At 38.0% G+C, this 522,500-nt stretch overlaps 32 protein-coding genes and 3 long non-coding RNA genes across 52 annotated transcripts in view; 21 read left to right on the top strand and 14 right to left on the bottom strand.

Annotated features, from left to right (window-relative positions):
• Positions 1-7,309, top strand: part of cenpa (histone H3-like centromeric protein A) — an 8,795-nt gene extending 1,486 nt beyond the window's left edge. For all 3 annotated transcript variants that reach the window (XM_026214743.1, XM_026214734.1, XM_026214738.1), the window contains exons 3-5: positions 1-5; positions 143-217; positions 6,878-7,309. The exon at positions 1-5 is cut by the window's left edge. In XM_026214743.1, the coding sequence (XP_026070528.1) occupies positions 1-5; positions 143-217; positions 6,878-7,006 (209 nt within the window). In that variant the 3' untranslated portion in view covers positions 7,007-7,309. The remainder of the gene's footprint in view (positions 6-142; positions 218-6,877) is intronic.
• A 5,012-nt stretch (positions 7,310-12,321) lies between these two features.
• On the top strand, positions 12,322-13,162 carry LOC113041963 (pyroglutamylated RFamide peptide). The gene is made up of 2 exons (XM_026200547.1): positions 12,322-12,361; positions 12,462-13,162. Exon 2 carries the CDS (start codon positions 12,462-12,464, stop codon positions 12,966-12,968), a length of 507 nt encoding a protein of 168 aa, XP_026056332.1. The 5' UTR covers positions 12,322-12,361; the 3' UTR covers positions 12,969-13,162.
• Positions 13,163-19,342: 6,180 nt separating this feature from the next.
• Positions 19,343-35,237, top strand: LOC113051094 (H-2 class I histocompatibility antigen, Q10 alpha chain). 3 transcript variants are annotated; one of them, XM_026214713.1, is made up of 9 exons: positions 19,343-20,219; positions 20,663-20,935; positions 21,042-21,329; positions 21,420-21,704; positions 22,456-22,593; positions 22,943-23,008; positions 30,326-30,464; positions 33,630-33,672; positions 33,760-35,237. In XM_026214713.1, the coding sequence occupies exons 1-8, from the start codon at positions 20,054-20,056 to the stop codon at positions 33,658-33,660; spliced, it is 1,386 nt and encodes a 461-aa protein (XP_026070498.1). In that variant the 5' UTR covers positions 19,343-20,053; the 3' UTR covers positions 33,661-33,672; positions 33,760-35,237. The 3 variants fall into 3 exon arrangements, with proteins under 3 accessions (XP_026070498.1, XP_026070492.1, XP_026070504.1); XM_026214707.1 differs by having other exon boundaries at positions 30,326-30,490; positions 33,632-33,672; XM_026214719.1 differs by having other exon boundaries at positions 19,344-20,219; positions 30,326-30,440.
• LOC113051123 (uncharacterized) lies at positions 21,119-21,973 on the bottom strand. The gene is made up of 3 exons (XR_003276861.1): positions 21,864-21,973; positions 21,484-21,551; positions 21,119-21,259 (listed from the first exon to the last, which is right to left on the bottom strand). It is a non-coding gene; the product is annotated as an uncharacterized LOC113051123 (long non-coding RNA).
• A 1,652-nt stretch (positions 35,238-36,889) lies between the features above and the next one.
• Positions 36,890-42,890, bottom strand: LOC113051071 (zona pellucida sperm-binding protein 4). Of its 3 annotated transcripts, XM_026214686.1 has the most exons (12): positions 42,542-42,889; positions 42,331-42,449; positions 41,442-41,667; positions 41,089-41,211; positions 39,456-39,578; positions 38,384-38,556; positions 38,199-38,296; positions 37,867-38,021; positions 37,592-37,769; positions 37,231-37,369; positions 37,078-37,152; positions 36,890-36,989 (listed from the first exon to the last, which is right to left on the bottom strand). In XM_026214686.1, exons 1-12 carry the CDS (start codon positions 42,801-42,803, stop codon positions 36,981-36,983), a joined length of 1,680 nt encoding a protein of 559 aa, XP_026070471.1. In that variant the 5' UTR covers positions 42,804-42,889; the 3' UTR covers positions 36,890-36,980. The 3 variants fall into 3 exon arrangements, with proteins under 3 accessions (XP_026070471.1, XP_026070483.1, XP_026070478.1); XM_026214698.1 differs by lacking the exon at positions 41,089-41,211 and having other exon boundaries at positions 42,542-42,890; XM_026214693.1 differs by lacking the exon at positions 39,456-39,578.
• A 1,012-nt stretch (positions 42,891-43,902) lies between these two features.
• Positions 43,903-58,089, top strand: ints8 (integrator complex subunit 8). The gene is made up of 28 exons (XM_026214670.1): positions 43,903-44,036; positions 45,010-45,145; positions 45,626-45,800; positions 46,126-46,266; positions 47,279-47,350; positions 47,429-47,480; positions 47,771-47,953; positions 48,715-48,822; positions 49,006-49,161; positions 50,413-50,513; positions 50,824-50,965; positions 51,097-51,167; positions 51,556-51,731; positions 51,843-51,973; positions 52,291-52,401; positions 54,196-54,400; positions 54,656-54,777; positions 54,932-55,116; positions 55,309-55,342; positions 55,441-55,500; positions 55,936-55,997; positions 56,150-56,268; positions 56,949-57,052; positions 57,172-57,222; positions 57,311-57,384; positions 57,472-57,536; positions 57,634-57,677; positions 57,881-58,089. Exons 2-28 carry the CDS (start codon positions 45,016-45,018, stop codon positions 57,995-57,997), a joined length of 2,991 nt encoding a protein of 996 aa, XP_026070455.1. The 5' UTR covers positions 43,903-44,036; positions 45,010-45,015; the 3' UTR covers positions 57,998-58,089.
• A 342-nt stretch (positions 58,090-58,431) lies between these two features.
• Positions 58,432-64,222, bottom strand: LOC113051060 (G1/S-specific cyclin-E2-like). The gene is made up of 12 exons (XM_026214678.1): positions 64,140-64,222; positions 63,504-63,581; positions 63,130-63,193; positions 62,980-63,024; positions 62,634-62,734; positions 61,914-62,049; positions 61,188-61,334; positions 60,390-60,485; positions 59,991-60,125; positions 59,771-59,882; positions 59,255-59,412; positions 58,432-58,719 (listed from the first exon to the last, which is right to left on the bottom strand). Exons 2-12 carry the CDS (start codon positions 63,515-63,517, stop codon positions 58,636-58,638), a joined length of 1,092 nt encoding a protein of 363 aa, XP_026070463.1. The 5' UTR covers positions 63,518-63,581; positions 64,140-64,222; the 3' UTR covers positions 58,432-58,635.
• Positions 64,223-64,885: 663 nt separating this feature from the next.
• LOC113041957 (uncharacterized) lies at positions 64,886-72,493 on the top strand. The gene is made up of 4 exons (XR_003275491.1): positions 64,886-65,015; positions 71,618-71,811; positions 72,071-72,164; positions 72,242-72,493. It is a non-coding gene; the product is annotated as an uncharacterized LOC113041957 (long non-coding RNA).
• Positions 72,494-76,003: 3,510 nt separating this feature from the next.
• top2b (DNA topoisomerase II beta) lies at positions 76,004-106,625 on the top strand. Of its 2 annotated transcripts, none has more exons than XM_026214645.1 (35): positions 76,004-76,489; positions 77,252-77,431; positions 77,655-77,745; positions 78,359-78,422; positions 79,415-79,560; positions 81,674-81,771; positions 81,886-82,098; positions 82,247-82,420; positions 85,948-86,049; positions 86,173-86,310; positions 88,283-88,421; positions 93,005-93,162; positions 93,424-93,549; positions 93,677-93,787; positions 93,875-93,980; positions 94,065-94,174; positions 94,302-94,394; positions 96,172-96,286; positions 96,430-96,551; positions 96,778-96,926; positions 98,932-99,163; positions 99,982-100,116; positions 100,224-100,424; positions 101,076-101,271; positions 101,470-101,561; positions 102,540-102,701; positions 102,796-102,879; positions 102,959-103,156; positions 103,623-103,776; positions 103,859-104,026; positions 104,378-104,567; positions 105,095-105,174; positions 105,270-105,359; positions 105,584-105,807; positions 106,101-106,625. In XM_026214645.1, the coding sequence occupies exons 1-35, from the start codon at positions 76,448-76,450 to the stop codon at positions 106,257-106,259; spliced, it is 4,842 nt and encodes a 1,613-aa protein (XP_026070430.1). In that variant the 5' UTR covers positions 76,004-76,447; the 3' UTR covers positions 106,260-106,625. The 2 variants fall into 2 exon arrangements, with proteins under 2 accessions (XP_026070430.1, XP_026070421.1); XM_026214636.1 differs by having other exon boundaries at positions 77,237-77,431.
• Positions 106,626-106,965: 340 nt separating this feature from the next.
• LOC113051042 (retinoic acid receptor beta-like) lies at positions 106,966-154,401 on the bottom strand. Its single transcript, XM_026214658.1, has 6 exons — positions 153,180-154,401; positions 136,317-136,477; positions 125,839-126,015; positions 116,866-117,070; positions 112,097-112,255; positions 106,966-111,189 (listed from the first exon to the last, which is right to left on the bottom strand). Exons 1-6 carry the CDS (start codon positions 153,289-153,291, stop codon positions 110,975-110,977), a joined length of 1,029 nt encoding a protein of 342 aa, XP_026070443.1. The 5' UTR covers positions 153,292-154,401; the 3' UTR covers positions 106,966-110,974.
• A 10,895-nt stretch (positions 154,402-165,296) lies between these two features.
• LOC113054440 (Fc receptor-like protein 5) lies at positions 165,297-197,988 on the top strand. Its single transcript, XM_026220003.1, has 12 exons — positions 165,297-165,531; positions 193,157-193,429; positions 193,501-193,635; positions 193,856-194,026; positions 194,398-194,679; positions 194,914-195,156; positions 195,249-195,365; positions 196,264-196,365; positions 196,671-196,727; positions 196,876-196,962; positions 197,082-197,141; positions 197,288-197,988. Exons 1-12 carry the CDS (start codon positions 165,297-165,299, stop codon positions 197,326-197,328), a joined length of 1,803 nt encoding a protein of 600 aa, XP_026075788.1. The 3' UTR covers positions 197,329-197,988.
• Positions 197,989-199,896: 1,908 nt separating this feature from the next.
• On the top strand, positions 199,897-253,287 carry LOC113051022 (Fc receptor-like protein 5). Of its 2 annotated transcripts, none has more exons than XM_026214622.1 (11): positions 199,897-200,013; positions 200,991-201,026; positions 202,049-202,177; positions 202,250-202,420; positions 202,514-202,789; positions 203,804-204,046; positions 204,664-204,945; positions 210,634-210,876; positions 210,972-211,085; positions 213,507-213,559; positions 253,252-253,287. In XM_026214622.1, the coding sequence occupies exons 1-10, from the start codon at positions 199,983-199,985 to the stop codon at positions 213,539-213,541; spliced, it is 1,560 nt and encodes a 519-aa protein (XP_026070407.1). In that variant the 5' UTR covers positions 199,897-199,982; the 3' UTR covers positions 213,542-213,559; positions 253,252-253,287. The 2 variants fall into 2 exon arrangements, with proteins under 2 accessions (XP_026070407.1, XP_026070399.1); XM_026214614.1 differs by lacking the exon at positions 253,252-253,287 and adding an exon at positions 213,654-215,063.
• On the top strand, positions 226,376-237,980 carry LOC113054434 (Fc receptor-like protein 5). The gene is made up of 10 exons (XM_026219989.1): positions 226,376-226,385; positions 228,274-228,546; positions 228,625-228,744; positions 228,940-229,110; positions 235,011-235,292; positions 235,515-235,757; positions 235,841-235,960; positions 236,794-236,895; positions 237,488-237,613; positions 237,747-237,980. Exons 1-10 carry the CDS (start codon positions 226,376-226,378, stop codon positions 237,788-237,790), a joined length of 1,491 nt encoding a protein of 496 aa, XP_026075774.1. The 3' UTR covers positions 237,791-237,980.
• LOC113054429 (Fc receptor-like protein 3) lies at positions 252,297-265,697 on the top strand. The gene is made up of 8 exons (XM_026219979.1): positions 252,297-252,327; positions 253,252-253,287; positions 258,484-258,756; positions 258,827-258,946; positions 259,054-259,224; positions 264,575-264,856; positions 265,071-265,313; positions 265,397-265,697. Exons 1-8 carry the CDS (start codon positions 252,297-252,299, stop codon positions 265,558-265,560), a joined length of 1,320 nt encoding a protein of 439 aa, XP_026075764.1. The 3' UTR covers positions 265,561-265,697.
• Positions 265,698-270,654: 4,957 nt separating this feature from the next.
• kcnj2b (potassium inwardly rectifying channel subfamily J member 2b) lies at positions 270,655-273,250 on the top strand. Its single transcript, XM_026214586.1, has one exon. The coding sequence runs from the start codon at positions 271,866-271,868 to the stop codon at positions 273,198-273,200; it is 1,335 nt and encodes a 444-aa protein (XP_026070371.1). The 5' UTR covers positions 270,655-271,865; the 3' UTR covers positions 273,201-273,250.
• A 5,766-nt stretch (positions 273,251-279,016) lies between these two features.
• btbd17b (BTB (POZ) domain containing 17b) lies at positions 279,017-284,674 on the bottom strand. The gene is made up of 3 exons (XM_026214573.1): positions 284,062-284,674; positions 281,982-282,267; positions 279,017-280,700 (listed from the first exon to the last, which is right to left on the bottom strand). Exons 1-3 carry the CDS (start codon positions 284,132-284,134, stop codon positions 279,626-279,628), a joined length of 1,434 nt encoding a protein of 477 aa, XP_026070358.1. The 5' UTR covers positions 284,135-284,674; the 3' UTR covers positions 279,017-279,625.
• Positions 284,675-285,071: 397 nt separating this feature from the next.
• On the bottom strand, positions 285,072-287,973 carry ccdc137 (coiled-coil domain containing 137). Its single transcript, XM_026214600.1, has 6 exons — positions 287,822-287,973; positions 286,985-287,109; positions 286,204-286,411; positions 285,551-285,630; positions 285,382-285,461; positions 285,072-285,296 (listed from the first exon to the last, which is right to left on the bottom strand). The coding sequence occupies exons 1-6, from the start codon at positions 287,869-287,871 to the stop codon at positions 285,108-285,110; spliced, it is 732 nt and encodes a 243-aa protein (XP_026070385.1). The 5' UTR covers positions 287,872-287,973; the 3' UTR covers positions 285,072-285,107.
• A 6,299-nt stretch (positions 287,974-294,272) lies between these two features.
• Positions 294,273-309,747, bottom strand: pdgfab (platelet-derived growth factor alpha polypeptide b). Of its 2 annotated transcripts, none has more exons than XM_026214560.1 (6): positions 309,161-309,747; positions 307,953-308,049; positions 302,722-302,847; positions 300,974-301,164; positions 296,483-296,612; positions 294,273-295,240 (listed from the first exon to the last, which is right to left on the bottom strand). In XM_026214560.1, exons 1-6 carry the CDS (start codon positions 309,221-309,223, stop codon positions 295,227-295,229), a joined length of 621 nt encoding a protein of 206 aa, XP_026070345.1. In that variant the 5' UTR covers positions 309,224-309,747; the 3' UTR covers positions 294,273-295,226. The 2 variants fall into 2 exon arrangements, with proteins under 2 accessions (XP_026070345.1, XP_026070336.1); XM_026214551.1 differs by having other exon boundaries at positions 307,953-308,052; positions 309,161-309,746.
• A 10,088-nt stretch (positions 309,748-319,835) lies between these two features.
• Positions 319,836-368,426, bottom strand: prkar1b (protein kinase, cAMP-dependent, regulatory, type I, beta). 2 transcript variants are annotated; one of them, XM_026214535.1, is made up of 11 exons: positions 368,261-368,426; positions 367,552-367,742; positions 362,965-363,135; positions 361,731-361,822; positions 340,058-340,119; positions 338,331-338,377; positions 335,227-335,385; positions 333,276-333,336; positions 328,467-328,588; positions 321,981-322,062; positions 319,836-320,267 (listed from the first exon to the last, which is right to left on the bottom strand). In XM_026214535.1, the coding sequence occupies exons 2-11, from the start codon at positions 367,723-367,725 to the stop codon at positions 320,095-320,097; spliced, it is 1,143 nt and encodes a 380-aa protein (XP_026070320.1). In that variant the 5' UTR covers positions 367,726-367,742; positions 368,261-368,426; the 3' UTR covers positions 319,836-320,094. The 2 variants fall into 2 exon arrangements, with proteins under 2 accessions (XP_026070320.1, XP_026070312.1); XM_026214527.1 differs by lacking the exon at positions 368,261-368,426 and adding an exon at positions 367,837-368,251.
• Positions 368,427-369,475: 1,049 nt separating this feature from the next.
• dnaaf5 (dynein axonemal assembly factor 5) lies at positions 369,476-385,451 on the top strand. Its single transcript, XM_026214489.1, has 13 exons — positions 369,476-370,060; positions 370,912-371,096; positions 371,284-371,408; positions 371,822-371,940; positions 374,226-374,458; positions 375,334-375,564; positions 378,762-378,905; positions 379,066-379,234; positions 379,813-379,960; positions 380,621-380,771; positions 381,032-381,188; positions 381,847-382,038; positions 385,036-385,451. Exons 1-13 carry the CDS (start codon positions 369,529-369,531, stop codon positions 385,173-385,175), a joined length of 2,526 nt encoding a protein of 841 aa, XP_026070274.1. The 5' UTR covers positions 369,476-369,528; the 3' UTR covers positions 385,176-385,451.
• A 90-nt stretch (positions 385,452-385,541) lies between these two features.
• On the bottom strand, positions 385,542-393,794 carry ccp110 (centriolar coiled-coil protein 110). 2 transcript variants are annotated; one of them, XM_026214513.1, is made up of 14 exons: positions 393,298-393,794; positions 392,972-393,153; positions 392,006-392,134; positions 391,417-391,699; positions 390,730-391,305; positions 389,717-389,838; positions 389,330-389,498; positions 388,448-388,551; positions 388,222-388,338; positions 388,037-388,138; positions 387,834-387,950; positions 387,555-387,628; positions 386,816-386,878; positions 385,542-386,682 (listed from the first exon to the last, which is right to left on the bottom strand). In XM_026214513.1, the coding sequence occupies exons 1-14, from the start codon at positions 393,350-393,352 to the stop codon at positions 386,577-386,579; spliced, it is 2,199 nt and encodes a 732-aa protein (XP_026070298.1). In that variant the 5' UTR covers positions 393,353-393,794; the 3' UTR covers positions 385,542-386,576. The 2 variants fall into 2 exon arrangements, with proteins under 2 accessions (XP_026070298.1, XP_026070287.1); XM_026214502.1 differs by having other exon boundaries at positions 390,730-391,699.
• Positions 393,795-396,600: 2,806 nt separating this feature from the next.
• On the top strand, positions 396,601-417,690 carry sun1b (Sad1 and UNC84 domain containing 1b). 2 transcript variants are annotated; one of them, XM_026214468.1, is made up of 22 exons: positions 396,601-396,880; positions 397,668-397,790; positions 399,172-399,266; positions 406,002-406,208; positions 407,752-407,954; positions 408,591-408,824; positions 409,805-409,885; positions 410,862-410,969; positions 411,158-411,256; positions 411,599-411,692; positions 411,844-411,902; positions 412,923-413,116; positions 413,221-413,481; positions 413,996-414,088; positions 414,655-414,698; positions 414,790-414,934; positions 415,012-415,278; positions 415,627-415,711; positions 415,794-415,909; positions 415,994-416,161; positions 416,309-416,401; positions 417,341-417,690. In XM_026214468.1, the coding sequence occupies exons 2-22, from the start codon at positions 397,764-397,766 to the stop codon at positions 417,455-417,457; spliced, it is 2,790 nt and encodes a 929-aa protein (XP_026070253.1). In that variant the 5' UTR covers positions 396,601-396,880; positions 397,668-397,763; the 3' UTR covers positions 417,458-417,690. The 2 variants fall into 2 exon arrangements, with proteins under 2 accessions (XP_026070253.1, XP_026070263.1); XM_026214478.1 differs by lacking the exons at positions 410,862-410,969; positions 411,158-411,256.
• A 2,469-nt stretch (positions 417,691-420,159) lies between these two features.
• On the top strand, positions 420,160-441,059 carry LOC113050956 (Na(+)/H(+) exchange regulatory cofactor NHE-RF2). Its single transcript, XM_026214455.1, has 6 exons — positions 420,160-420,757; positions 421,920-422,162; positions 436,006-436,194; positions 438,092-438,245; positions 439,271-439,374; positions 439,560-441,059. Exons 1-6 carry the CDS (start codon positions 420,533-420,535, stop codon positions 439,725-439,727), a joined length of 1,083 nt encoding a protein of 360 aa, XP_026070240.1. The 5' UTR covers positions 420,160-420,532; the 3' UTR covers positions 439,728-441,059.
• Positions 441,060-453,256: 12,197 nt separating this feature from the next.
• Positions 453,257-461,460, top strand: LOC113050952 (uncharacterized). Its single transcript, XR_003276831.1, has 2 exons — positions 453,257-453,668; positions 457,803-461,460. It is a non-coding gene; the product is annotated as an uncharacterized LOC113050952 (long non-coding RNA).
• Positions 461,461-466,804: 5,344 nt separating this feature from the next.
• dhps (deoxyhypusine synthase) lies at positions 466,805-470,339 on the bottom strand. Its single transcript, XM_026214414.1, has 10 exons — positions 470,201-470,339; positions 469,761-469,977; positions 468,519-468,671; positions 468,264-468,385; positions 467,786-467,882; positions 467,618-467,704; positions 467,431-467,536; positions 467,246-467,349; positions 467,039-467,164; positions 466,805-466,913 (listed from the first exon to the last, which is right to left on the bottom strand). The coding sequence occupies exons 2-10, from the start codon at positions 469,959-469,961 to the stop codon at positions 466,818-466,820; spliced, it is 1,092 nt and encodes a 363-aa protein (XP_026070199.1). The 5' UTR covers positions 469,962-469,977; positions 470,201-470,339; the 3' UTR covers positions 466,805-466,817.
• Positions 470,340-470,695: 356 nt separating this feature from the next.
• On the top strand, positions 470,696-472,680 carry gng14 (G protein subunit gamma 14). 2 transcript variants are annotated; one of them, XM_026214435.1, is made up of 3 exons: positions 470,696-470,961; positions 471,072-471,176; positions 472,064-472,680. In XM_026214435.1, exons 2-3 carry the CDS (start codon positions 471,090-471,092, stop codon positions 472,187-472,189), a joined length of 213 nt encoding a protein of 70 aa, XP_026070220.1. In that variant the 5' UTR covers positions 470,696-470,961; positions 471,072-471,089; the 3' UTR covers positions 472,190-472,680. The 2 variants fall into 2 exon arrangements, with proteins under 2 accessions (XP_026070220.1, XP_026070210.1); XM_026214425.1 differs by having other exon boundaries at positions 471,049-471,176.
• On the bottom strand, positions 472,247-478,155 carry fbxw9 (F-box and WD repeat domain containing 9). The gene is made up of 8 exons (XM_026214400.1): positions 477,843-478,155; positions 477,337-477,455; positions 477,022-477,169; positions 475,567-476,350; positions 474,306-474,454; positions 474,019-474,219; positions 473,871-473,936; positions 472,247-472,873 (listed from the first exon to the last, which is right to left on the bottom strand). The coding sequence occupies exons 2-8, from the start codon at positions 477,453-477,455 to the stop codon at positions 472,799-472,801; spliced, it is 1,542 nt and encodes a 513-aa protein (XP_026070185.1). The 5' UTR covers positions 477,843-478,155; the 3' UTR covers positions 472,247-472,798.
• Positions 478,156-480,388: 2,233 nt separating this feature from the next.
• Positions 480,389-482,546, top strand: LOC113050920 (myeloid-associated differentiation marker homolog). The gene has a single exon (XM_026214387.1). The coding sequence runs from the start codon at positions 480,441-480,443 to the stop codon at positions 481,287-481,289; it is 849 nt and encodes a 282-aa protein (XP_026070172.1). The 5' UTR covers positions 480,389-480,440; the 3' UTR covers positions 481,290-482,546.
• Positions 482,547-484,652: 2,106 nt separating this feature from the next.
• Positions 484,653-486,712, top strand: LOC113050914 (myeloid-associated differentiation marker homolog). Its single transcript, XM_026214374.1, has one exon. The coding sequence runs from the start codon at positions 485,072-485,074 to the stop codon at positions 485,924-485,926; it is 855 nt and encodes a 284-aa protein (XP_026070159.1). The 5' UTR covers positions 484,653-485,071; the 3' UTR covers positions 485,927-486,712.
• Positions 486,713-487,534: 822 nt separating this feature from the next.
• slc25a19 (solute carrier family 25 member 19) lies at positions 487,535-493,890 on the bottom strand. Its single transcript, XM_026214360.1, has 7 exons — positions 493,724-493,890; positions 491,436-491,569; positions 490,806-490,961; positions 490,208-490,378; positions 489,884-490,058; positions 489,120-489,250; positions 487,535-488,482 (listed from the first exon to the last, which is right to left on the bottom strand). Exons 2-7 carry the CDS (start codon positions 491,565-491,567, stop codon positions 488,306-488,308), a joined length of 942 nt encoding a protein of 313 aa, XP_026070145.1. The 5' UTR covers positions 491,568-491,569; positions 493,724-493,890; the 3' UTR covers positions 487,535-488,305.
• A 953-nt stretch (positions 493,891-494,843) lies between these two features.
• jmjd8 (jumonji domain containing 8) lies at positions 494,844-497,721 on the top strand. Of its 2 annotated transcripts, XM_026214348.1 has the most exons (10): positions 494,844-495,122; positions 495,284-495,373; positions 495,597-495,645; positions 495,741-495,837; positions 495,968-496,036; positions 496,147-496,266; positions 496,379-496,446; positions 496,550-496,684; positions 496,826-496,941; positions 496,977-497,721. In XM_026214348.1, the coding sequence occupies exons 1-9, from the start codon at positions 495,025-495,027 to the stop codon at positions 496,904-496,906; spliced, it is 807 nt and encodes a 268-aa protein (XP_026070133.1). In that variant the 5' UTR covers positions 494,844-495,024; the 3' UTR covers positions 496,907-496,941; positions 496,977-497,721. The 2 variants fall into 2 exon arrangements, with proteins under 2 accessions (XP_026070133.1, XP_026070125.1); XM_026214340.1 differs by having other exon boundaries at positions 494,848-495,122; positions 496,826-497,721.
• On the bottom strand, positions 495,117-503,188 carry amdhd2 (amidohydrolase domain containing 2). 4 transcript variants are annotated; one of them, XM_026214308.1, is made up of 14 exons: positions 503,005-503,044; positions 502,858-502,888; positions 502,245-502,364; positions 501,829-501,965; positions 501,544-501,683; positions 501,059-501,113; positions 500,732-500,944; positions 500,569-500,657; positions 500,162-500,306; positions 499,898-500,005; positions 499,360-499,428; positions 499,142-499,243; positions 498,312-498,432; positions 495,117-495,225 (listed from the first exon to the last, which is right to left on the bottom strand). In XM_026214308.1, exons 1-13 carry the CDS (start codon positions 503,027-503,029, stop codon positions 498,359-498,361), a joined length of 1,308 nt encoding a protein of 435 aa, XP_026070093.1. In that variant the 5' UTR covers positions 503,030-503,044; the 3' UTR covers positions 495,117-495,225; positions 498,312-498,358. The 4 variants fall into 4 exon arrangements, with proteins under 4 accessions (XP_026070093.1, XP_026070085.1, XP_026070102.1 ...); XM_026214300.1 differs by lacking the exon at positions 495,117-495,225 and having other exon boundaries at positions 497,780-498,432; XM_026214317.1 differs by lacking the exons at positions 495,117-495,225; positions 502,858-502,888; positions 503,005-503,044 and adding an exon at positions 503,101-503,188 and having other exon boundaries at positions 497,780-498,432.
• A 5,529-nt stretch (positions 503,189-508,717) lies between these two features.
• nog5 (noggin 5) lies at positions 508,718-509,829 on the top strand. Its single transcript, XM_026200541.1, has one exon. The coding sequence runs from the start codon at positions 508,985-508,987 to the stop codon at positions 509,633-509,635; it is 651 nt and encodes a 216-aa protein (XP_026056326.1). The 5' UTR covers positions 508,718-508,984; the 3' UTR covers positions 509,636-509,829.
• Positions 509,830-510,254: 425 nt separating this feature from the next.
• Positions 510,255-514,521, top strand: LOC113041938 (uncharacterized). Its single transcript, XM_026200529.1, has 11 exons — positions 510,255-510,366; positions 511,728-511,808; positions 511,889-511,990; positions 512,116-512,173; positions 512,833-512,885; positions 513,058-513,141; positions 513,208-513,306; positions 513,652-513,741; positions 513,860-513,919; positions 514,092-514,142; positions 514,261-514,521. Exons 1-11 carry the CDS (start codon positions 510,336-510,338, stop codon positions 514,299-514,301), a joined length of 750 nt encoding a protein of 249 aa, XP_026056314.1. The 5' UTR covers positions 510,255-510,335; the 3' UTR covers positions 514,302-514,521.
• Positions 514,522-516,111: 1,590 nt separating this feature from the next.
• Positions 516,112-521,118, bottom strand: tufm (Tu translation elongation factor, mitochondrial). Its single transcript, XM_026214286.1, has 10 exons — positions 521,020-521,118; positions 520,500-520,546; positions 520,139-520,277; positions 519,892-520,058; positions 519,267-519,536; positions 518,885-519,017; positions 518,651-518,755; positions 517,205-517,356; positions 517,009-517,128; positions 516,112-516,916 (listed from the first exon to the last, which is right to left on the bottom strand). The coding sequence occupies exons 1-10, from the start codon at positions 521,054-521,056 to the stop codon at positions 516,746-516,748; spliced, it is 1,341 nt and encodes a 446-aa protein (XP_026070071.1). The 5' UTR covers positions 521,057-521,118; the 3' UTR covers positions 516,112-516,745.
• Positions 521,119-522,500: the final 1,382 nt, after the last annotated feature.

Below are 522,500 nucleotides of genomic sequence, written 5' to 3'. Positions count from 1 at the left end.
GACTGGTATTGCTGCATCAGTGCATCCTTCAACAATCACCTCAGATCTCATGATAAGCCTTTTGAGACCTAATAATTAAAAATGTGAAAAAGCTGTTTTCGTGGATGTATCAGTAATGTAATTATTTTTTTCCTCCTGACAGGTGCGAGAGGTGTGTCAGACATTCAGTCGAGAACACATGATGTGGCAGGGATATGCTCTAATGGCTTTACAGGAGGTTGGTGAAAATTTTATATTTATTTATTTATTATTATTTATTTTTTTCATTTATATTGTTTATATAAAGAAGAGTTCCGGCACAGGGTGTAAATAGCTAATATATCTAACTCACTGCCAGAGGCCAACTGTTAACTTGAAATCGCATCATATGACCCCTTTAAAGTGTTACAAGCTGTTTGTGAATAGCTAAGATCCCTAAAGTAAAGGGATCTTTACTTTAGGGATCTTTACATTTCATTACACAGAATACACAAACTTATTTTCTTTTTAGCAACATCAAATTACCCCTTTAAATTAACTATTAAAATGTGCGTCTTCTGTATTTTTATTATGTTTGAAGGTGATCGAAAATCAAAAAGTGAAAGAAGATTTAAAGAGTAAAAATGTTTTTTTTAAAGAAAAGTATATTTTTAGGCCAATACAAAGGTAAAAAGTCACTGTAATGTGTTCTGAGGTTTCAAATTTTGTAATTTCATTTCAACTGAAAGATGAGGGTAGTAATAAAGTTGTCCAATAGAGGGACCCACAGGATAATAAATCTGGTGCACTGTTAATGGTTTTACATAATTCTGTACCAACAGCAGCACCACAACAAAAAATATTGGAACACATCCCCTTTAACTCTTAACTATTTTAATGCTAATAATTAAAAATAATAATATGTAACCTTCAGATTGCAAACAGCTTTCAAATGCTGTGTAAATGCAGACTAATTGACCCTTTGATAAGCCACGCCTGAAAACCGCCAAAGGCCAATTGTGGCTTAGCAACCATAGCTAAGCACAGGAGGTCTGGCAAGCTTTCGAGCAAGGAAAACATGCCGAAGCATTGTGCAAACAAATGTAGTTGTTCTCTCGTTTGAGAACAAATACCTTTTAATTAAATCAGTAAAAATTGACTCTGGTGTCATGGCAACATCACCTCCTCGGGTGTGCATTTTTCAGATATTTTATTTCAAGACATCTTTAAGAAGTTTGTCTTTTAAAACGCATCCAAATCAGTCAGAATCGCTGATTATTAATGGAATTTTGTTGTGTTGCGCTGCTTGTGTCGAGTGTAGACGGAGTTAGTTATATGGAAAAAATAAAATATAAATATCGTACCAAATTTAGTTTGATGGCTGAGCCTCTTTCAGTTGGTTTAACAATTTTAACATAACTTTTGATATTTTTGATATTTATAAGCCACTGGTCCAATTTGATTGTAGTTGTTTTTTCTCAAACTCAGTCGCACCAAATCTGCTGTATAGGTGACCAGATTTTTGCATTGGAAATCAAGGACATATTCTATTTGAGTGGTCAAAAAATAATTGAAATCTCATGTAATTGTTTATGAATTAAAAACATGGGGACAGTACATTTAATTTTGTTTTTAACTGTAGATTCCGTATACTGTTATTAAAATTATTAAAATTTAGACCTATGGAAATGATTAATAGCAACCATTGTAAATAGCATACAGTTAAAAAAATTATCTGGTGCATTTTCCCTCAATCTTACCTATGAATTATAGCCATTCAACATTATGGTATAATTGAAAGCCATTATTTAAAAAGGTTCAGAAGGTTGAACTGTTAAATCAGTGCTGTCTTTTTAAAACCTGATGCACATGACGCGGATCTGACACGTACATTTTCTCCCAACTTTTTATGGTAATTTAAGACTTTATAACTCATTTATGACTGTTAACTAGGACCTCATTTACACTGCAGGTCTTGATGCCCAATTTGGATTTGTTGCCTACATCAGATTACTTTTTTTTGGCTGTGTGTTCACACGTTCTTTCAACTGTAACCCATATCCGATTCATGCGTTTACACTTGCCACACCATCTGAAACATTGCACATGCATTGTAGCCATTTATAACCTCCACATGTGTTTCCTCCTAAGAATAATGTGACCTGTGCTGACAAAATGAGTCAGAATTCCATTCTCCATTATAAGACCTTCAAAATGATTTGATTTGTTGACAAAAAATGACTGAGCCACAGCCGTTTGAAGTCGATAGAGTGAAGTCCTCCGTCTTTTATTATTAATTTCTGTAGTAATAATCACAATACAGCTAATTATTTTTCTTTGCTATTATGAATAAAAACAGATGCAATAAAAAAAAACAGTAAAACAAATAGCCTAGAAACAATGCATTACCTTTATTATTTTATATCTAAAGTAAAGCATTCATGTACGAAAAACATATCAAACGTAAAAATAACTTAAGTGTGTTCATTACAAACAAATTATTAAAACTACAAAAGCAGTTCAGTGAAGTTCAGCGAGTGATTCACTTTTTTCTTTTGTTGCTAGATTAACATATGATACATGATACTAGACATCCTATAGCCTGCTGCAGGGGTTTTCTAACTTTTTTGACAGCTTATCCCATTTGACCTAAATTATGTATTTGAAGTACCCCCTGAGATTTTAAATACATATTTCAATTATTTAATGGCACCTTTGCAAGTTTAACTTTAAATAAATGTATTTTTTTTTCATCAGTTTTAGTAGTATTTACACAGCTCTCTAGTATTTACTCTCAACAAATCATTAAAATTCATATTACTGTTATTTACAATGCAGTTACATTTCTTTCCCCAAAAGATTTCTTTATAACGGATAATTATATTACACTATGTTAATTATTTATTACACTTAAGATTTTACATTTCCATCACATTTGTATAAACCTGTAACATTTCTTTGCATTTTTTTTGTATTATTATTATTGTTATTGTTATTAGTATTTATTCATATGCATACCATGTACACCAACTCACAATCCCTCATGAAACACCAGGGGTTCGTGAAACCTGCTTTGGGAAACCCTGGCCTACTGTAATGTACAGATCTAATATAATGTACACATCAGAAGGTTTCCCCAACAGTTCACCAAGTGTTCAGTTAAGACTTGGATCGTGACGGGATCGCGTGCCGCCATAAGCGCGGCAAGCACCATTATGTACTCAGTTCGCAGTGAGTGGAGAAAAGGTGATCCTCTGACAAAATGTACAAATAATGTCAGATGTCGAATTACTACCTTGATCATTTTTGCAGTGGGTGCTGCATTTGTATTTTAATTAACACCCTTTTAGGGCGCCCCTGAATATAACCAGTGCAAATTTACACAAATTTTTCCAGTACGGGTCACACATGACATAATTGAACTGTGAAGACGTACCAAATTGTTGCAGTTTTAATGTCATAAAGAATGCAATGCCTCAAATCCGATCTGCCTGTTTACATGACAGTCGCATTGGCACATATCTGATTTATATCCAATTTATTTCCACATATGAATGAGGCCTGAAACCGATCTCGAAATATCTGAATGCATGCATTTATTTTACCCTGTTTACTCTATCATAGAACAGATCAGATCTGTGCCACAAATAAACTCAGAATTGGGTCACATTTAACTGGCAGTGTAAACAAGGCCAAGGTAACTGACAAAAACCACGCATTTTGACATAATTGTTTGTGTTTTCGTGCATTGAAGCGCTACTGGTGGAACTGTATGAAGTAGCTCAGCATCTATGTCTAGGGACAAGCTGGCCATCACTGCTCTGACCTTAGCTATAAGAAGACTTCTGTAACTGCCACCTCCACTTCCTGCTGGATGCGTTAGCACAACTAAACGGCCAGGAGACCCCTCAGCAGTGCCGTGCCAGGCCTGATGATCAAGGAGGCTCCCACAGAAACCTCTGATCTCAGCCACCTAAAACCGCAACATGAAGCCGGATGGCTGGTGCTGACGAGTGTTTAGTAAACACTGTAACTGAGCACTGCAAAGGGAACTCACAGAGTTTATTAGTAGACACATAACCACCACAAATTTAATACACAAGTATATCTCTTTGTATTAAGTAAGTATTTGTATTATATATTGTATTCTCATTTGTATTATAAGTATTACCTCTCTGTGAGGGTTACATACTCACCCACCCTCCTGCGCTGGAGCCCCGCTCAAGGGGTGCCTCCTTTTAGTCCAGACCATCAATAAGGAGGTTGCTATGAATATAGAACCAGCCAAAAACATTATAGGTCCAGCATAGGATACCGTTATGCTAGAGGTTTCCTCCTAACCTCGATTAGGTGGAGAGCTGCTGGTTACAGGGGAATTAGGAAGGGGAGGATAAAAGCAGAAGTTAAAAATCCCCAAAGGAAATGAGTAGATACCTAGGTATTGCTCTTATTCGGACAAGAACGTTTCCTTGTCTGGATCACATCCTTTAGGTTCTGCTTACTTCCTCGTGACCCATGATTCCTCTTACTTCTGCCCGCAGGAGAGGGAGGAGCGCGAGTCGCAACACTAGCCTTCTGTGTCTGTCTTTGATCCTCAGATTGAGACAGGGAAAGACCCCTATTTGTTCGGGCTCAGACCTGGACCTTCGTAGAACGAAGGATCTGAAAGCCGAGAAGCATGCCTTTGTCTCCCTGATCTTCTCGATCACGGTCTCAATGGAAATACCGAAAAGTTCAGAAGGCGAAACCTGAGCATCGAGAAGAAAGCCTTTTCTTTCTTCCTGATGTCTGCCAGGTTTATCCACAGATGTTTCTCCGCTACCACCATGGCCGCCATAGTCCTGCCCATGGTGGAGGCGGCCTGCTGGAGAGAAATTTGTGGTGCAGCTCGGCTACCTGATCAGGAGAAAGGCCTCTATCCAGGTCTCTTAGCAGATCAGTCTGATATGCTTGAAGCACCACCATCGTGTGTAAGAAAGCCACAGCCTGACCTGCTGCTGCCTATGCCTTGCCATTTAAGTGAGATGTATTTCTTGAAGGGGCTTAGATGGAAAGGAGGGAGATTACGCCCAATCCCAATTCTATCCCTTAGCCCTTCCCCTTTCCCCTATGTTTCACACGTTCATGTGAAGGGGTAGGGGTGTCTCGATTCTCTTTTGGTTGGAGGGGAAGGGGTAGGGGGAAGGGCCAGATAGCCATATAGACACACAAATGTAAGCTTTTTTTGGCATAAATAAAGATTTTAACAAAGTATTCATTTGTTTTATGTTACATTCAATTGTGAGTTCATATTAATGGTCATGTTACTCAAAGAAATGTTTGCAAAAAATCGCTAATATTTGCTAACGTCATATCATTACAGACTGCATGATAGTGCCACAGCATATGTGTCAAATATTCTGAAATATTGGCTATTCGAGAGAGAAAGAGAGCGAGAGAGAGAGAAATGGAGGTTGCGTGTATTCATGTCTGTGCATTTACTTAAAACCAACGATTGTGTCCTCTCGTCGCTGGAAAATATAATGTAGCGATTCATTATTCAAACTGTATTTAAAGGTGTGAGCTTCGTGATTTCCAATGTGTGTGTCAGTAAGCAGCTCATTAATACATAACGATAATTAAAGGCTCTAATGCACACCAGCACACCAGTATATGTGTGTATTGTAAGAGCTAGACGACAAATGATGACGCATGACGGCATGGTAGTGGTCTCCCAATCCTTAGGGATTCTGACTCTGTTTCAAGGGACAAGGTGGAGTTGTAGGCGGAGGGGTAGAGGAAGGGGAAGGGGTATGAAATAGAATTGGGATTGGGCCTAAGAGAGGGTGTCTGCCCCACAGAAAGAAAGCTCTTTGTACAGGGGGCATCCTCTCATAGCCACTTTCGAACATTGTCTCGATGTCGGCCCGACTCTAATGCCAAAACTGATGTATGTGAGAAGAAAATGGCATCTTTCATTTCTTTTCAATCTACTGCTCTCTCGGGGCAAGTCCAACTTTGCCGTGGCACGATCCATAACCTCCAGCAGTTCTACATACGCAGGGCAGGAGGATTGAGAAGGCTCAGCCTCAGCTTCTTCATCATCCTCAAATATATCCTGCTTTTTTCTGGGTAAAAACCCAGCAGAGCACTAACCTCAGTATCCGAAAGTGTTAAAGATATAACATCATACTCCCGAGGCTCTCTCTCTCGTCCGCCGCCATTACGAGCGCGAAAGGGAAAATCCCTCTCAAAACCATTGAGACAGATCCACCTGTTATTCTCATGAGCTCATTCTCCTCCGTGCTTCAGCAGTGGTGGGTCCTGAACCACAGGAAGTAGATGACTGTCTTTTTTCCTTATTTTTCTCAGAAAGAGATGAACGAGAGAGGAGCCATTTCATTAAAAAAATCGCAATTGATGCAGATTGCCTCTTCAAAGACATCACTTGCGTGCTCTTCACCCAAACAAATGATGCAAATATTGTGTGTGTCATCGGGTGTCAAATAACACCGACACGAATGCAGACATCATCTAAATGCTTGCTAGTAGTCACCATGATAGACAGAGAAAGATCGCTCTTACCAGTTCTTTCAGATGCACGCTTCAAACAGAACAGTCAGTGAAGATGAAGAAGAGAATGACGTGTTCTCACAGTGCCTGTTTATAGTCGCCACGGTAGTGAGGTCAAAACACTCGTTGGTGTTTTTTCAATGTATACTTCAGACACGGGTCATGACGAGGTGTTCCCCATAGCGAACCCTAGAGGACGCAGTTCGAAGTTCCCTTGAAAGGGAACTTAAGCTACATTGGGATTAACTATGATTTATGTCTCATCCACAATTCATTTTGCCATATTTTTGTACTGCAGTATATAATTTTTTTTCCAATATAATTTACATTGTTATTGTTTAATTGTTGCTCTTTCATGTGTTTTTAGGCTGCAGAAGCATTCATGGTCCGTCTGTTTTCTGATGCCAACCTTTGTGCCATCCATGCCAAGAGGGTGACATTGTTTCCACGTGACATACAACTCGCCCGGCGAATCAGAGGTGTTGAAAACATGTGAAGTTGGATAATCTTTGTTTTTTTGTTTTTTGATGAATTTCCTTACAGACACCTGTAAGGACACTTTCAATATTTGGTTGCATGTAATCTGTTTTCAGACCTCAAATCAAATGTTAAAATAGTTGAATATATGCAGCCAAAGAAACCAAATGTTCATATGGCATGGGAGTGTAGTGATATGAACTCATTTTTAAACATTTTTAAGAATTGTAATATAAAGGATTTTATTTTGTGTTGTAAATTTGCAAATAAATTGTTTGTTCTGATGTTGTTTTTTGATAATAAACTAATAGTTGCAGTATTGCAGTTTGTGTTGGTTGCTCTTTGGCCAGTCCACATCAGTATGTTTGAGTGTTTTAATCAGCTTTGTTCTTAAATCACATTATATTAATAATATATAGTTTTGCTAAAATTATTAAAGTTTTTGGACTAAATTGCGACCCATCCTTGCACTTCCAAGTGCCACATTATCAAAGCTTATCATATTAGAATTAGTTTCAGTCCTTTTATCTGATTAGATGCAGCACTGTGATTTTTATTTAATAAATTTTTTTGCTGTTTAATATTTTGTGATTTTATTTTTTTAATATTCAAAACCGGTAAACCTATCAAGGAATGGCACATAATTATAACAACATAACTATTAATGTCACCAAAAATACATAAAGTATCATAAAAATATTGAATAGCAATTGGCTCCTTATGATACCTCTGGCAAATCATTAGTTGGAATTGTTAACGAACACAACACAAGACACAGAAGTTGTATATAATTTTGTTTTAACTTACCAGTCATAAAACAGTTTCTGTAGTCTGGAAAGCGTGTGCTAATTTCCAAAGTGTCACTTTAACGTGAAATTGGAAATTGTGCTGGATATTGCAACTGAATATTTCAGACACAGAACAAGATGCAATGGCAAATGGCTGCATAATTCCATTTCACTTTCTAATGGCCTCTATTGTTTCACTGAATAAATGAATATGTTGTTAGTGAGAGAATATTTGGTTCAGTTGCTTTGCAAGTCCATCGGTACCTAGAAATACCTCTGAATTTTAATATTCCTGCTCTCCAGTTTTTGAGCTGCTTTCTTAAAAGCATTGTGTTAAAATGTGTTATCATGGCCCTATTTTTCTGTTTCTTCATGTAATCCCTGACAGACTGGATGATTATGGTGAGATCAGATCTCCGTGTGAAGCACTGGCTATTGTAAGACTCATTGTGCAAACAAAAATCTCTGGATTAATACAATTAATGGTAAAAATGTAAACTAATGATCCCTACTGTCACACTCAGCAAAAAATGGAAATAAATGGCTTTTTTTTTTTTTTTTTTTTTGGTGAAAGTACTAATAGCCTAAGATTTTGAACAGTACTGTGTGTTATAAGTTTATATAATATGGAAATCGTGTACTTTATGACCTCTCTTTCAGCTTTATGCACATGAATGGTGTTATATTTTTAATTTATTTATATGCTCAATAAAGACTGAGCAAGATTCATCACAATGAACAAATACACATGAACAAACTCCTCATTGAATAATAAGACTATTTCACAGACACGTCTCTGAAAACATGGTATACACTCACAATATATGTGTGTTATCTCTATTAAATATAGGTAAATGGGTGACAAATAGTTAAAGAAATCAAAATGTATCTGCCTAGACTATATATATATGTATACACACACACACACACTTAAAAATTTGTCCAGTTAGTATACAGGCATTTGCTAAATGTGGCAGAATGGTACAAGTACATCAGTGATAGCTGTACTGAAAAAAAAGACATCAACCCTTGACACTTCAGACATCCTGAATTAAAGAGTCTTTTCTTTATGACCCTTCAAAGTCCTGTCTGGATCTTGGATAATGTCAACAAGAACAAAATATTTGAAGAATATCTTTCAGGCTTCAAACACCACATAAACTGGTCTAATTACAGTAATGTTATGTGCAAAACTGCATATAACAGGTTAATGGCATATTAAATTATTAATGTCAATATATATTGTAATATTTTTTTATTTGAAAATCAATTCCCCTATGGTCGGACAGGTAGGATCTAAACCATCTTAAAGTTTGCCCTTGAATACCCATATTTTGTAATCGATCTATAAGTATATCAAAAAGTAAAAAAAAAAAAAGTTGTATCATGATCTATAGTGTCAAATGCAGCAGTAGGATTAAGTAAAACTAGTAGTAAAGTCAAGTCACCTTTATTTATATAGCGCTTTAAACAAAATACATTGCGTCAAAGCAACTGAACAACATTCATTAGGAAAACAGTCTCTCAATAATGCAAAATGACAGTTAAAGGCAGTTCATCATTGAATTCAGTGATGTCATCTCTGTTCAGTTAAATAGTGTCTGTGCATTTATTTGCAATCAAGTCAATGATATCGCTGTAGATGAAGTGACTCCAACTAAGCAAGCCAGAGGCGACAGCGGCAAGGAACCGAAACTCCATCGGTGACAGAATGGAGAAAAAAACCTTGGGAGAAACCAGGCTCAGTTGGGGGGTCAGTTCTCCTCTGACCAGACGAAACCAGTAGTTCAATTCCAGATTGTGCAGAAGAATCATCTGTTTCCTGTGGTCTTGTGCTGGTGGCCATCTAGGAGACAAGGTCTTTACAGGGGATCTGTATCTGGGGCTCTAGTTGTCCTGGTCTCCGCTGTCTTTCAGGGCAGTAGAGGTCCTTTCTAGGTGCTGATCCACCATCTGGTCTGGATACGTACTGGATCCGGGTGACTGCAGTGACCCTCTGATCTGGATACAGACTGGATCTGGTGGCTACAGTGACCTCTGAATAAGAGAGAAACAGACTAATATTAGCATAGATGCCATTCTTCTAACGATGTAGTGTATCAGTATTGTGTATTATGGGAAGTGTTCCCGGTTCCAGTTTACCTAATTAATGCAGCTTAAAAATCCTTGACAAGAGTATGTCTGCCTCCCAAACAATGTTAGGTAAGTTATTCCAGAGTTTAGGCGCTAAATAGGAAAAGGATCTGCCATCCGCAGTTGATTTTTTTGATATTCTAGCTATTATCAAATTGAGCTTTGAGAATGCAGCGGACTATTTTGCAGTAAGAACTTGTTCAAATACTGAGGTGCTAAACCATTCAGGGCTTTTTTTCTATACAATGTTTAATAGGGAGCCATGATGTTGGTTTAGAGGCAGTGATAAGTTTATTAAGATTCCTATCCTGTCCTGTAGTTGTAAAGCACTGCAATTTTTCTTTGGGTGTAATGAATGAAGCTGAATTACAAGACGCTGTAGATTCTTAATTTGTTCAGGTAAAGTTCTGATGCTATTTGATTTATTAGAAGAGAAATGCATAAAGTCATTTCGTTTGGGTGACATAAGTATATTTATAAATCTAGCCACTGTTATAAATTAAAACCTTGGATTGCTTCAATTATTTTCTATGAGTTTTAGATCTTGTCTATAGCTGGACATACTGTTTTTCCACACAATTCTAAAAACTTTAGTTAGTTTTTCTTCATTTGTGCCCAAGATTATGAGTTTTGTTCTTGAGACACAAAGAATCTTAATTGGATTCATGTCTGGGGAACGTGAGGACAAGTCATTGGCATCAATGCTTTCCAGAAACTGTCTACACTCTTTCGTCACGCCAGTGACCGACTTGCCAATTCAGGTGTTATCTGGCAAACACCTGTCAAGCTGTACAGTGCTGAGTTGTGAGAAAGAGTCCCACTACAGGATTTCAAGCCCTCGTGCTGCCTTGAAGGAGTCTGTATCTGACAGTTTGGTCAGAAACATCACACCAGTAAGTAGCCTGCTGGAGGTCATTTTAGAGTTGCTTCAAATTGAGTTGTAATAAAATGTGATAGAAATAAATATTATTCATTGTTTTGAATTCATATATAGATTTTTGGGATTATTGTTCACAAAATAGTATAGAATACCATGTCTGTCATGCTTTTTGTATTAGATAAATTTTCACTGCCCTCATGTCATGCTGTTTGGATAGTGTGAGAAGGAAGTGAAGACGTGACAGAGAGCTCTGTCAGTGTTAGTAACAGGTTATTTTTTTTTTCATACTTTCTCTAAGTTGATTTGTAACTTGATGTCATGTTTTGATGTCCTTATGTACATATATGTATGTACTGTACATATGTGCACGTACATTGTATAAAAGTATTTACAAAGACAAAAAATAAATTATAATCTATTACATTTCCTGAATTCTAATGTTTAGCTCCATTGTTAAGTGCTATTTTGAGAGCACGTCGTGACAGGAGTACTGTTGGGTCACTTCTGTGGATTCAGTGAGCTGAGAAAATCTGCCAAATTTTAAAAGACTGTCAAACTTAAAGCCTTGCCTGAAAGTTAACAAAGGCCTAATGTTTGAATGTTTGGACAGGACAGGACAGGACAGACAGACAGACAGACAATTTAACTTTGACCATGAAAAATTTATGTGTGTAGCAGGTAGTGGTAGAGCATTGTGTTAGCAGTGCAAAATGTTCTGGGTCCAATTCCCAGGGATAGAAGTTTTGGATAAAAGCATCTGCCAAGTATGTACATACAATTTAGACATGCAACTGTGTCACTGTTTCCTATGAAACTGATGACTCCTCTTCCATGGTTCAAGCAGTAAGTATTTGTTTGCGTAGATCAAGTATTAGAGTAAGCAAAAAGTATTTGAACATTTGCTTTTTTCATACTTTATAGTATAGGAGTAGTTGTTGTGAGGATGTTGCTAAGTGGTTATCGGTGTGTACTAAACATTTTCTTGAATGCTGCTATTGCAGCTGGATATACACTGTCAGAAAAAATGTCAAAAACCCTTTAGAGGTTTACAACAGCTTGGCAATTGGGCAGTACCAATAAAGGGACAACTTATACCATATTTTACTACTATGAACCTAGTGACAAAATGTTGTACCCTTAAAGGTACATTTTTTGCACTTTTTTCAATGATGGATGGGTGCTAACATGGCCTGATGATCTTAATTTTATACTGACCATGAGGAGACAACTGCAAAATTCTTTCTGATGTTTTTGAGCCCTCCTGGTGAACAGCAAACTCAAAACAAACTTGAGGCTTTGTGTGTGTGCGTGTGTGTGTGTGTGTATGTTAGATTGCATATGTGCCTGTTTTTCAGTAATTGTCTACTTCACCTCTGCCAGTTAAGCTGACTGTGTATCCTTGTTAAAAGAATTTTGATCACATTGTGGAGATGGTCTTGTGCGTCATAAGGATGATGTAACCAATTACCGAACAGCTATCTAGTCATTGACAATGGAAAAATCTAGCATGGGTAGGGTATTTAAAGAAGCTGCAAAGAGATGACTTCATGGAGATTCTGAACACTCTTGCAAGGTAAGTCTTAATATCAGCTCAATGAGAAAAATTTGTTAAGGATTATGTATTGCTTTTTTTATGGAATTTTCTCAACTCTCATCTATTCCTTTAATTTCAGATGAAATTCCAGGTTATTCATCTCTCTTCCACTCTTCAAACCACAATCCTTTTCTTGCTGGTGCTGCTCGTTCAGCCTCCCAGAGGTCTAATGCTGCCACACCATCCCATGGTTTATCTGCCTATGCTGGACAACCCTGAATGGGAGGCTGCATTGCTCCAGCTTCAGGCTTCACTGGGAGCTGCAGGCGGGAAAGCAGTGGTGGAGATCCAGCCCTGGGCTTTGATTCAGGAGCCGGGACCCGAGGAGCTTCTGGAAAGAGTGAAGGCAGAACTGGGATGGGGACAGAGGGGCATTGTGAAGGGCCAAAAGAGAGAAGAACTGGGATGGAAACCAATGGGAACATTCCCAGACAACCTTATAGTGGATGTGCCGTATCCTCAAGGGGGAGAGGTTGAAGAAGAGGGTGGAGAGAAGCAGAACGAGGCACTTACTTCCATTGCAGGAGGTTTACAAGCCTTCAACAGACAGAAAGGAGGATTTGGCTTTCGATTTGGCAAAAAGTGAAGGGGAAGGAGTGTGTATGTACATTATGTATGTTGGGGTTTATGTAGATATACTTTGGGGACAAATTCGTCCCTAAAAGTGAGCTAAGTCTGATGAAACCATCCCTTGGGAGGGCTTGGGGGGAGGGGGGTGATGACATAAATAATGTTTATTTAATGGAAAAAATAAAGATTATATGACATTTATTAAAAATTGTTAACAAATATTATGTGGTCCACACTTATTTTTCCACAAAACATCTTTCTCACTTAAAGTTTTATGGATGTGTGTACTCTCTCTGACATGCTCAACTTAATGTACGTTGCCAGTGAGAAAATCATTCAACTATATATTCAAAATAGGGATGTCCTGAAAATAGTTTCTATAAAGAGAAAAACTGAAATATTAAGTAGGTACTACATTACGACCTATGCTGTCAATGTCAAATGCAGAAACATTCATTCACACGTTTATGACCTCAAGGTTATATTATTGTAATGCTTTATTGGGTGGTTGTTCTGCACGCTTAGTAAACAAACTACAGCTAGTCCAAAATGCAGCAGCAAGAGTTCTTACTAGAACCAGGAAGTATGACCATATTAGCCCGGTCCTGTCCACACTGCACTGGCTCCCTATCAAACATCGTATAGATTTTAAAATATTGTTTATTACTTATAAAGCCCTGAATGGTTTAGCACCTCAGTATTTGTGTGAGCTCCTTTTACATTATACTCCTCCACGTCCACTGCGATCTCAAAACTATGCCAATTTGATAATACCTATCAAAATCAACTGTGGGCAGCAGATGTTTTTCATATTTAGCGCCCAAACTCTGGAATAACCTACTTAGACACACTCTGTCAGTTTAAATCTAATGATAATGACCCATCTCTTTATCCTGGTTTACACATAACACACTAATACACTTCTAATATTTAAATCAGTTAAAGGATTTTTAGGCTGCATTAATTAGGTATAAACTGGAACTGGGAAAACTTCCCATAACACCCGATATATATATATATATATGTTTAACTACTTTTAGTTTACTGTTAAGTTTTGCCTTTAAATCAAACAATTCACTGACTGGAGAGTTACTCTCGTAGTATGTAGCCTAATGTATGTGGCTGGGGCTACTGTATCTTGTCATTGGAGAACCAAATACGACTGTTTAAATAAAAAATATATATTTTTAATACTGTTTAATTTAGCATATTTTGTTTTGCATACATTATTTAACATAACAAGGTCGTAATATAATTATTTTAATATTACAACAGTAATAGAAACTCCGCGTGTGGTTTTTAGTGACGCTGCGAGATCTCTGGGGGGTGTGGACGAGGAACAGATTAGTATCAGTTCAATAATAAAAGCCGTCAGCTTAACAGACTTTAAAAATGTCATGTGTCACCGTTTTGTGTTTGTTTGTTCTGATCGTTTCTGCTGTACCTGTCTGGAGTGGTGAGTTAACTGTTTCGACGTAAAAAACATAGGGTACTACTTTTGTTTTTTCTTAAAACTGAAAGTAAAACAATATTTTTTTTTCCTTAAAACTGAAAGTAAAACAAGCGTTCATAATGTTTACGGTTTCTCAACATGTTTGCTATTCTATTACCATTATGAGTGTTAAAAAGACTAAAATACCAAACATATTTAAACATATAAAGAGGAATATCACAAATGCTATTCAAATAAAAGGCTCTTAAGTTATGAACTTATGTTTTCTCTTTTTTCTGTTTGTCATATCCTTGATTCGTTCCGAATATTTATCTTTTTCATTTGTATAGATGGAACATGCAAAGACTGCCCACCAAAGACTATTTTGGGTATGATTGGAGGACTGATCGGGGGACTGATTGTGCTGGCAGTTGTTCTAGTAGTGGTTTTCATCTTAAAGAAGAAAAATATTATTGGTGAGTATTGACTGATTAATGATAATCCACACACATTCTTATATTTGGTGTTGTTTTAAAAATAATATTTCCCCCAAAGAAGATAATTTTTATATTGTTTGTAGTCATTTGAGTTCCACTGAACAAACATGTAGCATTCTGGTTCATAACAAATTGTGAGTGAATGATGACATGACATTTTATTTACATTCATTTCATTTTACTATTCCTTTAACAAATACAAATCTTAATAGAGATGTTTAAACAAATATTATTGGATGTACTTGTATAGATAAGATTATAGTGGGAAAGATGCCATTTTATGCAACATGTTTCTGCCCCAGAGCTTTTGGACCACTGTTATTTTTACATTAGTATTACAGTGCAAATATTATTCAGAATATTTTGTTTTTCCTGTCATGCCCTTTAGGTTTCAACTGCAGTAATAACCAGGAATGTAGCATTAATGAAGAGCATGTTTCTCTGCAAGGTAACCAGTATCCCTCTCCCAATATTTAATTAGTCTTATGCAACAGGCTATGTTAAAATACACTTTAACATCTCACTGTTTCTTCATCAATGACTAGCGAATGCTAGTAATAGATCTGACAGCAATGCGAGCTCATCTCAGGTGGATGGAACCACTTCTGGTAATTATGATATTCCATTTACCAGGGAGTTGTTAATTATATGTATATACAAATTGTTCATTAAATGTCTGCTGTAAGCAAAATGTACAGGCATTGGTGATACATGTCGAGTGGATATACCTTTTACTACTCCAGAATCTCTGATGTGACTTGTATTGCTGCTTTACTTGAACTTACGATTGTTACACTACATCTAGATGATGGACTCAATACAGTAACTGCAGGAAGGGAGTGCAGTGCTGACTCTGACTCAGGTGAATATGCCACTCATGCTTTTCTTTAAATAATGCACCAAAATCAGAATGCATCATTTAATACACAATTTGTCTTCCTGTAATCTAAACTGGTCTCATTGTAAACCTCATTGCACACACACACACACACACACACACACACACACAGCAAAGCATCATTAGTTTTATATGCAAGCTTATCAACACTGTACATGCTGCCTTTTTCCTATTTGCATTTTTATTTTATTCTTATTTTTTATTGACTGATTGATGCATCCCTAGTTATTATGGCTTCTCATGCACAGCACTGAAGAACTTTTATATTTTACCGTTCCTCAACAGGACTAGAGATTGGTTCAACTCCAGACAGCAGTTCTACTAACTCTCAGGATACAGTAAACCACATGGTAACTTATATTTTACATGTAATATCAGTGGAGCCAAAGGGATCACATTGACACTTTTCTATTTTTCCATAGCCTAGGGTAGCACAGGAAAAGTCTCGTGGTCAACAAAATGTAAGATTAGATTTGTTATGGGGTTAGAGATTTGAACTAGCAGGGATAGGGAACCAGTGGGAGGTGCAGAGAACACAAGTTACATATGAATATTTGGGAAGGCTGAACATCATCCTGGAAGAACTGCAAATATTTGATTAAACACCTGGATAGATACAACCCAAAGCAAGTTAAGAGTTTTCAGTCAAAAGCAGACCTCAGGGTCAGTACCAGGATGTGTAGCTATATTTACTGAGAGTCCCTGCACATTGAAGTGAACTCTATTCTACATTTGGGAATAGTGGAAATACATTGATTTCAAACAGGATGGTGTAGAGTAGTGTAGCTCTGAATAAAACATGTCTTAGATATATACTCACATGGAAATGATCAAACATTGGTTGCCTAATATTTAGCCACTACTAATAGTAAATTCAATGACAAACATTTATGTCTGTGTTTCAGTGTGAGGACTCCAGTAGTCAAAGCCAGCCTGCAGATGCACAATCACTACTACAACAGAAAACTGATTCAGACGCATAACATCACTGAACATTTGTAATGGCGGATCTGTGGTATTTGTCATTGTCAATGCTGACAGTCATGACAATAATTAGGTTTTTGAGGTTGCATGTAGATAAATCCTCTCTGTCTTTCTGTCCCATTTTTCATATAATCTGGATCTTTTAAATCACTTTGCTGGAGATACAGTTGTCCAGATTAAACACCCAAAGAAAATTATTTTTATATGAACAGAGCTGAGGTTTCAGACTTATTATTATTATAAAGGGCCAGAGTGGACATATTTTCATTATATTTGATATGTTTAATACCATCTTTAAAGGTATTTGATAGTTTTAGTATAAATGAAAATAATTGCAGAACACACTTGAGCAATTATCTAATTTCCTAATAATTATCTTAAACACCCTATAAATGTGATAATTTTTTTAACTCTTAAATGTCTTACTCTGTAAAAATTATTAATATTGTGATTGTTTTACATTAGTTTTGCTAATTTTGCTTTAATACACTTAATTTATACAGACCATGCAATAATCATTAGAATCATTCTTCATGAAACCAAAAGAACCAGTGCTATCAATGAATGTCTCTCTTGTGGGATCTATTTATTCTTTATATCTATATCTATATCTATTTATCTATCTATCTATCTATCTATCTATCTATCTATCTATCTATCTATCTATCTATCTATCTATCTATCTATATATATATATATATATATATATATATATCGAAATGGAAAAATGTAAAAAAGTTGAAAAATGCTAGAAATGTGGATTTCAAAGGAAAGATTCTGATTGCGAAGAATTGACAGAGCAGCCATCAAGTCTTAGACAGTGCTCTATTTTAATACCTGCAGAGTTTTTAGGTCCTATAATTAACAACTATAATTAACAAAAAAAAAAAATTGCTTCTCATCCAGGTTTTTACATCGACTATGTATTCAGTAAATTATTCAAATTGGTATGTTTCTCCGGACCTCGAAGAAATATAGAGCTGAGTATCATCAGCATAACAGTGAAAGCTAACACTGTGCCTCCTGATCATATCTAACAAGGGTAAGATGTAAAGCATGAAAAGGAATGGCCTTAGTACTGAGCCTTAACTGTCAACTGTCATTTTGCATTATTCACACACTGTTTTCCTAATGAATGTTGTTCAGTTGCTTTGACGCAATGTATTTTGTTTAAACTGCTATATAAATAAAGGTGACTTGACTTGACCTTGAGGTACTCAATACTGTGCTAGTCCAATTACACTAGTACACTAGTACAATTTAAACCATGCTAATGCACTTCCATTAATGCCAGCAAAGTGTTCAAGTCTATGCAAAAGAATGCTGTGGTCAATTGTGTCAAATGCAGTACTAAGATCCAATAGCACTTATCAGAGAGAGATACAGCCACGATCAGATGATCAAGAGCAGGTCATTTGTAACTCTAAGGAGAGCGGTCTCAGAATTCCTCACAGATACCACTTTTCTCTAAGAAGGAATATAATTGTGAGGATACTACCTTTTCTAGTATCTTGGACAGAAAAGGACAATTTGAGATCAGTCTGTAATTTACTAGTTAACTATTCTAACTACGTAGTATCTAACACTTTTATATATACCAGGATAGCAATTATTAAGCAGGGTCATGTTTCAGGTTTTTGCCTTGAATTAATTTATCAAAACAAGATTCTATTGGATAAACAAATTATGAAAAAACAAATGGAGAATTAGGAATTTCAGTTTATCCATGTTCTTAATTAATCCTGTAAGCATTGCTTTCAAATGTTGGTAAATGTTGAGTCTTAATTTATAGTATTATTAAACGCATTAAAATACTAGATTTAGTCTGTTTAAAACAATTAATTCATGTGAACTAGGGCCTCATTAACACACAGGCTTCAATGGGCTGAAGCCCAGGGACCTACACATGGGAGGGGCCTAATGAGCCTAATAATTATTGTATGTATGGGTGTTTGCAGTGACAACAGGGTTCTGTAAACAAACTAACACACTCATTTTCAGTGATGCCCTGCAATGAATGGTTCATGTATTGTTATTTATTTTCATTATTTGTTTTATTTTTATTTATTTTTTTACCATAAAATGAGATGACACACACAGGTTGCATGCTTTTTTCTTTTATTACTTATTGTTTCCAATTTATGCATTATTTACACTGGAAAGATGACATCCACAATTTTTTTTTTTTTTTTTTTTACAGTTATCTAAACATTCAGTAATGCATTAACTACATAAGCATTATCGCTTAACTATATAATTAAACCTTTACTCTGATGCATTTATATCAGTGACTATTTTACATTCACATTAAGTTATTTAGCAGATGCTTTTAATACAAAGCGACTTACAAATGATGACAATAAAAACACATAAAATTAACAAAAGAACAACAATATATAAGTGCAATTGACAAGTCTCAGTTAGCCTAATGCAATACACGTAGTAAGGTATATATGTATATTATATATATATATATTTATATATGTATAAATATATATATATATATATATATATATATATATATATATATATATATATATATATATATTATATCAAGGATCACTCTTTAAAGGATGCTAGTTTATAATACATTTTATTTTATTTATATGTAAATTTCACATTCATTAATGCAAGTTATGCAAACTCAAACCTGGGACCTGGATACCAGCATCACGGATATCAAAAATGTCCTTTCCTCTCGAAGCCCCTTATCACTGTGTGCAATAGCAAATTCACTTTATAATATTTAAACCAAACCTTTGTATATAGATGTGATGTCAAAATCTAAAAATAATAACGCAATTAAAACGATTAATATATGCTCCTCCTTTAACATTTTCACATAATAATAATACAAAATAATAATAAATAATGGTGCTGACCTGCAAAGTATTAAATTAGCATTTGCATTGTAATGTCCTATGGAAATGGAAATATATATGTATAATTTATTATTATTATATATAATTATATATTCTTTTTTTCCTTGCTCCTTCTTGTTGAGGCATGTGAAATGTTTTGTTATATAGTGAGATATGGCACAAAAAAATCATTGAAAACCCCTACTTTCAATGGAGTGGGCCCGTGGGCCTGTCGCGTGGTGGCAGAAGTTGAAAACATAACTTTCAAGCGCCAACGAAGGCATCAGTCAATCATATCGCCATATGCAAATACGCTAGCCAATCGCGTTCATCCAACACCTCCAAGCGTCGGCGGCGACGTCCGTTGCCTCGCTACGCGCTTCACTGAAATCTACCGGGATTTCCCTATGGGATTTCCCTTTACTGTCTATGGGATTTCCCAATAGAATCCAGACCCTCTTCGGATTTCTCGACACACGCTCTGAACCTAACATCATCACTAACGTTACAATCATGGGCACGTCTGTCGCGACCAAGGGTTTTGCTCTGCTTTGTGCTTTTCTTCTCTGTTGGACTTCGCCCTCACTTCAGAAAGGTAAATAATTATATTTTACCTCGTGTCAGAGTAAGAAAGTGAAAGTAACAATTCCTGGTCTATAACGGTTTTTTCATATATATATATATATATATATATATATATATATATATATATATATATATATATATATATATATATATATATATATATTAAAGTTTTTCAACTTACAAGCAAATATCCACTAACTTGATGTCCTAAACGTTGAACCACATGGTTCCACATCGTCCACGCGGCCACGTGTTTCTGGTCGGTATTGAAAAGTCAATTTAAAAGAAATTAAATTTAACATAAAAAAAGATGGCAAATGATTGAATGAATAAATAAAGTTAACTGAAAAGTTTTGAGACTGTCCTGAGTGCGCCTCTCCCGCCTAATTCCCCCTTTTATAACATTTACTTCGATATTTGATATAATGCATATTATGTTCCTCTTTATTGCAGATAAACACTCCCTATACTACATATACACGGCCCTGTCCAAGCCTGTCGAACAGCCGGGCATCTATCAATTCACTGCTATGGGTCTGCTGGATGACAGACAGATTGACTATTACAATAGCCAGGAAGAGAGAAAGATTCCCAAACAGCGCTGGATGAAAGAGAAAATGCAGGAAGACTACTGGGAAAAAGGCACCCAGTCAAGAAAGAGCAAAGAGCAGTGGTTTAATGTGAACGTCGACATTCTGATAAAACGCATGAGACACAATGAATCAGGTGAGGAACATTGTTACATTTAACCTACAAATAGATATTTTTATGTAAATATTTAATTATTATATCATCATCATCTCACAAACATTTCAATTTGTGTCTATTTCAGATGTTCATGTTCTTCAGTGGAGACATGGTTGTGAGATTGAGAAACAGGAAGATGAAGTGAGGTTTTCCAGAGGCATTGATGAATACAGCTACGATGGAGATAACTTCCTGTCTTTTGATGATAAGGAGTCTCAGTGGGTCGCTCCTGTTGAAGCAGCTCTTCAAACCAAGAGGAAATGGGATAATGTGCCTATCCTAAACCAGTACACCAAGGGCTACCTGGAGAAAGAGTGTGTGGACTGGCTTAACAAATTCAGAGAATACGGAGATGAGGATCTCAGAAAGAGCTGTGAGTAAATGAATAGTATTTGTATTTGTTGTTGATCTGCACCTTTCATAGAGATATAACTCACTGATAAACTGTTTTCTGTGTTCTCAGCTCCTCCTAAAGTTTACTTGTTTGCTAAAAAGTCTATCAAGGACAAACCCAAGCTGAAACTCACCTGTCTGGCCACTGGCTTCTACCCCAAAGATGTGATGTTGACCTTAAGGAAATATCGCACACCCCTGCCTGAAAATGACACAGAATCCACAGGAATCAGACCAAACCATGATGAAACCTTCCAGCTGGAGAAAAGTGTGTTTATCCAGGAGAATGAAAAAGCAGAATATGATTGTTTTGTGTTTCACAAAACCCTCTCAGAACCAATTATTGTCAGATGGGGTAAGCAAAGTGAAAGTTCCAAACATATTTTCGGGAGGAGCTTAATCATTCAGTTCTGTTAATCATCGCTACAATTCTTCAAGCATCCCCCCACCTACCCTTCCCCTCCTCGATTTCCTTCTTTTTCTTTCACGCATACAATCGTAGGGGGATTCTTACTCAGAGCTCGAGCCAAGCCTCAGGTTAGAGCCTCCTTCAAGAACAGCAAGCAAAGTTTGTTTATCATTATCTAGCAGGACTGAAAGGGCAAGTGAACTCGTGACATTCAGTTAAAGCAGGGGTGTTTCCTTTAAAGACCCATGTGATTTTCATAGATCTGAGTTTTTTTTTTGGAGGGGTGGGAGTGGTTATGTTGGTTACTGCATGATTATCAAAATTGTGCAAATGGCTTTAATTGAATATGATTTGAATACGCATGCGCAGCCTCGTGAATAATTATGAGACACTGATGAGTCATCCGTGTACTTTAATGTAAGAAAATGCCACAACCTGGGCCACTGACACTATGAATATTTTAAATCTGCAAGACAAGTAGCAGGTTCAAATTAACCATTATCAAATACAATTAATTTTAACACTTGTAAACATTGTTTTTGATAATGTGCAACACAAACACTTCTGTTACAATCTATGGATAAAATGGATGACCCTTTAAAATGACTTGATTAAAGGCTTAAAAATTAAATTTCAGTTCATTTTCAGCAATTGCACACTTTACTTTACACTGTCCATTTTTTTATTTATTTTTTAGATGGGAAATGCATAAACTGCAACAAAGGCTCTACCCCGACTATTCAGGTTGGAGTTGTGATTGGAGTTTTGATTGCAGTTTTGATTGCAATACTTCTTGTTGCAGCACTCCTCTACCTTTATAAGACTAAAAGACTCGGTGAGTATTAAAACATGATCATTGATCCTGGATACACTCTTTTTTAATATTTTCTATAATAAAGGTGCTTCAACTATCAGAATTGACAAGGCTGCTTTTTTGTTTTAAAAAGCTATTGCTTCACTTAGGGTTGGGTGGTAAGAATGACTGAACTCTTGTAATAGTCAGAAATATCTTTTAATGTGGTTAAGCTGCAAGCAACTAAACTCTCCTCAATTAACGACTATACACCTTAGTAACAATTTTTTGTTGTGCTGTCTCAACTTCTTCAATTGCTTGTCTCTGTTCCTGAGAGCAGTGCATGTAGACTGTAATGGTATTTATGATCTTTATTTTATATATTCTCTAGTTATCCCATGGCGTAACACCAATGGAGCAGCACAAAGGAATGATGTAGCTCAAAATCTTCTCTCAGGTAACTGAAAGTAAAAATAATCTGTATTTCCCTTTAGATAGTTTCCACTGCGTCTTAAAAAGTAAGGTTAAGGTTATGATTTAATTGAATAAACGTTGAATAATCGTTCAGTAATAAAAAGTCCAGAGCGGCGCTGCTTTGTGTTCTGCTGTTACAGAAACAGTTATATTTCTACCAAATAATTAATGAGGATTTCAATGCAAGTGTTGATTTGTTCAAAGTTCAGAACAAAGCAAAAATCGATCCATGTATTACACTGCATTGTAAACTGGTGGATCGATAAGAAGACAATGCATTATAAAAATTTAAACATAGGTGTGTGCAATATGTATGGTCTGCAACAATACCGCAATTGTAATTTTAATGATGTGCTATTTGATATGAGTATATTGCGAAAGGCGAACACATCTACAGCATTCATTAGGTGATGAAGTCTAGTAGGTAAGACATTGAGAGTGCGTTATTTCACTGCATGCATTAATCAGTATATTAAAATGCATTTAGAATGATCACATAATTTAAGATTGTGCAGAAAAAAATATATTTATATAATTTCATATAGTTAATATCACATGAAGAGTGCTGTTTTTTTTCTAAAAGCAAGCATGATTACAAATGTGATATTGATTTTATTCAACAGTTAAATAAACAAGTAGTTAATATTAAGAGACTTACGCTTTAGACGCCATATTTCCTGTTTTTCCTCCATTTCTCCAACAAAAAACTATAATTTCAAACACAGCCACAGTGTTGTTTTGCGTCTCTGAACAACAAACAGGACGTTGTTTTGTTACCGAATGAATCAACTGTTTAAATGATTCAGTTGAATCCTAATGATAGTGACGAAAGTGAAAGTGACTTACTTGTTAACAGTGACTTACTGCCGCCTACTGGTGATTTTACATTACATTTAGTCATTGAGCAGACGCTTTTATCCGAAGCGACTCACAAATGAGGACTATGGAAGCAATCAAAAACAACAAGAGAGCAATGACATATAAGTGCTATAACAAGTCTCAGTTACACGTAGCAAGGATTTTTAAATAATAAATAAAAAACAGATAAAATAGAAAAAGAATAGAGCAAGCTAGTGATATAGGTCTTTTTTATAATTGCATAATATATCAAAAGAAAATAGAAAACAAAAACATTAGAAAAGTAGATTTTTTTAAAAAGAATTTAATTACAATAGTGAGTGCTAAAGTTAGAGGGTCAAATAAAGATGGAAGAGATGTGTTTTAAGCCGATTCTTGAAGATGGCTAAGGACTCCGCTGCTGGGATTGAGTTGGGGAGGTCATTCCACCAGGAGGGAACATTTAATTTAAAAGTCCGTAAAAGTGACTTTGTGCTTCTTTGGGATGGCACAATCAATGGTTTTCATTAAAAAATATATATATATATTAAGTTAATTTAATTTAACACAATGGTTTTAATTTCACATTTAAGGTATCTTCATTTTTAAATAATATCAAACAAAATGTTTCAATATGTTATGTTTAAAATATCAAAACATTATTAATGCATTTGTAACAGCAGGTTAAGGTATTCCATGTCCCTCTGAAGTGCATTAAACTGTGTTTAAATGCATTTTAATGACACTTCTAATGTAGCTTCTGTGTTTATTCTGCATTGAAATTTTATCACTAGTGCTTGGGTGGGTGTGAAAGCTCCTACTGCTGGATGATTTTAATGGGCTACACAATGGTTATTAATTTATAATAATACAATAATGATATTAATAATAAAATCTCCACAAATTTGATGGGTTTCTTTAAAATACATACTCTGATTTGACAGGGAATCAGTTTATCGCTACTAATTATGAACATTCTGGAGTGCGGTTCCCAAAAGCATTGTTAGCAAGTTTGCAACATTAAATAACAATTTGGTGTTTCTCAAAATCATAGCTAACTTGCAGTACAATATATCTTTCATTCCATATAAATTCAGTCCACAGGCTTCATGGAGATATTGCAGATTTTTATGATCAGTGATCACCGTAAAGGGATGGTTAGCTCCCTCCAGCCAATGTCTTCATTCTTTAGCTTGATCACTAGCTTGATCGCTAACAGCTCGCTGTTCCCAATTTCGTAATTTTGCTCCGCTGGGGTCAGTTCCCTGGAATAGTAAGTGCAAGGCACACCAAACTGCTGGGATAGCACAGATCCAACGACAGTGGTGGAGGTGTCCACTTCTACCACAAACGGTAACTCAGGATTGAGGTGGCGAAAGATGAGAACCATGCTAAAGGCGTTCTTCTTCAGTTCTTGGAATGCTTCCTGGGTGGTGGAAGTCCAGGACAGGGACTTGGGCTTACCTCTAAGGAGAGAGGTCAGTGGTGCAGTATGCAAACTGAAGTCTTGGATAAAGTGTTGATAGAAGTTAGCAAATCCTAAGGACCTCTGGAGTTCCTTCACGGATTGTGGAACGGGCCATTCCTTAATGGTGGATACCTTTCCCTGGCCCATCTGGATACCTTCAGGGCTGATGTTGTACCAGAGGAACTGCACCATGGAATGATGGAATTCACACTTCTCCAGCTATAGACATAGATGGTGTTGTCTGAGCTTCTGGGCCACATAGTGGCGATGTTCAGCCAGGTTCCGGGAATAGATCTGGATGTCATCAATGTAAACTATGACTGACTTGTTGAGGAATTCCCAGAATTCTCATTCACGAAGCCTTGAAAGCTAGAGGGGGCGTTGGCGAGTCCATAAGGCATAATGCAGTACTCGTAGTGACCAGAAGGTGTGATGAAGGCTGTCTTCCATTCGTCCCTTTTGCGGATTCGAATGAGGTTATAATCAATGCAAGGCTTCAAGCCCCCCTTCCTTCTTGCTCACGAAGTTGGAGGCAGCTGGTTAGCTGGAAAAATCCTTGCTTGAGTGCCTCCTTGATGTAATCCTTCATAGCCTTGTGCTCCGGATTGGACAGTGGATAGACTCGACCCTTAGGGAGTTTAGCATCAGGCAGCAGGTCAGTGGTACAGTCCCATGGCCTGTAAGGTGGTAAGTGGGTGTCTGCCTGCTTGCTGGACACATCCTGGAAAGCCACATGTTCAAGTGGGATAATTGGAGCAACATCAGGCTAAGGGCTCTCGATGAGGCTGGAAGCCATGTGACACCCTGGAGAACAGAGAACTGGACGAGGAAGAGCGGTGAGACAATGATGGCAGAACAGACTCAAACGGGTCACCTCACATGAATCCCACCTGATTTCCGGAGAATGTAACGTGAGCCAGGGGCGTGCCAGGATGATATTGGCCGTGGGTCCCTCCAGTACCAAGAAGTGTATCTCCTCTTCATGAATCAATCTTGAGAATTAACAGGGGTACCTGAAACTTAACCCGCCACGTCCTAAAGGCTTTCCTTGGATTGTTTCGACTCGGAGCTCCTGGGCATGTCAGCAGAGAGGCAACTGGAGACAGCTTAGGAGGCTTTGAGAGACAAATTTGCCCGAGGAACCCGAGTCAACCCGAGTCAACCCGAGTCAACCAGGGCTGAAACAGAAACAGTGCATTCTGGGGTGACTAGTTGGACTGGAATGGTGGTAAGCTTGGAAATTACAGGGTTCGGATAATTGGTACTCACCGAAGGACATGGGGGTTTGACTGGGCAGGCACGAATTACATGATCTGGCGAGACACAGTAAAGGCAGAGTCCTGTTGCGAGCCGGCGTTTGCTCTCTTCATATGATAGATGTGTGGATTCCACTTGCATGGGTTCTGGTACTGGAGGGCTGTTAGTGGGAGAACCAGACTGGCGGGTGGCTTCGGCGATTGGGCAGGTGGCTAGGTGCTGTGAAATGCGTTTGGCCTTCAGCATAAAGTTCTTAAAGAAATTAAAGAGCCACACAGATGGGAAATCAAAAATTACCTGTATTACAGTGTATGATGTAGCTGTCCATCAGTGTAAACAATGTGCAAAGTAATTAAACCAAAAAGTACACGATTTATAAAGTTATTGGCTTCTAAAGTAAGGAGTCGACTCTGAATCGCTGAAACGAGTCATTATAGATTTCAAATCTTTTGCCCATCTCTATGTACGTCACTAGGAACACTTTGCATAATAATCTCCACCTACCGTCTTGGGAGAAACTGACCTCTGACCTGCCCCCCCCACCCCCACCCCCCACACACACACAGACGCTCTGGTTGGTGTGAGAGCATCATATTCGAGGAGACAAGTGTGTTTACAATTGTAAAGGCAAGTTTGTTTTATTTTCACTGCCAAAGAATGAAGATCAGAAGAACCAATTCATTTTTTACCACAATAACAGAGCAGTACAACAAATCCCTTTTGTTGTGTTCACAACATTTCACTGATGACTGCTTTTCTAATCTCGGTGAGTACAAGGTGTGATTTTCAAAGCGTTTGGCCATAAAAGAGGGTTCATTACCAACTTTATTTAGACCAACAAGCATCTCCGAATCACAACGCGAAGTATGATTATGAAGTTATGTGTTTGTTTCTCCCGAGCGTTTTATCAGTATGTGTGCTGTCTGCAGCCTGTCTGCGCTGATCTTCATGTCCGTGAATACTCAACGAAGATACATGAGAGTGATATTTATAGAAAGCTTGACATGTCTACTTTAAAACTAAACAAGTGCCAGATATTCTGTGATAAAGTAATCCATATGAAAACAATGCGATGTCCGTTTTTCACGTCTCCCTTCATTATATCTAATGTGACCACGCCCCCGCGCTGAACGCGCTATTCAGATTCAAACTGAAGCGCGCGGCTTGAATACGAAACAACCAATCAAAACTGACTATGTTAGTTGACCAATCAGAACACAGCATGCTTCCGAAAGGTGGGGTTTAAGGAAACTGAATCATTTGAACAGCTTCGCGCGAACCGTTTGGGGATCTCTGAGAATTGAGGTAATTTTAAAATGATATTTTGACAAAATGACAATGTTTGTTAACCTTGGATGGATTTAAACCTATTGTACAGGACTTATAAACAGTGATAGGAAGCTTAGAATTTTCATCTTACTGGCTCTTTAAGAAGGCTACCTTGGAACGATCGGTGGAGAATTAGGTATGTCACAAGAGATCATCGTGGGAATATCTGAGGACATAGGAAAGATAGGTTAGTAATGATAGGTTGGGCACCAGTTCATGGTTGTGAACAGTAGACCGGACACCAGAGTACTGAGTTGGAGGTGTCTTTATCCTGGTCACTGATTACTGGGTGCAGGTGATCAGTACTCCGGTGATTGGGAGTCAGGTGCGAGTGATGATTGAGGTGGCTGTGATGGAGAGTTCCTGACAGGGGAGAATGACAAAGTGCAAACTTAGCATAACGTAGCTTCTGAACAACTTACAGTTGGCTGAGTTTAACTGTAGTATTAGTAATAAATTGGTTATAGTATTTCTCAATGGTCGGATTGTAACAAAAAATTAAAGGTAGTCTCTTTTTTTTTTTTTTTGGCTAGGGTTTGTCGCATAGCTATTTTTACACAATCATTAAAAAATGTCCCTAGAAAGGTTTTAATTTTATGAAAAATTTGCCTTGTTAAACAAACTATTATTTTAGGCTTGTTTTCCCCTTCTGGGGCCTGAAATGGAGATATTTGGGTCAGTACTGCTAACTAAACAATATTTTACTGAATTTGTTTTTGTGCTGGCACTTTGTCTGGTTTAGGACTGTCATTAGCCGCGTTTCCACTGTCGTGCCTCGTCGAGGCTTCCTTGGGGCCAACAGCCAGGGTTTTTTGGCCCGACGAAAACCTTGGGACAAAGCGGGCCAGCTGGGGCTAGAGGAGTAGTTATGAACAAAGGCAGTGTTTCTCCACGTCTGGATAGCTCAGCGCTGCAGATCATATCAGAAAGATAACAGCTTTAACACCAGTATTAACGACTTTTAAAAACAATTTGAGCTCAAAACTCACTTTCAGTCATCAGCAAATGTTTGAAATAACTTGTTCCAGTGTGGATTATAATCACTAAACAAGGAAGAAATATTTATAAGCGATGCAAAAGACTGCACGCTAGGCATTAACATTACCATAGTAAACATGGTAAATATGACCACTTGAAGAAATCAGACGTCAGCTTCACAATCGTGTATTTATTTAGTATTATTTTGTCTGTCATAAGTCTCATCTTGAGGGTTTAGCTCCATGTAGCCTATCATAAAAATATAATAATTTTTTGTTTTTGTTTGGGAGCTTTTATAAAAATAAGAGATATTATCATTCATTCTAAATGTGACTTATAGGCTACTGTGGCTACAAATAAACAGAAACAGACTCGACCGAATAAGCAGCCTATTTCATAATGCTTAAGCGTTATACATGGGTATTTTTCTGTCATTGCTTGAATTATAAGGGCATTCTTACTGCATTTTAATGGACTTCATCAAGCAGTGAATGCTTCTGGACTCTCAAGATGTGTTTTTGTTTGTTAAGTCCATTATGGTCATACATACAGTACAATGGGGGAAGTTAGCTGATGAATTCCATGACTTAGGTGCCCTTGAGCAAGGCATCGAACACCCAACTGCTCCCCAGGCACTGCAGCATAAATGGCTGCCCAATGCTCTGGGTGTGTGTTCACAGTCTGTGTGTGCACTTTGGATGGGTTAAATGCAGAGCACGAATTCTGAGAATGGGTCACCATACTTTGCTGAATGTCACGTCACTTCACAATGACATTGTGTCAGGAAAATGTCTTTAGGTTCTAATAAAGAAAAATCATTCTTCTGTTGACTTCTTTTTGATGAACTTCAGAAGTTGTGCTTGAACCATTTTGGATGAAAAATGCTTCTTACAGTAACGAGTTCTGTTTGGCCAAACATCATTATTTAGTTTGTGAATTATAAGTAAATTTATATATTTATATTAATTTGCACAAAATTTTTTATCTAATACACAACATCCAAGGGGATGTTGGGGGGATGCTTTCTGTCTTTTTTTCCACCAGGGGGATGCCATCCCCCCTCAATTCAAGCGCTATTACTAAATAAAAAAAAAAAGTTAAATTGCTAAGGCCAATACATTCAAAAATGTGACCTGAAATCTATTACATAAACACATTTTAGACCAACAGAAATAAATGGCTTAGATAAACAATTAATCAGTTACCATTGATAAAGACAAGTTTCCATGCTACTACCACCACCAAATTTAATTGATTATTATTATTGTTTGTTTGTATAATTAATTGCCTACTAACACGCGCTTATTTTGACCACTTCAATAATATAACCCTCACATTCACCCATTTAACAGATGCATGATTTTATGGTAAATTAAAATTGATTAGTTTTCTGTTTTTATCTTATTTTCTGTTCCTCATTGGATTTCCCAGGGGATAATTACAGCAATGGACATGCACAAACAGCAGCCAATGGACATGCACAAACAGCAGCCAATGGACATGCACAAACAGCAGCCAATGGACATGCACAAACAGCAGCCAATGGGCATGCACAAACAGCAGCTAATGGACATGCACAAACAGCAGCCAATGGAGGTAAGCAGTTTAACAGTGCAGGGATACTAACATACTAACAGAAAACATAATAACTGCACATAAGTATGTCAATAATGCAAGAAGACATCAACAAAGAGTAATTTTTACAGCTAAAGTCAGTTCATCGATGATTCAGTGATGTCATCATCCCTTTCAGCCCTCTTCCAATAGTGTCTGTGCAATCAGTCAAGCATCCTCAACTAAGTGAGATGCCTTTAATGCATTATGTTAACTTCCAAAAGCCCTAAATTCAACGAGACATTTTTTTTTCACACAGAAGTTGTAGTTTGCCATGTTTTCTGCACCCTTTTGATTGACTAGATATGCCCAGATCATGGCTGTTTTTAAACAATCAGCAGATGGCTGATGGTGCAGATAATTGACCTATCGCTAAGCCCCTCCCCTCAAATGCAGATCAGACAATGGCAGTCCAGTATCAGTTGCAGGGGAGCAGAACTCTGACATCTGTATGTTTCATGCACCATATAGTAGGATGACCAAACATGCTATTTTCCCAGGACACGTCCTGGCCAGGATTTTTATATTGCCTAAAATATCCAATATGAGCTCTAGAGAGCAGGGGCCCATTTCAATAAGGAGGTTCAACCGATTCTGAGCTTAAACTTGAACTCTGAGTTGACTTACCATGAGATGGGAAACTCTGAGTTTTCGATAACAGAACAGCTGAAATGATCTGGTTTAATAAACTCTAAATTGACTGAGTCTGAGTTAAGAGCGTGCACCACAACTATAAAAAGCCATTATCAATGGAGCGCCGATATTACGATTCACCATGGCAACAGCTCCCGCAGAAAATCTGTCTGCATACTTCAGACTCAACACAAATATAACTCTTCTCAGTGTTATAATATCACAGGTGAAAACTGGCAGAATGTTAGATTAATGAACTAATAGCTAATAATTTTTATGGTATCTCATGGGCAAAAAATATATATAAAATAATATTAATAATAATATTTTAAGTGCATTATTCTTATTAAGGATCTACCAAAAAAGTAAGAAAAATATGGCAGTGACTATTTACACTAAGTGGAATTAACATACTTTCTTAGCGATAGATCTTATTTACAGTAGGCTTAGTGCAAGTAGCTCTAGATGTTATTTACAGAAAAATGTACAGTGAAAATCGTGATACATTCTATTTACCATGTAAAAGTAGCAGTTCTTTGCAACAGGCGAAGTGTAAATAATAATTAGATGCTAGTTATACTTTATACTGGTAGATACATACTAGGCCCATTTGCACCTTAGTATTGTTATACATTAACAGGATGCAATAATAACAGATTGTAAATGATTATATTTGTTACAATTATAAATAGTTGTATCATTATTAAACACTAGTTAGGCACTTTACTTCCACTTTTAGAACATTTTGTTCATTTTTATTGAAAATAAATTCTAATGTGACGCGTGATGGGAAAAGTGAGAAGAACGAGCTTGGCAAAAGCCGGACTCTAACCAAATCAATCGCGTTACAAGCTAGTTTTCCGTGCCCAAAACATTACTGCCTACACCATTGAAGCCGTTATTCACATTTATCATATTTAACCTTATGTGTTGATGGAGGGCGGAGCTACAGTAGATTTGCACTTAGTAATAGACAATAATCTTGTTTTCCATGTGCATTAAGATTATTTTTACTACCACACTGGCATATAATTTTATTTAAGAAAAATGCACTTAGATCCCCCCCAGGAAACAAGACTAAGTATCTTATATCATTTTCTTATACAGAAAAAACAGATTTATTTCATTATTTTTTTTTATATTTGTACTTGGGTGGGGCACTTAGTAAGAGGAGCATTTTTCTACCGTGCATCAATTGTGTTTAAAAAGGGAGAGGAGACCGAAAGAAACTCTGGGGACTTACCCTGCTTTCTCGGGTTTGACAAACCTCCCATTCTGAAACGGAAAACCTAGAGTTTCTCTTATTTCAGGGTTAACATACTCAAAGTTTTCACTTAAACTCCTTTCTGAAACGGGCCCCAGGCGGCTTCTTTTGCTTTTGAATCGATCTCATATTACTTTGATGTAATACATTGATCGGTATGCTCAGTGCTGCTTCAAGTCAAACACTAATATGTACACGTATTCGCATCATTTACACTGTTCTTTGTACATTTAACCTTCTCACGCACCACGATTGGTCAATTATGTACAATGTCTGCATGTTATTGGTCAAACGATCATTACCTACATTAAGTATGAAAACAGGAAACCAAAGCCAAAACCTGGATATTTTAGGCAATATAGAAATCCTGGGCAGGAAAATAGCACATTTTGTCTGCCTACCATATAGAAACATTGGAGAATCCGCATCGTTTTTATGGGGTTTATGCTACAAAAATTTTAAAACAATGTGCCAAGGGTAACACTTGTAACACTAATTCTAGGTATCCTGAGAGGGTAGACAATGTAATTTATTGTATTTCTTTTTTTCTAAATCCAAACCCAATCCCCATGAAGATGAAAACATAAATTTTCTGGTTGTCATACTCTCATTAAGTTATACTTTCCATCTGCTCAAGCTGAACGTTTAATGCATCCTGTACTTCAGCACAATATCTCAGACTGAAACTAGCTAACATCCAAACCTAAATGGTAAACTGTTCTCACATCGTGCAGTTGAAGTCAAAACACATACACAAAGAACTACATTAAAGTGCCTCTCCATATTAATCTGGTTAAATGTGTAAATTAATTTAATTTTACTCTGCAGTATATGAGCGATGTTGATCCAGGATGTTGTCATTGCGATTTTGATGATCACAACAATTCTCCCATTTGCCTTGTGATCTGTATTTTTACATATTTTAATATCTTTTATATATTCCTCCATGGCATATTTAAATCCCGCTTGAAGGTCCATCTGTGTCCCAAATGGATCAGAAACAACTCGGAAGAAGGTTTTCACTGACAGCTGTCATTGTAAGACAATGAGCAACTCTGTTTGTCTAAACAGATACTAAGGGGGGCGGGGCTTACAAATTGCTTTTATCAGCCGATACTGATTATTGACCGATACATTGGTGCATCCCCAATTATAAGTAAATAGCACTATTATATGTGAAGTTTACTAAAATATTATATTTTTCTCATTTGTTTGCCCTATAAAAGGAAACAGTGGAATGGAAGCCAACGTCTAACTGTAAAATAGCGTATGTATTCCAGAATTATGCTAAAGAAATTAATCTTATGGTCATGTTTTACTGCAATATTAATTACAGTGTCTTTTCGTGCCACAGGAAACAGGAAAGGTAGCGACTGAAGATGGAGATGGCCTTTCTGATTTTTATTACTTTCATCACATCTACCATGTGCTTTCCTGAATTATTGAAGTGAGTAAAATCTGGACAGAGTCAGTTATAGGTAACTTAAATTTAAAAAAAGTAAAATTCAAGTACTTCAAGCACCTTGTACGAACCCTGGTCTCAGTTTAAGACCAGGAAAACCACTGAAAACAGCCATATTTATGAGCAGGTACTTGAAAAAAACTTGAATTTATAAATGGCAGTATATATGAAATTATTGTTATGTATTTTCGATAAAACAATCTTCATGTAAAAATGAACAGTGCAGCGCATCTGATATAAATACAGGGCCGTCTTTTATAGCATGTGCTGTTCATTTGTGAACGCATATAAAGTCTGACACATTTTATGTTGCACTGTTATCATTTACAAGCATGGAGCACATCTCCATCTCAGCTGTTCAGGACACAAACTTAACATTTATCTGGGAAAACACTGCATGTTATCTCACTAAATTTTTCTATGTAAATAGTTTATAAATCTATGTCAAAACAGGAGAGTACATCAACATATTCCTAAATATGCTATTTGTCATACATATCGATCTAAAAATAAGTTCAAACTCTTGCTATGAGTATGTGGCCAAAAATTAAAGGGATACTCCACCGAAAAACACTTTTTCCACATTGCATCGCGCCACGTAAATATAAAACCATGTCTGCATTTGTGATCGGAGAAATGACGAGCGCTACTTTACACCATTTGCCTTGTGCAACGTCTTCACATGGACAAGTGTGACGTCGTATACCTCTGTAAATATATATAGAGAAACATACAAAATGTGCAGAGCAGGGGGGCGCGAGGAGTGGAATTGAGAGCCACTGGTCAAAACTCACTTTTGAATCGTCAGTGGCAAATCCTTTACATACGTAAACGTACTTACAGACTGTGAGTCAGAACAGCCAGCATTGTAGTCTACTCTCCCAGAATCAGGAAACAATCCTCCATAAAATGCACTGCAAACATCTGAATATTTGGGTTGAACTGTTCTGGAACAGTGTTTTAAATACAACTTAACCACAATTATGTCTCCTCAGTGTCTCTCTGCATCACATTTTGGAGAATATGAGCTGAAATCAAGCGTATGCTCTTCTGTGACAGCCGCGCTGCATGAAAGCGCTGTTTTTGTTCAAACTAAAAGCATAAATACACAGAAAATATATCCTTGTGTCGTGTCTGACACAGAATGTCATATGCCATTTGCGTTCAGTGGTTGTTCTCCAAAATGGCGCTATGCTAAAACAGTGAGACACTGAAGTCTTTTTTGTCTTCTTTGCATACAAAAAGTATTCATGTCGCTTGATAAAATGTATATTGAACCACTGATGGCAGATGGACTATTCTGATGATGTCTTTCATACTTTTCTGGACCTTGACAGTGTAATTTACGTATCAGTCTATGGGACAGTCACAAGCCTCCCAGTTTTCATCCAAAATATCTTAAATTGTGTCGAGACAAACAAAGCTTTTATGGTTTTGGAATGACAACATTTTCATTAATCACTTAACATTTAAGTGATTAATGACATTTTCATTTTGGGGTGTAGTATCCCTTTAAAATTACATGGATTTAAAAGTCCCTGAATCATGTGGTAAAGTGAAGCATGGCCAGGCCGTTGACACCCTCTGTAGGTATTTGTTAAATACATAATATACTTAAATTGGTTATGTTCACATTTTGTATAGGCATATTACATTATGTAGCCCTATTTTACACCTATGTAACACCGTTGTACCACTATACACATCCATATAACCTTTCTAGGACACATAATATTACTGTACGACTCTATATTGTAATTCTACATAACACTTCTAGTACAAGTAACATTACTGTACCACTATACCTGTAAATGTTCAACTGTAACAGCTTTTACATAACTTTTAACCTTGAAGCTTAACTAATGACTGCTAATATCCTTACAATGTCTTGGATTATGTGCACTTTAGATGTTGTAAAGATTACAGATGGGCATAATTACTTTTCAAAAATATAAGTGAGGAGACCATCCTGCTACCCAACCAAGCACCATGTGGTCTCATGATCAATCCACCCAGACTAAAAACTCTCTCTATTGGTGCAGAGGAAGCGGGGACTGACAACAGTTACCATTTTATCACTTTCTGTAACAGCAACGTATAATCTAATGCTAATTTCACTGGATGGTGCGTTTTAATGCAGGGTAAAATACACACTAGTCGAAGTTTTTTTTAGTTATGGAGGGCATACACACAAGAGCCGACTGACTGTCCAGGAAAATTTCATCCAAAAGTGTGTATGTGCCAGGGGAAGAAAGCTGGATCAAATGCCACATAAGTTCAATGCATTTTTTTTGGGGGGGGGGGGGGGATGTTTAGTGTTGAGACAGTCAGTCTATATAATTTAATTAAACAATATTTGTTTTTTTCTGTGACCATTTTGTCCTACTTTGTAAAAATAACACAGTTGAGAGAAATAATGTAGCAATGTGGCTTTCTGGAAAGCGGGATCACTACAGGCGGATGGCAGGAGGGTAACTTAAGGCCGGTGACACACTGGCTGCGTGGCGTCTCTGCTACAACTTCATTCTTTAGGTCAATCATATATTCGTGATAGGCAATAATTTGTACAATATCCTTTCAAACCTTAAAGTAGCCACAGCCATTGCACGCTTTTGTGCCACACTTTATCTGTAGCATTTTGTTTTATTAGTTTATTAGGCTAGAGTTTGAAAGATAATATTGTTTGTTAAGTGAGGTCGCTGATTTTAGTCCTTGAAAACCAAAAAAAAAAATTTTTTTAATTAGATCAAACATTTCAGTTGATGGCCATGTTTTTTTTTTGTTTGTTTTTTTTACATTAATGCATCTGACTTGCATTGCATTAAAGCTATACATTTCAGCAATGGGTACATTTCATGGGACTTATTGCTAGCACTTACTATACTGTTTTGAGCTCTGTTTGTTTTGACTTGTTCAATGTCAAATTATGAATTTATGCATGTTGTGCTAAGACTTTGAATAAATGTTACAAAGTTATTTTGACTGGTCTTAAGTGCTTGCCAAAATATACGCTCTACAAAGATGGAGCTAAAATTTTATTCAACATTAGACAACACCAACATGATGATGATGATTCACACACTCCCATTACCAGTGGTTCACCTGCACCTCATTCAGGGAAACTAAAACAGACATTAAAAATAAGTCACTGTAATGGATCATGAAAATTTTAGCCAATTAATCTATACAAATCAAATTCTGAACACACACCTTTCCATCAAAGCAGGTCTCTGTGCAAGGCGACCCAGAGGGCAAGCAGACTTCAGTAGAGCACAGGAAGTAAATCTGTTTGCAAGGAGAAACACGTGAACCACTGGCTTTTCTTTCCAAATCATGCTTCTGATCATGTGTTTGGGTAGTCACCTCCTCATTCAGGTATTTTCTGGTGGACAAATCCATGAACTGAAAGGCTTTAATCTCAAAGCGACGCTGATGCCGATTCTGCGGAAGATGTTTCATATAAAGGATGGAGGTGGTGCCAGAGTCAAGAGGATTAGGGCATCTGCAGAATAAGGGTTAAACACGAATCAATGCTGAATAAGACATCTGAGAGGAGCAAAACTTGTTTTGAAATGTGCCTATCAACTTCTTTATGGAATAAACTGAACAGAAACTAAAGGTTTTGGAGTGCAACAGGTACAGTAATTATAGAAACAAATGTTGATGAACTTAAAATATAAAGATGCATACAAAATCAAATACCCCTAATGCCATGGTCTCTTACCCATCAAACAGCAGAATCAGGGCACTCTTGGCGGAGCGTGGATAGGCCACACAGTAGTGAACTATGAGAGTAGCTGCAGGTTTTCGAGACCTCAGACGCAACTCCAGATATACAGACTTCCCCAAAAGAACATGTAGGGGCTGATGACACTGTGGATAAAACTTGGTGAAAGTCTCGTCTGCAAGAAAGAAAAAAAATGGGGGATTAAGCATCTCAAATAGTCAAGGCTATGACAGTATGGCATGTTCCAGTTTAACATGGCTACTGAACTTCACCCAGAGAAATTAAAAGCTGAACTCCAAACCGTCCTTCGGACACCAGGAATGGAGGAAGACTGGGACTCATAACCATGTATCCTGCACTCGCAAGCACAGGTCCTGCAAACATGGGAGCAGCGGACACCCTCGGGTAGCGGCACTCAACCATCAGTCTAAGACCCAATAAAAGACAGGATGGACAAATAAGCAGCATATAGGCATACAATGTCAGCCTACGAGATTACAAAGACTTGGAACAATATGCAGTGATAAAAGTGCCGGACCAGGACCATGCATTGAAGACAGCAAAAGGACAGGCTAGACCCTTTTCAAAGAAGGTTATTAAAAACCTGATTGGATTATCCCTGGAGATCACGCCGTACTTCAGGTTGCGAACTTTAATCATGGTCTGTACCTCGGCTAGGTAAATTACCGTCTCACCAATGACCTGCAGAATTACAGAAAACGTCCTCGTTTCAGTGAACTGACAATCAGTGTACAGTACAAACTAACTTCTCTACTGCAAAATGCATACAAAAGAACGTGTTCCACACTCAGAGACAGAAAACTTGAAGATGGCGAAGTCTTTGTTGGAGATAACAGGCTTGCAACCAGTCTTTCCACCAAGCATCAAGTTCATGGGGTTCACAGGAAGGTTTGTGAAATCATTATAAACAGCGAAGACAAAGTTCTTGTCAGCAGTGCATTCTGGGAAGACAAGAAGGTTGAGCCAAATTAAACTAAATTTGAAAACAAGATGTTGTTAAACAGATTGAAAAAAATAAAAATAAGCAATGCAGTAAAACATCACATCCATGTAAAGGTAACGTGTAATTTTTTTTGGCATAGACCAACACTGATGACCTTGTATCTGATTTGGAAAGAAGGTTAAATAACTGAAAGCAGCAAAAAAAAAAAAAAAAAAGAGGGATTAATGAATGTGTGAAGAGGCTTGGTTCACTGTCGATTTGCATTATCATTTTCACTTTTAAGAGACGCTCTTAAAAAAAAAAGTCACAATACAATTCATTTAAACACTTTTGGTAGACTAAACATTTAAACAATTGATCATTCCCATTGAAACATGGTTCAAGCATTTCAAATTTTCATCACTGATTTTATTGCACTCAACTTTGTGCATTCAGTCAATATATTATGGCTATATTGAAACCGGGAAAACATGGAGAAACGGAGAGAAGGACCATTGGTACCTCAATATACTTTCTCATTTGATGGCAAACTTTCGAAGCCAGACATTTATCTGATGACAGTTTTAACAAAAGCTGAAAAGTTGATGTGAAATCACATTGGTACACACACACTTCAAAAGCATACGTCTGAGCTTCTGTTTACCATATTTAATGTAAGAACTTTTCAAAATAAATTTAACAAGGTTAAATTAAAAATAGAGGTACTACACATTAATAAAAGTACAAATCCCCCAAAATTGCACAAGTACTTTACCCATAAGAACGTATTTAAATGGACAGACCTAAAAACAGCAGGATTTAAGGTGCTTATGGTAAATAACACAGTGACCTGACTGGCCTTGATGGACTTAAGTTTCTTGAACATACACAGTTTCAGCGGTGAAGCACATAACATACCATCCATGGGATAGTAGCAGATTGAGGACCTGTCATCAAAACAGCATCCTGTGGCCAGACACTCATCTTGTGTTATACCCGAGGAGCCACACGACACTTTCTGATTGTCAGAGATGCTGCAGCCTGGAAATAAAACCCCATGAAAGACCAACACATTACAATTTGTAGCCGTTTTGGGTGAATTTGTATGAATTCACATGATCTCATTTGCACATTACTATAGAATATGCTCTCTAAAAATCATACAGTATTATACCTGAACTCACAGATGACCTTGTATTTGATTTGGAAAGAACTTTAAAGTAGTGAAGTAGAAGCAAAGCAGCAAAAAGTGTGATTAATGAATGCATGAAGAGGCTTGGCACACTGTGCTAATTCATCCCCAAAGTCTTTAGGGTTAAGATCTGGGCTTTTTGCAGGGAAACATTTTTCCACACCAGATTCATTAAATAATTCTTATATGGACCTCACTTTGACAAGAGGAAAATTTTATTTTCAAAAGGTTACTACTCAAACTATGGTCTCAATAATATTAGAGGCCTTCTGTGAACCAAGTCAATTTGTGAAAACTTCTCTAGAATATTATTGTATGGTGTAGCAGCAATAAAGTAGTTACATGTATACAATGTTTTTCTTCACATTGTGTGTGCAAGAACTGGCTTACAGAGTCAAACTTGTTAAGCAAATCATGTCAAAATGACCTGAGGAACAAACACCTGTTTGTTTTGTAAGGATGAGAGAACTTCAGGTAGTTTGATCTCCTGTGAAACAGACAATAAAAACATACACGGGCATCTTTCTTCCCTTCCGTCCATTTGTTTCTTTTTAAATCCCTCCGCCGATCTTCCTTCTACTTGGTATTCTCAAAATGAATACATGCAAGTGAAGTAGTGGTCACGTCTGGTATCATTTGAAAAGTCTCAGTGCGACTGGTACAATGGTCTCACTTTTACAGAAGTAAACTAAGAGGTAATAAAGATTGAAATATTTTGCTTCCTGTAATGGGTGTGCCCTCTCCCAGGGTCTTTCATGCAAATTAGCTCCTGTTCCAATGGAGTTATAAAACACCCAGGTCTGGGACCTGGCTTAATGCAAATTACAATCGTTTGTACAGGTCTTCATATGGGGGATGTTTTCTCTTGGTTGTGTATTTAAGGATTGCAGCAAAAGGGTTGGGGCAATTCTGCAGCCATGAATGAGCCCATGGTATGAAGGGTGTCCACTATAAATTTTTCTAAAAGTCAGGTATGCATCTTCCTCTAAGATTCACCTTTGAGAACTTGATATCTTGTATTGATTTGATAAAACTGAATTGGCAATGTAATTAGCATATTTACCTCACTGATAAATTTAATGCATGCAAGTACTTTTCAAAATGAAATTAATACATTTAAGGAGTAACAGGTGCTGTTTTATTCTTCAGAAATCTAATCAACTAAAAATACAAGTACCATACTTGAATAAAGTACAAATCCCCCAAAATTATGCAAATATTTCACACCCATAAGAATGTTTTTAAGTGGACCGGCCTAAAAACTGCAGGGTTTGAGACCCTTATGATAACACGGTGACCTGACTGGCCTTAATATACTTAGGCTTCTTCACAGTTTCAGAGGTGAAGAACATAACATACCATCCATGGGATAGTAGCAGACTGAGGACCTCTCATCAAAACAGCATCCTGTGGCCAGACACTCATCTTGTGTTATACCCGAGGAGCCACACGACACTCTCTGATTGTCAGAGATGCTGCAGCCTGGAAATAAAAAAACCCATGAAAAAAAACAGAGTTAGTTTGAGAAAGACCCTACACATCATGGCAATTTGTAGCCGTGTAACTCATTTGTACACTACTGCACAATATGCATTCAAACAAATCATATGTTTTCTTATGATTCACACAGAATTAATAGAAGTAACCCCACACCAATCAGGTTGAAAACTTTGGAGCAATAGTTGAGCTGTACACGAGAGTTTGATGCTCACCTCTTGGTTTGCTGTTCAGCAGCAGTGGATATGATGGGGAAAGGGGAGGTGAGGACTCGTAGGGTTGTGTTGGGGGGACTCTTGCACAAACTGGAATCTGTTCTGACTGTACACTCCGATGTTTTAGGGAAGGAGTGAGACTTTGTTTTGCATCACAAGAGACCGTAGCGACATCCAACTGTCCGTCTTCACCTTGATAGTGGATCCGCAGAGTGTAATGGCCATCCTAAAGACAGAACAATGGTTAATAAAAAAAATTAATAAAATTAAAATATGCTGTGCATCCCTTTTGTTTGACAGAGCCTGTTGTAGAGAGGTTTAGGTTTTAAAGATTTTGCTTTTGGAATAACATGCATTAGGTGTAAAATAGTAGTTTAAAAATCCACAGTGCAATAGGACCATGTGTATATAAACAGATTAACCACAAAATCAAAAATTCAACATTAAGTCACCCTTTTGCCATTCTAAACCTGTAAACATACACGCTTTAAAATAAAGATCTTCACAATTCCATAGAATAACCTTTTTGTCTACATAGTTCCATTAAGAACCTTCAAAATCTGAAGAAACTCTCTGTTTCACAAAAGCTTCTTTTTTATAGTTTAAGAAGGTTCTTCAGATTCTAAAAAGGTAAGAAAGAGATGGTTCTTCTAAAGAACCATGACATTGCTGTAAAGAACCTTTTTGAAGCACATTTATTTTTTAGAGCGTACCTTTCTTCTGTGGAACAGATTTTGATGGTCAGTAGGGTTCAAACAACACTGACTTTTACTGTATTGACTTTCTGTACAGGTTTGGTAAACATAAGGGTGAATAAATAAATATTTCTTTAGTAACTGACTTGATGTGAAATTTAAGAGCAGTAATGTTTCTATAACTTCATTAATACCTCCGAGATGACAGGACAGCCAGCATAGTCAACAACCAAAATATTATGGCCACGGCCTTGTGTCAGCGAGTATCCACAGGACACTGGAGCCCCATACACAGATTCAATTACTGAAACACCTGAAAATATTTATAAACATTTTGATGGAAGAAGTGGAAATGTTAATTCAATGCACATGCATGAACACATAAACTGCTATACTAACACTTACCCAAAATGTGAACTTGACTGGACGAACCATCTAGCAAAATCATTTTCATAGTATCATTGTTACAGTAGACCGCCAGCTTTGATTTCATCACCTGTACACTGCCTTGAGTTGCCACTTCTGAGTAATCAGCTTCAACACCAGAATATTCATCATCTATGCTTGCAAAAGGATCTAAAGTAGAGACCGGCTCTGAACCCAGAGACAGAGCTAAATTAATGCAACATAAAACAAGAATTACTGTTTTCACACCCTGCCAAGCCATGTATGCCTAATAAAACTTAGCAAAGGATGGATCGGAGAAAGAAGAGTAAGGCAGCAAAAATCAGATCAGAAGGAACTTCATTCATTACACCTGCCTCCAGCAGTTTAGGCATAATTACCTCACGCTGAATATTAATTAGGTCACGTGATGCTTGTCTAAACCAAAAGCCGTAGCCGTTGAAAAAAAATGCTGCCCCCCAGGCTATTCCTTTGGTGAAGAAAATGCATAGACAGTAAAAGAAATGTACACACTTTTGAGTTGGTAGTAGAAGAGTAAGCAAACCTTAGGGACAGTTACACGCACCCTGACACTTCAAACTGGCCTGTCAATCATTCTGACACAGTTAACATCCACCACATCTCATTTAAATTAATCCTACCGTATTAGGGAGAGAAGTAGCAGGTTGATCTGCCAGCCGTAACATTAGTTCTATATGCCTTTTTTTTTTTTTTGCATAATGATGTTTATAAACGTTAATATTGTTGTTGCAGATAAAAACACAGATAACATTAAATACATTTTTTTAACCAGTTTAAATGTTGATTATTAGTAACTCGAACGCCTTTATCTAACCTTTACATCCCCCATGTTTGTAGTTTTGTTTAACGCTTTTTGTTCGTGTTTGTAGTTCTGAAGCGAATCCTACACATAGATAGTAAAATACACCAAAGCACAACGGATTGTGGGCAATATCCACACTTCAAAAAACAAACAAACAAAAAAGACAAAATAGTCCTGAAATAGTAGACTATTCGGGGAGTTTTTGCGTACTATTTTTTAACATACTATGCTTTGGGACACACTTATTCTGATGGATAGTAGGCACTTTGGACGCAAGGGATAATGTTCGTGGTCCTGCTCCCACTACTGCAGTTCCTGCACTGAAAAAAATAATAGTTATTATTTACAGAACTGAAGTAACTAATAAAATAAAACATTATAATTACAAAATTACATCAAAAAAATAAAAACGAACACGTATAATATAACTTATAATACAATAATATACTTATAATATAAATATAACTTTTGTGTGTTTTGATATGTGCAATTTTGACATTATTCGTGTATTCGTTAAGCGCCGGTACAGTAAGCGGCGCTGTTTCGCGCAGTCTCTCACAGATCCTACAATGAAGAAACACATTACTATGGCGTCTTAGAACCACTAGCTTTTGCGTTAATACAAACAGTTTGTGATATAAATCGTATTATTAATTCAGAATTTCAAAGAAGGTGAGTGATAATGCAGGAAAGGAGACTAGAATGATCAAAGACTAGCACTGAGTTACATCTAAATAGTTTTCACGAGCCTGTTATTATTTGTTCTGAACATTACTGAAACCAATAGTAATGATAGTAATATCGTCAATAATCCATCGGTAACTAAAACGTAATTAAATGATATGATTGCAATTAAAAGCTAAACAACGTTGAACCAGTACATCACAGACATGGACTGAGTTGCCTAGAGAGCATCTTTGGGCATTATATATATATATATATATATATATATATATACATTCAGTAAAAGCACTGTTCATGACGTCAGTTCGCTGTAATTTGAGGCAGAACTAAGACGCTTTATACTTCATAACATTTACCCTGTCAAACATTTTCTGGAGACAAAAAAATGTGGATCTGATTTAGATAGAACATTCTCCTTTTGTCAGAAGGACACTGAGACTCTTCTTGTATGCAGTTATTCTTCTGAGCTCTGGAAATATGTTAGTTTTTTTAAAGATTTGTTAGTTAGATTTTCTATGAATTCCAAATTTACTATATATGTTGTTTTTGAAGCAGATCCCAAATGCCTGGTTTGTAATAAACCTAATTCTGTTCTTATGTAGATTCTGTATTCACAAATGTAAATTTTTGAACAGTTTAGTTTTTTTAACCAGAGAAAAAAATTATATGCTTACAATTTTAGTTTCATTTTAAGAGAAAGCTCTCAGAACATGTACAATTTTCTACTGTATTTCATGTTTAATTTGGATTGTTCTGTATAATGTCCTATTCTTTCTTTTTCCTTTATTTATTTATCATGTTTCTGTTTTCAGCTATGGTATTGGTTGTTCATGTTTTCTTTCTCTCCATTGCTGTTTTTAATTATTTTGTTGTACCATAGTGTAAACTGATGGTTCAAATAAAGCATATGAAAAAGCTATGCTTTGTGCACTGAATGCTGTGCGCTGCTGTTTGTCTGCAGGTCAGTATGAGTGCTGAGGCGGCAGACCGGGAGGCGGTGAGCGGCAGTCGGCCCTGTACCCCCCCACAGGCCTCCTGGTTTGAGTTTCTGCTTGATCCATCCTTACTGGAGCAGCACCTGCAGGGCCCTCGTCCAGGTTTGCATCTTATGCCTGAACTAGATTCACCACCAAGCCGTGTCATGATTTCTATTGTAGTTCGATTGACAGATGCATTGCCAAAACAATGGCACAAAACCGTGTTTTTGTGTTATTATGAGAGCTATAGAATATTATCGGTTCAGTTTATGAAACCACGACAGGACACAATGTCAGAAAAACAAACAAATCCTCTAACATTGTGTGAAGGAGATTGGATATTATCATGAATTTACCATAGTGAATGTGAAATTTTCTAAGCCAGAGGTCTGTCCTAGTAATATGTGTGCTGTATATTATTTTAAGTTACATGTCATCATGATCTCTGCATGGATAAGATCAATTCCTGTCGTTCCACCTCACTGAATGTGCTGTTTCAATGGGAAACCTGTCAGGTCACAGAATTAAAACCAGCCACAAATGCTTTTCCTTAGTTTCCTGAGATGAGCTTCAGAGTTAAGTTTTATATGGTTTCCACAGATCCGTCTCCCGTTCAGCTCATCGTTCAGTTTCTTGAGCAAGCCTCCAAACCGTCTGTGAATGAGCAGAACCAGGTTCAGCCACCCGCGGACAACCGCAGGAACCGCACACTGAAGCTAATGGCACTCAAAGTTGCTGCCCACCTGACATGGGACTTGAAAGAGCTAGAGAAGGGGTGAGTGGAGATAAAGCATTTGATTTGAATGGTTGTTTTTCCTTTTGAGGGCAATAAACTGATTTTCTGTATTACCTGAAAGAAATCTTTTAATTTTATTGTTATTTGCAACCACCCAGAGTTCCACTTTAACATGCTAAGAGCCTCTCTGGTTAAAATTAAAACACACATTTAGACCAGCCACAGAGCAATGCCTGACCATTGTGGCCACTTGCATTCTTCAGAAAATGTAAAAACTGAAATCTTAGTTCATCTTTAACCAACATTTGCATCTATTCAGCCTTTCATTTAAAGTGTCCTCTTTGTCTTTCTGTTTGATTGACAGTTTGACCATCCCTGTGCTCAATATGTTATTGAATGAGCTTCTGTGTGCCAGTCGTGTTCCTCCTGGAGTGAAACATGTAGATCTGGATTTGTCCACCCTGCCGCCCACCACAGCCATGGCCGTGCTCATCTACAACAGATGGTCAGTGTCACTGTGTAACGGTGCATTCAAGTCCTCCTGGGAAGTGTGTATTTATGATTTGACAAGTCACTTTAGTCAGATGGCGATTTAACTTTTCTACATAAAATTAAATGATTGTATTTTAACTCTCTGCATCTACAAAATGATGGATAAATAATGTTCATCATGTTTTTCCCCAGTTTTATTCAGTTAATGAAGGTGATTTAAACGGAATCATTATATATTTTATAATAATTATACAGTAATATAATATTTTATTTATTACATTGAACAATACAGACACACATCTCTATTCTTTGGCTGCATCCGTTGCATTTGACATGTTTTCTCACTAACACGTCCCCATCTCGTAAACTTGGGGCGTAAAAGGTTTTTTTTAGTTTTCCCACTGGTGATAACGACTTCATTTGTGTTCAACACGAAAATATGATCTATCCGACATGAATTGAATGCATCATAACTGTATGTCATAGCTTATGAAGGGTTAGATAAAACTTTGAAAGGTCTTCTGGATGGCATTTGTCAACCACTTACATCACTGAGACTGCCTTGTTTCAAGAAAAGAAAGAAATGACAGTATACTATGCCTCATGAGGAATTAGTCAATATTGCAATGATTACTTCTCTGAAATGAGACCTTCTCTGTGGTGTATGTGGCCTACAAATGCAAGCCTTGAAATGAGAGAAGGTTTATGTGAAAAAAAAAAAAAAGATAAAACAGCCACTGGATTAGTTTCTGATTGAATTAGCCTTTTGAACTAACTGGTTTAATAAATTACACATTAAAGCAGGGGTCCCTAAACTCTAGAGAGAGAGAGAGAGAGAGAGAGAGGGAATATACTTTACATACTTCTAAAGCAAATGAAAGAAGCAACAAAGAAATCCACCTCTAGTGTATCTTTGAGTTTGCAGCAGATTACAGCTGAATGGTCCAAGAATCTTCAAGCTGATTCTGCTCCAGCCACTTGCTGTGTTTACAGACTAATATGAACTTTTTTCTTTTTCTCAATAGGGCCATTCGTACCATTGTGTTGAGCAGCTTTCCAGAGAAACAGACCAAACCTGGACCACATCAGCTGAATATGTAAGGAAGGAATAACACGGGTGTCAGTGTTTTGTGTTGTGAGCTGTTGAAGTGCTCATAGTGTTTTGTGTTCTGTAGGATGAGTTTGGTGCAGCAGGAAAAGGAGCTGACAGAGAACATACTGAGTGTGGTATGACTGGAATAAGTGCTTTCATAAACTGATATCTGATTGCTCTAGCTTTGGGTTGTGAAAGGAGATTTTCTGGAGATAATTCAAATGAAATAGATAGTGTAATTGAATAACCGCAAAATAAGCAGTGAGGCCTAATACAAGCCACAACTTTCTTCCTTCATGCTGATTTCAAGTACAAAGGATTGATGCATTTCATCGATGTCTGATGTCACGCTTTAAAATGTCATTTTCATTCTCAAAGAAAGCTCATCATAGCCCTGTCACTAGTTTAATATTGTGCTCCTCAGCTCAGAGAGCAGGCCGCAGACTCTATCACGGTGTTAGAAGGAGCCCTGAACATTAAAAAAGACTTCTACATCCACACGCTTCGAACCCTGGACCTGCTAGCTGCTGATCCCAGTACAGCCAATGGAGAGACGGAGTCGTCCACCGCAGGACTGCGCATCAGCGCCGATCACCTGCACTGTCAGGTGTGTCCCACAGCATAGTCCGTCACCACAGTTAACTCTGCCGTAATGTGCTCGTTTGTCATGTGAAGATCTGTTCTTCTGTAAAAGGATTGGTTCATTCATAAATGGAAGTTAGCTGAAATTTTACTCGCCCTCAGGCCATCCAAGGTGCAGATGAGGTTATTTTTTTATTGGAAAAAGATTTGGAGAAATGTAGCATTACATCACTTGCTCAGCAACGGATGCTCCGCAGTGAATGGGTGCCGTCAGAATGAGAGTCCAAACGGCTGATAAAAACATCACAATAATCCACAAGTAATCCACACCACTCCAGTCCGTCAGTTAATGACTTGAGAAGCCAAAAGCTGTGTTTTTATAAGAAATCAATCAAGACGTTTTTAACTTTAAGCATTAACTAATTGCGTGTCCATAATGCATACATTTGCTTTCACCATGAAAAATTAATCAGGAGAGATATATACACCGATCAATCACAATCAAAACTCTTCTAAACAAACATGTCAGTGGATGTGATGTGAGAGACTTTTTCACTGGAGCAAGCATTATTATCAATTATGGACTCACAGTTTGGTCAGACACAAACACACAGCTTTTGGACTGGAGACAGGAGTGTGTATTATTGTGATGTTTTTATTGCCCCAATTATGTTCCCATGCTGAAAAAAACTCATCTAAAATATTGGATGGCAATGGGTAAGAATATTTTCGGGACATTTAGCTTTTTGGTTGAATTCTTTCTTTAAAAGTGTTAATATCTGGCAGGTGCATTACGATCTAGGAGGCATTTACTTTCAGCAAGGCTGTTCTGACCCTTCAGTGTATGAGAAAGCCAGAGAACACTTCAGAAAAGCACGAGAACTGCTAACAAAGGTGAGACGTTATCAAATTAAAAAAGGAAAACTTTCTCTAAAACATTACATGCTGTCATTATTTACTCGCCTTCATGACACAACTGAAATGCAGTTTTGACCAATCAAGCACCCAGGACTGTATTAATCTGAGATAATCCACGTGCATTTCTGAATCATGAGATTTTGTTGTGTCTGATGGCAGCTGGATTCCACCCCATCTCTCTGTTGTGTGGATGAGCAGCGGTTGGCTGGATACTGGAGCGCCTGTAAAACCCTGACCGAAGCCTCCGACCCCAGTGAGAGCCAGCACACCCCGTATGGCCAGATCAGCTGCCTCATGAGGAACCACGATTATGGGGTCAGCAAGTACTCTGTGCACTGTGCTACTATTAAATACTTTCTTATGAAAGGAGTCCCATGATACTCATGTTGATTTAAAAACAGCTCTCCTGAATTTTGGTGACTCTTCTGCACAAACCTCTAGTACATTGCGTATTATACAAGTCACATGATGAATTTCTAATTCAAGAAAGTGAGTGGATTTCACTCTTGCATTTAGGGTTTTTGTTTAATAAGAGTAACATGGTTAAGTATTTTTTCAATTGTATAGTGCTTTTCACAATACATACTGTTTTAAAGCAGCTTTACACACATTGTATAATGAAGAATAACTTTCAAGTCAAGTCACCTTTATTTATATAGCGCTTTAAACAAAAAAGATTGCATAAAAGCAACTGAACAACATTCATTTGGAAAACAGTGTGTCAATAATGCAAAATGACAGTTAAAGGCAGTTCATCATTGAATTCAGTTGTCATCTCTGTTCAGTTAAATAGTGTCTGTGCATTTATTTGCAATCAAGTCAATGATATCGCTGTAGATGAAGTGACCTCAACTAGGCAAGCCAGAGGCGACAGCTGCAAGGAACCGAAACTCCATCGGTGACAGAATGGAGAAAAAAACCTTGGGAGAAACAAGGCTCAGTTGGGGGGTCAGTTCTCCTCTGACCAGATGAAACCAGTAGTTCAATTCCAGGCTGCAGCAAAGTCAGATTGTGCAGAAGAATCATCTGTTTCCTGTGGTCTTGTCCTGGTGCTCCTCTGAGACAAGGTCTTTACAGGGGATCTGTATCTGGGCTCTAGTTGTCCTGGTCTCCGCTGTCTTTCAGGGCAGTAGAGGTCCTTTCTATGTGCTGATCCACCATCTGATCTGGATACGTACTGGATCCGGGTGACTGCAGTGACCCTCTGATCTGGATACAGACTGGATCTGGTGGCTACAGTGACCTCGGAACAAGAGAGAAACAGACTAATATTAGCGTAGATGCCAATGTGTAGTATGTTGAACCCTTCAGCATAGAGCATATTTTATATGCCACCCTGGCACTCTATATCATAGCATACTGTTTAGGAAATTTTTCTGGTTGGTAAATGGTAAAGTCATTTATGTAGATACATAAATCTACATCATTTATTTTTGGTTTCTCCTACAACAGTTGTAGACCTCAGTTACACATTCACTGGAGCTTTACATGCCTATGCATTTGGTGAAATGTGAATTTGTACAACAGTAACCTTTACTGTCTCTGTCTTCTGTCTTTATGCTGTAGGCATTGATCGAGGCCTTCATCAGAGACAATGTTACATTCAGTCTGCCCAACAGCTTCAGACATTCAATTGAGCTGGAGCTTTTGCACAAGCTTCAACAAGGGTGAGATGCTGTTTACATGCTTAATGGACAGTTATGGATTATTATTCCTTCTCTTTAATGGTTCTAACACCGATGAATTGAATAAGTAGATTCAATCTAATTTTCCTTCTACAAAATTCTCACAGAATTAATGTAATTATGTCTTTCCCCATTGAATTACATTAGAAGTGGTTTATTATAATACTTTCTTTTTCTTTCACAAATAGAGATGTAAGCCAACATGTGGTGGTTAGTGACATGCCACATGTCTTTTCCATAGATCCTGTTGTATATTCCTTTGATATATGTGTGTGTGTGTTTTAAATGACAGGGACAAGGCTTTGGAGGAAGTCTGTCATAAACTGTGTGTGTGTAACGCAGTGAGAGATGCACTGGAGGGTGGCGTCCTCAGTGTGTCCTTCCATCAGCTGCTCCTCAAGCCCAGCAAAAACACCATCAGTTTTCTGCTGGAGGTACAAACCTTGCTGTGTCGCTGAATCATGCACATCACACACACTATTCTTTTACTAAACTGATCTAATTCTCAAAGGTCTTCTGTCGAAATAAAAGGCTCTCACATGTGTTGTCTCTCACATGACTCCAGGTGTGTACAAGGTCAATGGAGAAGGAGCACAGGTCGGAAACAAGCACGAGGAAAATGGCTCTTTTGATCAAGTGAGCAGCCTTACAGTTTAAACTTTTTTCACCTTGCCAGACATTTGACTTGATCAGGATCATACAGAATGACCTTTTCTATTTTTATTTATTTATTGCTTTAACATGCTTTTTTTCAAAGGTGGATTTGTTTGAAGTAAATTGTACCATAATAATATACAGACATTGGTGTGGAGAAATTCTGCAGGAGTTTGCAATAACAAATGTATTTTTTTTGTTTTTACCATGTAGTTTAGGTGATGCATAATCTAGTATGTATTAGGTCCTGTTCACCATTTAAAGCATTATCTTGTTTTTGCTGTTGTATTTCTATTAAAATTGTTTAATTGTGTGAAAATACTACAAATATTCCATGATTTAAAAATGTGTTTTCTTGTTTTGATTGTAGGACGGTTTGTAACAGGTTGGAAGATGTTTCTCTGGCCTTGATGGTGTCTTCTCACAAACTCTTTGTGGAACTCCTTCAAGATGAGGAGAAGAAGGTCCTGATGGAGCAGATGAGGAAGAGCTCAGCCACAGTCAACCTCAGTGCCAAACCACTGCCCTCATTCTACGATATACCTGGTAAATCCTGGAGGGCAGGTGTTTAATGAGCATATTCAGTTCTTCATTTTATCATCTGAAGAGCTGTGGTTGCTGTTGGTTGATGTGTTGTTTGTGTGTTGTTCTGACCAGCGTCTGTCAGTGTGAATATCAGTCAGCTTGAACAGCAGCTCATTCTGTCACTGGATCCTCGACACATCAAACAGATCCTCATCGAGCTGCATGGGATGGCCGAACGACCCTTCTGGAGGGTCAACAGTAAGGTCAGGAAACACCACATGATGTTTTCAAGGCTACTCTTATGCCTCATTTCAGAGCATTAAATGTAGATAATCTAGTCTTTAATTAGTGCTGATCGGGTAACAAACTGGATCAGAGTTTCTTTGACACAAATTTGTAGTTTTGCAGTAAACTGAATAATAACTTGTACATTTATTTCACTGGTTTCTAATATCAGTTCATGACAAAAAATGCTTTGTCATGAAACAGTTCAACTTTATAAAAAAATAAAAAATTATAGTTGTTTACATTGACTTCTTTTCTTTTTTACTCTTGCAACTGTAATTTTACTTTCCTGTAGTGGGAGGTTCCTGTTGACTATGTGAATGTCATATTGGCAATAAAAGACAACCTGACACGAGACCTGGTGTACATCCTTATGGCCAAGGGTATGCACTGCATCAGTATAAAGGTGTGTATCTGAACAGCATTCAGTATGTTAACATGCACACCAGAAAGACACTTTTAAGACACAGAAGCAATATTCATGTTGATATGCACTATTGTAGTAATGTGCTTTTAATGTGCTTTTTTAAAGATCATTATTTGGTGTAAAAGAATATGTTGACATGCTTTAATGTTCAAAAAACACATAATTTTTTTAAAATACTGTACATTATTGTAGGTCCTCTATGCCCCACCTCTCTCAAACGTGTCATTTCCTACAAAGTCCCGCCTCCTGACAATAGTAGTTTGTTCTGATTGGCCAACTGACCCAGTGCGTTGTGATTGGCCGGACACAGCAAGCACTCGTCGGAAATGCAACACCCCTTTCCATAATAGCGAGCTTCATCTTACAAAATAAATGTAAATACATTTAATAATGTCTTTAGTTTTACCATCAGTTCAGTCCCGAAAGAGGAACAGACACAGTGATGAAGCTCGTATGTAACTCGTATGTTGCTCTTATGCAAATATTTCCACATAGAGACGTAGATATGTGGGGGCGTGTTTGAATGAGCCATTTTTAATGGGCGTGGCAGACTCTAAATTTTATAAAAAATATCTCTTTGGATTTGAGACTTTGGTTTTTGCAACTTTACAGATCTTCCTTATGAGCCAAGAGCTTGTATCATTCCAAAGAGAAAGGAAAAATTGAGATCGCATCATATGACTCCTTTAAGGAACACAGTTTTCTAGTGCATGGCTTTCTCTACACCTTTTCATAATATGTAAGAATATGCATTTGCAAGCCCAGTAAAGTTGCATCCTACTACAGAAACCCAAATGTGTTAAACCGCTTTCATGTAACTGTGTTAGAAAAATGCTTTTCATATTTACATGATTCTGAATGCTGCTTTCTGCAAAAGCTCTGAAGTATGCCATTTACTTACAACACAGGTGTAGAAGGGGTTAAGACATGCTTTTTAAAGATGTTAAATAATGGCACAAATACCAGTAAACTGACTACTGCAAACTTTAGTGAAATCACCTTGCGTAATTCATCTAAATACTCCCCTCCCATTAATTATGTGTCTGAAAGGGAAACTCATACAAAAGCAAATGCAGTATGGTGGGCTGAAAAATAACTGTCCACAGCTTTTCATAGCTAATGTGTCTTAACTGCATATTAATACACTGCTGGTCTTTAGTAAATCCTGACAGTAGCTTTTGTGAATGCCAAAAGAGGGTTTGCGCTACCTGTTAGTAAAGATAGGCCTTGCTGTTTTAATAGCATTAAAAATGCTTGTTTGAAGTTTATTACAAACACACTATAAGATTAAATATAGAGGAAGTTAGCTGCATCACCTCAGAGGGTAAAATGTTTGGCACTGCTGCATGGATTCACGTCACGATTGTCCCGATTTTAAATCTGGGCGTTTCAGAAGGACCGAAGAGAATAGTTCATATTTTAAACTGGTGAGTTAGTGAGTTCTGAAGCTGCAGCATGTTTTTATTGTAACCTCTGATGTGTGTAAATATCAAGAAAATTTTGATTCTCCATATCATGGCCCCTTTTTAAGTCCAAGAGAAACCAATCATTTTTATCATTTGTATTCATGTGATTCAGGGTGCCACGTTTTTGTAATTCGTATCAAAAACAGGCGAAACTGAGTTTCAGTTAATTTGGCCGAATTTATTTCTGGGAAATATTTCTTTTAAAATTTAGATTTGTTTTTACAAAGCGGCACATAAAGAGAGAGTTTTATGTCAAATTTTTTAAATTAAAGATTACACTTTTTTTTTTTCTCTTCGGCTGTTGCAGGATTTTGTTCACGCTCGTCAGCTGTTCACGGCGTGCCTGGAGCTGGTGACAGAGTTTTCTCCCAAGCTGCGTCAGGTCATGCTCAACGAGCTGCTGCTGATGGAGGTCAGAGGTCACGAGGCATGCGCTGCCGAAGGCAACACGGAGAGACCTCCACCCGACCTGGTCAGCAGGGTCCGTGGATATCTGGAGATGAGGATACATGGTATTACGTCAGCTGTTGCAGACAAATGCTCTCTTAACAGGAGGTCTGATGATCTTAAAATGAACCAGAGCGAAGTCTTTTACACACTCACTTCTGGGAATGTTGAATGCTGGGAGCAAAAAATTTTGACCTTATTCTTTAATAAATTAAGCTTGTTTGGGTTCATGTGCTTATTCTAATTAATCCAGACTGAAGTGCGCTTCATATTTAAGGGTAGGATGCTTTAATTGCTTGTAATGTTCTCCACGTGCACAGATCTCCCGCTACGTCAGATCGTCGGTGAGGAGTGTGTCGTGTTCATGCTCAACTGGAGGGAGAACGAGTATCTGACGCTGCAGGTGCCACAGTCTCTGGTCAACAACAACCCATATATAAAGGTATCTGCACCCTTCCCACAAACACTTCGGTGCTTCATTATTGAAGTCATAGTCAGAAAATCTTTTTATATGAACACATTTTCTATTTGGTGAAGACATGTTCATGTGAGACTTCTCTCAGATCATCTCCTCCTGTGTTTTACTCCTCATGCAGCTCGGGCAGCTGATAGCGTCCACCTGTAAGGAGCTGCCAGGACCCAAAGAGAGCAGACGCACGGCGAAGGAGCTCTGGGAGGTGGTGGTGCAGATCTGCAGTGTTTCCAGCCAGCACAAGCGCTCCAGTGACGGTCGAGTGAGCCTTCTCAAACAGAGAGAGTCCTCGCTGGGCATCCTGCCCCGGTGAGACACAGGGACCCCTCCACTGTACATCGAGAACAACTCTAAAACCTGCCTTAGATGACTTTCACAGGAAAATAAATCAGAGCCTGTTTCAGCATTGCAATAATATATAAAACATGATCACAGCATGTTACATAATTCTCTCTGTTATGTTAATGCATTGTTATATTTGATCTTTTGTTGTGCTTTTAGGAGCAAATTCATGACTTTTATGAAAAAGCTTCGGGTAAGTGTAACATCGTCAAGTAAACAGCATTACATAAAAGTATATTAACTATAGAGAGCTTCCAGTATTAATCTCTCATATAATGTTTGGGGTTGTAGGAGCCACTGGTTTTGACAACGCTCATCTCTCTGTTTGTGCGGCTGCACAATATTGTACGGGTATGTGTTATCAGTGTAGTCGAAGTTAAGATTTAAATTTTTTTGGATTGCAATTGTTTTGGTTGTCACTTTACCCTTTTTATGTCATACTGAAGGATGACTTAAAATGAATTAGTGAAGTAATACAAGTAACCACTGAATAGGTACTATAAAGGGAACATCGGTAGCACTTTATTTTACAGTCCTGTTCCTCATGTACATACTATGTACTTATTATAGTAATTAAATAACTATGTACCCTAAACTGTACCTGAACCTACCCCTAAACCTAACCCTACCCCATGTAGTTACCTTGTATTACCAGAACTTTCTTAGATAAATACACTGTAAGTACACTATAAGTACATGTACGTACATGTACTGTAAAATAAAGTGCAACTGGAACATCTTATTTCTGTGGATTAATGTATATTATGTTTTATTTCTATCTCTCAGGATGATATAGTGAATGAAGTGACAGCTGAGCATATCTCCATATGGCCTTCATCTCTTGCCAAGTATGTCACAACTAAAGAAACGCTGTTAGAAATGCTCCTGTGATTTGATCTGTGGATGTAATGATAGTTTGTGATCTATAAGGTTTGTTTTGATGGTGTAATCTTGGTGTCATGTTCTGATGATGATGATGATGGTGGTGGTGTTGATGCAGTTTACAGTCGGTGGATGTTGAAGCTGTGGTCGTCACGTTGAAGGAGTTGGTGAACTATGCCCTCAGCCTCAACCCCAACAATCAGCTGTGGCTCTGCACGCAGGCCGACATTTACTTTGGTAAGGTGAAGCTGTGTATGAGTGAAACTCGTACTGCACAGATCCAACACTGAGGGCTCATTTCAAGTCAACACTTTAAACAATACATAATTATCTCAGAGCAGCTGTACAGAGTGTTGTGTTAATGCTAAATTCTTTATATTTAACAATTTATAGTTTATAATCACTTAATGAGTGCATGTATGTGGTTATTTTTGTTGGTTAAGTAATGCCTATAAATATCAGGTTTTAAGACTTTAGTCGTATCACCCAACCTCAAGCAGTTCAACTTAAAAGTAAACTTAAAGTCATACTATAATACTTTGATTTACTCAAAGTCTGATGTAACTATAACATACGGAAGTATAAAATATTTACGTTTCGTCTTCATGAAAATATTGAAATATGTACACAGACCCTGAATGTTGAATGCTGAATGTTCATAATTCTTTAGTAAAAGAAGTTTAAATTACTGCATTAATGTTTTGAGTTTTAAACTATTAAAAACTCTAGGCCGAGTCTGTCAGATGCACAGTATTTAAGAGAGGAGTTCATAGAGATGCATTGATGGGTCATCTTTTTAAACAAAGCATACACATCCGTTTTTTTGTTTTGTTTTGTAAACGTCATGCCAAAAGTTCAGTTTTAAATAGGCCAAATGCTAAAAGAATTAATAATTATATAAATTTTTGTTCTTTCAGTGACCAACCAGTATTCTGCAGCGATGCACTATTACCTGCAGGCAGGGACCGTGTGCTCCGATTACTTCACTAAACCGGTTCCTCCTGATGTCTACACCGACCAGGTGCTGGAGATCTGCACAACACTGTTGTGAACGGAGAAAACTTTCATTTCTAGTTTTGGTTTGGTAGTTAAGTGCCCTGTGGAGATGTGACTGTGACACAAGGCTGAATGTTTCTGCAGGTTCTGAAGAGAATGATCAAGTGTTGCTCGCTGTTGAACTGTCACACTCAGGTAACGAACCGCATCGGTGTACTGCCACGAGCCTCGTTTCAGATGAATGCATTGGCTGATACATGCTGTCATTGTGTGCACTAAACAGGTGGCAGTTCTGTGCCAGTTTCTGAGGGAAGTGGACTACATGACTGCATTTAAAGCTCTACAAGAGCAAAACAGGTGAACCCGCAATGCATCATACAAAATAGTTCAGAAACTTTCTTTTCAGAAAGGATCTTCATTGCATTTGTCTCCCTTTCTCATCAGTCATGACTCTATGGATTCGTTCTATGACTACATCTGGGATGTGACGATTCTGGAGTATCTGACGTGTATCCTTTCTAAAGAAGACACAAGATTTGAATAACCCTGTTTTACAGCACATCTGATGTTTTCTGTCCATTGTTTAACCATAACTTTTGCCTTCAGACATTCATCATAAACGAGGAGAGGGTGACAAAAGACAAGTTGCGGTAACCTGATTCATTTATCTGTTGATTCAAGAATCAATTATGCCACATACAGTTTCTAAAACATTTATTGTAGATAGTGTAGAAATGCAATCTAACTATCTTACAGTGCAGATTCAAAGCAAGATTTGTACAAAAGTTGCTTGATTTTCAGGTGGAATAATTGAACATCAGAAGCTAATGATGGTCAATGTCTTTGAACACAGATCAAGGCCATCGGACAGACAGAGTTAAACTCCAGTAATCCAGAGGAAGTCCTGCAGCTTGCAGCCCAAAAAAGGAAGAAGAAATTCCTACAGGCCTTGGCTAAACTCTACTTTTAATTCATTCCAAAAGACCTTTTGTTTTGTTTTTTAACTGGGGAAAAAAAATTATCACACAACCTTTTTCAAATAAATATTCCTATGCTAATTCATGTTGTCTCCTATTTTTTTATGTACAAATGTGTGTGTGTGTGTGATTTTTACGATTAAATGTCAATCAGGAATAATCAAATGCACAATGTAATGCCTTTGGTAAAGTTGAAAGTAGTTTATATATTTTAAACATCTTACAATTCTATATACAAATGTATACTTAAATTATGCTGTATAATAAAAAGAAAACTGTGCCCACAGGAAATTTGATATTTTCATGAATCACATTTTAAGAAGTCATCATTTGAACTCCAGAGAAAAATACAAAAATACAAAAATACCACACTATCAATCCTGAGGCCTGCTCTTATTTACCCTAAGTCCATAAGAACCATACGTCAGCATGGGGAACATAAGCTGCCTTTTCAGAACACAAAAAAGTGCAGTTTCTTAAAGTCTATTTTGTTACATAATAGCAGTTCAAGCCCTGTGCACACAGTACTTATCACAATTTGACAACGTATGACCTGAACTAGAGTGACGGTAAACATCACAGTACACTTGAGTAAGGCACACTGAGTGCTCCTGCTGTGTGAACACTAGTGTTAGCTGGTTTTCTCAGCGCTGCTGGGTGGTGTTGGTGGGAAGAAGGGCTCCAGACTTCCTGACTGTTTCTCCTGAGCCTCTTTCTGTAAAGAAGAACAACAATGACTTGGTTAAATGCATGCACCAGGCAGAAACAATGCCACTGCAGAACTAAATGAGCACAACATGCTATTGATTCGGTTCCTCTCATACCACATCTGAACTTCGACATCCATCGATGGCACTGATCTCAATAATTAAAGGTGCTATATGTAAGTCTTTGACTCCGCTAAAGCATAAAAATACCAGAATGTGTTTGCAGATATTTAAGAAACATGCTAACAGTCAGTTATTCTCCTTTGAAAATGTGCTTTCTAGGGTGGAATGGTGATCTCTGTTTTGGTTTCTGAAACCCTCCCTTTGCCAGTTTACCTGATTGTATTTTGGCATCCGGGTTGCCAGTTGGTGGAAAACACAGCGTATTCAATTTCATTCATCATCAATCTGGTGACCTGTGTCTGAAGGAAGGACCCCCCCATTTGGACTGCAATACCTAGTTCAACCCCTCTGTGTCTTCGCTACATACAGCACCTTTAATATTAGCCAAGCACAGACTATTGATATAGTATTAAGACTCACCAGCATGCAGAGGTAGTCCACGTGTGTCTGAATGTTGTGTCTGTCCTCAGACGGCACTTGGCCAAATACTTTCAGCTGTGCGCTCTCATAACGCATCATGGTCTCCACGAAAGGAGCCATCCAGTTCACACAGGTCTCAATGGCCTCCCACTTCAGCCCTGTGTGGAGGACAAACACTTCGTCTGATCTACGTCGAGACACTTCAACATGTTTAGAAGTACTACTCTTCACACTCTGATCTGCAACGTTAACTTCACAAGCACAATGCACATTTTGATGCAGTTATATTTATTTTTAAAAATGTATGTTTTTGTTAAGTAACTACATTTGTGCAGTTTTTGGCACAAGTATCACCAAGGTATGTCTTCCACAGACCTCATTTTATTTATGAATCAAATTTTATTCATGTGGACCCAAGCTGACTGGATCACAAAACCTGCATTAGCTAACAAGCAAAATAAAAATGTTTATATATTACTATAATATAGCAGTAGACCTTGCAAATGAATATCTTACCTGATACTTTTCGGACAACATCGGCTGACATGAAGTGGCATAAAGCGGCTGCTGCTAAGACGCCATATTTAAAGTCCAAAGAGCTGATATCAAGGATGCACAAATCCAAGAGCTAAAACAAACAAACACAAAATCATGAACATTTTCACAGTAGCTGTCAAGACATTTTCTATTAGATCATTTACTCGTGTATGACTGTGTGGGGAAAGCGTGTGTGCACCTGTGTGATCTGTATGTATGTTTCCTGAGGAAACTGAGGCACTAACAGATCGGTGACGTCGTACAGTGAAGCCATCTGAATGTAGAGCTTCATCCACGAGACCACAGTCTCTGGACAAAGCTCCCAGTTTAACACCTGTTGAACACATAAGATGAAACATAACTGAAGACCAGTTTTATTGATTTCTGTATATTGCATTGTATTATTTCTTTGTATAGCGTATGATCTGCTAAATTGTCAACATTGTACGTTCTGTTTGTTTATATCTATTCACCCATGTTTTGAGGTTTTATTGATACAACTGATTTATGAATTTCTCTACTGATTTTTGCATCCTCACATGAAAGGACACAGTTAGGAGTCACCACAGCAGAACTAAAAAGGTTTATCTGTCCACACCTTCAACATGATGAGCTCCATCTGCAGGATCTCCTCCTCCAGACAGGCTCCGTCAGACACGTAAGCCAGCTCAGTGATTTTTGGAGGATATATTTCCTATAAGAACAAGGAACATGCATTGATTTGCAGTGATCCATCTCCTATGCAGACAGTAGCGCAAAATTAGATGAATTTATATTTGACACAGCATGCTGCTTGAGTTTAGAGTGAACTGTGGGTTTACATCACAACTTAACAAGTGCATAAATCAAGCATGTGAACCAAAACAAGTCAATGCAATGTTAGAATTCACAAAACTGGCCATGTAACAGCATTTCATAAACTCTCCAGCACTGATTTTTACTCAGTTTGGTGCTTACCCACCGTTCATTTTGGACACTGGCTGATATGCTACACAGAGAAACTAGCTGGCTCAGTGCTGCTGGAAAGCAATGATGAAATAAATGTATTGAAAACACATTTGAAAATGTATGGAAATCATTTTGCAGTTTGTTAAGGCAATTTACACAGGAAATACTTCTCAGGTTGAATATATGGAAGCCTGTATAAATACAGAAATAAAAAAAACCATCCCTGATTAATATTGAAATAAACTGAGCTTTGAGCACATCGTACCTAATTAGAATTATAATGTTTTAAAATTTTCTCTAGTGTTTAATGTGAAGCTGTTTTTGCACTGATGCCAGACTTATGTGTTATGAATAATTTGATCTTGACCAGATGTAATACAATTACTAGTGTAATATGATGTTATATATGAGATTATATTGCGCAGACAGTTATTACACACTTGTATACCTCTATTTTGGAGGAGATGAACAGAGCAGTGATCCCAATGAGCTGCAGCTGATCCTTCTGCACGTCACTTTGGGACGACATGTACCTGTCAAAGAAGTCCTGCGCCAGGTAGAAGGTCTGTCTGTGAAGTGTGTATGCCTCACACACCTACAGAGAGAGAAAGATGGAGAGCTGAGAGATATTTATACAACCAGCTGCTGACTCCAGTTGATAAAACTTTCTGTTTTCATGAGTTTATTTTTGTTTTGCATTATCAAGAGAATAGACTAGAGAAAAATGTCTGGGAGAGGGATTCTCTGACAAGTTTAATAAATGCAATGCTGAACTTTAGCTACTTTTATTTAGAAATATGCTTTATTTACAAATGCTCCTTTTAGTACTTCCTATCCAGGAGTTTAAGCTTAAAACCTATTCACAAATCTCTTAAAGCAAGTTCTACCATAGAACTCTTAAGAGTTGACCTCATTGCTATAGATTAGGTCACTTTTTATGAGCATGCTCTTTATTATCCTACATTGAATCTAACATTTTCCAATCAGTTCTCTTTGAAATGAAAACAGAGGTTAAATAAATAACAGCTTTAATGGAGTACGATTATTTTGCAGTCAGATAAATATTTGAATTAATTTTATTTTGTTACATTATTGAAGGGCTGCATTTAGCTTCAAATAATTAATAGGGATTGCTTCTGGTGGGCATCTGCTGGTCTCTAGTGTGTGACAGTACCTCCATGAGCCAGTCGAGGAGCATGGCTCTCATTTTGGGCTGCAGTGATGGGTGTCTGTCTAAACTGCTCTTGCTGTGTTTGTACTTTATCTCTTTACTCAGCATTTTCATCCAGACGTCCTCTGAGATGCCCCAACTTCCCCAAAACAAAACAGAACAGAAATACAGACTTCAGACAATGTATCAGTAAAAAAAAAACAGGATACCGAAAAATATACGACTGTACATCAACCTGGACTTCAGTAGCATTGAGATGAAGGTGACTCTTGCCACTTAATGTTAGTAACTGCTGCTGGACTGACATGGCATCTAACGCACAGACGCCGTTTGTTTCGTTTATCTTGTCAGGTCAACTAACTTGTACTTTGGGCTGTAAGCTACTTATAAACTAAATTAGACTGGCACCCACAGTACAGACATGCATGCAGCTTTATGCATAAATAAAGCTTTACAGTTTTATGCTACGGTTATGGCACTGTGTCTCAATTACATCAGTATAGCTGCTGACTCCTCATGTGTCAGTCACTACTCGAGGAGGCACAAACTTTTGCGTCACACACTTTTAGTGGCACATTCACTGTAAATCAGATGTGACAATGGCTTCTGTGCGTAAGATGCCATTGCACTTCACTTGAATACTGCCTTTCTGTCAGTTAGTCGTTCTGTAATGAATGTCAGATAATGTGATGGTCACGGTGTAATTTCACTACAGAAACACACCTGAGTGTTGGGAGTGGAGATGGCTGTGCATCTGGAGCTTGATCAGACGAGGCGGATACAACTTCATTCACGCCGTTCAGATCATTCTGCTGCCGTAATTTCTGAACACACAACACATTTACATAAATAATAACATGTAAAGATGATACATGGTCTTTTTCTTACCTGTTCATTTGTGCTTAAGTGGCAAACTCTATCACATTAATTTAGAGTTCAGATTAATTTGGACGGCTGTCTCTCAACGGAAACAAGTGACAATCATGCTAACCTGCGTCCTAGTCACACTTCTAATGCACACTTCCCTTTCTACACCTATGCACCTGTGTACTTTAATTATATGAAATACCTGAGAGTCATTCAACTTTTTTATTGATTTTCTCCTCTTGTTGCACTGCAAAACAAAACAAAAAAAATCATACATTAAAACTGACATATGTACATGCATAAACAGTACCGCACACACTGACCAAATAGAAAGTAAACATACTGTGCATACCTCTTTCTTTACTCTTGCTATCTTGCGTGTGTTTCCATTGACAGATCTTGCTTGCTGGCATTCACTAATAGATACAGGGAGAGAAGAAAGTTGCTCAGGTTATGCCATTAAATGTTACGACAGCATGGACACCCCTGAAATGAGTAATTACCAGTATTTTGGAAGGCAAATGGTAATAATAGCTTTATAAACATACGCAATAATATTGCAATGATAAGGTAAGACTAATATGAATGGTTTATGTGAGGGTTAGGTTCATTTCTTGGATATAGGAAATATTATAATATCAGTATAATACAAATAAAAGGCAATGGAAGTCTTCATCAAACATAACTTTAATTACACTGAAATCACAGTAATAACACTGTTCTTACCTTCTTCTGGCCATGTCCTTCCGTATGCAAGGAAGATGTAAGTTCTTGTGAGTTTTGCCTTTTTCAGCAGCAGTTGGCCTATCATGCAAATATTACTGTATTTAAGCGGCATTATTAAACCGCAAATAGAGTTTGACAATAAAAATTACTTGCATTGCGCTCAGGTCGAATATAGTAAATTTAATGACAACCATACACATTTAATTGCAGTTGGATATGAACATGATCTAATCAATACTGTCGCGCGCCAAATTACTCCCTGGCTATACTGGACGCCCGAATTATGTTCATATTCATCTGAGGTTATTTCCCTGTCCTCCATAACTTTAGCTTGTTAGCATTGCCCATTGGTAACTTGTATGTATGCAACAAACACGATTTTCATGCACAGCACGAGACGTAATTTAGCTAAATACATTGCAAAGCTAACAATGAGTTAATACAATCAGGTGATTTAATTAATAATGCTAGAGCTGAACAAAGATGAAGTGCAATTCTAAATACAATTATAGAAATAAAATACAAGTAGTAAAGTCGGTGCATTCGACAGCTGATGCACAACCACAAAATAAACGTATTCTATAAATGCATTGAATAAAAATAACAAATGCGTAAAAATGACATTGCACTTCTTACCGGGGTAAGTTGATTGTGACTCTCGCGCCGGCGCCAAGTAGATGTTGAGCGGCTTGTGGGCGCGCATGCGCGTGTTATCCCCGCGCACTTATGTGCTATGGTTTTCCTGTTTGATTACTTTTGTTTTTTTAGGTTGTTTTCGGAAGAACAAGACACTTATTTGCGCATGCTCAGCTGTTATTAAATATATATGAATATTTAGTATGAGTATTTGAAACATATCCATTTGAAAGAAACGTTTAGACTTTGATTTCTAGCTGCTGTTTTTCATCTCTTGGACGGAGAAAAATGAAGACAATGTGCATTTATTATTCTTTGAACGTACTTTAAACCTACATTTTGCTTACGTTAATTCATATTAAGCTTTCCTTTACAATTTTGTAGCGTGCATTTCCTGGATGTTTGGAGCTCAAACACGAACTGGCCAATAGGAGAGCGCGCGTGTGCTGCCACGTGCGCGTGATGAGAATGTAAACACACTTGTTTGGCTCTGAGGCACGTGAACGCGAGCACTGAAGTACTGGACATTTCATACTTGAGTTTTATTTTCTAAGTTACATTTTATACACTCTCGCATCCAGGCCAGTAAAAAAGCTAACAAAGCTATTAAGTTATCAATTATGACCAAAACTTATGCGGAGGATTCTTGTTGTCCTGAGGACATACACATGTGTAAAATACTAACAACACACTTGAAATACTACTACTACTACTACTACTAACTTTATGGAATGCGTGGTTTCAGAAGAAGAATAAGAAAGAAAACTTCCTATCTGTTTTTCAGAGAGTGAAACAGCAGTACTGAACACAGCCTTCATCCACCTCATGAAGGATGAAAACCTTAAAGATCATAACCATCATACAAACTATTGCAAGGTATCTATCTATCTATCTGTCTATCTGTCTGTCTGTCTGTCTGTCTGTCTGTCATTGAAAGAAAACTGTTCACAAAGGAAAGGCTGCATTTAAAGTTTAATGTTATTGCAGTTTTAAATTATTTCACTATTTTATGTTAAAAAATATAAATTTTCTTGTTATGGTAAAGCTCAATTTTCAGCAGTCAAAAAGAAATTAATAAATTTGCTTGAAAAAGCCAACTAACTGATCTACTAGGGCTAGGCCTACATAAGCTTATTATTATTATTATTATTATTATTATTATTATTATTATTATTATTATTATTATTATTAATAGACAACACTTCTGATTGCTACTCCTCTTTTTTAAGCTACATCCACCAAACTCAGATTAGACCTTCAGATTGTCCTGACTCGGGTTGCCATATCTTTTACTTATGCTTTTCATAAAAATAAAGATTTAAAAAACAGGAAAATCCCAGACTTACATTGACAGAATGTTCAGATGAGCCAAAACTATTGAAACTACAACTGTCAGCTGGTTTTATTGGTTTTTAACTGTATTTTTTTTTTTTTTTTTTTTTGCTAAATCAGCTGGTTTTAACTGTTTCAAGTTGCATTTTTTGCTACATCTGCTGGGTTTAGGGTGTGTGTGTAAGTTTAGCATGCTGAGGTGGCATTTCTGTATGAGTCATATTCTCATTGCAGGAAGATGATAATTTCGGAGTCATGGGCCAAGCTCTGTTACCTCAAAGGCGCCGAGCTCCTTTGCCTCTGACTTGATCTAGTGCTCATCATGGTGGCAGTCAGCAGGGGATTCGGATTCGGCTGCGCTGCTGCCTCTGGGACTGTAGCAAGGCTTGAATCGGATCTGGAAACAATGGCTATGCTTTCCCGGGCCGCCATGAGGGTAGGGCTCAAGTGGACACATCCACCATGTCCTGAGCCCTCAAGGTTGGACGATTGGTTCATCGGGCTGTGCTGGTTCTCTGCGCACCACCCTGATGCCATTTTCCTCGGAGGTGCATGAGGAGCCTACCAGGTTGTGGAGGGCACCTTTTCTGCCGGAAACCAACCTGCTCCTCCCTCACCACTCTCAACGGTGGTGCAGCTAGGGGGTATACGTGGAGTCCTCCCAGTGGATCAGTCAGTTGCAATGCATTTGTGTCCTAATACCACCTCCACCCGGCAGGGCGAACCGTGCCTCCCCTTCCTAGTCTGTAGGTACTAGTCTTTTGGGGAAGTCGTGGCCTAATGGTTAGAGAGTCAGACTCGCAATCCAATGGTTGTGAGTTCGAGTCTCGAGCCGTCAGGAATTGTGCATGTACAGTGCTCTCTCCACCCTCAATACCACGACTTAGGTGCCCTTGAGCAAGGCATCGAACGCCCAACTGCTCCCCAGGCGCTGCAGCATAAATGGCTGCCCACTGCTCCGGGTGTGTGTTCACAGTGTGTGTGTGTGTTCACTGCTCTATGTGTGTGCACTCCGGAAGTTCTAAAATAGCTCTGAACCACAATTGATCTTGCACACTGAGTGACAAAGTTCTCTGGGTCGTGTGATGTCCACACTTGTGGTCCAGGAGCACCATCTCTGGTTGTGTCTGGTCAACATGAGGAACAATGACAAAGTTTGGTTACTCAAGGTACCTGTTTCCCAGACTGGTCTTTTCGGTGACACAATCGAGAACATGGCCCAACAGTTCTTGGCTGCACAAGAGCAGACTGAGACAACTCGACATTCTGCCCCGTCAGGCAGCTGCACCGGGCAGTTTGAGAGCATCAATAAATCAGAATCAGAAAGAGCAGTATTGCCAAGTATGCTTGCACATACAAGGAATTTGTTTTAGTGACATAAGCTTCAAGTACACAGAGACAAAAACCAGGCAACAAACAAATAAATAAATAAATAAGTGTATGAAAAATTGTGCTATAAATGATAATGGAATAGGACTGAGTAAGATGCAGGGATGTACTAGGATGGAGGGTTCACAAATAAATATAAGGGTATTGCATATTTTAATTGCATAAGCATAAGTGGGAAACATTTTACTGTTCATGAGCTCGATTGTCTGGGGGAAGAAACTGTTCTTGTGCCTGAATGTTCTGGTATTTGCGGTGCCGGCCAGATGGCAAAAGTTCAAAGATGGGGTAACTTAGATGTGAGGGATCCAGAGTGATTTTCTGAGCCCTTTTCCTCACTCTGGATGTATACAGTTCTTGAATGACGGCTGAGTAGAACTGTTTCAGTAGCTCCTGTGGCAGGTTGTTCATGATGCTTGGGGAAAGTGCAGGGGGGGTTCTCCTAAAGTCCACAATCATCTCCACTGTTTTGAGTGTGTTCAGCTCCAGGTTGGTAAGACTGCACCAGACAGCCAGCTGCTCAACATCTTGTCTGAAAGCAGACTCATCACCGTCCTGGATGAGGCCGATGACTGTAATGTTGTCTGCAAACTCACCTCAGCTGGTTGGGCCTTTGTGTCAACTGGGAAAAAAGAGCAAACTCTCCTCAACATAGTGGATCACTTTTCTCAGTATGGAGTTGAATTCAGTCAAACAGACAACATCAGGAACATGCATGGTCAATGCTGAACTGCCTAAATATATTCAAGGGTAGGACAGCAGTCCCACTGAAACAATTTCAGAGGCTGCAACGGCAGTTACACCACTGTGGCTACTGCATATGAGACTGCTTCAGCACTGTATTTATGGCTGAGTTCAGAGGTGGGCGTTGCACTCAATGGGTCCAAGTTAACCGACCTGTTGCCAAACCTTCACCATGTGTTCAGACCTTGTGTTTCTCCGGGCATGGGTGCGCGTAAAACACATGTCCAGGCATATGTCATGTCAGGGGTATGGATATGTCCCAAACTGCACTTGCATTCACATTCCGGGTCTGCCCCACCGTGTAGCTGAGGAGCTGTCATGAGCTACGCTATAAGAGAAAGGAGACTCCATCCCCCGACGATCCAGCTGATTTGGAGATGTTTCGGAGCCACTCAGGTAGACATGTTTGCATCTCCAGAGGTTTCTCACTGCCAGTTGTTTTACTTACTGACCAATGGAACACTCAGCAATGGATGCACTGGCACACAGCTGGCCATAGGGATTTTGCAAGTATGCATTTCCCCTAGTATGCCAGACACTGTGCAAGATCAGGGAGGACGAGGAGCAGGTCCTGCTTGTGGTGCCTTATTGGCCCACTCAGACCTGGTTCCCGGAACTAACGATCCTTGTGTCGGCCCCTCCTTGGCAGATTCCTTTGGCAGATTTCTCTGAGAAAGGATCTACTGACTCAGAGATGGGTCACCCTGGAGCACCCATGTTGAGACCTCTGGAAAATTCATTTCTGGTTCCTGGAAGGGACACAAAGGTCCTAGCTAACCTACCCCAGGAGGCAGGTGACACCATCATTTTGGCGAGAGCACCATATACGAGACGTTTATGCCTTGAAGTAGAACCTGTTCGATCGAGTGGTGTTCTTCACACTGAGAAGGCCCCTGGATATGCTTGATCAGGGTCATGCTTTTCTTTGTTCAGCAAGGGCTAGAGTGAAGGCTGTCTCCTTTCACCCTTAAAGTCTATGTCACTGCGATTGATGCTAACCATGACCACATGGAAGGGAGGTCGGTAGGGAAGCATGACCTGGTCATCGGGTTCCTTAGGGAGCAAGAAGGATAAATCCTCCCTGGCCCCCCTCTATACCCTCTTGGGACCTGTCTCTAGTGCTCATATCACTACAGCAGGGTCTCTTTAAGCCTTTGCAATCAGTTGCAGTCTGAAGTTTTTATCAATGAAAACTCCGCTCCTGCTTGCACTCGCTTGTTAAGAGTGTAGGTGACTGGCACGCATTCTCTGTCAAAAAATTGTGCCTAGAATTGGTCTATGTGCCCAAGGTTCCTAGTACCCCTTTCGAGGATCAGGTAGTGAACCTGCAAGCACTGCCCCCGCCCAAGCTTTGCTTTGTCCTGTCCAAACCTTGATATAGTAGGTAGACTAGACACAAAGCTTTAGGACCTCAGGTAGAGGCACTGAGAGGTCCCGGTTTAGCGTTGGCTTGCTAAAATCGCTCCAGAGTATCCGTAATGTAGACCCTGTCTAGCTCCTCCATTCCCTCGGCAGCCAGATGGCCCTCACTCTATGAATCCTTGACATATGTGTAAAGTCCACGGGATAGCCTTAGAGCCTGTGTTTCTCGGCAAACTTCGTCCAGTTCCAAGAGGATTATAATCACCTCTAATGTACCATATGCACCTAAATGATTGTTCATATGTGTAAGTGCTTCTGAAACCTCCCAAGTGGTACGGATACGTTTTCCCAGCGTTATCCAATCTCACTTAGTGGGTAGTGCTACGACAACAGTGACTGGTCTTCTTGTTGCGAGCCCCGGGCTACACCAAAAAGGGGCACAGGAGGTTTGTACTGGACACTGGAAGAGGCAGCATCCATGGCGCATTGGTAGGGATCCCAGTTCTTTGGTCACTGACATGACTTCTATAGTGACTGACTGAAAGGGAAGGTCTCGGTTACATGTATAACCCTCGTTCCCTGAAGGAGGGAATGGAGACATAACATCAGGTCACCATGGCTGCTTTACCACTGTTGCAAATCGTTTTGTTATATACATTTATTTCTGGAATTATAGACACCAAAGATTAGTTTATAGACCAGTAATATGCAATGAGAAAGTAAATTGTACAATTTCTCGTATTCTCATTTGTGTCACTAGCAGATCAGCACTTTGGCTGAAGAATTATCTTCTTTCATCTGCAGGTTCTCCCTATGTGGCTCAAATATCTAGCCCATGTTCCTGGACTATTAAATCCCCAGATCCGAAATCTTCTGTGCCTCTGACTGAAGACACTGTCCATAATGTTCCTCATGATATATGGCGTGAGCTTGACCTTGGGCAGGTCTAGTGTCTTAATCAGAGGAGTTCATCACAACTATCAGATAAAGATCTGTTGTGAGGTTATTAACTCCAGTTGCTCAGTCCTTTTTTAAGTTAAATGTGGTAGGTCTGTACTTTTTTCATGATCATGTCATAATTATGAAATATGTGACAGTATATTTATTTAAATAAATGTTCTGGGTTCAGTACAAGTTCTGTTGACAGCATCTTTGACACGATGCCAGATCATTTCTGTGCAAAGCACTTCATGAGGATGGGAGTAAGTTCAACAGGACAGTATTCATTGAAGCAGGAGGAGACAGCTTCTTAGGTACTGGAATGATGGTGGTAGTTTTGAAACGTGGGAACAATAGCCTGACTAAGGGAGGTGTTGAAAATGTCTGTGAAGACATCAGTGAGTTCTCAGTACATGCCCAGGGATGTCGTCAGGACCTGAAGCTTTGCGTGCATTGATCCTGCTGAAGGATCATATTTAAATCTGTTTTTGACTTTAATGAGCGGTCTGTATGCAGGCATTAGTATGTCAGTGATGTGGTCTGAGGCTCGGGGGAGGGGGAGGGGGAGGGCTTTGTAAGCTCCTCTCTGTGTGGTGTAAACAAAGTCCAAAATGTTATTACCTCGTGTTGGAAAGTTAATGTGTTGGTGTATTTTTAGAAACACACTCTTTAGGTCAGCATGGTTGAAATCCCCAGCTATGATGAGAAAAGCATCAGGGTGTGCTGTCTGCTGCTCACTGGTGTGCTGGTACAGTTCATATAGTGCGTCGTTCCTGTTGCTGTTGATGTTGTTCGGGGGAATGTAAACCGAAATGAGCAATATGGCAGTGTATTCCCTTGGCAGATAGATCGGCCGGCACTTAATAATCATAAACTCCACCAGGGGTGAGCAGTGTTTGCAGATCACAACAGCATCGCTGCATCACGCGTCATTGATGTAAACACAAAGCACGGGTTTTCCCTCCCTCCACGAGAGCTCTGTTCGCTCGATAGCACGTCAGCTGGTCGAGCTGTGTAACGCTGTCGTCGAATGTAGTCCAGTTAATTTTCCAATGAGCGTACGTTAGCCAGTACGATGGTGGGGATAGATGGCTTGCGTTTGTTAGCCGTTAGCCTAGTCTCTGCTTCCTCTCACACCACTTGTGGCGAGGCCTCCTCTGTGGGCGAGATGCAGTCGTGGGGGATGGTGATGGTGTAGGCCTCTGTAGCAGACCGAGATCCCGCAGCTGTTCTGCGTGCATGGAGTTTAACTGTAAAAATACAGTTCTGCTGACATCGAGCGACGTGATGAGGACGTACAAAAACACAAAAAAACACTGTTCTGTCGGGACAGAGAGAAGCTGCTGCATATGGACGCGCCATCATGACCAGTCTGAATTTGTAGTCTACAACACATTAAATATAATAAATAATAATAATAATAATAATAAAATCAGCAAAAACATACTTTACAATATACAAATATATATAATTTGCATTTAGCCTGAATGTACTTTACCATAAGATTGGAAAATGCCCCTGAAATATATTTGAAAATATATTTTAGTAAATGAGGGTTGAAACTAAATATATGCAGTATTTTCTATTTCAAAAATATATTTCATTGAGCTTCACTGTTTACAACTGTCACGGTTGCCTTCTGTGAAGAAACAAAGAACAAGGAGATGGAGACAGAGGGAAAACAGCTTTAAGATTACATTTTTTTTTTTTTCCAGATTCTCTTGGTCTGCCTATTTGCACCAGTCCAAAACCAACCTCAGCCCCTGCAAACAAAGGTGATGCTGAATCTGTGAATCCACATGGATTCTTCCCGTCTCCAGAGCTACTGAGGTGTTTCGTTCTGGGGTTCTTTCTTTTGATTGCAGTCATCACAAATATCCTCTTGTGTGATCATGATAAAAGAAGAAAGGTGGGTGCAAACCAACAGCCCGACACCATCCAAAGCACAACTTTTTCAATTAAATGTTGGCAGAAAATATTGTGGAGCATCTTATTAGCTACATCAAGACCTTTATTCTGATGAATCACACAAAACCTGCCAAGAGCATGTCCATAATCAATGGCAAAATAAATAAATAAGAAATAATGAATTACATTTTACTGAAGACAATTGAAGGACCATTGAGATTTACAACTGAGACAATTGTGTGTTTCCCCTTCGCTGTTAGCTGTTAGAGACATGAACCTGCAGACCTCAGGTGAAGGAAAATAACTATGCTTTCCATCTCGTCATGGTCAAAAACAACAGCAGTGATGCTAAGGGTGAGTGTGTATTTGTGGATGTTATGTGGATGACATTTGTTTTCTGTATTTGTAAATTGTTTTCTCTGTTCCTTTAGTTCCTGTATCTCCTCAGCGTATCTGAGCGCAGAGGAGCGTTGAGAGTGCATCGTATGACACAGACTATGAGCAACATGACATCAGTCCGGAAACAGCTTTTCCTTTATCCACTTCTCAAAACATTGAGAAAGCAGGAGAGACCAAGGATGGTTGTAACGTGGGGTCAGCTGTTATTACGTTTAACCACACAGAAATTAGGTACAGAGATGAAATTGCTAGCAGGGTTGAGGGGAATTATTTTCAAAAACAAATTGTTTAATGGTAACACTTTATAGTAAAGTTCATTTAATATATAACTTTCAGTTAATATATATTGACATAGGTAGAAATATGAGATAATTTTCTTGTTAATGTTTACTAATGAACGTACTTAACATTACCTAATGATTAACATATGATTATTTAATGTAAATTGAAATGCTCTCAAATGTCAGTAAACGTTCAATTCATATGATCTTCATTTTTGGGTCTTTATACTAATTATTTGTTCATGTTTTTGCAGTAACCAATCAAAAGTGGAAACTATTCATCATTTGCAAATGTTTACAAATGTTTACTAATCATTAATACCTTTATGAGCAGTCATCTCAACAGCAAAAAATAATTCCCTAAAGACCTGATTTTACCCAATTCAACACATCTCTAGTCATCATTTATTAATCATTTGTTTAAAAATGTAAATAAAATAAAAAATCATAATTTGTAAATGTTTGTAAGTGATTACTAATCATTTAGTATCTTTATAAGCATTGGACTTTTAGCTAATGTAACAAGATTTGTGTAAAGGGTGGCTGGTTAAAGAGTGGGAAGTCGTGGCCTAGTGGTTAGAGAGTTTGACTCCTAACTCTAAGATTGGCGGTTTGAGTCTCGGGCCAGCGATACCACGACTTGAGCAAGGCACTGACCCCCAACTGTTCCCCGGACGCCGCAGCATAAATGGCTGCCCATTGCTCCGGGTGTGTGTTCACTGCTGTGTTGTGTGCACTTTGGATGGGTTAAATGCAGATCATGAATTCTGAGTGTGGGTCATCATACTTGTCACTTCACTTCACTCACTCACTTTTTCACACTGGTTAAGTTTGGCTAAATGCTTACAAAAGACATTACAGATTTTAATTTTGGTGCAAAAAATGTTTATTGCCTCAAAACTCACTCGTCATACTCGTCAGTATATCATTAAAAAGGATATTCCTTAAAGGTGCAGTAGGGAACTTTTGTAAAAAAATATTTTTTACATATTTATTAAACCTGTCATTATGTCCTGACAGTAGAATATGAGACAGATAATCTGTGAAAAAAATCAAGCTCCTCTGGCTCCTCCCAGTGGTCCTATTGCCATTTGCAGTTACGGACCGCTCCCGGTAAGAAACATCCAATCAGAGCTGCGGTCCGTAACTTTGTTTGTGTTCAAAATGTAGAAAAATTTATATAATAAGCGAGTACACCATGAATCCATTTTCCAAACCGTGTTTTGGCTTGTCCTGAATCACTAGGGTGCACCTATAATAAGTGTTTATATTCTGACTATTTTAGATTGCTTCGGGGATACCGCCGCGGAGTAACCCAGTACCTTTGTGATTCTTCATAGACATAAACAGAGAGAAGTAGTTCCGGCTACGATGTTCTTCCGCAAGACGCAAGCAGTTCTGTTTATTAACCGCTAGAGCGTCAAAAGTTCCCTACTGCAGCTTTAAATCAGATATAAACAGGCGAAAGCAAATCTTTTTTTTTAAGTAAATACTTGTTTATTTATTAAAACAATATAATATAAACAGATTGAGCCATGTTCCCTTATAATAATTAGATTTTTATACACTGTACATTATACAATGTTAACCCTTTAACAAACCCTACCACCAAACCTGTCCCTATCCTTACGATAGGGTATTTATCATGGTTGGGTGTATGGTAAGTTGCTTGTAACTATGCATATAGGCTACTTTACCATACAGTACATGTAACATGTATAACAAGGGTGCTGTAAAATATTTACTTTCATCTGAGTAAAATAAGATATTTTGAGGAATACAGTAGCTCAAAACTGTTTGGTTACCAACATTCTTCAAAGTATCATTTTTTTAAACAACAACAACAATAATAATAATAATAAATAATTATGTGGTTACAAAAATGTCACACCAAGGCTGTATAGGAATGAAATATATATTTTAAATTGATCTAATATTTTTTTTGTGAAATTAGTGTTATATCTGTGTTATATATAGTCATAGACAGACAAACAGATCAGATATCTATCAGATAGATAGATAAATAGATAGATTAGCTTAGTTGGCTTAAGAGCAAAGCTGGCAAATGATGTTGGAGAAATAGTGACCTGTTGTGTTTCTGAGAACTGTAGATATGCTTGTAACGGTTTTCTCAATTGGACTCTGATAATGAAGATTTACTGAAGCAGGAATACAGTAAGTCAGTCCTGAGCCACACCACAGATCCACCCTTCAGTTACCAACAATATACATTTAAACACATTTACAAGCCAAACTGATGCATCAATGGTTTGTTGAGATGTTGGACAGTGGTCCACTCAGTTTGCTGCTTGCAATATTCAAAGCTCTTTTTGGTGGTTTCAAGTTTATTGCACAGAATATGTAATTTCTATAAATTTTTCTTTGGTTTATCTTTCATTGTCAGAACTAGATAAAGGGGGTGGCAGTGAAGAGGACTCCTTGTTGTACTCACCGGTCATTTATGATAATGAGTCTCTTGAAAGTGACTATGATGACATTTGGCAATTATTTACAACCTAGTCACTTATGATAGCTGGAGACTGTGATGTGACTACATTTACATTTACAGTGAAAAACATTTTGACTGACTGTACTATTAGTCCAGTAGAAACCTGAGAATATTCTTTCAGACCTTTCAATGTGTTCAATTTTATTTCTTTGTTCATTCATGCCTGCTTCTACTTATTTCAATTAGACTTTATCACAAATGTTTAAGCACATTTTGATATCACTTTAGGTACATTAAGTGCATACCAGTGTAAAAAGAAATATAAATATTTATGCAAATGCTTTTCTCAAAGTTTCTAAATACTTACAGGACTGATGGCCAGGCTGTAACTGTCTATAGACCCTGAGAGTAACTTATGGCAAGCAATTACTTTCTTTTTCATAACTAATTAATTTTGTTAACGTGTTAAACTGAAAATCTAATGCTAGAGAGGGAGATTGTTTTGTAAACATTTTAGGGACAGGGAAACAATTGATATCCAATAAAGAGTGGTTTGAACCACGTAATAACATTTTTACATTTTCTGTAATTATCTAAAGTGAGAAAATTTCCCCTGACAGTGTTGAAAAATAAATTTGAACAAAATCGGGTTTAACTAACTTTAGGAGAGTTTAACAGTGTAAGTGATAACAGTAGAATGTATTTTGGTACTATTTATTTATTTAAAAACAAATAGGACTATTCAATTTAGCAGTAGATACATTTAAATCCAGTTTAACAAATAGTCTGTATCGAATTAAGAAGTATTTGAGAATCACTTCGGCCGTTTTATAGAAGGTAACTGTTTTAAATAGAGCTATTCAATGGGACATAATTTATGTTAGGGCGACATTTGTGGTTTACATTTTAAATTCATATTTGTACAGACAGAAAGTGAAAATTGTGGCAACCTTGTAAGTATTTTCTACCGAGTTTTTAATTGCGTGACGCTGCATCGTGCTATTGGTTGAAATGCCGGCGCCTCAAATTATCTGGCATCTGATTGGTCGGGTGGAGCTGTGGGGGCGTGTCACCATGAGGATGGTGTAGCCGGACGGAAGCCGCGGCTGTTTGTTATTGAATAAAATATCCTTTTTATGTGGTGATATTCCAACCTAGCACAAGAAAAAAAAGTTTATATTCTTTAATAATTTATTACGTTATTTAGTATTTATTAGAATGTAATTACGCACCTTTTAATATATTTTAATATCTAGGTTGTAGTTACAACTCTTAGTTAAAGATCTAGGCCTCGAGCAGGCGCCGGTGGTCGATTTTAACAATAGCCGAGAAACAGTCACGTAGAAGCGGACACACTTTCTCCATGAGACGAGCCTACTGTAATTTATCTCCATTGCAGCAGTAAATAAACAGAAGAAACAGACACCAGATGGTGCCCTGCGTTTGAAGCGTTTGCAGAACACATATGGACAGTTCTTGATCGTATTTCTGGGTTCACACAATAGAAAATGTCTAACGGTGCAGCGGGAAGCGGGGGCTTAACCTGGGTGGTAAGTTGTAAATGATTACTTATGTTGTAATTAATGTATTATTACCCAAAGGCACCGCAAATTAACCGTTTTGTGTACGAATAAATGTGCTTTAGCCTTTTAGCTAACGTTACGCGGTTCTCAGATCAACATGAATGAGCTCACAGACTCTGCATCTCTTTATTATTTATTCAGTACAAACTATAATAATTTACATAACGTCTTTTTTTAAATACTGCACATATGATCATCATTCTGTGTTTGATGGTGATCTTTAGTGAAGCTTTTTATTTTTATTCTCGTTAGATGTGAACGAGTCTTTCCACGGATTTAAACTTTTAAACTTTTTCGACTTTGTTAGAGTCAGATTTACACATGTGATGTTTATGGACACAGGCCATGGCTTTATAACAGCCAAAAGCCCAAGATAATGAGCTGAGCTTAAACCTGGAAAGCGTGATCTCTATTTAAAACCTCTCAAAGCCACAACAAAAGAGCAGCCAATGGCGAGACACATGTAAATTATGAGAGCTGATCAACTAATGGTTTGTTACACATTAGTTACTGATTTACTAGTTTCATTTGTTTGTTTATCTGAGTTTGGGAAGATAATAGAATTAGATTCATAGTTAGATTACAGTCCTGGCTATCATCAAAAACCTTCTGTTTCTGTAAAATAATTCCTAAATTAAAGGCAGCCCCACAAGTTGATTTGATAGCCGCAGACAAGTTTAACAAAGTTGCATGTATGGATGTATCTAACAACAGACCCTCTTTGACAAGAACAATGGCGCCAAAAAAGAGGAGGTGAACGGCCGAGGAGATGCGGGGAAGAGTGAGACGGTCAAGAAGGAGAGCTCGAAGAAGATGTCAGTGGAGAGGATCTACCAGAAGAAGACCCAACTCGAGCACATCCTCCTCCGTCCGGACACCTACATCGGCTCGGTGGAGCCCGTCACGCAGGTGAGAGATGAGAGAGTCAAAATGTGAATCCAGCCTTTTACAGTGAACATCATTTAAAGACAGAAATGACTTGACATCTATGATGTTTTGCTAACTGTAGAAGTCACCGTTGAAGTAAATGTTAAACTGACTGATTTCAGGCTCCTTCTAAAGCCTCACTGTTTCAATGCCATCAGGTGCTTTCCATGTCATTACATAATACTTAAATGATTGTGTTTTATAGCAAATGTGGGTTTTTGATGAAGAAATTGGAATGAACTTGAGGGAGATCACGTTCGTCCCTGGATTATATAAAATCTTTGATGAAATCCTTGGTAAGAATACCGTTATGTTCTTTCAGTGACTTTGACATACTTTGTTTGGCAAGCTAAATAATTAATAATGATTGCTTAGAGAATGATTTCACTTCAGTGCACAGTAGTATTTAAAAATAAAAATTATTTATACTTGTACAAAAAAGATATTTGAATACACCACAGACTATAGCAGAAACTATGCAACTGTGTCAAAATTGCATCAGATTGTTTTTAATAAAATTAAATTTTTATTTACCACGTATTATAACAAATTATCATTAATGATATCTATTTTTATTATTCATTATGTAAAATATTGCTGTATTTGCTGTGGTGACATTAAAACATTTTTAGAGAATTATGCATTTTATTGCTGTTGTCATTTTGCAGTAAAAAAAAAAAAAAAAAAAAAAATATATATATATATATATATATATATATATACAGTATATTATGTAATTATGAAATGCATGAATTTTCTTATTAATACTATCACTAGAAGTAATAATATAGAAGTCACCATCACTGTTATGATTTCAGTTTTAAAGATAAATCTGCTGCGATTTTCCAAAAATGATTAGAAATATCTTTGATAGTTCATGCTCTAACATCAGATTTTCTGTCCCATCAGTCAATGCAGCTGATAACAAGCAGAGAGACAAGAACATGACCACCATCAAAATCACCCTTGACCCGTGAGTGCTGTTTTAACATCTGCTGAGTAAAGACTCTAAATGCTCTCCTATCAGATTAATGTTGGTGCAAACAGTTGACAGTTCTGCAGACGCAAAATGTTGATGTGATTGTTGGGAAAGCGTACAGTGGGTGTTAATGATCTAATAAACACCCATGACTGCTCACTTCACATCCATAACCACACACACACACACGCACGCACGCACGCACGCACGCACGCACGCACGCACGCACGCACACACACACACACACACACACACACACACACACACACACACACACACACACACACACACACACACACACACACACTCACACACACACACACACACACACACACGCGCACACACACACACACACACAAGCTTTCATATGTGGTTAACAGGGACTCTCCGTGGACGTTATTGTTTTTGTACTGTGCTAATTATATTTCCTATCCCTTCCTATCCCTAACCCTCACAGAAAGCATTTTTGAATTTAATTTAGTAGATTTCATCTTAACATGCCTCATAATTCAATACCAATTTAGAGGGTAACAATTTGATTTTAAAATGATGCTTCACCATGTCCTCAGGTTCTCTGATTATAGTAAATTTGTAGTGCGCTGTTGGGGTCAGCGATATGACACAAATCAAATCATAATTTTCATTCACAATAACAAAGTATTTCACAATATTGTTATTTTTGTTATTTTATCTTTGTTATTAAAAATAAGGACTAAGATGCAAAGAACAAATAGGGTAAATACAATATAAGAGAAAAAAAGTTTTTCATGTACGGTAGGTCTATGTAACAGTAGTATTCATTTATGACTTCAACTGCATTTATAATAAAAACAGTACTCATTACATAACATTTTTTTGTTTTATTGCATGGTTTGTGGAATCGTTTCATGTCAGCATCATGATGCATCATAAAAACGATTGTTGGAGAACAGGATGGACTTCTGTCTCTGTGTTGTGATGTCCTAACCTGTCCTCTGTTCTAATAGAGAGTCCAACACCATCGCCGTGTGGAATAATGGGAAGGGAATTCCTGTGGTCGAACACAAAGATGAGAAGATGTACGTGCCTGCACTGATCTTTGGACATCTCCTCACCTCGAGCAACTATAATGACAATGAGAAGAAAGTCACAGGTAATACAAGCACATGCAGGGGTGCATCTTCAGAAACCTCTCTGTATGTTGTTGGTAGTGTTTTGCTCATTTTCGGCTCAATATTAAACTTGCTGTCTGTGCCACAGAACGGGAAATCAGATTAGCAGATTGAGTGTGAACTAATTAGAGGTCAACCGATGGTGGATTTTACCGATACCAATAGCTAGGTTGGACCAAACTGGCTGATACTCGTCCTCTCACCCTCATAGCAAACATACTGCAGTCCTTTCTCCACTAATGCAGCATCTAGTCAACAAAGTCATTAGTTAGTAATGCTTTGAAAACATGACAAACCTCCATTTAGTTGTCAATGTTTTAAATCCGCGTCTGAAGTGTCCGGTCTGTGCCATGTCACATATCAAAAGAAACAGCGCATGCTGTCAGTGATTTCTGCTTCTAGAGGCTCCTCTCATAATGTCTAATGACAGAGGACCCTTCTCAACCGCTCCAGCAACAGAAACATCCCACGAAAGCTATCAGCATGGATTTATGCCAATAGTTCCAGCAATAAACTATCATGCTGATTAATCTGCCAAGCGAATGCATCAGTCGACATCTAGAACTAATCACACATTGCTTAAAAAAGCAGTTTAAACACAGTGAGATGTAATGGGGTGTAACATTACACATACTCTCTTTGAAAACTTTCCATATATGGGTCTTTCTGTTTGGTATGTATGTGTACTGAACAAATACAGGATTGTATTAACCACTGCACGAGCAGAATAAAATGTAAAACTTTTAGTTATCATATTGAACTTGTAATAAATCTTTGTTTTAATGAATCAATATAGAACTTAAAACCCAAGCTCGATCTTTAAGTCAATGCTGTTTCACATGATGCATGAATAAACTTCACTAGACATTATTTAGAGTGCCTCCCACCCAATAACTGCAATAAACTTTGGGTTTTTCTTTTCCACTTTTCATTAGAAACAAAGTCTCATCTTTCAGATTCTGTCCTTTTTATTTTTATCAGTTAATACATCGCTTAATCGTTAACCTTACTTCTTATTACAAGATGCATTTACTGCAGTTAGACACGAGAGAATATGTTTTATTTTTACCCTATACCTGTCCACCAGTGCAGAGGAAATCCACTCAGAGTGCAAAAAAAAAAAAAAAAGGATTTGAAGTCGTCAGTCAGGGTAATTCATAACTTATGAAATGGATTTCCACTCTAAACAACAGTTATATAACAAAAACGACATTTTGCAGTACTGTAACCTGTGACGTCACAGGGTTGGTTGTGTTGCCCATTCACAGTAAATACGTTTGTGCTTGTTAGACTAGTTTAGCCAGTATGGTTGTGATGATGAACACGTAGGTTATCATCACCTGAATATCAGTTCACACTGTTATTGTGTTTATTGATTTACAGTATGCTATGATTTGTGTATAGAGACAATGTCAGGTCAGGTCAAAATGTGTGTTGTAAGAGAGTAGAATAATTTAACAGAGATTTTGAAGTTTTCATATTTATTTTATGGTGCATATGTTTATTGTTCAATACATTTCATAGTATAACTTACCTGTCTGGTCCTGTGTTTGGGAGGGGAGAGGTTTGATGAAGTGAGCATCCTGATCTGCTAGGTTAATTAGTGGTTATTCAATTTACAGGACAGAGATGAATATGGATGCTTTGATTTGCATTTATTATAGCAGGATTGTTTATGAGAGTGCATATGGTCTCAAATGATCAAGTGAAACTGTAAACCCGCAGTGAGTAAACTAGAGAGTTATAGTGGAATAGAAGTGTTCTGATATTGCTGTTGATTAGAGTACTAATCTGTTATTTAATGTTTATGCACTTAATTTGTCTTAATTTTACTTGTATGTGTTCAGCAGCAATAAATTAATTCAGAAATAGTTTTTAGCTTATTTTAAATATTATAGCTGTATAAAGAATATGACACACAGTTATTTATTGCCATTAATAATCACAATTAGAATATCAAGAGAAGTGATCAACAGTATTATTTCTGTCATAATCATGCAGCCTTTGTATGCAATTTAGATGCTTTTGTGCTGTTTGTTCATGTTGAGGATGAGTGTTCAAGTGAATGTAACTCATCAATCTGGTGTTTTTCAGGCGGCAGGAATGGATATGGTGCAAAACTGTGTAACATATTCAGCACAAAGTTTACAGTGGAGACAGCCTGCAAGGAGTATAAACTGAGCTTTAAACAGGTAAAGCCATTTCCTTAATTTGGAATAGAGGAAATGTGTTGTGGTTGTCATAAAACAGCAGCTGGATGTCTTACACATGTACCTAAAGTTTTTCTCCTCCCACGTGTTTCAAAGACATGGCAGAACAACATGGGAAAGACCAGCGAGGCGAAGATCAAGAAATTTGATGGTGAAGACTTCACTTGTGTCACGTTCCAGCCTGATCTGGCCAAATTCAAGATGGAGAAGCTGGACAAGGATATTGTGGCTCTGCTGACACGTAGGGCATATGATGTGGCCGGCTCTTGTAGGGGCGTTAAAGTCATGCTTAACGGAAAGAAGCTACCTGTAAGTCACCGGTCATTTCCATATGTACAAAAAAGCTTATTTCTTGAAGACAATCTGATGAGTTTTTTCATTAAATGTAACATAGATACAAATGTTTTCAGACAGCTGTCTCCCTCATGAGCATCTGTGTGTGTGTCTCGTGCTGCAGGTAAATGGTTTTCGCAGTTATGTGGATCTATACGTGAAGGATAAACTGGACGAGACAGGCGTTGCTCTGAAGGTGGTGAATGAGACGGTGAATGAGCGCTGGGAAGTGTGTCTCACCATGAGTGAAAAGGGCTTCCAGCAAATCAGCTTCGTCAACAGCATTGCCACCACCAAGGTTTCTGAAACACTATTACTTGTAACTGAAACTGGGAATATAAAAAATTACAAATCTTCTGAATTGTCTGTTGGGTTACATAAATCAGGGGTTTTCAACTTTTTGGAGCCAGGGACCCCTTACAGGGGAGAGGGTTTTCTAAGGACCTCCTCATAATTATAACAGTGTTTAAGTCTAAAGTTGAATGTGGATATAAGGAATGAACATAATATGAATGTTTTACTGGTGCAAATGGTCCCCATTGTATATGTACTTTTTAATATTACAGCATAATATAATAACATTTACCATATTTTCCGGAAAGTTGCACCAGGTCAGGGGGAAAAAACAACAACAAAACAAAACAGAAATTGCATCGGTGTGTAAGTTGCTTTTTACTGTTACTTTCAGAAAAAATAAAAAAACTGAATAGGTCTGAGTAAAACTACTGTTTTATATTTAGTGGCATCCATAACAGAACAAATATAAATGCATATACATGTATATATATATATATATATATATATATATATATATATATATATATATATATATATATATATATATATATATATATATATATATATATTAGTGCTGTCAATCGATTAAAAAAAATTAACTAATTAATCGCACAATTTTTTAAAATTAATCGCGATTAATCGCAATTAAAAGACTGAAACTTTTTGGATATGTAAATGTAAAATGTAAATAATTAATGTAAACTCAAGACAAAGAAACTATTTAAATTCAAAATATGATTGTTTATTGGAATTTTTGTTTAACTTGTAACACAGATTTTCTCATGTAAACAACATACCTGCAATAAACCATCAATATCCTCCAAATTAACTGTTGGCTTGAAAGCCATATTTATTACAGAAATAAAAACACAGGCATGTAAGTACCATTTGAATTTCAAAACAATCAATGCCAATAAAAAACAAAAATGATTTCCATGTTGAATTCTAAGTGGACTGCAAAAAAATTCCAAAGTATAGTCATTGCCAGTGCTTTAAGTGGGCCGGTACGCACCGGTACTCAGTACCGCCACTTCCAAATATAGCTCTTGAGCGTACCGCCACCTCTCCGTGCGCCCAGAACGTGCTTGTAGCGTACCGGTACGCTCATTTGGACATCTGTTTTAATAGAGGTTTTAATCTTTTACCTACACTGCCGATTTTCAGAGCGCCCTTCACAATGCAAGCTTCCTAATTCATCCCACCCAGAGCAGAAACTACATTACCCATTCACCCTTAAGTTATACAAGTGAATAGCGCATGTGACGCCTTTCCCACTGTTAAGTGTCAACAACTCAACGTGGCCGGAGAAGGTGTGTGAAACTCGTTGTGAGTTATACTAAAGCAAAATCTTGAGTATTTATTGTCTGATAAACATTAAAAACTGTCTGCGGAGGTTGAGTCGTCCTGCAGCCCCCGCTGGCTGTTCATTGGCTGCAGCATCTTTTTTCTAAGTTCTAAAAAAATACCGTTGACGGCAAGGCACAAATTTGGATATTCATTTATCTAATTAATCTATAGCCTATGCACAAAGACAATATGATCTTTTTGTCCCCTTTTTGTTTTAAAGCTTGATGAAGAGAGAGAGCGCAAGTTGCTGCAGCTGCGAGGAGGACAGTGATGCACGCGCACAGGAGTGATTGACAGTTCGCGGCACTGTGTACAAAAAATACTCCGCTACACAATTATTTCGTTATTTTCGTTTAAGCTTATTAACGTTAGCGTTACAGAAAGGTCTGATTTACGCACTGTTACAGTCATTGTTTTTTTTGTTTTTTTTTAAACAATGACATTTGAGTTCATGATTTTAATGTTGCTGTTTCTTGTGGCAGACTAAATGAATAGTAATGTTTCTTGTGGCAGACTGAAGAGTAATCCGGCAGAGTTTTATACTGAAACTTTCCGTCTAAAAGTCCTTCCTTGGTCTTATCCATATTTCTTTGCACGTTGAACACACATAGGCCACAACTGGAAATAAAAAAAAAACTGCAACCGCGTTAATTGCATTATTTTTTTTTAACGCGTTAAATATTTCAAATTAATCGAATGCGTTAACGCGCTAATTTTGACAGCACCAATATATATATATTATAGTGCCATTCATTATTTATATAGCACTTTTAAGAATATAGATTGTAAAAAAGCAACTGAACAGCATTAAATAGGAAAATAGTGTGTCAATAATGCAAAAAGGCAGTTCATCACTGAATTCAATGATGTCATTATACAGCTCAGTTCAGTTTAAACGGTATTTGTGCAATCAAGTCGACGAAATTGCTGGAAATTGAGTGCCCCCGACTAAGCAAGCCAAACCAAAACTCTTATCAGTGACAGAATGGAGAAAAAACCTTGGGAGAAACCAGGCTGTTCTCCTCTGACAAGACGAAACCAGCAGTTCAATTCCAGGCTGCAGCAAAAATAGTCTTCTTTCATTTTAACCAATAAGAAATGTATTGCAGCTTTTACGACTTTATTCTTGCATTTATAGTCCATTTGGGGCAGTTTTTGGCATTATTTTAATGGCAAATGTCGAGAGTGCATTATTGTAATACGAGAGGCAGCCAGCACAAGTCTTATAGTGATCCATATAGTGATCATGGCTCTGCACTCTGTCAGAAACTAAATGTGCGGCCTCAAACTTTGTCCTGTGTATGCATGATTAAGTGCATTTTATAAACAGGTATTTACTAAATATTTTAATTTAGTGAAGCGCAACCCTCATAGAACGAATGTGTGTATTTGGTTGGTAATTGCATGCATTTCAGTTCAAAAGATAAATTTTGTGTAGTTAATTCATCAAATGCAGCATCGAAAGGAGTAGCTTATAGACTACCCTAGGAAAAAAAAATAACACCCAGTATAATTAATTACTTAGTAATGAGAATTGTATTTTTTATTTTTTTTTATTTATGAAAACACTTTGTATTCCTCATATCAGTGGAAAAAATTTGATATCCGTCGGATAAGAGCAATGGTCTATTTTAATTTGTATACCTTCAAAATGACAGTGAAAATTCGTGCTTTTTTAAAATAAAGAAAACAAACAAAATGCGCTTTCCATCTTGGTCTCTATGAACTTCTTACTAAATGAAGAAAAATTCTTTGATACTTTCTACTTGTCAAACAGACATGAGAAATATATTTAGCTAAATAAACCTTGAAGTGCCTGCTTTTAAGTGTTTACCCTTTGCTTATTTTACATTTATGCATTAAATGAGTAAACCATAGCATGTTTCAGAAGATACAACTTGCAGTCCGGAAAATACGGTATATCAAATTATTTAGCAGACCCCCTGGCTTTGTGTCACGGACCCCAGTTTGAAAACCCCTGGCTTAAATGACTAGTTAACTGATCTGTTTCTACTGAACATGTATAATTAAACTAGTTTCAGGTTTGCCAGACAAAAATCTGACTGGTTCAAAATGACAATAGTGCTTTAAAAGGGATGCATTTAAGGGTGCAACTTAACAACTAACAACTAAACAGCAAAAACATCATATAGCATGCTCATGGAATGTGTGATATCTTAGGGAGGAAGACATGTTGACTATGTTGTGGACCAAATAGTGGCGAAACTGATTGAAGTGGTGAAGAAGAAGAACAAAGCTGGAGTCTCCGTGAAACCATTCCAGGTGTATATTCACAGTTCAACACATTAGAGTATGCTATAGTATCTATTCAGACACGTGGATATTTGATTCAGTTTGGTCTCTTGACAGTTCTAAAATAACAAAAAAATATTTTTTATATTTCAGGTTAAAAACCACGTGTGGGTATTTGTGAATGCCCTGATTGAGAACCCAACCTTTGATTCCCAGACCAAGGAGAACATGACCCTACAGACCAAAAGCTTTGGCTCCAAATGCACTCTCTCTGAGAAATTCATCAGAGCTGTACGTCTGTGAAAATCTCTTATCTTGTTCTTGACACTTACAACACTTTCTCATTTTACCGTATTTTCCACACCATAAAGTGCACCGGATTATAAGGCGCACCTTCAATGAATGGCCTATTTTAGAACTTGTTTCATATATAGGGCGCACCGGATTATAAAGCGCATAGAATAGAAGATACTTCATTCAAACTTTGACTGGGTTTGCGTTATGCATCCACTAGATAGAGCTGTGCTAAAGGGAATTTCTTACTGAAACAGTTTGACAGAGAGCCTTGATCCATATATAAGGCGCTCCGGATTATAGAGCGCACTTGTCGTTTTTTGAGAAAATTAAAGGCTTTTAAGTGCACCTTATAGTGCTTAAAATAAGGTATATATTTAAAGGGGACACTGCATGCCTATTTTCCCACAAGTTGGTATGATTTAGGGTCTTCATGAACTTCATGAAAACCCTTTTTTACCTTGTCAAAAACAGCTCTGTGCACAGCGACCCATCTCGGGAGTAAATGAGGACTGCTAATATCCATTCTTAAATCCAACATCAAAACACCCAGGTCGCTTAGGAACTAGGGTTGTGCCGATAGTGGATAGTATCATGTATTGATAGTCCGATATATCAACATAAGCAGATTTCTCTGTCAATATTCAAGATGATATTAGGCTCATTAATTAATGTATTAGATTATAATAATAACTATTATTATTTTTATTTTTATTAGGTGACCTGTTATAATTCGGTTATCAAACTGCCCAGTCATTTCACTTCAGCACTGCACACACCCACACACACACACGTGCAAAAGAGGATTAGAGCCTGTAGTTGAAGAAGTTGTAACGCTTTGACTCAGATTACTCTTTTAATCCATTAAATGAAAGAGATAGAAAACGAGGAGTTGGTGTCCCACACATTTAATGGCTGGTACACAGCAATTCACGCTTCTCATACATGAGAGATAAACTCTTTCTTGGTATTACAAATAAAAAAATAATAACAATTATAACAAATAACAGAGTTACAAAATAATAACAAGGTGGCAGAGCGAACTTATCATCCATAGTGATTCTCACGTAGTCCTTCTCTTAAAGACTGATCACTTAACTTTAAACGCACACTATGTGGTGATGTCGTAGAAGATGATAAGTTCGCTCTGCCGCCTTGTTATTATTTTCATGCACACCGCTCTATAATGTGATGCATGCAAAATACATCATTTTGGCCATTACAAAGTCTCCATCCAATAACAGACGTACATCATCTACAGATATAAGGAATTTCATTGCACTTTAACAAGTAATCCGAACCGCCTATATATGTGCAATATTTTAAACGAGCCCTCACTGAGTTTAATGCCACAGTTATGTTTGAATGCATCCCCTTCTTGTTTCTGTGGCGGTGCATTGCTCTTCATGAGGCGCGCAGTCCGGAGCGCTGTATGACTGATGCATGCATCAGCTCAATTCAGCTTTATTCCAAATATATGAACTTGCCCGTTTTAAATACTTTATATTTAATGTGTTCGTTTATGTCCAATATTAGTGTTAAACTGTTGGACTTTAAATGAAATCTGCTGATAATTTCCATGCGCAGATGTGGCATATTTTTCACAGGATGCGCGATATGACAGTTGCGTCAGACTATATTTGAACTAGCTCTTTTAAGTACAGTGTTTTTATATTTAACGTTAGTTTATCAGTATGTTTTAAAGTATATTTTTTCAATTTTTGGTGATTCCATAGGTTCTCTCTCTCACGCACCTGCACGGTTTAAAACATCAAATATTTATGCTATGACAAGAACAAAGAGTATCTCTCTTGCTCCACCCAGGCACGATAATATCATGTATCTTATACATTTTGTACAAGACACAAGTAACTTGCTTTAAGAAAATCAATTATGTCAGTTCTGATTTAATGCTAACTTTAATAACTGTTGAGTTGTGGTGATGTCTGATTGACTTGTCCTGTCATAGGCTACAAACTGTGGTATTGTGGAGAGCATTCTGAACTGGGTGAAGTTTAAGGCCCAGACGCAGCTGAACAAGAAATGCTCCTCTGTCAAACACAGCAAGATTAAAGGGATCCCCAAACTAGATGATGCCAATGATGCTGGTAAGTCCATGACAGATAAACTGTCAAAGTTGTCACAGCTTTGCCAAGAGATCTCAGAGATCACGGTCTGCTCATTAGCGTGGGTGGGTGATATGAACCAAAAATCATATCATAGCCCATGAACTATAAAAGGGCACCCTCTGAACATGTCACCAAATCTTGTTGTCTTCAGCAGCCATAAGTTTGCAAGCAGTCTGTACTATGTTTGGGAAACTGGGTGAGCATTTCAAGAAGTACGTGCCTCCGTGTCAGAGGGTTTTGACACCAGATTTGTGAGTTAAGTGCCTAGGAGTTAGGGTTTGGGCAATAGACGATGGCGGATAGAAACATCAATGTCGAGCCAGCATCGTAATTCCCCCTATCCCCCCGCAATCCGCTGTGTCCCAATACTGTGTTCGGAAAGAAAATTATGTGCAACATGGAACCCTAAAGGGAATAAATATGAGATGGGTGAAAATGTATATTTCAATACTTTCTCTCACAGTTATATCATAGGGTAATCATACTGTATATAAATTGCGGGCATCAGGGAGTCTGGCAACGAAACTGCTTTTTGAAGCACAATTGCTTTGTAGTTTCTCACTTTCGAGCTTTGCAATCGCACATAGTTTGTTTATACTATGGATGGGCAGTACTTACCACACATTTGACAAGATTAGATGTTTGCCAGTGGTGCTCAGAATCTGCAAATAATTTGCCATCATTCTCAGTAATCTCTCCTTATCTCTGTTTATGTGGTAAATTAAATTTTAAGTACTGTAATGTAACAGGCAGCTGTAAGCAATCATTATTTGTTTTCCGTGCCTTTCTGAAAAAGGATTCACGCTTCGGGCGCCCACCGCCCAGCTCCATGATGTCATCGTCCATCGCAATGTTTTACTGTAGACATCGTTCGATGTAAATTTTATAGACACTGACCAAACCTACTAGAAGTATGCATGTTCAGTGCTTGAGGGCTTGTGAAGGATTGCAGTGTTTCCCACAGCCTTACACTCTATTTGTGACAGCACTCCCCTGTCCCCATATATACAGGTGCTGGTCATATAATCATCAAAAAGTCATTTATTTCACAAATTCCATTCAAAAAGTGAAACTTGTATATTATATTCATTCATTACACTAGGGGTGCTCCGTTCACGATCGGCATCTCGTCAGTAAAGCCGATTTTCTAATCAGCTGTAAATTCCCTCAGGTGCGTGATTTCACATAGAGCAGCTGTTACTACAAGGAGCCATTGTTAACATAGAAGCTGCGCAAATCCACGTTCATTTTCAGCGTTTATTTGCGCATCTTCTCAGTTTTCTTTGGGGTTAAGGTCAGGCGAGTTTGCTGGCCAATTAAGAACAGGGGTACCATGGTCCTTAAACCAGGTAATGGTAGCTTTGGCACTGTGTGCAGGTGTCAAGTTCTGTTAGAAAATGAAATCTGCATCTCTATAAAGTCGGTCAAGCAGCAGGAAGCATGAAGTGCTCTAAACTTCCTGGTATACGGCTGTGTTGACTTTGGACCTCAGAAAACACAGTGGACTAACACCAGCAGATGACATGGCACCCCAAACCATCACTGACTGTGGAAACTTTACACTGGACCTCAAGCAACGTGGATTATGTGCCTCTCCTCTCTTCCTCCAGACTCTGGGACCCTGGTTTCTAAAGGACACGCAAAATTGACTTTCATCAGAGAACATAACTGTGGACCACTCAGCAGCAGTCTTTTTGTCTTTAGACATTTCTGACGCTGTCTGTTGTTCAAGAGTGGCTTGAAACAAGGAATGCGAAGCTGAAACCCATGTCTTGCATATGTCTATGTGTAGTGGTTCTTGAAGCACTGACTCCAGCTGCAGTCCACTCTTTGTGAATCTCCCCCACATTTTTGTATTGGTTTTGTTTCACAATCCTCTCCAGGGTGCGGTTATCCCTATTGCTTGTACACTTTTTCTACCACATCTTTTCCTTCCCTTCACCTCTCTATTAATGTGCTCGGACACAGAGCTCTGTGAACAGCCAGCCTCTTTTGCAATGACATTTTGTGTCTTGCCCTCCTTGTGCAAGGTGTCAGTGGTCGTCTTTTGGACAACTGTCAAGTCAGCAGTCTTCCCCATGATTTCATAGCCTACAAAACTAGAATGAGAGACCATTTAAAGGCCTTTGCAGGCGTTTTGAGTTAATTAGCTGATTAAAGTGTAGCACCAGGTGTTTTCACAATATTAACATTTTCTGAGATACTGAATTTGGCAGTATCATCAAAATTAAAAGAAATAAACATTTGAAATATATCAGTCTGTGTGTAATGAATGAATATAATATACAAGGTTCACTTTTGGAATGGAATTAGTGAAATAAATCAACTTTCTGATGATATTCTAATTATATGACCAGCACCTGTACATATATATGCAAGTAGATTTTCTGTGAGCAGAAGGCACTTTAAGAGTGGGGGAGATAGAGGTTTCTCTGGTAATGGCTGCAAAGCAGCACAGAGCTCACAAACGCTGCCTTATCAAAATGACATTATCAAAAATGTGCTAAATACAGTCGGTTTCCTTCTGAAATGCAGTGATATAGTAAAACCCGCACCAGTTTTTTTTTTTTTTTTTAAACGTGCAGTGCTCATGCTTATTAAATGATTATTTTGACTTATGTCTATTCTAGAGACATGTTACAACGTTTTGATAAAGCTCTAATTGGTTTTCTTTTGGAAATATGTTTCCAATTCATTCTGAATGCATTTATGACTGTAAAGCATGTCTGTGTGTCAAAATCGTCATTAAAATCGAAATCGCAAAATTTATCAAAGAAATCGTGATTTCTCTCGTTTTTTTTGTCCATATCTCACAGCCCTAATTGATATAATAATTTATTGATAATAATTGTTTTAATTAATATATTAATGAATACTTTTGACTTTAAAGACTGAAATGTAAAGAATTTTCATTTTAAGACTAGGAGACGTTATTCTCTTGCCTGACTCCGTTGAATGAAAAACGAACCGGGGAAAAAAAATCACACGTCAAAGAAGGTAGAGTTCCAGAACACACCCAACAATGGTGTTACTGTCATGGACCAATGCAAGCTCAAAGCACTTAACGTTCGAATAAGACAAACGTCTGAAGCGCTAAGAGAAACATAATAAAAATGTGCAGAGCAGTGGGGCCCTAGGACTGAAATTGAGAACCGCCGGGGTTATAAGCAGATAGCCCACTCTCTGTGGTCTGGGTAACTCTGAAGGAAGGTCTTACCTGGCTACCTAGACTAGCTGTGCATGGTTTATTATTGGTCTACGAGTTTTCATAAGACCCTTAGGATATAGCTGTCTGAGGAGAGCTGTGTTCTAGCTCAGCAACTACTCTCATTTGATTAGCAATCTCTTGAGCTCCTCTGGAGGCTTCCTAGTGTAGTCTTTTCAGTGGTCTTGTGTATCCAGGCTAGTATTGCTAACATAGCATAGCTATCTGAAGATAGCTGTGTGCTTAACTCAGTTGTTAACAGATGTTCCCCTTTATCTGAAATCGTGAGCAGCCCGAGGCATCATTGGCTTGGCCCCTTTCTGAGGAAAAGCTTGGTGTATGTCTGTCACTTCCTTGGTCTCTCACCAGGTGGACAGGCACACGCCTCGGCATGGTTGGCATTTTGTTCCCCAAAGTTTGTGCTAGAGGACACAGTGTGAGTTCCCTAGAAGGGGAACATCTCGGGATACGTATATAACCATGGTTCCCCATCCTTTCGCCATGATTCGACCTGTTTACGTCTCCTTCAGACAGCTGAGTTGGTTGTCACGGGTCACGTGGACCAATGGGATATTTTTTTTCCACATGCGCGCTTTTGACACCGGTCATGCTAGCAGCATTACCCAAAGTGTCTGCTAGTGGACATAGCGTCTCAGTCCCTCTCGGGGAATCATGGTTACATCCATATCCCGAGACATACTTGCACTTTTGGATACATTCTCTTTCATTCCTAAAATTAAATTAGGCCTTCAGTATTCCAGTGTTATTTGAATGTTTGGTGAATGTTATTTGAATTTGTCTGGAAATGTCCACCTCAAACTCTAATCTTTGATAAAAAAAACAAACAAAAAAAAAATTGGAAGAAAAATAATATTTTGCATAAAGAAAATTATGCTTTATTGACCTGTTCACACCAAGCCGAGCGCTCAAAGTGAAAATTCTGTGATAAACTTTTTAATTTGAATCAGTCATTGCAAATATCAGCTCCCAGCAAATAAATACAGAGACCAACATGAGAATATTACAAAAAAATAAAAATAAACAAAATAAATAAATCAGCATCTAAATAAACAGATGGTACATTACACCACAGTCTTTGTGTAGCCTTTCTGGTCTGAACATGCAACTCGCATGTGGAAACTGGCCAAACATTTGTGTTGGTGTGAAAATATTAATGTAAGTAACGTTAATGTCTGTTATATTAATGTGAAAAAGTCTTCATTTGGTAATTGCAGTTTTATTTTAGCAGCTTCTGTGTTTGGTAGATGACTTCTTTAAAGTAGGCCTACTGTAAATATGAAGAAGCTGTTTTTAAATGCTTGATTCATCCGTGAGTAACCCTCGTTCTGTCGTGTAGGTGGGAAACACTCTTCTGAGTGCACTCTGATCCTGACCGAGGGAGATTCAGCCAAGTCCCTGGCTGTGTCCGGTTTAGGAGTGATAGGCCGAGACCGATATGGAGTGTTTCCACTCAGAGGAAAGATCCTAAATGTGAGGGAGGCCACACACAAACAGGTAAACCCCAGGAAACCTCAACATGGAAAGACAAACCATAGTAGAATACAAGAGCATAATTGCATGAGTGGAACTTGTGTGAAACATTATTTGAAATAATACGCACAACCTACAGCACAGCTACGGCGTAGTTTTGACACAGAAGTATACATGAGGCTTTACTAGTTAGAGTCAATTGGTCCAAATTTCCCTTTGCACATCTACTTATTAAACATCATGTGTGTGTTTTGTAACTGGAAATTGAACTAATTTTGATTATAGATCATGGAGAATGCAGAAATCAACAACATCATTAAAATTGTGGGTCTTCAGTACAAGAAGAGCTATGATGACCCAGAGTCGCTGAAGAGCTTACGCTACGGAAAGATTATGATCATGACCGATCAGGTGCGATTATGTGCTTTAGTTGGTCTTCAATGGTTATTTTTTGAAAGAACATGTCTTTTCTATCCATGAAGTATGCAGAGATGTTCCCTATACATGTTTGCATCATTTCTGTTACGTTTACTATCAGGATCAAGATGGCTCTCACATCAAGGGTCTTCTCATTAACTTCTTCCATCACAACTGGCCATCTCTGCTGAAGCACACCTTCCTGGAGGAATTCATCACACCCATCGTAAAAGTATGATAGTCATCCAATAAAGAAATACCCCCTGTTAATCAGTGCAGGTTAATTTTTTTAAACTTGTTTTTAACATTTTCTCTTTAGGCCAATAAGAACAAACAGGAAGTAGCATTCTACAGCATCCCAGAATTTGAGGAATGGAAAAAGCACACAGAAAATTATAAAACTTGGCACATAAAGTACTACAAAGGTTTGTTTATTTGTTTGTTTTACTACTTATTTGAAACAGTCAGCATCTAAAAACATGACTATATGTTTACTGTACGTTTGTCAGGTTTGGGTACCAGTACAAGCAAAGAAGCAAAGGAATATTTTGCTGACATGGAGAGACATCGAATTATGTTTAAGTACAATGGCACTGAAGATGACGCAGCCATCACACTGGTTAGTTAGTCACTGCTCTTCACTACTGGTCTTTTTTATACTACATTTGGTGCAAAAGTATATTTATTCAGATATTACTCCATATTGTTTTGACGTATTGGGTAACATTGTGTGTGACTCTGCTCAGGCCTTCAGTAAGAAGAAAACGGATGACAGGAAAGAGTGGCTGACTAATTTCATGGAGGACAGACGGCAGAGGAGGATGCATGGGCTGCCTGAGGTACAGCTCTTAATTACACACTGACAAATTAAGGACAAATGTTTATAAATGTTTAGCTCCAGTACACTATAATCACACACATGCACTATTTAAGAGCATGATAATACACAAGGCAAATATTTTAGCAATGTTGACAGGTAACTTTGGCCAATGTCGCTGTCAGTGGGCACCCAGTTTAGACAAAGGGCCCAAAATCGATCTAAAGTGTCCAGATAGACAGCCAGTTAAAATGGCTCAAAAAGTTGCCCAGTGTATCATCAGCCTAAGGGCCGTTGTTAGGCATCATCCAGAGCATTTTGGAGCTTATTGCCTTAGAAGTTCATCCTTTGTGCAGTCTATTGTGTCCTGATGGACACTACATCTACCTGCACTTTACTGTTCAATCCTTCATGAATTCAAAAGACATTATATTTTGAATGTTTTTGAGATTTTCAGTTGCCTTTAGCTTGCACACTAGGTTCTAGGGGACTAATTATGCATTATGCATTATGTCATGATAAATAAGTAATAAAGTTACTAGTTTGCAAGTATCCATACTTTGTTTTAATCACTGAAACAAGCACGTTACTGACAGGATCAAAAACAAGGCATACATGCTAACGTCCTACATGTCAGTTTCGCATATTGCACACATTATTTGCTAGCTGGTGAGCCGCTCACAGAGAGAGTGATCATATGCTGTAATGTGGGGACAAGACATTAGCATAAGTTATTTCAGAAAAAAAAAATGGATGTTGCATTTATTGCATTCATTCTTTTTAATGTGTAAAATAGCAAATGTTAATCCTAGAAATAAACTTAAACTTCTACCCTATTTCAACGATCTAAACGCAAAGAGTAAAGCGCAGGGCGCAGGTGCACCCAGGGCGTGTCCAAATCCACTTTTGCTATTTTAATAACGGAAAAAAACGTTGGTGTTGGTGGAAAAGCTGAACGCTTCTCAAGTGAAGAAACCGATCTGCTCGTGCTCAAAGTTAAAGCACGCAAGCAGATCATCTACGGGACAAGCATGCATCCATCAAAGCTCCACACGATGTGTCAGTTAATATATATGTGTGTGTGTATTGGCACGATTGTTCATTTAATTAATTAAATAATCATGATAAGTAGTAATAGGCTGAATTTCAAATAGGTAGCCTAATTCTAATACATGCAATGACTATCCATCATTAAATTTTTATATATTTTATTTTCTTTTACACTGTGATCCTTTTGTTTTTAATATTTGGCATGTTTGTGTGATGCATCCCTGTGTGTAATAAGCAAAGACAACGCGCACTGTGGACCCGCCCAGTGGATTTTCTACCAACGCGCTCTTTAAATAACAAAAAAAATATTGTGCCATTGACTTTAGACTTTAGACCAGGTTTGAGTTGGTCTGTGGCAGAGTCTATTTTCAGCTCCTTAAAATAGCAATGTGCCTGAACGCACCTCTTTTTTAGACCAGCACGCCCATGGGCATAAATGCGTTTCCTCATTAAATGACATTGCACTGAACGGGAAACTGCGGACAGCGCCGGACTGAAACTAGCAAATACACATCGCATTGCGCCGGGTGTATGATAAGGGCCCCTAATGTCAGTGTTTTAAGCTCTTTTAAACTTGGCAAGACTATGTCAATAGTCAACAGTCACAGTTATTTTTAACCGATTTCATTTAAACTAAACTTTAATATCTTGTTTGTTTTTCTTCTTACTGTCAAGTAAAAGTGATTACTTTTAGGAAATTAATAGTTTTATGATCAGTCATTGTGCATGTCCTTGTTGTCTCATCACAGCAATTCCTCTATGGCACATCAACACGACACCTGTCCTACAATGACTTCATCAATAAAGAACTCATCCTCTTCTCCAATTCTGACAATGAGCGGTCGATTCCATCGCTTGTTGATGGTGTGTATACTCAGTTACGTTCTTACACGTTAATCTCTGGGTTTCTCTTCTTACTTTGAGATTTTTTTTATTTTTTTGCTGTCCTGATTATGTTTGCTTCTGGGCTTCTGAACTTGATGTCTACTTTCATCTGCTGCATGCAGGTCTGAAGCCGGGCCAGAGGAAGGTGTTGTTCACCTGTATGAAGAGGAATGATAAAAGGGAAGTCAAGGTGGCCCAGCTGGCCGGGTCTGTGGCTGAGATGTCTGCATATCATCATGGCGAAGTTTGTAGCAAACCTGCTTCTTTTATTTATTCTTGTTCCTCACTGTTGTAGTGATTTACAGTGGTTTTCTTAATGCATCGATTAACAAGACATCAATAAATCATGTGCAACAGTCTTGAAAGAAAACAGTGAATATAAAATGTTAACTGTAAACTTATTTATTGAAAAAGTTATGAAAAAGAATAGAATGAATGATTTATGACAAGAATTTGTATCTTTTCTGCAGCAAGCCTTGATGATGACTATTGTGAATTTGGCCCAGAACTTTGTGGGAAGCAACAATATCAACATCCTTCAGCCTCTCGGTCAGTTTGGTACCCGTATCAATGGCGGTAAAGATGCTGCCAGCCCTCGTTATATCTTCACTATGCTTAGGTAAGATTTTATTTGTTTTAACATATACTGGTGCATACATCCAAACAATGTTCAATTTGAAATTAAAAATGGTAAACCAAAACATAATATGTGATGTGACGTGACCAAGTATGGCAATCCATACTCAGAATTAGTGCATTTATCCCATTCGAAGCGCACACACACAGCCGGAAACGTGGGCAGTAAATTTTTTGCTACTTTTGTATGTATGGGCTTTAATATATAAGCACATAAACATAACTCACCAATGAAAAAGGTCCTAGGCCTGGTCGTCTCTCGTCTTTCTTTTCTCCCTCTGGAGCTCCTCTGTGGCACTCTAGACCAGTGTCTGTCGAAGGTGTCGCTCATTAACATTCGTTCTACTCCTACAGCTCTCAGCCGGCCCTGCTCATAAAATTATATTACATGTCTAACAAAATGTGTTATAGCAAGTTATGTGTTTTAGTCATAGTTATTGTACTCCTTTTCTGTTGTGCTTAAAGGAGTCTTGCTTCTTGTGAGACTTTATGGAAATAGTCGCGTGACATTCTGACATGTACAGATAAGGATATAGCTGTTAAATGGTATGCACCTTTTCATAGCCTTCAGTTGACACATTTGTTATGAGGTCATTGGGCAGAATGTGGAATGGTGTGTTTGTCAGTAAAATGAAAGAAAATCGTTTTTTTTTTTTTTTTTTTTTTTTTTTTTATCTGATTAATCATCAAATTAATAAAATAAAATAAAAGTCATCAAAATAATCATTAGTTGCAGCCCTTGAATTTTACATGAATGTGAGAGTGACTCCTGGATATTAGTATACCGTATTTTCCGGACTGTAAGTCACACTTTTTTTCATAGTTTGGCTGGTCCTGCGACTTATAGTCAGGTGTGAATTATTTGTTAAAATTAATTTGACATGAACCAAGAAAAATTAACTAACAGAAAACATTACTGTCTATAGCCACGAGGGGGCGCTCTATACTCCTCAGTGCTCCTGTAGTCTACCCCTAATAAATATAGAGCGCCCTCTCGTGGCTGTAGACGGTAATGTTTTCTCTTGGTTCTTGGTTCTAAATAAATGCGACTTATAGTCCGAAAAATAAGGTAATCAAAATTGATTTCTGTTTGTTTTATGTATGACAACATAAAAAAAATGTAAACGGCTTATTTGGGCAGTTGTATAGAGTAAGTGAAAGTTTAGAGAGTAGAACAGATCCGAGGTGATGAACGTAAACCCGACGTCACGAATATGCAAAGTAATGTGACGTCATCTGCCACCACAAGTCAAAATCCTTTTGGAAACACTGAAGCCCCTGGATCTATGGTGTGTGTTCACTGTGTGTTCACTTCTCACTGCTGTGTGTGTGCAGTGGGATGGGTTAAATGCAGAGCACCAATTGTGATTATGGGTTACAATACTTGGTAAATGTCACAACATTCACCTTCAATTTCAAGAATCAGCTAAAAACACATCTCTTCCATCTTCGTTTGACTTTCTAACTCTAGCACACACTGTTCTATTCTTACTTCTTGCCTTCTTTTAAAAAAGAGAGAGCCTCTGACAGACAATCTTCTTGTTTTCTTTTTATTTATTATAAAAATGACCCTCTAAAGATAGCATTCTCTATTCTTTTCCCATTTATTTGACATGTTTTATTTTTATAAAACAAATCACCCTCTTCTACTTGTTTCTGTCTACCTGACCCTATCTGATGGTTATTCTTTTTGATTAAAAAAATAACACTTACGTATAATTGCTCTTTTATCATTCGTTCGTTCGTTTATTTATTTATATAGCACCTTACAGGCTACACAGTAGTTAATTGCAAGCGAGCAACATGTTTATGACAAACCCCAACATAAAGAGCACAGTATCTATGATGTTCATTATTGATTATTACTATCAGTTTATTTAATTGATTAGTTGTGACTGCCCTAATGCTTTTATTGTCATTTCAACTAACTATGTTTTGCTTTATGACTACATCTATGTCTAGCAATCAGTTATGATCTTTTCTTGCAGTCCATTGGCCAAACTGCTGTTTCCTGCTGTGGACTCCAGCCTGCTGAAGTTCCTGTATGATGACAACCAGAAGGTGGAGCCAGAGTGGTACATACCCATAATTCCCATGGTACTGGTGAACGGAGCCGAGGGTATCGGGACTGGTTGGGCCTGCAAGATCCCCAACTATGACCCGCGAGAGATCGTCAATAACATTAACCGTATGCTCAACCACCAGGACCCTCTTCCCATGGTAAGACCTCTGCAGCTTTTTATTTTTTTTCTTGTTCAAAAACAGTATGTTATTCTTGTTAATATTGAAACTTTAGTTTTTAATATTTGTTATATTATTTTAATTTATTATCATAAAAAATTATAAATTATGATCATAATAAATTAAACAGTGCTACATATGTAAACCTATATGAACAAATTTGAAATATTGTTCCTTTGTATGTCTCCAGATATGGTGGAATTACAATAAAGCTTGCTTGACTTGAACATTCATAAACACACTGGTTTGTAGTGCAAATAGTTTTACCGTTTAATGCATTTTGTTATTCTTCTAGTTATTTACCTAATTGGAAATTCTACACATTCATGTTGCATAAACGCAGTGTTGTCAGTTTTAACCGGTTGATGGAAAATAAGTTAATTTGCCTTATAAAGATGTGTAGAATTAGTGTCAAGAATTATTCAGAGGAGGGGTGGGCGATGTACTGGTGACTCGATAACCCGGTATAGATTTTGAATGATAGTCTCAGAGTATAGATGTTACAGTTACACACGGGACATTCCAGTGCTGTTCTGCCATTTAAAGCAATCAAGTGATTTTATAAAGGACACACTTTAATCACTCACTTTGTTTTATTATTTTTACTTCTGTTGTGCTATTGCCCGTAAGTAGTTTCTTCTTTTTTAGTTTCTACAGTGATAAACAGCTGCAGCTAGTGCTAATGGAAACAGCACTACAACATCAGATACCATATCTTTGGATAGAGGGGTCATCAAACTCAGGTTCAGCATAAGTTTAAATCACTCATTCTCTGCATCTCTTCATGTTTTTGTTAGCTACCCAGATACAAGAATTTCAAAGGTGCCATTCATGAGCTGGGACAGAACCAATATTTGGTCAGCGGAGAAGTGTCTGTCCTGGACAAAAATACTATTGAGATTACTGAACTTCCTGTTCGCACATGGACTCAGGTGAGCTCACCTGTAGAAGTCTTTTTTGATTTTATAAAGCTGTATCTCTTCACTGGGGTACTGATGTGCTGATGATGCCAGAAATGCCATCTTTTTCTTTCTCTCAGGCATACAAGGAGTCAGTTCTGGAGCCCATGCTCCAGGGAACAGATAAAACTCCTCCTCTGATCAATGACTATAAGGAGTACCACACTGACACCACAGTGAAGTTTGTGGTGCGTATGACAGAGGAGAAGCTTGCACAGGCCGAGGCTGCCGGTCTCCACAAGGTCTTCAAACTGCAGTCGTCCCTCACCTGCAACTCAATGGTACGGACCTCCCCTCCTGAGGCTCCCGAATCAAACTGGCATGATTTCACACCTTGATATATAATTAGGCAAGAAACATAAACCGCTGCAGAGTAGTGTGACCCGTCATATATATAAACATTAGCTCCAGCTACAGTGTTCTTCCTCAAGATGCATGCAGTTTTGTTTATTAACTGTTAGAGTGCCAAAGGTGTACCTTTAAAGATGAATCCATGTGGCCATGAGTGGTAAAAGTTTTCCTAGTGCAAGTTTTAATTGACACAAACTTAAGTAAGGAAACCAAATTTGCAAATAAAACCAACACAAAGCAATGTACATGTTAGGACAATTCAACCGTATTAGGGATGGGCATTTTTGTAATTTTTTCCCTTTTGGATACTCAGTAAGTCTGAACACGACAACATTGTACTAAATAAGTGTTACAACTTGCACTTCATTTTCATATATATTTTGTGATTCCAGACATATCTCCGTGTTTTCAAAGCCCTGATGAGAATTTTTTTTAAAAACGTACTGTACCCCAAAAAATCAAGGAAAAACACTGAAGGTTATTAATAATGTCACCAATGTATCGCCAATTTTATTGTGTTTTTTGGTGAAACTGTTAATGTGATTTTTATTTGCTAATGATCTTTCTTCTCTGCTCTGTAGGTGCTGTTTGATCACATGGGCTGTCTGAAGCGCTATGAGTCTGTGCAGGATATCTTGAAGGAGTTCTTCGAGCTGCGACTGCACTATTATAAACTGAGGAAGGACTGGCTGGTGGGTAGTCTGGGAGCTGAGGCAGCCAAACTCTCCAACCAGGCACGATTTGTGCTGGAGAAGATTGAAGGAAAAATATCAATCGGTGAGATGTTCATCCACACATCTGTCTGAAATATCTATTTATTTTTTCTTGTCTTTTTGTTTGGTAAATCTGAATCTCTGCTTCAGTGTAACTGGTAATAACAGCCTTACTGCAGAGGACAAACGAAGAACGGGCCATTAGACTTCGGTTTTAAACTTTAAAAGAGAAATGTTTTAATGGTTTGTATTATTTTACCAGAGAACAAGTCAAAAAGAGACTTGATCCGAATGCTGGTGCAAAAAGGATACGAATCCGACCCGGTTGCAGCCTGGAACAAAGCCCAGGAGAAGGTATGTGAGGAAACATCGGTGACAGATACAGCCATGTGTATTTATGCATCTGTTAAAGGTCACCCCGTGTATTAAGATAAATAAACTCCATGCATTACGACCAAACACAAAATTGTAGACTTGTGTAATATGAGTTAATTTAAATTTCTAACATTCGAACATTCAAAGTAAATGGAATTCAACGCAAACATTTTAATCTGCTGCATCCACAAATTACATTATTGCAGAGTTTTCTGAGATGCGCATTAGGGCTGGGTGAAATGATTTCTCAATGTTAATCGATTCTGATTTTTATGAAACGATATAAGATTCATAAATCTTAAGAATCGATTAGTCTCGCGTGTCAGATAATGAATAGAACGTTGTAGCGCGCATCCCATCCAATAAATTGCAAAAAGCTTACTGATTTGTTACTTTTTATATGAAACAAAGTCTCAGATTTCAATTTCAGAAATCCGTATCCTGTCAATAAGCCAATAGCTTATAAAAAAATGTGTCATGTAACGTCACATTTACCACAGAAAAACATATTTGGTGACAAAAAATTCACTCTAGAGAGGAGCATTTTGCTAGATATTCACTGTCCTGTACCTGGTAGTTATCCAAATTAATCAATATTGAATTGAATCAAATCGAAATCTGAATTTTCCCAAAAATATTTGATATAAAATAGTGTTGTTCTGCCAAACTACTTCTTTTGTGCAATAAATGCCTCTGAATTGTGCACACAATCAGCAGACAGTCACAGTGCAGTGCTAGTTGAAAGTATAAACAAGGCTTTAGTTATGAACTTTGAACAATACTGAGCCCCTCCCAATTAGTATACAGTATGTTACTTTAATGGCTGTTATAAAGTTGGATTTTTTATTTTCATTTGTAATTTTACAATATTATAATAAGTTGCATTTCTAGTGTCTTTATTTCTTGAACCTTTTACTCACTGTTTCTCTCTGTTTGGTCGGACGCTGATGATGTTAGTCTTTGGAGGAAGAGGATGAGGATGGCGATGGTAATGACAGTGATAGCTCAGTGGACTCTGGTTCTTCCTCCGGGCCGAATTTTAACTACATTCTGAACATGCCTCTGTGGTGTCTGACCAAGGAGAAGGTCCAGGAGCTCCTCAAGCAGAGAGATCTGAAGGTACTATTATCTTTTACTATTATATTATACTATTATCACTCTTACAGCCAAGTGTAAAATTCAGTGGTTCATATCAGGTTTATATTTTATACAGAGAGCAGAGCTGAATGAACTTCAGAGGAAGAATTCAGACGATCTGTGGAGGGAAGATCTGGCCGTCTTCATTGAGGAGCTGGATGTGAGTCTCTTTTTTTAGACATTAGCTTTAGGAATGGGTGATGAAGTGTGTGAGTATTTTCTCTCCGTCTTTCTTCCAGCGTGTAGAGGAGCTGGAGAAGGAGAGTGTGAACTCTGGGAAGGCTGTGAAGTTTGTCAAAGGGAAGGTGGGCAAACCTAAAGTGAAGAAGATGCATCTGGAGGAAACTCTGCCCTCTCCCTTTGGCCGCAGGATAGAGCCACAGGTCACACTCGCTATGAAAGCCGACGCCTCCAAGAAACTCACCAAAAAGAAGAAGGTATGTGTGTGTGAAGTGAAATGTCATGAAAACAAGTCATGACTTTACACTTCAAATCTACCTCATGTAGCTCAACACCAACACCTAGACTTAAGGTGCATCTTACATCCAGCTTAGTCTAACAACCTGATATATTTCCAGCTGATATTAAACTCTTTCAAAACTTTCACATTTATTTATTTAGTAAAAATTATATATTATATATATTTGCATTTACAGAGATTGATGTTGTTAATATAAGTTATGTCTGAATCACACACACAACTCACACTTTACTGTCAGATAAACTTCACTGATACAAATTATGTAATATTAATAATAACTGCACTTACTTATGACGGACATCAGTAATAGTGATTATTATTCGTTTATGTAATAGTCTGGAGTCCTATATCAAGTATACCTGAATAAGCTGAAGCCCAGCTAATAAATGTCAAGCATGTCTAATGATGTGTGTTCATGTCAGGTTGAGTTAGACGCAGCCATGAAGCTGGAGTTTGAGGAGGACAGTGCGCTGGGCTCCAATGAAGGAGAGAACTCCCTCATTTCCCCTTCTGGCCTTCCCAATCCAGGAGCCAAACCCAAAGCCCCCCGGGTGAAGAGAGAGAAGAAGGAACCTGGTAACAATAAATACTGGCACTCTGTTTAACTCCAGCTTATTTTCAAAACAGGTTTTGATTATTTTTTATGTAATATTTTCAGGTGCTCCGAGACAAAGAAAGCCAACAGGCCCTAAAGGTCCGGGTAAGAAAGTGAAGAAGAGGAATCCATGGTCAGATGATGATGAAGTTAATGATGATCGGTCCGACAGTGAGCTGGATGAAAACGAACCTGTTATTCCCAGAGACACCACGTCCAGGAGAGCCTCAGGTGCGCGTGCTTCTGTTAATACTCACGTATTCTTATTGTTTTTATCATCAGGCCTGGCCAATACGACGGTACACGTCGTGTAACCTGTATAGAGTTGGTTATACTTTTTATTTCACTTTATATATTTACAAGGCTTCAGTGGGCTGGACTGCTGTATGTTATTTAAACATGAGAGTAGAGAAAAAACATTTAATATCTATGGAAGAAGTAATTGACCAGCATCTGTAAAATGATATTGAATTTTTGAAAAGGTGCAGAAGTGGTGGTGCATATGTGAACATTTACAACAGAAGTCACTTATTGATATTGTGTCAGAATGACTCAAATGTTTTGTGTTGTGTTGTTTCACAGCTGTGAAGGCCAAGTACACGTTTGACTTCTCTGAAGAGGAGGAAGAGGAGGATGGTGATGAAGAACAGGAGAATGATGCTTCAGCTTCACCACTTCACAGCTATAAAGATACAGAGCAACACAATGACGATAAAGATGATGATGATGATGACGACGGCATTTTCCCTCCAAAAACAACAGTTGCTAATTTGTATGTTCTCTCATTATATTCAGTTTTAGGTGAATCTCTCAAAGCCCTTCACAAGCATTTTAGGTTCATATTTCAGAAATTGTATTTTTTTTTTATAAATGTTGCTGTTCTATCATTTACATTTTTGCATTCTGACATTATTTTCATGACAATTAAACATTTCTCTTTACTGCAATGCAAAAAATGACTTAAAATGAAATAAAAATTCAACTCATTAGAATATAGATTGTTTACTTTTACTGTTGAACTCTTAAAGAATATACAGAGCAATATTTATACATGCATTTATATATTTGTTGTAATACCTTTATGCTGATAAATACAAATATAATTGTATTAATATTAGTAATTATTTTAAGATAATTTGAGGAGCAAATGTTGTTTTACAAAAATGCTAACCTAACAGTAATCTGAGAATAACAATAATATGTTTTTGATGGGTTTTGGGAGATCCACCCATTTAGGAAAAGCATACTACAATCAAATATGAATGCAGCTCAATTCAGGTTTAACTCATTCATTTTCAGGTCCACTTCACCAGCGAAGAAAAAGGATCCAAAGACGGTGTTGTCATCTAAAGTTGTCTATGACAAGAGCAGCGATGACGGTATGTGTCTCCTGGAGGTTTATCATGTCTCTGCCATCAAGGAACTAAACTTAGCTAAGCTAGTGCATGTGTAATGATGTGTATTTGTTCATCAGATGTGAAGTCAGACAGCGATGATGACAGGGGTCCAGTCTTCTCATCATATTCCAGCAGTTCTGCTTTTGACAAACCTCCAGCTAAAAAAGGTACCTGAGCGCCAACGAGTAATGAAGCTTTTTTCCTCCTTTATGTGTGTTCTTCATGTTATTGTGAAAAATTCATCAGTGCATATTATTCCAAAGATAAAAGTTTGTCCTAGCAGTATTTCATCACAATGTAATATTTTATTGAATGATTGCATTTTCTGAAATTAAATCATGTCCTCTGAAATAATTTCACAATTCACAAAACCACTTTCATGTTACTCCAGCTAAGAAACCTGCAGACACAGCACCAAAACAGAGGAAAGCCCCAGTAAAAGCCAAGAAGTCTGAAACAGCTCTCTGGGACTCGGACACAGAAACAGGCACTAAAAAAGCACCAGCAGGAACGAAAGGGGGCGGGAAAGGCCGAGGCAAGAAGAGGAAGCAGTCGAGCTCAGAGGAGGATGACTACAGCCCTGTGAAGAAGACTGGAAAGACTGCCACCAGCAGGGTGAGGGATTCATCTTCCTTGTAATAACTGTAATAAAACAATAGGTGGATAATGTCCTGCAGAGGGCGCCAGCGGTCAGTCGATTGTTAAACTGTACAGCACAACATTAACTGAATCCAGGCTTGTGCTCAAAACAGCACCAGATAATGCTCAAAATAACAGCGGTACTGCAATATTCTCTAAACTGTAGGTCTGTGATGCACATTGGTACATTTTTTATTTGTGGAGCTTGTAGATAACAATGGGGAGAAGTGCAGTGTCTTACAATGTTGTGTGTGTTTGTTGACATGTAGAAACCAAAGAAAGCAGTGTCTGATGATGAAGATGATGACGATGGAGGCATGAACAGCTTCAGCCGTCTGGACTCAGGCAGAGATCGGGCCGGTCGATCCAAGAAAGAAGTCAAATACTTTGCAGAATCTGATAATGACGATGATGATATGTTTGACTAGAAAACACACACACACACACACACACACACTCAGTCCAGAAGAACGCTTGTTGAAGAACAGGTTCACTGTCCTCTGCCCAGCAGAATTTTGTACATTTTACCCTCCATTTTTATTTTCTCTTCAAATGTGATGTTTAATTCTTTCTACTATGTAGCTGTTTTACTCTTTTCATTATTGCTATTGCTATTATTATTATAATTGGTATTGTTATGATACATTGACAATGTTGTTTTTTATTGAATTGTATTTGTCCTGAGCAGCTTTTAGAAATTTAGACTGCTGTGCTTTAGCACATTTTAATGGTCCAGCATTAGAGATGACTTACCTTTTTGAGACGACTTGAAAATAAACATGAAATGTAAATTATTTGTTGTTTGCCTGAACATTTTTCAGTGTTTCATTTCTATTGGGTTCAAGTTCAGCTCTATGTGACATGCCATTTATTCCCACACACACACACACACACACATTGGCTCAATACATGTTAAGATGGTGAAGTAAGATCAAATCTGAATTGTGTAAAGTTTGTGAAGATCAACTCCGAGCAAGCCACAACTGATGCAAGGACACAAGAGGACAATTTACAAGGATAATATCAGCGTGACGCATTTAATAAATAGTTGATCTGCATAGGAATGTTCTGCAAGGACGCAAAAACAATGCTTAACACAAAAAAGCTTTTTTTTGTTTGTTTTTCTTTAGGGAAAAAATTAACAAAAACAACCTATACATTTCTACTGTATAAAATGTCTGAACCTTGAACATTTCTCTGAGAGTTGACTGCATCTTCAATCTCGCACTGGGCTGTACATATACAGTGACCATCCAAATACCTCCCCCAAACATTTTAAAATAAATACATTTTTATTGTTTTGCCAGAAGGGTTCATGTAAAGGCATTGTCAAACATGAACAAAAGCATTATTAATGTCCAAACAGGACAGAAGCAAAACAGGAATTTTACAAATGGTTCCAAACACTCACGGTCATGAGAAAAATATTGTTGAATTGTTATTAGTCAAACTCCTCGGGTCTACAGGTTTTAAAAAACAAGCAGATAATTTCATGCTTTAAGACGATTTCAAGAGCTGCGACTTTTATTTCATTATTTATCCGTAATTGTTGAAGGATTGTTCCATCAGACGATAAATTAGGGCTGGCTTGGAGTTACATTAACTGGCCTTTTTGCAGATTTGAACATTTCCCATCTGAAATGAGTGTAGTATATGTTTGTTTTAATCTTTCTGCTCTTTTACTGGGTTTAGACCTCGTGTAAGCTCATAAAGAGCTCTAAACTTAATCAGACTGGATGATAATTGACAACTATAATGCATCACTTGTTTCTCTACACAAAAGCCAGCAAAACAAATTCATTAAAAACTACAGTATGACAACAGCAAAACAAATTTTCCTATTATTAAAGGATAGAAAATAACACAGTTGCATCTCTGCCATGACACATGACAAGCTTAGAGCAAGATCACATTCAGCATAAAGCATTATTGAACAATCCAGATGAGATGACCGATCGTGATCTCTGCCATCGAGCCGGTCCATATGAGGTAATTTTAACAAAGATGTCAAGACACATTTGATAACCCTTGTTTCCGATTTTTAAAAACAAGATTTAAACTTGGATTCTCTCGTGACATAGTTATGCTTCAAATATTCAAACTCAATCAAACACAATGTCAGCTAGCTATAAAAAGTTTTTTTCTCTTTGTAACAAAGCATAAGGTTTACATAATTCAAAGGATACAGCTTCCATAGCTTACAGTTTAATGAGTGCTGATTGTAGACGTGTGAGGGAATTGTGGGTGGCGTGGGTTTTTATAAAGACATTCATGAGCTGTTTCATTTGTTAACTTCAAAGACACATGCTGCTCCAACAAAACAAAGCACTTTCCCTCCGATTTTTTAAGACAAAAGACGTAACACAACAGCATTCATGCTTTCTAATCTAAAGTGATGAGGTACAAAAACAGAAAAAAAAGATAAATACTGCATATCATCTAGAATTTGTCATTCCGCATTCACATCCAGAGCAGTCTGTTCTCCCTTCTGATATGTTTTCAGAGCAGATGCGTCGAGAGACAGTACGAGGAGATGAATAAACGGTCAGTTCACTCACAAATTAAAATTCTGTCATCATTTACCTTTTTGAGACCTAAATGATGAATCTCATGTCATGCCAAAACCTTACGACATATTTTTCTCTACTGAACACAAACTATTTAGCAGAATGCAGTTGATTCTGAAAATGGTCTTGGAATGAGGACGAGTAAATAATAGCAGATTTTTCATCTTTTGGTGAACTATCCCTTTAAGTTAAACCATAAACAAAGGCTAACAGTGACCCTATCTGACCCTCCGGGCGTAAATTATTAGATACATGTTTACATTTTAGTTACAGGTAAGAATTTACAAAATTACACATAATTATCCACACATACAAGGGACATAAATGTAAAATGACAGCAATTCATGAAAAATAATATGACAGTCACATCTGTCTCCTGTACAGTTTTTAAGTGCAATGAGAGTTTAAAAACTAAAACGTCTTTATGCAGACAAACTGCTTTACAAGCAGACAAACAGCCGGCACCTGAAGCCTTTACATTTCACTTTCTAAGAAACATATCACTGAATTTGATCATTAATCAGCCAAAGACGGTGTCTCGTTGTAAAAAACGGTAATCCAGCGACACTTGTGTTTCAGTAAGAGGTATTTTACAAACTCAGGATCAGTTTAAACGAAGCTCTTCAGAGAACAGAGCTACAGTTTACTGATCAGAGCTGAAGGCCATCAGATCACCCTGTCTGTGAAAAATTATATATATATATATGTACAAGGTTCCCTAATGAGTGCACACAGAGATGATTGTACAATGTGCTCACTGCAGCACAACTGCCTTGTAAGTCGCATTGTAAAGAATTGCAATGTCCCATTGATTTACTGCAAAAAAAGACACTTATGCAAAAGTTTGATCCAGGGCCAGGTGACCAGAATCATCAATGTGCGTTTGCATGAACCAGTTGATCTCAAAACACACTCACATATCAGCATATGATATGACTATTAATTTCACAGTTTTACTGCATAAAACAGTTCAAATCAAAGGTTTGTTGTTTTTACTCTTCCTCATGTCATTTAAACCTGTATGACTTTCTTTATGTCCTTATGGAGATTTGAAGAAAGTTCTTGTTGCTCTCTTCCATGCAGTGAACAGGGACTGAGGCTGTAAAAGACCACCATAAATGTAGCACAGAAGTAAGTCCATATGACCTGTGTGCTATTTTCCAAGACTTCTGATGGACTATGATAGCTTTGTTATAGAAACTGGCTCATAATAGAGTGCTGCAGGGATGACGTCATTTTTTGTAAGACAAGTAAGCATAACCAATTGAGCATTTCCCTGACTCAAAAACCAATAGGATTGTTTACGCTGGCATCTTTTGGATAATTGCAAATAAATAAAAAAAGCTCTGTGACAAAACAAAAAGTTGATTCATGATTGGTATTCATGCTTAATATTTTATCAAAATAATTTTCACAAAAGAATTCTGAAGAATCAAGCTGTCAACTGAGCTTGATGTGATGTTTGTTTGTGATGTGATCCCACTAACCACTTGTTAGCAACTGCCTTTTTAAGACATGCATAAGCCGACAAAAAACACAAGAGAGCTATTACTGATATATTTCATGCTGTGTAATAAAATGTGAAACAAATCTTGATTTTAACCCATTTAAAAAAAAAAAAACTGAATTTAGGATCACGAAGCAAGAAGTGCTCAAAATGGAACTAATAAAAATGCTAACTTTTTTTAAATTTTTCTGTAGCACTCAGTTGACATAAAACCCTTGCTATGCTGGTGTCTGTTCCTAACACAATGCTACTGTATAATGTCCAAAGACATGGAATATAGTGCATTAGTTTATTGGACTGCTTACTGATGCTACAATACTTTAATAGTGTTTATATGTATGCTCAGCTGCCAAACTTGATTTGGAGCTTGACAACTAAAGCATACAGGTTTAGAGCAACATGAGGGTGTTGACAGAGAGCGGTTAAAGTCAATTAATAAAAATGTCTTCCATATGAAGGCCTGAAATCATGATTACTGATAGAGTGCACTATTAGTGTGTATATGAGTTCACCAGAACCCTATGACACACAAGTGCACATAGAGATAGATACAAATAAATAAAAAGAAAATCAGATATGAGGCAGCTTTAAATATACAAACCCATGTAATATATTACAGTTCCTTACCGTCTATATGCAAAAACATTCTATATAAGTGTATTTTAAAGGACTTCAGCTTTTAAGTGAGCATGTTAGACTGTAAAAAGCACCAACAAATGCATCACAGAAACATACAATGATATGTACAATGAATGCATCAGGCCGAATGAGTGTGAAAATCAATTAATAAAAAGCAATAGCTTTTCATGCACATAAAGAATCCATACAGGAGACCTGAGGAGCTTCTCATCTGTCACAGGTGGGCGTCTGATTCAGGCTATGTGTGATTCAGTCCTATGATACTGTAGGACTTGATTCTTCCAAGATGTTTTGATTATACACCAGCCGTAATCTGTTCTTAAAGCAGGAAACGGGCGGAAATCACCCAGAAATCAAAACACTGGAGACATAGGCCTCCAGTCTAGCAGTACTGTCCAAAGCAATGTCTCACAGTCTGAGGTTTCATGTTCTAGGGCTCCTCGCTGGAGGAAGTGGCCTCATCCCTGGGCTCTGGGGAGGGGGCCGAGGGTTTGGGCTCCGTGGAGCTGCTGCTGTTTTTGCCCGATCCGCTCCGCTCTGAGGAGCTCTGTCCGTCCTGACCCTCCGAGTTCTCCAGCATCTCCTTGATGAGGGGAGGCATTGATCCAGGGATCTCCATCTTCAGAGAGATCACTCGCTCTGCACCTGCAGGAAACAGTCAATGTAAGCTCCATCTATTTTGCTTAGGCATCTCTTGTACCTCTTTTTTAAAAATTTTAATATCATTCTCTATCATGCATTTACGTTTACGTGCACTTTGTGTTGAAGCCTGTTTTGCAGTGATATTTTAATACTGGTTAAAAAAATTATAGCAAGTAGATGTCAAACGAGGCTGTCTCATTTGAGAAAAAAAAAAACCATTACATTCCAAAGCAAGAAAGAAATTACAATAAGTAATGAGAAAGGAGCTTTGGAAGAAATAATGATTAATTTTATAAAGGCTACTATTCTGAAGATAATTATCCTCAATGACTCTGGAGGGCGCAGATTTGAAATGAAACAGCTTCTCAAAGTCTTTATCGTTAATTAATTAATTATGTTTACTTATATTGGCCCCGATTAATAATAATTAGAATTATAAAATAATGATAATATAACTGTCACTGAAAAAAACAACAAAGTTTTTTAGTACAAAGAAAAAACGGTATATTTTGGATGTAACATGGTTAGCACAAAATAGATTGGAAATATAACTGCTACTTGCTACTTTTTATTATTAAAAATATTACCCATTATAATTGTAATTATTATATTGTTGCAAGGCACTCCAAAGCATATATGTAAATGAATTACAAACTAACTGTGAAAGGATTGAAAATATATAGTGCTTTAGGGTTAGAAACAACTACATACAAGACCACATATTTCGGACTGGGAGTCCAAGATTAAGAATTAGACATTTACCTCAGTTTTAATCAGCCATGTACTATATTTTATAAAACGCATCGAGGGATGCTGTTTCATAATGACTATGCTAGTTATGGTACTTTAAAAGTTCAGCATCACTGGAAATCCTGAAGTTTCTCTAGTACGCCCCAGTGTTCATGCTGACCTTTAGCACTGATGCTGCGCAGGTCTGTGATCTTCATGAGGGTCTTGGGGAACATGTGTGGTTTGCTGGGTCTGCGCTTTCGCACGTAGATTTTCAGAGCCTCTAGCAGGGGTTCCTGGAGTTGGTCTACTTTTGAAGGCTCTTCCAAATCCTGTCGATCTAGAGAGACAGCCAGAGACGCAGCATATGATCAGAGACATTATAAATTAATAAGATTTCACAAACATGCCATCCCTCAGAGTGCTGTTGAACAGAATATGAACCCTGTAAATGTGCCGTGCTTAATGATGAAGTAGCTCCCACGACCACAGAAGTCACTGGATGCGTTCACATTCTGCACTAGTTCTAGTTTTTGAAATAGTATGCAGTATGTAAAATATTCAATATCAGTATTTCTCCATGCATTTTGCAAACCAAGTAGTAGGTTATCTGGGCTTTCCAAACTACAATTACATTAGAAGTTAAAACTAAAATGTGTCCATGAACAATGCAGCAATAAACAAACAAATAAATATTATATATATATATATATATACAGTATATATATATATATATATATATATATATATATATATATAAAAAGGTTCTGTAAATGTCACTTGTGTTTTTCACTCACACTAGCTGACAGATGTTTGTAGTAGTGCAGGGGTGTCTAAACCTGGCCCTGGAGGGCCACAGTCTTGCAAATTGTAGCTCCAACTTGCCTCAAAACAACTGCCTGGATGATTCTAGTGCAGGCATACTAAGTAAGGCCTTGCTTATTGGGTTGTGCTGTGTTTAAATGAGGTTGAAACCAATTTCTACAGGACAGTGGCCCTCCAGGAGCAGGATTGGACACCCCTGTACTAGTGCTTCTAATGCAGGGCTTAGCAACCTATGTTAGTACTGTGTACTAACAGTTTTACACAAAACCAAGCCTTGCTTCCATTGTGAATCACATAAATTAAAGGGTTGGTTCACCCAAAAATCTAAATTATGTCATTAATGACTCACCCTCATGTCGTTCCAAACCAGTGAGACCTCTGTTTATCTTTTGGTATATTAAGATATTTTAGATTTAGTCCGAGAGCTTTCTGTCCCTCCATTGAAGCTGTGTGAACGGTCTACTGACCATGTCCAGAAAGGTAAGAAAAACATCAAAGTAATCCATGTTTGGAACTGTTACAATCGGAACCCAGAGAAACACAGGAGACGAGAGACCCAAACACAGGTATTTAATGGGTAATCCAAATCAGAATCCACCAAGCAGGGGTCAAAACCATGAATCCATCCAAACAATAAACAAACAGGGAAGGAACAGGAACTGGAACAGGAAACTCGGAAGACGAGGAAACTGGGTGACGGAATGAAAGGACTCCAGAAGACAACAGAAAAAGACAAGTTAAAGCTGCAGTAAGTAACTTTTGTAAATATACGTTTTTTTTCATATTTGTTAAACCTGTCATTATGTCCTGACAGTAGAATATGAGACAGATAAACTGTGAAAAAAATCAAGGTCTTCTGGCTCCTCCCAGTGCTCCTATTGCCATTTGCAGTTACGAACCGCTCCCAATAAGAAATCAACCAATCAGAGCTGCGGTCCGTAACTTTGTTTGTGCTCAAAATGTAGAAAAATTTATACAATAAGCGAGTACACCATGAATCCATTTTCCAAACCGTGTTTTTAGCTCGTCCTGAATCACTAGGGTGCACCTATGATAAGTGTTTATATTCTGACTATTTTAATTTGTTTCGGGGGCACTGCGGCGGGGTAACCCAGTACCTTTGTGATTCTTCATAGACATAAACAGAGAGTAGTAGTTCCGGCTACGATGTTCTTCCGCAAGACGCAAGCAGTTCTGTTTATTAACCGCTAGAGTGTCAAAAGTTCCCTACCGCAGCTTTAATATAGGCAGGGTAATGACTATCAAGTGAAGACACCTGAGTGCAATTAACAGGAGTGCAATAACTGTGATGAAGGGACAAGGCTTTGTGGGAATAGTAGTGCCTACGGTGAGGTGCCTATGAGAAAGTGAGACCACTAGTGGAGACTCAGGAAAACACAGACCAGACACAGCGACATTACCCCCTCCTCCACGGAGCAGCTACCAGATGCTCCACCTGAACACAAGAAGAGACCAAGGAACACAGAGACCAGGAGGGAGGTGGAGCGTCGGAGGACCAGGGGGAGGGACGGAGGGCCAGGTAAAATGGGGAAACAGAGACAAGAAGTGCAAAAACAAAAACAAGGAGCCCAGGAGGGAGGTGGACCAGGATGGAGGGCCAGGTCCATAGAGGGAAACAGAGAGAAGAAGAGCAAAAAACAAAAACAAAACAACAACAAAACACAAGTCCAGGAAGGAACATAACATTAAGTGGCCCAGGGACGAACCGACAGGGCAGGAATCCAGAGAGGAGCAAGGTGGAATTGGAGCCATGCGGATCAATGGATTAAGATCAATGGTGACTTGCATTTGTTCATGAAGATCAATGGTGACTTGCCTTTGCCCATGAAGATAGTCGGTGACTTGAACTTGCCCATGAAGAACACTGGTGACTGGACTTTGGCCATGAAGATCATTGGTGACTTGCCCTTGCCCATGAAGATCATTGGTGACTTGTGCAGAGGCGCTGGACCGGCAGCCATCTTGGGCATTGGAGCTGGGCTGGCGGCCACCTTGTGATGTTGCTCTGGGCTGGCGACCATACCATGCAGTGGTGCTGGGCTGGCGGTCCTCCTGTTTGTAGACCTCTAGAATGGGCCATCCCACCGGGAGAGACAAGTGTGGCTGGGGTATTCCACGGAGACCGATGTTGTAGGTAGAACACAAACTCCCAGAAATTAAAAGCGTCCAACTGATCTATTCATTTCTAGGAACCGGATCATCCAGCCCGGTGATGAAAATGTCCTTTAGGGCCACATCATTATATCCCATACCATCCGCCAAGGTCCAGAACATTTGTGCCATAGCACCCGCCTCAATCCCCTCTTGGCGGAGGGTAATTAATCTTAAGAATTTCGCCCTTCGCTCCACCATTCTGGCTGGGGAGCGGGAATAAAGTCCCACACCGCTGGATCTCGACATTGATGGAGTCCTTCTGTTACATTCGGAACCCAGAGAAACACAGGAGACGAGAGATCCAAACACAGGTATTTAATGGGTAATGCAAATCAGAATCCAACAAGCAGGGGTCAAAACCCTAAATCCATCCAAACAATAAACAAACAGGGAAGGAACAGGAACTGGAACAGGAAACTCGGAAGACGAGGAAACTCGGAAGACGAGGAAACTCGGAAGGTGAGGAAACTGGGTGACGGAATGAAAGGACTCCATGAAGACAAACAGAAAAAGACCGGTTAATATACAATAGGCAGGTTAATGACTATCAAGTGAAGACACCTGAGTGCAATTACTGTGACGAAGGGACAAGGCTTTGTGGGAATTGTAGTGCCTACGGTGAGGTGCCTATGGGGAAGTGAGACCACTAGTGGAGACTCAGGGAAACAGAGACCAGACAGCGTGACAGGAACGACATGAGGGTGAGTTATTAATGACATAAATTAGATTTTAAAAAAGTAAGTAGCTCCTAACTTGCCAGTTTAGAAGAAACTTAAAAAAAAAGGGTGTTAGTCCCAGGACTCCAGAAAAGTTTGCTCCAAGAGTATTTCACAAGTATTTCACAAAGTGTTTTAGTGCTAAAACCAGCTCCTACATCTGTGAAAACTTAGTCACTAAGGAAATCACAAACAAGACCAAATCACAAACAATCCTAAAATAACTGTTGCCCACATTGTCTGCCTGGAGTGTAAACATTTTACAGTAATTCCTTAATCACATAATTTATGGCCTTTTTTTCATGAACAAGTTGGGCAAGAAGTAACAGTTGATCTTGTGTCCAGTTTGGTTTTCTTTTACATTTGCACAACTTCTTACTACCAGCCATTATTATTCTATTCTGTAAATTAAAGGCTGCTTATATGCAAATCTGCTTATTCTTTACGAGATTCAGACATGTAAGAGTCTAACAATTATGAACATTTTGTTTTAAACAATTTGATTTAAATGAATGATACTTCTATAGCCTACATTTGTATTTTTAAATCTTTACTTCAATATGGCAAAATGAAACCTCCTTCTTCAATATTTCTATAAATTAAATCACTGACAGAGACTCATCCCCTATCAGCTGTGTCTCATTTGAAGTCTGCATCCTCTGGAGGTCACATTTTAAGGCTGTATATGTCATTGGGGAAGTCTCATTTAAGAAAAGTAACCATTAAATTGCAAAGTAAAAAATAAATTATAGTATTTTAAACCTCACAAGGAATAAAAGTCAATTATATTATGGTTACTTTTCTTAAACAAGATGTATGCATCCTTCAAATGCGGCCTCCGGAGGACGCAGCCGCCGAAATGAGCCAGTGGCTGTGACTGTGTCTCTGTATAGTCAGTAAGCTTGTTGGTATCATCCATAGAAACAAGCTCAACCCCTTTCACATAGCTTATGATTTCTACCCATTCATTAGTACAAGTTGATCTCAGGAGCTTTGTGAAGATGTTTATTTCTAACCTAAGAACATTTACTGCTATTCAGGAGAACTCTTAGTAGTGAGACAAAATGTTTTGTGAATATAGCCCGTTATTCAATTATAAACCTGGAAACAAAACTTTAAGGACTTTGGAACAGTGGGAGCACAGTGATTGAGTGATTAAATTAAATTAAAAATGGCACATGACCACAAAAATGTTGCCAACCCCTGTTCTAGAGTGTGTTCAGGTGCCGCCCACCTCCGGAGATGAGGCAGATGGCGGACAGCAGTCCTGTCTCCGTGTCGTCCATCTCGATGGGCAGGAGCTGGTTGGCGAAGGTGAACACCAGGTCTGTTAGCGGGCCGAAGCCAGCGTTGTGCATCTGTGTGCGGTTCAGCGTGAGACCATCAGAGAACGTCATTGTGTCCTGGTCAGGCGTGTAACGTGTGCAGATACGCAGTATCTAGAAAGTAAACATCAAATTACTATAACAATGGACCAATGAATTAAGACTATTATAGATCAGCTTCACTTCTCTGTATGACATGCCTGCCAAATAATTTGGAGGAAACTGACCCAAGATGAGCATCAACTATCTGAGACCATCGGAGCTGAAAGTGTATGCACATGAGTATAACAGACAGAAATGTTTGTAATATAAAAAGCAATGGTCGCTGGAAATAAAATTCACAAATGAGATCTCGGCAGGGCAAAATAGCCCAAAAATCGTCAAATTTTTAGGCTGAATGGTAATACACATCTCTGTATACCAGTGGGCTTTAAATATTTAATTATATTTTCATAAGGCACACCACAGATAAATGACATTTTGGAGACCTTGCAGCAGCATAAAGTTCAACAAACTATTCGCAGTGCATTTTGAACTTTAAGATGCAACCTGTTTTTTGTTTTTTGTTTTCTGTATTTTATGCCAAATCTTGTGCTTCAAACAATATTCAAATGAAAAGCATTTGCATAGGAAAATAGCCAATGGTGGCTAATGGCCAATGGTATACTGCTTGCTTGTAGCATGGCATAAATGGAAATATTTCCCTTTTTTACATCCACTCACTGCAGAAATCTGGACCAAAAGAAAAAAAATAGTCAGATGAAAATTCTGATGCCATGCTTCAGACCTACATTTATATCAAGAGGACTATTATATCTACAGTAAATATTACATCCAATTTTTTTTTAATTTAATCAATCTATTATAAAATATAGAGTGCATCTTCCATTGTGTATTTAACTATAATCATGCCCAACAGATGTCTGTTTTAAAGCAGTGGGTGAGTAATTCAATTCTTGATTTGCTTGATAAAAATGATCATTACTGTCAACATGTTTATTACTTTAAGTTTAGTGTGTCAAAAACAGACACAGGGCAGCCTTTACAAGTAATTTATGACAACCTCACGTAGTCTCAACTATGTCAAAAGTCTGTAAAAGAAGAAAGAGAAACATTTGACAAAGTTGATAGTTATAAGAAACATAACTGTGAACTCTATAAAATCACCTCAGCTGTAAAATAACACCCGAGAAAATACAATTTACTTATGCGTGTGTATATGTATAATAGGAGTGTACTGTATATGGTAGGTGTGTGTGTGTGTGTGTGTGTATGGTTCTACAGTACAAACTGTGGCTTGCTGACAGTGATTGGTAGTATTGTCAAGAAGATGAAACAGAATAAAACATGACTGCTGCTGACAGCAGGCTGCTCTCTCTCTATACACTACACAAACGCACACTCACAGAGGCACGTTTGATCCTCCTCCTCAAATGCAACACAAATGGTGAGTTGCTATCACAGGACACACACTCTGACCTTTGGAGCTGGAAATAGTGTGTGTCTTCGAGACATACAGACAGACAGACAAAGTATAAGACTTTACTGTCTTTAAAATGGTCATACTATATAAGTTTGTTTTTACTGATGTTAACTATATAATATCAATCAAGGTTTTATGCACCAAAATCAGCAATACTTTTGGTATTAAAAATAATTTCTACCCTCTTTCCACATATAGGGCTTAATTTATGTAACAATATTTACATAACAAACAGATATTTGTTCAGTGTTGTTCATTTTGTCAACAATTATTAAATGGCTACTTATCAAAAAAATACATAAATAAATAAGGGCATTAAAAATTCAGTTGGAATTATTTACAGTAAGTTGTTGTATAGGAGTTGAAATATATCGTGTTAAATAAAGATAATAAAACTGCAGTTTATGCAAGCAGTATGTTTTCCTTGTACATCAAACTCATATTTTAAAGGATCAAGAAAATCCTGTTTTCCATGACACATGTGGAGACTAATTGTGTGTGTTAGATGAAGGTATTTCACTCAGTTGTTTGTCTATTTTCTCTCTCTCTCTTGTTTTCTCTATTATCTCCACACAGAGTGTCAACTAGCTCTTTTTGTCTCATTACTGCAATAAATACAACTCAGCTCAAACAACAAACAAAGAAATGTCTGGAACTCTACACAGAAAAAACAAAGTATAGTGTAACCATCTCAGTTTACTGAGAAAACAAGAGCTTCAGGCTGAAATACTACTGCACATCATGTTATTACAGGACAAAACACGAGCAGATGTGAAACTTTAGACATCAGTGACTGAACTACTGAAACACTACATCAACAAACCTATGAGAAACAAATGATCTGAGCTCAAATTGTACAATTTACTAATTATTTAACCTCATGTAGAACAATTGAATCATCAAAACCGACTGACATTACTAATTTTTTCAAACTAAACTTAAAACACAATCAGTGACAACAAACTCACTAAGGGTCCAGAGACACAAAAAATTACATTAAAAAGTTATATGAACTTGCAAGCATAATGTCAGACACTGTAATATGCTCTGGTCCCCTCCTTGCTTACCTTGGTGATGAGACATATATCATCACTTAATGGCTTGATGAAGTGGTGCCCGCAGAATAACATAGGTTTAGACAATAGACAATAGACAATAGACAAGTTTTTGGGGCAGACCTGACCTGTTGAAAAGAGATGGTGGTGGTGACGATCTTCTCTCCAGAAATATTGCACACAGTCTTAGTGTGTGTACTTGACTAACTGGGGCCCAGGTCAGGAAGCAGAAAGACTAGCTAAATCGATCGTCGATTATCTGCTTCACGTAACAGAAGTCAGTTAATTCTCAGCACATAGAGACTCTTTCTCCTATATAGACGGTTTCAACGGGCGCACGCGCCTGGACCTAAGTTAACTTCCGGTCTGTGTTGTTTATATCGGTCTGGCTGCGGTGCTTTCTACAAACGCAGTTAAAGGCAAGGTGATGAGTAGACTGAAGTTGGGCTCAGGTGGTTGTGCTGTGGGGTGTGTTTCCCATACATTTATTTATTTTTGGAGACTCGCCACAATTTTAAAACTGATCTTTTTTCAAAAAGGCTTCATTGAGTAACGTTACATACTGCACGTTAAATAATAATAATTCCTTACATTTATATGTTTAAATATCAAAGCGAGGCACAGGTGTTTTTATATCGCTGTATTTCTGAAGGAAGACTTGCATGTTATATGCCTGAGCAGCGTATGAGCATACCAGCTCTGCTTCGTTTACAGCTGTTACTGGGGAAACCTCTATTTCTCGCGCTTTATGTCTATGTCTCCTATCTCCTGTTGGCAAATAATGAATTTGCATTTTCATTAAGTCCGCCTGATCCACGCAGCAAACATTTTGTTTGTTAACAAAAAATATCTCCTCTAGAGGGACTTGGCTGTTGTTATTGATTCTATTTGGAAGTCTACCGGAAGTTAAGTTAGGTCCACAAAAGCGCTCATGCGCAGTAACGTTTGTTTATGTTGTTGCCGTTGAAACCGTCTATATCATACTATAAAGACAGTGTCTGTTCACTGAACTAGTGTTTTGCATTGCATGGAGGGATTTGTTATTGTCAAAAACCTTAAAACTGGCTGTTATGAAGCATCTGTTTAAAAAAACACAACTTGATCCTAGAGAATTAGTTAATTACAGACCGATCTGTATTCAGCAAGTGCTCTGTGTGTGTTTTAGTCGCTATCTGTTTGTGGGTCTTATTTAGTGTCGTTTGTCCACTGATAAACTCCATTTGTCAAAGCTACAATCAAGAGAAGTTTTGGGCGAGAGCAGGCAGCATTCAGGCTGTGTGTTTTCCCTGACAACAACAACAAAAAAAGGGTAGGGACACAACGCAGCTCGTGTGTTGTCTGCTCGAGAGTGAAGCATGCAGTGTCACCTCTAGAGGGAGTTGACCGCTACAATGCAAGTGTTTTGCTTCACTCTCAGAAGGCTCTCTTTGAGGAGGGAGCCTTCACTGGCGTTTCTTGCGGTGCCAGCCCTGCTTACGCCAAGCCGGAGCGGTGGTTTTGCTCGCAGGTTTCGCTTTCGGATCCGCTGGAAGGAATGTAGACAGGTAAGTCCCTATCTTCTTCCTTAACCACCAGATCCGGCGCCCACTCTTTGGGGTTCGGAAGCCCACGTTTGTGGTACTTTCTCCCCGGTGAGAGGGCTTGACACACTGCCTGTCTTTCTCTGAGGAGATTGATGTGGAAGCCATTGATGAGCTCGTCAGTTGCACAAACATCAGTTGCAAAAGCACCAGTTACACAAGCATATTATGCCTAATATTATGATAAGAGAATAAAATTACATATTTATCTGACTATGTGAAGTACAGAAGCTCTTGGGATGTAATTTCTTGTGTGAGAATGCTAAAGACGCTAAAGTCAGAGTGGCGGTCCCAGACTGAAGGCTTCTAGTGGATAGGCTTCATTTTAGTTAGATAGCCTTCGTCATAACGTCCTGACGCCTAGGACTTTTTGAGGGTCAGCTCTCTCTGGGAAAAGCTATGTACATCGCATTACACGGTGCCCGTCTCTCCTCAGTGCCCTCAGGAGATTGTTCTACCAACCCTGCCGGTGTTCCAGGGCGCAGCGGTCTCCGGTGAGTGCTTCTCTCAGTTACTGCCTGGAAATGTAGCGATGCTAAGAGGCTAGCTACCTCTACGGAGGTCTCTCAGCCGATACTTCACTGTTCTGAGGAAGGATGAGGTGTTGTGTCCTGTTTTAGATCTGCGCTTTTTGAACCGTTCAGTCAGGTGACTGAAGTTCAGCATGCCTGCACAGGCTAAGTCCGAAAACTGGTGTGTCACGATCCATCAAAAAGATGCACTTATCTCCATAATTCTTCATCAGAAGTTCCTGAGGCTTGCTTTTGGGGGCAAAAGCCTACCAATACGGAACGTCCTCTGACCTTGTACTCTCACCCCACACTTTCACAACTCAACCACATTGACAATTGTTTGATATTAGCTCAATCAGAGCAGCTGACGGTTCAGCGTCGAGGTGTCATTCTTGCTCACATGAAAGAGCTGGGGTTAAGACTTAACGCCAAGAAAAGTGTGCTTTCTCTAGTACAGAGAACCACTTATCTGGGCGTGGTGTGGGATTTGACCACGATGCAGGCACGTATGTCACCTGCTCGGATCGAGTTGATCCTCACTGCAGTCACGAGAGTGAGTGAGAGAAGGCTGGTCATTCACTGTCAAGCAGTCTCAGAGATTGCTGGGTCTGATGGCAGCTGCGTCCAACGTGAATGCTATTGGCCTGCTGTACATGAGACCCCTACAGTGGTGGCTCAAGACCAAGGAGTTCTCCCTGAGGGGAAACCCACTTCGCATGCTAAAGGTCATGTGGCGGTGCCTTCGTGCCTTAGACATGTGGAGAAAACCTTGGTTCTTGTCTCAGGGCCCGGTGCTGGAAGATCCTTGTCACCGCGTAATGCTAGCGTTGGATGCATCCCTCACCGGATGAGATGTGTTCATGAGTGGCCACCCTGCCCGCAATCTGTGGTGTGGCTGCCATCTGACATGGCATATCATCTGCCTGAGTATGCTGGCCATGCTTCAAGCACTACATTACTTTCTCCCAGATCTAAGAGATCAACATGTGTTGCTGCGCACCAACAACACAGCAGTGTTCTCTTACATCAACCACCAAGGAGTTCTGCGCTCACACCGTTTACACAAACTAGCATACCAGATCCTTGTGTGGTCCCAGGGTGAACTCCTCTCACTGAGAGCAGTCCACATTCCTGGGCATCTTAATTTGGGAGCAGACATCCTGTTGAGGCAGGGGCTGAGGCCTAGGGGATTGGCGGCTTCACATCGAGGTGATGTAGCAGAGTTGGAGAGGTTGGCCAGATTTGGGTGGATCTGTTTGCGACTCGAGATACATCAGACTGTCTCCTCTGGCTTCCTCTGACTCATCCAGCTCCACTGGGAATGGACACCATGGTACAGATGTGGCCAAGGCTTCATCTGTATATTTTCCCCCTGACTGCTCTGCACGGTCACTGCAGTCACCCGGATCCAGTACGTATCCAGACCAGATGGTGGATTGGCACCTAGAAAGGACCTCTACATCCCTAAAAGACAGTGGAGACCAGGACAACTAGAGTCCCAGAAACAGATCTCCTGTAAAGACCTTGTCTCGGATGACCACCAGGACAAGACCACAGGAAAAAGGTAACTCTAATGCACAATCGGACTTTGCTGCAGCCTGGAATTGAACTACTGGTTTCGTCTGGTCAGAGGAGAACTGGCCCCCCAACTGAGCCTGGTTTCTCCCAAGGTTTTTTCTCCATTCTGTCACCGATGGTTTTTCGGATCCTTGCCGCTGTCGCCACTGAAGTGAAGTGACATTCAGCCAAGTATGGTGACCCATACTCAGAATTTGTGCTCTGCATTTAACCCATCCGAAATGCACACACACAGAGCAGTGAACACACACACACACACTGTGAGCACACACCCGGAGCAGTGGGCAGCCATTTATGCTGCGGCGCCCGGGGAAATGGCTTGCTTGCTTAGTTGGGGTCACTTCATCTACAGCGATATCGTGACTCAATCTCTAGCAGGCACTTGCTTCATCCTTTGAGGCTGGTTTCCGGCTTCGCCGCTCTTTATGCTTTTATGCTTCCTGGTCTCTGACGTCACCTGCCTATGATGTCTCATTCCTTCGAGGTACCAGGGTTACATACGTAACTTTAGACATTCTTTCAAGACTCCACTGGCTTCCTATTAAACACTTTTTACATTTTAAAATCTTGCTAATTACTTCTGAAGCCCTGAATGGTTTAGCTCCTCAATACTTGAGCAAGCTCATGTCCCATTAAAATCCTTCACATCCACTGCAATCTCAAAACTCTGGACATTTGATAAGACCTAGAATATCAAAAGCAACTGTGGGGGGCAGATCCTTTTCCTATTTAGCGCCTGGAAACTCTGGAACAATCTACTAAGCATTTTTTGGGAGGCAGACACAATCTGTCAGTTTAAATCTAGATCAATGATCCATCTCTTTAACCTGGCATACACATAACACACAAACACATTTCTATAACTCAAATTTGTAAAGGGATTGTAAAGACTGCATTAATTAGGCCAACAAGAACAAGACCACAAGAACCAGAGTCCTCTGCACAATCTGACTTTGCTGCAGCCTGGAATTAAATCACACCATACTGGTTTCTTCTTGCCAGAGTATATAAAGGTGACTTGACTTGACCCCTACTGGTGAGCCGCTTCAGGGCACCGAGCTAGTGGCTCTAGGCGAACCAGAGGCCAGTCTTGCGAGACTGGTTCTCTTAGGAGGTCACATGACGTTGTGGGGGCCCCTGCCAATTGTGCTTCATGGTGTCCTGCAGGCTCTGTTCTAGTATTCCTAGCAGATGACGTGGGTCTGAGGACAGTTGTTTTTAGGAGACTGCAGCTACGAGAGTCCCGATGCTGTGGCTCACAGCGGTGTACTCCACATTACACGGTGCCCGTCTCTCCTCAATGCCCTCAGAAGATCGATCTGCCAACCCTGTCGGTGTTCCAGGGCGCAGCGGTCTCCAGCGAGTGCAAACTTGTGCAAACGCTGATGGGTTGACATGAATGCAGATGAATCCAGATCGGTGATGTGGTATTTGCTTTCCCAACCATTGCCCAACACTAAATTAATTTGCTGAATGCATAAACTGTATTTTCCTGCGCTCAAATCTGCCAATCTAAAGGAAACGCTGTGTTTGAGGTAATTTGTTAATTACCATAGACTTAGAATTTGCAACTATCACAGTTATTACACTTATATACAAAACTTTGTATGAGTTTGTGACGTCACGTGCACTACCGCCGGTGGCAGTAAACAACCGTGACGTGACCTCCTAGGAGTTTTCCAGAGCAGCTAGTTCGGCCGTCTCCTACCGGTGAGCCAAAAATGTAAATGTGACATTGCCCACGTCAGTTAATAGTTTTTTTTTTAGCCAATAAAACTATATTTAATGTAGTCTAAAGCGTTTTACTTCTGAACTGACTACATACTTTCTTTCTAAAATAGATCCATTTTACATCATTTTGAGTCAGACATGGCACAGAAAGTAGGCATATACAGCAACATTATGTAAATAGAGTCTGCACAAAAAACTGTATGATTACACATGCATTAAATGACATCACTGCTTTCCCAGGCATTGCAAATGTACAGTTCTAATTAGTAAGTTGTACTCATGACAGAAAAGGTATAGCATTTGAGAGACCCTGCATTAGATGTCAAATGAAACAATAATTCTGTTCATGTTCAGTTTGCCAACTTTACAATATAATAAATCATTGTTAAAGTCTTTTCTCCAGGGTGACAAGAAAACAAAAATCCAAACATTCAATTTCAGATGTTTACTGTATTCATCAAATTCTCTCATACATACCTGCTATGAAAGTTATGAGAAAAATATAAAAATTTTCAATTACAGGAAGTAAACAAATGTTTATCAGTAATTTACTAACCAACATTTAAACATTGAAACTAGCCCCTACTGAGAGACGGCTTCAATTAAGCTTGATCTGAAACTCAGTTAATTTGAATCCTGAAACCCATTATTTTTTATTAAATTGTATTTATATTATTTTAATGTATGTACTTTGCTAAAAGTAACTAAAATTAAACAATCTACTTTAAATATTCCTGTAACAGTGTTGAAATATAGCATACAAAACAGGTTGTATAATATTAAGTGTAAATAATATTAAACACATAAAATGTAAATGTAGTATTTAATATTTATTATGTTTAAAATAAATGTTATGTTAAGATCGGTTTCATGCCCTAGTTGTGTATAAAATTGTATGGTTGCATGATTGTCATGATAGTCCAGCACACAGACATGCACATACCAATATGTCGAGGCAGGCAGCTTTGAGCAGTGTGATCTGATCGGCGATAGTGAGTCCAGTGAAACCAGGAACTCGTTTGGCAAACTCCACGATTTTAATAATGCACTTAGTGGCCAGTTCACTGAACTTATCCCAGAGGCCCAGATCCAAACGCACACGGTGATCCGCACTGGAATTCTGCAGATGACACACACACACATACAGGGATAGAGAGTTAAAATTAAATATTTTGTCTAAACATGCACCATGATTGTCAGTGTTATCTCACTGCTCCAGACCGCCCGTGTTCACGCTGCAGCAATACCGACAGAAAGATACACAGAGGAATAATTCTCTTGTATTTTATATGAGCACTTCATTACTGGCAATGCTACTATTTACAAGTGACAAACAATGAAGCTCAATTAAATTTATTTTGAAATATACCAAAATATATTTCAAAATGTATTTCGGGATGAGAAAATACACTTCCAATCTTACAGTAGCATATAGAAAATATACTTGGTTTCTCCCAAGGTTTTTTTCTCCATTCTGTCACCGATGGAGTTTTGGTTCCTTGCCGCTGTCGCCTCTGGCTTGCTTAGTTGGAGTCACTTCATCTACAGCGATATCATTGACTTGATTGCAAATAAATGCACAGACACTATTTTAACTGAACAGAGATGACATAACTGAATTCAGTGATGAACTGCCTTTAACTTTCATTTTGCATTATTGACACACTGTTTTCCAAATGAATGTTGTTCAGTGTTTTGACGCAATGTATTTTGTTTAAAGCACTATATAAATAAAGGTGATTGATTGAAAGGTGACTTGTGCAAATATATTTAAGCAAATATACTTTTGACCATATTTGTATATTCCAATATATATATATAATAAATTAAATTAAATTAAATTAGATTAAATTTGTGAGAGATTCAACCTAACATACATCCTAAATGTGCCATATTAAATTGCATATATACTAGTACTCTAAACATATTTGAAAAATGACATGCTGTTTAAAAGTATCGATTTCTGTTAATTCTGAGATATCCCAAAAAGAAATACCACTGTTCATTTATGCTGGCCCCGGGTTCGATTCTGTCACTAGCCTCATTCATCAAAAAGGATGGTTTCCTGCACTCTGGACTGAAACCCCCAAGCTGTGAGATGCTCTGTGTGGATGCTGGGCAGGCAATCTATTGTCTCAGGCTCAGATCAGTAAATATGATCTCTGCTTTAGAGAGAAGCATATCACATCTGGCATTAAATCACTCTAAGAGAATGGCGCCACATTTCGCTGAGAGACCTCACCAATGATTGGCAAACTAACCACAGAAAGACAAGTGGCCAGACTTTGATATTAAACCTACTTGTCTTCTTCCTCCCTGGGGCAAAGATGATGCTGTCTGATTTCTCTTCCAGTCTCAGTCAATTACCACATGGTCATAATTCAATAAAGCCAAACAAGGAAGTGGCCAGGGAATTCTAATTTAATTTAGCAACATTTATCCTAACAAATTAGACAACTTGCGACATTAGAAAATAAGCTGCCAATGTTAGAACCAAATTCAGCGGCATCAATCACACAAAAAGTGTGGCCAGCAAATATCACGTTGCGGTGTGGGTGCTCACAGTGATCTAAAAGAGCACATGGTGCCTATGCAGCTAATATTCAGCCATCTCAAAAGCGCCTCCTTGAACCGAAAGCCACATATCAGTACTGTTTTATTTGATCTTTAAAGCTGCCAGGGTCATTTCTCATAACCATCACTGTCAATAAAGCATTATTCATTGTAGGATGGAAGCACAGCTATCTCTCTCACCCGCCTGTGAACTCCTCAATCACTGAAGGATGAGATTTGAATATTTTTATGGCATAATTGGAGCTTTAACCTAAATCTGAGAGCGCATGGCTTCTTTTCTTTCGCATAATAAAATAATGTCGGGAACCAATCGTGTGTAATAATGAGCAACTTCTCTCTGGCTGAGGAGCGAGGATAATCAGGTAAAGTGGGCCATTTCAGCTTAATTATACTGTACACAGTTCACATTTTCAGAGCATATCAAAGATGTTTAATTAAAGGGACACTTTTTCTTTAAATTATAAAATAGTTTTGGCTAATGCTATATGACCCTGATGATTGTGGCTACACTTCAAAGGACTCCATGAACATAAAAGGTGGTAAGCCCTTTTGACTTTCAGATTTTCATTTCATAAGTAAAGTCACATTTATTTATAGAGCACATTTAAATTCAGCATACACTGAACAAAGTGCTGTACAAAACAGTCATAAAATATATTAAAGTATAAAATAAAATACAATAAAGTTGCTGGATTATTAGTCACTGCAGTTAACATGGATTAAAATGCAAAGAATACATATTTAATTTAATTTATTAATTTTAGGTTTTCTTGTAAGGTATTGATGGCCTACTTTGGCTGAATTTGATAGATAAAGTAGTACAATCAGAATTCCTGTAGGTTAAGTGAGCCAAGTTGAACTTTCACTAATTTTGCACACATTCATTAAATAAGATGATTTTAATTGAGTATTTTATAATTTACATGTATAATTGACTTTTTTTAAAGAAAAAACTAACAAGTATGCAGTCAGATACAGAAGAAAACACAGCAGAAAGGAAGGCGAGGCATGAAACTGAATCTGGAGTTATAAAAAGATGAAAAGAGCTTATTTGTTGCTATGTGCATTATAGTCACAATTGTAACTTGTTGTAGAGATCATTTTCATTAATATATATTTTTAGATTTCATCAAATCACGTCAACACACATGTTCTATCATTAGTTTTGAATTTTATGCATAAATTGAATTGAATTTTACTCATAGCCTAGGCTATATGTTTTATGTTAAATATGTTTGTTTGATAATATGTGGCAAAAAACAAACAAACAAACAAAAACAAATAAACAAATTACATTTATTTAATTTTGAGATTTCCCACTTTAGCAGATCAGCTGGTCCACTTTACTTGAATGTGGTAAAGACATTTATTTGGAGTTCATGATCTCAGAATATTTACTGGTATGTACTTTCCAAATAACATATTATTTTAACTGAATTCAAACAAAAATATTACAGCTGGGGACTGTTTCAGAAAGGAAGGAGGTTAAGTGAAAACTTGGAGTATGTTAACCCTGAAATGAGGGAAACTCTGAGTTTTCCATTTCAGAATGGGAGGTTTGTCAAACCCGAGAAAGCAGGGTAAGTCAAGCCCATTTCTGAAAGAGAGGTAACTTATACTTAGAGTCAGTTACCAATGGTAACTTACTCTATGAACCTAACCTGTTTGGAAGCACAGAGGGTTAAATACAACATGAGTGAATAACTGCTTCAATGGTGTAGATAGTAAAACGTTGGGCATGGAAAATTAGCTTGTGACACAATTGACAGAGTTCGAGTCGGCTTTTGTCAAGCTCGTTCCTCTCACTTTTCCCATCACATAATCACATTAGAATCTATTTTCAATAAAAATGAAGAAACTTTTCTAAAAGTAGAAGTGCCTAACAAGTGTTTAATAATGATAAAAGTATTTATAATTTTTATAAATATAATAATTTACAATCTGCTATAATTGCATCCTGTTAATGTACAACAATACTGATGTGCAAATAGTTCTAATTCTGTATGTATATGCCAGTATTACGTATAAATAGCATCAAATTATTATTTACACTTAGCCTAAGAACTGCTACTTTTAAATTGTAATTTAAAAGTATATATATATATAGGCTGCTACTCTTCATGCTTTATATGTTTTATATGTTTATATGTTGATGGTAATCAGCTCTATATTTCTTCGTGGCCCGGTGAAACACACTAATTTCAAAAACGAATGGAATGCATAGTCGATATAAAAAACTGGATAACGAGTAATTTCTTACTACTAAATTCTGAAAAAGCAGAGGTGTTAATTATAGGGCCTAAAAACTCTGCATGTAATAACCTAGAACACTGTCTAAGACTTGATGGCTGCTCTGTCAATTCTTCGTCATCAGTTAGGAACCTAGGTGTGCTATTTGATCCCAATCTTTCCTTAGAAAGCCACGTTTCTAGCATTTGTAAAACTGCATTTTTCCATCTCAAAAATATATCTAAATTACGGCCTATGCTCTCAATGTCAAATGCAGAAATGTTAATCCATGCATTTATGACCTCAAGGTTAGATTATTGTAATGCTTTATTGGGTGGTTGATCTGCACGCTTAGTAAACAAACTACAGCTATATCTACAGAATATCGAGCCCCCTGTCTGAGACAGAAGGTCCCTCCTCTGCTTCGTTAAATTTTTCCAAATCTGTTTCACTACCTCTGGATGGAGTTTCCATTTCCCCATTGGTAGTGTCTATTCAAACGTCCTGGAATGTAACCTGGTGTTGTCCACCCGTACTACGACATGACAGCCCCTCAAATGATGGAGGAACTATTTCAGAGCCAGAAATAGACATTAGCTTGTGATGTTGACTCAAGGACATGAGATCCCGGAGTAGCATGGACATCCAAACTATAAAATCTTTTGAATGTGTGCGGAGAGGACCAACATGCTGCATCACAAACCTGTTGTAAGGGGGCACCCCTTATACCCATGAGAAAAAACATTTTAGGATCAGAAGTCTTATCAGAGGCTGATTCTAAAGTTTCAAAGGGGATTTCAACCAGCCCCTCGAGAACTCTGTCTGGTGGAGGAAGCCCTAGCAATAAGAATGGCATTAATAACATCCGGTGAAAGCCCTGTGTTCCTCAGTTGGTACCCTTCAGGCAAAACATGAAGATTCCACAGGTCGAGCCTGGGATTGAATATCAAGCCCCCTGTCTGAGACAGAAGGTCCCTCCTCTCCGGAATTGCCCATGGAGAACCATACTCTGTTCAGCCAATGTGGTGCTATCAGCAAGCGAGAACTCAGAGAGAAGTAGAGGGGATATTGCACTGTCTGATGGGAGGTGAAGAGGTCCACCTCTGCTTTGTAAAATTTTCCCAAATCTGTTTCACTACCTCTGGATGGAGTTTCCATTTCCCCATTGGTAGTGTCTATTCAAAACGTCCTGGAATGTAACCTGGTGTTGTCCACCCGTACTACGACATGACAGCCCCTCAAATGATGGAGGAACTATTTCAGAGCCAGAAATTGATGTGCCAATCGAGCTGATGACCCCACCCTATTCCCCTTGAGCTGGGTGGGCATCCAAGACTGCATTAGCAGTCTGCGATGACATGGTGCCCTCTTGGCGGTTAACATATTTTGCTTGAACGCTTTGACTGTACGGTTTAAGCCTCGAAGACCCAAGATTGGGTGCACTCCACCACCCTTTTTGGGAACCAAGAAGTATCTGCTGTAATAGCCCAACTCTCTCCTTGGACGAGGAACATGTTCTATGGCCTCTTTGACCAGAAGAATCTGTAGCTCTCAAACCAGTACCTGCATCAGCTCCGCTTTCACGGAAGTGGAGACCACGTCAGTGAAACTTGGAGGCTGATGAATAAATTGGATCCTGTATCCTATCCATACTGTGCTCAATACCCACGCAGAAATTCCCGCCAGAAGTTCCATGCTGCCAGACTCTCTTAGAGTGGTACCAATTTTAACACTTCCTTTTAAGGAGATGTTAGATGTTCCGTGTCCTGAACAACGTCAGGAAACACTGTAACATCTAACATCTTCCTGGAAAACCACCGCCCTCCGAAGCACAAGAAGTGGCGAGGATGGAGGGTTTTTTGAGGGTAATGGGAAGGGGCGAATGCTCACTTGTGCGCCTAGAGCCACTAGCTCGGTGCCCTGAATTGGCGGACCGGCAGGGGAAGACCGTACTAGCTGCTCTAGAGACCTCCGTAGAGGTAGTGAGCCTCTTAGCACCGCTAATTTCCAGGCGGTTACTGAGAGAAGTGCTCGCAGGAGATCGTTGCACCCTGAAACATCGGCAGGGTTGGCAGAATGGTCCCCTGAGGGTACTGAGGAGAGACGGGCACCGTGTAATATGGTGTCAATGGCCCCTCCCTTTGAGACAAATCCATGTCTCAACGAAGCTCAGCAACCGCTTCCTCGTGTGCCCAGAGCCAGATACCAGCAGGGGATGACTTTACTAGCTGCTCTGTAGACCTCCGTAGAGGTAGCGATCCTCTTAGCACCACTAGTTTCCAGGCGGTAACCGAGAGAAGTGCTCGTTAGATGAGAGCATGAAGGAACACAACACTTACCATTTCGTTGACTCATCCTATGAAGATCTGTAGCAGCCACTTTGTGTGATTCGGGGGGAGGTGGTTTCCAGCGAGGTATTAGATAAAAAGAGGAGATCGTTCTGCCAACCCTGTCTGTGTTTCAGGGTGCAGCGATCTCTTGTCTAATGTGAGTTCTGTCTGTTCCTGTCTTGCCTCCTGCTTTCTCCCTGGCCACTGGGTCTCCTCACCTGGAGGTAGTAGCAGTAGTAGTAGCCCTTTATTTTCACTAGTTACAAGTACCAGCGAAATTAGCCATCAACCTGTCCATACATACACAACATACATACAATGGGGTAGACAGAACAGGAAGACAGAGAATTGAGGAAGAAATACAACATAACATTGGGAAAGTAAGGAGAAAAAAAACCAATACCCATACTATGCTCCTTTTGGGAGTACAGTATGGGAATATGAAAAAACATCTCAGCAACAGAAGCACATACACCATAAACACATGACTTTGCAACTGGGGACGGAAATTGGGGGGTCGAGGTAATCCAGTGCAGGCAGCAGCCGTCCTACCCTGCAGCTAGAAAGCACTGGTCGAGGACCTGCTTGACAGTCTGGGGGTACAAAGCGGCGAAGGCGAGGGATGGGGTGGGGAGTTGAGTGCATATCTGTATATGTGCAAGAGTTCATGTATTAGTAGGCCTGGAGAGTAGATGCCTCAGTCCGCAGATTATACAGCCCCATAGCAAGTTGCCATGGAGACAGCCTGGGGCTAGACAGAGTCAACAACAATCCCGGTGTCTGTGGGAAACGGGTTGAGGGGTGCAGAGCGTCTCGTTGCCATGCTTTCCAAGGGGAAAATTTGTTATCCAGCCAAGGCCAAGTTGGGAGTGGAGCCGAAAGAAGATAAGATACCAGTTGTTTTGGTCTTGTAGCCGCATTCCAATTTAACGGTCTCTATGATTGTCTTTTTTGGTCTCCAAATCCTCCAATTTCCTTTCCAAAGCCGTGAGCTTCACCGTGATGTTATCCATATTGCAGTTAATAGTCTCAGTCTCAATGCTGATCGCTCTGCCCACTGCTTCAATCATGATGGGCAGCCTTATGAGGCTTTGGACAGCTGTTCCCGTCTTCTGAATTTTTCTATAACCCAGGGCAAAGCTTAATCCAATCAGCAGAAGACCTGTTATCATGGTTCTGAATAGGTAGATATCTTCAATGTCCTCCACGGAAAGAGCCGCCAGACACACGACCCGCCAATTCGCTCACGCGTCCATCTTGTAGCCAGCTGCAAACGTTCCATCAGGGCAGTCAGGTTCCCCCGAACCCAAGCTCCTCGTCGAGAAGATGGTGTCAATTGCGTTGAGAGATCAAAGAAATGCGACCGCCTCCGTTGAGAGCTAAAGTAAAAGAGAGGTCTGACGTGAGCGGCTTCACCTCCATAGCCAAGTGCTCTTGGTTCCTGGTGCTGTGGTCTGGTCTCTAGTCTGTCTCCTCTACAGTCCTGCACTCTGTCAACAAGGGTCCTTCTTTAATATCTGCCTGGATGACCCTCCGCCACAGTGGGAGATGGAGAAACTGAGGATACTGGACTTTTGGGGCTTCTCCAACTATTTGTTCCACCGCAAGGATTGACAGATACTTACAGAGTCCACCTACAGTGATAACCCCACCCTCCCTCATCAAGTTCCAGATCTTCTTCTGACTCCCACTGAGAAAAGGAGAGAGAGAGAAGAATGAGGGAGGTCAGAGCTGCTGCATCTGCCATTGAGACCCTGGATTGGTTGAACCCCCCACAGTCACGACTGAGTCAACCAAGTGCTTTGAATCCGTTAAAGGATTTTTAGGCTGCATAAATTAGGTAAACCGGGAACACTTCCCATAACACCCGATGTACTTGCTACATCATTAGAAGAATGGCATCTACGCTAATATTTGTCTGTTTCTCTCTTATTCCGAAGTCACCATAGCCACCAGATCCAGTCTGTATCCAGATCAGAGGGTCACTGCAGTCACTCGGATCCAGTATGTATCCAGACCAGATGGTGGATTGGCACCTAGAAAGGACCTCTACAGCCCTGAAAGACAGCGGAGACCAGGATAACTAGAGCCCCAGATACAGATCCCTTGTAAAGATCTTGTCTCAGATGACCACCAGGACAAGACCACAAGAAACAGATGATTCTTCTGCACAATCTGACTTTGCTGCAGCCTGGAATTGAACTGCTGGTTTCATCTGGTCAGAGGAGAACTGGCCCCCCAACTTGCCCTGGTTTTTCCCAAGGTTTTTTTCTCCATTCTGTCACCGATGGCATTTCGGTTCCTTGCCGCTATCGCCTCTGGCTTGCTTAGTTGGGGTCACTTCATCTACAGTGATATCTTTGATTTGATTGCAAATAAATGCACAGACACTATTTAAACTGAACAGAGATGACATCATTAATTCAATATTAAACTTTCATTTTGCATTATTGACACACTGTTTTCCTAATGAATGGTGTTCAGTTGCTTTGATGCAATGTATTTTGTATAAAGTGCTCAGTCCGGCACCGTTGGCATTTTCCCATCCTGTGTCACATCATTTAATTAGCAAACAGTGTTTGGAATAACGGCGTTTAAAAGAACGGTGTTAGGTAACAACATTATTTTTTTCAGTAACGGGGTAATCTAACTAATTACTTTTCCCGTCGTTACAACGGCATTAACGTTACTGAACGTTACATGCGGTGCGTTACTATGCATTGATTTAATAAACTATGCAATCCGAACACATCCCTGGCTCACACTGTTACACAGCGAGTGAGCAGCAGGTGGGTTAATAACGAGATAAGCGATTAAGATTGGCTAAGGCAGAGTCATGTGTTTCATGGTAGCCAATCAGAACCAGTGTTTTTACACACACGCAGGCACACGCGCCAGCAGCGCCAAACACACACAAACACCCACACGCACGCAACAGCAGAGATTCGCAGCAGCAGCAGAAATGGCGAGTCAGGAGCAATCCGATGAAAAGTTGGCATTTTCATGGTGGGGATATAAGCACTACTTCAAATTCATAAAGGCAAGAACGTGCATGTAATGTATACATGTGATGTGTGACACGCATCTACAAAGCTAGTGGACAAAAACACTTTTCTTACAAAGATAATACTTGAAGTGCAGGATAAAACTCTTGCTGTCTGTTGATGTTTCAACTGAAATTTCAACTGACTTGTGAAAACTGCAAAAAAAAAGTAAAAAAAAAAATTTGACATATAGCATTTTTTTTTTTTTTTTTTTTTTTACAGTAACGCAATTAGTTACTTTCCTTGGTAACGAGTTACGTTTATTATAGAGTAATTCAGTTACTAACTCAGTTACTTTTTGGAACAAGTAGTGAGTAACTATAACTAATTACTTTTTTAAAGTAACATTCCCAATAGTGTTAGCAAATAATACTTCTGCACAATGTTTCTCTTTTTACAACAGAAATGTGAATTCTGCCGGTATTCAGACAGTCTCATGCATACAGATACAGATTCGGCCTATGCGTTTTTTTTTTTCTGATCACAGCCATGTTGAAGCCTGCAGTAAATGTTTTGCATTGTTATGTCAGTCCACTCTGCTTATTGTTTTTCGAGAATGTTGCACTCCTGTTTGTCATTGTGCAGGAAACTTCACGCCAATAAATCATCAGAAATATTGGTCTTTACCAATATATTGAATCTTTACATTCGTCCTGCCTGTTGTCCGTGGATTTACCTATATTTGGTGTTATTTGCTGTATAAAATGCATCTAGACATGCAAAATTGATTTTACAATCGATTCAATGAATACTTGTCACTCAAATCAAACAGGATTGTTTTTCACAAAAGTGAAAACACAAGAACGCAAAGTAAACGATCTCTCATTTGTAGGTTGCATTGACAACTAACGGTGGATGCAAGTAAAACAGTATAACAGTACTTAATTTTTTTTCTTATCACCTGAAATTCATGCAATAAACATGTTTTTGACAAAGATTTACATTTGTTTGTGGTCTATATAGCCTGCATCAAAACAAAGGTAATGCGGAGCCTGAACATTTGCTAATTATAGATTTTTGTAAATATTTGTTAACAGTATTTTTTCTCCTTACATATTCCTATTTTTCACTTGCACTATTATGTCAAGCACCTCTTACTTCTGCACTATTCACAACAAAAGTACTATTGTATGAGACCTGTGTGTGCTTATCACCTCCCCTCTGACCCAGATGCTAGTGTGACTTTAGCACCAAAATACTTCTTGGTGCCACTGCATGAGCATGAGTGAGTGAGAGTGACTCACCGTGGTGTACTTGCCCAGCTGGCAGAGTGAAGGAAATGTCTCTTGGTGAGCTTTCCGTATCTTTTCAATGATTGTCTCTAGTTCTGTTGTCAACTCATAACTTTCGGCCAACTCCTGCTTTGGAATCTCCTTTTTCTTCTTATTTCTGTCATTCCGGACAGCTGGGAATGCAAAACAAAATCAAGAAAATTTTAGATTTTTAAGCTGAAATAAAGATGCAAAGAAAAGGAACACCTACATGGGAAATGATATGAAACATGAGCATTACAGGAAAAAGTCATGTGAAGCACTGTAATAAATGTCAATGTAAAAAAAGTTTCATCTGAGATCTTTAAAAGAGAGAGAAAGAAAAAAATCTCAGAATTCTCAAAATTGTCAGCCTCACTATTGTTAAACAGTGTCAGCACACAGTCACACAATATTGGTAATGGAAAATTCTTGGCACATTCGAACAGAAATGGTCCTTGCCGTTCTAAAAATGTCTCAATCCAAAGCAGAGCCAGTGCCAGCACAGCACTGACGAGGGGCTGGCTGAGGTGACGAAAGGGGGCGATTAAAAAGCACAGAGTAAAAGAATATACAGTATATATATATATATATATATATATATATATATATATATATATACAGTACAGACCAAAAGTTTGGACACATCTTCTCATTCAAAGAGTTTTCTTTATTTTCATGACTATGAAAATTGTAGATTCACACTGAAGGCATCAAAACTATGAATTAACACATGTGGAATTATATATGGAATTATATACATAACAGAAAAGTGTGAAACAACTGAAAATATGTCATTCTAGGTTCTTAAAAGTAGCCACCTTTTGCTTTGATTACTGCTTTGCACACTCTTGGCATTCTCTTGATGAGCTTCAAGAGGTAGTCACCTGAAATGGTTTTCCAACAGTCTTGAAGGAGTTCCCCGAGAGATGCTTAGCACTTGTTGGCCCTTTTGCCTTCTGTCTGCGGTCCAGCTCACCCCTAAACCATCTGGATTGGGTTCAGGTCCGGTGACTGTGGAGGCCAGGTCATCTGGCGCAGCACCCCATCACTCTCCTTCTTGGTCAAATAGCCCTTGATGCCTTCAGTGTGACTCTACAATTTTCATGGTCATGAAATAAAGAAAACTCTTTGAATGGGAAGGTGTGTCCAAGCTTTTGGTCTGTACTGTAAATACTGTACTGCTAAAGACCTGAGACGAGATGCAGCATTCAAGACGTTGGGTAGCCCATTTACACTGAAATACAATGGAAAGTATAGCAGTGAAATGAAAATGTGTTCTGAGTGAATTAACCTATTATTATTGAATTTGTGTCAGAGTAACAATTAAAATGCGACTTTTTGAAACAGACTGTCCTAAATTGTTGCTATAGTAGATTCATATTAATGCTAGAAAGCCTATGCATTTGGCAACTATATCTTTTAAATAAACCATTATATTTCATAATTAAAATCTATTTTCACACTCATCGTTTTTGATTTGAATTATTTCGTTTTAAAGTAGTAATTTAAATAATTCCATAGATCCTATCCTATTTGTTTTCCTTATTTTAAAAAGCACAAGTTTTTGTTGATATTGTGAGTGTACACAAATACAAGTGGACCCTTTCCCTGGGAACCCAGGGAAACACAGGAGACGAGAGATCCAAGTGCAGAGTGGGTGTTAATGGGTAATCCAAAACAGAATCCAACAAGCAGGGGTCAAAACCAAAAATCCATCCAAAAGAAACAAACAAACAAACAGGGAAAGGAACAGGAACAAACTTGAAACTCGGAAGGCGAGGAAACTGGGTGACGGAAAGAAAGGACTCCATGAAGACAAACAGAAAAAGACTGGTTAATATAGGCAGGGTAATGACTATCAAGTGAAGACAACTGAGTGCAATTAACAGGAGTGCAATTACTGTGTAGTGCCTATGGTGAGCGGATGGACCAGGGCGGAGGACCAGGGGGAGGGACGGAGGGCCAGGTCCATAGACGTAAACAAGAAGGGGTTAAACCCTCTGGAGGGTCAACGGGCACCTGACTCGACTCTGGAGGTTCAACGGGAACCTGACTCGACTCTGAAGGGTCAACTGTGACAGTCATCTTGTGCAGAGGCGCTGGACAAGCGTCCATCTTGTTCACAAAGCTGACACTTCAAAAGTTTCCTTTCACACCTCCACCATGTATGACACATTATCCTCATTATTCTTTTATCATTTTTTTATTCCACCATTATTAGCTTTTGTTCTGGTCAGCTTCATTCCCTTTCTTCAAGATTGTTAAATCTTGTTTCCTTAGGCTCCACTCAACCAGTGTGTTTTTATTAATACATTTCAAGCATCGCTTCCATCAACATGAAGGGCTATTTTGAGCCTGGCGCTTCCACAATAAAAAGCACTTTAGTTCTCTCCCCTTGAAAGGAAAGGAACAAGAATGACATCCCGGTTGTGAGCCAGGATTGGTTTTAGTGGAGAAGGTACGCTCAACTCCCACGTAGTTTAGTCGGTGCGATTGATAAAGTTATCCAGAAATAAAAGAGAAAAAAAGAGAAAAAAAAAACGCACTCTAAAGAAATACTTTTATAAAAACAATTTAAAAGTCTTATACAGACGCGTTTCGGCCTAAGCCATCATCAGTGTGTGATCAGGTCGGATGTTCATTTCTTTGACCACCAATCTTGATTACTTGCCCCAAATTTGACAATCTCTTCTCCGAATTGAAATTGTCAATTAGTAATTCGCTCGTGTTTCAACCACAGTCCTGAATGACTCTTTAATTTGTCTGGTTTGGGTCTGATACGCTACAATGGCTATAGCCCTTAAACAAAAAAAAATTGCTTTTAATGAGAATAATGTCTAACACAAATATCGTATTCATAAAATACTGTAGTTTTATTTTGTACTTAAAAAAAAAGAGTCCTACAGTCCCATGCAAATGTTCCACAATATGGAACTTCCATCCCATCAGCACAGCATTAAACCACATCTGTAGATGCATATCAAGGTGATGAAGCACACTGCTCTATTATTCAACTACAAGCTGGAGCACAGTCATCGCCCAGCATTATTAATACAGAAGAGGCTGATGAAGTTCGAACTGCTGTATGAGATCATTAAGGAGAGAACACCTGGTGTTGTGTAGGGCTGTCTGGGGACCATCCTGTTTCATTAAGCCTTGGAGAGGCTCATCTTTGAAGCTGCTCTCCACAGGAGAGAAGTCTCAGACAATACCTCAAAACAAGGCAAATATCTTTCTCAACAGTGCCAATCTTAAATCAGACCTCTGCAAACAATCCTGATGAAATTCAAAGCAAGTTCGGTTGGCCACTGTTGTTATTGCAGTCCCCCTGAGAGACTGTATCAGCCATGGCTGATAATAAAAATGGTACCAATTTTCTCATACATCTGCCCTAGTTAGATGTACAGTACATCCTCTTTATATTTACAATTCAGAAGTCCTTAAAAAGGTGTTTATTTATAAGGGCTCTAACAAGAACTAAAATAATTTCAACAAATTATTCATTTGATACTTTAAGTAGGAAGGTTTTTTAATTGTTTAAAGTAGAAAAAAGTAGACTCATATAATCATATACAGTGGGTTCAGAAAGTATTCAGATCCTTCCTTTTTTGGAATGTTGTGGTCTTATGCTAAAATGCTTTCAATTATTATTATTTTTTTTTACATCAATCTACACTCAATATTTCCTGAATTTCTAGTAAATCATCTGATTTAAATAAGTAAACTTGACCTAATGAGTTACTGTCGTTCATATTTATTACACTAGTGAACATCAAATCATCATACAGATGAGACTCCTCAACATGTTTTAAAAATGTAAAATTGTTTATACTTAAATCTGTTGTAAGGTATGAGCATAAACTTTTCATTTTCACTTTTCCTACAGTTATTCATGGTGGTTATGTCATTGTGTATGTTGTACATGAAGTGCTAACTCAAAATTTATCTGCATGGGGTAAGACAGCAAGAGAAAAATGCACATAGGTGAAGCTTGTAATCACTCTTGCTCTTTTGTGACAAGGACGCTCCTACCCCCACATCTGAGTTATCCACCTACAGCACAAAGGGCAAATGGGGCAGATGTGAAGCTCTGTTTCAATGCATTGAAGGTATGGTTAACTCTGCTGGTTTATATGAATAGCCTGTCTTTGTCAGTAAAGAGATAGGCTCTGCAACAGTACAAAAATGTCTTATGAACCTCCAATAGAAATTGGAGAACCCTAGAAAGTGCTGTACCTGCCTGACCAAGGTGGGTCAAAGCCAGTCCAAGACTGCTCAGATCTGGTCAAGATCAATCTGGAGGCTGCCCTTGGACACACAGGATATGAGGAATGAGACAGCTGGGACATGGAACTTGCTTTTCTCCATCTCAACAAATAGCTTGTGCTTTATCAGCTGGGCTGAACATGTCTGACACATCTTGGATGTGTTCTTGAAGTTTGTAGGAGAATATCAGAATGTCATACAAGTAAACAAGCACCAATATATTAAGCATCTCTCCAGTGGTGTCAAAAGTATTGACATTCATTACTCAAGTAGAAGTTTATATACTAGGGTTTAAAAAGACTTTTGTAGAAGTTGAAGTATCTACTCAAGCTTTTTACTCAAGTAAAAGTGTAAAAGTACTGGTTTAAAAAACTACTTAAAGTATTAAAGTAAAGGTAACGTAAGAAAAAAAATGCCATATTCAAATGGCTTATTGAATATCGGATCCCTTTCTACAAAAACACTTTTTGTAAATTATATGATCACTGATCATAATATAGATGTACTCTGTTTGACAGAAACCTGGCTAAAACCTGATGATTACATTATTTTAAATTTGTCCTCCCCCCAAGATTACTGTTATAAACATGAGCGTCTAAAAGGCAAAGGGGGAGGAGTTGCTTCAATTTATAACAACGTTTTCAGGATTTCTCAGAGGGCAGGCATCAAGCATAACTCGTTTGAAGTAATGGTGCTTCATATAACATTATCCAGAGAAACAAATGTTAATGATAAATCCCCTGTTATGTTTGTACTGGCTACTGTATACAGGCCACCAGGGCACCATACAGACTTTATTAAAGAGTTTGGTGATTTTACATCCGAGTTAGTTCTGGCTGCAGATAAAGTTTTAATATCCATCCATGTCGATAATGAAAAAGATGCATTGGGATCAGCATTTATAGACATTCTGAACTCTATTGGGGTTAGACAACACATTTCAGGACCTACTCATTGTCGAAATCATACTCTAGATTTAATACTTTCACATGGAATTTATGTTGATAGTGTTGAAATAATTCAGCCAAGTGATGATATCTCAGATCATTATTTAGTTCAAGGCAAGTCACCATTGATCTTCATGAACAAATTCAAGTCACCATAAATCTTCATGAGCAGAGTAAAGTCAGCTTTGATCTTCTGGAATCCAGTATAAACCCCATGGGATTACCAGAGTCTCTTCACGTCTCTGTGGAACTACCAGAGCCTCTACACGCCTCTGCTGAACTACCAGAGGCTCTCCACATCTCTGCTGAACAACCAGAGCCTCTCCACGTCTCTGTTGAACTACCAGAGCCTCTCCACGTCTCTGTTGAACTACTAGAGCCTCTCCTCGGCTCGGCTGAACTACCAGATTCTCGCCTCTGCGGAACTTCCAGAGCCTCGTCACGTCTCAGCCGAACTCTCTGAGCACTCGACTGATCCTGTCGTGGCCACGGAGGCTACCCTTAACTTGTTCATGTTCTCTGTTTCAGACTTGCCTAACCAGACTTGCTCTCCTGTTAATGCGACCACACGGATGTGGTGGTCTTCTGCTCCGCCCTGGTGGGCTTCTGTCTCGACCACACGCATGTGGTGGGCTGCTGCGCCGCCCTGGTGGGCTTCACGTTATGCCTTTTCTGGACTTGTGTTTTGTTGTTGTTTTGTTTTTGTTTCTCTCCTGTCTGTTTCCATCTGCATAGTTTTTTTCAATTATAAAACACTAGACAGAAACTTAGACATCATATAAGTGATTTATTTGAGCACTAGAAAATACAATAAGAATAATATAAGTAAGAAAAATAGAAATAATAAAAAAAAATAAGTGCTGATGTGCTGATGGCCACTTATACAGATGGTAATCACACAAATTTGCCACAAAGTAAATAATCCACTCTTTCTATTCATATAGACCAGTTCACTTTGATACCCGTGATCATGCAGTAATAGCGAGCTCATTTGGGCTGATTTGCACTCAAACAGATGGTAATCATGCAGATACATTCACATTCAACATAAGAAACACTCTCACATAAATAAAAACTAAACAAAGTTTTTTTTTTTTTAAATAAAAGAAACAAAGAAAAAGGTGATCGCTATAAGTTCCGCCTCCATCAGCTGACAGGTGCGTCAGAGCATGTCACGAGCCCTCACGAGGGAGCGTCAAAATTCATATATACTATCTTTCGCCTATCTTTCATTCATTCTTTTTTCCGGTGGATCGTCTCATTTGGTTTGTGACACTGTATGCTGCAAAACCATGCCGTTTTTTTTCTACCAAGACACAGCTTCCGACCGTGAGTTATTCCATAACAGATGCAAACAGTTCTGTAGCTGAAGAACTGAAACATAAACAAAGACACAGCTTCCGACCGTGAGTTATTCAATAACAGACGCAAACAGTTCTGTCACTGAAGAACTGAAACATAAACAAAGACACAGCATCCGACCGTGAGTTATTCCATAACAGACGCAAACAGTTCTGTCGCTGAAGAACTGAAACGTAAACAAAGGAATTAACATCCATATTACAATGATATTGCTTCGTTTGGACTAAACGTGCTCCATGAGATGTCGTTTAGTGGACCCTTACCTTTCTAACTAAACCGGGATTTACAGCTGTGGATGTTTATGACTCGTTATTACAACGGATCTGGTATGTACAGCGTTTCCATTGCTCATGTTTGTATGTGTACTGCTTACACAAATGTAGCAAATACAGTCTTTATAAGCTTTCCATTGAAAAACAGAGATCTGTCGTCGATGCTTTAGGCTTAGATCTTTATAATGATACATAGTTTGTCAAGATTAAATTTGTCCCGTTTCATTTAATCTCTTCATAAACACTCACACGTTAAATACTGGACCATTCTCATTTCGCTCTGCAAATAAAGAATGAAACTAAAATAAAAAAATTAGCCTTTAATCTGTCTGTGTGTATATATATATATATATATATATATATATATATATACAGCTTTATATATATATATATATATATATATATATATATATATATATATATATATATATATATATATATATATATATATATATATATATATATATAGGCCTTATATATAATGATTGTTTAATAGCAATACCATGCATAAGAGCCTTTGTGTAATGGTATTTCTTTAAATTTCTGATGAGTAGACTATAGCTTAAGATTATCCCACATTTTTAAATTAACTCACTATAAGTTTTTAATGGTTTTTAAGGATTTTACTATGTTATATTTGTCACAGTGTCTGGGTTGTGTTCCCTGGGTTTCCACTAGGTGTCCTCCTTTCCCACGGTGTCTGGCACTTTATTAACTGTCCGTTTCCTTATTCGGTCACCTTCCTCCTTGTTTGAGTTAATTGATTATTCCCCACCTGTCTCCAGTTCCCTCATCACCTTCTGTGTATTTATACCCAGTCTGTCTGAGTATGTGTCACAGTATCCTTGTCTAATGTTAGATGCTATCCGTAGTCTTGCCCTTGCCGTGTGTTCTTGCCTGTTTTATGTTGTTTGGATACTCTGGTTTTGACCCTGCCTGGACTGTTTACCCCTTTGAATTTTTCCTTAAATAAAACATACCTGCACTTGGATCTCTCCTTGTTTCCTGTATCATCGAACATAACAGAAGGACTCCGTCACACCAAAGATCCAGCGGTATGTTGATGAATGTTTCCTCCCTAGCCACCGAACGGGAGAGAAGCAATCGGTTTGAGGGATCCCGCCTGGTCGTGTTTCGCGGGACCAAGGGAGGTCACAGAGGAGGAGGTGGGCGAGAGGAAGCTCAGCATTGCTCTCCACCATGGCCCCCCTTCGACTCGGGGCTCATGTGGGAGGGACCAGAGCCGCCGTCTCACCATGGCAGATGGAGAAAGCCAGCGCCACTGCCCATGATGGCCGCAGGTCCAGCACCACAGCACAAGGTGGCCGCCAACCCAGCGCCGCTGCGGTGCATGGCCACCAACCCCGCACTACGATGCAAGATGGAGGCCAGCTTCACACCACAGTACAGGATGGCCGCCAGCTCAGCGCTACGAGGCAACATGGCTGCCAACCCAGTACCACGAAGCAAGACGGCTGCCAGCGCAGTGCCACAGCACAAGATGGCCACCAACCCAGCACCACGAGGTAATATGGATGCCAGCACAACACCACAGCACAAAGTAGTCACCAGTCCAGGGCAACGGTGCAAGATGGCTGTCAGCTCAGCGCCAACACCCAAGATGGCCGCTGACACATTTCTTGATTACTTCGATATGCTGTCAAAGATCCTAGAGATTCCCAAGACGGTTCACGTCATGGCTGCTGAGCCAGCACCACAGCCCAAGATGGCTGCCAGCCCAGCGCCACAGCACCGGGTGGTCACCAGCCCAGCACCACAGCACAAGATGGCCGCTAACCCAGCGCCAATGCCCAAGATGACCACCGGTCCAGCACCACAACCCAAGATGGCCGCCAGCCCAGTACCACAGCACAAGATGGCTGCTAACCCAGCACCAATGCCCAAGATGGCCACTGGTCCAGAGCCACAGCACAAGATGGCCGCCAGTCCAGCGCCACAGCACAAATTGGTCACCGGTCCAGCGCCACAGCACAAGATGCTCGTCGGCCCAGCACCACAACCCAAGAGGGCCCCCTGTCCAGAGTCATGGCCCAAGATGGCTGTTTGCCCAGCGCAGCTGCACAGGATGACCGTCACAGCTGACCCTCTGGAGTCGAGTCAGGTTCCAGTTGACCCTCCAGAGTCAAGTCAAGTTCCAGTTGACCCTCCAGAGTCGAGTCAGGTTCCAGTGAACTCTCCAGAGTCGAGTCAGGTTCCAGTGAACTCTCCAGAGTCGAGTCAGGTTCCAGTGAACTCTCCAGAGTCGAGTCAGGTTCCAGTGAACTCTCCAGAGTCGAGTCAGGTTCCAGTTGACCCTCCAGAGTCGAGTCAGGTTCCAGTTGACCCTCCAGAGTCGAGTCAGGTTCCAGTTGACCCTCCAGAGTCGAGTCAGGTTCCAGTTGACCCTCCAGAGTCGAGTCAGGTTCCAGTTGACCCTCCAGAGTCGAGTCAGGTTCCAGTTGACCCTCCAGAGTCGAGTCAGGTTCCAGTGAACTCTCCAGGGTCGAGTCAGGTGTTCATGGACCCTTCAGAGTCAGGGCTAGTCACCGATGATCCTCCAGAGTCAGGGCTAGTCACAGCTGACCCTCCAGAGTCAGGTCTAGTCACCGATGACCTTCCAGAGTCAGGGCTAGTAACCGCTGACCTTCCAGAGTCAGGGCTAGTCACCGCTGACCCTCCAGAGTCAGGGCTAGTCACCGATGACCTTCCAGAGTCAGGGCTAGTCACAGCTGACCCTCCCGAGTCAGGTCTAGTCACCGATGACCTTCCAGAGTCAGGGCTAGTCACCTCTGACCTTCCAGAGTCAGGGCTAGTCACCGCTGACCCTCCAGAGTCAGGGCTAGGTACCATGGACTTTCCAGAGACAAGGCTGGACACCGTTGACCTTTCAGAGTCAAGTCAAGTCACTGGTGATCTTCAAGGACTGTGTCAATTCACTGGTGATCTTCAAGGCAAGTCACTGGTGATTTTTAAGGACAGAGTCAAGTCACTGGTGATCTTCATGAACAAAGGCAATTCACCAGTGATCTTCATGAGCAAAGGCAAGTCACCATTGATCTTCATGAGCAAATACAAGTCACTGGTGATCTTCATGTACAAGTGCAAGTCACCTATGGTCTTCATGAACAAATGCCAGTTACCAATGATCTTCGCAAGCAGAGTCAGGCCAGCACCAATCTTCTGGAGTCCAGTAAAGACACCAGGGGATTACCAGAGTTTCGTCCTCCCGTTGGTCCGACCACACAGATGTGGTGGTCTTATGCTCCGCCCTGGGGGGGCTTCCGCCCTGACCACACGGTTGTTGTGGTCTTCTGCTCCGCCCTGGGGGGCTTCCGCCTGACCACACGGTTGTGGTGGTCCTCCGCTCCACCCTGGAGGGCTCTGGCTTCGACCACATGGTTGTGCTGGTCTTCTGCTCTGCCCTGGGGGGTTTCCACCTGACCACACGGTTGTGCTGGTCTTCTGCTCCGCCCTGGGAGGCTTCATTCCTGACCATACGGCTGTGCTGGTCTTCTGCTCCGCCCTGGGGGGCTTCATGTTGGTTTTTTGTTTTTGTGTTCACTCCTGTCCCTGTTTCCCTCTGTTAGTCTGGCCCTCCGTCCCTCCCCCTGGGCCTCCACCTGTCCGCCTCCCTCCTGGTCTCTGTTTTGTGTCTGTCGTGGAGCATCTGGGAGCCGCTCCGTAGAGGGGGGGTACTGTCACAGTGTCTTGGTTGTGTTCCCTGGGTTTCCACTAGGTGTCCTCCTTTCCCACGGTGTCTGGCACTTTATTAACTGTCTGTTCCCTTATTTGGTCACCTTCCTCCTTGTTTGAGTTAATTGATTATTCCCCACCTGTCTCCGGTTCCCTCATCAACTTCTGTGTATTTATACCCGGTCTGTCTGAGTATGTGTCACAGAGTCCTTGTCTAATGTTTGATGCTATCCGTAGTCTTGCCCTTGCCGTGTGTTCTTGTCTGTTTCATGTTGTTTGGATACTCTGGTTTTGACCCTGCCTGGACTGTTTACCCCTTTGGATTTTCCCTTAAATAAAACATCATACATGCACTTGGATCTCTCCTTGTTTCCTGTATCACCGTACGTGACAATATTATAATGTTATTGTTGTTTTACATCTTCCTTTCATCTCCATTAACAAACCAACATTTTACAATTACATTTAGATCGCAATCCGTCCCCAACTGAATTCAGTCCAGCTGGAGGGGTTTGGTGTAGTTCTGTTTAGCTTGTGGGGGTTGAAAAATAAAGTTGTGAATCTCTTGCTCTTTCATATGGACAGTGTCTGAAGAGGGTTTAAACTTGCAGAGCAGGTTTAGGTAAAGTGTTTTCATGCCTCGTTGGGTTTGGCTTTTGTGATTTTTACAACTGCATATGTCTAAAGAGTATTACATACAATAAGGCTTTTTTTGTTTGTTTGTTTTTTCCGGAGGAGAAATAAGGGTTTCTGAAAGAGTTTTTGTGTTTCAGAGGAAAAATCTATGTTAAGTATGTATCATCTCTTCATTACAGACCATTCTGAAAACACGATCTATGCAACGCGTATAAAATGCTTTGATGTCTAGAATGTATTTAAAAGTTCTGCCCTCCACTTAATATTTTCTAGTTACTAGTAGTATTTTTTAAAGTCATTATTCAATTAATCGAACGTTTATATTAAATTAACACAGTCTAATCAATAATGAACCTTAATATATTTTGGGCTCAAGCACACGCACACTGTTTTCCAAATGAATGTTGTTCAGTGCTTTGACGCAATGTATTTTGTTTAAAGCACTATATAAATAAAGGTGATTGATTAAATTTGCCACAAATGACACAGGCAGAAGTAGCCAAATAATTGTGAAAAAGGAGACATTATAATTATTTATTACTTCAACCTAAATGGTGGCAGATCAGAATGAGTTAATTTGCAGGTTATTTTCATTAAATAATCATTTTAAATCGGGGAGGATAATCACAAGTGAGCTATAAAAAACAAAGAAACAAAGAAACAAAAAAAAAACCTAAAAGATAATTAAAATTCTCAATATATAAGAAGTCAAATTAAACATGTTTCTGTGTTTATGAAGTCCTCTAGATTGGCACTCACTGCATGTACCTCTGTGAAATCACCTTAACACTCACCATTCTAAAGACAATCGAGGTGGAAAACTCTTGACTCTTCATTAATTTGTTTCTTAATTTGAGATTTTGTGTTACATTTATGTATCTTCATTCTTGGGTTGAAGTTTGTTTATTTGTTTGATCTTGTTTTAATTTTGTAATATTATATGTTAGGTATAAAGTGTTTTTTTGCCCTCTTGTGTTATGATTGGCCCATCCTTTCCTTTAAGCTGATGCTTCGTTCCGTTGGTTTGATTTGAATGTTTTTAACAGGGGTTACCAAACTCTGTTCTGGAGGGATGGTGTCCTGCATAGTTAAGCTCCAACTTGCCTCAACACACCTGACTGGATGATTCTAGTATGGCTAGTAAGACCTTGATTAGCTGGTTCAGGTGTTTAATTAGGTGTGGTTGGAGCTAAACTCTGAAGGACTCTGGCCCTCCAGGACTGAGTTTGGTGACCCCTGGTTTGTTGTTTTGACAATAATTTCCCCCATTATGTTCATTTATGTGAACTGTGTTTATGCGATCCTTTGTCTGGATTCAAATAATCTTCTCACTCCTGTCTCTCAGTTTCTCGCAGATCCTACATACTTTTTTTACATTAAAATGTATTTAACCACCTTACCACAACATTTATTTTAGGTTCTGCTGTTATTCCTGGTTATTCTGATATTTGTTTTTCTTTTTCACTTGGTGTCATGGTGTCCTTCGGAACACAATCATGTGTATTGTGGTATTATTAATGAGACATGACCAGCACACCCTATCGCTCTAACTGTGTGGCTGACCATCTGTGCAAGTCCAGTATTGTGGTGACATGAAAGATGCAGCAGCAAATAAAAACAATATTTTTTAATCCCAGCATTGCTGTGGAGAGTTGATTGTCATGTTTATTTTCTATTGTATGGACTCTTATTTTGATATACTGTATGTATTTTTATTTTCTTTATGCTCTTTGTTTAGGCATTTTTTGTCATGATGCGCAGGTTGATCCAAAATGAGTGGGTACCTGCGGTCACCCGCGGTTACGAGTCATCCAAAAATATTTTTAATGATACTCGTGTTGCGGTCGGTCAGGTCCTTTGAAATAAAGATGCCAATTAAACCGTGTTTTACCTTTGTAATTTATATAGTACTATACGCAATTTTGAAATATATAGGCCTACACTTTATTGGCTAAATAACTGGTGCGAATAGAGTGACAACCTGTCCCGCTTAACATTGTACAGCAATTTTACCCTTTGTCCGGCCTCACGCAAATTGGGCATCTGTCGACCCTGCCTAATAAATACACAGATACGTCCATAGGCGTAGTGCTAACTTATGTCCAATAGTTCAGAGGAGAGCCATAAAAGAGTTAGTCGACAGTCGTACATCAATCAAACTGTTGACGGGCGCTGTTCGGTCAGGTTAATGGCCACGAAAAAGAGAAGATGCACTTTTAATAGCGAATGGACTGCAACATACTCTTGATTAAGACCTGTAGATGGCGAAGCAGAGAGAGCTTTTTTTTCTGTGGGACATGGAGGAGAATACGACGTGAAGCGACATGGTGCATGTGAGTACCACAGTACCATCATTACTTTAACCGGTTCTTTGTGGCAAGCTTTACAGTATGTGTGCGGTCATAACGCTTATTATCCTGTAGGCTAAAGCCTATTTAAGTAATTATATCAATATAAAGGGGCGACACATTTACTACTTTTTAAAAATGCGGGTCAGGAAGCGGGTCGGGTAAAATATTTTATTTTTCTTGTTTTGCGGTCCGAGTTGCGGGCGGGTTGATTGAAAACTTCGGTCGGGTGCAGGTTGTTTATACATTGACTGCGGATCACTGATGGCTACCAATTGATTTTGCTCACTTGATTCTTGCTTAGCTCATTTTCCAGTGTACATATTTAATGCATTTTCTTTTCAGTGCAATTTGTTGGGTTTTTGTTGTATTCTGGAGTGTATTTTGTATTTTACTTTTGTTTTTCCATGCTGTAACCATGTTTCTGTGAGTTTTTTTTCTTTTAATAAAGTTAAACTGCTGCAAACAGATCCTTTCCTCTCCATTTTAAAACCTGCTGTGACACTGAGGATCATGCAATGCTTTTATTTTTACATTTTTAAATTAATTTTATTTGAATACACTTTCATGATTATGCTATATTTTAGTCCATTTAATTTGTGGAATATTATAGTGAAGAAGTCAGTTGAGGACTTCATGCAGTCAGTCTGGGGAAGATAAAGTGCTGGCCATCTCTTCATGGGTCTAAAACATGGACAGCTGGGCTTCTGCTGCTCAAGAGCTCTGTTTATCTGTCTTTCTTTCAGCTGTGAAATTCTCAAGATAATCTCAGTGAGGTCATTACAGTATCTTGACAGCTGGTAATACTAGCGGTGTAAATCTGCAGCTTGTCTCAGAGACAGAGAGACTAAAATAACAAGGTGGGAGGGAGATTATGAGCTAATGGTTTGACTGTTATTCAGTTTCAGAAGTGTCGCACTCCTTGGCAGTGATACAGTCTTACAGGCCTATTCACATCGATAGAGGTGCAGCAATGTTAATTTCCAATGAAAATTCTGATGATTAATTCAACTGAATTAGTGAAAAAGATTGCTTCATAATTTATAATAAGTCAACTACATAATGTATCTTAAAGGATGTGCCTGAAGCTGAATACAGTACCTGATTCAAAAAGGCATGGACAATGATTTCAAAATAGATTTCATATTAATGAAGAGAAAAACAATGAGCCGTGGCTGGTATGCAATGCATACATTCTGTTTATAATTTCTTCAGAATATGTTATTCATGATGCTAGGAAGGGCAATGTGTAGTCGACCATTTAGGCACTATGCGTAATGTATAAAATAGCAAAGTATTTAATAAACAGCTTCTTTTAAAAATGTAACTAATAAGTATTGTAGTGTAAATTTTATTAATAAAAATTAATAGCCATGATCACAATTTCAAGGGAAAATTATTGATAATTTGCCAACCAATAAGAGTTGTGTTTTGATCATGTTCCCGGAGATGCTGCTGTTACATAAAACTATGTCTTGCTGGCATTATTTTTGCTGAATAGCAGAGAAATATTCAAATAAAATGGTATTTAACATTTCTGATATGCATATTTTCTGTCTAACCATCTGACTGAGACAGCTGCCACAAACATGTCCAACTTCACTGAGCCAACTACATATGGTAAGTTAAAAAGCAAGAAATGGAGGGCAGACCGTGATATTGCTGCACTTGTCACTCTTTTGTTCAGAAGAAGAGCGTGAAAAAGAATCACCTCTTTTCCTGCGGCAAATGGAGTGTGAAGTCGACTTGAATCATAAGCGCTGATGCAATCAAACAAAGGCAATAATGTGTAAAATGCAAACAGCTTCAGATGGCTTGAACTGTGGTGTTGGAATCTAAAGAAATGGTGCATACAACATGCCATGGTACATTTACAGTAGAATCCCCACAAGAAGTGAATCACTGGAGTCCTGGTGAATTCAAATAATCATTTAATTTATTTATTTTTCTTATGTTTCATAATCTTAGAGTCAAATTTATTAAATGACTGGAGGTATATATTTCAAATGTAACTAATTTATTCACTTTGGTATAAATGCTGGGACACACTAAGCTGACAGTCTTATATGATACCTGTATATGGAAATAAGGTGGAATATGGGACAATACGACAATTTCTACTCATCAACTAATCACACATTTACATTAATTAAATATATACTGGGAGGTTGGAAATGAACCCATGCAAATTCCATTCCCAAGGACACATATAAAACTAGTTGCAAACCACCAGTGAAAGTAATAACCCTGTGTTTATTTATTTACAAACAAACTAGTGTTTTCTCAATCAGTATCAACTTCGAAGATAAAACTGACAATGACATTTTACAACTGGCTCCACATTTCTAAAAACCAGGTATTCGATAAGACACATGAATTTCTATTCAGCCATTTAAGTGCAAGAAGGGAAAGAACTTGCACAATGTTTTGTTTGCTCTGCACACATCTGAAGTGCGAGCACAGAGAGGCACATATATTGGTACAGGTTCCCAGCCTGTGTCCGTACTTGAACCATTTCCACTGCAGAAAAGGTTGTTCCAGCCCAGAACTGACTTTTTTCACATTTTGTGAGCAATATGCACAAAACTACATCAGTATATCCTCGTAAACACAGACCTTTTTTGTCTTAAGTGAACGTAAACAGAAAACATGTTTAAATATTTTTAGATCCATGTGTATTCTGTGATCGCTGGCTACTAATCATGCGCTGACAGTCATTATTGTTGATCAATCAATTGTCAATTGTTGATGTTTTTGCTGTTGTTTTTTTGTTAAAACCGTAGGCAAAAGTTTCTCTTGTAGGCCTAAGTGTTCTATGGGCTGCTGATTTTTTGCTTATGTTATGATTTACAACATACTTATTTGTAAAAAGACAGAATAAATATGTTTGACATCTAAACTTTTGACTTTGAATTGAAATTGGGAATTTATAAGAATCTGAACATTTTTTCTGATAGTAACCGATTAATTAAATTATTTCACTTGACTAAACCTCTTCTGTCAGAGATGAGTAGGGCAGCCAAAACAAAACTGCTGTGACTTCACATTAGTTGATTTATACTATGTATAAAAAGGCCAAACAATTAAAGCCCCAATTCTCAAAGGCATAGGGCACAACATTTTAGTTACATATTTTTACAGAATATTACAGTGAATATTTTTAGATGCGTAAACTGCCATGATGTTACGCATTGCGTCTCAATGACCAAAAATAATATACACCATTTGAAAGTTGAGATAGGTGTGCAAAAATAGACATATGTGTTCAAGGGACAAAATCCTGAGCTGAAGTGCATGTGTGTGCATAGGATGAAGGTTTTTGGCACTCACACTCTTTGGACATTCCCACAGCGAAGCACTTCTGTAGCCGGCAGTATTGACAGCGATTTCGAGTCACCTTGTTGATAATGCAGTTCTTCTCCCTGTGGCATGTGTACAACATGTTCTTCTGGATACTTCTGCGGAAAAAACCCTGTGGAGAGAAAGAGTCTTCATTTTGTGGTCTACAACTTTGTATGGCTCTGCCCTTATGAAAAGCTGGTTAATCAAGAAAGCTAGTCAGAATGTGCATAGCATATAATTATAACCAGCACTGCTAGTCTTTTCAACAGTGTAGGCCTTACAGGTTACAGGTTTAAAGGGATGATGTTGTGAAGCAGCTTAAATTTGTACTGGTCAGACAAAGTCTGAACATTGGACCAGACGCAAATAAGATAATTTAATATATAGTTCTTGTTCTTTTTTTACAATTATTTTGTCTCCTGCTTTCAATACAAAGTCAAGTCACTTTTATCTATATAGCGCTTTATACAATAGAGACTGTGTTAAAGATGCTTAACAGTATTAAACGGGAAAACACTGTGTCAATAATACAAGAGTATAATACGAAACACTCAATTTTTCAGTTAAAGTAATTTATTATTTATTTCATTATTAATTCAGTGATGTCACCATCCAGCTCAGATCAGTTTACATAGTGTCTGTTCAATCAATTCATCAATATTGCCAAAACAAGCCAAAGGCAACAAGGCAAGGAACCAAAACTCCACCACTGATAGAAATTGAAAAAAAAAAAAAACATGGGAGAAACCAGGCTCAGTTGGGTTGCCAGTTCGAAACCAGCATGGCGTGGTTTAATTCCAGACTGCAACACAAGTCAGATTGTGCAGAGGACTCGACTGGTTCTCGTGGTCTTGTGCTGATGGCCCCCAATCTGTCTCTGGAGCTATCTAATTGTCCTGGTCTCCGCCGAGATTCAGGGCTATAGATGTCGTCTTTAGGTGCAGATCCACCATATGGACTGGATACAGGTGACTACAGTGATCATCTGATCTGGATGCAGACTGGATCTTAACTGGATTCCCAGTTTCAGTTGAACTAATTAATGCAGCCTAAAAATCCTTCATATGTTAGTGTGCTATGTGTATGCCAGGTTAAAGAGAATAATCTAGATTTAAACTGACAGAGTGTGTCTACCTCCCGAACAATGCTAGGAAGATTTCGGCTTCCTCTTTGAACCTTTTGGCTGACAATCCTGGATATCCGATAAAATACAGTATTATTTACTGCTTTAGAATGCAAGACAAAAAGGCATTGGGAACTAGTAAAGTGACCAGATCTAACAGGTTATTGTATCACCTCAGAAAATTCAGGTTAAAACCAGTCAATTGCAACTTTGCTTCTCATTATGGAACTTAAATATCTTGGACCCCACTGACTATTACTGTATGGATAAAAAAAAAAAAAAAAAAAAAAAAAAACCTAAAAGGTTCTTCCAATATGGCCCACACTTGCATCTAAAAAATTTGAATAATCATGGAAAAGTTGTTTTTTTTTTTTTTGCTATTTAATTAAAAAAAGAAAACAAAAACGTTCTTATATTCTAGATTTATTGCACACAAACTGAAATATTTAAAGAGTTTTTTGTTTAATTCTGATGGTTATGACTTACAGCTTAGAAAAAAAAAGTTTCTCAAAAAATTTGAATATTTTCTCAAAAATCAATCTAATCTAAACAAAAAGATTTGCTAAACAGAAATGTTCAAGATCTCCAAAGCAGGTTTAATTATGCACTTAATACTTGGTTGGGGCTCCTTTTGCACAAATTACTGCTTCAATGTGGAATGGCATGGAGGCAACAAGCCTGTGGCAATGCTGAGGCGTTTTTGAAGCCCAGGTTGCTTTGATAGCAGCCTTCAGCTCCTCTGTATTGTTTGTCAGATGTTACTTATTTTTATACTAGTCACAATACCCCATAGATTCTCTGTGAGGTTCAGGTCAGGTGAGTTGGCTGGCCAATCAAGCACAGTAATATCATGGTCATCAGACTACTTGGAAGTGGTTTTGGCACTGTGGGCAGGTGCTTAAGTCCTGCAACAAAATGAAATCAGCATCTCCATAAAGCTTGTCAGCAGATGGAAGCATAAAACACAATGGACCAACACCAGCAGATGATGTCACAGCACCCCAAATCATCACTAAATTAGGAAACTTCACACTGGACCATATTTGGATTCTGTGCCTCTCCAATCTTCCTCCAGACTCCAGACCTTGATTTCCAAATGAAATGCTTCTTGAAAAAGTTATTTTTCTCCTTACCCCAGCTGAAATGCTTCTGACATTTTTTCTGGTACAGAAGTGGCTTGGTTCTAGGAATGTGACACCTGTAGCCCTTTTCCTGAAGACGTCTGAGTGTGGTGACTCTTGATGTGCTGACTCCGGCTTTAGTCCACTCCTTGTGAAGCTCTCCCAAGTTCTTGATTCGGCTTTTCCTGACAATCTTCCCATGGCTATGGTCATCCCTGTTGTTTGTGAACCTTTCCCTACCACACTTTTTCCTTCCAGGGAAATTTCCATGAATACATTTTTGATACAGCTTTATGAACAACCAGTCCTTTCAGCAATGACCTTCTGTGGCATACCCTCCTTGTGGAGGTTACTGATCGTCTTCTGGACAACTGTCAAGTCAGTAGTCTTTCCCATAATTGTAGTTGCATGTTCTAAACTAGCCCAAGAGTACCCAGTATTTATACTCATAATTAATCAAACTTATCTAGCTCAAAATGTAATGTTATAATTTATAATATTTTTTATTAAAATAGTCGTAGCCATCAGAATAATAATAAAAAAGAAACACTCATGAAATATTTCAACTAATATGCAGTGAATGTAGAATAAAAGAACGTTTGCTTTTTTAAATTAAATTAGAAAAAATAAAGACCTTTTCCATGATATTCACATTTCTTTAGATGCACCTGTATGTTTCTTAGAGGAAATGGAAGTATAAATGATTAGAAAGACTTTAGGATGAATAAATAATGATTCAATTTAAATTTTCAAAGACTTATCAATTGAAGAACACATTTCTAAAGTTTTAGACTAGCTGCACTCTACATGCATAATTAGGCAAATGTAGAATACCGTAATTCCTCAAATAAAAACCGGTAGTCAAATATAGCCGGGCCTCTTATAGTGGCTGGGGGCTTGGTCAACACGGACAAATAAAGGCTGGGGGAAAATTTGTGCAGCGGTGCCAGAAAACGAACGTACATGCCCACTGCCGAGCAGTTTCTCATTTTAGAGTCGAGAAACATTTCTGTCAGACGCATCCGATTCGAGAACCGAGCTGATGATACTGCGCATGTGCATTCAGCGTGAAGCAGCCTGACACAGAGCGCGTCTGAACTGAAATGATTCTTTTGGTGATTGATTCTGAACTGATTCTGTGCTAATGTTATGATCTCTGTCCACTGGAATGCTATCGCTTTTAATTTAAAATGGATTATTTAAAACAATTCCTTATCAAACAGATGGAATTAGAAATAAAAGCCTGCCTCTAAAAAAGCTTGCTTCAAATAAAAGCCTGTTACCTTCTGCAGTTCAGGTAAATAAAGGCCCCGGCTTTTATTAAAATGTCTAATTAAAGATTGTTTGATGGTTTTGGCATAGCAATTTGTAACAGGACCCTCTTATTGATCTTGACACAATAAAATGACTACCTAGAGAATCAAATATTAGAATCCATCTTGCTCTGTGGTCAGTGCTACTCAGATGATGATCAGTCATGAGAGTGTGCACACAAACTCTGCGGTTGATGTGTATGCATGTGTGTGCTTCTACGCAAGATAGAATTTCAATGTGCCTTACTGATGAGGCCTTGCAAGTGCATTAGGATAGAAAGCACAATGGATAATGTATTAAACTCTGGAGAATATCACTCGAAGATCACTCAGTCAGATGCTACAGGGGTCCCCTGCTTTACTTCATATGACAACACTGATATAATCTCCCATCTCCAAGTCATGACCTAGTGGTTAGAGCATTTGACTCCTAATCCTAGGGTTGTGGGTTTAAGTCTCGGGCCGGCAATACCATGACTTAGGTGCTCTTGAACAAGGCAAGGCACCATGCTGCCCACTGCTCCGGGTGTGTGTTCACTGCTGTTTGTGTGAACTTTGGATGGGTTAAATGCAGAGCACAAATTCTGAGTATGGGTCACGTCATTTAGATGATTGGTTGTTTATTGTAATGTTCAGCTTGAGCGCTGAGCCCAAGGCTGCTGTGACTTTACCCCTGTGCAGTCAGTTGGTTTCTAAGGTCAAACAGTCTGTGCATGTTGCATTGCCCTTGTAACAAAGAAAATGTGGAGCTGATCATGTATTTAAGTATAGAAGATTTACCTGAGAGACAAAACAGCATGATAAAGTGTTTTTAAAAATACATCTTAAACCTACGTTAAATACATAAATATTTATAACATAAAGTATAAGCATAAGCTCATTATTAGCATTGTTTGTTAATGCAAGTGTCACTGTTACTATTGCTCATACAATTTAAAATCCAACTTTTTCCCCTTGCAAAAGATTCCCATAGATTTACATTAAAGCAACCTTGCAGCAATGATGTGGCAACTAAGGCTGAGTAAAATATATCAGTCACTTGACATTATTTAAATGTGGTGACACTACGGGTTGAACCTGTGAGCCCTAAACACATCTGACAGTTGGAACTAATGTTGTCAAAAGACCCGGTGTTCTGTCGATTTGTCCTACGCTGTCAGATTTTCCTACCTCCCACTAAAACAATGGGTAGTACAATTCAACAACGAAAAATGCTACTGTAAAGTTATGGTTTATTAACGTCTAAACCTACCACAACCCTAATCATACCCTTACAGTACTGCAAATATAGTAATTATGTGTTATATTCACAGTTGTAGCTAGAAGGGATACAGCTACAGGAAACCAACAATAAATATTATTTTCAACCAATTAGATTGCGTTTTTATTAAAGTCTACACCTACCCCTACCCTAAACCTACCCTTACAGTAATGCAGATACATTAAATATCGTTGTTTAGCATGAGACAAAGGACGCGATATTGATGTGCGCGTGCGCAGTAAACCCGGGTAGGAAAATGTGACAGGGTAGGATAAAATGTCAGGACACCGGTACTTCGGTACCAAGTCGGTACTAAAAAAAATTAAATGTGACGGTACCAGGTTCAAACCCGGTTCAGCGCTATGATTTCCGCGAAGCAGAAAACGAGGACGGAATCTCAAAATCCAGTCATGGAAATGAAACTTACATTTTAATATGGACAGTCATGGAATTTGTCAAAGTTGGCATAAATTAATAAAATCATATCTCCATATGGACCAGTATCTGTAAATGTTAAGCCGCAAAAGTTGTTTGAAATATGAATCCGTGTTCTGCGCGTCTCTGTGTGAATGAATGAATGAGACGTGCGGGTTTGTTTACTACATAGACTGAAGCGCATGAGGCTTGCATTCATTTCAGCATCTGAGCTTCAGAGTTCTCTCTCCATCAAACGATCTGAACTTTTCAGTCCATCTCAATGGACGCACAGCGAACCTGTATTTGATGCTCTGTAAACTCTTTGTGAAAGCGCACGACTCACTGTCGCTTTACAGATAGCGCTGTTTCTCACACATGTAAAGAGAGACTGTATGTAAACTATTCTTTATTGTCTTCTCCTGTCAAAATAATGGAGATCATTTAGAATTATTCAACTTTTTCGAACAAGCAGAAGATATGCCGATTTCTCCAGTAGTGGGAAGAGCTAACGTGCAAATGGCAATTTCATTGGCTGACGCTCAACTATTACCATCCCTATTTTGATTTCAGCAAATCAGTTTGACCAAACCCAGACAACGTGATTAATATTCATGAAACCAGCAGCTCATCAATTCATAGTACATTGTATATACATTAGTATGATAGTAGAATTAGTAGTAGTATTATCTATTTTTTAAAGAAATAAATCACTATATTTCTTCTATGTTTTAATTTTAATAGCAAATCCCCTTTATTTACCAAAAATAAAATGTGTTTAAATTTCATAAATTAAAAGACAAATAAAATTTGGGTGTAACTTGTTTACTGTTTTTCATAATTATATAACTTGTAGAAAAACTTTAAACACAATTGTAAATAAGTATAAAGAATGGCATTGGTTTTATTTTTAGTGCTAAAAAATTTCTCTTTTTTTTAATTAGCATATTTTTGTGTTTTGCTTTGGTACCGAAATTGGTACCGAGAACCGTGGATTTTCACTGGTATCAGTACCGAATACTGAAAATTTGGTATTACTTTTTTTACAAAGAAAGTCACCTCAGTTGCTCACAATCCTGGCCCTTCTGCAGGACCATACTATTCCTCAGCATGATAATTTCTGCCAGCTGAGTTCTCCTATGATAAAGGTAGCTCATTCTTGAGTCAATTTAATTTCCAGGATGCACTGGCTATCCTCCAGGTACATCACGGCAAGGCACTGAGAAACATGCACAAGGGTAGTCCCGACCCAGCTCTTATGCCGGAGCTGTGCAGTGACCAATCTCGCCCTATAGGCGACAAAGGTGACAGTGAAGGCACTCAGTTGGGCGATGTCCGTCTGGTCCAGGAACACCATCTATGTATGGCTCAACCTTGGGAAAATAAGAGATGCCAAGGAAGTGTGCTTTCTTGGTCAAGCAAACCGAAACTTGTCACCTTTATTTGTATAGCGTTTTATACAAAACTGGTTGTGTCAAAGCAGCTTTACAGAGTCAAATAGGAAAATAGTTTGTCAGTGAAGCAAGAAAACAATAACAGAATAATTTTTCAGCCAAAGTCAGTTCATTGATGATTCAGTGATGTCATTATCCAGTTCAGTTCACTTCCAGTAGTGTCTGCGCAGGCGATAGTGTCAAGTAACCAAAACTCTGTGACAGATATGGAGAAAAAAACTGTAAGGGGGGGCAGTTATCCTCTAACCAGATGTAACCAGCATGGCATGGCTTAATTCCAGGTTGCAACACAGGTGTAGAGGTATTTTCTGATTCCTGTGGTCTTGTGCAGATGGTTGTCGAGGTGATGAGGTCTTCGTAGGGGATCTGTCTCTGGGGTGCATCTAATTGATGTGGTCTCCGCTGACATTCAGGGATGGAAAGGTCCTTTCTACTTGCTGATCCACCATCTGGTCTGGATACAGACTGGATCCGTATGGCTACAGTGGCGTCAGTATAAGAATGAAAGAGACTAATATTAGTGTAGATGGCATTCTTTTTACGATGTAATGAGTACAGTGGATGTCATTGGAAGTGTTCCTGGTTCCGGTTGACCTAATAAATGCAGCCTAGTAATCCTTTAACAAATTTGAATTATAGAAATGTGATAGTGTATGTGACGAGTGGGGCGGGGCCGAGAGAATTGTTACAGTGGTACCGAAGCTCGGGAGAAGGAGGGACGCGCTGCTGAAGAAGGGAATGTGCCGCCATGGACGCTCGAGGCAGTGGGCTGGAGTGAGTGGCTGGGGACGGGCGAGCTCGCTGCCAGCCGCCCGTGATGTGGAGGGGCGGTTGCCGTCCGTGAGGGAGCGGAGGAGTCAGCGCTGTTCACCAGGGCGCAGTAGAGCGCAGTCTTGATTATACCCCCCGGCCTGCGAGGGGTATGTGACGAGTGGGGCGGGTCCAAGAGACGTGGGAACAGGAGCAAGGCCGGTGGAGTGATTGGAAATGAGCGACACCTGCTTGACCCACGGAGGAGATGGAGGGATATAAAACCGGAGCGACGACAGTGACGGCCGAGAGAGGACCAGGCCTGGGCTTTAGTTTGTGTTTTGTTTTTATTTATGCGCGTCAGTCGTCCATGAGGGGCTGACGTGCTGTTTTGTCTTTATTTTGTATTTAAAGTTCATATTTGATTGTTCGCCATTTCCCACATCCTTCTTCCCGATGATTATGGAGTTTTAATTGTTACAGTGTATTATTTGTATTCAGGGTTAAATAGATGGGTATTCATCTATATTTAAACTGACAGAGTGTGTCTGCCTCCTGAACAATGCTAGGTAGATTGTTCCAGAATTTGGGTGTGAAATAGGAAAAGGATCTGCCACCTCACTGGCCCACCCAGACCATGTTTTCAGAGCTCATGCTCCTCTTGACAGCCTCACCTGGGTGAATCCCCCTAAGGAACAATCATCTTTCTCAGGGGCAGGGCACAATCTGGTACCCACACACAGACCTATGGAGCCTCCAAGTCTTGGCCCTGGAAGGGATGTGAAAAGCCTAAATTGGCTATCGACAGCAGTGATATACACTGTCATTCATGCCAAACCACCCTCTATGAGACAGTGGTATGTTTGAAGTTCCATCTTTTTGTTAATTGGTTTTCTTCCCAGGGCAAAGACCCACATGAATGGTGATTTCTTTTCTGAAAGAAAGGATGGAGGTGTGGTAATGCTCCTCCAACTTGAAGGTGTATATGGCCCTTAACATCATCAGACTACATCATCTCTAGACTCCCTCTCACGCTTGACCCCTTTCAGTTTGCCTACTGGCCAAATAGCTCCACTGAGGATGCCATCTCCTCCGCTCAACACTCGACCCTTGCACATCTGGAGGAGAACAACACGCATGTTAGGCTGTTGTTTCTGGGCTTCAGTTCAGCTTTTAATTCCATCATCCATCAACATCTGGTAGACAAACTGAAACCTCTGGGCTTCAGCACCCCCTTGCGGAACTGGCTGCTTGATTTCCTCACTGACAGACCTCAGTCAGTACGGGTTGGACAGAATACCTCCAGCGTCATCACCCTCAGTACAGGCTCCCCTCAGGGTTGTGTCCTGAGTCCTTTGTTGTTCACCCTGATGACACATGATTGCGTCCCTAGGCATGTCACAAATCACATCGTGAAATTTGCGGATGACACAACAGTGGTACGCCTCATCAGGGAGGACAAGGACCTGGCCTACAGAGAAGATGTGGAGCAGTTGTTGGGCTGGTGCAGAGGTAACAGCCTGATCCTGAATGTCGACAAGACCAAAGAACTCATTGTCGACTTCAGGAAGAACCAGCCCAGCCATGCTCCACTACTCATCAACAACATAACCGTGGAGGTGGTTAGTAGTACAAAGTTTCTGGGAGTGCTTATCACAAACAATCTTACCTGGTCTGCAAACACTGCATCACTGGTGAAGAGGGCACAGCAGCGGATGTACTTCCTACGGAGGATGAGAAGAGCCCATCTTCCCCCACCTATCCTCACCATATTTTACAGAAGCACCATAGAGAGCATCTTGACCAACTGTATCTCAATGTGGTGTGGAGGCTGTAGTGCCTCTGACTGGAAGGATATGAGAAGAGTGGTGAGGACAGCAGAGAGAATCATCGGTACTTCTCTCCCCTCCAATCAGGACATTGCAGAGAACCGCTGTGCATCTCGGGCCAGAAAAATCTGTAGCGACTCCTCTCACCCCAATTATGGTCTGTTTATTCCGCTGGCCTCCGGAAAGAGGTTCCGCAGCATGCGGTGTAGGACCACCAGGTTCTATAACAGTTTTTTTTCCCAAAGCCATCAGACTGTTGAACACTTAAACACTTTGTACTGAAACTGTGGCCTATGCAAACGAAATTTCGTTCTGTACACACTTGTTGTATACTGAATGACAATAAAAGTCTGTCATCATCATCATCATCATCATCACATCAGCACATTGCCATGCAATCAGGAAGCACACCGATGAGAGGTGTGATGAGATTAAATCCTCCAAGGTCATGCCTTAGCTCTTGGGAGCTCTCTTTGGTGCTGAAAGCTCTGTTTGAGCCCTTAAGAGTCAGCTGTGCTCATCTCTATTAAGAGGCTTGGAGACCTACAAGTGCTCTCTGTTAGCAAAGAGTGCATTGAGTTAGCCCCTGAATACACTTATGTTGTCCTAAACCCTCAAGGCTGTGTGTCCGAAGATTCAACTAGGGCTGGGCGATATATCTAAAGATATGATCATGTGCATCTAGTCAGTAAATCTGGTTCTGTGATTACCGCTAAATCGCCATCACCTGCTTATAATTGGAGCGGCATTTAATTGACAGAGCCGTAGATCACTGACAAGCCACACAACATCACTTTCATTATCCCTGATAAATAGCCTTCGATAAAGAATGCATTTGCCTGCATCTGCATTGCCAAACAGTTCAGCTGGTTATGGTTGTTAGTATAGAGACCCCTAGTGTCACTCCATCAACACAACATTGAGTAAGTGACAGATAGGTAAAGTCTTTGGTTACTATTGTGTCCTGCTTTCCCAAATGGAGGGAAAGAAACGTGTCCCTCCTTCAACAACACTGAACTACCCATTGAAATGGCTCCTCGCCACAAACCTGAATGAATGTAGCAAACTGCCTCCTTTTATACCCATATGTCTAGGAGAGATGCAGGCAAATTTCACTCAGTAATTCTCATAGGCTTTTTCAGTGGTTTTGGGGCTCCTAAGGTCAACCTCTAGTGTCACTACATTGACAGAAAATCTCATTCCATCCATCATGGAATGGAAGTTACAATAGTAATAAATACTTTTTTTTCTTGTTTTTATCTCTCGATAAATCAAGGTAATTAAAAATATATCTCAATATTAATATTCAACGCCAGCAAGTTTTAGCTGTGATACTAAATCTTTTCTGAATTTCTGAAGTCCAAACTGAATCAAATTTAAAAAAGGTGTGTCGTGTGAAAAAAAAAATATTACTACGAATCCCTCAAGGCTACAGGGATCCCGCAGCTGTAGAGAATATATTAGATTATGTTGAACTGTGTGTCCTGCTTCTTTGATAAGTGGCTGCTCACCTGGCTGAGGTTCCTTTTGTAGACTTTTCTTTCTCAGATAACTTACAACAGGTGGCATGTAAATGGCAAAGATTAATGGACAAGATAATGCCAGATCTGTCTGTGTGTGAGAGGATCTTTGATGATTGTCCAGCTCTCTGTAGTGATATGAAGATAAGTGCTGGTTCACTTCACATGGTTTATCCATCCTTAACAAAAGCGGCTAACAAAAACGGAATGCTTTACCTGAGGAGTTCTGTCAGTGTAAACTGTGTCTTGACTAGCATCATTATCTTCCATCTTGTTATCTTAATGGGGTACAGATAGTGTGTCTGGGCTTCTCATTTACAGATTAAAAAACGAAAGTGTCGCTCATCAATTATTTAACTCCCACCCCACCCCACTTCTCTTCTCCATTCCGTCCCGCTTGCTCTGGCATTTTGTGTTGTCTGAACATTCAGTATGGGCCCAGGACAGGATCACATTGCACTCCTAATCGCTCAGACATCTTATCATGGGTAATGGAAATAGAGAGGACACAGGAGACCAGAGAGAGAAAGAGAGACACTGAGAAAAAAATAACAACAGAAGTACAGATAAGAAAACATCAACATTTGGACATATTTATATATTCAAAAGAAAACGAAAATATGAATAGTGCTCACCTATTTGAAACTAAACGAAAAACAAAATTCTTGACTGTTTTGATTAATTGCCATGGCATTGCTAAGAGAGGTTTGTTTGTGTGTTGCTACAGTTTAAGTAAAATAAAAACAGTAGAAAACTGGTCCTGGTATTGGTAGTTTTCTGTTAAGTTCATGGACATTTTCTTTAACCCTTAAACACAACACAATACAATGTGTAATTCAAAATACAGGGATAAAACACTTGGGGGAAAAGTGATCCTTCACTCCATCATCCTCGCTTCATTCCCATGGCTCTCGGCCCCGCCCCACTAATCACACTCATCATTTACTCCACCAGCCTCGCCCCACTCGTCAAATAGCCCCACCGCCCCTCGCAGGCTGTGGGGTACTCACGAGACTGCACTCTAAGGCCGGTGACACACTGGCTGCGTGGCGTGAGCGTGCGTTTCTGTTGCGTGTCATTGCGTGGCGGCTGCGTCAAGTTTTCTGTGTCTTTACACACCAGAACCGTGCCTGACGTGGCACTGGCACGCTGGAAGGATGAGGAGAGACAGATACGAGAGAGGAGAAAAAAATCTTGGTCTGGTTCGTGGACACACTTCCTAGAGAGGCTCTCACTCCTCCACCTCCTGGTGGATTGCAATGGCTTCTCATGTTTAGGGCAGCCAGCAGAGAGTCCCCCGTTCCCTGCTCCTCCCCAATCATGGTGGACAGCATAAGGCTCCAGCCTCCTGGTGAACAGCGCAGACTCCTCCGCTACCTCATGGGCAGCAGCCACCCCCCTCTGCCCAGGAGCGTGGCAGCAAGCCCTCCGTCCCCCCTCATTTTTAATCGCTCCAGTACCACCACATCAGGCAGCAACTGGCTGTCTCCGCTTCTTCCAGCTGCCCAACCTCCTAAGCACCACGATCCTTCTCAGTGGCGATGGCTCTCTGACAGTGTGTCCCTTCCTCCCAGGATTCGGCACCAATGTACGAAAGTTTGTAGATCAGGAAGAAGGAATCGAGAACTGGCAAACATTTAAACAAATCTTTAATAAATAAATGTTTAATGCAAAACTGAAAATAGTGCAACAGCCCCTCACAGATGACTGCCGTGCACAAACAGAACTTCAAGTTATTTGTTATTTTATTTTTGGCATAGCCTGCCCTAAAGCATGGTGTATTTGTATTAGTTTTATTAACTAAAGTTCTATGTTTTATATATAGGCTAAAGTGAGTTTGACGTTGTATTTTGCTGTTCCATTCAAGCAACTGACAACAAATTGCTGCTAATTCAAATGAAAGTAAAATGTGCACTGCACTTTTAAGCTATTTAAAAGTGAAAGAAAGCGAGGAAAAGAGGCAAAATTCAAACAAACTAAAAACTAACAATTGCTTATGCTCGACCTCCCAATTTCCGTCCCCAGTTGCAAAGTTGTGTGTTTGTATTGATTATGTGCTTTGTTGCTGAGGGTTTTTATCTTGTTCTCACATTGTACTCCTAAAGGAGCATAGTCTGGGTGTTGTTTTTTTTTCTCCTCACTTTCCTAATGTTATGCTGTATTTCTTCCTAAATTCCCTGTCTTCCTGTCCTGTCTACCCCCTTGTCATATTGTATTTATGTATGTATGGACAGGCTGATGGCTAATTTCGCTGGTACTTGTGACTAGTGACAATAAAGGGCTACTACTACTACAACTCTTCTATTATTAATTTGTCATTGTCATTAGGATATGTCCCCAAAACCTTCAAACTGGCTGTATTCAGCCTCTCATCAAAAAAAAAAAAAAAAAGAGATTTTAACAACGTGTTATTAAATAATTAATTAACTAATCTAAAGTGTGAACGAAAAATCAAAACACTTTCAAACAATATCTAGAGTATGTTGTAGTCCAGATTAAAATAAAAAAAAAGTTTGGAAAAAAATAGCCTATTAAGTCTAAATATTTAATTAATTGGTGCTGTGATGAACACCATAGCAAATCCACAAATCTAAATAATAGTATTTGAATAGTAGAATTTAAATAGTAGTATTTGAACAAGCTCTTATTGCACTATGGTCCTCCATATCTGCTGTGTTCTCAAAACTCAGCCAATTTGATAATATCTCAAATATCAAAATCAACTGCGAGTGGCAGATCCTTTTCCTACTTAGCTCCCAAACTCTGGAATAACCTACCTAACATTGTTCAGGAGGTAGACACACTCTGTCAGTATAAATATTGATGTTTTTTTTTTTTTTTGGCTTACACATAACACACTAACACATTTCTAATGAAAATGTGTTAATTGAGAACTGGGAACATCATTAGAAGAATGGCATCTACGGTAATATTAGTCTGTTTCTCTCTTATTCCGAGGTCACCGTAGCCACCAGATCCAGTCTTTATCCAGATCAGAGGGTCACTGAAGTCACCCGGTTCCTGTACGTATCCAGACCAGATGATAGATCAGCACCTAGAGAGAACCTCTACAGCCCTGAATGTCAGGGGAGACCAGGAAAACTAGATAAGCGCCAGAGAGAGATCCACAGTCAAGACCTTGTCTCCAAGATGGCCACCAGGACAAGACCACAGAAAACAGATGATTCTTGTGCACAGTCTGACTTTGCTGCAGCCTGGAATTGAACTACTGGTTTCATCTGGTCAGAGGAGAACTGGCCCCCCAACTGAGCCTGGTTTCTCCCAAGGTTTTTTTCTCCATTCTGTAACCGATGGAGTTTTGGTTCCTTGCCACTGTTGCCTTGCTTAGTTGGGGACAATTCTTTCCCAACATTTTAATTGAATTGATTGAACAGATACTATTTAAACTGAACTGAGCTGGATGATTACATCACTGAATTCAATGATGAACTGCCTTTTTGCTTTATTGACACACTACTTTCCTATGTAATGCTGTTCAGTTGCTTTGTTACAATCTGTATTGTTAAAAGTGCTTTATAAATAAAGGTGACTTGACTTGACTATAAAAACAGTCAGCATTATGGTCTAGCCTGAGGATTTTTTCTTTTCTTTTTTTAACACCACTGGAACAAAGAAAACAATGTGATTTCAAATATGAAATTTAATTGTAAGCTTGGCAAACAGTTTTGGAGAATTTGATGTTTCCCCATTCAAATAGATAGGATCTGCATTTGGATGCCCGAGAAGTGTTTCACAGATTGTCGCCGAGTGAAATGACTTGCCTTAAAGGGACTTTGTTATCACCTCTAAAAATGGGAGGAAGTTACAGAAAGAAAGCCTGCTATGACTCTTTAAGTCCCTGATATAAGTTCAAGTTCAAGTTCAAGTCTGCTTTTTTTTTCAATTTCCACATGTACAGTACATACATACAGAGAATCGAAATTGCGTTACTCTCAGACACCGGTGCATACAGATAACATTAACATTAAAGCCTAAAAAATCTAGATCAAATATGAAAATGTACTGTAGATACAACTATACAATAAGGGAATGTAAAAAAGGCATATAATAAAATTATAAATAAAGTTAACTAAAGCAGTGCAAGGCAAATTACAGATTGGCAAATCAATGAAGTGAACAACAGTGCAGATAAAAGATTTTTAGTGCAAAAAAATCCCTTATTACAAATATCTTATTAAGTCTGATTAAAGTGACAAGTTAAAAAGGGCTCAAGAGCAGTTATTTTATTTAACTGACTGATAAGGTAGTTTATTTAGTATTTAGTTTAGTAGTTACGTTTATTTCACTTCTTCACTCAGGAGTTGAAAGAAGCAATGGTAAACTCATTTTGAACATTTTGAGGCTGCCCACACTTATGGAAGCACTGTTTGGAAAAATATTTAAATACGTGCTGCACACTATCATCAAAGACCCTTTGTAGTTTGAAGGTGTTTACAAGCCGGAGTGAAGTTTACCAGAATGTTTGCTTTAATGAGCTGTTTTGAACTACCTTAAAAAAATAAAAATAAAAATAACTTGAAACAAACTTTGTTTTGGCCAAATTTAGTAGAAAATAAAATCACACCAGTCTGTTCTTCAGTTTAGCTTAGTGAGAAAAATAACTCATGTTCCTTCATTGTGATTAGCATTGTGGTGGAGTTTTTGGGATGTCTGTATTTCTGTTGAACATTTAAGAAAGGGATGTCATGGTCAGGTCCTGTCATGGTTAATAAGACAAGTATTGAGCAAATTAAGCATTTTTGTCTTTACCCCTCCAAGAACATAAAACCACAAAAGATAACAGATTAAGAATTGGAGTGTGCTCTTGTTCTTTAGGTCTCTAAGGAGCGGTCAAATGAGCTCAATGAACAACACAGATGGCTTGAGTAATTCTACACCCCTTACAGTTCTTAAAAAAATCGTAGTGTACTGTGGAAGCCTCATGTGCTAGTTTATTAGCATAAGATAATTGTCTAATTTTACTTGTAAATTTTTATTTACTTTCTGATTTTAATTGTCTAATTCAACATTTGAGAACTCAATTTAGTCTCAGCTATAAAAGAGTAACTTCTGAGTAGTAACATTTTCCCTTATTGCCATAAATAAGCATTATTCTGATTAAATGGCAGGTGCACGGGGTCTAAGCTTCACATCCTAGGCAGTACAGACCCAAAAGACTTCCAGTGTCCCTCAGTGTAAGAAAGGTTCACAAACAGCCCACCAGACCGAATTACACAGCAGACAGATCCAAAGGGTGCAATGGTGTAACATAAAACCACTGGGTCTGTACGGCTGGATGACATGGCATTAAAGTTTGATAAAACTGAAGTGGATTGGTGGGAAAGCCCGTGTAGTAAGTGTGCACAAGGCTTTGCACTTACTAAAGAGAGATATGGATCTGTTACCGTGCCAAATGTCTGGTCTCACATGCACTGACATGAGCAAACAAACTCTGTGAACCTGATGTCAACTGATTAGTCAGCCACACGATCATTATCATCACTGACAAATAACTAGCATGTAAAATTAAAGGACATGACCTATATAATATATAAAGCTTATTCACTTTAGTAGTCCGACAAACAAGTTCAAACAAGTCGGACATGTAAAAAAAATTATAATGTTAAGTCATGTATAATAACACAGCTGTTTTAAAATCTTACCTGAATATTTTCTTAAATAAACCGCTAAGAACTAAATAATCCAAATAATCCAACAATGTACAAAATAATTGTAAACAAAATTATAGTAGCATTAATACCGTAATTCTCAGATTTTATTTTACATATAATTGAAAACTTTGATGCAAAATGGCTACAGTAGTATTTATAAGAAACAAGAATTGGGCATTGAGGCAAGGGGTGTGAAAGTAGAGCTATATTTTCAGGTATGCAGATAAGTGGATACGCTACAATTGACCAGTCAGAATAAGGTATTCCAGAGATCCATGTAATAATTTCAAAACAGTTTCTTGCAAATTGTCACAATCATTAGCTGGAGTGCCCATAAACTCCAATAGAGGGCACTCCACTCAGGACTCTCGCATTTCTGTTTCCATTCTCTTTTTCAAACTCTATTTCCCATCCTGCCTCATTCCTGGGACTGATTGCACACACTCACACCTGCATCTAATAACACACACACACACTGGAACCAAATTCACACACACACACATTTAAGCAGCACAATCACTCTCAGTCTTTGCGAGTGCTCAGCCCCGTCTAGCATTTCAGAGCGTTTTTCCTGTGTTTGTTCTTCCCATGTCTGATTTTGGTATGTGTATGCCGCCTTTGATTCTCTGCCGCCTGCCCCGACCTCTGCTTGTGACTGTTATTGATTCTGAATATCCCTGACATACCTGAAGCCGTTCCTGATTACTGCTTGCCCAACCATTCTTATAATAAAGTTCTGCATATGGATCTGAACGTCTCTGACTCAACGTAACAGAAGACTTTGCCAGTCAGGATCCAGCATCTTTTCGTATGGACACTGGTCAGATACGGATATGGCAAGCCTATTATTAGCCCTCAAGCAGGACACTGGATCACTCGAGGACTATGTACAAGAGCACTTAGACTTACTAATTTCTCTGATCTGCCAGATTTTGTGCCGATTGATTTTTTTTTTTTTTTTTTTTTGGTGATGGACTAAATGAACCGCTAAAGTACGATTAATCATTGAGGGTCCCCACTCATCTCTTGGTCAGTTAATGGACTATGCATTGCTGACTGTTGGGTCAGCATTCACTGTGGGTGTCACGGCGGCACACGACCTGGACTCACTCACGCTATGGCTGCCACTACAGAGCCACTGCACAAGATGGCAACCGCAGTTAATCTTCCAGAGACAAGTCAGGTCCCTGTATATCAGGTCCCTGTTGATTTCCCAGAGTCTAGTCAAGTTACTGTTGACCATCCAGAGTCAGGTCAAGTCATCGCTGACCGTCCAGAGTCAGGTCACCATTAACACCCATGAGTGAAGTAAAACCACAGTTAAACTTTATGAGTAAGTCAAGTCACCGTTGATCAGGTCCCTGTTGATTTCCCAGAGTCTAGGCAAGTCACCATTGACCATCCAGAGTCAGGTCAAGTCACCGCTGACCCTCCAGAGTCCTGTCAAGTCACCATTAACACCCATGAGTGAAGTAAAACCACAGTTAAACTTCATGAGTAAGTCAAGTCACCGTTGATCTTTATGAGCCCAGTCAAATCACTACCGTTCTTCCACTTCATCAAGTCTCAGTAGATCTTCCAGAGCTTCGACATACAACAAAAGATCATCCAGAGCCTTGTCACGTCTCAGGCAAACTTCCAGAGCCTCTTCACATCCTGTCTGTTGCACCCAGCAATGTTCTCTCAGCCTGTTGTATTGCTGTCAAGGAGACTGTTACTGCGGTGGAACCCCCAGAGGTGATGGCAACTTCTGCAGAACCTTCGGAGGCATCAGTATCCATCCATGAACTTTCGTCATGTCCTGTCATGGCTATGCAAACTCATTGCCTGTCCTGTAATGGCCACTGAGGCCGCTCAGGAACTCCTACCTGACCAGACCTCTGCTCCGCCCTGGTCGGCTTCGGTCCCATCTGCTCGGCTGTGGTGCCCCTCTGTTCTGCCCTGGTGGGCTTCTGCTTCATCTGCTCGACTGTGGTGGTCCTCTGCTCTGCCTTGGTGGGCTTCAGTTCCACCTCCACCGCCCCGGTGGGCTCCAGTTCCAACCATTCTTATAATAAAGTTCTGTTTTGCATATGGATCCGAACGTCTCTGCCTTTTTTTTTTTTGGCCCATTTTCCCTTTAATTGGATAGGAAATAGCAATCAAAGGGAAATTACCTGAGCTGGATTCAGAACTGTGTCAAGAAGAAAGCGTCTGGGAATCTAGGAGGTTGCTACACTCTCAATTCCAATCTTTCAACCTATATGTTGTTTTTTTCTTCATCAGCATGACCGAAATCATTCAGCTTATATTGCTGTTTTTCTTTCAAAGTTAAATTGTGTTACTTATCTCATCCCATCTATCCTTGCAAAAAAGAAATGTATGCACGTATGTCATTAGTATACACATTTAAAAAAATTGAAAAATAAACGAAACATTTACTTAAATGTAAAAAAAAAAAAAAAAACTTAAAAGTATATTGCTTTTTGTTTAGATTATAGATTCATTTCTAGCACTTCTCTCAAGGTTATCAAGCTTGGCTTTGTGAAAAAGAGCACTTAATTGTATTTCATATATCTATTTAAAATGAGTTCACTTACATGACCATGTTTCTACATGGTATACTCGGATACATTTCTCTTAGCGACTGTACAATCTAAATCATTGTTTTAATAATTTTTCTCAGGATTTAAAGACACTTATTTTGGTGTGATTTGCCTTAGTAAAGCACATGCGAAGCACTTGATTATAATTTGAAGCAGTGTGTAAGCACAACTGATTCACTTTGAAACAGTCTCCATATTTATTTATTTAAATAACATCCTTTTGACGTTTATTAATCATTACTCTATGACAACAGATCCATATCATAATTGTGAAAGGTTACACAGAGAGGTTTTTAAGTCTTTAGTGGTTCAAAAACACTCTTAAGTTCAACACATTTTATTTAATCATAATTAACATGCAATTAAGTGCCCCTAGAACTTTACCTTTAGTTTGCACTTACGTATATACTTTTTATGTCACTTACATTTAAGTTATTTTTAAAAGTATGCTGAAGTATTTGTTCCACAAAGGTTGTGGACGGTAATTCAAAAGTTGTGCCGCAACTAAATAGATCAGAGCACAACTTGGTGCACCTCATGGCCAAAATACAAATGTTTGCATCCAAAAACCAAACAACAAACAGGATTGCAGGGTTAATCAAATGATGTGTCAGTTGCTTATGAAGGAGGACACCTCTGGAGTCTCTAATGCCAATCCTGGTTTCAGACTCACTTTCCTTGATGATCAAGTGATGCCAGAGCTTTGGAAGTTCAAAAACAGTGTCTTCTTCTATATCTGTTCTCTGTATCTCTAAGATACAGATACCTCACCTCATATAAATTCCAGTTTGAATACTAAGCCACTATGCTGTTTGGTCGCATTTGTGCAACATCAAATTTGACACTCAAAAAGCAGCCACTACATAAGGACCATTTCTCAGCTTGTGTTAATGATAAATCCCCTGTTTTGTTTGTACTGGCTACTGTATACAGGCCACCAGGGCACCATACAGACTTTATTAAAGAGTTTGGTGATTTTACATCCGAGTTAGTTCTGGCTGCAGATAAAGTTTTAATAGTTGGTGATTTAAATATACATGTCGATAATGAAAAAGATGCATTGGGATCAGCATTTATAGACATTCTGAACTCTATTGGTGTTAGACAACATGTTTCAGGACCTACTCATTGACGAAATCATACTCTAGATTTAATACTGTCACATGGAATTGATGTTGATAGTGTTGAAATTATTCAGCCAAGTGATGATATCTCAGATCATTATTTAGTTCTGTGTAAACTTCATATTGCCAAAATTGTAAATTCTACTTCTTGTTACAAGTATCAAAGAACCATCACTTCTACCACAAAAGGCTGCTTTTTAAGTTATCTTCCTGATGTATCCAAATTCCTTAGCATATCCAAAACCTCAGAACAACTTGATGATGTAACAGAAACTATGGACTCTCTCTTTTCTAGTACTTTAAATACAGTTGCTCCTTTACGCTTAAGGAAGGTTAACGAAAACAGTTTGACACCATGGTATAATGAGCATACTCGCACCCTAAAGAGAGCAGCCCGAAAAATGGAGCGCAGCTGGAGGAAAACAAAACTAGAGGTATTTCGTATTGCTTGGCGGGAAAGTAGCATATCCTTTAGAAAAGCATTAAAAATTGCTAGATCTGATTACTTTTCTTCTCTTTTAGAAGAAAACAAACATAACCCCAGGTATTTATTCAATACAGTGGCTAAATTAACGAAAAATAAAGCCTCAACAAGTGTTGACATTTCCCAACACCACAACAGTAATGACTTTATGAACTACTTTACTTCTAAAATCGATACTATTAGAGATAAAATTGCAACCATTCAGCCGTCAGCTACAGTATTGCATCAGACAGTGCACTATAGACCCCCTGAGGAACAGTTCCACTCATTCTCTACTATAGGAGAGGAAGAATTGTATAAACTTGTTAAATCATCTAAACCAACAACATGTATGTTAGACCCTATACCATCTAAGCTCCTAAAAGAGGTGCTTCCAGAAGTCATAGGTCCTCTTCTGACTATTATTAATTCCTCATTATCATTAGGATATGTCCCCAAAACCTTCAAACTGGCTGTTATTAAGCCTCTCATCAAAAAACCACAACTTGACCCCAGAGAACTTGTTAATTATAGACCAATCTCGAATCTCCCTTTTCTGTCCAAGATACTAGAAAAGGCGGTATCCTCACAATTATATTCCTTCTTAGAGAAAAATGGTATATGTGAGGATTTCCAGTCAGGATTTAGACCGTATCATAGTACTGAGACTGCTCTCCTTAGAGTTACAAATGATCTGCTCTTATCATCTGATCGTGGGTGTATCTCTCTATTAGTTTTATTGGATCTCAGTGCTGCGTTTGACACAATTGACCACAGCATTCTTTTGCAAATACTTGTTCACTTTGTTGGCATCCGTGGAAGTGCATTAGCATGGTTTAAATCGTACTTATATGACCGCCATCAGTTCGTAGCAGTGAATGAAGATGTATCATATCGATCACAAGTGCAGTATGGAGTACCTCAAGGCTCAGTACTAGGGCCGCTACTCTTCACTCTTTATATGTTACCCTTGGGAGATATCATAAGGAAACATGGAGTTAGCTTTCACTGTTATGCTGATGATACTCAGCTCTATATTTCCTCGCAGCCCGGTGAAACACACCAATTTGAAAAACTAATGGAATGCATAGTCGATATAAAAAATTGGATGACGAGTAATTTCTTACTGCTAAATTCAGAAAAAACAGAGGTGTTAATCATAGGGCCTAAAAACTCTGCTTGTAATAACCTAGAAAACGGTCTAAAACTTGATGGTTGCTCTGTCAATTCTTCGTCATCAGTTAGGAACCTAGGTGTGCTACTTGATCGCAATCTTTCCTTAGAAAGCCACGTTTCTAGCATTTGTAAAACTGCATTTTTCCATCTCAAAAATATATCTAAATTACGGCCTATGCTCTCAATGTCAAATGCAGAAATGTTAATCCATGCATTTATGACCTCAAGGTTAGACTATTGTAATGCTTTATTGGGAGGTTGTTCTGCACGCTTGGTAAACAAACTACAGCTAGTCCAAAATGCAGCAGCAAGAGTTCTTACTAGAACCAGGAAGTATGACCATATTAGCCCGGTCCTGTCCACACTGCACTGGCTCCCTATCAAACATCGTATAGATTTTAAAATATTGCTTATTACTTATAAAGCCCTGAATGGTTTAGCACCTCAGTATTTGAATAAGCTCCTTTTACATTATACTCCTCTACGTCCACTATGTTCTCAAAACTCAGGCAATTTGATAATACCTAGAATATCAAAATCAACTGCGGGCGGCAGATCCTTTTCCTATTTGGCGCCTAAACTCTGGAATAACCTACCTAACATTGTTCGGGAGGCAGACACACTCTTGCAGTTTAAATCTAGATTAAAGACCCATCTCTTTAACCTGGCATACACATAACATACTAATATGCTTTTAATATCCAAATCCGTTAAAGGATTTTTAGGCTGCATTAATTAGGTAAACCGGAACCGGAAACACCTCACATAACACCGTACTTTCTACATCATTAGAAGAATGGCATCTACGCTAATATTTGTCTGTTTCTCTCTTGTTCCGAGGTCACCGTGGCCACCAGATCCAGTCTGTATCCAGATCAGAGGGTCACTGCAGTCGCCTGGATCTAGTACGTATCCAGACCAGATGGTGGATCAGCACCTAGAAAGGACCTCTACTGCCCTGAAAGACAGCGGAGACCAGGACAGCTGAAGCCCCAGATACAGATCCCCAAGATACAGATACAGATACAGACCTTGTCTCAGAGGACCACCAGGACAAGACCACAGGAAACAGATGATTCTTCTGCACAATTTGACTTTGATGCAGCCTGGAATTGAACTACTGGTTTCATCTGGTCAGAGGAGAACTGGCCCCCAACTGAGCCTGGTTTATCCCAAGGTTTTTTTCTCCATTCTGTCACCGATGGAGTTTCGGTTCCTTGCCGCTGTCGCCTCTGGCTTGCTTAGTTGGGGTCACTTCATCTACAGCGATATCATTGACTTGATTGCAAATAAATGCACAGACACTATTTAAACTGAACAGAGATGACATCACTGAATTCAATGATGAACTGCCTTTAACTATCATTTTGCATTATTGACACACTGTTTTCCAAATGAATGTTGTTCAGTGCTTTGACGCAATGTATTTTGTTTAAAGCACTATATAAATTAAAGCTGCAAGCAGCGATGAACGGGCCCTCGCACCCGGGCTCACCGCCATCGTTTGGCTTTAGTAAAAAGGTGAACGGTGAGAAATATGCATTTAAAGTCTTAAAAATAAGTGGAATATGTCAAAGTCATTTATTTGTACCAGTCCTCCTGTTGCCAGCAGGTGGCGCTATCATTATAATGGAATATTGGCCTTCAGATGTGTTCAGGGCAGAATTCTTATCTAACATGTGAAGTTTGGGGGAGATCGAACATTTTATGCCTGAGTTACAACAACTTCTCTTGCTGTGACGAGACATCAAATTTTGTCATGGTGCCATGGACACGTCCTTTAACAAAAACTCAAGTTCTCCACAATTTAACATTGCACAGACCTTTAGATTAGACTGACCACAAAAAATACATTAATGTCAAAAGATTTCTAGGAGTAGTTTGTCGCAGTGTAAAACATGTGACTTCCTGTTGCCAGCAGGTGGCGCTATGACTATAACTGAATATGGGCATGTAGATCTGTTAAGTGCAGAAGTCTTATCTAACATGTGAAGTTTGGGGCAGATTGGACATTGTATGTCCGAGTTACAGCAACCTCCTTTTTCATGGCGAAACATCGAAATTTGCCAGGCCGCCATGGTCACGCCCTTTAACAAAACCTCAAGATCTTCGCAATTTAACATCGCAAAGGCCTTTAGATTTAACTTACCAAGTTTGGTGTTGATCTGAATAAATCTCTAGGAGGAGTTCGTTAAAGTACAACCCCTGAAAATGGCAAAAACAACGCCAATTTTGCAGAGAAAATTCTAAATAACCGACTTCCTGTTGGGATTCGGATTTTGTACCAAGAGACTTTTTTGTAGGTATTGGTGTGTTACATATGTATACCGATTTTTGTACATGTATGTGAAACATAGCTCGAGGCGCACTCTGTTGAAAGTGTATAGGTGGCGCTATCGAGCCATTTTGCCACACCTGATGGAATTTTGGCCTTCAGATGTGTTCAGGCCAGGACTCTTATCACACATGTGCAGTTTGGGGAAGATCGGACATTTTATGCCTGAGTTATAACATATTTTATTCCCATGGCGAGACATCGAACTTCGCGACGGCGCCATGGACACGCCTTTTAACGAAAACTCAAGATCTTCACAACTTAACATCGCACAGGCCTTTAGATTAGACTGACCACAAAAAATACATTGATGTCATAAAATTTCTAGGAGTAGTTCATCGCAGTGTAAAATATGTCACTTCCTGTTGCCAATAGGTGGCGCTATGACTATAACTGAATATGGGCATGTCAATCTGTTCAGGTCAGGAGTCTCATCAAACATGTGAAGTTTGGGGCAGACTGGTCATTGTATGTCTGAGTTATAGCAATTTCCTGTTTCATGGCGAGTCATCGAAATTCGCCAGGCCGCCACGGACACGCCCATTAACGAAAACTCAAAAGCTTCGCAATTTAACATCGCAAAGGCCTTCAGATTAGCCATACCAAATTTGGTGTTGATCTGAATGAATCTCTAGGAGGAGTTCGTTAAAATACAACGCATGGAAATGACAAAAATGACACAAAATTTGCTCATAATATTAGTAATAACCGACTTCCTGTTGGGTTTCGGATTTTGCTCCAAGAGACTTTTTTGTAGGTATTGGAGAGTTACATGAGTATACCGATTTTCATACATGTACATGAAACGTAGCTCGAGGCGCACACCGTTGAACGTGTATAGGTGGCGCTGTTGAGCCATTTTGCCACACCCACTTCTGAAACCCATATCAGACGTAAATTTTCGCCAGTTCTGAGGTGTGTGCAAAGTTTCATGACTTTTCGAGCATGTTTAGGCCCTCAAAAATCCGATTCATTTTGGAGAAGAAGAATAATAATAATAATTAAAGCTGCAAGCAGCGATGAACGGGCCCTCGCACCCGGGCTCACCGCCATCGTGTGGCTTTAGTAAAAAGGTGAACGGTTGAGAAATATGCATTTAAACTCATAAATATAAGTGCAATATATCAAAGTTTATTCCATATGTGTGCCAATCTTCCTTTTGCCAGCAGGTGGCGCTATCATTATAGTGGAATATTGGCCTTTCAGATGTGTATCAGGGCAGGACTTTCTGTCGAACATGTGAGGTTTGGGGAGGATTGGACAGTTTAATGCCTGAGTTATAACACTCTATTTCATGGCGAACATCGAAATTGTGTCAGGCGCATGGACACGCCTTTAACGAAACTCAAGATCTTGCAATTTAACATCGCAACAGGCTTTAGATTACACTGACCACAAAAAATACATTAATGTCAAAAGATTTTCTAGGAGTAGTTTGTCGCAGTGTAAAACATGTGACTTCCATGTTGCCAGCTAGGTGGCGCTATGACTATAAACTCTGAATATGGGCATGTAGATCTGTTAAGTGACAGAGTTTATCATAAACATGTGAAGTTTGGGGCAGATTGGACATGATGTCATTTGTAGTTGTCCAGATGTGTACAGCTAACCTTTTTCATGGCGAACAACATCGAAATTTGTCAGGACCGCCATGGTCACGCCCTTTAACGAAACCTCAATTCCTTCGCAATTTAACATGGCAAAGGGCTTTAGATTACACTGACCAAGTTTGGTGTTGATCTGAATAAATCTCTAGGAGGAGTTCGTTAAAATACAACCCCTGAAAATGACAAAAACAACACCAATTTTGCAGGGAAAATTAAAAATAACCGACTTCCTGTTGGGATTCGGGTTTCGTACCAAGAGACTTTTTTGTAGCTATTGGTGTGTTACATATGTTTACCGATTTTCGTACATGTATATGACATGTAGCTCGAGGCGCACTCCATTGAAAATGTATAGGTGGCGCTATCGAGCCATTTTGCCACACCCAATGGAATATTAGCCTCCAGATGTGTTCAGGTCAGTACTCTTATCAACATTTGAAGTTTGGGCAAGATCTGATATTTTATGACTGAGTTACAACAACTTCTACTCCCATGGCGAGACATCGAACTTTGACATGGCGCCATGGACACGCCCTTTAACGAAAACTCAAGATCTTCTCAATTTAACATCGTACAGGCCTTTAGATTAGACTGACGACAAAAAAGACATTGATGTCAAAAATTTCTAGGAGTAGTTTGTCGCAGCGTAAAATATGTCACTTCCTGTTGCCAATAGGTGGCGCTATGACTATAACTGAATATGGTCATGTCAAACTGTTCAGGACAGGAGTCTCATCAAACATGTGAAGTTTGGGGCAGATTGGTCATTGTATGTCTGAGTTATAGCAACTTCCTGTTTCATGGCGAATCATCGAAATTCGCCAGGCCGCCACACACAGGCCCTTTAACGAAAACTCAAAAGCTTCGCAATTTAACATCGCAAAGGCCTTTAGATTAGGCATACCAAATTTGGTGTTGATCTGAATTAATCTCTAGGAGGAGTTCGTTAAAATACAACGCATGGAAATGACAAAAATGACACAAAATTTGCTCATAATATTAGAAATAACCGACTTCCTGTTGGGTTTCGGATTTTGCTCCAAGAGACTTTTTTGTAGGTATTGGAGAGTTACATGTGTATACCGATTTTCATACATGTACATGAAACGTAGCTCGAGGCGCACACCGTTGAACGTGTATAGGTGGCGCTGTTGAGCCATTTTGCCACACCCACTTCTGAAACCCATATCAGACGTAAATTTTCGCCAGTTCTGAAGTGTGTGCAAAGTTTCATGACTTTTCGAGCATGTTTAGGCCCTCAAAAATGCGATTCATCTTAGAGAAGAAGAAGAATAATAATAATAATTAAAGCTGCAAGCAGCGATGAACGGGCCCTCGCACCCGGGCTGACCAGCAGCGAGTGGCTTTAGTTAATAGGTGAACGGTGAGAAATATGCGTTTAAACTCATAAATATAAGTAGAATATATCAATGTTTATTCCATATATGTGCCAATCTTCCTGTTGCCAGCAGGTGGCGCTATCATTATAATGGAATATTGGCCTTCAGATGTGTTCAAGGCAGGACCCTTATCACACAAGTGAAGTTTGGGCAAGATCGGACATTTTATGCCAGAGTTATAACAACATCCTATTTCATAGCGAAACATCGAAATTTGTCAGGCCGCCATGGACACGCCCTTTAACGAAACCTCAAGATCTTCGCAATTTAAGATCGCAAAAGGCTTTAGATTACACTGACCAAGTTTGGTGTTGATCTGAATAAATCTCTAGGAGGAGTTTGTTAAAGTACAACCCCTGAAAATGGCCAAAACAACACTAATTTTGCAGAGAAAATTCTAAATAACTGACTTCCTGTTGGGATTCGGATTTCGTACCAGAGACTTTTTCGTAGATATTGGTGTGTTACATGTGTGTACCGATTTTTGTACATGTACGTGAAACATAGCTCGAGGCGCACTCCGTTTAAAGTGTATATGCACTCCGTTGAAAGTGTATAGGTGGAGCTATCGAGCTATTTTGCCACACTCGATGGAATATTGGCCTTCAGATCTGTTTAGGCCAGGACCCTTATCACACAAGTGAAATTTGGGCAAGATCGGACATTTTATGCCTGAGTTATGACATCTTTTATTCCCATGGCGAGACATCGAACTTCATCACGGCGCCATGGACACACCTTTTAACCAAAACTCAAGATCTTCACAACTAAACATCACACAGGTCTTTAGATTAGACTGACCACAAAAAAGACATTGATGTCATAAAATTTCTAGGAGTAGTTTGTCGCAGTGTAAAATATGTTACTTCCTGTTGCCAATAGGTGGCGCTATGACTATAACTGAATATTGGCATGTAGATCTGTTCAGGTCAAGAGTCTTATCCAACATGTGAAGTTTGGGGCAGATTGGACATTGTATGTCTGTGTTACAGCAACTTCCTTTTTCATGGCGAAACATCGAAATTTGTCAGGCCGCCATGGACCCGCCCTTTAACGAAACCTCAAATAATTCGCAATTTATTATCGCAAAGGGCTTTAGATTACACTGACCAAGTTTGGTGTTGATCTGAATAAATCTCTAGGAGGAGTTCGTTAAAGTACAACCCCTGAAAATGGCAAAAACAACACCAATTTTGAATGGAAAATTCTAAATAACCGACTTCCTGTTGGGATCCGGATTTCGTACCAAAATACTTTTTTGTAGGTATTGGAGTGTTACATGTGTGTACCAATTTTTGTACATGTACGTGAAACATAGCTCGAGGCGCACTCCGTTGAAAGTGTATAGGTGGCGCTATAGAGCGATTCTGCCACACCTGGTGGAATTTTGGCCTTCAGATCTGTTCAGGCCAGGACTCTTATCACACATGTGAAGTTTGGGGAAGATCGAATATTTTATGCCTGAGTTATAACATCTTTTATTCCCATGGCGAGACATCAAACTTCGTGGCGGCGCCATGAACACGCCTTCTAACGAAAACTCAAGATCTTCACAACTGAACATCGCACAGGCCTTTAGATTAGACTGACCACAAAAAAGACATTGATGTCATAAAATTTCTAGGAGTAGTTTGTCGCAGCGTAAAATATGTCACTTCCTGTTGCCAATAGGTGGCGCTATGACTAAAACTGAATATGGGCATGTCAATCTGTTCAAGTTCGGAGTCTCATCAAACATGTGAAGTTTGGGGCAGATTGGACATTGTATGTGTGAGTTATAGCAACTTCATTTTTCATGGCGAATCATCGATATTCGCCATGCCGCCACGGACACGCCCTTCAACGAAAACTCAAGATCTTCGCAATTTAACATCGCAAAGGCCTTTAGATTAGGCATACCAAATTTGGTGTTGATTTGAAGAACTCTCTAGGAGGAGTTCGTTAAAATACAACACATGGAAATGACCAAAATTACACAAAATATGCTCATAATATTAAAAATAACCGACTTCCTGTTGGGTTTAGAATTTCGCTCCAGGAGTCTTTTTTGTAGGTATTGGTGTGTTACATATGTGTGCCAATTTTCGTGCATGTACGTGAAACATAGCTGGAAGGCTGTTGATTTTCTTGGTATAGGTGGCGCTGTCGAGCCATTTTGCCCCACCCTCTTCTGAATCCTATATCAGACGAAAATTTTCACCTGGTTTTACGTGTGTGCAAAGTTTCATGACTTTTTGAGCATGTTTAAGCCCTCAAAAATGCGATTCATTCGGGAGAAGAAGAAGAAGAAGAAGAAGAAGAATAATAATAATTAAAGCTGCAAGCAGCGATGAACGGGCCCTCGCACCCGGGCTCACCGCCATCGTGTTGCTTTAGTAAAAAGGTGAACGTTGAGAAATATGCATTTAATGTCCTAAATATAAGTGGAATATATCAAAGTATATCCCATATATGTGCCAATCTTACCGTTGCCAGCAGGTGGCGCTATCATTATAATGGAATATTGGCCTTCAGATGTGTTCAGGCCAGGACTCTTATCGAACATGTGAAGTTTGGGGAAGATTGAACATTTTATGCTTGAGTTACAACAACTTCTCTTGCTGTGGCAAGACATCAAATTTTGTCATGGCGCCATGGAAACGGCCTTTAACAAAAACTCAAGATCTCCAAAAGTTAACATTGCACAGGCCTTTAGATTAGACTGACCACAAAATATATGTTAATCTCAAAAAAATTATAGGAGTAGTTTGTTGCAGCGTAAAACATGTCACTTCCTGTTGCCAATAGGTGGCGCTATGACTATAACTGAATGTGGGCATGTAGATCTGTTAAGGGCAGAAGTTTTATCTAACATGTGAAGTTTGGGGCAGATTGGACATTGTATGTCTGAGTTACAGCAACTTCCTTTTTCATGGCGAAACATCGAAATTTGTCAGGCCACCATGGACACGCCCTTTAACGAAATCTAAAGATCTTCGCAATTTAACATCGCAAAGGGCTTAAGATTACACTGACCAGGTTTGGTGTTGATCTGAATAAATCTCTAGGAGGAGTTCGTTAAAGTACAACCCCTGAAAATGGCAAAAACAATGCCAATATTGCAGAGAAAATTCTAAATAACCGACTTCCTGTTGGGATTCGGATTTCGTACCAAGATACTTTTTTTTAGGTATTGGTGTGTTACATGTGTATACCGATTTTTGTACATGTACATGAAACATAGCTCGAGGCGCACTCTGTTTAAAGTGTATAGGTGGCGCTATCGAGCCATTTTGCCACACCTGATGGAATTTTGGCCTTCAGATGTGTTCAGGCCAGGACTCTTATCACACATGTGAAGTTTGGGGAAGATCGGACATTTTATGCCTGAGTTATAACATCTTTTATTCCCATGGCGAGACATCGAACTTCATGACGGCGCCATGGACACGCCTTTTAACGAAAACTCAAGATCTTCACAACTTAACATCGCACAGGGCTTTAGATTAGACTGACCACAAAAAATACATTGATGTCATAAAATTTCTAGGAGTAGTTCATCGCAGTGTAAAATATGTCACTTCCTGTTGCCAATAGGTGGCGCTATGACTATAACTGAATATGGGCATGTCAATCTGTTCAGGTCAGGACTCTCATCAAACATGTGAAGTTTGGGGCAGATTGGTCATTGTATGTCTGAGTTATAGCAACTTCCTGTTTCATGGCGAATCATCGAAATTCGCCAGGCCGCCACGGACACGCCCATTAACGAAAACTCAAAAGCTTCGCAATTTAACATCGCAAAGGCCTTCAGATTAGGCAAGCCAAATTTGGTGTTGATCTGAATGAATCTCTAGGAGGAGTTCGTTAAAATACAACGCATGGAAATGACAAAAATGACACAAAATTTGCTCATAATATTAGTAATAACCGACTTCCTGTTGGGTTTCGGATTTTGCTCCAAGAGACTTTTTTGTAGGTATTGGAGAGTTACATGTGTATACCGATTTTCATACATGTACATGAAACGTAGCTCGAGGCGCACACCGTTGAACGTGTATAGGTGGCGCTGTTGAGCCATTTTGCCACACCCACTTCTGAAACCCATATCAGACGTAAATTTTCGCCAGTTCTGAGGTGTGTGCAAAGTTTCATGACTTTTCGAGCATGTTTAGGCCCTCAAAAATGCGATTCATTTTGGAGAAGAAGAATAATAATAATAATAATAATAATAATAATAATAATAATAAACGGAGCAATTCCAAGAGGGTCCTCACACCATCGGTGCTCGGGCCCTAATTAAAGCTGCAAGCAGCGATGAACGGGCCCTCGCACCCGGGCTCACCGCCATCGTGTTGCTTTAGTAAAAAGGTGAACGTTGAGAAATATGCATTTAATGTCCTTAATATAAGTGGAATATATCAAAGTATATCCCACATATGTGCCAATCTTACCGTTGCCAGCAGGTGGCGCTATCATTATAATGGAATATTGGCCTTCAGATGTGTTCAGGCCAGGACTCTTATCAAACATTTGAAGTTTGGGGAAGATTGAACATTTTATGCTTGAGTTACAACAACTTCTCTTGCTGTGGCAAGACATCAAATTTTGTCATGGCGCCATGGAAACGCCCTTTAACAAAAACTCAAGATCTCCAAAAGTTAACATTGCACAGGCCTTTAGATTAGATTGACCACAAAATATATGTTAATCTCAAAAAAATTATAGGAGTAGTTTTTCGCAGCGTAAAACATGTCACTTCCTGTTGCCAATAGGTGGCGCTATGACTATAACTGAATGTGGGCATGTAGATCTGTCAAGGGCAGACGTTTTATCTAACATGTGAAGTTTGGGGCAGATTGGACATTGTATGTCTGAGTTAAAGCAACTTCCTTTTTCATGGCGAAACATCGAAATTTGTCAGGCCACCATGGACACGCCCTTTAACGAAATCTAAAGATCTTCGCAATTTAACATCGCAAAGGGCTTAAGATTACACTGACCAGGTTTGGTGTTGATCTGAATAAATCTTTAGGAGGAGTTCGTTAAAGTACAACCCCTGAAAATGGCAAAAACAGCGCCAATTTTGCAGAGAAAATTCTAAATAACCGACTTCCTGTTGGGATTCGGATTTCGTACCAAGAGACTTTTTTGTAGGTATTGGTGTGTTACATGTGTATACCGATTTTTGTACATGTACGTGAAACATAGCTCGAGGCGCACTCTGTTGAAAGTGTATAGGTGGCGCTATCGAGCCATTTTGCCACTACTGATGGAATTTTGGCCTTCAGATGTGTTCAGGCCAGGACTCTTATCACACATGTGAAGTTTGGGGAAGATCAGACATTTTATGCCTGAGTTATAACATCTTTTATTCCCAAGGCGAGACATCGAACTTCGTGACGGCGCCATGGACACGCCTTTTAACGAAAACTCAAGATCTTCACAATTTAACATCGCACAGGCCTTTAGATTAGACTGACCACAAAAAAAAATTGATGTCATAAAATTTTTAGGAGTAGTTCATCGCAGTGTAAAATATGTCACTTCCTGTTGCCAATAGGTGGCGCTATGACTATAACTGAATATGGGCATGTCAATCTGTTCATGTTAGGAGACTCATCAAACATGTGAAGTGTGGGGCAGATTGGTCATTGTATGTCTGAGTTATAGCAACTTCCTGTTTCATGGCGAATCATCGAAATTCGCCAGGCCGCCACGGACACGCCCATTAACGAAAACTCAAAAGCTTCGCAATTTAACATCGCAAAGGCCTTCAGATTAGGCATACCAAATTTAGTGTTGATCTGAATGAATCTCTAGGAGGAGTTCGTTAAAATACAACGCATGGAAATGACAAAAATGACAAAAAATTTGCTCATAATATTAGTAATAACCGACTTCCTGTTGGGTTTCGGATTTTGCTCCAAGAGACTTTTTTGTAGGTATTGGAGAGTTACATGTGTATACCGATTTTCATACATGTACATGAAACGTAGCTCGAGGCGCACACCGTTGAACGTGTATAGGTGGCGCTGTTGAGCCATTTTGCCACACCCACTTCTGAAACCCATATCAGACGTAAATTTTCGCCAGTTCTGAGGTGTGTGCAAAGTTTCATGACTTTTCGAGCATGTTTAGGCCCTCAAAAATGCGATTCATTTTGGAGAAGAAGAATAATAATAATAATAATAATAATAATAATAATAATAATAATAATAATAATAATAATAATAAACGGAGCAATTCCAAGAGGGTCCTCACACCATCGGTGCTCGGGCCCTAATAATAATAATAATAATAAACGGAGCAATTCCAAGAGGGTCCTCACACCATCGGTGCTCGGGCCCTAATAATACATTTTATTTAAAGGCGCCTTTCATGGCACTCAAGGACACCTTACACAATTCATTAAAAAAAAAGACATTACTCAATCAAACTAGTACAACAACAAACATTCAATTACATAAAAACCTGCCTAAACAGATATGTTTTAAGACGAGATTTAAAAACTGAGAGACTAGAACTGTTGCGAACTTCTACAGGAAGAGAGTTCCATAAATGGGGAGCAGCAAAGCCAAAAGCTCGTGACCCCAGAGAAGTTGTCCGAGTGCATGGCTGAACAAGTGTAAATGCAGAAGCAGATCTTAGAGTGCGGGAAGGAGTGTGTATATGAAGAAGATCATGGAGATATGAAGGAGCCAGATTGTTAAGTGCTTTGTAAGTTAAAAGTAAAATTTTAAAATTCACACGGAATTTAACCGGGAGCCAATGCAGCTTCTGTAAAACAGGAGAAATGTGTTCAAAAGTGGAAGTTTTGGTAATGACTCGAGCTGCAGCATTCTGTACTAACTGTAATTTATGAAGAGATTTGGAAGGAAGCCCATAGAACAATGCATTACAATAGTCGATTCTTGATGTTACAAGAGCATGCACAAGCGTAGCAGTACTCCTGAGTGAAAGGACAGGGCGCAGACGACTTATATTGCGAATATGGAAAAATGCAGAACGGGTAACACTATTTATGTGAGATTCAAAAGACAAAGTTGTGTCAAAAATGACACCTAAACTTTTGACCTGATTCGATAGAGGAACAGAACAGTTATTTATTTCCAGAGAAGAAATATTCGACTTACTTATTGTATTTTTTGAACCAACAAGAAGAATTTCTGTTTTACTGCTGTTCAATTGTAGAAAATTACTTGAAAACCAATCTTTTAATTCACTTAGGCACTCACCAAGAGCAGAAGAGGGAAACTTAGAAGATGGTTTAGAATACAGGTAAAGTTGGGTGTCGTCAGCATAACAATGAAAGTGGATATCATATTTCCTAAAAATGCTGCCAATAGGTAAAAGATAAATAATAAACAAAAGAGGTCCTAAAACAGAGCCCTGGGGAACACCAGTGACAACATAAGTGGGTTTTGATTTAAACTGTTTAAGTTGTACAAATTGAATGTGATCTGTAAGATAAGAACCAAACCAGCTTAAAGCCATACCAGTAATTCCAATAGATTCCAGCCTGCTCAAAAGTATAGGATGTGAAATGGTGTCAAATGCTGCACTAAGGTCAAGAAGTATAAGTATTGATAGAAGACCAGCATCAGCCGCTAGTAATAGATCATTAGAAATCTTTACAAGTGCAGTTTCAACACTGTGAAAAGCACGAAACCCTGATTGTAACTGCTCATATAAATTATTGCAAGAGAGATGTTCACGGAGCTGATGAGCAACAATTTTTTCCAGGATTTTTGACAGAAACGGTAGATTTGAAATAGGTCGAAAATTAGCAAAATTCTTTGTGTCTGTCCCAGGTTTCTTAAGAATAGGCGTTATAACAGCAGTTTTAAGTGCAGTAGGGACAGTGCCAGTAAGAAGTGATGCATGCATAATATCAGTTATTAAAGAGGAAAGAAATGATAAACCAGCTTTAACCAAGTGAGTTGGTAATGGATCCAATTGACAGGTGACAGATTTAGATTTTTGTACAATGGAACAAATGTCCTCAACTGTTGGAATTTTAAAAACAGAAAATGAAAATAAGGGAGATGGCGCAAAGCTAGAATGAGTTTTGTTCCGATCAGGGTTTGGTGAAACCAATTGCTGATGGATGTGTTCAATTTTCTTATTAAAAAAAGAGCATAAATGCTTCACACAATTCTGTAGAGTTTATATCCCCGTTAGAACACTCAGGTGGCTTTAAAATAGTGTTAATCACAGAGAATAAAGATTTTTGGTTTCCTACACCAGATCCAATTAAACCTGCATAATAATCTGATTTCGCTGTGGAAAGAGCAGTTTTATAAACTTGCATGTGATCAGCATACAAATCTTTATGAACTACAAGTCCAGTCTTGGAGTACAAGCGTTCTAATCGACGTCCTTTGACTTTTAGCAGACGAAGATCCGATGTAAACCAGGGTGCAGAGTTGACAAACGAAACATTCCTGGTTTTCAATGGAGCACAAGTGTCGAGGATCATTTGAAGATCGTCATTATAATGCTGGATTAAATCTTCAAGATTCCCTGAAAGGTCTTTGTGGGGAAGTGTGGACAAACATTCCCCAAGGATTGAGGGATCAATGTTCTTAATATTACGAAATGTGATTGTACGACTCAAATTAGGCTTGAACACAGATAAAGAAACATTAAAAGACACCAGCAAGTGGTCTGACAGTGATAAGTCAGAAGTAGTGCAATTTCCAGGAATCACACATGAACAGCAGACTAAATCTAGAGTATGACCTTTTGAATGAGTTGGGACATTGATAAATTGCTGTAGTCCAAAACTATCTAGGCATGATAAAAACTCTCTAGAACATGAATTTTCTGTATTATCCACATGGATATTAAAATCACCAACCAAAACCACGTTTGGAGACAATGAACAAAGAGAAGTTAAAAATGTTGAAAATTCCTGTTGGAATACAGAATTGGCCTTCGGAGGCCTGTAAACAATAGCTATGATAGTTGGTACAAATCCATTGATTTGCAAAGCAACAGATTCATAGGAAGTATAGTCAGTTTCAGGAAGAGCTGTAACTTTCCATTTTTCCTTATATAGTACTGCAAGCCCCCTGCCACGGCCAACAGTGCGTGGTTTACAGATAAAAGCATATCCAGGAGGAACAGAATGGTTCAAATGATAAAAGTCATTACTTTTTTGCCAAGTCTCAGTCAGACATAGAAAGTCGAACTTACGATCAAAAAGCAGATCATTCACGAAAGGACCTTTATCAGAGATTGATCGAATATTCCATAATCCAAATGAAAGATCGTTCTTACCATCGATAGTAGTGATCGTCTTAGTTGGCTTGACTAAGACACTGTGATCAATAGTCCGAACATGTTTCCTTGGAGGACGAGGGCTCGTGGACCAAATGGAAGGAATTCCACTTGGAGAGACAACCTTAAAACTCTTAAAACTCCGGCGAGATCCACGATGAACATATTTACGGCGTGGTATAAAAGCAATATCCTGATGTAGGTTTAAAGCAGACGGAGGCTCGCCGTAGTGTACGCGTAGCTGCAACAAGTCCGCTACCGAGTATTGATAGAGCGGATACACAGGATGAAAGATTGAGCAAAGGACAATCCACACAATTGAAATCCAGATAGTCAGTTCAACGATCATCATTTCCGCAGCTGAAGGAAAATAGAAGAAAAGCCCGGCAGCCGCGAACCAAATCGACAGGTGAGCAGGAATCCAGCAATGCCAGACAGAACACCGGCAACAGTCTCAGGTCAGGTAACAGCAAAATCTCAGTGAATCTTGGTGAATCCAAAATCGTGCACCAACATCCAACAAAATGTATGTATTTCAGGCAGGTGAATAAAACACAGTGAATAAAAAAAAAAAAACGTAAACAACGTTAATATCGTTCAAAGTTCCTCAGAGCAGCGGCTGCTAACAGCGCCAGCGTTCGCTCACAAAGTTCCAAACAAATCCATTTCAGAAATTTCAAAAACAGTTTCTGAGCAACACACAGCAGTGATTTATTACTGAATGTATCAGCTGTTTGAACATATTGACTGATTAATTTATTCTGTGACATACTCATTAAGTGATTTGCCACCGTCTATAGCCTACTGACGCATTTAGTTTGAAATTCATATTCGTTATATTTTGCCATCATATTATTTCAGCTTCTGTGAATTCTGTTTTAAGTGATTTTAATTTGACTGGAAACAGTTCCATATTGTCTTATTATGAATGTTTTTATTGATTTTTAAAGGCAAATACATTTCAGGAGTGTTAGTTTGATTTTGGTGAAATGTTATGACACATGCAATGATGCAAATAACCATAGCCTAAGTTATTTGTAGACCTATAAATCTATATGGTGACACTATACAATAAGATTTCATTGATGTTAGCCATTGTATTCACTAACATGAGCATACAATGAATCATACATTTGTTGCAATATTCAAAGTTTGATTTTATTAATGTATTAGTAAATAAATGCTGCAGAAGTATTGTTCATTCTTAGTTCATGACATGTTAACCCTCTGGAGTCTAAGGGTATTTTTGGGGCCTGGAGAAGTTTTGTCATGCCCTGACATTTGTGCTTTTTTCAGTTTCTTATAAATATCTAAATGGGTAAAGTCTAATCTCACTGTAATCAGCACAAATATGATATAAAATATAATAATATGTGAAATGCATGTATGTACATGATTGTGTTTTTGAGAAAAAAAATATTATGCGTGGTTAGTGAAAAACTAAAAATGTTAAAACACTTGAAAAGGCCATAAAACACATAAAGAACAATGGTTCCCGGGATTTTTGAGAACTAGAGCTTGTAGCCTAGAATTTGTCTTTCTAAATTATGTGAAAATCATCTTGTTTACTCATTCACAGAAAACAATATATTGATTTAAATTTTCTAAGACACTTTTTGTTGGTAAAAGTCATATGCGAGTAGGCGTCAACTATCATGAATATCATTGTGATTTACACCTGAGAAGACAAAGGCCTGCATAATGAGCTGCATAATGAGCCTTTCAGTCAGCTGTGTCACTGTGAGTGAGGAGTTACAAGAAAGAATGTGAGAACAAAATAAATGTATATAATTTTATGTTTGTAGTTTATTAAGAATATATTTAATTATCCCACAACATAATTTAATATCCACTTGGGGGAGCAGTTAAACAGTTTATTAGAAACAATCAAAGCTGACTTTCAAACAAATTGTTTGGCATCATTACTGCAGTCACACAATCCTTCAGAAATCCTTTTAACAATCTTATTTTCTAAAAAAAAAAAAAATGTATTGTTATTATTATTATCATTATTATTAATATAGCTGAGAATATTTTTCTGGGTTTTTAGGGGGAATAAATTGAAAGAAAAGCATTGTTTTTACATTTGTTACAGTTACCTATTTGTTACATTTACATTATTTACATCATGCTTTTGAATGGTATTGTATTGTATATTGTTATTGAAACTTCATAATGTTTCACTTGATTATACATTTAGTCAGGAATTATAGTTTGGAAAAAGTATTTGGAAAAAGTCTAACTAGTAAAATGTTTACACGTTATGTGAAAACTAGTACAAGTATATAAATAAATAAAAAGAGACTTACTCATGTTTATGATCTCTGCTGAATAAAGTGCTTCATTCTTTTTTTTCTGAGGAAATCCATTTCTCAAATCCTCAACCACATCACATCTTTTTGGGGTGATTTATGTCTTATTCCTCTCATCGCGAAGCAAACAGTAAAATAAAAAAACTTGAAGAACAGTCTGCCTGCTTTTTCTTCTGTGTGGGTGTATTCAAGCCGCGGGCTTCAGTTTGAATCTGAATAGCGCGTTAAGCGCGGGGGCGTGGTCACATTAGATATAATGAAGGGAGACATGAAAAACAGACTTCCCGTTGTTTTCATATGGATTACTTTATCACAGAATATTTGTTTTCGGCTGCACTTGTTTAGTTTAAAAATAGACATGTCAATGTCAACTAATCAACTAATGTTAACTAATGAACCTTATTGTTACCATTTATATAAATGTATCTATATACAATAAAACCATAATACCAACTACCAATAGGAGGTTTCTGGCTGACAGCAAAAATGTGTTGCTTATGTCACAATATGAGTTAAATCCGGCCCTGTGCATGATACAGATTTTTGTTGACAAATGGGTTTAGAACAGTTATTTAATAAACAACTAAACTGAACGATTATGCCCATCTATCTGCTTGACTGTCCATTTTATTGATCGGAGAGCATATCACTGAATATCACTAATAATCTTTAGCCAGCAAGTATCGCTATATTGACATTAACAAATATATGAAATGGCTCATACACCATGTTTACCAATGAGAGAATTAAATCTTCTGCTGAAATATTTTCATGACTTATGCTACAAATGATTTTATACTGACAGATATTCCCAAACCAGCTCTGACTGTGCAGCCACTGAGTTCATTGTTTACTGGAGACTCAGTTACTCTGAGATGTGAGGTGGATCAGTCATGGGATGGATGGGAGTTTCTCTGGAGTAAAAACTCAAACACTGAATCTACTGAAGCTTCAATTAAAACAATCTATTCAGTGAAAGTCTCTGATGGAGGAGAGTACAGGTGCAGAGCACGAAGAGGAGGATATTACACACATTACAGTGAACCAATAACAGTGAATATATATGGCAAGTATTTCCTTATTTGCTTACATACTGCACAAATGATTTCATAACCCTAAATTATTTAATGTAATAGCTATAGAAAACAACACTTCAACTTGATTTAGCATGTATGTTTTGTTTTTAAGTTTTTATGTAAAAACAGCACATTATTTTCATTATAAATTGTTGTCATTACACAGAAAGACCAAAAGCCAAAGTGAGCGTTAAACCTGATCATCGTGTATTCAGAGGAGAGACAGTCACTCTCAGATGTGACATTGATGGTGAAGGAGTCACTAGCTGGCGGTATGTCTGGTATAAATACAGTGCATTCTACAGCTCCAGTGAACTACAGGAACACACATTCAGTTCTGTTACTGAGTCTGACGCAGGTAAATACTCCTGTTATGGAGCAGAGAGAGGAGGATCACGAACATCAGACATCAATGATGAAGTTACACTGACAGTATCAGGTGAGTTTGATCATCTCTTCACATACACACACTCTTTAGATGTTATAAAATGATTGATTTTTCTATTTCAGATAGAGCCCAGGCAGGTTTAAGTGTTTCTCCACAGAAGTGGTTGACTGAAGGAGATTCAGTGACTCTGATCTGTGAGGTTTATGGCTCCTCTACAGGCTGGACATTCAGCTGGTTCACTGTAACTGCTTTATCAGGTAAGATATAATGTGCTTTATGTGGTAACAACACAATTAACTGGCTTTATTCATTGGTTTCATGAGCATGTCTTGGTGCACATAATTTCCATGAGCTTTGCTCTTGCCCTGTTTCAGTTAAACTGAATGCACTGAATTACCCCAACTAAAATAATTAATAAGTGTAAAAACAGCAAAAGTTCCTTAAGGTGAAATCTTCATGAATTCTCATGTTTTGTAGACAACAAATATCATTATCAGCTGCTCTCAGGCAGCAGCAGAGGAGCTGGAGGAAACTACATTGTCAGTTATGCTGCTCTAAAACACACAGGAGTTTATGTGTGCAGAGCAGAGAGAGGAAAACCAGCATATAACACAACCTACAGCAACACACAGCCAGTATGGGTCACTGGTGAGTTTGAACAGGATCAGTTTGAATGAGACAGAACTGAAACAAGAATGAGAGTGTGTTGTATGATACAATGGATGATACATCTAGAGTCATATAAAGATAAATCAGAGTTTTCTTGGTGTTTTGAGATCGTTGATGTACTATGAAATCACACTGTTTCAGAAATTAAAAATTCCTCTCCAATTCGCAACAGAAGAAATAGTCATGGAACACAAATGTTACTGATATTATAAAATTAGTTAATTTTTATCAGTGAACCTTAAGGAAAACAAATTATTATGCCCAACAAAAAATTTAACCCATTTAAAAAGTGAGAGTTCATACTTAAATTATTTTAAAACATTTCTAAAGAGATGTAATTGTCTTCTCAGGTGTTTCTCCTCCAGTCTCTCTGGTCATCAGTCCCAGCAGAACTCAACACTTCACATCTGTCTCTCTCTCTCTGAGCTGTGAGGACCAGAGTAACTCTGATAGATGGAGAGTGAGAAGATACACAGATAGTAGACAGTGGGAAGATTGTTCATCATCAGTGTGGGGATCAGAAACAGGATCTTCATGTACAATCAACTCCACCATCACATCAGACACTGGAGTGTACTGGTGTCAGTCTCAATCTGGAGAGAAATATCACCCTGTTAATATCACTGTACACTGTGAGTCTGTGTGAATTTGTTTCACTGGCAGTTTACAATCAATACATAAAACAGGTTGATTAAACACATGCAGGACGCATCAGTGGGCAAAAAATAAATGAATAAAACAGTCAGTGGGCATGCAGTACAAAAAAATCTATTTTATCATAAAATATAAAACCTTTATTTTTTGTTGTCATATTTTTATATAGTCTTCCTGTTTGCCATCAGCTCATGTTTCCTCTGTTTCTGTAGATGGTGTGATTCTGGAGAGTCCTGTTCATCCTGTGACTGAAGGAGATACTATGACTCTACGCTGTTTATATCAACATTCAACTCCATCAAACCTCAGAGCTGATTTCTATAAAGATGGATCACTCATTCAGAGTCAAACTACAGAGATGATCATCTATAATGTCTCAAAGTCACATGAGGGTTTCTACTACTGCAAACACTCAGAGAGAGGAGAGTCACCCAAGAGCTGGATCTCACTCAAAGGTGAGACTGTAGATCAAAAAACGCTTAACATCAGTTCTTGTATTATTTACAACACTCAACTAATGTTAAAAATGTATGTTTTTCATCTTCAGCAGCCTCAAGATCTGATTATTTAAATCCTGTGATAATTGGAGTCTCTGCAGGACTGACCGTCACATTTTTGATCATTGTCCTATTGGTCCTTTTGTGGTGCTACAGAAACAAGAAAGGTCTTCTGCCATATTAAAATTCAGCACCACATTTCCAGACACTATCTCTGATTCTAAACCTTGTGAGCTGCCATCCTACATCAGTGTAAACTGGTTGTCTGGTGTTAGCTGGTCTGCCAGCTAGCTTTAGAGGGTTTCTGGGTAATTTCCACACAGTCAGGGTCACAGTTTTCATTGCAGTATATTATAAGGAATGTTAAATAAAGATAAATAAAGAGTAATAATAGGACAAATAAATATAAATAGAACAAAAATACAAATTAGTTCTTCAAGTCTAACAGTTGTATCCAGGAACGAAATGTATAAATTATATTTAGAATTACACTTATTAAAGCTAAATACATTATTCAGTCAAAAGCAGATTTGAGCAGAATGCATTTTTTTATTTACTTTATTTTATTCTTTACCGTTAATGACATAAGACATCTTGCACTTTTAGCGTGATTTGGGCATGTGCACATGGAAAACAGCACGGGGGTCAATTAATCAGTTCTTTTCACATCTTAAAGTGCTTGTATGGTTTAACATTTTTGAATGCTTAAACTGAAAATACAAATGCTCTCTAGGTTTTTTTTTTGTTTGTTTGTTTGTTTGTTTATTTTTTATGTTAAGTGGTGAAAAGCATGACCTCTCTCAAAATATGGAGCTTTTTTTTCCCAGTACAGTTTGTAAAGCACTCCAAGTTAGTCATTTATCAGTTTCCATTTCTGTGAGGATATGCCTGTAAAGACAGTAGACAGCGAGGGAGCTTACTATGTATTTACAACCATAATATTGTAAATAAATCAGAGCAGTGTCATTTTCATACTCTCATCACTTTCATGTATGCATGAAAGAGATTTAAAATAAAAATACATTTTCCTCAAAATATTTACATAATCATTTTATGTTTGTCTAGGTGTAAGATCTCAGTCTCCCTCTAGTGTTGGTCAACAGCAGAACAGCAGTCAGACATCAGAGCAGAACCAGAGTGACCCGGGAAACAACACACTGCTGTCTGGTCAGTATTTACCTACAGTATTAATCATAAATAAACATCCATAATATTTACAAGCTGAGATGAAAGACACTCAGGTATAACTTTTAACTAACAGGACTGATCTCACAACTAAATCTATTTTCATTCATCTAAAAGTATCTATTCTAGTATCTATAATTTAGAATGAAGAGAGCATAAAATATTTTTATTTTTAAGTTAGTGTAAACATAAAAAACGAAGTTTTTCTGGATTAAATTCCTAAAATGCATGACATATACACACACACACACAAATCTACTGGAAATTAATTAATTTATTTATTACAGGAACTGCTCATATTTATGATTCTGTTGATGCAACCATTAAGAAAGACATAAGTACAGGTAACTTATGCAATTTAAAGTATTTAATGTCATATTTTATTGAAACAAGTTATTTTCTATAGAAATTGGAAATCAAAATTATCTCTGTGATATTTGCAGAGATGATCAAGATAAAGTGTCTTATTAATTTCTCTATTTTTCATTGTAGACAGTAAAATTGGGCCTAATGATCTCACCTATGCTGAGATTGAACACAAATCTACTAAAAAACAGATGGAAAAGAAAGAAAACAAAGGTAAACAGAGTTAATTTGGTTTAACGTAATCATATTTAAATAAAATAATTATCCATCTATTTCATATCACTGTTGGAGACACATAACTACTACTGATATTAACTGTTGGCATCTTCAAGGGAAAAACACTGAGAGTTGTGACATCGTTTACTCTAAACTGAAGTTGGAAATGGATCAAGGTGAATGTAAAACTAAAAACATCAACCACACTTCACAAGACATCTGAATCTACTAGTATAATTAGGAAGCTAAGAATAAAATGGAATCCTGTATATAGAAACAACAACATAAAAAGTGCATTCTGAATTAATGTATGTATTTTCAGGTGCTGGATCTGGTGATGTGACGTATGCTCAGGTTAAATAAATGCCTGGAGGAGAAACTTTCAATCCAAGGGTACTGATGAGTTTAGGTTGAGAAGGGCTAGAGAATGACCAGGATCATCAATGCTTTATCATCTTTGTGTTATTGAGCACTTGATGGCAATGTATTTAACAATACTTAATATATATGAGTGATGCTTCCTTCATGTGCTGATTAAAGGAAACAGAACATTTTCATTTATTTCTGCACAGTATAAAAATATGACCCAATGTTTTGTTGATATGAATTTTCCCAGGTGTTTTACCCATATTTTGAATTTAAATTTGCATTCCATTGCTTTGCTTGTGTTATTATGTGTGTGTGTGTGTGTGTGTGTGTGTGTGTGTGTGTGTGTGTGTGTGTGTGTGTGTGTGTGTGTGTGTGTGCGCGCACGTGCGTGCGTGCATGTGTGTTAAATATTGCAGTTTAGATGTTTTTGATGTAGTTGGACTGTAGGTTTACTTTGGGCATTTGGAACCAAAGCTTGCATCTTTACAACTGTAATTGTCTGTGTGTACTTATGATTTATATTAGCTGTGTTTTAAAAATAAACATATATTAAACATACATTAAACGGTGTGTTTACACTGGAGTGGACTGAGTGGAGCAGAGTGGGCATTTTTCAATTGATTCCTATGAAAGTCATTGCTCACACAGTGAATTATGATATTGACAGTGGAATGGAGAAAGTGTTGAGAACGTCCAGAATTCGAGAAATGCTCAACTTCATGCAAATGAGGAGTGAAAAATACCGTCCAGCAGAAAATACCTGGAGGTTCAGGTACAACATTTGTCATGAACTTTTAAAATAAGTTTCTGATGGAAAAATAAATCATAAATAATTTTTCAACAAAACATCAATATATAAATTATATTTTATGAGTAATCAACATTGATTTTTGATTCAGTTGTTGCTGACTTGGCCACTAAAAAAGTATTTTGCCTTTGAATTTTTGAAACCGATCCTTCTTTCTTTCCACTTATTTAGTGTTTACTCAACAACCCTTATAAAATATCAGCAATTGCTGAAATAATGAGGACTTATTTATGAGGATGAATATTTATTTTATGAAGATGAATATGTCATATTTTCTGTTATGTTAATATGTTCCATCCAGTCTGATAATTCTACATTGTCTATGGCAATGCTTCTATCAGGCCGCATATCCATGTAACTGAAACTGTGTTAATTTCATGTCTCATGTCACACTGTGCTCTTTCTTTTCATACAGACACAGCTGCTACCATCTTGCAGTTTTCTCAGTTATCGATTGTTGGGTAAATGAGCTCAACGTAAAGGGAGAGGAGAGATGTCACTTCTCAGTGATTCATCTCACTTCATTCACTTCCTTCACATCTTGCTTTTTTTCTCATAACATCAGCAGCTCCCCTGCGCCTATGAAGAGGAGCGCAAGTGTTAACGTTCTCCCTCTGGCCCTGCTTCTGGTCCTCAGGCCACCATGATGGTCTTTATATTGTTTATTTCTTTACACCTTATAAGATTTTTTTCATGATCTTGTATTTGTTATTTGATGCTATTGGTGCTTTTCCACTACACAGTACCAGCTCAACTCGACTCACCTTTGTTTGGTTTTCCACTGTGTAAAAGTTTTACCTGTACCTGCTTGTACTTTATTATTGTAATACAGAGAAACCTTTACAGCATTAAGGCTCAGTGATGTTTGTCTGCTTGAGATCCATAACCACATGAACTGTAATTTGTCAGCATGTATATTTCTTAGTGTAAATCTCATGACTAGCTGCACTGCAATGCTCTGTAGATTAAAAAAAAAAAAATTACAGGCTGCTTGTGTTGTAAATAACGGACCAGTTTGTTTTGAAATATTATTAAAGAAATTCTTGCAATGTCTTAATGTGTGACCTGTACAAAAAGAGCAAAAGAACCTTGACCTCTTATTACAGGCAGTCAAGTTTTAACAGGGGCGCTGGAATGGTGCATGTGAGCTTCTCTTCACACTGTATGTGGCGAATATGGCATCATGGCACCATCAACTAGAAATGCGTCTAAGTTTATTTTTTATAAAGTACTTCCTCTTTCACCCTCCTCACTCTCTCTGTTGACTCACGTCTGCTGAGGAAAGAAAGCAATAGTGATTCCCCCCCAACTGTTTCTCTTTTAAGAGCACTAAAAGAATCATTTGAATCTATAAGTAGCTACATTTTAAGAGCAATATCGTAATGGGGAAAGTCATGGCCTAGTGGTTAAAGAGTTTGACTCCTAACCCTAAAGTTGTGGGTTTGAGTCTCGGGCTGGCAATACCATGAATGAGGTGCTGTTGAGCAAGGCACCGAACCTCCAACTGCTCCCTGGCTGCCCACTGTGTGTGTGTGTGTTCACTGCTATGTGTGTGTGTGCACTTTGGGTGGGTTAAATTAGAGTATGAATTCTGAGTATGGGTCACCATACTTGGCTGTATGTCACTTCACTTCATTTTAATTACATTTATATTTCAGCAAAGTCTCAGCACCATCAAGTGTGAGATGGAGATGAGAGATTAGATCTGTGGGTTAGTTTGGTCTGTTTCAGCTCAGTGTCACTAACCAGTGTGAGAGGTCAGCAGCTGTTCACTGGTTTGTACATTTCAAACGCAGGCTTTAACACAGTCTGTGTCTTTAACTTCTCATAATTGGTCAGTATGGAGCTCGGTCAACTTCCTCTTGTGCTCTGTGAGTATTATTTTACCTGTGTGTGTTTCAGTGGATTTTGATTTCTCTTATATTATGAAAATTATACATTGTTTCGTGTTCTTGGATTTTTCTTTGAAAATTCCTCTCAACATTTCAAATCCTTCAGAGCATGTAGGAGATTGTGATGGGAAAATATGAGATGAGAGGGAAAATTATAATTCAGTGCTTTTGTGTTTTCTCACAAAACATTTCATTCTCTTGCAAAAGTTTCTTAGGGAAAGGCAAAAATGCTGTCGGCAAACCAGATGTTTTCTCCCATTTCATATTTAATCCATCATCATGTCCCTTTTGGGGCTTCATAGTAAATACATCGGGCAGAACCTGATTTTACCAAGAGACATGTTCCTGGGAAAACATCTTTGTTGACCCTGGAACAACATTGTGATTAACCAATCAGATTTGAAGAACAAGTTTATAGATTTTTTGAAGTTTACGCTTACAATCACTGTTAGGTGCTTGTACATCAGTGTCATTCATCTATCATTTCCTCTGATTTTAAGGATCACTCGTGGTTAAGGTTAGGTTTAGGTGTAGGGATATGGTCAAGACTACATTTTTTGAGTAAAATGTTGTTCCAGGGTCAACAAAATATGTTGACCTAGGAACACATCTAACTCAGCAATATCAAGACGTGCAATACATCCCTAGTTCATGATATATTAATTTTTAGCAGCATCAAATGACTTCTTTAAAAATTTGAGGATACCCTTGTTCTTAAATTGCATCTTAACTTTTGTGATCATATTTTAAACCAATCATCATCAACTATATAGGCACCACTAGCAAATTAGAAGAACTTTTTTTTTCTGAAACTGAGAAATATTTGAGTGTACAATTATGGTGTTGGACAAGAGAAAAAAGAATATACCGATGTATTTGTATGTGTTTGATGTATAATACACATTTTATCAGCTCCATATTCACACTGTAGTGGGTTTTTCTCTTTGTGTTTTTAGTGTTGATTTCAAATATCCACTCTGGACACACTGAAGGTGAGCGAATTTGATTCATATATTTAATCTCATATGTGTGATTTTACACTAACTGATTTAAACTGCCTGAGAAAAGGAGTTCAACCTCATATAAAATGATCAGAACAACTCAGTATTTCATTTAAACTCCTCAGTATGACAAATGAAAATGCTTTTTCTGAAATGTAAGCACATTTAATTTTTTTCTGTGTTTTAGACCATATTTTTTACTATGTTCTCATTTTTCATGATAATGAAATGACTATTTTCTCTTTTTTATTGTTACTTTGGTAGTACATTTGAACTATTGCCATCTTAATTCATAATTTTATATTGCCTAATCCACAGGGAGTAATCAAATACATCTCAATTCATATTTTGATAATATTTTAATGTTTAATTTTTATTTCTGAAATTTTAAATTTTGCAAATCCAATGGTTGGATGGTCTATGTGTTAATAAACCAGAGGAAATGAGCCTGACAGATCAGTGATCACTGACTGCATCGCTAGATGAATCAGTTCATCTCTTTGCATTGCAGACTAAATAAAAGAACTAAAATCAGTTTAAATTCACACATGCATCAGATAACAGCTCAACTACCATTAGCATAATTAACAGTGAGTTCACAGCAAGTACTTATTCTCACATAATGAACTGTTCTGAGAGCTCAATGAAAGTGATTCATAAAACACTGAATGAGTGGCTATAATAAATATAGGGGAATTGATTTGTACTTTTATTATTTGTTTCATTGGTTTGTATAATTGGACGTAACCTTTTACAGAAAATGTTATTCTATTGATACAGTGAGTATTTTATGTTAACAGGTATGCTCCAATTACTTTCATTGTAAATGTCTCACTGTAACCCAGAAATTATTATTATTATTTAATTAATTATTTTATTATTTTTTTTAAGAAAAGGGGGGACAAGTGGAAATCATTTTTGTGGTTATAAACATTATGCCACAAGCTGATATTAACTGTCTTAACTGAACCTGTAATATAACATGTTATTAATGAGTGATTTCCTAATTTAAGTTTCCAGAGCAGTTTTAAGTGTTTCTCCACAGAAGTGGTTGACTGAAGGAGATCCAGTGACTCTGATCTGTGAGGTTAACAGCTTCTCTACAGACTGGACATTCAGCTGGTTCACTCTAACTGCATCAGGTAAGATATAATGTGCTTTAGGTGAAGTGGAAAGAAGATGACATGACACGTTCACATTTTAACTTTCTACAGACTACGACAATCATTTTCAGCTGCTCTCAGACAGCAGCAGAGGAGCTGGAGGAAACTACACTGTCAGTTCTGCTGCTCTAAAACACACAGGAGTTTATGTGTGCAGAGCGGAGATAGAAAAAACAGCCTATAAAACAACCTACAGCAACACACAGCCAGTATGGATCACTGGTGAGTATAAAAAGAACTTAAATGATTAGATCTTTAATAAAGATCATTTTAATGCACAATATTGAAACATTACAGCTGTAATTGTCTTCTCAGGTGTTTCTCCTCTAGTCTCTCTGATCATCAGTCCCAACAGAACTCAACACTTCACATCTGACTCTTTCTCTCTGATCTGTGAGGACCAGAGAAACTCTGATAGATGGAGAGTGAGAAGTTACACAGACCATTATGGGATGGAAGATTGTTCTTCTGACTGGACATCACAAGTACATACATGTACATTCGTCTCCATCACCACATCAAACACTGGAGTGTACTGGTGTCTGTCTGAATCTGGAGAGAACTCTCATCCTGTTAATATTACTGTACACTGTGAGTCTGTGTTTATTAATTCCACTGGCTGTTTATAGTCAAAGCAATCAGGATGATTGTAAAGAAATATGGAATGAAATTTGTGTGTGCAAAAACCTGAACTATTAGATAAAAATCAACAATGTCAGTAATCAAAAGAAGGGTCCAATCACAAATCTATAATATGAAAAAAAAAAAAAAACTTCCCCACAACTTCTCATGAGGTAATGAGGCAAGTGATTCTATATATTAAGTTTCACTGGGCTCTCTAACAAAACAGATGTCAAAAGCTTGTAAATGGTTTAACAGGCATTTTCCCAGCTTATTCAGTTTAAAGTACCTTCCGTCAGATCAGCGAATGTACGAGTCACCTCAAAATATGACATTACAAATGATGGTGACATTTGTAATGTCAAATTTTGAGGTGACTTGTCCATTCTGAATGATTACTCAATCTGAAATCTGTACACAGATTTAAAATTTGTAAGGTGTGCGCATACAACTGAATTCACCTTGTACAGTTTTTAACAGTGGCTGGAATAATGTGTTATATAATATTGTTTATATATAATATATAATATATAATATAATATTTTTATTCGTACAGTAACTAAGTAATATTGTTAACATGATGTATTTTGAAGCAGTTAAGATAACAACTTGCTGTATAGTTGATTGACTTAACATTTTAATCTACATTATTTACAAATAACACTTATTCCTATTCAAACTGTTATGCTAGTAAAAAGCCATAAAGTTTTGGTTTTTAAAACCTCCAAAAGTCTGAAATGGATGTTGGTCAATAAAAAGGCATCAGAAAACAAAATGCATGCTTCACATGAAGCTGTATTTCTAATTGTTTATGCTGTTGCGCTGAGTGAGATGACAGAAATAATCCCAAGCACCCTAGTGTCATGGGGGCAACATTTGCAATGAGAAATATCACAAGAATCTAGTTTCTTCGAATAAAGTCACCATGTGTTGTCTATATTTTCAGACTATTTTTAAACAGTTAATTTTATCTCTGTTCTGTAGATGGTGTGATTCTGGAGAGTCCTGTTCATCCTGTGACTGAAGGAGATACTCTGACTCTACGCTGTTTATATCAACATTCAACTCCACCAAACCTCAGAGCTGATTTCTATAAAGATGGATCACTCATCCAGAGTCAAACTACAGAGATGATCATCTCTACTGTCTCAAAGTCACATGAGGGTTTCTACTACTGCAAACACTCAGAGAGAGGAGAGTCACCCAAGAGCTGGATCTCAGTCAGAGGTGAGAGTCAGTAGAAACTGTGATCTGATTTATTTCTTCTTATGCTCTCTTTCAGATATAGTACATGATAAAGTTCTTGTGTGTCTGTTTTTCAGTGTTTCATTCAGAATCTCAGATCTCTGTCCTCCACACACTCAGTTCTGTTCTGGCAGTTTTTCCATATCTGCTAGTGACAGTCGTGCTGATTTTCAAATGCTTAACCTTAACCTTAATCCATGAGGTGCAAGAAAGCTATAATATTTTGTGATTTGCAAATATGTTAAAAATGTATTCTGTCATAATTCACAGCTACATTTGAACGGCTGTCGATACAGGAAAAAAAAGAAAAACATTTTGCCACCAGATAGTGTAGTTATGACATCTACCAGCAGGGACTGATGAGGTACCAGCAAAACCTCAACTGTTACAGCCATTTAACTCTGAGAGTCAGAGAGAGAGGGGAAAATGTTTATGAAAAATATATATATATATTAGTATTTGTGGGGGGAAAAAAACGACTAAGAATCTGGGGGAAAATAATTAAATATGCCTAATAAAAATCAACATGTGCTCTGACCATTTTAATATACATTCATTTTGAAACATTTCTTAAATTGTAGCTGTAATTGTCTTCTCAGGTGTTTCTCCTCAAGTCTCTCTGATCATCAGTCCCAGCAGAACTCAACACTTCACATCTGTCTCTCTCTCTCTGAGCTGTGAGGACCAGAGTAACTCTGATAGATGGAGAGTGAGAAGATACACAGATAGTGGACAGTGGGAAGATTGTTCATCATCATTGTGGGGATCACAAACTGGATCTACATGTACAATCAGCTCCACCAACACATCAGACACTGGAGTGTACTGGTGTCAGTCTCAATCTGGAGAGAAATATCATCCTGTTAATATAACTGTACACTGTGAGTCTCTTTATGTATTTCTTTATTTCACTGTTTACACATCAATACATAAAGAAGTTCAATTACAGGACACATCAGTGGTCAGAAAACACTCAGTGGGCAGGCAGTACAAAAAATCTAGTTCCTTTTCAGGAACTCGAGCTGCGTCGAGCGCTTTGGGGAATGTCCCCGACGAGACCGACTCTCTGAATATCGTGTGCAATCTGTCCATCGGAAAAGGCGTGACGTCACGGGCGGGGTGACGTAGCGAACAGGAAGCTATAAAAGCACGTGCCGTGCAGCTGGCTTCAGCTTCGCGTCTGTCAGCAAGCGCTCTGTGTGTGCATTTCAAAAGTCTGTCCCGTTGGTCCTATTTATTGTCTGTCCATTAGCCATTAAAAAGATCGTTCAAACAGCTCAATATGCCTAAAGTCAAAGCAAAGACCAAATATATAAAGGGCGAATCCAAGCCACGTTATAGATTGTGTGTTCCTCCCTGCCCTCGCTACATTACGAGTGGGGATACACACAGTCTGTGCGTGGCTTGCCTGGGATCGAAGCACGCTGAGTCGGCTCTCGAGGGGGGCGACTGTCCGCATTGCGAGCGATTGCCAATGCGGACGCTTCGATCCCGGAGGGCTCTCTTCGAGGAGGGAGCCTTCACCAGCGTTCCTCGCGGTGCTGGCCCCGCTTCTGCCAAGGCAGAGTGGCTGCTGCACTCGTGGGGTTCGCAGGTGGATCTGTCAGAGGGAATGGAGACGGGCCAGTCCTTATCTCCTTCCTCATCTGCCAGATCTGGCGCCCAAACCCTGGGTTCGGAAGCACGCTCGTCGGTTTCTTCCCCCCAGGGTGAGGAATCTACTCTTCACCTCTCTTCCTCTGAAGTGTTTGATGTGGAGACAGTTGCTGGGGATTTGCCACCCCTGTCGCCCCAGTATGAGGAGCTTTTGGAGGTGGTTACACGGGCAGTAGATAAATTAAAAATCGAATGGCCTGCCGAAAAACATTCTGAGCCGCAGAAAAGCAAGCTAGATGAACACTTTCTGCGGCAGAGGCAACCACCTCCACGTCGGAGCCTACCATATTTTCCCGATCTCCACGATGAAATATCGAGATCGTGGAACCATCCATATTCGACCCGCCTCTTTGGCCCCGATTCACTATACTATGGCAACATGATGGGGCTGGGAGAGCAGGGTTATAGAGCGATGCAACAGGTCAAACAGACTTGCGGGCTATCTGTCGCCTGGCTCGGCATCGTCTCTAAAGGTTCCGACATTGCCCACTAAGCCTCCTCGAGTTACATCATCGCTAGTGGGCAAAGGTTATGTGGCAGCAGGTCAGGCTGGGGCTTGCCTTCATACTATGGCAGTCCTACAAGCTTATCAAGCTGACCTGCTGGGAGATATTGATGAGGGAGAGGGGATCAAGTCTGAAGATGTAGAAGAACTGAGAAAGACCGCTGATCTCTCCCTCCGCGCCACTAAAGAGACCGCTCGCGCAATTGGGTGGTCTATGGCAGCCTTAGTGGCCGCGGAGAGGCATTTGTGGCTGACCCTGTCAGAGATAAAAGAAAGAGGCAGTGTCTTTCTCCTAGACGCTTCAAGCCTCGGGCCTGTTTGGCGACAAAGTCAACACTGTCGTTGACAGGCAGATCCTTTTACTATTTGGCGCCTAAACTCTGGAATAACCTACCTAACATTGTTCGGGAGGCAGACACACTCTTGCAGTTTAAATCTAGATTAAAGACCCATCTCTTTAACCTGGCATACACATAACATACTAATATGCTTTTAATATCCAAATCCGTTAAAGGATTTATAGGCTGCATTAATTAGGTAAACCGGAACCGGAAACACTTCACATAACACCCTATGTACTTTCTACATCATTAGAAGAATGGCATCTACGCTAATATTTGTCTGTTTCTCTCTTGTTCTGAGGTCACCGTGGCCACCAGATCCAGTCTGTATCCAGATCAGAGGGTCACTGCAGTCACCCGGATCCAGTACGTATCCAGACATGATGGTGGATCAGCACCTAGAAAGGACCTCTACTGCCCTGAAAGACAGCGGAGACCAGGACAACTAGAGCCCCAGATACAGATCCAATGTAAAGACCTTGTCTCAGAGGACCACCAGGACAAGACCACAGGAAACAGATGATTCTTCTGCACAATCTGACTTAGCTGCAGTCTGGAATTGAACTACTGGTTTTGTCTGGTCAGAGGAGAACTGGTCCCCCAACTGAGCCTGGTTTCTCCCAAGGTTTTTTTCTCCATTCTGTGACCAATGGAGTTTCGGTTCCTTGCCGCTGCCGCCTCTGGCTTGCTTAGTTGGGGTCACTTCATCTACAGCGATATCATTGACTTGATTGCAAATAAATGCACAGACACTATTTAAACTGAACAGAGATGACATAACTGAATTAAATGTTGAACTGCCTTTAACTATCATTTTGCATTATTGAGACACTGTTTTCCAAATGAATGTTGTTCAGTGCTTTGACACAATGTATTTTGTTTAAAGCGCTATATAAATAAAGGTGATTGATTGATTGACAGGTTCCAGGAGGCACGAAAACAGGCGGCGGCATTCCAGAATTTCCTCCCTCGTCGCTCTCGTGGTGCATCTGGGCGGGAGATGACCACGCCACATACCGGCTCCTCATACCGGGAAGCGCAAAGACAGAGTGTCGCCGCTCGTGCTCCCCCACGACGGGACCGAGGGCCTCAGCGACGCTCTGAGTCGGGGGCTTCCAGGGCTAAGATCGATTTAAGATCTGTTATCGAAGCCCGGATGTCCTTGACAAAAAGATCCTGACATTAGGATCCAGAGGGTAGCCCCTACTGGGGTAGAGCGCGATCCACCTCATTATACGGTGCCCACCTCACCTCAGCGCCCTCAGGAGGTCAGTCTGCCAACCCTGCCAGAGTTTCAGGGCGCAGCGGCCTCCAGCGAGCGCTGCTCCCAGTTATTTCCGCCCGTGAGCGCAGCGGAGCTGGGATGCTCGCCGCCCCTTCGGGGGCCTTTTACACCAGAGGTCAGTCTCGAGAGACTGATTCCCTTAGTAGATTTTTAGCAGCGTGGAAACTACTGCCAAATGTATCTCATTGGGTCCTGCGTACAATAGAAAAAGGCTATTGCATTCAGTTCGGTCTTCCACCACCGAAGTTCAACGGAGTTACACCGACAGTAGTCAGCCCCCGGCAGGCTCTAGTTATGGAACAAGAAGTGAATACCCTATTAAGGAAGGAGGCCATCGAGGTGGTCCCTCCTCTAGACAGGAAATTTGGGTTTTACAGCCGGTATTTCATAGTTCCAAAGAAGGATGGGGGGTTGCGTCCGATCTTAGACTTACGTCACCTGAACCGCTCAGTTATGCCACTGAAGTTCAAAATGCTCACTGTCAAGCAGGTTGTAGCTCAAATCAGATCCGAGGACTGGTTTGTCACAATAGATCTCAAAGACGCATACTTCCACATATCCATCCTTCTACAACACAGGAAGTTTCTGAGGTTCGGTTTCGGGGGCAAAGCTTATCAATATCGAGTACTTCCCTTTGGCCTCGCACTCTCACCCCGCACATTCACGAAATGTGTAGATGCGGCTCTGGTATCCCTCCGTATGCAGGGCATCCGCATTCTAAATTATATCGATGATTGGTTGATCCTAGCTCAATCAGAGCAGATGGTGGTTCGACATTGAGATGTCGTTCTCGCACACATGGGGGAGCTGGGTTTGAGACTAAACGCCAAGAAGATTGTACTTTCTCCAGTTCAGAGAACCACCTCTCTAGGCGTAGAGTGGAATTCGACCACGATGCAGGCACGATTGTCTCCTGCTCGGATCGAGTCGATCCTCACATCAGTCGAGAGAGTCAAAGACAGCCAGTCACTCACTGTCAAACAATTCCAGAGATTGTTAGGGCTGATGGCAGCTGCGTCCAACGTGATATCTTTTGGCCTGCTGCACATGAGACCCCTACAGTGGTGGCTCAAGACCAAGGGCTTTTCCCCGAGGGGAAATCCACTTCGAGTTATCAAGGTCACGCTGCGATGCCTTCGTGCCTTAGACATGTGGAAGAAACCTTGGTTCTTGAATCAGGGCCCAGTGCTGGGAGCTCCTTGTCGCGGTATAATGCTAGCGACAGACGCGTCCCTCACCGGTTGGGGTGCGGTCATGAGTGGCCACCCTGCCCGCGGTCTGTGGAGTGGTCGCCATCTGACATGGCACATCAATTGCATAGAGATGCTAGCAGTCTATCGAGCATTGAAATATTTCCTCCCAGACCTGAGTGTGTTGGTGCGCACCGACAACACATCAGTGGTCTCTTATATCAATCACCAGGGGGGTCTGCGTTCACGCCCCTTGTACAAGCTGAAACACCAGATCCTTCTGTGGTCCCAGGGCAAACTCCTCTCGCTCAGAGTAGTGTATATTCCTGGGAGATTGAATGTGGGAGCAGACATACTGTCGAGGCAGTGGCCGAGGCCCGGGGAATGGAAACTTCACCCCGAGGTGGTGATTTGGTTGTGGTTCTAGAGGTTCTTTGTAAAGCTCCATTCGAGCCAATACAAGACATCTCAGACAGACATCTGACACTTAAAACTGCCCTGTTACTGGCAATCACCTCTCTAAAGAGAGTTGGAGATCTCAAGGCCCTTTCGGTGGCCCCTACCTATCTAGACTTTGCCCCTGGTATGGCCAAAGCATTCTTATACCATCGAGCGGGTTATGTTCCGAAGGTTCCCTCTGTTACACCACAACCTATCGTACTGCAGGCCTTTTGTCCTCCTCCTTTTCGGGAGCCAGACCAAGAGAAGCTAAATTGTATGTGCAAGCACTGGACGCATATGTCAACATAGCTGCCCTGTGGAGAAAATCCGACCAATTGCTTGTTTGCTACACTCCTACTAAAAAGGGTTCTCCTGCCACCAAGCAGACCCTTAGTGGTTGGATAGTCGAGGCTATTAACGTCTCCTATGAGTCCTCTGGTCTTCCCCCTCCTTTGGGGGCCAAGGCTCACTCTACGCAGAGTATGGCGGCCTCTAAGGCCTTCTCAGCAAGTGTGTCCCTCTTGGACATCTGCAACGCTGCGGTATGGTCCACGCCCTCTACATTTGTCAGATTCTACGATCTTGATATGCGAGCCACTCCGGGCTCTTCTGTTCTCTCGCCTTAGCTGTGCTCTTCGGATACACACTAGGCAGGGATTTGGAAGTCTGGCAGCGTGGGCACATCATTCCCCAAAGCACTCGACGCAGCTCGAGTTCCTGAAAAGGAACGCCTCAAGGTTACGTATGTAACCCTAGTTCCTTGAAGGAACGAGACGCTGTGTCGCAGAGCCATACTCCCGGCACCCCTGCCGGCGCTTGCTTCCCTACTCGAAGCTGAAGCCAGCTGCACGGCACGTGCTTTTATAGCTTCCTGGTCGCTACATCACCCTGCCCGTGACGTCACGCCTTTTTCCGATTGACAGATTGCACATGATATTCAGAGTCGGTCTCGTCAGGGACGTTCCCCAAAGCGCTCGACGCAGCGTCTCATTCCTTCAAGGAACTAGGGTTATATACGTAACCTTGAGGCGTTTTATCATACAACAGAAAACTTTTCTTTTTTTATTTTTTTGTTTACTTTTTTTCGTTGTCATATTTTTTCATATAATCTTACGATTTGCCAAAAGTTCATGTTCCCTCTGTTTCTGTAGCTGGTGTGATTCTGGAGAGTCCTGTTCATCCTGTGACTGAAGGAGATACTCTGACTCTACGCTGTTTATATCAACATTCAACTCCACCAAACCTCAGAGCTGATTTCTATAAAGATGGACCACTCATCCAGAGTCAAACTACAGAGATGATCATCTCTATTGTCTCAAAGTCACATGAGGGTTTCTACTACTGCAAACACTCAGAGAGAGGAGAGTCACCCAAGAGCTGGATCTCAGTCAGAGGTGAGAGTCAGTAGAGACTGTGAGCTGATTTATTTCTTCTTATGCTCTCGTTCAGATATAGTACATGATAAAGTGCTTGTGTGTCTGTTTTTCAGTGTCTCCTTCAGAATCTCAGGTCTCTGTCCTCCACACACTCAGTTCTGTTCTGGCAGTTTGTCCATATCTGCTAGTGACAGTCGTGCTGATTTTCAAATGCTGCAGGATGAGAGGTAAATGTCTGCCTGGTTATTACATTATATTCACTATATTCAGTTAAACACCAATTATATATATTGATGATTTTGTAGTTTGATTTTAAAAACACATCTCTGATATATCAATATACTGTACATTGATACATTGATGGTTTCCCATACATTGATTTATTTTTTGCAGCCTCTACAGTATCAAAACTGACCCTCACAAAAAGATTTTCCAAAAAGCTTTGACTTCGCTGAAGACTGCACGTTTCAGAGTTAAAGGGATAGTTAACTTTCAAATTAAATTTTGGTATGTTTTAGCTTACCTCAAGGGCATCCAAGATCTAGGTTTCTTTGTTTCCGCAGTAGTTTACATTTTTATATTTTTAGGTCAAACCGTTCTTGTCTGTGACTCATACAATGGAGGTCTTTGGTCACCACCTCAAAGAGCATGCACAGAGAAGTCCAAATTAAACAATTCCCCATCGTAAGTACACATTGATGACCTAAGACGCGAAACGAGTGGTTTGTGTGAGAAAACGAACAGTATTCATATCGTTTTTACCTCTTGTACACAACAACGTCCAACTGATCTGAGGGCGCGCGTGCTTCCTGGTGTGTGACGTGTGCGCGCTCTGGTTTAGTCTGCGCAAGCGCGGAAAGTGATCTCTCGCGCATGAACGTCACTCATTGTTTACTGTTTACCACACAATACGCCACCAATCTTCACTGTCTGAAATATAATGCAGTAATTGTAATTAATTAATTGGTTTATAATGCACCCTATAATCGTTGCGATTATAATAAAAATACAACATATTACTCACTCTATTGACAGCGTGCCATTGGGTCTCTCTGGCATTGGACGTCGCCTCCAGTTTATACGTGGCAAACTAAACACAACGTGTAAAACGCTGTGACTCAACAGCAGAGAAAACTCAGGATCTTCAGTCAGGCAGGTGTGTGTTCGAATACTGTCAATGTCCTCATCGTCGACTTGTAGTTTTGGCATTGCTATGTTCCATTCGTGACAACATATGCTCTCCACTTCTGTTGGTATCTCACAACACTTGCTACTAAACACCACCAATTTTGAAGAGATCTCTGTCTCTCTGAGGCTTGAAGACGGATCTGCTGCAGCGGATCGCTCCTGAGTACTTGATCTGTGTATTCTGGTTCAAATAAATGTGGTTGTGAAAAAAATTCAACGTTGTCTGTTGATACATTAAAATCATCTTCCATTGCGATTTCCTGTACGTCTAAATAGGTTTAGATCTTCACAGTGAAAGGTAACACTTCCAAAATCTAAGGTAACACTTTGTGTAAACAATGATTGACATACACGCGCGAGAGATCACTTCCGGCACTTTCCACGCTTGTGCAGACTAAGCCAGAGCACGCACACACGTCACACACCAGGAAGCACGCGCGCTCCCTCAGATCAGTTGGACGTGGTTGTGTACAAGAGGTAAAAATGATATAAATACTGTTAAGTTTTCTCATACAACCCACTCGTTTCGTGTCTTAGGTCATCAATGTGTACTTACGATGGGGAATTGTTTAATTTGAACTAATCTGTGCATGCTCTTTGAGGTGGTGACCATAGACCTGCGTTATTTGAGTCACAGACAAGAACGGTGTGACCTAAAAATATCAAAATAGAAACTACTGCGGAAACAAAGACACCTACATCTTGGATGCCCTTGATGTAAGCTAAAACATATACAATTTTAATTTGAAAGTGAACTATCCCTTTAAAACACAGCGTGGGTGTTTTAACAGATTATCTTCAGAAAAGTTTTGATGGCATTTTAATTTTATCTGATAAAGCAGTGTTTATGAGCGCAGCACTGCTTTGTTTACAGCCGTTACAGTGGAAACCAAGGGTTCTGCCACTCCAAAAGTGCCTCCTGCTGTCAGAGAATGAATGTGCATTTTCGATCAGCCTATCTTCAGCAACATGTGTTTTATTTGTTGCTCACTCTTTTTGCAGTCTTTAATAATAATCAGCAACATTATCATAACTATGTTATAGTTCAAGTAAAAAAAAAATAATAATAATAATAAGGTGAGTCTGAGAGTCTTAAATTTATTTGGTGGTAATTTCTCATTTCTTGTTTGTATGAAGGCTACAAAAAAGGGGGTGACCATTAATTTATTTGTACTATTTTTGTTTCTAAAATATTATAAAGTTTTATATCGAAGGGCGTTTCATAGACTTGGCAAATAATTATTTTTTTCTGAAGTTTTAACATACAGGCATCAGTTGTGGGCTTTCTTGGCAGTTTTTCTGAGGCTTTTTAAAAATATTGTCCTTATAGATATCTGAATTATGTCATATAGACTGTAATTAAGAAATATATCATGATATAAATTTAGCCCATATTGTCCAGCCCTAATAGGATACCTGTTCAAATAAAATGTTTGGTTGTTTTTGTGTGTATCTAACAGTTACATCTCTTAAAGAGGAAGAAACTGCAATCTGATATTAATCTGCTGTGATGGTGAGAAATCTTCAGCTTTATCCTGGAATCTCTCAGTATCTCATTCAGATATTTGGGCTAAGCTTTCTTACTTACTGTAAATGTCATGTTTTAGGAGTGATTTTTGGCATCTCACTGCTGTTAAAGTAAACATGAACCAGCATCGCAAAAAAATTATATTCAGGATATTCAGCGAGAAAACATGTAGAGCAGAACATACTTTTATCCATCAGGATTTAACTGGATTGTAAATATATGCTGTTATACATTGTTTTTCTTTCGAATAGCTAAGAAAATAAATAAGGTACATTTTGATTTCATAATGATTTTAAAAATAGACATGGATGTCAATCTACAACACCTCTTTGTTTGTTTTTATCAAATGTCTCTCTGTGGCCTGACAACACAGAGACTGAACTAAACTGTTTATTCATAAAGTTTTGGAAAGCTTATTTTACAGTACTGCTGTTTCAGTTGCTTTTCAATATTTGTTTATCATAGAAGTAAAAGTTAACTTTTTTTCTGCTTTAATGTCATAAGTAGGGGTGTGTGATATTGATAAAAAATACTTATATGTCTGTTTTGGGGATTTTGTTGATAACAATAATTATATATATATAATATAGAGAGAGAGAGAGAGACTCTCAAGGCATGTTTTTGTTTAGTTTTTCCAAAATGAGTGACTGTCACCTCACACATTGTTAAAACAATATATACAATATTATCATAGATGGTACATTTTGATTTATAAATGTAGCAGATGATTTTATCCAAAGTAACTTATAAATGAGGAATACAACAAGAGAGTAGTGCTGATCTGTAAGCAAGCATCAGTGTCTTGAAACGTGATACGGACAGCAACCAATAGCCAGTGAAGACAGACAAAGAGACAAGGTATCTTGGGCTCTTTTAGCCGCATTAAAACCAGTCATGCTGTTGCGTTCTGGATCTTTTGAAGAGGTCTGATTGCACATGCTGGAAGTTCAGCCAGAAGAGCACTGCAGAAGATGACAAGGGTCTGGATGAGGAGTTGTGCTGCATGTTCAGTTAGGAAGAGGCTGACCTTCCTGATGTTGTTCAGTGTAAACCTGTCTTTGTATTATGGTCTTTGAAGTTCAGATGGTCATCAAAGATCAACCCAAGATTTCTGGCAAATCTGGTTGGGTTTAATACTGGTGATTCTAGTTTAATTGGTTAAATTTTGCTGTATTGTTGGAGTTGCTACAGAAGACAAGAAGTTTTGTCTTCAGTAGTTTGAGTTGAGGGTCATGTTTTTCATCCAGGCTGTGTATCATCAGCATAGCAATGGTATATATTGCACAGTCCTTTAGAATATAAGACTCAGTATATCTATGTTACGTAGTCTCTGTGATGTTTGCCTACTTCACAAATGTATATTGTACAGTATATTCATCTATATTCTTAATTCCTAAGTTTCCTGATTTGTATCGCTGTAATTGCCTGTATGTTTTCTTTATTTCTTTCAGTCTTTTTTTGAACGGTTTGTTTCCTTTTTTTAAATAAAGAACAGTCCCTTTTAAAATATTCTGGAGCTGAATATTTGTTAAAATATTTGTGCAGTGTCAAAGTGAAAGCAAAAGGACCATGACCTCTTACTGCAGTCAGTCAGGTTTTACATGTCAATTATTAAATATTTTGGGGACTTTGGAGTCTGGGGCCAGCTGGACTGAAGAATCTGTGAAACCACTTCAATCCCATTGGCCCACATAGCCCGTGACATCACAGGCAGGTACTCAGAAATATGAAAGGACATCTGCCAAACATGTCACCAACTTGGTTGTCTGAAGGAGACGTCCTAGGCATGGCGAGGAGATGCAGCTCTCATTCCTTATTGGGGATGTTAGGGTTTTGGCAAGGGAGGAACTCAAGTGCAGACAGGATTCTCAACACAAAGGGTTTATTTACAAAAGGGGAAAACAAAACCCACGAGGGGGAAAACAAGGACTAGGGCTGATACAAGAATAACTAAACAGGACTGATTAGGCAAGATAAACAAAGACTCAAAACTAGAGAACACTAACTACAAATAAACACTCACGGTTATACAGGACACAATATCTCAAAGGGGTACCAGGGTATAAATCACAGGTGAGGAACAATCTCAGTGGAACACATAAGTAGAACAATGAACCAACAAAAGACAGAGCACACTAGGGGATCTAAATAGGGGAACTAATCAAGAGACAACAGGTGGCACAGATAAGGCAATCACGACAAGACAAGGATAACAAGGGGGGCGGGGCAAGGGAACGAGACAACACAAGCACATGGCCCAAAGACAAGGCCATGTGCTTATACACAAAACAGGGGTCTGTCATGATCCTGCCTCAAGACTAGGAAAAAAAAAAATCAAGGACACGAGGGCAGAACCATGACAGAACCCCTCCCTTAAGGAGCGGCTTCCAGACGCTCCTCAAGGGAACATCAAACACGGGACATGACTGACATGACAGACTGGGAGACAGACACAAACCAACAAGACATGACAAATAATAACAACGGCAAACATGAATACACAATGGCAGGGTTAGGGTGGCATATCAAAAAAAACAAACAGGGAAGGGGAGGAGGTGGGACCACAAAGTTCATGGGGAACAGACCAGGGTGGGTGGGTGGGGCAGGGTTCTTAGGAGGACGGGACGAAGGCTGACAACGAGGGGTTCGGGCAGGTCTGGGTGGTCTAGGGTGGGGAGTGGTCTCTGGACCATTCACAACAGAGGACATGACAGGAGCAGACACAGGACGCGGGGCAACATCAACAGGACACGGGGAGACAACATCTACTGGACACGGGGGAACATCAACAGGACCCATGACAACATCTACTGGGCACGGGGAGACGACATCTACTGGACACGGGGGAACATCAACAGGACCCATGACAACATCTACTGGACACGGGGGAACATCAACAGGACCCATGACAACATCTACTGGGCACAGGGGGGACAACATCTACTGGACACGGGGAGACAACAGGACACGGGGAGACAACAGGACACGGGGAGACGACAGGACACGGGGAGACGACAGGACACGGGGAGACGACAGGACACGGGGAGACGACAACAGCTGGACGCGGGGGGACAACAGCTGGACACTCGGGATTTCTGGGGACAGGGTCTGGGGACAAGACAGGACTGGCGGGGACTTCTAAGATCTGGACAAGACGAGACAAATAATCAGACAAGGCTTTGGCGGCTATAATAACCAGCATCTCCTTACGAGATGAGACAGACTGTATCAAAGTTTCTGCTGCTGAGTCGGCCGCGGCTCTCTCCTCCGCCCTCACGACAGCAGACTTGAAAACTGTTCTCTTATTCACTGGCTCGGGCACGCCAGCGCTCTCCGCTGCTGGCTCGGGCACGCCAGCGCTCACCGCTGCTGGCACGGGCACGCCAGCGCTCACCGCTGCTGGCACGGGCACGCCAGCGCTCACCGCTGCTGGCACGGGCACGCCAGCGCTCACCGCTGCTGGCACAGGCACGCCAGCGCTCACCGCTGCTGGAGGAGTCAGAGTCGCAGGACCGGAAGACCCCTTCGTCTTCCTCTTCCTCCTTGGCCGCGGTGCAGAGGTCACAGCTGGAACTGAGACGGGTTGGGGGAGTTTGGCCTCAGGCAGGGCAGACTCTGACGCCGACGACTCAGAAGCTGACTCCCACGACAATCGTCTCCCTCGCTTCCTGGGGAGACTGCTGGCTGTGGAAGGCGCCTCAGGACTCTGGGGGGAATCTGCCTGTTCCCCCAGTGTAGTGACGGCCAGGGGACGACCCTCTGGGATCACTGGCAGCTGGGTTGATGGTGGGGACCTCTGGGGGGAGGCCTGCGGCTCCTCCTGGGAGAACTTCTCCCACAGTCGGGCATAATTGTGAAGGATCCACTCACCCTCGGGAGAGTATGGGAGGGTGACCCCCTTCCTGTCGGTGGGGGATGACTTCCAGCATTGCTGGCGGAACTCCCACTGGTGTAGTGGGCTGGAGGACATCCTGTCTGCTGAGCTTCGTGGTCGGTTCATTCTGTTAGGGTTTTGGCAAGGGGGGAACTCAAGTGCAGACAGGATTCTCAACACAAAGGGTTTATTTACAAAAGGGGAAAACAAAACCCACGAAGGGGAAAACAAGGACTAGGGCTGATACAAGAATAACTAAACAGGACTGATTAGACAAGATAAACAAAGACTCAAAACTAGAGAACACTAACTACAAATAAACACTCACGGTTATACAGGACACAATATCTCAAAGGGGTACCAGGGTATAATCACAGGTGAGGAACAATCTCAGTGGAACACATAAGTAGAACAATGAACCGACAAAAGACAGAGCACACTAGGGGATCTAAATAGGGGAACTAATCAAGAGACAACAGGTGGCACAGATAAGGCAATCACGACAAGACAAGGATAACAAGGGGGGCGGGGCAAGGGAACGAGACAACACAAGCACATGGCCCAAAGACAAGGCCATGTGCTTATACACAAAACACGGGTCTGTCATGATCCTGCCTCAAGACTAGGAAAAAAATCAAGGACACGAGGGCAGAACCATGACAGGGGAACCATTGTTACATGCCTATTTTGAGACATACCCCTTCTAGGGAAGTATAACTTTTCATAAATAGCAAATAAATACTGTTCAATTTGATACAGAATGAGACAACATTTCAGGAAGTCTGTGTCTTTAACCATCTGTCATGATTTGGTCAGAATGGCACTCAGTCCACTTCCTCATGTGGTCTGTGACTATTATTTTCTCTCTATGTATTTTAGTGGATGATAATTGCTATTAAATTATGTAAATTATCAAGTTATTTAGTGTTCATACAGTAAAGCAGCACATTATTTTCTTTATTAATTGTTGTCATTGATCAGAAAAACCAAAACTCAAAGTGAGCATTGAACCTGATCAACATGTATTCAGAGGCGATACAGTCACTCTCAGATGTGACATTAGCACATATCAGTTCAAGTTAATTTGTGCATTTACATCTATTTGTGCATATATAAATTGTGAAAGTGAAAATGATGTGACATACAGCCAACTATGGTGACCCATACTCAGAATTCATGCTCTGCATTTAACCCATCCAAAGTGCACAAACACAGCAGTGAAAACACACAAACACACACACACACACACACACCATAAACACACTTGGAGCAGTGGGCAGTTTATGTTGTGGCACCAGCGAGAAGTTGGGGGTTCAGTGACTTGCTCAAGGGCACCTCAGTTGTGGTACTGAAGGTGGGAGAGAGAACTGTACATTCATTCCCCCCACCTAAAATTTTTCCCGGCCCGAGACTCGAACCCTTTGGATTATGAGTCCGAATCTCTAACCATTAGGCCATGACTTACCCTGTCCATATATAAGAGACTGTGTGTCTGACTGTGCATATATAAGAGAAAACAGTCATCCTGTTAATAACACTGTACACTGCGAGTCTGTTTTTCTGTATTTATTGCACTAAATAAGTGCAGTATGCATTAGTTACAGTTCAATGAATAAAATACTCAGACACTTAAATTTATGCTTAAGGTTAGGGGCAGGAGTGCTGGATTAGAAAAAATGTTTTTGTTCTTGTTTTTATTATTGTCACCACATTGTTAACATAGTTTTACTATTAATGTTTCCTCTGTTTTGTTTCTGGTGTGATTCTCCTTCTGGTGTAATGCTGTAACTTTTGTTCATACTGTAATAACAATTGAAATGTTCTTGTATCATTTACAACATGATTTTAAATGTTCAAATTTGTGTATCTCATCTTCATGATCTCAATCCTGTGATAACTGGAGTGACTGCAGGACTGACCATCACATTTGTGATCATTGTCTTCTCGGTCCTGCTGTTTCATCATCTGACTTAAAATTCAATGACACATCCATCACACATTTGCAGAGCTCTGTTTCTAAAGCTTGTGAGCCTTTTGCCATTTTTCAGCAGGTCATGATTGAGAGACCAATTTAAGAAAACTTTTACTTAAACACACAGAAAAATGCTGTGCAAGATAATCTATGAACAACAGCAATACTGATGTTTCTCATGCACGCGTTAAAAAAGGACCGGTTCAAATTAATGTGTTAAGGTTTTATTAGCATTGCTCATTCTGCAAGAAGCACTAATAAAATAAGATCTGAAACCACATGCAGTCTGTTGTCCCCAAACTGTATGGGGTTTATTTGGCATCATGGCACCATCAGCCAGAAATTCTTAGTAATGTGTCTAAAGCTGTTATTCTGTCCACAGTATTAGTTCCTCTTTCACTTCAGTCTCACACTTAAATATTTATGGTTGATCTAGGGTACATCTTTCTAAAAATATTTGGGGGACAAAAACAACATTTATACTGAACAAATGACTTACTGAGTTACTGACCTGCTGTTCATAAGACAAACCACAGTTTAAGATACACATTTTGCTTTATAAAATAATGAATAATGTTACATTACTTCACAACTCTCTACAAACACATTAAAAGTGTTTGTAAATACACTTTTAATTCAATAAATGTAATTTTTCCTTCAACAGATAACAAATATACTTTGATATCTTGTTGCACATGCAGTGTTGTTGTGTTTTATTTAAATTTTGTGATCGGCATTGCTGTGCTTTTGTTTTTCAGAGTTTACAGTACTTCACAAATTTCACTGCTTAGTTTACAACCATGACAATAAAAGATTCCTGACCTTTTTACACAGCTAAACAAACTTCTCTGAGCTGAAAATAAGAATTTCTGCAATAAAATAACTAAAAATAATTTTTCAGATATACTGTATGATGCGTTCATCAAGAGGAGCTGGATTAATAATCGCTAAATTAGTTTTGATGCCCATCTCTTGCCTTTGTGTATAAACTGTGTTCATATGTATAAATATATCATTGTCAAACTCAACACCATCAGTGTCAGAGGCCTGACAGAATAGAAATAGGCAGATGTGAGGTCTAGTTGTGGTTTGGTTTCTTGTATTTCATTTCAGTGGCACTAACCACTGAGTAAGGAGCAGTAGTTGATCACTTTATTTCAATAAATTTATAAATACAATACTTGTACTGAATTTATAAGTGTACTGTGTTAACCTAACTGAGACTTGTTATAGACCTTATATATCATTGCTCTTTTTGTTGTTTTTGATTGCTTCCACTGTCTTCATCTGTAAGTCGCTTTGAATAAAAGCGTCTGCTAAATGAATAAATGTAAATGTAAATGCAAAATTTTTAATAATTTTTATTCATGTGACAGACGGAGGTCAATATACAGCAAGTATTTTTTTCTCATAAAATTTATATAGAGAGAGAACAACAATATAACCTGATTCTTCTTTACAATCAAGTAAATGTGTCCATAAGGTAAAAACAGAACATTATAATCATTGTGAATTGTTGTTGTTGTACAGAAAAACCAAAAGCCAAAGTCAGCATTAAACCTACTCAACATGTATTCAGAGGAGAGAGCTGGTATAAAGATGATTCAAACAGTGTTTTCAGTGAACTACAGGAACACACATTCAGTCCTGTTACTGAGTCTGACACAGGTAAATACTCCTGTTATGGAGCAGAGAGAGGAGGATCACGAATATCAAACTTCAGTGATACAGTTACACTGACAGTATCAGGTGAGTTTGATTATATCTTTACATACACACACTCTTAACATGTTATTAATTAGTGATTAATGAATTTCTCTATTTCAGATACAGTTTTAAGTGTTTCTCCACAGAAGTGGTTGACTGAAGGAGATTCAGTGACTCTGATCTGTCAGGTTAACAACTCCTCTACAAACTGGACATTCAGCTGGTATGCGGTTTCATCAGGTAAGATATAATGTAAGATATAAGGTTTCATACCTTCCCGTCTGAATTAACTATTATTATTCAAGTCAGAAATATTACTCAGATTTAAAAATACTGAATCAATCTATATTGTACTATATTTTACCCCAAAATGTACTCAAGTAAATGTAACGAAGTATATGTAACTCGTTACTACCCAGCTCTACTTTTACTTTTACTTCACTACATTCCAAAGCATAAGATCGTCCTTTTTACTTCACTACATTTCAATAAAACATATAGTTTCTCGTTATAATATTTCACGTGCTCCAACAAGTAGAAACGGTGTCTGATTCAAGAGCGAACTGAGCCTTTCCAATGAACCTTTTACATCGGATCGCAAATCAAACCAAATGCGCGTCTGATGCTGTTAAAAGTACATTACTAATGCTAAAATGTAGGATTAATCACTGTAACTAAAAATTACATTTAGGTCAAAACTGTGAATTGTTTGTGAACTAAATCTGCTGTAAAGAGTGGTCTATTTAAGCCCACTGAAATGATTGAATGAAGACAGTGCAGACATCAATCAGTGTCTTTATGTAAAATATATTTACAAATAAAAACATTAAATTATTACAGATTTAATAATAATAGTAATAATAAAAAATAAAAAAACTCATGCATGTTCAAATTCCATGCTGCCATAATGTCAAGTTTTATTAAAATGCTCTGCATGCCCTATGGGACATCTGTTTTTATATTGTTTATCAACAACATTTTTACGTTGTTTGGATTAATTAGCCGAGTAGACAGCTATGAATGTTTATTCATAACCATACTGGAAATAAGTAAATATTGTTAGTTGATGATAACTGTCTAGCTAACAAGCTTGTTGGTGCTAAATCCAAATATTTAGATTCAACCTCCTAGATGGATTACATCTGGGAGAAAAAGAAAAGCTGTGATGTTCAGAACATGGTTACTACAATAATAATCTGAGTGGGAAGTGATTTGGCCAGAGGTGTTTTTACACCACAGACAAGGTTTGAGAAGGAAAAAATAATTATGAAAATATAATAATATTTTCATTCAAATGTTCTTCCTAACTTCAGGCCTTATTCTCATGTCATATATAACTGTGATGTTCTGTAAAAGAACAAACTTTAAAACACTTTGTTCTTCCTAGTAAAAATCAGATGGTCATCTCTGTTTTCTCTCAGCTACATCACAGTGTAAGCCTCACAGTGAACATTACTCTCATCAACATAGTCAATATCAATAACAAAAATATATCTTGACTCCATGTAGTGGTTATTTTGGGAAAATCTCAGATATTTTGTGCAGTAGGATTATAAAAATATCTGCAAATATAAAATTAAATTAAGTAGCCTTCATAAAATTTTAAAATCTATCTTTCGGTACATTTTTATTTAAGTACATAAAAAGTAGAGTACTTTTGTACTTTCAATCAAGCAAAATTGAAAAAGAAGTAGGCTACTGGAGTAAATTTTATTATACAAATCTGTACTTTTACTCAAGTACTTGATTTGTGTACTTTGTCCACCACTTGATTTCCTGTTACTGTCTAATGATCAACAACTTTCATCTTCTGGCAATTGCATTATTACTGTAGGCTGTTTACTCCTGCAATGCAATGTAGCAGTTTGCCACATGAATAAACAGCTGAATGTGTGATTGTGTTAAAATGTGACTCATCCAATCAGAATTTAGAGTTGAAACTTCAGTTTTGTAATAATCAATAAGGTTCAAGAAATCTATGATATATTGTGATTTACAAATATGTAAAATAAAAAAAATAAAAAATTATATTATATATATATATATATATATATATATATATATGTATATATATATATATATATATTCTGTCATAATTCACCACTAGCCTACATTTGAAAGGCTGTATATACAGAAAATAAGAAAAACATTTTGCCAACAGACAGTGTAGTTATGACATCTGCCAGCAGGGACTGATGAGGTACCAGCAAAACCTTGACTCTGTTACAGCCATTTAACTCTGAGAGTCAGAGAGAGAGTGGAAAATGTTTATGAAAAAATAAAATATTAGTATTTGTGGGGAAAAATACTAAGTACCTGAGGGAAAATAATTAAATATGCCTAATTAATACAATATGGGCTCTGACCACTTTAATATACATTTATTTTGAAACATTTCTTAAATTGTACTGAAGCTGTAATTGTCTTCTCAGGTGTTTCTCCTCGAGTCTCTCTGATCATCAGTCCCAACCGAACTCAACACTTCACATCTGTCTCTCTCTCTCTGAGCTGTGAGGACCAGAGTAACTCTGATAGATGGAGAGTGAGAAGATACACAGATAGTGAACAGCTGGAAGATTGTTCATCATCAGTGTGGGGATCAGAAACAGGATCTACATGTACAATCAGCTCCACCAACACATCAGACACTGGAGTGTACTGGTGTCAGTCTCAATCTGGAGAGAAATATCATCCTGTTAATATAACAGTACACTGTGAGTTTGTTCATTAATTTCTTTATTTCACTGTTAACACATCAATACATTCAGCAGTTCAATTAAACAAGTGCAGGACACATAAGTGGTCAGAAAACACTTATAAAAAAAAAAACACAGAAAATTATAATAAAACGTTTTATTTATTTTTTTACTTTTTTTGTAATATTTTTCCTGTAGTCTTATGGGTTTTTTTTTTTTTCAAAAGCTTATGTTTCCTCTGTTTCTGTAGCTGGTGTGACTCTGGAGAGTCCTGTTCATCCTGTGACTGAAGGAGATACTCTGACTCTACGCTGTTTATATCAACATTCAACTCCAACAAACCTCAGAGCTGATTTCTATAAAGATGGATCACTCATCCAGAATCAAACTACAGAAATGATCATCTCTACTGTCTCAAAGTCACATGAGGGTTTCTACTACTGCAAACACTCAGAGAGAGGAGAGTCACCCAAGAGCTGGATCTCAGTCAGAGGTGAGATCGAGAAACTGTTCGCCTGTTAAGTCTGACGTCACGTAGCAGCACTTCCGTATCCAAGTGCTCTATCAGTTACCAAAAGAAATCAACAAAAAGTGCTAATATAAACCCACAATGTGATAGAATACTAGCAAAAAAGTTATAATCTTAACCTTTAACTCCATTCCGAAGTCCCAGATAGCCAGACAATGAAAATATAAATATAAAAAAAATATATACAAATAATTTGTGTTTGGGACACTGTGAGCACAGAGACTGTAGTGTATACCGTAAGTTTGAAAGCGTTTATCTTAAATTATTAATATGAATAAACAGTGCTCATAAACGGCTGCTGAGGTCGTATTCTCAAATGAAGCGAATTGAGGCTTGGACCCTAAACAGCACTTCTAACGTCATCATTTAACAACCAAATAAAGACTATTGAAATATAATAGTGAAAAAAAATGTACTACGGGCTTTATGTACTTCTCAGAAATATACTTAAAATGACACTTAAGTATACTTGACTTATACTTACAAAGTCTAAATATAGTTGAACCATACTTGTGCTCCTAGAATCCATGTTTCCATTATAATAAGGTAGAGGGCGCTAGAACACATCTTCAGCACAGAAATTCCAAAAAAGCACAAGTGAAGAAAAAAGAGACACTAGTCATGTGTCTGAAAACGCTCACTCATTCACTTATCCCTGTATAATGTATGGCAGTTGAGAGCACTATATCAGGAAGGAGTGAACAAATAAGTGAAATGATTCGGACGGTGACATATACACTGTGCTTGAGACTTTGAGCTGTTGCAAAAACATATGTACTTTTATATTACATGTACCTTATTTTAGAAAATAATATTAATAGCAATAATACTCAAAATGACTTTACATTGCAATTATTCATCAGCTTTGTGGTTTCATTGATGGTATATAATTAATATTAATATTATATATTATTATATATTATATATTATTAAATATATTAATATTTATGCTCATAATCATTAAATACTATTCAAATACTGAGAACAAAAATAATCACACAATTATGTATTTATTATTGGTATCTTGACACTCCATCAGGCAGCGTTTTGTGCTCAGATAAGATGCTTGTAGAGCACCCTCAGGCGACCATTAATTTTGCATCAGAATGAATACGCTACTGTATGGAAGTTCTTAGCGGCCATGCATTATAATTTTGTCCCTTCTCGTTTTCTCGTTATAATGACTTAATTTTCTCGTTATATTGACATAACGACAGTCGTTTTCTCATTATAATGACTTAATTTTCTCGTTTTCTCAAAAAATAACGAAAGTCGTTATCTCGTATACTTATAAGTTCACTTTTAGTATAATTGCAGTACAAACTACAAACATAGAAGTAAACTAGTTGTGTACTCAAAGTTTGCTACTGTTATCCTCCTGAGAACCAAGGAAAATATTTTTTTTCCTAAACATATTTTTTTGTGATTCCATACCTGTTTAGGGTTAAAAAAAACATCCTACAATTTAGAAATTTTTATTTTTATTTTTGTTTTACAGCATTTGGTACATCTCATGTACGTCTTGCAGCCCTTATTTCTGCATCTTTCTGCATGCTTGGTATCCATCATCTCAGGCATGTGCATGGCTCCCAGTCTGCGCACAGATGGCTCTGGTTGTGGGATCCTCATTTTAGATGGTGGCTCATACTCATCCTCACTCTCTTCACAGCTGTTATCCTGTTCCGGACTCTCCAACAGCTCTTCAGCTAGGACTAATTTGAAGTCCAGGTACTGATGTGTGTTCTTGGATGATCTGTGCAGAGCTTTGCTGTCAGACTTGTATTGTATCCAGGAGTTTGTGATGGCAACATCAAAGAAGTGACTGATCACACGCAATGTCCATTTCTTGGTCCAGCTTGACATACGATAGAAGCTAAGCATGCGATCACAAAGATCCACACCACCCATGTTGTCATTATACTGCTTAAATACTGCTGGTCTTTTAACCTGGACCATGTGCTTTTCTTTCTTGGACCATCTGGTACAGATGTCTTCCGGGTCTTTCCCATGTACAGTGGATGCCATGAGCACTGGTTTGTTGTCGAACCATTTTGTGAGCCAGCTCAGGACTCTTTCTGGCCACTGACACTGATGTTCCTCTCCCCTCTTTTTTCAACTGTTTGTCTTCTCTTTGCCAGCAATGCGTCCAGTAGATCTATGGTTGTGAAATACCTGTCGAAGAATATGTGGCTTCCTGTTGGAACAGATTCAACCATGCGTAGAACTGCTGCACCTCCAACTCCTAACCTTTGGACTGTAAAGGTATTCTTCCCTTGGTAGACTTCAAAATCAAGCATCAGACCATTTGGGTATGCAAGGACAAATACATTTAGCCCAGTAGGGTTTGGCTTGACAGGAACATATTGCCTGACTTGACAAAGGCTTGGACTTGGAATTTAGTTCCAAGGAGTACTGAAACAGTACACTTACAAGTAAACTACTAGAACACAGATATTTGTATACTTGCTACATATACTTAAAAATAAACTTGAAGCATAAAATTTTTTGGTAAGGGTTGCGTTTGTGTATAAACTGTGTTCATATGTATAAATATATCGTTGTCAAACTCAACACCATCAGTGTCAGAGGCCTGACAGAATAGAAATAGGCAGATGTGAGGTCTAGTTGTGGTTTGGTTTCTTGTATTTCATTTCAGTGGCACTAACCACTGAGTAAGGAGCAGTAGTTGATCTCTTTATTTCAATAAATGTATAAATACAATACTGCAATTACAATAAAAGCCATTAAAATATTATTAAACTTCCCTTGTTCATTAAACACACCAGAAGATAATTTTTTATAACTGTAAATAAATGTTCAGTTTAATACTGAATGTGTCATTACAACATTCCTGTAGAAAACTTGCATGTTATTCAGTATGATATTTTCAGAAAACATGTTATGAGATTATCAACATTATCAAAATAATTTCTGTAACACATGAAGCATCTGTATGTTTTTAGTCTGTCGTGATGAAAGTTTTCAGGAAGTCTTGAGTCTTTAACACTTTCTGTGTCTTTAACCGTCTGTCATCATTCAGTCAGTATGGAGCTCAGTAAACTTCCTCTTCTACTCTGTGATATTATTTTTACTGTATAAAGATAATTTATATTGTATTATGTAAATTATCAAGTGTTTTAGGGATCCTTATTTATGTCTTTTCTTGTTGATCTTGGTGTTTAAAATCCAGCTCTAGTCCATGATATATGAGTGAAAGATGAGTTTGAGAGAGGAAGAGAAAGTTAGTGCTATTTGTAAATTGCACTCTGTTGTGTTGTAGATCTGTGTGTTTGATCAGTCCTTCAGTTTTTTTTTTTATGATTATAAATGCACAATGTTTTATTTATTTAATTCATGTGACAGACTGAAGTCCAACAACAAATGATAATGAAACCAAAGCATAGAAATGAATATCGTTCACCACTCATGTTTCCAAATTCTAAGTGACTTTTTATTGACAGATATTCCCAAACCAGCTCTGACTGTGCTGCCACAGAGTTCATTGTTCACTGGAGACTCAGTTACTCTGAGATGTGAGGTGGATCATTCATGGGATGGATGGGAGTTTCTCTGGAGTAAAAACTCAAACACTGAATCTACTGAAGCTTCAACTAAAACAATCGATTCAGTGAAAGTCTCTGATGGAGGAGAGTACAGGTGCAGAGCACGAAGAGGAGGATATTACACACAATACAGTGAAACAGTAACAGTGAAAATATATGGCAAGTATTTTTTCTCATAAAATGAACTTTTCTATAAGAACACAATGATAATTATTCATCATACACTGAATAAATTACTAAAACCGTTATAGAGAACAACACTTCAGTATAACCTGATTCTTCTTTTACAACCAAGTAGCTGTGTTCATAAAATAAAAACAGCACATTATATTCATTGTAAATTGTTGTTGTTGTACAGAAAAACCAAAAGCCAAAGTGAGCATTAAACCTGATCATCATGTATTCAGAGGAGAGATAGTCACTCTCAGATGTGACATTGATGGTGAAGGAGTCACTAGCTGGCAGTACAGCTGGTATAAAGATTATTCAAACAGTGTTTTCAGTGAACTACAGGAACACACATTCAGTCCTGTTACTGAGTCTGACACAGGTAAATACTCCTGTTATGGAGCAGAGAGAGGAGGACCACGAACATCAAACATCAGTGATGAAGTTACACTGACAGTATCAGGTGAGTTTGATCATCTCTTTACATACACACACTCTTTACATGTTATTAATGAGTGATTAATGAATTTCTCTATTTCAGATACAGTTTTAAGTGTTTCTCCACAGAACTGGTTGACTGAAGGAGATCCAGTGACTCTGATCTGTCAGGTTTATGGCTCCTCTACAAACTGGACATTCAGCTGGTATTCGGTTTCATCAGGTAAGATATGATGTAAGATATAAAGCTTCGTGCCTTAACATCTGAATTAACTTTTATTATTCAAGTCAGAAATATTACTGAGATAAAAAAAAAATACTGAATCAATCTATATTGTTTTATACAAGAGGTAATTTGCTTCTGTGACTTCTGTGTAAACAGCTTCATAAGGTAACTGAACATTTTTAATGTTTACAGACTTCAAAAATCGTTACCAACTGCTCTCAGACAGCAGCAGAGGAGCTGGAGGAAACTACACTGTCAGTTCTGCTGCTCTAAAACACACAGGAGTTTATGTGTGCAGAGCAGAGAGTCGAGAACCAGCTTATTATACAACCTACAGCAACACACAGCCAGTATGGGTCACTGGTGAGTTTGAACAGAATGAATGAAGCCCAACTTAAACAAGAATGTGTGAGAGTGTTATATGATACACTAACTGATTACTCTGTATCATGAGACACCAAATTCCTTGTTTACATACTGTTTCAGAAATCAAAAGTAAGACTGCATGATAAATTGCATGCCATATTTAATGTGCATCTTGTCAGTAAAGCTGGTTCAGTAATCAGTGGTAAATCTCAATCCCCTGCGCGCTTTCACATGGAGCAGCATTAAAGGGATAGTTCACCCAAATATTAAAATTATGTCATTAATTACTCAATCTCATGTCATTCCAAACCTGTAAGACCACCATTCATCTTCGGAACACAGTTTAAGATATTTTAGATTTAGTCTGAGCTTCCTGTCCCTCCATTGAAACTGTGTGTACGGTCTACTCTCCATGTCCAGAAAGGTAAGAAAAACATAATCAAAGTAGTCCATGTGACATCAGAGGGTCAGTTAGAATTTTTAGAAGCATCGAAAATACATTTTTGTCCAAAAATAACAAAAACTATGACTTTATTCAGCATTGTCTTCTCTTCCAGGTCTGTTGTAAGCACGTTCACTGCAGTTTGTGATATCCAGTTCACGAACTCATCACTCTAAGTAACCGGATCTTTTTGAACCAGTTCACCAAAGCGACTTACAGTACATTCAGGCTAACATAACACTGCGGGTGTCACTGTTGGACAGTGTTTTCTCAACTTCCTGTTGGGCTGCTGGCCTTGCTGTATCAGATTGTAGCTCCGTGTAGCTGTTTTTTTTTTTTTTTTTTTCGCTCTCTCTCTCTAGAATCTTTACCTTACTATCACTCTCTGTTTTATAAAGTGATAAAATATATCTTAATTCACACCATATTTCTGATATTATCGATTAATCTTATCAGATTTATTTTGATCATTCACTTTTATTTTATACCCGTGAGTGCAGTATACCTGCATTGCGTTAGCACTCGTTAGGTTGCATGTATGTATGTTAGACCCTATACCACCTAAGCTCCTCAAAGAGGTGCTTCCAGAAGTCATAGATCCTCTTCTGGCTATTATTAATTCCTCATTGTCATTAGGATATGTCCCCAAAACCTTAAAACTGGCTGTTATTAAGCCTCTCATCAAAAAACCACAACTTTCTTTGCGCCCCGGTGAAACACACCAATTTGAAAAACCATGCAGCAAACTAAAAAAAAGAACCTTAAAAAACGTTTTAAACCGTTTAACTGATAGTATTCATCAGTCAAAATGTTTAGTTTTGGTTAATGGTTAAACAGTCAATATGAGCATCCCTAGAACCTAACGATCAGGTCATGCCTCCCCAGGGACCGGCCGTCCACTGCATTGTGATGGGCTGCAATGGCAGCCACATACACCTTCAGGGAGGAGGGTGACAGTCCACGCTCCAACCTTTCTTGCAGGAAAGAAAGCACGACTCTGACCGGGCATCTCAAGAACAGCAATTCGTGAACAGACTCCACTTCAGAGCATAGGCCTGCCTCGTAGAAGGGGCTCTAGCCTGAGTGATAGTGTCTACCACCGCTGGGGGCAGATCACTTAGGTCTGCCGCGTCCTGTCTAGAAGCCACACGTGGAGGTTCCAGAGATCTGGATGCGGGTGCCAAATGGTGCCAAGCCCCTGAGAGAGGAGGTCTCTCCTCAGGGGGATGCGCCAGGGAGGGGCTGTCATGAGGAGCATGAGTTCCGAAAACCAGGTCTGGGTGGGCCAGTAAGGCGCAACCAACAGGACCAGTTCCTCGTCCTCCCTGACCTTGCACAGTGTCCGTGCGAGCAGGCTCACTGGGGGAAACGCATATTTGCGTAAAACCCGAGGCCAGCTGTTTGCCAGTGCATCTGTGCCCAGGGGGCATTGGACAGGGAATAGTACAGCTGGCAGTGGGAGGACTCGTGGGAAGCAAACAGGTCTACCTGGGCTTCCCCGAATCGACTCCAGATCAGCTGGACTGTCTGGGGATGGAGTCGCCATTCCCCGGGGAAAGTGAGCGCATCGGCTGCACGATTGAGCTCCCCCGGGATGTGGACAGCGCGCAGCGACTTGAGCCACGTCTGACTCCAGAGGAGCAGATGGCGGGCGAGTTGAGACATGCGACGTGATCGAAGACCGACCTGTCGGTTGATGAACGAAACAGCCGCAATGTTGTCCGTGCACCCCAACACGTGCTTGTCCAGCAACAGCAGACAAAACCGTCGCAAAGCTAGATGCACTGCCAGCAACTGAAGGCAGTTGATGTGCCAAAGCAGTCAAGGTCCTGTCCAGGACCCTGAAGCTGCCTGTCCGTTGCAATTCGCACCCCAGCCTGAGTTGGAGGCATCTGTTGTGACAACAACGTGCCGGGACACTTGTTCTGAGCTTCGTGAAGACACGGGGGGACAGGGAGAGCCCGAAGGGGAGGACCTTGTACTGCCACGCCTGACCCTCGAAGGCAAACCGCAGAAACGGTCTGTGACGAGGGAGGATCGAGACATGAAAGTACGCGTCTTTCAGGTCGATCGCTGCAAACCAGTCCTGGGGCTGAACGCATTTGATAATGCGTTTCTGCGTCAACATCCTGAACGGGAGCTTGTGTAGGGCCCGATTAAAGACTCGCAGATCCAGGATAGGTCGAAGGCCGCTGCTTTTCTTGGGCACGATGAAGTAAGGGCTGTAAAACCCCATCCTCATCTCGGCTGGAGGGACCGGCTCGATTGCATCCTTCGCCAGCAGGACAGCAATCTCCTCATGCAAGATAGAGGTGTCCTGGACTGCCACCAAAGTCTCGAGCACGCCATTGAACTTGGGGGGTCGCCGGGCGAACTGAATCGCATAGCCGAGTTGGACCGTCCGGATGAGCCAGCGTGACGGGTTGGGCAGCACAAGCCACGCTCCCAGACTCCGTACAAGTGGCACCAAAGGGACAGTCGTCATACCCGCAGTGGTGCAGCGATGGGGAGTCGTGTCGGAAGGCCCAGAAGGGACTGCGTCCTGGGTCATCACAACCACACTCCCCGTGTTCCCAGAGGAACTGGCCAGAGACGCGTGGAGAGGCGTTGCATCTCCGAACCGTGACCTCTTGACCGCTGGCAAAAGGGGGCGTCGTGGGTGAGAATGAGGAGGCAGTGCTTCGCTCATCGTCAACTCACGAGCCTTGCAACTCGGAGGAAAGGGAAATTGCTCTTTCATTGAAAAAGTGGGTGCCACTGGCCATTTGACCAGCGGCGGAACAGAAAGAAACATAACTGAAGATTTTCCACCCGGCCCTCCTCCGGGGAAAGGAGTGGCGCTGTCTTCGCCAGCTCCTGAAGAGCAGATTCCCACATCTCCGAGTTGCCCGTGTCAGGGCCGCTTAGTCGACTTCTCTGAGGACTTCGCAGCCGGGAGTTACACGGTAGGCGCCGCTCTCCTGCGCGGGGCTCAACGCGCCGGCCTCGAAGAACTCTCAGCACGGGGGGGAGCTGGTGTGGAGGACACAGGGGGGCGCCCACGGCGACGAGCAGGCTGAGGGACTGCCTGCGACAGAATGGTGGCAACCGGAGGATCATGTCATGGCGAGATGTGCTGTATGGCCTCAGTCTGCTGTTGTTCTGTCAGGAACTACTGGGCACAGCCCCTGACAGCGTCGCCACACAGGACAGCCTGGGATATGGGAGCATCGAGAAAGTGAACTTTGTCAATGTCTCTCATACAGACCAGGCTGAACCTGAAACGGCACTACTGGACCACCAGAGTGGACATCGCCTACACGAGGGACTGCGTTGTGACTTCTGTCACCGGGAAGGGGGAGGTCAGTTGCCATGCACAGCTCCTGTATCAACCTCGGGTTGGTCCTACCCTCGTGCATTTGTTAAAGCCTTGGCTTGTTGGGTTTGCAGGATAGCCATGGCATACAAAGCAGAGACAGCTTGGCCCACAGCACTGTAAGCCTTGGTAGCGAGCACGGTCGACAGCTTACAGGCCTTTGGTGAGAGGCGCGGGCTATCCCTCCAAGTGGCGGCGTTTTGCGGACACAAGTGCACCGCAATCGCACTCTCCTGCTGGGGAATGTCAACGCACCCCTAGCTGCCCCGCCATCAAGGGGCCATCCACGACTACATCACTTCCCCATGCACATCCGGGAAGAAAGGAACCAGAGTAAAATGCGGTTGTGAGTCGCGCTCCACACCGAGAACCAATCAAACAGCCATGAGCACTCAGGGCTGGGCGGTGCATTCACCTCCATCCTGATGCTCACAGCTGCCCGGGCAAGCACGGCTGTCAACTCTGGGTCCAATTCGGCAGTGCGACAACACCCGAGGGGGGCAGCCCCGCCGAATCTTCATCCACAGAGGTCAACAGCCCATCCCCGATGCTGCAATCGACATCTGATCTCCGGCAGCAAACTGAATGACCCGTTGGGACTGCCATAAGACAGCCCAGCAAAATCACCCAGCAGCCGCACAGGACAAATGCTGCGGAAGGTATAAGAGGTCTGTGGGGCGTGGCCCGGCGGAAAAGCTCTCACTGTCACCTTCAAATCTCCCAGAGCAATAGCCGACGGTCCTCTGCTCGAGACAGAGAAACCAGAACGGGTAGTGACAGAGGGGTCTGCTCCCTTCCCTTTAAGAAAGGGGAGATGCGATTACAGCGTTGCCATGGTCACACACGCAATGCGTGCATGAACCATCCACGAACGTGCCTTCAGCGTGCTGAATGCCCAGACACGGAAGACAGCAAAAGTGGCCGTTGTCAGAGACCAGGAAACGACCGCATCCAAAAGGACGCGGATGAAACGGCGTCTTGAAAAAGACGTGAATCGTCCGCGATTTGCTCTTTTAGGAAATCTGCTCTCTTAGGTGAAACGCCCAGGGGAATCGCTGAAAGGGACACCGCTGTTTGCGCCGTACCGCCAACCAGAACAGCTTCCCGACACAGCAGATGAATGGCTTTGTGGAGTATAACAGCTTTCATACAACCACTCGGCTCCGAAGCAAAAATCTAATGAGTGGATGCTCCTGTCGCCCTATTTATACCTGTCGGCACGGGAGTGGCTCAGGTATGTTAATCCACTAGCCAATTTTCATTGGCGTTTTCTCTTAAATTCAGAGATGATTGGCCTCCCAAGTGAGACCCCATTTGTCGGTCGACATAACTCGTAGTGACCGACAGATGGGGAACCGGCTTTACTGACAAGATTCACATGTGATTAATCAAAAGTCGCCATTCCGAAATATAGAATATAGCAAATGTAGAACCCACTTTTGGCTAAGCATTAAATTATTTTTCCACAGGTAATGGGTGAAGGATCTGAGGATTTCATTTGAGCTATTAAATAGCAATCTTTGTATATGCAGCTTGAAGAGATCAAACATCTGTGCTTTACTTCATTGGGGTGGAACTCTTTCATGTTACTTTGTCATTCTAATTTTCTAATTTCATTTCTTAATATTCACTTACTTATTACATTTTTATTTTACTGTCTAATGATCAACATCTTTTATCCTCTGGCAAGTTCATTATTACTGTTACTCCTTCAATGCAATTTAGCAGTTTGCCACATGAATAAACACAGAATGTGATTGTGGGTGTTTATCAACACTTAAAATGTGACTCATCCAATCCAAATTTAGAGTCGAAACTTCAGTTTTGTAATAAGTAATGAGGTGAAAGAAAGCGTGTGATTAACAAATAGTAAAAAAAATTATTCTGTCATAATTCACAACTACATGTGAATGGCTGCCGATAAAGGAAAAAAACCTCTATATTATTTATTAAATCTATATTATTTGTGAAACAAAAATTATTAAGGATCTGAGGGACAATAAATAAATATATCTAATTAAAACAATATGTGCTCTGACCACTTTAATATAAATGTATTTTGAAACATTTCTTAAGCTGTAGCTGTAATTGTCTTCTCAGGTGTTTCTCCTCGAGACTCTCTGATCATCAGTCCCAGCAGAACTCAACACTTCACATTTGTCTCTTTCTCTCTGAGTTGTGAGGACCAGAGTAACTCTGATAGATGGAGAGTGAGAAGATACACTGATAGTGGACAGCTGGAAGATTGTTCATCACCAGTGTGGGGATCACAAACAGGATCTACATGTACAATCAGCTCCACCATCACATCAGACACTGGAGTGTACTGGTGTCAGTCTGAATCTGAAGAGAAATATCACCCTGTTAATATCACTGTACACTGTGAGTCTTTGTGAATTTGTTTCACTGGTAGTTTACAATTAATACATAAAGCAGGCCGATTAAACAAGTGCAGGACACATCAGTGATAAATAAAAAATCTCAGCGGGCAAGTGGCACTAAAAATCTATTTATTTCTGAAAATATATATTTTATATAATTATTATGTCACCACATTATTAATATAATATTTACTGTCAGCTTGTGTTTCCTCTGTTTGTGTAGCTGGTGTGATTCTGGAGAGTCCTGTTCATCCTGTGATTGAAGGAGATACTCTGACTCTACACTGTTTATATCAACATTCAACTCCAACAAACCTCAGAGCTGATTTCTATAAAGATGGATCACTCATCCAGAATCAAACTACAGAGATGATCCTCACTAATGTCTCAAAGTCACATGAGGGTTTCTACTACTGCAAACACTCAGAGAGAGGAGAGTCACCCAAGAGCTGGATCTCAGTCAGAGGTGAGATTGAGAACTAAAACACTATTAAAATGTGCCTATGTAATTTACAGCACTAATCTGAATGTGAAATGTATTTGTCTCAGCTTCCTCCAGAACATCAAGATCTGAAGGGTTCAGTCTTGTGATAATTGGAGTGACTGCAGGACTGACCATCTCAATTGTGATCATTGTCTTGGTCCTTCTGTGGCGCTACAGAAACAAAGGTTCTTCATCTGTCATTAAAATTCATGACATTTTGGTAGACACTAACTCTGATCCTAAATCTTGTGAGCTGCTGTCCTGCATCAGTCTGATCTGGTCATCTGTTTGGGGGTAGGTGTTGCCTAATGGTTAAAGAATCGGAATCTGAAGGTTGCAGGTTTGAGTCTCCGTTCCAGCAGACATTGTAGGTGGGGGGAATTAATGTACAGCACTCTCTCCACTCTCAATGCCCATGACTGAAGTGCCCTTGAGCAAGGCACTGAATCCCCAGTTGCTCCCGTGCACTCGATATATAGTTGCCCACTGCTCCGGTTGTGTGTTGTGTGTTGTGTGTGTGTGTGTTGTGTGTGTGTGTGTGCGCGTGCGTTCCCTACTCACTCCTGGTATTTGTGCACTTGGATGGATTAATTCCGAGTATGGGTTACCATACTTGGCAAATTTCACGACTTTCACTTTTCACTTTGGCTTAACTGGCCTCCAAACATGGTAAAGCTGTTGGCTAGTTTGCACAGAAATAAGCTTTCTGTGTAGTTATTTCTACTTTCTCAGGCTGAAAAGGCTGGAGATTAGGCTAAAATGTCCTCTTGTCCATAATATTTGTATGATACACATAGTTACTGCATATGTAAAGTGCTCCAAATTAGTTACTACTTTTGTTCTTTTTGAGTTACAGTAAGATGGAGTCTATGAAGTCAGCAGTGAAGCAGCTGTTTCTGAACAAATCCATAATGTCATAAATAAAAACATTTGACTAAACACTATCATTCTCACACATGTATGCAAGGAGATTAAAAGTCAGTTTTAAAATGTTTACATAATCATTATGTTTGTCTAGGTGTAAGATCTCAGTCTCCCTCTAGTGTCGTTCAACAGCAGAACAGCAGTCAGACATCAGAGCAGAACCAGAGTGACCCGGGAAACAACACACTGCTGTCTGGTCAGTCTTTACCTACAGTATTAATCATAAATAAACACCCATAATATTTACAAGCTGAGATGAAAGAAACTCAGGTATAACATTTAACTAACAGGACTGATCTCACAACTTAAAAACTTAAGTTCAACATGAGATTTGTTTAACTGACATTTTCAGCTGGATGTTATTTTATTATCAAAAATAGCATTACAAAACATTAAGTGCTTCATATTGTTAAGCCAACCTGAACACAATATTTTTTTCTGTGGAACTGATTTCATATAATTTTCAAAATATACTACTCAAATTTAATGAATGAATTTATTGCAGTTTCTCATATTTATTAGTTTATATTTATGAGTCTCTTGATGAAACGATTAACAAAGACATCAAAATTACAGGTGATTATTACATCATAACTAATGATGTCATCGAAATTATTTTGTCATAATAAAATTTCAATATTTTTCTGAATCAGCAGTTGTTTTCTAAAGAAAGTGCTTTTATTATTATTATTATTATTATTATTATTATTTTGTGTCATGTTTTTTTGTGATATTTGCAGAGGAAATAAAGTTAAACTAATTATTACTTTGTCTATTATTCATTGTAGACAGTGTAAATCAACCTATAGAACACATCTATACTGAGACTGAGCTCAAATCTACAAGTCTTTTAGTGAAAACCAGTGAAAGTTCTGACACTGTTTACTCTAAACTGACCCTGGTGACCCATCAAGGTGAGTGTCAAAGTAACAACAATCACAGTTCACAAGAAGTCACTGGAAATTATTATTGAGAATTTAAAAATTAAATCAAATACTGTATAATTTTTTTTATATATTAATTTTGAATTCATTTCTATATTTTCAGCTGCTGGATCTAATGATCTGACGGATGCGGAGGCTGGAGAATGACCAGGATCATCAAGGCGTTGATTTTTTATGATACTGAGCACTTGATGGTGTTCATATCAGTACTTAATGTTATGATGCAAGCATTGACATGCTTCAGTGACTATGCATGCTAATCAGTGAGCTGATTGTACATTATTAAAAAATAAATAATAAAAAATAAATAGAGAGAGGGATAGAGAGATTTTAGAGCAGCAAATCAGTTTATTACTATGATTTCTGAAAGATCAGAAAGGTAATGCCAAAATTCAACTTTGCCATTAGAGGTTATTAAAAAAAGAGAACAGTTATTGTAAATTGTATTAATAATTCACAATGTTACTGATTTTACTGTATTTTTGATCAGATAAGAGATTGTTCGCATTTGTATATATGTGACACGGAAACCAGTGACACAAGTCGGCAGCACAACTTTCAAGCAAAATGAGAAAGAAGCGTTTTACGTTTTTTTGCAGAATCTGTTAGTTGAGATCACGAAGAAGCCTCTTCATGTTTGAGATAGATTAGTGAGATAGATTAGTGATTAGATTATGAGACTAGCAGTATTGGTATATTTAAAAGCATACATTTTGAGGTTGAAATCGGTTTGTTTTTCAGAGAAACTAGAGCGCGCGGTAGTGGCGTGTCATTGTCTGTTGATTTCCATACTAGATAAGCCGACTGTTGTTTCTTTTGTTATTGCCTCCGCCCTCCAAGGGAAGCGTGGCTACTTACTGGCTATTTGCTACATGAGGAGAAAAGTAGAAAGAGGCTTTCTCCAGACATTATGTACAACATAAGGCTGGATTCTTTAGCTGCACCTGCGGAAAAAGAGGGGCAGGACATGCGAATTACTGGACATTTGGAGTCAAACAGACGCACAGTGCAAACTTCGGAGATGGTTCCTTATTTCATTGGAGGCAACGTGATCTGTAAGAATTCTTATGGGGTGAGTTCATTCTGAGAACACATACATGTTATCTCATGTTTAGTCCATGTTTGGACCTTACGTTAGTTACTTGCATTTATGCTTTACTTTAAGTCTTTGCCACGTGAGGTAATTTTTTGTTGTACTTTGCCCTGATGTTGACGCGTGCACAAAACTACTACAGTACCTCAGCTTTTCACAGACATTTCACTGTGAAATGACTGGTTAGATAAGCCTAAGCTCTTTCCAATAAAATCCATGCAAAAGTCAATATCAGTTTCATTTTTGAATACAGTATGATGTACCGAATATTCTTCAGTTTTATGCAAAACAGAAATATGATGAATAGAATATCAGACCTCTGTCATATGACCAAAAATAAATCCAAAAAAATAAAAAGCTTTTTTCAAAGTTGTGTTTGACACATGAAAACTGTAACAATGCATTTTACAAGGTAACATGATGCAACCTTGCTCTCACTCAAAATGTGAAAATTTGAATTATAACCATAAAAGTTAAGCAAAATAATCTTGGAACACGGAGTTAAATTTAATCACTAAGAGAAGATAATGTCCCATAGGATCATAATCACTGTGTAAGAACCAGAACATTTATTTTGAAAGATACAAAAACCCAATGAATGTTCTGAAACATGTGAAGCCCAAAGGTTATTGCCCCATTGTGATCAGTAAAAATTTACAACCTGAAGGTAAAATGTGATTCCTGGAAGAAGAAGAAAAAACAACGGATTTTATGGTTTTAATAAACAAAAATAGCACCTTGTGTTTAATACTGCATCTCAACCCCCTGGCATTTAAAGAAACAAAAGATAACGACACGTCAACAACCAACCTAGAACAAAAGCGGCTTCAGTCAGCTGAACAATATTTAAGGCTACTTAGCCAACAAACTAAAATAAACTGTGAAAAATAATACATAATACAGAAAGACCCGAAAATCAATACTTACAAGAAGCAAATTTCACAACAAACATGGCTTCATACCATTTTGTTAGTTGACCGTCCAAAGGAGTCCTCCTTTCAATAAAAAAATCTTGGCCACACACAAATTATGCTTTCTTACCACATTTGCATTCGCTATCAATCACGGGCCATAACAACTGTCTCTTTTTACGATCAGTTTTACATGGGTCTTCAGTGAATCGAAGCTTGTTCACTTGCAAAAATTATGATTTTTTTTTTTTTTTTGGCTGCTTTCCGAACTGCATCACAAAGTGCACGAGAGATGAACTTCATGATAATCACTCTGCTTTTTCCTCTTGGGACCCAGGCGATGTACTGCCTCTACAAGCCTAGATTTCTCCTCCGGTAACAATGATTGGCAGATCTGTATGACTTCCCTCTGGACGTCCTCTGCCTCGGTTTCATGTACTCCATATAATTTGAGGTTACATCGCCTAGATGTGACATTTGAAATCATAATGACAGCTAAAGTGTGTCAGTAAAAATAAACTTCTTACAATATTTAAATTGGCAATGCATATTCTCAGAGCACCCAATCTGGAGAACTGACAGGCAAAATATGTTTTTCTATAATATATTTAAGCCACCCCAAAAAAAGGAAAATAGTCGTGCATTATGGATGTGACAGGAAATAACATAATTTTCAGTATACTGCTTGATTTTTGAAGTCTGTGAACTTTTAAGTCAAATGTATAAATCTTGATATCCACATGATAAAGGCCCCCCAACTGAGCCTGGTTTCTCCCAAGGTTTTTTTCTCCATTCTGTCACCATTCTGTCACTCCATTCTGTCACGGTGACTTTGTGACCGTTTACACTGTTGACGCAATGTATTTTGTTTAAAGCGCTATATAAATAAACGTGACTTGACTTGATAAAATGTAAACACATGCTTTTATGACATGAGTTTACTGTAAACACATCCCACTGTTGAGAGTCTTGTAATTCACTTCAATCTTTTTGAACTTTATGAATTATTATTTTAGGTTTAAGTGGTGTGTGTGCGTAAGTAACTGGAAGCAGGCAGAGTACAGCGGTTTCTCAAGAACGCAGTGCCATCTGCTGGTAAAAGCTACTCTCAGAATCGATTCAAGAGAATCATGGTGCATTCGAAAAAAATTGTAGAATCGATCCACGGATCAGTTGACAATAACGATATACATGTAATTAAGGACCATCTTATCTGAAGTGATGAAAGAATAACTAACTGGACTATCTCAGCTTCTGAACTATCAGGTCAGGCTACATGATATGAGACATTAATATAAATAGATTTCTATTCAACTTATTTTCACTGATTCTGTGCTGTTTTTAGTGTCATCTTGACATTTTTAATCTGTTGTGTAAAATAGTCTTTGAGCTGTCAAAACCTGAGCTTGAATGACAGGTAGTCAAAATAAAAGTTGGCCAAGCTGAGCTAATTAAAGCACTTCTTCAATCTGCGCCATCTTGCGCCCTGTCCACCAGCCTTACTATAGTCTCCTGTGAGAGATGCAGTAATCACAGCTGCCTGTCATGATAGCAGGGCGGAGAGTAACAGGCTTTTTAAAACTATTCTTCCAACGGCTTGAGCTTTGGCTAATAATACTAAGTGAGATCATGGAAACCTCCATCAAGCCCCATCATGTTTGACTGATCTTTTCCACTGGATAACAACAACTGATATCTGCAGAAATGTGCTGATCTAAACTCCTGTTGCTCTTGAACTCCAGAAGGTAAGCTTCGTTTTAGTTGTGGCGCGATATCTTTAACAGTAGCTAAAACTATTGACTATTGCAATCATTAGAAATGAGCAGTTACTTCTGTGCAAATTTCACAAATTCAGTTTTAGGCCATTTTTATTGAGTAACTATTTTAACGTGTTTGACAGTGTGGTAGAGTTTATTAAGCAAAATATAAATTATTCAAGTATAATCAATAGGAATATAGCCATTTACGTGTTACATTATTCTACTATTGTAATCCTTTGTATTCGCCTGCATGTCTGAGAAAATAAATTCCATATTGGGTCTGTTAAAGCTGTGGACCGTTCCTGTACCATCACTTAAGTGTGACCTGGCAGAACACAGAAGGAGTGAATGCACTTAGAAAAAAAGTTTCAGTAAAGACTGTGTTGATATTTTTGCATTGTAGATTTTTCATACATATTTGAAAGTTTAAATGGAAACAAAGAGGTTTCAAAAAAGTGACGGGACTCCCATACAACATGCTGAACAAATAGGTCAAATAATTTCTGCTATGATGCTACCTAAACAACTAGCGATAATCAAGAGTCAGGTTCATAAAAAAAGGAAATTATTTTGTCATTAAAGGGAACAATGCAGTGGATTTTGAAGCTAAAAAAAAGACTCAGGGTGTCAGGTAGCAGAATTAGCACCTGTAGAATTTTAGATGATATAATTCAAATTCAACAAAAGCAGGCCCCTATGAGAACTAACCGTGGCTCCAAAGGGGGGTCAAAAAAGACAGCCAAGAGATTTGGTGTAAACCTGCATGACAAATTGTTGCACCAACTTCACTTTTGAATATTCTCATTTCAGAAGTGATAAGGAAAAGTAAACAGCAAGGATATTGTTCTCCTCATTTACGTGCAATGGTAGATGATTTTCTTGCCACACATGGAGTTTGTGCCAAAAACAATGTGAGAAAAGGAATAACAACACCAATAGGCCATATACCAGTTACCAGAAGGAATGCATTATGTGGATATGATAAACCGAGTACAAGGCAAAAGGTACATGCTTGTTATCATTGACAGATTAAACAGATGGGTGGAGGCAGTATCATCAGCAGATCATGGAGCAGGAGCAGTAATTACATTTCTAATAAGAGAAGTAATTCCAAGATACAGAATACCATGAGAAATCAGTTCAGATAATGGATCAACATTCACACACAAAAAAAAAAAAAAAACTGTAAAACAAGTATTTCAACATTTGAGAATAAAGCAGAGACTAGGGTGTGTACCATCCACAATCACAAGGGATTGTAGAGAGATTTAATAGAACCCTCAAGGCCAAACGAAACAAAATATTGTCACGACCGGTGATACGACGAGACACAGGGAGAGATCCAAATGAGAGTACGTCTTTATTTAAGGGGCAAACCAAAGAGAATAAACAGTCCAGGCAGGGGTCGATACCAAACAAAACATAAACAAACAAGGACACAAGGCAAGAGCACGACAAGATAACGGACATGAATGAACAAGGACTCCGTGACACATACTAAGACAGGCCTGGTATAAATACACAGGGAGAGACGAACGCTAATGGGGAATTGACAGAGTATGATGATTGATAACCAGTGACAGCTGGGTGCAATGATTTAGGCAGAGACGTGAGGAATGTGGTTAATGAAGTGACAGACACCGTGGGGAAGGATAACATCTAGTGGATACCCAGGGAACACAACCCAGACACTGTGACAAATATGTGAAAGTACTTACTAAACTAAACTTAACTGGATTGATGCGTTAACTCTTGCACTAATGAGTTATCGCATGCAGACTAACAGAAAAACACATTTAACACTGCATGAAATGCTTACTGGTCGACCCATGCCTGTACCATATTGTAGAGGTCCCTACGCAGGACCTACTCTAGAGCAATTGCAAATGGAACTTTGATCTTATATGAAGAAATTAAATGCCATACATAAAGCTATCTATTTACAGGAAACAAGAAAAGAGCCCTGTGAGGAAACGGAGTCAGAATGTCCAATTGTTCAAGGTGACCATGTATATCAGGGGGTATTCCGGAGAAAGTGGAATGAGCCCAGGAGAGAGGGACCCTACAAAGTCATGATAGCTACTCCAAAAGCAGTCCAAGTGGAGGGAAGTACAACCTGGTATCATCTAAACCACTGTACTAGAGTTCCCAATGTAAGGATGGAAAGAGAAGGAAACAAACAAGCAGACAACTCAGGAGAAAGTGACGAGGAAAGACAAGTGACAAAAAATGAAGTGCAAACTGGTGAAAGCTCAAAAAAAGATCCACAAGGATCTGACATCCTCCTGTCAGACAAACAGGAGAGGAGAAAGGATACAACATATCTGATGATAATCACGTGCCTAATGAATCTAATAATGCAAGTCCAAGCTCACCCAGCGGAGAACAGGATGACTTCCCTTCAGTTAACTTTTCAGTCCTCAAACAAAACTTATAATAATACCAAAAGATGCATAAATATCATAGAAACATTGACTATGACACCCAAGATTATGAAGAAATTACTCAAGATGAGGAGTTCTGGAAGACAGCACAAAATAAGGAGTTGTATAGATGGACAACCTTTACTGCCAAAGAACCAGGAAAAGAAAAATGCTTGCTGTGCTCCAGATCTCATTTAAACAAAGTAATAGCGACACTAAATCCACATGATTATCTAAAATGTGCGGAATTTGGTAGAATTTTTTGTCATTTAACCAATTTTACAAGACTTTTGGGATAATTCAAAGTTTAAAGATTATGTTATTAGACCACTCTGAGGGATCTTGATCTCAGGTATACGGATGTAAGTCAAAATATGAAAATATAAAAAGAGAAGTAGAAAGTTACAGAATTGTATAACATAGATTATAAACAAGTATATGAGTGCTTCAATAAACCAAAAGGAACACATGAATTGGGTAAATTCAAATGAAAATGCATTATTATTTGGTATAGAGACCTTCCAGAGCTCCGGATCATTTAGCACATGAAAAAAAAAAGGAATTAAAGTAGCACTCGAAAAATGTGAAAATCAAACTATTGCTCTACCTTCTATCAAAATTTATGAAGACCAATCATTAATAGCAGATTTATTTTGGATTTGGATTTTATTTTGGATTTTTCTTTATATATTGGGTGGAAAGGAATATGTGTAAGAGTATGATTATTCAAAGAAATTACCATTGCACAACTGGGAACAGAACAAAATAAAAATAAAGAAAACTAAATAATTAGAGCTTATTTACCAGACCCTAATAAATATGTAGACAACCTAGAGGAATTCCACACAAATTTAAGGCAAGAGACTAAATTAAATCAGGTATTGAATCAATATTGATTGGGAATTCACTAAATAAAAATATAGGATGGATTAATTATATTTATTATAATTAAAGTTATAACGAAGATCCATTAATTATACTGTTGATGCATTAAAGGGTTAGTTCACCCAAAAATGAAAATTATGTCATTACCATCATTTCGTTCCAAACTTCACAAGACCTTCGTTCATCTTCTGTGACGGTTGGGTTTAGGAAAACACAAGGAGAGGGTAGGATCCAATAGCAAGGTATGGGTTTTATTAAACAGAAGGGTAAATACAAAATAAACAGTCTTGAGACAAACAAAACCAAAAAGGGAACCGGATGAAAACGGGAACTCGGAGGAACGAGAAGGTAGGGGAAGTCTCGGGAGACGAGAGCATAAGAAACACATAGGGTAAGGACTCCATACAGATGACAGAGAAAGACAGCTATACATAGGGAGACTAATGACAAAGGATTGTCAGCACCTGTGCGATTTAATTGGAGTGCAATTAATGTGAAGACAGAACCAGACTAGAGGAATTAAAGTGCCTATTGTGAAGTGCCTAAGGTGAAGTGCGCTCACTAGGGAACACCCAGGAAAACAGAGACTGACAGCGTGACATCTTCAGAACACAGTTTAAGAAGCTTATAGCGGCTTTACAAGGCACTAAGAAAGGCAAAGTACCAGGCGTAGATGGAATCCCAGCAGAGCTTTTTCTGAAATATTTAGATTAACTGGGGCCTATCTTCCTAACTTCCCTACATTTGCTGTAGAGCCTGGTGCATTTCATCTACAAATAATACAGCACTGATGTTGTTGATACCTAAAAAAGGCTGTGAATATCATTCAGATCATTCAGATTCAGATCATTATAGACCCATTAATTTGTTAAATACTGATATTAAAATGTTTGCTAGAATCCTTGCCTTGCAATTACAGCGGTATATAAATAAACTAGTACATCCAGACAAGAATGGCTTTATGTCAAACAGACTGGCTGTGGAAAATATTCAGAGACTTATGCATGTCATACATGATGCTCAGGTCTGTCCCACTACCTCTGGTCATTTTTGGATGGATATGGACTTGGCGAAGGCTTTGTAAATACGATTAAGCTCTTATATTAGAACCCCATGGCTTCTGTAATAACTAATGGGTTGCACTCTCTACCCTTTAATTTACAAAGAGGCACAAGACAATGGTGCCCTTTATCCCCAATGTTATTTGCATTGTCGCTCGAGCCTTAAACACATCTGATAAGACAGGAAAATATTTGTTCAATCTCAGTTAGTTCTTATTGACAACATATATCTCTTTATGTGGATATATTCACATTCATGTTCATCCATCCCTTCAAGCTATTCCAGGTGCCAATTATCTACAAATTCTGGTCAGGGTGGAACAAGATCTCCAGAGACGGTCTTTGATTATCACTACACGCTAAAATAGCAAATGTCTAAATGAATGTCTTGCCGCAGATTAATTTTCTCAGCTCCATGATTCTGTTACCTGCACCTAAAAGATTTTGGCACAAACTTAATTATATGATTCCTCAATTCATTTAATAGTAAACAACCAAGACTAAAATTTGAAACCCTGCAGCGGGTAAAACAAAATGGGGGTTTTTCACTTCCAAGCTTTGATTTGTACCATAGAGCCTTTCAACTAAGATGTATCCAGGTCTGGCTTAGCCCGGTCACTAAGGTTCCCTGGAGGGAGATTGAGGAGAGTTTAGCTGGCAATCACCGATTACAACAAGATGTACTGTTCTCGGGGCTCAGTAACAATGAATGCATTCTTTTGGTCCAATCATGACCAACACTGTAGTCAATTTTAAGTCGATGGGAAAAAAATATTCAAAAAAGTGGAATCTCATACCCCCATTTGGTATAACCAAACCATTCTTTGAGTTGCACCATTTGTATCCAGAGACTGGATGCAAAAAAATCCATTTATACACTGAAGGATTTATTTCAGGACCTAAAGACATGTTAGGTTTTCAAGAATTGTGTGAACAAAATGGAACAAAAACTTCTTCCTTGTGTTTATATCTGTGCCTCAGATGGGTCATGAAGGTCTATGGAGTGCCCTGGGGAGGAATGCTCCCCATACATCCAATTATTAACCAGCTTGATTCGATTTTGTCTGGACAATTTACATCATGGACATATGGGAAGGTTCTAGATGCCTCATCAAAGGGCTTAGCTATACAGTGTGGAAAGAGACTTTGAATTTGATGAGGATATCATGAATTGTGGTAGATAGAACATGGCAGAATGTTTTTACTTCAAGAAATCCAAATCACCAACTGATTCATTTTAACTTCTGTCTGAAAAGACATAAGATTGACTCTTCATTCAGCCCCTTCTGCAATAACTGTTCTGATTAACAACTTAGAACATTTTTCCACATAATGTGGGAATATGATAAGGTCAAAAAATTTGGAATGCAGTATGTACTGTCTTATCAAAAATTATTGAGTACCCTATACCGGTGAACCCTCCTGTATTACTATTGTATGACAATTCCACATTGAGCTTTGCTAAGTTGCAAAAAATTATTTGACTTGTCGGGTTGACATCTGCCAAAAAAATTGTTAGCTTAACACTGACTCACTCCACATAATTTGGATATGTAAAAGTGGCTAATGCAACTTCAAGAGATTATTATGTTAGAAATATCCACTGCCGGGTGAATATGGTAATTTTTTTTTTACATTACAGACCTGGACTATAGCTGCTGAGAAGATCTACAAATATATTATACAGAACAATGACTTGGACTTAGAATGAAATGGGTGTTGTCGGGGGGGGGGGGGGGGGGGGGGGGTGTCACACACCTGGACTCATTTAATGTGTTTTGCCCGTGACCCAGTTTCTGTCTTTCCGTGTTTGATTAGTTCCCAGGTGTGTCCATTATCTTCCTCATGTGTTCCATGTCCCTGTTAATTTAATGATTCCATCCACCTGTGTTTCCCCAATTATCTGTTGTTCATAAGCCTTGTCCCTTCAGTTCTGTTTGGTCGGGTCTTCTCACTAGCTACTCACTTGTGCTCACTTGTCCTCACTTGTGCTCACTTGCTACTTACGTGTGTCTACCTCTGTGCTCCATGTTGGATACCCCCTGTGTTGGATATATTAAAAGCCTTATTCTGTTTATCCTCGACTCCGTATTCCTTCAGGCAGCGTAAAACCGTGACAGAAGACCCGACCTAATAAGAGAAAATAGAAAACTGCGTGTTCTTCCCTCCGTTTTGTTTTTGTGTTTTCAAAGTCTTTTCTTTTCTTAGTGTTTCTATGGATCCCCTCTATCGTCCCGAATTCCTCATCCTTCTGCTGAAGCAGGAAGAACGCTCTCTCGAGGACCACACCAGATGGTTTTCCTTATTAGCTAATGCCACCAGCTACCCGGACGGCGCGCTCTGCACCTTCTACAACACCAGCCTGAACTCCAAATGCAGAGCGTTGTCGTCCGAAGATGGTCCTCGGGAGGATTTCGCCGCATTCGTGGAGTGGACTCTGGCGAGAAATGGGTCACCTCTCACCGTCTGCCCCATAGAGGACCTCGCCAGCCCCACTCCCGACCCAGAGACCAGCCAGCCACCATCACGCCGCACGGAGCCAGAGCCCACCGCAGCCGCAGAGTCCGAGCCATCCACTGACAGGGAGCCGGATCTCGAGAGCACGACTGACCAGGTGTGTGAGCCGGCAACACCGTGCATCGTGGGAGTCCTCGTGGAGATCGAGGGCGTGGAGGAAAGCCCTGCCCACACTCCTGCGACTGAGGGTGAGCTGTATACAGTCTCTGAAAGTCATATGGAGCAAGTTCTGGATCTGATGGACTGGTCTACGGAGGTAATCCCTAATATTCCTGTTTCCCCGCTGGTTCCGTCCAGCCCTGATTCCCCTGTATACCCTCTCAGTCTCCCACTCCTACCTCCTCCAGTCATTTCCTCTGCTCCATTTCCGCTGGTTCCGCCCAGCCCTGAGTTTTCTGTTTCTCCGCTGGTTCCGCCCAGCCCTGAGTTTTCTGTTTCTCCGCTGGTTCCGCCCAGCCCTGAGTTTTCTGTTTCTCCGCTGGTTACGCCCAGCCCTGAGTTTTCTGTTTCTCCGCTGGTTACGCCCAGCCCTGAGTTTCCTGTATCTCCGCTGGCTCCGCCCAGCTCTGAATCTTCTGTTTCTCCGCTGGTTCCACCCAGCTCTGAATCTTCTGTGTCTCCGCTGGTTCCGCCCAGCTCTGAATCTTCTGTGTCTCCGCTGGTTCCACCCAGCTCTGAATCTTCTGTGTCTCCGCTGGTTCCGCACAGCTCTGAATCTTCTGTGTCTCCGCTGGTTCCGCCCAGCTCTGAATCTTCTGTGTCTCCGCTGGTTCCGCCCAGCTCTGAATTTTCTGTGTCTCCGCTGGTTCCGCCCAGCCATGATTTTTCTGTTTCACCACTGGTTCCGCCCAGCCCTGAATCTTCTGTGTCTCCTGTATTCCCTCCCAGCCTCCCTCTCCCGCCTCCTCCCAAACCTGCTGGTCCCTCTACTCCTCTTTCGCTGGTTCCGTCCAGTCCTGATCCTCCTGTCCTTCCTCCCATCCTTCTCCTCTCTCCTCCTCCTAGACCAGCCAGTTCCTCGCCATCCCTGCTGGTACCAGTCAGTCCCGCAGCTCACCCTCAGTCCGCGCCATCGGGGCGCGGTGGTTCGCTGCTGGACTGCCAGTCTCCAGCTCCGCCTTGGCGTGTTAAGGCCCTGTCTCCGCCTCCAGCCTCCGAGCCCTGGACTCCTCCTCGGTCCTTCGACCCAGCGGCTCCGCCTTGGCTCTTAGCTCCCTCGTCTCCACCGTGGCCTGTCATCCCACCTGCTCCACCGGGCTCCCTCGTCCCTCCGGCTCCACCTTGGTCAGTCGTCGACCATCCGCCGCCTCGGGACTCCACTCCTCTGGTTCCACCTCGTCTTTCCATCCCTCCGGCTCTGTCAGGCTCCTCCTTCCCTCCGGTTCCACCTCCATCCTCGGTCGCTCCGGCTCCACAGCGGTCTGCCAGGACCCCGCCTCCGCCTTGGTCGCCTGAGCCTTCTGCTCCACCTAGGCCCTCCGGAACCTCGTCGTCACCCTGGCTCTGCGGCTGTGCTGCTCCATCTTGGGCTCCTCACCCACCGGTGCAGTCTCCGCCTGTCGGCCCCCTGGTGTCGTCGACCCTTCCTTCACCATGGCTCCTCCCGCCGTCGACTCCACCTTGGATCTCCGTCCTGGCTGGTCTCTGGTGGACCATCTGGCTCTTCCTGCTCCTGTCTCCTCCCTGGCTCCTTCCTCCGTCTCCTCCCTGGCTCCTCCTTCTGTGGTCCCTGTCTGCTGGCCCCCTCCTGGAAGTCCGTCCTCCACCGGAACCTCCTCCCAAGTTCCCACCTACGCCTCCCCCTGTTGTTTCTACGGTGCGAGGACGCACCTACCGGGAGGGGGGAGTACTGTCACACACCTGGACTCATTTAATGTGTTTTGCCCGTGACCCAGTTTCTGTCTTTCCGTGTTTGATTAGTTCCCAGGTGTGTCCATTATCTTCCTCATGTGTTCCATGTCCCTGTTAATTTAATGATTCCATCCACCTGTGTTTCCCCAATTATCTGTTGTTCATAAGCCTTGTCCCTTCAGTTCTGTTTGGTCGGGTCTTCTCACTAGCTACTCACTTGTGCTCACTTGTCCTCACTTGTGCTCACTTGCGCTCACTTGCTACTTACGTGTGTCTACCTCTGTGCTCCATGTTGGATACCCCCTGTGTTGGATATATTAAAAGCCTTATTCTGTTTATCCTCGACTCCGTATTCCTTCAGGCAGCGTAAAACCGTGACAGGGGGGGGTTTCTCCCAGAAATGTATGTTCCATGATCACTGTGACTTTTTCTGTTAACTCTATTAGTTTGCTCCCCATTGTAAAGAGACCGCAGTATTGAAGCGGGAGGGGATGATGTTTCATTTTGACTTGTTTGCTAATAAAAAAAAAGGAGAAAAAATGGTGTACAATTGTTTAATTACGTCATCCTGGTTTTGTGGACTCACTCTCAATTCATACAAACCCAACTGCTGCCATTTTGCTGCGATTGTTTTGTACGCTGTAATGGATTATAAGAGAACTAACAAACTTGTAAGGTTTTAAAACATTTTAGTCTTAATTCTTTTATTGCCTTAATTATTTTGTGATGAAATGTTGTGTAAAATGTGGCTGGAGTCATCAGTGACTCCAGCCACCTGTCCCACAGACTGCTCTCTCTGCTGCCCTCGGGAACTAATACACCCTACAGCACCCTACAGCATACTCCCACAATATGGTATACCACACAATGCAATTTAACTTTAAAAGTTCATCACTGGACTATACATACACACTGCATTTAATACAATAACCTACCCGTTACCACTGGATAACATGCACATCCATGACATTTCTGTATAATACATCTGATAAAGTATTGATTGATAGAAACATTTAAAGCATGAACTAAGAGACTTTGACTAGTTATGGTCGCTGGTTTGAGTCTCGGTACTGGCAGGAGTTGTAGGTTGGGTGAATGAACAGTGCTCTCTTCCACCTTAAATACCCATGGCTGAAGTGCCCTTGAGCAAGGCACTGAACCCCCAGTTGCTCCACGGGCGCTGGATCTATAGCTGCCCACTGCTCCGGGTGTGTGTTCATGCTGTTTTCACTTCTCACTGCAGTGTGTGTGCACTTGGATGGGTTAAATGCAGAGCACCAATTCCGTGTATGGGTTACCATACTTGGCACGACTTTCACGTTTCACTTTATTCAAAATGCACACACAATAAGTGATTAGAACATGAAAATCCAATGTGTGGGTAACATCAGCCTGGCTCTTGTCTTCTAGGTGGGGGAAAGTCAATCCAAAGAGCTTGTGATTGTGATTACTATCATTGATTAATATGTGATGGTCATGCTGTGCATCTCTTTGACCATCAATCTTGATTACTTGCCCCAAATTTGACAATCTCCTTTACTGAGTTGGAATTGTCATTGTTAATGTTGAAAGCTGTTCTGTGAAGAGTTGGTTGGTTAGCTTGCTTCAGAGTGACTGGCGCACCGATTTGATTTAGGGATATCCTGTGTCTTGAGCCTTTCTCTGGAATTCAAGTCATGACAACATTCCTGTAGAAAACTAAAACTAAAAAAAAAATCTGTCACACATGAAGGTACATTTGTATGTCTTGTTTGCACATTCGCCTCTTGCACATTCCTGTGTATCTTAATATTTAAGACTACAGTATACTTTCATGCACATTATTTTCTATACTTAATTTTACCGTATACAGTTTTCTTATATTTTATTCTTATATTTTTATTGTTTACTTTTATTTCATTCTTTAATTCCTATATTTTTGTTTATTTTAAACTGTGTCGTATTCTTTAATAATTGCACTGTCCATGGAGTGGACCTGACTCACATTTCACTGCTGGTTATATATGCTCTAAATAATTGTGTATGTGACGAATAAAAATCTTAAATCTTGAATCTTGAATCTTTAGTCAGTCATGATGACTGTAAGTTTTCAGGAAGTCTTAAGGCTTTAACACTTTCTGTGTCTATAACCGTCAGTCATTATTCAGTCATTATGGAGCTCAGTCAACTTCCTCTTGTGCTCTGTGAGTATTTTTTTTTTTTTTTTTTACTGTATATTGGTAATTGCTATTATATTATGTAAATGATCAAGTGTTTTAGTGATACTTATTTTTGTATTTTCTTGCTGCTCTCTGAATTTAAAATCCAGCTCTAGTCCATGATATATGAGTGAAAGATGAGTTTGAGAGAGGAAGAGAAAGTTGTTGTAGATCTGTGTGTGTGTGTTTAGTCCTTCAGTTTTGTGCTGTTTAATGGTGTTGATCCAGTTCTGTTGGTTTGTTTTGTAGTTATTGTTCGTTGTCTATAGATATTTAGATACCTCTGCTATTAGTCAGATGTTTTAATGTTTATCTGCACACTTATCCCCTCTTAATAGGTTTTAATCTTTGCAATTATCATATTCTAGGAAATTGTAACTGAAAATTCTCAGGTCCTTAAAACTCAAGCTCCTGAAACTCAAACTCACTCCGGGACGTCTGTTTAGTTGTGTAAAAAGGTCAGGAGTCTTTGTAAACCCGGGTTGTAAACAAAGCAGTAAAATTTGTGAAGTACTGTAAACTCTAAACAATAACAATAAAAGCACAGCAATGCCAAACACCAAAGTACAATATAATACGACAACACTGCATGTACAACAAGATATCTTTCTCGTTTAAGTATTTGATATCTTTTAAAGGAAGAATTCCATTTACTGTGTATTTACAAACACTTTTAATATGTTTGTACAGAATTTTAGTAAATGTAGCATCATTCATTATTTTATAATCGGATTATTATAGCTCGGATTAAAGCTCTTTTTTTAGCAGCATGTTTTGAATGTTATTTTTTAACCAGCTCTTACTCATACAGATGCCATTATCTCTAGACAAATTATAAGATGACATAAAATGCACAGTTGATCAGCTCCATGTCCAACCTGTAATGAGTTTTTCTCTTTGTGTTTTTAGTGCTGATTTCACACATCTACTCTGGAAACACTGAAGGTGAGTGAATTTGATGCATATATTTCTCACATATGAGTTATTCTACAGTAACTAATAAACCAACTTAGAGTAAAGAAATGAGAGTTCAATTTTATTATGATTATAAATAAAAATATATTATTTATTTATTTTATTCATGTGAAAGACTGAGGTCCGACAACAAATGACACTGAAACCAAAGCACTGTAGGGAAATTCACTTTTTTTAAGAGAGGGGACTTGAATCTAAAGATTTGAATTGCTTTAATTGAACTGATTCCAAATTTAATCAACGGTTCATCCAGTGAATGTTAAAATCAGTGTATCTTCACAATTCTGTTTATAATACTTCTTGGCCAATAAGCATACAAACATCATTGATCATTTATAAGCTATAGTAGAATGGGATCTAGGCAAAGTCTAACTTTAAAATACACCACACAAGACAATACTTCTTTATAATTTAAACAAGATTTATTTATTAAAATTTAAACTATGCTAATGAGCGCACACTTACACACACACACACAGAGAGAGAGAGAGAGAGAGAAAGAGAGAGTTACTGAAGAGAAGGATTAACGGAATTTGAATGAAGTGCCAGGAGTCTACTAACTTAGTTATTCATTAGATCGCACCAAGAAAATCACAGAAGCAGAGATCTGTCTTATCTTTACTGCTTAAGATCAATTTGCACCTATTTCAGCAAGAAATTAAGTTAGTTTGTTTGTTTTACTTGCGTTTGCGCTGGGTTCAGAAGAGTTGGAGATACACTTGTTTAGGAAAACCCTCCTGGTGATTGGTTGTTTGCCTGAAGTGAGGGGGAAAGAAATTATAAATTAAATTATTATTATCTAAATAATTATTATCTGAGAAAAAGCAGTCCCTACCCCTACTTGAATCGTTCTTCCAAACAAGAAACTCAGAATCCAGTTATACATTTTTCCATAAATTCTCAAGCTTTCCAAATTTAAAGGATCTCTTTCCACAACATATCGTAAGCTTTTTCTACATCAAAAAAAGACTCATGAGCCATGATTCTTGAATTCATATTATATCATGTTTATTTTCCAAATCAGAAATGAATTGTTTTAATTCTTGCCCATTAGCTATAAGCTTCTCGCATTCCAGTGAAATATTAAAGGTCCCATGACATGAAATTTTCACTTTCTGAGGTTTTTTAACGTTCCCCTAGCCTGTATATGGTCCCCAAGTTTCTATACATTTTAATCGGTGTAAATCGAGATTTTGCTATCTTTCTCTGCCTTCGAGAAAATGGAAGCTCAACCGGTCTGATCTTGAATCTCCTCCTTGTGACGTTATAAGGAGAAATGTTACCTCCCCTTTCTCTGCTTTGCCCGCCCAAATATTTACATAGAATTCAGTTTCAATGTCAGCACAGGCGTTACAAACAGACTTTTATGATATGGATTCGACAGCACCAACGCAAACAGTGAGTAACCGTGTTCATTAATGCCTGATCTGTGATCAGTGATTTCTTATGTGTAGCAAATTATTCAAGTTCACACAGACTTTCTTTCTAAATCGTTTAATACTGTTTATGCATCAGTGAATCGAGCCAGTGACTAAACGATCAACTTCATGTTGTTTGCGGCAGTGGCTCAGTGGTTCATGTAGGTTGTCTACAAACTGGAAGGTTGGTGGTTCAATCCCTGGTTCCACCTGACCAAGTGTCGAGGTGTCCTTGAGCAAGATACCTAACCCCAGCTGCTCCCGACGAGCTGGATGGCGCCTTGAATGGCTGACACCGCAGTCGGTGTGTGAATGAGTGTGTGAATGGGTGAATGTGAGGCAAATTGTAAAGTGCTTTAGACAGCCATGTGGTCTGTTGAGAGCGCTATATAAATGCAGTCCATTTACCATTTTTCTCTTAGTAGCATGAAACAAATCTGTTATTTAAATTGTGATTTAACTACAGAGAGTGATCAAAGAACGCTCCCATTATTTTTCCGGAGCTGTCACACATCGTGAGTATATCTGCACACTTGCCTAAACTGCCGTTAACAATGAATGACGCTGTTATGCTGCACAACAAAGCTCTTACTTTTTTCACGTGTTTGCTGTTAGTTGTGGTAAAATTGTGAGAGAAAACGTGTTGCAATAATGACAAGATCACTGCATTCACCCGATAAACAGACTCTGTTTACTCAATGCTCATCAATACAGCTTTCATGTGATGGAAAAAGATGAAAAATATATATATATATTTGAGAGCGGTTCCACATGTAAAACGCATTTCGTATGCAAAGATGTCAGTCAATCACAACAGTTGTCGTTTACTCAGAGTCTCACAGCAGACACCCCCTTCAAACAGAGCAATCAAGGATATAAAAATGCTTTTTATTTCTAAATTTTAAATGTAAAAATCATAATAACAATATAAGTACACCTAAGGAAACATTAAAAAAGCATTTAAAAAAACAGGAAATAATCGATGTCATGGGACCTTTAAAAGCACCATTATGTACCACCACGTTCTGGTTGTGAGTATGTAGTTTGCATCTTTGATTTTTCATTAATCATATCCACCAAAATACCCTAGATCTCTAGATACTTTTGGGCTGCGTTTATTATAATTCTGATTCTTTCTGTCCTGATTTCAGTTTGCGCTGAACAGTTCACTACTTCAGCTATAAAAGAAAAAAAAATGCAACATTGTTTTTAATCCCAAATTTCTGTTTAGCTTTTTCTTTTGCGGAATGATTTCTTTACTTTTGTCTCCTGATTGCACATTCTTTCCTGCCTTTTTTAGAGCTTCAGAGTATGACAATCCTTCCTGTGTTTTAACATTTTGAACTTGATTTTTCCTCACCATGCATTTTCCATACTCGTGATCTCAGCTGCATCATGTGCACCTCTGTTTGCCTCTGCATACAGCCGCTACATGCACAAACTTTTGGAATTTGTAACATCTTAGAAGAGAGGGGGTACACAGGGCCAAACCAGGAAGCTTACAAATCCCAAAAAGACTTTAGTAGGCAGCTTATCCATCACAGCGAGACTGTCTCCCCTTTCATTATTCCTTTTGCATTTTAGTCTTTTCACATGAATCACTGTGGCTCCCGTAATACCTCTCTTAATCTTTTCAGCTGTTACATCTGTGGGGATCCCTGTTATTACTGCTTTCACCCTTTTTTTTGTTTGTTGCCTACTATCCTTACAATATATTAGCAATCTACCATCCCTCAACTTCTTAACACTTTCATTCAATCCTATCACTTCTTTAATATTTTTATTAAAATTAATGACACTGAAGGGTCCGGTTTCAAGTTTCATTACTACCTTATACTCTTCCTTCCTTTTTCTTGTCAGATGAGTCCATTTTCCCTGTCAGCTTCTGATGCATTCGTTTTTCTGACTTTCTACTATACTCCATTCATTATTTCCATTCCCGCCTTCATCTGCATCAAAAATGTCATCGTCCATTTCAGGATCACTTCCGGACTCTACACCACTTCCTACCATGCACTCTACAGTCACAGATCAGCTGTCGCCAAACCCGCCTCTGCATGCGCCACAACCCTGTATTCCGCACGCTGAATTCGTTCAGACATTGGGGTTTTGTCCGAGCTGATTTGGTCCCACAACGCGATCTTCCAATCGACTTGTTGCAAGGTGGAGCGTGCATACCTTAACATGATGCAGTTTAAATCTAGATTAAAGACCCATCTCTTTAACCTCTCATATCAATATCAATATCCGTTAAAGGATTTTTAGGCTGCATTAATTAGGTAAACCGGAACCAGGAACACTTCCCTTAACACCCGATGTACTTGCTACATCGTTAGAAGAATGGCATCTACGCTAATATTAGTCTGTTTCTCTCTTATTTCGAGGTCACCGTAGCCACCAGATCCAGTCTGTATCCAGATAAGAAAAGCGCTATTTAAATGAAAGTGACAAAGAACACACAACAGAAGTGCATAATCGTGCTTGCTCTCCCTCTCTCTCTCTCTCTCTCTCCCTCCCTTCCTACCGTTTAATAACTTATATATTGTTTTACTTGTTTTTGACATATCCAACCAAACTACAAACTTTTCAGTGATTAACTGTATATTCTCTCGAAGCTCGTACATCGCCACCGCCGCATGCTCAATCCACTCAGTGTGCTTTATCAGCTTGCGCACATCAGCTATACAGGCGTTAATACTGAATGTCTAATAATATATTCATTGCTTAGATATCCTACGTAGACAACTTTAATCTCTAATAACTCCATTCTGTTATCTGTTGTTCTGTTGTCTGAATATGGCCCTTATCACATGCTATGTGGATCGGCGTTTGGGATCGGGGCATTTTAATGAGTACAAGTACAGGTGCTCAGTACAGTGCATCCCCTATTAATTATTAATGATTCCTGCAGGGTTGTATCTTGGGAAAAGAGGTTAATTCCATCAACTCTTTTTAAGTGGATAACAACACGGCTGAAAGGAAACCAAATCAGGATATCAACTTCACATGATTAGTTTATGATTAGTTTTTCTGATGAGCGGGAGTATTTCAGAACAGATGTCCTCTGTTGTGGAGTCATGTTATCACTTCTCTTAATGCTGACATAGGTTTTACATTACATTACATTTAGCAGACGCTTTTAAAGGAGAAAGGAGACTCTTTTAATTCCTTTGGGAGTAGCCGATTGTGCAGTGCATTTGTGTTTTTGTTCCCTGAGGTCCTACGGCACAGAAATTATTATACAAAATCGTCCACCACTCATGTTTCCAAATTCTATGTGACTTTTTATTGACAGATATTCCCAAACCAACTCTGATTGTGCTGCCACAGAGTTCATTGTTCACTGGAGACTCAGTTACTCTGAGATGTGAGGTGGATCATTCATGGGATGGATGGGAGTTTATTTGGAGTAAAAACTCAAACACTGAATCTACTGAAGCTTCAACTAAAACAATCGATTCAGTGAAAGTCTCTGATGGAGGAGAGTACAGGTGCAGAGCACGAAGAGGAGGATATTACACAGATTACAGTGAGCCACTAACAGTGATAATATATGGCAAGTATTTTTTTTCTCATAAAATGAACTGCTAACACAATGAAAATGATTCAAAGACACTAAATAAATGACTAAAACAGCTATAGAAAACAACACTTTAGTCCAACCTGATTTTTTTGTTTACAATTAAGTAACTGTTCATACAGTAAAAGCAGCACATTATTTTCATTGTGAATTTTTGTTGTTGTACAGAAAAACCAAAAGCCAAAGTGAGCATTAAACCTGATCATCATGTATTCAGAGGAGAGAAAGTCACTCTCAGATGTGACATTGATGGTGAAGGAGTCACTAGCTGGCAGTACAGCTGGTATAAAGATGATTCAAACAGTGTTTTCAGTGGACTACAGGAACACACATTCAGTTCTGTTACTGAGTCTGACGCAGGTAAATACTCCTGTTATGGAGCAGAGAGAGGAGGATCACGAAAATCAAACATCAGTGATGAAGTTACACTGACAGTATCAGGTGAGTTTGATCATCTCTTTACATACACACACTCTTTACATGTTATTAATTAGTGAATTCTCTATTTCAGATACATTTTTAAGTGTTTCTTCACAGAAGTGGTTGATTGAAGGAGATTCAGTGACTCTGATCTGTGAGGTTAACAACTCCTCTACAGGCTGGACATTCAGCTGGTATGCGGTGTCATCAGGTAAGATATAATGTAAGATATAATGTGTTTCATGCCTTAATATCTGAATTATCTATTGTTATTCAGTTATTTTTCATAAGGTAACTGCACATTTTTACTGTTTACAGACTACAGAAATCATTATCAACTGCTCTCAGACAGCAGCAGAGGAGCTGGAGGAAACTACACTGTCAGTTCTGCTTCTCTAAAACACACAGGAGTTTATGTGTGCAGAGCAGAGAGAGGAGAACCAGCCTATAAAACAACCTACAGCAACAAACAGCCAGTATTGGTCACTGGTGAGTTCAAACTGAATGAATGAAGCCCAAATTAAACAAGAATGTGTGAGAGTGTTATGTGATACACTAACTGATTACTCTGTATCATCAGAAATCAAATTCTTGATTTCTCTGTTCCAAAATATAGCATATAGCAAATGTAGAATCATCTTTAGGCTGAGCATTACACTGAAAGTTCCACAGGTAATAAGTGATGGATCTGAGGATCTCATTTGAACTATTAAATAGCAATCTTTGTATATGCAGCTTGAAGAGAACAAACATAAATCTGTGCTTCACTTCATTTATGTTGTTTCTTCATCTCTTTCACATTACTTTGTAATTCTCATTTACTCATTTAATATCTTAATAAACATTTTATTCACTTACATGTTACTTTTTTATTTTATATTTCCTGTTAATGTCTAATGATCTTTCATCTTCTGGCAAGTTCATTATTACTGTAGGCTGTTTACTCCAGCAATGCAATGTGGCAGTTTGCCACATGAATAAACACAGAATGTGTGTTGCAGGTGTTTATTTGTACTTATAATGTGACTCATCCAATCAGAATTTAGAGTTGAAACTTCAGTTCCCTGTCAAGGGAACTTCGAACTGCGTCCTCTGAATGGACACTATGGGGAACACCTCGTCGTGACCGGTGTCTGAAACATACTTTGAAAAACGCCAACATGTTGGCCTCTGACAGCCTCTGACGTCGCTACCGGTGCGACTATAAATACGCGCCCGTAGGACCCGTCACTTATCTTCTTCGTCTTCATTGACTGTTTTGTTTGAAGCGTGCATCTGAGAAACGACCAAAACGGTAAGAGCGATCTATTATTGTTATCATGGCATCCACTAGCAAGGCGTTTAGACAGTGTGTGCATCCATGTCAGCGTTATTTGACACCTGATTACACATACACTCTTTGCGTCTCTTGTTTGGGGGAAGAGCACGCGCGCGATGTCCTTGAGGGGGCAATCTGCGCGCATTGCGAGCGTTTTTCTGTGAAAAATCTCCGCTCTCGTTTGTCTCTCTTTTCGAGGAAAGAGGGACAGCCATCTGGATCTTGCGGCTCAGTACCCGCCGTTGCCGAGGCATGGAGGAGAATGAGCTCATGGGGATCACAGGTGGATCTCGCTGAGGAGTGTAGAGAGGGACTTTTCCGGTGGCAAACTAGACCATAGACCGTGATACCACCCATTCTGACACTGAAGTTAGTGCTCTGCTGGGTTCTACCCAGAAAGCGCAGGAGATGTCTGAGAGTGGCGAAGAGGCTGAGGCTGAGCCTTCTCAATCCTCCTGCCCTGCGTATGAGGAGCTGTTAGAGGTTATGGATCGCGCCACAGCTAAATTAGACTTGCCATGGAAGCGTGCCATAAAGGTAACGTCACGAGGTCGCCTCGATGACCGTTATTTGTCTGACCATAGCCCTCCAGCCCAGGTGAGCCTTCCATTCTTGCCTGACTTGCATGCAGAAGTCGAAAAGGAATGGAAGAGGCTGTTTTCCTCTCGCATCCAGCGGTTTCAGCATATGAGTTATGCTAATATCGAGGGCATGCATGAAAGAGGATGCCCCCTGTAGAAGAGACGCTGGCTAGCTATCTCTCTGTGAGGGAAAAATCCTCTCTTAAATCTCCCTCTTTGCCATCTAAGCCCCTCCAGGATACATCCCACTTAAATGGCAAATCATACGCGGCAGCAGGTCAGGTCGCCTTCTGAGCTTTTCGGTACCTCTGTCGAGATGGTGGTCGAAAAGTTCAGGGAGACAAGGGCACGCTCAGCTGCCTTTAAATCCTTCATTCCAAGAAAGGTCCAGGTCCGAGCCCGAACAACAAAGGGGTCCTGGCTCATCTCGATCTGAGGATCGTAGACGGGCGCAGAAGTCTATTGTCGTGACTCGCGCTCCTCCCCCGCCTAAGGGCAGGGGCAAGAGGAACCGCGGATCACGGAGAGGTAAGCAGGGTCTGAGGGATGTGATTCAGACGAGGCAGCGTCCTTGCCCGGATCAGAGCGATACCTAGTAGCTCCGGATGTTTTTTACCTCTGTTTTAACTTCTGTTTTTATCCTCCCCTGCCTAATTCCCCTGTAGCCACCAGCTCTCCACCTGATCGAGGTTAGGTGGAAAGTTTCTCACATAACAGTCTCTTTCCCTGGACCTATGATGTTTTGGTTGGTTCTATGTTCATAGTAACCGCCTTACTGACGGTCCGGACCAGAAGGGGGCGCCCCACCTGCGGGACTCCAGTACAGGAGGGTGGGTGAGTATGTAACCCTTGCTTTACCTGCTTATGGGTGTTATGTTGCTGGTGGTTATATGTCTACTAACAAACTCTGTGAGTTTCCATTACAGAGTCTGGCTGATCATCAGAATTGGCACAGCACTACAGGGAATTTCATGGATGTCCAGCCAGGTCACCTTGAGGGGCCGCCTGGCCGCTTGGTGAATCCGGGGAGGTAGTTACGGAGTCCTTCTGTATGTACTGCCTCAGGTGATGCTCCCCTCGTTTGAGGGTTGGAGCTCGCCTCTCCCGTGCGATCCAGCACCTCTGCGATGCTTAGGAACCTTTCTGTACAAACGCTAAGCCTGTGTACTTTCTCAAAACCACATGGTGATCAGGGTGCACGTGAACACTTTGCGCACTGTCTCAAATCCACGTAAGTGGTAAGTGCGCACGCAAGACTCTGCACACTTTCTAAAATCCTGTATGGTAGGGGTTACGCACTCCGCTTCGTTCCCTTTCTGAAAATGATTAGCCCTGGGGTCCAGTGTGGTTCATTCAACCAGTGTGTATTTGTTATACACCTCAAGCATCGCTTCCCTCAACATGAGGGGATGTGTGGACTCCCACATATTGTGGTTATCAGGTAGTAGGCTTCATCAGGCCTCTCTGATGGTGAGCTCCCACATACTGTTGTTGTCAGGTAGTAGGCCTCACCAGGCCTCCCTGGAGATTTAGCTCCCACATACTGTGCGTTTCCACAAAAAAACGAGCTCTCACGGTTTGTGGTTGTCAGGTAGTAGGCCTCACCAGGCCTCCCTGGAGTCAAGTTCCATATTACTTTCAGTTTCCACTGAGGTGGTTATCTGGTAACAGGTAGTAGGCCTCTCTAGGCCTCTCTGTAGGTGAACTCCCACATATTGTGGTTATCAGATAGTAGGCTTCACAGGTCTCTCTGAAGGTGAGCTCCCACATACTGTGGTTGTCAGGTAACCTTTCAGTACACACGCTAAGCCTGTGTACTTTCTCAAAACCACATGGTGGTCAGAGTGCACGTTAACGCTTTGCGCACTGTCTGAATTCCACGTAAGTGGTAAGTGTGCACGCAAGATTCTGCGGACTCTGAAATCCTGTACGGTGAAGGTTACGTGCTCCGCTTCGTTCCCTTTCTTAAGATGATTAGCCCCGGGGTTCCTTGGGCTTCATTCAACCAGTGTGTATATGTTATACACCTCAAGCACAGCCCCTCAACATGGGGGGCTGTGTGGGCAATTCTTGTGGTAGTTAGCAGCGCTCCCCTTTTCTGAAAGGGTCGCCTATGAGCATGCTGCTCGGAGCTTGGACTCCTCCTCTCAGCGGGAGACTGAATTCTCGTTTTTTTCATCAGAGCGCTCCAGTACTACATACTGTTTTGAGACACACTGTGAGAGCAGACATCCTGCTGAGGCAGGGGCTGAGGCTCAGGAATGGCGCCTTCGCACCAAGGTGTTGAAGCAGAGTTGGAAAGGTTGGCCAGATTTGGGTGGATCGGTTTTGCGGCTCGAGAGAGCATTGCACTATCCCCTCTGGCTTCCTCTGACTCATCCAGCTCCATTGGGGCTGGACGCCATGGTACAGGCATGGCCGAGGCTTCATCTGTACGTTCCATCCTCCAATTGCTCTGCTCCCGGGCCATTCCATTTACGAGCTGCTCTATCAGAGTGACACGAGAGCTCCTCCTTTGTGACAGGCAAGACTTGGTAATAGACAGTGCTAGGTTCTTAGCCGTATCCCTTTAAAGGAATCTTTCGTGATTCCAAGCCTTCAGCTCTACCCCGGGCCGAGGCCCCTCAGGTAAGTTGGGTATGTAGCTTAGGCATTTGGCCATAAGGGATAATGTCATGGACAGCCGTCGAACCGTCCCAGGGGCAACTCCCGGTGAAATGGTAGAGTTGGTACTTAGTGTTTGCCATGATTCTGGCCTGCACTCCCCTCAGCATGGCGGCGTGGGTATACTGTTCCCCACAGTTTCCCTTCAGAGGACGCAGTTCGAAGTTCCCTTGACAGGGAACGTCTCAGATTACAAATGGATCCATGGTTCCCTGAGAGGGAATGAGACACTGCGTCCTCTAGCTCCCTGCCATTCTTTGGACGCAAGCTTCACAAAGAAGATAAGTGACGGGTTCTACGGGCGCGTATTTATAGTCGTGCCGGTAGTGACGTCAGAGGCTGTCGCCGGCCAACACGTTGGCATTTTTCAAAGTATGCTTCAGACACGGGTCACGACGAGGTGTTCCCCATAGTTTCCCTTCAGAGGACACAGTGTCTCGTTCCCTCTCAGGGAACCATGGTTACATTCGTAAGCTGAGACGTTTTGTAATAAGCAATGAGATGCAAGAAAGCTATAATATATTGTTATTTACAAATATGTTACAGATGTATTATTTCATAATTCACAGCTACATTTGAATGGCTATTGATACAGAAAAAAAGAAAAACATTTTGCGACCAGACAGTGTAGTTAAGGCATCTGCCAGCAGGGACTGATGAGGTATTTATTTAACTCTCAGAGTGAGAGAGAGAGTGGAAAATGTTTATGAAAAACTAAAATATCATTATTTGTGGAACAAAATTACTAATTAATAATAATAATTGCGCCAGAATGCCCACCGCACACCAGCTTACTGAGTGATGAAGCCAATCAGCAGATATGGGGATTGTTAGGAGGCCATGATGGTCGGAGGCCGATGGGCAAATTTAGCTAGGAAGCCGAGGTCACACCTCTACTCATTTCAAAAGACATCCTGGGATTTTTAATGACCATGGAGAGTCAGGACCTCGATTTAACGTCTCATCTGAAGGATGGTGCTTGTTGACAGTAAAGTGTCCCCATCACTACACTGGGACGCTAGCACCCACACAGACCACAGAGTGAGCACCCCCTGTTGGCCTCACTAGCACCTCTTACTGACCAAGCTCAACCGTGCTTAGCTTCAGTGGGGAACCGTTCTTGGGCTCCAGGGTGATATGGCTGCCAGCTACACAGGATAAGGATATGAGGGACAATAAATAAACATGCCTGATAAAAATGATATGTGCTCTGACCACTTTAATATACATTTATTTTGAAACATTTCTTAAATTGTAGCTGTAATTGTCTTCTCAGGTGTTTCTCCTCGAGTCTCTCTGATCATCAGTCCCAGCAGAACTCAACACTTCACATTTGTCTCTTTCTCTCTGAGCTGTGAGGACCAGAGTAACTCTGATAGATGGAGAGTGAGAAGATACACAGAGAGTTGGGGGCTGCAAGATTGTTCATCATCAGTGTGGGGATCACAAACAGGATCTACATGTACAATCAGCTCCACCATCACATCAGACACTGGAGTGTACTGGTGTCAGTCGGAATTTGGAGAGAACTACCATCCTGTTAATATCACTGTACACTGTGGGTCTGTTTATGTATTTATTAATTTCACTGGCAATTCACAATCAATACATAAAGCAGGTTGATTAAACACATGCAGGAAGCACCAGTGGGCAAAAAACACACAAAAAATTTGTTTTATTAGAAAATATACTTTTTAAATTATAATTTTTATGTTACCACACTCAGGTAACTTATGTTTTACACTCAGCTCATGTTTCCTCTGTTTCTGTAGCTGGTGTGATTCTGGAGAGTCCTGTTCATCCTTTGACTGAAGGAGATACTCTGACTCTACATTGTTTATATCAACATTCAACTCCACCAAACCTCAGAGCTGATTTCTATAAAGATGGATCACTCATCCAGAATCAAACTACAGAGATGATCATCTCTACTGTCTCAAAGTCACATGAGGGTTTCTACTACTGCAAACACTCAGAGAGAGGAGAGTCACCCAAGAGCTGGATCTCAGTCAGAGGTGAGATTGAGAACTAAAACACTATTAAAATGTGCCTGTTTCATTTACAGCACTAATCTGAATGTGAAATATATTTGTCTCAGCTTCTTCCAGAGCATCCAGATCTGAAGGGTTCAGTCTCGTCATAATCGGAGTGACTGCAGGACTAACTGTCTCAATTGTGATCATTGTCTTCTTGGTCCTTCTGTGGTGCTATAGAAACAAAGGTTCTTCATCTGTCATATTAAAATTCATAACATTTTGGTAGACACTAACTCTGATCCTAAATCTTGTTGAGCAAATGCGTTTAAAACATGGATTAAGAAATGAAGACGCTGTGGATTGTTCGGAGATGAACAGTTCTGCCCTGTCTTTATCTTCTGGCTGGCAAAATTAAGCAAAACAGACAACATTGTGTCTAAAATAACAAAATATTATTAAATGTTATTTCATAACTAGGCCTATGTGTTGTAAATATGAGACAATCTCAAACAGGCTTTTTGCCCCAAATCTTGAATTTTAGGGACATTTTCTAAACTCCATTAAGCAGCAAGTTGTTGCTCTGCCTCATATTAGTCATCAATCGACTGTATGAAATGGCAGATGATCCACATAGGTCTGGGGCAATGTGCATTAATCTAATTAACGCGTTAAATTACCAGCCCTAATATACAATTATATATATATATATAATTTTACTGTTATTTTACTTAAACATTCTTCTGTTTATTTCTTCATCTAAATAATAACGAACATTCAGAATAGGCATATTCCTAATCAGCCGCGAGGCTACATAAGGGCCAGGGTGGCACTGGCCCACTCAAACTGACGGCTGGCCCACCCAATCAGAACAGACAAAAAAGAAAATGTATGTGGGAAAGCAGAAAAAATCATGCATATGTGACATACTGAACACTTAAACACGTACAAGAAGTTTCATAAAAAAATAACTACTGTAGAGCGAAAACCTTTTCATATAATTGCCTTCCTGCAACAGCCAATCAGCTTATTAGTACTGTTTAGCCAATCGCGTATTGTCGGGGAGTGGGAAGATGAGTTTACGTCTGCTAACTTTTAACATGCATGACACAAGACGAGTTTGTCGAAAAAGACATCTTTAATAAAAAAAAAAAAAAAAAAAACAAGAACATACCCTGAAACATCAACATCAACCCTGGCTAATCGTCGAAAAAAGTAACATACTAGCTGATTTATCCACACTTGATGAACCACCTGTTCTTTCCCATTCACGGAGTAATAGAGCTCGGGCGTAGACGTCATGGAATGGTGCATTGTGGGTAACGGCGGCCATTTTAGAGGCATCGCAAAGCAGGTTTGTAATAAGATAATAGCCAGTCTCCAGAAAAAGTTATAGAACGTGACAAAAAAAGTTGCCTATACCTATACGGACAAACTTAATAATGAAGCCAAACAACGCTACTTAAAAAAAAAGAGGTTGTAGGCGGAATCGATCCCTATGAACACATGAAAGTTTACCAAGCCTCCGTTTCCCTGATAATTTCTCCTACCGGGTCTGTGGAGTGAGCGCTTACACCTCCGATCAATTTAAAAATGTCACTTTCACTTTTTAAAAAGTCACTGGAGGCTCACCTGCAGATCATAAATGGATCTGCAAATTAAACGTGGAGAAAACAATCTTTTTCACTAAGGAAATGTTAACATTAACCAAGCATCAGTGGTGACACACACACACACACACTTATCAGATTCTGCGAGCTATGAAGCTTGTCTATGCGGGTTTGTTACACTTCAGGAGTAATTACTCACCTATCATACTTGCAAAAATCCACTGTTTTCCTCCGGTAGTTCTGTAATCCGGTATAATATTGACGAACATTCACCTCAGACACAACCCACCATTCACCAAAACAAGACGCTTAACTTCCTATTTTGAAGTTCGTTCCAGTTTTTTTTTTTTTTTTTTAAACAAGTTGTTCAGATTTGTTAAATACAGTCAGCACAAAAATATCAAAAAGCAAATTAAGTTCAGGATTGGGTCAAAAGAAAATGTTTAAACAAAAAATACAGACACTAAACTGACTCCCTTACTGGCCAAAAACTAGAGAAAACGTAATGTGTTTGTGTCTGAGTTTGTGTGTGTGTATGTGAGAGAGAGAGAGAGACCATACACAACATGTCTCACCATAACTATGTATTATAATATTATCGAAGGTGATGGTTTCCCTCCGTACAGTGGCGACCCAAGCCATCTGACGCCTCTTGGTGATTTCAGACACCTTGTGTTTTTTTTCCAAGTAGGAAAATGTTGAAAACTAATATGATTCACGAGGCGTTTGCCCTGTCGATAATGAAACCGATTACAGCAGTTCACAATACAGCAATACTGAACCATTTTCCAAAAAATAATCAAAATTAATGACCAAATGACCAACGTTACCTAATGCCTACTATACAGTACATCTACTTCTGTACCGCGATTCCCACAATGCATTGCGACGTGACGCAACGATCCCGACCTCTATATTGCATTCACGCCAGTTTTCGCGCAAAATAAACGGCAAGTCTAGTCATTTTGCTCCTAAGTGGTACATAAAGTTCTAGAATACAGAGACGGTGTCCAGAAAGGACTTTGGTAACGTAAACAGTCGCGTAGATTACATTTTCAGTCAAATGTGTTCGAATAGAGGTTTTCAAGAGCTGGTATGAATAAATATAGATTTAAACTCAAAGAGACAGGATAGTCGGCGCATGACCTGATATTTTATTCGGACCCAGAAGGCGATATGAACATCACGGAGAGCTAAATTCTCCTGCAGTGTGTGTTTCATTCATACTCGAAGCCGGAGCGCGCTCTCGCGCTGAAAGTCATAACAGGAAACTCCTAATATGGACAACAGCGTCCAGCTAGCGCTGTTTGAAAACAGTTGTTTTCACAGAAAAACACACTTTTGGAAACACGAAGACATTTAACATACGATTGCAACAATATATGGATTTTCTACTCATCTCCAGCAGGTGATAAAGTATATGAACAATGCAGTGCTAATTGACATAGCATTTATTACAGTATAGATACTATTATAACTTATGTGAAAAAAGTGTTTGTAGTATATAAAAAATCATTATTATTTGTTATTGTCCAGTTATAGATTTCTAAGCCAATTATTAATGCGCATATCCACTACCTGTCAAGTCTCTTCTATTCAACAAGCCTGTATTTATTTGATCAAAAGTACAGCAGTAAAGTTGTGAAATAGTTTTAATAGATTATTTAAAATAACTGTTTTCTATTTGAATAATTTTTTTGCATCATTACTCCAGTAACACGATCATTCAGAAATAATTCTGATATTCTGATTTGCTAATCAAAAAAATAAAATAATAATAATAAATAATAATAATGATAATGTTGAAAACAGCTAAGTAGATTTTTTGATGAATAGAAAGTAGAAAAGAACAGCATTTATCTGAAATATAATAATTTTGTAAAATGATGTCTTTATCATCACTTTTGATCAATTTAAAGAATCCTTCCTAAATAAAAGTATTCATTTCTATAATTTCTTTTCCAAAAAAAAAGCTGACTGTATGCTGACTCTAAGATTCTGAATGATATACTGTATAATGTTGCAAAGTCATTTTATTTCACATAAATGCTGATCTTTGGATCCTTCTATTCATCAAAGAACACTGAAACAAAATGTACTCAACTCTTTTAAATATTGGTAATCAGCATATTAGAATGATTTGATTTCTGAAGGATGTGACACTGAAAACTGGAGTAATGATGCTGAAAATTCACCTTTGATCACAGGAAAAATTAAATTTTAAAATATATTTGAATAGAAAAGTTATTTTAAATAGTAAAAATATTTCACATTACTATCTTTTTTTCAGATGAGGCTTCTATAAAAACATAAAAAATTGTACTCTTCAAAAACTGTTGACTGGTAGGCTATACAGAAATCTTATATTGTAATGTTTTATATATATATATGTAATTTCTGTCCCCCTCACTTTTGAAAAGATGGTTACGTCCCTGAATGTAAGAAACATCTGATCGCTCTCAAAGTATAATGCTGCCAGAAATTGGCCCTTAGTGAAAGTGAAAGTGACAATCAGCCAAGTATGGTGACCCGTACTCAGAATTTGTGCAGGACTCGAACTCACAACCTCTCGATTGGGAGTCCGAGTCTCTAACCACTAGGCCACGACTTCCCGCTTCCAGTGAACCAGGTTATTCCAGTTTAAAATGAACACAATTACTGAACACTGATGTCTTGCTACAGTGGTCATACAGCATTACAATATCTATATTTGTCTTCCTTGCAATAGGCATTGTAGCTGCTTATAAATGTATTTTGATGATATTCATGAATTTCAATCACATTTAACTCATCTGAACTGTATAGTGATTTTATCCCATATTGTAAAATTTGTGTAATTTGTAGTCATTGTAGTAGTCATTGAGGTCCACCCTATTCCACTAAGGTCCACTCAGTTTAAAATTTCTGACCTCGCCACTGTTCCTAATTATGTATCATAATAATTTGAAAATGCATCCTTTCATTCCACAGAAATAATTGCTAGGGTGCAGCATGAGCGTGAAAACTTGGCCTAAGATACGACGCGACGTCAATCGTATTCAGGCTTATTTTTATCTCTAAAAATGATTTAAACCTGGTTATTGTGCATTATGTCATCGTGCAATCGTGACGGCATCCTGTGAGAGATGCAGTAATCACAGCTGCCTGTCATGACAGCAGGGCGGAGATTAACAGGCTTTTTAAAACTATTCTTCGATTGGCTTGAGCTTTGGCCAACACTGAGTGAGATGATCGAAACCTCCATCAAGCCCCATCATGTCTGACTGATCTTTATCACAACTGCTATCTGCAGAAATGTGCTGATCTAAACTCCTGTTGCTCTTGAACTCCAGGAGGTAAGCTTCGTTTGAGTTATGTGGCGATTTATTTGTTTAACAGTAGCTAACTCTATTATTGCAGTCATTAGAAACGAGCAGTTACTTCTGTGCAAATGTCAGTTTTAGGCATTTTTTATTGAGTAGATATTTTAACTTGTTTGACAGTTGTCAACTTTAATTTCATGCTATCAGTTTAACTGTGGTGAATTATGCTTACCCTTGTTTATTTTAATGATAGATTCATTATCTTTCAATGTGCATCATTTTGTCAATAATATAGCCTAGTGTTTTGTGGAACGCTTTTTCGAGATTCATAATTATATATTTATATAATGTTTATTTATGTTTAAATTACAATATTAGAATGTTTTAAAAGGTCCATATTTGCTTGGAAACAGAAAAAGCATATTATAGCAGACAACACTGTATTGATCTCCTCAGAACAAAAGACAAATCAAGTGTATTTATTCATGTAATCTGTTTCCATCCACCTATATAAACCTTGTTTTGTAATTCCACCTGAATAAAATAAATAAGCAAAAACTTATCTTAACAAGTTTCAAAATAATGAAAAAGACATTCACATAAAATATAACTATATCTGGGATGAAGCCCCTTTATGATGTGTAGTTTTATGATAAATTATCAGCTTTCTCTATATGTCTCAATGACATCATACAATTTATAGTCTTGAAGCAGTTATTAAATAATTATTTTAAATATATATTCATTAATTTGTTTTCCTTTCTACTCACATACTGAATTTTGTATTATGTTTTGTTGAGCTTATGTTTTGCACTTCAGTTTTAACCTTTTCATTTAATGTTTACTTTTATTGTCCTATGGTGTGACTCTTTTAATTTAGTTGATTTCAAAACTTGTTTCTGTTCGTGTGTTGGATCTATTTAGATAATATAAATTACATTGATGGAATTGAAGGCCAAATGTGGCTCCTTTGCTGTATAAATTCTTGAAACGGAATTTTTTCCCCCATAATTTTAATATAATTACTGTGGATGTTGTTTTAATGACCTCATGTTTATTAACAAACTATACCTGTAAATGGAACATTCATACTTTTAAAAGTGTATTTGTCCATGTTCATATGTCAACTATATATTCATCTAATAGTTGACATATTATATATTATATATTTGGTATTATATATGTGGTGTATAATTCTCTAACTTTATATGCAGCTCTAATCTGAACATCTGTGTTTCTGTTTCTGGACAGCTCTGCAAGGTCAAAGGAGAAATTACCTTACTTGCATGGAAATATTTTTCTTGATCTTGACAGTTAATCTTTAAAGCCCTGTAATGTCACCTTTCATAAATAATTTTCTTTGTGCAAACTGAATAGATTGGCATCTCATTCCTCAGACTCATTTCTTCAGATCTCATACTTTGTCTATATGTTATTTCTATAGCCCTGCTTTGCCAATGAGGTCCGCTTAGTCCACAGAAGAGGAGACATCCTCATAGCCTCAGCGAAAACATCGTTTTTTTGAAATGGTCATCCCAATGCTTGCTTGATTCCAAGGTATTACAGATTTTCATTTGTGTGGTGGCACATGTGAGAGGTCGAAAGTGTTTCTCCAACGAGTCTACCAAAAACTCAGACTGTTTTCCAAAGCAGACGAGTCTCAACCACCTCCTACGGCGGTGATGGGAAGTGTGAGAACACACCGGTACAGCATAGTTTCCTCTGAGGAAGGCGGGATGAAGCTGTCCCCTATTGCCATGCATAATGGCTACGGCAATGGAAATGTGGGCGGCAAAGTGCACATGCAGCAGCAAGAACAAACCCGCTTCGTCAACAAAGACGGACACTGCAATGTGCAGTTCATCAATATGAGTGAAAAAGGTCAGCGCTACCTGGCCGATATCTTCACGACGTGCGTTGACATCCGTTGGCGTTGGATGATGGTCCTCTTTTGCCTCTCCTTCCTATTGTCCTGGCTTCTTTTCGGAGTAATATTCTGGCTCATTGCACTTTTTTCTGGGGATTCTGAGAATCAAGAGCAGACATGCATTTCGAATGTTGACAGCTTCACAGCAGCATTTCTGTTTTCCGTGGAGACACAAACAACTATTGGTTATGGCTACCGATATGTAACAGAGGACTGCCCCATTGCTGTCTTCATGGTGGTTTTCCAGAGCATCTTGGGATGCATCATTGATGCCTTCATCATTGGTGCAGTCATGGCTAAAATGGCCAAGCCTAAGAAAAGAAATGAAACCCTTGTGTTCAGTCATTATGCCACAATAGCTATGAGAGATGGTAAACTGTGTCTAATGTGGAGGGTCGGGAATCTCCGGAAAAGCCACTTGGTGGAAGCTCATGTTCGTGCCCAGCTGCTCAAATCCCGCACCACCGCTGAAGGCGAGTTCATCCCGCTGGATCAGATAGACATTGATGTCGGATTCGACACTGGTATTGACCGCATATTTTTAGTGTCCCCTATCACCATTGTGCATGAGATTGATGAGGACAGTCCTTTCTATGATATGAGCAAACAGGAACTGGAAAGTTCGGGGCTGGAGATAGTGGTGATTTTGGAGGGCATGGTGGAAGCTACGTCTATGACCACTCAGTGTCGGAGCTCTTACGTGATGAGCGAAATCCTGTGGGGTCATCGCTTTGAGCCGGTCCTTTTTGAGGAGAAAAACCATTACAAGGTGGACTACTCACGCTTCGAGAACACCTATGAGGTTCTCAGCACACCTCAATGCAGCGCTCGAGATTTGGCCAAAAAAAAGTATGTAAGGTCTAGCTCCAACTCTTTTTGTTACGAGAATGAAGTAGCATTCATGGATAAAGAGGAATCGGAGGATGACGATGATGATGATGATGATGATGATGATAAAGACCAGAAGAACATCAGAAGGGACAGTATGTTCTTGGAAGGATCTAATATTGATGATGTCAAAAGCACCGTTTCCAGTCAGGATTCTTTACCACTACAACTCAAACCTTCAAGACAACAGCCTGAGTTATGACCGATTGAAGAAAGACTTTGTTTTATTGACTATTTGGTGTGTAGCATAAAAGGGTGTTTTGCTGCTATTTTAAAAGCAAAATCTTACCAGGAATCTCAAAAGTCAGGGTTGCAGATGTTGTAATTCACTTAGCCTTGTTATCTAAGAAGACAGATCAACAAGCATTAACTTTCAAATCAACCCTGACAGTCTATATGCATTTAATTTGTAATATAGACGAGCAGCACATATTGAAGATAATGTAAGCAAAGAACTGAAATAAAAAACATTACATAAAGTTTTCATCTGGTTTTTGTAGATTTTGGGGAGACAGACTGGTCAAATAAAAAAATGGCAGTGCATTAGGTCACAGATTTTTTTTTTTTTTTCATCCAGTCAGAGAGTACAACATGTTTGATATTTTGACCTAGAAAACGTATTGTTTTATTTGTTACACAGTGCCACCAGTCTATTTAACTTAGTTTCCTGGCCACCATCTTGGATGCATTTTTTTATTTCACTGAGCTTGTCACAATGCATTCTGGGATTGCTTTCTTCATTATGTTTGACTTCAAAAGCAGAGGCGGATGATGGCTGTAGTGAAAATGAGAACCAAATGTTTCCATAATTCATGTGGTTGTGACTGAAAACAGGCAGGATATGCTTATATGGATCACAGATGATTTGACAACCTGTTAATGAGCTGGTCTCTTAACAATGTTGTATTTCTCCTCTCTTTCTGCAAATGAACAAAAGAAAAGTATGTTGATATGCATACAGTGCATAATTGATTGTGTTGGTTGTAATGTGCTATAATATCAGTATTGAAGATTAGCCATACATTTTTAATGAGAGTAATGCTAATCTTGGGCAATTATTGTTTTCATGTAGTGAATGTGCAATAGTTTTTAGTGACTAAAGACATTAAAGTCAATGTTTATGAAAGAAGACATGAATGTTACTTATCTGCTGCTGAAAGATAAATATGTTGATAAGAGGTATACTATTTTGTTTTATATGACAATGTGTGACAACCAAAGCAATAATGACTTGCATTGCTGGCAGGTTTTAAAAAACATAAAAAGTAGGGAACCAATACCTAATCAAAGGATCTGATATATAAAACTGTGACACTAGCTATCACAATAAAACTTAACAGTGTTTGAAAATATCATATGCAAAGTGCTTTAAAAATGATTTATATCTCACCTTTGTATTAATTTCTGTGTGGACACAGTTCATTTTAAAATACTTGTTTGACACCATATCATATTTTCTAATTGCATTTAGGTCTGCAACATATTTGCATATTTCATTTAGATAATTGTATTTGAATCACAATCATAAATTATGTAATCCTGACAGATAACATTCCAAAGTGATACATCATGCATCTATTTGACATATTCAACATGTGCTGTACATTTAAAGAAAAAATTCATTAGACTGTAAATAGTTGTCACCGAGATCATCCAGAAAAAAAAAGTCTGTCTGGCTGGACTAATTTAAATCCATGACTCTAGTTTGTGTAAACAGAGCATCGACTGGACACAAGAGATCCAATGAGAGGATTCGGTTTTGTTCTGCTGAAAGTCTGATTTCACCCTGAGGGAATTTTCCACATTATCCAATGACATGTCCTCTTTACTAGGAAGATTAATTACTTAATCTGCCATCAGATGCTTCATGAACAACCAAAAAATAAACAGATAATTAAAAATGAAATATGATAGATAGATAGATAGATAGATAGATAGATAGATAGATAGATAGATAGATAGATAGATAGATAGATAGATAGATAGATAGATAGATAGATAGATAGATAGATAGATAGATAGATAGATAATCTGAGGTACTTAAGGAAATATGAAACAGCTGTTGCAGTGAAAGTTATTAACGGAGCAGTATCAGTTCAGGTGTGGTCAGTTTAATCTCTAATGTCTGTGAGATTAGGATTATCCCTCTATCATGTTCTGCAAGGGAATCTATGACGCATAGTTTCACAGGGCAGTAAAGCAGAGTCAATGGGTTTTAAGAATTTGCATCAATATGTTTCTCATTCTTACCGTATATTTGAATCAGTCAGGTATCTGATTTTTGTTTGCACTGAGTTTGACCCTAAAACCATGTAGGTTAGCCCATGTGAGGCCCACAGCAGCTTTGTCCTTTGGGCACTATGTAGGTTTTCAGTGGGCAACCAACCCCACTGCAGTTTCTAAAGTATTATTTTTTTCATCTTTTTTCATCTACATGCAAATGTTGCATTAAAATTATATTTTTGTGACAATGACAGTTAAATGTAAACAATAAATTGTCCATAACAAAACTGTAATATATTCTACAGCTCATCAAATACTTAACTAAAACGGCACAATTTCAACAAGAGAACCACTTGGTTTGTAGCTGTTTTCAGACAAAGTCAGACAGATTATATATTTGAACATATTACAGTAGTTCAAACCCCAATTAGACCTCACTGAAACACCCAATAAAGCACACACACACACACACACACACAAACACACACACACACACACACACACACACACACACACACACACACACACACACACACACACACACACACACACACACATATATATATATATATATATATATATATATATATATATATATATATATACATATATACATTTGTTGTAATACAATGTATTCATATTATTATTAAATAAAATGTACAGATCATTGACTGATTTATTAATTCATTCATTGCTGGTATTTTTTGTGGTGTAATCATTTCTTAAATATTTCTGCAAGGGAGAAAAATAAAAACTTATATTGATATTATAATACATTAAAGGTGCATCAGCTCTTCAGCACCTGATTAATTCTAGCCAATGAGACTGCAAGAACTCTGCATCATTAATGAACTGTCAATTCTGACTTCAACGGGTATAGCCCAACTTTCTATTAAAATGTGTGTAAAATTAGTCAAAATCGTTGTGTTTTAATTAATAGAAATTAAATGACACCCATTTAAAGGTTAGTTTGATTGAGGAGCCTATTACTTGTCGCTGGTTTAAACGACAAACAGGTTTAACAGCCGACTAGTCTCTTATTCACAATGCTTTATTTTTTAAAGACAAATGCGGAAAATTAGTTTATTAAAGGAACACTCCACACAGTGATATTATGCAGTCCCTGAAAATAGTTCCCAGCAACTCTGCTATTGCTGCAACTACACAAACTAGCTGAGGACTATTTTCAGGCACTGCGTGATATCACTGCACCTGCTGCGACCATGATACGGCAACACAGTTCCTTGATTATTACGCCGGAATAGTTCCTAATCATATCGGCTAGACTAACTTTAAATTTTTTGCTGGTCTTACTACACAATATAATTACAGAAGAGTCAAATTTTAATAGGAATAATATCTAAACTCTTTTTTTTTTTAACGCGATGCTACTGGTCTAATATAGGATTTAATAATGTATGCTAAGCTATGCTCAAAGTGCTATCCCCAGACCCGAAGATCAACTGAATTCATTCAAAAGCAGTAAAACTAAATTTATTAACTGTTGAAGTTGGAGAATGAGCCTATTTCAAAAAAGTGGAGTGGTCCTTTAAGATTAAAATATGTCAAACCATGAGATGAATAGGAAGGTTTCTGTATTATTTTCTCTGTTAGTATCTCCACATGCAGTATGATTGACTGAGCAGTATTGACGCATTACACATTCTCTCCAACACTGATTACATAAAGCTGTTTCCATTAATGACCTCTATAGCCACATTGAATCAAGTGTTGACTTTCACAATGCACACTGACTTAGACTCTATATGTGAGGTGGTACTTTCCCCAGAGGAAAATATATAAAACTGCTAAGGGTTTATTGAAAATGTAAATTCATTGCCTGCCAGCAGGAGGCACTTTTGGAACATCAGAATTTGTGGTTTCCCCATTAAGGGCTGTACACATAGCAGAGCTTGTCCTCACTAAATGAAAATGACATCAAACCTTTTCTAAAGATAGTCAGTTCTTTTCAGAGATACATTCATATAAAAGACCAGCGGCGCATGTTGACTTTGAAATGTGCAGAGCTCATGCTTATGCAACAAAGTCAAAGCCTTTTGAAAAATCTATTTGTGGCGGGCTTCCACAAATGAATCAATGTATGGGAAACACTGCAATGCTAAAACTATAACTAAAGTATGCAGCATGCACATTTTGTGTATGGAAAGAATACCCGGCTTACCTAATACATTTGCCAAATTTTGTATTATTCAGCAGAACGCTCTGTGTGTAATGTATCCCACAATGCAGTGCACTTGACTCAACTGGTGTGATGCATGATTCTAAACATCTCTTTCTTGACTTTCTTGACTTTCTAATTAACTTTATAATTGATCAGATTAAAAGTTATTACATTATTACACTAATTTGGATAAATAAACGTTTTATTTTACACTGTGCTGTTTGACATTTTTTAATATAACCTCTACTCTGTAGTATACAGTGTAGGTACGCTGCAGTAAGCTAGTATTCTGTTCCAGACATACTGTACCCTGAGCATCATGTTTATTTTCCCAACATGTACCTGCCCAGCATCTATAATCACTCCAGCAGCTGCTTCTAAACGCTGTGTTTGCACTGCTGTGCTCCAGCTGGCTTTCTAATAGTTATCTTCTGATAGCTTTACTCAAGCCAAATGGCATCATGAAACCTGTCAACACGAGAGTCAGCGTCTGCACACCAGCAGCCAACCTATAAACCACTTTCTCTGTTCTAATAGCTCAATGGCTCAACAGCATGGGCCACGTTTTGGCCACCAGAGGGCAATAAGAGAACAGATGTAGTTTCAATTTTCCACTCACAATGGTTTCAGTTTCATGTGATTCAAAGAATAGAAAGGAATAAACCTAAAAAATCAGATGTATTTAAGTGATACTGGGGGAGATTTCTGGCTCAGACACAAATAGGTAATAAAACATACACTAAATATATATGAAAGTGAAAGTGAAAGAAAGTGAAGTGACATTCAGCCAAGTATGGTGACCCATACTCAGAAATTGTGCTCTGCATTTAACCCATCCGAAATGCACACACACAGAGCAGTGAACACACAAACACACACACTGTGAGCACACACCCGGAGCAGTGGACAGCCATTTATGCTGCGGCGCCCGGGGAGCAGTTGGGGGTTCGATGCCTTGCTCAAGGGCACCTAAGTCATGGTATTGAAGGTGGAGAGAGAACTGTACATGCACTCCCCCCATCCACAATTCCGTATTATATATTATATTATATATATTATATATTCTGTATGTGTTCTTCCCATTAATGTGAAAGGAGACCATTGATGAAAGTAAAATGCAAATATCTCAGAATTAACCAGTGCCTGAATAGAAAATAGAAAATAAATATTAATGTTTTCCCATATATATGTGTGTGTGTGTGTGTGTGTGTTCTTGTTTTTGTGACATATCAGGACACAACTCTGTATAATGACATGGGTATGACACAGGTATTACAAGGAGTGGGTGACTTATGAGGACATAACCCATGTCCCCATTTTTCAAAATGCTTAAAAATTATACAGAATTGTTTTTTTTTTTTTTTTTATCTTTTTTCTTTTTTTGAGAAAGTAAAAATGCACAAAGTTTCCTGTGAGGGTTAGGGTTAGGTGTAGGGTTGGTGTAGGGCCATAGAATATACAGTTTGTACAGTATAAAAACCATTATGCCTATGAGATGTCCCCACTTTTCACAAAACCAAACATGTGTGTGTGGGCGTTTATTTATTTATTTTACCAATGCATAAAATATAGCCTTAGTCTTAGTAATGAGTAGACACATTAATTTGTGGGTTTATAAATTGTGATTTTAATTAAACATGAATTCCAATATAACACAAGTGTGCAAAAAAAATCAATGCAATTAATTATAATTATTATTATTTCATTTTATGAAAGCATTCAGCATGCTCACCATACAACTTAAGGGATTACAATCTGAAGTCAAACATAGCAATATTACAAATGTGACTATGGTGATTTCCAAGTACAAACAAATTAGGGTGAGCTTCCATGCATTATAGTAAAAACTGGTTACGGAAGTAACCATTCACAACCCATTTTACCTCTGTAATCTCTTTTTTTTTAAGATGTAAAATTAGAGTAGGACGGACTTTGATTTTATCCATTGGGAATTGACTGAATGGAGAAAAATAGGTATTGCACACCTGAATGCAACAGAAAAATCTATGAAAGTAGCTTCACTTTTTATTTCATTTTGTGCTAATCAAAAGTGAGTCCAAATGAGTGTAAAATCAAAATGTCAATCTGTACCTTGAATGCAACTTAAATTTCTTTGAATAAAAGCATCTGCCAAATCCATAAATGTAAAATAAATTTGGAAATGTGGAACTTGCTTTCAAAGCTAAAGGGCATCAGAAATCACTGATAGAGGAACAAGACTCTTACTTTTTCCCTACTATGAGGCTGTGATAGAGGGGCTTCACAATAATGTGCAGGTAAAGCGAGCTGTCAATGAGGTACTCCGATGCTCTACGCTGCAGGTCCGCTTCCAACAGGAAGTCTCCCGCCTCCTCTGTACTCTGGTGGAAGTTGTAGACATGACGGACCACCACCTTCCCCTGCTTGCGGGCTGAAACGATGACAGTCTTTTGAAAGCTGACGCCAGCAAAGTCTGGGCTTGAGGTGGCCGGTGTGACGATGATCCGCGGACGTCCTCCATCGGTACGAGAGGGCTGCATGGATCCCTGCTCTGGATAAGCAGATCGCACACTAAGAGGAAGCCATCGGGGTGAGAAAAGAGCATTCCAGGTCACACGTTTGCTGGCGTCGTAGCCACTCGGTCCAAGCTGAGTCTGAAAACTGAAGCTGCGGTCGTCCCGGGTTGGGTTGTTGATCACCCACGGGGAGCCCCATGCTTGTGACAGGTAGTTACGTGGCATAAAGAGGCTGCAGTTTACGTCAAAGTACTTTGCGAGCTGGATGGGTGAGGCTGCGTGGAACTGGAAGGCTAGGAAGAGCAGATCGCGTACCGATTCGTAATATTTCAGCATCACAGACGACTTCTTCTGCAGGTGGAACAAGTGTTGAGGTGATATCATGGCGTAACGTATTGCTTTAAGTGCGCTCTTGGCCGTCTCAACTGAGGGCTGGTTCTGGTTGATCCAGGCCTCCAGAGCTTCGTACAGCTCCAGTTCACTCTGCAGAACCAGGTCTGAACGCTGCAGCAAAGCGAGCAGCAGTTCTTCACTCACTGAGCTCCATTCAGCGCTGTGTAGAACCGATGACAGGTTCCAGGACAGGTACTGCAGGCAGCTGTTCTGCAGGGTCACATCCCCAATCTGCATGGAGTATTGGTACCAGCTCACCACGTGACCCGTGAGCGAGTCGCTGGACAGGTGCTGGGTCATGTATTGGGCAAGGCCCTGCTGGAGGTCCCACACGTGGTACTTGCTGGCGAGCTTGTGTAGAGGAATGGCCTGGTTCAGACGCACTGTGATGTCACCACAATATAAGTACCTGCAGGGAAAAGATCAACCTTTGATTTCCTTGAAATTATATATCCATAGCCTATGAAGATTGATAATGCTAAACTAAATGGTGCACTAATATTGTTTTTCTCTGTTCATAATCGATTTAGTTATCTGACAAAATGTGAGGTCTAGTTCTGGGAATGTCCCTGTATTAACTGCACTTTGGTTGCAGTAGATTCAAATCTATACAGCAGAAATATATATATAATAAAAAATGTAAATTATAAATAAAATTAATGTTTGGTTGAAGATCTACAACATTTAATACAATTATATTATATATGTGTGTGTGTGTGTGGGCATGTTTTTTGTGACATATCAGGACACAACTCTGTATAATGACATGGGTATGACACAGGTATTACAAGGAGAGGGTGACTTATGAGGACATAACCCATGTCCCCATTTTTCAAAACGCTTATAAATCATACAGAATGAGTTTTTTTGAGAAAGTAAAAATGCACAAAGTTTCCTGTGAGGGTTAGGTTTAGGTGTAGGGTTGGTGAAGGGCGATAGAATAAACAGTTTGTACATTATAAAAACCATTACACCTATGGGATGTCCCCACTTTTCACAAAAACAAACATGTGTGTGTGTGTGTGTGTGTGTGTGTGTGTGTGCTCTTGTTTTTGTGACATATCAGGACACAACTCTGTATAATGACAAAGGTATTACAAGGAGAGGGTGACTTATGAGAACATAACCCACGTCCCCATTTTTCAAAACGCTTATAAATCATACAGAATGAGTTTTTTTGAGAAAGTAAAAATGCACAAAGTTTCCTGTGAGGGTTAGGGTTAGGGTTGGTGTAGGGCCATATAATATACAGTTTGTACAGTATAAAAACCATTGCGCCTATGGGATGTCCCCACTTTTCACAAAAACAAATTAAAGTTCTATTGACAATCTATAATATAACATTAAAAATTTAAAAATAAACCTATTAATTAATAAACCTTGCTTTTGGGCCATTATCATTTTATATAAATCTTTTGCTCCAGTACTTCAAAATAAAACTCAAGAAGAGAAATTGAGATCATTGCGAGCAAAACATTACTGTCTACCAAAGTCAACTAAAAGGCAAAAAGATTATGTCATAGACCTTTTCCTAGAAAGCCCAGTAGGTTGCTCCCAGCTAGTGGAGTGTTATGGTTTATTGATTTATAGATTTAGGCTGGTAATGGGTAATTAGCTATCACCTCGGCCCTATGTTATTCCCTGGGGGTTGTGATTGTAATAAGTGAACAATTAGTAATGAATCACACACCTAATGAACTTGTCAAAGACAGCTGCACAGTCCGGTGACTCTCTGAGGAGCATCACAGTTGAGTTACGAGTCTGTAGGAGCTCATCAAACACGTCGCTCTGTAGAGTCAACACCAGCGAGTGAACATGGATGAGCTTCACCTCGTCCGTGTTTAAGGTCTGAACACGCAGGATCACGTCACTGCCGTTTCCCTGGGTCAGGAGAGCCTCCATGCGCTGCACCAGCACCATTGAATGGTTCAGTGTGGTAGCACTGTTCTCCAACACCACGTCCGACTTTAATGCAGCTGCAGGACAGAAATGGGAGATTTGTGAGAAGAATGGATTAAGAAAGAGGGCTTTTTAAAACCCCACAACTTCAGAAGAGTAAAAAAATCATTTTTATTCATTCAAAAACCTAGGACAATGAATAGTTTAGATGTTCTTGCATGCATTTGCACTGCATATTTTATCAGTTATTGAATAAATGCATGAACATAATCTTTCAAATAAATGTGGCCATTCTTGCTTGTATGTCATCTATGCAGTTGGAACCAGTGTTTTGAATTCAAAACACACCCAAAAATGTTTTTTCCATCCATTTCTTTCTGCCACTCAACTGCAAATTTTATTTTTTCCAAGCAATCAAAGGCATATAAAATTAAGTGTCAGACAAATTATAATGCATTTAAAGTGTGAAAGAGCCCAAGTTCAGGCAGAAGAAACGGAAGAAAAAGTTTGAATCACAAGCAAGATCAGTGTGAAAGACTCCGACTGCCGCTTGCTGCTCTTCAAGTCATGTGACTCATTCACTCACACCAGACAGTTTGAAAGCTACTGCATTTCCTGTGAAGATGGGGACTTCTCTTAGAAATGCAGCTGAATAGTGCAAAATTATGTCTACATAAAGAAATGCTTTAGATATTTAGATTTTTAAGTGAAATCATGTTTGAAATCTATATTAGATAGCCTATATCATTGTGCTTTTGTGCAAATGCAACTGCTGTACAGAAAATGACAATAAAATTCAATAAAATATTCAATCTTAATTGCTCGGATCATACTAAAGATAGCTTTTTGAATAAAAATTTGAAAAAAATAATAATAACAACACAACTCATAATAACCGCAGTGGCGGACTGGCCATCTGGAGCACCAGGAGAATTATATTATGTGTAAGCTTCGTAACAATATTTGTTAATATTGTCAATAACTGTCAAATATTATTATCAAACTTACTAGAAAATTGTAAATCTGAAGATATATATTATAATTCAAAATGTGTATTTAGGTAATTCACATGCATTATTTTACATTTCGAAAGTTTGAAGTAAGACTTTTTATGTATTTATTGAAAGAAGGCTGAATTTATCAGAACAAATACAGTAAAAACACTATTATGAAATATAGCATTTCAAAGTGTTTATTTTTATTGAAGATATTTTAAAATGTAATTTATTTCGGTGATCAAAGCTGAAGTTTAGCCTATACTCCAGTATTCAGTCACATGATCTTTCAGAAATCATTCTAATGTGCTAATTTGCTTAATTATTATCAGTTATTATTTGTGCACAATTATTAATAATGGTTCTAATTAAAACTTTTTTTAACTGTGATACTTTTTCAGGATTATTTGACGAATACAGTTATTTGTATAAATAAGTAATTTGTATGAATCTCTTACTGTCACTTAAATCACAACGGTTTTCAACATTGATAGTAATCAGAAATGTTTCTTGAGCAGCAAATCAGTATATTACTGATTTCTGAAGGAACATGTGACACTGAAGACTGCAGTATGATGTTGAAAATTCAGCTTTGCATCACAGGAATAAATTACATTTTAACATGTATTCTCATAGAAAAGAGCTATTTCAAATTGTAACATTATATATTTCACAATGTTACTGTTTACTGTATTTTTCATCATGGTAAGAATTTCTATACTCCACAATTGGAGCGCTATTCAATAAAATGACAGGAGATGTCAAGCTCCTTAAAAACAACAAATGTAAGACCAATAGAAAGGCACAATAAAAACAGCCACTTTTTACTCCCAGTCCGCCCCTGCATTCACCTACTAAACAAATCTCTGATCTTACCTCCTACACAAAGTGCCACACAAAGACTGGCCAGAAAGACCCCGACAGGAACGCTTCCTCCAGAGTTCACCATCTCTCGTCCTGTATTAATGTCGTCCTACCTTGCCTTTTCTCCACTCCAGCCTCTCTCTGTCTCTGTGTGTGAGTGCTGCCCAGTCTCCCTGTCCCACACTCTTTATGTAGGACGCTGGCACATCGCTGAGCATCTCTCATGGAGCGATGGAGCGCATTGATTGGTGGAATCCAGCTGGGCCGTTGCCATGACGACCGCTTTGATTGTGAGTTTCTCCTCTTTCAATGTTACATGGTATCGATCTGTGGCACTGGGCCGCTTTTTTGGACTGAAGTGGGCGTCTGGAGAGGGATGCGGTCTACACACGGGGTCTATTGTTACTGTATTAGCTCAAATAAAGAAAAAGAATACACTGGAAGATAAATATCATTGTGCATTCTTGCACAATACTGGATTCCTTATGGATTTAATAACATCTTTAAACAAACGCATTCACAAGTCAATGACTGTGTGAAGAAATACCCAGTCTACACCATATATCTACTCGAAAATTAAATGGGAAAGCATGAAAGGGAAATAAAACCATCAACAATCCAAGTGTTAAATTGTACAAATAAAAATAATGTACAAATGTGTGTTGTATATTATATACAATAAATGATCACTTGCTATTAAAAAGTAATATCACAGCTTTGATCAACAAGCCAGTTTCAAGCCAGGATGAGAATAAATGCCAATATTTCTATTATAACACCAGATAATCCTTTAATTTTTTCAAAAGTCAATATTTTACATGAGTCATTTGGAGTATTAAGAGACCAAATGCATGTGAACTCACTGTGCATTACATTAAAGTGTGAATTCATTTATTTTTTTGCATCATACACAGTCCTGCTACATCTTACTTGTAAATATTTTAGCACAAGATCCATCAATATGGTACTGTTGACCAGCAGACGTAGCAAAAGGTGTAAAAAAAATGAAAGACACACAGAGAGATAATACAATACTATTTAATACAAATAGCAGTGCATCATGTGGAGGTCTTGGCAGCTCTGTCCTTCTCTTGCTTGTCTCTCTGCTTCTGCCTCATCTGTCTGTACAGCAGCACCACTCTCTCCCGCTCTTCCTCCACAATCCTCTTCCTCGCCATTGATGGTTTGGTGAGCGACACAGGACTGTGACCCAGGAGGGAGTTCAGGAGAAGACCTTTGTTTGCCCCCTGGATGAATGATCAGGATGATAGTAATGAACACATAGCATTAATTAGCATCTCATAAAGGAGTGTATGCACCTAAAGAATTTACCTGGGGCTTAACTATGGCTTTCTTCGGTTTAACACTCAGTGATGGAGGCGCCATAGCAACCTCTCCAAACGCTACTTCATCTAAGAGGAAGAGAAATGATGGAATATGAATACGCTTTGCAATTTGATGCCGAATTTTACAGACTAAATATAACAGAAGTAATGCATGCCTTTGAACATCTCCTCTTCTTCGAGTTCCTCTTGCTGGTTTAGCTTCTTTTTCTGTTTCTGAAGTCTCCCTCTATTGAGCCTAAAATAAAGACAAAGACACTTTTAAAAAACTTAATGCAGGGTTAGAAATTAATACAGGCTTTATATATAGAAAATCCTGCATAATTACTATATGCATTTGCACTGAAAAAATGGCAACAACAACTGATTAGTATTAAATCGTGAACATCAATGCATGTCGAACAAGAGTTTTTTGTATACTATAATAGTATACATATAATAATAATCATATATACTATTATAGTTTTTGTTAATATTTTGTATTGTATTTTTATATTGTCTGTTTTCACTTACATTTTTTATTTAATTAATTATTTTAAATGTGTGTGGTTTTGTCATTTTTATTTTTTTTAAGTATTTTTAAGTATTAGTATTACTTATTATTTTAGCATCACATTTTTTTATTATTATTTTTAGTATATTATGAGTTAAGTACTTCGACAAACTAAACAAAAACGAAAAATGTTGCATTGGAAACTAACTGAAATACAAATATAATAAAGAATATTATAAAAATGTTACAAATAATGAAAAAGAAACTTTTTTATGGCTTTAGTTTTAGTTAATAATAATAACCCTGCGTTGAACGAACCATTTCTTTTTAGTGGATTTCTTCTCCTCTTTCTCCACTTCTTTCTTCACCTTGACCTCCGGCTGTCTCTGTTCCTGGTTGTTTGTGAGGAAGAGGACATGCTCAGCCTCTTCAGTCATGCGGCGGATATAATTCTTCTCGGACTCGTATTGCTTTCTGCGGAAGTGTGGAACAGGAATATCTCCTGAGAGCATCTTTGGCTTAAAGGCTAAAATAAGAAACATATATGAACATACAGCAAGATGTCCCCTCCTCTACTAGCCGTGTCATTGTGCAGTTTTTGTGGGTCAGTATCTTGTCTGCAGACGAAACCCAGACAGCTATGGCCCTCATGAATAACCTCAGTTTTCAAACAGCTAAACTACATGCAATCATTTCAACAGAATCCCAGTAAATCCACACTCTCCTCAACAATAAATGGATAACAACTATATGGATTGCCAAAAATAAATATCCTATGAAAGTGAAAGATCATACTGTGTGAAAACACTGTTTCAAAATAATCACTACTGGTCTTTCAGGCATTATGACAATAATTAATACTGACATATTATTGTTAACACAGCCATTATCAATAACATCATTACCAATCGCCAAGGCTTAAATCACGTTTTTAATAAAAACCTGTATTTACTTATTTATTTTAAAGAGAGAGACTTTTTCGTTTAGGAATTAACTTAATATTAACAAATGTGAATTGTTATTTGTGTAAGTATGGATCTGCTTTTATTGTGCGGTACAAACTGAAACACTTAACATGATTGTGTAAGACTGGCAATACCTTTTTTCTTCTTTTTGGAGCCCTGTTCCATCTTCTCTTTACTCTTCATGATTTCACGCAAGCGATGAGGAATCTGCTGGAGGTGGTCATCTGATGCAGGGTCATAACCCTTCGACTTCTTTTTACTAAAAGAAGACAAGACTCTCTACAATTAGATATTAACCTCAATCAACTGAGTTAACAAAAGCAATGTCTGACTGAGCAATGCTAAATAGTGCAACTGTGAAGCAACGAAATGGTTTTCAACAAGGATGCCGGCGCATATATTAAAAAAAATAATAAAATTAATTAAATAAAAACTTTTTTTAAATAAAAACTTTTTTTGTAAGTGTATAAGAAAAAACCTACTATCCATTTCTTTAAAATAAATAAATAAAAATGCAGGAACTAAACAAAATTTAAGAACTATACAAGAGCTAACCAAAAAATATACCAAAAAATAACCACAATACATTTCCAGGACTTTTACAGTAATTTCTGTCATATGAATACACGGTCTATTAATGTGGCATTTTCAATTTTGAAAACACATAGTGAATATTCATACATCTTCATGTGGGATTTAGGCCTTGTAATGAGAAGTGACAAATTGTGAACAACGCAAGGCTATTAACTTAGCATTACATCTTTAGGCATACCTTAACAAAAAGAAACTCCGCCTTCAACATTTTCTGTAAATCCATATGACGTATATGGCTAAAATAATGTGTTCTAGAATCGGGTTGTCAATTTACTTTATTTTATTGAAGTTTGTTTACCACCTGACAAGATTTCCAGACATAGCCACATATTCCTCCGAAACAGTCTTACTGAAGATGATTTAAGCCTCTGATTTACCTGGAATGCTTCTCATTCTTCTGTTGTTTGAGCTGTTTCTCTGTTTTCATTGTGTACTTTTCAGTAAATAACGCTTCCTCCAGCGGACGGTAAACTCGTGGTGTGTTTCTGCTCGTCTTCCTCTACGCCGCGGAGATCAGCAGCACATCAGCGCGCTACTGCCGCTCACTGGCTGAGGAAGGAACTCGCACTGTCCGCGCAGGCTCTGTGGTAAAATCATGTTTTTCGATTTAGTCTGGTCAAAAATACCCATTGTATGGCTTTTTAGTACGTTTTTTTTTTCTAGTGATTTCAACAAAAATTTGACTATCCGAGTTTATTAACTTCTCTCATCACCATAATGTATATGCTTAATTATTTACATTATAATTATGGTAACTGTTTCATGACCACACATCCAGACAAGATTTCAGTCATGTCTAAGTCAAATAGCTAAATTAAATTGCAGAGGTCTTATGTTAATAATTGTAACTCTACTGTTTTTGGGGGAACCCATATAATTTCAATATATTGCTTTAGTTCCTTCCCATTCCTGAATTTGATCTATCTTTCTCTAGGCCTACTTGTCTGAATAACATATTTCCTCTTTCCTTTATTTCTACTACTGTTGGATCATTTTCTTTGACGCTAACATTTTAATCAGGAACAACTACCACACCTTTCCTTCTGTAGTGCATCCACATGCTTTGAAAAGAAAATTGTCCTTAACGTATGATTTCAGATTAGCATCATGACGTGCTCTCTTGGTGCAGAGTGCTGTGTGTGAATTCATGACCAGCTAAGCTGACAAAATTTTGGCACATATAATAGAATTAAAAGGATACTCCAACCCAAAATGAAAATGTATTAATCACTAATCACATTAATCACTCGTTCCAAACACCATAAAAGCTCTTTTCATTCGTTTTGATATTCTCCAAAATGGTGTTACGGTAATGCAGAGAGACATAGAGGAGACAAATTGTTGAATTAAGTCATTATTTTTGTTTTCTTCGCACAGTAAAAGTATTCTCATTGCTTCATAACATTACAGTTGAACCACTGATGGCAGCTGGACTATTCTAATGATGCTTTTTGTACTTTTCTGGACCTTGACAGTGTATTTTACTTGTCAGTCAATGGAACAATCACAGGTCTCCCAGTTTTCATCCAAAATATCTTAAATTATCTTAAATTAAACTGTTCCGAAGATGAACAAAGCTCTTATGGGTTTGGAATGACAACTGATTAATGACAAAATTGTCATTTTGGGGTGGAGTAACCCTTTAAGTGTCATCTGGGGGAAAATGGTTAAATGTCAATTTCTTTCATAAGCTTTTTCCAATTTCTGAAACTTTTAGAGTTTTTCTTTAAAGTAGAGATGTAAAAATAGATAATGTCTAAACACCTGTTTTTAATTCTAAATATTGCATATGACACATAAAGTGTTTTCCAGGCAATGGAAATACAATAAAAGCTGCATTTTGCAAATGTGCATCACCACCAAATTGGTTTAATAAACTGGGTTCCACTCTTACCATTACATTAGTTTTATTTTCCAAACGCCTATATACACTCAGACCTCAGGCTTATTCAAACAGCCTCTCAGAACCAGCTGACTAAACCTTTCCATGAGCTCGGGACACCTGGATGACCCTAAGTCTCCACCTGAGGGAACAACACGCTCTTTGAGTCCAAAAAAGTGGACAGACGGATTGTTGACACATTCAGAATGGCCTGACTCACAGTTTCCTGAGAAAGCTCCACTCCCAGGTACCCACAAGTGACCTGCCCGCATAGCAGCCTCTTTATGACCTGTTTACATGCTAATTCCCCAAATATACTGTATTTTAATACTGTATTTTTAATTGCATAACACTGATTTCCTGGATTTTTTCAGTGCTGGACTGGCTGTCATTCAGAGAAGGTCAAAGGCCATTCACACGAAGAAGCCTAAATAAGAATTATCCTGTGCTTATGACATAACTTGGGGGGGGGGGGCATTCCAGGAAGGGTCGCCCAGCTTGTTGGGAAGCACCAGTGAGGAAATGGAAACAAACACCATAAAGGGTCATCTAGTTTCACCCAAGCTAAACCAAGTTGGCATGGGTTTTTACGACTGGCGTAGCACTTGTGAGAGTAATATGTCTGGATGTTGGTGTATTTAGAAATACCGGATGTAAACATAAGCTTTGAGCTCATCCACAACATATATTATGTGATTAAAATTGTTGTCTGTCTGCAGTGACCTGCTAAGGAACCCCTGAAAGAGAGGCGCTCACTATCCTACAATACTTCTGTGGGTGATGGTTTAGGTTTGCGCCAAAAAGAAAGATTCCTCTACCAATCTGAAATGGATATCTGTGATGTTTTGATCATCTGGCTGTGTTTAAGAGGACTGTTGAGGAACAAAGTTGTATAAAGATGCTTCATGACATCTCCTGTAATCGTAATCTCTATTCTTTTGTGATAGCATTGAGTCATGGACAGCAAGGTATATGCAAAGTGACATACACAGTTGGTATTGACAGTATGAGTCACTAAGTAAAAAAAACAACAAACAAGAGAAGCGGAGGTAGTTTTGTCTACAAACCTACATTTGAAAATTCCACCTCGCTGAACAATCTTAAATTATAAAGAAGCATTGGATATTTACTGCCAGCTCAGCGTCTCCACTGGGAGCTAGTGCTACACTAGTGCTCTGGAAAGAAGATAAAATCTATGTAGCATGAGTAGATGGTCTAGTCATTCACAGAACAAACTCATCAGTCCACAGTTTGCAAAGTCCAGTTTTTAGACATGAGCAGGGAAAAGATGTTTGGAGAGCTACTACAGATATTGCTACTACTTGTAGAACACGTGTAGAAGTATAAAAAAACATAAAACAAATAAATTAATTTCGCAATTTAGATTGTGACGTCTAGTTGTGCAGAAATCGCACACTTCACCTTTAACTTCTGAAGGACCTCATGTCCATTCTGAATTTGGATATCCACAGGAACGCTTTAACCGAGTCAATTTCGTTTGCTGCGCAAATAATAAATATCCCCCAATGCCAGAAGCTTCATTTAAATGGATTCCTTATCACTGGTGGTGGATTCCTTTCAGAAAATTATTTTATTTCTAAAATAGTCTTGAGCTAATATTTACAGATGCTAAAGAAGGCACTTGTGGTGAAAGAGAGCACAAGATGAGCCCTAGCTCTGAATTAAACCTCCAGATACCACACGGCCCCAAAACGGATGAAACTGGCCACTGACGCAAATCCTGAGACAGTGCGCAATCCAAGACACCGCCACATATTTCCCTCTTCTGTGTGTCTCTGTCTTGTTTTGTTTTTTTATGTCTCAGTTAACAGGACTTCTCAGAAGTGAATGCAATGTATTATTATGTTCCATTACAGGTTCTTTAAATAGAGTCATCATGCATCTTTGTTTCAATGTGTATGGATACTGTGGCACTAAATCGTTTTTGGACACTAAAGATGCAAATTTGTGTCTAGTGCAGTTCAAATTAGACATTTTTAAGCATGGCTTACTGGTAAATGTCCAAATGCTTTTTTGGGACCACTGTACATACTGCTGATTTACATGAAATGTACACATCTGACACTGACACTGCCATTGGTTGATCATCTTGCTATAAAGGCCACTTCATTATTCAGCATACTCCGAGGTACCAGGCACATGATTGGCAATAAATAGTTGTTGTCACTGTGTGAGGTCTTGGGGAAATGATACCTCTGTGTGTGTCCTCTCACATTTACATGCACTCATATTCACATTCCAGGGTGCATACAGACTGTGCAGAGGCGCTGGAGCCGGGATGTCTTGACCAGAGTCTCATGTCCACTGTCCACTGTTCCTGACTAGGACAGGCCAAAGCCAACCACAGGGGGAGAAAAAACAGTCTGTATCAGCAGAATGATGCAATGAAAGTGGGAGGATTTACACAACATCAACATAGAATCACAGTGGAAATTACACACTTCACCTTCAAGTGTGTAATTTCTGTGCAACTAGTAGCACCAAACAGAACTGTAATGGTTTTCTCTGTCTGCCCCTCAAATTCCCTGGAAAATACCTGTGCCGTTGTATTGTCTGGTGTTAAAATTATGTTTAATAGAGATCAAAAATAGATTCACTTGCTTAGTTGGGATCTTACCTCTTTGGCAACCTTTATATACTCAAGGTTCCCATGATCTGTCAGCAGCAGGAAGGGGTTTAAGCTTCGCCCATCCAATGTCTACACTCTTTCAATGCACTCTTCATGGTGAGCACTGCTCAATTCCCCACCTCGCAACTATGGTCTGTAGGAACAAGCTTCTTAAAATGTATTTTGGCCAAGTCACCGGGTCAGATACAGCATGGAGTTCTCTGGAGTGTCAATTTCCTCAATGAACATATAGAATTTAAATCAATGTTCAGACATTAATATTCAATACTTTGGGGTGTGGCTTTACCTCGGCATACAAAATATTCAGTTGTAGGCCATGATGTGGACAACCTGAAATGACCTAGTTCAAACGCTTTTACACAACACTTACTCTAAGGGACAGTGAGACGACTTTGTCCCTACAAAGCATTGTGCTAGATAGTGAATTATTGGCACATTTCCATTAGCAAATTGGACATGATTGAGAGGCTTTTTGTCTTACAGAATGCTTTCTTTGATGCCATATAGATACTACGTTTACATCTGAGCCCTCTACAGTGACACATGATTCCTATACAGTTTTTCTAGATACAATGGACTCCACTAACAAAACTGACCAAGTTTCCAACACATTAAAGGATTACTGGTAGTCGGCCTTGGGTAACCTAATGCAACAAGAGTGAAAGGAGAAAAATGGATTCAACAAAGAACAATCAGACTTCTTGTCCTATAGTGTGCAGGATTCTTTTTAGCTGAAACCCTTTTATCTTTATTTACTTGAAATATCCACTGAGTTACAGTCTCACAAACCACCTGTAGTTCCATCATCCACCCCTAGAGGCTCTGAAACCTTGTGTTGGAAATGAGTATCGTTATTTGTACAGCTAATATGGCTCCGGAAATATTTTCATGCTTCTTCTTACACTTTCTTACTATAATGTTAATGCATTTTACACATAACTGCCAATGATCCTACGTCCTGTTAAATGTCATGTAGGAATGCACTTTTAAAAAAAACGATGGAAAAAGACTAGAGTCGGGATATACTTTCTATTGGGACAACAGGAGAATATGCGTGTGACCAGAGATTGCCACAATTTAAGGAGCTGACAGAAGTGAATTGCACTGTCGAAACCTACAAACAGTTCAGTACAGAAACACTGAACAGACTTGCAGGTTCCAACACCTGAGCATAACAACCTAAATCACCCAGCTGCCAAAGTGAAGAGTGACACAGAACAATAACAAAACCACAGTAGCTACAGAGCTAAATCGGGTAACATGCCACTACACAAATATACAACCAACCCTACGAAGTTGATTAACCATGTTGTAATTAAAACCACAAATTGGTAACTTCAGCCCAGCTGTATATATTTTAGTCAAATACCCATGATGTTGTAGAAAGTGAATATGGGTTGTACCAGACAGACTTCTGCATGACTCACCGTTCTAAATACAAAACAAACATTAGGACACAAAGACTAAAATGAGTCAAAGCTATGCTCCACCCCTTCAACTGTCTCCACAGTTTGTGGCTGTGATTTACAGTGATTCAGACCTCCAGGTGCTCTTTAGATGACCAGACATGCCACTCGGGGGTCAGAAGTGTGACAAAGTGCTGAATTCTGTCGTAGAGCCAATGCCAGGACCGCTCCATCTGTCTGGCATGTGTCAAAAATGACAAGAACCATTGGAGTCCCTGCAGCAAGACACGACTTGAGCCAGAGTCAACAACCGGCCTGGAAGAACATGAAAGCTCTTGCCTGAGCACTTTTGAAACAGACTATAAATATCATAAATACAGTTCTCAGAGATTTCAATACAGAGTGCTGATTGCACAGAAGACCCTTTTAAACACCATCTAACATTTCCTCCCTAAAAACATTGAGTTTTTCCTAAACAGTTTACAAACTCTTCTCCATCAGGAGTTCCACCTCAGTTTAAGGTAATTAAAAAAATCAAGGACCAAAAGGTAAGTGTGTGTATAATCTCGAAATCAAATTACCAGGATCTGAAATTTCTGATGTCTTCTGCGTGTGAATGTGATAAAAATGTACTCTATATTGATTTGGATATCTTTATTACAAAGCTTCCCACCTAAGCAAGTGTTTATTGACTATTTAAATGATCTTTGTCTCTCTTTGTATGTTAGCATTAAATATTATTTTATGGTAAAAAAAAAAATAATGAACCAACATATTCAGACTAATATTGCTTTTGTGATGGCCAACCTGCTGATACTGTGTATCATTTACTCTCAGTGGGTCATCTTATCTCATCATCACCCATTACACCCCAATAACAGAAAACACAATACATAAACATACTTTATGGTTGATTTTTCATTAGCATTATAAATATATTTTTTACAAAAATAAAGCATCTTTCCACAACTGTCCCTTATATGTCTTTTTATATGACATATTTCCAGGACAAAAACCTAGTTTTGAGAAGCTGTAAAATATAAGCAAGAATGAACAAAATATTGAGAAAATGTTACTGATAATACTTCCAGATCATTTACGATTAGCTGTTCTTATATTAGAATGAGAAACCGAGAGTGTGAGAAAGACAGATCGCATACATAAATACTTTATTCTGGCATAATGATGGCATTACACTGCCTTCTGTAAGTCTTTGTTAACAGACCGGCATGTGAACACTTCAGAAGGACAAAACTTTCTAAAGGCACATTGGAAATAGCAGTTTAAATGTTCTGGACCCAAGAGGACGAAGGCAGAGAACAACAGAAAATCGTCTTCCATTTTAGCAAGGTTATATGGCAGCACATCCTTTAATATGTTCATCGTCTTTTTGAATGAGGATTGAAGTCCAATGTTTAGTCCATCCTTCAGGGACATCCTCACTCCTGCATGAGTTGATCCAAACACAAGCATGTGAAGTTCATGGTCTCTACAAATGTAGTGTTCTCCAGAAGACTTTCTCCTCATCTTTGACCTTTCCAAGAGTCGTATAAATACACAACAGAGAATCGACACAAACATAGTCCTTTTCACTATTTCCGCCCAGTGTTTGACCACTTAATAGTTAACTGAATACCAATCTTGTTTGTCTTCAGTGTTTGACAGAGTTGTAGAAAGCACCTTTGGGATTGTGTTTGTGTACAATGTTCCTCTGGATACAGTATATATATATTTTTTTTAACTGCAATGGGGTCAGTAGGGTCATAGTTCAGAGGTCAAAGTCAGAGTGCTGCTGGAGCATTACGAAGCCACTGTTGTCCTCCAATCTCGCGCTTGATGTGGTTTCACCTCATGTCCACTGGAGGGACAAAAAGAAAACAAAACAGTTGTTAACAAGCAGTCACATTTTTTGTGGAATCTGGTGCAGTTTCAAATTGATTTGATAGTGATTCTTTAGTATGCCACTCGATTTGTGTGTGAGAGACCCATATCCACCACGCAGTGATTTTAATGTGTATTAATGAACAGTCTGTGCACATTTAAGAAAGAAAGAACAAGGTGAAAGGAACAATCTTTGTGATCCAAGTCCACCAAACCATCAATCCAAACATTTTCATACACTAACACTCAAAATGATGGCAAACACACAAGCTCTGTTCCAAAACCTATTGAGCTACCTAGCATTTTAATAAAGTTTTTTTAAATAAATTTGAGTTGAGTCTCTGAGTGGGGTGCAGAGTTGCGGTCTATGAAAAGCTTTCCAAACTAGTCACTTCCATTTTAATGTTGCCTTAGAAAGTAGATGCCTAGGTAAGCTGGGCAAGATGGCTCATTGGTTTGGAACAAATTATGTAGAGTAAATAAGTTGCATCGAACAGACAATCCCTTGAACCATGCAGCAAAGCGAACGTGCAAAAAAATTGCTCTCCCATGACTGATCGTCTTGCTCTTTCTCCTGATCAGTCCATTTCAGTGATTGGTTGTGAAGTGGCAATGGTTCTGTCCACAGCAGTCCTACCTGCAGGATATTTTGGTCCACTGAATGTTAGGAAATGTTTCCTTTTTATTGAATATCCTTGTTGATCTGTACTGCCACTGCTTGCTTTCTGTGTTTCCGTTTTTTTACATTTTTAACTGTGCGTAGGCCTGGAAACACAACTTTGGGAAATGGTGCAAGCAGTTGATGGCCAGAATGTGGTCGAGTAGAAAAAAAGGAAAGCAAGCAAGGAAGATTAAAAGGAAGAATTTATGGCCTCGGGAAGGTGTAAAACAGACTGTAATTGCACTTCATAAATATTTGACCCTCATGAGCTTCCAACCATTTTATTTCAGCACAAGGTTTTCACACACAAGAGCAGGAACCTGTTGAACCTGAAGGAGAGCCTTCAGATACACTTTTATGGGTTTCAGCATTTGCACACACCTGTGGTCTCTCTTATCCATTCAATTGCATCACTGCCCAACACAGTAAAACACAAGCTCACACAGGTGTGTTTGTCTGCGGTGACAGCACAATGCTACAGGCCGCTGAGTGCACAGTCATAGCCAGATAATCATTCAAAATCAGGCCAAACATTCAGTGTATGCATGACATATGTACCTGTGTCTGCTTCCGCATGCTCGATCACGTGATGCTGTGATGTGCAAACACATTCCAAATGATCCTCTAACCGGACAAGCACCTCCTTCAATTTTGCTCTCTTACGCGATGCAAACTCTACCTTCGCCACCTGGAAGAAGAGAGAAAGACCAGGTTAGGTTGGAATGTGTTTCAGTGTGTTTGTGTAGCATTCAGGATGACAGCACATATTCTTAACTGTTAAAGTATTACATGCTCAGTTAGCTCCAAACCCTGCCAAATGGTCATAGTCAACAAAACAAAACAAATGTTGAACAATTATTGGGTAATAAGCCCAAAACAGTTACATGTTCCACAGTGAACACCCCACTGCAGCACACTAAACTCAAAATAACCACTTATCCTTACACAGGGGTCAACTTGTGTCTTTTGTTGAGCTAATTTTAACGTTTCGGCATGTATGTCTTCTCACCTTCTGCTAATGCTTGGCTGCATGTATTCATGGTGGGTGGGAATATGTTTAGACCTTGTCTGTTCATTGGCAATGCTCTTCTAAAGCAGAAGTATACTTTGGCCGTCTGCATTCCATGATTTTCCGCACACTGTTTTCATCATAAGAAATGTCTGTTGACATCTGCGCACACAAACACTGTGCAGACTGTCTGTGTACAACAGCACAGCCGCAAAGTGAATGTTGTGACAGAATGAGTCTACTAGGCTGTACTCATCCACATGTAAGTATACTTTAAAAGCTGTGCGGACTCTGTGTGTGAGACCAAACAGAACACGGAAAGTAAAGTATACCTGGGCCTTAAGGCAGTGGTCCCCAACACTGTTCCTGGATCAGTCCCCCCAACTCTGCACATTTTTGGTCTTGGAGTCTCTACTAATGATCTTAGGAGTTGAATCAGGTGTGTTTGTTTAAGGATGTGCAGCGTTGCTAAATGTGCAGCTTTGAGAGGGTTCTAGGAACATGGTTGGAAACTACTAGACAGATGATTCTAACTGTTGCAATTGTGTCCCAAGTTCAAATAAGTTAAACATTTGAAAAAAATATATATTTTTCCCATTTCATTGCCCAAAATGTCCCCTTAATTGGTCTTTTTAGCAGGGAAATACATTCTTAATTTAGTAGAAGTTTGTTTTATGGAATGTTAAAGAGGTTTTGTAGTGTGTAAGGAATGGTACTCCATTTGCTCCATCATTAATAACCCAGAAAGTAATCACAACGGCACTGCACATTTGCAATGCATTGGCCAAGCATTCAAGTAAGCATTGGTTTGCTTTCATGGAGCATTTTTCTGGCTTCGAACACAATCACTAAATTCAGTGCATGACTCAAAGATTGCAAATAAAAACTCAGCCTACCATGCAAGTGCAATTGGTTTAACATTTTGGAACAAATAATGCAACCTGACACTCCCACAAACATAAAGAGCAGTGGTTCCCAATACTGGTCCTTGAGAACCCTTTTTGTGTTTGAATAGGGAGACCTTCAGGACCAGGATTGGGAACCACTGTGAGAAACATCAAAATGAAGGTAGGGAGCAGGAGACAGTGAAATAGTACTCTTTCTTTTGTACACCTGTTTATACCTCTTTCCTTCTGTCTGCCGCCCACCTCTCCCTCCTCTTGGACATTCTTGAACTTGGTTATATTTACAGAGCCAAGTCTAAAACAGCCCGTGGCGTGCAAGAATGTTCTATGACTGAGGATGATGGGCGAGACAGACACCAAGGGGCTTGAGAACTGGTCAAGGGGGGTTGGGTAAGGGGTTCAGCAAAGGGTCACGATAAGAATAAATAAAATAAAAGAGTCCCTGCACCATCCTTTGCTGCCCCCACCCCAATATTACCATTCAATTTACCATTGACTTTGCATCTTGGTTACAAGTCCAAACTTCCCACGGGCTCGCCCACATACTCGAATGCGTTTTATAAAAAGCCCCAAGTTTCTCAGGAGGCCCTTCCTACCTCTATTTATAAACTACTGTGCTTTCCACTGCAATGAAAGCCCTGTGAAATCTCAGCGCAGTGCTCTAATGGTGTGACATCTGATCCAGCCCCGGCTCCAGCAAACCCAACCCCCTTTGACTCGCCCTGCGCTCTGTGAGGACTATTGTCCGGGGACTGGATAATTGGTATTGGGATTTCCCCACAAGAAAGGTCGATAAAGAAAGGGTGAGAGAAAGAACGGGCATCAGGAGAGGTGCATCATGGGTAATTAACATGGGAACAAAGGGAACTGGACACGTAGCCAAGGGACAGGCAGTTTTGCTGCACATCTGTCAGTGGGTAAATCTGACGACAAAACACTGTGGATAAAGCAAACCCGAGAGCTGCAGAAAGAGTGGGGGTCCGATGGCAGGCAGGTGACTGGTGGGGTGACCCGAAAAGAAAGAGGGGTGTGGGGAGCAAGTGTTCTTATTGAGTAAGTGACAAAGAGAGTCCAGAACAGGAACAAGGGATGCTGGGGGGGGGGGGGGGATAAGGGAAACTTTTGTATCATGACCTGCATATCTAGAGTTACAGAAAGAGTATGGGCGAAATCTCTACTGTAAAACATGAATAAAATACTGTAGACACATGAATAAAAAAGTGAGACCGTGTTAACATGGGCTTACAGTAAATGTATCTCTGAACACAGAGCTATGTTGTTCCGTTTTTGTCAGCCAGCAACATCAGCCTTTCCACTCCAATACAACTGGCTCTTTTGGAATACTCTGCTGGAATACTCTTTTCTATATTAATACGACGCTCATTCGACTTAGCACTATTTGTGTTTCCTCAGTGTCTGCGTCAGAGATGGGGCCCGTATCCTCACTAACCTGGGCCATTTGAGGCTCTTTAATACCCAAAATAAACACTCTAAACACACCTCCTGCTTCCAGGACCAATATAAACCATGTTTGATTTCCCCTTCACACTGATCTGAAGGAGGAATTCAAATCTGGCTCATCCAAACACATAAACACTTGCCTTTTGAACCACATCACATGCCGGATTCTTACACTTGCATGCAAGCATTCCAAATCAGGAATATCCTCACTTAGTCTCGTTCATTAGGAAAGAACAGCAGTGTGCTGGATTAAGTAACTTTGGCAGTCCGATTAACCAGTGATGAAAATAAAATAAACAGCACTCACACACTCTCAGCTGCCTATCTAGATATTCCTACTTCAAGGTAAACACAGTGGCTTTGTTCATTAATGATGCTGAGGAAAACCTTTCCTTAAGTATGCCAATAATATATTAAAATATTGAACTATCAAAAGAATATTGGACCCCATTGATTTTCACTGAATAAATAAAAAACTTATATATATATATAAATATATATTGTTAAATTGAAGAAATAAAGTCAAATAGGTTTGTCTTTTCAAATAGCTTTGTCAAATGTCTTTTTGATAGAAGCATGAACATGTGTTGCACCTAACATGAAAATGTTAATTTTTGTTGAAAAATGTAGAATTTAAGCAGCAACATTTGTCATGTTTAATTGCTGGTTTGAAATGTGTTACTGAAACAGCCAACAGTTTTTGGATATTTTAGACCAAACTCAAGCATATAGGAGCTGTGCTAGCATGATAAGAACAGCTGATGATGAACTGACTTGTCTTAATACAACGTTAGGTGGAGGACGGAAGGAAGGAAATATGAAGAACATGAAGCAGAAACATAGACAGAGAGATGGATGGATGGGCTAGGTGAAGTTTAACTCCAGTAAGTGTTGATAGACTCATTATCTGGTGTTATGTTCCACACCCAGCAGTGTCTCCTTTGAAACAAGCTTATCACTGCAATGGAGCAAAGTACACCAGAAATGTGGCCAAGCATGCACACACACACACACACACACACACTCCCTGTGCAGCGAAGCCTAGTTACAGTCAGTCTTTTTTATATTGCGGCTCTGAACAGCAGTACCTTGTGCAGACCTGCTCCTTTTTTAGGATGAGAAGGAAAAAGTGAGGGAAGGGTAAATACATCTCTTAAGAGTATTTGCTCAAAAATATACCACCATAGCTGGAAAGAAACACACATAATATATTCTCGTCCCATCCCTGTGCTCAGAGCTGGAAAAAAAAAATCGTACAAGACTTACATCTGTATTCATTTTATGCTGAAAAATGGATAGTTGTATACAATCAACTGAACGTCCATTCAGAAGATTGCTTAATATGAATAAATGAACAAATAAATAAATAAAAAATAAATAAATAAATAAATAAATAAAAAATGCTCATAGAAATAAATATATACACACTACTGTTGAAATGTGTGGGGTTGGTAAGATTCTTTAGTGTAAAAATAATCACCAAGTCTGCATTTATTGGAATAAAATTACAGTAATATTGTGAAATATTGCTTTTTAGAAAAGGGGTGGGGCTTGGAATGGGTGTGGCTCTAGAGTGGGTGTGGCTTTGATATCTATGCTGCTTAAGATATAAAGTCAACATGGTCTTCCCCACATTTAAATGGCTTTACAGAACTGTTGATGCATTGCTTTTACCTTGACAGTACGGTGCTGTTTTTTAGAGGGGTGGCAGCACATGTTGCCGGTGTTGCAGCAGCCTGTACAGCGTTTCACTTCCACACACGGAGGCCATATAAGGAAGTTTGCAGTGGTGGGATCCACTTGACTGCGGGGGATCTCGTAGATCACTGTCCGTGTCTTGCACATGGCGGGAACCGCTTCCTCTACTGGACGCAAGAAAGGAAGACACATTGATAAATATGTATTAGAATAAATTCAAGGCAAAGTATCTTCAAGATACCGCTTTATTTAGCTCAATCATAATCACCCTAAACTAAATACAAAACATGCAAACCATGCTAAACTATTGTTAGTCACTACTGTGAGGAGCGTGGAGCAAACAACGATGGAGACGAGGAATAGCAAACACAAACTTTAATAAACCAGTCACAATAAGCGCACACGAAGCAAACACCTTTTTTATCAGTTAATTTTTGATTCATTTTCAGAATCTGATTTGTTTTTGTCCGTGTGCTTCTCTGAAACTGATGCGATCCAGCAAAACAAAAAGGCCCTTTTGCATTAGTAACAGATATTATAGAGGGTTTTTTAATATCTCTCAGCCTCTGTATTTACCTAGACTAAAATAAGTTTGACCACAGCACTGAGATCAGCATTCAACCTGGACGTTTAATCTCTTTCAGAGCAACAGTTGTAACAAAAACGCCACACAGCTATTCTGAGACCTGAACAGTTTTTCTGTGTGTTTGATAGGGAGGTACAGAGGGGCCAGAATATCCCAACACACACAAAGGCACGCACACACACCGCTGCGCTCCACGATTGATGTGAAGGGGAAAGGAAGAGCGCATGTCAGAGCTCTATGTGCCAGTGTGAACTCTGTTCAGTTCAACGAGCTGTGACACGAACTTTGAATGTTTGGAATTTCCTGGCTCGGATACGTTTATGACCTCACATGTACCACCAATCAAAATACTCTCATGTATAATCAAATAAAGAACTGCTCCAGATCATTGTGATTTCCTGAAGAAAACTGACATCCTATGCTTTTTATGTGCTGAACACTGGAAACGCACCAATCGTGGATGTTTAGTTCTGGAGTCGTTTCAATCATTTTATATTCTTTCTGAACTTCATGTGTCAAAGCGGTCAAAACAGCATATATTTAAATAATAAACAGGTAGTCAAGTTTTTTTTTTTTTTTTTTTTTTTACTTTCATCAAGAAAAACAGTATCACTGTTTCCACAAAAACATTAAGCAGCAAACTCTTTTCTATAATGATAATAATAAGAAATGTTTCTTGAGCAGAATTAGAACTTTTAATTAGAACTAAAGTAGAACGTTCCATAATATTATTGTTATTATTGAATTTTTAAGCAAATAAAAATGTACTACAAATTTAACCGACTTCAAAATTTGAAAAGTGTAGTGTGTGTAATATTATATTTTCTCATGCAAAATTTGCATCCACGATGCTAGGATGTTGGTTGCCAGATTGTTGTTCCCAGGCTGTTGCTATATGGTTGTTAAGGTGTTTTATTGTCAAGATTATTGACAAGATAAGCACTGAAGTAAAACCATGGCAATAATTAAACTATTATCAATGAAGCACCATAAATCAACAATCGTTCTGCCAAGCAATGCAGTCCATAAACTGTATATGGTTGCTAGGCAACTGTAGAATTCCTCAAATCAGATTCCAGAGACAGAACTGCTCATTTATGAAACTGAACATGACATGTCTTTGAGCCGAAGGTCTTACCGACACTCCTCTTCCGTCTGTGGGACAGCTGCAGACTCTTGAGATCTGAGGAAGCGGCCTTGTGTGAGTGACGGCTCTTCTGATGGTGCTTCTGTTTGACCTCCTCAATCACCTCATTTCCAGGACCTCATCAAAACACAAGTTATTCGTATTACTTTCATGTTACTCAGCGAAAAGACAAATCACTTTCTCCCCCTTTCAAGCCGAGATGAATCCACAATGAAGCTATTGAAAGTCTCCAGTAGATGCCCCGCAGCCTTAAGAAGTGAAATGGCACTGCTGTGAGTGGCACCAAAGCATGAAATAATTTCCTTCTTCAGAAACTCATTTTTCCACAAACAATGGCTGCTTTATTCACAAGCTTAATTGGAAATTCATCACGATGGATTTCTGGAGGAACGATGTCATTTTGGCCCTGAATGTGGTTGGCAAGTTTATTATAATGTCTTCTGTAGCGCTGACATGCCCGGAGAACAAATCTGAACTCCTGACAACCTCAGTGGATTTACCACTGGTACAAATGAGTAAGAGTCCTGAATACAAGATCAGTTCAGCTATTAAGTGCTGTTTAAACAACGCATGATGCATATGAAAGCTTCATATTTATAATAAGGTTTGAATTGATCATGTGATGCAACATGACCAACAACACAGAGCATGCCGACTAATGCACAAAACAGTTTCCATGTATGAAGAAGAGACTGGTATATTAAAGCGATAGTTACGCAAAACTGAAAGGTTTGTCTTCATTTAATCACCCTCATGTTATTCCAAACCTATTAAAAAAAAAAAAAAATTTTTACGATATTTTGAAGAATGTTGCCAGTCAAACAGAAGCTGGTATCCACTGAATTCACAGTATTGAAAAGAATATATTTATTATAGAAGTCAATGGCTATCAGCAACTGTTTAATTACCAAAATTCTTCAAAACGTCTTCTTTTTGTCACGGTAGGAAATCCATTGTTTCCTCCGTGTCATGTTTTGTGTTTGTATTTGTACTCTCGTAGTCTCCATGTGCTCGTTTGGTTAATTGTTGTCACCTGTATGTTGATTGTCTCGCTCCAGCTGAGCCTCATCTCCACTCTGCTATAAACACTCACCTCTCTCTCTGTCTGCGGTCAGATCCTACTGTAACGACAGGTAAAAGAGGAGGAAGCAATTGCCAACATTCTGGACTCTCTTTCTAATAAACATCATCTGATTGCCTGCAATTGCTTCCTCCTCTTTTACCTGTCGTTACAGTAGGATCTGACCGCAGACAGAGAGAGAGGTGAGTGTTTATAGCAGAGTGGAGATGAGGCTCAGCTGGAGCGAGACAATCAACATACAGGTGACAACAATTAACCAAACGAGCACATGGAGACTACGAGAGTACAAATACAAACACAAAACATGACACGGAGGAAACAATGGATTTCCTACCGTGACACTTTTGTGTTTGGAACAACATGAGGGTGAGTAAATGATGACCGAATTTGCATTTGGGGGTAAAAAAAAAGACATAATAAGAAGATCGTCTCCCTGTAAAACATGAAATAATTTCCTTTTATTCCTAGATCTAAACTAGTTTCACTTTGAGAGGTAGACATTCAGGTACTGTAAGCATAAATATGATATGAAATGTGATATTTTGCCACAAGGACCACTCTGATTGACATATAAATGTGTCATGTGCCATGATTCAGTGGCATAAACAATTTATGGTGCTGTGTTATAAGGAATGAAATATAAAATATAAAAAATTGAAATCGAAATAAATGTTTTAGTATATTTTTATTTTTTTTGATTGTTCACAAATAGTTTTTATATGGTAAAAATATTGCAAATACAGAATATTATATATATATATATATATATATAAACTATTTGTAACCAAATAACAATATGTACTATAGAAATTTCCAAACTAAATTTGTTCTCTGATATTATTCTACAGTATTTTAGCTGGGTTTAGATTCCCCAAGCGTGCAGTGCGGTTAAACATCAAACTGGTTAATCTGTGAGTGGCAGAAGAACTGCGCCCAGCGCTGATCTGTGAGGGTGCGACCGTCAGGAATGCTGAGAGAGCAAAGCACCAAAACACACTCGCTGAACTTAAAAGACTGCTTGACCACACACACAGTCCTGCAGCAGGAAACACTAGTGACATGACAACAAAAGCCCCACTCTCTTCTGTGTCTCTAGTTCGTCTAATCTTTCCTATCCAATGGAAGCCTTTGTTTTTAAGTTGTTTTGCAGATTCAGTCAAAGAGTAAGCACTGACCCGCAGAGAGAGAGAGAGAGAGAGAGAGAGCTCAGCTCTCTAACCTTCTCTCATGTCCAGATCAAAACTCAGAACACAAAAACACAAGACAACCATCTGAAAGAGAGAACTGTTGTCAAAGCAATAGCTCACCCAAAAAAAAAAGTCATTTTTGTCATCAGATGTTATGAAGGAATGAAATAAAACATTTCTTTGTGTTGTTCTATACACGGATGAATGAGCAAATGAGATCTGTGGTGAAGAGATTTTCAGTTAATAATGGCTTAAAATTCTGATTTGTTTATGGATTTATTTTATTTTTATTATAATTATTATTATTCTAGGAGATGTGCACCTTCTATATATTTGGGTTTTTATTTATTTTTTATTTTTTTATTCAGTATTAAGTATCAGTATATCAGTATATTCTCAACCAAAAACAGACTTATTTCAATCTGAGAAAACCATAAGAAAATGTATCTTATGCCATCTTACAGTAACTCCTATTTAAATTTATTACAATTACATTACAATTTTTTTATTACATTTTATTCAGATTTTAAAAATGACAAAAGCACTTTCATATGATTTTCTCAGACTGAGAAATGTCCATTTTTATTTTTTTTTATTAATTTTTTAAAAGTATCATTCATCAATCTGATAACAATAGTCAAAAATGGTGCCGATTAACCTGTTTAATCAGTCTACAGTATCTCTGTTTTCAATGTATGGAAAAGATCTCTCTATTTCTTCAACAGCAGAAAGAAAGTCATACAGGTTTGGAAAGACAAATGAGTGGTTACACGATGACAGAATTGTGCTTTATTCCTTCAGCTCCTCTCCTCTCTAACATTGTAAAACAGTATTATTTGGCAGGTGATTTCAAGCCACATTAGCCTGCAGCACAATAATTACAGGTAGGATCTACCTGCAGCGAGCAGCTTTCATGTGCCCTCCTCACAATCACACAATGCTGATGAAAGCATTCTTCCACTAACTGTGCAAATTGCTGGTTCTGAACGAATAATTTTTGCATTACCAGAGCACATCTTTAACCACTAGTCCTGTGTCTCTAACTATCTCTGTGTATGTGTGTGTGTGTGTGTGCTTTCTCTGAATGAATTACAAAGGACAACATTAGCCCATCTTCACGGATTGACAGCTCATCAAACAAAAGGACGTCCCTCCATCTGTGCCGTTTTCTTCTGGATGTGAAAGCGTAGGGCAGACAGATGGATGTTGAGAAGTTAAAAGGCTGTTGGGAGGCGCAGTACAAGTGCGCTCTGTTCCAGGTGAGCGGAGAGGTCGTGTGTGCCGACCTCAGCCAAAGAGAGACACCGTTTCCTCCCTAAATCACTGTCACTGCTTTCATGACCTCTAATTATCTGTCCATTAGAGGGAGATACCTATCTGTGCCTTCCTCCTCTCATCATTCGCTCCTCGTATGGACAGTTGACGAGGTTAACTCTGAGATCTGAGACACAACATCCTGGTACTGCTTCCTAAATGAGACTAATCAGAACGAAAAACAGGAAAATGCTCATAGCTGCTTGAACAGTAATAGCAATCATATCGATAATCACACTGCGAGCTTCTGATATCTAAAAAACAAGAAAGGTAATTCCGACTTTCTGATTATCATAGACATCTGTTCAGCAATGCACAGAAATGAAGAATTAAAAACCCTGCTTAGATCTTAAGATCTTAGATAGATCTTAACTTTGGTTCCTGAGAGGGTGAGGTTAAGAAACTTAACTTTATGATTGCAGTAAACATGAAAACAACCTCTTCAAGTTCTTCTCTTTGACTGACATGCGACGGCTTTGAACAGTCTGACTTTAAAAAGATCTGAAAATATACCATCACCGGCGTCAGGCATCTTTTACTAGCCTTTGGGTGTCTGACAGAGAGCCTGATTTATGAGGACACCGATAAAAAATACTGTATCTAAAAACTAGAAATGTTGCATCTATTTGAAACATTCACAGGCTACATTTCACCCCAAAATCAAAAAGAAAGAAAAAAGAAAAAAAAAACTTATTTAATTAGCATATTGTAGGACTATTAAGGATTTTGCACAGCATTATGTCAAACATTATGCCCACATAATGTATATAAAAGTTGCTTATTTACTCCAATGCAGTGCACACTAATTCTAACCAATGGAACCAAAAAGACCAAAAAAAGAAAAAAAAAAAAATCAGATATTTTCTATTAAACTTCAAAAGAGCCCCGCCATTTGATATATTACAAGTGCCTGTGTAAATAGCAGCTCAAGTGAACTCGGAGACGGCTCGTGTTAGTGATCACTGTAATATTATCCAAACTAAAAGAGGGTGAAGGAGGAAAACTAGCAGCAGAACATGAGATTTCAACCCTGTACAAAGCATATTTCACTCATGCGTTTTACTGTTAACATCAACACTCCTGTTGCAACATTGCATGCCCAGAGGACTTGTATTTATGGCATGAGGCGAAGCTCTGTTATCATTATTCAACCCGTCCCCCCTGCAAACCTATCACACCTATTCTCTCACCACAGAAACCAGACTGGTGACACTCATACCCCAAATTATACTGTCTTGCTTTTGTGTGTGTGTGTGTAATTGCCGGTAATTCCCCTGTAAATTGAATTATAGTGGGCAGATGAAACCACTTGCGGACAACTTAAGTATAGGAAAACTTGGCTTCCCATTCGCCGTGATGTAAGTCTAGGAATAAGATCCATGCGTGGCTCTAAAAACAGAAGCAATCTGCGAAGAACTATTTATGACTCTCCACCCATTGGTCAGTATAAACGATACCTTTAAATTGTTTTGTGCCACTCATAAAACACAGCTTTCACGGCTTTGTGACATGTACGACGTTACACTTAAACCACAGCAACTACAACAAACAGCTGTAAACAGCCCTGCCACAGAGACACATGAGATTAGCTGTGGAACAAAGTCCACAGAGGTGTCAAGAAGACAATGAGCAGAGTTTACCTGGGGAATTTACCTCCAGTAGCCGCTGGAGGTCGCTGATGCTGTTGATCTCGCTGTGGGACAGTCTGTCGAGGAAATCTGGAGGGATTGCAAACTCCTTCTGCCGACACAAAGAGAGCTCACTTGCAATTTGGCAAATCTAGCACGACACAGAAGTGTGTTTCTGCGTGACAGCAGCGTAAAATAAATGTCTGAAAAGTTGAAAAGCCATTCTGATGAAGCATTTTCACATCAACAGAAATCGAATACACTACAGTATAGGCTATTTATCGTTACAAATGTAAAATATAAAAATAAAAATGACAAATAAAAACCATTTAGCCTGTATGGAAATAAAATCTGACTAAAAGAAGAAATAGCACCGTTTATCCTTATATTTATATATTATTCTTCAGATTTTAATGGACAAAATATATTCCATCTAAATTCTCCCTTATTAAAATGATGGAAAATGCCATAAAATTATACGGAGTTATTATAACAACATACAGAATACAATCACTATCGTCTCCTCTTTTTATAGTTTTATGTGATATTTTATTAGGTTTGTCAGTAGGGGGCGATGTTCAATAGTCAACCCTGTTTCCATGATTTTGTACAGTAAAACAGCATGTTTTCTTAAAAACTAGCATTTGTAGAAATATCAGCTCATGCACACTGCCAATTATGGATAAATGAGCTAAAGAAAAAAAAAGCCCTCAGATTGTCAACCCTGTTATTTTTTCTGCCCCTTTTTTACAGGCGTTTCTATATCTCAACACATACACATATATAAATAAATGTACATTTAAGATGAGGTGACACAATGCACTTCTTTGTCTTATATAAATGTTTGATACAAATAAATAACCTCCCTACTGTGAAATATCTAATAAAAGATCGCTGTAAATATTCCAGATATAGAGAACAGCTGATATACTTTTCACGTGTTCACACGCAACTGAGTTGATACCATAAAAAATAAATAATGAAATGGAACTAAGACACATTTGCCATAGATCAACGATCCCATCATCCAGAAAACTACTGGGGGTGAAAAAAATATAATAAAATTGAGCTCATGATAAATCGTGGAGGCTGATCCGTTTTAAATCTATATGACAATATTAAAGGTGGACTATTAGGCTAAACTCTACGACCTGCTCCAAGCCAGAGCTTTGCTGTGGATTTAACAAGGTTCAGTTTTTGTGAGATCTTTGGCACTTTACCTCAGCAGCTGCCAGCAGAAGGTGCGAGGTGAGGAGCAGAAAGCAGCAGAATAAGGTTCTCATCTCCTTCCAATGTCAATGTTCCCCCCAATAAGAAAGATGCAGACTGTAGGAGCCTTGGAACCGCTCCTGAGCGCAGAGTCCAGAACCATACCTTGAAGGGATCTCCCTTTAAAAGACCCGAAGCACCAGCACAAGTCCACAGAGGAGAATCCAAACTGTCCTGGTACTCCAGGTGCTGGGACTGGTCCAAAAGCGCCCTAGTTTTGAATCTCAACAGTGATTTCACTTGCTACATTTTCTCATGGCTTTCCAAGCCTGAACAATCAAAAGACAGAAACCCTTTTGCATTGCATAGGTCAATATATAGATTAAAACTCAAAGAGAAATTCTACACAAAAGTTTATAAGTGAGTCCATGCACTTCATATAGAGCTCAGCACTGGATCTGGAAGTAGGTCGTCATGCAGTGAAAGTACAATCCCAGGTTAGAATCCATGAATAAAGCAAAAGCAAAGAGCTCAGAGTTGATCTTGTTCTCTAGAGTTCGTGCACTGAATGCTGTCTCATGCACTTCTGATCTGCGGAATATATGCGCCTCCCCTCGCGCTCCGTGATCACCGAGGAGCGCTCGAGGAGGCGGTTGGCTGGAGCTGCAAGTGAAAATTAACCCTTCAGCCCCTTACTGAAGCACTTAAATCTTAAATTTGTAGGTAAAATGTGTTGACTGAAACGGGTTCTAGTTAAAAACTTGTATAAAATATATTATATAAAACCCAAAACAGCACCTGCAAAGTATAGGATTTCGAATTATATATATATATACTTTTTGTAAATCTAAATAAAGTATATATATATACTTTTTGTAAAACTAAATAAAGTATATATATATATATATATACTTTTTGTAAAACTAAATAAAATAGTGTGTGTGCATTTCTATAACATTAAAAACTGAGGTACAAGTCTTTTATTTTTACTTTTTTTATCATTTTTATACAGAAGTTACATAAATAGGCCACAAAATTATAGCTTAGGCAATATCTTTTTCTTCAGAAGTCGCCTGATGTTTTATATTTATCCAATAGTTTCTATTTACCAATAAAGGTCTTCCTGTATTACTCCATTTTTACTTGTGCTTTCAGCAGAATTGCGAATAAATGACGTGAGAAAAAAATCCCAGAGTCCAGCTGTAAGTTACTCACCCGTTCTGAAAGACTATAGAGGATCAGATCTTTATGAACAGTGACCGACTGAAAGACTGACTGAGGATCTGAAGGAGGAACAACCATCAGAGGAAATGAAACTTGATTGATGCAAGGAGAGGAACAGCAAAACAGTAAAAAAATAATTGAATAGACTGAATGAAAGATCCATTTCTGTACTGATTTTCTGTCTCACATTCTGTTTGTTTTCCTTACCCTTATAGGTTTCACTTTTTATCTCAAATAATAAAGCCTTCTTAGGTTTTATTAAGGCACTTTAATAAATATATAAACTCTTTTATGACATTATTAACAAAAAAAAGTAGAGTCAAATAAAGAAAGTGAGAATGAAATGAGCTGTCTGGCACCTGAGAGGGATTCCCCGTTAAAAAGTGCTTTCACTGGCAGCTGAGCTGTATGTTCCTATAAGAACATCATGCGCAGTAAAGACTTCCACAGAAGCTGGCATCCAGTAAAAACAGCCATAAAGCTGTGGAATATGTTCCAGAAGTGGTTGACTGTTTGTTTCCACAAGCTACATCAGAAGTACAGTGCAGTCCTATAAGGCAAAGAGAGTAAGAATGACAGAAGCCTAGCGGAAAAATGCGAACATTTAAGTTACAAAGTTAGTAACAGAGCCAAGGAATAGGCTAGTGAAAGACTACAAGACTATAATGTAAGAACTTGATTGAACAGTGGCATGACAGATGGCAGACACACACCCACACATATAGACGGACAGCCAGACACAAACACACACACACTCATAGACAGACAGACAGACAGACAGACAGACACACACACGCATAGACAGACACACACACACACAGAGACAGTCAGACAGACACACACCCACACATATAGACGGACAGCCAGACACAAACACACACACACTCATAGACAGACAGACAGACAGACAGACAGACACACACACGCATAGACAGACACACACACACACAGAGACAGTCAGACAGACACACACCCACACATATAGACGGACAGCCAGACACAAACACACACACACTCATAGACAGACAGACAGACAGACAGACAGACACACACACGCATAGACAGACACAGACACACACACACACACAGAGACAGTCAGACAGACACACACCCACACATATAGACGGACAGCCAGACACAAACACACACACACGCATAGACAGACAGACAGACAGACAGACAAACAGACAGGTAGATAGATAGATAGATAGATAGATAGATAGATAGATAGATAGATAGATAGATAGATAGATAGATAGATAGATAGATAGATAGATAGATAGATAGATAGATAGATAGATAGATAGATAGATAGATAGATAGTTCATTACACTCTCAACTACTGCTGGAGATTGAGTAGAAGGAGGAGGGCTGCTCCTCTATCAATAAAGCTCTCTGTAAAAGCTATTTTCAGACTTGTTTTTTTTTTTTACATGACCAAACTACACAACGAGTAAACAAAACAGAGCTTCATCTCCAGACAAGCTCACACACTCGTCTGCTCCTCCACTGATATCAGTGTGAGTCAGAGTTAAAGGAAACTCTCCCTGAGCTTCAGTGATGACACAGCACAGACACCCGCACACACAAACACACTGTTTATACAGAGGTAATTAAAAGATTCTTGTCCAAAGGTATATAATGTACTCCACCAAGGAATCTGACCTCTACCCAGTGTGTACTACAGAGTCATCTGCTCTCAGACACTATCACAGTCAAAGAATGTACGTGTGGAGTTATTGTTTCCTGTCAGTCCTGCTTTATCACTCGGATTCGTTCCTTTACTCTGCCAGATCATTTACTGGGTTCATTTGTCTACATCAGCAATAGCAATAGTAGGATGTTTTATGAAACTATTTTGAATACTTGTTTGTCTGACCTTTGAACCTCATGTGTTTTGTTTACAGTCCATACTTACAGTTAAGGGTTTATTTGTGTAGCTATTTCAGGAGAAATAAAAACTTGAGCCATATCTCATCACCTTGACAACCACATAGCAAAATCCTGAAAACACTCTAGCTTTTTTCTGGTCTGTAGTTCTCTAAAAGAGTTGGGTTGAGGGTGGTTTCTTAAGTAGAGGAGTTATACGAGTCTGTCTAAATGATGAGGGAAAAACCCCAGTGTGGAGGGATATGTTAATGATGTGAGTGAGTGCAGGTATAACTGCAGGAGAACTGTCTTGAAGGAGATGAGATGGAATAGGATCAAGCGGACAAGTAGATTAGAAAGGATGAAAAAATTGTGCACTGATGTTTTAAATTTTATTAATGAAAAATTTGGCTAAGTCGTCAGCTATTAGAGATGAAGCAGGAGGGGGAGGAGGAGGACAAAGAAGCGAGGAAAATGTTTTAAAGAGCATGCGAAGAGTTTGTCTAGGTCTTTATTGTCAAGGTCATTGTTGGTATTGTCATTGTTAAATAAAATAATAAAATCCACCTCAGCAGTGCCATCCAAGGAGTTATTTAATGCAATACTATGCAACAAAATAAAATATAAAAAGATAAAATAAGAAAACATATGTCCAGGTACATGAGTTAAATAAATGAAAAGCACAAAGGAAACATTGTTATAAAGGAATGTGAGCAGACAATTTTGACTAAGCTTCACAATATCTCCAAGACGGCATGTCCTATAGATCCTTGGAAAAACAATGTTTATGTGATTTCTTTGAAGATCATAGCATCACTCAGAAGTGCAGTGGTCCTGAACACAAGAAACAACACAACCCACTCATGCACACATACAGTACATGAGGAGATAGGATCAAACAGTTAAGCTCCTGCCATCTTAACATACAGATTATAGGTGTGATAAAACATTTAATTGACCCAGGAAATTGAGTTTATCCTAGATCTCAAAGACAACTCGATAAGTATTACCAATAAATTGCTTTGCAATAAAAGAGCCTGCCAAACATCACTGAACTCATATCCACACACACCGTGGACCAGCCTTAACACGCAGCCCTCAAACAGATTTGTTGTAAAACAGTGCTTCTTTATTTTCCCTCTTTAAAAAAGCGGAGGAAGCGGGAAATTCGGGGAGGAGGTGTGCTGGGGTAATTGCTGCAGCTCTGCTGCCTGTCATATGCTCGACTTCTTAACATGTGAGAGCAGCGTGGAATGTGGGAAAAGAGAAAGAGGAAGACAGGGGTCTTACCACATCTTGGTGGTCTGACCTTGGCCCCCGCCGGAGGCCAAACACTGTCAGTGTCCTCCATTTAAAACATTCCACAGAATATACAATTTCAGTGCTTCACATCTCTGAATGGACGAAATGTTCGCAATGCACTTAGCTATGAAACAACAGAAAAAGAGAAGAAAAAGAATGACAGACTTTTCTCTAAGTTGACTGGCTCTTTGAAGAAGCCCAACAAGATTTCTATTAGAGCTGTAAGCCCTTGATTGCGGCAAATGGGATGTCAGAATCGGCTCACATCTCATCTCTCTGGTCGTTTGTCTAGAGTGAATGTGAGGGAGAGAATGAGGGAGGAAGAGGAGAAGCAGACGATCCTGAAATCTGTAAGATTTCTGCATTTCATCTGAGCTCAATCTGGAGTCCTGCCCAAGGCTGAGGAGTCTGAGAAAACAAGGGATTATTCAGAAGAGAGATCTGTAAGGAAACCTGAGGGAGAAAGTGTTTCATTTCAGTTCTTCGATTCACTATCAGTTGTCAAACTGTCAACATCAAAGCACTTTATTGGCATGAGCATTAATTTAAAAAATTAAACAAAAAAAGTGAAAATGCAATAAAATAAATTAATGCAATGGGATGCAATAAAATGAAATGCAATAAAATAAAAAATGTAATGCATTACAATAATAAAAAATGCAAAGCAAAGCAATGCAATACAATTAACATGCAACAAAAAATGCATTGCCATGAAATAAAACAATGCCAAAAAAGCAAATCAAATCAATGCAAATTAATAACAATGACAACAACAACAACAGTAATAATAATAATAATACAATGCAACAAAAAATAAAAATTTAATAAAATAATAGGCACTTCAATTCAAGTAAAATAAAACAATGCAACAAAACAAAACAAAATCCAATACCACAATATACTAAAACTATGCTATGCATTAAAATAAAATAAACAATGCAATAACATAAAAAAACACAATGAAATTAAAAACAATTATTTTTTAGTCTCTATCATATTGGCTCTGATGCGGCTTTATTTCTGTGAAATTAAAAATTTGAATTGTGGGAAAAAAAATTAATTATGCTTCAGTGTATTTGCAACTGCACTCCCTCAGCGTGCATGTTCTTGCTCTTACGTTTTCCAATTTACAAGCCACATTCTTTAATTGTATTAAAAACTAACCACTTGACTCACCATAAAGATGGCAATTAAAGCAAAACACTCCAAAACAGACACTACAGTGCTTGCTATAGCGATCACAAACAGGTGTTTCTTGGCTGTAAGACTTGTAGTAATATAAGGCCCTTATAAACATCCCTGGATCTTGTTGTGTTCACAATGTGAATGGGGAGCTCCAGCTCTTTTTGATTTAGCTGCAGTAAATGAGTGTGTGTGGCACGGGAATCCAATGTAGGTGATCAACAATAACTGTTCACACACATTAAGGTATTCATGTTGTTAAAAGCCCCCTCCCATGATGCATAGCAGCTCCTCTGGAAGCCACAGGCAGGCTGCCAGCTTTTAAAAGAAAATGAGAGGAGTTTGCCTCTGTACTGTTAAATGAAAGCAATAAAGCAACAGATCCAGAAGCGGCTAAGGAATTCCAGATTTTCTAGACGATTGTTACCACATTAAATGTGCACTTGTAGTGTAGTTTAAACTTTTAATTATAAAAAACTTATTATTAAATATTAAATATTAAAATTAATAACGCAGGAATGCACTTTTTTATGTTACAGTTAAAGATATGTTTAAAGGTACTCAATTACAAATGTGTAATTATAAATATATATACAAGTTTTAATAAAATAAAATAACATACTGTATATTTATTAGTTTTCCATAAATGCGTGTACATTTGAAAGTAAGCTTTAAAAATGACAAAGCAATTATGAAATGGCATATATCCAATATAACTAATTACACTGAATTTAAATGTAAACTATGTGGAACTAAAAAAGCAATCAAGAGTAATAAAACATTACTCATATTCACGCATATTCATTTAAAGCACATTATTTCCCTTATAAGCACTCTTTCTAAAAGAATGCTAAGTGGACTTCTTTTTCACAATGTTACAAATAAATTGAAATAAAACGTGTATATTTAAGTTTTGATCTAAATGGCTTCAGTCAGCCCTGTCACATGCAGCGGTTGATGGAAAGGCCCCCTGGGGTCAGAATTATCTTGTGACCTCAAGTATAGGTCACATGTGATTGAAGACAACGATCCATCGATCAGAGAATTCAGAAGTAATAATGGACTGTTCATTTCTCAATACTGTCTGAGTGACTGTTAGTGGTTAATGGCCCCCCTGAGACTCTTCCATCCTTCCAGCAGATTAAAGTGTGTGTGTGTGTGTCAGCAGCTCTCAGTGCCAGTGAAGTGCATGTCTACTTAACACCGGCCACGTTTGGAATACAGCGGTAGCATAACACTAGTACACACTGCATACTTCAGCAACCCTGAAAATAAAGAATTGTTTAGTTTATTTTTTTAATGGTCTGTTTTTATTTTTATTTTAAGCTTTTATTTATTCATTTTAGTTATTTAGTACTAAAATGTAAACAAAATTAACAAAATTACCTAAAAAGTACCTAAAATTATATTATATATATATATATATACATACATACATACATACATACATACGGTTTTATTTTTTTAGCTTATTAAATTAAATTTAAATGAAATTAAATTTAGTTATTTCCTTGCCTAAATTTTGTGGTTCATTCAAATTCTAAAAATATTTGCTGTAATTTACATGATAATAGGCATTTGTCTTCAGTTCAAGTCTCACACACATCCAAAAATCCTTAAAAAAATACTAATTATTATAAAACTTAAGACACTAATACCATCCTGGTTCCATGTATACTGCACACAACAAAAATTTGTACGAGTGGTCATTTTTATTTTTTTATTCAAAGAGTGAAATGAATGAATGATTTATTAGAACTATTGCTTGTGCTTACTGAACTGTTATTGGGCTGTTTTTCTTCTTTATAGGCAGGTGAATGGACACTACATCACCAAACAGGAAACACATCAAAGAGAATCCTCTAAGTGTCTAATGTCCGGTGGGAATTTGGTCATAAATCTTTGATTGGTTATAAAAATAAACAGTTCAGTTTAGCCCACAACACACACACACACACACAAGCATACTGTACATACATGGGGGAAATTCATATTACTAGATCTGAATTTGTCAGTCTATAATTCTAGTGTGCATGTTCTCATATTTGATGCTTTGAGTTCCGGCTGAAATTGATAAACTCCAAAAGACAGAACAGTGTTTGAACTGTAATCAGATCATGGCTCTATTTCCTGTTCCATTAACTCCTTTGAATTTTGGTTGAATTCCATTATTCAGAGAGATTGTGATCTGCTGACCTGATCTGGTGCTCTCCTGAGTGACCTCTGCTCCTCCTTTCCTCTGATCCTTTCTTTCTTGTTTTCTCATTAGAGCTGACAGCGCATCCCAGTGCTCGACTCAAGCAGGTCAGGATTTAACTGTAATGTGGATGTTCATACATTGAGACTGCCATACAGGGATTAGTTTGGGACATTAAGATGACATGTTAGTAGTTATACAATTTAAGCTTGAATATCAAAGTGTTTCACAGTAACAGTCAGGAGCAAATCTGTTAAATGATTCATGACGGGGTGGGGTGCTGGTAATGAAATCTACTGAGACTCCAGCTGCAAATCTGCTCCAAATAAACTGACTGTTAAAAAAAACTATTGTGGTGCAAACAAACAAAACAATTGAAGGAACATAAAAAGCTAAAAAATGCAAGCTTTAAAAATCATGCAAAGAATTTACAAAGCCTTATTAGGAAAGTTAAATTAAAATGCCTCATTAGTTAAAAATGGCAAATTCAAAACTTAATTTTGTTAAAAATGCAAATAAATTAATATACTCTACTAATGAAATAAAAAGCATAATTATTAAAAAAAGAGAATATAAAAATCTTACATTATAATGCTATAAAAATCTGAAAATGATTTTTTTAAAGCATGAAAAATTAAGTTTTATATCTAAAAACTAATAAAAAATACTAATGTCATTAAAACATGCAAAACAGTTAAAGCAACATTAAAGGCAAGATAATGCAAATTTTGAAAACATGCAAAGAATTAAAAAATCTAATCTTATTTAATTATAATTAAAAAAGTTTAAAATAGTAAATTAAAACAAAATTGGTAAAAAAAAAAAAGATAACATTTAAAACATGCAAAAATGAATACATACATAATTCCATCAGTTAAATTAATAATTATTAGAAAACAGATAAATAAGAGAAAATTAATACATTTAAATCAAGCAAACTATTTAAAAATTCCTTTAAAAGCATGCGAAAACTAACACACACACACACACAAACATCAATATCCTTAAAACGTGCAAAACAACTGATATGTAAAGTAAAATAAAATAAATTCTTAATAAAAACAGACAAAATGGAAATAAGTTGTTAATTCAGCATGAAACTTTTATAATCAAGTGTGTTTGTGTGTGTGTGTGTGTGTGTGTGTGTGTGTGTGTTTAAAGTGGTTGACTGGCAGGCTTGAGTACATTCCCCAGTTGATTTAGTGCAGTTAAGATCAGATGGAATGTGTCAAAGCCAAAAGCTCCAGTTTAATCTCGCTGGCCTCCCCTTCCTCTGACAACACAAGCTGACATCTGACTGACAGTGGGAGCAAAAGAGAGAGAGATCCGGGGTGAACGAGAGTCAGACAGGAAGAATGATAAGGTGATCTAGAAAAGATCAAAGGGGGTTTCAAGAGACAAACAGATGCATTAAACAGCAACAAGACTTTTAATGGTGTTCAGAAGCTTTTCTTTATTGGCCTAAAGATTTGAGTCACAGAAAGTGTGTAAAAGTTGCTGTGTGTGTGTGTGTGTGTGTGTGTGTGTGTTTGTTATTTTGTAAAAAAACAAAAAACAAAGCATGCACAATTGCTCCTTCCAAATTCACTCAAATAACCTTCAACTTATTCATTGAAATAAACCAAACTGCAGAAAACCAACACTCTCCTTAATTCACCACAAACAAACAAAAACTACAGCACTTTTGAGCCTCAGGTGAATTAAACAGGCAAATGTTTTGAACACAAACAATGGCCAAAATGCTCTTGTAGGCAGGTACTGAGAACAAATGTTATCATTTCTATTCAATTCTGGAACATTTTCATAAGTACTTCATAATAAACCGGTGAACCACACACAAAAATGTCACATTTCGGCCCAAAATTTTGCGTGTGTGTGTTTGTGTGTTTTGGGGAACTGGGGTGAAATACGACCTGGAAATGTTCTTGACAGATTTCATGAGATTCACCCAAACATGTCATGGCCCCAGGATGCAAGAGCATGTGTGTGGATGTGCATTTGTGTGTAATACAACTGCATTGTAAAGAACAAAAGAAAAGCAACAGATTTAACTCTTACAACACATTGAAACTTCAGCGAGACTCCCATGAAAACCCCTTTTATAGCTGTCCTCTATTAAAACTTGTGTCTTAAAATGTAACAAACCCTTTCCCATTAATTCCAGCTGCAGAAACACAACTCCGAAAAGGTTAAGGATAGATGGAACAGCCAAGAAGAAAATATAATTATAGAACAGCAAAAAACACTTTTCAATAAACAGATTTCACATCAGAGGGTCAGAGCTCTCGAACAAGATGGCAAACTGACCCACGAGGGGTTAAACACAGCATGCTAAACACACAGCTAAAAGGCAAAGGTTAAAAAAAACTCTTTCCTCAAAGTAAACACATTCGTATACCACCTTCCCTTACAACGCTGAATTGCAAGTGTACAAAATGCATCTCTGGTCTGCATGCATCATGTATTGTAGGACATTTACACATGCCACATGAAGTTTCATATCAGTCTATATAGGCACCTCATTTCCTCTCCTAATCTGCAGAAATAAAGCTTTGTGACAGCATAGGTCAATTCAAAGTGCATATATGAAAAAGAAAATCACATAAAGGAAAAAAGCAGAAAGGTGGAGCACTTGTGCTTCTCGCAATTAAAAATTTGAATGCTTGGCTGCACAAAAGAAGTTATTATTATCTACTGTCGACCCTATTCAGAGCAACTCAACTAGAGTTAAGCTAATGATTTAAGCAAAACTGATGAAGTACCTCACACTAGGGGGTGCACGATAAATATCGTCAGATAATTAATGCGCATCTCGTCAGTAAAGCCGGTTCTCTAATCAACTGTAAATTCCATCAGGTGTGTGATTTCACATAGAGCAGCTGTTGCTACACAGAGCCGTTGTTAACTGACTAGCTGCGCAAATAAACGCTGATAATGAATGTGGATTTGCGCAGCTAGTCAGTTAACAACGGCTCCGTGAAGTAACAGCTGCTCCATGTAAAATCACACAACTGATGGAATTTACCGTTGATTAGAGAACCGGCTTTACTGACGAGATGCGCATTAATTATCACACAATATTTATCGCGCACCCCTACCTCACACATTATTTTATACAACCAGGCAACCAAGTAACCTGCCAGAGGTCTAGACAAGTGTCGGATGGCTGGGTTAAACTGTGAGGGAAATGAAGCTGTTATATCTCTGAATGTTCCTCTTGAGGATCTCAGAGCAGGGCCCGAGGACACGCTCGAAACGAGGCCTGTCCAGCTTCACGCACTTGAGCGGACCTCTGGCCACGACAGTGGCCGCACGGGGTCTGTTCAGTAGCAGTGCTATCTCACCTGAACAAATAAAACAAACACACATAGATTAGCTTAATGACTTGTTTCAAAAGGTACATATGATTAATTTGGATTTTTTCTCACTTTTTTTTCCCTCTGGCATAAAATTGATCTTATATACCCTAACATTCAAAACGTATAATATTCAAGGCATCCAGGTTATTAATTAATACTAGGTTGACAAAAGAAATCACAAATGTGTTATGGCATCAGGTCTGGTGTCCCTCAGGGCTCTGTTTTGGTACTGCTTAAATTTACATAATTAACAACAAGTTTAATACTTAGTAACCTGGCTATCCCTAATGAACAAATGTGAACTATGCCACTACACAGAGGTCAGCTGGTCGTAGCAATAGTTTATTTACTTATAGAAGTCTATGGTTTTGCACTGTTTTTGCAAGAACACTGAATGTATATAATGACACGAATGTGTAGACTTTTAAAGGACAAAAATAAATAAATTGCAATACAATAATATGTGGTTTTACTAAATGTTTGAAAATAAAAGTAGGGAGGATTACATGTCAGGGCTTCTCTATATTATTTTGCTAAAGTTGCAAACAGTAGTTAATCAGAACAAGACAAAGTACAGTATGCTAAAAATGTAATTAAAACAATGATTAGAATAATGATAAGGATGCATATGTTACATAAAAATAACTAATAGAGGGCCAAAATCATAAATATATAAGAAATTTAACATTTTCAAAATAATTAAATATAACAACATTTAGTAATAATTAGTGTAATGATAATCATCATCATCATAATTATTATAAATACAAGTAAAATAATAATTAGAATGATGTTAAGGATGTTAATGTTACATAAATATTGTGTAAGAACTAAAACACGGCAAAAATCATAAATATATAATAATTTTTTTTTAAATAATTAAATGTAATAATATTTAGATGAAATTAGAGTTATGATCATCATTATTATAAATAATATATTAATGCAAATAATTATACACTTTTTTATTATATTTTCTATTATTGTATTATGACTGTTTTTGCTCTGTTTGTGTAAGAACATTGACTTTATAAGTCAATTAAATTATACAAATGTGTACATTTATGACCCCTTTAAAGAAAAAATCATAACAATAAAGTATTTAAAGACAATTAAACATTTAAAGACATTTGCTTTATTTTTTTAAGCAGAAACTGATAAGTAATTGCGCCATTTGAGCAGCCTAACAGTGCAACACTGACACAATCCAGTGGTTTAAGGAGGGACTACCTCACTGGCCAACCTAAACCTAACCTTAAGCATTTCGAAAATCTGTTTAAAACAATCACATTTTCTCCCATTCTGTTTGGTGACACTAGTGTTCCAGAAATGTCTCTCTCCATCTTTAAGCAGTCATCAGTTAAAATTCACTGCCTTTGCTGTATGCTGATAACACAAACACACCGCTTTGAAATTATACAGTCACAATACAAAAAGCAGTGTCTCGCTATATAATGTAAATATTACTTTACTCACTATGCCGTGTGATAAGCCAAAGATCAGTGCGCCTGTGGTGCAGCAGTGTAAACCGCACTGACGGTAAACAAGCACACAGATCTACATTCTGCAAGCCCTGCACATGACGAACTGCCACCTGTTAGGAAAGCTACTCTTCCTGTCTGGCTCAGGCACTTCTGTTCTCTTATTTACAAGACTCTGGCACAACGCTGCAGGCTCTACGATCCTCACAACACTCACCGAAGTAGTCAGACGGACCCAGGCGGCCCACTTCAACATATTCCTCATTATCAGACCTGCGCTGCAGAACAGATGCTGTACCCTTGGAAGAGAAAGAGAAAGTGATATGCAGATTTAATGAGAAGGAAATCTACGAAAAGAAGAAAAAAAGAAGACCGATCAGCTTTGCTCACGGTCTCAAGTTTGAGACACTTCAGAAGGATTATTGAAAAAGAGATTATTTGCTTTGTATGCCTGCAGGTGTACAGGATTTAGACAACTTTGTGACTCGCACACACACACATACGAAAACACTTTATAGACCGACACACACATACATTCTGTACATGCACACCTGGGCCTGGCAGTGTTGAGATTTTTCAACAGTTATAGAGTTCCACTGTATGTAGCGGCCCACACTACAATGCAAAAACTCATTTAGTAAGATAAACAAGGAGACACACACGTTTTGTCACATCAAGGACAAATACATTACCCACAATACAACAGTAAAATGAGGGAGGCTCACAGGCCAGGGCTTTTCCATTCATAGTCACTTTACAGACATTGAAAACACTAAAGCAGTTAATCAGTACAAAATGAAGTATGTGAATAATGCAAAAAAAAAAAGCATGTAAATCAATAATTAGAAAAATTTACAGTAAGTGATGTAAATATTTTTTTTAAATAAAACCGGCAAAAATCTGTAATAAAAGAGTTAAATGTGCATAAATGATATAGAAAAATAATAAATAATAAATGAATAAATAATATAAAAATATTATATAAAATAATATAATAATACATTTATTAAAATTTTAAATAAAGAAGAAATAAAAAATATAATGAATAATAAAAATAATAATTAGAATTATTATATTATAATAAATATCACTAAATAAATACATAAATTTAGATTAATTACATCAATATAAATGTAAATATAATAATAATAATAATAATAATAATAATAATAATAATAATAATAATTGATTAAAACAAATAAAACCCAACTATTATTAAATTATTAAATAAAATTAAAAAAAACATATTTTTAGTGTTCGCAGACTTATATTATTAAATATATATTTATAAACCAGTGTCAGTCTAGTGTTGATAATTACTGACATAGCATCTGTCAAAGTCTTCAGTAACAGATTATTGTCCACTGACCAGGGCTGTAGCTGGTAGCACTATTGGATCTGCTTGATTCATAATTAGATTAATACAACGTCCTTATGTAACTGAGTAAACTAGGATTTAGTGAGTAAATGTGGGGGTTGGTAGCAGGTCAAGAGGTCATCTACAGACTATTTTGCTGTGTCACTCAGGGCTTTGCACGTCAACAGCAACAATTTGTAGCCGGGAAATACTTTGCATGTCCAATTTTGATTGGATTTCATTTCCTTATTAGTGGAAATCAGTGCAATGCATACCAATTTTTACTAAGACAGAGCACATACAGTGAGAAGAGGCTAAACACTTGATGGACGCCAGACCTGAGCTGTTTGTTCTCAAAGGAGTTGTTGTCTACACTCAAACTGTTAGTGGACACTGACATGATTTTAAACAGCGTTGCTGAAGACTAAATGGCGCATGTCAAAGGTGTCAGTAACATATCGCCCCACTTCCCATGGCTGTGTCTCACTTGTAGCACTACTGGATCTCTTTGGAGCTTTCAGCACATAGTTGACCCCATTGACATTAACATCCAGCTAGGAAGACTGGAAAATCACGGGTCAAGTATGAAAATTAAGGGTCAAGGATAGTGTCCATCAAAGCTGTATCCTGGAGTTATTATTTCTATCATTATAAACATTAAACTTCCACTGCTACACTGATGAAACACAATTATGCCCCTTCAAAACTAAATGGTTCTTCTGTACTGTTTTCCCCAATTGTAAAGATCCCGGTGTTATGGTCAATTTTGAGCTGAACTTTGACATTTCTGACATCTTAGAACACCTGGAAAATTTGTAGCAACACCTTGGAAACCACAAGTGCTAAAACATCTTAGAACAACAATTACAACACCCTAGCAACCAACCATAATATTCAGTCTATAATATTCATAATATAACAGTCACATAACAAGGTGCTAAAATCAGTTAGAACACTTCTGAAACTGCATATCAACACCCTCGAAACTAGTCTGAGATACTCAGTCTGAGATAGCGAACCATCTCCCAGTTTTCCTCCGGCTCCAAAACAGCCGGCCAATCAATGAACAGAGGGTGGGCTGAGAGCCGTGATGTAATTGTGATTGTGAACTGCTATGTTCACTCTGGTATTTCGCTCGATGGTTTTGTTCTCGCAGCATTCCTGTGTTTTTGGTGGAAATTCGAGGTGGTCGAGGCGGCGAATAACACACATCATAACCAAATCTTATATGATTGGTTTATGGGTAACCAATGATTTTAAACTTCCGACAAGTTTCATGGTTGAGCACTAGACAGATTTTCTTCAGTAAATGACAAAATCAGGTCTACGTCTATGAAATTTCACTGCTAACTTACAAAGCTGTGTAATATAGTATTTAAGACTACCTGACAGATCTCAAAACACCGTACTACTTGCTGTGTCTCAATCACATGATGCTTGGCTCTTCCATGCACTGTACGAACATCTGCTGATGGAAAGACATTGTGTTACAGAGGTCCACAGCTGTGGGACTGCCTCACTGCCAATATGAAGAATCAGACACACTGCCAACATCTTGTTCATTATCTAGAACACAAACATTCCAGTTCAGTCAAGCATATAGCTAAAGTAGCTCATGCAGATATGTACATGCTACCATTTTTACCTGAGGGCATCAAGCTCAATTGCTCAAACTCAAGAGTTTGGGATGCCAATAGACTTGCTGTTTACTCACGTTCAGTAAAGTCTGGTTGTGGCGTCTGGACGGGCGGCTCTCCACCACTCAGTCTCTTTTAAGAGAACCACACCATCTAATTTGCCTTAATGCATAAATGCTCTTTCTGATTCTGAAATACTAATGAATCTTCTCCTCTGCATCTCCTGCATTGATGTGTGCATGTTAGGAATGCATATTTGTGCACGCTTTCATGGGATGAAGTAGGCGGAACTATACTTAACGTTTGATTTTCTCACGCTCGTTCACACATCACTATTTATCTTACAAGTTACAAATTACTGATTAGTATAATCATTCCGTCTTTTGGCCAGAATGTAAGGCAGTAATCACATATATCCCAGTAATCCCAAAAAGCACTGTGGCAAGCTGAGAAAAATCCATCCATCCATCTGTCTGTCTATCTATCTATCTATCTATGGGCAGGTCATAGTCTGAGACTAGACATATATGTCTCTCAAACAAAAGTACAGTCCTTTCTGACCAGCTCTTACTTGCAATGCTTATGAATAACTTTAATGTGCAAAAGACCTAACCCTGAAAGAAAATGTGGAAACAAGTCAGAACATTGCATTTTTAATATGCCAAGGATGGCTTTCATCTTTTTCCGATTTGAATGTGCCTGTAATTATGTGGTACATAATGAAAGAGTCCACTTTTTTCTTTCCTCCTTTTTCTTAAAAAAAAAGCTTTTAAGCTAAGTTTTAAGCTTTGAATGTTTCGATTTGTCCCCAGTGGATCAGTGTCCTGGTATGTGCAGGATCTTGGCTGGGGACGTGCTCTCCAGGGGGATGACATCACAGGGATGCCCTGGAGCTGTTGGTTTTGCATTGCTATTAAATTAAAAGTCTCACAATGAGCATCTGTGGGAAAACCTATTTAAAACACACAAAATACGAACACAAACACCCAAATGCAAATAATTCAGCAGACGTATGGCACAGAGATCTCTAACTGGCCTTCTGCTCTCACACGATTAAGTCTGACAACAGCTGTATGGGTAATAAACCCTTCCATGAATCATCACATTTACCACAGCCCAAATTAAGATGATGGAACATTATACATGGTGAAATCATTCATGTGTGATGCATCTATGCATAGTTGCTGTGTGACTCAATCAAATCAAACAACAAGTGTTTTCCAAAACAAAGTATAATATAAAAAAATAAAATAAAAACATAAAAAATAATTATATTACTGACATAAAATAACAAAATAAAACAAAAATATAAAGAATTTTCATTTTGTTAAACAATGTACTAAAATAAAAATAATAAAAAACTACATAGACATAATAAAAACTAATAAAAAAAATATATTAATAAAAATGATAAGAGTGTCTTAATGATAATAAGATAACACTGTTTCAAACACAGAGTATTTGAAACAGTACCAATATAAACTGGACTAAGATGCTGAATTAGTTTGACCAATAGCATGCAGGCATGGTACATAATTTACATAATTGAATTAAAGGGTGCCAGAAGGTGGGATCTAGAATATGTATGATCTATAGAGAACAGACAGATAGACAGATTGTATGATGACTGTAGACAGCATGTCAAAAAAGAAAAATAAAGCCAAATCCCAGATATTTTAGGCTATTTGGAAATCCTGGCCAGGACATGTCCATGAAAAAGAGTGTGTATGGACATGGTCACCCTGATGTTGGACGGAGACAGCAAGGCAGTTCACTAGGCTTTGGAGCAGAACCATAATGTGATAAATCAATAAGAACATGTCAGTTTTAATGCTGCAGGAAACCAACTTTTTGTCAATATGTGTCCTTTGATCCTCCTGTTTAGTGTGTAATTAGTCGTGGGTGTGTGTATGAATGATGGTCCAAACCACAAAAATGAAAGAGGTGAAGAATAAAAGGAAGAAGTTTTGTTCACAGTGGCTGTCAAGAAGACAAACAAGAAGCCAAAAGGAAGAACTATGGGACCAGAGCTGGACAATGACACCCACACATCTCTCCCTTCCCAAGCCTGTAAAGCCGTCTCTGGTTCCCTCGCTCAGGTCTGGAGTCTGGGCCTGACCCTGTGTGAAAGTCTGCAGCCCACATTCCATCACTGAACCGCTGGCCACCCCGCGCTGGGAATCAGGCGGAGACGGAGGAAGAGAAAGAGACAAACAGGCAGCGAGGCAGAGCCGTGTCTCATGCTAAAGTTCTCTTCATTTATTTTTATCTGTCCCTCTGCACTGCTCTTCCCTGACCCAGATGAACACAAGATGATAAAAATGCATAATGGAGTAGGAGAATACAAAAAAGCGAAGGAAAATTGAAATAGAAAACAGAATAGCAAACAGAAAAAAAGAGAATAGAACAGAGCAAAGTGAACAAAACAATACAAAACAGAATATATCTGAAGAAAACGAGCAGAACAGATCATATAGAATACAACAAACAATTACAATAGAATAGAAACAGAATAGAACAAATACAATAGATTAGAACAGAATAGAACGCAGAGTAGAACAGAAAAGGTTGAGCGTCATCAATCTCCATTAAATTCACAATAAATCTAACAGATACTACAGTAATGCAAAGTTTCACCTGTGTGATGTTTGGCTCCTCAACATCAGGAATGTTTTATCTAAATGATGAGCAGGCCAACCCAAAAATCAATTTTCTCCTTCAATGGGAATTCTGTCTGATAGTAATAAATCATCAATCCATTATATCTCCTCAACGAGCCTTGTGATTAGAGATATCATTCATGTATGTGGTTCAGGAAGAGTTACGAACCAAACTTTACTAGTACTTAGAGGTTTGTTCAAAACACCAACCCAACCTTGCCTTAGGAATCACCATGTATAAGCAAGGAATAAACAGGTGGATTCATGGGAGCACAGGTCAAGGAACAAGAGGCATCCAAATGAAGGTTTAGAGCTCCACTTCACTCAACAGCCTGATGATATTAGTTCTGCAACTTTAATGGAGAATGAGAAGGAAAAACGAGAGCGGCACTGAAAATATGAGCACATACACGGACGGGAAAAGAGCCCCCTCCAGACTTCACAACATCTTCATAAATGTGGAGTTAATCAAAATATTGTTCAAAGATCTGGCAGAGAATGAGAAGAATGCTGAATCAGCACCACGAGGGCTTTCAGAAATGTAAATGTGCTCTTTGGTGTTGACAGCACAGAGCGAGATTGTCAGCTAACTCAATAGAGGATAGAGAAAACGAGCAGAAACAAACTTACATGCACACTATATTCAATATATAATAGGACTCCACTGCAAACTCCCTTACAATGTCATAATTCAATATTCACACAATTCAGAGTTTAAGCTTCATGATACTGATCCTAATTAAGTATGTTTCTAACAATAGGGGTTGTCTGAAAACGACTCTGGGGCTCTCACGCATGACATAAAGCTCGGTTTGATTGATTTAGAAGGTGTGGAGAGAGTCAGATCAATATGAAATCAAGCAGGATACCACAAATTAGATTTCCAAAAGTACTGGAAATCCAAACTCCTCAGGGAGCCTTGGGCAGAACCAAAGGAGAGCCATTCTCCTCTAGTGAGAAAGTACTTAAAAGACTGTTAATGTGGTTACCAAAAAGGTAGGATTGTTCTTTAACAGCTGTAATGAACCAACAGTCATTTCTACACATACCTCTGTAATAATGAAGAAATCATCTCCAGGCTCTCCCTGCACTACGATCTTCTCTCCATCTTCAGACTGCACAGGCTCCAGGGCATCGGCCACAGTCAGCCTCTCCCACTTATCAAGGGATTCTGCAGGACACAAGCCAAACATTTTAAATCAGATTTTCCTTTTCAGATCTTAAGGGGCATGAACAGTTTCAACGCTTGAACTCAGAATTCAAGTTCAACAATAATAATAATAACAATGTTATTAGGGGAGTGTGAAAATTTGGGGAAAGAGTGAATCAATTTAATTTACAATTCATAGGTTTACATTTTAATTCAGGAACAATTTGATTTAATCCAATTCACAATGAGGTAAGTGTATTCATATGATTATGTAAATACTTCTCACAATGTGTCTTAAGAAAAAAAAAAACTAAGACTATTTAAACTATTTAAAGGGACAGATCACCCAAAACACAAAATTCTGTCATCAATATATTTTTTTTCCATACTGTGTTTCCCACAGTCTACAAAATATCTTCGTTTGTGTTAATTAGAAGAAAGAAACAACTTGGGGATGACTAAATGATGACAGAATTTTCATTTTTGGGTGAACTATTCTTTTAAGATTGCACACAGAAACCTGAACGTAAACACATTAAGGGCCCTATTTTAACGATCTAAGTGCATGGTCTAAAGAGCACGGTGCATGTTCACTCAGGGGTTTCCAAATCCACTTTTGCAGGTATAACGACAGGAAAAATGGTCTGCGCTCCTGGCGCATGGACTAAAAGCATTGTTCTTATTCTCCAAATGAGTAATGGGTGTGTTTTGGGGCATAGCATGCAATAAACTAATCAGAGTCTCATCTCCCATTCCCTTTAAGAGAGAGTTACTTCTCATGCCTTGGTGGATTTGCTATTTAAATGGCAGAATTTTAACCGAACGCATCTTCAGAGAGCAGACAGAGCTGCCTAATTTTGATACATGCAAAGACTATCCCTTATGACATGTATGACATTTTTATATTTATGTAGCCTACACAATAATATTATTTTACACTGTAATCCTTTCATTTTTTATATTTGGCTTGATTGTGTGATGCTGCACACCCCTGTGTGTAATAAGCAAAGTGAACACGCATCGTGGATCCGCCCAGAGGTGAATTTTTTACTAACATGCTCTTTAAATAACAAAAAATATATATATTGGGCCATAGACTAGGTTTGAGTTGGTCTATGTTCTATGGTCTAGTTCCTGAAAAAGCAAGGCACCAACAATGCGCCTGAACACACCTCTTTTTTAGACCAGCACACCCATGGGTGAAAATGCATTTGCTATTTAAACAATGCTGGATCCCATTTTTATCGTATTTCATCTTATAGAAAATAGCTGTGATTTTAACGCAAATAAACAAATAAAAAAATTATAATAAAAATTTAAATGTAATATTTGGGCCTATTTATTATTGGCATGTGCATGAGGATGCAAATGATAGTGTGCTACATCTCCATTAATTTGTGCATGCAAGTAAATGATTATTTATATATTTTAAAATATTGAACAATACTTTCCCAAATCACAACTCATTCGATTTTTAGCATCTTAAATCAATTCTTGACCGAAGCAATAACTCACGATCCAAAAATGTTTCAAAATCTATGTGTATGGATCAGCGGCATTCGTGATAAATGCATTGGGAAAACGAGTGATTCATAACACCTCTAGATGTTATAAATCTGAAAATACTAAAACATCATGGTGCAAACAAAGCAGCAATGCACTGAAATAAAAGGCATAGAAGTTAAAATGAGAACTTGTTGAATATCCATCTAACCAAAAGTAACAAACAGCTGTAGAGACCACTGAAAGACCTTTGTGTGTGTGTGTGTGTGTGTACAACGAGCATCTGGTGGTCCTTGAGCAAGCAGTGGGTGTGTCATCAGAGACTCCGACTAATGCTTTAATAAATAAACCGACTAATCAGAAAGACACCCAGGCTTATCACAAAACTTCCTGCAGAATGTGAGGACTGCACCTCGACCTAGAAGAGCTTCTGTTGCTCGTGGAAAAAAGAAACCACCAAAGCCATCATTCAATACCCACCCCATTCCACAAACCCTTCCCACCTTCCAGCATCCATCACACAGGCGTACCACACACGACCGTGACCACACTCATACCCTCTGGACTTCTGCAGAGCCACTCCATCCTCCAGCTGCAAACAATAATGAACGCCTCTGCCCTTCACTGTTTGCTCTCTCTGTCATTCTTCATTTCCCAACATCCCAATGGAGGACAGTAACGGACAATTATTCTCATATAGTGTTAACGATGAAAAAGTTAAAAAGGGGTGACCGGTCATGTGTGTGGCTGAGGTGGGTGTTTGTGTTGGGGCCGGTCTGTCTGCATGCCCCAGACTAATGGTCACTTTATCAGGCTGGCTAAGACATCCTCACGCCTGGGCAGAGGTCCACCTGCTTCAGTCGTAACATGAGCCGTTAGTGAGGGAAAAAACAACATTGCATGCTTCAGCTAAGAAAAAGAGTGTGTATGCTGGTGTCTATGTTAGCACCGTACTCTTTTAGGATATTGTAATGTAATATACAAAAACACACAATGAAGGCAAAAACAAAATTATTTTGATTTAATAATATTTTAAATATTTAAATATAATATTTAATTATTACATTTTTATTTACATGCACCAATATGACAATAAAAATATATTTGCTTATCATTGCTTTTTTTAAATGAGAACAAGACAGAATATACAATTTCAATTAATATTTAATAATATTAAATATATTAATATATAATCTTTAATTATTAAATTTTAATTGTACAAAAAAAATTGTAATTCAATACATATTGTAATATTTGAAAGTTTTTTTTTCTTAAGTTTTAAGTTTTAATCTTAATGCATTAAAAAATATATTTTTAATATGAATAATTAAGGTATGTTTTCCAAAAAAAATTTAACCAAAGAATAAATTATTTTTATTTATTAATATATATATAAAATATTTAATTATTACATGGTTTATTTACATGCTCCAACATGACAATAAAAATAAACATTTGCTTATTATTGTTTATTTTTCCTATTTATAATGAAGACAAGACAATATTTTATATATATATATATATATATATATATATATATATATATATATATATATATATATATATATATATATATATATAATTTTGTTATTAAAATATATTGTATATAATATTACATTCATAAATATAATATTAAATATTAAATAATATTAAATATTTTATATTTAATAAGTATTTTTTATTTATATATATAAATATGACATACTGAAATATTTGCTTTATATACCTCTGGGAACAGTTTGGATGTTGAGTCAGTGAAACATCCTAGTTGGGTAAACTTCTATAGAAATGAATGGTAGAATCAGAGAACACTCTCATACTCACAAATGAAAAAAAATGTAAATAAAAAAAACAATCAATTGAACTTTGCTTATGTTTATATCACCAGCCACGTCAAAATGATTACATTATGAATAATATATTCAGCATCTGCCAGCCATTATTATGAATGATTGTTAGCACATTGTTAAGTGGTTTTTCAGGGTGTTCTTTATGATTTTTAAGTGACTGCTTACTAGTCAAAATCATAAAACCACCTCAAAATCAGTCAACATAAAAATTCATATTTTTTAAAAGCTTTTTTGTTAATGTGTAAGAAATCAAAAGTGTCAAGACCTTACAAACCATCGTAAAACACTCCAAGACTTCACTAAACAGTGCCGATTTCACCGCAATCTCAAAGAAATCTTGCGCAAACAAAAACATGCCCCCCTGAAAGGCGATGAAGACGGCGAGAGAGCGAGAGAGCTGGTCGTTTGAAGACAGGCCGTGACAGGGCTGTGAAACGGAGAACACACAGAAAAAGAAAACCAGAGGAAACCGAGAGGAGGAGTGTGTTTGTTCAGCTATTTAATAACCTCATTTAGAACGACGAGTGACCTCAGGGTGCTGAAGGACGAGGGGTCACCGCAGATCTGACCGTCTTAATGTTCATCTCTCTCGCTCCTCTTTGTCTCTCTCACCAAACAAAACCACTGCACGTCGGGGTAGAACTGGCATTTTGTGTAACAGCTTTGTCTGTCAATCAAAGCTACATTCTTAGAAATAAGGGTTCTTTAAAACCAGCACCCACTCTTCAAAATTAAGGTTCCAAAGCGATGCCATAGAAGAACCATTTATGATTCCCAAAAGAACACAGTCAACAGTTATTTTTGTAAGTGTAAAGAACTTTTTTTTATTTTATTTTTTTATCTAAAGAACCTTCTTCTACTATAAAGAAACTTTTGTACCATGACAGTTTCCATGGATGTTGAAGGTTCTTCAGGGAACCACAGATGTTAATAAAGAACCTTTACTTTTAAAAAGTGTAGAACCTTCAGCTTCCACAGAACCACTTTTTGGAAATTTACTATGAATTTCCAAAAGAATATCGTAGACCAACTTTTTTTCTGTGTACTAGAGGTTTTCAGATTATTTAAACCCCACAGGCCTCATTCATAAAACATGTGCAGCTAATTTATGTGTAAATCAAGCATAAACCCATGCTTTTATTAATTAAACAAATTACTTTAACAAATGAGACTTGTAAAATGTTATCAGTACAGTACACAAATTTGAGTTGCATTTAATGCAAAAAAAACAATTTTCGCTGACTATTTTTCCCCATGTACACAAGGTATTTGTGTTTAATGCAACAATTTACTTTAGAATGGTTTTACAGATCGAAATGGTTTGACTGGACTCTACTTAAGCTCTCATTACTTACCAAGTATAGACACCTTACTGAGGAACTCTTCATACATCTTCCTCTTCCTCAACGTGCTTCCCTAGAAAAACATTGAAGAAGCAGTCAGAAGACACATGGAGGACATCAGGTAACAGAATCTGCTGGCCTCTAATCAATCTCTACGGGACAAGAATAAGAAACACGGCGCTGAGAACAATGCCGGGGGACTTTCCTCAAACACTCTGCTGAAGAAGAACTATAAACATCCAGATTAAAGGAAAGTTTGGGCTTTGTGCCTAGTCTTGTCTGTTTCGGCTCCGTCTCGCTCTTATACACAGAAATGCATTAAGTGGAGACGGTCTCGTAGGAGAGAAAAATCACAAAAGAACATCGTATTGTCTCAATTGTTTCTTCAAGACAGGAATGAGATAAATGGAGGAGAAGAGGAGACATATTTTTTAGTTTTGACTCATCTCATGTGGCTTGCTCAGATTTTTATTTCTCTTACTGCATGTCAACAATTGTGTCATCTGAGTCCATTTAATTTTATGAGTAAAAATTAAAAAATGGACTGTAAAACTTTCTTAATTATACCAACTTCAAATCAGAGACAACGAAACGAATATACGCAAATGTCCAGTCACTGAGTGACGGTGAAGCTCTTCTCTCTTATGAGGTCAGTGACCTCTCCACCCCTGGTGTTTGAGAAGAAGATACAAAAACATCAGAACATCTAAGACGCATGACATTGTGATCTACAGCGCTCCGCCAAGTGCTGGTCAAGCTTAATGGATTAGTTCACCCACATTTCCTAAATAAACAGTATTTATTTTCTACAGACAGACTCTGCGGAGCTTGAATATGTGTCGGTGGGGATCTCTTTACTGGAGCAAATGAGAAAGACCATGCGTATATAATGTGAACTGAAGCACTTCTGATGGCACATTCTATTTTAATTTATGTTTACATCTCTACTCAAGTAACTGACCAAATACACTGTGTTTTCCTTGTAAGTTAGTCTGGGCAATGCATTGAATAATTACAATATATTGGGTATTATTAATTGGAAAACGAGGGGTGATTGTAGTTTTTTTTTTTATGAATAATTAAAAAATAAATTAATATATTTAAATGAATAATATACAGTATAGCTAAAAAAATGATTTATCATTATATCTTCTATTACAATCATTATAAATTAAATTGTACAATCATAAAAAAAAGCATAAAAATTCTCATTCATGTAAAAAATATAATTAAATACATATTTTTCTAAAATAATTTCAATGAATGGCTGGAAAATATTCAGATTATTTTTCTATAAAGTCCAGTTATATTTGCACACACATTATGATGCACAGCGTCAATATTTTATGCACACTCTGGACATATGAATATGACACATTTTATAAACAGCGTTATGAATTACTGACTCTAATTGACTGCAGCTACGCACACAATAATTTATTGGTTTAATTAAGAGCAACTCAGCATAGCTGAAATCTGACAGAACGCAGTATGTGTGTGTGTGTTTGTGTGTGTGTGTGTGTGTGTATTAAGAGAATAATTCAGCTTGAAAAGTCTGTGTCTGCATATGAAAGTGGGGAAGACACTAAAGAGAAAGAAAAAAACAAACGATGGCCTGACAGAAAATTCTAAACTGTTTCCTTGTCAGGTTCTGTGGAGTTCAGTTTCCACGGAAGCTTGCAGGCCATTAGAAATATTCATTTATTCATTCCCACAACACACACAAATACACACTCTTCAAACACAAACACTGCTAGAGATTACGCCGCTGAGAGAGACAGTAAGGACTAATTTAAAGAATGCCAAAGGGTGGAAAGTTTAGTCAAAAGTTTCAATCTGGAATGTCATGCTTCTCATCTGAGTGGATGGAGGGAGGCCGCGTCATTTAAAGGGACAGTTCACCCAAAAAGGACAATTCTGAGATTTCTGATGTTATTTAGTAAGTGTGTGAGTGTGTTATTACCATGAGGATGCGTCGGTAGCTGTCTCTGTCTATTCCCCACAGTTTCATGTCAGTCTTGGCTTTGACAGTAGCAGCTCGAGGAGTTCCATATATCAGGGCTAACTCTCCAAAACTACCACCCTCTCCAATACTAGTCACCCATTCACCGTTCACATACACCTGCAGAGGGAAAGACCATTGCTTATTTTTGTATAATGCACATTAATTGCATAATTTGCATAATTCGTATGGTTAATTGAACAAAACAGCATTTACAACACAATTGACTTCCACAATACTTCTGAATGAAACAGAAAAATCTTTGGGAATTAGTGACTGGTTTTATCCATTGGGCCATTTTTAGGAGTATTACGATTTTCGGCACAACTAAGCATATACCAAGATTGCCAAAATTCTTGATTCTACTTCAATGTAAAATAAAATCTAAATTGCATTAATAATGCAATGTAATGTAATATGATAATATAATTTATTGAAAAAAATTTTTTTTTGAAGTGCATTTATTATCATGACATGTATATTGTCATGACTGTAATGGTACCTTCACACATTTCTTGTGAAATTCACCTTTTACATTTTGAATAATATTATAAAAATGAATACTGTGTCCATCACTCTTGTTTCATATCAGTGATAGTCAAGGGCATTCATAGTCAGACAGGTGATCTGATAACACACTCGCTCCTTCTATCTTCTCAACCTGGTTGGATCCTCTAAGGTGTCTTACGAGGAATTAGATAACACCTTAAGACTCTTTCCCCAGTTTTGTCTTCCCTTTTGGCATAACCGTAAGATGCTACCAATATCTCAGTTAATCTGTGTGTCCGCATGTGGTTTTCAACAGCCACACACAGAGAAGCATTTTCCACAGAGGCTGGTTAGGTTTCACCTGTGGACACACAATCCAGTCGTTGAATTTATGAGGAGAGATAACAAAAGAAAGCTAACACATGGGGCAGAAATAAATGCTCATCTTCTGTCCAGCCTGGGCCGGGCGGCCTGCCAGCCATCTCAAACACATTCCACGGGTATCTCTTCTCTTCAGACCGGCCACTGGAACAGGTTTGGGTCACAGCCTCCTTAGAGACGGCCAACATGTCACTCAAGGTGAGAAAGTGGGCTTACTATTCTTGCAATAAGCCCACTGTCACATATTAGAGGGATAGTGCACCCAAAAATTTAATTTCTGTCATAATTTACCCACTCTCAAGTTTTTCCAGACCTATGAGAGTTTCTTTCTTCTGTTGAACACAAAAGAAGATTTCTGATGAACGTTGGTAACCAAACAAGTTGCTGGTAGCCATTGACTTCTAAAGAATTTTGTTTTTCTATACTATGGAAGTCAATGGCTGCCAGCAACTTGTTTGGTTACCAACATTCTTCAAAATATCTTTGTGTGTGTGTGTTTGTGTGTGTGTGTGTGTGTGTGTGTGTGTGTGTGTTTAGCAGAAGTTTGGAATTCATACAGGGGTCTGGAACAACTTGAGGGTGAGTAAATGATGATAAATGTTTGGGTTAACTATTCCTTCAGTCATATATTACTTTAAGTGACAGAAAGTGCCTGTTTTCTTCATGAGAGTGTGTGCGTGTTAATGAATTCCAACTTTCCCGATTAGCATGCAGTACGACGTGCTCCAAAGTCACAGCAGATTTATCCTTTCTGCTAATGAGAGACATTACCGTCGTCTTCGAGATGCATTCCAGCACGTTTGCGTATGTCTGAGAGGTTTATGGAGCTGTGTCTTCTCACTTATACACATGAGAAGATGGGTTAATCTCTGTATTTTGCCTGTTTTTGACAGCATTAGCATGGTGTACGGTGGACTGAGCGAGCAGGGCTCTGCTGGTCTCTGTCCCAAGAGCTTGATACGCCGCAGTCTGATGTGGCAGTGACCCAGCGCTGACTCAACGTGCCCTCAGAGCCCATCCAGAGCAGAGGAGAAATATTAGTACTGATATATCACACATACACAAGACTGTGTATAACATAATTAATACTGAGATCAGCAGGGTTTTCTTGATCTTGTAAAATAAAATAAAGCTTGACGAATTATGTAGACATACTCTAAAATCTCAGAAATTGTCAATGTTATGATGTCAAGCATGAGCACATTAACATATGATTGCTCACATTTATGCTCTACTGTTTTTTTCAAGGAAATAAGCACTTTTATTCAGCAAGGATGCATTAAATTGATTAAAAGTCACATATATATTTTATTCATATTCATGTACATTTACTATTCATTATTTAGCAACTTGGTAAATTTGCCGTTAGTTGTTTTTACATGTAATGAGATAATTTATATATCTTCAATGTACACTAGCAAAAACAGTCTGTTTAAATGGTCGTAGAGGGCGTGGAAAATGGTCATAACAACTAAACCATGACTGTTTTCAGTTCGAGAAGCCCTGACTGCAATTATTAATGGACTCTTGGGGGAAAATGAAATGCTAGAATAGATTGGAAAAGGCCCCTGTAAACTAAACAATCCTGTTTACCACTAACTGGAAATTATTTCAGATTCCCAGGGTGATAAACACAACTTCTGAGAGAACGAAAAAAGAAATGCATTTACAAAGAAAATCTATTTTAAAGCTTCTTATCTTCTCTTTAAAACAAAACATGGGAAGTGGATTCTCAGTGGAGATAATAACACATCATTTCACTTGAACTTTATCCATGGCCCATCCATTTTGGGAAGATAAAACAATGGCAGTAAGAGGTCCAGGTTCTTTTTTTTCTTTTTCTTTTTTTCGTAGTGTTCTAAACAGTGGGTAAGATTTTTATCATACAGCACAGATCTACTATTAGATGTCACCCAAACTGGGTGAATGTCACAAAAAAAAGCCCAGGTAACATTTCAATCCACTCCAAGTCAATAGGGAAAACGCAATTTAACTTTGCATTAAGGAAATTGGTACACAACAGTCGTTAGTGTATTGATTTTTCATTATTATTGCAGTATTGCAGATGTCGACATGTTCTTTGCTTTCTTAGGCCTTAATGAAGTTGGCTTGATGAGTTTATCTTAATAAGTTTCATGTACGACAGCATACGTGTGGGTTTGGCTGTAGAAACAGGTATGAAATACTGAACTCACGTCAACTTCTCCTTGATCAATCACATAGAAGTTGTCCCCTTCATCTCCTAAAAACGAAAAAAGAGAAAAGTGAGTTTGCTCCAATCAGGAAAAAGACTACCGATAAATAGCAATATTTCCTTCTTCCTTTTGCTTGTTTTTCTGCTCAGTTGTGAAAATCCGTTTAAAACACTGAACATACACTACTATTTCAAAGTTTGGGGTCGCTAAGATTTTAAGTCTCACCAAAAAATACTGAACCCAAACTTTTGAATGGTTGACTGTAAAGTTTAAATGCATTTCTATATATGCTAAAAGTCAATTTTTGCAATCCTTTAAGCATGCATTAGCATCTACAAGAACGAAAATAGCCTAAAAGCCACCAAACTCCAATTTTCTTTTCATGGGGCCTTTAAATCCAAGATAGAAAGGAGGAAAAGATAAATAATGTCGTCTAATTCCCAGATTCCATCTCTTCCCGACTCCCCGTTTCCCAAGAACACACAAGAGTCGTGCGTATCAAAGATAAAAGATGGCACACCACTTTAAAACCATCAGCACCTCCCAGAGCAGTGCCATCTAAATGATTCCCAGGCTCCATCTTCTGCAGCCCATTTGAGAGATTTTAATGGATGGCTGGGTGTGCCAGAAGCCAACATTTCCAAGTTAAAGGCCACAGGTTACATACAGGATTTCTGTAGGTTCAGAGGCTCTTTGATGTCTGAGTGTGTGTTGAAATTGGTGTTTGGGATCCTGGTAGCGAGCGTGTGTGTTTGCGCATGCCGAAGAGTTAAAAGCGCCCGTGAGCCGTACGCTGCTGAGTTCACGCGGGTTCACGGGGCTAATTAACACCGAACACACTAAGCGCTCATAAATCACACAAGCAATTCATCTTAACACACTCACCGGTCACTAGTGGCTAACACACCGTTTCTCTCTCTCTCTTTCAACCCGTTCAGCTCATTTTTCTTAGTATTGTTCCTGTCTTCCTGTCTTTTATCACCTCTGCTCTGAAGTTTCTGTTTTTTGGCTAACACATCCTTGAGTCACAGAGTGCAGTCAAATATTTGACGAGAACAAAAACACACACATGCACACTTCTACACACACACAAACAAAACTTTGCACATTCCTAGATCTATTTTATGGGCAATCTGCCCGTGTTAGATAAATGCTTCGAAACTCTGGTTGAAGAATTGCATTGCACAGAGAGTATGTAAGACGTGCATGCAGTTCATTGTTCCCTATCACTTTATGGACTCCACATGAAACCAAAAAAGAGCTCATTGTTTGACTGTAGAAAAAACCCTCATCACCCACCATTCCTTCTAACAAAACTAAAGCAATCTGCAATGCATTTGTACACTTAGTATCAGCACTTAGTTTGGACTTTGTGGTTGTTCTTCCATAGCTCAACGTGAGGGTGTCATCATTCAGCCTTGTCTTCTCCTAAAATTGCTTAGTGTGACTGTTGGCACAGGCCTTAATGTGGACAGAATAGGATAGAGAGCATTGTTCTCTGTTTGGCTTTATATTCTAGTATTCTAAATACAGTTGAGATCTTTTCTGGAGACACATTTCTGGGGTCTTTCTCTTCTGGAGAAACAACAGGAGATTCCAGCTACCGTCTCCGTATGCTTTGAGATACTTCAGTCTTTCCGCTTCCAAATCAGTGTAGGGATCTCACTTTTGATAATTTGGTAACATTTACTGTATGTGTGAAATTAAAAGGTTTTTCCACACTTTACCTTGCTGGATTACTGTCTCTCCCGCGATGTGTGTGACCGGGAACATGGCATCAAATATGTCACTGGGAGGAAAAAAGAGATACATTAGATTAATCTCTCATTCAATCATTGGAAATTAAAAAATAGAAGTAAACCATATAGGTAATATAGGTGTCAGCTTTTTGACTGGAAAAACAAATACCAAATGCACGCTCTAGTCACAGAGCTCAAGTGCAACACGACCATGTTAAGGGTGCTGCATCACACCCTTCACCCCACGTTTTCACCGTAAAAAACACATGTGTTGAACATACAAAAGACAACAAACTAACAGTAAATGCTCATACTCTGATCGTTACGAGACACACACCCTCAAACAAGAAACAAAACCACACAACAGTGTCTGTGTGAAAGCAAAGAGTGTCGTAAGTGTTACAAGTTTATGACCCTGATAATGCCCTTCCACATGAGCCCTGACTCCAGTCCCACAATACACCTCTCTGCTTACTGCTGCCGGTGTTAGGCAGTGTTTATTCACTGCTGCTGCTGTCTGTGCCTCAGTAGCTGTATTTATGTTATGTTTGCATGATAAATATGTAAATAGGTTTGACATCTCAAGGCGTACAAATTGAGGAACTAATTATGACTGTGACAAAAAAAAGTGGAAGATGAGCAACAACCAATCATATTTGACACTGTAAAAAAATATTTTTTGAAGTTGCAAATAAAACAAAAATTATTGGGGTACGTTTTACAAGAAAATATTCTTTTTACATTAGTCAGTTCAATGTTACCTGCTTCTTTGTCATTATTTGTGAAATCGTCCTGAGTAAAAATCATTTCAAAGTAAATCCTACACTAGCTTAAATTTGTATACTCTCATTTATTTATTTTCATATTATTTGAAGTTTTATTAATTTTACCATGCGTTCTTCTAATTTTTATTATTTTAAATATTTTTATTTAGTCATTTAAGCACGTAAGCTTAAAACATTTCAGCTAGATGCTAAGGCAACATTTATATTTTTCTGCTTAAGTTTTTTATCTAATGTTTCACCTAATGCGTTGTGCTGCTACTCTAGCTTTTATTGTTTTTTAATAGTTCTATTTAGCTTTAATGTACTTAAATAATTAATGAGTTAGTTAGTTTTACTTATTTTACTTCAGCTTAAACTATTTTATTTCAATTATTTGCAAAGGCAACATTTATACATTTCTAAGGATTTTAAGCTTCGGTTTATCATCTAATATTTACATTTTATTTAGCTTCAGCTCTTTTCTAATTAGTAAAAACATTTTTTTTTGTTTTTGTTTTGATTTTAGTTAACAATAACAACACTGCATGTATAGCCTGAGCAAACATTGGTCATAATGCAACCAAGGCCAACAAAACATGTCGAAACAGCAAGCGGTTGTTAAAATGAGTTCCTTTGAGTTCATATTTAAGAATATAAAAGTAATTGCATGAATTTTACTTCAGAGAAAGCAGTAATGCAATGATTAGAAGCATTGAAGCTCATATTCCAATCTTGAAAGCAAATAATGGAGCATCTGGTTCTGTAGGTGGTCTTCGGTTGCAAGCACTTGGTTTTAGAGGTTTACTGAGTGTAAAGAATGTTTATTTAAAACGTTCCACCACGAGAGCTCTCATCAGCTGTCTGGCTGCGGGGATTCCCCGGCACTCGAACCCATTCACAGCCCTGCGGCATTACAAGATGTATACGATTTCAGTGGGAGATGATGATGATGGCTCCCTGGAGAACTGAAACGCTGCTATTTCAGCGAGGTGAAGTGGTTAAAACAAAGCTGTGAGTAGCCATTACAAGGACCAGGATGGTTAAACTCAAAGTGTGATGTCACAGAGTATGAAGTCAGACGGAGGAATGATCAGAGGAGTCTTGAAGTTAAAAGGAGGGAAAAGGCACTGAGAAGGTGGCTGGTGATGAGCGGTGGTGAGATCGGTCTTAAATTTGAGAAAGGTGTGGGTGGGAAGTGTTTGAGAAGTACTACAAGGTTGGATAAGAAAAAAAATATATATTCTGAATGCCATGTGGATTTACACAAACTGAGAAAGTGTTACTTTGTACACCGCTCTCCCCTACATCAAAGGGTTTACTTTTATTTGTTTGCACTCACAATATCAATAAAATGTTGTGCTTTTATAAAATAAAGAAAACAAACATGATTTTATTGAAATTTTCAGTTATTTTTGTTAAACCTGTTATACTGTATTATGGCTACTTTTTAAACTAAATTTCAATATTGTGATATAATCGTATACCGTGATAAAAGCATTAGCAATATGAACATTTTATAGTGGCATCAGAATGGGGAAGAAAGAGGATTTAAGTGACCAGTGGAATGGTTGTTGGTGCCAGGCGGGCTGGTCTGAGTATCTGAAAAATTGCTGATCTACTGGGATTTTCACACACAACCATCTCTAGGGTTTACAGAGAATGGTCTGAAAAAGAGAAAATATCCAGTGAGCGGTAGTAGTGTGGACAAAATTGCTTTGTTGATGTCAGAGTTCAGAGGAGAATAGGCAGACTTGTTAGAGATGATAGAAAGGCAACCGTTACTCAAATAACCATTTGTTACAACCAAGGTATGTAGAATACCATCTTTTAATACGATATATCAAACCCTGAAGCAGATGGGCAACGGCAGCATAAGGTCACACCAGGTGCCGCTCCTGTCAGCTAAGAACAGGAAATGGAGGCTATAATACGGACAGGCTCACCAAAATTGGTCAGTAGAAGATTGGAAAAATATTGCCTGGTCTGATGAGTCTCGATTTCTGCTGCAACATTCAGATGCTAGGGTCAGAATTTGGTGTTAAGGACATGAAAGCATGGATCCATCCTGCCTTGTCTCAGTGGTTCAGGCTGGTGGTGGTTTACTGGTGTGGGGGATATTTTTTATTGGCACACTTTGTGCCCCTTAGTACCAATTGAGCATTATAAAAAGTTACCTGCAGATTTAAGCAAAATAATTAAGGGAAGTTGTGGCCTAGTGGTTAGAGAGTTTGACTCCTAACCCTAGGGTTGTGGATTTGAGTCAACTTAGGTGCCCTTGAGCAAGGCATCGAACCCCCAACTGCTCCCCGGGTGCCGCAGCATAAATGGCTGCCCACTGCTCCGGGTGTGTGTTCACAGTGTGTGTGTGTGTGTGTGTGTGTGTGCACTTCGGATGGGTTAAATGCAGAGCATGAATTCTGAGTATGGGTCACCATACTTGGCTGTATGTCACGTCACTTTCACTTTAAATGCCACGGCCTACCTGAGTATTGTTGTGACCATGTCCATCCCTTTATGATCTTCTGATGGCTACTTCCAGCAAGATAATGCTCCATGTCACAAAGCTCAAATCATCTCAGACTGGTTTCTTGAACATGACAATGAATTCACTTTACTCAAATGGCCTCCACAGTCACCAGATCTCAACCTAATAGAGCAGCTTTGGGATGTGGTGGAACACTATCATGTCAATATGGACCAAAATCTCTGAGGAATGTTCCCAACACCTTGTTGAATCTATGCAATGAAGAATTAAGGCAGTTCTGAAGGTACTAGCAAGGTATACCTAATAAAGTGGCCAGTGAGTGTATATGAGAAAAAAATAAACCATTTATGAATGAATTTACTTTCAACTGTTTCTTCACTTTTGTTTATTTTTTCCCACCAAGAGCTTAACTGCACACACATAATTGTAGGATATCATAAACAACAACCACTGTATTTTAGATGCTGGTGTCCTCACACGGATATTTCAACCGGCAATGGCACCTGGGTCAAAAACACAATGTTGTTTGACCATTTCATACTAGCACCAAGCAGCACTAACCGGCATAAACCAGTCTTGACCAACATATGCTGGTCTTTTGAGCAGGAGAAGGAATTAAAAAACTGAGGAGGAAGACAGCAACATGAGAAGGAACAAAGTTTTTGTCTAAACCTGTCCATGAATGAGTGGGAGGAGGAAAAGTTGATGGGTTTGAGTAAGAGTATATGAGTGATAAAACATATGGAGGGGTTTAGACAGAGACTACAGGGGTGTGCGATTCACCACAGAATTATGGTGGGATGCACTGAAGAACATGAGACGCGTCAGTGTGGATGTTGAAGTCACTATGAAGGATAAGAGCACAGGCTTCTGGGAAAAAGAATGAGTAGAGTATTCACAGTTCACATCCAAAAACCACAAACTAATAGAGCGAGTGACGTTCACTGCTGTTTGATGACGTACTGCCACGGGGCATAATTGACGAGATTCAAAAGTTGTTGTTTTTTTCTTTTTCTTTTATTCATCAAGGACACATTAAACAGATCAAAAGTGACTGTAAAATACATGAACAATGTTACAAAGGACTCCTATTTAAAAAAAAAAAAAAAAAAAAAACTGTTTCTATTCAAAGATTTCTGAAAATATTACAGTTTCCATAAAAATATTAAGCAGCAACTGTTAACATTGATAATCCTAAAAATGTTTCTTTAGCATTAAATCACCATATGAGTGTAATGATGCTGAAAATTCAGCTTCGACTAATAAATTAAATTTTAAAATATATTTTAATAAAAACAGTTGTTTTCAATTGTAATATTTCAAAATAATAAAGTTTTTAATGTATTTTTTATCAAACAAATACAGCCATGGTGACTTTTAAAAAAAACTATTTATTTGAAAAACATTAAAAAAAAATTGTTTTTTAAACAAACATTTTTGGGCAATTATACTTAAAACTAAGAATAAGTGCGATCAGAATTTTGACTGATTTGTTCTAGTGTGCTTTATTCTACTCAATGATTGAAGCTGACATGTAAAGCTACCAATCTCAGCTTGTGTTGTTTTTTGTGTCATTCAGGGACATTTATTCTTTGCTGAAGACCCTATGAAGGAAAAGATGAGATGTCGCTGAGCGTCTGCACAGTGGTCTGTAAATGACTGTTTTCATGTGCATATGTGCGACCGCAAAATCTAATGAGGCTCCTAAATCATCACCTCTTCTTTAACTGAATCTCTCTCTTTCAAAGGGAAAGTGTTAAAAGCACCAACATTACTGTAAGTCTCCTTTATTTCTCCACACAAGCCTGAGCCTGCCTTACACTCGCAAACGTCAAGAGAAAAACCACTGAATGCAAAGAAACAAACCCTTTAGCCTTAAGACAGTAAAAGCTAAGTAGAGCATGTTTTGGATCCCATTGTATGAACAATGCCACACCAGGTCTGGGTGTTTGCTTCATTTGCTACTGTGCGTGCTGTGTGTTAAACAGATGACAGAGTCAGACTCTTAGTCACACACCTGTGTCCTTTTAAGAGATCAACCCTGAGACACGCTATCTGCGAGACACAGCCACTTAATAAGGATAGATAGATGCTTACAAACAGGTCTAAATCAGCACCATTTGGTCAGTTAATCGAGTCTATACGTCTGTCTGTCTCCCTGTTTGTCTTCAGTGATGGGTGGATTCATTTACAGTGGAACCATTCAAACTTTTAAAGAAGTTCAAATGAGTACCTGACTGTCAGAAAGACTGATTAAATGGCATTTAATCAAGTTGAATGAATGAGTATTTATAGCGTTGACGACTCAAGCATCACAACCTTCACACTGAGGTTTAATGCATTTGCAGCGAATGTGTCAAGCTCATCGTGCACGAATCACAGCACAGACAAGACCAAAAACACCTCACAAGCAGCTGAAGGAGACAGTGGGCTTTAAAGCAGGAAAAAGCAAGAATGCAGGAATGTTTGGGAGGGAGGAAAAACAACAGAAAGACAGGAGGAAGCCAGAGGAAAAGAGAGACAGACTGAAACAGAGGGAAGGAGAAACAATGGTCATAATTGTCAGTTTCAGACAATTGAATCCACTGTTAAACATCACCATACGGAGGAAATAATCAGAATGATACTAATGAGATTAAAAGCAGAGCAAATGGCTTTATTCAGTCTCTTGTCTCTTCATCTCCAGAGAAATAAAGAAATATTGTCTCCACAAGAATCTTCGAAGATATCCCAGCAATATGCAAGGAGACACCATGCAAATCTTGCAATTAAATGCCAAAGATCGGAGTATAAATGCAAATGTTTCTCATTCAATCCTTCCAACACAAAATGATCTGAGCTGCTATCCACATTCATTTTAAATCTACATCGTTCAAAGGTTAAGAGTCAGTAATTCTTTAAAAATAAAGAAATTAATGCTCCGCTATTAACAGCAATTATACAGTTACATTATGCTATTAAACTTTTGTCATGGTTTCCACAAAAATGATATCATGTTAAGCAGCACAACTGTTTTCAGCATGCATTACAAAAAGAAATGTTTCTTGAGCAGCTGATCAGCATCAGAATGATTTCTGAAGGATCATGTGACACTGAAGACTGCAGTAATGATGCTGAAAATTAGGGAATAAATTGCATCTTAAAATATGTTGCAATAAAAAAAGTATTTTATATTGTAATAATAATAAAAATAAATAAAAAAATCTTAAATTAGCTTCAAAAACATCTTACAGACCTCAAACTGTTGAATAATACTCTCACTGTAGGTCAACATTTGATTGATTTTTGCATGAGACAATGTTAATACATGGACAAACCCACATTAATTCTCCAGAGCTATGAAAGATCAACATCTGAGCAATGTGATTTGCAGTTCAGTATGACATTGCAAAATGGAAAAACAGATCCTTACATATTTGGCACACGTTATCAAGTTAAAAAGTAACAGATTATGACATTGTCAAAAAGAGGTCAGACCAACAGAGGAAATCCAGCTAAAGTTATGCACTGATAAAACGTACCTTCCCACAATTTTCATCTATGTCAATTATGTCTTACGTCTTTTTACATCATTCTACTATTTTGGTTTGTTTTTTGTTTACTTTATTTAAATTTGTTGACTTAAAAAAATCATATTCAGATTATGATTACTTTATTAGTTTTTTTTCCCCCACATAACCATTATGAACATTTAATTTGAATTCAAACACAACAATAATATCCTCAATGGCTCTTAAAAAGGCTAAATTTCCTTATTCTAAATATTCTGTTGGTTTTAAGGTGAAGCATGACCTGGCTTTTCTTCATGAGATTCCCCCTTTTGAACCATGGACGGAAAAAAGAGGAAAAGTGTATTGTGCTGTCAGGACAGAGGCTCTGTGTTTCTCACGTGTCCTGATCACAAGGCCGACCGTCTCACCTACATACACTCACACAGGCAATAAAAACAGACAAGCAGACTAAAGTGTCTGACACTTGACAGGAAGCGCTGCCTGTTTCTCTGTGTCCAGCAGAGGAAAGGGAGAGATGTGTTTGCTCACCCCCTTTTGTCCAGTGTTAACGGGAAAAGCTGTTTACACTGCTCACAGGAGGACGGGAGAGGAAAAGAGGCCTAAAAAGGCTAAAACTAAATTAACTGGAACACGTTTAGAAAGGCAGCAGAAGACAGATCCTGTTGCTACTGATTCATTCACTTTCATTATGCACAAATGAGCTTGGTATGAGTTTTTTTTAATAACAGATGTCAATATCTAGAGAACAGGGAAGATGATGACAGACAAAGTGCTGAATTATGATATGTAAAGCAAAATAAGAAGCTGCTGAAAGTATAAACATTTTAAAATAAAACAGAAATGTATTTCTAAGTATTATATAAATACAGATTTAAAAGTAAGTAAATAACTAACTGATTAACTGAATTAATGAATGTGTAAATAAAAATACATAGCTAAAAATCTATGAATAAATAAATAAAAAATAAGTAAATAACTAACAAAATAAATAAATACAAATAAGAAAATAAATATTAATATATCATAATGAGTAAATAAAAAAAGGAATAATGTACTTATTGCTGACATGAAATCAATTAAAAAAACTTTCATTTATAAATATTTTTTTAAATATGTATTTATAAGTAAATCAATGAAAAAGTAAATAAATAATGGATTAACTACTAGGATAAATAAATAAATAACAATTGATTAATTAAAAATACATAAATATGCAATTATAAATAATAAAAAAGTCATAACATAATAATTAACTAACTGAATGTATGAATAAAAGCAAGAAAGTAAAATATAGATTTACAAAGAAGTAAATAAAAATGTATTAGGTAAGTAAATAACTAAATAAATGAATAGTGCTTTAATTTTTGCGGAAATTAAATCAATTAAAAAATACATTAATTTCTAAATAAATAAAATAAATATAAATGTATAAACAAGTAAAAAAAATAATAAAATAATTTATAAATAAATAAATAATAAATCATTTTCACCTGAATATTCTCCAAACATATAGAAATAAATCAATCTTATTTTTTTTAAAGCAATACTCCCTTTTATGTGAAAACACATAATTTGTAAACATGGCCAACTGTACAGAGTTATTAGTTGATCACACACTTTTCTCCCTTCAGAAATGTTCACAGATACAGTTGTAGAGAATTTCAGAGGTATGCTATGCTAAATATTGACCACACACAGACTAGCACTTTACAACAGCTCAAGTGACAATCGCAGGGTAAAACTGCTGCAGTAATTCTGCACGGGAAGAAAGACGAGTGAAACTTCCAGCTGGGGACAGCCTTCATTACACACACACACACACACAAGCTTGCTGTAAAACTGCCCAGACAAACATCCTCGGGCCAAGTCAGTTAAGGCTATTCATTAGCCATGCAGCCACTTTCCTCCTCCTTCCTGGTGAGAGTGTGTGTTTGTACGACATCGCCGCTGCCAGAGCAAACACACCTGTGTGGAAGCTGTCAAGTGCCTCCCAAAAGCGGCCCACATCACAGCCAAACATCGCAGCTTCCCGTGGGCCAGATCTGAACAGCTCACACGAACCTAACAGCTTCAAATTATACAGTGTTGATAAGCGTACAGGACTGATGTAACGCCATGTGCTCATTTTCTCCGCTCTGCTATCTGGCACTAAATGAACCGGGTCTGATTGTGGATCATCTGGAGTCACTGGAGAAACAGCATCTCTTACAGGATAGAGAGTGAAACTGCAGGGGCCGTTGAGTACATACTGTTCAAAAACTTTTTTATTTATTTTTTTATAAATTAATATTCTTATTTAGCAAGGAGGCATTCAATTGATCAAAAGTGATTTGAACATTGATTAAAATTAGAAAGGTTTCTTGAGCAGCAAATCATCATATTAGAGTGATTTCTGAAGGCACTGAAGACTGGAGTAATAATGCTGAAAATTATGATTTGCATCACAGGAATAAATTACACTTTAAAAGATATTCAAATTGAAAACAGATATTATGAATTTGAATAATATTTCAGTTTTTTTCTGTATTTTTGGGAAATTTTGTGATTTTTGTAAAATAATGTGTGGAATTTAAAATTAATTGAAATCATACACACACAGACACACACAATCAGGCTTACTTTCTCTTGGTTTACAACAAAACCAGTCAAAAAGAAAATAAAATAAAAACAGTAAGTTCATAGCAACATGCTAAAATCACCCACAAAACCTTAACAACTTTTCATGGAGAAACATCAAACTTAAGAAAAACCGAGCACTAAGCAGCACTGTTATTGTTAAATAAAACCAGCATTATTAAAAATTCACCTTTTGGTAACTGAAATGAAGCTAAAATCAAATCAAATATAAATCTTAGATGGAGGTGAACTTGAACTTAAACAAGAAAAAAAAGAGAAGCAAATAAGTTCAAGTTGAAGAACTGCATTTACTAAAACTAAAATTGAAATAAAAACCTAAATAGAAATAATCAACTAATAATAAAAGCTAATTATACAAAATATTGTTAAATTTAAAGTATACTAAAATAATGCTTTGTACTAATTAGTTGAGTCAAATTTCTAGAGTAATCAAATTCTGCTAAATCTTGACTTAAAATGTAAAAGTCAACTTTAGTTTGGAGTATCTTAATAAATTGTTAAACTGTTTTTACAGTAAAAGTGTTTTTTGTTGTAATTCTTAAATGCCATGTTTAACTAAATCAACTGTGAAAGTGGAGTGCCTGGCACTAAATCAAACATTTAGTGTACGATTAACGACTAGACCACATATGTTCATGTCTCTGTTTATCTCTGGCTCTTCTGAAGAGTGCCTCTTTCGAGCACATATCTAAAGGAAACGGGCAGCCGCCTGGTGTGGGAGCATTTGAGCAGATTATGAGGCAGATCTAAGTGTCAAAGGTGTCCTCCATTAGCCTGAGCTCTCAAGCTGTGATTCAGCTTTCACTGAACTTCCTCTGCTTCATATTTCCTTAGCCTAAAACAGACTGGGACACAATAAACTCCCCTTACAAGTCCCCTGCGGTGTGTGGCCGATCAGGTAAACTATGAGCTGTGCTAATTAAAAAACACTCCAAACCAAAAGGTGCGACTTACTTCAGTTTGTACTTGACTGATAGGTACGGTATAAACAGAAAAGATCAGATGTTATTCAGAAATGACTGTTTGTTTGTTCTGAGGAGCTTCACGGAAAAGTTCATTAATGATGTGATGCACTTTGTTGTTTCCAAAGATGTTCACTGTCCATCAGCGCTGGGATATAAGAGCAAAGGGCAGAGGCTGTTGGGTCAAGGGTCAAAGGCCAGAAGGGTCATTACTCGCTGCTTAACTGGTGGATTACCCCAGCGGCGTGATCTACTTTATGTGAACACAAGGACACACACAGATTAGAGAAACCAGCACTGGATTAACTAAATCTGTCTGCAGAAAAATATATATATAATACATTTAATGAATAGGTAGCGTTATAAAATTCTGAGAAACATTGATCAACTAAACAAACATGTTACTGCATGCTGACATACATGATTGTGACAAATATAAAATGTCAGTGCATAAGGTTTACAAGATACAAATCATACAGTAAAAATACAAAAAATAAAATACAATATTTTTTAAGAAATCTCTATTGTTCAGCAAGGCTTCATCAGCAATATTGTGAAATATTGTTACAGTTTAAAAAGGTCAAATTTTCTGTTTGAATATATACAGTATAAAAAAAAAAGTCATTTATTCCTGTGATGGAAAAGCTGAATTTTCACGTGATCCTTCATAAATAATTATAATATGCTGATTTGGTGCTCAGAAACATTTCTAATTATTATCAATGATGAAAACATTTGTGCTGCTTAATATTTTTTGTGGAAACAGTAATACATTTTTCAGGATTCTTTGATCAATCGAAAGTTCACAAGAACAGCATTTATTTGAAATATCATTTTTTTGTAATATTATGAGTGCCTATACTGCCAACTTGGATCAATTTAATTCATCCTTGCTGAAAAAAATATATTTATTTTATAAAAATAAAATAAAAAAAACCTTACTGGTCCCATACTTTTGGTAATGTAAATTGAGTCCATGTCAGGAATTGAATCAGCTCAGTGTCACATTCTGACCTGTGCATTTCAGCTTCAGACTGTGCGTCTGCACTGCAGAGTGACTGCACTCATCTCATGTTTTAGTGTCGACTGCTACAAGAACTTCACTGAAAACCCAAAGCCATCCGTGCGCTCCGGCAGGCTGCAGCACGCAGTTTTATGCATTGATTTGACAGCTAAAGCTCGATAAATCAAAGTAATCCTCATTATCGTACCATGAAAAGGGAAAAATCTTTGGTCATATGTAATGGAAACCTTTAGTTATCATTTGGAAATTTATTGCTAGTACAAAATGCAATTATAAGAATGAATACAAGTACCGACAAGCCAACATGAACTAAAAATATCACTGCATATATAAGTGTTCATATGATTCCCAGCCAAAATTAATAGGCAGCATATTATTAGTGGTGCATGTTTAACTTCAGTAAAAAACTCGTCCCATACAAAATTGTTGCTAAAGACAAAATACTTCAAATTGTGCGGCTTGTTAAGAAGAAATGCACTAATGCACTAATGCACTTTTCTAAATGATGCATGATTTTTGCCTGAAGGAGGAAAAGCCAAAAAATAATTCATAGATTTACAGTAAAGGAAGGACTCATACCATATTTACAGATCAAAATATCATGAATACTTATGGGTGAGCTCTTTTTAATGAATAATATAGGCTATATAAATACAACTACTAAAAGTATATCCAATCTTACCTGCATACAGTAAAATGATAAATACTATGTAGCAAATCTCAACTGCTTGATTGGTATTGTATGTTGTTAAAAAATTTATAATTTATTATCACCTAGCAATATAAACAAAGTTAGATATATACATCTTTGCATGCATACAACATACACACATGAAGCAATATATATGGCAAATCTCGGCTACGTGATTGTTAACAGGGCTAGATAAATTATAAACTATAAGAGAGAGAGAGTACAATAAGGGTTAAAAGGCGTAAAAGAGCACATAGTTATTCTGTTGGGGCCCCATACCTGAAATTTGCTTAGGGCTCCCCAGTCAATAAGTCCGCTCCTGTTGATTGAATAGCTTTTGTAACTTTAAATGGGAGGTCTAATGCTGTTTCATTCATTCAGAGTTATTTACAATGTTAAAGAGTTGGATTCTCATGCTAAGCATGGCCAAGGTTTCATAAAAACTATTTGGACGTATAACAGAGTATTTTTGTGCCAAATACACACTACCAAGTTTCTTACAAATTTCGGAAAGAATCTTTCGATCATGGCTCTTCATTACGTAATAAAGGGTGGAACTCCTTATATGGGCATTTTGCTCGCACACACATTGACCAGGAGTGCATTTCCCAAAAACAACTATCAGTCCCTCCGGGATTTTGCGATCACTGAATTTATCGCAAAATCAAGCAAACTCCGCAATTTTCTCAAAAGATCAAAAATGTTCATAATTGCCACAAATGTTTAGCATAATTTGGATTTAGAAGCACCCCGTGACGTCACCGCAATACGCCTTCAGTCAAAGAAAGGCCTGCATTCTCGTCATGACCGATTTACAAGAGCTACATTCACTGTAAAACCTGACAAGTAAACTTAACTCAAACCGTTTGAGTAAACAGATAGCCTTGATTTAAACCCTGTAAGTTTTAAAACTTTGCATTCAAGTAATTAAGTGATTAACTAAGTGCTGATTGAGAATTAGTGATGAACAGCTGCTGTTAACAAACAGAATCACTGAAGAAAAGAGAAACACAAGAACTACTACAACTGACTTCAGACACAGACTTAGATGAAATCAACTGAAATAAAATACATGAAATCTCTCAAGATCTGATTAAACAACCCCACAAACAGCATCACCAGCTCCACTTATTAATAACCAGACTGACTTTATTTCTGTCAGACGTCTACAGAAGATCTTATTGAGAATGAACTAAGGTTTAGATGTTGATTTATTGTTTCATTTGAAGTAACCATGTTAGAGATCAGTGTTTGCTTTAGTTGGGCTCTTGACCCTTGACTTCTGTCTTAGTCTTTTCTCTGGCTGTTATAACTGTGTGTTTCTAGAACATATTTGTTATAACTCAAAAGCCCAGAAGAAATGCCATCAGGTGTTAACCTGTACCTAGATGTAGATTGTTATACTTTATATCGGTGATGATAATCATCAATTATTGAACTGCTAGGAGTCTAATCTCTGATGAAATAGGTGTTGTGTAATTTGATTGTAGTAAAAGTGATTCTAAGAGCCAGTGGTTCTGTAATAATCAGTTAATACAAAGACTTTCCAAACAGTGTGGTCTTCTATGGTGTCAAACAGTCACACAAAGACATCAATAATCAGAATATGAACCTCAACAATGGTGAACATAAAAAAAAAAAAAAATGCTGCAGAGCATGCTGGGCGCCATGGATGAGTTTTGTACTACAATAGTACCCAGCATGCATTGCAGCATGTTTTTTTGTCACCATTGTTGAGGTTCATATTCTGATTATTGATGTCTGTGTCTGACCAACTACTGGGATGGAATACAAATGTATGTGTACAAAATGTTTATGAAGCCATTTTTATATTAACTGATTATCACAGACTCTTAGTGTCACTTGTATTAGATCCTCTTCTACTAATTACACATTTGTTTCCTCAGAGATTAGACTACGATTAGACAGATCAATATTTGTGAATAATTATCATCACCTATATGAAGTATAACATCCTACACCTAGGTACAGGTTAACACCTGATGTCATTTCTTCTGGGCTTTTGAGTTACAACAAATATGTTTTAGAAACACACGGTTATAACAGCCAGAGAAAAGACTAAGACAGAAGTCAAGGGTCAAGAGCCCAACTAAAGCAAACAGTGATCTCTAACATGGTTACTTCAAATGAAACAATAAATCAACATCTAAACCTTAGTTCATTCTCAATAAGATCTTCTGTAGACGTCTGACAGAAATAAAGTCAGTCTGGTTATTAATAAGTGGAGCTGGTGATGCTGTTTGTGGGGTTGTTTCATCAGATCTTGAGAGATTTCATGTATTTTATTTCAGTTGATTTCATCTAAGTCTGTGTCTGAAGTCAGTTGTAGTAGTTCTTGTGTTTCTCTTTTCTTCAGTAATTCTGTTTGTTAACAGCAGCTGTTCATCACTAATTCTCAATCAGCACTTAGTTAATCACTTAATTATTTAATTGCAATGTAAATCTTCTTTCAGTGAACTCAACTGAATTAAGTTCAGAGTACTCATAACTGTTAGTTTTTTCAACTTAAATGGTTTAAGGCAATCAGTTTCCTCAAACGGTTTGAGTTAACATAACTTGTCAGGTTTGAGTGAGGCTGTGTCTGAAGTCAGCTGTTGTTCCTTTCTCTCTTTTCTTCAGTGATTCTGTTTGTTAACAGCAGGTGTTCATCACTAAAGCTCAATTAATCACTTAATCACTTAATTGCAATGTATATCTTCTTTCAGGGAACTCAACTGAATTAAGTTCAGAGTACTCGTAACTGTTAGTTTTTTAAACTTAAATGGTTTAAGGCAATCGGTTTCCTCAAATGGTTTGAGTTAACATAACTTAAGGATATCTGTTTACTCAAACCGTTTGAGTTTAGCTTACTTGTCGGGTATTACAGTCAAGGCAATCGGTTTACTCAAACGATTTGAGTTAAGTTAACTTGTCGGGTTTTACAGTGTTGGATAAAAAAATGAAAGCAGAACGAATCCACGCTACTTGTTCGGGCTGCGCAAACTGTTTATCTGCTCGAGCCGGAAACACGCGCTGATCTCGATCACGAGACACTGATATTCACAGCGCTGGGAGATACAGTGAGGAAAGCAGTCGAATTTACCACATAATTAACATCTTTGGGAAATCTTGTGAGGAGCAAAGAATTCTGTTAAAGCTGATATCAGAACAAATGCCACTGATGTGGAAACCAGAAAAAACATTGTTCAATAAACTCAAAATCTTTTGTAGCCTATATATTTTTGTATTCATTAAATTATATTTAGACATTATGAATGACATTATGAATGATATTTATTACATCTGTAAGACGTCTGCTAAAGATCCGGGAATCATCTGCTGTGTACTCTGATAAAGGTCTCAGAAGCAGTTTTACATGCATTCTAATAAATGACATCTGACAGGAAACATCTTAGAGACGTATTGCAGGTGAACAAGCACTCTTAAAAATACATCTTGCATATGTAAATGCAAACATCAAATAGACATCTCTGAGATGAGTGCTTTACTGTCAGTTGTTGGAGACACCTTCTGTAGAACTTAATGGCACTAGTGCTAGTGTCCTCAAATGTTAATCTGGAGACCTACTGTGGCTTTCGAAGTCAGAAAAGTCATAACAGTGTTAGAAGAATGTTGTATGTGGTATATTTTCACTGCAAAACAATAAAAAATGCTGCTAATTTTATCGCAAATTTTGAAAAAAGTCGTAGGAAAACAAGGCATTTTGATTGCAAAAATCACCAAAAAAAAATCTTGAATTCCTGGAGGGACTGAACTATGGTCGCAAGCTCCGTCGTTAGTTCACGTTAGTTCAATGGAACTAACAATCATAGTTAGCTATCGATGCTTTTGCAGCGCTTCTTTATTCAGCAGCGCTGCACGGGACTCACTCGGGAAGAATATCTCCAAAGTTGGTTGTAAGTGAAAGATAACTTTGTTCAGCTTCCCGAAGAACCCAACGTTTCGTAAACAGTGGATACAGTTTGTTTGTTAACAACGCCGTGTTCGACACTGGATTTGCACATTGTTTGACACTGAAGAATGGAGCCGTTCCAGCTATAAAAGATCCCGGTCATGATTCAGAACTGCAGACGGTAAGTGAAACAGCATCAAATGTCTGTTTTGTTGGCATTCGGCGCCCAAGTGCTAGTCACTCTTTAGCTCCGCCCACAGCGTGGAGCTCAGCCTTTTCCAGAGAGAATCGTAAAGCTGTATCTTTCTTTTATAAATATATTAAATTTTGGAGATATCAAGGATGCAATACTACTTTATAGATACACAAGATTAACATACGATTTTATACAGTCAAATATGCAATGTTATTTTACATTTGATTACTTTATTCAATTTATGTACCTAAAAATACTGTTAGACCTAACTAAAATACCTGAAAAGCAATGTTTATTTTATTTGTATCTTTGCTCTATTGCATTTACTTGTGATACAAACTGAACTGTTACACCCCTAATATATATGGATTAGTCACATAGGGCAATACATTATTTAATTTTTTCTTTTTTTGTAAAGCAGCTTTGATACAATGGGTTTTGCCAAAAGCATTATATAAATTAATTTGATTAAAAAATTGACTCTTTTGACATTCTAGTGCGAAATGACCTGCTGGACTGACAAAGATAGCTAACGTGCACATGTGACGACAGACTTGAGGTTCTCCAGACACAGACCCATCCATCCACTGAAGAATGCTAACAAATTACACACACTTCACTCAGTCTGCATAAAGACAGCTCGTTTGTCCTTGTCTTTCTCTCGTTTATTTAGAATTCCATCAGTGTTTCACTTGAACATTTTCTGGCTAAATTAAAAAACTGTTAAAATAATAAAATAGATGAATAACTTTCAGACAAAGTTCTACCTAATCCACCTTTCTTTCTGGACCTGGACCGCATATGAAACTCAATAGCCACACTAGCTAGCATTACAAAAGCGTGACCGTCTACTTTAAAGGTCATTTTTAACAGTACTGTCTGGTCCGCAGGTGCGTGAAACAGCTGTCCCCCACAATCACAGTGTGAAGTTTATATCAGATATGAGCAGGAAACCAGACAGACATTATGCTAAGAGCAGGTTAACATTATAAAGGGGAGCTAAACAGATATGTTTGGACACGATAAAGCCACTATGAGTTATCAGGAGACATCGAAAGCATTTAAAATCAAACTAACCATGCTTTTATTACATTTAACCGCGTTATGTTACCCGTGCTTTGGAGCTGTGATGATGTTATACAAGGAAAACATTATTTTACATGCTAATCTCCACAAGCTTATCAGTCTAATTCTAGAAAGTATGACGTATTTGCACACAGTGACTTACTTCATGTACGTGCACAAATGTGCATAAAAACCACAACACAATGTCTGTAAAAACAGATAAAGAATGCCTCTGTATGTACTGTACAGTAGTACTGCTCAGTTCAGTGGTTCGGTGCAGCTCAAGCACTCATTACTGCTGATTTCTGGTATTTTGGTTTTTAATTGGAACACAAAGCTCTGTTGTTTGAGATGCTGAAGGGCCCCTTTGGAAGGAGGGAGAGTTGGGGCCCCAGATAGGATGTTGTTAGTGCAAATCAAGACTCTGTAGGTTCAGATGTCCACTTGTGTTTGCGGGTAAAATAACACTGAAAATGTTCACTTCTGCTGAATCAACAACATAGATAAAACTAGAGATAAAGAAATATACACTGGCATAGCATGATATAGGCCTAATCAAAAACAACACGTGATCCTCACAAAACCTGTAGAAAAACAAAAAAAGAATCATTGCATAAAGAAAATACATTTTATATTTAATTATTTATAATGGTCATACTGCGTAAAAAAGAAAATAAAGCCCATTTTAGGAGAATATAGATTTCTTTTAGCACTGTAAAATTATTTTGTGATATGTGATTAATACTCTTACAGCAGAGGAATAAATAATATTACGGTTATAAATAAATAAATAAATAAAACATTTTCTACAAAAAATATACGAAATGACACAGCATTACACTTAGATGTAATGCAAAAACTTAAAAATAAATAGATGTAAAAATAAAGAAAGAAAAATGGAAAGAGTGGCCTTTTCAACACTAATTATGCAAGCAAAACAGGCAAAGAAATGTAAATGTATGTGAAAAGCCTAAACCTCTCAACAAGTCTCTCAGAAACCTGTGAAGAGTTAAAACCTGAACACATGTACAGTACAAATGATCCTTCAGAAACATGATCCTTCAGAAATCATTCTTTCTCCTGAAAAAACATAATAAAATAGATGATAAACAAAATAGAAAGATCTTTTTTTGTGCTAGAATATTGTTATTCAGCTTTTTATTGATGACTCACATGTCTTTCATGCTGACCTAACTCCCAACGTCAAGTTCAACATCAGATTGTGCAAATGAGTTATTCCCATACCATCGAGAGGTAATTGTTTTTATTTGCCATGGCAACAAAACCACACTAGACAACAACTAACCCGGGGCGGACCCTAGGGTGGGCTATACCACATGCCAGATACACCCTTACAGTATCTAGCTGTAATGTTGAGCTCCAGCAGCGCTGATTACATCTGCCCATGATCTTAACAAGAAACTCTTACTGACTGCAGCATAATAAAGCAAGGTTCTGCTATATATGGCCATATGTGTGAACGGCTGCAAGAGCCAACAGCCAAATCTGTGCCAGTGGTGATGATATTTGCAGAGCACATGAGTCTCGCTCACCATGTTAGCTGGTGTGTGTATGCTGCTGCTTTCTGAGTTTACTGCACTGTGCACAAATCTGGGATGTAGTAGACTAGAGTCTACAGATCAAGATAGACGAATAATCAAATCAAAAATTACATTCACTACCATTCAAATGGTCGGTGTCAGTAAGATTTTTCATGTTTCTGAAAGAAGTTTCTTAAGTCCACACTTCAAAAATTCTTTAAGTTCACCCAGGCCAAAAAAAAAAAACAGTAATACTGTTAAATTTTATTAGAACTTATGTTTTCTATTTGAATCAGTGTTATTGTAGTGTATCTTTGAGATATTATAGCTTTATTAATATTTTAAAATACTCTTTGTCTTTATATTATCCATTTTAGTTTTAGTTTTAATTAACATTTCAGTAATTTCATTGTGAGTTATTGTGTTAAAGTATGTCCATGTACTTTTTATTTTATTTTTATTTTAAATGTTTTTTTTTTAGTTTATGTTATTTTAGTACATCAATGCATATAAAAAATAAAGGTAAATTCAAATAAGATAGGTTGCCTTATCAACTAGTTGAAATTAAAATAAAAAAAATAAAATATATATTTATATATATATATATATATATATATATATATATATATATATATATATATATATATATATATATATATTATATTTAATTGCATTCCTGTTGAAATGATTTATGATTTCCATTTTAATTTTAGTTTTCCACTAATTTGAATATATTTTTAATTGAATATTGAACGTATTGAATTTTATTTGAATATTGAATATATATTTTTAATATATACTTTTAAAAATTATTATTAAAAATAATATATTCACTATTTATTTGTGTGATGGCAAAGCTGAATTTTCAGCATCATTCCTCCAGTCTTCAGTGTCACGTGATGCTTCAGAAATCATTCTCATATGATGATGATCTGCTCAAGAAACATTTCTTATTATTACTGTTAGAAACAGTTGTGCTGCTTAATATTTTTGTGGAATCATTCATATTTTTTTTTTTTTTTTTGCATTCTTTGATGAACAGAAGATACAAATGAGCAGCATTAATTTGAAATAGAAATATCTTTTAACAACTTTTTATTATAAAATGTAATGCATCCTTGCTGAATAAAATTTTAAAAGGATAAAATCTCCCAGAACTAATGACCACAAACTATCTATTTATCTTTCTTTATATAGCAATAAATATGCAGCAGGCATTAATAAGTTATTAATAAAAATATTTGAGTGTTCACTGCATGCATAGAGAAACCCTGCAACCCTGCAGTGAATCTGCAACATCTCACACTAACATATCTATAAAACAATGAAAAGATCCTGACATAAAGTCATTATCCTGTCATTTCCCAGATACTGCAGAGTCATGTTCGGTAAGACCACATCAAGCCTGTTGCTTTGACAGCATCGCAGACACACACATGCAGATAATTGGACATCGTGTGAGACCGTCGCCAGGAGCCAAGACTCCATAACCATGGAAACAACATTAGTGTTCCCCACGAGTCTGAATCAGAAATATGAAGAGCGTTCTGGAGCTTTCAGAAGAGAAATGACAAGCCATGCCTCGCCTTCAGATGATGCACTGCACAAAATCAGTCTCTTCCAACTTAATTTGCCTGTAATTCTGATAAATGCTGATATTCACAACAGCCAAGAACCTTAAGAGCCGATAACGTGCATCTGCAGTCCCTGGCAAGAGAGCCTGATGATAAGTGTGGTGAATTTCCAGCTGAGTGCAGACGGGATGTTTTGGGGAGTTTATGGATTTGGGCCGTTTCGCATGTTCTCATAGAGGCTCTGAAAGCAGAAAGCTGAGAGTTTGCTCCCTTCATGGTGGATCTGTGTGGATAATGGATTCTCTTCAGCAGTGAAACCGTATTCCGTACACAACCTGAGCGAAATTCCTGGTGGACTGGGAGAGGCTTTTTTCTCCTCGTTGTTGTTTAGGGTTTGTGGCATCTCCTGGAGTTGGAAGCCAAAATGAAACAATCCGAGCAGCGCTATTTCCCTACACCCGAATTAAAACACACTTTCCACTACGCTCAGACACAATGCATGGTTATTTCGACATGGGTTTCCATGGTGAAGAGATCAACAGAGCGAATACAGTGGCTACTCTCGAGCCCCTCTTGACACGACTCACACCCTCACCCCCCCGCCGAACACACACCAGACCAGCGCTGACAACAAGAAACAAGCCGATTCATAACAAAGACAGTGCTTAATCTTGCTCTGTACACACAGTTCAGTAACACACAGGAGTGACAGCTGCGTTGAGCAACTGAAATGACTATTGACAACCGCATTTACAGACATTTTACGCAGTGTGTCTGGATCCGAGGTTAAAAACATATTTATATACGTATTAAGAGTTCTCTCTCTTCTGTATGCGCAATGCAAGAAATCCCAGGGTATGTTTTGACACATTAGTGTTGCCAGATCTTGCAAGAAAAAAAACGAATAAGAAGAAGGCCATAATAAACTCAAATCTAAAAGCGTTATCTTGGAAATAAGCCACATACCATAATATACTGAGGCATGCACCTGCCTACTTTATTAACTCCGTAAACTGGATTGCTTTATGGGGGAAGTCCAAACCACAAGCCCAGAGACACTTAATAAGTGTCGCTCATAATAAGTGGACATGGCAACCCTTCAAGAGCGTGCATAAAGAAAACACGACGGCTCAAAACCGCCAAATATAATAAGTCTTTGGTAACTCTGATAACACTTAAGTTAAAAATAGAACATTAATATGGTTGTGTTTACATACATCTCAGTTATTTACAGGAAACCCAAACTTTATATACTTATATACCTGAGAACAAACAACCTCGGATGACGTGCATTTACCTTCTCTCGTTGTCGTCCAGGTGGGCAAACAGCACGTTCTTAGAGATGGCTTTGGCCAGGGCGGTCATTGTCTTGTAGTCCTTTGGAATGACCTAAAACCAAAGAAAACAACAAGTAGACGGTCACTCGCAAAACAAAGAAATTATTTTGTTTTTCCTAGCTTTTTGAAATTTCTTCATGTTTCCTCAATGAATAGTGAGCGTTGTGTTGTGAAAAATGTGCTGCCATGAAGATCCTAGAGTGTTGAGGATATTGCTAGTTGCTAATGTGATCTGAATCACTTTTCATGCTGATTACTAAGCAGTTGATAAGGTGCTGCTACAGTAGGTGCTTCCTTACTGGTCCAAGTTAAAAGATCCCAACCTCAATTTTCTATGATATTCTGGTCTCCCTTTCACCAGTTTTATCATAATTTGTATTGCCTTAGAGAATTAATAACAATCCTCAATGAGATTATGATTTGAGGAATCTTTCACATTCATAGCACAAATGGTGCAGGGTGTATTATGAACCAGTGTTTAATGCTTAGAGTTTTGGGTTTGTTGAGAAAATGATCAAGTGTGCCTCATCAATCACCACTAATTCATGAACTATCAGTCCATTATTGCTACCTAACATTATAACAGATCAAAATATTTTTCATTCATTTAAATTAATTGGGGTGGGGGGGTATATGAAACATTTAAATGTAAAAAAAAAAAAAAAAACATGCCTTTTCAATAATTTAAATACTTAGGTTTAAACCGAAGTACTAAACTCACTAAAACTGAATTAAAAATAAATCAAAGCTAAATAAGAATATAAAAGAATGGCAAAAGCACATAGCAAAATTACTACAACTAAAATAAGTAAAAAAAAAAATGAAAATGAAAAAATAAAATATATAAAAGTATACTAAATATAACAAAATGCAAATTAAAAATATTAATAACAATATAATTGTGCATAATACTAAAATAACATTCATCCTTGTTTACATAAAATGCAAACAACTTTCATTACTAAATTACTGAATAAAATCCAGTCCTGTGTTACTTTCTGCTCAATATTCTGTTTCAATATTAAGGAAATCAAATGTGATGTGAATGTGTATACTGAAGAGCAGTGAATCTGGCCTATTACTGACGGGGCGACGGAGACAAATCCAAAACGCCCTAAATAGCGTACTTGTAAATAATGCAAATGTAACTGCAGTTTTATTCAGAACCACAACAGCTATATAATCCACACAAACCTTTCTGACGTAGCTGACGGCATCCTCCTCTGTGTAGACCTCGGCGCTGACCCCACCTCTCCGGCGCCGAGCCTTCACCACCGGGTTTGGAGGAGGAGGAGACACTTCATCATCGTGAGAGTCGGACTGAGAGTTGGACTTCTGACGGGCCATGATCTGCTTGCATTCTTCCTGTGGAGAGAGGAAGTGAATGCCACGTATGATTAAACAACCATCTGAAAACATTGAGAGGGTTGTGACCATCTGGATTTTCATTCCCATCGCACAGGACACCCAAAAATCTGTGCAGTGGGAAAACAGTGGACGCTAAGAGGGTGAAGCTACCATTACAAATCACTATTACAGATCATAAAATCTAAAAGACTGAAACCTACTGTGAGCACAGAAAGCAGACACAACAGCACTGAGATTTCAGAGAGAGAGACAGTGAAAGAGGGAAGAACAATAAAGCTGCACGCCACAGCACAAACCATGTGTGTGTGTGTGTGTGTGTGTGTGTGTGTGTACTAGCCAGAGACTGTAGGCTCTACACAGAGTCATACTGTACTATACTATTACTGTATATTATATGTGGTGAAAAACAGAAAAACACATTACATATGACACATACATTATATATACTGTATATATAGAACAACCAAATGTTTTAGTCTTTATCTAGTCATTTATTGTGAAAATGAATGCGAAAAATAAACTTATGATGGGGGGCTTTAAGGAAATAAATGAACTGATATCTCTCAATCAAACAGAGAGAGAGCTGATATTGACAGAAATATCATTATATCACTATACTATGCGCAATATTGTGTGATATTCATTATAGTGGGTCAATGTGAAGACTGTTATAATATTTTTAATGTGCTGTAACAGTTTAGGCAAATTTAGGCAAAATTATACCGTAATGCTGAATGTCTATTAACTGATTTTATCTGCAGAAAAGTAACATTTTTGTGTGTCAAACATTTTCTATCCTACATACTGTATATTAAAGTTATAAACCATCCATTCACCGTTTCCAATATATCCTTTTTGTATAAACTTTTTTGTTTGTTTGTTTTATCATTTTATTTTTTCATAAAAATGAAGAGACTATAAATTAATAATATTTGTATTTTATTTCTTTGTTTGTTTTTGTATTACATTTCACATCTAATATATTTTAATATTATGTGCCAGTTATTTTCAACCCACAGTTCTCATTAAGGTCCTTAATGGTAAAAATGTTGGCCACCTCTGCTCTATAGTATTCTGCCCCCTATAAACCTAATATCAGTCTAATTTCACAATTAAAACTTTTACAGCATTTAAAAGATAAAGTGTTTGTAACATGGTCTCCTTCTAAAACATCCCAAGGCGCAAATACCAAAGTGAAGGCAGGCAGATGCAAAGGAACAGCTGGGCACATGCCACACACACACACACAAATGCTCTCTCTCCAAAGCTTTAGACAGCCATCAACAGGCCTTTCCATGAAATAACACTGAAAGAGTCCAAATGAACTCTGAAATCTGTTAAATCAGAAAACATATGAGACAATATGCCCATTAAGATCATTTCACTCACCAATGCATCGATGCACATACACTAAAGCATACTTTGAGAGCACATACACACACACAATTAGACTAGTGTCTATACAAACAATGGAAATATGAGGTTGTAATCATACACACTTTTATCAAATTAAGTTTGAATTTAAATGACCAAAAATGTTGGACAGTCACACATATCTGCAAAAGATACTGATTTATCATCATATCTGAATGACAGTTGTGGACCGGAGGCCACAAAAACTGTACACTGGACCATTTGGATGCTTTATTTCACTAAACCAGTTAAAAAAAAAATTGGGAGTCATCTCCTTCATAATTTTTCTTTTCCATTATTGCAGTACAGTTGCTGTTGTCACCTGTTCTGCTGTTTACAGTTCTTTATTAAGATATGTAATTATTCATCAACAATAATGCCCCCAATATTAAACTTCTAAACTAAACAAATTCATTGTGAATCAGTTCGACTGAATCAATTTCTAATGAAAGAAACATTTCTCAATTTGATCTCCCTGCACAAAAAGAAATATTAATAATCCACAAATATGGATTAAAATCAAAATAACTGCTTTCTATTTAAATATATTGTAAAATGTTATTTATTCCTGTGATCAAAGCTGAATTTTCAGCATCATTGCTCCAGTCTTGAGTGTTAGGGTTATGATCCTTCAGAAATCATTCTGAAATGATGATTTGCTGCTCAAGAAGCATTTAAAATTAATGTCGAAAACAATTGTGCTGCTTTATTTTATTTTATTTTTTGTGGAAACCATAATTTTTTTTTCCAGGATTCATTGATGAATAAAAAAAAGACGGAAGCATTTATTTCAAAATACAAACTTTTTTTAAAATTATAAATGTCTCCGTTGCTTTTGATCAATTTAATGTGCCCTTGCTAAATAAATAAAAAATCTTTGAGCTAAAACAGGCCATATTTGTGGCTAACCTCCATATACTGGCATTAGTATGCAACTGGTACATAAGCAAGAGGACACGTTATTACCTGATGCTAATCTCAAATCGGCCAAATATTGGTCTAGCTGACATGCAAATCTTTCATCCCTACTAATACTAATAATTTCTATTTCTCGTTAAATAATTCTCCTCGTGTTGCCTTGTGCCCTACATAAAGATTTTAATCCGGCACAGTTTTTACAGACACAACATTCAGAAAAGAGGACAAACACAGTGTTAAGGGTGTATATCCTTTAGCAACCCGTGCATTTCCATCTTTCTACATGAACAGAAGGTGCCAGACAGAGAGAATGTGTGAGCAATTAAACCCCATCTATAAGTGAAACGCAAGTGGGTCAGTAAACAGCATTCACCCAGCAGCTCAATCCACGATGATACTAAATAACGCGGAAAACACACGCTATCATCACGAGGAGACGACAGGTACAGACGTCATCTTGTGCTGCGTCTTATGAATACACAATCCCTTCGGCTGTTTGATGCTCCACCTAAACCAACAGTAGCTCAGCAGAAACGCATTCCTAACAAAAGCCCGAGCCCAAAGCGTCTGCCCGTATGAAAAAGCCTGTTGTTCCTGGAGCACATGATCAAAGAAGATGTTCAGTTACTGCAGTTACTGGCACCTCCAGCTAAACAAATGACTGCTGTGACTTTCATAAGATCAGAACACAGAGTCCGAGATTAGGCAACAACATCAAAAAACCCCAGCATGCCTCCTAATTGTCAGCTGAGAGGGAACGGGAACGCTGATTATACGTAGTACTGAACAACTCAAGCTCATTAAAGATCCTCTTACATAAAGTACACTACCGTCTGGGCTCAGTGTGTTTTCTTATTTTTTACACACCTCTCATCAAAAATACAAATAAAAATAACATGATTCGAGGTATCATAAAAGTACTACTTGCCTCAGCTAACACTACCAATTAGCTTATATTTCAACAGGTATTGTGTAAATACATAATCAGTGGAATAGGACAAAGATGTTCTAAATACTTCTTGAGCAGTAGTGCATGTTTGGCCAATCTATTATTCATATTCTACATCTGTGCAACTGTTATTTTTTATTTATATGATTGGTTATATATAAATAATATCCTAACAGTAATACTTGCCTTAGCCCACACTACTAAGTATGCAAGATTTTAACAGGTATTTTCTTAATAAATAATCAAACCATAACTGATTAAATTTATTTTAATTTGAATTAATTTTAAAAGTGTAATTTGTAGACCTGGAAAAGGCACAAAAATATTCTCTTTTTTTTTTTAAATCCTTAGAATGCCATATACATTTTTGTATTTATGATAAGCTCTTAAGTATTTAATCAGGTAGAAATTGTGAGTAAACCATTTTTAAAAATCATTATCCTTAAACCTTTGAATATTGTTATGGAAAGTCTGGGGCCTCAGATTCAAAAAGGTTGAGAATAAATGTACATTCTAAATTAATATAATGAGTTGCATGCTTGGTTTCGGTAAAGCCCTACTAAATCCAAAATCCATTTTAAAACTTGCAAACAAACTTTATAGATTTTTCACAGATCCTGATATAGTACATAGGCGTAGCGTCTACTCATTTCACACAGTCTGCAACTGCACAAGAAACCGATCAAAGGAGCTCTATGGAAACCAATGATTCCTCGATCCAAAACCTGCAATTAGTTCTGTCTATCTATTGTGCTGCACTTGTCAATAATTAAGACACAAAAAGAACATCAAACTCACTGTGAGCACTAGTACAAAGACAGTTAATGATCGTGAATGTTTGAAAGAAGGAGAAGACGTTTATTAACACTGTATCACAGTGCATTCAGCCAAATTCTTCTCCAAAGAAATTTACGATACTTAAATTACATAAACTATCCCCCCGGAGCATCCTGAGGTTAAGTGCTAGGTCAAATGGGACAGCAATGATCTCAATAACTCTCAGTCTCCGTTTCTCCAGCTCCATGGAAATGAAACGACATCCCAGATCCCTAACCATCACCCTCTCCGATGCAAATGTACAACTTCTACAAACACAGCCACCAGCAGAGCAAATACAGTGAAGAGTAACGCACCTTCTCCAGCTTCTCAAAGTGTTCCCGCAGGAACTTCATAGGCCGCTCGGGCTTGGCGATGCACAGGTTGACGATGCACTCTTTGAGGATCTGCTGTATGTTGTGTTTCTGCACGAAAACCTCGCAGCCTTTCAGACTTTCATCTTCTTCCAGATTGGAGGAGGAGGTGGCCATCTTATCTTCTATCACTGCTGCAGGAGAAAAGAGCGAATGGGGGGGGGGGGGTGAAGAGAGATATTCTTTCTTTAAGTCTGTGTGTATTTATAAGCTTGCCTGCTGACTTACTAATGAAATCCACAATATGCATGCACTGTCAATACAAATACACAAACACAGTGCCTAGATGCAGATTGACATTATGACTATGACACAGGCCATTTACACGTTTACATTTCACTTCAGCCATTAATTCCCATCAACCATCCAAAAAACACCGGCAACTGAAGCTTTAATCCGCAATTTCAACCTATGCGTTCACGAAACAGATACCGCATTCAGTCGTGCGTGAAAAACAGAGCGTCGGTGTGTCGAGCATCACTCAGAGATCACCTGTTTACGATTTTATGGCCGCTTATTCGTTTCTAAATACAAATCTATGCGGTGAATAATTTAGATTTAGCCATTTATTATCTTGAACACCGCTTCTGTGGGTATATCAAGCAAAAAAACGTGGCATGTGTCACAGCGTTTTGGTGTTTAGTTGTCTTACCGTTATGAGGCGGAGATGCAAGGCTCGCGCTCCGGGATGCTGCTTGTTTGGTCCTGCTGTGTGACGTCAATCCGCCACCCGATTGGACGCTGACATTAGAAGGCTACTCTTCAATAAAGTACGTAATTTAAAAGATTTAAAAAAAAATCATATAACTGTTACGTAGGGTGTTGAAGGGTTGAGACTGATATTTTCATTTTAGAATCATTTATTTATTTCATGATAGGGTGCTGCAGCCAATCCGCGTCATTGCAGGTCTGTGCGTCACGCAGAATTGCGCGCATGCTTTCACGCGCTGGAGATAACAGACTCTGCTAACACTGATGTTTGGTGACTGAACACATTTATATGCAGAGGTGACTGTGCTTATATCGATTTAGTTTTTCTTCCAATGAGCAGCTATGGAACATAAAAAATGCATGATTAGGAAATAAAAAGCAGATTTTTCTTACATTATTCATGTGATTATTCAAATTGCATGGAGGCAAAATTAGTTTCGTGGTTTGTTAAAACTAATGAATAGCTACTAATTTAAAGAAAAAAAAACTATATGTGACATCCACCACCATTTCATTAGAAATCATTCTAATGTGCTTCATCTTTTATAGCTTTGTCAGTATATCCATCAATCATCTGTCTATCTATCTATCTATCCGTCCGTCCATCCATCCATCCATCCATCCAACCATCCATCTATCATCTATCTATCTGTCTGTCCGTCCATCCATCCATTGATCCATCCATCCATCTATCATCTATCTGTCTGTCCGTCCGTCCGTCCATCAACCCATCTATTATTTGAAATAATAATGGTTTTGAAATATATACAAACACATATGTTTATTAAGTTATATAAAAGTACATAACAAAAATAATAATATATGTACATAAAAAATAATATAAATGCTGAAATCGAAAGAATATATATATAATCTCTCTCTCTCTCTCTCTCTCTCTCTCTCTCTCTGTGTGTGTGTGTGTGTGTGTGTGTGTGTGCATGATACTGTAAGCATGTGGGCGCACACATTTGATTATTATTATTCCTTTAGAAAAAGGTCGTATGTTTTCTGTATGTTAATTCTGTATTTAATAGCATTGAACCTACTCGTTACTTACTCTTTTCACGGACTCAAAGTAAAATAAAGTTGAAAATGTTTAGAATGAACATCGACCGTAAATCAATCTGAGCTGTCGCAATCTACAGTCGTAGTGGCAACAATCGCCATGACAACAGGCAACAACAACAGTACAACACACGTGAAGCAGCAATGGCGGCCGCCAGTGAAGAGCGAGCAGCAGCGGATGTTTTAAAATCTCTGGCTCGCCATTTGAACTGTTTAAACGAGGACAACAAAAGCGCGAGAAGACGAGCTCTAGAAGCGGTGAAGAGAGAGACCGTCGAGCAGCGCTTGTCCAGCGGCGCGCTGCAGGAGCTCTTCGACGGTTTACTGAAGGCGCTGCTGAAATGTCTGTCAGATCCTTCGGAGACGTGCAGAGACACGGTGATCCAGATCCTCACGGGCTTCATCAGAGCTGTCCCCAGACCAGAAGACGCTCTGCCCTACCTGATGCCGGCGCTGGTGCAGAGGCTCGGGGGACAGGAGACCCTGGAACCGGCGGAGGAGCTCAGGCTGGCTCTGATGGAGACGCTGTCTCTGCTGCTGGAGCTGTGCGGCAGACAGCTGGCCCCCTTCCTGGAGGACATGATCAAGATCCTGCGGAGAACCATCACTGATCCCTTCCCTGAAGTCAAGAAAGAGAGCTGTAGATGCGTCATCAGTGCTGCACAGAGTATTCCTGGTAACTTAAGTGTGGCCCTCAAGCTGTTCATATGGTTCAAAAGACAGTCAAGATACAGTGTAGTGTGTGTGTGTGTGTGTGTGTATATATATATATATATATATATATAAAGGTCGAGTAATATGTCCGTTTGGATTCATTATACAGTTAAGTGGCAACGTTTTGGCTTCGGTTGTTGGTTGTCATGGTAACATGGCCAGACTGATGATAAAATTAACATAAAATTAATACTTGTTCAAATGAGAGTAAAAAATTGTTGGTGAGTATTTTTTAATTCTAATAATGCCTGAGATTGTGATATGGTTTATACAACATGAGCCAAACATCTTCCCAAATTTAGAAATCTGTTTTCTACATAATTAAATAATTTTTTAGATGCTTTGTTTCTTGTGCACGTGTGTTTGTGTGTGAATATATATATATATATATATATATATATATTATCCATATAGTCAGGGTCTAAAAGCAAAAACTAAGTATCATGAGAAAATTTACGCTATGTAAGTATTTTGATGGTAAGTGTAAGTAACTGTAACTATACAGTTATTGAACTGTATGTGCATTATTTGAAAAACAGGAAGAACAAATTCATTCATTATTTTTTTATTATTCAATTAAACAATTCAGTAAATAAATATCACTATAACACAGTTGAGCTGTAAAATAATGTAATACTAAGTGTAAATGTAGTGGTTATTATTATTATTATGTCATATAAAAACAGTAAAATTGCATTTCTAATATTTATGATCTTTGCTTTTAAACATTAAATCTTAGAGCTTTTTTTTTTTTTTTTTTTTTGGTGGAAAACTGCAGGGGAACTTTATTTATCTCTGTCTCTGTTTTCCCAGATCAGTTCCACCTGCAGGCTGAGAGTCTCCTGGAGCCCCTGCTGCAGACCATTTCTCACCAGCACTCCCAAGTGAGAGTTTGTGTCACACAGGCCATCGGCGCAGTCATTCAGCACAGCACAGGCAGGAACGTAGATGACGTTTTGTCCCACTTGGCTCAGAGATTGTTTGACGACTCTCCGCGGGTGAGCTGGCAGCCGCTTAGCTGTAAAATCAATAATTGATTGATGCATTATTTAATAAATGGCTTGTCTTTGGTATCTTTCCAAGAAATTCTTCTGCTAAATATGAAATATGCTTCCTGTTATACAGAGCACGTTGGTGTTGTTTTCCCCACGTGGTAATGCTGTATTGTTGTGCTAATATGTTCAGGTGAGGAAAACTGTTACTGTAGTCGTGGGTGATTGGCTTCTCCGGCTGCCCGACAGATATTCCTACTTCCACAAGCTCATCCCGCTGCTTCTGAGCAGCCTCAGCGATGAGATCCCTGAAATCAGGTGAAAACAGTCATGGAAACTAGTCCAATTCCATGTAGATGTACAGACTGTCTTTCAAAAGTTTGGGTTTGGCTGCATTTACTTGACCATAAATACAGTAAAAACTGTCATATTGTGAAATATTATTACCATTTTAATATATTTTTCTAGTTAAATATATATTTAAAATGTAATGTTTTTCAGGATTCTTTGATGAATAGACAGTTTAAAAGAACAGCATTGATTTTTAAAATGAATCTTTTGTAACGTTATAAATGCCTTTACTGTCACTTCTGATCAATTGAATGCTTGCTGAATGAAAAAATTTATTTCTTTAAAAAAAAAAGTGTATTTGTGATGTTTATTTCCTTTTTCTCTTTAGCCATTTCTTATACAAAATGTATGATTTTGTGATTCCTAATAAATTCATTCAGGTCTCTTGCTGAGGACTTATGGAGAAAAGTAGGATCTCAATGGGAGAAGGAAAACGAGGATGATCTGAAGGATAAGATGGACTTTCGGTTGCCTGCTCCTGCCCTCTACACATCTGGAGGTAGGACAAACTAATAACACAATGTCTCTCTTTCCTAAAAATACATTTTATGGTTACTAAATACTGTACATTTACATTAGATATCTTAAATATGTCTACATGATATTAGAAACATTAGGTGAAACGCTCAAATAACATTTGAGGTCCTGTAGCCCCTGCTCAACTGTCATGTCCTAGAATAAAAGCCCCACAGGTCTGATCTAGTGGAAGTTTATTTCATCTCCAAGTGAAAGTAGGAAGAAGCTTGTGGGGTGGCGGATGGTAGCTTTTTCTTTTTTCCACTTTTATTGAGAAGAAAATAGAAAGAGGGCAGAAAGATAACCTGAATGTGAAAGTATGGTTATCTAGATGTCACGTCATTACAAAATATTTCTATTTCGTCTTTCTATTCATCAAGAAATATTCATTTACAAAATATATGCTGTAGCATCATAACTGATTTCAGCATTGATAATAATGAGACATGTTTCCTGAGCAGCGAATCGCCATATCAGAATGATTTCTGAAGGATCGTGTTAAACTGAAGACTGGAGTAATGAAGCATTAAAATTCAGCTTTGCATCATGGGAATAAATGACATTTTAAAATATATTCAAATGGAAAACAGTTAAAGTCTCATAATATTACTGTATTTTTTTAATCAAATAAACATGAGCATAAAAGACTACTTTCCAAAACATAAACATTTTTACTAGTGCTGTCAAAATTAGCGCGTTAACGCATTCGATTAATTTGAAATATTTAACGCGTTAAAAAAAAATAACGCAATTAACGCGGTTGCAGGTTTTTTTATTTCCAGTTGTGGCCTATGTGTGTTCAACGTGCAAAGAAATATGGATAAGACCAAGGAAGGACTTTTAGACGGAAAGTTTCAGTATAAAACTCTGCCGGATTACTCTACAGTCTGCCACAAGAAACATTACTCATCATTTAGTCTGCCACAAGAAACAGCAACATTAAAATCATGAACTCAAATGTCATTGTTTAAAAAAAAAAAACAATGACTGTAACAGTGCGTAAATCAGTCCTTTCTGTAACGCTAACGTTAATAAGCTTAAACGAAAATAAAGAAATAATTGTATAGCGGAGTATTTTTTGTACACAGTGCCGCGAACTGTCAATCACTCCTGTACGCGTTCTTCACTGTCCTCCTCAGCTGCAGCAACTTGCGCTCTCTCTCTTCATCAAGCTTTAAAACAAAAAGGGGACAAAAAGATAGGCATAGGCTATAGATTAATTAGATAAATGAATATCTAAATTTGTGCCTTGCCGTCTACGGTATTTTTTTAGAACTTAGAAAAAAGATGCTGCAGCCAATGTACAGCCAGCGGGGGCTGCAGGACGACTCAACCTCCGCAGACAGTTTTTAATGTTTATCAGACAATAAATACTCAAGATTTTGCTTTAGTATAACTCACAACGAGTTTCACACACCTTCTCCGGCCACGTTGAGTTGTTGACACTTAACAGTGGGAAAGCGACACATGCGCTATTCACTTGTGTAACTTAAGGGTGAATGCGTAATGTAGTTTCTGCCCTGGGTGGGATGAATTAGGAAGCTTGCATTGTGAAGGGCGCTCTGAAAATCGGCAAAAAGATTAAAACCTCTATTAAAACAGATGTCCAAATGAGCGTACCGGTACGCTACAAGCACGTTCTGGGCGCACAGAGAGGTGGCGGTACGCTCAAGAGCTATATTTGGAAGTGGCGGTACTGAGTACCGGTGCATACCGGCCCACTTAAAGCACTGGCAATGACTATACTTTGGAATTTTTTTGCAGTCCACTTAGAATTCAACATGGAAATCATTTTTGTTTTTTATTGGCATTGATTGTTTTGAAATTCAAATGGTACTTACATGCCTGTGTTTTTATTTCTGTAATAAATATGGCTTTCAAGCCAACAGTTAATTTGGAGGATATTGATGGTTTATTGCAGGTATGTTGTTTACATGAGAAAATCTGTGTTACAAGTTAAACAAAAATTCCAATAAACAATCATATTTTGAATTTAAATAGTTTCTTTGTCTTGAGTTTACATTAATTATTTACATTTTACATTTACATATCCAAAAAGTTTCAGTCTTTTAATTGCGATTAATCGCGATTAATCGCGATTAATTTTAAAAAATTGTGCGATTTAATTAGTTAATTTTTTTTAATCGATTGACAGCACTAATTTTTACAGATCCCGAACATTTAGGTAGTGTACAAGTATGTTTAAAACAATGCAGTGTACATGGGAACTAGGGAATAAAGCCAATCTTTGTCCTTTCTGTCGTACAGGAGAGCGTCCCGGGCTGGGCTGCAGGGAGCTGGTGGTGAGGAATCTGTCGAAGCTGCTTCCTGCTGTGGCCCGGGACATTGGTGACTGGTTAGTGCAGACGCGAGTGAAGACGGCCCAGCTGCTGCGGGTTCTGCTCCTGCATGCTGAAGATCACTGCACACAACACCTGCAGTCTCTGCTCACAGTGCTGTACCACAGCTGCGCAGACCCCGAAACTGACGTCAGAGCTCAGGTAACCAGACAGCCAATCAGGAGCCGCATTTCACCAAAGCAGTATGGAGTAGACCAGGACTTTGATGTAATTATAGAAGGCAGCTGTGTATGTTCATGAATAAAGGCATGAAAAATGAAATGATTATGAAAGTGTTAAATATTATTAGGAAAACATTTAGTTTTTTATTTCACTGTAATCTTTTCTACCTACTATAAGAGTACCTTAAGATGTATAAACTTGATAAAAAAAATTATAATAAATAAAAAAAATCATTCTCTTTAGAATGTTTAGAATGCAGAATGAAATTATATTTTTCACTTTTTTCTACAAATCATTCTTTATTGTATTTGTATACTATTTTATTCAATCTAATCATCTAAATCTTAGAGTAAAGGATGCATAGCAGTTGATATCACTTGCATTCATGTAGAACATTATATTTTGCTAATGACCATTCTGAGTGAGCTGGGCAAAGGGAAGGAAGTGGGGGAAAGGAACACATTTTTTGGGAAGAAAGGAGTTTTCCTGCATATATATATATATATATATATATATATATATTTATACATACATACACACGCACACACACACACACACACACACACATATACATACATGTTAATGTTTTTTGTGTGTATTTACTAACAACATCTAATAATCAAAGCAATCTCATCATAAGCAGAAAACAAAGTTACCAAGCTAAGCTAAGTAATGCAGTATTTTACGTCTGTATCTGGCGAGAGAAGCAACATGCATCGATCAGAAAGAGCTTAGAAGAAGCACGTCTGGAGCTAAATAAAAATATAGGATGTAGTGCCAAACATCTATTACTATCAGCTTTGATTGCCTTGATTTTTAAAGCGATATGTATGAACCTTTCTCTCTCTCGACAGTGTTTGGAGTCAGCAAAGCTCTTGGGAGCGTTCGTCAGTGCAGAGGTTTATCTCAAGTTGCTCCTGCCTCATGTTGAAGACTTCACTTCCTGCTCGTCTGCTTCTCCCTGGGCTCCTCTCACCATTCTGGGGGCCATATTAAGAGGGAGTTCAAGAGAGGCATTACAGCCTCACCTGAGAAAAATTGGAGACACACTTGCACACCCTGAAGTCTGTCAAGGGTCCCAACAGGTGAGAGACGATGAGCTTTCTGCTTTCTACCTGCTCTCGAGTGTTCGGTGTCCAAAGAGTGTTCACACAGTGATGGCAAAGACCAGTATTCATGTATTTTCAATCAGATTCACCCATTTTGGTTGTTTTAATGGGAATTCATCCCGTTTGAGGTGCAGTTATGCAGACAACCAATAACACTGGCCACTGATGACCACTATGATCTACAGCACAGTCACTTAGTGACCCCAGTGAAAATTGTGGCCCCAGTTTTATAAAAAGATAAGCTACACTGTTAAAAATAACCATCTGCATGCTTATTGGCTCCTTTAATTTTCCACTTAAGCCTTTCAAAGCTACTTTTCCTGAAGAATGTCTTTTATTGCATACATGTCAGATGTGTTAGGATGCATCTCTGTCAGGCCGAGTGGAAAAATCCCACCCAGACCCGTGAGTCTGGCCCTACTTTCCTCTCAACCCACATTCGTCCCGCTTTGATATCAAAAATAACACTTTATTTTTGGAGTTTGCTATCTCGCCGGTGCCAAGTCACCACCCCTGAGGGCTTTGCAGGAATTTCCTCTGTGGTGTAATTAGAAGCACTAAAAGTAAAATGACTAATTTTGCCCCCGTGTCCACCACAGTCCTCCATACTTTGGGCCAGCTTTCCGTGTTTCATCTCTTGATCTCATCTCAGGCTTCTTTCCGTTAAATAACATGTCTTCAAAAGCATTGTCTGTGAGATGGTGACACACTATAAAGACACAGACCATCGCAGATGTTGCAGGACCTCTGACTGGGAAGTGGGAGGTGGTTTTTGTCCGTTTTATGGAGGGAAATGGCAAATGATCCTGTTTTTATATCAAAGTAGCTAATAATTGACATGAAATAGAGAGAGAGAGAGAGAGAGAGAGAGAGAGAGAGAGAATTTATATTAGATAGAATGTGAATATGTTAGCAAAAATACTGTAATAAAAATTTAATGTTTATATATATATATATATATATATATATATATATATATATATATATATATTTATAGCGCATACACACACACACACACACACACATTTACTTCACTATATTACAATTAAATCTAATCTAATCTTGACAAACTATATATCGTTGTAAAGGTCTAAGACTCCCAAATATATTTTTTACCAATGTTTTTTGTAAAAAATTATGTAGGAAAAGTAATCGATTAATTTATAACAAGTGCACCTTCAAAAAATCTACATTATAACAGGAGTTCTGACCTTTGTAAAAAAAAAAAAAAAAAAGACTTCACATTTTAGAAATAATCAGAAATTATTTATCAACTGAAAACACCCATTTTAAAATCAGACATTGCATTAGCATGTAAATGGTTCATCAATAACATGTTACAAAATGTTTTCATTCATGAATTATAAAAATGTACGTTTGAGTCATGCACTATAAAGTCTATATTCAAAACTGTGAGTGGCAGTTAAGTGGTTAAGTTATCATGTTTTTATTGTGTTGAGTTGTGTTAGTAAGCTTTGTGTGTGTATATTTATAGCTTAAAGTTTAGTAACGTATAGAAATGTATATAAACAAAAATCAATATAAAAGTCATATTACTACAAAAATTCTACTAAAACAACAGTTCTTGGTTTCAGGAGATGGTCAGGGTGGATTTTAGTGTTGAGTGATTATTGGAGTATGTCCACAGTAAATAATGCATCTCTCTGTTGTTTGGTGTTTTCTCTGACTGGACAGTGAGATCCAGTGTTGAGTGAACTCAGGCAGATGCTCTGATCTCTCCTGTACTCTCACCCTTTGATGTCAAGCTGCTCTTTGATGTCCGTGTTGTCAGCACACTTTCAGCTGTCTGTTTTCCAAAACCATCTCAAGTAAAAAGTACCATGTAGGAACAAGACATGGAAATAACATGCTTGCAGTCCTCCTTTGAGTGTTTGCTAGATGTCGTGTGTCTTTAACGTTAAGGTGTGCGTTTGTGTAATGTGTTATGAATTGGATTTGCGATGCCTTCAGGACATGGAAAACAGAAGCACTAGCTCTCCGTGTTTCGTTTTCGGTGTTGCTATGGGATTGTAAATTGCAGCTGTCTAAAGAAAGGCAAACTCATATACATATACATATACATATGGTAGCGGACAGCTGAGGCCTGCTCACCTCTGTCCTGAAAAAGGCAGAGCTGGAGACGGGTTGGGACGAGACATTCGTCTGCTGAGGAGCCGTTGTGGAGACAGGAGCACATTTATGGCCTAGAAGAGGCAGACGGATGTGAAAGGCAGAGAGAGTGCTGGTTTAAAGCAGTTGTCAGACCTGTCGGTCACTCCTCTGATAGCCCTAGGCATGAACTGGAGAACATGCTTCTGTTTTACCAGAGTTAGTTCGATCTAGAAATCTGCTCATAAAAAATAAGCCCCTTATTACCATTATTAAATGGAAAAAAAGCTTTTCTTGATCTGTAATTCATTCATTATAATAATTATGGGTTATATAGATTTCAAAACTAAGACCAAGCCGTCAACTTACAGTACGTAATAATGATTTTATTTTATTTTTACCTGTGCATAACCCTAATAATGTCTTTATACATTGTATTTAATCTTATTTTATTTAATTATTGAACGTATTTAACTGCATGAATAAATCATATTCTAATCCTGAACATAAATAAAACGAGAAAGTCGTAATTCTTTGCGGTGCTAAATGTAGTAGTAAATGTGTCCCCCACACACACTTCCTGTCGGCCAGTGAAAACACCTGCAGGTTAATCATCCTGGCCCTGTTAATGACAGACGCGCTGAGTGGAGGAAACAGTGTCAGGATCCACTTGGTCTAGACATGTGATCACTGCATGGAAAGAGACACACAGAGGTCTTAAGGGACGGTAAACATGCAGTGGGACAGGAAAACAACAGAGATTGATGGAAAGAGAAGCTTTAGTGAGTTTCAGACTGCTTTACAAGGTCAGAGAGCTTACAAGTGTGTAGTAGTGTCCTTTATTGGCATGAAAACCTGGTCATTTGTTGGTGTAATACAAAATAGGTCAAGTAAATGATAAATATAGTCAAGAGTAATACAGTATAAATATGTGTGTGTGTGATTGTGTGTATAACAGAAAATTAGGACAAAAAGGAGTAAATGACAAAGTTAATATTAAACAATAGTAATAAAATGTGGTGAAGTGAAATGTTTCAAATGTTTGTTTTGGTTTTGTCTCTCAGGCGCTGTATCTGGATCAGTTGTTGGTGTGTGTGGACGCTGTGCTGTGTGTGTGTCAGGTGGACTGTGCGGTCATCAGTCTGCAGCTGCTGAAGGTCCTGGTGTCGGTCCAGAGTCTCGCCTCGCAGAAGGAACAACACAACAAGGTAAAGACACACACACGAATGGTGTAAATGAAGCTTTCCCATACACAGATTCTGCTATACACAATAGATACGACCAATCTGGGTTCATTATAATGAAGTCACTGCAGGGTCTTCAAGTGCATCAATGACCTGAAGATGATTCTCTCTCTCTCTCTCTCAGGCAGAGGAGTGTGTGAGGTGTTTGTGTGAGGCGCAGGGTCTCAGTGGAGCGTGTGAGTTGTACCGGCAGCACATGGCAGATCTGCTTCAGTGGCTGTCTGACTCCCATCACACCTGGACCAGTCACTCCCTTCAGAAAACACAGCTGGAGATCATCGCCGTGCAGTCCGGTGAGTGTGTGGAAAGAGAAGCATCACACAAAACAAGAACCAAACTCATTAAAGAAGTGCAAGAACTTGTGAAATATTATTACAATTAAAATGTTTCTGTTTTCATTTATTTTAACATGTAAATTGTGTCTGTGATCCTCCAGTCTTCAGCGTCACGTGATCCTTCAGAAATCATTCTATTATGTTCACTGCACAAGAAAAATTGCTGATTATATCAATTTTGAAAACAGTGTTGCTGCATCTTTTGTGGAAACTGAGATTTAAAAAATTATTAGAGATTCTTTGATGAATAGAATACATTTTCTGTAACATTGTGAATGTCTTTATTGTCTTTATTGTCATTTTATTTTTTATTTTTTTTATAAAATCAATAAATTTTAATAATTAAAAAAATACTATGAGTGGAATAAATATTCCTCGAAATATAATGTAATAATATAAAAAGTTATATTTGCAAATAAAATGCAAAATGCATATAGTAGTGCAGAGTAAATCTATTTAAAATAGTTTAATTTACAACTTTAAATCAGTTCACATCCTCACTCTATTTTTTTCTCCTATTATATGTCTTCCTTCAGGTCCAGTGGTGGGAGAGTTTCTTCCAGCCCTCTTGCCTCTGTTGAGGAGTTGCCTTGAACCCAGTCGAGACCCTGAGATGAGACTTCACATCTTCACCATGCTGTCTAAACTACTGCTGGACGCCAGCAACACGCTGGACTCACAGGGGTCAGTTCATCCGATACAGATCCTGAACCTCATGGAGTTATTGTGCAGTTTGTATCATTCCAGAATATGTTTATGCTCCTGATGAAATATTCATGTACCAAGCTTGCTTTCAGCGTTAGAGAGAGCAGGAAAGGGTTAACTACTACACAGCTGAGCTTTTGAACACTTGATATTTTACAGTATCCCACCACTGCTTAAATACATGGATAAACATGCAGCATTGCAATGATTAATGCATTTCAAAGATGGAGATCTTTTGTCATGCCTGATATGGATCTAAATATTTTCCTTCATAATTATCCCAATATAGTAACATGTCAGGATAGTCCCGTTCAGATATGTAGCCCTCTTTTCATGTGGTGTATGATACTGTTCACCTCAAATTCCTCCGTTTCATGTGGGCCTTTGATTTACAAAGTGAAATAAGAGGAGAGTGAAAGGAAAGCCACCACAGGCATTTTATAATAAAATGTTAGGAGTCATCATTTCTACCTCTTATCGTCGCTGGAAGACATCGAAGACATCACTGGAAATTCCCAAGGGGAATTTCTTCGAGCAAATATGCTGCAGAAAAATTGCCCTACTGATTTAAGGTTATTTCAAAGCTGGTCAGGTCACATGACATTCGTCCGTCATATTTGCTGTCGTTTCTCTCTTTAGGGGGTTTGCTGAATACATGGAGATGGTCCTGCAGGATTTGTTGCTTCCTAATCTGGTGTGGCGTTCGGGTCGATCTGCCGCGGCTGTCAGGACCGCTGCTCTCAGCTGCCTCTTAGCTGTCCTGCACGGGGCAGCTTTCCCAGCGGAGCGAGTAATAATAAATTAAATTAAAATTAAATTTATGCATTTAGCAGACGCTTTTATCCAAGTGCATTCAGGCTAACATTTTTTACCTAACATGTGTTCCCTGGGAATCGAACCCACAACCTTGCACTGCTAACGCAACGCTCTACCACTTGAGCCACAGGAACACATATAGCATACAGCAAGAAACAGCATCTTGTTTTTAAGTTCTGTAATTTGACTAAAAAGTGGATGATGATTTAGTGTATATATTTGATGTTGTTTCAGGTTCTGTCGGTGGAGGAGACTCTCAGTACACAGCTGATCTCTGCGCTGGAGGAAGACTCTAAACTGGCTCGTCTTCTGGCCTGCAGATCTCTTCACTCACTGCTGAGACTCACAGCACAACAGCTCAGCGCCGACTCACTCAACAAGATCTATCCAGGTAGACTCAACTCAGCAATGAAAGACTGATTCAGAGCAGCATGTTTTATGTGACAGACATGGAAGTGCAGTGTGGATCGTTCAGTTCTCATCGGACAGTCCAATAAACAAAAACAGGGTTTGAGAACATTAGATGTCAAAAGGTCACATGCTGAATAAATTGTACTTCTATTTTCATTGCATCGAATTAAGCAGGACATCTGCTCTAAGGTCTGTTTTTTATTCAGTTGTGTGAATGGTGAAATAACACTATTATTTCTCATTTAAAGATGTTATTTAAAAATGATAGACTGAAATGCATCTAACAATGTTAAAAAGTGTAACAAATGGTCACTGTTTTCCACAGTAACATCATATGAATGTGTGTTAACAGCTCAATGAACAAATTCTCAAGATATTCATTTCATTCTAATTTATTTTATTCAGTCTTCTTAAATTTTTATGGGACAACCCTTGATAAATAAAGCAGCATATATATGTATATGTAGATTTTCTATCCTGGTTAAAACAAATTATCCAGACATTTATTAATATGCGACAGTGCACAGAGCCTATTAAAAGTCTAATAAAAGTATAATAATTGTTGTTATTGCACACTTTCATGATTCAGTGTGTGTGAGGCTGGGGATGTTTTCATGAGTGTGTCTGTGTGTGTTCAGAGCTGTTGAAGCGTGTGGATGACAGCAGTGAAGACGTCCGTGTCGAAGCGCTGAAGTCTCTGAGCACGTGGTTTTCATCTGTGGGGAAGAACTATGACACGCAGTCGTGCCGCCCACACCTGGAGTTCCTGTTCCAGCAGCTGCTGCTCTACATGGACGACCCCGACACCAAAATCCAGGATTCAGTCCTCGGTAAGGACTTTTTTTGATTGCGATATTTCATTTCTGCTGTAATCTTCTGATGTTTTGACTTGAATTGTGACTGATGACAGTTATATTCATGTCGACACTAAGATAAATCTCTTCCTGCTGCATAAGGAAGTGATTCAGGTCTGTGTTAATGGTCTATGATCCACTTCTCTGATCCTCCCTGTTCTTCACTTCAAAGAGCCTCATTAATCCTGCATTTTAATACTCTATCCATCACACGCTCCTCTGCTACTGGCCTGCCTCCAGCAGGGTCATGGGCTGTCAACACCTTCCCATAATCCTGTGTCAATGAGTCCTAGTGCACTCGCACACCCAGTACTGTTCAGAAACCCTTCATACCTCCTTACTAAGCTTTGAACCCCCAAAATGAGGTTGAAAAGGTATGTATAGTAAATAGGCCATAATGTACAGTCATCCGGTCGATATCACAAATTACGCACTGACCGGGTAACCAGGATCCTGATGTGAAGTCAGTGCATTTGTGTTAGGGCTGTTGATTTAACGTGTGAATTTCATGTGATTTATTATGTTTGTTTATATCATATGTTATGGTTGAGTGATATCACACGAGCAAGAGCTTTTTTCGTGAATATCTGCACAGTTGCAAATACAGGTTGAGAAAACAATCATTTATTATTGTTACATTTTAGAATATTGTCAATAAATTATTTGTGTTTGGTCAATTTCACAAATGAAAATAGTTACAATCAATGCTACAAATCAAGTGAGACATTGATTCTGTGAGACAGTAGCTGCACCCTGAATGATGAACTACGTACTCAAACATGTAGTTTATGAATTATATAAAGTTATTTTGTCCTTCATAATCTGAGTCTGATAGCCCCTCCCCCTCCAGCACATATTTAAAGTTGTGACAGTTGAGTGCATGAAGTGTCTAACATTCCAAAATTATAATTTTTTTCGGTTAAGTGCCAGGTATTTAAAGGGTACTTTTTCTTTTGGAATTTTCAGTGTGAATGAACTTATTTATGCTACATGGCATAGAATAGTGCTTAAGTACACGAATTGGGACACACAATGGAAGCCGTTTCCGCCACTTAATATAAAATAAACAAACTTATAAAATCAGAATTTTTAAATATAAACTCGCAGACTTTTTTTTTCTCAGAATTTGCGAGTTTATATCTCACAATTCGTCTTTATAACTCGCATTTCTGAGAAAAAAAAAGAAAGTCAGAATTGCGAGATGTAAAGTCGCAATTGCGAGAAAAGAAACTCAGAATTACGACTTTATATCTCGCAACTCTGACTTTATAACTTTCTAAAGCTACTTTTTTAAAATGTCTATTCAAGGATTGTCTCTTTTAATACTATAATGATTTTAAAGGATGTTTTGGGGGAGGTCATTTCTCATCCCAAATTGCAATTAATTTGTGATTAATTCAATACATTTGTCGGCACATAATGTAATTAATCACAATACAGTTTTAATCACTTGACAGCCCTATTTTGTATTATACCAAAGGGTTTTATTTTCAGCAATATTCGGCATTATAGAAAAAGAAAATAGATGCTGCATCTAAAATCGCACTTCTATACTATGTAGTATGCACAAAACAGTATGTGAGGCAAGTAGTTTGACTTAGATAATAGTATTCGTAAAACAGTAGGCGAAATGTACCCGGATGACCTCTACTTGAAGTGAGATTCTGAAGTGCGCGTTCAGTGGACACATGGGTGACAGTAACAACATAGCAGATGTAGTACGTCTGAATTTCATTCATACTACCCATATTCATAATATATAGAAAATACTTTTTAAGAGTTATCAAGTAAGCTTGAATTCAAATGTAGCACCTGCTCAGACAGTATACAATTTTAGATGCACTGATCTTGTTTTCCTCCTTTTAATCTCATCTCATCTTGTATTTTATTTATTTGATTTTTTTCAAACATGTCTTGTATTTCAAAGACACCTCAGATCTGATTAATGTCCATTATAACACCCCACTTGCCATATCCCATAATCCCTCATTCCAAGCACTGTGCTTGAGTTACTGAGGAAATTCACTCGTATCTTAACACAAAGAAAACTTTGTTTTCTGGAGTGCTTATAAAAGTATAAAGCACAGGATAAAAGTAAATCCCCGACCAAACAAATCAGGATAAAACCAAATACCCAAAACAAACACACGACTGCTGAAAGAACTCACATGAGCTTTATAAGCTTTTCTTTGTTTCTAATCGGTGAGCTGACTTTGAAAGGTTTTCTTTTCTTTTTTTTATTATTTGTAACTTTAAAACTATGGATGCTTTTGCATTTGAGTAATAATCACATTCAAAAGAATCATATTTATCAGAGTTGGTGGAAGGGGAGAATATCAATAGACCAATTAATTGTGGTCAGAAAATGTAATTATCAATTGTCACTTTGATCCAGAGAGAGAGAGAGATCAAAGTGACCGCTCATAATGAAATTATGACCACAGTGTGTGTGCTAGTGATCATGCAATTATAATTTTTTTAAATACAACGATGAAAGTTATTCTTTTGAACTTTCATCAAAGAATCTTGAAAAAAAAGTTACAAAAGTATTTGACTATTTCCACAAAAATATCTGGCATCACAACTCTTTTCACAGTTGATAATAATCAGAAATGTTTCTTGAGCAGCAAATCCGCATATTAGACTGATTTCTGAAGGATCATGTGACTCCTGTGGAAATATGACCGCAGTTATGATGCTGAAAATACAGCTTTGATCACAGGACTAAATTACATTTGAAAAAAAAAAAAAAAAAAAAAAAAAACAGTTTAAATTGTGATAATATTTCATAATATTAATGTTTTTTCTGTATTTTTTATAAAGTTTTAATCTGACATTTTATTACATTTTAAATGGATGGGGATGGTGAAGTTAAAACTCCATTACCACTGCTGCACCAAGGCTCTGCTATACTTTAGTCTTTTGATGTAATAAGCAAATGTGAACGTGTCCTTGTCTTTTTGTCTGTCACAGAGGTTCTGAAAGAGGCCAGTGAGGTTGATGGAGGTCTCTTACAGCAGCAGACGGAGGCTGTGACAGAGAAACAGCGCAGCCCTGAGTACTGCTATAAACTCCTTCAGCACATTCACTCTTCCTCTCAGAAATACACATGACAGAGACCATACGGTTTCTTTACTGTGCTTTATACAGATGTGAACAGAACAAGAACACAAAATGTGTGAATGGATAATCTCACTGAACTAAAGTTTTTTTGTTGTTGTTTGTTGTTCCCTTGTCATCAGTAAAGTTTTATTATATTATAATTGTAAAATACATATAATATTAAATAATATTGTGTGTTTTGTATTGAATGACTTCACATATGACCATATTGTTCATGAAGACATTCACTGAGATGGTTTTACGGATTTGAATGAATTTTCCTTCAAGTAATTGTTTGAAATGTGCCTTTCTATTTGAAACTGGTATCTTTATACACTGAATTCACATTTTTTATTTAAATAAACTTGTTTATTACACATTTAATTGTTTCATTTAAACATTTCTTACCACAAATGCATAAAGTGCTTCTTAAGTATACAAGGCAAGAGCAAATAGATTCATAGACAACTGATATGATTGTAGTTATAAATAATAAAGTATTCTGAAAAACACACACATACATACACATTCAAGTGTTAGTTGATCAAATACAATCTATTAACTTCTGGAGAAATGCCTGTACCCTTCACAAACATGTATTATTCTATTATTTCACATTTTGTCAACATTACTGACATTTTCATATTAATTTATAGTATTAAAACAGCATTAACTTTTCTCTTTATCAGTGCAAACTTCTATTATTTGGAAAACAGGTAGACCCACATTTACAGAATTTGTAATAATTTCTACAAGGGTAATTTAGTATAACTGTGGATTATAATTTGTTTTGTAACCTAGAAGAAACAAAATAATATCTAATTCTATATTCATATGTGGTATGTAGTAGAATAGAATGGGAGGAACTAGATACCAATGATATTTAATAGTCATAATTCAATGAGATGGCAGGCTAGCAGGGATAATTAGCACAATATTATTTTTCATATTCCATTCATAACTGTTTATGAGGTCATCCCAGTGAATGCTGTTTCTTCAGCCTCTCAGAATGCTGAACTCTTTCCTCTGGAGTCTTCTTGTAACTCCGGAAACACACAAAACATTTTTACTTGAATGTTTTCTAATACAATATTGCATTTAAAGTTTGTTTATTATATGTTAAAATTAAATTATTCAATGTAAATGCAATGCTGTGTATTAGTTTTAAGGTTTTGCAAATGTTGAATGCGTTTCACAGAACATACAAGCTTTCATTTCCACACAGTGATTCTCTGCAATATAATACAGGGATTGATATTTTAGTCAGACTTCACTTGACTAAATACCAACATGGTTTACTGCCAAATGCATTTACAAATAAAAGCAGCCAATTTTAAATGTCAGGTGACTCTTCAGGCAGGCTTTGTGGCATTTTCAGCATTGCAAGCGTCCAACACAGACTGAATTGAATTTCAAATTCCATCAACAACAGCATAAAAGAAAAAGAAATGGCAGGAGATCACATGCTCAAAGGCTGCAGAATGTGAAGAACTGACCCGCGGCGCAGGAGCTGCTGGCCTGAAACAGACACGGGAATACTGACGGAAAACTGTATGTAACCATCAACTGCACGGTGCAGAGTGAGTACTAAATGTCTGAAGTGGCTGTTTTTGCTTCTGTGAAGTGATTTCTTGCTAGTTTTTGTGTTCACCTTTTTGTAGGAGGACTCTTGGTTTTCTGAGCTCTTCTGGTCTGACCTGGAGATTCACCAACTCTGATGACATTCAAGAACATTTTTAGTAAGCATTTAGTAAGCAAGCACTGAAGCTTATAAATAAAAAGCATTTTAGCATTGTATTAATAAACAGTAAATAAAATAATATTATAATAGCAGTAGTTCTTTTAAAAAAATATTTAATATATTTTTATAATATACTGTATAATATATATATATATATATATAGTGTGTGTGTGTATGTGTGTGAAATGATACTTTAAAAAATATTATTTAAAATATATATATATATATATATAATATTAAAGTGCGTGTGTGTGTGTGTGTGTATATATATATATATATATATATATATATATATATATATATATATATATATATATATATAGTGTGAGTGTGTGTGTATGTGTGTGAAATGATACTTTAAAAAATATATTATTTTTTAAAATATATCTAATAATATTAAAGTTTGTGTGTATATGTATATATATATATATATATATATATATATATATGTGTGTGTATATATGTATATATATATACACATATATATATAGCATTTTCTAAAGAAATAAATAACATCCAAATGTCAAATGCTTTGATTATTTGGTGCCAGCTGATTTAGTCTAAAATACCAACAAAAAAAATGCATAAAACATGACAGTATTTTGCTAAAAAAAATCAAATTCCAGTATTTTTAATCATGCTCACCCACCTTTTCTTTCTATCAAGAGATTTCTGAGTAGCAGCAGATAAAATCATCTTGTCCTTGGGGCTCTTTGCTTTTTCCTGCATGCCAAATAAAATTGTACGTGTGTTGGCAAGAAACACGGACCTGCACAGCTGCACATTCATATGGAAATGACTTTGTGCTTTTCCAAAAACAGGGAGGAAACAAACACTTCAGCAATGGCCGAGGATCAAAACGGACCGAAATGAAAGAAAGTCAGCCAATAACCATGAAACCTAATGACAGATGTGTCCTGATAGCTACCATCTCTCGGAGCTTTCTCTCGGTGCGCAGCTCTCGGTCTTGCTGCAGTAGAGACAGACGCTCCTCTGGAGACCATGTGAAGAAGATGTCATGGATGTCAAACAAGGCCGCACGTAACTGCAAGAGGAACGGACACAAAACTGAAGCAGTTCTGATGCTGTACACACTGTTCTTTAAGTATCAAAGCATTACAAGCGTGGCACCTGAGCTCTGACGCGCTCTTGCAGAGACAGATCCTGCTCTGACAGAGAGTCGTTCCTCTGAGGAGCTTCAGTGATGAATGAACGAATAAACTCTTGCGTGTCCTGACGAAATACACACGTATAAGGACGATAGAACCTGTGAGACTTTAATGAGCATGCATGTGAACACTATATTGTGTTCTCACTTGAATGGTTTGCCGCAGGTGTTTGACTTTCTCAGTTTTCAGCAGTCGTCTGATGAGGAAGCCCTTCACAAGAGCAGTGAGGTGACACAGTGCCCTCTGCTGCTCCACTGTCACAACCTGTTCACAAACCGGGAGAGTTCAATACACCTTTCTCATACTCTTTATCGAAGCTTACTGCACTCTAAAGGGACTCATTTGCAGTTGTAAAAGCAGATTAAAAATCAACCTGACTCGGCCTGTTTCTGTTTGCTGTGCTGTGATTCAGGCCTCTCATGTAAATGGGAGTCTGTGTTGGTGGTGATTCCACATCTAAACTGGTTGAAGGGAAACCTGAAACGTAGAAATACAGACAGATATGCATATATACAATAGTACATGAACCATAGTAAGAGTTTACCCCAAAATCACAATTACGTCATCATTAATCCATGTTGCTTTGAAGTTTAGAATCTAAACACCAAAAAAGTTCCAAAAGAACTTAAAGCATCTTAAATACACTCCACGTGACGGCATTTTTGTTTGTTGAATCATTGTCATTTTAGCATGATTTATGGTATGGATTATGGTATTTATTCATATTTTGAATTATTTTTGTATTGTAAGCTTATTATGTCCCTTTGTCTTTTTTATGTTTTTTATATAGATTTCGAAATAGCTTTAATTCATTATTATTTCATTAAATAGTCATTTTAGAATTTAAACTTACATTTTTACATTTGTTTTTAATTTATGTGCATATTTAAACCCTTATTTTATTTCAGCTTTGTTACAAATAAGATTTTTTCTTTATTTTATTTAACTTTATTGTTTTTTATCTTTTATATATATATATATATATATATATATATATATATATATATATATATATATATATATATTATGTAATCCAAATAAACAATTTAGTTAACAGTAACAACACTGTAACAACACCAAATGTGAGTAAATGATGACAGAATCTTCCTTTTTGGCTGAACTATTCCTTAAAAGCATATTTTTTATATATACTGTACCAACATATTTAACGTATTTACATCCATAAATCAACTAAATGTCCATTTAAACATAGTGGTAGCAAATTTAAGAGATTAATCATGGGCTGAAATAATACCAGTGGTTGGCACGGGGTGTCTTGGTGATCTGTCTCCTGGGCTTAAAGGGCACATGGGGCTCAGTATAGTGTAACGTTCACCAGTTACCCTGAATTCACACCCGTCCTCGCCCGCGACAGGACTCAGACCACCCTGACCCCTCAGTCTCCTGACCCACTCCTCCGACTCCTGAATGAAGAGCAAACTAATGTCAGAATATACAATAAACATAATGATGCATATCAAAACCCAAACCCAAGTCAAACTTTCATCCAAGAGAAATGTATTCATATTTCACACCCAGTATTTGTGTGTGTTTTATTCCAGTTGATGCATAGCAGATGTGAGTGTGAATGGAAACGTGGCAGTTGAAGTTCACAAAGGTTAGGAACAGATCCAGTGCTGACCTGACTGAGGTGCAGTTGCTCTCTCTCTTGCTCTGCCATCATACACGACATCCGGAAATCATAATCATCCTCCAGAGACCTCTGAATCTCTTCTAGAGTGTGGACTTGCCATTGCATCTCATCTTAAGGAAAGACATACACAATTGAGAGGATACTTTATCAAAGAATGCTGGAAATCTGATCTTGTAGCCAAATGGGGTTCTCTATGGTTCTTCCTTCAAGGGTCCAAGGGTCAGTTCTTTAGATAAGGGAAAACAGGGGAAAGTGTCTTTTTAAGGCTATTTTTATCATTATTATTATAGAAGCACTCTGCAAAAACATAATTTTTGATAATTTTTGAAAGATATTAATTAATACTTCAGAAAGGAGACATGAAATGAATCAAATGTATTCAAATAAATGATGTTCGTTTGAACTTTCAATTTATTAAAACCTTTCAAAATGTATGTTTTCAACACTGATAATAAGAAATGTTTCTTGAGCAGCAAATCAGCATCAGAATCATGGGACACTGAAGACTGTAATAATTATGCTTTATATCATAGGATAAAAAAAACATTTTAAAATACATTCAATTAGAAAAATGTTATTTTAAATAGTTATAATATTTCGCAACATTAATGTTTTTAAATAAATGCATCAAAAGTCTTGGTGAGCATAAGAGACTTCTTTCAAAAATATGTAAAATATTATTTAAAAATCAACACCAGACTTTTAAATGGTAGTGTATATGGAAATATTCATATTAATATTTTCATCATTTGTTTTCACTACAGAATGACCCCATAAATGGCAATTATTTAAGTTTCTAAAAAAAATATTTTAAGAAAACGGTCCTTTGCAAGAGGAACATCATATTTCAGGGTTCTTGGCATTATGATCATGACTATTTCCTAAAGATCTTGAATGAAAAGTTATTTTAAGAGTGTTCATGTCATTGGACAGAAACTCATTTGGCTTCTAATTAGAATCTTTATTTTTTCGAATCTTTATTTCATTTGCTCTGTTCTTACATGTTCTCCACTCTTTCAGTGCTGTGCTAATAACACTGTTTCTTTGGGTCTCAAAAGGAGAGTCTGGGGTGGTTCCGGACCCCATGAATGCTGCTGTGGGACTGTCCCGTGTGAAAGTCTTGTTCATGGGTGAAGGAGGAGACAGTCGAGTGGGCGTTCTCGCAGTGACCCCGGCCATAAACCGAGGCATTCTCTCCTGGCTCCGGTCTATGACGGGCCTCTGATGGTTTGAGGACAGATGGCTATCCAGTGTGTGGCATCTCCTTCGAAACGGAGGGCTTGTGAGTTCAGGACCCACTGGAGATGTTTCTAATCGTCCCACGGTCTCGTTCAACCCGGGGTGATCATCATATCGACCCATACTCACATTTTCCACTCCGAGTAGCTTGCTTTCCTGCGTCGCGATTGTCTTTCCTTCCTGTGGCCTTGCATGTGCTGTAATTTTCAGTTGATTGGGGTTTTCAGGGAAAGAAAAGAAGACACTGCCAGCAGAAATGGGACGAGGACGTCCGCGGTGGGGTCTGGCATTTAGAGCAGGTTCTGGGCCTGTCAGGTTACTGGGAGAGGTTTGGTTTGCTGAGGAAATATAAAAGGGTAAACCAGATGCAGTCACATCCAAAGAACAGCTGTGTTCTTCATCCGACGGGCGTGGATCAACCGTTTTGTTGACCTTTGACCCCTGTTTACCTTGCTCTTTTTTGATGAATTCACGTGATTTCTTCAGCAGGTTCTGCAGACAAACTCCCTCTGCTTCAGATTGCTCTTGCATTTGTTTTTCTTCTGCAGATTTCTCTCTCTGAACAGCTGAAGGGGTCACTGGTTGCTGACTAGAGAAGATGTACGGCTCTGTGGCCCCAGTAGGTGTAAGATTTGCATTATCTACTGCTGTAAAACCATTCCTGGAGTCTGTTTTTGGAGATGGAGTCAGGCACTGCTCTGAAAACTTCGGCATGTCCAATATTTTTGGAGGCTATTACATAAGTGCAAAAAGATATGACAGTAAATACGCAACAAATATGTTTTTTTAAAAGATGTACATATATTCTCACCTAATCTGTTATATTCACCTAATATATTACAATGCTATGTTATAGAATGGTATGTTTAATATCTGGACTTTTTTTTAAATCATAAAATGATTACAAATATGTATTATCAAGGGGTCAAAGTTCCAAAGACTTGAAAATAAATGTAAATATATTTGTTTTAATAAAAATAAGTAAGTCCATATAGGACATAAAAGTGCCTATAATTGAGGAAATACTAAATTTCTTACCTTATCGGTCCAAAGAATGGTCTGAATCTGACTGAGGAGGTTTTTGTTGTGATGAATCTGCCTCTCTGCATCCATTTGTGAAGCTCTTTTCCTGTATTCAGCCATCTCCCTTCTTTGTTTCTCACTTAGCTGGAAAAACACAATGCAGATAATATTAATAATCCTAGACAATTGAAAATAAGAGACAATTATCTTGAAGGTGCTACTCAAACTTAAATATTATTATTATTAATAGTGTTTCATTACTATATATATATATATATATATATATATATATATATATATATATATATATATATATATATATATGTATATATATATATATATATTTTTTTTTTTTTTGCTTAGACTTTCTTTTGAGTTTTAAAGTTTATTATTACAAAGAAAATTTGGTAGCACTTTATAATAAGGTTCTATTAGATAATGTTAGTTAACTACTTTAGCTGACATGATCTAAGCAAGATCAATTCTTCTACAGCATTTATTAATCTTGATTCATGTTAATTTCAACATTTACTAAAGCATTATTCAAATCAAAAGTGCTTGTTAACATTAGTTAATGCACTGTGTATAAGCATTAACTATCAATGAATAACTGTATTTTAATTAACTAGCATTAACAAAGATGAATAAATACATTAATAAATGTATTGTTCATTGTTTGTTCGTGTTCATTAATACATTAACTAATGAAACCTTTTTCTAAAGTGTTACCGGAAATTAATTGTGCACTGTGCATTGTAACATTAAACTTCATGAGACATAATTAATCAAACTACACTCTCAGAAAAAAGGTACAAAGGTACATCTTTGTACATTATTCCTCCTAAATGGTACATATTTGCAATTCAAAAAGTACATATTAGGACATAAAGTGTACATATTGGGACCTTTTTCTGAGAGTCTACAGCATGTCTGACTCTCTCGTTCTCTTGTAAAATATCATTTATCATGTGTTGTACTCACAACTGGAGACAAAAGCGGCCTGCCATGAAAGCAGACGAGCGAGTGCGCCACCCCTCGAGCAGGTGCGGTACTGCAGCTCTTCTCTCGCATCATTTCCGCCAGCAGCTCACACAGAATGCGCGCGCAGAAATCCTCGTAGCTGTCCATGATTTCTCCACAGCGCTCTACACAGCTGGAGTAGCCTGAATATTGAAATGCAAGTGTTATGTATAGAAGCAAGTAAGCTGTAGATAATTAACAGCTCTGCATTCCTCTGCACTTTTATCAGTAAAAATGCATTTTTAGATAACCGTGCACATATGTTAAAATCTCAGCACTCAGCCTACCTTTTATCGCAACGCAGGCCAGAGCTTCTGTTTGAGTAAATAAGAGAAATGACATAAGAGTGCACCAACAGAAAATCTTCCGTCTACCACAGATGCGACTGTGACTCTGTAAGATGTCGCTGTGCTGATGTTCATTGGACGTACAGAAAGAGAATGATAACAAAGCTAGGAAACTAGATTAGTGTGTATCCAGATGACGCAGAAGACTACACGGTGGCTCTGTTCTGTCCTGCACGGTCTTCATCAGCATCATCAGCACCGCCCCGTTCACTCGCCGTCATTCTCTCCGTTCATTTGGACGGACGTGAAGCCACCGGAAGATTCCTTCACACCGGATACATTTAGGTACAGATTCATTCTCACATTATTTTTACTGTAGCAGGCCTATAAATTCACGAGATGCTTCCGCTAATATGGATACAATGTTTTTAGTTAAATGATAGAATTAGAATAAGCTACATACATAATGACTAAAGGAATGAATGATTAAATACAGTTTTAAGAAACAACAACAACAACAAGACGTTCGTTGTAGGCTACTCAATTTAACTTTTTTAATATTAAATATAATACTTTTTTACATGCTTTTTCCTGTTGTATTACTCATTACTCGCTAATATAACTATTTATAAATATGTAACTTTTAAAAGGCTAAATAAGAAAGGGTGCAATATTCACAATTAACAATTTCACTGTAGTAAAATCTAAAAACTGACAGAAAAGGCAATTCTTAAATAAATAAATAAACAAACAATTCTTCATAACAGATCAGTAGAGCTGTTCCTACATATAATTTTTTTCATATATGTCTGTATTTTTATAATTAAAATTACATTTTAAATTAAATATTATTATTTTAATTAAACTATTTTTCCATGTATGTATGTATATACATGTATGTGTATTTATATTCATAAAACAATTCAATATTTTTTAATAATTTTAATTAATAAGTGTATATATATATATATATATATATATATATATATATATTTCTTGTTCAATCAAATATTTTATGTGTGTGTGTGTATATATATATATATATATAGAGAGAGAGAGAGAGAGAGAGAGAGAGAGAGAGAGAGAGAGAGAATTTGTATTTAAAAAATATACATATAATACATACATATAATATTTACCTTTTTTGTTAAATCAAATATGTTTTTAGGTAGGTGTGCAAGTATAATATATATAATTTTTATTTTTTAACCTTTCTAATCTTAATTTTCTTTCATGTATGTTTGTGTATACAGATTACATAAACAATAAAATACATCATATAAACAATATACGAAGAACCAAGGGGGGAAAACCACACGATTAAAAAAAAAAATCTAATAATATGGTAAGTGATGTGTTTTCCAGTATCGTAGTGACTCACGCGCCTCGGTTGCTGTGGGCGGGGTTTTCCGCTGCGCGCCAGACTCCAGTCCCTGCTCAAACCTCAAACTAACTGGTGGTCAGTCCGTGCCGTGGAGGATCGTGTGGAGATGCCGATTAACTTCACTCTCGATGAACTTACAGACAGACAGTGAACTGTAACTGGACGCGCTTCTTTCAGAAACCCTCCGAGTCGTCGATTTCCACGCGCATTAGAAGTCGACCGTTTGTATTTGAAGGACTTTAGCGGTGGACTTGGACAGCCGCCGCCTGGGCGAGTTTGCAGAAGTAACGCAACTTACCTCAGGAAGACAGAAACAGTGAGTGATTAGCGATTAAACTGACATAACCTATTTTGTTATTCCGTGTGATTATCTGACACTTTTAAATAATAGTGAACAGGCTGACACAGTTTCAAATATATAAAGTTTTAAATTCTACCTCACTTGAAGGCAAGCTCACTGTTAGTAGATCTTAAATGATTGTATAACGGCATTATAACGTTACCTAAGTTTGCTTTAAAGTCTCGTTTGTTGTCTAGCAGCAGTGAGTTTGAATTGTAAGCTATAATATCACGTTGGTAACTCCACCCTGTGTGGTGGTGGTGTACTTCACCCTTCAGACTGCTGCAGCAGTGCTCCGTCAGAGCAGTAGATGGCGCTGTTGCTCCGTGTATTTGGCCTTGAGCACTAGTTACTGAATAAAGTCATGAAATATCACCGAAAGACCCATAAATCTGATCATGCAATTCATTGGGTTGCTGTGGTTTACTTTAACCTGTACACTGTGTGAAAGTTTGCATTAAAGTTTCACTTGTAGACTGTGAGCCAACTGTAAGATCTGCATTTCAAGAATCATTTGGGGGTCCATAATTTATTTTTTGAGAAATAATTGGGTTACAGTTGTGTATCTGCTCTATATTCATAATGATTGCAAAGCATTTGACCACATTTGCGGTGTTTGGCATCTGAATTTGTCTTTGGGGATCAATGACAGTCTCTGTTGTGTTCTGTGTAAGTTAGCTGTATTCACATAAAGTGACACGGTTTGGTTTGTGATTTGTAAAGAGAAGTGGATTGTTTTTGAAGTATGGTGTGATTGACTGATTGTTTAATAGCTGTTATTGTGTGCCAAAACTAGAGAAAAATTATGTTCCCGTTTGAGTCAGCTTTGGAATTGCTTTGCCTAATATTGCAAGGCTTGTGGTTTTCAGTTTTTTTTTTGTTTATTTTATTTTTTCTTGTCTCTCTCTCTCTCTCTGTGTGTGTGTGTGTGTGTGTGTGTGTGTGTGGCTGCTATTAAACTTTGGCACAATTGTTTGGCAAAGAAAAATTGGATGAATTGATCTCATTAATCAGTCTTCCAATACGTGAGTCAGTGGCAAATAAAGATATCTGGGATTTTATAAATATTAAACAAGTTATACTTATAATTAAAACCTTGCATTTTTTTACTTTATGAGTTGTTTTTTAATTTTAAAATTGCCTACAATATAAAAGACTATGCAAATATGTTTAAGTTATTTAAGTTATTTTTGGAGGAATCGAATTGCATTTTTCTTTTAATGTGTATTTTATGAGCAAACAGAGAAAAATGACAGGGCAAAATGTTAACAGATTTGCCAGAGACTGTTAAGTCAGGTTCAGGTTGTTTTTAAAAATTGCATTTTGGTATTTAATCGTAAAGACTGAGCAACAAGCTCTCTTTCCATGTATTATCTGCCTATTTTACCTCCAAAAGCCCGTATTCACCGCGCTGCAGGCTGAAGTGCGTGTGCTCCCAGCTTCACTGGCGAGCGCTTTTGAATCCTCATCGCCGAGGCTGTGTGACGTAGAGCGGGGAGGCGTGACTCGCGTCTTTTCCACCAATAGATTTAAAGTATGTCGCTTGATTGACAGTCGAGTCTGGAAAAAAGGAGGGACGACTTCATCCCGTCTGGCTTTACTCTGTTGTGGAAGCCATTTTGGGATTTTCCTTGTACTAATCTTGAGTCAAACTCGTAACTTTTGCCTATTCCCACGAAGATCGAGGATTTAGGATCTGTTGTTTGGATGCGCAGTTATTTCCGTTTTTTTGTGTGTTTCATCTTTAAATTCCCGTCGAGATGCGGCGCGGATTTTGCGCATCCTTGAACCGGATTGTCATTTCCGAACGGGACTACGTTCAAAACAACAAGAGATTATAGAAACTGAGGGTCAAACTGGCAAGTGCTGGGATATTTCCTTGTTATTTATGATTTAATTCAAGCCCTATGCACAGATATATTGATATTTTAAGTGTATTTTAGAATCCAATCTTTGGTGGACAGTCAGTGAAGCTCCTTTCTTTCCAAACTCTTGACAGAAAACATGGCCCTGGATTAACTGTCATTCCCTCATCCGGGGCTTTATTTCTGTAAGAAATATGATATATTATACAAACTTTAAAATGTAAACACTAGTTAAGTGCGTAGAAACCCCTTTACGCGTTTAGATAAAATAACTGCGCTTATACGGTGGAGCAATCCAAGGCTGTGTGTGTCAAACCCTAGTGAGCTGCCTACATAGTCAGCATCGTAGACTCCTTCTGAACAATGAAATCGAGTTATTACTTCTCGTGCATCGAATCGAAAGTTCTGTCAGAAGCATACACGGCTCGATTTTAACGACTGCGATTCCCAAATGTGCTGTCTATTTAGGCGGCTCACTAGTTTTTGAGACGCAGCCAATGTTGCAATCCCAAATGTAGCAGACACGTCAAATCTGGAGAGCTGTGCGTCTATCTTGTTTATAAATGCAAATGCACCTTTTCCACAAAAGATAAGGCTGCAGGTGCGCGTGAAGGTTTGACAGCTGATCAAGAAGACATAAATCAGGACTTTTTTGTCTTGTGTTTATGCACAAAAGAAAGGAGCTCATGGTTTTTGTTTTTCCACCGTTGACTTGTTTTATTACACTATTGTGTCTGATACATTGCTGTGCTTGTTTGGGCTTGTGAAACGTGCGTTTTAGACCAGAAAAAAAGAGGTGGGAAAGATTTTCTCTGGACGTTCAGCCTGTCTCTTAGGTGTTGGAGAGTGGTTTCCTGGATCTCCTCTGGTTTTGAGAATGTCGAAGCATGCATTTAGAGGAAAGGTAAACAAAATAAACATGATATTCGACTCTGGGTAATGCAGTGTATTGTTATTATTATCTGAATATTGTGATAATTGTGATTCAGCATTTTTGAAAAGGTCCGGACAGTTTTGATCCAGCTGATTCTTCATGTCAACTTCATTATGAGTTTAGGACTTATAGATAATTAGTTGAAGTTGAAAGTTAAACACTTACCTTTTTTTAGGTTAGTTTAAGCTCTGCTAGTCTAAAGATGACTAAACAAACCAAAACTTGTGATTGAATAAAATGATAAAGTTTCATGGAAATTTAAGTAGCACTTTATTACAGTAAAGTTAGATTTTGTTAGTTAATGCAGGGTGTCATGAACTAACAACTGCAACTTTGTGCCTACATCATTTATTGAGCAATCTTAAGATACTCAGGTTAATGTTAATTTATAAATATACTTTTGTTCACCGGTGATTCATTTTTGTGCAAACTTGCCTGATATTAATGTTTATTTAATTATGATATATTTATTTAAAACTTGGTAAATGCATAAATATAATATTAATAATCACTGTACAAACATTGCGTATATTTACACTGTTAATAAAATATATTTTTAATTAAGTTTAATTAAACCTATTTCTTGTTGTTTCTTTGTTATTGTGAAATTTACTAGCAGTTTCTAAGTGAACATTTTTTCTCTTTTTTTTTTTTTAGTTCATGATACCTAATTATTTAATTGTATTTTTTTTTTTTTTTTTTTTTTTTTTTTTTTATGAACTCTTACCAAATATTCTATAGTGAATATAAGTGTAGCTAATAATGCTCAGCTATAAAATGATATTTAACAGCCTGAGAATTGCGTTTTGTGAGTGCAGTTTCTATAAATATGTTAAAAGTCTTCCTTTAGTAATCATGACTGGCTAGATAAGTTCTAGAAAACTATATCTGTGTAAATGCAATACATGTTAAAGTTTCTGTGCTCTCGCTGTCCTGAGTCACACAGTGTTGGTGATTTTTGTAGGTGTAGGTGTGGTCCGTCACTTCCTGTTTGATTGGCAATATCAGATGAAGTGTTTCCACATTAAAGAGCACAGTTTTTACTTTGAAAGAGGTGTTGTCTATAGTTACCACTAGCTTTGTGTTCAGTCACCTGAATCAGACTAAACCTTTAAACTAAAGTTGTTGCTGATCGGGATTCCTCCCAGAGGCAGGCTGAACCGCAGACTGTGTGTGTGTGTGTGTGTGTGTGTGTGTGTGTGTGTGTGTGTGTGTGTGTGTGTGTGTGTGTGTGCATGCTTTCAAGGGTGTGACTGTGATGTTTCTACACTGAAGTCACACCCATCATCACACGTTAGCTGTTGCTGTAGTTTCAGAAGTCTGCTCTTCACATCTGGTTTGATCTTCACAGCGTGCTCAGCAAGTAACCATGGATTTTTCCCCTCTGCACACGTATACTCCTCCTCACTGTACTCCAGATAACACGGGATATACCTATTCACTCAGGTGAGATCACTGTGAGAATGAAGAAACACTTGCTGGTGGAACCACAGTGCACTTTCTACGTTTGTTCTGTCTAACGCATCTCACCTCCAGTAAACCATACAGAGATTTGTGTAACCACTCACGAACTTCTGATATTCAGCAAATAATCCTGAATTTAGTCTGTTTAAGGATTTCCATGTCAGGTTAAACCTGTTTATTGCTCAAGTCTTGTGAGCTCGTGGTTGTATACAAAGAACTTCACTAGTTCCAACTGGAAGACATTAAAATCTGTGTTTGAATCATTATTCAACAGTTATATTCAAGTCAAATGTACAGTAGAGTATTATTTGGGCTGGATGATGGCGTGCAGGTGTGGTGCTTCTGCTTTCACAGTTATTGACCCCAGGCGAGTTATGAAGTTACACTGCATATCGAATGGCTCGGTAACGTGAATTTGTGTAATATTACCCTTGGTTGGATGGTTTGCAGAAAATAGTGTGCTGAGCAGAAACAGTGCAGACGTATTGACGTTGGTGCAGATAACGATTTGTACCCCACTCATTGCACTGGCTGATACCACGTTTCCACTGAAATCATGCAGGTTGTTGTGTCGGAGCCGGCGCTCGCCTCGGGTCCGTGAACCAGGAGTAGCAAGAGTTTGAGTGGATCTGAAATGGGAGCTGAAGTTTGGGAACCGCTGTTTGAACTGAGTTTGAGTTTGAATGGTTCTTACACATTATAAATTTCAAAACTCAAGTGATAAAAAGCTGATTTGTGTAATGTGTAATTGCCATTCTATGAAAGCAGCAGTATTTATTTATAAAAGTTCACTTAACTTAAAAACTGACTTCTTGACTAAACCTTTATTTACTTTTATTTAATTTTTAATTATTATTTTATATTGTATTTATTTATAGCAATAATAGCAAAAATATTTTAAGGTTTCAGTTGCCTGGATAGTGTTAGACTATAGATAGATAGATTATAGTTAACTTAACTGAAAATAATAATGTTTAGTGATTGAAATAAAGTAAAATAAAAATGTTAGACGTAAAACTTTCAAAAAAACTTTAGAAAAGTTGCCTTGGTATGTACTGAACATAAATGAGATTAAAGTTGAAGCACTAGAATTAATACAACTAAAACTGAAATGCAAATATGAAATAATATTAATAATAATAACACTAAAGACAAATGCCTCCAGAATAATACAAATGACAAATACCACTAACAAAATCACTAAAACCTGTACTAAAATTAAAAGATGAAAATATATAATAATCAAATTTAAATAATATTAAAATAAGCGTGTCTGCATTGTTTTTAATTTAAATGTATTTGACCTTATGTTTTATTTAATGATTTCCTGCTACAAAAAATGTTTTAATTAATAATAACTAATAGAAAATAACAAATGCCCATAAGAAAAAAAAACATATACTAAAATCTAAATAAAAATATAAAATAACAAATTCAGAATATTAAATAATTTTGTTGGTTTATTTTTAGTTACTTAGCATTATTTAATATTCTAAATTTGTTATTTTATATTTTTGATTTTGATTTTATATAACATAGTGTCTGGATCCTTTTTCAGACTGGTCTAAACATCTGTGTTTTACTCAGGAATGTTTACTTGTTTATGTTTACTGGGAGCGCTCCGGTCTCATTGGCTGTGGCTGAGCGCTGGAGTGAGTCCGTGCGAGGTGCACGACTGTGGCCTTCAGGCAGAAACCGTGGTAAAAAGATTGAGTGATAAACCGTTGAGCCATCTGTCGCTGGCACTCGGAGGGACGTGACGAATTAGAGATACTCGTGCGTGTCAGACAGGGAAAGACATGCGTACAAAGAGCAACACATGCACATTGAGGTTTTGAGAAAACTACTGAATCCCTTTTGAGATGAATTAAGATGAATGCAGTCAGAGGGGAATCTAAAGGCCTCAGGGACAGCAGGCCAGAAAAATCAATATTAATGATGTACTAGCCCGTTACAAAATTGTGATTCTGACAATCCTACCAATATCAGGCCATGTATCATTTGACAGAGAGCAATTATTCTTGTTGTTAATATTATTATTATTATTATTATTATTAAAAGTGAATCTAGTGTTCTTTTATATATATATATATATATATATATATATATATATATATATATATATAATTTTGTATTATTATTATTTTACTATTTACTAATCTTTCCTCATTGAGTCGTGCAGCCTTTGGCTAAATATTTGTACTCATTGTTCATTTTTGTTCTCCTCTTATTTCAAAAATATTTCTCACGTGTCATCTCACTTACATCAGAACAGGGATGAATGTAATTCAGTTTAACTTGAAAGTTAACGTTATGTTGTAACTAGTAGAATTACTGATGAAACGGTGAGTAAATACAGCGGTATTTACTCTCATTTGGCAGACGGTCAGTGCAGTTTCTGTTTGACGGCTGATTGCATGAAGTTGTTTGCAGTGTATCAAGAGTTGTACTTGTTTTGTGTATTTGTGTTCACATTATGTGTGTGACGTGTTGCCTTGTCTGAGGAACCTGTGTGGAACTGGGACAGAACACAACAGAAGCACCAGGAAATATGAATCTTCTTAATAGAGCTGCTTCTGAATTTGGCCATCTGGGAAGTCTAGGGATTTAGTCTAAGGTTAGGCAGGATTGTAGAAGATGTGCATGTTGGGAATGTATCCTGCGTGAAGGGAATACTTGCACCAGAATAGTTTGAGTCGGTTTCACTGCAGTGTCTCACACAGCAGCTGCTGGAGTGTTTGACAGCTGTGTGATTGTGTGTGTGTGTGTGTGTGTGTGTGTGTGTGTGTGTGTGTGTGTTGAATGCACTGAAGTTACTTAATAGTGTTTTTGTTCTGCTTTAGCTGAGCTGTAAAGGAAGTGATAACTCAGGATTTGAATAACCACAACGCCTTTTCCCTCTGATAGTAGTTTTCTCTTTTTCTGGAAGATGTAAGAACCAATAATGTTTTACATAATTAACATCAATACTTTTTGCTCTAATACTGTATATCTTTGTGCACTAAATGTTAAATCCAGCTTTCATTATGTAGTGATACATTTAATTGTATTATTACTATTATTAGTTATTATATAATGTTATTATATATTATGGCCAGTATTCACTTGTAACATGTCAAATTTAGAAATTTAGTTTTTAATATTTAAATGTATGTATTTAATACAAAAACAGTGTAACCTGGATAATATTGCTTTTCAATATAATTATGGGCTTATTTGCATTACAATTTTAAAACCAGTGTATTCATATACATAGATACTGACAGTGAATGTTAGCAGAATAATCAATATTGTAGTGAAGTGAAGGAAGAGGGTTAAAGTGTTGAGATAGTAAGTGGGAAGCGAGTAGTTGGTCAAGAGGGTCAGCTGATGCAGTAATCAACGTTGACCCCACTCAGGTCCTGTAGTAGCGCTCTGAAATAAAGCCCTGACCTCTGAGCTCAGACACTGGAGAGCCGTGAGCTTCTTAATCTCTCCGAGAGCTCCAGGTGTTCTCTAATCAGATTTCTATGGCAGCGCTTGGAGGATGGATTCTGGGCCGATCTTTGACCTTTCTGTGCCTGCTGTCTGCACTCAAAAGTGTGCTAATCGCGTAAATCTCTGTCGTGTTAAGCAACATTCATACTGATACTGATGTGCAACGACTGTCAAAAATTTTTATAGAAATTAATATAAATGCACTGTGAACTAACATGAAAAAATAAACAATAAAAAATTTATATTTTCATCATCTAACATTAACAAAGATTTATAAGTACTGTAACAAATGTATTGTTCATTGTTAGTTCATGTTAGTTCATGTTAATAAATGACACCTTATTGTAAAATATAATGTTACCAGAAGTTAAAGGCGTTTTTTTTTTCTCCAAGTAAAAGAAAAAAAAATCAAAAATTAACTTTGTGGTTTAACAATTGTTTAACATTTCAAAATAAAATAAATTAAGACAGCCATAAGTATTGTAATTTTACAGTGATATTTTTTGTGTTTTATTAATTTATTGCCTTTTAAACCACAATTTTTAAGGGGAAAAAATAGAATTCAATTTTTTAGTTACATTTACATTTATTCATTTAGCAGACGCTTTTATCCAAAGCGACTTACAGATGAAGACAGTGGAAGCAATCAAAAGTTCATTGTTTGTTTCTTTAGATGGAGTAAATATATTTAATTCAGTATATTTATAAAACACAATTATTGCAAGTTTTGTGCAACAATGCCTTTTCATTTCCTTTGACATTAGTAAACCAGCTGTAAATGGGCAAAGAAGTGATGCTTCAGGAGTTGATCTGTAACATGTATGATGTCATAGGGCTGGAGGTGTAGAGCGTGTGCATGCTGAAGATAAAGGGCCTTCTAGTAATTCTGTGAAGGTTTAGGTTTTCAAGGGAGTGTTTCATTCAGGCTGATCTGATGTGGCACACGACCAGTGGGTATTTCTCACAGGAAGACACTGCCTTTAAGGGACTATCATTTTAAGATGTTTGCTCTGTTTCTCAGTTCAGTTTTTTTGTGTTCTGGTTGCTGTGGTGGTTACGCTTGACTTGTGCCAAGCTCAGTTGTTTTGTTTTATACTGTTCTGATCTGATTTGTTAATCAGTCATTGGCTTCTGCTCACTGTGTAATATGACGAGTTTGATTTAGCCTTTTTCAGATTATTTAGCCAGATTGAAAAAAAAAAAAAAAATCCACAAGCAACTTTTTCCTTTTATACACTGAATGCTGAATATTTTTGAATACTGGCTTCAAAAGTTTAGGACTTGTTAGCATTTTTGTCCTTGTTTTCTTTCATTCTTTTTTCATGTATGTCAACATTATTGCTATTTTGGGGACTGAGGCAGTTAAATGGCAAAATTACAAAAAACTAAGTATTATAAAACTAGAATAAACTATTTGAACTAGATACAGATGTTAACAAACAACTATTGGCCGACTCCAATACCGATAATGATATTGGTCAGCTGCATAAAATCTTGCGCTTACTCATAGCCAATACAGCATCATCTTTTCTAGATCTTGACCAAATGTATTAAACAAAATAAAATACTGTCAGTGTTTTAAAGACATTACAGTAGGCCTATTTTTTTCAAGATATAAAAAATTAGCAGTTTGCAGCATGGATAAAACGCTACTCCTATAAGCATTTTAAGAGACAAAAACTGCCTAAATTAGTAGGCCGTACGTCACATTTTATTTTGAATATATTATTATTATTTTATTATTAACATTGAGAACATTGTAGACTAAAACACCGGTAGATAAAGCAAAATATTTACAAACATTACAAAAACAAAATTAGGTTATTTTAGTTCCCTTCTCTCCAAAACAAATCCTCTAAAGTTGTAAGCCAAAACAAATTAATTTAAAGCAAAACTGAAGCCGACCTCTCTCGTTCTGCACAAATCCAAATGTTTCCATATTCACATCATATCTGGATGCTAAAACTAACCTATAGGCTTTGTTCTTCGGCGTTAAAGCGACAATCCACCTGTCACTCAATTGGCCACGCCCTTAATTATGCAGAACTTTTAAGGCTTAATATAAGTTATAACAAAATTCACCCCCCTCACAGTTGTCATGAAGGGCAAAATTAGCTATATAGACCAAAATAATTTTTTGCACCAGGCTGTAAACATGTTTTTTCTGCTGTAAAGTTGGGCATTTTAACATGGGGAGTCTATGGGCCTCAAGCGGCCAGTCGATGAATGACAGTTTGGTTTCACGAGAGAGAGCGGGAGGTTGCCGCTAGTTTCAAACACACAAAAAGCTGCATATTACCTGCCATTAATTTTCACTTAAATGTTGGCCTAATGCTTAACTGGCAGTTCATGAAATATCCTCAGATAAACTAACTCCTATGATGAATTTACTGTGAATGAACTTCCTGTTAGGGTTCAGTGATGTTTAGATCTAGAAGCTGGGAGGCCATTAAAGATGTTCCGCTTTATCCTGATGTTTATAAAAGCACACTTCAGTTTGTTTAGCAGTGAGTTTGAGAGCGTTGACCAAGAGCAGGGAAACCCAAACTTTGTTTACTTGAAATTTGACTTTGACGACAAATTAATAACATGTTCTTGATTCTCTGATGGTGGGTAATGGTAACATGACATGCAGCATCCCCAGCAAATCATTTCATATTGAATACCTCATTCATTCATTTAGAGCTTAATCTCTAGCCAAAATTGATATGATGTAATATTAATAAAATAGAGTTTAAGTGAAGAACTTCTTCTTGAATCAAGTCAGATTTTTTTGAGGCAGACAGGTTTGTGTGGAGTTGTCATCTTCTCAATAGTTTCTTCTTTGTCTTTGATGGAGGACTGTGACGCCTGTAGATTTGCCGTAGGCCTCTACTGTGAACTCCCTTGCTGCTACGCCCAGTTTTAAGGGCCGGGCGATTTTGGGCAGGTGCATAACTCACATTAGTCACCTGTAATTATATCCCCAGAGAGCTTTAACCTATATTCATTCCTTTGAAAAGTTCATAATGTTCCTTCTTTTTTGGAATGTTCCCGGGTCATTCAAATTCAAAATTTGAATTTCTCTTCCAGTATTGTTTTCCATGCAAATGTGCTGAATTAAAATGAATTCACACTGCAGGTGTCTGAGGATTTAACTTGTAAATGTGAGCAACTGTAATCCTCAGCTTTTACCAAGAATAGTTTGTACAGCCTGTCTTGATCTAATATATGAATTTACATGTCGTTTCCCCGCCGCAGCTCAAGTTACTCCACCGCAGCCCTTGAGTTTGAGAAGGAGCACCAAATCAATCCGGTCTACGACTCGCCCAGAATGTCTCGCCGTAGTTTGAGACTACAGACCAGCAGTGGTTTTTACGGTGACACCAGCCTCACTGAGCTCACGGGCAATCACAAATCCGGCTCCTACAAGCAGACCAGCACCACCAGCAGCAGCAGTGTCAGCAGGTCAGATCTTCATCTCTCTGGCAGTATAAGATAACAGACCAACTGTGCAACATCACTTCTTATCGAGAAACCCACACAGCCTCGTGCCAGCTCTTCTACGTGAGATGAGTGGCATGTTTCTCTCATCATAATTGGAAAATGCAACTTTTAAAGCTGTATCTCATTACTGTGGATATCTTTACCTCAAGTGTATTATTAATTGAATTGAAATCTGTATAGATTTTTTTAAATCGCTATACGAGTAGGGAAAGTCAGCATCTCATCGTAGTAAGAGAGGTTGTCCTGTAATGACTGACATGCTAGTGCTTGAGTTAAATGAATGAAGAATAATGAATGACATGCTAAAAATGGGAACTTCCCCCAAAGATATGTTTGTGCAGTCAGCCTGGCAGCACATATTTTACATGACTTAAAGCAAGTTTGTACAACTTACCTGCCATAGAGCTGTAATCGGGCCTTAAAAGTTAGGCCCGACAGGACCCGAGCCCGACACGTTTAGGCCCGAGCCCGACAAGTACATTTTGATTGACAGCTTTTTAAAAGCTTTTTCCTGCGCTCACTGATGGTGCGTCATTATTCACTCATTATTCTTATTATAAGCATGATCAAAACTTTTCCACACCTCAGAGTTTGCTTTAGTTGCTGGTGCAACCAAAACGTAGCCTAATCACCAGAGGCAAGCCTCCGTTACACCTGCTCAGCATTCATTTTCGCATCTTTCTCGTCCTAATCGAAACACATTACATGACCGCTCGTTTACCTCGCAAACCGGAGCGCAAGCCCGAGCCCGGCCCGAACCCACGTAAAATGATAGAAATTAAGCCTTCAGCTCTAACCTGCCAGTACTTATTCATTGGCCACAAAATCAAGCATGCAAGTATAGTAATATTAGTATTTTTACAAGTAGTATTTTGTCTTTCAGTGAATAATATTAATTAAGCAATGTGGATGGTGTTTTTTTTTTTTTAAGAAACTAGTACTTTTATTCAGGATTCATAATAAGAAATGTTTCTTGAGCAGCATATTATAATGATTTCTGAAGGACCATGTGACACTGATGCTGAAAATTCAGCTTTGAATCACAGGAATAAATAACATATACTTTAAATATACTTTAAATTGTGATATTATTTCACAGTATTCTATTTCAACTGTATTTTTGATCAAATCAATGCAGCTTTGGTGAGCACGAGAGATCTTACAAGTGTATATATATAGATCAACTGAATTCCTTCCGTAAGCAAAAATGTCTGATCATGTGATCTTGAATGGTGCATCCTTATGAAACCTAGCATCATTTATATAAGAATATTAGAACTGGGATTTCCAAACTCAAATTGCTCTCACACTTGCAAAAGCTATCGGAGGAAGATATTCCTTACTTTTTAAATATTACTATTATTTTTATGTGCCAAATGAGGGAAAACTGCACAATTTCACATAAATTGCAATTTAGTGGCAGTGACACGTGGCTTTGTGTAGGGTTTACTAAAAGTGCATACTCGTTTTCAGATGTAATTGACCCACTGTATTTTTCTCAAAGGTCTGTGCGGAGCAGGAGGCAGCAGCAGGGCTCATCCGTGTACGAGTCTCAGAGCGTGTCTCAGATTGTGACCCCGACTGCTCAGAACGACCAGACCCTGTCAGATTTGAGTTTCACCAGTACAGCCAGTGATGCATCTCTGATCTCTAGCCTGCTGGATCAGTCCACGCTCAGACAGAGCTCCACAATACACACGTACTCGGGTCAGTGGCCTTTCACGAGTGTGCAAAAAGTCAACATGAAGTCAAAACCATCCTTGTTTAATTTCCCTAAAAGGGCAGTTCGCCCCAAATGAAACTTTGCCCTCAGGTCATCCAGGATGCAGCTGAATTTGTTTCTTCAGCAGAACAGATTTGGAGAAATGAAGCATTACATCACTTGCTCACCAGTGGATCCTCTGCAGTGAATGGGTGCCGCCAAACAGCTCATAAAATCTTTCTCCAAATCTGTTGCGATGAAGAAACAAACTCCACTACATCGTGAACGTCCTGAGGTTGAGTGCATTTTTGGGTGAACGACTCCTTTAATCAGTTGTTGTAATCTTTCATGAAAACTCGCAAATTATCAAATGTAATTGGCATCTTTTTTGGCAAATGTCAGACTGTAGCTATTGCCTATTTAATCCTGACTGTTGAAACTATGAGACTATGCATAAGCGAGTGTTTTTGTAGGAAACTCAAGGTTATGTTTAAGTTAACTGAGTATATAACGCTGTTTCTTGCTCAGACCTGAAGATCAGGTCGGGTTATCGTCGGTCCTCTGTGAATCACATCAGGGTGAACCGTGTGCTCTGACTCTTTTTATTAATGTATTTGGTATTTTCTTAATGTTCTGTTCAGCACGGAGAAGAAGAACTGCTCACAGCTCTCTTTTGGAGAATGGAGACCTCAGTAAAACAGAGGCGCACACTTTTCTGGCTAACGGCTATATCTGCAAAGACTGCTCGTTCCACGCCGACGGGAAGGAGGATGAAATGGCATGCTCCTTACCATACTCCACATCTGTGTCTTCAGCGTATCAGACGGCTGCAGACGCCACTATGACCACTTCTCTGAACAGTGTTGACAAGACAGGTGAGGACATGATCGGGTCAGTTCACAAACATCGTTTCCATTTTCATGCCTCTCCATATTTCAGAACACTTTATTAACGGGATAGTTTACACAAATCAACAAAATCTGAAGAAAAATGTGCTGCTTCATCAAAACAGATTTGGAGAATTAGAGTTAGAGATGCACTATTATTAAGCATCACTTGCTCACCAATGGAACCTCTGCAGTGAATGGGTGCCATCAGTCCAAACAGCTGATAAAAACATCACAATAATCCACAAGTAATCCACCACTCCAAGCCATCAATTGACATTTTGCAAAGAAAAAAGCTGCAGGTTTGTAAGAAACAAATCCATCATTAACACTTAAAAAAAATGTATGTAGGAAGAGCTATTATGGATTATGTATAGTCTATGGACTTTGTTCAGAAGCAATAGTGTAAAGTTAAAACACCTTGACGATGGATTATTTTCTTACAAATACACAGTTTTTCCCTTCACAAGATGTTAATTGTTGCACCGGAGTGGTGTGGACTGTGTGTGGATTACTGTGATGTTTTTATCAGCTGTTTGGACTCTCATTCTGACGGCACCCATTCACTGCAGAGGATCCATTGGTGAGCAAGTGAAATGATGATGCATTACTCCAAATCTGTTCTCATGAAGAAACAAACTGAGTACATTTTAAGCAAATTTTCATTTTTGGGCGAGTCATTTCTTTAACCCTCATATTGTGTGTTTTTGTTTCAATAATTTGTTCAACATCTTGATTTTTGGTTCGCCGTGATTATTTGAAGTATACAAATGAGGACGGCAACTTAAATGTAAAAGAAAATAATCTCCCATTTTCCATTTGGAAATATTTCCAGTTGCATTATGTGTAATTTTGTTGTAATACTTTGTGTTTATATGTAAATTCCCAGTCGCTTTTTGTGAAATAAAGTGAAAAGCATGCTCAAATATCAGATGAGCAAGTGCTTATTTTCTGTGTGTGTGTTTCAGCTCATGACAGCTACTGTGGCAGTGTGAACGTGCGAGATCTGGTGACCACAGACAGCCATCTCAATCTCAACGGCTCACTCTGTAAGTTCACACAGGATTCCCAAACAATCCTTCAGTGCAAAACTATTAGAACATGGGACATGGACTTTTATGTGTCTTAACATTTTGTATCATTGAAGCAGCATCAACAGAAGTCTATTTTGTCAGTGTACTTGTATTTTGTCACTTTCAAAGTGGTCTTTTTAGCTGTTTTTCAAGAATGATCCCTTTTTGTTAGGTAAAACATGTTAGATTAAGTGAACCACATGCCGATTAGAGTAGATTTCCATGTTTGTGACCGCTGAGCTCCAGATTATGTCTTTGTACAGCTATTTTATTGGCAGAACCTAAGCCTGATGGTCAACAGAGCATGTGATTGACCCATTCTGAATGACAGCCCAGTTTAAGCATGACAAATGATCCACTCATCTGTTGTCAAACAGAGAGACACATGGGAAATGAAAGGTCTGGGACAATAGACATATCTACGGTCTAAATTTACCAGACACTTGAGCTATTTGTGATGATTTTATGTAGCCGTCCTGTCCTTATATACTAAGCTTTTTATAATGTATGTTGTATTTTCAGTGGTTTTCAGTCATTTTGAAAGTATTATTTTATAGATTGAGATTTAAATTTACTGTACGTTTTCAAAAGTTTGGGATCGGTGCAATGTTTTTGAATGGGGTCTCATCAAGGCTGCATTTATTTAATCAAAAATACCCCCAAAATAATTAAAAGTAACTGTTCTTCTTCTCAATGTTTTGTGGAAACTCTAAAGCATTTTCTCAAGATTCTTTGCATAGGACCTTCAAAAGAACAGCATTAATTTGAAACGAAAGTCTTTTGTAAGATTCTAAATGTGCTTTACTGTCACTTTAAATCAGTTGAATGCATCCTTGCTGAATGTATTCGTATATTTTACTGACCCCGAACTTTTGAACAGTAGTTTATTATTTTGAATTTACTCAAACACGTGTCTTATGATGCTGATGTTGTGGCCCCTGCTGATTTTCAGGTGATGACTGTAAAGGAAAGCAGCACATGGAGATGCACACGGAGCACAAACACTATTCCTACACCCGCCATGTATTCGCAGCCTTGTGGGCCCTTGTTTCTTATACAGGTTATACACCTTCAGATCTTCACTCACATTCCCAGTAGACATCGACTTCAGTGTCTCATGCCAGTAGAGACAAGCTTTCATGACAATATTTGTTTTCTGTCCGTTCGTTAGCTGAAAGAATTTGCCGCTGTGTAAGAACTGAAATGGACGTGGTCTGATTGTGTTCTGTTTTGATGGTACACACTCAGGTTACGGGCTTCTGCGGGTGTGCCGAGGTTTCGGCTCCGCCGGTGCATTCGTGACTCAGAAGCTGAAGTCCGTTCTGTGGTTGGCAGTGTGTTCTCCAGGTCCATATAAATCCAGACTCCAGCATGCTTGTCTCTGTCTCTTACTTTCTCCTTTCTCTCGTATCAGTGTGGTTTTTGGCTTATTAGACTCTTGCATCTATTTGATCATTTTTCAAGCTCAGCGATCCCACTTGACTTCTGTCTGAAGAAGACAAATCATTTTAACCAGCACTTCCTTTCTTAGCTTTTCAGCTCTGGTGGTTGGAGTCCATCCATCTCTGTTTCTGATTCTTTGACTAATAATTCTCTTCCCTAAATCATTTAAACCTGTCATGTTGCACATGGCCTAACTTTCACTCCATGTAACTTCCTCTTCTGCTCTTGCACATGTGCTCCGAACAGGGAAAGCAGCGACTGGCGCCTTCTGGTGGCTGGGAACGGGATGGTATCAGCTGGTCGCGCTCATGTCTCTGATCAACGTCTTTCTTCTCACCAGGTAAAAGTTTGAAGTGTTTAGTCCTTAACATAAATAATGGCTCTTTTTTTTAATGCACTATAATCATGTGCTTGTATTGTTTTTTGCAAATATTGTGACCGGTGTGCCTATGATAAATGTTGTTTCTGAGAGTATTTTCTCTGTCTCTCAGGTGTCTGACCAAACTACTGAAGCTTCTTCTGTTTCTGCTACCCTTACTCCTGCTGCTCGGTGAGATTAATAAGACTGATTTGAAATTTAAAAGTCATTTAAATGGTGATATGGCAAAAAAAAAAAAAATGGTTAATTGGTTGATATCGATTATTATGATAAATATTAAATCTTTATTTCTTTCACGTTGAAAGGCAGGCTTCTATGTTGAAATTGTAGAAACCAGTTAAATATCATACACAAACAGCACCTAAAATACCATGGTAAAAAATTGTTTCTAGGGATTTGTATAAAAAAAGAGTAGCTTAAAAATACATTTAGTACAAATGCACAAACGCTATAGCTTGATTACAAAAACTATTGTAATAATATTCCATATTCCAACATTTAAAACATATCTATATTAATAATATAATACAATTTGATATAAATATCCCACATAGTTGGCACAATACCATGATGCAGTTATTGTTGCTACAGTAAATCCATGGTAAATGATGGAGATTTGTTGATTTCAGCGCTTTCATCCGGTTTTAAACTAGTTTAAATCACAAAGCCAGTTGTGTTCTATGAAAAAAAGTGTAGCATTGTACATATTTATATATGTTAAAACACTTGAAATACTTACATATAATAGACTCCAATACTCATATTAGTGTAATATACAGAGACAGTTATATTAAAAACAGGCCATTCATTTTGGTGGCACAGAAACTGTTATAACGATCCAAACATTCCTTCACGAAACCACTGGCACTGATGAACAGCCACAGTCGTGCAGTCATCTGACTGTAGTTCTACCCAGATGGGTTTTCTTATTCTCTTGAATTACTTTCACATGTATTCAGGATTACACACACACACACACACACATTCTCTTTCTTTCTCCCTCATCACAACCATGATTGAATTTGACTGTGTAGCACTGAAATCCCTTTGAAAAGTGTCTTTGTGGTTTTTATTTTGTTTATTTTTTGGGTACCAGAATGTCCATAAACTCCTTATATCAGCCTTTGATTAAAGACTAAGTGATTTTTAGAGATCCTGTCTTTTAAAGTTTCTCTTTCTCTCTGTTTATAGGATTATGGTACCTCGGTCCACCCTTCGCTCTGTCCTTCCTTCCGGCTGTAAACTTGACAGAGTTGAAAACAGCAGTCACCTCTTTCGCATCACTTCCACCACTCCCTTCTCTTCCCTCTTTCCCAGCATTCCCTTCTTTCACAAAAGAACCACTGGTTGAAGAACAACACATCCCACCTCCGGTCGTCTCACAGGTAACAAACCAGGACCAGTCGCTATAGAATGATATCTGGAGTCAAATCATATGTGTAAAAAAAAAAAAAAAAAAAAAACTGAATTCTAATCTGAACACTTTCAGACTGCATCAGAGTCTATTAGCAGCGAGCGTTTGGCTCGGCTCGAGCAGCGTGTTGCGGCGCTGTGGGAAAGTGTCCAGCAGGGGGAGCTGAAAGCCAAGCAGCAGCACGAGGAGGCCGTGGGTTTGGTTCAGTCCCTTCAGGAGCAGATGAACACACGCACCGACAGAGAGAGTCTCAGCCTGTGGGTCTCTCAGCTCCTCGAGCCCAGGTTCACCACGCTTAAGGGAGAGATGGAGAGAGACGCGGTCAGCAGGGCGGAGGTCAGAATGTGTGCTCATCTCATGCTTTACCTGTTAGGTTTCATATTCTCTTTTAGGTTGTTTTCTTTGTTTTGATCTTTATTTATGTTTACGTCAAAAAGGAACACCAAAAAGTAAATATGTTATGTGGGTGTCCTGCTTTTAATGTTATAATTCAACAATTATTTCATTATTAGATGTAAAAAAAAAAAAAAAATTAAGACTTAAAAGAAAAACTATATAAACTATTTTTATTATTTATTATTTTTTTTAACCTGGGAATTTTTGCAAATTTATATCATACAACAAAATCAAAGATTTTATGTAGTTATTGTAATATATATATTTTGTTTTTAATAAATAATAAGTAAAAAACAAAATGGAAGTATTTTTCACAGTTCTGTTTTTAATGTTAGTAGTTTTGTTTTTAAAAGATATTTCCCTAAAAATTTTTACTTCTCTGTCAAATATGAAATAAAATACTTGCTGTATTTGTTATCATAATATCATTTCTTCATCTCCCGATGTCTTCCAGACTGAGGAACAGCATGTGCAGCATCAGACGAGTCTTGAAGCTCGACTAGCAGAGCTGGAACTCCTGCTGAAGAACCTGAACTCTAGAACTGAGGTATATCCCACACTCTCACTCTTGTGACCATGATCATTCTCCCATGTCTGCAGACTCAGAAGTTGCCGATGTTCATCACTACAGATGAATAAACTTTAAATTGTCACAGAAAATACTATGAAATTGCAACAGTTAATATAAAATAATTAAAATGCCATGCACTACTGTTCAAAGGATTTTAGTGTCTCATGCTCACCAAGGCTGCATTACCTTGATCAGTAAAAATACAGTAAAACTGTAATATTGTGAAATATCATTACAATTTAAAATTACTGTTTTCTATGTGAATATATTTTCAAATGCAATTTATATCTGTGATGCGCAGCTGGATTTTCAGCATCATTCCTCCAGTCTTCAGTGTCACATGATCCTTCAGAAATCAGTTTAATATCTGATTTACTGCTAAAGAAGCATTTTTTAATTACTGTTAATGTCTATACTGTCACTTTTGATCAATATAATGCATCCTTGCCTAATTATAAGTATTAATTTATAAAAAAAAAAAAAATTAAGTATTGATCCTACTCATTCATCTAATTCTGTCTGAATTTTCTTCTCGATCAAAGAAAATCCATCTAACACAGCAGACTCCAGTACAGGCTCCTGTCAGGTAGACATGCTCATACTTCACCAGCAGAAGCTGTCGTTTTTGGCACTTCCTGTCTCAGTATTAATGTTTGCTCTGGTGTTTCACACTGCAGTGTTGGAGTCTCTCAGGAGAAGCATGATGCTTTGCTCTCTGAGGTTCAGAGGCTGGAAGCAGAGCTGGGCCGCATCAGAGGAGACCTGCAAGGGGTGATGGGATGCAAAGGAAAATGTGACCAACTCGACACCATACATGAAACTGTATGTAATGTTTAAATGGCACATAATACATTTGTCCTGCTTTTTTAACTTATATAAAAATCAAATTTGTTCCGCAGGTGTCAGCACAGGTGAAAGAACAGTTGTATGTGCTGTTGTACGGTCGAGACCGAGGTGAAGCAGAGATCCCCGAGCCCCTGCTGCCGTGGCTGGCATCTCAGTACGTGCGCTCTTCTGACCTCACTGCGACCCTCATGACCCTGGAGCGCAGCATTCTGGGAAATCTGTCCCTGCAGCTGCAGGAGAGCCAACAGCAGCAGTTCTCAGCTGAAACAATTACTCAGACCGTTGCCAACACCGCCGGGGCTGCTGGGATGTCAGAGGAGGTACAACCAGCTTTGCATCACAGGAATATATACATATTAAAATGGAAAATAGATATTTTAAGTTGTAATAGTATTTCATACTATCTACAGTTATTGCTGTATTTTTGATCAAATAAGTGCAGCCTTGGTGAACATAAACAACATCTTTAAATAAATCTTACTGACTCCAGAAGGGAAAATGTTGCTCTTTTAAAATAGACACGCTAACATCACATCTAAACTAAAATGTCAAGTTCATTACACATCAAGCAACCAATCTATTAGAATATCATTGAAATGAATTTAATGGGCCATATTTGTTAACATGCCAATGCCATTTAAATCTCATGTTTGCCCTCTATCTCCCAGCAAGTCCAGCTGATCGTCCAGCGCGCGCTGAAGCTGTACTCGGAGGATCGCACCGGACAGGTGGACTACGCTCTGGAGTCTGGAGGTAAGCACGTCTGCAAAACACATATATAGGAACATCACTGGCCCTGCAAAGAGGTTTTTACGTGAGACCCATGTGTGCGCAGGTGGCAGTATCCTGAGCACACGCTGTTCTGAGACCTACGAGACAAAAACCGCACTCATGAGTCTGTTTGGGATCCCGCTCTGGTACTTCTCGCAGTCGCCACGTGTCGTCATCCAGGTAAAACCTGTCAATTACTAGCATCATACATAAAAATAAATGGAAGACCCCGATGTGTGATGTCAATTTCTGTCTGCCTTGCAGCCGGACATGTACCCAGGAAACTGCTGGGCATTTAAAGGCTCCCAAGGTTATCTGGTGATCAGGCTCTCTTTAAGAGTGATCCCTACCTCCTTCTGCCTGGAGCATATTCCCAAAAGCCTCTCTCCCTCTGCAAACATCAGCAGCGCACCTCGACGATTCTCTGTCTATGTAAGAATGTGCACTTATGTCTGATGTATGAGTATGTACTTGCGTATATTTATGGCTATTTATGCTTAACCCAATGAGTTTTGTGTTAAGAAGTGGTCTATAGTCCCACGTTGTGCAATATGTAATTCTTGCCGTCTGTGTCTGCAGGGGTTAGATGACGAATACCAAGAGGAAGGGAAACTGCTCGGTGACTACACTTATCAAGAAGATGGAGAATCACTCCAGATCTTCCCTGTTATGGTAAAATATGTGCATACGGAATACGCAGGATGAGCAGAATCACCGTCATTTTCATCAATTTAATTTACTGTATAACATGGAATGATACGTGATTTGGTCAAATTCTGATGAATGGCTGTACATTTCAAGAAATCACTATATGGACTAGTGTCTGTGAATACTATTAGTGCATCATCTCCAGAGCAGCTCTTCACAAGCATCTCACCATTTCATTTGAGAAAACTATAGGAAAGTGTTAAAACTGTATGCATTCTTTATATAATAAGTATTTTTGATAGTAAATTTGTAATAACACAGAATTCAGAAAAATTCTAAGACGACACAGAATTTCGGAATTGTTACATTTTAATAGGGCTCTATTAAATGTACTCTTAAAATGTTAATAGATTATTCATTTGTTAATGTTTTATGAATGATCTTAATTAGACATCCTTTTTGGCTAATAACATTTAATTAAGGCATATAACAAAAAAACAAAACAAAAACACAATTTGGGAAAAGTAATAAATAAAATGGAATTTGAAAATAAAAAGATTTGCTTCAAAAGATAGGCAGCAGCTGTAAAAATATTTAAATATAATGAAACATGCACCTTTTAACCCATTATTCGTGTGTTATTTGTTTCTTGGTGCTTACTGTTGTTAGCTTAGTTACAGTTTACTTTTTGGCCAAATTCAGTATTGCATGTATAATTTTTTTGCGAAGTCTATCCAAGAATGGATTGCAACAAGCTAGTAAAAAAATGAAAAAAAGAAGTGTTATTAGCAACTTGCCACTGCCAAAATCTTTTGGAATACATTGAGTCTTGAGTCTTCCATGCACTTTATGTTCCATACCAGTCTTCAATGTAGTTTCATTTTAGTTATGTTGCTTACATGGTTTTGGAATTGAACTGCGATGAAGTTTAATTTTGCCTTTTTTTTCTCTGGCTCTCTCTAGGAGAAGAATGACAAGGCCTTTCAGATCATTGAGATGCGAGTGCTGTCGAACTGGGGTCATCCCGAATACACCTGTCTGTATCGCTTCAGAGTTCACGGCGCACCTCACACTCCGTGATCAGGCCTCGCTGTACATTACTATATAACCCTTTATGTACATACAGGAAACGCTCGGACTTGCTCGAATGCAGCACGGACTAAACTGGGCTTGCAGCTACCTTTCTAAAACTTTAATACGAATGATGGCCGAAACAGAGTTACAAGGAGCGCAGTGGGAAAGAGCAATGTGTTTAAGCTAAAGGATTCCCACTCGTTTCCTGCCCAAGTCCCTGTTCTTGCACTGATTCATGCCCTCACGGCTGGGCCCTGTATTACGCTCCTGCCCCATGCGCTCTCACACGTAGAGGTATCTGTGCCTTCAGACAGAACATGCTTCTCTCATTCTGTGTACATTGTTTGGTTTTCTGCATGTAGAGAGCTGGGAGGTTCAGGACACACTAGTGTAAGTATCCCAGCTTGACTTCATCCTCGTCCACCGGTCTGCACGGTCACAGAGAGAGGCCATCAGCTAGAAGAGAGACTTTACCAATGATAAACCACTAAACCCCACAAAACCTGATGAGATTATGTCTGGATCATATTCATCCAAAATAAAATACAAAACAAATCCTATTTCAGGGTTGCTTCAATTTTTTGCATTGTGACACTATTTTTACTTTTTCAAAATTAAGCACAACATTTTTTTAAAAAAATCTTAAGGCAAGCTTTCTCATTATTATTATTATTATTATTATTATTATTATTATTATTATTAATTAATTAAATAAAAAAAACTAGTTATAGCATTTGCTCAACAGCTTTTCAATTTGTACTCATTTGATTTTTTATTGTAATAAAGTAAATAAAAAAATATTGTTATACAGAAATATATATATATATATATATATATGTATATATATATATATATGATAGAATATGACCCAGACAACTTCTCACCCAACAGGCACTTCATTTAATGCTTTTTAAAGGTTTATTTATTCTCATAATAGTCATAAATTGCAGGAGACACTAGTTTGACCTCCGATGGTTTTCCAGAGAAGGCAATGGATGTTTATGGACCGCATGTGGACTAATATGTGTACATTTGAACAAAACTAGTCATTAAACACTCACTGTTGTTTGTTTCTCATTAGTCATCATATCTCAGTCACGATACTCTGCAGGAATGTAACTTATTGTAATTAGACCTTTTTAATCGACTTATATCAGTGTTTATTTTACATAAAGGGGTGCGCCCTGTCATTGTCATCATTTTCCTTTTTATTGTGTTTTTAAGCATCTTAGTTAAAGTAGACAATGCACTGTTATGTCTTTCTAAAGGAAATGTAAGTTGCACAAGTCCTGTTTGATTCATTGGATCTGTTTAAAAAGGCAGGGGTTGGTTTATTCAACGCTGTGTTGAACTAAGAGTCCGTTTGTAAAATACTATTGATTTGTTCATGACTATTTATTTGATGGAAATTTAGCTAAGAAATAGGACTTTGTGCGGTGTGTTTTTGTAAAATGCTTTTCGGTGCATATCGGTCTGTTTATATTTAGTTTTTAGTTTTTTTTTTGTGGTTATAAAATGGCTACAGTACTATGAGTTGTATCAGTAAAGAATTGTAATTTTGAGGATATTTCTAGTAGTATTATTTGTATTTGTTTGTTTTTATAATTGAAGTGTGGATTAAAAATACAGTTTTCAAAAAAAGGTTAAAAAAAGTAAATGGTAATATATATATTATTACCTTTTGTTTATGTTTTTATGGAAGAAAACTTCATACAAGTTTGGAACTGTAGGACGGTGAGTATTGTAAGTAATTAGTTGTAGATATTTTTTTGAAAGGTAATTGGGTATTTGACAAAAATGTTTAATGAGGTCATATACCCTTAATAAATGATTATTGGCAGAGCCTACAAAAAATTAGGATGAACCCCTTTTATAGAGAGAGCCCCACTAAACTGGAATTCCAGAAATTAGCAATTCTGCATTTTTAGCCAGTTTTATGTTACAAATTTGTATATAATATTTTACTTCATTTAAAGTAATGAAAATGTTTTTATGGTTTCATTATATATATATATATATATATATATATATATATATATATATTAAAATACTGACAAGCTTTGTAAAATGAGTGCAATAGCTAATGAAAGTACCAGAAGGGGCCACTAGAGTGCAGCACAGCCGGGCTGCTGTTGCCCTCAGTGTGCGTGCGTGGTTGCCCTAAATGTGTGGGTTGTGACTTGAAATGTTCTCAAATTCACATTATTTATTGATATTTTATGCGAAGCTGCGCATGAGTCTGTGCTATAAGCCCCAGACTATTTTCTTCTGTCCACGCGCTTTCTTTCTTTAGTTCATACCACGGTCACGCGCTGAACTTATGTTAGTAGCATCGTCTAACGTTAATTCTTATTTCCATATTGGGCTACATTTACTGAATTGTTATTGGTTTGTAGGACGCCAGACAGTTATGATGAGATGGCCAATGAATTAAGGTTTTACCCCTTTTGTGTGTGTGTGTGTGTGTGTGTTTAGTGTTTAAGATTACGCCTTGTAAAATAGTTTTACGTTTACATTCGGTAGTTCAGCAGACCTTTAAAATTCCTTCAAATGCCCAAATCCCCTTTGATATCAATAACGGTAATTCGCACAAGTGTTTAGCCCATTTTTACACATAGTAAAAGTTGTTGTTTACACACACAGCCTCTCTTTTTTTCGCGTAGCGTCCCGAAAGCATCTCTGCAAACTCTCATTCTGCTGTAGCTGATGATGGGCGGTCTTATTCGACGCCACGCAGTTTCTGAGTGGACCGCGGCACCCGTTGCGTTTCTCTCTCCGTGGGCAGAATGTCTCCTGGAGGAGTTTTGGATGCGTCTCTGAACATCCACAGGTAGTCACACAGGCTGCTTTCGCCAATGCATTTTTCTCGCAGAAGCATATACTCGATTTGGAGACGATCCTTCTGCTTTTTGTCTATTATATCTAATGCGTTGAGTCGGATACTTGCATGCACATTTTAGTAAAACACCTCGGACTGTGCAGTGACCCATACAGAACCGAAACGATGCTTGCTTGTGAACCTCTGCATTGAGTTTTCGAAAAATCAAAAACGCTTGGATTTTATTGCAAGTTTGGAAGTGAATGCAAGAGCGGGATACAATGGCAAGCGATCTGAAGCCTCGGTTGTGTGTGATGAAGAAAGGAGAGAACGGCTACGGGTTTCATCTGCACGGAGAGAAAGGGAAAACCGGACAGTACATACGGAAAGTGGAGCGCGCGTCCCCGGCGGAGGCGTCGGGACTGCGCGCGGGTGACCGTTTGGTGGAGGTGAACGGCGAGAACGTGGAGAGAGAGACACACCATCAGGTACATCACACCTGTGATGATCTCGCATATTCCACCTTCAAACCATCATGCATGTTTTTTTGTTACGCAATGTATAGTATACCTAGCTAGAAATAACACCAATGTGTAAAAATGGCCATTGAACATTACATACATTTATTTATTAGTTATTTACTAACGTTAAAAAGTTTAAGAATTAAAAAAAGTATTCATAAAAACAACAATAGCAAGGATGCTTTCAATAGATGATAAATGTAACTGTTTTCAACATTGATAATAATAATAAGAAATGCTTCTTGAAACCACAAATCAGAATATTAGACTGATTTCTGAAGGATCATGTGACTCTGAAGACTGGAGGAATGATGCTGAATATTCAGCTTTGATCACAGGAATACATTACATTTTCAAGTATATTATAATATTATACAGTATTACTGTTTTTACTGTATTTTGATCAAACAAATGCTGCCTTGGTGAGCAGGAGAAAGATGTCTTTCAAAGACATTTAAAAATTCGACTGACCCAACTTCGCATGGAAAATAAATTGCATTGCATATCAAAAAACGAATGAAACCCAATTTCTGCCATAGAATATAAAATTGCAATATTTTACCACAATTTGGACTTTTTTTCTCACAATTCAGATTTTAAATGTCACAATCCACCCCCTTTTTGTCAGAATTCTGAGTTTATATCTCAATTCTGTTTTTATTGTATTATTTTTTTACAGAATAAAAAAACTGAATTGCAACTTTTTATCTTACAATTATTACTTTTTTCTCACAAATGTATATCTCGAAATTCAGACAATTATTTTTTTCAAGCTATAGAACAAGCTTCCATAGAAACCTGTGGTGAAACTCTGACATAAGTGGAAAATGTTCTATTTCATGTGAACAAACAATGAAATTCCATGCATATCTTTAGTTGCACTGACTCTCACAGAGCCTTGAAGCTTTGACAGCAGCCGGAAGCGTTACAGCATTACAGCAGAAGACAGTATGACCAGATCTGTCTTTCAGACATACTAACATGATACATTTGTTAAAGTCTTGGTATTTTGGCGTGTATGCAGTTCCAGTTTTGACAGGAGGATCAAATAACACCGTGTGAATGTAAGTGTGGTGGAAAGCACATCTCTTAGAGCTCATCCTATAGTTTTTCTTTCTCCTGTGCTCAGGTGGTGCAGCGGATCAAAGCTGTGGAACATGAGACCAGACTGCTGGTGGTTGATCGAGAGACTGACGAGTACTTCCGCAGTCTGCGTCTCTCCTGCACGGAAGATATGGCCATCCGGATGAGTCCTGCAGTCACGACCCCTTCTCCCTCACCGTCCACCAGTAAACAGGGCAACGGCTCGGTGTCCAAACGACTTGAGATCTCCAAACCCATCAGGAAACCTCCGTCACGAGCTCCTAAGAAGGTATGGATCCATTCCCTATCTGCCAACACTAGGTGACTTATTTTCTTCAGTAAAGAAGTTTTTAGCTGAAATCGTGGTCCTTGGTGATTCATAAAAAGCAAGTCAGCAGCTGTCCATTTTTTTAAATAAGAATAAACATATCAACAAACTCAAAATACCTGTGGCTCCTGATGATATACTGAGATCTTATGAAGCGAAATGATCAGTCTGTGCAAGGAACTGTGCATTATTTGTAAGATTATTTATTACCTGTAATCCAGAGCCTTAGGGCAAATGGTCTGGAGTAATGCCCGAATGAATCATTCTTTTTAACCAGTTCTTTTTGATGAACCAGTCGAACCAGTTCACCAAATCAAACTGAACCACTGGAAACTGTTCGTGACTCAAGTTACTCAGTCAAAACTCACTTATGACAGTGTCTGACAGTCACATCAAATTAGCTAAAATACCAGCATATATCTTAAGTTACTGTTTTTTGCCAACTCATTCAGTCCTCCAGTTCTTCCAGCAGACACTGAATGGAGGAAGCCGTTCAGACTCAGAACGAAGCCCGATGAGCCAGTGATGTGTGCATGCGTGAACCCAGCACTTGAAGATTTTCTGGTTTCTCTTTTTGTAAAAATGTGAGCTGATGAAGACTAGTTTATTCACTTTATGTGCATCCATGTTTTACATCCATAGACTGTATAAAAACATGGATGTATAAAAACGTGACGTCACCCGTAGGTTTCCGAAGAGCGTAAGAGGGCAAAGAGGCGGGAGCTGGTTGCTGAAGCCACGCCCACCTAGTACTTCGGCGGTGACCGCAGCGGCAATCCACCTCTCACTCAAGTGGCCACGCTCTTAATTATGCAGAACTTTAAGGCTTAAAATAATTTTAACGGATGAGTTATAAGAAATTTCACCCCCCACACAATTGTCATGAAAGGCAAAATTAGCTATATAGACCAAAATCATTTTTTGAACCAGGCTGTAAATATATTTTTTTCTGCTGTAAAGTTGGGTATTTCAACATTGGGAGTCTATGGGACCGACTCGCTTTTGGAGCCAGCCTCAAGCGGCCAGTCGATGAATTGCAGTTTTAATCTTTTCGTGATTACATAAACAAAATAGTGAACCGTTTCATCAAAACTAACGAAAAGAATCTAACTTCCCAAGTTATGGATTACTACACAGCTAACAGTGTCATTAATAATGTTCAGTTTCTTCGGCAAAGTGATCGTTTCGCATCATAAGAATATAGTCAGGAGCCACAGGTGTTGATTTTTTGTTCCTTGATATGCTTTTTTTAATTCTCAAAGACGGCCAGTGGTGACTTGTATTGTATGAATCATCAATGTCCACGGATCAGCTTAAAATCTTCTTTACTGCTCTACTGAAGAAAAAAGTCATCTACATCTCAGATGCCCTGAGGGCGAGTAAACTAACGGCACTTTTTGCTATTTGGGTGAACTATCACTTTAAGAACAGTTCTTTGCGGTAACCCAAAAATGGGTCTTCTGACATCACTTTTGGAACCTTTGTTTTTAAGAGTGTAGAACCTTTCGATCAACCCACGTTGTCAGCCCTCCCCTCCCGCCTAAAATATACATGCATGTCTTTGCGTCATGAACATCTGGATGTTTTCGGACAGCTGGCCTGAGTGATGTCACCAGAGTTAAATCTAGTTCTCACAGACTGTTTATTTAGAGGTTATTGATTAGTTTTTCCTATTGAGTCTCAGTGAAAGACCAATTGATGTTTGGTCATCATTTATGCTGCCATAAGCATGGATTAATGGGTTAGCTTGCTGAGTTTAAAACAATAATGAGTTATGTGAGTAACTCAGATATTATCTTGTTGGCTCTGTCATGGTTGCTCAGTGTCCAAGGTGTGACGCTGTAATGGTTTTGTAGTGAACGTGCTGCTCTGTCAGTTTCTCCACTACATTACCATGTTTCCCACGGCTTATTCATTTACGAACTTCATTTTGTCCTTTTAAAAGTTTTTTTTTTGTCATTTTTATTTTTTATTTTATTTTTTATATATACCTGAAACTTCAGCACCATATATAATAATTTCAATTAAAGTTTATTTTGTACAGCGCTTTTCACAATACATATTGTTTAAGCTTGTATGCCGTGTAAAAATACTAATTTTACTTGAAGTAAATTAGTTTTTGGTTTGCATTAATAACACCATTACATTTTCAGATTTTAGCACATTGCTACAGTATGTGGTCGTTAGGATGCTCTGAATGAGTGCTATGGGTGGTTGCTAGGGTGCGCTGGGTGGTTGCTAAGTGTTTGTTTATGTGCTCAATTCAAAAGTGCCTACACAATGTCTCAGATTCAGTTTTTCTTTACCCATTCTAATGTTTTCCAGGAAAAATGGCTTTGTCTGATGACATAGAATAGCACTAGCACATCTCTCCTCAACAAGCCACATGATTTGAGCAATCGTTTATGTCAGTAGCACAAACATATCTGGACAGGTTAATTGCTGAAGTGTATAATACTAAGGCTCAGGGGTTTGTTTAGCCATTAAAAGTGTGGTTTTTAACATCTGTGCGCAAGTGTAGATCATGTTTGAAGATATTACATGGCAAAAAATGGCCGCCATTTGTCTGTTAATGCAATATTTGTATGTGATCTTAAATATTAGATCTGTCTTTTCTTCAGCCTAATGTATACATCCAACATCTGCTCACACTTAAAGCCCACTCTCCAAATGGGTTTGCGTAATTCACTGCTGTTTCAACAAGATGGAGTGGGAAAGACAGAGCGTGTGAGCGGGTGGGTGTGTTCCAGCCACATGTGTGTGATAATGTTCAGCCGTTAACATCGCAGCAGCCCACCAGGTCAAAACAGAGCGGTTTCTGATATCCATCAGAAGAGCTCATCGGCAGATGTTTACACAGGACAGCATCTGCAAATCTGAGCCTTCGCTGGTGAAGCACTTGATTTTACTCACAGATTTAGATTCCTTTCTGGCAGTCCAGCTCAAGTTGTATAAAATGCCAAGAGAAATCTTGGAAGATGAAAGTAGGACGTAGTAAAAATGTTTCATTTCATCCCAGTATCTTTTTTTATTTTGGAGTGATGTATGACCTAAAGAGATGTTCTTGATGGTTTTAAATCGCTCGTGTGGTTCTTTATGGTATGGTGCCGTTTTTTAGATCACTGTTTTGCATTCTGAGTTCTTCTAAGAACAGAAGTGAAGAATAAAAAGTTACGTTTGGAACTTTAACATGTTCTCATCAAGCTGTAAAACATGTTTATCTTATCATTTCAACATTTGTTTTCATAACATAACATGTATTCTGATCAACTCAACGTTTGACTATAGACTTGAATTGTGTGGAAGCATATCATCCAGTTCTTCCTTCTTTAAAGGACATGGAAATGTTCTTCTCCAAAATGTCTGATAATAATAGTCTTTGGATTTGGTGATTGGAAAAGCCATATTCTGGTGTTCCAAGCCCACTCTAGATTGTGTTTAGCCATGTGTACGTGGAACGGCCTCATATAGGCTGATCTCATTGCCCATACAGGCCTGTCATTGGACTGGACGGTTCCCCTCAGTGTTTAACAGTCGGTAGTATTGAAATCATCCATTGACTGTAGGAAAGTGAGGACTCATAAAACCATTCTGCCATCACACCATTGCTTAAAGTTCCAGGTTTGGTGCCTCTAACACAAATTATCCATCTCTGTGTGTATAAAATGACAACACATCAAGCACATGTGACAACTTGCCCCAACAAAATGGTTTCCACTTTGCCCCAGTGTCACTTGACCTCATGCAGCATCTTCAGGACAGTTAGTATCAGAAAGGAGCACTTTATGAAGCCCAAATATATTATGAAACCTTGCAGGCAGGAAATAGAGGCTGTCTTTGGAAGCATGTTGTGTGTGTGTGTGTGTGTGTGTGTTTGAGGTGATATGGGAGTCCTGAGCCATAAAGGAAGGGGTCCTAGGAAGGGGTAGAAACCTTAAACTCACACCATTCGAAGAGGGTTTGTGTGAGCCACCAGGAATCGCTGGTCCACACAGAGTGAAATGAAAAGAAGAAACATGTAAACACATGTAGACTTTAATCAGAAACAGCGTCTGTCCAAAGTGCGGAATAATTTGCATACAAATATAATTCACAAAACAGCTAAATATGACGTTCTGCACATGGATATCATGCAGTCTCTAGGTATATACTTCAAAGATTTGTTAACACTAATCTGGAAAACTTTGTATATATATATTTCAGATTTAATTCCCAACCAGAGTAAGTGCTTCCTTATTTTTGTTGGCCTTTTTAACTTTTTTTTTGTTTTCATACTCCGCAAATTGTCATATTCAGCAATCTGAGAAGGCATTTGGACTCCTTCCGTCCTTCCCTTTCATTTTTTCCTTCAAGGAGCTCTAGGAAGAGTTACATGCAAAAGAAAGCATAGTGATCACTGATCCAGTCACTAATGCAGCAGACTTCAGAGTAGTCCTTCTCCAGCTGTTGCTCATACGGAAGAATTACATGATCATTTGAAGCTGTTCTCAAGATGTCCGGGGATTTCACAATCTGCCGAATGTTCATAAAACAGTGAACTGAACAAGCTTTGGGATACTTAGAAAAAAAACAGCCCTGTTCCCATCCTGAGCTAATTGGTGCTGGGATTGTCTGGCTTTGATTTGTGACCCTTAAACTCTGTTCAAGTGTTTAAATCATTGTCACATGCAAGACAACAACACTTCTGCTCAGCTTTACTCCTGTCCCTTTAAAGTTGCTGCTTGTATCTATAAAGCCGATATATTTTAAGTTTATTGTATATAAATACATAAGACATATATATATATGTATGTATATGTGAGTGTGTGAATACTTTACATCATTTGCTTCTCCATATAACGAAAATCAAAGTGATGCATTTTTTGTTTTGGACCCCATTGACTTTAATGTTCAGACAAATATTCATCATATATAGGACATGAAGAATCATTTTAGAATGGTTTTTGTTTGTGCTGTTGAACGAGTTGGTTTGAGAAAGTGAAACACACTTGTGTTGTCTGGAGGTGCTGACAGTCATCTGGGTCAGAGAACGTGAGATCTGGAGCGACGCTGCACTGACCTACTTCCACACGCTCGTGAGATCCAAACAGATCCCAGTCTCCAGTTCTTCAATCCTTTTTTCTCCTCCTTGTTTTTCAAACATCTTTTTTCTCGCTGGCATGAATGAAACCATCTGCTTCGGCATCACACATCTGTCTAAACAAACACGATATGACTGAATGTTTGAGTGCAAGAGATGAGTGAGGATAAACTCTGGCCTTGATAGTCATGGCACACAGATCATCTGTATATACTATCATCCATGAGCCCAGAGGAGGATTTTGGTTTGGTGTATTGAAACATAAGCATCATGGGAAAGTTAGAGCCGTATGTACGTCATGTGACAGGCAGCGTTACTTGAACATCTCTCAGTGTGACTGGATCATTCGTGGACTAATATCCCTGTAGGCATGTACCAGTCAAACTGCTCTTAAAGGCCACTTTGGCTCCATATTTCCATGGAAACTACCAAAAATTATGCACTTTCTATTTCAACAAGCCGATGTGTGGTTTCACCTTATAAAACATGGATTCCTATGTGGGCCAGTATTGTTTTTGTTGCCTTTCTGCACTGTTTGACTGAGTGTTTGTGCTTTGAGTCATCACAGTTTGACTGCATCATGCCGTTTGGATGCATCTGTCTCGTATAAATATATTTGTTATGATGCCTGAAGTCAAACAGTCTTATGAAACTAGACCTTTTTTTTATAGTTGAGCTGCTTACAGTTTTAAAATGATTATACAATTGCACTGTAGTTGTATTGTGATTCTTGTAGTCAACGTGAAATCTTGTGTGTCTGTGTGTATAATTATTATGTTAATATGTAATATATAATGTGTGTGTGTATAAAGTTAATTTTTTTATACATATTAATATTTGAAATATAATAATTATATAATATCATTTAATTTAAGAAACTGTAAATATTTGTGCAATAGTTGCATGTTTTAATTATAAACAACAATGCCACTTAGTTTGATTAGATTGTTTTTTTTTTTGTTATGTAATGCAAAGACGAGATAAATGTAAAATAATATAATAATATTATTATAAGAAATTTAGAAATATAATATAATGCTCATAAAATATTAACATTCATTATTGATTTATAATAAATATTGATTTGAAAAATTATTAGATTAGATTAATTCAAAAATGTATCCTGCAGTATTCACATCAGAAGTGTGCTTATGCGGTCTTAATTTTAAAATAAATTCCATTTATTTATTTATTTGGTTATTGATGCAATGATGATGTAAAAGGCACAGTTCACCCAAAATGTATTTTTTTGTTTGTTTGTTTGTTTGTTTATACAGTTAAACACACTGGCCCTCACCCAGAATCACTGTTGTCTAAATATATTTTGTGTCCATTGAAGGCAGAAAGTCGTAAAAGTCTGCAATGAAACGAGGGCAAGTAATGATGACAGAATTCTTCATTTTCATGTGAACTGTCGCTTTAAGTAGGCGAATCCGTTTTGGTGCGATCAGTTTTGGTTTGCAGACTCATGCTGATGCTTTAATCATTAGTTCTGGTTTGGTTGTGGTGTATGTGTTGTATGTGCACACCACTGAACTTCAGGAACTACATGGCTTCTCTCTCTCAGTTAAAGCCCCTTCTCGTCACCCCCCACTGTTCCCGCTGTGAGACGAGGGGCAAATGAGTCGAGTCCAGATGTGCGGATCTGTGGAACATTCTGGAGCCAGAGGGGTTCAGGTCGGGGGCGAGGAGCTCCACTGAGGGGGGAGGGAGAGCAGATTCCATTAAAGGGTCGGATGCGTGACAAAAGAGGCAGACCTCATCCCTCTTAACAGGGTTTGTTGGTCTTTTTACTAACGATGTCTGTTTGTCAGCAGTGAACACATTAACCAGACGTGTTTCACAAACTGAAAGCTCTACTCATGTGACTGTAAGTGAAAGCCATGGCGGGACGCCCAACGCATCACTCATTGTCCCGCCTGCAGAAACATGCTTGGAGGGACTTTAGAGATTTATTCCATTTTTATTTATTTAGTTTCCAGTAGCTGTTTTCTTTTTTTTATTATTATTATTATGATTATTATTATTAATAAAAAAAACAATTTTATTTTCACTAGTTGTTTTCCCATTATTATTTTTATTATTATTCATATATTTTTAATTATTTTTTTAGAAGTAGTTTTCTCTATATTATTGTAATTTAATAATATGTAATTTTTTCAGTTTTTGTTACATTTTTATTTTTGTTTTAGAATTTATGGCCTTTTCTTCTTTTTTCTTTTTTTGAGTCATGAAAATAAACTGTCGTTCAAAATAAATTATTGATTTATTCTTGAGAGAGAGAGAGAAATTTGTACTTATTTGTACTGTATTTATTCAGCAAGGATGCATGAAATTGATCAAAACTGGCAGTAAAGACATTTATAATGGTACAAACAATTTTTAATCATGCTGTTCTTTAGAACTTTCTATTAATCCATAATTCCAGAAAAAAAAAGGTTTATCATGACTTGCACAAAAAAAATTAAAAATGAAGCAGCACAAATAATAATAGATTCCTGACACTGAAGACTGAAATAAATTACATTTTACATTTGAAAACATATTCAACTAGAAACCAGTTACTTAAATTGTACAAATATTTCACAATATTACTGTTTTAACTGTATTTTGATCACATAAACGCAGCCTTGGAAATACTTATTCAAAAATCTTACAGACCCCAGATTTTGTCTGTATATTAAGATGGAGAAGTAGATTCTTAGAAAGTATTTTAACATCAAAATAATAATTCTCGGACAGTTCGAAAGCGTGACTCTCAACATCATAACTGAAACCAAACAACTTGGCTAAGGCCTCTTCTTTCAGGATGATTGGATTTGTGTTTCTGTGAACCATTGATTAAAAACCTCTGCTGCGGCTGAAAGCGAGGAGATCTAGACACATTAGTGATCACACACAGAGGAGATGAATGTGGAGCGTGGATGTGATGTAACCGTGGAGCAGGTCACTGTGGCTGCGTGGGCCTCAATGCTGGCTCTCTCTCTTTAACACATGGTCCTGACAAACACAGCTGAGCTTAATGATTCATTCACACAAGTGAGAGCTTCATTGGTTTGTTTTTAGGATAAGTGGTTACACAATTGACCCTTCGCAAAGGCACCACCCCCACTTAGTTACTGTTGTTACGTCCGACAAGCCATGGTGCTCTTTCACAACACATCAAATTCTCACACTGTGAAAAATTCATCGCGGAGCAAACAGGACTCTGAAAATGCACCAACAGAGAGGACAGATTATTTTGAATCAAATTTGGTATTTTTTTTTTTAAGAAATTCCAAAAATATAGTTTTGTTTCTCTTTAATGTGTTGTGACAGATCCCAGTAGCACCTCAGTTCAAGCGGCACATGAACCGATCATCTTTTCCTCTCTTTACTAGTCATAGCACAAAATAAACATGAATGAACATCAGAAGGTAACTGGTTTCAGCTGCAGGAAGATGTCTGTACATACAATTTGTCAAGTTCAATTCCACAAACATAAATCAACTCTCATGTCTGGTTTGTTTGTCAGAAAAATGGCAGATTCTGCTTTATGATTGGTCAGATTGCCTGTCAATCAAACTCCCGGTGAAGGGTTAAATAGAGTGTCACATTCCCATATCTACATGTCTTATAATCAAATTAATGCATTCCTGCTGAATGAAAGTCTTCCTTCAGATTCAAATCTTCAGGCTGACAGATTTCTTGTGGCTCTGATTGTGCGCAAAGGTCAAAGGTTATCGCCCCCATGCTGGTTTGGGAGTACATCACGAACTCACACAGTCTGATTACTGTAGTGGACATCATGCATTGCAATAGCTACAGGTATAAGTAGGCTTTATAACGGGGATTAAATTGTATTACCAGAACACATACGAGTTATATTACATTATAACTATTTACCTTCATAATGCATTATATGAAAAGTCTTTCAGTTAGCATTGTTCATATTATACTCTCATGTTACCTAATGTGTTAAAATTGTACTTCTGGTGGTGTTGCACTCGTAAAACATGATTTTGGGGGAGAAAGTCATGTCGCAAGTGTTTGGGAATTTGTAGTAATTGATTCAACATGCTTGCAAGGGGTCACACAGCTTCGAGGGGGGCGGCGTAACATGATCCCGCCGTGTGGAGATGTCTTCTGCTTGGGAGATTGATTGGTTGCGAATAAGGCCAAAGGTAAACATGCTGCAGAATGGATGATTTTTGTGTAGGAGTAACTTTTTTAGGGCTTAACAGGTGTTATAGTTAGTGTTGTCTCTTGCCCCCTAAAATAAGACTGTTTCAGGATGGTATTGTATGCTGGAAAATCCATATCATGTGGAAAAATGTGTTCATATGTTTGTATGTGTTTCCAGTCTCCTCCCTGCTCTGATCTGTGTACTTCCTGTGTGACTCCCTCCTGTGTTTCCTGCTGGGGGTGAAACGCTTGTGTCAGTTTGTCCATCTGCAGAGCCGTGAGGCATCACGTCAGCGGGGGCCGCTCTGCTTTGCGTCCTGCCGTCTGGGTCCCGTCCCGTCCCGTGTCAACGGCTGCAGGCTGTCTGGGCTGGACTGATAACATGGGTGTGGGGTGTGGAGCATCATCAACACACACAAACACACATTACAAACGTGAGAAGAACAGATATGTGGCAAATACACCAAACGCGTGAAGTAACGCTCACAATTAGGCTCATTAGAGTCATTTGATTGAGAATCAGACTGCACTATTTGTATTTACGCTGTACCGAGTGGTTTTAATTCACTAAAACAGAATCAGACCATTTGAGTCATTTGTTCAGGAATCAGACTTCGCTTGTTGCACAGTATGTTTTTGATTCTTTCAGTAGAGACATTTGTTCAAGAATCAGACTTCACTGGTTGTGCTGTACTGAATTGTTTTGATTCACTCAAAGAACCGGCCCATTCAAACCAATTCCTTAGAATCATTCATTCTGGAATCAGACTACACTATATTTCCGTTGGATGTTTTTGATTCACTTAAATGGACTGAATCAGTAGAATCATTTGTTCAAGAATCATACTTCACTGGTTCCGCTGTATGTTTTTGATTCATCAAAAAGAACCTGCTTATTAGAATCATTTGATTGAGAATCAGGCTAGTAAAATTTTACTAAATGTTTTTTATTCACTTAGAATAACTGATTTATTTAAGAATCAGACTTCACTGTTTGTGCTTTTGTTTGTGCTGTTTTCTGTATGTTTACCACGACTGTCAAAAGCGACTCAACAATGTTTATTGTCCCGCAGCAGCAGTAGGCCTATGATGCGTGCTGTCAGGGCAGCTGAACAGTTTTGTGTACAAATACATGCAAAAGCACCAGCAAAAGTAATTACTTTTAATGTGAAGGGGGAAATAATGAGATATTTAAATTATTTACTAATAAACAAATGTTTTCTGAGTCTGTGTCACAAGGATTAAGTTGCCGATCCTGACTCGTCATCTCTTCATTAGTTGCGCCTTTAGAGAGAAGTGCATCTTGTTTTATTTCGTTAAGTAATCATTTAAATCTCTCTATAGATAATATATTTATCATGTCTGCGAGGCATGTTTTCACTGAGTTTTGGTTCATTTTGTACTCCTGTTAAAGGCGAGACGGCAGAAAGCACATCATGTTTTCTTTATTTTATAAAAGCACAACGTTTTGTTGATATTGTGTGTGCTCACAAACAAAAGTAGACCCTTCGCAGTTACGAATGATTACTCTTACCTTTATGTGCAAAAATGATGGCGTGTCCACTGAATAGAAATGCAAGTGATCGTGCTGGCACTTCCATGTCCTGCAACGCATCTCCACACAAACTATTGTATATAGGCTAGCGCACATTTATCTACTGTATTTTTCAGACTATAAGTCGCACCTGAGTATAAGTCGCATCAGTCCAAAAATACGTCATGATGAGGAAAAAAACATATATAAGTCGCACTGGACTATAAGTCACATTTATTTAGAAACAAGAACCAAGAGAAAACATTACCATCTACAGACGCGAGAGGGCGCTCTATGCTGCTCAGTGTAGACTACAGGAGCAATGAGCAGAATAGAGCGCCCTCTCACGGCTGTAGACGGTAATGTTTTCTCTTGGTTCATTTCTCTCGGTTCATGTCAAATTCATTTTGATAAATAAGTCGCACCTGACTATAAGTCGCAGTGCCAGCTAAACTATGAAAAAAAGTGTGACTTATAGTCCGGAAAATACGGTAGGTTTAACGTTTAAACATTGTTATATGATTGAACTGTTTTATATCTATAGATTTTATTGTAGGGCAAATCGTGATGATTTGAGAAGGCTAAATTGATCAAACAAGGCTCACTGTCTGCTGCTGGCAGCTTGGTCATTACTTGAAAAAAAAAAAATTATATTTTCAAAAAAAAAATTCTAAATGAACTAAATTAACTTATATTCTGTAATCAGAATAGAAGTCGGTTCTTGATACCCAACTATTAGGCTTTTGATTTGGTAGATTACTTACTAAACTCAGTAGCTTCAAAATACATGTTTAAAGAATGAGTGTGTAATTTCTGTTGGGATTTGTGCTTTGCTCTGGATGCCCCAGCAGTGAAAGGGTTAATTACAGTCACGTGCGAGAAGGTCCCGGTGTCAATAATTCAGAAGCTTCTGTATCCTTTTACAAACCCATGCTTTGAAACACACAGGCAGTTTCTTATTGTGACAGGAAGTTTCAGGAATGCTTAGTGCCGCTCTCATCTGCCGAGTGTTTTCCCACACTTATCCCACTCATCTCCGTGTTCAAGCAGGGAACAGAAACCTCGGAACCCAGGGTGACAGGAAGAGCTGAGGGGTGTAACAATGGAAATATTATAACTCTTGATGGCTCAGCAGAGAGGTTTATTTGAGGCACAGAATCATAAAGCCGTATGGAAGTATTTAGAACAGTAGAAGCCGCAAACAGAGAAATGCTTGTTCCTCCTCCCAGTCCCAGACTCCTCTCTGGTTTCTCACTAACAGTAGTTGTTCTATCAGAGGTCAGCTGTGTTGAGGAGGTGGGATGGACGTGTGTTTTTTCTGATATGGTAGCATATAAGTGCCATTTTCAGACATATCAGTAACAGAAATGCTGTAATCAGTTTTCCCTTCAAACAATGTGCGTTTGGGGGTCTGCTGTCTCCAGCCAGTCAGATCAACTTACACACGGCTGTCAGTCAAACGCCTCTCAACCCAACAAACAGATCAAACTACAGCAAACACAGACAGCCAGACTGAGAACATCAGCCATTTGTTTGGACATTCGTCCTCTGAGCTCTTAAAATGGTTTTTGAGAAGAAACAATTAATTGTGACCCTGGACCACAAAACCAGTCATGAGTGTCAATTTTTCAAAATTTGTATACATAATCTGAAAGCTGAACAATCTTTGCATTGAGTTTGTTAGGATAGGACAATATTTGTGTGAGATATAACTATTTGAAAATCTGGAATCTGAGGGTGCAAAAAAAAAAAAAACTTTAAAGTTGTCCAATTAAATTCTTAACAATGCATATTACTAATCAAAAATTAAGTTTTGATATATTTATGGTAGGAAGTTTACAAAATATCTTCATGGAACATTATCTTTACTTAATATTCTAATGATTTTTGGCAAAAAAGAAAAATCAATAATCTTGACCCATACAATGTTTTTTTTTGGCGACTTAAGACTGCTTTTGTGCTCCAGGGTCACAGCTGTGCTTTTGTGATGCACGAGCACACGCCACCAAATATGCAGGAGAATGTCATCTTGTAACCTTTTTAAAAGCATATATCGATTTTGACGTGTTTTCATCGTGACACTTTATTCTGGTTTCAATGATGACGTGATGGTTATTTTTGCTCCTCTGCAGGCTGATAACGTTTCACGTGCTGTTATTCATACATCCAGCATCTTTCCGTTCTCCTGCTGACCTCGCTTTCAGTTTTTCAGGTGTACTGCACTGTCAAACACTGCCCTTCGTGGCATTGTTGTGTATTTCTTTCCACTTTCAGTCTTGGATCAATGGCAGTTTCCTGGCTGGGATCATGTCATTGGTTGGTCACTTGTAATCTTCCGTTACACACGTTATGAGGAAAACTCAAGCACTCAAATCACAATGGTGGAATTCATTTTGAAAGTAACCCTGTTGTTATGTTTTCCATACTATATCACATAAACATAACAGAAATCATGACAATAAACACAAAATTAAATGCATTTAAGGAGTATATGATAACCAGAATTGTTGATGGTTGAAATTACAGCAATTATTAACATTTAATGATTCATTTAGCAGATGATCCCTACTCAATGAACACCAGAAGCTTTTATAATAAATAAAATGTACAAAAAAAAAAAAAAAAAATATATATATATATATATATATACATATATATGTATGTATATATATATGTATGTATATATATATGTGTATATATATATATATGTGTATATATATGTATATATATATATGTGTATATATATATATATATATATATATATATATATATATATATATATATATATAATATCTTCCTCAGATATGAAAAATAAAAAAATGCTTGTTTTTCCGTGAAATGGAACAAAATTTAGTTTATGCTTAAAAAAAGTACAAATGTTTGTTGTTGGGGTATGAAAACTTGTTTCCCCTTTGAATTAAGTGTATTTTTGGCAGATAACCGCTCTGGAAAGACACTACTATAAAAGAGAGTTTTTGTTTTTCCAACCCAAGATTACCCAAGTGTGTTTATTTGTCCCGTCACAGGAGGCTCAGCCCTCATCACGGGATCCGTCTGAGCTTCTGCCGAGGCTGTGTCACCTGGTTCGCTCAGAGATGGGTTACGGCTTTAATCTCCACAGCGAGAGGTCCAGACCGGGTCAGTACATACGGGCTCTGGACCCCGGCTCGCCTGCGGACCGCGCTGGGCTCAAACCACAGGACAGACTCATAGAGGTGAGTCTCTATCATCTCCCACGAGGGAAACCACACACACACACCGTGATGATGCCAGATATACACCCACACTTTCTAATTTCACTTGTGCATTCACACTCACACAGAGACCATCCATCACATTCAGATGCATGTGGGCGGCGTGTGATACTGTATGATGACTCGCACAAAATATTTCTGTCAAACTAAATAACATACTGCTGAAGCTTACATTTGTGATCGGCAGAGCTGAATACATCCTCCATTATCAGAAATAAATGCAGTGTTCTCATAACCTCCATTAACTCATGAAGTCGAGTGTGGATTTAACACATTAGCCCAAATCTAATCAATGCAATGCACAAATGATGCACCATTACGAAATGTGCAAGTTATATATGACTAAAAATATTAGTTCTGTTATATAAGGCTTTAAAGCAGTATAATTTATTACTCTGCATTGTTACTGAAACATTAAATACATTTCATATATAAAAAAATTACATTACAAATTAAAATTAACATTTAAAAAACGATATATATATATATATATATATATATATATATATATATATATATATATTTTTTTTTTTTTTTTTTTTTTTTTTTTAAATATTAGATTTAAAGATTTTTTTAATTAAAATCTGAATAATTTATTATATAATTTAGTTACATTTAAAGACATTTTTATATGTATTTATTTTATTCATTTATTATTTATTTATTTAATTTGAATTTATTGAATGCTGTATTGCAGTGATCAGCATCTAAGAACAATCATCAATAATGGGAATTATGAATGTGCCCAATTTTAATCAAAAAATCATCACAATGCAAAAATATCTTAATGCTTCTTTAAAAAAAAGTCTTTATTTTCTTTAAGTAAAATATCTATATTTTGAACTATGGCTCTGCCAGCATGTTCTTGAGCGTGCACTTTCTCTCCAGCGTCAGTGTAAGAGTGAGAGTCGTGCCCCCTTCAGTCTTCAGAAACACTTCTCCGGACACTGATACCTGAGACCCAGCGGCTGCTCAGGCCACAGTAACACTCTTAATATTTGATGGGGTTCGGCTGAACACAGCACACGCTCCATCTGTCCTCGGGACAAGCACTCCCATTAAATCACCTTCAGCAGAAGGGGGGCGCGGGTGGCTCTCGTGCCCTTGTTTTTGTTTTGATTGACTTGGTTGTAATTTCGTTAAAAAAGTCTTTCTCACCGTCTCTCCTCTGTTCGACTTGTTGGGAACCAAAGCAAACAAAAGCGTTCACTATAAAAAACCAACTGAATGAACAGGTTTAACAGGGGATAAATAAAGCTTTTATGCATTATTAAAGTCACTGACGCAGAAGTAAAGATTCACCCCAGAATAATCTTCTGATTAAATGTTTTTATAGTTCATCACTGGAACTCCTCTCTCTTTAAATGTTTATGAAAAACAAAAATAAACCATGGCAAATGGTAATACTAGGCTTCATTTCAATCAGGATGAAGTACTTTACAGTACCATTTAAATACTTTCTGAAATCAATTATAAAAAAAAATAACTTTAGAATTATTAAAAATAAAGAAATGTAAATGTAAATTGTGTGTATTTATAAATTTTATATATATATATATATATAATATTTTATTTCACATAATATAATTTATTTTTTTATTTTTTTGTATCATCACTCACAAGTCATGTTTTTTTGGATACTACAATGAAACTAATACCATGGTATTTTCTGACCATTGTATTCATTTCATTGTAGATGGTATTACCATTGTAACATGTCCAATATATCTAGTATACGAATACGGTTAAATGCATACTCAAATCAGGTCAGTATCTTATTTTAGTTGTTGTTGTACAAAAGCTTTAACATGTGCTTTAGTTTACAGTCAGAACATCTGCTGTATTAAACTCTGTGCAGGTGAATGGCGTGAACATTGAGAGCATGAGACATGCTGAAGTTGTGGCCTTCATCAAGAACGGCGGGAAGGAGACGAGTCTGCTCGTGGTGGATCCGGATACAGACGAGCATTTCAAAAAGATGGGCATCACTCCCACCAGCATCCATGTGAAAGGTCGAGTTAAAGACTTACTCTTCATGAGCTGGACTCTCAAAGACAACAATAAAAGCCATGTCACATTTATTTGTATAGTGCTTTTGACAGTACACATCGTATCTCAGCAGCTACACAGAAGTGAATGTCTTAATATCCTCCGGCCTTATAGTTGAATTTAGGAGATTACAGCCAGGTGATAATACTCAAGTAGTTGAGATTTGTTATATAGAATATATTTGTTATAAAGTATTTATGTCTATACAGTCAGGCATGCTTGTATATATCCAAGATCCGATTTTCATGATCATTTTATTTAGGCAGAACACATCTACTTTTGAATGGTCATCATCAATAAATAAAGATGATTTTGAGCCCAGGCGACCCAGAATTTTCCAATATTGCACGATCAGTTTGTGAGCGCAGTCTTGATTTCCTCTTCCTGGGATTTGAGGGGGAGTTGGACATTTTTCGGGTGCTTCTGAGGTTTAGAAACAGACAGATGTTTGGCTTCCTCTCAGGACTCGATGCAGAGGTGTGAAACTCTGAACAAAAGCCATTCTGGTACAGTAAATCCATGAATCCCGTCCCGTCTGTTCTCCGGCAGACATGTGGCTCAGATTAAAGTTCAAGTGAGCTGAACACCTTCAACAGGCCATTGACATCTCTTAGATACTTGGTGCTTGGCAGGATCCTGATTTGGCTCACTGGAAGGTATTTCCAGCCCAGTCCACTTGCTTTTTATGAACCGTTTTCTTTGTATGATTTTAATGCATTTCATGCTGGAAGAATAAATCTCCTGCCGTCAGGTCTCTGAACCCAGTTTAGGTTGATCAGGGCATAGATGCATGCTGCGTTCATCCCACAGCTCAGCTTTCTTTCTGAAGAGCCAGCTCAAGGTTTCCAGCTGTGGTGAAGGAAGCTGGCATCACAGCACATCTGTATAAACAGGGTCTTCATGCACAATATACCGTACTGATAACCCTCTGTTCTTGATCTCAGTAAATGAACAGCAGTCTGAGCATCTATTCTTCTTATTAAAACAGATTTTGACGAGTCCTTAACTAACGGCTCCTCCAGCCCCCACGTGAACGGGACGTCCTCTCGATCGACATACTCCGACAGCAGCAGTCAGGACACCACCACACAGGTGACCAAATCAACACAGATGCACCTGCAATTAATATATTTCTATTTCATATGTATGGCAGATTCATGCATTGTCAAAAAACAATTTCAATGAGTTCAAACACATTTTAAGTTTTGTAAAAAATAATGCCAAGTACTCATAAGCATACTGTAATGTGGCTGTGTGAAACTGTGTTGTGTGTGTAGTTCTCGAGGGAGGGCGACAGCCATCTTCTCGACCCGTTTGAAGAAATAGGTCTGTGTCTGAGTCCCACGGCAGCCGAGGCGAAAGAGAAAGCCCACGCCAAGCGCTCCAGAAAGAAGGCGCCCCAGATGGACTGGAACAAGAAGCATGAGATTTTTAGCAATTTCTGAATGTCCTTCCCAGATGCGGACGCCCCCCACATGTGTTGCATTCAAAGCCCTGGACACCCGACTGCTTTTGATGAATAACAGGCACCTATTTTTGTACAAAATGAAGAGTTGAAACACAAAAAGTTGAAAACGCCACCCAGAGGGGATGATGTGAGTTACGCGAGCGGATTTCTATCTCATGAATGGCTAAGAAAGTCAAGAACCGATGGTCGAGCTGCTCGTAAAAGAAGGTTTTCTGCATCATCTTGTGTTCTTGCGATTAATCCGGGCCACTTCAGTATAGCACGTTTACAGTAACGTACAACACGGAATACAAACGCCAAAGGAGATTCTTATACAGAACAGCATATAGACCGTGCTTTTGCAGAACAAAATCATTTTATTGGATTTAAAAGGACTAAAGCTCATTTCTGCGAATCGTCGGAAAGATACGAATCGTTCTTTTGCCAAAGACACAACCTCTAATCAACCTGACCAGCTGATGAGTGTCAACTGTTTTGAAGGGAGGCATCACTGTTGGATATCAGGTCTCTTGCAATTACTGAAACTTTAAAAGGGAAGAAAACACCGGAGTGACCCAGAAAGGGGAATCTGCACTTCTCCATCACTAGAGGACGCTGTTTATGCACTCTTGGGCTTCATTTATGAAAGAAGCATGAGTCCAGGAGAACATGTTGAACCACCAGAGGGAGCCTCATAACACATGCTCGGTCGAGTGCAGGAGAAGAGAAACTTCTGCATCCAACACGTGCAGAGTTGCATGATACGCCACAAAGAGCCATTGCTGTATTTAAAGTATATTCTCTACTGGTGCATTCTGGGACGTGGATACCGACAGACAGATGGCATGCAAGAAGTCACATTCATGCAAAGCCAAATTGGTTTAGGAAGGGAAACAAAGCTTGTAAAACAATAAAGAGTAACGCATACCTTATCTATAGAGGAATGGGTTTGAGGAAGTGATGCTGTGAGACTCACTGAACTTTGTGCATAATGGATTTATGACAGTGACCCTCAAACTCATCTCTGTCACGGCTCATTCTGGATATAAGATTGCCACCATTATTCACAAACGATAATGAAATCTTTTGAGAGAGCGCTATATGCATTTACAGCACACATATCGTGATGTATAGCATCAGCATTACTATTACTCATCTTAATAATTCATGATATGTTCCATGTTTGCAATTTAGTATTAATGTAGTCATGTAGGCTAGTTTGTTTCTTTTTTTTTCAAGCAATGAGCAGTGATGGGAAATCATCTCTGATCAGAAATATTCGTGTTCGTATTATTTTTCCAATAAAGTGTCGCAGGGCCATTCTGAACGAGATTGTTGTGTTGATTTAAATGCATTCATCAGCAGAAAGTGTCACTTTAGTTTGTTTAGTCGTTTGGTATTTATGTTCTTAAATATTGGTTGTAAAGCTCTGCAAATGTTCGATCATATTTAATAAAACGATAAATCAAATGATACTATAGGCTGGCTAGTATAAATCCGATAATAAATGATTCAATAAAAATACACGAGTACAATATAATAAGAATTTCAATTGCTGTCATTATTACATGATTGCACAGAATGTGTGTGTGTATAATGACAGCGGCAAATATGATGTCCACAATTTTATATTTAATTTACACCATATTTTTACCCATTTTTATTCAGATTTTACTAATTACAAATAGTGTTCATTGTCATTGGTGGATTTTGTCAACTTTAACTGACAAAAGATGTGCCAATAATCACAAAATGGTCAAATATCAGCCTAAATTTATCAGTTATATATATATATATATATATATATATATATATATATATATATATATATATATATATATATATATAAATTTTTTTTTTTAATTAATAATTTTTTTTTTTTAATATACCCTCTTCTTCCAAATAAAAATGTGCTCTAGACAGTAAATCAGTCCAGACACTGATAATATTACTAAATGAAATAGTAATTCTAATATATGGTTTTATTAGAAAGAATGTATATATTTTCACTATTTAATATTCTATTATATATTTATTATTTATAATATTATATGAAGTAAAGGTTTTTTATATTTACTAATATACAGTATATTCTTATTCTGATGCTCTTACAAAAAAAAAAGACAGAAATACAGAGTGTATTTATTCTGTCTAATCTGCTTAGGTTTTTTTTTCTCTAGTTTATCAGATGTTGTAGATGAGAGCTGACTGTGCTGTATTCTGGATTCAGTGGAAAGATTGCTGCCATGATGCTCTTCCGTTGCTAATGTGTTCTGACGTTTTGTTGTGTTAGGTCGCAGTTGCTAGGGTGTTGTGTCGGGTTGCTAGGTGGCTCCACACTGGCGTCAATCAAAAGAGCCCACCTCCAAGTCTCCAGAATATTCTGCTCCCTCCGTACGTGTCCATCAGAGCATGCTATGGGATTTATTTTCACCCGTTTTATCATCGGCCAGGTGGAAATCGAAGTCAAATCACGCTGAAAAATAATAACACATCTCATCTCCACAAGACACATGATTTGGGGAATCATTCATGTAGCACAAATACTCACAGTTAGTTTAATTTCCTAACCACAAGTATGAGCGATATTAATAGTGATGCTTGTAGGCACTAATAATATAAACCACAATGACTCACTCAAATCTTGAACTCTGTCGATTACGTTACAGTCACTTTTTGCTCGCCCTTGTTCTCGTCTATGTGGCTCATTGCAGCCCTGCAGTTTTCACAGCGTATGTAAAACAAACCCCACAAACACTCCTCCATTCGTTTTCTTTCACCCTTTTCACCTAGACGTTCACTCATTGTGAGACACACGAGCAGATGTGTCCCGCCACAACCCGATGACAACATGAGCCGTGAATGATACGTGAGCGGATCTTTCAGTCTTTAGATTAGAGACAGGAGTGTCTGTTTGCTCTGAGGACACGCTTTAGAAACCTGAGCAATATAGTCATATAAGACATGCTACAATGAAAATAAAAATAACTGATCTCATAGTGGACCGTACAGAGTCATACAGTCTGATAAAAAAAAAAAAAAAAAAAAAAAACTAGACCAGTGGAATTACCCGACTGAGCCTTTTTGAAAAATAATCCTGTTTGTTCTTTTGAGATTTAGCATGCAATAAAAAGACGACCAGCTAGCACGTTACGAATCAGTGCATGTGCTTGTTAGGGTTTGTAGGTCTTTTGCTGAACAAAATAAATCCCTCATGATCTCTGAAAACACTTTAAGGATCCCAGGACGGGTCAGAAAGTTGTAAAGTCTGGGTTAAGTCTGTAAAGCTGTTTACTGTCATACTTGTCTAGCTGTGTAATGCAACACAGGAACATGTTTAGGCACAAACGAAATCAAATCTAAGAAACCTTCATAATGTGTTTGGATGCATACACTATAAAATAACTGTAAATCCAATATGCATTTAGTGTAAAAATGTGTGATGTTGCATTAGATAAGCATCTGTATCTGTGCCCAAATGCTCTCTTCACTGATTTCACATTCTTCCTCATTTTTGCCCAGTGTCTTTAAATGTCTTCTAGCTGGTGTTTGAGTGGTTTTTATGAAGACCTCAGGTTCACAAACCTAACCACAGGTGTTTATCATCACATTATCTATTGACATAATCCACTAACACTTTACCACCACAAAATATACTTAATACTTGTGTGTGTGTGTGTATACACATATGTCCATTTAAATATATTATTCACATTATTGTAGTCTTTTTATTATTAATAATCTACTATTATTTTAATTGAAATGGTTTGCTTGTAAAGTTTCTTTTACAATTTAATTAATTGAAATAATATAACTGAATATGATTATAAATATCTAAAACATATATAAGAAACACAGAATTGTAAACTATTTTTTTTTAATTACAAATAAAATATTGTAAATATTTTAATTAAACAATTAAAATAATTTATTTGGGTATGGGCATGTTTTAATAATTATTTAAATTTTTAGAAATCAATGCAATGATATTCATGCATAATCAAGTGTTTAAATACTCTTTCTACCTCTTTTGCCCCAAAAAATAGCTTGAATTGTTAGTGGACACTGCAATGCTCAAACTATATCTAAAGTATGCAGCATGGACATTTTGTGTCCCAATACATTTTACCTTGATTGAACAAGCTGCTGCAAACATTGCTTCAGGCATCAGGTTGCTGACATTATATCATGAAGCTACTCTTGACTATGCATTTCTGCTTGAAGGTATACATAATTAGTTATACAAGTTTACAAATACAACTAGGAAAACATTCAGAAAAATGAATATAAAGGTAAATTTTGACAGCTTTCTTTTTCTTTTCTTTTTTTTTTTTTTTGCTTCTGACTTTAAAATGAACAAACTTATTTCCCCTATAATTGACATTTATGCATACTTTCATTCATGCATATGCATAATATTCATTTTAAAAAGACAGCAATTTCAAAACAGTTTGGCCAAAAAGATGAATTAAGTAAGATGAGGACCTGCATGAAGCTAAATCACACACAAACACAAAAAAATAGCATAATTGATCTGTTTTGCCGACACGTGATTGGCAGAATAGCCTACGTACTAGCGTTACATGGAGTCTGCATATATTCCCGCGGTTATGATCTTAAATTTAGCGCTCAAACGAGCTTATAGTAATAGTAATGCCACAATATTCTTTGAAGCACTATCTGATTCCAGCACTTTTCCTTTCGTCAGTGCAGGGCAGCTGCGGCCCGAGAGGGCGTCAGGCCCCGTCTCCATGGCCACACACTGTTTTTGTTAGCATGAGTGATTCAGAGCAGCAGTGAGTCACAGTCAGGAGGAAATTCTCTCTGTTCTCGATTCACACAACCACATACTCTCTCATGGAAGCCAAATAAGGGCAACAGCTCGGGGAGAGAGACGGGAAATCTGTCCTGTTAGTGGCCAGCTGCGAGTGTGTGTGTGTGTGTGTGTGTGTGTGAGGGGAGGGATAGGGAAGGGTCCCACCCATCGACTTCACACCTCAGTTTACTGGGCAAACAGCTCGATTTAGGGGATAATATTTCACTCCATGAGTCAAATCGCAAACGGTTTAGCAAATTCGCGATGATAAATAAAGTAGACTCCAGCAGTTGTAGTACAACTTCAGCCCTTTTTGTTGGAGTATGTTTTTAGATTATGAATGTACCATATACAGTGATGTTATAATTTGTTAATACCCTGGCACTTTGATTAGCAAATAGGGTGTTTTCACCATAGATATATATATATACGACCCCATTAGCGACTGTTTCTATGGGGCGTGCTATACACAAGCCATTGGCCATATTGTAGTGGTCAACCTGACGTCACTGAATATTCGACAGATGCCACAATCCTGCAAACAATCCTGCACAGTGCCCTTTAGGACAGGGCCTATATCTCCCATCACACTAGCCATTATTTTTAATCACAGAAGATGAAGATGTGTATCTTTAGCGAAGCAGCGCGGAGAGCCGCTTCTGAAACATGCTGCGGCGCGGCTGATATAAACACAAGCATTGACTATAGGTGGTGGCCCTGTTGAAGACCAAATGTGCTGCAGACGTGTGCAGTGTAAATATGAGCTAATTCAAGCAGTGATTGCAAGGAAAGCCCCTAATACTTGAGAGCGGCCAATTATGAGGTAATTCTTGGAGGTTTTGGTAGATTAAAAAAGGATCATGTGACTTTTATGTACGGCCGGTGACCTATAAATGCGTCAAAATGAATGTTGTTGAATTGCCTGAAAAACCACTTCATGTAAGCGTAAAAACTTTTTTTGCGATATATGGGAGTTTTGAGAATTTGACATGTTTCCATTAGGTGTATTTTCAATTTGCAATTTTAATTTGCATAGTTTCAAACATTGCACCCTTTCCTGTTTACTAAGTCATTCTCCTTATGATTAAGCAGTTTTTTCCATGGTTAAATTAGTAGAACAATGTCTTCAGAAGTATATAAGTCGTGCAATCAATGCTGATGTTTATTACTCTATTTTTGACATCGGCTCAGGCAGATGTTTTGTTTCCTGCTAGTTATCAGTCAATCAGCAATGACTCACTCGTCTAATTTTTTTTTTTACACTCGCATGTGTTATTCCTTAAACTGTATTCGTGGACATTTGGTCCTCTTAGTCTAGACAAAAAATCATAATTCTTCAAATTGTGAATGGCCGAGAAAAGGGTGCTCCCCTTATAGCACAACTTAACAGTTGACCGGAAATGACTGAGCTGTTTTATCTAAAACCAGGAATTAACTGTGCATATATTCAGTTAACAATTATTAAAACATTGCTTTAACATTTCTCATCCTTGGATTCGCCCAATAACCAAACAATGAGGGGGAGTAAATGATGACAGAATTTTTTTTTTTTCATAGATGTTTTACTTAAATTGAAAAATGTATAACTAACTAACTAATGCTTTGGGGCATATTGTCACAAAAGGTCAACATACAATAAGCTTTTTTTCTAGGACAAGAACAGTGAAAATATTTAATATTTTCATATTTTTTTCAATTTTCAATTTAAATATTTTTTTTGCAAAGCGTGGTATTCACATGCTTTTATGGCACCTTTTGGAAACATAATCTCTACTGTTTCTTTTAAGTGCAGTCTTCTGTGATTACTCTGCAGCTGCGCAGCGATGACAGCAGTGTAGTATCTACATTCAGTAAGTAGCCATTTAGCAGTCAGGGGGACCGTCAAAGAGACAGTTCAACCTAAAATAAAAGTTCTGTCAACATTTTTGTTCCAAACATGTAAGAATTGTTTTTTTTTTTTCCTGCTGAACACAAGAGAAGATATTTTGGAACAGAAAACATTTTCTTGCTTTCACTGTATGTAGACAGAAACAATAAAACATTTTTGCATGCATTTTAAATGCTTTTACCCAGACTAAAGTGTTGACATGACTTTTTAAGGCGAATGAATGTTGTAGTCTGACTAAAACAAACTTTTCAAGTGCATGTAACTGAGATCCAGAGTCCAGGATGTCTTATTACACCATGGTGGTCAACCTCAGCATTGTGTGTTTTGGGAATGCACTGGATTTCTTCATTGTAAACGTTCTGCCAAAATGACCAAAAATCTATTCAACCAAAACCAGCATTGTGTGTTGGCAAAAACACTGCCAACTATATGATGTCAGAAGGCCCTAATAATCACCTTCACAGTAAACCGTGAACTTGCAATGAAAATTGCTTGGATTTATCGGTATACCACAGGAGAAAAGTTGACGTACATTTTATAAACTTGTAATGGTAGGCAGTGCTGGGTAGATTACTTATGAATTCTAGTGCATTACTGATTATAAATTACATGACACAAACTATAGTTTGTTATGTAATCTACTGGATTACATGTATTATGATTACTTTTAGATTACTTCTGACCCCCAAAATAATCCAGTGTTTGTTATCAGCATCATTAAGTGTACTAACCATTACATTACGCCAGAGTTTCCCAAACAGGGGTTCATGAATAAACTACAGGGGGTAAGTGAGTTGCTGAAAACCTGGAAGATTTTCCAAATGTTAAAAAAGCGGTATGGTTTTAGAAAGGAAAATTTAAGACAAAAGAATAACTGAGTTAAAATTAAATAAATGTACTGCCATTGTGTGAATAATATGTAATCATTTAATCTTTAAAAAGTAACTGTATTCTGATTATGATCATTTTAAAATTCTCTGAGGGCTTAAATTATGGAATCTGATTATATAATCCAGATTAGATGTCATGAGTTACTACTCTGCATTAATGTAGGTTAATTGTCACATGCATAAACCTGACATTTGCAACATCACACGAGTTGTCAGCCAAACACTAGTTGTCAGTTGATGTCACTGCACATAAATAAAGTTTTTGTCACCACCATGGGCTGTTATGCGGTTGCTAAAGTGTTGTTTTTAAGTAGCAACACACATGGTATATGTTACTGACATACATCACTGCAATAATGCAGAGCCATTTTAGGCAATGCACTTTCTAGGTACCTTTACTGCAGGTCTAAATGTTGCTGAGCAGATTTTAAAGCATGCATAATGGACTGCAGTAGTGGTATGGTAATTATATAGACTGTGTTTGTGTGGTAATGGATTCAAGGGCTCACATTTATCAGACTGTGGGTGTTGGGTGAGGTATACGGACATTACCAAGAAAGAGTGGCATTAGAAGGGCATCGCTGTGAAAAAAGAGACAAAGAAGGTGTATTTTGGAGGTATATTAAAGAAGGGAGTATATTAGATGTGCATTTATTTATAGGGAGGCCTGAGAGCGGCAGTGTGTCATTGTGACAGTGAATGATCTCATTAAAATGATCTCATGCAAAGGAAGTGCTGTAGATTTCATTTCCTTTTTTTCTGGGACCATTTTGTCTCATTTCCCATTTACACTGTAAAAGGACCTTATTTAATGCTTAAGTGGTTTCAATTCAGATTTAACTGTTGACTATTACTATTGTGCTGTCTTAAACTTTGTAAAGAAATTGTGAATGCGTGTGCCAAACTCACCATAGTGATGCAAGGGTGTTGCTTTGTGTTCTTGTTATGCAGTTGCTAGGGGTCTGCTTAGGGTAAATTTTTTGTTAAAAAGCATCTGTTTGTTTAGCATCTGTTTTTCCAGCTTTGCTAAATAGTATGAAGCTGCAGACTTGGAGCCTCTGCAGTCCTGAACCCAGAGTCCCGCATTCACAGACCCCTTGCAACCCGATCTCATGGCAATTCGTACATATTTTATTAAAATAAATTCTTTATTTTACGAGTTGCACAATTCGGATAAATTTGTACGCATGACCTACACCTAACCCCGCCCCTAAACCTAACCGACACAGGGGTTTAGACAAATTGTATAAAATTGAGTAAGGTCATACAAATTATTAGCCACCTCGTAAAATACGTACGAATTGGTCGTAAGATAGCGTTGTGTATTAATCTCGAAAAATGAGGGGACTGAGAATGCGGGATTCTGGGAGGTTGTAGATGGAGCAGGCTCAGGCTCTGAGTCTGCAGCTTCATAATATTGGCTTTGCTGTTTAAATGAAACAGTGGTAGGGTCTCATGAAGATTATTTCTGGGAGCTGATGGGCAGCGCACTGGTCAGCTGAAAAAAGAGAGTGGGAGGGGGTCAAGTGCACTCAGATTTGGCCATCAGTCGGGAGGAAAAGAATGTGTATTAGTAACAGCCAGAAAGTTAGTTGATATAAAAAATTTCAGTCCCTTGCAGCATTTTAACTTTTTAGTTAAACTACAGTTTTTCATGCCAATCTGTGACCCCTAATGAAAAAGAAAACAATTGTCTTCATTTACTCACTTTCCTTCTCCTGTGGAACACCAAATACGTTTAAAGAACTGTCCATTCATGCAATGAAAGTCAGTGGGATCCGATCTGTGTTTCAGACAGAATTTTCATTTTGGAAGAACAAACAATCCCTTTACACGTCAAATGTACTTGGCTCAGTATGTCAGAGTATTGGCATTAGCTGCTGAGCCACAGATTAAAAAAATGTTTTTTTGGCTGTTCCTTGAGTGCAGCTGTCATTATCAAACTACCTGAAAGATCGGTATCATCGTACATGACAATACCTGAATTACCACAGTTGAACAAGAAAATGAAGACATGACAGCCAAAGAGATAAAGGTGGTCTGAACGGAGGAGAGGGAGGTCCCGTTAAGAGTTTACTTCAGCTGGGTATATTTAGACACGACCGTGAAAAAAACGGAGAGGAAAAAGAATGATGTATAAACAGTAGTACTAATCTGATGTAACACACTGCAATAGGCCCACACACACAAACACACACACATAGCAACTCATGAGAAAATCTGCTGCAAATTACTCTCAAGGACCAAGAGCACAACACACACTCTGATGTTACACTTAATGACTGACAAAAAGAGAAATCAGCAAAGAAGTGAGCGAGACAGCTGGAAAATCAATACTATTAGCGGCTGCAAGCGGTGCGCGGCGTGCGTAACAGTAATGGATAATATCATGAAGACAACACGAGCAGGCCGAGTGCTACACAGCAGCAGCCACAGTGACGCCATTGTGGTTCAAAATGCACTTCCTGTCTGCCGCCACAGTGTTTGTGTTTCATGCTGCCGTGGCAACTGCGATCATATAAATACCAGAGAGAAAAAAAAAGGAGTGAGTGAGAGAGAAACTGAGAAATCGAGGACAAACCCATATGACTAGCCCGGAATGAAAAAGCAAATGCATCCAGACAAGGCTTTACTGCTGTGTGTGTGTGTGTGTGTGTTGTGGATTAACAGTGGCCCCTAAAGCAACATTATAATACCTGCTGTTTCCATAGGGTTTGACTGCCTGTCCCAACACATTCCAGTATGTTACATTATGTAAATGCAAGTGATTATGTCATGCACATTCAGAAATTTTTGAAGGTTAAAACATTTTGTATAATTAAAAAGCACCATTTGTGCAAGTAAAATAGCTAAGCCTGTGTGAAGTATAACATATTTGCCGATAATAGTTTACCTACACATTTTCCTCAACTAACAAAAGTCATTTATGTCAGCATGTTCTGTGGTTGCTAGAGCACTGACATGTGGTTGCTAGGGTGTTTTGGGTGTTCTGTAGTTGCTAGGGCATTGCTATGTGGTTGCTAATGTGTTTTGACTGGTTGTTGCGGTGTTGTGTGGTTGCTAGGGCATTGGTATATTAGTTGCTAAGGTGTTTTGACTGGTTGTTGTGGTGTTGTGTGGTTGCTAGGGCATTGATATATTGGTTGCTAAGGTGTTTTGACTGGTTGTTGCGGTGTTGTGTGGTTGCTAGGGCATTGCTACGTGGTTGCTACAGTGTTTTGACTTGTTGCCGCAGTGTTGTGTGGTTGCTAAGGCATTGCTATGTGGTTGCTAACGTGTTTTGACTGATTGTTGCTGTGTTCTGTGGTTTCTAGGACATTGATAAATTGGTTGCTAAGGTGTTTTGACTGGTTTTCATGGTATTGTGTGGTTGCCAGGGAATTGTTATGTGGTTGCTAAGGTGTTTTGACTGGTTGTTGCGGTGTTGTGTGGTTGCTAGGACATTGCTATGTGGTTGCTAAGGTATTTGGACTTGTTTGTTGCGGTGTTGTGTGGTTGCTAGGGCATTGCTATGTGGTTGCTAAGTTGTTTCGACTGGTTGTTGCGGTGTTGTGTGGTTGCTAGGGCATTGCTATGTGGTCGCTAAGGTGTTTTGACTTGTTGTTGCTGTGTTCTGTGGTTGTTAGGGCATTGATAAATTGGTTGCTAAGGTGTTTTTACTGGTTGTTGCTGTGTTCTGTGGTTGCTAGGGCATTGATAAATTGGTTGCTAAGGTGTTTTGACTGGTTGTTGCTGTGTTCTGTGGTTGCTAGGGCATTAATAAATTGGTTGCTAAGGTGCTTTGACTGGTTGTTGCTGTGTTCTGTGGTTGCTAGGGCATTTCTATACACCGTTGTTGTTGTGAATGGTTTTAATGCATATGTGGTTGCTAGGGTGTGTTTCCCTGTGTCTGGATGGGTGCTAGGGCATTGGTAGGTGGTTGCTTAGTGGCCCAAGTTAAAAGAGACATAAGGTTATGTGTGTGTGTGTGTGTGTGTGTGTGTGTGTGTGTGTGTGTGTGTGTGTGTGTGTGTGTGTATATGTGTGTGTGTGTGTGTGTGTATGTGTGTGTTTGTGTTTGTGTTTGTGTTTCCAGTACACCAGTATTAATCAGTGTTGTTATCGTTAAATAAACCTATATAAAAAAATATTTACAAATTTGTAATTAAAATAAAGCTCAAATAAATTACAATATTACTAGAAATAATAAAAAGAAAACTTAAACTTCAAAAACTTGTCTTGGCAGGTAACTGAAATAAAAAATAAAATAAAGCTAAACAGAAAAATAAAAGAAACTTGTACAAATGACAAAAGCACATACTAAAATTACCAAAACTGAAAATTGAAATATAAGCTAATTTAAATATTAATAAAATCTGTAATAGTATATAAATAAAACTAAAATAGCACTGGTATTAATACACTTGTGTATAAGAGTTAATAGGTAAAAATGGCATATTCTATCATACACTCTTTACTGTATATTTAGTTTTCTTGTTGTATTTAGAATGTTTGGTTTTAGATGATTTTCTATAAGTACAGTACTTTACTACACTTCCTAATAGCATGAGTTTTGTTTATTGTGTGTTGATGGCGAGTAAAAGAGCGTTGTGTCTAGAAGAGGAGCTTGTGTTTCCTCTGAGGAATGCTTGTATAATTAGATCCCCGCTGTCATGACAACCAAACTTGATTTTTAAGGGGGCTGAGACTAGTTCAGTTATAGAAGCCTGAGTCAGTGTCTGCAACTCTCTCACACACACACACACACACACACACACACAGTATCTATGCTGACTTTTAGATAAGACGCACGTGAACCCTTATCACAGCATTCATGAATGTCTATATACAACAGCCTTGGATTGTGAACTGTGAACTTTGAAATAGAATTTTAAATTTGAATTTAAGATCATATGATTTACCCCTTATCCTTGCATTAGAGGTCACAAATTAATAAAATGAATAGTTCACATGCTGTAACTTGAGCAACAATATGCAGAATAAAGAACTTAAAAAATGATCCTTCTCAAGCTCGTGTGCCAAATGTAATAACGGACAAACTTTCTGATTCAGCATATGACAAAATCAAGACCCTCTGTGGGTTATCTGACACTACGAAACCCTGACCGCTGACTGTAAACACGCAACAGAGTAACGCATATAAAAACTCTAGCCAAAAAATATTTTGATATGTGGCAAAAGCATGCTTGAGACTGGTGTGTGAGGAATGTGTGATGTCCAGACAGTGCGCAGTTGTTCGGACCCTTTTTTCGGCCAGTCATAAAGTGTGAACGAGCTCAGAGTAAACACATGTCTCTGAGCGCTGGAGGAGGGTTAGTGTTTGTCCTGTTAAACACTGCACAGGTGTGACCCTCTTTGTGTCCTTCTGACCTAATATTGACTGTGCTGTAAACGGACTTCAAATATTTAAATGAAACGCAAGCATGAATGTAAGTGTCTGAAAATGTAAAATATAACCAAAACCAAGAATCATTTTACCTAACAATATCTGTTTCTAATATGCTGCATATTAAAATGTAAAATTATTATATATGTATAGTATTAAAATATTATGGTATAGCATAGTAAAGTGTTTAGAAAGAATTAATTAATTATTTGCAGCCTGAAATAAAGATGGACACCGTTTTTGTTTTATCCAGCTGTATTTACCGCAACTCATCCAAGTGGAAACGGAAATCTGTTTTTGTATTTGTTTTGTTTTTTGTTTCTGACACTTGGATATTGTAAGTTAAATCTTTTTTAAAGGGGGTGATTCTTTTTTTTTTATACCCACTGTATGTGCGTTTATACACACACACACACAGTTTGGTGTAGTGTAAAATATTGAGAGAAAGTAATATAGTCTACACTACAGTAAGGTACAGTAGAGAATAGTAAAAGATGCAGGTGAAAGTGATTGGAAGAGGTCAGATAAAAACGTGAATAGCATGAGGTCTGTGTGTGTGTGTGTGTGTGTGTGTGTGTGTGTGTGTGTGTGTGTGTGTAGAGGGACACAGTGTCTCTTTTTTATGCGCTCTTCTGCTGTATAATTGTCCCTGCCTCTTCCTGTGATCCACACTGATGTAGGGGAGGGCTCAACTTCTGACGTTATACAAATAGGAATTCCCTTCACTGGTCTCTCTCACTCCGCTCTCATTCACTTTCAGCCTGTCTGGCCCCCAGACGAACTCTTTCTCTCCCTCTCTCTCTCTCTCTCTCTCTCTCTCTCTCTCTCTCGCTCCTATATAAACACTCATAGCGTCTATACAGGAGCCGGACACTCCCTCTGAGACACAACTGCTATAGGGTTCCTCTCACGCTCTGAACGGAGGCGATCCGGAGACAGAAAGCAGTCAGATCACGCAGGTAAGAGGCCAGCGTCGCACTTCTGAACTTTGAATAACATCTGCATGTGGTTTCTCCACTATTGCTCTTAAAGTTTCCAAGGCATTTTGCTCTTAAAAAAAAAAAACTTGTCCAGCACTTTGGAGGTCTGTGGTGTAGTTGGTGATGGTCGGACGGACTTTTTTGAGTTCAGCCAGACAAGTGATCCACTTGAGCGTCCAGAGGAAAGGTCATCCGTAAATAGTTTCTTTGAATGGGCCGTCTGAGCGACATCTGTCAGCCAGACATGAGTCCGTGCGGCGTGAAGCGGAGGTCATAAAAACGCTCTCAGAACAAGGAGTGCGAGGATGAGGCTGTGGAGAAACGCTCAAACATTCTTCTCATTGTTCTCAAGTCTCGAAAGACCGTGCCAGACGCTGCACAGCCAAAACAACGTCCAGAGGAAGTGTGGCAAAAACAGAAAAGGCCGAGCCGGGAGTGCGAGCTGAAGCGCTAGATCACAAGAGAGCGAAAGCGACATGAGGTGATTATTCATCTCGTGCTCTTTCAGAATAAGAATGAGAAACCCTGGTAGTTTATTCAGTTGAGTGAAATGGTAATATAACACAGTTAAATAGAAGTATGTAGTCTAGTACAGTGTATAATATATTGAAGCGTTTAGTACAACAAATGGTTCAGTATGATACTCTGTAGTGTAGTATAATAAAGTACAGTATACTATAGTAACAAAAAAACAAGGGTTTTATAGTATATTGTTCATATTACAGTGAAGTGTGTACTCGAGTATACAGTAAACTGTGTACTAGTGAAATGTATAAAATAGTGTTACATTTTACAGTAGTATAGCAGAGTGAATCGAAGCATTTAGTATCATATTTTGTAGTGTAGTACAATATATTATACACAGTATATTTTATGTATATTATATACTGTAGACAAGTATGTTTTAGTATGTAGTGCATAACAAAGTGTGTGTATATAATAGGGTTACAATATATACTTTAGTATAGTACAAACTGAAGCATTTTGTACAGCAAACTGTTTAGTATGATATACTATAGTGTACAATACAAGTGTGTAGTATAATAAAATAAGTAGCACAGTGTGGTAAAGTGTGTAGCACAGTATACTTTAGTAAAAAGAAAGAAGCATTTATTTTATATTACAGTGAAGTGTGCACTCTATTATGTAGTAAATTGTAGGGTTGTGAGGTTTATCAGATAGTGTTGCAATATATTCAGTTACAATAATAAAGTATGGTAAAGTGTGTAGTATGGTATATTTTTATTAAATGTATTTCATAGTGTATATTACAGTTAACTAGTATATAGTAAACTGTAAACATTTAAAAAGTTGTCAAATATGTACAGTAGTATTGTAAAGTGTATAAAATTGAGTAATATTACACACTATACTGTAAATACTGAAATGTTTAGGACAACAGTGAGTTGTACAGTATTATGAAGTGTATGAAATAGTTACATTATATAGTTTAGTGTGTAACAGAAAAAGAAGCCTCATAATGTGCTCATTAAGCCAAAAAATGAGAAGTTGAGACCGCGAGAGAAACTAGAGAGACAGGCTCAAAGGGCTTGAAAACCGTCCCGTCCCACTTTTCAGAGAGCGCAGGAGTCCTCAGGACGGGTACAGAGATAAGGGAACGGTGCACAAGTGTGATGGATTCCTGCATTAGCTGCTGAGTGTTTTCTTCATGGCCGCTGTGCTGAAGTTAATGGCTGCTGCTGAGGATGGGATGTAACAGTATCTGGAGTAAAGTTACAGGGATATTAGCACCATGAGAACCATGAGCTGTGAATTGACGCTCTATTTAAAAGGGAACGAGCATCTTTTCTCTGCAGTGAATGTTGCTGCAGAAGTTGTATTTGGTGTCAGTCACTTTGGTTTTGAGTTGAATGAATGAAGCTCATGAATAAATGAGACACATATCCCCACGGGCCGGGTGGAGTACTGTACGCTCGCTTATAGAAGGATTTATGCTGAGTCATTAATTACATTCAGTCATCTGCTGTTGAATTTTTTAATTTAACTTTTAAAAATCTGATAATCTGCAACAAGATTTAGTTAATATGAGAAATGTATTAATTTATTTTTTTACTCGTGTTTATTATTATTATTATTGTTATTATTATTTTTAAATGCTTCTTGTGTTATTTTCATTTGTGAGTCATTTTGCATCTGCTTGATGAATATTTATAATGATGCAGTGTGGGCCTAAACTGGTGCATCCAATCCTATGTCCGGTATCAGATTACCCACCGCGGTAAAACGACACTCTAATTTGATAGCAACTATACAGATCTGGCCAGCAGCTGAGCCAATGGGATATTGTGGGTATTTCTTCAATCCCTAAAATTAGCTGCAACACTGCAGGATGAATAGTGTGACTCCTCATCATGAGGACAACTGCATCGGCTGCATCACACCAGACGCTGTCTTTAGTGAGAGGAAAGACTGAGATCACTGGCAAAACGAACAACTGGGGCTTCAATTTAGGGTGAAAAAGCTGAAAGGAAAGATCTGATGGAAAATATTAATGGACAGAAATCTTCTGGTTGGCGAGGCATCACTTCATCAAGTCTAGATTGGGTGGATGATTTCAAGCATTTGAAAATCGGGAAAACACATCACAGCGCTTCAGATGGTCCAGATGCCCTTCAAAAGCAATATTCGGGCTTAATGCATCGTTTCAGGCGCGTTTTTGTGTGTGTGGAAAACGCATAATGATTTTTCTAAGGGGAAAATATCACGCTTTAAACTCTTTTGCAGCTTTCGGTAACTAGACATTTGAGTTCAATCCTGACTTGGATGTAGACGTGAGATCAAAAATGTCTAAATGTCTTTCCATTACACACCAAACCAAGTGTCATTTATTAAAACAAGGACACTTTCCAGTCAAAGCATTTCACACACACAAAAAAAAAAAGAAGAGTTCTCTTAGGCTTTACATGATTAAACAACAGATTTTTTTTATTATTATTGATAAAGCAATCATTTTGTGGTTTTGAAATATTAAATAAGGCCATAGTTCTTGTGATGAACTACACTTGAAGTTACTCTTATAGTAGACCTGTGTGAATTTGTTGACAACATTGAGCAAAGAGAAAATATCCTTAAAATGCAGGTTACATGCACTTGCTTTGATATCTTATCAAATGAAATTCAGGCATTTTTAACTGTGGCTACTGTTTTACTGTCCTAACTGCTTTTTTTGGGGCCTGTGCATGTTAGACTGACAGGCCACATCCTCTGATCAGCATCTAAATGACTGTCTCTCTGTAACACTCAACTGAAAAGTCTCATCGTGCGCAGGGAAAAAACCTGAAACAAATACAGCACCACAAATAGTCAGTGCTCTAGAAGTAATGGAGGTCTTGGTTTAGAGCTGGCAGGTTTACTCGCAGCAGCATCCGGGATATTTTATGTAAAGCAATAAACATAATGCTCCTGGTTTACGTAAGCTAGGAGTTCCCCTGCGTCTGGACATATTCATGTCCTTTTTTTTTTTCAGTGCTGTCATTTGTATTCACAATTTCGAGACGCTGTGAGGAACTGGAACGATTCTGTCGACTGGTTACGATGCCGTAAATGTTCCTTCATAAATCTTTAGAGGGGGAAAACAGTTTGACGAGAATGCGAAGTGACATGTTACAACTGGAAAATATGTTTCTGCTTTAAAAACTCCAAACTGATGAGTAGCTGTAGGAAAGATCGTCGCAATAGAGGTGAAATGAAGAGCAAATAGAGAGCGGTTCTCTTAAAAAAGACTGTAGTTCCCAAAGATGTGTCTCTTCTAGATCAGATCTCAGGAATTTGTCCAATTGTGCCAATATTTGTATAATCCAATGAACACACACGCCATGATTTTACAGGTCCAAACTCTTCCAACTGTGAAACAAGGCTGGTCCTCTGGGACCTGCAAGATTCACTAGATCCTTCACAGGTTCTGTCTGTTTTTTGTCACTCTTTTAATTTTACCCCAGATGAGACACAGGGTTTTGAACAGTAATGGAGGTAACAGTAACATACGTAATGTTTTTTTCTTTCTTTTTTTTTTACGGTCACTCGGCAGGGACTGCACGTCTTTCTGACTTAATTTCCAACTGTCATTGAAAAGCTATTTTTATACGTCTACAGGAAGCCCAGTCACTCAGACGCTAGCAGAAGGAGGGGCCAGCGGCAGTGACCACGGAATACATGACAAAACATGAGGTGGCCTTGGAAGACACACACACACACACACACTTTGCATGTTAAACAGACAAGTGCTATAGGATTCTTTCTTCAGTGGAACCCAAAATAATATGTTCATGCTGCCTGTTATGCTCCAAAAAGCACCATTAAAGTCAACATAGGCCCATTGTGAACACATTCTTATAGCAACATTTTTGCAAAACACCAAAATACATGCTTTTCAACTGCAGTTTAATGCTGAAATTGATTACAGGTTGAATATTGATTAATAAGGACTTACTTTCACACATTTCTTTCCACAATGCTGTGGTATGACCTCAGTCCACTTATACCATAGTGCAGGATTTGTACATTTTGACGTTTGCATCACATAACCAGCTCCATAAAGTATGGCTAAAGTAAGTTTGCTTGGGAGCTCATCTGATACAGCGATGTGTGCTGCGCTCGGTCCGGTGATACACATGTAGTTAACTCGGTAAGCAGTTGAAAAACTTGTAGAAGCAAGCAAAAACTGCATGGTTGCTTGAGCAGCTGCATTTTTAACTCACGTTTTGTTAACATTTGAGGGTATGTTCAGAGCACGATTTAGTTCATTAAGAAACGCAACCTTTTAGAGCCACTCTCCGAGCATTTTATTTCCAAACTGTTGCGTGTATCGCAATAAAACATTGCCATATTCACATTCACCTGTTTCTGATAATCTTAAAAAGCTTTTAGTGCCATTCACTGGATATTTCACTTTGAACGTGCCACAAAATGTGTAAAAAGTAGCATAATTTTGCAGAAATGTTGTCTCTTTGGTTTAGCTTGCATCCAGCTGATGTGTTTTTATAGCTAGCTAACATTCCGGAGTTTAGTGTTCAGCATCCTGTATGTGCGCACTGTATGGAAAACAGCAGTGTTGACATTCTCCTAAACATCTCCTTTTATGTTTCACAGAAAAAAAAGAATGTTTTCATTTTTGTCTGAAATCCCCCCACCCCCCTTTTTGTCCTGTCTGTTTGCAATCTGTCTGCTGTTCTCACAGAGCCCTTCTGTACGATATGTTAGGACAGATATAAAAATGTAAGACCCCACCTCAGACAGAATGACATAAGCCCAGACCCTCCTCTTCTGCCGGCCAGGGGAATTCCTGGCAGAGTGATTTTTAGCCTAATGACTGAATCACATTGCCAGGGATTTCCAATGGCTTGTGTGAGAGACTGCACACACGCCAGATATATGCACTGCAAACACACACACCTGAACACATGAGACCCTAAACCTGAAGGAATGCAGACGGTCTCACACATTCATCAGTGGTGACAGAAGTCCCAATTTCTTTGCTGGTTGTGTGGTGTCAGGACTTAACCCACTTGTGAACACTGCATTGAACTTCTTTGTTCACAGTGGTTAAGTTCTGCCATCCTTAGACCAAAATCAGCAAAAGGGACGTTAAAGCCAATTGTGACATCAAACTGAATGAGTATTGTGACATGATATTCTCATTGCATATATAATGTACCTGAAGAACTGCATTAAAGATGCACTCTTCTTATTGTCGTCCGCCTCGCGCTGTTGTGACAGGCCTGTTTTTATCTTGTCAGAAGTAATCTTCATCTCAGGTGTTTGACACGATATGCAACAAATGAGTCGTAGCCTGGAAATAAAAATACTTGGATAAACATCTTTTGTTGGTACTGGAACAAATTCTTATCAAACGTGGTGGATTTTTTTCAGGAGGCAAACCACCTACCGCCACTAACTTCCTCTAACCCAGCTAACAAAAATATGACCCAGGAGTGTCTTGCTGACGTTCCCTTTAATGAAAACATGCTTTCTGAATGTTCTGAGGATATGAAAAAAAAAGAATAATTTATAATAACATTCCGTTTTGGAATTTTGCAAACCTTATGGGAATGTTGAGTTTGAATGTTCTCTGAACATTCTGAAACAAAAAATAGATGTAGATGTCAAAAAATAGATGTTTATTACATAAAAGATGTATAAACATGTTTTGAAAACATTGTTAATGACCAGGAAACTCTAAACAAACATTATATTTACATTTTACTAGTTACTGGAAGAACATTTGTTCATAATTTTAAGAGAATGTTAGCCAAAGTTTTGTAAAAGTTTTGTAAAAGTAGAACTCCAATGTTCACATTATATCCCATATTTGGAAAAGCCTTACTTTTAGTAATCCACAGTTTTCCAGAGTGCTTTTTTTGTTCATGTTTAATTGAAATGAAAAAAAAAATGCATTTGGACCTGTGTACCATTTATTTATTCATTAAAGATTGTTTAAAAAAAATTATTTGCTTTATTTATTTTTTTATAAATTGCTGAATTTGATGTTGGTGTTTTTTCTCAATTATAATTCTGTAATTTATTTGGGTCTTTTTTAAATCAGTCGATAATCTTGTAGACCAGGGGTTCTCAGCTCTGGCCCTGGAGGTCCACTTTCCTCCAGAATTGAGCTGTAAACACACCTGAACAAGCTAATCGAGGTCTTCAGGATCACTAGAAAGTGACTGGCAGGTGAGTTTGATCAAGGCTTGAGGTAAGAGTTGAGAAGCCCTGTTGTAGACATCTGTATTCTTCATTGATGTCAAAGTTCACCAACAGGGATGTTTAGGACAGTTGCGAAGTGACCACTCCGGCGGTCCAGCTTCAACAAAACCTCTTCACACAAAGGCGGAATTTATGGCAGGACAGCCATTCAGAAACTGTTTGTATCCAAGACCCAAACGATGCATTAAACACAAAACAACCGGGGGGCTGAATGGTCCAGTGAGTCATCTTTTACCATATTTCCTGCAAACCAGGCGGGTGTATCTTTACGGGAAAGCCAAAAGATGCCTAAAGCACGGGTTCACCCATATACAACTAAAATTCAAGCGTGATTTTAACAATGCCTTCACTGCCTGTATGAAGACAAAACCAAACATCACCGAACCATCACAGAAAGTTCTGCAGGACATAGATTCACATCGCTTTTTACTCATGAGGAATAATGGCCTGAAACTACTATTTAAACAAAGAGTGGCCTTGATATCATTAGATGGATGGATGGATTTATAAATATAGATAAATAGATTTATGTATTTTATAGATTAATAGTTTTAATATTGGTGCTAAAATGGTTTTGTTGTTTGTTTTCTGCTTATAATAATTCATGCAAAAAAAACAAATTGTCTTTATGCAATATATTTGTGTGTGTGTTTGTCATAAATAGCTGAGTTTACAGTGACTGTTTGACTGGTTTGATCGACGTCTGTGTGTCTGTCTATGTCAGTGGGCTGGTCTCCTGTGCCTGCTGTGCTGATAATCAGTGGATGGCTGTAGCTGGCTCAGTTCAGCAGGAACAGGAGTCTGGTCTTCTCTCTCTGTGGCCTTCTGCTCCAAACACACTGACACACAGAGAGAGGACTGATCACGCTGCTGCTCCACACTGGAAGTCACAGGTAGCAAAATGTAAGTGACAAAAATGATATAATCTTCACATTTTCCCCAGATGTAATAGTAGTTAAATAATGTTAAACAACATAAATTAATTCAGTTGTTTGATAATATGTATTGGCAATTTTAATGCTTCAAATAAAATAATTTTCAAACATCAGTTTTACCTGTACGTTTCCTTTTTTTTTTTTTTAGCATTTTAATTAATAAACGGTAATAAAGTTGGCATTTTAAAATATTAATATAAGCATTAAAACAGATTTATTTAATTAAAAATATATTTTGTATATTTTATCTGGTATATATTAATAATTTCTATTTATTAAAATGATATGTGTGTTTATTGTGTTATATGTGTGGTGTATTAGGCTCATCTTTTCTATTTCATTTTTTTATTTTTATTTTTTTACAAAAATAACCAAGGAATAAGAAACTATATGAAATACAATAACATTTTAAATATATTTTGACAATTTTGTGTATATGCTTATTGCATAATTGTATATTATTATTATTATTATTATTAACACATTTCAAAAAGTTAAAATATTATTAAATATAACTTACAAACATGTTAAATATTGCTATAAATCAATTATGATAGCGCTTTTTTTTTTAATAACTGAGAAATAAAGTTATAAAGTGGTCGCCGGTCTGAAAATCAGTAAAATTACACCGGGGTTTTGAGGGGTAATGGGCCGTTACCATTGTTGCTCCAAATCCTTGCATAAAGTGTACTATGAGTCATCTTGAAGCTTGAATAAATACATCAGCCAAATAACTTGGCAGTAGCAAGCAGAATAATAAATACTGCTCTGACACACAAAGCTAATGAGCCCATTATCCAGCATATCCCCAGCTACTCTTTATGGCTGTATATTAATATTTCTTATGATAATTGTGGCTCTGCTCCAGATCTAGCGAGCTGCTTACAGAGGCGTCATCTTCACATACTGCTGACATGAATATTGTTCCAGAAGTCTTGTATGCGTCACATAGATCCTTAACAGAGAAGCTAAACCCATTTCTCACTTCAGAGGGCTTAAGCAGACGTCTGTCTGTGAAACTAGCGTTTGCTATTTGCATTGCAGAGATAGTCGAGTTTCTTTTGCAGTCTATACTTAGAAAAGAATGTCGTAAGTGTTTTTTTCAGAAACCTCTCACCTCCTGTCCTCTTCGTCTGTTCATCGTGTGTATCTTCGTTCAATTCTCTGTCAAATTCCCCAAACGGTAAACATTCAAATGTGTCAACAGGTTTTTTTTTTTTTGGTTTTTTTTTTCAGCTGCCATCGTGGCCCAAACATTTGGAAAATACAGCAAGTGACCATGGAAACAAATACATACGCATACAATACATACAAATACAGACATTTCAATGTTTGATCGCCAAACCACAAGAGACCAAACCAACCACGGTCTGAGTCGAGTTCAAGAATAAACCTTACAGAGCGCGAGCAGATACACACGTGTCTTGACTCTTGAGTAATTTATTAATACGATAATAGTAATTAATACATTATTAATAATAACTCATATTAAACTTCTTATATACTTAACGTGCGTGTATTTATAAATAGGCTAATAAATTTGCTAAATAAATACTGAATAAATTTGCTTTCATTTTTGAAAAAATATATTTTTATATTTATGTTCGCATTTTCTTTAAATTATGTAGCGTAATTTTTATATAATTTCAAATAGGCTAACAATAAATATGAATTACAAATATATTTTACATCTAAATAATACTACAATTATATTATTAATGTAATCATATTTATACTTTTATAATTTGATAAACACATTCACTTCTAAACATATGAAGAGTTTATATGAAAAAAAAACATAACTAGACAGATATAGCCTATATATATTTAAAAAAAAAAACATAACTTGTTTTTTAGTTAACTGGGTTTTATTAATTAATTTTTTAAGCTGGTCAAAAGAACCCAACTGAAGTTTGATTGAGATTAATTGAAATGCACAATGAAAAAACATGATTTCAGATTACTGTTAAAAACTGAGTTATTGTTTTGCAAATTAACTCTTCTTGTTTTGGAAATTAACTTTAGAATAGAATACTTTAAAATGAATGTGTGTGCATGTTAAAATATAAAATATTAAAAATTGTGATGTTATGAATTTCACTGGTATATATAAAAAAATAGTGTTTAATTTTGTTTAGCCATGTATTCAAAAAAAAAAAAATATAAGCCAGTTTGTATTTTAAAATAGTATATTTAACAATATTTTAAATGTTTAATCGGGTGAGTAATCAAAAGGATCATGTTTCCGTTATGCATTCTGTTACGTATCATAAAATTTTCCACAAGGTGCAGTTTAGTAATGAGCTGTAGCTGAACGAGGGCTGCTCTCACTGACGCGCGCGTGTGGACTGTCCAGGTGTGGACAACGCTCCTAGCTCATGTGCAGAACAAGAGCCCCGGATGTTTGCTCACACTAAAGCTGTCTCCATGGCAAAGAAGAACCCCCTCCGTCAGCGCGAGCAGACGGCTGGGTCAGAGCTCGAACTGACATCATCGCACTTCCTGTTTCGAAATGCTCTCGTTCTCGTTATTTCTCAAGTTGATTCCTAAAGTTCCCTCGCGGACTCTTTCAGCAGCGGCACCTCACACGAGAGAGTTCACGCACACGAGCTCTCACACCTCTGCAAGTTTACGACAGCCGTGAGGCAGTGCGGGGCGGATCACCATGGGAACCAAACAGGTAACTTGATCAGAGAGAGAGGCGGCTGAACACCAGACTCCGCACATTGAGCTTCCCGCAGATAATACCCCTGCGCCTCCTCCTCCAGTCTCTATCTGCACATCCAGAGGTCAGAGCTCATCAGCTGGAGACAGGGGCTGCACAAGATCCCGGGCCCTATGCAAAGGCAGTCCTAATGCCCCAAACCCCAACCCCCCCCCCCCCCCCACCCCACCCCACCCCGAAAAAAAAATATATTCCAGACATTTCAAGGGCCCTCTCTTCCTTTGGGGCCCTGGTAATCAGTACTGGTTTTACCCCCAGTCCGGCGCCCCTTGCTGGAGGTGCAGAGCTTGGATATTGATTGTGTGGAAGAAGAAATAAATACATGTTTGTTCTAAATTATACATATTCAGTTAGGATTAAATAAAAAATTAACCTATATATATAAAAATTAAAGGGGGGGGTGAAATGCTATTTCATGCATACTGAGTTTTTTACACTGTTAAAGAGTTGGATTCCCATGCTAAACATGGACAAAGTTTCAAAAATTAAGTTGTACGTTTGAAGGAGTATTTCTGTTCCAAAAATACTCCTCCCGGTTTGTCACAAGTTTCGGAAAGTTTTTTTCGAGTATGGCTCTGTGTGACGTTAGATGGAGCGGAATTTCCTTACATGGGTGCTAAGGGCGCGTCTGCCTTAAGAGCGTGCGCTCCCGTATAGCAGAGCAGAGAGAGGCTGTGCACAGACAATCACTTATCAGAGCGAGAGCGTCGCGAATTGTCACAAAAGGAGTGTGTTTTTGGTTGCCAGGGCAAGACAACCCTGCACAGATTACCAAAAGAAAAACAGCATTAAGGGACCAGTGGATGGAGTTTATTTTTTACAGAGCATCAACGGAGTTGTGCAAGTGTTTGTTCCCTGCATTTCGAAGATGCTTGTTTTACAAACAAGGCCCAGTTTGACGCCGGATTTGCACATCGTTTATTTCTTAAGGATAATGCAGTCCCAACGAAAAAGGGTCACGATCGTGCACATTGATATATTATTTTTATTTTCAGTATTTGCTTTCATGAATTCTCAGTCTCAGGATATACATATATATATCTTGTTAAATCAGCATTAGTTTAAAGGGTTTAAAGGCTTTTAAAGGCTTTTCCTTTAAGAAAGAATACAAATAAGGTCTTCACGTAAGACAGCTGGTGCTCATACTTTTCCATTCACAGCCTCACAGTGTAAATTTCCTCTTGATAAATCCTTCCACACACATAATAAATTGTATAGGGTTAGGAAAAAGCCATGTCTACAGTGCAACGCACAACTCATCCTCCGCACGACTTTAATAAACATTCATGCCAGTAAAGCAAACACTTAGAGCAGGAGAGCATTTCCAAATGGGACAATAATGGGGAAAAATGGAAATCCATAACATGGGGGAACGTTTTATTGGAATGTAGCCTGATGTGCTGCTGGATAAGATCAGCTCAAACTCCTGGCTAGTGTACTGAAACAAACAGGAACGAAGGAAATATATGCTGGATGTATTTGATGCGGTCTAGCAATTTGTCACTTCGTATTAAAGAATCTACTAAAAAAAAAATGTATTAAAAATGTCAGTAGCCTATACATATAAAAATAAGTTTGTTTCATGTGGCATCTACTTAAGTACACCCATGTATCTGTATGCAACCGGTTTTAAATACAAAAAAGAAAACAATTTAATGCATTGCATGCAAATTCAAATGTGCACTATTTAGTTCAAGACAGATTACTTCATGCAGTGAGTTCAAACGTGCAAAAGGAAGTTTGAAACTAGGTTAACAACACCAACACATTCGGTAGATCAATCTGGTCGAAACGCTTGGTTTGTACATTTACTAAAGCTGAGCAAGCGTTATAACAGCGCATGCCATTCACATCACAACTGCTGAATACAGTATATATCTCTACAGTTTCGCACTGCAATTAAACCATTTATTCAGCCCAGGCCAAACAAACTCAATCAGAGTCTCTTGTGAATAACAAATGTACAGTAGTGGATTACAGGTAGTGAAACACAGCTGCTCTCTGCTGGCCTTAAAGTGACAGAGCAATAAAAATGCACTGGATTTTAAATTATTTAACATGAATTAATGTCCATGCATTTTAACAGCTATATGATAATAAGCTAATTTAAGTTATTGATTAAACACTCTCCATAATGATTTTTGTTTCTATTTATTATTTTTTAAATCTGACAAATAATGGAGTATTTCCATCCAGATTGTACTCCACAAACAGAACTTAATTAAAATTTATTAAATGTGTGTGTGTGTGTGTGTACTTATATATATATATATATATATATATATATATATATATACATACACACACACACACACAATTAAATTATTAGAGAGAGAATAAAAAAACAGACAAAATAAAATCCACAAACAGCACACAAGATGTTGTGCATAACAGTGAGGGATGCAATACAATAAAATACAGATTTTACCATCTCTAAGATGTACAAAATTAAACATAAAAGCTAGTAAAAAAAAAAAAAAAAAAATGTCTGGTAAAAAAAAATTATATTAATAATAATAGATTCCAACTTTAAAGATAACCTTGTAAAGTTGTTTTTAAACATATTTTACCAGACATTAGTACACAAAGTCCATAAGAAACTTAAGATGTTCGTTTGTTTAAATGGATAATTAAACATGATTTATGCATTTAAATAGAGTTTCGAAACCATCGGCACTGAAAAACAAGCAAACAGGAAGACCGTGAGGAGGTGTTTAAATAGGTTTTTGAAAGAGAAAAACACCTTCAGCCGCTCTTCTCCTCCTTGATCAACCTGCTGGCGTTGTGTGCAAAAGTTTCAGCCACTAAAAGTGGAAAGACTATAGAAGCATCAGCGTAGACCTGCACACAAACACAACGGCACAGTTCACCACATCATCACGTGCTAGAAGTCTGTTAGCTGTATGTACATCAGATTTATAACAGTCAACATAAAATAACAAGAGCATGCTAACAAAGGATCTTACCTTTACAGGGGAGGCATCCATGCGGATCTTTCCCCAAGAAACGGCTTCATCTGGCCGAGCGCCTGAATCTGAGCCGTCAAACTCTTGACCAGTGTTGACAAACACAGCAAAATCTGCTCCGTTCCTCTAAGAAGGATGAAAACAGATGAGAAAAGCATTGTGTTTTATTTTCAAACGTGCTTTTTTTGGGGGGGTACATGCGTTCACCATGAGATTAGCGTTGGCGATGTGATGTTTGACGAGTCCTCCTCCGAGAATGATCATCCCTGTGCTCTTGGCAAACACAGCCTTGCTGTTCAACCTCCGGATATCTGAAGTATTCAAAAATGGCCATAATGAAATCACGAAACAATCTCCAGATCTGCATTCCTATCATATCTTGAGCGACTCACCCTCCACGATGTCAAGCACCAGGCCAGGGGTCTTATATGAGTGGAAATAGATCATGTCACCCAATGAGCCGTCAGTGAGGGCGGGGCTAAACACTGGGATGTCATTCTGAAACACAGTCATACAGTCATTAACAGACTGCAATTTGAGGAAGGAGCGAGGTGAAGCTGTGTTTAATTCAAGCGTTACCTTATAAGCCCAGTAGTACACAGAGTCTGGGTTATTGATTTCTTTGCCTAGTCTGTGGATCATTTTGGACGGTGTCCAGTGTGTGCCCTGATAAAAAGACATTTGCTGCAATATTGCACAGTCTCACAAAACAAAACTTCAATTGAAATAGAAAATATTAATTCCCACCTCAGTTTTTTGTTCGAGCACCATCTGGTCCAGGATAGGCATCAGCCAGTCTTCAAACTTACAGTAATTCTCATTTGGTACCAGGAGATTACCGATTCTATGACACCAAATATAATTACATGCATTAATAATTACATATAAAAATCATAATGGTAAATGGTAAATGGTAAATGGACTGCATTTATATAGCGCTTTCAACAGACCACATGGCCATCCAAAGCGCTTTACAATTTGCCTCACATTCACCCATCCACTCACTCATTCACACACCGACGGCGGTGTCTGCCATACAAGGCGCCATCCAGCTCGTCGGGAGCAGCTGGGGTTAGGTGAGGTGTCTTGCTCAAGGACACCTCGACACTTGGTCAGGTGGAGCCGGGGATCGAACCACCAACCTTCCGGTTTGTAGACAACCTACATGAACCACTGAGCCACTGCCGCCCCTAGATAATGATCTAACGAGGAACCGTTTTCTTACCTATTAATGCCTTGCTGTCGTAGCTCTTTGCCTTTTAGACTGAACTCGCCGAGGTAAGTGGGTGCTAAACATTTGATAAGGTCTTCCTCGATCCCTCCTGCTGTGGTCACGATCACATCTACCTACAAAAACATGAACACCACATTCAACATTGATAGCACTTCAGAAGAACTGAATAGATGGTGGCTGACCTAGACAGATGTTATTAGCTGATATAGATCGTAGTGTTTATTCAGAGTCACAGTGTGGCCGTACCATTCTGTGCTGTGCGAGGTAGCGAATACTCTCTCGCACACCGGAGCTGATCAGGTTCGATGTGTAGCCCAAGAAAATGGTGCATCCTGAAGCAGACGAATGTGAATCACAGCTCTCATGCTTCTCCTGCATCGGCTCCAGTCTCTTCTCGATCTACTCCAACACACACACACACACACACACACACACACCAGACATGACAGACAATCAATGCTGGAGCTGGAACACTAGTAGTCATGACATTTAGTGGATGATTTTAAGAGCTACAAGACTGCGATTATTAAATAACTGGGAACTGATTGCTAAGGATGTGCTGAATTGTTGTATACATATGACCCTGGACCACAAAACCAGTCTTACAGAATCTGACAACTGAATAAATAAGCTTTCTATTGATGTATGGTTTGTTAGGATCGGACAAATATTTGGCCAAGATACAACTATTTGAAAATCTGGAATCTGAGGGTGCAAAAAAATCTAAATACTGAGAAAATCACCTTTAAATTTGTCCAAATGTATTCTTAGCAATGCATAGTACTAATCAAAAATTAAGTTTTAATGTATTTACGGTAGGAAATTTACAAAATATCCTCATGGAACACGATCTTTACTTAATAACATTATGATTTTTGGCATAAAAGAAAAATCTATAATTTTGACCCATACCATGTTTTTTTTGGCTATTGCTAAAAATATACCCCAGAAACTTAAGACTGGTTTTGTGCTCCAGAGTCACATACACAAGATGACACAGTACTCCTTTCCTAAAATAAAACCAATACAATTTGTCAGATCAGTATTTGATGTATCTTCAAATATGAATATTACAGTGGGCCCTTAAAAGTATATGAATTCTCAAGCAGGAGTCAAAAATATCTGAATGTCACTGCATATTTAATCAATTTATTGCACCTTTGCTGAATAAAAGTGTTAATCTCTTATGTACACTTTTTACCAAATTTTCAAACAGTAGCGTATCACAGTTTCCACAAAATATCTCAATACTATCAATATCAATATCAATAATAATTATATCATGTGATATTCCTGCATCACAGGAATAAATTGCATTTTAGTATATTACGATAGATATTTTAAGTTGCAGTAATATTTCACAATATTACAGTTTTAACTGTAGGCTATTATTGATTATATGCAGTCTTGGTGAACATAAGAGACTTTCAAATATATATAAAAAAAAAAAAAAAATGGGTCACTTTCATAAGCACCCATCATCCTCACCATCTTGTTGATCTCCTGCACGGCCTGGCCGAAGCTGCTGGCCTGGAAGCCCGTGGTGAGGAAGGACTGCAGCAGGGCTCTGTGGTCCACGCCCTGGTTGAAGTCATAACCTTTAATTTGAGGCATGTCCTCCGGCAGAGCGATGCTCTCCTTCAGTACCGCGGCCCTCGCCACAAACGGAGCCTGATCAGATTCAGACATGATCGCCCGACTACAACTACAACACAAGCAAGCAAACAGCTCAGCTGCTTTAATACAGTTTACCAGGGTAATAACTACATTGATAATACAGTTTTACCAGGGTAACACACTGCTCCAGTGCTGAGATCAAACACTTTAAAGAGTACATTATTGATCAAGTATTATATAAGCTAACGCGTAAATATAAATACGTTTTTTCCTATTTATTTTTCTATCTCTTAAAATAATATTTCACTCACCCCAACCGTTACGTATGTAATAGCCGGCTTGTAGTTTATTTCTGTGTTTCTGATCTTTTCCTGATCTCACTCACAGAACTGCACACTTGATCATCATCCACATGTTCCAAACAACTACGGCAAGCGCAGCGGCACAAAATTTAAATACAAAACGCGAAGCGCCCGTACGCATCTTTTGTGCGTCGAGTAGACTGCTTTTGTTATGTGTATGTGATAAGATTGGAATTAAAAGAGATATTGTGATGCCATTAATTTTGTTTAAAGGGGCAGATAAATTACCCGAAAGAGCATAAATAGTAATTAGAGCATTATACATAAATGTTTTGACAAAAAAAACTATATATATATATATATATATATATATATATATATATATATATATATATATATATATATATATATATATATATATATATAATTACAAAGCATATATGAATGATTATACAGTGACCAACGAATATATAATAATTTTTTAATGCATTAAAGAGGGAAAATATCACGTAGTTAAACAATTTAAGAGATGTTTCATGACCACCAGAGTGAAATCAAATACTGCTGAACTTTCGTGACATTTCTGTAATGATGATGTGACCTCAGAACTCGACCACATCACAGGAGCTTTGAAGCTTCCAGCAGTGTGTGTGTGTGTGTGTGTGTGTAACATCCCACTGAGACATAAAAGCCTGCAAAAGCTGGACAACAACTCTTCTTCCCTGTAACTGCATTTGAGCTCTACACAACAAACCAAGTGTATTCCTGAGGTAAATCTACAGTTATACTCATAACCTACCAGACTTAATTATTCATTCATTAGACAGCACAAGTAATATACTGTATGTTATGTTCAGGTTCATTTAAACACGTTTTTCAGAGTGTCAGTTTATCGGTGATGGACGCATACTGCAGTAACAATGTTCTTCAGGCCAGGAGAGCCGTGGAGCAGCTCAGACTAGAGACAGAACTACAGAGAGTCAAGGTGAGATGCATTCATTAGAACACATGCACGTCTTACAATAGAGTGTATCTTTTGAGTTGTTTATCATTTCATTTGTGTATATGGAAAAAAGAAAAAAAACAATGATATAATATAATAGAAGCTGTTAACAAATCCATTAAAAAGTCAAGAGAGAGAGAAAAGTAAATTGAAGCTTTGCAGTAAAGAAATATGGTACACTCTTAAAAATCAAGGTGCTTCAAAAGGTTCTTCAAGCGATGCCATAAAGGGACCATTTTTTGGTTCCACAAGAACCATTCAGTCAAAGGTCCTTTAAAGAACAACCTCTTTCTTGCCTTTTTATAATCTGAAGAACCTTCTTTCGCCACAAAACGGCGTATATTTCATTCACGTCTACTACATCTGTTACTGACACACAACCAGAAAGACAAACTCGATCTACTTCTCGACTCAAAGCTCACCGCAAGCTTTGTTCTTTTTCACTGAAAACCCGTCAATGTAACGTTATTTGACAGAAAAATTGCATTTAATGTCCAGTTAGGATTTTATAAAATGCAGTTTTTACTTTAAAACAGGTGGCGTCACTGAAGGGTTACCTTTTCAAACTGTACCTTACTGAAAGTGACGCCTCAGTGAAGGTATCTTTTAAGTAAGACCTAAAGTGTACATAGCAACTACGTACACTTTAGGACTTAATGTGTACTTTTAAAGTACTAAAATGTACCATTTAGGGGTAAATAAGGTATAATGATATACACCTTTAAGCTTTTGTACCTTCCAATGGTGACAGCTTATACCTGTATAGGAACGTATTTAATTAACCAAATAACAGGTTTTCACCATAGCATTATGTGTGTATCATATGTTGTGTGTGTGTGTGTGTGTGTGTGTGTGTGTGTGTGTGTCAGATATCCGCAGCAGCAGCGCAGCTGGTCCAGTACTGTCAGGATCACCGGAGAGCAGATCCACTGCTGACCGGCATCGCCGCGTCCTCAAACCCGTTCAGAGACAAGAAGACGTGCGTGCTGCTGTGAACAGCCCTGCTTCTCTACAGACTGCTTCACAAAGCCAACTCAATTATCAAAATTAACATTTATAATGATTTGTTTCAAACCAAACAAACAAGAAAGGGGACATTCAATCAGTCACAGAACAATACAACAGCACTGTCGGCAATAATAACTAGACATAATTCATAAATGTAAACATTTGTCATTAGGATATTTTGTAGTTTGCTCTGATCATTAAGTGCATTCATTTTAAAGCATTTTGCCTCATTTGTAGATTGTATACTATGTGTGCTTCAGAGAGTCTTCGGTCTAAGTATATTATAAGCATTGATTATGTTGAAATGTTCAAGTATTGGTCACACAAATCACAAAAGCTGTTCCTGTGTTACGAAGCACTGAAAGGTTTTTGGACACTTGAGTGTGCAGCTGAGTGTATTCTTCATAGAGAATGATGAAAAACTGTGAATGTCGTATAGTTTCTAGAATCATTAAAAACATGTATCTGACACCTTAAACATTCATCATCTTTTTTTGTTCATTAAAATTAAACAAATTAAAGAATAACGCATTGATAAATTCATTGAAGGACTGATTGGATCCTGTTGTTCCCTGCAATCAAATGCTTTTAGACTCTCAGCATCTGGGCCTCCAGACTTCCACATTCATGTCACCGGAAGCGATGGCCAGCGTTCCTCCTTCAACACTTAACTGGGAAGAGAAAAATCATTTATTTAACGCGAGCCATTACAGACAACTGCTAGATAAGAGTGATAGTGGTATCATCCAACACAAGTATTTATGAGCCACACAGTAAAAGGTAACATGCATGGGTCAAAACATGGCTCATCCAATCAGAATTAGAATGCATTTGTACTTTGAGTCTTTAGTCTTTTTATTCAAGTGTCAAATAATGTGAATCTCTTTTTGCACTTATTCCAGTTTTTCCAAAAACCAAATAGACAGAGAATATAATAAAATATATTTTTCATTTGATTCAAATATTTAATGCACTGGATTATTAAAAATAGCCACTATCACATTATGTAATAAATATGTTATGTAATAAATAATGGCGAAAAGGTAAATGCACATCTGAATAATGAGCTGCAAGTTACTAAAAAATTATGTATATTAGTATAGCTTTACTATAGAACTATAGAATAATAGGCTTAGTTATTAATAAAATACATACAAACATACATAAATGTTATTATTCTGAATTGTGCCATAATATTTTTTTATTTTATGTTTAAAAAAAATGTTTTGAATTCCCGGTGAATATAACTACTGTATACAGTTATAAAATGGTCAAATCTGATCAAAAATGCAGTAAAAATAGTAATATAGTGAACAGAAAATTTGATTAAAATTTATGAAATTTGATTTAATTATGATTTACTGATCAAGAAACATTTCTAAATACTATCGGTGTTGAAAACAGTTCATATTTTTATGGAAACTGTCATACTTCTATTTCAGGATTATTTCCGGATTTCAGCATTTATTTGAGATACAAATCTTTTGCAACATTTTTAACACCTTCACTGTCATGTTCTTAAAGTATCTAACTGACCCCAAATGTATGAATTTTTAATGAATCTGGATTTTGATTATATCGGCCACGCTTGAAGGAAATATAAAAAATTAAAAAACGAAAATTAAATCACCATAAATAGATAAATCATGGGTAAAAATGTCAACATACCCCATTAACCCCTGCCTGATGGTGAAGGGTGCACAGTGTCTTGGGTGGAGCACATGGGAGGTGGACCTGCATCCAATAAGAGATGTGAGCTGCCCATAACCGTGGATGAAGATCAACTAAACTCCATCTTATCTGACAGCAGACTGACCTTGATAGTGCGGTCAGACGAGCACGTGTAGAGAGCACCAGGAGAGTAGTGTACACCTGTGACCAGTGACCTGTGGATGTTAGCCTGAGATATGGGCGTCAGGGAGCTGTTGTGCATGGAGAAGGTGTGCACGAGTCCACGGTTATCCCCGGCCCACACCTCTCGAGCGCTGTAGGACAGAGACAGCAGGTAGGAGCTCAGCTGGAGACGTGAGAAGAGGACGGAGAAATGCATCAGCCGATTGATTGTGTGATCTATTCTTTTAGTTTTAGCTTGTGTGTGCATACCTGAACTTTCTGCAGGAGTTTCCCTGCCCTGCGGTCAAACAGACTGACGGTGTGGTCTTTACTGCCTGATAAGATGTACTGGTCATCAGACGCCAGGCATAACACAGCATCAGTGTGAAGACGGAGACTCTTGACCAGTGGATCTGCAGCTGTAACACATAAATGAGACCACAGTGTCTGAGTTGACTTCACTGAATAGCATATATGTGGCTCTTTAAAGCACATACAACATGTGTATGTTTAAATATACGCCATTGGGGACAATACGATTCTTTCGTCTTTTATGCTCACCAAGACTGCAATTATTAGAGAAAAATACAGTAAAATCAGTAATATTATGAAATGTTGTAAAAATGTAAAAGCTGTTTTCTATGTCTATTTTAAAATGTAATGTATTCCTGTGATGCAAAGCTGAATTATCAGTATCATTACTTCAGTCTTCAGTGTCACATGATCCTTTTATTCTGCTTAATTCACCTTTAGAGGTTTTTTTTTATTGTTATTTGTCAGTATAAAGTGCAGAGGCATTGATATTTTGTTATGTAATGCTAATAATAATGTATATATTTCTCATTATGGCTTATTTGTTCAAATACTTTTTAGGGGCCTCTGTACTTGGTACATAAACCACCCAAGTCATTTATTTTCATATTTAACATTACAACAGTCATTTATCACCAAATTTAGTGTTTTAAGTATGAATATTAATAAAAATATTTTTTTTTAAATGCAAATAATTTTGAATCATTCATATGCAATGTTGTTATTATTTACAAAAATGAAAACTATTAAAAATAATGTGTTGGTAAATTAAAATAAAGCTGACATAAAATACAGATATTATATTGAATATTATATATTAAATATATTAGATAAAACATACTTATATAATAATTATTAATAATACTTATTTGTTATAATTTATACTTGTTGAAGTACTACAACTACTAAAACTGAAATAAAAATAAATTAAAGAAATCTAGAAATATAATTTAAAAAAAAACAAATTTTAAATTGAAGAATAAAAAAACTAATAAAAATGACAAAGCACATAACAAAATGACCAAAACCTAAAATAAAATGAAAATGAAAACAGACTACCGGTACATAAAAACAAAAGCTACTTCAAAATATTAACAAATACTATAATAGTATAGAAATAATTCGAAATGAACACTTTTCACATGCACAACCAATAAATCATTGACGATAAAACCAGGAATGTGCATTAACAAAGTAAATATTCTGAGCTTCGCCTTACCTCGGGTGTCAAAGATGCTTAATTTCTGATCATGTGATCCGGCCAGCACCATGTCCCTCTCGCAGGACAGACATAACACAGCAGCTTTGGACTGGATGAGCCGCTGTTCTGCTCCTCCGGCTTCAAGATCCCAGAGCCTGACGGTGCTGTCGAACGAGCCAGACGCCAGCAGAGGTCCGCTGGAGGCCAGGCACCACACCCAGCCCCGGTGGGTACTAATGGTCCCGCGTCCCACTAGCGTATGAATTAACTTGCCTCTGGGCCCCTCTCGAAGGTCCCACAGGTTCACGTTTCTGTCCCTAGAGCCGGAGGCGCACAACGCCTCATTTCTACCCAGCAGGAGGACACAATTCACATCTGCAATGTGGCCAGAAGGAAGGATGACATGCTCCAAGGGTGAAGAAGTGCTGGATGACTCACTCAACTGGGAACTATCAGATGCATTCTGGGATTGAACTTGAACACTGTCTTCTCCTGCTTGCACTGCAGCATTTAAATCGACATCCAGCTGCATCTCTACCACGTTCCCCTCAGCTGCCGGCGCTTCACCGTTCACCACGTCAGCTGCCTCTTCCTGTCTCTCTCCCGCTGTTTCCTGTCTCTCTGCCTGATTCTCAAGCCCTGTCCAGCAGCCAATCAGCTGCTCCATTTCTAAACAGGCCTTGGACCAATCAAAATCTTCCTTGGGCCCGACTGGGAAAGATGCTGCGGGACTCAAGAGTTTATGAGCCCGAAGCTGCCACGCCAAGCGATCCTCACTAAGCTTTCCCAACGTCTGACAAACCTAAACACAGATGGACAGCGAGAGTTCAAGAGGGTTTCTGAAAGAATTCAATACTTTAATGCATTAAATTGATCAAAAGTGACAGTAAAGACTTTTATAATGCTACAAAAGAGTGTGGTTTCGCATCATGGTTTCTACACAAATATGAAGCAGCACAACTGTTTTCAATATTGATAATAATCAAAAATGTTTCTCGAGCAGTGAATCAACATATCAGAATGATTTCTGAAGGATCATGTGACACTGAATGAATGGTGCTGAAAATTCAGCTTTGATCACAGGAATAAATTAGATTTTATATTATATTCACATAAAAAACCGTCATTTTAAATTCTAATAATATTTCACAATTTTATAATACTATAATATTATAATATAACACTTTATTTTTTATCAAATAAATGCAGTCTCGGTGAACATGAAATACTTCTTTCAAAAATATAAAAAAATATTATTCCCCCAAACCTTCAAACGAAAAGGTTTAAGGTGTATAGGATCCGTGAGCACACAAACAATTGTTTATCATACAATGGTAAACAAAAAAAGTTATTTAAATGTATTAATATTATTCTTAATATTTATGAATGTATTAATATTGCATACAGAATTAGTGAAAGACACGTTTGAACAATAATGGCTTCAAACCGTCTGCTGAATCTGAAAGAGCTCACCTGCGGCAGCACATTAATGACACACTTTGCCGGGAGATGTGAGGCGATCTGGGAAACGATCTCCCATGGCAACGACAGAAGGCTTGTTCCATGAGTAGAAGGGGAGGGGCTTGTCTCCATGGCGACGACGGATGGCTCCAAATTCAATCTGTGAGGTAAAATGTCACAATGCACACGTCTGAAACCTAAAGAAAAGTCTGCAAACATATAGAGCTCAAGAAAATGCACGAGTTTTCTTCCACTGCAGTCAATAATAAATAATACTGGAAATTAAAATAGATTACAGTGAAGGTTGAAACTGAATTGAATATGGACCTCTCAGGTAAATAGTGCGGGGTGTCATCGCAGGTGAAGGAGGGGGAACATTGTGGATCAGCACCAGCGGGGCATCTCCGCTTCTCCTCGTCCTCCAGCGTGTCGTTTGCTCTTGACATCTGAATCACAGGAGCATTAAATGATGCTGACATCGCTTCCTGTTACTCACATTTATATTAACCAGTTTACTCAAAACACATCCGCATTCCCATCACTACTACATGTTTCACTCTGATACCTCCAAGCTCAATAGTAACCAGCATGGGAATATTATATTACAACTAACATATAATAGAAAACACAACAATAAATATCTATAGATACACTCCTTTAGTAGTACATAAACAGAGCATAAATTAACATCCATTGAAAAATTTAGATTTGTAGATGCCAGTTGTCCAATTCTTAGATGTCTTAACTCACTGTATGAATCTAAATATAGATAAATTATCATGTTATGCTATATTTAATATATTAGTGAAATATGATTTATGGTGGGCACATACCTTATTTTAATCGAAAATCCTCGTATTCAAAGACAGATTGAAAAGGTAAACAATCCACATTTCTTTCCCATTCACAATTCACAAAAGTCATTGATCATTTTGATATGACACAGCACAATCATGTGTTCACCCTGTTTTTATATATGTTTTCCGTTTCGGTGTTTATTGACGTAACGTTATGTTAAAGGCGTGCGAAAGAAAAATCATAGAAGAGTGAAAAGGATTTTTGATCATGTTCATCAGAGAAAATATGACCACGGTTATTATGACATCCGACGGACGCTTGTCAACAACACTACACTCCTCCGGCGCACGACATTCGCGTCATCGGGCGGGCGCGCGTCGCGTCGTGACGACAGGGAGCTCGAAACTAAAGGAAATGAATTTAAATAAAATAAATATTGTATAATAGTACTTTTAATTGTTTTTCACCATTTTGTAATATTGGACAAAAACAAAACCATTATTGTTTAAACATTTCAAAATATATCTACATTTTCACAAACTAGAAAGTTTTTCCAAATTATTATTATTTTATTAGAATATACTTTATTTCCCAATGACATTTAATTGTTTAAAATACCACTATTTATGCTAACCCTTTAATTATAAATCGGAAATACTAAACTTATCTTAAAAGTAAACATGATTTAACATTGTGAGTCCGTCGTTTAAGAGATTGCGCCTGTTATAATAAACTATTTAACATCCCTAGTTTCAGTTTAACATTTACATCATCATTAAAAAACACACACAATGATGCAAAAGTGAAGTTGTCATGAAACATACAGAATTTATCTAGTAGTAAATGTAAAATATATGAAGATAGGTTATACAATGCAAAATGTAGGGAGACTTTTTTTCTAGTTCTAATAGTAAATGTCTGAGTCATTAGGTGTGATCTGACTCTGTACACAGTTACAGTAAGGTCAAAGTCCAGGACATTTTGTCTATCTCTCCAACACATCCCTGTAAAGACACAAACCCATTTCACAGCCTCACTTGTTTACTTTTCTACTGCAATATTCAGATTCACTTCCCTTTATACAGTACTTAGTTAGACAATAACTAAGGCATGGTGGTGAAAGCATACTTTGCTAATTAAATATTTCACAAAACCAGGATCTAGTGACCCAAACAAACTACTGAGATAAAGATGTTAGAGTGATGTTGTCACCATTATAAATGCTTAAAAACTTCTAGCAGCAGATGATGAATAGTTATTGAATATTTGGACCACAAAGATGACTTAAGGTAATGCGAAGTGAGGATTTCATTCTAATATGTGTTATTTCTTAAGCACCTTTAATACATAAGATGCGGTTCAAAGGCCAAATTATAAACATTATTTTGAGAATAAGGTATATACAAATAATAATAAGGGAAAAAACGCATATGGAAAAAACAAATATACAATGTTATTTCAGTAGCACTTTATTTTGTTTCGCATGTACATACTATGCAGTTGTTATAGTAACTACAATAAAAACATTTTTGAACAAAACTACAATAAAAACATTTCTAACATGCAAACATTTCTTTGGTACCTTTAAAATGCAACTCAAAATATTGACAATACTTAGTGGGGGAAAGCATAAAACAATAATAATCAACAACAACAACAAACAAAAACTATAAGTTTAAAAATATAAGTTAAAAATATAAACATTATTTAAGGGATAAAAGTATCATCTAATAAATAATAAGCAACAATAATGACAAAAAAGCACATGAAAATAAAATGATAATTTGCACCTTTTATTCCTAAAACAAGCTCAAATGTCAAAATAAAAAAACATAAAAACAATAAGCAACAAGAATGACAAGAAAGCATATTAAAATAAACAAACATAAATCAAAAACAAAAATAAACATGCAATGTTATTTTCACACCACCTTTCATACCTAAAACAAGCTCAGAGGTCAAAATATAAACAATACTTAGGGGAAAAGCATAAAAATAATAATGAGTAATGAGAATGACAAGTATGCATGAGCACTTGGATCATGTGTAATTTCACATGGAAAAAGCTGCCATGCAGGTTTTTGGTGCACAATGGCATGGAGAGAACCTTAGCCTGATTTCTTCTGGAGAGCTTGATTTCTCATCTAGCATATCTCTCCATCTTTTACAGCCTTGTTTCGCAAATGAGAGCTCTTGTATTTACAGAACATAAATCAAACGCATCACTTCTTCTCTCCACCTTCAGCATTCAGATGCTTATCTTCTTATTTAGCTACATTTCAGGGTCCACCCAGTTTCTTATCTTCACACTGCACTCATATGAACTTCACTCTGACTGGACATTTACAAACCAGGGCCAATCTCCTGAGGTGCTACTGATAAGGTAATGACTAATCAGAGGATGTGGCCGAAAACCAGCTGCCCCTCCCTACACCGCTTCCCTTCTGGGTGAGGTTAGTGTGTGAAGACTATACGCTGGAATTACAGACAACAATCAGGCTGAGAAAAAAGCAGAAAACCAAGGGATTTTGGGGAGTATGAGAGAGAAGTCAACGAGAAGACAACATTTTGAATGCTGAAGGCATCAAATTCATCAATTTAAGTGGCATTTAAAGAGGAACGAGACCATCATCATGGTAACCCTGAACACTCAATCGCTCACCGTGCCTGTGGGAATAATCCGACTGTTTGAGTTCACACTAACGCTCATTACCTTCAGCCTGGTGGCTTCTGAAGGCCACAACAGCACTTCGTTCTGGGCCTGGTGCATGTTCACCTGGTGCTTCTGCTGCTTCATCACCCTCCTCATCATCATCCTGGAGTTCACCGGCCTGAACGCCAAGGTGCCCATCTCTTGGGATGACTTCACCACGGCTTTTGCGATGTTGTCTACACTGATGCTGTTGGCCGCTTCCGTCATCTACCCCACGCTTTACGTCTGCTCCTCATGTTCGGTCAAGATCGCGGCCACAGTGATGTCCTGCGTGTGCTTCAGCCTCTACGCAGCTGAGGTGGGACTGACCCGAGCCAAACCCGGGGAGATCAGCGGGTTCCTGTCCACTGTGCCGGGCTTGCTGAAGGTCCTGGAGGCGTTCGTGGCCTGCATCATCTTCATCTGTCTGGATTCTGACTTTTACAGCTTGTTTCCAGGGCTCCAGTGGTGCGTGGCCGTCTACTCTATCTGCTTCATTGTTTCTCTACTTATCATCATCCTCACAATCGGCAGGTTGTTGGCTCGAATCCCCTTCCCGCTGGACAAATGTCTGACGGGGTACAACATACTGGCGGTTGTAATGTACCTCACGGCTGTGGTGGTGTGGCCCGTCTACAGTTTCCAGAAAGTGGAGAGACCACCAAACTGCAGAAACTGTCTCTGGAGCAGGCTGGTTGTTGTGACATGCATGACTTGCATCAATCTGATCGTCTACATCGTGGATACGGTTTACTCAGTGCGTCTGGTGTTCTTCGTTTCACCTGCCTAAAAAACTTGAGAGTATCCTCATTTTTAGGTTGTGAAATGTACAGTCTATTAAAAGTAACCAGACTGTTGCATCAGCTTGTATGAGAATAGGCAGTTTTAAATATGCTCATACTGATTTTGTTGATTAACAAACGGCCTTGCGGTTTATTGAAAAAAAAAATCATTCTGAAATATGTTGGCCTTATGGGAAGGATTAAAGATGGTCATTTTATATCACAAACATTTCATGTCTGATCATTTAAAAATTTATTTTATGCGTGCGTCTGTGTGTATGGATATGTATTTTGGTTTCACAGACTTTTCTGTCGTTCTCTGTCGCTTGCTTCTACTGTTGTTTGCAAATAAACAGACCAGTGAAAGCGCAGAGAGCGAAAGAAAGAGAGAAAACACATCAGTTATGTATTTATGGCATCAAACCCTAATGCTCCAATTGATTAATTGTATTGATTTCTGTTAACTTAAATCTTTACAATTAGTTTAAATTAATAGATCTTGGTAAGTATTTAAAACTTTCTAGTATTTATGAGGTTGTGAAAATGACACTTTTTAAGTTACCTGAATAATTTTTGTTGTTTTAATTTACACAAACTGTTTCTTTAAAGTTACATCAACTTAAAATCTTTCAGTTTGCGTCTGACGTCATCCGTCTAATTTTCTCCTCATTCATATTTTTTTGTCTGGAATAGCCGAGATATTAAAAACAAATCACTTTTCTTTCAGCACTGGTTTGATCAAATTATTTTAATCATAAATCAGTTGTTGAAAGAGGGTCATTCTACTAAGATAGAAACTCTTTGTCATTTTAATATTTCCATTACCCTAAAGAATTTGCCATTGTTTCGGATGCCATAGAAAATGGAGTTATTAGACTGTTTCAAAAGATACTGTTTCTTTTACATCCTGCTGTTTCAGTGGTGGGAAAACATTGATTCTCAGTCACAAAAATCTATACGTTTGTTATTTCTTAATGAATTTGTGTCAGTTCCAAATGTTACAGTTTAGTGGAATGCTTTTGTTTCTGATAGTGCACGGAGGAAAGTTTGGCTGATTACGAATAGATACTGCATTACTGATAAGATAAAAGAAATTTCATTTTGAATTATCCATCGTATATCCTGTCTTAAATAAATACAGTGAAGATATCGATACAAACCGTTCTTTTTGTAAACAGCACCCAGAGACTTGTGCATATATTTTGGCACTGCCATTACTCTAAATTGTTATGGAAAAATTTTTCCTTATTTGTTAATGAGAATATTGATAAAGAATTTTCTTTACTTTGGGGGAAATGTTTTGTTTGGATTTGTTCATTGGAAAAAAAAGTGCATTGAGAGAAAAACTAAATATACTTAATATTCTTAGTCGGTTAATAAAAATGTATATACAAAAATTTTAAATTCTCAATTCAGAAGCCACTTTTTTGTTTTGCTTGCCTGAAATACGCAGTATTATTTTGGGACTATTTCTAACTCAAAAAATAAGAAGGCTTCAAAAACAATTGAAAATAGTAAGTTGTTCAGTCTTTTCATTTGAATGTAATGCGTTTTGTTTAATTATGTACCCGTCTTGTAATTTTTTTTATTATAAAAAAACCAGATTCCAAAAAATTTGGAACACTATACAAACTGTGAGTATAAAAGGAATGGAATAGTTTACAAATCTCATAAATGTATATTTTATTCACAATAGAATATAGATAACGTCATGCCAAAAATTGGCTCATTCCGGATTTCATTTGAGCTACACATTCCAAAATAGTTCTGACAGGTAGCAATAAGAGTCCGGAAAAGTTAAATGTACATATAAGGCTATGGGTCAAGTTTGGAAAACCATACTGGATACCCGTTATCTTCGGGCCCTTAGACAGCACTGCATCACATACAGGAATGCTACTGTAATGGAAATCACAACATGGGCTCAGGAATACTTCAAGAAAACATTGTCGGTGAACACAATCCACCGTGCCATTCACCGTCACCGGCTAAAACTCTAAAGGTCAAAAAAGAAGCCATATCTAAACATGATCCAGAAGCGCAGGTGTTTTCTCTGGGTAAAGGCTCATTTAAAATGGACTATGGCAAAGTGGAAAACTGTTCTGTGGTCAGACGAATCAAAATTTGAAGTTCTTTATTGAAAACAGAGACACCATGTCATCCGGACTAAAGAGGACAAGGACAACCCAAGTTGTTATCAGTGCTCAGTTCAGAAGCCTGCATCTCTGATGGTATGGGGTTGCATGAGTGTGTGTGTCATGGGCAGCTTACACATCTGGAAAGGCACCATCAATGCTGAAAGGTAAATCCAAGTTCTAGAACAACATATTCTCCCATCCAGATGTCGTCTCTTTCAGGGAAGACCTTGCATTTTCTAACATGACAATCCCAGACCACATACTGTATCAATTACAACATCATGGCTGCGCAGAAGAAGGATCCAGATACTGAAGTGGCCAGCCTGCAGTCCAGATCTTTCATACACAGAAAACATTTGGCACATCATAAAGAGGAAGATGTGACAAAGAAGACCTAAGACAGTTGAGCAACTAGAAGCCTGTATTAGACAAGAATGGGACAACATTCCCATTCCTAAACTTGAGCAACTTTTCTCTTGAGTCCCCTGACGTTTGCAGATGGTTATAAAAAGAAGAAGGATGCCACACAGTGGTAAACATGGCCTTGTCCCAACTTTTTTGAGATGTGTTGATGCCATGAAATTAAAAATCAACTTATTTTTCCCTTAAAATGATACATTTTCTCAGTTTAAACATTTGATATGTCATCTATATTGTATTCTGAATAAAATATTGAAATTGGAAACTTCCACATCATTGCATCCTGTTTTTATTCACGATTTCTTTGGAATCAGGTTTGTATGTGTATATACATATATATATATATATATATATATATATATATATATATATTGTATTGTTACTGCTTTCTTGTTTGTTGACAATGTTCTCATAAAAATAAAAATTAAAAGTTGAATTTTTCTTCTCAGGAAGAATTTTTTTGGACAATGCTGTAAGTATAATCTTTTACTAACTTGAGTTGCAACAACTCAAAAATAAGTTAAAGTTGTATGTTAATTGCTATCAAATTGTATGAGTTAGGTTACTCAGTGCTACAAGTTAAGAGAACAGCATTAAGCAAAACAAACTCAAAAAATAATAGTTCTGTTTACTTAAAATCGGAGACATCATCATAAAAAATGTGATGTAACTGATTACCTCAAATTTTTAGAGTTTTCTCAACTTCAGGTTTACAGTGTAACTGCAACCTTTATTTTCAACTTGATATTGATCTTTGATAACAATGACTTTAGTATAACTGCAAACCAGAAGTTATCTTGAGGAGGGACTGAAGCCCAAAGGTGAAGATTAGAACAAGCCCAGCATTAGTCCAGAGTTCAGCTCCCAGGACAACAACAGGCCCGCGACCAATGAGAACCTGGAGAAAGGTCATAAAAGCGATAAACTCGAAACGGCTTCTATAGAGTCAGCATGATCAAACATGTTTGCTGCCACCTGAGAACGAACTGATTTTTTATTTCTGGCTATTGATTTTTCAAGAATCCCTGTGGAATACAAAAACCAGAGGACGACGCGAGGAGAAAAAAAGAAGAGTTTAACAGGATCTGTTGTGGATATGTTGACATTTCTGGCACAGTGAAACTGCACAAAGAAGCTCAGAAGAATGTAACACTGTTTCGAGGAATCAAATCACTGGGATTTTGAAAAACGAAACAAAACGAAGGCTTTGGGATTTGTGAAACCGTTCGGTCATGTTGCGTTTGGATTTCAGATCACTGATTCTTCCAATTGGCATTGTTCGGATGGTGGAGGTGCTTCTAACATGCATCTGCTTTGCACTGGCAGCGTCAGCGGGGGACACAGCCACGTCCCATTGGGCTTGGTGCATGTTCTGCTGGTGCTTCTGCTGTTTCACCACCCTCCTTATCATCATTTTGGAGTTTACCGACCTGAACACCAAAGTGCCCATTTCCTGGGAAGACTTCACCATGGCTTTTGCAATGTTGGCCACACTTATGATGTTCACCATTGCGATCATCTACCCTGAGTTCTTCTCCTGCCCCTCCTGCTCCAGGCAGATCGGGGCGTCTGTGGTGTCCTGGTTGTGTTTCGGGCTGTACAGCGCTGAGGTCTGGCTGATCCACAAAAGACCTGGTGAAACCAGCGGCTTCCTCACCACCGTTCCTGGTCTCCTCAAGATCCTGGAGACATTCGTCGCCTGCATCATATTCACGTCTTTGAGTCCCGCCGACTATAAGGTGGTTCCAGGAACGCAGTGGTGCGTGGCCGTCTACTCCATATGCTTTGTTTTCTCATTGCTGATAGTTTTCCTCACCATCGCCAAGCTGTCTTCCATCTTTCCATTTTCTTTTGACAAAGCGGTCATTAGCTTCAACATCCTGGCTGTGGCTATGTACGCAACTGCGGTTGTTATCTGGCCACTATATGTGTTTGACGGAAACCCACGTCCAAATAATTGTAACCCGTGTTCATGGGATGATCTGGTGGTGGTGACTTCCATGACCATCATAAACTTCTTCATATACACTGGAGATTTGGCCTACTCTGTTAAAATTGTGTTCTTTAGCTACCGTGGCCAGGAGTAATGCCTTACCCATGCCATATCATTGGTTTAACATGAAAAATAATCTTTGCAAGGATGTGTATATGTATATGCTGAGTAGTCACTTAGCGAACCTTTCACAAAAAAAATTGACAGATTGGCAAAAAGGTCCAATGTTTGTAGTGATGCAGGAAACACCTCTTACTGAGAGGCCACTTCCAAACTAAGAAGTTTCAACGAGGCGAAAAACGCGAATGTTGAATAAACCTGAATCTGATGCAAAAAAATGCACAGGGAAACGTTTCCAAATCCACCAAATCACACGGATTCGAATTACTGATTTGACCAGATTTTGCCCTCGGATGTTCGCCACGCAAAGGTAAATGTGGCCGCACCCTAATTAGTCCGACATATTACGAAGAAGGTTTAGTACAGATGAGTTTTAATTACCAGGAAGTCACATACCGCTAATCTTTATTCATTGTAAATTAACTATGTAAGTTATAGTACTACTACTAGCATTACCATTACTACAGTAAGGTATTGATTTATATCACTCCAGAATAATATACTTGACTATAATTTTGCACAGGGATTTTTTTTTTTGTTACCAATATTATTTTTGTCTGTTGTCGTATATTCTCGCAGAAAGCCGAAATGTTGTACGATGTGAGAAATATTCAGAGGTAATTAACTTTAGAAGTTGAGTAGGAGATTTCGTAGCTGTTTTTAATCTAAATCCATCCTAAGCAGTGTCCCACAAAATGAACAAATGGCTGAGGTTTATCCTGTTAATTTAATAATTCAGATTAAAGCATATTTTTTTACAGTGTGTCTGTTTTATTTGTTAGAATATTAATAATGACTTCTTTTTATAAACATTAACATTTTAACTAACATTAACATAAAAAATCTGAATATAACTAAAGATTATCTAATAATTAGGAAACATTCTTTGCAATAATTCATTCTCCACACATAAAAGAAGGACAGGATGACAAAGAAAATGTAAATAAAATAATTTTATTAGAAAAATTATTGCTTTTTTTTCTTGCATGTCACTCATTTGTTTGCCATACATTTTTGTAATATGATCATTATGTGTTTTTTATGAAAGCCTGTTTCTGCCACTAAATAAAAAATAAAACAAGGTAATTGCAACTTTTTATGTCACAGTTCAGAATTGCGAGTTCATATCTTCATATCTATCATTCTGACTTCATAAATGAGATATTCTGAGTTATGAACTAGCAATTGCGAGTTATAAAGTCAGAACTGCTTGATATAAACTTGCAATTATGAGTTATAAACACAATTGTGAGAAAAAAAAGTCCGAATTGCGAGACATAAACTCGCAATCCTGAGTTTTTTTTCATGAAATTGCGAGTTCATATCTCACAATTCTGACTTTATTAACGCAATTCTGAGAAAAGAAAAGTAAAAACTGCGAGAAGTTGTGAGAAAAAAGAAAGTCATAATTGCATAATATAAACTCACAATTGCAACTTCTAAAGATTTTATATATATATATATATATAGATCTCACAATTCTGACTATATAACTCAATTCTGAGAAAAAAGTAAAAATTGTGAGATATGAACTCGCAATTGTGAGAAAAAAAGAAAGTCAGAATTGTGAAATAAAAAGTTGCAATTAACTTGTTTTAATTTGTATTCAGTGGCGGAAACAGACTTCCATAGTTTTTGTATAGAACTACACAGTAGTAAAAGTAAAACCACTATGATCTTACGAAGAGTTTGTTTTTGCTAATGTTAGTGAGAAAGTACAATAAAAAAAAAATACATAAATATGGGCAGAAATAAAGCCAGAGTAACATGGATACATGGAGGTTCAAACTGTTCGAAACTAACTTTATCCGTCCGTAAATAGGGAATATACCATTTTTAAAATGTAATTCATAAAAGCCTTGACCATTCACCATTTAAAAGCCTTAACCATGACATAAAATAAGTAAAAAAATAAATAAAAACAAACAAACCCATAAGACCTGAAATGAATCTATTTGTATAAACCAGATGACTGAATATTTCCTGCACCATATCAAGTATATAGTTTAAATGTTTTTGAAATACAAAACTCCCAAAACTATAAGTTAAGCATTCTGATTTCCAGTGTTATGTATAAAAAATAAATCCTAATTCAGAGTGTAAACCAAAACATGCAGTCATTATGACAAAACTTAAAATCCTAAAATGTGTAACAATGGTTTTCAAGTCTCCAGTCGAGAGACACAAGAGAGGTAGAGCTCACTGTTACACATAAACACAGACATTTCAGCTGACTGTTCAGTTCAGGGCTTCAGCAGAGCGAAGCAGAGGTTAAAATATCTTTCTGGTGAAGTACAACAGCGGTGTATCTTGAGTTCCAGCTGATGATCTTACATCTGTAAGGTTTCTCTCACTAGCTGTTCTTGAGGCTGACAATGGCATTGATGAAGAACTCGTACCAGAAGAAGGTGAAGCCTGTGGACATAGCAGCCTTCAGGAGACTCGGGGAGAGCCCCTTAAAGAAACCCCGGAGCCTTTCCTCTCTGCCGATCCTCAGCACACAGTCCACAAATCCATGATACGTCCGCACCTGCACAGAAAACACAAGAAATACGAGTTCATTACGTGTACTACCATTCCAAAGTGTTTTTGATATTCTCTTAATTATGTTCACCAAGGCGGCATTTATTTGATCAAAAATACAACAATATTGCACAATTTTCAATTTGGATATATTTTAAAATGTAATTTAATCCTATGATCAAAGCTGAATTTTCAGCATCATTACTCCAGTCTTCAGTATCACATGATTCTTCAGAAATCATTCTGATTGACTGATTTGATGCTCAAGAAAGACTGAATTATCATTAGTGTTGAAAACAGCTGCTGCTTCAGATTTGTTTCAGGATTCTTTTGGAACTGTTCATTTAAATTAGGAATCTTTTGGAACATTCTAAATGTCTTCACAGCCACTATCCATCAATTTAATGCAACCCCTGCTGAATAAAAGTCTTTATTCAGAGTCTTACAGACACCAAACTTTTAATCAAAAGTGTATTCAGCTCAAAAATGCCTACAATCTACAGTTATAAAATAGCAGAAGTGTAATTCTTCAGGTTTAGATATGAATTAGTTACAGTGAAGTTAGCCTAGCAAGCAGACATTGTTATTGTTTGGTTTGAATCCAGTCTTTTGATTAGCAACTCAGATCTTTAACCTCCACCCACCTGTCCGAACTTCATCCTGGCCTCTTCAAATCCAGCCACTTGAAGTCTCTTTTTGATCAGGTCAAACGGATACGTCATTGTTTTACTGATGACTCCAGCACAACTACCGCTGATCAGACTGTTTAAACCCCCTGAAAACAGACATGACACCACAGCAACATTAACAGCAGCTTCCACGAGGCGTCTACTAACAACCACAACAACAAAAGTTTCTATTATCTGAAATACAGCTGAAATAATATATAAACATTATATGAGAAACCTAAAAAATGTGAAAATTTGAAACGTAAAAAAAAAAAAAATTAAAATTAAAATTGTTGCCTTGTGAACTAAATTGAGTTGAGGTTAAAGCGCTAAAATTACTATAAAAAAAAAAGAATTATGAAAGCTAAACAAAAGACTGAAATAAATAAAAGCACAAAAAAACGTATATACAATTCTTATTGGCTGAATAATAAAATAAAGAATTTTATAAAAGCAAACAAATAACTAAACTCTAATAAATAACTAAACTCTAATAAATAACTAAAATCTAATAACTAAAATAAAATAAAATAAATAAATAACTAAAATAAAAAAAATAAAAAATAAATAACTTAAATAAATAACTAAAATAAAATAAAATAAATAACTAAAATAAAAAAATAAAATAAATAACTAAAAAAAAAAATATATATATATATATATATATATATATATATATATATTATAATAGTGCATAAAAAAAATACTGAAATGACACATTTTAAAAAGCATACTCTGACCTTTAGATTTGGTGTCTTGGGGCTCCAGAAGATTCTTTAGGATATTATAAAAGAAAAACTGCAAGCCTGCATATGGAAAGACGGCCACTAGGGTGGGTGTGAGGCCCCTATAGAAGGCGAAGGGCCCCTCTGTGCGGAACATTGAGGCCACGGCATGTCTGAGGTTACGATAGATCTGTACACATGAGAAAACCTTTGAAAACCTGTGGGATTCATTCCAGCCTGCCAAAAAGAGATCTGCAGGAATCTTGCACTGATAGGTACTAGAACCATTTTCATTCAGTTTTTTATTATGAATGCATTCAGATGCATTCAGACACAGACCTTGGGTTCGCCCTGAGCAGCGAAGCGTGTGCGGAGGGTGTCCAGCGGCTGGCAGGCGACGGTGGCGGAGCAGGCGGCCAGACCCCCGCAGATGAAGTGCACTCCTGGGGTCTGGCTGTTATACACCGTCTTCTTATGGACCAGCTCCGTTAACGCTTCAAAACTCGCAAACTAGGACAAAACAGAGAGAATGTGTCAAATATCTACAACTGTGTTAAGGATGACCCCTAATTTTTGATATTTAGAAAATACAAAATAGGGTAAGCTACATGTAGAATAGAATTGAATAGAATCGAATATTAACTCATTCACGGCTTCAAGTTCAAAGACGAATAAAATATAAAACAACATTTATTATTGCAACAACATCAGACCTGCATTATTGTTATTAACTAAAACTGTTAACAATTATTTTCAGTAACTATATTATATTATTTTCAGTAAATAAAGCTGAAATAAAATATAAAACATTAGACTAAAAACAGAAAATTTATGTGGCTTAATAATTAAACAGGAAGATGATTCCTATTTTCCTGACCTCATCAAAATGTTATATTCATATATATATTATGAATACATATTATTTATCTCCAAGTACCTGAACTGCCCCATAACACACAGACAGCAGCTGGGCAGGAATGTGACCTTTCCAGAAGGCAGGAAGTCCTTCTTCGGTCATGATACAGCGTGTGGCCTGCCATAAACCCCAGTACTTCCCCTGACGACTCCTCCAGGACACCTGCTCGATCTGTAACTGATGACAGATCAACACACATACACAAAACAGTCAACACCATCCTGTTATATAATACCGTTTGAGTGTGAACAATTGAAAACAAAAGGTCTAAAGTGTAACACTGCCACCTTGAGGCCTGTCCATCAGTTTCTACGCCACAGACACTACGAAACAAACTAATTCAAGCACAAAACAAGCTCATGGACTGCATCTGAAACCAGTTTGAAGCAGATAAACAGTCTTCTGTGAACTGAGCTGCTCAGCAGAGCCGTGGATTTGGGAGTGGTACTTAAATTCCACGGGAAAACGTGACTCATGTTTTAGGCATGAGGATACTTATATGAATCAGATGAACTAGAATAGAGACTACTGTGGGAGCTGTGGATGAAAACAGCTTTAGTTGAATGTGTTAATATTTATGTTTTCATATCATTATTATGTACAGTTCGGAAACTCAAGAGCCCTGTGACTCAGTGAAATGAAAGTCCGTACCTGAAACCTGATTTTGACGACATCCAGAGGGCTGATGAGGGCACGGGTGACCATACCCGCCGCTGACCCGGCCAGAGCAGCTTCCTCCGGGGTGAGAGCCGCGGCGGGGGAGTTTGGATCATAGCCCACCATTCCTGCTCAGATCACACACATATATACATAGATATAGATATAGATATATTAGGGGTGTAACGGTACATGTATTCATACCGGACCGTTTCGGTACAGGGCTTTCGGTACGGTGCACGTGTGTACAGAATGACCGAATGCAATATTTTGTGAGCGGAACATAGGTATATTTTCGTGTGTCCACACAAACGTATTAAGTGGCGAAAGTCTCCACGTTCAGTGCGAATCCCGTCCTGCAGCTGATTCTAAAGTTTTCAAAATAGTGCTGGGAAGTTCGGCTCTTTTGGCTCAGCTCCCAGAGAAGAGCCGGCTCTTTCGACTCCTGACCGCTCTTAATTTAGGATTTTTGTAGGCTTTTATTTTACCATAACTTTGCAAAAATTAATGGTTTGTGTGTTGAAAACCCTTTCATGTGCAGTGTTTTTATGAGGATCCTTATAATTGCCTAATTTTGTGCATTTATTTTGTTACAAAAACATTATTTTGTTCAATATTTTAATCAAACATTTTATTGCACAAATTAACAACAAAACAGCAAATAAATCCACAGAACTAGAACCAAACTCAAGCAAACAGTATCAATGTCCTCAGTGAAGATTGGCATTCAAAAAAATCATATGCTTCAGCTTTGATGGACTGATTTCTCCTTTCTGTGATTATCTGCCCTGTTTTTGAGAAGATTAAGAAGCCACAATACACAGTCTCCCCTCCATTAACGTTGTTACGACTCGTTAACTTGCAGTGGAGTGCTGCTTCACTTCATCCCCCTCTCTGTTTTTACATAATGTTATGATCCCATATACTCTCATCTGATTGGCACATCACATCGGCTCATCACATGACCCATCACTATTTCAAAGGGCATCACGCGAGTGTGAACATCACTACAACTAGGAAAAAATGACAGTAATTCAAATGCAGCTCCCGTCGGCATTTAAACAGACCTTTGCTCTTAATTCCGATCGGGCCAACGCTATATTGAAATCTGAGCAGGTCTTAAAACTGAAACTGTTGTTGCTGCACTTTACACTTTGGAAAAGTTATTTATATATTTTAAATATGAGCAGGCCTACAAGCTGGGATTGGTAATGCTGCACTGTAATCATAGTTATTTATCCATCCACATCAGCCAAATTGATATATATAATCAATTTGGCTCATGTGGATGGATGGTAACTGAGGTTGCAAAAAAGTGGTCATTTTCCAGTAAATTTTGGAAACATTTCAGGATTTTTTAAATACATATATATATATATATATATATATTCCTGGTATTTATTGGAAGATTTCTGGAAATGTTCCACCCTAATTATAACTTCAGTGGAATACATTTAAATAATTCAAATTATATATATATATATATATATATATATATATATATATATATATATATATATATATATATATACCAATCGAAGGGTTGTGAGTTCTAGTCTCGGGCCGGACGGGATTGTGGGTGGGGGGAGTGCATGAACAGCTCTCTCTCCACCTTTAATACCACGACTTAGGTGCCCTTGAGCAAGGCATCGAACCCGAACTGCTCCCCGGGTGCCGCAGCATAAATGGCTGCCCACTGCTCCGGGTGTGTGCTCACAGTGTGTGTGTGTGTGTGTGTGTGTTCACTGCTCTGTGTGTGTGCATTTCGGATGGGTTAAATGCAGAGCACAAATTCTGAGTATGGGTCACCATACTTGGCTGAATGTCACTTCACTTTCACTTTATATATATATATATATATATATATATATATATATATATATATATATATATATATATATATATATGAAAGAAAATCACTGTTACTGGTGTGTGGATGGATGACAACTATAGTAGAATTACTAATTTACCAGATAATTAAATGTGTCTTAAAAATAAAATGTATTATATGTTTATGATATTTTATTTATATGTATATTATGTTTAAAATGTAACAATACTCATGGTAAATGTACTTCTCAACATCAGTGTTTCAAAACCTTCTGAGCTAGATAGGCAGCTTTAGATGGTTTCGTCCGGGACGTGCTTATGATGCCCAAAAATCTTGTCTTGGTAAGCAGCAGCTCTGTGTGGTTTGAGACACAGCCAGTGTTGCGCTGCTACTAACGTCACGCACACTAAGCAGACGTTTAAAAAGATAGACTCGTGTTACGTGAACATACCTTCCTTGAGTGTCTACCTCCTCTGTAGAATCCGCTTTTTGTGATGTTCTCTTATGAGTGCAGAGCAGCAGCAGCGGTGTGGTGTTAGAGGGCACCTCCTCATGTTCCCTTCATGCTGGACAGCACACACACCAATGACACACACAGCGGCGCCACTGTGTTTACTGACCGTGTTGGATCTCACACTGAACACACTGGTTCCTACCGTCGTACTTTTCATTTCCATTTGAATGCATTTAATATAAACGTTTTATGAATATTGTTATTTGACACAAAAATAAATAATAACATGGTCAAACAATAAAATAAAACAAAAACAATATTTTATAATATTAACTAATATTATTAAAATATTAAAATGTATGCGTAACGCATCCAGCTTCTGAATACAGAAAACATTACAAAGAAAGTCTTAAATAATGCAATTATTTTTAAATCCTTAATACTTATGAAAGATTCAGATATGCTAAAGAATAATGTTTATTACTAATATTATTAGAATATAAAATACTATTCTTAACACATCCAATTTATGAATAATACAAGAAACATTACATATGTGTGTGTGTATATATATATACATAAGCGCATCAGGGAAAGTAATCACAAGCAAAATTATCATCTCAATCATATTAATTATACATATATATCTTGCCTGTTCGTTTTAAATTCATGTTAAATTAATTTATGAAGTTTGTAAGTTTGTAATTTATGAGAATATAAACATGAGCTCATAAAGCTGAGGTGAAAATATTCTTCATTATTGCGTACATAATACAAAACCTGCAAACAGTGAAAATATGAAGCAGATTAACACGTATGACATATCATATCTATAAAATGATATATATAATAAACATTATGCTTTACCACATCTGTATAATACAAGAAACAATATAATAACATTAATAATAACAAACAATTGTGAACGATAAACAAATGATATGCTCAGAAGTTTATCATAAACATATTCCCATAAACCTAAAATGAAAATATGACCTCCCCAGACACATTAAAAAATCGTTATTTTTTTATTATTGAGTATATAATGCAAAAACATAAAAATAGAATATTTAACGATTATTGTATATAATTACAATTAACATAAAATAAAAAAGTAAGAGTCTATTCTGCTGTATGAATTGTGAGGCCCCGCCCACATCCCGGTGTGGCCTCCGCTGATTGGTCAATGACGCGCTGCTGAAACCAGGAACTGAGGCTCGAGGTACTTTTGAAAGCGGTCGATGGTGGAACAATCAGGTGGTGTCATGTGCGTTATTTCGGACAGGTGATAAAGAAACATGGATCTGGCTGTCAGGGCTCTTTTACTGCTCCTCTTAGTGCAGTTACCGGCTTCATCTCACTGCACTGACGCCCCCGGTGGAGATGATGGAGGATGGTGAGAGAAATACCGTATGGTGTCTCAAACCGAGCCAGTCACTTTGTTTCGAAACACAGACACCGTGCTCCATCTCAAATCCGGACTCCATGCAATTGACCACCTAATAAAATTAAATAAAAAAAGCTTTGTGAGTGAGATTAATTTTACTTGTTTTTCAGGGGACTGGATTCCAAAATTGAGGATGAAGGCGAGTGCAACATTGAGATCAGAGATGCGAACTCAATAACACACACAGAGTTTATTGAAGAGTAAGAACAACACACACACACACACACACACATTCAGAGTTGATAGCGTTTAGACATTTAGGTCACGTAAAAAAATGCATTGAATTGTTTTATGTATTTAGTTTATCCTGGAAAGCAGATCTTATACAAATTCTAATCTTAAACGATAATAAATTAAATAGTAATAAAAAATATATTAAATATTACAATCTGAATATATATACTTTTTTATTTTATTTTACAGGTATGCTTATGCAAAACCAGTTATACTCAGAGGGCTTACAGATAACACAGTAAGATTGTGGTTTAACTGTATCTCAGGTGTTAATTGCTGTAAGTTCTAATTGATTCGTTCCTAACAGTGCTGTGTTCTGATTGGTTGTTCCAGAAGTTCCGCATCCTGTGTTCCAAAGCAAATCTGTTGAGAGAATACGCAGAGAAAACGGTCCGTCTCAGCACGGCCAATACACACTCATACAGGAAAGGTAGACGCATATACACACTTTCACATATTCTTTTCAGGTGCATGGCCAATAAAATCATACTGAGCCCAGACAGTAGTGTAAGTGATTTATATTGCTCTGTTATATTTCCCATATCTTTTTCTTTTAATAGTGGATGTGCGGTTTGAAGAGTTTGTGAAGTTCCTGTTGACCCCTCAGCCTGAAGACATCCTGGGCAGTGGTCAGTTCTCTCTCATCCTTTGCACACACACACTAAATCAGCACTTTCTACACGCTTTCCCCACTGTGCATGCATGATTATTTCATAATGTGTGTGCATTTGCATTTCAGATACGCTGTACTTCTTCGGGGACAATAACTTCACGGAGTGGCATTTGCTGTTTGAGGAGTATAAAGCGCCACCCTTTTCTCTTCCATTCATGCATCCTGCATATAGATTTGGGATTGCTGGTATGTGTGCAAATACATATTCTCTGATCCAGCTAATTAGTTCTTTAAAGGTTCACCCAAAAATGTGTGTTTGCATGCTTAGTGAATGAGACCCAATGTCCCTCTCCTGCAGGACCAGGTACTGGCGTCCCGTTTCACTGGCATGGTCCCGGCTACTCTGAAGTTATCTACGGCAGGAAGGTCGGTGGACCTCTAAACTCAGACAAATGCATTATTTACAGCTTAAGTACAGATGTCATTTTCCCAGTCTGTATATATATACTGATGTGCTCGTGTTCTCCAGCGTTGGTTTCTTTACCCCCCTGACGAGGCACCTGAATTCCATCCCAACTATACCTCTCTCTCCTGGGTTTCTCGGTCCTACCCAAACCTGCCGCTCCACCAGAGGCCCCTGGAGTGCACCATACGACCCGGAGAGGTGAGGTTAACAAACCTTTCTTCTTTTTGAGCAGGGTGCAATTTGAACCCATCTATACACTTCATCACTAGGCACTAAATAAGGGTTGAAGTACAGTCAAAATCATGTATTCCTGAGATGAAACCCAATGTTTTTGTTCAGGTGCTGTATTTTCCAGATCGTTGGTGGCATGCAACTCTAAATCTGGACACCAGCGTTTTCATTTCAACTTTTCTGGGGTGAAGACTGATGTGTTGGTCTCTAGGGCTGGGTGGTATATCGAGTTTGTAAAAGCGGTATGGAATGAGGCAATGCTGTTTTTATCGATATACAGTAGTTTGGTATGAGCGCATCCGAATAATAGCAGAGGACACGGAGCTGCTCCAGGGAAAGTGCATAATCCAATTTGTCCTAAACGTGAGACATACGTTATATTAAGGGCTTTAAAATAACTAATGTTAACTATAAGATATAGTTAAGATGTATAGTTTAATGAGGCTCACCCCTTCAGATGCAAATATGTCGTGTCAAATGTAGAATTTTAAACCTACACGTAAGTGTACTTTATGATCGCAGATCACAGCAATGGGGTTTTTAAATATGAAATGCAATTAATCTGTTCTATTGTGTTCATTGACTTATTTTTAGTTGAGTGAATTGAACTTTGTTTTCAGATTGTAATGTTGTTACAATGTTTGAATGTAAAGTGTTTTTAGTCCATTTTTGGCACATAACGGATAACAGCCTACCTTCACTGTATTTGTTTTCATTGCCTTTAATATAAACATTGTTTCACTGGACAACATTGGGCAGGATGTAAAATATATATGTATATTGCATTTATGGTATTGCATAGCCCAGCTCTAGTGGTCACACACCATGTGTGTTTGATTCGAAGGACCGATCAAGGATTTGTTGATCAGAGGACCAACTCAGAGGAGTTTGACTCCGTTTGAAGTCAAGCCATCAGTCCATTAACTTGAACTATATCATTTTTAAATAGAAGATGCTTTCAATGTGAGATTTAAGTAATTTTTTTAATAAAGTTGTGTTGTTAAAACATAAGATTTGAATTCTTTGTATTGGGTTTTAATGTTGCGTTGAATTAAACAGAAAATCGGTGTAAGCTGGATATCTTTAATGCATCTATCATGTGCATCTTCCTCATTCACGCTCACAAAAATACATTTTTATCAATATACTGAAAATATAATACTGAAAACTGTGTGTCCTTAAAAATGTCTACAAATAAAAAGAACAGAATATAAACATCATTGAAATCAGTGACTGTCCAGTTTCACATCAGATTGGGAGCACTGGTTTATGTAGGTTAAAATACTGGACCCTTAAGGTTTTTTTTTTTACTTTTGTTTTTCACATTTGAACAAGTTAGATTTGTGTTCGACATCCACACACACCCATGAAATAAAAATGATTTCTGGCTCTTTTTTTTTTGAATGCCCTAAGATGCATTCAGCTACAGTACATCAGCATAAAGAGTGTCATAACAGTGTTTGAATATATGTAGTAGTTCTTATATTCAGGAATCAATCAACAGAATTAAATGTAATGAGACAGAATAACATGTATGTTTTAGCACTGATGTGTCTCAGTGATCCAAGTCCGAAGACAGAAAAAAAATTCTAACCAAAAAACTCTTAGCGATCCCAGCCGAAGACAGTCCTCCGGATGATGTCACTTCCTCCAGACCTGCTGTCCAGCAATGTAGGTTTCCCTGACTGTCAGTGTGTCATCAAGCACAATGAAATCTACAAAACAACACACATAACTCAATGAATTTCATATCAAAAACACTTCATTCTGAACACGACATCTATCCAGTGGATACAATTATGTCTTAATAACACCTAAAATGTGCAATTGGATCTTCATATATTCTAGTATATGCTTCTCTATCAAAGAGGATCACATATGATGACAGGAAAATCACAGCAAAAGTTGCAATGCTGTGATTTGCTATTAACACATTAAATGCACTTGAGCTTTTCTGAATATTGTGTATGAGTTTAAAGGAGTAATTCACCCAAAAATGAAAATTTACTTCTTCGCCTGAATGAATTTAGAGAAATTTTGTATTGCTCACCAATGGATACTCTACAGTGAATGGGTGCCATCAGAATGAGAGTCCAAACAGCTAATAAAAACATCACAAATTAATCCACCACTCCAGTCCATCAATTAATGTATTGTGAAGCAAAAGGCTGCAGGTTTGTAAGGATCAAATCCATCTTTAAGGCGTGTTTGGACTCTCATTCTGACGGCACCCATTCACTGCAGAGGATCCATTGGCGAGCAAGTGCTCACTTTCACCAAATCTGTTTTGATGAAGAAACAAACTCATCTTGGATGGCTTGAGGGTGAGTAAATTTTCAGTAACTTGTCATTTTTTTGAGTGAACTGTTCCTTTAATAAGTGACTGTCAATTTTAAAATAAGCCCCAAAAAGACCTATTTATACCTGCATCAGTGCCGAACTCCAGAGTTCCCTTCCTGTGACTGATACCCAGCAGCTGAGCAGGATGCAGTGATGCAGCTTCTAATGCAGCTTCTACTGTACAGCCTACACACTCAAACACAAACAGCAGTATAAAACATCTAGGATGGACACACAAAGTGCTGTAATAGAATAACATGCAACCAGTTCCTACATGCGAGCTTAATCAGACACACACTGACCTGACACCTCTCTGAAGTGTCTCACACACATGTCCATGGTCGCAATACTGCCACTCAGAATTGTAGTGCCTGAAATTGTGTATGCATGAATAAAACATACTGTTAATGGGAATTTCTCTAGAATAGCACCACAAATCTATGTAAACAAAACACTCAAAATCATCACATAAATAAGAGCAATAGGCCTTTCATATTTTTCATATTAAAACACTTATGCTAAATAATTATAGCTTTATTAAAAAATACTCTAAACTCTCAACAGAGGTAATATTACAAAGAATTTTACTCAAACTTTGAGTAAAAGCAAGGTTGGAAATGCCTTTCACCTTCTGAATTTAATTTAAATAATCTAATCTAATTTAAATAATAATAATAATAAAGATATAAATCGGCAAAGAGAAATTGGCCCAAATTCAAAGTGCAAAGTTAAACTTAACACTGCTCCACTGACATACAAACAATTTATTACTACAGTAAATATAAGATGCATCTGGGTTAGTTTGCTACACACACAGAGCAGGAAGAATATGATGCTGACCTGCGACGTAAGCGTGAAGGCCCTGGATGTCAATCTGCTGCTGTCCGAGTGAGTGTTGACCAGGAGGCAGACCCATCGCTGTCACAGCGTCAGTGACCAGCACCAACCCTGCCACACACACACACACACACACACACACTATACTTACACATGGTTTAACTCACTAATTAATTACAGAGAGAATTTGACAGGGATGTATGCATTAAAATGTTTTGTAATGTATTATACGATCAGTTTTATTAACACATTTGTGTGTGTGAATACCAGCAGGATGAGCTCTGTATGCGATGCGCAGCGCTGCAGGGTGTGTGTGTATCCCGTCTGCGATCATACCGTAGTAAACCATCCGACCTGGTGGAATACGGTCACTTGTAAGCAATCCCACAATGCCTGGGTCTCTGTGATGAAACTATAACAAGACAAAATGTTAAATACCTGGTGTGTTGGTATGCATCTCCACATTTTAAAACTATTTAGATTTTTTGGGTATAAATTTATTTGTTTGCATGGTGCGATTGCATCCTCAGAATATGGTCTTATTCTAAACATGCATATGTGTGCACAGACTTACAGTATGTAATGCAAATAACTGTTAATTACTGAATGTGCATGCGTGTTTGTATGCCATTGCATTAATATGTACGGTATGTGTATGTGTGTGTGATACTAACAGGCAACATGGCATTAAATAAGTGCGTTATGCACATGGCTCCATTCTGCACAGCCTCTTCAGCCTGAGAGAGATCAGCCATAGAGTGACCTGGAAAGAGAAATGTTCAACCAGTTGAGAAATTGGATCAGAAATAATAAGAAAGAAAGAAATCACATACGCACCAAGTGACACCACTATGCCTCTTCCTGACAGCTCACGGATTGCAGCCGCGCTATTGGCTAGTTCTGGTGCAAGGGTCACCAAGGCGACATTGTCCAGGTGCCCATAAGTCTCCATCAGGTCGGCCACGCCCCCCGCTTTAAAAGTGCGGAGGAACTTAGGAGGGTGAGCGCCTCTCTTCTGTTCACTGATGAACGGCCCCTCCAGATGAATACCTGAAATAAATTTTTTTTGTTTTTGTTTCAGTTTTAGTTTAAAAATCCAGGTCAACACACATTACAATTTGAATGAAGTAAATAAAGTCTATTTATTTTGTGTGCACATCTTGCCTAAAACTCCTGCCCCTTCAGGCCCACCGTCCTGAACTCTGAGCTCAGGAATGACCTGTGGAGAGAACGACAGCAGCATTGATAGTGTTAAAATATTAGGCATCACAACTGTTTTCAACACTGATAATAAAAGGAAATGTTCCTTGAGCAGTAAATCAGCATATTACACTTATTTAATTTCTGAAGGATTGTGTGACACTGAAGACTTCAGTAATGATGCTGAAAATACAGCTTTGATCACAGGAATACATTTGAAAATATATTTAAATAGAAAAGTTATTTTAAATTGTAATAATATTTCATGATATTACAGTTTTTACTATATTTTTGATCAAATAAATGCAGCCTAATAGCATGAGAGCACAAAAAAGTTCCAGCATTCTGAAGATATGAAGATACAGAGATATCTCAAGGAAAAAGAGCAAAGATGTATTTGTGTGTGCGGTTGAGCATCTGAGAGGCTAATGAAGATGTATAGATTGTACCTTATGGTATATGTCCGGTGGAGACGTGACCAGGGTGGGGCAGAAGGAAGTGACCCCGTGTTCTAGAATCTTTTTGGCCACCTGAGCCACACCTCTTCTGATGTCACCACTGGCCTGGGAGAAGTCGATGCCATATCCACCTATGAGTGTGAAGAGGGGAGGAGCTTAGCATTACAAGATATTAGTGAGAACACAGCAACTTTTACGTAAACTGGTGGAGGTAACAATGTCAACTTGCTGTGTACTTCCACCTTAGCTTTATGCAGGTTTCAGAGTCTTGTTTACCATTTATCTGTACGTCTATGAATCCAGGTGCAATGATTTTTTTCCCGCAGTCAACTTTGTGATCTGCATAACCCTCTTCATCGAAAAACAGCTTCTCTGGGTTCAGAATCTTGCCCTCGCGGACCCACAGGTCTTCCCTACAAACACACAGATTTCCCCTCAAAATCATAAACATGCAAAAAGTCTAGATTTAATCTGTGGTCAGATATAAATCATAATGTTATAACCAGCTTTCAAACAAATAATATTAAACCAAGTGATTGAATTAATACATTTATAATATCCAAAATCTAAAACAATAGTTATTGATTTGGTAAAGGCCCCTGTTAGGCTCTGAATCCTTTAGCTTAGAAAGATATAATTGTAAAATATAATTATAATTGTAAAGAAATGAGAGGTAGGCTATCATATGTTACCATTGCAGTCTGTGGTCTTTCAGTATCCTACAGTTCACAAACTGTGTGATCGGGGCGTCTGAGACACTCTTATTGGACGGCATCTCTCCCGAAATCCCACCGCTAACACTTAAAAACACCCTGTGAAGAGAAACCAGAAATATCAGCTCTTTCCAGTGGACTATCTTAGTTCTGTTTTATTCCCTGGACATCTTGAACACACAGACACACACAGATTATCAACGTTCATATGACAATTTAAATGATTTGATGCATATCTGTAGTCTTCAAATAAATCATCTTGGTTTTATTTAGTCATTGGTCATCTTACACCAACACAGACCACATGAGAAATAGAAAGTTTCATAAACGTGTGTGGTGCAAACTTTCTGAAGGTGCTATAATATGATTATTGTTTTAGCACTTATATGATCAATGAGCACTTTTTAGGTACTTTTCATATGTATTATTAAAAGTGATATGCAAATAAACTTACCTGACCTCCATTAAACACAACGATTTAACAAACATTGCCTTTTTGAGCACGTTTTATTTTTTATTTTTTTGTGACATAAATGTCACATAACATTTAACTTTGAACTGTCAAACTAATTCTCCCAGTAAAGAAACTTACCATGTAAACCGAAATCCTGATCTTTCGACATCTGCATTAATATTATAATAGTTATTTTTTATTATTTAGCACATAATGGCACCGTTTTTAAAACAAGCGGTGCTCTTACACTGTTACAATGTTGAAGCAGAAGGTAAACAAACACACCGGAAGTACGGATCGAGCTTTTCATTCATTCACCTAACAGATACCGGATCATGACACGAATATGACTACCAGCTGCATTTCAATAAACAATCTTACCGTTGATTCACATACTTTTACTCTGATTCGTGTTTTTTCGGAAGTCAGTACACTGCCCACTGCGTCACGCGCACCGTCAGCTGATGAGAAGGCGTGGCCAAAGCACGTGTTAAAAACCGCAACATAAATACAAACAAAAGGGAAAAATACAAAATAAATAAATACAAAATTGATTTTTAAAGACACAAGTTCAACAATATCTAAAAAACGTTCTTTTTTTTAAATAAGAAAGCTGTAAAATTTTTTACAATTATAATGTTTATTTATCCAACTTTATTTCTATCATTATATCTGTATGATGAGTATTATTATTACAACAGTAATACAACAGTTTTTGTTTATCCTAATCTACCACCAGCTGCAATTCTATAAAAAAACAAAAAAATAATAATAATATCCTCTTGAAAAACCCCCAAAAAAGAGAAGTTTTTGTTAAATTTTTATGTCATTACATTGATTTGAGCATAAGAAACAAATTAATGGCATGCATTGGCAAAAACAATATTTTATTTATTTATTCACTGATTGGATTTCAGGCTATTTTTAACCAAACTTTGTACCAAGCTGATTCTCAACTATGTTGTATCACGACATAGGCTAACAGAATGAATTGATACTATTTTACTTTATGTAATGTGTGTAAAATGTCCATAAAATTAGTTTTCCTATTCTATAAATTGTATCTATGCATTGCATCTAATTTGCATGTTAATGTGCTCTTGGGGCAAACCATTATGAAAAATATGTGTAATAATGGGAGTCATAACTTGGCAACATTTTCATAAGAATATGTCATATTTAATAGAAATACTGATCTGTAATTTAGCTTGTTGTGTTTCCCCAAAATCCTTATTAACATGATGTTTGTCCTGGTGTCAAACATTATACATACATACATTGAATAAAGTGCTATGTTTACTTAGGTAAAAGCAGGTTCTGTTTGTGACAACTTACCCTACATGTGTGTTTCTGTTTACAGAACTATATTTTACTGACAATAAAAGTGGAAATGCTAAATAGATTTTGTGTGCAACAAAGATTTTGTAACTTTTCTTGTATAGGATTTGTCTATACACAAATTTGAACAAACCCATCAGAAAAAGAAACATTGTGTTATTGTGACCTTGACCTCTCGGATCATGCCAAAGTACTTAAGAAAATACACAAAATCAAAGCCAGTGGAATAAAAGGCAAATATAGTAAGAACACATGATAACAGAGTGCCTTCCATTCACTTCCATTTGTAAGCCACTGACAGCAATAATGTCAAGCACAGGTTACTTTATTTCAGCCACTTTTTTGGAGAGAGGCTACACATTGTTTTTGGTGCATAATATTAATATCGAAGGACAGATGTGAGCTGCCGGCTTTACCGTGGGACACGAACCACTCACACCCGCGTCATTACTGTTGGGAACAGCCCTGCAGGGCCAAACACACGCCTTCATCTCCCGCCAAACCTCTAACCTGTGTCAGACAGCTGGCCTCTCACATTCACAACATCACACATTAAGAAAAATAGAGCAAACAAACTCTCTTCATTACTGAAACACCACATCAGAGTATTTGAGGTAATGCTGCCACTGCTGTTATGTTGTGGAAGTTTGTTTGTTAAAACAGACCGTTTGATTAGATGAAATCCATTTCTATTTGATATAGTTAATGAGTCCTACAGAGATGCTTGAAAAAGGGACACAAGCACATTAATGGGCATTATTGGTGAATGCAACATATTAAGCATTATTTGTGAATATTACTTACTTACCAAAGGGTTTAAATTATCCAATTAAAGTAAAAAAGAGGAGGAGGGCAGGTTAAACTGAGGGTTAACTTAAAAGGAAAAACAGAGAACAAAAATATAATAATGTAAAAAAGTATAAAATATTATAAATGTATTAAACAATACTGTAACAATTAACGAAATGTACTACAGAATTGTCCGCTCTTAACATTAAATATTGTTACTATTCTAATAAATATTAATGTTATTAGCTATTACTTTAATTAATAGTAATTATTGGTTAGTGATGAAATTTTTGACTAATTATTCAATTAATTTACATTTTTCAATTTATTTTTAAACCGTTCGGTTAAAACCAAATCTTTCAGAGCTAAATCAAATAAATAAACAGGAAAATACAGAGATATTAATGACAACTAGAAGATATACAAATATAAAACAATTATTTATAGAACATATTAAAAACAACATAAACATGTCATGTCATGAGCATTTTTTTATTCATAAATGAATCACATTTGCCTTTATTTGCATTGATGGCCCATGAAGAATCTTTAAAGGGGGGGTGAAATGCTATTTCATGCATACTGAGTTTTTTACACTGTTAAAGAGTTGGATTCCCATGCTAAACATGGACAAAGTTTCAAAAATTAAGTTGTACGTTTGAAGGAGTATTTCTGTTCCAAAAATACTCCTTCCGGTTTGTCACAAGTTTCGGAAAGTTTTTTTCGAGTATGGCTCTGTGTGACGTTAGATGGAGCGGAATTTCCTTATATGGGTCCTAAGGCACTTCTGCCGGAAGAGCGCGCGCTCCTGTATAACAGAGCACTGAGAGCACAACAGACTTCACTGATCAGAGCGAGAGCGTCGCGAAATGTCACAAAAGGAGTGTGTTTTTGGTTGCCAGGGCAAGACAACCCTGCACAGATTACCAAAGAAAAAACAGCATTAAGGGACCAGTGGATGGAGTTTATTTTTACAGAGCATCAACGGAGTTGTGCAAGTGTTTGTTCCCTGCATTTCGAAGATGGTTGTTTTACAAACAAGGCCCAGTTTGACGCTGGATTTGCACATCGTTTATTTCTTAAGGATGATGCAGTCCCAAGGAAAAAGGGTCACGATCGTGTGTTGGAACCGCAGGCGGTGAGTAAAACTGCTTCAAATATCTCTGTGTTGTTAACTTAGCTATCGGCGCGTAAGCACATCAAGTAAACAACATGCGATGTTGTCATCAAACTGCACGAGTAAAACTGCTTCAAATATCTCTGTGTTGTTAACTTAGCTATCGGCGCGTAAGCACATCAAGTAAACAACATGCGATGTTGTCATCAAACTGCACTTTCCACATGTACAGCTTAAAAAAAAAAAAAAAGACGACATAAAGTGGAACTTAGTCATTTTCCAAAACCGCTAAGCAAATATATACAGTTTCAGTACATACCACATAGAGACGTCCTGCTGTAGTTGTTGCTGCTGCTGCTCTTGTTAGATTTCAACTGAATCATAAATAAACGGCTGAATCTGACTGTTAGCCATGGTTTGTTTTGGATGATGTTTTTTTCCTCACGGTAATGTCACAGCTTTCACCTCTCAACGCAAAAGCCTACTCGCGCTCGTGATTCTTTAGCTCCGCCCACATGTCACGCTTCCAGTCGTTCGGGTTTTTCCAGGAAAAATCGGTACAGACTATCTTTCTCTTATGAATATAATAAAACTAAAGACTTTTTGGAGTTATGAAGGATGCAGTACTACTCTATAGGTACTCAAGATTAACAGGATATTGAGTGAAAACGAGCATTTCACCCCCCCTTTAACATCCATAAAATCTTTTATTTGCAGAAAATGTTATGAAGAGTGGGAAAATGTTTTTTTATATTCTTCACACTAAAATATTTTTATTTTAAGAACAGTTAATTGAAAAAAAAAATCTATGACATCACTGAAAAAAAAAAAAATTGTAATCATAATGATAAAAACAAACAAATACATTTTTTTTATTAAAGAATGTAAAGCATTTCAAATTTTCAAATTTACATTCTTAAAATGCTAATATGACCTCTCTATTGCTTATGCATGTATTTGTGTAGCTGTATGTTTCTGCATGGGTGTGTTGTTTGGTCTGTCTAGGAGCTCAAGCATCACCTCACTGAAGGCTGCCCCGGCATGCTTGACCTGATGATTAGATGTATTTAAGCGCGTGGGTGAGGGGTGTGTTTGTGCATGTGTTTACTGTGTGTGTGAGCGGATGTTTTAAGGGGGTGTCACTGACGTAAATCCTTAAGGCATAAACTCAGTGCTCGTTATAGGCCAGAGGTTGAGAAGTGAGCTAACTGATTAATTTAAAGTGATAAAATGCGTCATTCATTCAATGTGTGATGAAGTGTCAACTTGAAGGCCATGTATCTGTACGCTGTCACGTAGACGGTCTACGTCCAAACCTTTTATAGTGTCTCATGGTCCAGATTCTATAGTGAATCTAGAGTCTTGTTAGGCCAGGCTTGTTCAACATCAACAGCAAACTATAAATGTGATTCATTGAGACTGGAAATCGGTGTCAAAAATCTCAGTAAGAATTAGCATCATGTAAGGATATTTTGTGTGAATATAGTAGGCCTAGAATCCCACATCCAAGTTTCATAACACACATCACACTAAAATAATGCAATAAACATTTATTTAACAACATAAGGTGTAAAATAAACTAATAATGTACATTAATTTATTTAAATGAAAGAAAAAAAACATTCCAGTCAATTTACGTTTTTTTACTGTAAATGATACATTTTCTTTTAGACTCCCCAAAACTGTACATTTATTAGTATGTTACTGTCAAATAACATATAACATCCCATTAGATCTATTACTTTTCCTCTGTACATGGACTCCAACTATAAACGAGAGTTATATTTAAAAATGTCCTGGCTCTTCCAAGCTTTAGAATACAGTGTTCCTGTGGCTCAGTGGTAGAGCATTGTGTTAGCAGTGCAAAAGGTTGTGGGTTCAATTCCCAGGGAACAGACATACTGAAAAAAATAAAATGTGTATCCTGAATGCACTGTAAGTTGCTTTACATAAAAGCATCTGCTAAATGTAGATGTTATAATGGCAGTGAATGGTGGTTGAGATTTAAAAGCAAAATAAAGTGAGTTCACCCTTCATAAAAAGTGTATTTTTTTTATTAAGAGTGATTAATAAAGAAAGACCTTGATTAGCTGGTTCAGAAGAACCAGAACAGAAGCTAGATATTACGGTTTATATTTTTACACAAATGCATTGCTTCACTTATTAACCCCCGGAGGCATGTGGAATACTTTTTATTATGGATGGATGCACTTTATAGGACTTCAAAATCTCAACTCCCAATCACTGCCATTATAAAAATTGGATGAGCCAGGACATTTTTGAATGTAACTCTGATTGATATACACCTAGGATGGCTTGAGGGCGAGTAAATCATGGGGTCATTTTTATTTTGGGGGTATTTGTCCCTTTAAGTGGAAGCAATAAAATTACTAACTGAAAAAATAAAATTAAAACAAACATTAAATTAAAACCAAAACTGAAATAAAAAATAAACCGGAATAGTAATATAACAAAAAAATAATAATGACTAATGCACATACTGTAACAAAATACTATAAATTAAAATAAAATTAAAATTAAAATACTGGAATATATAATAGTGAATAATAGAAAAGATAACTACAAAACTTTAACCAATACTATCAATGAATTAAACTTACAATGAATGTATCTATTAAATCATTAAATATTATTAGAGATAGAGAGAGAGAAAGTGAGAGAGTATATAAATAATACCAAAAAGACAATGTTATGCACTTAATAAGATCAGTTAATTCTGGTGTCCACGGGTCTCAGCTCACCTGTGGGAGGGTGTTGTAGTTGTTCATGGGTCTCAGCTCACCTGTGGGAGGGTGTTGTAGTTGTAACGGGGGTGACACAGTGAGCTGGACCCCGAGGGCGAGCGGCACAACTCATGACGCGTTTGGCGCCTCCAAAGAAAAAGCTCCATTCATCAGGACTTCAGTCGACTTCAGTCACCAAAGAGAAGACACACGCTTTGTTTCATAAACTTCACCTATAAACTTAAATCAGACGTTTAATGAAGTTTTTTTGGCTTGAATGGAAATGAAGGTGTCTCCTGCACTCGTGCTCTGTGCGTCCGTCTCCGTTCAGCTCGCGCTCGCTCAGATTCAGCTGCGCGTGCGCCCGTCACCTAGCGATCACCTGCCGGTACCTGACCTGCATGAGGACCCTGACCCGGCGCTGGAACCGGGAGAGAGGGATTTAGCCCCTCGATTACTGCGCCGGAAACTCGGCAGCAGTTTTGACCCCGTCTTCTCGTCGATCGGTTCACCGACTCAAGGTAACGGGACCGGAATCACGCTAGAGGACGGGATCAGTCTCGCCGAAGCAATTCCTCTTGAATTCCAGCAGCTGGATTTCACTGGTCTCAAAGCGGCGGCGAGAACGGAGCGCAGGGTGCGCCGGTGGTTGTGGTCGTACACCCGGTGCCCGGTGCTGTCGGTGTGGAAAGATCTGGGCGCGCGATTCTGGCCGCGATACGTCAAAGAAGGACAGTGCTTGACCGATCGCTCATGCTCTTTACCGGAGGGGATGTTTTGTAAACCGGTGCAGTCCGTGAGCGTCACGCTCCTCCGGTGGCACTGCCAGCAGGGCTCGCGCGCGCTCAAGCACTGCGCGTGGATTCGCGCGCGCTACCCGGTGATATCACAATGCGGCTGCGCGTGCTTAAGCTTTACACACAGCTAGACCAATGGTTTGGCAAAATGTGTTTTCTTATTCCTTTCTTTTGATTGTGGGGTGAAATATGAATCGGACTTGTTCCTGTCAGCCCCTCACGTGATTAGTGGACGTTACTCATATAAAGACACACTTGTAATGTTTTGAGTGATATTTATATGTGAAGAAAATGTCTGATTGCTTGATGAAGATAGAAAAAGATAATAAAGTGCAGATGACCTCACTAAGCTGTGCATTTGTATTGTTTATAAATCACAAAGTGATCACAACTTAAAAGTCAACATTAGAATAAGTAATAATGCATTCTTCTTTCAGCTTGAGAAAGTGTTTGACCTTATAAGTTAAACAATGTTTAATTGGGATGTTTAAGTTATTTCAACAAATGCCAAGTTGTTAACTGCAGAAGCATTTTTTACAGTATATATTTCAATTTCAGTACATAATTTAAAAAACTGACATTATTATATTTCCATTTAAATGCTAAGCATATAAGACAAGTGAAAGTTTAATTGTGAAAACAGTCATTTACATGTTGGGTGAGGATCATGTTTACAATATGTTTACTTTCTCACTTCTCCTTTTTTACATTTGATGTTTTTCTCTCGTTTCTCCTTCCGCCACATCTGTCTTCCTCCTCCTCTCTTTCACTGTCAGTTCTGGTTTGCCCATCTTAGCGTGTACATCAAGGTCTTCTTTCTTATGCTTCAAGATGACCACAACAGTTGGGAACATTTCTGAAGGTAAAGACAGGAGGAGTTAGTAAAGTGCTGATATTTCATATTTATCTGGAAAACAGTTTATATAATCTTTGGGGGAAAAAAAGGGGGTAGCTATCTTCCACAGTAGTCAATATGGACCTATAATCATGCATGTAATATACAGATTGTGTGTACTGAAGCAGAGTTTCTTGAAATTGTGGGTGTGTGTTTAAAAATGTAAGCATTAAACTCCAACTTATTTAGACATTGAATACATTGAATTGAATACATCATTGTTTTTGGTCTCTATTAATTGCCATGCAATTTTTCCACACGTTGCACTTCAAATCATGGAGTAAAGTATAATTTTTGGTGCTTGGGTGCATGTTTGATGGTTAAGGCCTTAACAGTGAAAACATCACTTCAGAGAAAATACAGTTGCAGATATTTGTTTCTGGGTAGCGTTTTAAAGAAAGGAAACGTGTGGCAGCTGCCGAGAAAACTGCATGCAGTCCCTCCCCTGGGATCGGTCTGTACGTGTATGAAAAGAAACAGTAAGACTGAAAGAGTAAGACTGTCACATGAAGCAAATCTAGAGGATGATGCTGTTTTTCAAAAGAAATGTCAAACCTCGTGACAAATCCGAACGTCAAACATTCTTTTCAGTTTCTTTCTTATAATTTCACTAATAATGCCGAACAATGTTTATTATATATAAAAAAAAACTTTTTACTACTTTGATTCAAATTTTAAAATCACAGAATGAACACAACACTGTACAAAATGAGTTAAGGCAACATTTTTAGTTTTTTTTCCCATTACTTTAAGTTAATCAAAATAATTGAATCAACTTCACTGAAGTTATACAAGATTCAACTAAATTTATTTAAACCAGTTTAACATCATTTCAATTTAAATGTCTTGAAAACAACAAATTTGACAGAACTTCAAAATTTAAGGCAACAACTGATTATTTATTTATTTTTATAAATAAATAAATAAATAAATATATATATATATATATATATATATATATATATATATATATATATATATATATATATATATATATATATATATATATATATATATATAAAGACCTAATAGTGACAGTGACCTGCTGTTTTTAAGAATACTTTCTAATATTATTTAAATCATATTTTCATGTATTTTAAGAGAATTTTATCTTGAACACTTCAATCAAATTCAGATTTTAGACTTAGAAATTACTATTAAATTTCATACATAGGAAGTAAGTTATTTAAATATGTAATTCTGAAACAGAATGATTGAAATAATATTTTCTGGTAAAATGTACTAAATGTGTTTATGATTTTTTTATAAACCAGCATGATGAAGTGAACGTTCAGCTCTAAAGAAAAACATTTAAAACATGTCCACAGGCTTTAACACAACCAAGTTTGACAACGTGTCCCAAAGCATTCCTGATTCCAGACAAGTGAAAAACCACTCAGCTAACACAGGTATGTTTGTGTGTAGCATTACGTCATTATAAATCAATTGCTGATCCACTTATTCATTTATTTGTATGTGTTGCATTTAGCATCTCGACCTGATTGGATACTCTACACAGTTCCTGCGTCAGCCTTTCTGATTGGGATTGTTCTGTTCACATATGTCTGCAAAACACAACAAAGCAGAAATGGTAAGTGTGAACACACCCAAACACACAAACACACACACACACATAAATAGTCAACACTCCAACTTCATGCTGACTAAATATATATATCTATAATTAAACACGGTCTAAAAAATAATTTCTTGCAGCACCTGCAAAGCAGAGGACAAACACAAACGAACACTTTGCCACCTACACCGACTTTGGGTGATGCATTTTCTTTTTTTTCTATCATTTCTTCTCTTTTCTTTTTACTCTCTGTCTCTTTCTTTGTCAAATGATGGGTAAATGTTTCCCAAAATGTACACTACTATCAGAAATAACTTTCAGAAATTTACTGAAGACGTACTCACCCTCAGGCCATTCAAGATCTAGATGAGTTTGTTTCTTCATTTGAACAGATTTGAAGAAATGTATCAGTACATCTCTTGCTCACCAATGGATGCTCTACAGTGAATGGGTGCCGTCAGAATGAGAGTCCAAATGTCACAATAATCCACACCGCTCGAGTCCATCAATTAATGTCTTGTGAAATGAAAACTTTGGTGAAAAAGTCAATTTCTTGTTGTTCTCGCACATCAAAATCCACTGATATATTACTTTAGAGATGTTCTGACTTATTAAAACTGCTTGATCTGTGCATATTTCTCTCCTGATTCAGACTAAATGACTTTTTCAATGTTTTAATCAGCTGTTTGAACTCTAATTCGGACGGCACCCATTCACTGCAAGTGACCAAATCTGTTCTGACGAAGAAAGAAATTATTTTCAGCAAATTTTCATTTTCATTAACTATTACTTAATTAATTCAAGCCTTGCCCTTCATTTTTATCCACTGAAGATGGTTATTTCATGTGTTGTCACAGGTACACTAAGAGCAATACTCAGAGACATATGGAAACAAATGAAAACAAAAAGGGTAAAATCATTTTTATATGCATTAATAAGCTTCTATAGACAATGGTATAAAGTTAGACAATGTTCAGATCATAGTTTTCAACATAGTATTATTTCTTTATAAAAAAAATTTTACTGGTCACTGACATTATAAATTTCAAAAGGCAGTCATTAATTAATTGTTTTTTCAACAGATGACACACAGTCCTATGAGAATGTAGAAGCAGCTATCTACAGCAATCAAGACAAAGTCACATATTATGTTTCTGCAGATGAAGGTATTTCCTGGCCAATAGTAATTATGTGAGTGGTTTTACTGTGCAATTAAATGGTTGTGGTTTTAGATTATCTTAACCCCGATGAAATGGGGGAAGAAGAAGTGGTGGGGCCAGAGGATCTTCACAACAACACCCTACGACTGCCAAGCAATTTGACCGATACAGGTGAGGGAGGACACAATCCTTCATGTGACATTTAAATTTAAATTTATGCATTTAGCAGACGCTTTTATCCAAAGCGACTTACAATGCATTCAGGCTATCAATTTTTACATATCATGTGTTCCCGGGGAATCAAACCCCCAACCTTGCGCTTGCTGGCTTGCTACACATTTACTGACCTTTCTAATTTTCATTTAGTTTTCTAATCTAATATTTTTATTTTTATTTATTGGATTTATTTCAATTGCAAAAAAGTTTTTAATAATTGGAGTTTTTGTTAACAATAATGACCTGTTGTATTGTACAGGACGCTGCACAAGTAGTATCTCGGTCTCTTCTTCTCTTCAGATGGAGAGTCGTATGAGAACATGGAGGGGTGTTTATATGCTCAGCCTCGCACACAGACACAGCAGCTCCAGCATGACACTGAAGAAGAGGGTGAGGGATCAAACACACACCCAAATGGGTGTCAGGGATCTGATATTTTATTCACTTTAATGCATAGTAGTCAAATGAATATGATAATGTGCGATAATCTCTCTTAAAAATGCCACAGACTATATCAATCCTGACGATGATCGAAAACAAGATCTCGCTCTGGACCAAACAGACACCGGCAAGTGTTTCATTATGTGTTTGTATGCACATGTACAGTTTGGAATGAAATAAACAAACAAAATATTAAGTATATATATATATATATATATATATATATATATATATATATATATATATATATATATATATATATATATATATATATATATATATTATATCTTTCCTTTCAGAGTCATATGAAATTATGGTTGGATCAGACTGTCCATATAACATGGAGGATGGTGAGTGTGTGTGTGTGTGTGTGTGTGTGTGTGTGTGTGTGTGTGTGTGTGTTTATGTGTTAAAGACATGCGTGTCTCTTTACCTGTGATAAAGTTTGTGTGTAAACGCTTGTTTCAGATTCATATGAACAGATGAATGGAATCCCAGTCCTGATCTAGAGAAAAAAGGATGAAAGAAGAGAGGGTGAATCAAAGAGATGCAGAGAAACAGACAGCTGCAGTGAAACTGCAATTTAAAGAGAGACAAAAGACAAACATTGAGTTTCTTTTTAAGATTAAAACAGCTACAGGATGCATAATAGTTATTATCTTATTTTTTTACATGTAAGTATTGAAACAAAAATGCACTGTTTAATCATTTTTGTTATTGGTCTCTCTCTCTCTCTCTCTCTCTCTCTCTCTCTTTCTATATATTAAAATACAGGTGCTGGTCATATAATTAGACTATCATCAAAAAGTTGATTTATTTCACTAATTCCATTCAAAAAGTGAAACTTGTATATTATATTCATCCATTACACACAGACAGATATATTTCAAATGTTTATTTCTTGTAATTTTGATGTTTATAACAGACAACTGAGGAAAATCCCAAATTCAGTATCTCAGAAAATTAGAATATTGTGAAAAGGTTCAATATTGAAGACATCTGGTGCCAGACTCTAATCAACTAATTAACACAAAACACCTGCAAAGCCTTTAAATGGTCTCTCAGTTCAGTTCTGTAGGCTACACAATCACGGGGAAGACTGCCGAATTGACAATTCTCCAAAAGACGATCATTGACAGCTTGCACAAGGAGGGCAAGACACAAAAGGTCACTGCAAAAGAGACTGGCTGTTCAAAGAGCTCTGTGTCCAAGCACATTAATAGAGAGGGGCAAAGGGAAGGAAAAGATGTGGGGGAGATTCACAAAGAGAGGACTGCAGCTGGAGTCAGTGCTTCAAGAACCACTATGCACAGACGTATGCAAGACATGGGTTTCAGCTGTCACATTCCTTGTGTCAAGCCACTCTTGAACAACAGACAGCGTCAGAAGCTTGTAATAAGTCCAGGACAATCCAATAAAATATGTTTAACAGATAAGGGTATTTTACAAAACATACATAGAGTTGGATCTTCAACCTTAAGCAAAAACGCATGGGTCAAACTTGTGTGACCCATATGACATCTAGTGTAGACAACTTGATCAAGTCTAGTTTTAAAATTGATAAAAATCTGTTTGTAATTTCGCCTGACCTTAACCCGATAGAAAATCTATGGGGTATTGTGAAGAGGAAGATGTGATATTGCCAGACCCAAGAATGCAGAAGAGCTGCAGAAGGCCACTATCAGAGCAACCTGGGCTCTCATAACACCTGAGAAGTGCCACAGACTGATCGACTCCATGCCACGCTGCATTGCTGAAGTAATTCAGGCAAAAAGGGCCCCAACAAAGTACTGAGTGCTGTAAATGCTCATACTTTTCATTTTTATACTTTCAGTTGGCCAAGATTTCTAAAAATCCTTTCTTTGTATTGGTCTTAAGTCATATTTTAATTTTCTGAGATACTAAATTTGGGATTCTCCTTAGTTGTCAGTTATAATCATAAAAATTAAAAGGAATAAACATTTGAAATATACCAGTCTGTGTCTAGTGAACGAATATAATAGTTTTACTTTTTGAATGGAATTAATGAAATAAACTTTTTGATGATATTCTAATTATATGACCAACACCTGTACATCACATTAGTCATTTTTTTTATGTGGTTTTGTTTGTTTGAAGTCTTGATACAACCCAAGACGTTTCTTTGTTAAAGTCACCAAGTGGGCTGCAATTGTAAAGAGCTTCCTGAACACCATTTATTGTTTAATTGCTGTATTAATATTAAAATATCTGTCACAACAAAGACCTAATGAATGAGTTTGTCAAAATGCAAAATTCAAGCAGATTCTTTACAATCATTCACCAACGCACTCAAATGTATTGATTTAAACATCACACTTTATAGGAATAACTGGGACATTAAAATTGCCATCTCAATGTCAAGACATATGTCTGACACGTTTAAAAACATGTATATTGCAACTTAATCACTGAACACTTTTCTGCTTAAATTATTTTATAATGTTGAAAAGTGGTTAAATGCAAAACAGACAGAGTCTACAGATGTACTGAAATCATTTTTTAGACAGATGGAAACCAACAGATGACAGAAGAACCCAGCGTGTGTCTGCAGATGAAAAGCATAGAAAGACAAGCCAAGTACAGTTTAAATTTTGAAAACTTTCCCAAATGTACTGTTTTTCTCCTTGTGAATAATTGACAGCTTCAAGGATAATTTAATTTAAACATTTTGATGTGCTGAAATAGACAGAAATTATTCCAAATTTCTAATTCGAATTATACTTGTTTCTTCATGTAGAAAACCGGTGGGCTTACATTTTTTTAAGGGTTCATGAAGACATTATCAATCGGGACACATATATCTCCTCCTTAGCAAACAGATTTATTTTTGCAATATAAACAGGGCCACAATTCAAATTCTAGAGTAACATTTCTAGAACTCAAGTCCAAAGAGTCTCAAAGAGTGTCCTCTTTCATCAACACCGTCTCTCTCTCAGCCCCAGTTGTATTTGTCGTCGTCTGTCATGGGGAGGACTTCTGTGACCAGGCCCGTGCCGATGGTTTGGTTGCCGTCTCTGAGAGTGAACCTCTGGCCTCTGTCGAGAGCCATGGGCTGTCTGAGGGCCAGGATCAGAGACGCGTCCTCTCCCGGCATCACCATCTCCTACGAACAGAGAGAGGGAGAAAAAGACCGATTTAGAGCAAACCCTTCTAGCGCTGAACTTATTATTCCATATTTGCTCAGCTAAAACGTACCTTCCCTGGGAGCAGCTCTACTATACAAGCCATGTCCCAGGTGTGAGAGAACATGATGGGCATGAAGTTTGTGCAGAAGGGTTTGTGCCTGCCGCCCTCCTCTTTGCTCAGGACGTACACCTGAACACAAAGAGTTTAAATGATTGATTGATTGGTTTGTGAAGTAGGACAGAGAACGGTTTTTAGATTCACGCACCTGAGCTTTGATCTTCTGGTGTGGCTGGATGGATCCAGGTTTGCACATCACCATGCCTCTCCTGACATCCTCCCTCTTCAGACCGCGCACCAGAGCGCCCATGTTATCACCCGCCTCCGCCCGCTCCAGAGATTGGTGGAACATCTCGATACCTGAGAGGAGGAGCGAGAAACAGAGGATCAGAGCAATCAGAGTTGAATTAGGACTCCAAAAAATAATTAACCGCTTCAAATATTTGATTTAAGCCATTATGTTTCCACATAATTTATTAAAATAGTGAAAATGTCAGTGTATTTTAAAAACACGTGGCACAGCAACAAAATAAATGTGTAATTTTCTTTGTCGTTGTTTTAATATTATTATATACTATTATATTATTAAGGTTTAGAATTAGCTTTTACTTTCATATTTTCAGTTTTTGTTTTAGTCCTTTTGTTGTGCTTTTGTAATTTATTTTTATTTAGCTTCAAATCATCTGTATTCCAGTTTTAGTTTGAGCCATTTTTGTAATTATTTCAGTTAGTTGCAAAGGCAAAATTCTTTACATTTTCATCTCCTATTATTATTATATTTTAAAACACACACCATAGAACTAAAGCAACTTATTATTAATATTATTATTATTATTATTAATTAGTTGTTTTTGTATTATTTATATACTATTATAATATTAAGTATTTTTTTTTAAAAGAGCTTTTATTTTTATCTTTTCAGTTTTCATTTTAATTATAGTTTAAGTAATTTTATTACGTGCTTGTCATTTTTATTACTTTTTTAGTTAAACATTTCTATTCAGCATTAATTTATTTTATATTTTAGTTTTAGAACAACAACTTAATCTTATTTCATTTCAGTTAGTTGCCTAGGAAACTTTTATAAACTTCTCACCTAATATTTTTATTTTATTATTATGGCTTAAAAACACAACCGAAGTTACTAATTAAACACATAATAATGATTATATTTGTTGTTTTAGTATAATTTATACACTATTAAAGCATTCAGCAATATTTTAATTAGCTTTTAATTCAACAATTTTAGTACTTCAACTTGAACTTATTTTATTTCAGTTATTTCAAGCTTTAATCTAATATTGATATTTTATTTCAATTAACAAAAACAAATTTAACAGCATGATGAGCACCAAAGCTCAAGAACATGTTCAAATTAATATAAAAAAAAAAAAAAACACTTTCTTTGTTTCAGGTAAGCTTGCCATAATAGAAGTTAATCCATGCAATATCATGCTTTCGGTTTTAAATATGTTAATATATTGAAAATATATAATCAATAACCACATTCAAATACCAAAGGGTGTTATTTTTTTGCATCACGACACAGATGTAAGATTCATAACAAATATATTAAACATATTTTGCACACTGAAGTACTGTCTATAAAGATAACATGCACGTTTATGCATGGAGCAGGAAATACATTTCTCACCAGTGATGACGGTCTTAAAGCTGCGATTGTGTCCGAGAAATTCACATTCATCTCCTTTCTTGATCATCCCTCGCTCTAGCGTCCCAGTGACCACAGTACCTCGACCTGCACACAGGATTCATACAGTCAAACACACAAACATAAAACACATTCATTCATTTAGACATGCTTTTACCCAAAGCAACTTCAAAGACAGATACTAGATCAGCAGCACCAGAAGAAGAAAACACAGACCTGGAATAGAATAGACCCCCTCTACAGGCAGCAGGAAAGGCTTATCCAGATCTCGCTTTGGCAAAGGAATATAATTATCTACCACATCCAACAGCTTCATAATGGAGTCAACACCCAGCTCCGGCTGTCTGTTCTGAACACACACACACACACACACACACAATCATAGTTAAAAAAAACACATCATTCTGGTCTCTTCACCACTGCCTTTACATCCATCACAATTTAAACAAATGAATGCACGTGCTGGAGATATACTTCTAACTACAGGAGCATCTTTACTGATGAGATGGGCATGAAGATCGCATTCGATTTTTTGCACAGCCCTAATTTATAGGATGCACACTCAAATATCTCCATCTCCAGACGCCTCTATTCTTACCTCTAGAGCACAGAGTGCCGATCCAATAATAACTGGTGTGTTTTCTCCGTCGTAGCCGTACTCTGTGAGCAGCTCTCTGATCTCCAGCTCCACCAGGTCCAGCATCTCCTTGTCCTCCACCGCATCAGCTTTGTTAACGAACACCACCACGTGCTCCACGCCGATCTGCCGCGCCAGCAGGAGGTGCTCACGCGTCTGTGGCATCTGACCGTCGGTCGCCGCCACCACGAGAATACAGCCGTCCATCTGAGAGGTGCCTGTGATCATGTTCTTCAGACAGAGAGACGTGCTCTTATAACACAGGTGCAATGATAATGTACGAACACACAACACTGTTTGCTCAGTAAAATAAGTCTTAAGCTCGCCGAATTTTCAGCATCATTACTCCAGTCTTCAGTGTCACGTGATCCTTCAGAAATCATTCTGATTTACTGCTTAAGAAACATTTGTTATTATAAATGCCTTTACTGATTAATTTAATGCATCCCTGTTCATCTTCTTCTCTGACTGACCGTACATTTATGCATTTAGCAGACGACTTTATCCAAAGTGTCTTACAGTGCATTCAGGCTACCCTAAACCCTTGAATGGCAGTGTATTCAGATGTGTTTTCTGTGTGCAATACCTTAACGTAGTCAGCATGTCCGGGGCAGTCGGTGTGAGCGTAGTGTCTGTTAGCAGTGGTGTACTCCACATGCGAGGCGTTGATGGTGATGCCTCGAGCCTTCTCTTCAGGAGCATTATCAATATCCTCATACGTCTTATAACGAGCACCGCCGGCCTCGGCAAGGACTGATGCAAACACACGAGGAAAACACAGTCAGCGCACCACTTTGTGATTATTATGAGATGAAAGCAAGTCATCAGCTCACCTTTGGTGATGGCTGCGGTCAGCGTGGTTTTGCCGTGATCTACATGACCGATGGTCCCGATGTTCAAATGGGGTTTACTACGAGAGAAAACCTTCTTTGCCTCCGCTGCGAAATTCCTTCGGCTAAGAGGAACTGCACACTAAGAGAGGGGAAAAAACACTACTTGTGTTATGTAAAATGTTCCTTTAAATATTATAACTTACTGACATTATAGTTCATAGATAGCCAAAAAAGTAAATAAAACAGTTTGATTGACTGATAGCTTTAAGTAGAAACTAATTTGGACTTAATAATTGAGTTGACTTACAATAATGAAATCTAGTGCATGAGGTTCTGAACATTTGAAGATGAAAACACTCACCAGTTTATAAGAGCTGTGCAGTAAACTCGGGGAGGTCAACTGCAGAGCTGGAAAACACGAGGGGAAATTCTGCTTTATGTAACTTGTCACACACAAACCCAATAGTTCATCTACGTACATAATATTTACAACATTAATTAAAATCAGGGCTCATTATCACATTAATCAAGCCACTGCAAGACCAATTAATCAATGCATTAGTCTCTTTGCACAGCTGTCAGAAAATAGCACGAGATTGAAACAACCGTAATCTATATCCCAGAAGTCTGCTCTTGACACAGGACGGGTTCCAAGTTATACATGCATGCGCAAGCTGATGCACTGCAGTCATTAAAGCTGCTTCACAAGACACAGGCTGAGGAGCTTGACCTTGCTTGTGGAGTGCACGAGCATCCTCCCTCTGTCCACACTCATTCACATATACACGCACAGATGATAGAGTCTGCACGCAAAACACTCGCAGTGTGGACACAATGTCAATGTCACGCGAAGAGCAAAATGAACACGTTTTGTAACTTACCCGAGAGGCACGCGCGGACGCCCACGAGCGCAGCCATTTTGCGGACAATGACAAACACGCATGCCCGGAGACACACACATACGCCATCAACACTGGACGCGTTCTGTACCTTACCGTAAACATTCTAATCTATTCGCCCATTTAATATTTTACGTCGGCCCTTTAGCGACTCACTTAATATCAGACAACAAACTATTAGAAGAAAGGGATCATTGGGCTTCTTTATAGAACCATAGGGTTCTTTACTCAACCCTTTTATGCTAAAAATTTTCTATAATGAGAAGAAAGAACCCTTTTGGCACAAAGGGTTCATGTCTTGAATTTTGTGATCATTCACATGCATTCATAAATGCATTTGAATACACCGAAAAATGCATATACAGCTATGATTTGCGAACCCCAAACTGACTCATGATTCGCGAAACTGCTACGAACTCCCGAACTGACTCAATGATTCGCGATCCCGCTCCAACTCCCAAACTGGAGTCAGATGACTCAAATGATTCGCGATCCCGCTACGAACTCCCGAACTGCTTCAAATGATTTGAGATCCCCAAACTGACTCAAGTGATTCTCGATCCCGCAACGAACTCCCGAACTTATTCAAATGATTCGCGATCCCCAAATTGACTCAAATGATTCGCGATCCCGCTGCGAACTCCCGAACTGATTCAAATGATTTGCGATCTCCAAATTGACTCATATGATTCGCGATCCCGCTACGAACTCCCGAACTGCTTCAAATGATTTGAGATCCCCAAACTGACTCAAGTGATTCGCGATCCCGCTACGAACTCCCGAACTTATTCAAATGATTCGCGATCTTCGAACTGACTCAAATGATTCGCGATCCCGCTACGAACTCCCGAACTAACTCAAATGATTCGCGATCCCACTCCAACTCCCGAACTGGAGTCAGATGACTCAAATGATTCGCGATCCCGCTACGAACTGTACGAACTCCCAAGCTGCTTCAAATGATTTGCGATCCCCAAACTGACTCAAGTGATTCGCGATCCCTACGAACTCCCGAACTTATTCAAATGATTCGCGATCCCCAAATTGACTCAAATGATTCGCGATCCCGCTGCGAACTCCCGAACTGATTCAAATGATTTGCGATCTCCAAATTGACTCATATGATTCGCGATCCCGCTACGAACTCCCGAACTGCTTCAAATGATTTGCGATCCCCAAACTGACTCAAGTGATTCTACGAACTCCCGAACTTATTCAAATGATTTGCAATCCCCAAATTGACTCAAATGATTCGCGATCCCGCTGCTAACTCCCGAACTGATTCAAATGATTCGATCTCCAAACTGACTCATATGATTCGCGATCCCGCTCCGAACTACCGAACTGACTCAAATGATACGCGATCCCGCTACGAACTCCCGAACTGACTTAAATGATTCGGGAACCCGCTAAGAACTCCCGAACTGCGCCGTTTCATTTGTTTTGCAATTCTTAATTTTTGT

This window comes from Carassius auratus, chromosome 3 (assembly GCF_003368295.1).
Source record: "Carassius auratus strain Wakin chromosome 3, ASM336829v1, whole genome shotgun sequence".
Classification (NCBI taxonomy): Eukaryota; Metazoa; Chordata; class Actinopteri; order Cypriniformes; family Cyprinidae; genus Carassius; species Carassius auratus.
The sequence above is the reverse complement of the archived record's forward strand: the minus strand, read 5'-3'. Positions and strand labels throughout refer to the sequence as shown.

What these genes read in the sequence shown, in the direction of transcription:
- LOC113041963 (XM_026200547.1), top strand. Translation starts at nt 12,462, where the DNA reads ATGAAATTCCAGGTTATTCATCTCTCTTCCACTCTTCAAACCACAATC.
- LOC113051094 (XM_026214707.1), top strand. Translation starts at nt 20,054, where the DNA reads ATGGGATTTCCCAATAGAATCCAGACCCTCTTCGGATTTCTCGACACA. An exon ending in ACCAATTATTGTCAGATGGG is followed by an intron (nt 21,705 to 22,455) that starts GTAAGCAAAGTG and finishes TTTATTTTTTAG; the next exon opens with ATGGGAAATGCATAAACTGC. An exon ending in TTATAAGACTAAAAGACTCG is followed by an intron (nt 22,594 to 22,942) that starts GTGAGTATTAAA and finishes TATATTCTCTAG; the next exon opens with TTATCCCATGGCGTAACACC.
- LOC113051071 (XM_026214686.1), bottom strand. Translation starts at nt 42,803, where the DNA reads ATGGCTTGGCAGGGTGTGAAAACAGTAATTCTTGTTTTATGTTGCATT. An exon ending in CTGATTCTGCTGTTTGATGG is followed by an intron (nt 37,370 to 37,591) that starts GTAAGAGACCAT and finishes CTTATTCTGCAG; the next exon opens with ATGCCCTAATCCTCTTGACT. An exon ending in GAAAATACCTGAATGAGGAG is followed by an intron (nt 37,153 to 37,230) that starts GTGACTACCCAA and finishes CCTTGCAAACAG; the next exon opens with ATTTACTTCCTGTGCTCTAC.
- ints8 (XM_026214670.1), top strand. Translation starts at nt 45,016, where the DNA reads ATGAGTGCTGAGGCGGCAGACCGGGAGGCGGTGAGCGGCAGTCGGCCC. An exon ending in GGACCACATCAGCTGAATAT is followed by an intron (nt 47,351 to 47,428) that starts GTAAGGAAGGAA and finishes TGTGTTCTGTAG; the next exon opens with GATGAGTTTGGTGCAGCAGG. An exon ending in GTGACAAAAGACAAGTTGCG is followed by an intron (nt 57,678 to 57,880) that starts GTAACCTGATTC and finishes CTTTGAACACAG; the next exon opens with ATCAAGGCCATCGGACAGAC.
- LOC113051060 (XM_026214678.1), bottom strand. An exon ending in AAAAGTTGAATGACTCTCAG is followed by an intron (nt 62,735 to 62,979) that starts GTATTTCATATA and finishes TTGTGTGTTCAG; the next exon opens with AAATTACGGCAGCAGAATGA. An exon ending in TCTCCACTCCCAACACTCAG is followed by an intron (nt 62,050 to 62,633) that starts GTGTGTTTCTGT and finishes GTTTTGGGGAAG; the next exon opens with TTGGGGCATCTCAGAGGACG.
- top2b (XM_026214636.1), top strand. Translation starts at nt 76,448, where the DNA reads ATGTCTAACGGTGCAGCGGGAAGCGGGGGCTTAACCTGGGTG. An exon ending in ACAGCATTGCCACCACCAAG is followed by an intron (nt 82,421 to 85,947) that starts GTTTCTGAAACA and finishes GTGATATCTTAG; the next exon opens with GGAGGAAGACATGTTGACTA. An exon ending in GGAACAAAGCCCAGGAGAAG is followed by an intron (nt 101,562 to 102,539) that starts GTATGTGAGGAA and finishes TGATGATGTTAG; the next exon opens with TCTTTGGAGGAAGAGGATGA.
- LOC113051042 (XM_026214658.1), bottom strand. Translation starts at nt 153,291, where the DNA reads ATGTTGTACACATGCCACAGGGAGAAGAACTGCATTATCAACAAGGTG. An exon ending in TGTGGGAATGTCCAAAGAGT is followed by an intron (nt 136,478 to 153,179) that starts GTGAGTGCCAAA and finishes TTGCATTCCCAG; the next exon opens with CTGTCCGGAATGACAGAAAT. An exon ending in AGCTGGGCAAGTACACCACG is followed by an intron (nt 126,016 to 136,316) that starts GTGAGTCACTCT and finishes TGTCATCTGCAG; the next exon opens with AATTCCAGTGCGGATCACCG.
- LOC113054440 (XM_026220003.1), top strand. Translation starts at nt 165,297, where the DNA reads ATGGTGGACAGCATAAGGCTCCAGCCTCCTGGTGAACAGCGCAGACTC. An exon ending in CACTGTAACTGCTTTATCAG is followed by an intron (nt 193,636 to 193,855) that starts GTAAGATATAAT and finishes CATGTTTTGTAG; the next exon opens with ACAACAAATATCATTATCAG. An exon ending in TGTTAATATCACTGTACACT is followed by an intron (nt 194,680 to 194,913) that starts GTGAGTCTGTGT and finishes CTGTTTCTGTAG; the next exon opens with ATGGTGTGATTCTGGAGAGT.
- LOC113051022 (XM_026214622.1), top strand. Translation starts at nt 199,983, where the DNA reads ATGGAGCTCGGTCAACTTCCTCTTGTGCTCT. An exon ending in GAGCTGGATCTCAGTCAGAG is followed by an intron (nt 204,047 to 204,663) that starts GTGAGAGTCAGT and finishes TTGTCTTCTCAG; the next exon opens with GTGTTTCTCCTCAAGTCTCT. An exon ending in TGTTAATATAACTGTACACT is followed by an intron (nt 204,946 to 210,633) that starts GTGAGTCTCTTT and finishes CTGTTTCTGTAG; the next exon opens with CTGGTGTGATTCTGGAGAGT.
- LOC113054434 (XM_026219989.1), top strand. An exon ending in ACAGCCAGTATGGGTCACTG is followed by an intron (nt 229,111 to 235,010) that starts GTGAGTTTGAAC and finishes TTGTCTTCTCAG; the next exon opens with GTGTTTCTCCTCGAGACTCT. An exon ending in GAGCTGGATCTCAGTCAGAG is followed by an intron (nt 235,758 to 235,840) that starts GTGAGATTGAGA and finishes TATTTGTCTCAG; the next exon opens with CTTCCTCCAGAACATCAAGA.
- LOC113054429 (XM_026219979.1), top strand. Translation starts at nt 252,297, where the DNA reads ATGGAGCTCAGTCAACTTCCTCTTGTGCTCT. An exon ending in TCAACTTCCTCTTGTGCTCT is followed by an intron (nt 252,328 to 253,251) that starts GTGAGTATTTTT and finishes TTGTGTTTTTAG; the next exon opens with TGCTGATTTCACACATCTAC. An exon ending in ACAGCCAGTATTGGTCACTG is followed by an intron (nt 259,225 to 264,574) that starts GTGAGTTCAAAC and finishes TTGTCTTCTCAG; the next exon opens with GTGTTTCTCCTCGAGTCTCT.
- kcnj2b (XM_026214586.1), top strand. Translation starts at nt 271,866, where the DNA reads ATGGGAAGTGTGAGAACACACCGGTACAGCATAGTTTCCTCTGAGGAA.
- btbd17b (XM_026214573.1), bottom strand. Translation starts at nt 284,134, where the DNA reads ATGGTGAACTCTGGAGGAAGCGTTCCTGTCGGGGTCTTTCTGGCCAGT. An exon ending in TGTGGCACTTTGTGTAGGAG is followed by an intron (nt 282,268 to 284,061) that starts GTAAGATCAGAG and finishes TCTGTCCTGCAG; the next exon opens with CTGCATTAAAGTCGGACGTG. An exon ending in GTCTTTGACAAGTTCATTAG is followed by an intron (nt 280,701 to 281,981) that starts GTGTGTGATTCA and finishes TTTTCCCTGCAG; the next exon opens with GTACTTATATTGTGGTGACA.
- ccdc137 (XM_026214600.1), bottom strand. Translation starts at nt 287,871, where the DNA reads ATGAAAACAGAGAAACAGCTCAAACAACAGAAGAATGAGAAGCATTCC. An exon ending in AAATCCACTAAAAAGAAATG is followed by an intron (nt 285,631 to 286,203) that starts GTTCGTTCAACG and finishes TCTTTATTTTAG; the next exon opens with GCTCAATAGAGGGAGACTTC. An exon ending in AAGCCATAGTTAAGCCCCAG is followed by an intron (nt 285,297 to 285,381) that starts GTAAATTCTTTA and finishes TCATTCATCCAG; the next exon opens with GGGGCAAACAAAGGTCTTCT.
- pdgfab (XM_026214551.1), bottom strand. Translation starts at nt 309,223, where the DNA reads ATGAGAACCTTATTCTGCTGCTTTCTGCTCCTCACCTCGCACCTTCTG. An exon ending in ACTGGAGGTAAATTCCCCAG is followed by an intron (nt 302,848 to 307,952) that starts GTAAACTCTGCT and finishes TGTTTTGATGAG; the next exon opens with GTCCTGGAAATGAGGTGATT. An exon ending in AACAGCACCGTACTGTCAAG is followed by an intron (nt 296,613 to 300,973) that starts GTAAAAGCAATG and finishes CTCTTCTTCCAG; the next exon opens with GTGGCGAAGGTAGAGTTTGC.
- prkar1b (XM_026214527.1), bottom strand. Translation starts at nt 367,858, where the DNA reads ATGCATATTGTGGATTTCATTA. An exon ending in ATTTCTTCATTATTACAGAG is followed by an intron (nt 322,063 to 328,466) that starts GTATGTGTAGAA and finishes TTCTCTTCCAAG; the next exon opens with GGTACAGCATCTGTTCTGCA. An exon ending in GGGTCCGTCTGACTACTTCG is followed by an intron (nt 320,268 to 321,980) that starts GTGAGTGTTGTG and finishes TTATTTGTTCAG; the next exon opens with GTGAGATAGCACTGCTACTG.
- dnaaf5 (XM_026214489.1), top strand. Translation starts at nt 369,529, where the DNA reads ATGGCGGCCGCCAGTGAAGAGCGAGCAGCAGCGGATGTTTTAAAATCT. An exon ending in TGCCCTCTACACATCTGGAG is followed by an intron (nt 371,941 to 374,225) that starts GTAGGACAAACT and finishes TCTGTCGTACAG; the next exon opens with GAGAGCGTCCCGGGCTGGGC. An exon ending in ACTCAACAAGATCTATCCAG is followed by an intron (nt 381,189 to 381,846) that starts GTAGACTCAACT and finishes GTGTGTGTTCAG; the next exon opens with AGCTGTTGAAGCGTGTGGAT.
- ccp110 (XM_026214502.1), bottom strand. Translation starts at nt 393,352, where the DNA reads ATGTCATTTCTCTTATTTACTCAAACAGAAGCTCTGGCCTGCGTTGCG. An exon ending in ACCTGCGGCAAACCATTCAA is followed by an intron (nt 388,139 to 388,221) that starts GTGAGAACACAA and finishes GTATTTCGTCAG; the next exon opens with GACACGCAAGAGTTTATTCG. An exon ending in TCTCTTGATAGAAAGAAAAG is followed by an intron (nt 386,879 to 387,554) that starts GTGGGTGAGCAT and finishes GAATGTCATCAG; the next exon opens with AGTTGGTGAATCTCCAGGTC.
- sun1b (XM_026214468.1), top strand. Translation starts at nt 397,764, where the DNA reads ATGTCGAAGCATGCATTTAGAGGAAAG. An exon ending in AGCAGCAGCAGTGTCAGCAG is followed by an intron (nt 406,209 to 407,751) that starts GTCAGATCTTCA and finishes TTTTTCTCAAAG; the next exon opens with GTCTGTGCGGAGCAGGAGGC. An exon ending in AACGTCTTTCTTCTCACCAG is followed by an intron (nt 411,693 to 411,843) that starts GTAAAAGTTTGA and finishes TCTGTCTCTCAG; the next exon opens with GTGTCTGACCAAACTACTGA.
- LOC113050956 (XM_026214455.1), top strand. Translation starts at nt 420,533, where the DNA reads ATGCAAGAGCGGGATACAATGGCAAGCGATCTGAAGCCTCGGTTGTGT. An exon ending in CGTCACGAGCTCCTAAGAAG is followed by an intron (nt 422,163 to 436,005) that starts GTATGGATCCAT and finishes GTCCCGTCACAG; the next exon opens with GAGGCTCAGCCCTCATCACG. An exon ending in CACAGGACAGACTCATAGAG is followed by an intron (nt 436,195 to 438,091) that starts GTGAGTCTCTAT and finishes AACTCTGTGCAG; the next exon opens with GTGAATGGCGTGAACATTGA.
- dhps (XM_026214414.1), bottom strand. Translation starts at nt 469,961, where the DNA reads ATGTCTGAATCTGATCAGGCTCCGTTTGTGGCGAGGGCCGCGGTACTG. An exon ending in GGTGCTTGACATCGTGGAGG is followed by an intron (nt 467,350 to 467,430) that starts GTGAGTCGCTCA and finishes TGAATACTTCAG; the next exon opens with ATATCCGGAGGTTGAACAGC. An exon ending in TCGCCAACGCTAATCTCATG is followed by an intron (nt 467,165 to 467,245) that starts GTGAACGCATGT and finishes CATCCTTCTTAG; the next exon opens with AGGAACGGAGCAGATTTTGC.
- gng14 (XM_026214435.1), top strand. Translation starts at nt 471,090, where the DNA reads ATGGACGCATACTGCAGTAACAATGTTCTTCAGGCCAGGAGAGCCGTG. An exon ending in CAGAACTACAGAGAGTCAAG is followed by an intron (nt 471,177 to 472,063) that starts GTGAGATGCATT and finishes TGTGTGTGTCAG; the next exon opens with ATATCCGCAGCAGCAGCGCA.
- fbxw9 (XM_026214400.1), bottom strand. Translation starts at nt 477,455, where the DNA reads ATGTCAAGAGCAAACGACACGCTGGAGGACGAGGAGAAGCGGAGATGC. An exon ending in AACTCCTGCAGAAAGTTCAG is followed by an intron (nt 474,220 to 474,305) that starts GTATGCACACAC and finishes TCACGTCTCCAG; the next exon opens with CTGAGCTCCTACCTGCTGTC. An exon ending in CGTCTGACCGCACTATCAAG is followed by an intron (nt 473,937 to 474,018) that starts GTCAGTCTGCTG and finishes TATTGGATGCAG; the next exon opens with GTCCACCTCCCATGTGCTCC.
- LOC113050920 (XM_026214387.1), top strand. Translation starts at nt 480,441, where the DNA reads ATGGTAACCCTGAACACTCAATCGCTCACCGTGCCTGTGGGAATAATC.
- LOC113050914 (XM_026214374.1), top strand. Translation starts at nt 485,072, where the DNA reads ATGTTGCGTTTGGATTTCAGATCACTGATTCTTCCAATTGGCATTGTT.
- slc25a19 (XM_026214360.1), bottom strand. Translation starts at nt 491,567, where the DNA reads ATGGTGGGCTATGATCCAAACTCCCCCGCCGCGGCTCTCACCCCGGAG. An exon ending in TGTGTTATGGGGCAGTTCAG is followed by an intron (nt 490,379 to 490,805) that starts GTACTTGGAGAT and finishes GTTTTGTCCTAG; the next exon opens with TTTGCGAGTTTTGAAGCGTT. An exon ending in CCAGGATGAAGTTCGGACAG is followed by an intron (nt 488,483 to 489,119) that starts GTGGGTGGAGGT and finishes TTTTCTGTGCAG; the next exon opens with GTGCGGACGTATCATGGATT.
- jmjd8 (XM_026214348.1), top strand. Translation starts at nt 495,025, where the DNA reads ATGGATCTGGCTGTCAGGGCTCTTTTACTGCTCCTCTTAGTGCAGTTA. An exon ending in GAGGGCTTACAGATAACACA is followed by an intron (nt 495,646 to 495,740) that starts GTAAGATTGTGG and finishes TGGTTGTTCCAG; the next exon opens with AAGTTCCGCATCCTGTGTTC. An exon ending in TGAAGACATCCTGGGCAGTG is followed by an intron (nt 496,037 to 496,146) that starts GTCAGTTCTCTC and finishes TTTGCATTTCAG; the next exon opens with ATACGCTGTACTTCTTCGGG.
- amdhd2 (XM_026214308.1), bottom strand. Translation starts at nt 503,029, where the DNA reads ATGAAAAGCTCGATCCGTACTTCCG. An exon ending in CCTTCACGCTTACGTCGCAG is followed by an intron (nt 499,429 to 499,897) that starts GTCAGCATCATA and finishes ACACAATTTCAG; the next exon opens with GCACTACAATTCTGAGTGGC. An exon ending in ACACTTCAGAGAGGTGTCAG is followed by an intron (nt 499,244 to 499,359) that starts GTCAGTGTGTGT and finishes TTGAGTGTGTAG; the next exon opens with GCTGTACAGTAGAAGCTGCA.
- nog5 (XM_026200541.1), top strand. Translation starts at nt 508,985, where the DNA reads ATGGAAATGAAGGTGTCTCCTGCACTCGTGCTCTGTGCGTCCGTCTCC.
- LOC113041938 (XM_026200529.1), top strand. Translation starts at nt 510,336, where the DNA reads ATGACCACAACAGTTGGGAACATTTCTGAAG. An exon ending in AAACCACTCAGCTAACACAG is followed by an intron (nt 511,809 to 511,888) that starts GTATGTTTGTGT and finishes TGTTGCATTTAG; the next exon opens with CATCTCGACCTGATTGGATA. An exon ending in AAGCAATTTGACCGATACAG is followed by an intron (nt 513,307 to 513,651) that starts GTGAGGGAGGAC and finishes TCTTCTCTTCAG; the next exon opens with ATGGAGAGTCGTATGAGAAC.
- tufm (XM_026214286.1), bottom strand. Translation starts at nt 521,056, where the DNA reads ATGGCTGCGCTCGTGGGCGTCCGCGCGTGCCTCTCGG. An exon ending in CGTCCGCGCGTGCCTCTCGG is followed by an intron (nt 520,547 to 521,019) that starts GTAAGTTACAAA and finishes CGTGTTTTCCAG; the next exon opens with CTCTGCAGTTGACCTCCCCG. An exon ending in CGGCACTCTGTGCTCTAGAG is followed by an intron (nt 519,018 to 519,266) that starts GTAAGAATAGAG and finishes GTGTGTGTTCAG; the next exon opens with AACAGACAGCCGGAGCTGGG.